This window comes from Lepidochelys kempii, chromosome 17, assembly GCF_965140265.1.
Source record: "Lepidochelys kempii isolate rLepKem1 chromosome 17, rLepKem1.hap2, whole genome shotgun sequence".
Taxonomy (NCBI): Eukaryota; Metazoa; Chordata; order Testudines; family Cheloniidae; genus Lepidochelys; species Lepidochelys kempii.
This window is the reverse complement of record NC_133272.1, coordinates 17,924,592-18,501,307: the sequence shown is the minus strand read 5'-3', so window position 1 is coordinate 18,501,307 and position 576,716 is coordinate 17,924,592. Positions and strand designations below refer to the sequence as shown.

Here is a 576,716-nt window from a genome sequence, read left to right as displayed (position 1 = left end):
AGCTGCAATTCCCATTGAAATCAGGGACCGTTGAATGTGTTCATCATCAATCTGGATTTGACCCTTCATGTTTATTTAACACGCAATAGCCTCCTTATTGAAACCTAAGAGTCATGCTGATGATCCACCCTACAGTGAATAGGATGTTAGTAATCACTTGGTATTTATTTAACAGGCAATTGCTGCCTTATGGGAAGGAGTCAGTTTACTTAGGTCCAATTTGCTATGAATATACTTTGTAATGGTTATTTAATAGAGTCAAAACAGGAGTGTTATCTAGTGGTTAAAGCTGGGATTGGGAAACTAGTTCTTGAGTTCAATATCCTCCTCTGCCACTGATTTATTGTGGGTTCTGGGGCAAGTCACTTAACCTCGATGTGCCTCCATTTATCCCCTTGTAATACTGGTATAATGCATAGGTGCGGTAAAATTTAAATAATATTTGAAAAGCATCCCCCCTCCTCTTGTAAGGAGCTACACAAGTTATTCAGTAACTCTCCTGCTGAAGTAAATGAAATATATTTAGATCTTTATATAGAGAAATAGAGAGATTAATGTGTTTTAGGCCAGCAAAAAAACCTCCCTAGCTAAGCCGGGCTAGACTAACACCTCTGTCCACGCACATGCTTCAGGAAATGCCAGGGTTTCCCTTTGCTACGAAGTGCAAAGTTGATCTCTCTTTCGAATACATCTACTGAAGGAGCCTGAACTGCCCTAGTATTGATTGCACTGGCCAATTGACCAGGCATTTAGGAATACAGTATCTGCAATCTAGTCTGGGCTTTGCTTTTATTTTAGTGTCAGGCTCGGACTTTCTTGTCCGGTTCCCCCTCCCACCTGGCCTTATGAAATGTAAAGTGCTTCAGAAAGAGGACTGGGTTTGTAATAAATTACTCTAATTGGATTTTTTCCCCCACTATTGGTATGCACAGCTTATCTTTAAATGATTTACTGATGTATTGCAAGCCCTGTTCATTTGACCTCCTTGCTGCACTCTTTGCCTGTGGATTCTTCTAACGATTCCAGCAAACTATTCTTTATTGAGTGCACAGTATACATATGCAACAAACATCCCAAACGGAAAGCTGGAGAGACATTGCTGTTTTGGCAGTATTGGGGCCCAGTCCTGCAAGGTGCTAGGTCTTATGCACAAAAGACCTCTCCTCCCACAGACCTTGATGGAAGATGAGCACACCCAGCTCCTTGCAGGATTAGAGCACAACCTCCCGCAAGGAAGGAAAAGGGGAGTCTGTTCTGGGTCGTCCCCCCCCCGCCCCGATTGTTGAGCCACTCTGATGTGAATTTATGTGTGTAATCATCTGTGTTGTAATTGGCAGCCTGGCATATGAGTCACTAACCAAATTAACTGAAGTTTCCTTCAGGGAAAAATGTAATCAGTTACTACACTCGGATACATTGTGGCAAATTAACTCTTACCATTTTTAGGGGATGGCAAGGTAATGGGCTGAGTATTTCCTTCTAGGAGAAACAAATGGTAATCGGGGTTGGGGAGGGTAGAGCAACAGTCTCCCTTAATTTGCAGACGGCCATCTTGCTAACAGAACCCTTGAAAGGATCATTTGCACTTAGCCTAAGCATTTGAAAGTCATAATGACCTTGCCTGAAAAATCATGACATTTTCAAAGATTATAAAGTATGGTCCTTTTTATTTGCATGTGGGATTTAAGCCTTCAAGGTCCCCACTTTCAAGCTTATGTTTGCAGGCTAGAAACTTTCCTTTTAAAAATTAAAGCTGAAATTCTCACATAATCACATGACTCCAGGAACTGAGACTTTAAGAAAAACAAATATTGTAGGGCTTGGCAACACTAACCATTTAATTGCAGCCCTGCATTTTTTCCCTCCTTCTCTCTTCTCCTAGTTTAGGTGTAGGGGACCCAATTCAGCCCTCCTCTTCAACAGGAGAGGAAAGATGGTCCAGTGGTTAGGATGCTAGCTGGAGACTTGGATTCAAGTCTCTCCTCTACCACAGACTCCGTATGATCTTGGATAAGTCACACTATCTGTGCCTTAGTTTTCCATCTGTAACATGGGGGTTATAGCATGGCCCTGCCTCATATGGGGTAGGGTTGTGAGGATAAATTGCTCAGATACTATGGTGAGGACCCAGAGGAGTATCTTAAGTAGGCAGATGGTCTGTGCCCTTCACATACTATTGTCACAGGAGTCTCACATCCCAAAAGTTTCGGTAGTCAGGATGGGTGGAAGGAATCCATCCTCCAATAATAAACCAACAAGGCCCATGCAGCATTTAAGCTCTCAGAGCCTATAGGCATTGTGTTGTCCTTTACATAGGAGTGAATTGCAGCCACTCAAAGGAGGAATGGCTGGGAAATTGATAGCTCCCCATCTTCAGGGACAGTTTGTCCCCAGCTCTGGATGTCAGTATTAAGTACCAACAGTGTGCTTTGCTGCTGTTCAGCACACAGAGGAAGATGTGGGGGGCCTGCTTGGAGGAGGTTAGTCTAATGGACAAAATATAGAATTGACACCAAAGCACTTGTTGAGCAGAGAAAAGACAAACTGCAGAACTCATGGCCCATTCCTGCACCCACTAAAGTGTATCAGCTGGCACCTTGCAACTTAATAGTATACGTAATGGCAGCCTTCAAAGTCCTTCCAAAAAGGACTAAACTTTTTTTCCCTTGACGCTCCCTCGATAAATATTGTACAAGCTGCTTTAGCACCCTTCTGGTATTGATTATTTTTATGGCCCTTTGACTTTTAACTATATTAATATTTCCCTTTTTCTTTTAAAAACTAGATCCATCTATTGCTCTGATTGGAAGAATGCAAAATTCAATTTATCTCACAGAGCACCTAAAACTAATTCAGGCAGAAAGGTGGTGGGGGGAGATTTAGAACCTGACTGGAAGCTTTAGACTGGAGTCATTTGTCATTTTGCTTCACGGAGCCGAGCAGTGAAGGTTTTATAGTGTGAGGCTTTGGAGTGATAGAGCTGCGTGTGATTTCATACTGCTGTGTCAGGACTTCCTTTCCGAGGCCTTCATAAACTTCTCATGTGAATTCACTTCTTCTTCAGTCAGTGCAGGAGGGAGTTGTGCGGGACACAATCCTGTGTTCCTTCATGTTTTAGTGTGGGATGCACCCTGTGCAGAGGACCAGTGCAAGGGCTATGCACCACTGAAGTCCCGTTAACAGGTTTAACTGTATACAAACATGCATCTAACAAGTTGACACAACATCACTGTTGCCTAAATCAGTTTTACAGAAAAGTAACCAAAATGTTACTGCCAGACAATAGAGATGGAAACATTTTGTGAGCTCAGGACTAAACTAATGGCTGGATGCCCGTGAAGTTACAACAGGAATGAATTCCTGTGTGACACGTGATGGGCTGTCTCTTTGAGGGAGTTGGGGGTAGCCTCTGCTAAAGTTGGTAGAAACTTTCCAAAGGAATATGGTTGGGTTTTTTTTTTTTTCGTTGGAATATTCTGTTTTGTAGAAATCAAAGCTTTCTGCTGGAACATGTTGATTTTGACAAAATTTTTGTTGCAAAAAACTTGGAAAAAACCCAGTGTTTTGACCTTACTGGAATGGAACATTGTGAGTTTTGGTTGGTTGTTTCTGAAATGACTTTGTTTTGAAATGTGTTATGCTATATTAATGTATAATATTAAACAAAGTCAGAATCAGAACAAAATGCTTCAGTTGCCCCCCAATTTTTGTTTTAAATTGTTTTGTGGGAAATTAAGAAAAATTATTTCAGTTCAGAATGAAAACAAATGTTCAAATCTCAACATTTCCCCAGGGATGGAAATTGATTTTTTCTACCTGCTTTAGCCCCAACCTGAGACTAACCAGCTGCTTCCAGCTTCTGAGATAAAAGGCCAACAAACAGCTCAGTTAGTGGGGTGAGCTGCAGGGAGTAGGGAGGCGGCTGGTCAAAGAAAAGACCTCCAAGGAGGCTTGTGCAGGAGGTCAGACTTAGATGATCATAATGGTCCCTTCTGACCTTAATATCTATGAGCACAGTGGAAGACCTGGCTGGGATATCTGCTATGCAGGCAGCAGCAGAAGCCCTTGCAGGCAGAGAGGCCTTGGAAGGGGTTAGTGGGCAGGAGCTGATTTAGTTTATGTCGAACTGTGTTTGAACAATAAATGTGTCCCTAGGAAAAGGGAAGAAAATACTGATATTGGTGGAAGCTTTGTTAGTGCACCTGGCTTTTTAAAATGTATTTTTTTTTGCCCACTTTTATCCTTAGCTTAAACATAGGCCATTAGCTGCCTGATTAGTAATAAATACATAAAATGGAAGTGTTATTGCCTACATCTGAGACTTCCTTGTGATGTTTCACTCCATATTCTTCATGAAAATATGCTTATGATATGAATATGACGACGGAGAGGTACTTTATGCAAGATGGGTCTTGTAAGAGATCATTGGAAAGGTTATAACTTACTGAATGTGAATATCCAATGTGTATGCCTGTATCATTTCAGTATCTGAAGTTAGTAATAGTGACTATGTATCTGTATTTCAACTATGCTACTTTGGGCGACGCCCACTGCTAACACGTCAGCTACAACAATGGAAAAGCCAGACGGGGCGGATGGCCCATCAGCGAGGACAATGGACTGTGAAAAGGCTTCCCCTTCCTGCGGACTGCTCCACACCGCCACTGACTCATGGACACTGTGATCCTACAGAGTCAGGTGGTCTTGTCACCTAGTACTAAGGACTTGTCTAAACTGGCACTTTACAGCACTGCAACTTTCTCGCTTAGGGGTTTGAAAAGCTTCAGTGCTGTAACGTGCGAGTATAGACCGTGCACCAGTGCTGGGAGCCGGGCTCCCAACCCTGGTAGCTACGCCCCTCATGGAGGTGGGTTTTCTAGAGCACAGCGCTCTGCCGCGACTACCCAGCCACGTTAAAGCACTGCTGCACTGCCAGTGAAGAGGTGCCCTAAACGTTACCGTGGACTTCTTGTAACTTTCCATTGGAAGGGGGGGGTCAGGTTTGGGAAACAAAGTATTCCTGCCTGATGTAAATCCTATTTAAGGGTGAGGAGGAAGGCAAATGGGTCTCCTCCTCCTCTCCATGGCCTGTCTGTCCCAAAAAGAAAGACTGCTAAAGCCACCTGAAGGGGAGGCAATGGAGGAGTCCAGGCTGAGACAGAGGTCCAGTCTGAAAAGGAACACAATGAACTCTGAATCACAGAAACTTTGCAAGCTGCCTAAAATAACATTTAGGGTGAGAATTTACATTTTGTAACCTGTTTCTCAAGTATATTGAGCTTAGCTTGTGTACTTTGGTTTGGTACTTTGGACAGTAATCTGCTTTGTTCTGTCTGTTATCTCTCATATCCACTTAAAATTCACCTTTTGTAGTTAATAAACTTATTTCTTGTTTATAATATAATCCAGTTTATGTAATTTCTAACTGGGGGCAAGAAGTTGTGCATATCTCCCTCCACATTGAGGGGGAGCAAATTTCATAAAATCTTTGGGTTTGTACCCCTTAAAGGGAGTGGGCACCAGAGTGCTGGAGCAAGCCCCTAAGGCTGATCTCTGTCTCTCTGTGCAGCTGGCTGTGACCCTGCCTGTGTGCTTGGCTGGAAGAGGCTTGTGAGCCTAGCCCAGCAAGGCCAAGTAAAGGGGACCCAGCTGGCAGAATAGGCTTCAGTGGCACCCCAAAAGGCCCAAACCTGCCACACTCCTCTCTCTCTCCCAGGAAGCCCCTCCTACCTCCCTACTATTCAGCTGTAGTAAAGAGTCAGTAAAACACACTTAGTTTCCATAGTGTGGACATATCTTATGGTAGCATAGCTGGGTCACTATAGGTATGTCAGCATAACCCATAGAGTAGATGCAGCGGATGTATCCATGGAAGGGTTTTTTCCACGAGCACCACTACCTCTGCGAACAGTAACTTTGTCAAAGAAAGCATTTGTCTGTCGACATAGCTGGGTTTACACTGGGTGTTAGGTTGGCATAGCTGTGTTGGTAAGGCCACTGTATCTATGTCAACCTAATTTATGTCTAGACCCAGCAGCATTGCTCCATGCTGATAGCGTGGAGTGTTTTGGGCAAAGAATGCCAGCTTGTCACACACCCCAGAGGCTGAAATATGCTCCCTTAAAATATTTGTTTGGACAATACTGGACAATAAAAACCATAAGTCTGTTTGTGGATTGTTCCTGAACAGAAAAACAGGCCAGGATGGTTTTGTGGTTGATGCCCTAGGCTGGGACTCAAGAGATCTGTTCAGCTCCTAGCTCTGCAACAGGCTCCCTGCAAGACACATGGGACCCAATTCTCTATTGCCCTTCATCGTATGTACTTATTTACTGCTGTGTAAAATGCTACCATTCTGCACAGCCATAAATGACTATACAATGTGCAGGGCAGTGGAAAAGTCCAGCCTGTAATCTCCCTGTGCCTCAGTTTCCCACGTGTGAAATGTGGGTAATGATGCTGTACTTTCTTTCACCTTTGGTCGGTCATCTCTTTGGCGTTGTAGCACTGATGTAGAGACTGTCGCTCACTAGATGCATATACAGTGCCAAGCACCAGGGGTACCTGGTGAGATTCTGTACCTATTGGTGCAGCCACTGAAATTTTGTATTTCACCTTTGCAGTTCACCTGTAGGTGTAGATCTTATTGTATTTCTGTTTAATTATGGAAGCCTGGGAAATAGCCAATGTCTTTTGTGTTTACTTGCTGGGCAGGCTGTGAATCAGTACATTCTCCAAGCATTCAGTGCTTCTTCAACTTAAGTTATGGTTTTATATGAATAATATATGCAGCCAGTCAATGCTTGGGAAACTACATTCTTTTTCCTTCTGAAATATTTATGGAGTTGACTGCCTACTTACTACCCTGTCACTTTCAAGACCAGGACTCTAGGAGGAAGGCAGTGTTGCCTTCAAAACATTGGTTAGAGGTTCGGAGGTACAAACCTGTTCCTCCGAGAGATTCAGGAAAGCTGCCTTTTATCCATAGATTTGTCGAGGTTTTTAAAATGGATTTTGTGCTGTTGAAAGGTGTTGTATAGACTGGTAGGAGACTGAAACCCTGTGTAGCTGCACAGTATTGGTACAGCATAGGCAGCAGCTGTGGGGCAGGTTTGCTCTACATTTGACCTAACCAAATGAACTATCTCCAGGATGGAGTAGGGAGGAGAAAGTTATTCTACAGGGCCTATTCAGTCTTGGTCCTTTCTGCTGAGCCGGATAATGAGACTAAGAAACTATATGTAGCAAGTAATTTATTTAATACATTTACCTCTTATTTGGGATTTTCACTGATGAGTGCGTAATCAAAGTTATCCGAATGTTTTCTTTAAGCATATTTTAGCTTATGGGTTGCTATGGCTATTCATTCATTGTGAAATTAGTCCCAATGTATACATCACTTAAGTTGAAGTGGGATTTAAGACACACAGGCTTTGTGCTCTGTACCTGGTCAAATTTCAGTCTCAGGGTTTGCTATTTGGGGTGCATGATTGGTCACGTTTGTCCTATTGCATTGTTCTGCTTCCTGATTGGAGCACAGAAACCTTCATAGAAGGAAGGGATTCCAGAACTGGGGGCAGATTTTCACAGGTTTCACATGTTGGGTACTGAGTTCTTTTGAAAACCTGCCTATAAGTATTGCAATGGGGCCTGATGGGTGCTGAGCACTTGGGGGAATCTGTTCCTTATTTCAGTGCCTAAGAGGGAGCTGAACCATTTTGAAAATATGGCCCGAGCTGGGTTCTGAGCATTTTAATTCTGGCCCTGAGTCTTTTGAAAAACTGGTCCAATCTGCCCTTTTAAATTTAATTTTAAACATTAGCAAATAGTAATGGATAGTTTTCTTTTGCCCAGCTCTGTCCTCTATAAACTGGACTGACACCCCCAACTCATTTTGCACAGGACAACGAATAGCCATCACTGTCACTATCTAGCCAGGTGGCCTATGACTAGATGACCCAGAAGTGAAAGGGTGTCAGTCCTTTGAATCATCAGTCTAAATGGGGTACTGTCATGTCAAGACAGCTATTAGCCATCACAACAGTAGCTTTCATTGTCCATACTGAAACCTTCTAAGTAAAATAAAAGTTGTCTATTGTCATTTCTAAACATTATGTTCCATTTGGTTTTAAATAGACTACTCTTTCTTCTGACCCCCAAATTTTCCCACAAAATTTTACTTTTTGATTAAACCCCATTTTCTGATGGTAAAAAAGTTTGATTCAAAAAATTTTTAACCAGCCCTAACAATATGGATAGTGAACTCATATTCAAGTAAAGCCTTTATACTACATCATTACGTATTCTCTGTCTACATGTACATTCACATAAATATTCAATAGTTACACTGATATTTATTTTTATAGATGTATAATTTTATGCCATTATCCCACTTGTTTTTTCCACTGCTAATGGCTTCAGTACAAGACTCTTGGTACATGTTCAGCTAACAAATAGTGATAAATAAGATATGCTGATGTAGAGATTATTATACATAAATCATTGAAAAATGCTCTTTTTGGAGAAGGGAATCACAAAAGGAGTCATTGACCTGAATAAGAGCTTCTCAGCTATCCTCCAGAGGATTGCCATTTCTGATATGTGTTAGCACTTGCTAACAGTTGTAATTTATTAATCTTGTTCCTTCTTTTTGTCTGCTACTTGCATATTTATTCTTTATTGTAATCAAGAGTAGTATTGTCTTATAGGGGTGTAACCAGGAGCCTTTTAGGAGTAATCTTATGAGCATTAATCCCCAGTAAAAATTATTTGAAGGACAAAACGAAAAAAACATATAGGCCACTAACACAAAATAGATGCAGACAGCCTTTTACTTTCCATTATTAAATTTTAATTATTTTAAAGGGAAGGGTAACGTTTGCATCCTTTGTGCTTATCTAAGGATAACCGGTGGTAATCCTCTCAGACACATCAGCAATAACACGCTTTTTAAAGCAATAGTATTGGGGGCCAGATCCTCAGCTCATGCAAACTGGCATAGCTCCATTTATGTAAATGAAATCCATGAAGTCAGTGGCGCTATGCTGATTGATATAAGCCAGGGATCTGGCCCAATAACAATACGATGTGCATATGAACAGAATTGTATGGTATAGTTCTGCCATTCATATTCTGAAGTACCTAATGTGCATGTAGGAGAATATGACTTGGCAGATAAACGAACCTACCCTTCCTTCTAGAATAGACTGAGTCAACATTACATCCCCATGTGATGTAGCATGGGGGACTGGTCATTCTGCCCCACAATGTAAGGTTTCATTTTATTTTTCTTTATGGAGTAATGGTAAAACACTTTGTCCTTCTCTAGCACCTTTCAGCTGAGAATCTCATAACAGTTTGCTAACATTAATGAATTATTATCCACACAGATATGTACACTGAGTCATAGACAAGTTGAGGATCAGATTTTAAAAAAGAGCTCCACCCCCATTTAGACACCAAAGTAATCTGGCAGATTTTGAGAAGAACTTTGTTTTCCCATAGGGCATGTGGGTTGCTGAACACTTTTAAAAAACAAAAACAAAAACACACCTTCCCCTAGGTGTCTAAATGGGAGCTGAGCTCTTCAGCCAATCTGGCCCAGTTGGGTGTACTGAGCACTTGCAAGTCTGGCCCTAAGTGACTTGCTCAAAGCCTCACAGAACAGAACCCAAGAGCCCTGATTCCCAATCTGCTCTAAACATCACTGGTGAAAACCTAGCCCCATTGAAGTCTATGGAAAAACTCTCATTGACTTCAATATTTCTGGGATTTCACCCCACATTCCACAACATTTTCTTGTTGTGATGGCAAAACTTTCAGTCTTATCTTCTAGAGCTGATCGCTTTGTGGAAAGTGTAGAAAATTAAGGGATGACTCATCCCCAAACCTTCCCCCTCCTTCTCTTTCTCCTTCTTTCAGTATTCTGTGTTAGTATTTATTCTATGCTATATATAGTGTGAAGGACTGACTTTATACCCTGTTTGCTTTAGGCCATACCATCTTCACTTGCATGCACGCAGCACATTACTTTCAATAATTAAAAATAGAAAGAACTAATCATTATTTTGATACCAAACAATAACTTTACATCAGGTTGAAGTGATGGATAAACCAGTTCTCCAGTAGGCAGGTTAGTTACCATAGCAAAGAGACCACCTGATTCTAGTTGTATGAAGGCATCTGTCTTGTCCTATCCCCGTCAGATTATCTCAGAGACTAGGAATGGAAAGATATGAAATTATAAGCTAAGTGACAACAGCACATAAAAGCTAAAATGACAGATGACTTATTTTTTGCAATGTGGCCCAGAGCCATATCTGTTAAAGAGCTGTGTTACAGTTAAAGGTGACTAAATAAAGTAATAATAATAATTAGTATAAACAGTCAGAGCCCTTAGTACACTAGTGGGTGCTATAGAAAGCCCTAAGTTAGATAGATATTGTGCCTATGATATCTGACCAACAGACTAAGGGCTTGGTCCTGCAAAAAGACTGAGCCCCAAGGAAGTCAATGAGGCTACTCACATCCTTTCAATCCATAGGTCTTCTCATTTCAAGGAGGTTAAAGAGCTGCTGTTCTTGGCAGGGAATTGCAAAAAGCCTTTTCTTCATTTAAATAGTGCATTCAGCTGTAACTTGCACTGAGTGCAGTTCTGAAATACCGGTAATCTTTATTTAGAAGATGTTTTCTTAACTACCTATTGAGCACTTGGAGCCTCCTATGTTCCTAATCCTTCTGCTTTGCACCAAACACAAAATTAATCTCTTAAATACACGAGCCAATACCACAAGAAATAAAGGACCGATAAAGGAACTCTGTAGAAGGCTTTATTACCATTAGAAACTTATAATAGCTGAAGGCAATATTGCCTAGTACATAGAGCATCTGACTAGGCCTCAGGACATCTGAGTGCTATTTCCACCTCTGCCACTGGCCTGCTGGGTAACCTTGGGCAAATCACTTCCCCTCTCTGTGCCTCAGTTTCCCGATCTGTAAAAAAAAAAGTTTCCCCATCTTTTGTATAGCTCTTAGGGCATTTCATCCATAGATCTCAAAGAGCTAGCTGTTGTTGTTACCATTATTATTATTAATAATAATAAAGTAATAGGGAAAATAACTTTAAAGTTGGAAGCAATTTCTCTCCTCCATGCCATTTACTTTCTGGGGCTTCTCAGGGCTGGGCGGGACTGAAAAGGTAGGTTGAACTAGCTGTGTTGCTCAGGGGTGTGAAAAATCCACACCCCTGAGCATCATAGTTAAACTAACCTAACTGACAACTCAGACAGCACTAGGTCAGTGGAAGAATTCTTCCATCAGCCTAGCTACCACCACTCAGGGAGGTGAATTAACTACCGTCATGGGAGAACACCTCCTGGTGCTGTAGTGAGTGTGTACACTGAAATGCTACAGTTGTCTGTGCCACTGTAGTGTTCTCAGTGTACACATAGCCTTAGAGTTTGAGCTAGATGGATTAATGCTGCTTATGGCTTCTGAAAGTGGTGATAGTTGCTAACAATAGTGCAGCTGATCCTTCTGCTTCTACCTGGACTGGATATCATCATCAGGACTTTTACCTAGAAGCCCCAATCCCCTTGTAAAAGGCACTATGCAAACACATCACAAGAGATAAATACCAGACTATTTACAATCTAATGAGACAGGACAGACAAATGGCGGGAAGGAAATGGAAACATGGGAAGTGATATGCCCAAGGTCACACAGCAGATCACTGGCAGACACCCTATGCGTTAAATGGAGAGGATCTAATATTAAACAACCCCCCTCCTTCAAACATGCACAATTACCATCACCACTTGTTTCCAGCTGACCTTCATTTAGACATTAGTAATGGGAGGGTTTTTTTTGTTTTTGTTCTTAGACACGAATGATAACAGACCACCATCAGTTTTCACAGGCATATCGAGCAACCAATAAATCAGGCAAAACAGCAGCTGATTCAGAGACATTTTCCTGCCATTTGGGTTTCCTGAAATTGTCCACCTGGACCAAGATACAAGATGTGAGAATTAACTGTTTAAAAAAACAAACAAAAAAAAAAAGCCTTTGCAAATATAATAGGTTACAATGCTCCAGTTCCACACTCTACCATCCACAAGGAAACCTGCTTGAGAGATTCACTTTAGCAAAGTTACAAACTTTGACTGGGGAACTTAAATCAAGTTGGAAGGACTCTCTCTAACCCAAATATTGCATGGTTATCACTGCCCTAAGCACAAAAACTGGCCACTCTCATTTTTGCTGCTGTATGAGTGGTCTCCAAGGTTATCCACAGCTCTTTCTGACTTTGTACAGAACAAAGAGGATAATACCCATGCCAGCTATGCCAACTCATGGAATGAACAGCTGAAGAGAGCCTATAAAATTGCTATGATGAACAGCTACTACATGGAAAGCTTATTGCAAGAAGAGAGCTCCAAGCAGTGTTTTGTGCCCAGGAAACAGTTGAGGTACAAAAATCTATCCAGACATGGTCAGATGGGGAACATGTTAGAAGGCTACATTTTATATTGTAGAAGAGGGAAGAGGAAAGGGTCTTGTATATAAGAGGAAACCCAAAGGAAGAATTTGTACAAATCAAGTATTTCACTGGAATCTTATCTAATTCCTGTGATTGCCTTCCAACTCAGAGGTAAACTGGAATACCATCCCAAAGAGATTAGAGGCAGAGAGACAATAGTAGGCTGAGGAGTCAGAAGAAGATTGTAGCTGGACACAGGGTACAGCAATTACAAGAGTATCCTGAAAAAAAACAATGATAGTTGCCCCTAGAGATGACTGAGATTTGTTTTATGATAGCACCCAGAGGCCTCAACCAATATCAGAGTCCCATTGTGCTATGCAAGGTGTAGACTTAGTAAGGGATGATCCCTGCCCAAAAGAGTTTACAGTCTAAAAAAGAAAAGACAGAGTGGGAGAAAGGAAGTATTGTTATCCCCCATTTTACAGATGGGAAACTGAGGCACACAGATTACATGAGTTGCTCAAGGCCACAGAGGATGTCTGTGGCAGAGGCAGCTGATGAACTTCATTTCCTGGTTCCCAGTGCAATTCCCTAACCACAAAGCCATCCTTTCTCTTCAGAGAACTTCCTGCCATTGCTCCAGACCAAAGGGATAACAGCTAGTTCAGTCTTCTATAAATCTACTTCAGTCTCTCTAGCACTATCAGTGATGTTATTAGAAATAATGGGCCAGATAAAAAATGGACAGTTATGGGCAGATACCATCCCTTGTTTGGACTGAACACTCACAATCCACGAGGGGACCAAGGGAAGCCCTGATTTACATCCATTTAAGACAGCCACACTATCAGCCTCAGTGATTCCAATGCCACAATGATGAGGGACCTCGATAGTTCTAAGAAGGACTCAACAGTGCAGGTAGAGAGCAATACTGTAACACCAATCCCAGGTCTTCCACACAAGGTAGTAGTCGTAAAGAAATTCTACTGTGTGGTATGTAGTGGGGGTAGACTGGTAAGATAAGTCTTCTTAAAGATCAGAGTGGTAATAATTTTCCTCTCATTCCAGTGTAAAGCACTATGGTCAATAGAGTCACACTGGTGTAAAACTGGTATAAATGAGAGGCGAATCAGCCCCCTATTTCTAGATGATAGCAGATCCAAGCCCATTCAAAATTTGGCAGGACCCAGGCTCTGGAAGATGTTGTCACAGATTGTTTTGTCCTGTTGGAGATGCTTCTTAATTAAAACCCATAATAGTTGCGTTATATATACAATGTCTAGGCTCTTCACCACTTCCTAGAGGCAGGAAAAGTATCCAAGGAGCTAAAGAGAGAGAATATATGAGTTGAGTGAATCTTTAGCTCCAGGCTTCTTTGGAATACTGGCAAGATACTTTTGACCTGTTATTGGTGACACTGATCAGTCAACACTCTGAGAGCCTTATTGCTAAAGCCTGGGGCTTGTCTGACTTTATTTGACACCACAAGGAATCCAACTGTTAAAGGTCAGTGCATTAGATCAATACTAATTGAACTGCAGGCCAACAATTCGTCAGTAAAACGCTGCCATGTGGTGAGATGTTTTTCCCATCCTGTAGTTGTCACTGTTGTGAATTTATCTTTCTGGACCCCTTATCCATTTTCCCTGTGACAGCTGCAACCCTCCTATATCTGCCAGCAGGCTTAGACTGTGACATGATTGTCTGGCTTTGTCCCCAATCACCACAAACCCACAAAAGCACCTCTTCTTTGTTCTCTAAGCATTTTGGCAGGCCACATGCTACATGGCAAGACTCTGGATGCCGTGAGGCTATCACTAGCTGAGTGATAAACAGATGTCCAGGAGAAAACTGAACCTTGGCCAAAACCCCCTAATAGGGGAAAAATCTAAAAAATGTTCCCACGTGATGGTCTCCAACTTTTGAACAGAAGCATTAGAAAAATGCAGGAGAGACCTTCCTCCTGGTGTTAAGTGGCTACAGAGCTCAATGCTTCTGGTTAGCCTGTCTGCAGGCAACAGATTTTCTGTTGAAATATACATGGCAATTAACATGGCCTGAACTGCATATGGGCTGATCTGAAGTCTACAGTGTTATGGGTGTGATCACCCATAGGGGTGTGTGTGTGTGTGTTTGTGAGAAAGAGAAATACCGAGTAAGGTTGTAAAAAATACATTACTGACTTAGGAGCCTAAATCCCATTTGAAAAAGAGACTGAGGCACTTAGATGCTAAATCGCTTTGATTTTAGTGTGATTTAAACATATGGGAGCCTAAGTCTCTTCTGAAAATAGATCCTAGGTTCCTAAATCACTCTGTGCTTTTGAAAATGTTACCCACGATGTGTTTGTTCTGGATTATGGCCCTACTTACGCACGTAAATAAGTTATTTTTAAAGATGCGGCCTATCCACAGATTCCTTTGAAGTCACCATGATCTGTGGATGCTCAGCACCTCTGAAAAATCAGAACATTTATTTAGATGCCTGACTTTAGATCCCGCATCTGAAAATGTTTGCCTTTGCTTTTGACTTTTGAGATTGGTGAGGCTGATTAAACAAAATGAATGAGCATAAAGAAGTAAAATGTGGCAGGGGATTAAAAAGCAGGGAGATGAAGAAAGATTGTGGCAAAGAGATTAAAAGGCACCTTTTCGATGGGGTGTTTTTCCTTGTGCCAGTTCTGCTTTATCATTGGCCTTGCTTCCTTTGAGGAATTGCACTGAGAAAACTGCATCATGACTCTTCCACATGCCTGTATTTTGTAAGAGTGATGTATCCATTTGTAAAAAGCAGGTTAAAGGTTTGTGTGGGCAATTGTCACCTGACTTCTGAAATCCCAGGGCTGGCATCTAGGGCTGGGAGGAATGAGTCATTTAGAAATTACAGTGTGTTTACTTTCTCTGTCCCCTGCCTCCCCCCGGAACTGTTCTCATGCTAAATCTGATGAGTTCCTGTTTCTTGAGTTCTTGCTCAAAACTTGGACCAGACAATTCTTAGGTATATTTTTATAGTGCAAACAGCATTTCTGTGTTGGAAATTATGTCTCCTGGCTGCAGCTCCTTACCCTCAAACTTCTTTAGCACTGCAGAATGTGCAACATTTAACTTGGGAGGTTTGAATAGCCTACTACTTGGATCCCATAAGTTAAAAAGGGTCAGCCCAGACCTTCAAGGAAAACACAGATGCTAGCCTGCAGGAAGTAGTGTTGGTGATTCGGTAGGTGGCTCCCTTTCCTTAGAGTCAGGACTGAACCCACTTTCTCGTGTCCCAGAAAGTATGGTGCTATCTTTCAAAGGGTGGCGCAGGAGGTAAAAGTAAGGTCTATTTTATTTATTTGTATTGATAAGGACAAGAAGAAAGCACCTCGCCCCGGGATTCAGGCACTTTTGACACAATATTAAAAATACATTAAAAAAAAAAACTACCAGCTTCCTCAAAACCAGAAAACCACCAATTTAAGAGCTCAGTCAAAGGCTATCCTATCATGCTCACAACACCACCCCTTTTCACCACCCTTTATCCCTCCCTAAAAGCCCGGGGGAAAAGATGGGTCCAGCAGGGTGCCCTGGAGGTGTAAAGATGGTGCTGGGGAATTAATTCCAATTGCCTTGTAGAGAAAGCTCCTCTCTCTCATACTCAGGTGGCCCCAGCTTGACTGCCCGTGTATCAGTAGGGCAAAGGCGCTAAGACAGGCCCCAAGACATTGTGGGCTTTGCAGGTATAGCCAACGCCTAGAACTCCACCTGGAATCCCCGCTTCTCTCACAGCAGTGTCATAAGATTAAAAAATCTTTGACGCCATTGGTTCGATTCAGCCTGAGACTTCCATGGGCTTGCCCTTCCCTCCCTGGCACTGACTGGGTGGCTTTTTTCTTTGCTGCGACGCCATGGTTTGGCGCTGTGGTTGCTGTAGGCCCCTCTGCTGTGAGTGAAAACCTCTCCTGAGCTGGGCGAAGTAGGGGGTTTCTCTAGGGAAAACATGCAGCATGTGGCCTGACTCCTCCCCCACACGCTGTCTAGCTGGTCTCACCCTGTGCCCTCACGCCGCTCTGGTCCTGAGGTGGTCGGTCTTCCTGTGAGGTGGCCCTCCAGTCAGGTATCTTTTAGTCCTATGCCTTCCAGGGAAAACCAAGTCCAACAGGCCAATGGTCTGGCAGCATCACACCAGAGCTTTGGCCAAGCCTCAGGCTTTGTAGGCCTACCAGCCTTTGGTCTGGGGTCTTCATACCTTCCTCTCCATAGGCCAATAGGAAAACTGAGGCCCACCCTCTAGTTTAGGGTCCAGCTCAGTACAAAGCAGATAAGGGCCACTTGTTCAGACCCTTTGCTGTATCTTTGGGCTGCTTCCTACCATGGCCTGCCGCTAGGCCTTGCTCGCCCTCTTCCCCAGCTTACTCTTCTGCAGAGCCCAAAACCAAAGGGGAGCCAGACTAGTTATGAGGAGCAAAAAGGTTCTGCACCAGGCCTACCTGCCCCAATGAGGTTCTGACGCTTTGAAGTTTCTGGGCTTTCCTTCCAGGCAGTCTCTGGCCCCAGCCAGACCTTCCTTCACAGGGCTAGCTTAAGATGTCCGCTCCCTCTCCCAGTAAGCCACTGCTGAGTGGGACTTTTCCACTGTTCTCTCCTCCCTCTAGGCTTGACACTTCACACAGGTGCAATGGGGTGGGGCTAATTGGGCCCACAGCCTGTCATTAACCTTTCCTGGTCCATGTTGGGGCTGTATAGCCCACCACAATTCCTTTCCCACCTGTGCACGCCACCGTTTTGCTTTCCCTAACCTTGCTCCCTGCGGCTCCACACAAGGGTGGGAAGCAGGAGGACGCTGGGTCTGGCTGTTCATCCCAGTTTGAACAATCACACTCCGTGTGTCTGTTTTGGAGTTTTATACTGCCTCGCCTCACCCTCGTCTCTGAGCGCCTTCCGCATGAAATCAATAGCCATCGCAAACCCCCACTCCGACCCTTCCCCGGAGGCCCTGTCCTCGTCCCTTCCCGCCTCCCGCTCCGACCCTTCCCCGGAGGCCCTGTCCTCGTCCCTTCCCGCCTCCCGCTCCGACCCTTCCCTGAGGCCCTGCCCTCCCTCTGCCTCTGCACACCCCACACCATCCCCTCGCCTGAGGCCCTGCCCTCATCCCTTCTCCCCCCTGCTCTGCCCCCTCCCCGAGGCCTTGCCCTCGTCCCTTCCCGCCTCCTACTCTGACCCCTCCCCCGAGGCCCTGCCCTCGCTCCGCCTCTTCACACCCCTGCTCCGCTCCCTGCCCCAAAGCCGCCCGCCCGCCCCTCGCTGCTCTCTGTGGCGGTGGATGGGGGAGGGAGCAGAGCAGGGGTGGGTGGCTGGTGGGTGCTGAGCCCTCCCTATTTTTTTTCTGTGGGTGTTTGAGCCTCAGAGCACCCACGGAATTGGTGCCTATGCCTTTGTGGACTTCTCGAAGTCTGTGGTGGTTCTCCCTTTTTGGGATAAAAACTGTGCTTGACATATGATTTTTGTTCTGGATTTCTTAGATTGTACATATTTACCTTTACAAATGGGTTAGGTTGATTTATTTCAGGATTGGGGTTTTTTGCGTGGGCGGGGGTTAACATTTTGGGGGACTTGATGGGGTTTTAAGTTAGAAAGTGGGTGTTAGTATTGTGAGTGTCATTTTTGTGGTTGACAGGCCTTTATCTCTGTGGGCGCAAACCACCTCTTTCAATCCCCTAACTTTTCAGAAGTGGGGTTTTGGTTCAGTCCATTGTAGAGTTGGACAGTGATTTAGATCAGATCTGGATTTTGACCTCTCCCCAACACGAGCTGGGTGGTGGTCAAATGTGAAGTTTTGGTTCAGGCTCAAATCTGCTGCAATTACCTTTTGTAGTTTCAGGGAGATGTGTTTTTTTTCTTCAGTGTTTGTCTCAAAATTGTTGTGTAGTGTGTCTGTACACTGTACAACAGTTACAATATTTCACGCATAGATGCTGGGGTTTCAGTGATGTTTGAAGTGATATCTGTGTGTATCCTAGTGTTTGTAAAGTGCTTTAGGATGACAGACCCAATGGACTAAATTCTGCCACCTTTACTAATATTAGTAGTATCCTTCCTCTAGAATTGTGCCATTATTATTTCCCACGTGTGGTGTTAGTCATAAGAATGTAAGAACGACCATACTGGGTCAGACCAAAGGTCCATCTGGCCCAGTATCCTGTCTTCCGACAGTGGCCAGTGCCAGATCTTTAGAGAGAGCGAACAAAAAAGGGCAATTTATTGAGTGATGACAGGGCAATTTGTTGAGTCTCGTTCAGACCCAGCTTCTGGCAGTCAGAGTTCTAGGGACACCTAGAGCATGGGGTCGCATCCCTGACCATCTTGTCTAATAGCCATTGATGGACTTATCCTCCATGAACTTGTCTAATTCTTTTTTGAACCCTGTCATACTTTTGGCCTTCACAACATCCCCTGGCAATGAGTTCCACAGGTTGACTGTGCATTGTGTGAAGAAATACTTCCTTATTTTATTTTAAACTTGCTGCCTATTAATTTCATTGGGCAACCCTTGGTTCTTGTGTGATGTGAAGGGGTAAAGAACACTTTCCTATTCACAGTCTTCACACCAGTCATGATTTTATAGACCTCCCTCATATCCCCCCTTCGCCATCTCTTTTCTAAATTGAACAGTCCCTGCCTCTTTAATCTCTCCTTGTATGGAAGCTGTTCCATTCCCCTCATCATTTTTGTTTCCTTTCTCTGTACTTTTTTTAAAGTGGGGGTGACCAGAATTGCAAGTCATATTTCAGGTGTGAGCATACCATGTATTTATATAATGGCATAATGATATATTTTCTGTCTTATTATCTATTCCATTCCTAATAGTTCCTAGCACCCTGTTCGCTTTTTTGACAGCTGCTGCACATTGAGCAGATATTTTCAGAGAACTATTCACTGTGACTCCAAGATCTTTCTTGAGTGGTAACAGCTAATTTAGACCCCATCATTTTGTATGTATGTATCACAGTTGGGATTATGTTTTCCAATGTGTGTTACTTTGCATTTATCAGCATTGAATTTCATCGGCTATTTTTGTTGCCTAGTGTCACCCAGTTTAGTGAGATCCTTTTATAACTGTTCACAGTCAGCTTTGGACTTAAGTATCTTGAGTGTTTTTTATCATCTGCAAACTTTGCCACCTCATTGTTTACAGCTTTTCCTAGATCATTTATGAATATGTTGAACACCACTGATCTGAGTACAGACCCTTGGGGGACCCCACTATTTACCCCTCCACTGTGAAAACTGACCATTTCTTCCTACTCTTTGTTTCCTATTTTTTAATTAGTTACTGATTCATGAGAAGACCTTCCCTTTTATCTTATGATTGCTTACTTTGTTTAAGAGCCTTTGGTGAGGGACTTTGTCAAAGGCTTTCAGAAAAAGTCCAAGTACACTATATCCAATGGATCACCCTTGTCCACATGTTTGTTGACCCCCCTCAAAGAATTTTAATAGATTAGTAAGGCAAGATTTCCCTTCAAAAAACATGTTCCCCAACATATTGTGTTATCTAAGTGTCTGATAATTCTGTTCTTTACTATAGTTTCAACCAGTTTGCCTGGTACTGAAGTTAGGCTTATCAGCCTGTAATTGCCAGGGTTGCCTCTGGAGCTTTTTGGAAAATTGGTTTTACATTAGCTATCCTCCAGTGGTCTGGTACAGAGGCTGACTTAAGCAATAGGTTACCTTCCACAGTTAGTAGTTCTGCAATTTCATCATTGAGTTCCTTCAGAACCTTTTGGGAAAATACCATCTGGCCCTTGTGACTTGTTACTGTATCAATTTGTTTCAAAACCTCCTCTATTGATACCTCAATCTGGGACAGTTCCTCCGATTTGTCATCTAAAAAGAATGGCTAAACCACGGGAATCTCCCTCACATCTTCTGCAATGAATACCAATGCAAAGAATTAACTTAACTTCTCTGCAACAGCCTTGTCTTCCTTGCATGCTCCTTTAGCATGTTGATCATCCAATGGCCCCACTGATTGTTTGGCAGGCTTCCTGCTTCTGATGTACTTAAACTTCTTTTTTTTTCCTTTTTTTTTTTTTTTGCTGTTGGTTTTTGTGTCGTTTGCAGCTCTTCAAATTCCTTTTTTGGCATACCTAATTATACTTTTACACTTGATTTGCCAGAGTTTATGCACCTTTCTATTTTCCTCAATCAGATTTGACTTCCAATTTTTAAAGGATGCCTTTTTGTGTCTAACCTCCTCTTTTACTCTGTTTAGCCGCGGTGGCATTTTTTGGTCCTTTTACTGTTTCATTTGGTTGTACATTTTCTTAAAGCCTCTATTACAGTGTTTTTAAAAAGTTTTCATGCAGCTTACAGGCATTTCATTGTTGTGACTGCTACTTTTAATTTTTGTTTAACTAGCTTCCTCATTTTTGTGAAGTTTCCCTTTTTGGAGTTAAATGCTACTGTGGTAGGTTTCTTTGGTGGTTCCCCCTGTAAAGATGGTACATTTAATTACATTCTAGTTGCTATTACCAAGTGGTTCAGCTATATTCACCTCTTGGACCAGAGCCTGTGCACCACTTAGGACTAAATCAAGAATTGTCTCTCCCATTGTGGGTTCTAAGCCTAGTGGCTCCAAGAAGCAGTCATTAATGGTGTCTCAGAATTTTATATTTGCATCCATAGGTGCCGACTCCATCGGTGCTCCTGGTCTGGAGCACCCACAGGGAAAAACTGATGGGTGCAGAGCGCCCAACGGCAGCCCCCCATCAGATTCTGCCTACACTCCCCCCGCACCCGGTGCCTCCTGCCTGCCAGCGGCTCCACGGATCAGTGCCTCACCACTCCCTGGTGAGCTGGGGGTCAAGCAGCCCCCGGCAGTTTGAAAAGCTGGCATCTGTGTTTGCATCTCATCCGGAGGTGATATGTACCCATTCAATATGGGAATAGCTAAAATCCCCCATTATTACTGAGTGTTCTGGTTTTTTTTTAGCCTGTCTGATATCCCTGAATGTTTCACAATTGCCATCAACATCCTGGTCAGATAGTCGGTAGTATATTCCTATTGCTATACTCTTCTTATTCAAGCATGGAATTTCTGACAATAGAGATTCTGTGGTACATTCATTTAAGATTTTTTACTAAATTTGACTCTGTACTTTCCTTCACATATAGTGCCACTCCCCCACTAGCATAATCAACTCTATCATTCCTGTATATTTTGTACATTGATATTACTTTTTTGATTATCATTGATTGATTATCATTGTTCCACCAAGTTTCTGTGATGCCTACTATATCAATATTCTCACTGTAATACCAGACACTTAAGTTAGACATCTTAGTATCTAGTATTTAGTAGACATCTTAATATTTAGACTTCTAGCATTTGTATAGAAGCATTTATAAAGTTTGTCAATATTTAGTTGTCTGCCTTCATGTGGCGTAATTGAATGGGATTCTTTTTTGTTTGCTGTTTCTCTTCTGTTCCTACTTGTACTTTATCAACTTCCATCCTCTCCTGTTTATGGTATATAGAGAATCCCCTTTAATAAATCCTCCCCTAAAGGATGTCTCTGTCTAAACTGTGTGCTGCTCCGTACCTGTCAACTTTCCCCCAGCCCTTAGTTTAAAAACTCTTCTATGACCTTTTTAATTTTACATGCTGGCAATCTGGTTCTGTTTTGGTTTAAGTGAAGCCCATCCTTCCTGGGTAGGCTCCTCCATTCCCAGATGGTTCCCCAGTTCCTAATAAGCCTAAATCCCTCCTCTGAACACTATTGTCTCATCTCATTGTCTATTTATCATGGCCTTGATTCTGGAAAGACCGTTCAAGACCGTGTTTAATTACAAGCTGTAAGCACATTGGGTGGGTTTTCAAGTGCTCAGAATTGGCCTAGATGCCCCCACTAAAGTCAATGGAATTTTACCATGCATATGATGGGAGCAAAGTTAAGTCTGTGCTGAGAACTTTTGAAAATCCCATCCATTTAAGTCAATGGGGCTTAAGCACATGCTTAAAGTAAGGTACCAGCGTAACTTCTGTTCCTGACTAAGAATGGACTTAAGCACACGCTTAAGTGCTTTTTTGAATTGGGACCCTGGTGATTTAGTGGAATGTTGTCACCGATTCAGTCAACTGAGTACAAATTAACAATTTATTGGTCATTATGGACATAGCTTTTAAATTGAATCTGCTCTTGGCTGCTGGAGCTAGCCTGCACTTTCCTTTTGATAGTTCCTTTTGATTATATGTTTTGCCCCTTGTAATCAGACCTTGTTGCTTATTTTTGGAGGACTCGAATTTGTATATTTCATGTTATTTTGGCATTTCCATGACAGTCTTACTGAGCTCACAGGTAATATGCACTTCCTGACATTTCCTTCTTTTGAGGTCATCAAAAACAATTTTAGATTTATAAATAAAAATGTCCTAATGGATCTAATATTTGAGTGGGTCTGTCTGCTGCCTGGCTTTTTAGTGTTTACACCAGGCATCTTATGCCATCAAGGAACCAAACCATGAATAAATTTAACAGATTTTGTTTTAATTATCCCCCAAAGAGTTAGAAATGGAAAATACTATCAGAAACATTTTACAGTGCATAAAATATTAGAATGTTTACAAAGCCACTGCACAGCATTACAGAATGACAATAAAATATTCACTTACATGCAAAAGTAGATTTTACAGGGTCCCTCTGAAAACAATCTTTGCATTGACCAGTCTTAAGCTTTGATCATGCAAGCACTTGTGCAAATACATGAGTGGTGCTGTTGAAGTCAGTGTGACCATTCAGGGGCTTAGCATTAAGCACATGTGTAAAAGTTTGAAGGATCGGGGCCTTAAACTGTATATATCCCCAAAAGCTTCAATTCCATAAACTGGATGCAGCTGGGAATGGGGGATAAAATTGATCTTCAAGATTGGTGTAATTATTGTAGCACATATATTGGCAAACTGGATTCTCCAGTGTGCAACATTTTATTTCAGAGTAACAGCCGTGTTAGTCTGTATTCGCAAAAAGAAAAGGAGTACTTGTGGCACCTTAGAGTCTAACCAATTTATTTGAGCATAAGCTTTCGTGAGCTACAGCTCACTTCATCGGATGCATACTGTGGAAACTGCAGAAGACATTATATACACAGAGACCATGAAACAATACCTTCTCCCACCCCACTCTCCTGCTGGTAATAGCTTATCTAAAGTGATCACTCTCCTTACAATAAGAAAAGGAGTACTTGTGGCACCTTAGAGACTAACCAATTTATTTGAGCATAAGCTTTCGTGAGCTACAGCTCACTTCATCAGATGCATATCGTGGAAACTGCAGCAGACTTTATATATACACAGAGAATATGAAACAATACCTCCTCCCACCCCACTGTGTATGATAAATCAAGCTGGGCCATTTCCAGCACAAATCCAGGTTTTCTCACCCTCCAAACCCCCCCCCCCCAACAAACTCACTCTCCTGCTGGTAATAGCCCATCCAAAGTGACCACTCTCTTTACAATGCGTATGATAATCAAGTTGGGCCATTTCCAGCACAAATCCAGGTTTTCTCACCCCCCCCCCCTTTTTTTTTTCAAAAAACCACACACACAAACTCACTCTCCTGCTGGTAATAGCTTATCCAAAGTGACCACTCTCCTTACAATGTGTATGAAAATCAAGGTGGGCCATTTCCAGCACAAATCCAGGTTTTCTCACCCCCCGCCAAACACACACACACACAAACTCACTCTCCTGCTGGTAATAGCTCATCCAAAGTCATGGATAATGGCTTGTAGAAAGTGGTGTTGGAGAGCTGCCGAGCAGCCTCTTGTTCATATTCCGACCTATTCATGATGACAACAGCACCTCCTTTGTCAGCCTTTTTGATTATGATGTCAGAGTTGTTTCTGAGGCTCTGGATGGCATTGTGTTCTGCACGGCTGAGGTTATGGGGCAAGTGATGCTGCTTTTCCACAATTTCAGCCCATGCATGTCAGTGGAAGCACCCTATGTAGAAGTTCAGTCTGCTGTTTCGACCTTCAGGAGGAGTCCACCTAGAATCCTTCTTTTTGTAATGTTGGTAGGGAGGCCTCTGTGGATTAGTATGTTGTTCAGAGGTATTTTGGAAATATTCCTTCAGTCGGAGACGTCGAAAATAGGATTCTAGGTCACCACAGAACTGTATAGCCATTACCCTATGATCCCACTGAGAGTTACCAAAAGCAACTACAGCATTTGCTCAAGAAACTTCCTGAAAAAGCACAAGATCAAATCCGCACAGACACACCCCGGGAACCCCGACCTGGGATATTCTATCTACTACCCAAGATCCATAAACCTGGAAATCCTGGGCGCCCCATTATCTCAGGCATTGGCACCCTGACAGCAGGATTGTCTGGCTATGTAGACTCCGTCCTCAGGCCCTACGCTACCAGCACTCCCAGCTACTTTCGAGACACCACTGACTTCCTGAGGAAACTACAATCCATCGGTGATCTTCCTGATAACACCATCCTGGCCACTATGGATGTAGAAGCCCTCTACACCAACATTCCACACAAAGATGGACTACAAGCCGTCAGGAACACTATCCCCGATAATGTCACGGCAAACCTGGTGGCTGAACTTTGTGACTTTGTCCTCACCCGTAACTACTTCACATTTGGGAACTATGTATACCTTCAGATCAGCGGCACTGCTATGGGTACCCGCATGGCCCCACAGTATGCCAACATTTTTATGGCTGATTTAGAACAACGCTTCCTCAGCTCTCGTCCCCTAATGCTCCTACTCTACTTGCGCTATATTGATGACATCTTCATCATCTAGACCCATGGAAAAGAAGCCCTTGAGGAATTCCACCATGATTTCAACAATTTCCATCCCACCATCAACCTCAGCCTGGTCCAGTCCACACAAGAGATCCACTTTCTGGACACTACAGTGCCAATAAACGATGGTCACATAAACACCACCCTATACCGGAAACCTACTGACCGCTATTCCTACCTACACGCCTCCAGCTTTCACCCTGACCACACCACACGATCCATCGTCTACAGCCAAGCTCTGCGATACAACCGCATTTGCTCCAACCCCTCAGACAGAGACAAACACCTACAAGATCTCTATCAAGCATTCTTACAACTACAATACCCACCTGCGGAAGTGAAGAAACAGATTGATAGAGCCAGAAGACTTCCCAGAAGTCACCTACTACAGGACAGGCCTAACAAAGAAAATAACAGAACGCCACTAGCTGTCACATTCAGCCCGGAACTAAAACCCTCCAACGCATTATTAAGGATCTACAACCTATCCTGAAGGATGACCCAACACTCTCACAAATCTTGGGAGACAGGCCAGTCCTTGCCTACAGACAGCCCCCAACCTGAAGCAAATACTCACCAACAACCAGATACCACACAACAGAACCACTAACCCAGGAACCTATCCTCGCAACAAAGCCCGTTGCCAACTGTGCCCACATATCTATTCAGGGGACACCATCACAGGGCCTAATAACATCAGCCACACTATCAGAGGCTCGTTCACCTGCACATCCACCAATGTGATATATGCCATCATGTGCCAGCAATGCCCCTCTGCCATGTACATTGGTCAAACTGGACAGTCTCTACGTAAAGAATAAATGGACATAAATCAGATGTCAAGAATTATAACATTCATAAACCAGTCGGAGAACACTTCAATCTCTCTGGTCACGCAATTACAGACATGAAGGTCGCTATCTTACAACAAAAAAACTTCAAATCCAGACTCCAGCGAGAAACTGCTGAATTGGAATTCATTTGCAAATTGGATACTATTAATTTAGGCTTAAATAGAGACTGGGAGTGGCTAAGTCATTATACAAAGTAGCCTATTTCCCCTTGTTTTTTCCTACCCCCCCTCCTCCCAGACGTTCTGGTAAAACTTGGATTTATGCTGGAAATGGCCCACCTTGATTATCATACACATTGTAAGGAGAGTGGTCAGTTTGGATGAGCTATTACCAGCAGGAGAGTGAGTTTGTGTGTGGGGGGGGGGAGAAAACCTGGATTTGTGCTGGAAATGGCCCACCTTGATTATCATGCACATTGTAGGGAGAGTGGTCACTTTGGATAAGCTATTACCAGCAGGAGAGTGAGTTTGTGTGTGTGGTTTTTTGAAAAAAAAAAGGGGGGGGGTGAGAAAACCTGGATTTGTGCTGGAAATGGCCCAACTTGATTATCATATGCATTGTAAAGAGAGTGGTCACTTTGGATGGGCTATTACCAGCAGGAGAGTGAGTTTGTGTGGGGGGGGGCAGAGGGTGAGAAAACCTGGATTTGTGTTGGAAATGGCCCAACTTGATTATCATACACATTGTAAGGAGAGTGATCACTTTAGATAAGCTATTACCAGCAGGAGAGTGGGGTGGGAGGAGGTATTGTTTCATGGTCTCTGTGTATATAATGTCTTCTGCAGTTTCCATAGTATGCATCCGATGAAGTGAGCTGTAGCTCACGAGAGCTTATGCTCAAATAAATTGGTTAGTCTCTAAGGTGCCACAAGTACTCCTTTTCTTTTTGCAACATTTTATTGTACTTTTTAGATCCTCTAAAGGATGCTGGTTTCTTTTTATGAGTTATTCTTTGCCACATCTCCTTTTTCTTCTGTATCCAAACTGCCATAAGAGTTCTTAGTCTGTGAAATAACAATGATAATACATATGCATTTATAGAGCACAATTTTTCTAAAGATTTCAAACCTCTTACAGGTTTCAGAGTAACAGCAAAAGCCTGCTGCAGTTTCCACGATATGCATCTGAGGAAGTGAGCTGTAGCTCACGAAAGCTTATGCTCTAATAAATTGGTTAGTCTCTAAGGTGCCACAAGTCCTCCTTTTCTTTTTGCGAAACCTCTTACAGACAATAGCACCTCTCATTTATAGATCTCAAAGCACTTTATACATCTGGATAAGGATAGTTATCTCCATTTTAGATGGAAAAACTAAGAAATAAAGAGGTGAAGTACTTGCCCATGGCTACTGAAAATCCAAAAAAAATTTGGATTAGGTCAGTTAGAATGTTTCATTTAGATAATTTTGAAATATTTAAACCTTTTAACCTATATTTTTTTAAAAAAAATAAACAAATTAAATGTAAAATTTGGAACAAAAAGATGTTTTGAATCTAAAAAGGAACTTTTTCATTGAGAAAATGTTGACAATTTTTGACATTTTTGACAATTTTGAAATGTTTTGCATTTTTTTAAAAAATGGGAAATTCATTGAAACCAACCTTTTCCCGTGAACAGTTTAACTTTTGACTAATCAGCATTTTCAAATGAAAAAACCTTTAATAGAAAAATTCCCAACTAGTAAATTCTGGCCTCATATTGCCCGACTCTAGTCATCTGGTATGAACTGGGCTTACAAAAGGTTAATACCCCTGTCACATGACAGCAATCAGTGTTCACTGACTCTAAAGGCTCCTAATACAACAAATATTAGTTATTGAAGTCTTACAAAACTCACATGAAACAGATTATTATTATACCCACTGTACAACTGAGACATAGTGGTGAAATGACAAATGAGACATTCGTAGAGCAGGGAATAAAACCCAGTAATCCTGACTCCAAGTCTGTGTGCTTTAGACATTAGACCATACTTAGTAGCAAAAACAATGTCTGACAGTAAAATATTATGAATATTACCTTTGGAAACACCTTCAAAAATGGCAATCAATTCTTCTGTGAGGTCACTCATAACCCAAAATTAATACAGGTGCTGGTAGGAGAGGGAAAGAAATGAGAGAGACTTTAAAATGTATCTCTTACATTCAAGTTGTAAGAAAAAAGGGTAAAGGTCCAATTACTTTCCTACCCTTGGGATCTCTGTATTGTTTTTAGCAGTGTGGATGCCCTAATGGCAAACTCCACACACAGACTGGGATATGTTCTCATCTTGCTCCATGGGACACGTCTGTAATACTCATTAACATCAACGGGAGTTAGGAAGAGCATAAATCTTCGCTCACTTTGGAATATATACCCGATGTACACCGTACCACATCAGCTGCTGACTGAAGAGAAAGAGGAATTCCAGCACCTACAAACTGTACTTGAGAGTTCCTAGACTAAACAGTCAATCCAGCCAAAAAAATCAGGGATGAATTTCTACTCCAGATGAAGGTTCAGAAACGCCAGCTGTGATACAGAGCATACCCCATGGGCAGATTTTGATTCACACAGGAAGTCCATAAAATCCCTAGGAATCCCAAGTCAGCTAGTCAAAATCTCCAGTTCCATGAGAAATTCTAAAGAAGAGATAAACAATATACATTTTGTAACTCTACACTGTGGTACAACTAAAGAATAATATTACACTTTGCACATAAATAGAGAGAAATTCAAAAGCCAAGTAGCAGTAACTATACTATGGCTGACTTACAATTTGTGATTTCTTTGGCATTGAACCTAATGAAAAATCACTGTGATTTCCAACTACAAATATTTCTGGAACCACCAGACTTGCTCCCAAGTGTACATTAAATTAAGTGAATGCTCACAACCTGTATAAAGCCCCAGAGGGAAAACTCAGATCAGAAAATTAACATTAGTCTTAGGAAGTCACTAGGAACTATTCAAGTTGCAGTCATAAATTGCAATAAGGAAGGAATATAAGGGCTTTTTCTCTCTGCCTGTCCAGTGTGCAGGTGTTATATACTGTATTAGGTTAGAATCTCCGCAATAAGTAAAGTAGGTGGTTGCCCTTAAATGTTGCTGTTACCTAAGGTGAATTAATGACATTTCCACAGTATGTGCAATGATCCATCCTGTACAAGTACTTCTCCTGCAGAGAAGTATTGGAAATACTGCAAATATTGAGGTAATGTAAACCAGTTATCTAAGGCAAAGCTGGAAAGTTATCTAAGTTAGTTATCACTATTAGTATCTGCTATATAGAATATGGGCCAAAACTGAAATGCCTAAATGTAGACACCTAAATCCATATTTAGGTACCTAAACAACCGTGGCTAAATTTTCAAAGCTGAGGAGCACCTGTCCGCTCCCTTTGACTTTAACAGGAGTTGTGATTGCGAGCACCTTTGAAAATCAGGTCATTGTTGTTTACTTAAGTATGGGTTTAGGTGCCTAACTGTAAGCACCTAAGTTTGAAAATTTTGGTTTTGGTATATAGTATAGAAATACTAAGGTCTCCTCCACACAATATTTGTTTCTATGGTTAATAAGAGAGGATGGGCTATCTGGTTCATATAAGTTAGAAACCTGTACTGAACTGTTGCTTAGGGCTTGAACAGAACCAAACCTGAATTTTTATTGCAATTTTTAAGAAAAAAATTACCTTTTTTCTTTTATTTCTCAGTTTGAGTTTTGAAAATTAAAATATCACAAGGAAAGCTTGTTCTTTGACATAGGCATTAAAAAGGCAGCCTTTATCAGGAGATATCACACCATTGTATTGGCAATACCACTGTATTTTCCTTTATTTAAAATGGGAAATAATGAGTGGATCCTGCTCCTGTTGAAGTCATTGGGAGCTTTGCCATTGACTTCAGTGGGTGCTGGATTGGGCTATTATGCAGAGCATGTGTCCATGAATGTTTGCAATGAATGTTGTAACTACTGGCAATTGTTGACTTTTCAGTGGTGACTTCTATATTTCTGACCAAACCCAGGAAGCATGGGAACTCCCACAGGAAATTGTGTTCCACTGGGTTTTCCAGCCCAATGACTAGACCAAACTTTTGGAATCTCATCCACAATGAATTGAGCTACTCAACCTTATGGGATTCACCCTCTGCTAATTATAAGGAGGGAAGTTATATCCCAAGTTCCTGAAATCAAGGCATGGAGGCTCTGTAGAGAAACATAGCGCTTTTTAAATCATCCCCAATGTAATTTGTAAAGATCTGTCACAGCAAGTAATGACTTCAATGTAACCTGTGAGATGGGATAAGGGCAGGCTCTGAGAACATAGGAATTGTCATACCAGCTCAGAATAGTGCTTCATCTACTCCAATAATTTGTATGTGACAATGGACAGCGCCAGATGCTTCAGATGACTGTTGAAGAGAAATCTCTCTCTCTCCCTGTGACTATGACCTCCCTTGACAAGTACCTTACACTGAAACAATGAAACTGACCATCAACAGAAGAGGGCGTCCTGGCCACAGGAAGCAGTCCCTTTCCTGGAACTGGACCAAGACTGTAGAAACAAGAGATGAAATAATTGGTTATGGTTCGGAGAGAGCATTTTTATTTAAACATATAGATTCTCCAATCCACTTATCTTTCCTCTCAGCAAGTGCGCACATCCCTGTACACTGGGTTCAGTGCAGGCTCATGGGGACACTTTTTGCAGGAGCACTTTGTTGAAATTGGAATGACATCGTGCAGTTATGAAGAACCACACCAATGATGGTTCATGGCCCAGTGGTGTGGAACCTTTGCAGGATGGCAAGATGGTCTCATGAGGAGAGAACAACATGGTATTACTGCCTCTTTCCTTCATCCCACAGTTTAGAAGCTACTTGTTTTCTTCTTCTCTGCTTTGCTTTTATCTCTGTTGTATTCTTTTCAACACATCTGAGCTGGTGACTGCTGATGGGACAAGTCTCTGAGTTGCCCCAGCATTTACACCAACCAAACACTCACCGTGGAGTGGGTCATGTTCTAAACTTGTCTGCTGTGGGTATTTACTTTGGTGGCATGACCTGGTACCCTGTAGTAATGTATTTTTTCCCCTCTCAGTCCAATGTTAACACCACGATAAGCTTTCCTGTATTTCTGCTTTGATCATATGTTCAAATGATCTACATGTTATATAGAACGTAACATATAGTTCCGGTAACACAGTAGCACTTAATGTAGATGAAATAACCATAAGCCCTCTTAGAAGCTGGGTTTAAAAAGGGAAACCAGTGTAATCAGATCCCTCTAGCTGGACAGCAGTCTGACAAGGGTATTTGGCAACCAGTCAATCTCTATTGTTATTAGATGAAACAAAGCCTGTGTTCTTTAGTCCTTGACCTTAGCTGCAGCCACATTCTCTTAATCAGACCTTAATTTAACACCTAACATGGTCACAGAAGGGATTAGTCACAGGCTGCCTGTTTAAGTACATATGGCTGATATCATCTAAACTAATATAACCGCATTGCTGTGTGCTGGGGGGTGGATGGGAATTGCCTTGTAAATCACAGAGAAGAACAACCTGCAACATAATAAAATAGCAACATGCCATTTAAGGTTTGCAGCCTTCAATATTTAAAAAAATCACCATCTCCCTTTCTCTGTTTTGGGGAGTTGGCAGGTAACGGTGCAATTTTTTTCAGGGAGAACTGGCATCTTTGTCAAGTTCTGTTTGTCTATGCTGCTTCTCCTGTGATTTGGGTATTTTTAACTTCTCAGTGAGGGACTCCTAATTCCATTCCACCCTCATGGGTCCCAGTGCTGCATTACAGCTTCCAGACAGATCTACACCACTACTTTCCCAGTTTTCATAGCAGGAGCAATCGTATAAAAGTTTGTAGCATTTATTCAGAAAATATTTCATGACAAGGTTTTCATGTTTTGTGTCTGGCAATTTTGTGCTCAGTTCTTTGCAGAATTACACAAGATTTCTTTAAACATTGAAATATGAACATTCACATTTTAGCATGGTTCAGTACAAAATTTGATCTTCTGAATGAATCTGTGAGATTTTGAAAAATATGAGTTTTTCAATCAGAAAGGGGATTATTTGATGGCCATTTTTTCACTCCAAAATCAACTTATTTTCAAGCAACAAACAAACAAGCAAACAAATAAAACCTCATGGTATTTTGCTGTTTTTTAAAAAATTCACAACTTCTTCATGAAATCCCAATGAAACACAAAAAACCCAAATTCCGAGCTTTGTGGATTTTCTTGGAGTATTTTGCACAACCTTAACTGGAAGTTATATCCAGATGTCTGCTCATAATCCTTAACCTCATCAACAATGATGAGGCTCAAACTGTGATTAAGTGATGGGCAAAGCAATTAAAAAGACCATAAACAACAACAACAATAATAATAGAAATAAATAATAGGGAAGCAGTGTGGACTAGTAGATAGGGACTCAGGAGAGGAGGGATAGCTCAGTGGTTTGAGCATTGGCCTGCTAAACCCAGGGTTGTGAGTTCAATCCTTGAGGGGGCCATTTGGGATCTGGGGCAAAAATTGGGGATTGGTCCTGCTTTGAGCAGCGGGTTGGACTAGATGACCTTCTGAGGTCCCTTCCAACCCTGATATTCTGTGATTTTATGAGACATAGATTCAATTCCCAGCTCTGACACAGGTTTGCTGGGTGACCTGGGGCAAGTCACATCCCCTCCCTGTGCCTCAGTTTCCCCAGCCGCAAAAATGGAGATAATGATACTGACCTCCTTTGTAAAGGGCTGTGAGAGCCACAAATGAAAAGTGCTGTAGAAGAGATAGTGGTAATTATTATTTGTCCAAAACTTGAACCAAACTCTAAAGCACTATTGAAGGGCATTTACCCCTCTTTGCACTTCTTGTGGCTTGTCTACACGTTGTGTTAGTTTGCATTAGAGGAGTGCAAATTCTAGTGTGTACTAGTATGTTGTGTGCTAACTGGCTCGTGGGAACCCTGGTGGCATGCACTAAAAATTCCCTAGTGGAATGTAGTCCTATTTCAAATAGTACTACCTTAAAGCACATTGGGGTACTTTCAGTGAGCACCAGAAGGGTCCCCCTGAGCCAGTTAGTGCATGACATGCTAGTGCAGACTAGAATTTATACCTGTTTAGTGCAGACTAACACACTGTGTAGACAACCCCTTGATTTTAGTCTGGGAAGTGAAAGTATCACTACAAAATCTTTTTTGTGGTATTTTCAACCTGGCCAGAACCAGAAGGTATGGAAAACCATTATGAAATTTCTAATCACATGTCCAGCCCATTGAGATCTGGGTAAACCTGTCTGAACCAGACAGCTGGAAGTTCAGCCAATGCTAATGGTCCAAATCCTGCAAGGTGCTTGGCACCTACTGTGAGGTGCTGAGCTCTCTGAATTCCCCATGAACTCAATATGGAACCTGAGGGAGCTCATGTTCTGCAGAACTGTGTAGGAAATACACAAAGATTCAGGGTGACATCCCGGCCGCATTCTTGTGAAAAACTTGGTGGTTTTGTGGCTTGGTGACTGTGAACCTTTTTGGTTTCTCTCCACTTGTATTCAGACCTGCTGGGGTTCGTTTTTAATGCCTGATTCTCTGCTGACCCTATATAGTCATTTAGACACAGAAAGTCAAGTGTGGTATGCTTCCATTCTGACTTGAGAGCATCTTACACCCATTTTGCGCAGGTGTAAATGACTGTGCAAGTTATAAGTCAACACAGAATCAAGCCTTGAGCGTTTCAGGTTCAGATAAATCCCTCATCTTAAAGCAAAACTCATTCAAATCCCCCACATTTTTGTTCTGAATAAAACCATAAATTCCTCTATGGAACTTGAAACTCAGTCCTTGTATATACCCAGAATTGTACCAACTAAAGGTTTACCAACTAAAATTTGTACCCAGATTTGTATCAACTAATGATATTTTTTTAAACTTATTTAGTTAAACCTGTGCAAACCCCATGTAGACATTCTTATTTCAGTTTAAGAGTGACTTGTATTGGTTTGGTGCAGGTTGCTAGAGAGGAAGGATAGTCTAGTGCAGGGGTAATCCTATTGGTAAAAGTCACACTCCTATCTGACACAGATATGCCAATACAAAAAACTGTGTGTAGACCAGACCTTAAAGTGCAAGAAAAATATTGACACCTCAGGTTTTAAAATGATTTAAATTCTACTGGTATAGCTTTCTTGTGTAGATAAGCCCTTAGGCTTGCCTACATATGTCTACATGTGTCTACACTACATGTCTGCGCATGGATTTATTCCAGAAAGAATAATTATTGCTGGATAACTTCTCAAGAGGACATTCTTCATCTTATTCCAGAATAAGAGAGTCCACATGTGGCTATATTTGGGAAGAGTTATGGCATTTTAAATTTACAACCTCCCTTAATTCAAATTAACTTTTGTGTGTTGATAAGCCCTTAGTCCCAGACTCCCTTGAAATTTGCCTGGGGCTTGCTGAAAGGCCTTTGTTAACTTATTTAGATTTTATAGCACCAATCTTATACCCTAGGAGTTTCACAGTAATTAAAATGATAGATTTCAACAGAATTTACGGTTTGCAAGTAATTGCCCCAAATCCTGCAGTAGCATTATTGTAAGCATTAGGCATTGGGTCATTACAGTAGAATACTGTCATGGTTTTTTTTTTAAAGGGTTCACAAATCCTGATGGACGATTTAGTGCACCTAGCTCAAGTCTGACGTAAGTGTACCTGGTCCAAAACCTGCTGAGATTTCAGAAACTCCCAACGCAGCAAGGTTTGGTCTGGTTTCAGTTTTTGTTATGATTGGAAGTTTTGCACAGCTCTAGTTATGCTAGTGCAAACACCGTTGATCTGAAGGAATGTAGATTATCCTGCAGAAATGTCAAGGTCTGCCATTAAGACATCTCTCTCACACCTCCCCACAAGCACTCTGCATTACAGTGAGCACCGTTACTGCAGTGATATGTAGTAAGTAATACAGCACCAGAGAGAGCACAATTGTGCTGATGTATTCCAGTAACATGGTGTTAACGTGCCATTGGCTTTCTATATTTCAGCACCACGGCAGCACTCCCTACTAGTGCAATAGTACAGGCAGAGGGGTTCCTGCTTCACGAAAACACAGCGAACCAGCGTACATGCTGGTATTGTACACTGGGCCAGCTGGGTAAAATCACCACATGCATCTTGCCTAGTGACTTAACGCTAAGACTTGAATCCAGATTTTTTACTTCCATTAGCTGTGGATCAGACCCTGTCAGTAGTCTCATTCATTTCAATGGGACTACTTAGCCACAGTGTGTAAGGTTAAGTACTTGTATGTCTTTGCAGAATCAAAACCTTGAGTATTGACTGATCCCCTGCACTTCGGGTGAGCTGAAGTGGGCCAGGTTCTCAACTGGTGTAAGCTGATCTAGCTCCCTTGCTTGCAATGGCCCTATGTTGATTTACACCAGCTATGGATCTGGCTCCATATTTTCAAATTACCCTGTCATGGATACATGGCAAACTGACACATCAGAGACAAATGAGGGAAAAGGATGTGCTTATAAAATACTGCAGTGGTGCTCAACCTTTTACATACTGGGACCCCGTCTCTATCTGGGCCTCCCATCCCATCTAGCAATACGGGAAGGGCACGGTCACTGCATGCCCTGAGGCCTGCTTGCAACCACCATGGGATTCACAGATTTTGTTCTATTGGACTTTACTGTTAGGCCACTCAGCCTATGCTCACAATGCAATGTCTTAAGTACTCATACCCCTTAAGAAGATATGCCACTATACAGCCCAGTGACCTGGCTTTATACCTAAAAATGGATTAGAAATAAGAGATGAGCGATGAGATGGAACCACCAAATTCATATCCAAATGCCCATCCACCTCCAGGGTTCCCCAAGACTCAGATCAAGGTTTTTAATCAGACTCATCTCTAATTTTCAATAAAACTGGACTGGATCTGATAATTTCTGTCGGAAACGCTCCTGATATAGCACCATAGCTTGAGGTTGTTCTGAATACAAGCTTCCATAAAGTCAGTGGGAGTATACACATGTGAATTCTTGGCCGGATATGGTCCATAGCTTTAGGGATCTGCGGGATGGGAAATACTCTCTTAATTAGAGAGTAAATTCACTAGGACCCAGATTTTTGAAAATGGCAAGTTGAGGTGCACGTGCAGAAAATATGCCTGTAAATACACTTGTGTATTATGGTGAGATTGCATATCCATATAAGGGAATTGCACATGAAAGTGTGTAGTCATCCAAGTGGCTGCTGCATGTCCATTATCTGATTGGCACACGTGAGCGCTGCAAGGGTGAAATTCTCCCCTGTGCAGAGGATCAGCACAAGTCCCGTGTATCATTTAAGACTTTGCATAGGCCTTATCCTGGGTTTCTGCACGGGGGGAATTTGACCTTAACTGCACATGAAAATGCAGAGACACACATTTTTGCCTTTCACAATTGGGTCTTTCTGCCTTTTCAAAAAATTCAACCCCGGATGTCATGTTAATAAGCGCATCTGGAAGCGGGTCATCTGGTCGTGAATTCCAGCCTCACCTATGAACCCTAGAGGGGATATTTTGGAGAAGGCAGTTTGTTGCCATTCCTAGGCTGGTTTGTATTATAGCTTCATCCAAGAGCAGTGTTGCACCTACTGACTGAGCTGGCCTGGAAGTGGCAAACGAGAGCCAAGTTTAAGAGGAAAATGAGAAGACTGAGCAGAGCAGGGGGAGAGTCATCTCAGCATTAATTGCTTTGTTATAGAGAGCAAAAATTGTAACTAATCACGACATGGTTGTGCTGCTAAAGCATTTGAAAGCTCCCCTTCCCCAGATGAGCCATATGGAGGCTGGAAATGTAAATATAATTTGTAACGCAGAGCAGCATTTTATTACCAGCTTTTAAGAGGCACAGGGCGCCTGTAACCCTCAATATGAAATTTCCGTTGGCTAGAAATACATTCAGCTCAGTGTTTTGTTTTTATTCCCCCTGTGGCACCAGTATGAGAAAGATAACATGTACCCTGCAAAATGTCGCTCGCTCACTCACTCAATGCTGAGGATAGAATTGGCTGGTGGATGAGGTTTTCATAGTTGTACGACTGGCTTCCTCACATTGCGCACTGGAGGGGAAAGCAAACCTACCCTGGGCTAAATCAGGGATGCCGAGTGCCTTCTGAGCAACTGTAGCTCCCAGTGGAGTCAGTGGGAAAAGCGGGAGTTTAGCACCTCTCTGAATTTGATGCTTAGTTTCAGTAACTCAATAGGCAGATACTAGGCTGTCCTGATATCATTTATTGTTGTTATTTGTATTTTCAGTAGCACCCAGTCACGGACCAGGACCCCATGGTACTAGGTGCTGTACAAACACAGAGCAAAATGATAAACCCTGCCCCAAAGAGCTGACAATATAAGACAAAATGACAGATGGATACAGATGGAGGAGGGCATGCCATTTATGGCTGTTAAATATGGTGGAGTCGTAGAAGGTGTCGTAATGATTTCTCATTTATAGCTTGATCCTGCAAGGTGCTAAGCGCTCTGGCTCCATCCAACAAGCCATTTGAGCACATGCTTAACTTAAGCCCGTGAGCGGCCCCGTTTCAGGTCGAACGCTTCACTTTTAGGACACTGGCCAGTATGGAGGTTTCAAGTTTCCTTTAGAGAGGTGGAAGCCTGCAGGGGGCACTGTGATAAGGAATTGGGAAGGGCTGTCACCAAAGAAGGCATGGCTGGCTTTGGATTCATGGGTAGAGATTGTCCCACTCCATCTCTCCCAGGCTGGAAATAAGTCCCCTCTTCACCCTGTCCTGCTTCTAAGACTTGCTCCCTTTCCATTCCTCAACCTGTTTCTGCTGCCAGTCCTATGGCTTCCCAATGCAGGGAAGCAGCAGGAGGAGAGTTGCAGGCAAAAATGGCACAGAGCCCACAGTAACTCTGTGCTCGGAGACTAGCCATTGAAGGAGGTCAGATGGGGAGAGACCAGGAGGTTCTCCACCCTCTGGCTAGGAGAACAGCTATTGATTCATTCTCTACAGGTCATGGGAGGTATAGAGAGGTTGGGGAAAGGGAAAGGCAGGGAGGGAGGTGGGGCTAGAGCAACAAGGGAAAGAAAGCTGGAGAGAGACTGGAGACAAGCGACTTCATCCTTAGGGTGGTAGGGTGAAGTATTCCCCCTGGCAGGATTCCTGGGCCTTGTCTCAAGTCTCAGTAGGATAACACACAGGGGCAGAGTGGGCATAAGAAGGCAAGGGGGAAATGGAGAGGGTGGGTTAGGCATCAGGGCTCAGGAGTGTAATTTGGTCAAAGAATTCACACCTCTATTAGAATTATTGCTATTATTTATTCTTTGTATTGTGATAGTGCCTAAAGGGCTTCCCTGCTGAAGAAATCAGGAAGGTATCGATTGCATGATGTGGTAGCAGAACATCTACCACAGGATCTGCCATTTCAACGACTGAGACACTCATTCAGCAACTCCCAGAGAGCCAGGTCAGGTTAATTTGTAGGTTATAGTAATAGCCATGCAGACAGCTCAATAAGCCATCAGTTTAATCAGAAACCACTTCTGTCTGTATTGAGCTGGAGCCTCTTACGTTCCTTTGCTTTGGGGTTTGGTGCCTAAGATCATTTGCAATAAGTGTGTCAACCTCGTACATTGGATTTCTCACAGGAAGGTGGCTAAGAGGAAGGATATGCTTCTGTCCCTGGTCTTACTGTTCTCCATTCCTCTTTGTTGTTGCTGTTGCATGTTTCTTTTACATCCAGCGTACGTGCAATGCCAAATGATTCTTCTGAGTGGTGCCCTACAATATTTGAATCAACCTTCATCTCTCATTTTGGGCTGGGCCAGATTGTGACCTGGCTATGCTCAGGTGCAGGGGAGTTCATTGACCCAATGGGGCAGCTGCCTCAGAGGGAGGATTCACCCTGGGTGTCAGGGGACAACATATGATAGATATGTGCCATCCTTTCCTGTGGTTTCCTCACAGGGGAGCAATGTTAATCTCCATAAGAGTCACAACAATGGAGATTGTCCAGGACTTGCACTGAATCAGCATGTCCTCTGGGTACTCTGACTCCAACCCATTTACCTGGGCCTATAGCCACCTAGTAGATTGGGAATTGTGAGCAGATTGCTCCCACCCCACTTTGCGCTTCCTGCTTCTGGGCCCTGCATCCACTGAAGAGAGCTCTGAGAGTGACATTTGATTCTCGTGCACAGGTTCACCCCGCTGAATTCAGCGGATTTCAGTTTTACCAGCTCTCATGATTTCATTGTGAGTCTTGTGAGTCTCACGCTCCAAAATAAAAGGAAGATTCTAGCTCTCAGGGTTGCAGAGAAAAACTTGAACATATGAACAGTAAAGGCTTAAAATCAAGAAGCTGAAAAAACATTTTTTTTAAATTCTCATGTGTGTTTAGACCACCTTGTGATTTTTTGGGGGGCTGACATGATATTTGAATGATTGGCATTGGCCATGCTGGGGTTTATATGAATGTTGTGTTTGAATTGGCCCTTGGGTGCCTGGTTCAGCAGGCTCCCAGGTTATCCATGGGACTTTGTGGGCACCTCTCAGTATGTCCGGATGGGCTGCATACATACATAGCGCCTCTCTTTTCAAGCTTGTGGAATGCAGACTAGGTGAGCTAACTGACTCGGGTGCCTGGCACATCACAATGATATACTCCATCCAACAGAATGTCAGGCTAGTTTTGCGGGGTCCTAGATTAAAAAAAGAAGCTTGATTAACTCTCAGCTCAGCATGAAGTGTGCCAAGGCTAGCAGTTTCTGAGCAAAGACCTTCACTGGTGACTCAGGGCCCCGTTTCAAGAGGTTGGAAGTTGAGAAGAGCTCAGTGAGCTCAGAAGAGCTCAGTGCCTAGCAGGATTGGGCCCTCCGTCATGTCTCACACCTGTAAGAAGCAATGTCCTCCTGTATCACAGCTGAGCTGCCCCAGTCTTGTAAAATGCACTCTCACCCCGTCCCTCTACGACACATCTCACAGACAGGCCCTGGGCTCAGATACAAGGCCTCAATGTCTAGTGCTATCATCTACAGAAAAACAAGCGCTATTGAGCCAGATTCTGATCTCTCATGCCCCAGCAAATCCTGAGTCACTCTACTAATTCCATAAGGTTATTCTGGATTTACACTTGTGTGACAAGAGCTCAGAATCTGGCCCATTGCTTCTGTGTCATAGAATCATAGAATATCAGGGTTGGAAGGGACCTCAGGAGGTCATCTAGTCCAACCCCCTGCTCAAAGCAGGATCAATCCCCAATTTTTGCCCCAGATCCCTAAATGACACCCTCAAGGATTGAACTCACAACCCTGGGTTTAGCAGGCCAATGCTCAAACCACTGAGCTATCCCTCCCCCCCATGCTCCTTATGCTTGTCCTGCTATTTAAAGGCTAGGAGGTGAGTGTGGTTGCCTCTTTAGTACAAACAGGAGGGTTTGCTTTTGTTGCTCCCATAATGATGTGTGAGAAGAGTGCCTAAGGATTGAATTAGGGGTGGGTGGCATTTCCAAAGGAAACGGCAAAATTTCTTTGTGGTTCCCAGATTTTACAGCTACTGTGCTGATGGAATAACCACCCTGTTACTGTGTCCTACTGACAGTATCTGGAAACCAGTCTCAGGTTGGTAAACCAGGGGTCTCCAACCAAGCGGACTAGTATAACTAGCTTTTGTCACTGGACTTGGTTGGTGGATTGCCACTCACTTAGCACAGTCCCTATTGCAAACATGCTTATGACCACACAGCCCCAAATCTGCGCTGGGCCCTGTTGTGCTATTATTGCCTACCCCACATTTAGTTGCATGTTTGCTCTAGCCCGCAATGGAACAGAAACCACTCCAAACCTCAGTCTCATGTGATCCACACATTCTGGGATTCATCTACAATTAAACCACAAAATGCATGGCATGAGTTTAGTCACTGGGTCTATATTCCTATATTATTTTTTGTAAACAAAATTTTTTTGTGACCCTAGATTTTTGCAGCCCTGGCTCTCTGACAGAAGAGGTATAAATGCAAGCACAGCTGAGGTCTTAGCCTGGTGAGTTGATACTGTTTTCCCGAAAAAGTTAGAAGCCACCATGCTGCAGGTATTCCAAACTTTTCAGAAATGGTATATGTGCACAAACAGAAATTGTAAATAGATTAGATTAATTTAGAGAAATACCTTTTAATCTAGCAGACAAAGGCACAACAAGATCCAATGACTACAAGGTGCAGATTTTTGACAGTTAGGGCAATTAACCACTGCTACATCTTACCAAGTAATGTGGTAGATTCTCCATCCCTTGAGGTCTTTAAATCTAGTTTGGATGGCTTTCGAAACTATGCTCTAGCTCAAACACAAGGTATGGGCTTGGTGCAGGAATTACTATCGGAGATTCTGTGGCATGTATTATGCAGGAGGTGAAGCTAGATGATCATAACGGTCCCTTCAGGCCCTTAATTCTATGACTATGACTCTACAAAACCCAGTAGACTCCATTGTAATCCATCAACTAGTCTCTTAGTTTTTATTGGTCTCTCTTGGTTTCTACTGGGGGAATAGTAGGCTAAGGGACCAATAAACCAATGAATCCCTTGTTCCATTCCAGACATAGTCACCTGCTTGAACTAGTAAGGAACCACATGAAAAAATTCAACCAGGAATTTGTATGAAGGTAGATACTTGCATTACCTTAGCTCTCCTCCATTCTGCGTATGCCTTATGGTACAGCCCTTAGACATTTGCCATATATTTATTTTCTACACCCTTTGGCATGTTCTTTGGGTCTGTTGAGTGGAGAACAAAGCAGGGTTGTGTAGTGAATTGGTTTGGGGTCCTGCTTTGCTTGCAGTTGTATGAGGTGGTATGAAATGAGCTGGTATCTGTTTCATTCACTGTAGAGGTTGGCTAGTGTGTGGTGTAGGGACGGGTCTGTGGGAGAGGAAGAATGTTTTTTTGGGGTTATGGCACTGGGGTGGGACCTATTCCTGCCTCTGTCCCAGAGTTCCTTTGTGATCTTCAGCAAGACACTTCTTCTGTGCCTGAGTTCCCCATCTGTAACATGGGGACAGCCATGCTCCTCGACCTCATAGGTGTGTTGTGAAGATAACTTCATTATTGTTCTTGAGCAGCTCAGGTACTATGGAAATTAGTGCAATACAAGAGCCTATAAAGATAAGGGGGGCAAACCTTTACTCAGACAATGATTTGGATGGTGTGCAGTAAATGAGGCATGGGACCATACACTAGACGTTGATTATAAAAAGAAATAGTGGACAGCTGCTTTGTTTGCTGAGCAGCATCCTGTGCACTGAATGAGGCTGGGTCCTGCAGAAAAAAGACTGTAAAGCGTACCCCCAACCAGGCAGACTTAAGGGTGCAGGAGCTACAGTACTAGGCATCCAATGCAGTGAGCTGTAGCTCACGAAAGCTGATGCTCAAATAAATTGGTTAGTCTCTAAGGTGCCACAAGTCCTCCTTGTTCTTTTTGCGAATACAGACTAACACGGCTGCTCCTCTGAAACCAGTACTATTGGAATTTCCTGACTTTTGACTGCTTCACTTTCCAGCTTTGATGTTCTTTTAATGTCATTTTATTTGTAAGGAATAAATATCTAGGGCCTGATTTGCCCTAATATAAATCCTGAGTAACCCAGTGAACTCAGGGAGTTACATGAACAGGAAACTGAGCAAGAGGGGAATCAGACTTCAGTCTACAAACTATCCATCAGAATTCCACCCAAATGCCCAGTGTCTGACGCGTAGGTGGGTATCAGATGAAATACAAAACAATGACAACAGTGCATTCTTCTATGGTCACATCACAGTATGTCACTCTTGTCAGGTTGAGTTACATTAGTCTGCTTTTCATTATGTTATGTTATGCCACTTGACACAGTGCAACACACTGTAAGTAACATAAAATGACCTCCTGGTATAAAAAAGAACACAGTTTTTGTCAGATTGGATAGTGGCTATAAATTCTCAGAGAGAGAAAGGTCCATTTCATTGCACTGAACATCAGCTGCACAGAACTTAAATTAAAACTGCAGAAACCCAGCTGCTTTGGCTGTTTCCAAATAGGTCTACACATCCCTGCTCAATAGAAGAAGAGAAGCGAATTCTCAGTGGAACTCATAGTTGTTAAATGTATTAAAAAGCTCGCAGTGGTATCTGTAATAGCTCTTTCTTTGGTGTCGGCAGTCCCAGTTACAGTACATGTAAGATTAACATCACTGAGACTCATTGCTAGTCTTTGAAATTTAGTAATCAGATCAAGAGTCACCAATGGGTTTTCTGAGCTTCAGTGTGTAATTTTAGCAGGGGGTTAATCAGCTGCCAACTGCTGAAGAAGGAGGAGGAGGAAAAGGGGGCCATCTTGTCTCTGAAAGGAAAGAGAGACCCTAATTAATTTAAGCTAATTGAGGAAGAGTAGATGGCTCAGGGGAAGTCAGTGTCTTTCACTTCTTGTTTGAAATTCCAGCTCTGGTTGGCAGTGGTGACTAAGGAATTAGCAATTGTTGGCTTAGGTGAAATGAGTCCGTGTTCTCCGGGCATGGCTGTACAAAGGGATAGTGCACAGCAAGCTGCCATGTAAATGTACGGCGCTCTGGCATGCTGCGCACTAAGTTATCTCGCGGACACTGCTACCTCACACAAAAAGTTCCATGGTGCGCTTTGACCTTTGGAACCTTTAGTGCACAGTAGTAGGGTCCACATGGTGAGTTAGGACGTGGCACACTAGAGTATTGTACATTTACACCTTAGGTTTCTGCGCACTAGCTCTCCATATAGACAAGCCCTCAGTCTGGTTCCTCCTAGCAAGGGGTTTAAAGATGGTCCAGTTGTTAGAACACTAGCCTGGGACCTAGGAGACTTGGGTTCAATTCCTTGCTCTGCCCCAGATGTCCTGTGTGACCTAGGGCAAAGCATGTAGCATCCTTGTGCCTCAGTTTCCCATCTGTAAACTGGGGATACTTCACAGAGCATATTGTGAGGTGCTCAGACTCTACAGCGATGGGTAACCATATAGTTACTAAAGATAGCAAGATCATGCCACCAGATAATGGCAGTAACTCACCCCTCTTCAGAGAATCAACATGCAGCTCATTTAGGCCCGAACTTGAGGTGATGCATAGGACTTTCTGTACAAGGCTAAATTTCCCCCACAGGGATCAAGGTCTGACTGGTGCATGAAGACTAAAATTCTCTCTTGCTAGAGCTGGTCCTACCAGTTCAGGGTTGAGGTGCATTAGAAGGGCAAAATGTTGTAAGGAAGCCCACATCACTGAATGTGCCTTGGGTTCTATAGATCAAGGAGGGAAGGTTTCAGTTTTCAGATTTGTTGATCTCAAAATTTCTTTCACATGCACATATTTTCTATATAGCACATACAGTTTTAGTGTTATTTCTATTCATGCTGAGGGCCCAGAGAACTGGGAAAGGGCTCTGGCTTCCATTCTGCCTCCCAGATCACCAAAAAGGATTGCTGGCTAACTTCTAGTTACTTGATCTGTGCGGGTGGTGATGGTATCAGAAGCAAAAAAGGACCAAGGTTATGAGATTCTAGTGCTGAGTTGACAGAGTGGCATTGTCAGCCAAAGACATTTGATATGGCCTCACTGAGAGGGAATGAACATGGAAGCCCATTTTAAAGGATATTTTTAAGAGCATGACCACACTTCAGGGAAGGGGGGTGGTTTTGTGGAAAGAGGAAGCATTATCTAGTGGTTAGAGAGGCGGGGAGCTGGAACAATGTGTAGAGTGGGGGTCCTGAGAGCCATTGAACCAAAGTGTAAGCCCTGTATATAGTGGAAACCCCTTCAAGCCAGGGGGTGCTGCAGCACACCCCGCATCCCTAGTTCCAGCGCCTATGTAGAGAGGACACTGCATCAGAACTCCTGAATTTTGCCACTGACTCATCATATGACTTTGGAGAAGTCACCTGACTTCCCTCTGCATGAATTTCTGCATTTGTAAATTGAATGGAAACTTCCTTCTTTCCAGGTTGTCTTCCCTTAGAGGCCGGTGTGAAGTGCTGTGTATTCTGATTTATTATACTATTGAGCGTTAGAGCATTGAAGAGCTAAACAGTTACAGTTTTTGAACTGTACCCTGGAAACCTGCTGAGACCCCCATCCTGCAGGCAGATTCAAGTAGTCACTTGCATGCAAGGGTCTACCTACATGAATCATCTTGGAGCATCAGAGGCTGTGTTATTAAACATGAGACAGTCTGACAAGAATTTCGAAGATTGTAAGGAAAATCATTACCTTGGTAGCACATCAAACCATCCTTAAGGACAAGGAGACATGGGGACTTTACAACAGAAGAATGTCAGCCAGAATGGATCACCAGAGAACTCCTGTTATTATTTTATTTTCTAATAAATCAAACCTGCCCCTGTGACAATCTGACTCTCTAAAGGAGTGTCCTGTTCTGATGAGCCACATGAGGGGAAAAATACAAAGAAGGAGAAAGACAGATCAAAAAAGGGCAATACAAAGGGCCCTAGAGGCAGACTTAAGTTTGGTATTTCATTTTTCAGGTACAATACTCACTTAGCATCAATTATCTTTGTTTTTTTTTTTTTTTCCAAAGGAAATTGCCTTCTGAATCAGCCAGCTCTCTAATTACCAGATTGAACGCTTGAAATTTTTAGGGCAATTAAATTCAAGCCTTCCTTTTTCAGACCTCATGTTATCCCCCTCTTCTCCCTCCCCTTTCCAGTCTGGAGCCTTTCTCTAATTTGGAGGCAGTTGCAAGAGGCAAGCAAACCTTTAAAGCCAAGACGTATGTCTCTCCGAATTCCTCTGTGGATTTATTTTATAGACGAAGCAGAGAGGAACCTGGTGAGCTTGTGCTCTCACTACACACATGTAACAAACATAATGCAGGGTGGGTTTTAGTCTAATGTGTCTTTTTTATTTAAAAAACCCTGAAAAACTGGCTTGAAAGAATTAATTAAATGTAGAAACTCTCATGAAAAATCAAAGATCAATGCAGGAAAAATAAGCAATATAGAAAGAAACCTGAAGATCAACATAGTAAGCAATGTCACAAATTGATGATGATGATAATAATAAATAAATAATAATACATCATAACACCCTAAAAATCACAATAAAATAAAATACAAACAATTCCGGTCATGCAAGTACTAACAAGTACACACAACGGTTAAATGGCAAAGGCAAATATTCCTGCAAAAGAGATCAAAATAGGCAGGGTGAAATCCTGACTACTGAAGTCAAGGGCAAAACTGCCAGTGTATCATTATTGTTATGATTAAGGCCAAGCTCAGGCCTGGCAAAGCACTTAAGCATGTGCTTAACTTAAGTACATGAGCAATTACACTGACTTCAGTAGGACTGCTCACTGCCTAATGTTAAGCACATGCTTAACTGCTTTGCCGGATGGGGGCCTAAATCAGTGGATGACATGTTGAATAAAAAGAGCCTTTATCTCATCAACCACAGTAAACTTTTGAAATCCTATTAGTTTATCCTCAAATGCCTTATTCTGAATTTTCAGTTGAATGAACTCAGTCTACAGTACGGACACCGGACTGCTGTCTACCAAGCAGCTGCAGGGGTATGGACTGCATGGGTCTGATTCTACATTGGGTTTACACTGGTGTAACTTCACTCAAGTCAGGATAATGCATGCTGTCCTAAATTCGGACTTGCAACCAGGACAATTTCACTAAAGCCAATGGAATTATAATTATTTATTATGTTTTTAATTATTCATTACTTTACTTATTGTTCGTTGCTCATTGTTGCTTAGTTATCACTGTAGCTGTTCACAGTACTTTAAACACAACAGCTGAAGAGCTTGCCATCAAAGTTAAGATACAAACAGCAGGTGGATCACGCAGCAAAGGGTTGGACACTGGGAAGGACAAAGGACTCGATTCAGCAAAGTACATAAGCACACACCTAACTTTAGGTTTGTCTGACTTCAGTTTGCTTAAACACCTTGTTGAACCAGGGCCAATGGGATTGCACTATACAGCTACTTGGGAGACTAACGCACATGACTAAAAAGCATGGTTTTAAAAAAATGCATTTTCTACTTTATCCTAGGCATTTATATTGTTTCCATCATTGTGGTATCTGGTATATGAAGCTGCACTATGTAAACCTTCTTGAAGAAGTGAGTTGTGAGAAGAGATGTAAAGGAAGGGAGACTATAGAACACAGGATCAACAAGTAGGTTCCAAGCATAGGAATCATTGTTAAATGGATCACAGCGGTGAATTTGTCCCCATTCTTTGTATATTTCACTGCTCTTTAGTCTAGGTTCTGCTCTAATACAGAACGGGAAACATGAAGTATTTTCATATATACATACCAGATTTTCAGGTAGTGGCAACAGTTGTACCTCATTGACTTGAATAAAATTATACCTATTTACACGAACTGAGGATCTGACCCATTTCAACAGAGTCAAAAATAATTGACGAGTTGTTGGATTGAACTTGAGTGTGTGTGTGTGCAATGAGAGATGTACTCACTCATAGTTTGACACTGGGCTTTTGGCATTTACAGATACATGTGTCACCTCTAATGAAAGTATTATATCTCTGGATTTGTCTAAACAGATACTTCTAGATACTACATGTAAGCTCTTTGTGACAGGGGCCATCTTTTGTTTAGTGTCTGTACAGCATCTAGCACAATGGAGCCCTGGACAATGACTGGGGCTCCTAAGCACTACAATAAATAAAGAGAACAATTAATAATAAAAATAGTTTTTTGTGGGGGGATCTATATGGAAATGATAATGGAAATCTCTGTGAAATCGCTAGAATCATTTTCCATGAATGGAGATTGTAGCTAATGTGTCAGACTCTGCTCTCAGTTACATTGATGTAAATCCAGAGTAACTCCACTGAAATCCTTTGATTTACTCTGGATTTTCACTAGTATAAAAGAAAGCAGAATTTGGCTCTATGTATTTTTTGAATTTCTAGCCTCACTGGATTTATAGTAACCTTCAATAGCCAGAAGATAATTTTTTCCTTAAAATTATTTTATTTTATTTTTATTTGTGTTGTTGCAGGACCAAGAGGCCCCCAGTCATGGACTGGGGACCCATTGTGCCACGCACTGTACAGAACATGAGATACATTTTGTACTTTTGTTTCCTGCTTTCTAACAATTTGTGCATTTCAGTTAAACAAAGCAGTGAATCTACAACAAGGCCCCTGAGATAAACCAGGGAAGTCCTGGCACAACATTATATTTAGCCTGCTACCTGTGCCTAGCGTTCCATGCTTTGAAGTTCATGCATTGCCATCGATTCACACTAGCTGAGGATCTGGCCCATGGATGCCTTTATTTGCACTGGTGGAAGTAATAGGAAAATCACAACGGTTGCCATCCTTCAGTAAAATGATCTTCGAGTGTTTACCCCAATTACTGTTGTATCTGCAGGGAGCCTCATTGACCTTACTGGGGGTCTGGGCAGGGGCAGCAGCCTGCCATGTGCTACACATGGCAGGACCGAGGTCTCAATTTAAACAAATGTAAGTTAAATATAAATAATGATTAATAATGGGGTTTAACTATACAGGGTTGTCCATGTCATGCAAAAGGTAAGTTTCCTATAGACTGGTTACTTTCCCACTCTCAAATGGGCCACACATAGAGCATCAGATAACTGCCACAATGGTGTTCGGGTTGATGACACGGTTGGGCTGTGGCTGGCGTTCTTTGTCCTGTGGGTATCACTAGGAAGGGCTGTGATGGTTCAGTTCCAGCCCCTCTCTCTAGTTCTGAGCAGACTTGATGGCCACAAATCACTGCTAGTTTCTTCTCTGAGACTCTCAAGGAGTCTCAGGGCTTCCCTCTTTCCAGGAAGCCTTGACAATTTACAATCCTTTTTAGTGAGTGCTTATATTCACTGTTTAGAAGCACATGGGAAGCCCCTTCAGCTCTGGCTGATTGCAAGGTCTGTACAATTGTATCCCAACTGCCTATCTACTTATCTGCTGCAGTATTTATGTGAAAGCAAAAGCCCTGCGTGGAACAGATGCTTGGAATGGTATTGGGATCCAATTACTGCACTTTTCCAATCTTACATCTATTGTCTAAACTTGGAGCAGGCATATTTTTACTCCTCGGTGACAGTATATAAAGGAACAATTGGCATTGTGTATGCTGGCTGGCTAGTTGGCACAGAAGGGGCAGAAGGAACAGCAACACCATGGTAGGAGTTTTTCTTTCTTTCTTTCTTTCTTTCTTTCTTTCTTTCTTTCTTTCTTTCTTTCTTTCTTTCTTTCTTTCTTTCTTTCTTTCTTTCTTTCCATAGCTACTTTAACAGGAGCAATGATAATAACAATGTCAGATCTCATTCTTAAAGAGAATCACACTCAGACTGAGGAGATAGCCAGCACTGGGGACACTGGATGAGCTGTGACTTTCAGAGCACCCTTTTGCACTCTATTAATAAATGTGCTTGGTCTGGAGACAGTCAGAGTAAACTCTTGCCCATGCAGCATGGATTCACCAGCGGGGGGAAATAGCTTGCTGGGAGTCTCTTTTCCAACCTAGTCTCACCTTGGGTGCTTCACTGGGGCAGCAACTAATGTAGCTAGCAGTGCTGAGTAGCCCGAAGATAAATAATCTGCTGCGGCCGAGGCAGATTTGTGACTATGTTGTCATTGCCACATGGAAGAAGAGGCAAGGAGCACTACAGAGATTGTAGTCTCCATAGCCTACTCCCTGCCCTCCCAGCCCCACTTGGGGCATCCTGCCCTGTGCTGGCAGGATGGCTCCGGGACCTGCTGCATGGCTACCTCTGCACTATTGTCCCAGCCTATGTGGTTCCAAAGAGCAAGGGCAGAATTTCAGCCCAAGATGGAATCTGTGTAGCTGGCTCTGCGCTTGCCTTCTGCAATTTCACTGGAATTATTAAAACATCATGAATCAAGTGCTGGAGCGCTAGATATTTCCCTATCTGCACAGGAGGGAAAGGAATACTGTGCCTTTAATTATTTGCTTTCAGCTCTTTTTCTTTATTTTCCTCCTTCTCTTGCCTCCTTTCAGGCTCCCTCAGTGTAGCATTTCCCCCTGGCACCTGTGACTGCTATCTGGAGCCTATTGACACCAGAGTCCTGTGTTTGAACACCCTTGTTGAAGCATGGTTCAAACCTGGCTCCCTTTAAGCAGGAGATGAATGTGGCCCAACCACTGTTCTGAACAGGACCAAACCACAATCAAAACAATTTCTAAAAACCATGCTCAAGACCAGGTTGTAACATCAGCTTGCGCATAGTGAAAATGGTTTGGCCCTGTACACGCCAGCAACCAAACCATGTTCACTACTGGTTTAGAGGAGAATGTATTTGTCCCGATTTTCCAGCTGGGACCTCAGATATATAGACTACACTTTAATGGATTTCTCTAGAACCTAAGCCAACCATTTATCTGGTGGCATGTGTTGGGTCTTGACTTTTTCTTTTTCACCCCTTTAGGTGTCTTTCTCTCCCTCCCTCTCATTCTGATGAACTAACTCCTTTCCCAAAATGTTCTCTGCCTTTTGGAATAATTATTCCAAGACTATCTGTGGCCAAACTGGCCAATGCTGTGGATCTCAGAATGTGGCAAAACATGTCCCCAAAGCCTCATTGCTACTGAAGATTGTCCATGATGTGTCTTTTCACTGTGCCTTTTGCTCTGGGAAACCATCTTCTGAGGCACCTTACAATTCATGGACACATGAAACAGATTTAAAATTGAAAGAAAAAATTGTCTTAATGAAAGAAAGCTGAGAATATCTTTACATAAGGAAGAGATCATTTTTTATTAATCAGAGGGAAATGTATATGTAATTATGCAAGATGCAGTCTGTGAGGAGGGTTTTTCCCCCTTTATGATGTCTTAAGGGATTTATAAATATTACAGAGGTTTTATAGCATCATAATATTTCAGATGTTCAGTAAAGCTACTTTCAAAGGATTAGTGCAGACAAAGCAACACAATAAAAAATAATTAGAAGTCAGCCAGTGCTACTAGATTCTGACATACAGGATTGAAGAGAATGAGAATGGCAGGGTTCAGGGAGATAATTTTTCTAAGAAGAAGCAGACCACACAAGTGTTACAGGATGGAATTCTGAGAACTGGGTGTCTGTAGGTCCCAGTTAATACCCCAGGGAATTTTCAGTCAAGTTGGATCTGTGATGTCTCTATATGTGAGCGAGAGAGACCTTTTACATATTCCAACAACATTCCTGCGTTCGTTCAGCTCGGTGACACTTTGTAGCGAATTGTGTGTGCCGAAGGGAATCATATACCCAAAAATAGATCGCATTCTGATGAAATGTGTTTTGCAGCTTGCTAGGCTGCCTAGAATGTACCACCTGTACTAAAAAATATTGACCGCAATAGAGCCAGGTCGAGTTACACCAGCTGGGGATCTGGCCCGTGGCTTTCCTTTGGAAGTGTGTGTGTAGGTGTAGGGGACTTTGTGTTGGAGGGGGTGAGCTGTTCATTTCTGTGTGCTTGAGAGGAGGCTGTTTATGTGTATACTTGCCAGAGGAGAAAAGGTATTGTGTGCTTATGTAGCGCAAGGGGACCACAGAGGAGATTTGGGGGCACAGGGTTTGAACAGGCTGTCGTGGAGACAGCGGGGTGGGTGTGGGTGTGTGTGTGATGGAAGCCAGTGGACTCTGTGTGTGTGTTTATGAAAGAGAGAATGTGATAGCTACAGTAAGGGATTTTGTAGGGAACAGGAAAGATTGTTTGTTGGTGTGATGTGTGGGGGATGGAGTTCAAGGGATATAGAAGGGATCATGGAGGGAGTCAGGGACTGTGTGTAAGATGTGTGTGGGGATGTGAGAAGAGGGATTTGTTTGTGAGCGTAGAGGGGGTGATGAAAAGATCCTGTGTTTCTCTGCTCTGATAGTTCAGGTTTTTATTTGAGTTCTCAGAGCCTGTTGTGTGGCCTGCTTGAATTGCGAATTGTGGCTCTCAGAGCAGCTTATGCTGCTTACTCCTCTAGAATAGATCATTCCTTGCAAGACCTGCATTTTGATGGGTTGTGTGTGGCTCACCTGCCACTGAGAGGATCCAGATTGTGTGAAATGGACGGGCCAAGTCTACACTACAAAATTACATTGACCTAACTTACGTTGGCATACAGCCACCGCAGTTATTAAGTTGCTTGTGTGTGTAGGTCACCTTTAAAGCAGCAGAAGAAATTCTTTGCCTGTAGACACAAACACACACCCTCTCCCGCCCACCCTCCCCAACCCCCCCCCCCCCGATCCCTGTTCTTACCTTGCACCCAGAGAGGCGGAGGTGACGCTGACTTACTGTTTCTGTCTGTCTTTGTCAGTGCACTAACCTTGTTCTCTCAGACTCCCAGGCCCTACCAGACAGGAGAAATGTAAAGAATCTCGGTGAAGGAAACCCAGAACACAGCAAGTGCTGGGCTAGCCAGAGCTGTCTCATGGTCAGGGTTTTTCATATTCTGGTTTTATTTAAATCATCTAAAAATTATCAAAAAGATCCTTAGAAATGCAAGCCAGCTGAGAGAGTACTAGCACGGGTGATATAATCCAGCAATGTGTGATGGCTCTGAGGTTCCCTTTGAAAAGGAACTGTTGTCCTCTTCACACTGGGGTGATAAATACACCCAGGCTGGAAGTGTATCAGACATGTTCAGGCATCCCAACATTCTTCCAGGCTCTTTTCTGTCAGAGGCCTTGGAATCTCAGCTTGGGGAACCTGCACCTCCTCATAGCTCTTAACATTCGTATCTAACACTTTTCAGTAGTAGATCTCAAAGCACTTAGCAAAGTTATTATTAGCCACATTGTACAAATGGGGAAACTGAGGCACGAGGTGGCAAAGTGATTTGCTAAAGGCCATGCAGTAAACCACGGATATATCCAAGAATAAAAATGAGGTGTTGTGCTTCCCCATCTGCTGCCCTGCTCACTGTTCTGTGAGGTAAAACAAAGATATTAGATTGTTTTGGAGTGATAAGCCTCAGACAAAATCCTGGTTTAATCACTGCAGAACTGCGGGGAGTTTTCGATCCAAGCGCAAACTCTGCAGCTCAGACGCATTTCTGCTCTCTTTTATTTGCCTTTTGGGTTTCACTTACACCACCAACAAGGTGAAGTCTCATCTACTGCCGTTAGCCCCTCAGCCTGCCTCATGTTCCCATTCTCCCACGATTGAGTCAAGCTGCTCTGTGAATATGGATCTCCTGGTAATTCAACACACACCACCCATAAGCAAGGATTTGGGAGGCTGGATAGCCCAGTGGACTGATGATAATCTTTTGAGCCCTAGATCCAACAGTTTGAATTTGGAACCAGTGATGGAAAGGCACTGCCATCTGACAGCTGCTTGGTGGCCTCTGTGACATGATTTGGTGGTCTCAGTCTGATTCCACGGGTAACCACATCATAAAAGGTGTTAACTGGGACCCATACGTGGACTTTAAGCAGAAAAATTAAAGACAGAATGGTCAATATTGGCAGTGAACAATCCTTTATCAACCCTGGAGGGGTCAGGATTGAAGTCTATTAACAAATCATTGATGTGGTGGGGTTAAGGGTTTGAATTTTCCCGGTACAGTACTTGTTCTGTGGATAAATAGGCTTCAGTCTCTATGGGCTTTAACACTCTTTTTTTAAAAAAGTGAGCTGATTTTTCTTTGTATTGGCAATGTGCCACAACTCTGGGTTTTACCACATCATTTCATAAAACTGCAACTCCTGCTTAAAGACCCTACTGTGTATGCACTCTGAGCTGTCTATATAGACAACTCACCAAAATTAGCCAGGGAGTACCCGTTGCATGGCATAATCAGGCCTTGCCCTGGGAGGAGTAGGAGTAGGATTCTAGCCCTTTTCATTGTGGTGTTAACCTTCAGAAAGTAAATTGATTATTAGGGAGGAAAATTTATCAGGGTGAATAAAAAAATCATACATGGTCTGAGCAACCGGGCTGCCCTTATTTGCAGCAAAAAAAAGCTAGTGATGGCTCACAAATTGCCCTTTCAGATGGATCAGCTAAGTTTGAGGAGCCCTTATGAAGCCATCCTCCTGACCCTCTCCCAGAATCTAAGGCCAGCCCTGCAGGTATTGCTTACATTGTGAAGTCATTTGCCCCTAGAGGGGTATCAGTGTACTCAATGGGCTAACATCTGTTCTCTTTTTACCTTGGGGAATGAATACACTGTTCATAAGTGGGGTTGTCCCTAGATTTCCATTTTAACTAGAAATGCTGAAAATGTCCACCAGGCACCTCAAATTGTGTGAAATGCTGCCCATTTTGGCTCAAACCCGCACTCATTCCGTGTGAGGAGGAGGAAGGAATCTGTTTATTTTCCAAAATCAATATTTCTACATTAATTAAACATTCCATTTGTTCACATATCTTTCCACGTCTTGGGTGGCATTTTGTCTTTGTTTTTCTTCCCAGCAAATACATTCTCTCATGCATTTCCCATAGTACAGAAGTTTGTGTTCCAGAAGATAGGTACAATGTGTGTACGTGTGTGGAGTATATACCATAACATGAGATTCTCACCAGGATGGCTGAATGCTGAAATCTGCATGGCAAGTTAAGTTGACCGGACACTATATATTTCCAGCAGTGCTAGATGGAAAAATGTCTTTGACCAGCTCTCAGTCCCAGGATCTCATCTGAATCTTGGCAGATTTTGGTGAGAGGAGAAATTTGCCTTCTGTTCTATACAGCATAGTCCAAACAGAACAGAATTTTTCTTTGTTTTCTATTACTTAAGGGGCAGACAGGACTATAATACAAATGGGGTTAAGGATGGGTCCACTGGTTAGTACTAACCTACTGCTCAGGAGGCCCAGGTTCAGCTCTCTGCTTTGCCACAGATTCCCTGTGGGTCTGTCTACACAGCAAAAAACCCTATGGTAGTGAGTCTCAGAACTTGTATCTACAGATTTGGGCATGTACTAAAAGTAGGTGTTCTAAGTTGGGCTCTGAACCTACTGGGCTTCAGAGCCTGAGCATCGACTGGGCTATTTTTAGCTTGAGTCTGCTGACTTGGACTCGCTGATGAGGTTTTTTTCCCTGTGTAGACATACCCTCAACCTTGGGCAAGACATGTGGGCCCAGATCCGCAAAGGTTTTTAGGTATTGAAATCAATGGAAGTTAGGCCCCTAAATACCTTTGAGGATTTGGGCTTTGGCTCCATCTTTAAAATGGGGATAATAGTACTGACCTGCCTCACTGCGATGTTGTGAGGACAAATGCATTAAAGATGGTGAGGCGCACAGATACTGTAGTCGTGGGGGCCATGCAAGTACTGAAGGGAGCGAATGTAATGTCTGATTACACGTCAGCTGGCTCTCTTTTGCTGGAACAGAACTTAGGGCGTGTGTTTTCCTCTGAACATAGACAGTGTTTGTACCTTGGAAGGATCTGTCCACTCAGTACTGCATGTTTTCATTTCACAGCTCCATATTAGAGGCCTTATAGGGTCTGTCTTCACTGCAGCTGGGAGCGAGCCAGGCTTGAGAGCCTGAGCTCCAGCCCATGCCACAATGTCCACGCTGTTACTTCTAGTGTGCTCACTCGAGCCTCGCTAACGAAAGTCTGTCTACCCAGACTGGAAGGCTCGCTACCAGCTGCAGTGTAGACAGACCCATATAGGGCTTAATTTTGAGCCTGGCTGCCTGGCCATTCAGGGGAGTAAAGTAAAATAAGGAGCTTCCTCACTCCCCAATGCAAGCTACTTGCATTGCCAGAGCCGGCAGGGAAGGGGGAGGGAGCAGCTGCTGGTGGGGTGCTATCAGATGTTGGGGGGGGAGAGGTCAGAGTCTTAGCTTCTTCCACCCCTAACCAGCCAGCCAGCATAACTCAGCCAGCACTGAGAGGAAAGTAATCAGCACTAGCAAATGGGCTGGCAGAGACCACTGCCCCCAAGAAGCAAGGACCAGCTTGTGGCTCTCCAAGTCTGGTTCCTGCACTGCTCCTGGGGCAACATAACCATGTACTGCCTCTTACTCAGGCTGGATTATCAGGTTACAATCCAGGCCACAGAAAGCCACTGGCGACAAAACTCCTTGGTAAAAATGCACCCTGTGTTCTGTAACCAAACAGCATTTTTCTGTGTTTATATATTTGTTGCACAACTAAGTACTGAATCAAACGTGGGAGAAAATATAACCAAATACAACCCTCTCATGCTACTTGTGCACGCATATTTCCTTCCATTATAAGTGTTGTTGTCTTACCTGGTGTTCCAAGTGTTATTTATTACCTACTTGATCTCTTTATTTCTTTTATAGTCTCCAAAAAAGGCAAAGAAGAAGACAGAAGGAGGTGGTTCCAATGTATTCTCCATGTTCGATCAAACCCAGATTCAGGAGTTTAAAGAGGTGGGCCAACTTTGTTATCCTGTATGGCTATGTTATACATCTCCCATCACTGCCTAGGATTAGTTTGCAGTCGTTACTTTGTTCATCTGCTTTAATAGAATACACAGTTGTTTTCTGAATCATCTTAGTGGTTTGGCTGATAACTCATTTTGCTTGTTCACTTTTATGAATTTTTCTTTCTTTCTTTCTTGACTCAAGATCTAGGTATTACACGTTATTTAAAAACCTACAAAGCTCAATACAAAAAAAATTACTATACAATTCACTCAGAAAATCACATGCTTAAGGCTATTTACATTCAAGACATCATTTAAGCATATGCTTAACTTTAAGCATGTGTTTCAATGCTGGGATACTTTCCTGAACTGGGGCTTTAATTAATGGATAGTTCCGTAATACACACCTTTCTCTAACAACTAGGGTGACCAGACAGCAAGTGTGAAAAATCGGCATAGCGGGTGGGGGCTAATAGGAGCCTATATAAGAAAAAGACCCAAAAATCAGGACTGTCCATATAAAATCTGGACATCTGGTCACCCTACTAACAACCCAACCCCCAAACCAGAAACCAAATTCCACGAAACCCTCAACCTACCTCTTCCCAAATGCCCACAAAAATAAGGACTTTACAGTAATGCACATAAGGTTAACTAATTCAGGCTCCTGCAGTTCAAGAAGAGTCTGGGTTAACTATGTATTGTTGATTTCTTGATCAGTTACCTGTGTAGAGTCAAAACTAATGACTTGGGTATAAGAGCTGAATGAATAATTAATGATGGATAATTTACTTGATGTATTTAGGCTATTTTCCTTCTTCTGGAATGTCCATGAGCACATCAGAGTTTCCTCAGATTTGTCATTTTAAATTATTCATTGCTTCCGCCATGACTTTTGTTAATTTGTATATTGACTGCAAGTTGTTTTGTATGTTCATTCTTTGAGCTGTGTTGATTAGCTCTGGATGGTCAGAGAAGATGTATCCTATCATGTCTGTTCCCCGAGTGAACAAAAGCACTTCCAGAGTGACTCTTGGGGTGTGTGAATATATACAATTCATTTTCATACACGTGGCTTTAAAATTCACTTTCCATGAGGATTCACGTTATTGAAGCTCAGTGTTATGAACGACCATTGGAACCCACACAAGAGATTGTGAACATGACCAAAGAAAATTCATCGAAACTGTTGATCTTTTCTGTGGAATTAACAGTAAGTGTTCAGCACTACTTAACCAGCTTTTATCAGCAACATAATCAATGCCCCATTTTCTTTCTTAAAGGGTTGCAATCTAAAACCCAACTGCACAAACTAGAGCTGGTCAAAAATGCCAATTTTTGTGTGAAGTATTTTAAATGATCATTTAAAAATATTTCTTGCAGAAGTTTAGTTTTACTTTTCCCTATTCAAACTCAAAACCTAAAACCATTTTTGGTAAGTTTTCAGTTTCTGGTGGAAAAACTGGGGAATTTTGACTAAAATTAAAAATTAAAGCCATTTTTCACCAAAAAGAGTCTCACACCCTCCCCCAGATTTCAGCCAACTTTATACACTTATGGCCTGATCCGAAGCCCATTAAAATCAATGAAAAGAGTCCTGTTGGCTATAATCAGCTCAGAAGATTATTCAGTGGAACTATTCACGTGCTTCAGATTGGGCACATTCTCAATTACTTTCCTGAATCAGGGACTAGCACTGAGTTTAGTACAGACCATTGAGTTAGTCCTGCTGAGTCAACAGTGTGCCCTTGTTGCCAAGAAGGCAAATGGGGCTGTATAAGTAGGGGCATTGCCAGCGGATCGGGGGACGTGATCGTTCCCCTCTGTTCGGCATTGGTGAGGCCTCATCTGGAATCCTGTGTCCAGTTTTGGGCCCCACACTACAAGAAGGATGTGGAAAAATTGGAGAGAGTCCAGTGGAGGGCAACAAAAATGATCAGGGGGCTGGAGCACATGACCTATGAAGAGAGGCTGAGGGAACTGGGATTATTTAGTCTGCAGAAGAGAAGAGTGAAGGGGGATTTGATAGCTGCTTTCAACTACCTAAAAGGGGGTTCCAAAGTGGGTGGATCTAAACTGTTCTCGGGTACCAGATGATAGAACAAGGAGTAATGGTCTCAAGCTACAGTGGGGGAGGTTTAGGTTGGATATTAGTAAAAACTTTTTCACTTTTTCACTTTTTACACAGAGCTGTAGACTACAAATCTATACAGATTATGGTCGGCAGATAGAGTGAGCTAGCTATATGTACCTGTGGATGTTACCTCTCATTATAGTTAATGTATATCCATAAACAAGAGGACATCAGAGCTGGTAAAAGATACAGTACCATGGAAATGGGCACAAAAGATAGGTAGAGAGATAGAGACAAGGTGGGTAAGGCAATGTCTTTTACTGAACCGACTTCTGTTGGTGGAAGGGACAAGCTTTTGAGCTTCACAGAGCTCTCTTCAGGTCTGGGGAAGGAAACCAGAGTGTTGGAGCTAAATACAAGTTGGGACAAATAGTTAAGGATAAGGAGTTAACACGTGGTGGGAGACCACTTAAAATGAAGTGGGCAATTCAGGGGTAGAGTATTAAGCATAAGGGTTTACACATGCTGTAGGAGACTACTTATAATGAAGTGAGGAATTCAGGGTAAGCAGGCAATGGGTGTGTTACAAATTGTTGTAATGAGCCTTAAAACCAGTGTCTCTGAGTCTATGGTTTTGAGTGTCTAGCAGAGTTATGAATTTAAGCTCCCAGGCTTGCTTTTTGAAGGGTTGTGCAGGTTTCCTTTGAGGATGAGTACCAAGAGGTCAGATCTGGAGCGATTGCTTCATGAAAAGTGTTCACCCAGGGGTGAAATGGTGTTTTTGTCTTTTATCATTTTAATGTGGAAGTTCATTTGAGAGTGCAGTGATTGTCTGGTTTTACCCACATAGTCGTTGTTGGGGCATTTGATGCCCTGGATGAGATACATCACATGTTCATGCCTATATAGGCATGTAGAACTCATGAACCTTGAAAGGTGTGTTTTGGGAGATGTTGATCATTGTAGCAGTGGAGATATGTCTGTAGGTTTTGCATCTGTTGTTCTGGCAGGGTGTGGTACCACTTTGAGTTGGTGGATCCTGGTCTGTGGGGAGCTTGCTTCTGATGATCAGCTTGGTGAGACTGGGGCATCATTTGAAGGCCAGAAGAAGGGGTTTGGGAAAAATTTATTTCAGAATGTGAGCCCCGTCCAACATGTGGTTGTAATTGTTTGATAATACCTGATATATGTTCCAGTCTGGGGTGGTAAGGTGACAACTAGGGGTGTGCAGTCAATGTTTTTCTTCCCCTCCTGGATTGAAGCATGTTCTCCCAGGGTATTTGGGTGTCTCTTTCCATGATATGATCTACTTCACTGACAGACTGTCCTTGTTTAGTGAAGGCTGTTTTAAGTGTGTTTAGGTGTGTATCCCAGACTTCCTGTTCAGAGCAAATTCTGTGGTATCTGAGTGCCTTGGTGTGGACAACAGATTGTTTTGTTTTAGAGTAGCAGCCGTGTTAGTCTGTATTCACAAAAAGAAAAGGAGTACTTGTGGCACCTTAGAGACTTACAAAGTTATTTGAGCATAAGCTTTCGTGAGCTACAGCTCACTTGATCGGATGAAGTGAGCTGTAGCTCACGAAAGGTTATGCTCAAATAAATTTGTTAGTCTCTAAGGTGCCACAAGTCCTCCTTTTCTAGATTGTTTTGTGTGTCTGGTGTGCATTTGTGGAGATAAGTGTGGTGATCTGTGGGTTTCTTGGGTCTTTTGTAGGGTTCTGTTGCTGAAGCTAGTCATGATGTCCAGGAAGTTGGTGGTGTGGAGTGTTCTAGAATGAGTTTGATGGATGGGTTGTTGAAGTTATGGTGGAAATGAAAACATCCTTGATGTATGTCAGGCATATCATTGGTTTGCAGTGCATTTTTCCAGAAATTCTTCTTTGAGGTGGCCCATGAAGAGGTTGGCATATTGGGGAGCCATCTTAGCACCCATGGCTGTTCCCATAGCTTGGACAATGTGTTTGTTGTTAAGTGTGACGCTGTTGTGAGCGAAAATGAAATCAATGAGTTTGGTGATGCATTTAGAGGGATATGTGAGTGTTGTACATTATCCCGTAAGCATTTGAGGCAGGCAGCAATGCCATCATGGTAAGGGATGTAGGTGTAGAAGGAGGTGACATCAGTGGTGGCAAGGATGGTGTTCTTGAGGAGGTGTTAATGTGGCGTTTCTGGAGACAGTTGGTAGTGTCTTGGGGGAAGCTGGCCTGTTGTGTGCTGAGTGATTTGAGGATGTTTTCTCTGAGTACTGAGTTTCCTCCAGTAAGAGTGCTGTAGCCAGATATTATGAGTCTGCCTGAATTCCCTTGATTGTGTGTCTTTGGGAAGCATGTAGAAGGTCCCTGGGATGGGTGGATGGATGGATGGATAGATAGAGAGATGGATAGATAGATAGATAAATACCACTTTCAGAGATATTATTGGTTCTTCCAATGTTGCCATTGTAAGCTCAGGAAAATATCTCTCAAATCATTAAAATCTTTCAAAATATAAGAAAATTTTAAATTATGACCTTTGTGTGTATGTAGGTAGGTAGGTAGGCAGATTGGTATATTTAATGATGAATGGAGAAGAGGTTAAAGTTCCAAAATTGTGTGTTGGCTAAAAACTACAAAACAACAAGTGTATTTTCTGCAAACTATCAAGAATTGCCTGACAGGAGATATTTTAGGTCAATCATTCAGGGAACAATTAGACCACAGCCTGAAGGACCACAGTGTGTTGGAAAGGGCAACAAGCCTGGGTTGAATAAATAACACATCAAAGTCGAGATTTCTGAGTTTTCTTCCTTCACTTTTGTGTTTTTATTTCCTCTATGAGACTTTCCTGTTAGCCACCACAGAACTTTGATTTTAACTCAGTATCAGTTTGTGATGGCCACTGTTGTTAATTGTCTTACAGCTTGTTCTAGCTTCACAGGGCAATGTGATATAGGCAGGGGTACACAACCCATGTAACAGCCTCTGTGGCAGCTGTGACTAGAGCTTCCCTAATCCAAGCTTTCACGGGTTAAAGCCTGAATGGCTGGATCTGACAGCACTGGCATAGACCCAACTAGATGCTGCTCCAAGTGTTAATTTAGTAAGAAGAAGTTTGGGTGGGTTTAATTAAATCTCTTGCCAAGATACATTAACGTGTTGAAAGTAAGTAATGCAAAATAACGCTGTACGTTGTGGATTAATAAAGGAAAGATAAATATTCCCCTTTCTAACACAAATATAATACCACATTGATGAGTATCAGGATTTACAATGGGCCATCAAGAGGCAATGGTAACATAATGCCCCTTTTCTCTTAATAGGCTTTTACCATCATGGATCAGAATAGAGATGGCTTCATTGACAAAGCAGACCTGAGAGATACATTTGCCGCACTAGGTGAGTGAACAAATAAATAAATAAATAAAAGTACTCTAAATGCAATTTAAATTTCAAGCGCATATGAAAGGATTATATTAAAATTAGAGCTGGATGAGTCATAAGATATGCATGAGGCTCAGAGAGCCAAAGGGAAAACCTGCCAAACCTGCTCAATTTGATCCTTCTCCTCTATGGCTGGTAGCTGCTATCTTGGCTGTCTATCTCTAGCAGGGAAGTTTACTGAGCAGCCCCTTTCAAAGGCTAAATGAGGGCCATTCTGGGATTCGTTGGCGGGTGATAGAGAGTGGTGCAGCTGACATCCTCTCCTAAGAGACTGATCCCTCCCCATCAACCCTTTCATAATTAGCCCACCCAAGTAGGGGTCCGTGCCAGGCATTTCTGATTTGCCTTTTTATCCAGGCTTCTTGAGCTGCACCTTTTTCATCTAAGAGTCCTGTAAATATCTACCAATTAATGTTTCTGTCATGGACCAGCCGCCATCCTTCCCACGCCAACGTGGGAACTTCATGTGAAGGTCTGTTCCTCTGTGCCCTGACCTAGATTGGAATGTGTGTGTCATGAGGTTAAGAAATGCCTTTTTCAAGTCATAAGTCTAGAGCTCATTTAACACCTTACAACATCGGGCCTTCCCATGCAGTGGAAGGTCAAAAGGCTCATAAACCCAAACCTGGAGATACATCCCTTTTGCAGCATTTGAGGCTTGAACAGCAATGTAGGTGTCTGGGCTTTTGCCATCTGGATATTATCAAGAGGAGTTAATGATTAAAATCCACAATGCTCCCTGTGGTGGAATCAGACTTCAGTAGAGTCCATACTGCAGCTACCCAAATCTTTATAGTGATAGTGAGGAAACTGCCAACTGTAACTAATGTTACTCTGGAATGTTCATTTCCTAGGGCCAGTTTCTGATACCCTTAATTCATGCCAGATAGCATCTCACCCTTCAGCTAGGCCCACTGAAATCAATGGGACTGCACACTTAGCAAGGTACGACTCAATTTGAGCAGGGCTATCAGAATCTCAACTCTAGTCAAGGTCCTGCAGGGAAGAAAGGGAACAAACAGGGTTACCCAAGTCATCTGTCCATTCTTATTATGATTCCATCATCACAAAACCATCTCATGTCGGGTGACTGTGTACTAGGACAAGGGCTGAAATTCTGGATTTCACCCGTGGGGAAAGAGAATCAGTTTCTTCAGAAATGGTTCCCCATGTTGGCTATTATTGCCCCCATATCTATTACTTTCCCCTCCCATTCCTTCTTTTGCCTTTTTATCCTGTAGCCAACTCCTTCAGTTTGTTTTATGACGGTGACTTTTTGAATGACATCTACCTGAAGTTGGGAATGGGTGACCAGAGATGGGTCACTGGATGATGACCTGCTCTGTTCATTCCCTCTGAAGCACCTGGCGTTGGCCACTGTCAGAAGACAGGATACTGGGCTAGATGGATCATTGGTCTGACCCAATATGGCTGGTTTTATGTTCTTATGTCTTACCACATCATTAACATTGTTCTGCTGAGCCCAGACCACGACTGTGGAAAGGGGGTAGTGTGGAATCACTTCTTGAAATAAAACGATTATTTATTATGAAAAATTATCTCTGCTACTACAGGTCGTTTGAATGTCAAGAATGAAGAGCTAGAAGCCATGGTGCAGGAAGCTCCAGGTGCCATTAACTTCACTATTTTCCTGACTATGTTTGGTGAAAAACTGAAAGGTATGTACCATTGGTGGGTTAGAGAGGTATCTATCAGTGTACTTATATGGACCTCTTTGTTGTAATACGTCAGCACCTCACAAACATCGATCTATGCATCTTGAATACACCCCTGTGAGGTGGGGAGGAATTGTCTCCATTTTTGCAAACAGGGAATTAGGGCACAGAGAGACTAAGTGACATGCCCTAGGACGCACAGGGAATCTGTGGCAGAGCTGAGAACTGACTCTTGGTAGAGTGCCTTAGCCACATGGCCATTCTTCATTTTTCCTGCAGGTTGGAGACAGATGACCCAACCTTGGTGTGATTCATATCAATGGGAGTTTTGCTATTGACTTCAGTGTGACCAAGATTTGGCCCAGACACTGCTGATTAGTGGGCAAAGTGAACTGATTTAATCTCAGTTGACTTCACTAGAGTTATAACAGAGGGGAATTTGGCCCAATGTCATGTAAAATACAGAGATTTCTGCCACAGATACTAGATTCTAACCAGAAGCCAGTAATTTAGTTCAATTTTTTGCATTGTACATGGCCAAGAATTGCAGAAGAAAGATCCCAGTGGCTAAGATGCACCTCCAGTCATCTTTTCAATAAATATTAATGAGGAGAGAAAGCTTTGGCCTTCGCATCAAGGTAATTCTGTTCTATTCTGTTCTGTTCAGGTTCTTGTACCACCTTCATCCCCTTACAATCTGAACACCTTCCGAAGTCCATTAAGTGTTATAGCTAGTGTTTGCTGTCTCTCTCTTTCCTCCCATTTCCTCTCAAGGGGGAATATTATGTTGGGATTTGAAAAAATAACAACATATTTTTGAATTATTTATTTCATGTTTGCTGTGTTGTGTGTCTATATTATTGAAGTCAAGGTCAAAGAAGTGCTCCTTGTTCTTGGAACAGAAAGTGGTAAGGTTTGAGGTGGACTTGAACTTAATATGAGTTAGGTCAGTAGAACCAGTAATATCTCTTAAAGTTTATCTGATCTCTCGTTCTCTCTCTAATCTGCCCATCACAGTGGCATGTGCATCTTTATTTATTTAAGACAAACCCTTAGACCCTTAGGATATGTCAGCCCTGCAATCACAGGACATGATTGCAACTCGTGTAGACATACCCTAGCTAGTTTTAATCTGGCTAGTTTGGGTACTGGAGCGGTGAAGCCATGGCTGTACAAGTCTGGTATTCTGGGTAATTACTTGTGGGGCTAGCCTGCACCAAACTGCCATAGCTAGCTACATTAAAGCTAGTTCAGGTATATCATCACGCACCTGGTGATTACAACGTCGGCATACCCTCAGAAGGTAACACTCTGCCTCCTTCACAGTGCTCTAGCTGGAATCTGCTGGATATCTTGATTCACCCTTCTGGAGTGCACTAGTGCAGACTCCTGCCTATTCGTAATGTCCATGATCACACAGCGCTTGGCAAGGTGCCTCTTTTCCTTTCTGTCCTTTGCCTCTCACAATTGCTGAAGCCTGGTGGGATTCCAGCCCTGCCAACTGTGTGGCATGAAAACAGAGACAGCACAGGAAGGTAAATGGGTGAAGTGTACCCCTCTTGTCCACAGGTTTCCTGTTGGCTATTAGCAGAAGAGCTTTTTTTTCTTCTTCTTTCCATTTGTCAAAGGGAAAATCACAGCTGTGCTTGTCATGCCCTTCTGGTTGGGTTTGTCATGCAAAATAAGGAGAGCGAAAAGACTGCACATTCCCAATCAAAACTAATTGGGATGAAGAGTCTTTGTAGTACAATTATAAAGGGAGAATGGGCTGGAGGAAGTGGATATGGCAATTTTGCAACACTTTTTATTATCTAAGTACCACTCAGAGAGTTTGGTGAAAGGTGCTTTCTAAGTAAAATTTGTTGTGCTGTAATTGATTTCTGTCATAAAAGGGGAGCTGGGATTTTTGAGACAAGCTTTAGCTTTGTATATTGATATTATGATGCCAGATGAACAGCTAACAAAACTCAGTTTATGTTAATGCCAACCACATGGAGCTGTTTCTACAGGGATTTGGAATAATGCAATTTGTACAGAAAACAGAGATGCCTCACATCAAAGAAACCACTTTATTTACTAGCTAATCAATAAAGAATGCCTGCTGCACTGCTTCTCTTCAAAGCTGAAGTCCAAGGATATGACAGAGTAGAAAATGTGAAACGCACTAAGAGGAAAAAAATCCCCCACGCAGAGGTGACTGCTTAAAAGGCAACCCCCTCCTCCGAGCTGGGATAAGTTTCACTGCATGGGACAATCGAAACATTAAATACCAACACTCACTGCATTGAACGCATAGCCATTGCGGTTTGAAATTAGTGTCCAGAATTTTGCAGAAGAATACTCATGGCCGGTGGTACAAAGGCCTAGAAAGAAGTCCTCTAGTTTATGGATCATTGACCAAACTGTTATGGGCCACCCTGTCAGTTCAGCTACTGCACAGCCATGTGCTAAATATTCTTGTGAAACCTTGAGCAAGAAAGAAACTTCTTGGGGAGTGGTCAGGGAGTGTGGATTGATAGACAGAGCAAAGAACTGGGAGTCAGAGCTCCTGGGTTCTGTCTCTGTTACATTGCATGACATAATGGCATTGCTACATTGAGAGCACATTTTCCTATTATAATTACACTTCAAAGACTCACCATTCCAATTAATTTAAATGATCTGTGTGGCTCAGTTTACTTGTTGGAACATTGGATTTTGTACTACTGTTGTTAATGGTTATTTGTATTATGGTACCACCCACAAGCCCAAACCAATATTGTCCTCAGAACTGTAGAGACACATAGTAAGAGAGTCCCTGTTCCCAAGAGCTTACAGTCTAAATAGAAGAGACAGACCCAGGGTGGGAGAAAGGAAGGAGTATTATTTCTGTTTTATGGACACAGTGAGTTTGAATGACCTGCCCAAGGTCAAGCAGAAAGGCTGATCTGAGAAGAGGAGCCACGTCCCCTGAGTCCCAATCTAGTGCATTAGCCAAAAGACCGTCTCTTTTCTCTAACTAATACTTATCTGCTTCCCAGGCCTGTCAGTGAGGGTTATATGGTGCTTTGAGATCCTCAGATGGAAACACAATACAGAACATAAGGACAATTCACTATTGTACATTGATCATCCTGTTTCCATTGCATTTCATTGACACTTCGTTTTGGTGACGAGCCCCATTTCCTTTGGCGAGGGAAATAACCTCTCCTCTATATAGTGGAGAACAAGTAACATCAAAAAGTGTTTTTACAAGGAACGTACAGTACAAGATTAAAGGAAGCCAGCCAGGGAAACAGTTTGTTATATTTTCATTTCTGAAAGCTGCTAATCCTCTGGGTACTGATATTGGAGACCAGTTCCTGGAAGTTTTCTCTCCTGCAGACACAGAATAGATATGAGTTATTATTTTTAAGCTTCTGAACACTGAACTATTCACCTTTATTGTTTATCTGACATGATAAATGCTGCAGACTTAAGAAACCTTTGTCTTCAAACCCACGACTGCTGGGTTCTCCATTTTGCTCCATTTTCAGATGAATGCAATTATTTAGCAAATATTAGACAGCCATACAAACATACACACACACACAGAGACATCTACATTATATTTCATTTTCTTTTAGGCACGGACCCAGAAGAGACCATTCTGAACGCTTTTAAGATTTTCGACCCAGAAGGAAAAGGCCACATAAAGGCAGACTAGTAAGTTTATTTATAATCCTTAAAAAAAATAAGTGCACTGCTTAAAGGGGCAGTTTAAAGGATGTACATTCTACAGTATTCTAAGAGGCAGATGAGCTGGCAGGCAGAAAAGCATGTAGCTTTGTAAACTACAGTCAAAAGACTAGACAGTTGTATAAATGTCCTTGTATCCCCCCAAAAAGAGATGTTATTGTCTTTAGACATTGCAAGAGGCAGCGGAAATGTAATCACATGCATGCCATTAGATAGCCTCTTTTCAAGGTTTGGATATAAATCAACACACGACCCATTCTTTATAGATCAACTCCATATGTAAAACGAAAATGAGTGTCTGGTGCAGAACGCTCAAAGAGGGCTTGACTTGAAGGGGAAGGCTAGTCCTCTTTTAAAAATAGAGCAATCAGCTTAATTAATACAGGGAGACGGCTTTGGAGAAAGGATCTTCCCTTGTTAAATGTTTACCATTTGAGCCCTCTACTCCTAGATGATTATTTTCTCTAGCTTTCCAGATCACCAGTGGACATTGTGGAAGCCCCATCATTAATTATTACCAGTAGTAGTATTTATTATTTTAAATACAGCTCCCCAACTGTGCTTATATAAAGATGTGAGGCCCAATTTTTATTTACATACAATAGGCCTTTCTACACCAATCTGGCAGTGTAAAGGAGCTTGAATGTGGGTATTAAGTGGCATAAAGGGGCCTTAATATAAATGAGAATCAGGCCCAAGAGATAAATTATTTGAAGGAGGGCAAATAGCTAAGGAACTCTGACCTATGAGTTCAGTGGGACTGCTCACATGGTTGAAGTTGGACGTGCTTAAATACCTTGCGAATAAGGGCCTAATTACTTATGCTACAACAGCCAGTTTTGGGGCCTTTCACAATGTCCATTTTGTAAATGATACTAATTAGGAAGCCATGAGTTATAAAATGATGACACATCAAGGGGTTCTGTCAACACTGTGATAACGTGAGTGAACCTCCAGCCATCTGTGCTGCTTTCAGACTCCCTGATGTGTATGTGTAGCCTGAAGCAGAGTATTCGTGGGCTGTGTTTGGTGTAACTGATGGATAGTGCAAGTAAATTAAAAAAAAATAAATTAGTGTACAATGTCTTCTTTATTTACTGTTATTCATTTCTCTTACACTTGAGTCCCCAATCAGTATCAGAGCCTCATTGTGCTTGGTACTGTACAAACAGAGAGTAAGGGCATTTCGTTTTGCAGCAAGCTGGGGTGTGAATCTCCCCTAAACTTGCCTGCCACAGTCTACTGTCCCGGTTCACTCAGCTGATGCACGACAGTTTGTTAATGTGCTTTGATCTAGTCATGTTTCAAAGAGGACTAGATCAAAATGCATAAATGAATTGTTAGTACATATCAGCGGGATCCATGCAGACAGTTAGTCAATGGCAGGCTAGCACTCCCAGCTTGCCATGAACTAAGTGTTCATGGAGATGAGCCCTAAGAAACAACCCTTTCCCTAAAGAGTCTACAACCCAATTTAATCAAGTGGGTGTAGCTAACAATTGGAAGGAACTGGAGGTAAGAGCCCTCCTGTTTGTTTTTAGGCTAATATTATCCAGACAGTTTGGGTTAGAGCTCCTTCCTGGGCAGTGGGAGTGGGACACCTGAAGTGACTCAACATATCAGAGTACAGTTTATCCTATTGCTAAGTAGGCCATATCACATGGTAGTGAAATCACAACCTTGAAATACGATCTTCTGATGGCACCAGAACCATAAAATGTTATTTTTCCCACCACCATCTTTAGCAACATATTGTATACCAAATATGCTGCTCCCCTTCCTATGCCTGAGCCTGCAGTCTTTGCACACGCCAAGGTCCAAATGAAGCCTCTTAAAGTCTGGGGCAAATTAGCAATTAGGAATGACTCCAAAAGTGAAGAAGAGAGCATGATACTTTTTTTTTCCTTGACGGAGAAGGTCACCCTCCCCACTTCCTCCGCACAGCTAACATTAGACAATGGTTTTAGTTCATCACCACAACAGAGCATAATGTTTACTTATTAGACCCGAGGGTAATGTTGATCATTACAGAACAAACCATTAAATCAATTCCATAAATGTCTTTGAGGTTTAACTTCTATTCATATGCTTCCAAATTTTAGACATTTGAAGGTTTTGCAATCGTTTTTACAGTGGCTCACCCAACCCTTTCAATACGACAGTTAATATCTTAATAAATAATACTCCTCCATATTAAAAACAGTGGGATGGCTCGCCCAAACTCAGTCACATAGACCTTTCAGTCAGAACTTATTTTTTAGGTTCATATCGTTAACATCCTTCTGGAGATTTTTATGTCTCTTCCCGCTGCATGTTTTCACCTCTTGTCTGGAAATGACTCACTCAGTCCATCCGATGGCAACTGGGATGGACTTTTCTAACCTTTCCAAAAGCTCCAGGAGTTTGTAACAGACTTCCAATTTCCATGACAAACTTTGTTTCTCCACATCGTTTTACCACACACAAACTCCCTCTTATACAACGACGTCAAAAAGAGAAAATATTTTGGGCCAGATTCACAGCTGGTGTAAACTGGCATAGCTTTTGGAAAGGTTAGATGACTCAGTCCCAATTCTCATTGATTGAACTGAGTCTGGTCAATGTCAGCCACTTCTAATAATGAAGTCAATGAAGCTATGTTGACTTGCACCAACTCAGGAACTGGCTCTTTGAGTTTCAATGTTTTCTGGCCCTTTGGAGACTCGACTCGATAGGACTGAATTGGGGATGTTCTCCCATGATCTAGACCAGTGCTTACATGAACCCATATAGCTTTTTCCAAGACTGCATTGCGTGATGGGCTCCTCCCGTTAAAAAGCAACTTGCCCCATGGATTTCAAAGGTAATTTTCTAAAATTATTTGGAAATCAAAGGAACAACCAAAATATTTTAAATATTAGAACCAGTCGATATTAGCCAGAACAGATATAATCTCGTGTGCCACATCAAGGCAAATGGGCACTGACTGGTTTCTGTAAAGTCACCACAAGGCTTTGATTTTTTTTAATTTTTTTTTTGGAGAAAAAAATACTATGCAAAAAAAAAAAAGTACATAGCTTCTAGTTTTGGAAATTGTGAGTGTTCGTTTCCCTGTAAAATAAATAATGGAAAATGTGCATAGGTCCTTAACTCAGTCCTCCTTACTTGTGAGAATGCCAAGGGTGGCCGGGCTATGCATCAGAAGATTATAATTAGATATTCTTTTTTTCTTTCCAAAAACACTCTAAGCCTGTGAACAGAGGACACATCGCACCCAGCTCTCTTCCTAATTCAAGCCTGTATGAGATGGAAGTTTATTTGGGATCCCTAAAACACAACAAGTAGTTTTAAGTGCTTCTTCCCATTCACCAAGCTGCTTGGTGTATCCAGCGCCCTCCTATTTATGTTTTTCTACTGCTATTTTTTATAGGGTGCAAATATCCAATTATCAATGTGTTTCCATGAGAACTATCTTGCTGGCTTTTAATTACTGGCAGCAGCAGATCATGTGATAATTACATTGCAAAAGCAATGGTCATGTAACAAATGGTCTGGTTAAGAAGACAAAAATTATTAGTGACAAGGAAAGTCTTTATATGACTTTGCTAAATAAAGACCGTGGGAAAAGAATACAGGAAATTTACTGTAACGTAACTAGAGCTGTATTAAAATATAGAGCTCTGTGGAAAATATTTTCCAGAAATTTTGCGTGGATATTTTCACTATTTTGTTCCTCAGGCGCCATTGGTAATCCAGAAATTTCATTTCTCACAAAAAGAAAAGGAGTGCTTGTGGCACCTTAGAGACTAACCAATTTATTTGAGCATGAGCTTTCGTGAGCTACAGCTCACTTCATCGGATGTAGCTCATGAAAGCTTATGCTCAAATAAATTGGTTAGTCTCTGAGGTGCCACAAGTCCTCCTTTTTTTTTTTTTGCGAATACAGACTAACACGGCTGTTACTCTGAAATTTCTTAAATTTCTGAAAGACCTTAGCCTAAGAACAGGACCTCAGACTGTCACAGTAGGAGAAGGCCCTTACACCGGCAGACAGTGATTTTGATTCTTTCTGTTATACCTCTAGAATTAGCTAAGTGATAAGAATACACCTAAATTCTTAGAGTATAGGCCTTTACAGACAGGCCTGAATATCTATATCCTAACAACTTCTATCATAAAGAAATTCTGATTTTTGTATTATTCATTCGCACTTTTCATTTCACAAGGGTTCTATTTTCAGAAGACGCACCCATGACGTTGCACAGGGCTATTTTTTATGCTTTTCAAAATCAGTTCCATTTTCAAAAATGTAAAACTGAAATGGAAATTGTTGGATTCAATTCTTGTTTCAAATTCTCCACACACATCTAACTGTGACCCACTGTCACCAATTTATAATCTATTTCCTCTAGATTTAGGTCTATATCTACTTCCTCTAGGACTTTCTGAGAGTGCACAAGTATCCTTTGGTAACAACAACAATAAAGACACGCCTTTAATTTGCGCTCTAATAATTGAATAAAGGATGCGGAAAGGTTGAAAGTAAAAGTGATCTTGGCTTATCTACACACTAAGTTGTACCATTTTAACTATACTAGTATAGTTAAAGTAGTACTACCCCACCTAGAGTGGACACGGGTTCTTTATACTGGTACAGCTATTCCTGCACTGGAGGGGAATAAGCTATACCAGTATAAGGTACGGTTATACTGGTATAACTGCATCTACACTAGGGGTTGTAGTGGTTTAACTATTGGGCTTAATATAGGGGTAAATGAGTGAAATTTAATGGCCCATGATACACAAGATGTCAAACGAGATGATTTAAGGCTCCCTTCTGGCTTAGAACTCTATGAATCTGAGAATTTCAATAAAAAAATCACACCCCTATTTGACATGTATACTAGTACAGAAACAATGCGTAGGCCAGCTAAGGTTCTGGCCCAGAGTATTTCGCTCTTTGATGTCATTGCATAGGAGGGAGTTTGTGTGTGGTATAAGGTCTGTGTTAAAGTTCAATAGTTCAAGATTAAGATACTTTACCTTGAAATACAGCAGTTCACAATCTCCTCTGGGAATGAGTGGTTGCAAAAAAAAAAAAAGGATACTCATGGTGATTTGGAATAGCTGCTGGAGTTCTTTCAAATCTTCTTTCTCATGTCCTCTTTCTCATTTCATGCTCTGTTTCTTTCATCCTTAGACGTCACAAAAATGCTCTTTTTTTCAGTTTTGCTAAGTTACACACATTTTTAAACAGCTAGCATGAAAACCACCATGTTAGGGTAAGATAAGCATTGAAAATGGCTATATTACAAATATAATAACTGGAAACAATCTTAAAATGTTACAAAGCAAAATAACTTGGCAGAACCATGTGGTGACATTGATGGGGAAAGGCTCTTGGAACCAAGATATCACAGTAAATCTCTTACAATATCTTTCGAGGATTAGCAGCTCTAATTTATGCAGTCACACGCATTTTCAGAAAGCAGCTTGCAATCTGAGATGTGATCTGCAGTTATCTTCCTTTAACCAGGTAATTTCATTTTATTTGAACAGCATCAAAGAAATGCTTATGACACAGGCAGACCGATTCACTCAAGAAGAGGTAAGGACCTTTTACCTTCTTTGAAATACGAGTATCCCTCTAGCTGCTATTCTGCAATGGGCATTTGCCCTTCTTTTGCCTTATGAATTCAGCTCATGTCAAGATTGATACAGAGATCCATGCTAGCTCTGGTAATTAGGAACTATACAAAAAACCTCCCCTAAGTTATTTCGTGGCTAAATCAGCATCACATACAAAAAGCATTCCTCAGATTTCCATGGAGATGTAAAACTGACCTGTAGTCAGCTGTTCTGTTCTGCAGTGAGCTAGGCAATGAAGTTCTGTTGGGTGTGGGCTGGAACATTGATCTGGGCTGCATTTCTGTGGGAATTATCTTGTTTGGAATTTTGTTGGATTCCTGAACTAATCTATCAAAAGTTCTTCTTTGTGTGGGACTTAGCCTGGGTTCTGCCAGCTGAGAGGCAGGGCTCTGAGAGGAGGTTCAAACTAGAGTCTGTTAGTTGAGGGGCTAGACTGGAGTACTGAATGGAATTCTATTGGGTGAGGGGCTAGCTTGGATGATGATGGGATTTCTTTTATTTAGAGGGCTGTATTGGGTTCCAATGGGAGTGGGTTAACTAGGTCAGCTGTGTTGTGATTCCTGTTCCAATAACCATTGAAGTCAATGGAGGATTTTCCATTGTGGGCTATGGACCAGGCTTCTGAGAAGCTGAACTGGGTTGGAATTCATATGGAGATTGTGTACCCTGGGTTGCGAGCACCTTGCTAAAACCTGCCCACAGCATGAGGAAGCATGCCTGCCAGGGGTCAACTCTCTGCTTCTCCCAGCCAAAGGCAACGCAAGTGCTCCCCTTGCAGGCACCGCTGACCCTGATGCAGGTTAGCAGTAGACACACACCAACCCCTGACTCCTCCAAGCATCCCTCTGAAGTGCCCAGCCCCCATTCCACTGAAGGGTCACAGAACTCTTAGTTTGGCTCCTCTGAAAGGAATAGCTCATCCCAGCTCACTAGTTACACCTTAGAACACAGCTTCACTTAACACACAGGACTTAGATTTGTTTACAGAGAAAGCGAATATAAGTTTATTTAGCAAAGAACAGAGATTCATGTGAAGCAAACTAAAATATTGGAAACAAATGGTGACACAGAAAATAAAATCATAGCACACCTTCTAGAGCCTACACTCAACTAACAAGAGGCCCTCTTATCTAATATGGTCCTACTTTCTCCTAAGTCCTTCCCAGAGCATTTTCCCACCAGGATGGCCGAGACTCTTCTTTCATGAGCCCATCCCTGCTGGCAACTTGTCTCCCTTTCCTGAAGATAAGTGGGGGTTCATCTGCATCCCAGTTATAGTTCCAAAAGTTCATCGTTTTGTCTCCTACACGGAATAACCCTTGCTGCTTTTGTTTTTTCCTGCAGCCCTCCCCAATCAATTTGCTTGGACTGTAAACAGGCATCTATTGTGAACCATACAATGCTTAGTTTGCACATGACCAGTCAGAGAGAGAGAAGCATCTCTTGCCCCCTGCCTGACAGGGTCTGTAGATCACCTTTTGGTGTTCTGCCCTAACTTGCCCAGACCTAGAGAACAGGTATATAAACATAACTCCCCACATATTTTCCATATGTACATCCCACAATGATTATGATGACCAGCGTGACACAGGCTTTCAGCAGACACTTTATATGGCACATTTTGGCCAACTCGCATGGGGATCCCAGACCCAGGGGATTTCTGTAACCGTTATGCACCTTTGTACCCTCTGCCAGTTGGCACAAAGATTTCCCTAGGTCACAGAGATCAGTACAAGTTCCTGTCCTACCGTCCTGCATTTGTAATGCTTATTTCCTGTTTGTTTTGCAGATCAGCCAGATGTTTGCTGCTTTCCCTCCAGATGTCTCCGGTAATCTTGACTATAAGAACCTTTGTTATGTTATCACCCATGGTGAGGAGAAGGACTAAGAGGAGATGAGCGTCTCCTCTGAAGAGATCTTATGCTGCATTATTTCCCAGTGCTTTTGTATGGGGGACAGAGAGCTTAGCATTCAGCGTGCTGAAACCATATGGTCATCAGAACAGAACCAATAAAACAATTGAAATTAGATTAAAGTTATGCTTCTGTTTTTAGAAAAGCTGAAAATACCAATTTTGTTAGTTTTGCCCATCCCCTTTTTTCCCATCAGTGGTTTGAAGTGGAATTTTCTTGACGAACTGGTACTTTCATGATTTATTGACCGTTCTAATGTTCACCAGATGGTCCACTGGGCAGTGCAGTGTTGCTTAACCTTTGTCTTTTATACATGAGTGCCACAAACTCATTGAGAAATGCTCTAGCTTATTGCATTGGGAAGAGCATTTTGTAAATAGAATTCTGTTCCATTTCACAGCCCCTTACAATGAAAGTGTAAATAAAAAAAATAAGTTTTTGTCTTCTGTCTTAGTGATGTGGTCAGTTTCATAAATCACTTGACTTGTTTGCCGTCATGCAATAAAACAGAAATTGTAGAATTATCCTAGTTTATTAATAACAGAATTGCAGCACTTTTAAGTAGACGCTATTGGAAACAACTGAGGGATGACCTTCCACCCTTAGAAACACCTTTGTTATAGGGGGAGGAAATTATTCCTGGGTCAATCATACAAGCAATCAGGGTAGATAAATTGTTCACCAGTTTCTAGTTTCATCACAATCTTTCTATAAGGAGAGTTTAGGGGGTAGAACCCCAGAGTAATGAATGAGATTGCTTTGCTTTGGTATAACTGAGAGCAAAATTTGGCACTTTATGGTACACACCCAAATCCTCCACCCATCTGTGTAACTTGATTGGGCATTGAGGAACTCCGAGGGGGAAGGAAGCTGCTAGAAATCCTCTGTCCAGATCATGGAACAGGTGGAGCTGCTCCACCACCACGGCTAGAGTTGGAATAGCCTCCTGGTCTTTGCCCACCTCTGTGGCAAAGGGGTGGAGGAGCTACATACCAGTGGTCTTCTTTGGGCCCAAACCACCCTGGTTCAACAGTTGGGCTCCATCCAGGACAGAAGGTGTGATCCATCAGCACGGTTTCTCCAAGTCTCCACGTTGCCCAGCAGTTCATCTGCAAGAGGGCAGGATTTTTCCATGTGAGTGTAACACTGACAGATGGAGGACAGGATCGAACCTGGGACCTCTGGAGCTAAATGCATGAGCTAAAAGCCACATGGCCCTTAGCTAAGGCTGTCGAGCAGACTCATTAATCTCTAAATGGTCTCGATGCCACTAGATGGGAGAGAACACCACACCCAGAAGGTGTGTGGGTTACATACATCCTCTACGTGAAGAAGTGTGTCCCAAGCTTCAGAGACTTCCCAGTTGAAATCCCAGACGAGTCCCCACTTGTAACACCAACAGACCCAGTTGTTGGCAGGCAGGATTGAACCTGGGACCTCAGTGCATGAGCCTCTACTGCATGAGCTAAAAGCCGCATGGCACCTAGCTAATGCTGAAGCAGATTCATTAATTTCTAAATGGTCTCAGTGCCGCTCGAGGGGACAGAGCACCGCACTCAGGAGGTGTGTGCGTTACATGAGCACCATTCCTCCCTCTGGTTTGCATGGTGGATCTTGTCTCCATGGCACAGATTTCTGTTCACATCAAAGGGAGTTCTGCTTAAGGGATGAGGGCAGACTATGGGACAGAGAACCATACGGATAAGGGGTCTGCATATGGATCAGGGATAGAGAATGAAAATCATTTCTGGTTGTCAGCCATGGGCTCCCAGGCTGGCGAAACAAATGACATCGTTTCTCAGCAAGGAGTTTGCTGCTGCTAGCGAGAGACTCAGAACTGGTGATGAACTGTATTTGGAAAGCAATCCAAGGGTGCTACATGGCAAGGAACGCTTCCCATGACCTCATCATCTCTGAGACTCTCCCTACATCCCCCTCTAGAAGCTGCTCTCAGGCAGTCCCAATGGTTGATCTCATATGGCAGTGGTGGAGGGCCTGCGGCTCTGGAGCTGGCTTCTATTTATCTAGCCCCCATCAGAGTATCTGAGTCCCTCACAAACATGAACGGGTTAATCCTAACAATCCCTCCAAGAGGTAGAGAATTATTATCCCATTCTTATAATTCTGGCTTATATTGTAGCCAGAACTATCCACAGAGCTCAGCATCCACAAGGGGGGCCAAATTTTCAAAAGGGCTCAACACCCAGTTGGGCACCAACATAAGTGGCCATCTTCTCAGCAGCGCTCAGCACCCAACTTACTGTACTCTTACGAAAATCAGCCCATCAGTGTCACCATGGGAAGCTGCTGGTTGCTGAGACCTTTTCAAAACTGGGCCCTACATGTGGGTGCCGAGGGCTGGAAAAATCTGAATCCTGAGTTCTACTGAAGATTTGGCCCCACGTGCCTGGAAATTTGTGGCCTCCTAGATCACCGGTGCAGTGCTTTAATCACAAGATCAGCCAGCCGGAGGCTCTGTTAGAGCTGATTTCTGTCCACCCTTATAGCATGGCACATGGTGCCCCTCTCTTCTGTCTATCTGTTCTCTGGCCAGGGCTCTGAGTTGGGGGTGGAAAGGGTGGCTCAGCTCATTGCCTATGAATAGGAGCATAAATGAGATTTGAATTGTGGAAGTGGGGCCCATGTTGCCACATCCTAACGAGCTTTAATAATAACACAACAAATAATAATTAATATGGATGTTTAAAAACCTAATTCAGGCAAATGGAGGCAGCTTTTCTGTAAGTGGAATCCTCATTCCACCGTTGCAGCAGGGCCTTTTGTAAGCTCCCTGGGACAGGGGCCAGCTTTTTTTTCTCTGTGTACAGCACCTAGCACAATGGGGTTCTGGTCCACCACTGGGTCTCGTCTGCACTATGGTAACATAAATAATAAACCCCGAGTTGACCATTTTGGGGCTTTGCCTTTGGGGATTTTCAAATTCCAGGTCTGTGCCATTCTGTTCCTGTGCCACCAAGAACACTTCCTAGCCTTGCATGGCAGGAGCAGAGACTCTCTCTGCATCTCTCTGTGGCTGAAGCCGATTCTCAATCCCCTTCCACCACCCCCTCTCTCCCCATGCCAGCTAAATAAGCAGAAGTTGTGGAATATCATCAACTTTATTGGTGAGCTGTGCACATCCTTCACCTAGCCACGTGTCCCTTGGACAAACAGGAGAAAAACAACACCTCACCAGCTGGTCTGTTACTGGAATGAGAAGACTCTTTTTGTTCAGCAGCCAGGGGGATTCTGCCCTTCTAGCTGGCTGTGCTTAGATGGAAGCTGCTCTTGCTTGTGTTGTTATGCATGCTGCCCTTTCTCTGGGTACATCCCATGCCTCTGCTTCGCCTATTGTTGGAGGGGCATTTGCTCTTGGGTTGTGCTCTGCCTCTTGGACATCCTGCCTCGCCAGCAAAAAGGGTAGAAATCGTCTGTTTGGCTTCCCCTGCCGCGTCTCCCAAAGGGCATTTGAATGAATGAGAGAAATGGCAACAATAGATCACACATAGCCTTGGCCTCCAAGCCTGAATAGAGCCAGGTCCCTACACTAGCGATCCATTCCTAGCATCCATTTCATGCCACAGGATAAGCACAGCACACTCTTTTCCCAGACCTTGACTGCGGGTATGTCGTTGTCTGCAGGCGGCAGCTCAGATGGCAAACAGGACCAGAAGACTTTCTTCCTGATATTTGTGGAAGGCCTGTGGGCATTAATATGTGGTGTTTTGGGGGGCGGGGCTGTTCTCATGCCCTGAAGCCACGTGTCCTTGAAGCCATTGATGCGTATTTCTGAAATCAGTAGTATGTTGTTTTAATATGTCACTGGACAGGTGAAATGGCTTTTGTACGGGGCTGACAAATTTGCGGCTTCTTGTCCTACCTTCTATGAGAGGTTTTTGTGCAGCCAGTTTCAGAAGGACCAGGAAACCTGATGCCTGACCAAACAGCTCCAATCTGGGTACCTATGGGTAAAACTCATCTTGTGCAGTGACCCAGGTCTATGCATTGCTTAAGACTTCAGAATGGGGCTTAAGAGCATCTTAAATGGTGCTAGGCTTAATGTTGACCCTCTGCAGAGGGGTGAAATTCAGCCTGCATGATCCAGCAACCAGAGACTTTGGGGGCAGGACACTTTAAAAGTGAACTTGGACATGTTACTGAAGGTCCTGCATGATCATTGTGGAAGCCTTTTTATACACTGAACATCCTGTAATTGGCAACCTGTTAATGAGCATGTAGGATATGCTACGATAAACACCATGAGAGAGACAGGGTTGATTTAACTTCGTCAAGTGGGGAGGTCTCAGAGCCCAGGTCTCAGGGCAAGAAGGGAAGTCTACACTGCTGTTTTTAGCCCTGTAGCCCCAGCAAGTCTCAGAGCCCATGAGCCCGAGTTGATTGACCTGGGCTCTGAGACTTGCTGCCGGGGGGGTTGGTTTTTTTCCAGTGTAGATGTATCCCAAAACTCCTGATCAAACGGTCAGGTAGGAAGTGAACTCCCATGAACACTGGTGTTTTGCAGCTGCTTGTTTAGCTCTGTCCCTTTCTCAAAGGATTACCTTTTGGACTGGATACAGAAAGAAACATTGCAGAATTCATAACCAGCCTCATGAACAATAAGAAGTTCCAGTCGGTAAACCTGTCCCAGACCTCGTGAATGGGTACAAGATGCGGTGTAGGGTAATCATGCTGGGCCCAAGGTGCATGAAAGGTGCATATTCAGTGCCACAGTTCCAACTGTCCCTGCATAGCAGAGCAGGGTTTCTGCACTGCCTGTCCGCAGACTTCCTGTCTGGGAAGCTAAATCACTTAGAAGTACAGTTTCCAATACTACACAAGGTAACAGGGTCCTTGATTGACTTTTACAACTAACAGAGGCCTCAGACACCCACTGCCAAATCAAATGAGTTAGTGAAATGGATTTCCTGCTATGATTGTGGCATCCTGGATAAACTGTGCTTGCCTGAATCTAAGCCCTGATCCTGCACCTTTATCCACTCAGGCAGAACCAATGCCAGGGCTGAGTCCCACCAAAATCAGGAGGGCTCCATCATCATGGGTCTAATTGCAGGATTGGGGCCCTGCTTTTATTTAGGAACGTTTCCAGATGGGTTGATGCTGTGCTGTCTATCTATAGACTATCCGTACATCTGCTTAGCTAGTGCAGCTGCTATTTTGTAAGGTTCCTTGTCTCCAAATCTTATGAAGTCTCCTCCAGAACTCATGCCAATGCCTTTCATGTCCTTGTGCAATTCCCAATGATGTAAATGGGACTTGGGTGTGGAAATGAGATTTCAGACTAGAAGGTGAATTGTAGTGCTCCCGGACACTCACTCCTGGGAATTAGAAATATGGGTTTCCCAACACATGAACTCCGAATTTTTAGAAGCTGGGTGATTAACATTGTGTGTCTAAGGCTGTGTGTGATTGTAAATGTTGGCATTTCTCAGAGGCAATCTCCAGTTTTATTCGCCAGTAATATGCACTGTGACCTGAGGGACATAATCAGGTAAGAGTTTCCAAGTACGTAAAAGGTTGTTATACAGAGGAGGGTGATAAATTGTTCTGCTGAACACTCAAGATGCAACAAAAAGTAATGGGCTTAAATTGCAGCCAGGGAGATTTAGGTGAGCCATCAGGAAATCCTCCATCACGGAAGGTTTTTAAGAATAAGTTAGACAAACACTTCTCAGGGATGGTCTAGATAATACTTAGTCCTGCTTCAGTGCAGGGGACTGGACTATCTGACCTTTCAAGGTCCCTTCCAGGTCTACATTTCTGTGATTCTATGACACAGCAAATTCAGAGCAGCCTGGTGAACATGCAAATAAGGTGTTTTATTGGCAAACATGGTGCAGTAAGAGATGTGAGACACTGGGATGGGAGGAAGGATCTCCTTTAATTGGTTATGATTATTATTTGTGTAGGCATAGTGGAGGCCCGGTACATACACATAATAAGAAACTTTATCATTTAAATAGACAATAGGCAAAATATAAAGTGGGAGGCACAGAGAGACGAAGTGACTTGTCTGAGATCACACAGCCGGCCAGTTGTGAACTAGAAATAGAAAGCATGTCAGATGCCCTACCCACTGGGCCATACTGCCTCTCTAATAATCTGGGCTCCAACCCAACCATCTTAGACATGTGGGTGGACCCCTCTGCTTACACAGAACCCCACCAAGTCCATGAGACCCTATAGAGACACAATGGTTCACCTACACATATGAGCTTGCAGGCTCAGGACCTTAGTCGGTCACTTGAATGGCTGTTCTCCACTCCCTAACCTACTCTCTGCTTTCTAGGAGCGAAGCCTCCCTGGACTTCGCAGAGATTTGCTACAGTTGTTACAGATTCTATTTTCCTTTCTAAAGACATCTCTGGGAAACAAGCTTGGTTACTTGGAGGGGTCACAGAACACTAAAATACCCAGGCATATTGTATATGGCTGTAACAGGCAGATATGCAACCACACCACAATAAATGCCATGGGGTCAAGTCCCTGTTTTCAAGGACTGTTCCTGGCCTACCACACTAACGTTATCAGTATAGCCCTCTGAAGGGGTGGTGTCCCCTGCAATGCTCTTTAAGAGGAGGTTGTTGTACTCAAAGCTGGGTCCATTAGGAGATAACTCTATTTTTACCCCTGCCTCTTTAACTCTGAGACTCTGCTCCCAATCAGCAGCACAGCTGTGGTGACTAGGAAGTGCTTTGCTGCATTGGCTTGAGCTACCTGGAACATGTTCCCTGTGGACTGAGACTCCCTTGAATTTGCAGGTACTGTAACCCCTTTTTGAGTTTGTTATGATCATTTGCAAAGGTGATAAAGCTTAAGTAGCCATCACAGAGGCCTCTGTGAAACTGAATTTGTTAGGCTCAGGGGAAACCAACTTGTAGCAAGATTGCAAAGTGGGCAAACTGTGGCTGATTTTAATATTTACTGCATGAATCAAATACTAAAGAATGCAAATAACACTTTTGTTTATCATTAAAAATTTGGTAGCAGTTTTAGACTAAAGGAAATGTATTGTTTATAGTCCCAGTGCAGCTGATACGAGTGGTAACTAGATAATGCTGAAATAGGATGTGGAACTTTATTTTGTGTTACTTGAGGACATTTGGAAGGGTTGTAGGGTTAAACACATGTACAGGGAAGAGTTCTACCCAAAGCTGGATAAAATGCCAGAGCTGTATATTATTAACCCTCTATTTCATTAAATCTGAGACTCAGCTGCAGGTCGGTAGCGTAGCTGTGGCGAGCAGGCAGTGCTATGTAGTGGTTTCACCTGTTTGCTGTGTTTGTCACTTCTATAGAGGGCTGAGTTTCCTTTGATGAGCAGCTGTGCTGATTAAATAGAGCTGTGTAGGCAATGGGCGGCTCTCCCAAAGGGAAGAGGCAGGGCTGTGCTTTGAAATCCCCCCAGCGGAGCTGGCCTGGTTTACATGGGAATAGTGCTGTGCCCACTAATAGGATGGGCCAGCATCTGTGCTCCCTAGTCAGTTAGGAAGGCATTGGTAGAATGTCTCTAGGAGGGTGCAGTTCTGCTCGCCCCATGTGAGGGGCTGTGCCAGGAAAGCACAACTGATCCCACAGTCTGCATGTGAACTTACCTCTCCCTCCCATGGAAGGGTTATATCTAGCATGCAACGCAGTTGTTCATAAAGGGCTGGATCTGTTGGGTTTCACTTGGATAAAAGTTCCTTTTGCCTCATGTGAGAAGCTGCAGGTGACCTCACTTCAGGGACTGAATTCTGCTCCGTGAAAGCTTTGGGCTGGGTCTTTACCCCAAATATGTGGTGAATCCCTGGGTGGTGCAGAGTTGGGATAGCCTCCTGCCCAGGCTAGTGGGGAGCTGCTGCTTTGAGGATCCCCACCTGCAGAGTGGTCCGTTGTGGGGGGGGGCCACTGCCAGCCAGGGTAAGAGTGGGTAATCCTGAGGTTGCTCATACTTTCACTAAGGCCTGAATGGGCTGATTTGGGGGAGCACGAAGGTAGTATACAGCCACTGGTTCCCCCTCCCCAAATCCAGTCCGTGGCTCGGTCAGACCTGAGGATTAGGCCTTATGAATCCACTGTTGGCAAGTGTGTTTCCCTTCCCAGTAGCATGTTAATTAGAATATTCAGGGCCTTGTATCACCCTGTGGTACGTATCCAGTGAACTGTTCATTTTGTTTGTTTGTTTTAACCATGAATGACTTTCAGTGCCCTGTTTAGTCAGCTGTATCTTATTATATAAAGTAACCCTCTGGCTTTCCATAGAACATGTAATGCTTATCACCTTCTTCCAGCTACCACACCTCAGTACACTCATTAAAGCAGCCCTCAATCACAGAAGAAACATTTGCAGTATTTAAGATCTCCTGTGTTTCAGAAATTCGCATTGCTATCAATGTTGTGTCAATTAAACTACAGGGCATCAAGCCACATGGGCAAGGTGCTGGCTGGCCAGCTCTTACGGACAGGGTCTGGTGGGGCTTATGTAGCAGCATACCTTTCTGACTGGATCGAACTTTTAATCAGTTCTTTCCCAGATGGTCCCTCTAGTTAGGTCTTAATGGATTGGTTGGTAAAGCGCTGACAACGCAAAAGTGGGGGTGTTACAGCTCATCCACTGCGGATTTCTGCCAATTCCAGAAGGAGCAGAATACAAGCAAAATTCTTTTATCTATGCTGCTTGACAACTATTGGTATAGATTTCTGTTGCCCTACATTAGGAATAAACCCCTGCTATAAGTGCATGTCTTTTCATAGATGAGCAGGGAATGACTTGTGTTGTTCCATGTGACTAAGTTCCCTTCACCCTTTCCACCCTGGTACATCTACGGTGGGGCAACCACAGACTGGCCCTGTATGTCATGCCAGAAGGGGACATGGCTAAAGGAGAAGTACTCTGGGCCAGGGCAAAGCTCTTTTTTCTCCTATATAAAGAAAAGGAGGACTTGTGGCACCTTAGAGGTGCCTCATCGGAAGTGAGCTGTAGCTCACGAAAGCTCATGCTCAGATAAATTGGTTCGTCTCTAAGGTGCCACAAGTACTCCTTTTCTTTCTGCGGATACAGACTAACACGGCTGTTACTCTGAAACTTTTCTTCTATATGGATCATTTTCCTAGTGAAACATTGTTAGCTCATCAGACACTCTCTCTTTTCAGACTACCAACCTCAGTACACTCATTAAAGCAGCCCGCAATCACAGAAGAAACATGCTCAGCGGGGCGTGCATACAGACAGAGGTAGACACCAACACAATGTATACTGTATGTAGAAGTGGCATATTGAAGCAAGTGTGCAATTTGTCATATGGGAGTTCTGTATAACAGAGAGAGAGGTACATATGTACATGGGACGTTATTGATGGGGCTTATCCCCAGTGACCTGCTTGATTGAGATTTTGATGTAATGAGGGCAAATACAATGTCTACTGTGGGGGCTTAAGTGGTCACATACACAGGAGTGAGTTTCACACTCCTCCCCCAATCCTGCAAACAATTATGCATGTGCTTAACTTTGTAACCAACAACCATGAGTAGATCCACTGGTTTCAATGGGACTGCTCATAGAGAAGTAAGCATGTGCATAAGTGTTTGCAGGATCAGGGCCTAAGATAGTTTCTGTAGCATGCATTATAACTTCTAAAGACGGAGACAGGCTTGATTCTGCTTTTTTAACTTCCCTTATCTTCCCATAGTGCATTGGTTTTTAGTTTTTCTGTGTTGCAATTCCGGGATCAATTTCACATTGAATACTCAGTTCAATTTAATTTAACTAGTTGGGAAGAAAACTTCGGAGTTTGGATTATGTTTTGTTTTTCCTTTTGTTGTTATAATTGTTTCCTTCTACAGTTTTTATGAATATTCCATTGCCCAATGATAGGAGGTGGAAAACGAAATTCCAAGATTGTCTTTTAAGGGGTGTTAATTACCATGAATGTAACCAACACAGTTTATAACAGTTACGCAAGGAGATGGGAGACCGTTCTCTTCTTTTGACTAAGGATCAGCAGAGCTTTCTTATTATCCTTAGGTCCCTTCTAGAGAAGAGCAGGATATTAAAGGGTAACTCAGGCTAGGCATTTCCTTCGTAGCCTCCCTGTTCACTTATAGCCTACTGTTTTTTGACATCCTTAAAGGTGGTGTTTAGTCTGTTTTGCATTACTTTAAAACAAATGAATTCTTTAAACCAGCTCTTGGAGTCCATGGAAATATTTACTAACCCTGTTTGATCAGAGGGGCAAGGTTTTTATTCCTCAGACAGGCATTCCACAGCAAACACGAAAGAAGAGGTTTTAATTTTTGCAGTGGGGGAATCGCTACTTCAAAAAGCAATGTTTGTGGGAGTCAGGGAGTATATTAAATTTTCATGCACTTTCCTGGATTAGAGTGGGGAGCTCAACAGTAGCGTATCATGTCATTTTTCCAGTGGAGAATCACTTAACTAAAGTACAGTCCCGCTCCCGCGAACCAAAGAACAGAGCAAGGAATCAGTTAACCCCTGGAGCAATGAGAAGATACAGAATTACTGGACAGGAAAATAACCTTTTAGGCTAACAAGTCTGTCGCCTTAGGTTAATTTCAGCCCCACCTCCCTCCTTTGTCACTGTATCCTTCAGTTTCTGCTTGTTCTCCCTCTAGCTGCCTCTTAAATTCATTAATATCATTTGCTTTGATGGTCTTAAATTGTTAGCAACTTATTCCAGATGTTTACTACTCTGGGTGAAATAGATTTATCTGAATTTCCTGTTTACCCTTAGTTGCCACATGTTTTTGAACCTCTTACCAGTCGGAACACTCCTCATTTAATTCCCTGCCCCCTAGTACCATATTCCGAAATTTGGAATGACTTTGTATCTGATATCGTATTTCTCTTTTCTCATGGGAATAATCTGGGTCTCTTTTACCTTCCCTTGTCACAAGTAGAGCTGGTTGGAAAACTTTTTGTGTATTGAAGCTTTTCATTTTGGGGAGGATGGGGGACAAAATGTTCCCAGTAACAAATGTTCCTAGAATCTGGACTCATCTTTATTATTCTCTGCTGTACCTGTCTGGGACTGACAATATCCCAGGGACTTAAAAGTGGAGACAGTGGGTTTGATTCTCCTTGTTAGGCTTGTCTAAATACAAAAGGGGTACTGTTTTAATGACACTTAACATCGTTAAAGTGGTACAACCCTGCTAGTGTGGATGCAGTTATACCAGTATAGTTATTGGGGAATAATCGCACTGATCTACGGCATCTTTCCAAGTGTATAACTATGTCCGCACTAGGAAATTATACCACTTTAACTAGTTTGGTAAAACATAACAGAAAATACAAGTACAGAAACTGTGTAGCCAATGCTTTAGGCCCCAGTCCAGCAGATAGTTTTATACATGCTTAACTTTACGATCATGAATAATCCCATTGATTTCAATGGCACTGCTCATGCAGTAAAGCTAAGCAAGTGCATATTTGTATGACCTGGGCCTTACTTACCCAGTAGTGGGGGGAAACTGGAATTAACTCCAGTGAGGTTAATAGTTAATGTGTGTAAGAGGTGAGTTATGCATCTAGTATCTGGATTAGGTTTGTAAAGAGTATATTGTGCAATGCCAACATAGTTTTGCTTAAAGAAAAGGAGTACTTGTGGCACCTTAGAGACTAACCAATTTATTTGAGCATAAGCTTTCGTGAGCTACAGCTCACTTCATCGGATGCATTGTATACTTTCTTTGAGTCTCTAGACTGACTCGTGCCGTTTCGGCTGCAGTTTGGTAATTGGCTGATGGTGTCCCGGACCTGGTAACAAAAGGCATTGGGTTTTGCGTTTGTCTTGCAAACCAGCAAAAGTGATTTGGTTATATATTGATCAGCTGTAATATATTATGAACTTGCAAAAGTGACTTTGAATTTCAAAAGCAGTCTGGAAGCATGCCTTCCCAGTCCCAGCATTCTCCCCTGTAACTGAAAACTGCCTAGTAAGGGCCACATTTTCTGCTGATATAAATGGAAGTCAGTGGAGCTGTGCCCTCTTCCACAGGCAGAGAGTTTGGCCAAAAGTCTTCAAAAATGTAGGTAAGATTCTCTCTTGTGCTGAGAGATCTCTGTGCCCGTTGTGAACATGGGATATGAGTCATTTCATCTCTGGTGTATTCTGGATAAGGACATCATTTGGTTTGCTTTGTAAAAAAATATACTTTAGGGAAACTAATTATTTTGTATTAAAGCACAAACAACACAACCCAATATTGCCGCCAGTTATGTCCAAATTCCCTAATCCTGTGCCATTAAAGGGAAAGAGGGTTTACACCTTTCAACAGCTTTGCTTTGTTTAACAAATGCATGTTGTTAAATTTTATAAAATAGCAGCAGAGTGAGACAATGAAGCCAAGAAGAGCTTGCTCCTTTTATGCTAGATCAGTGAGCAAGAAGATGGTTGGGATTACGAGGTGCATACCTGGGTGTTTGAAATGCTTGAGGGGTGCACAGTGATCAGTGATATCTCTTGTACAGTGGGTGTGATTTCATTTTCAGAGTTCTGCTATTGCATTTGCTTAGAATGGGAAATCTTGCACATATTGCAGTCAGTGTAACAACTTTGGATGCTAAGGACCTAATCACCTCGCCCGTTTGAAACGAGTTGTGTTGAGCGCTGTCACGTACCAGGCATGATGCAGTCTGGTAGAAGACCAGGGCCCAGAAATATTGGGAGTTCAAGTGATACTGCACTAGGGCTTCTCTAAGTCTGATCAACTCAAAAAAGCAAAATAATTTGTCAGTCAGGAGGCAGTATGGCCTAGTGAAGAGCTCTCAAACTTTTGTACTGGTGACCCCTTTCACATAGCAAGCCTCTGAGTGCGACCCCCTTTATAAATTAAAAACACATTTTAATATATTTAACACCATTATAAATGCTGGAGGTAAAGTGGGGTTTGGGGTGGAGGCTGACAGCTCGCGACCCCCTGAGGGGTCCCAACCCCTAGTTTGAGAACCCCTGGTCTAGTGGCTAAGACCCTGGATGGGGAACTAGGAGATCCAGGTTCTGTTCCTGGCTCTGCCACTGGCTTTGTGTATACTTCCCCTCTTGGTGCCTCTATCTTCCTCTCTCCTTGTAACTTCTCTCACTATGTGTCTGTACAGCACCTAGCATAATGGGGCCCTGCTCTCAGCTGGGGCCTCTCATTGTACCGCAATACAAATAATAGCCTTTGCTTGCTTGTTTACTACTGTCGTTTGGACTGTGCAAACACAATTCACATAACCACTCCAGGTGAATAATCCCCAAATCCCAGCCGTGGCAGTGTTCTTTCCTGTTGTGAATCAGCATGTACTGCCCCTTCTCTGCCCCTCTCTCCTATTATGGGATCTGAAGCCCTTTGGAACTGGACCATAGTCACAGCTGCTCCCCCTCCTTCCTATGGGTTCAGCCACTAAATTTACCAGATGCGGTCTTGGGTGCTGCTGCACGTTCTCCAGGACGCCAGTAGTGATCCCGGCCCTTGCCTAGCCCGAGGGGAATGCTGCAGCTGTGCCTGCCCTTCCTCCGAAGTATTGTTTTTGGGGTACTGCCAGAATCAGAGGCTCTCACTTCGCTCCCGTTGCTGCTGCTGTCTCAGCTGCCTTCTCTTTTATTTTGTGTGGCAGCTCTTTGGGCAGAGGACCTGAACTGCAAACCGGTAACTAGAGGGACTGTTCACTACGTGTTTTCATTTCTTCTCTCCCCACTCCCCCTGTGTCTGATCCGTGCTGGTCCCGTCTCTCCTTTCTTCTGTCTTTTGCAATCTTTGGGTGGGATTATCTGTAAACATTTGAAGGAGGCAATTTTTGGCTCAGAATCTTTAGTTAGGGTTAAGGTAGGGTTATGAGTCTGGGTTTAAGGCTGGACCATAAGACTCTGGCTCAAAGGCACCAACATCTTGTGAACCGATCTTGCAAGACCGCAGCCCAGACTGGCAGAAATCTGGTATGATTTTTTCTCCCCATCTTGAATTGGTGGCAAACTTGCAAAATCAGCTGGTTTTAGTGAGATTTCCACCGTCTTGGCTTACATCACAACCAGGGAGGCCCCTGGGGTACTGCACACCTGTAGTGAAATCAAGAAAATATGTAAGCTTACATCTCCCTGGAAGAATCCTTCACTTCACACCTATTCTCCAGCCCTAGTTCCCTCAATGAAACAACTTTTAAGTGAGAGCAAAACATGTCGGTAACTAAATGACCATGACAGGGCATCTTAATGGCTTTTAAGTTGCTAATATTTTTCTTCCATCATTTTATTTTTTATTACAGTGGTACCTGTAATACCCTAGCTGAAACAATGGCCCATTGTACTGAGCATGGTGCGAATACATAGTTTGTACAAGCAAAATGATACCATTACTCTGAGGATCTGAAAGTCCAATTAGACAGACAAAGCAAAAGCAGGGGAAGAAAGGTACTGAGCGGCATGTGACTCATTCAAGGTCACATGGCAGGGTTGGGAACAGAGCCCAGGTTAGAACCTTGCAACCTCACCCAAACCACAGCTGCTGGGTTGGATGGGAAAGTAACTGGACCCCTTTGGGTTCAGGTCAGCTCAGATTTCCTCCTGCTGCCTGTTGGGCTGGCACAGAGGTGGCTGTTTGCCCATTTCCTGCCAGCTGCCCCACACCTTGCTGCACTGGATGTGGTGCGTAACGTGTGTGCTGAGGAGCGGCAGCTTGCACGCAGCCAGCAGGGGGCAGTGCACGCACCTGCCACTGTGCCGTGCAGTGGGAGGAGAGCTGACCCCCTTGGGCAGGAGGTGGTGGTGAGCACCTCAACCAACCCTCTCCATTCACTTCGGGTTGGGTGGGCTTGGAACTGGATTGGATCTAAAAATTAGGCCCGAGCAGCCCTCTAACCTAGGTCTCTGGATCTCTAGTCTGACCCACTGTGCCATCATCCGCCTCTGGAGATACTTGTATAAGCTCCCAGCCTCTTGTAAGCCCCATTCGCAGAGTTGGGTTCAGCTAATGCCATTCAACCTTTGTTAACGAAGCTCCTTTCAAATCTAGATCAGCGCATCTGCATTGCACCACTGGACCTGGGCTGGATTCGTGAGCCCTTCAGACAGGCCGTGTAGCAGCAAGCACAGGCAGAGCAGGACCCGAACGTGGTACCACACCACGGCTATGCCTTCCAAAAGAACGATCTATGGGCACAAACCAGGATACCCATTCTTAAACCATGCTAAATTCCTCCAGTAGGCAACTGGACGCTCCTCAAGCCTATTAAATGAACCAATTAAACCAAGGCAATATACAGTGTATATGGGCCAAGGAAAGCAGTTGTGGGCGTAACTCTCTGAAGGTGAATTATAGTCACTGCTGATCATGCTGTTACAGTAAATGTTGTCAGCATTTCCATTAACGGTGCCTGTTTTTTTCCCAGTGAGTTATTATTGAACCGTGTGAAAAAGTTTTTGCACATATTGCAAAACCAGTGAATCCTGGCTTTCCAAAGCGCCCAAGAGGATTGATGAGAGAGACAGACTTAAGCTGCAAAATTTGGATCCAAACCCAGATTTCAACCCCCCGCTAAGCTCAGTGGTGTTCGGTTCATGTCCGCCGCTTGCATTTGCTTTGGCTCTTACTTGATCACAGAACAGGCTCTAAGACTGCTAGCGTTTTAAGTCTTGTGGGTTGGAACTGGTGGTGTGGACAGTGCTCTACTGTCTTGATGAGTCTTAGTGTTTGTGTATTACTGTAGCGCATAGAGGCCCTGATAGAGCTCAGGGCCCCCTTGTGCAAAGTGCTGTACATCCACGTAAATGACAACATCCGTGCCCCAAACCTTCCCCTGCTGATTAACTGGTGTTTCAGCCCACAAGAATGTGCTGTTAGTAGTAATATGATGGTGGCTGGGTACCAACCCGAGAATAGGGTTGCCAACTTTCTACTGGCAGAAAACTGAACACCCTTGCCCTGCTCCTACCCCGCCCCTTCTCTGAGGCCACACCCCCACTCACCCCATCCCCCTTCCCTCCATCACTTGCTCTCCCCCACCCTCATTCACTGGCTCATTTTCACCAGGCTGGGGCAGGGTGAGAGGGGGGTGAGGGCTCCAGTTGCAGGCTCTGGGTTGGGGCTGAGGTTGAGGGGTTTTGGGTGCAGGGGGGGCTCCAGGCTGGATCAGAGGGTGAGGGTACAGGAGGGGGTTAGGGCTCTGGCTGGGGGTGCGGACTCTGGGGTGGGGCCAGGGATGATGGGTTTGGGGTGCAGCAGGGGGCTCCAGGCTGGGGCAGGAGGTTGGGGTGTGGGGGTCATGGGCTCTGGGGTGGGGCCAGGGTTTGGGGTGCAGGAGGGGATTTCGGAAGCTGACTCCAGTGCTGCTTACCTCAGGTGGCTCCTGGGAAGCAGTCACATCTCCCTCCAGCTCCTAGGCAGAGAAATGACCATGTGGATCTGCGCATTGCCCATGCCTGCAGCTCCCACTGGCTGCAGTTCCTGGCCAATGGGAGCTGCTGAGCTGGCGCTGGGGGCAGGGGCAGCACGCAGAGCCTCCGTGGCCATCCCTCCACCTAGGAGCCAGAGGGAGATGCCAGCAGTTTCCCGGGAGCAGCGTGGAGGTGGGTAGGGAGCCTGCTTGTGCCGCCAACGGACTTTTAATGGCCCAGTCAGCGATGCCAACCGGAGCCGCTAGGGTCTCTTTTTGACCGGGCGTTCTGGTCGAAAACCAGACACCTGACAACCCTGCCCAAGAACAGGGCCCCCTCGTCCTAGGCACTGCACAGCTACAGAGAAGTAGACAAGTATGTATGCTGTGGCATACAAGTAGAAGTGACCCTTTACCCTTGACACCTGCCCCCTATGGTGATGCAGGCTTCCATGGTCTGTTAGCCTGCTCCTGCTTAAGTCATTTTGCACACAGGCAGAGAAAATGTAAAATGTTACCGTTCCGATTTGTTAACACTTGACACCTGCTTTGCACTGGTGTGAATAACAACTGATAGCTCAGGGTGCTGGAGAGGCGGGCTCACGATGCGTTCTGTGATGTGCCAAGCCAGTTCACCTGGCCAAATCTGCTTTTGGAGTCAGATGTCAGATAAAACCAGTGAAAAATCAGTTCCTTCTCTCTTTTCTGGGGAATGTTTCTGAATTCCTTGGAAAGGCAGAATTCAGTGGTTTGGAATTACAGTATATATCTGTTTTTTTATTTTTTTTTGCATGCGTAGGATCTGGAAATGCTGACCCTACACTATCTGTGCGGACTGTAACGCCACATTGAAGAATGAGTTCTACCAGCATTGTTTGCTTTGGCCCGTATACGTTGTATACTGCCTTGATTTAATTGGTTAATTTAATAAACTTCTGAAGTGCTGTCTCAGTTGCTTGGCTTAGCTCTTTATCCACCAGCCTGATGAAGAAAGTATAAATTTCAAAAGCTTTCCTGTATGACGTTAATCAAATAAAAGAGATCACCTACTGTACTTTGCTCTCTGTGTGTCTTGGATGGACTAACTGAGCTGACACATTTTTACAATTAAAGCATTTAAAAAAACCCACCCTTTTATTTAGATAATGTTTCAGGTTTGACCTGCCTAACTTCAACTTACAAAAGTCAGGAAATTCAAGCTCAAGGTTCTGTAATGCTGCAGTAGCCACTTTTGACTAATGGTTGGGCCATCCTCTATCTTATGCAGGCCTGGGCGGCTGGGGGTGGAAAAATGTGGCACTGTGATAATAATGATTTACATGTATTCGAGAAAGAGGGCTGTTGTTGAGATTAAAGCACTAGACTGGGACTCAGGAGATCTGGGTTGAATTCCTCAAACACATTCCCTGTGTGACCGTAGGCAGGTCCTTTAACCTCTCTGCTTGTGTTCCCCATCTGTGCACTCTGTAATATGGTAACACCATGATAAATGGAAAGATCTGATGATTATAGTGTGCTGCATAATGTTTCTCTAAGCAAAACCTCACTGCTGAAGTGACTCTCATTTTGTCTCTGAAACTTACATGGCAATGATTTCTTAACCTGTTAAAAATTCCTGAATAGATTTTTTTTTTAAAGTAAAGGGATAACATTTCATTTCTGCCACCTTGTCTGTCTTGTCTGTTTACATTGTAAGGTCTTTGGGAAGGGGCTTTCTCTTACTATGTGTATGTACAGCACCTGGCACAATGGGCATCCTAAGCTCTAGTGTAAAACTAAAAGAAGTTAGCGATTGAGAAGATCTCCTAACTAGACCATACTATATTTAATTTCCTGCCAATGCAGGATTGTTCCCTACAGGTCTGTGCAGAGGGTTTGTAAAAGGATTGTGTGTAATTTAAGTCCCACAGGCCTCAAGTAGACCCTCTGCACAGGGGTGAATTTCCTTTGAGAGATGAATGCACATATACGTCGAAGATGAGCTCATGCTACAAAATTTGAATCCAGAGTTTGAACGTTCCTAAGTTGGGGGGGGGGTGTTGGATATGGAGTCTCTTCTCTGTCGTCATCCAGATTTAATATACTTTTATTAGTTTAATGGATTCATAGAGCTTCTTTCCCCTGAGGATCTCAGAATACTTTACAAACAGTAATTTTATTAATTCACACAAGTGCCTGTGTGCCAAATGGATCTCTGACCCACCTCTCCCAGCCACAGCTGCCGCAGGCTCATCAACTTCTGCGTGGCCCAGGCTCCACCAACGGGGACAGAGCGCCACACCAAGCTGGCATGGGTGACATGCAAAACCAAACTCTACGGGCCCGATTCTCCTCTCAGTTACACCCAGTTTTCATGCTGGTGTAACTATTGATTTAATTGGAGATGCTCCTGATTTACCCCAGAGAGGTAAACCAGGCCCTTTGGATTGTGGGCAAGTCTGTTCTTGCAATCTACCCTGGTTCAGTATAATTTTCAATCCAACAGTATTTGTAGTCCTAGCTAATCTGCTTTTGATTCGCTAGTGAAGAGTGACATGGCCAAGTGGTGAGCGTGAACATTTTAACAAGTAACATTTAATTAGTTTAACTTTGCGTTATCAATGCATTAGGAATCTTTGAGCCAGACCAATTCACTAGATGCTGCCTGGATCCCTGGTTTATAAATTTATCCATTCCACTGTAGTTTCTAAATTGCTCCTTTGAACCAGTGATGCTCCACCAAAGAAGGGTCTATATAGCATGAATAATTATGCGTATTTGGAAGTACTTTTCTTTTTCAGTCACCTGTTTCATGTTTGCCCAGTCTCATCTTTGTGGGTATTGTACCATATTAGATCTACAGGGAATGTATACCGATCTATGGATGATGCTTTATGTGAATTTACAACTTTCAGGTTGCATGACACCAATAAGTAGGGCTAAGTGCTACTGCAGGATATCAGAATTCCAGAGAAACTCGGACACTTTGACATTGATTTTGCTTTCCCTGTCATGGCCATTCATTTCTATTACAGAACAGAGAGACAGCTCCATAGTGATCAGACAAGTTCACTGACCTGTTTCCAGTGCAGCCAATAAACAGATGCTTCATAGGAGGATGAAAGAAACCCACCATAATGAACAGGAAAGCAATAACTCACCCTTTGGAGGAGGTTTCTTTGTAATCCCAGTCAGTTAGATATTGTCTTACGTCTAGAAGCATGAAGGTTTATACCCCTTATACATTTTTAGCCTATATAATGTAACAGTGAGCATTCTCACTACACCTTTATAGGGATAATCTTTTTTTGAATTCCATTAAACCCATGGCCTCAGTATCTTGTGGCAATGAGTTCTACAGGTTAACTATACTTTGTATTTTAAAACATTTCCTGTCATCATTTTAAAATTTGTTTCTTTTCGAGTGATCTGGTTGCTCCAAATCTTTTTTTTTTAAAAAAGAGTGATCTTTTTAAAGAACAGAACAGTGTATTCTGGACTTAGTCCTGACTCGCTCCTTACTCCAGTAAAACTCTTTGCCTTTAATGGAAGTTTTACCTAAGTAAGAATTGAGCAAGGAGGGCTTCAGAACTAAGCGCAGTGGGTGACATTCTCCCCAGCACTGAGGACATGAGGCAGTCATGCTGTTACTGCCCCTTGGCTAAATCCTGTTCACATTTACATTGGTGTGAATCTTGAGTGACTCCACTGGAGCTATTCAGGATTTATGCCAATATTGCTGAGATTTGACTTCATCCCCCTATGAACCACATAGAAGTGAGTTTTGTTATGTCAGGGGTGTTCCTGAACATACAATTTCCAAACTATCCAAATAAATTACCAGTCTCCACTTTAAACATCTATACTTGTGCCAAGATCAATTTTGAAAGAGCTATTTCTGGTTCCACCTGAGATGAGCAATAGATGCTATTGGCCGAAGATCATAGTCTTGAGGGTACAGGTTCTTGGGATGGTATTAGATTTATGTTGTCCATGCAGGGCGGATGAGCTGGTTAGGCAGGTTAAACTCTTGACTTGTGGCTTTTTCAGTGTGACCAAGATTGTTGTAGTCTTCCTGCCGTCCGGCTTTGTCATGATGCGGTGCCTTGGGTCAGGTGTCTCTGGACATGGTCCTGAACAGAGCAGCTCACTGGAATTTTGTGAAGCTGTACATTTTAATTCTCAAAACACTCTCGTAGTGAGAGCTTGAAATATTTATACATCATGAGGCTTTGTTGAACGCTCAGTCACAGTATATTGTGATCAAACAGGGTGTAGTGGAATGCAGCCTTGCAAGCTAGGAGTGGGTTTAGAATAATGGCCTGGCCATAATGAGTGACACTAGCCCCTGAGCTACCTTCTACATTAAAAAGATGCATCTCTTGCCCCTTGGGGTTCACCCGAGAGGTGATTGGCAGGACAAGGACTTAGAGTGCCCATGTAGATCAGAGATGTGCAGGAAACTCTGCTGGAAATGCAGAAAATCATCTGGCTGGGCGCCTGTCAGGGTCAAGCCCAGGTGAATGCACCTCGGCTGGGTTGGATGCTGTGTTGCCCCATCTCCTGGGCCGCAGCTATTCCTTGAGAGCCCTCTCATGTGGTCACAGAGCATGACGAGAGAATTCATGCCACTCTGGGCAACTTTAATTAACTCTTTATTTGTTCGTTTGAAGGCAGTCACTGCGCAGTGCAGGAGGGGAACATGCCACTTAGATACCTGCAAGCTGAATATTCCCCCTCTTGTCTGCTCTACTGGAGGTAGAAGGGGAAAGGCCCCTTGCATGATGTTCCTTCCACCTCTCTGGACAATTAGAGTCCTGCTCCCTTCTACAGAACATTGCAGATGGATTGAGAAGAATCCCAACCTCCCTCTCCTTCCAGACTCCCTAAAGGCCAAATGCTGTTCAGACATGTACATGTGGCCCTCGCAGCTGTGCATCCAAGAGTGGGAACTGGCCAAGCCAAAGTTAGACCAGCTCCTTCTGGCTCAGTCACGGAGGGAGCAGGGGTGAGGGGAGGGCTCCGTGTGCACTAGCGTGACAGAGCTGCAGTCTATAGATCAGGAAACCAGCCTTATGGAGAGTCTGTGCACAGGGCTTACACGCAGTGGGCCTTGTCACTGCATGGGATCTCTGCCAGTTGGTGAAGGCTGCTTTAATGCCAGCTTACCAGCTGGCAGGGCCAAGATTATGTAGCTGCACAGAGGAGGAGAGGGGCCCAAACCCCATAGTCTGAGGAGACCCTGACATAACAGTAGCGAGTCAATGAGCAGCAGGTGCTGGAATGCAAAGCTGAGTGGTGTGGCCAGCCATTTGCTGCCAGCATGGGATGCAGGGAGCAGGGGATTCACCTGTGGTCCATGATGCAGCTTGAGAGGTTCAGAGGTTCAAAGTGACCCAAGGGATGGGGAGAAGGTAGCAACTGGTGTTGGCTGACTGACTCAGCCCAGGTGTGAAACAGAATAGGGAGTGCATGGAGGAGCATTTAATCCATTCCCCAAGTCCTCACAGAGGGTGTAGGTTTTAGAGTAACAGCCGTGTTAGTCTGTCTTCACAAAAAGAAAAGGAGTACTTGTGGCACCTTAGAGTCTAACCAATTTATTTGAGCATAAGCTTTTGTGAGCTACAGCTCACTTCATCGGATGCATACTGTGGAAAGTGTAGAAGATCTTTTTATATACACACAAAGCATGAAAAAATACCTCCTCCCACCCCACTCTCCTGCTGGTAATAGCTTATCTAAAGTGATCACTCTCCTTACAATGTGTATGATAATCAAGGTGGGCCATTTCCAGCACAAATCCAGGGTTTAACAAGAACGTCGGGGGGGGGGGGGGGTAGGAAAAAACAAGGGGAAATAGGTTACCTTGCATAATGACTTAGCCAATCCCAGTCTCTATTCAAGCCTAAGTTAATTGTATCCAATTTGCAAATGAATTCCAGTTCAACAGTTTCTCGCTGGAGTCTGGATTTGAAGTTTTTTTGTTGTAATATCACAACTTTCATGTCTGTAGTCGCGTGACCAGAGAGATTGAAGTGTTCTCCGACTGGTTTATGAATGTTATAATTCTTGACATCTGATTTGTGTCCATTTATTCTTTTACGTAGAGACTGTCCAGTTTGGCCAATGTACATGGCAGAGGGGCATTGCTGGCACATTATGGCATATGTCACATTGGTGGATGTGCAGGTGAACGAGCCTCTGATAGTGTGGCTGATGTTATTAGGCCCTGTGATGGTGTCCCCTGAATAGATATGTGGGCACAATTGGCAACGGGCTTTGTTGCAAGGATAAGTTCCTGGGTTAGTGGTTCTGTTGTGTGGTATGTGGTTGCTGATGAGTATTTGCTTCAGGTTGCGGGGCTGTCTGTAGGCAAGGACTGGCCTGTCTCCCAAGATTTGTGAGAGTGTTGGGTCATCTTTCAGGATAGGTTGTAGATCCTTAATAATGCGTTGGAGGGGTTTTAGTTCCGGGCTGAATGTGACAGCTAGTGGCGTTCTGTTATCTTCTTTCTTAGGCCTGTCCTGTAGTAGGAGACTTCTGGGAACTCTTCTGGCTCTATCAATCTGTTTCTTCACTTCTGCAGGTGGGTATTGTAGTTGTAAGAAAGCTTGATATAGATCTTGTAGGTGTTTGTCTCTGTCTGAGGGGTTGGAGCAAATGCGGTTGTATCGCAGAGCTTGGCTGTAGACGATGGATCATGTGGTGTGGTCAGGGTGAAAGCTGGAGGCGTGTAGGTAGGAATAGCGGTCAGTAGGTTTCTGGTATAGGGTGGTGTTTATGTGACCATCGTTTATGAGCACTGTAGTGTCCAGGAAGTGGATCTCTTGTGTGGACTGGACCAGGCTGAGGTTGATGGTGGGATGGAAATTGTTGAAATCATGGTGGAATTCCTCAAGGGCTTCTTTTCCATGGGTCTAGATGATGAAGATGTCATCAATATAGCGCAAGTAGAGTAGGGGTGTTGGGGGACGAGAGCTGAGGAAGCGTTGTTCTAAGTCAGCCATAAAAATGTTGGCATACTGTGGGGCCATGCGGGTACCCATAGCAGTGCCGCTGGTCTGAAGGTATACATAGTCCTCAAATGTAAAATAGTTATGGGTGAGGACAAAGTCACAAAGTTCAGCCACCAGGTTAGCCATGATATTATCGGGGATAGTGTTCTTGATGGCTTGTAGTCCATCTTTGTGTGGAATGTTGGTGTAGAGGGCTTCTACATCCATAGTGGCCAGGATGGTGTTATCAGGAAGATCACCGATGGATTGTAGTTTCCTCAGGAAGTCAGTGGTGTCTCGAAGGTAGCTGGGAGTGCTGGTAGCGTAGGGCCTGAGGACGGAGTCTACATAGCCAGACAATCCTGCTGTCAGGGTGCCAATGCCTGAGATGATGGGGCGCCCAGGATTTCCAGGTTTATGGATCTTGGGTAGTAGATAGAATATCCCAGGTCGGGGTTCCAGGGGTTTGTCTGTGCGATTTGATCTTGTGCTTTTTCAGGGAGTTTCTTGAGCAAATGCTGTAGTTTCTTTTGGTAACCCAGTGGGATCAGAGGGTAATGGCTTGTAGAAAGTGGTGTTGGAGAGCTGCCGAGCAGCCTCTTGTTCATATTCCCAGGGTGTATTAACTTCCCACCACAAATCTTCATTGCCCAGCCAACGTCTTCTGACCACATTAGCATCCTTCTATGCCGTCATTGGGGCAGTCTGGTAGAAGAATCACAATTCCTTCCCACAATTCCTTTTAAAGTGTTTGTTCTAATTTTTGTGACATCCTGCTAGAGGGTCTCTGTATCTGTCATTACAGGCCATTACACTCTTTGAGATATATATTTTGTAAGTAGTTTCTGACCCTTGGGTGACAGTGGCTCCGGGGGTGCTGACCTTTTGAAGGCGTGTGAGTATGTGTTTGTGTGTAATGAGGATATGCATGCAACAGGTTCCTGCTGTGCTTATAACAGTCTAGAGACACTTACAAAACACCCTGCACCCTGGAGAACACCGGAGCAGCAGCTCTGTAGCACCATCTATTGACTTCTCGATTGGCCAGTGCTGCCTGCAACATGATGCATTGGTTACTAAAGGCTGCAGCATGTCGTCATAAAGATACACCTTTATACACGAGGAACAGAGTACAAAGCATTTACATAGCTCTCCATTACTGCCTTCTGATTGTGGGTGTGCTTCTGATCTTGCAAAATGGTGACTTTGTTTTAGCTTACAAATCCTAAATAAATTAATTCCAGTGTCTGAAGATGTTTTTTAAGTAGCACATTTTAGTGTGTGCATGTGCGGGGGTTGATTCACCGCTGTGTTACTCCAGTTTTAAACCAGGGCGATGCCATTGTGCAATGAAGTATCTTTAACAGGTTTTATTATCATGTAATGATCCATCACACTGATATTCCCTACTTCCTGGCTTCAGCAGGGGGCCCAGCTCTGCTGGTTGGTTGACCCCCACAAACTTTTCAGGGGCTAGATTGTTCCTCAAGCTAGTGACAGGCACCTTTCCCCCTGCCCTTGTGCGCACCACACAAGCCCTGGCAAGAACTGCAGGCCCTGTGCTTGGGGGATTACGTGAAACCCGCAAGGCACAAATCACCCCAAAGGGGGCATGGAGGAATGGAAAGTCTGGATGAGAGAGACCACGCTAAAGAATCCTAGGAGATGGCTCAAAATCTGTTCTCCTTGGGAGCAGCAGGGTGTGGTGGGGTTGTTTTTTCTGCTGAGATATATCAACTTCTGGGGTGCCCCTTGGGGCGTCACTGCTCTACAGCATCCCCTCTGCCGCTGTCTCGACATGGCACAATCTAGCTCTGTGGTAAGAAGGAATTGCTGACTCTCAGTTTCTGCTTGAGGAACTGTTTGAAAACTCACTGTTGAGATGTTATCACCACCAGCAGGCTTCCTTACAAGCATGACTCCAATACTGAAGGGCCTGCATGGACCATATGCCAGGGGAACTCTGCCTACAGGCTGTTGGGCTACTGGCACAAAGATGGGGTCACTGAACCTAGTTCACTTTGCAGTCATGGGACTATTGGCAGGGTGTTCCCATGTTGTGCTCCAGGGGTCTGAACTAGGGTGACCAGATGTCCTGATTTTTGGGTCTTTTTCTTATATAGGCTACTATTACACCGCCCTTCCTTCCCCCTCCTCCCCCCCCACCGGTCCCAATTTTTCAAACTTGCCGTCTGGTCACCCTAGTCTGAACTAAGGTATTGTGTCATGCCTTGCTTTGACCAGAGGCTGCCATCCTTTCAGAGAAGATTCTTTCTTTAAAAAGGGAGGTCTTGTCTGCTAAGAATGCAAATGGCAATTTTAATGAGACTTGCCCTGGGGAGAGGGAGGGTGTCCTTGATTAAAGTTTCCATCCTCTGTTGCACAGTACATTGTGTACTAGCTGGCTTCCAAGATCCACTGCAGGGGTGGCTGCTTTTCAGTGAAGCTGCATGTACATGGATTGTAAACTAAATGAATGTTTGGAGAGGGAAAATGCTGTAAAAATATTCATTGTTATTACTATTCCCAGCCCCCTTACAGGGAGCATAAAGTTTTCAAAGTGGAGAATCTCATGCAAACCTTATGGGAACGGAGCAATGTGGCCTAGTGGATGGAGCACTGTTCTGGAACTTGGAAGGCCTGGGTTCTATTCCTGACTTGGCCACTGGCCCGCTAGGCAACCTTCGGCAAGTCACTTCCCCACTCTGTGCCTTAGTTTCTCCATCTGTAAAATGGAGATATTGATTGAGCTCTAAGGATGAAAAATGCTATGTAAGAACAAGATGGTGGTAGTAGTATTATAATTCAGCTGGACTGTAGGATTAAAATTTCAGCTGTGGGGTCAGTTTCAATGGACGTGTTAATGACATTGTATACTGGAAACACCGGTGGCTATTTTGATTGGTTTGACAATCCTCTGGGCATGCAGTCTCTTAACATCACAAGCTGGGATGCCCATAATGTCTCTGAAATACCTGTAAGGGAGATTGCAACTGCTTGACGCAAGCTAATATATGTAGTCTTGCTCTGTTGGTGAATAGCAGCAGGGGACTCTAAATGGGGCATGGGGCTTTCCCCTACTTCATTTTTCTTAGGGCTTTCCTTTTATTCTTAATTTTCTTAATGGCATGTGTAAAATTGAACTTTTTGCTGAGCTGCCTGTTTCTAGGATTTCTCCTGCACGGTTTCCCGTTTCTCTCTTGCTTTAGAGAGAGACTGTCAACCCTTTCTATGCCTCCATTGTAGTTAATGAGACACACTGGGTACAGCTCTCAAGGTGAGTCAGCAGACTTAGCTCTACATCACCATATAGGGTCTGAAAAATGGCCAGTCGGTCACAGGTATGAGGATAAATCATAGTATCGCATGTGGCCTGCAGGTCATATAATGACGATCAAGGGCCTAAAGAGGAAAAGGTCTGTATGGAGTCTCCCCTTGAAGCACAAAAGCCATAAAGATATTGAAATCCTTGTTAAGTATGGTAATAAAACTAAAGCAATCCATATCCTCAGGCCACTCCCATGGGAGTTAGCCAGTAAAGGAGGGATGTGTTGTTTGTGTTAAGCAAGAAAACAGCCATATATTGATTAACTGACTAGTCTGAGCAAGAAAACTTAATTATATTTCTGGAGCATCCTGGCAAAGATGCAGGAACAACTACTCCTCCCTTCTTCCCCATGAATCTAGGTAAATTACCCACTGCAGAGCTAATGTTGTCGACTGCCGGATGAGAACTTTCTGAGGAGCATGTGATGTGGTTTTATGTTCCCTGCATCCTGAATGGTCCATGTGCCCGGCTACTTACCTTAGCACTTCCAGGTGAATTCGCATTCATAAGCCTGATCGCACAACACAAAAAGTTCATTTGCTGGTCTGGCTAATTAACCCTTGGGCCATTGCCAGTGTGTAAACTGCTGTGTAATGCTACAGATGAGTATAGTCCTCTGTGAACTGGCCCCCCCACAAAAGGGCTACAGATCCAATCACTATCTTCTAGCTTGTCTAGTCTAAAGCCGTGCTGGCTAGCGGGCAGAGCACTGGACTGGGACTCAAAAGACCTGGCTTCTATTCCTAGCTTGGCCACTGGCCTGCTACAGGACCTTGGGCAAGTCACTTCACCTTTTGCTGCCTGTTTCACCTTCAGTACGTTGGGTAATGCTACTGACCCTGTACAGTGCTTGGGGATCTACGGGTGGAAAGCACTAGAGAGGAGCTAGGTCTCTCTGTTTCTAATCCCCGCACAACCCACTGAGCAACCTCCTGGTGAGGGATCCTGCCTGCAGCCCCCAGCAAGCATTCTAATGCTCTGCCTCACAGTGAAATAACATTTAGACCTTTCATTTGCAGCATGGATGCTTGTGCACAAAACCTGTATGAATGTGCAATGGTACCCAGCATGTGCTAGGAAGGAACAGAAATCCTTGACGGTGACTGAGGCTGGCTAGCCCTTGGCCTAAGGTGGGGGTTTGGGGCTGGCAAAGGGCCCTTGGCCTAGGGTGGGGACGGAGGACCAGCATTTACTATTGGAACGATTTACCAAGGGTTGTGGTAGATTCCCCGTTACTGGCCATTTTAAAATCAAGACTGGACATGTTTTTAAAAGATATGCTCGAGCTTCAGCAAAAGAAGCTGGGTTACACAGATCAGACTAGATGATCCCAATGGTCCTTCCTGGCCTCGGAATCCAAGGATATAATGCACTGTTGACATCCTTCTTTCCCTTGTCTCTGTGGCTCCCTGATTGTGAGATGGTCTGAGTCAAGTACTTCAAAGTTCGGAAAAGCTGGTACTTTGAAGCTGCAAGTTCTAGGCTGTTCTCTTGCTGTCTGTTCAGAACTTCCAACGATGTTCCTCAAACTCTCTTTTGGTGGTGGGGATAAGTGGGGACCTTTAAGAATATGACCTCATCTGTGAGAGTGATACTAGTTGTGGCAAGTACTAATCATCTTCTGGAAGATTGCCAGGGCAGTAATAAGGCAGAGAACTGCCAGCTTTGGAACAAAGTGGTAAAATCTCTGCCTTAACTTTTTAATAGCCACTTTTCAAATTTACAGAGCGATTGTGACCCTGCGTAGCTAAGGTGAGGGTGTCCTTCATTCTATGAACAGACATAGCTATGCTTGGAAGGTCTCGGTTTTCACTGGTCGTGTCAATAACTAATTTCCTCCTCCATCCCAAAAAGCAAGAGGAAACATTTCCAACATTAATCATCAAAACACACAGAGAGCAAAGTTTTGGTTTTGTTTGTTTTAAGATCGTTCACTTTTAGGCAAAGGCTGCCAATATTACAAAACATGGTGATTTATTATTCTGTTTGAGTCTCCTATGAATCTTGACTTTGGGAGTCATTCATCGGTTGATCCTGTAAATCCTTGCTAACATGAGCATTATTTATGTGAGTAAACTTGCTGACATTAGTAGCATTCATTAGCAAAAGTAAATGTGTGGGCCTAAATTCTGAGGAGAGCATTTCATAGCAGAAGTTGGAGTGGGGGGAGAGGGGTAGTTTCTGCTGGTGCTAAAAATTTAAGTCAATAAAAATGGGACAAAAGTACTTGGAACTAAATGTTCATTTACTCATTCATTAAAAGGGTGACTTTCCAAGGTTAGACACAGGGGCAGATTTTTCAGAAGAGCTTGGCCGCCACCTGGACACCTAAATGAAGATCAGATTTTCAAAAGTGCTCAGCTCATTGGGTGTGGCAATAGGAGGTGCTGGGTGCTGAGCACTTTTGAAAATCTGGCTGTAACAGTGTGTGCTGTGCCCTTCTGAAAACTCCACCCCTAAGGTATCCACCTGGAAATGTAAAATGCTGAAGAATCCATGATATAATTAGGAATACATAAAGGAGGGGGCATCCTTCCCAAGGCCTTTATCCACAGGATCTGCTTGGAAACCATGCTTTTTGAGGTTGTTTGCATCAAAATAAATTGCATTGTGAAGCTTCAGAAATAAGTCAATGTGCATTTCTACCATCCTATAAAGGCAGTTCCTTGTATGGGCAAATCTTTTCGTTAAGCCCCTGAGGGCACAGAATCCTAAAAAAGGGTAAAAATCAGTTCACAGAGAGGATTGGCCTGCAGGAAATTTAAATACCACCAACCTTTTGCAAATTCAGGGTAGCTGAATGGTGTTCTAGCTACTCCCTGTTTGTGGAAACGACAGTGAAACAGCTAAAAACATTTTGAAATATGTCTCTAAACAAGAGACATTTTGTGCAGTTGAAGTAATTAATGGTTTCTCTCTTGCAATAGCCTCCAGAAAACTAACTCATGCGTTTGACAGCAAACATGAAGATGCCTGTAAAATTCAAGGAAATCGTTAGGCTTGTGTGAGCTTGAGCACTTAAAAACAAACCAAAAGGGGAAGCGCTGAACATGGAAGCAGGTTACAGATGAAGGGCTTGATTCTGCACCTACTGAAGTCAATAGCAGTATGTAGGCCCAGTGGAAAGGGTGAAGGCTGAGATGAGTTACAGCTTCATCAACTTAAATGAGGGGATGTGGTGTCTAGGTCATGGCAGAATTTGGACCAAAGAATCTAACGCAAATTTCAAAGCAACAAACTTGAGACCTGTAAGTTTGTTCTGCACCATAGCCCCGGTCCTAAGGAAAAAATGGATCTAAATCAGAAAAACAACAAAACAAACTATTTTGGTTGTTTTTAAAAAATTGGACATAACTGCCAATAGACATGACAACAGACCAATCCTCCATGATTGTTACCAACACTCCTAGTTTGATTCTCTTTTTGCTTATGACTTGTGCTGATGCAATTCCAATTCCATATGCAGATATGAACAAGAGGAAATGCAAATATTGTACTTACGTGTGTGACTCAGAAGAGAATTATGACAAACGGGGTGAATGCCAGGGAAAACACTTGTGAAAATTTTAACTAATTCACTGTTTGTCTCTCTCTCTTCATATTTGATTTCCATGAATATTCCAGTCAGTGAGTGTACAGATGGGAGTGTCCATCAAAAAAGAGAATTTTAAGCAAATTTTGCAGAAGATTTAATAGAAAGTGATTCTAAGGTACTCAACCAATTGGTGAACAGAGATGCATCATGTGGCCACTGAAACTTTGTTCTCAAACCATTTAACCATTCCATGGTCAATCTATAAACCAAGACATTAAATAACAGAAATGAGTTTGCAAGAATATTTGAATAGTGAATACCAAGAGTAAATTGCAAACAGGAAAAAGTGGTAAAATTAATTGAATACTCACCCAGATTTAATGGCAAATGATGGGTGGACCTGGAAGGGATCACCATCACAAAGTTCAGCCACTAGTGTGAAGTTTGTTGGAAATTACGTGCATCATATTCTAGAAACTGAGTTTGAAGACTCCTCTCTACCCATTACAGGATAGAGGAGCCCTGGTGGTCCAAAAAAGTTTCACATTGTGTATTTCAATGACGGTTAACTACCTGGAAAGTCCAAGTTACTATTTAAAGGGGGAGAAGCTTCATTTCTGTCTTTCTTTTATTTACATACAGGTGAAACTCTACTGACCACAGTGGAGTTACTCCTGAATTATCCTTGTGTAAATGAAAGAAGAATCAAGCACCAAATAAACACCTGAACTTTACTGTCTGTGTCTGAGGTAGTATAATCCACTTGAGCTAGGAGTCTGTCTTCATCTGTGCGTACCTATGTACTGCAATCACAGGGGGGTGACTTCAGCTCGAGGAGATATGCCTGAGCTAGCTTTAATCTAGGTGACCTGGGGACGGGTAGTGGTGAAATGACGGCAGCCCAGCTTCAGGACAAGCTATACAAACTCGCCTGGGACCCTGGATAAATACTTGTGTGGCTAGCCCATGCTGCTGCAGCAATGTACCCAAACTAGTTCGAATGAAGTTAGCTCAAGTATGCCTCCTGCATGAGCTGCAGTCGTACCCCGTGAATGCAGCGTCCGATGGACCCTGTGCTCATGCATCAAGCAGATGGTGGTGGTGCTCTTTAAATAATAATATTTCTATTACCTATAGGTCCCTGTTGGAATATTAAGCCCGTAACATTAACTCAGTGATGAATTTGTTGGATAAATCTCTTGAGAAATCATCTCGCAAAATATTTTCTCAATCGTATCTAAAAGCCGTCGCAGTACTGCTCCCAGCTTGGAGACATTAATGTTGCGTTATCTCATGGCACAGCTGACAATGATGCTATTACCCTGAAATAACATGTCCAAATGTGTCAGAAGGAGAGATGTTAAAGCATTTGCCTTGTATTACCTGCCTGCTAGCAAATGGGTGGTGAGAGAACCAAGTTTTAATAGGGTTTTTTTGTGCATTAGGCAGATCATACAACTACCTAATCACCGTTCTGGAAAACCTGTTTGCTGATCTAGCTCGCAGCCTCAAATGACTTTCAGGTGCAGTAGTTCGGCGCCTAACTCTACAGGGGAAAAAGCAACAAACCCAGCCCAACACATCTTCCCAAACAACATCTTCCGGATTGTGAAGATTAGCAAAAAAAAAAAAAAAAAAAGGCGGCCTGTGTGTGAAACCACGAATTATATTATGTCTGCCAAACCCCTTTGAGAATTGGACCAACTGTCGGTTCAAATGATTTGTGCTTATCCAAACTTTACTCATCAAAGGTTTTTATGAGTTCACTTTGGCCATGTCTCTGTTTTTCCATGTGGTGAAATCATACACCTGGAAAACATGCAGCCGAAGTGGTGCAGCACTTGAATAACCCTCCTTGTTCTCCACAGGCTCTTGAGCTTTAAGCATCCTGGTAGTTAAAGTGTTTGTGGTGCTAGAAAATTTGTACAACTTCACTGTCAACCTGACTGTTGCGTAACCCCCTTGGACAGATGACTGGCAGCTTAGTTGTGATCTTGTAGCACAAAGAGGAGCAAATGTTGGCCCTAAGTCTTAACTGTACCCAGGAAAGAAAGTAAAATATTTAATTTATCCACCTTTGGACATGCTGTTGTGTGCACTGGCATAGAACGTGTTCCGTGCAGCGCAGGATACAGAGTACCTGTGAAGAACCATGTTTTATGGTTCACATCCAAACATGCCTCACAAACAGCGTATGTACAGCACCACCTAAGTTCACCCAACTTGGAGATGGAGAGCAGCAGCCAAAAAGACTGTTGCCCTGTGCAGAAGTAGATGGGTGGGCGGGGTGGGGCAAAACCTGACAGAAAGTGCCATGAGGGTCTTCAGTTTCCATGCAGAGCAGAAAGGGCCTTGATTTTTTTTTAGATTTAGTCAAAAAAGCCCTCTCAGTGCATGGGGCTCAGTTTTGTTTCAAGATTGCAACTGAACTGCCAGTCGCTTGGCCTAGAACAATTCTTAAAACGGCCATCACTGCACACGCGTGTGGCAAAACATACAGCTATTTGGTGCAGCTCTGTTGATTCCCGTATAGTTGTGCCAGGGAAGTATTGGCCCCCTTGGGCATAATCACCAGCCTTTTGCCTCTACATTTACACAACAGGAGAGCCTGAGGTGAGCTACTGCACTTAGAAAATGACACGTTCACATATTCTAATAGGGAAAAAATTGCCATGTGGCTAAACAAATGAGTGCAGAAGAGATCAGAGCTCCGATTTAGACTGTCCCAAGAGCAGTTTGGAGAGTGCTGGCCTTTAGCCAGTGAGCTACTTATTACTCACTAGGAACAAAGACAAAGAACAAGGCTGTTGAGCTAAAACAATGCTATTCTATCTAGAAAGATGACAATCTCTTATTTAGTGAATGTACTCGCTCACCCACACAGCTAGTGAAGCAGTCCTGCAGCAACTACCGATGAGGCTGCAATGATGTAAAAACTTCACACCAGGTACGGTACTTATAGATACAGTTCTATAACGTGCGCCTATCCCTGACTCTGCCACTGATTTCCTCTGTGACCTTGGGCAGGTTCATTTAATCTCTCTCTGGCCTCATTCTCAGTGGCTATGATTGTGTGTAGGCTAACATCTGAGAAAACCTACTTTGTGGTCTAGTGGTTAGAATTCAGCACTCTCATTGCAGTGGCCTGAGTTTGATTCTTGGTTCTTGATTTAGTTGGGGATTGGTCCTGCTTTGATCAGGGGGTTGGACTAGATGACCTCCTGAGGTCCCTTCCAACCCTGATAGTCTATGATTCTGTGAAGACAAGGGCCCTGTCCCAAGGAGCCTGAATGCTAATCAGGACAGTGTGTGCATGAGACCACACAGAACGGCACGGGGAGGGAAAGCTGTGGAGAAGGGGAAATGAACTGGGACAACCTTTATATTTCATTTTGCAATGACTTGCGAATTTGGGAACAGTCTTGCTTGTGAGTAAAAGCACTGGAGGAGGGCCCAGGGGGGAGGGACACTCCTCGACCTTCAGTTCTTGGAGTTTCCCCTCAAGCCGTTACCTAGGGTGGAAGGATGGTCTGTGGCTAACGCACAGGGATGCAGCAACACTACATCTGAGTTCAATTCCCAGCTTTGCTGGTACTTCCAGGGAGACCTTAGCAGCACTGGTGTTGCAGGGATAAATTAACTGTTTGTGAGGCACTCGGGCACTACAGTGATTTAGGGGGCAGGGGCACAGAAGTATTTAAGGGGCGGGGAGAAGGTGGAGGGGTGAGTGGATATTCCCCAGTGGGCAGAGGTTATACTCTAAATCCCATAGCTCTTGAGGGATGTTCAGGGTTATGTGCACATGTAACCCACACACCTCCTGGGTGTGGTGTTCTGTCCCACCTGGTGGCACCGAGACCACTTAGAGAGAGAGAGAGAGAGAAATGAGTGCTCTACAGCCTTAGCGAACAGGCAGTTGGCTTTTAGCTCATGCTGTAGAGGTTCGTGCACTAAGTTCCAGAGGTCCCAGGTTTGATCCTGCCCGCCGATAACCAGGGTCTGTCAGAAGTGTGGACTCGTCCGGGATATCAACTGGGAAGTCTCTGAAGCTCGGGACATGCTTCCTCAGCTAGGGAAAGTATGTAACCCACACACCTCCTGGGTGTGGTGTTCTGTCCCATCTAGTGACACCAAGATCACGTAGAGAGAAAGATTAATGAATTTGTTCCAGAGGTCCCAGGGTCTGTCGGTGTTACACACAGAGGCTCTGTACTGGCCAGATAGTTCCCTTGGCTGCAGATATGCCCGAAACCCTTCCTTACTCCGCCATAGTGGCTTTCCCAGTGCAAAGGGGACTGTAGAAAAGTTCATACAGCCTCAGTTCAGAGGTGTCTTTGCATCAGTCTTCACTGCAGAGGATGTGAGGGAGAGTCCCACACCTGAGCCATTCTTATTAGGTGAGAAATCTGAAGAACTGTCCCAGGCTGAGGTGTAAACAGAGGAGGTTTTGGAACAAATTGATGAATTAAATAGTAATAAGTCACCAGGACCAGATTCACGCAAGAGTTCTGAAGGAACTCAAATATGAAATTGCAGGACATATATAAACTATTGCTTAAATCAGCCCTGTACCACACGATTGGAGGATAGCTAATGTAATACGAAGTTTTTCAGAAAGGCTCCAGGGGCAATCCTGGCAAACACAACTTCAATACCAGGCAAATTGATTGAAACTATAGTAAAGAACAGAATTATCAGACACTTGGATGAACACAATATGTTGGGGAAGAGTCAACATGGTGTTTGTAAAGGGAAACCATGCCTTACTATACTACTAGAATTCTTTGAGGATATAAACAACTATGGATATAGTGTACTTGGACTTTCAGAAAGCCTTTGACAAGGTCCCTCACCAGAGGCTCTTAAGTAAAGTAAGCAGTCATGGGATAAAAGGGAAGGTCCTCTCATGAATCAATAACTGGTTAAAAGATAGGAAACAAATGGCCAGTTTTCACAATGGAGAGAGGTAAAAAGTGGGGTCCCCCAAGGATCTATACTGGGACAAATGCTATTCAATATATTCATAAATGATCTGGAAAAGGGGGTAAACAGTGAGGTGGCAAAGTTTGCAGGTGATACACAATCAAGACACTTAGGCAGGGGTGAAAGTAAGTCTAGGGACTTACCAGTACAGGGCAGGGCTGGGCTGGGGCCAGCTCTGGCCCCCGGAAGGGGCAGGGCCTCAGGCGGAAGGTGCAGGGCTGGGGGAGGTTGGAGCCAGCCCCGGCCCACTCCGTACCGGTAAGTGCCTCCTTCCCCCTCCCCGGGGTAACAGCGGCAGCCGAGGGCTCTGGCAGCAGTTTAAAGGGCCCTGGGCGGTAGTAGTGGCCAGAGCCCTGGAAATAAGGAAGTACTTCTTCACACAGCACACAGTCAGCATATGGGACTCATTGCCAAAAGATGTTGTGAAGGCCAAAAGTGTAACTGGTGTAACAGAGTCAGGACGGACGGCTGCAAGAGGGTGCTCCTATTGGGTTCTGGGAAGTCGGTGGGTGCAAGCCCGCCCATGGCTAAAGGACCCTCTCCCAGCCTATGGGGAGGATCCACAGGGCCCAGGATTCAAGTGATTACAGGGGACAACAGAAAAAATAATAACAGATGTGAGGGTCGAAGGGTCAAAAGGAGGAAACCTGAAGGGAGAGAGGAACGGAAACAGGCCCCACAGTTGCAGAGAACCCCCTCAGCCAACATCCTCTCCTTGGTGTTATAGATGTCCACTTTGGCCATTGCGAAGAGGAAGTTGACGAGGAGGTCCCGCGACTTTGTGGGGCCACGGATAGGATGTGCACTGTCAATAGGTGCAAGAGGGTGCTGGGAGGCAGATGCATTAGGCCTGGAATGTTGAAGGCCCTCTTTCCTACTAGCTGAGGAGAGTTTACCTCAGGTCAATTAGGGACACCTGACTCCAATGACGGGCTGCCTGAGACCTTTTAAAACCCCTCCTCTTGTAAGAGAAAGGGGGAAGAGAGAGAGACAAGCTCCTGCCAGGCTAGTGGCAGCAGGGAAATAAGCGGCTCCAGGCTGTGCTTTTTCCCATAAGGGAAACAGCCAAACCTGAGTGCCCGCTAGAGGAGGACTGGCACCCCAGGGCAACCAACAGGATGACTTCCTGCACCAGCAAGGAGGCAGCAAAAGGTACCCTCTGAGTTTTTGTGTTTGAGAGACTTTCCTTTTTGTTTGGTGGAGGATCACCCCTTAGGCTGACCCTGAGACCTATCCTGAAAATACAACCAAAGGAGCACAGGAGTGGGAAGGCAAACCCTTCCTTGAGTAGGGCTGATTACCCCAGGCCTGCCATCATGCGGGGGAAGACAAAGGAGGTGCCTTGCCACACTGGGTTCAAAAAAGAATTAGATAAGTTTATGGAGGACAGGTCCATTGATGGCTGTTAGTCACGATGGTCAAGGACACAACCCCATGCGCTGGGTGTCCCTAAACCTCTGACTGCCAGGAGCTGGGACTGGAAATGAGGGGGTGTGGGGGGTGGATCCTGTTCTGTCATTCCCTCTGATGCATTTGGCACTGGCCACTGTTGGAAGACAGGATACTGAACTAGATGGACCATGGGTCTGATACAGAATGGCTGTTCTTACGTTCTTATGACATCTTTGTTATCCGGGTCATAATCTGATGCCCTGGACTATCAAATTATTATATAAGCATTAATATACGGCAAGGTTCTATCTATGGATGATTACACACAACTGCACTCCTTCACATGACTCTTTACCAAGCTGATACTTTATTTTACAGTTTGATTTTGCTTGTAGACCTAGAAATTGGGTCTCCAGGCTCACTTCTTTATTAGAAGATCTACCAGCTCAAGGTAGCAAGAGTCTGCTATGCTTCACCCATAACTCCTTACAATGCTGTTTATGCTCCCACTTCCACTAATGCAAATGAGGAGTAACTCCATTGAAGTGAAAGAAGAACTGGACCCCCATTTGGATCATTTTAGCATAAAGGGTAGGATCATGTGGCTGGGGTAAATTTGGAGCAACCGCACTCTGAAATCTACTCCACTCTCTGAATTACTCTAGATTTACACCAATGTAGCTACAATCGGAATTGTGTGCGGTGCAAGTCTAATTACTGAGTTCATTAGTCTCACAGTAACCACACCCTAGGATCTTGCTATACTGCCTTGCGGTTCTTATTTACATAAGCCAGCTTCATTGCGTTGAGAATGTCTGGAGTGGGGTTGCAACCTCTGGGATGGGCAGCAGCTCTTACTAAAATAAACCCAATTCTGCCTAGTCCAGAAACAGGTTCTGACCACTTAAAACTCTTCTTCAGACAACAGGATCATCCCTCTCAGCTGTGTTCATGCATTTTTGTGGTCTTAACGTTGTAACCTGTTTTATCCCTGAACACAATAGGATGAAATCCAACATAAGACAGAAGAAAGACATATCTGAAATGTTTCCAGTACGTACACATCAGTGATGTATGTGTCGTTTCTAGTGCAGAGAGGATTACGATAAATACATTCTTTGTAGATGCCGTTTTAATCTTCCAAGCTAAACTTAGATCTCGGACACCTGTCTCTGCAGCAGTCTGTCTCCTGGGCGCATGAATTTTGCGCACAGCTGTCAGAGCTGTATGTGGGGTTCTCTTTTCAACTGGCTTCATTCCCAGTTGGCTGTAAAATGTAGGAGCCTGTTTTAGAAAGAGAATTTCCACTTCTGCATACTTGGATGGAAACAAGAAGATATGAAACAAGATTTAATGACCCAGGGTTTGGGGGATTTTTTTGGAAACATTTATTAGCTGTTCTGTACCTAGACAGTCTCCAGGGAACTAAGTTACATATTATGATAAGTGTGGAGTGCCTGCTCCTTGTGAACTTTTAATTATTTATGTGGATAAAACAAAGCATATGACCAAACGTATTACCTTGGATGGTTTACTTTGAAATAGGACCTCAGGAAGTGGCACCAGGTGCTGGGGCGTTGGGGGTTTCTGAGAGCCATTGAATCAAACTTAAACCCTGTATATAATGGAAACCACTTTGAGCCAGGGGTTGTGGTAGCACCCCTAGTTCCAGCACCTAGGACCAGGAGGCCCAATGAATATGTGACCTGAGTCGGTGGTGGTAAAACGAGAGGACCCATCTCCCCTTTCTCTAGACCGGTGATTGAAGATTCCAAAGAAGCAGGAGAAGCACTACTATGAAAATTATCCTCAAACATCTATTCTCCACTCCTTTGGGGCTGAGAAATAGGGGTAATCTGTTAGAAAAAGGATGACCGAAGTGCAACTGCTAGGACAAATGAGGCTTGTGTTGTTTGGCAATGCAGCTGGCATCCAGCCTTGTCTCTGAGCAGTGGACTGCAGAGACTTCAAATCCCAGCATGCCAGGTTTCATCTTATTCCGAGCTGCCTTTTGCTCTGATCCAGGTAAAACATTGCATGGTCACGGATGTGTAGTCTCTGCGGGTCATGTGTCTATATACCTTTAGGTGGCCTCAGTCTGCTGTGTTTAGGAAAATTGGGTATAGCCCTTGGGCTCCTGGCACTTGGCCAGCACAGCTTTCTCAGTTGGCAGAAGTTGGGCAACCCACCTCCAGAAGAAACCACCCGCCCCCAAATCATTTGTGTGAAATTTGCGAGTCCATGACTCTGAATGAGATGTAAAAGCGAGGTCGTAGCCTTTGTCACTGCTAAGGGGGATGCATTTTCAGTAGAATCTATGCCCTTTTGCAGGTGCAGATCTCAGTACAGAACAGCACGTGCAAGTCAGGTATGTAGATGTGTAGAAACTCAACTGCGAGTGCTAGTCTAGTCCACTAGTGGCAAAAGGCATGGTGCAGATTTGCCCACAAAATGAGACTCAGGGCTTTACCCCGAGTGAAAATGTACTCCCAAAATTTCCCAGGCATTCTTCACTTGTTACTTTTGTGTTCTGGTCAAATTCCCCACTTTGGGTATTTACATTTTTGCCTACTCTTAGCGATTTCAATTGAATATGGTCATCTTGTATTCTTGTCCCAAACTGATGTGCAGTGTTGCTGTGCATTGTTAAACTTCCTCCTCAGAGTTAGCAATAGTACAATGGTGGGCAAAGTGATTCCTGTGTGTAGCAAAGATCCTTTTAGAAATGAAAGACACATTATGAATGTAAGTCATTATTCACCGTCTGATAAAAGGGGCTATCCCTAGCCAGCCATACTATGCCATGTTGATATCTTATATTTTCACAAGGAAAAGGAAGAGGGTACCGAAGGAACTTGGATCTTGTTAGGCAATACACCTAAACTACTAGATAATTATTTGATCTATCAACAAGCTTGTCAGATCAGACCCTAGATATGATGGCAGATTGCCAGATGCTGGATCAGAGAGAGTTTGTTTGATGTTATCTGAGCACAATTAGGTAATGTGCGTTGCTTTGTGGTCTAGGCCAACTGTGAATAAACATGAGGTGTGCTCACTTGGAAATCCAAGACCCGCTTTACGTCGGGACAGCAGGTCTCTTGCTGCAGCAGCCAGAGGAAGAGAAGAGGGTGGGTCAGTCAGAATGCGTGAAGACAGTCTTAAATCTGTGTGTGTGTGTTTTGGTTCCTCTGCCACCTCTGTCAGTATGCAGCTGAGACAACAAGTAGAGTTAGTTTCTGGAGACCTCGGGGGTTTAGTGAAAAAGAAAGCTCAAAGGAATTACTCTATAGAAGACTAAAATACCAGGTGTAACATGCAGCTAATTATGCCAGTGGTTTACAGGAGGGGTTTTAAATGTTTCTTTTTGAAAAGCCTGAAAGGAAAAAAAATCAAAGGGGAGAGATTGAAAAACAAGTATGAGAAGATATAAAACAAGATTTATATCTAAATAATTTCTTCTAATTGCTGTTAGAAGACATTAATTTTCCTTTTGATGCCCTACTTTGTGCCTTAGGCTTTGCTGTACCTGCCAGCATTGCATGGAGTCAGAGGATTAACTGAGCAGTTCTTTAGCATAGCCACTGCAACAGATTTAGCAATGGGGAGAGGGTGAAGGGTTTTTTTTTTTTTTCCTAAAAAAGGGGAGGATACTGATTTAGAAGTGCCGAATTCTGCCTTTTTTTATCCCCATGCAATCCTGCCAACTTCACTGAGACTGTGGGCACAAAAGAGTGTGGAATTTGGGGGGGAGGTGTCAGAAGAGGGGGAGGGGAGACCAGAAATGAAATGCAGGTGTGCGAGGCTATTGCTGATAGAAGTGGCATCAAAATCATTACTGGTGAAATTCATGCCTGTGCCCAGAGCCAGCCCACGGCATGTGCACAAATTAAGTCCCCTGCCTAAGCCATCTTTTCCTCCCCCCCCCCCGCTTTTTAAGTGGGATAGAAATGGTGCATAAAACAGGGCTTAGGTAGGACTTAATTGGTCCATATGCTTTCTGCTGTCTGCCTGCACAGGGGTGAATTTCACCCAGGGGGATTCCAGAGAGTAGTGCTGGCTAAACGTCTCATCTACCTGACTCTCTGACAAGGTTCTGTTCTGTTTCTTCTTCCCGTCCAATGTGCGTAGGAGGCACCTGCAGTCGACAATGAGGCGATCTGGGCAGCGATTTCATCAGCGTGCCGATGACATGAACTTTTGTGTCTCCTTTTCTTCAGATGTAGATGATGCAATATCTCTACTCTCCCCATGCCATTCCAGAGGTGATGCTAATTGGTTAGGGAAAACAATGAGAGGGGTGGCTTGTTTTGTTTCTGTTTTTGTTTTTTGGTGGGATTGTACCTCTTCTCAATATTTAGGGGGTTTGATTCCTTTGTCAATGAGATTCTCAATTCAAGTGGACTTCTCGACCCCTGCTTGCTCATAGAATCTCAGGTTGCTTTGGGGATCGAGGCTGAGTTTTCAAGTTTTATGATCATGGCGTATGGATAGAGAAACTAGATTAAAAACCTAAATGTTTTTGCTGGAAGGTTGCAGTGTAACACTACTTTATTTCTTAAAGTTCAGAATGATAAAACACAAGAACCCAGAAACAGAGAGAGAAAAAGCAGGCTGCTCCCTAAAACAAAGTGGCGTGGCACAACTCACCCCACCTTACTCTAGCTTAGCTGTCTGACTGCTGCTAGCCCCAGATTGCACGCTTCCCTACAGAGCTCCCTAGCTTGCATGCAGAACCAGGGGGAAAAACCCTAATATTTAAAGTGACAGCTTACAATTTTAATGCAGTTTTCAATACACCACATCTAAGAGACGTGGCTGCCCATTCCCATTAAAGCCAATGGGAGTAGAGCATCTAATCCTGTAAGCAGTTTAGAATATCTCAGCCTAGAAATGTGGGTTTGTCTCCTCCAGTTCTTGCAGTGAGCTCTGGATGGAGTTGTCTTTGGAAACCAATTCAAAGCATCAGCCAGTGTAAAATGAAGAGTGGTTGACCATAAGGAGTACACTACACCGATATCGGAGAGATTCAATCCCTCTTACTTCCCCCCAGCACTCTGTCCGTTCTGTGAATCTATACATAATAGAAACTAGCGTAACAAAGCATAAACATCAATCCTTTCTGTTTCTATTCTGCATGTAATGATATGGTATAGTAGTGGGCAGTGATATGGCTCATAGACTTCCAGTGGTCTGTGTATGCTTTCCTGGTGCTTGATAGAACCAATAGAGGCACAGTGAGAAATGAAAGCCTCGTTTGAATCACATGCATAAAAATATAAGCCAAAGAAGTTGGGTGCTTAGTAACTGTCCAGGTCAGTCACTCTGGCCAGATTTTTCAAAAGTGCTAGCACCCACAATTGAGGCTGATTTTCGCGAGAGTAAATTCCCATGTAGGCTAGATTAAAATAAGCAGCCTTTCCAAATAAATGTTAGTGCACTGGAGGGGAACTTTGGGTGATGAGCTCTTTTGAAAATCTGGTCCGACTAAAGCATGAGTAGACAGTCTTTCTTAATTATCTCCTGTCTGCTGTTGATTAAACAAACACTTTAGAGTCTGAGGAATATTAAAATTCTGCAGGCTCCATAAATTACTTTGATTTCAGGATGAATGACAAGATGTTACAGTCAAACCCAAAACCACTGCAGAACCAGCCAGCTCTCTGAATTCAGGAAAACAGTGTTAATTTCTTCAGAAACAAAAGTGGAAGTTAATAACATGAAACATCTGACCATGAGCCAGATGTTTCAAACAGATAACAAGTAGTTCAGGAAGCCCTCTAGCATTTGGCTTTGCAGAAAACTTTAAGATCTGTATGTATCCCTTCGGGGATAAATGAATTGGGTTAAACTCTGTTGTTTAATGTAATTGTGTAATGCCTGTGATAAGAAAACAGGAACAACTATGTTATGCTTGCAAAACTCAGTAAGAAAAGGTGGTTTTTTTTGAGAGAGAGAGAGAGAGAGAGAGAGATTGGTTAGGAATGGAAGTGAATTAATTAGGTGTGGAATGAAAAAGAAAGGACTGTTGAGTAGAATCATGAATGACATTCCTATACATGGTTGATTTTTTTTTAATCTATGCTTAATTTCTAATATGCTTAATTTTAGAGTACTTTATAAGTATCCAAATTTGATATTCACTGAAATTGTAATGAAGCCATTCAAAATAATAAATGGTGACTACAGATGAGATTTTTTTTTTAAAGAATTTTAACGAGTATCTTCAAATTTGTCCCCCTCGTATATCAGGCCCAATGAGTAAGACTCTGATCTCCGTTATACCAGTGGAAACCCTGAGTTACGCCACTGACTTAATTGGAGTGAGTTAGAAGATTTACATCAGCGTAACAGAACAAAGAGATCTACTTTCTAAAAGTATAGAAAAGCCAATGGATTGAATAGAAGACAAAGGCAGATTTATGGAGAATGGAGTAGTTATCTGAGGCAGGAATGAAAGACTAAATACTTTGGAGCAGACCTTCACAACACCAGTATGGAATTTTTCTATATGGGTGGCTGACATATGAGGGCATTCTGCTAAGGACACACTGGTTTGCTGTCAGACATTTCACTTGGAAAAATAATAGACGTGTGTTTGGGACGTGGGAGAAACAAACGAGTCCCCTGCAGAAGATAAGATCTGATTTGAAAGCATAATAAAGGAAAATATGGCTAAATTTATGGTTGGTCAAGTGCCTGCTCAGTATCATATTTATTATTCTTTACTCTCCTCTGACTGCATGTTTATTGCACCCAGTGTTGAGTCACAAAGAAAATTCTGTCCCAAAGAGCTTGCGGAATAGTTAAATATGATAAGGAACAGCCAAAAGAAATCTCAAGTAGCCTCCTAGCTGAAGTTTTACCTACGGAGTGTAAGATTTTTAAAGGCGTCTAGGGGAGAAAAGGATGGCCCAACTTTCTCAGTGATGTGGGCCGTATGCATACTTGTGTGACACTTCCGCAGGCAACATACAGAAACAAACTGGCATCCCTCAGGCGACATGACCTTGCAGATACAAGAACATGCTGTGGGGGCGGGGGGATGCTGTCCTCAGCACAGCATGACCCCGCATGCACTGTGCATGTGAGGTCATGCCACGTGGAGGATGCCATTTTGTAGAGTAAAATGGCATGGGGATGGATGCATTCAGGAGCTGGACAGATCTGGCTTGTGGGCCACCAGTTGGACCACACCTATCACCATATTATTTATTAGTTGCACTGTGATAGCGCATAGCAGCCCAGGTCATAGACCCGGACTCCATTGTGCCAGGCGCTGTACATACACACACACACCCTGCCCCCCCCCCAAAGGATCTGGGCACCTCCCAAGTATTTATGGCTCCATCCTTACAACACATCATTGCGGTAGGAGTAATTATTCCCATTTTACAGAGAGATGAAATGGCTTGGCCCTGGTCACATAGAGAATCTGTGGCAGGGTCAAGTATTGAATGCTGATTTCCTGAGACACTGTCCTGTGTCTTGACCACAAGAAAATCCACCAGGAATGGGCGACTTGTGAATTATGGAATTAAGTTGCCACCCACAGCTTTAATAAAACATGTGGCTAAATAGTAGTCCTTATAGCTGAACTAGGTTGGGCGAGTAATGTTGAATTGGAATGGAAGCACAAGAAGGAAGACCCTAGCTGGGTTTGTGTTACAAGTTTCTGGTTTCAAAACCAACACAAGTAAGGGAGAATAGCTATTGTTTATCAAGTGTTGCTCTTTATTAGCTTTATTTGGTTGTAGTCTTCTTGTAGGCAAAACTTTGCATAGCTATCAGTGTGAGCTTTGCCCATGTGAGGGCTGATTTAAATCTGCCAGCCTTGTGGCCATTCTGTTCAGAATATTGCACCCACTGTTGTAGTATTTGGGAGGTAGACACAAGAACAATTGAGTAACCTTGATAAGAATTACTTCTTCTTTCAACTGTCTACTTCCAAGACCTCAAAAACGTCCCCATTGACGTCAGTCAGAGTTATGGGTGCTCGGTATCTCTGAAAACGAGGCCAATTTGGGCATTCAAAAATGAGGCTCCCAAAATTAGTGGGTGGATTTGAAAATATGGGTCCAAGCCAGTGGCCCAACTGTTATGGAATGAGTCTGTAGTAGAACCAAGATCAGAGCTCAAGGAGTTAGGAACTCCCAGGGCTGTGCTCAATTCACTAGGCAATGCCACCTTGGATTAAAAAGATTAAATGATTAAAAAGAAACACTTTAGAAATATCTAATTTAATAAGGGGCAATCCATGTGGATTCATAAAAGGGAGATTATGGCTGATTAAAACTGCATGAATTAAGTGCATTCTTCAGTTTTTAGACTAGAGCGAAAGATCTGACCTGATTTATTTTAGAATGCGGAGATAGATAAGAACTATTACCTCGACTGGACTCTTTCCCTGCCAATGGGGGATTGTATGTTTACTAGTGTTTGTCCAGCTTCATTTTAAATGTGCCAAGAGAAGATGTTTCCACCACTTACTTCCCTTGGAATAATTCCCTTCCACAGAATAATAGATCTCACTGTCTGGAAACTTTTCCGGACAGTCTAAATTTTCCCTTTCTTAATTTGTCTCATCCTTGTAACACACATTAGTTACATCCTAAATAATTCCTCTCTCTTTGGCACCTGCACACCTCTAGCCTCTGTACGTTGTGCACATCTTCCTCTGGACTGTTGCTTAACCAGACTATCAAAAGTTCAGGAAAGATTTAGTACCAACAGACTCATTTGTAAAGGCAGGGTAGGGACCAGTTAAAAGCTGGCTTTGAGACAAGACGCTGAGGATGTCGCAGAGAGGAAACTGTTCAGGGTGGAGAGGTGTAGCAAGGGTCAGTTTTAGCCAAACTTTTCTTTCCCTTATATCTAAAATGACCTTGAAAAGGGTGGGATTGAAATACATTTGCTAGTGAAACAAGATGGGCCATAAGAGGGAGCTCATTCATGTCTATGAGAAGAGACGAAGCAGAGGCTTGCTTGTGGTGAGTTGAGTTGACTGGTACATATATTGTCTGTTGTTCCTCTTTCCCTAGCCTCTGTCTGCTTGTCTGTCAGCAACTCAGTTTGTGGGCTCAGTGGAGCAGGGACCCTCATTCTTGCACATAGTGAGTGACAAAGCAGAAGTAGTTTAAATAGATGGCCTTATTGTATTGGGCTAATCACTGATTTATGGAGGTATATCCTTAGTTCATGTGAATTGGCGTAGCTCCATTGACTTAGGCCAGGTCTAATTTAAAAAGTTACTTCAACCCAACGACATCACTCAAGGGTATATGGAGGGCCGAGTAGGGAAGGCTGTGCCTCCCCAAACAGCCTGGCCCCCGCCCCCTCTCCACCCCCTCCCACTTCCTGCCCCCTGACTGCCCCCTCCTTAGACCCCTGCCCCTGACCATCCCCCAGGACCCCACCCTCTATCCAACCCCCCCTGCTCCCTGTCCCCAGACTACCCTGCCCCTATCCACCCCCCCACCCCCTGACTGCTCCCCCCCGGGATTCCCACACCTATCCAACTGCGCCCTGCTCCCTGTCCCCTGACTGCCCCCCCAGGACCCTCTGCCCCTTATCCACCCCCCGCCCCCTTACCATGCTGCTCAGAGCAACAGAAGCTTGCAGCCCTGCCACCCGGCTGCAGCCAGCCACACCACCACGCTGCCTGGCGGGAGCGGCAGGCCAGAGAGCTGGCAGTGCAGCACACTGAGGCTGCAGGAGAGGGGAGACAGCAGGGGAGGGGCTGGGGGCTAGCCTCCCCGGCCGGGAGCTCAGGGGCCGGGCAGGACGATCCCGTGAGCCGGATGTGGCCGGCAGGCCGTAGTTTGCCCACCTCTGGTCTACACTGAAGCGGTATAGGAGCGCAGGTGCAGCGGCTTAAGTGTAGACATAGCCTTAAATGGCGCTATGCCGATTTACACCAGCTGAGGATCTGGCTCATTGTGTTTTAACCCAGTGAGTCTAGGGACCAAAAATAAATATAGATACCTTGAAAGGAAGCACCATGTGAAATAAAGACCAAGAAAATGACCCTTGGTGTGTGTGTTGGGCGGGGGAAGGGGAATGTCGGTGACTAATACTTTTGCGGATGGCTTTAAACGTATCAAAGCAACAAAGTTATTGCGCTCTATGTATAGAAGTATGAGGTGTAAAGCACGTGGCTGTACTGTATGGAGGCATTCAGCATGCATCGGTGGGGAACTCGAAACAGAACATACAGGATATTGTCTGAGGCTTTCGTTACTTTGTGATAGAAAAGATCCTGCACATGGGAGACAGGTGAGGAGGCACACAAACAAGGACAGTTGGCTTCCCCAAGAACGGTGATACTGAACTGGAATTGGAAGCACAGGAAAAGAAGACCATGGCTGGGATCTTAGATGCTCTTGTTTGAAGTACGGTGAAGGATTCGGAGGCAGAGCCTATGGGAGATGCTTGGGATAATCCCAAATGGTAAAGTGGAGTGATTCTAGTTTAGGGGCTAGAGCAGGGGACTGGGAATCGAGGCTTCTGGGTTCTATTCCCAGCTCTGAGAGGGAGGGTGCTTTGGGGGTTAGAGAAGATATGGGGGTGAAATCCTGGCCCCCTAGAAACTCCCCTTGACATCAGTGGAGCAGGATTTCACCCTGCTGGCTGGCTCGAAATTCACTTACTCAGCTGATGGGTCTAACATTTTTATTAAAGTAAAACACTCGGCAAATGGTGATTGGTTACGAGTGGGAAGCTCATCAGGATGATCTCATCACAGTCACTTCCTGCATCAGACAATACAGCTTCACAATCCCTTTGTTACACCCACTTTTTTCTTCTAGAGATAGATTAGTATCTCCTTTCCATGCTAACTCTCCTCCCTTCTCAGTACATGTTTTGCGTTAGTTCAGAACAGACTTTATTAGCTCTTTAGCTACTCTATCTCTCCTTTTTCTCATAAATGTGGTTACTCTGCCATTTCTTACACTTGCACAGTTCTTCTTATGCTGTTTAACTGTTATCAGAACAAAAAGAAAAGGAGGACTTGTGGCACCTTAGAGACTAACAAATTTATTTATCAGAACAGACTCTTAAAATTCACAGCAGGCTTCTATCACACTTAACTACGCCTTCGCTCCCAACACCAGGGAGTCTTAGACTCCTGGGCTCCACGCCAGGTTCTGCCATTGGCTTGTGAGACATTGAGCAAGTCTTGTGGGGTCAGTTTTTCCAAAGAGCTCCCATGCTGATAACCTGTGGCCAGATTTTCAAGAGCGCTCAAGCCTGTTGGGTGCACGTTGCATGCTGAGCTCTTGTGAAAAGCTGGCCCCGGTAATGGGTGCTCAGTCCTCGTGTCCTTAAGGCACGTTCCACAGGAGTCAGTATAAGTCAAACTGGGCCCTTAACTTCCCTCTCTTCGTTTACACACCTGTAAAATGGGGCTGGTAAAAAGCCTACGCTATCTCACAGGAGGGATTTGTGGATTAATTAATGTCTGTAAAGAGTTTGGAGATCCTCTGATTCAAGGCCAATCTACTGTAAAACTCCACATCATTATTACTCTATTCTCCACCATTGATCCGCTGTGAGTGATACAGACGCCCGAGCTACTCCACTGAATATAAATGCAAGTGCCGCTCCAGGGAACGGTTTGCAGTAACACCGACTAGTGCCGCTCCAGTAATCCTCTGGCAGGGACGCAGACTGGAGCGTTACCCCATTGATCAGCCGCTCGTCCTAGAGACTCTAGTGATGCTCCATTGGTCACTTGGCACTAGGGCAGGCTTCAGTCTTGCTTTACAGACAAAGCCGTAATGGAGACTCCTTGTTCCCCTGGCAGTGGTACAGTCCGTGTTCAGCCTCGAGAATTCCCTTCAGACTGTACCCAGTGTCATTGCTCAGTCAGGGCCTATGTGGTTTCCTCTGTTTCCAAAGTCTGATTTCCATCACAGTAGCGACTATCTCACCGTGATGCCTGATTTACTGTAAAGCCGTAGGCTCAAAACCTGTTGCTCTTCATAATGACTGCTGGGGTCAATTCCTCCCCCACCCCATTAGAGCATGCCTAGCAGTAAAAACATCCCTTTTGCTCATTTTACAAAAAATATACGTATTTACAATTATTCCAATATCACTTGGAAACTGTCAGACAGCAACTCTAGACAGATAGGAATATGACTTGCATAAAAAATCCTACACACTGCAAGGGAATCACATTTGTGTTTCAATGCAGGGGTGGGGAAGGGAGTCAATCTGAAACGCTGCTGGTATTTTAATGGGGGCTCCCCCCCCAAAAGAGTGAAATGAGAGGCCATGCTAGGAGTGGGAGGCAGACTGCAGAGAGAAGCAGAGTGGAGACATCGACTGAGTGCACAAGATATTGATGGTACGGGCCTGTACTCTAGTTGCGTCTTCTGAACGGGTATGTGTGAGGGGTGTTGGGATGCCCACTGTATAGTGTTCTGGACCCTCCTAGTCCACCCTGAGCAATCCTCTCACTCTCTGTGTGCAAAATATCTACTGCTTGGCATACTCTGATTTGTTCTTCAAAGTCTTTTTATTAGCCCCAGGGTAAATAATCTCTGGCAGAGTGATTTAGCTGGATACAGAGAGAGGGTATATTAGGGCAAGGAAAACTGTGATTACCCCAGCTTTCCCTTCAGTCTGCAATGGAAACTTAACAGGAGGCTCCGCAATGCCCCACCCCACCATGCCACCAGTATACAGGGAATTCATTGCTCATAAATACAAACTGGTCTTTAGATATTATTCTATAAGCGAAGGGTCTCATCATATTCCAGCTTGGGAGCTAGATTCATATTGAAGTAAAGTGAAGCAAAGGTTCTATTGGCATTTAAATAAAAGAAGGAAAATTGATGGGCTGGAACACACATTGCTAAATTGGAACATGATGCAGGAATTTAACCACGTCGGCTTTACAGATAAGATATTCTCCTGGCTTGGAAACATGATGCAGGACTCTAAATGAAGGGGCACCAGCACTGAGGTTTTGGGCAAACTTTTGGTTAAAAGATATATCAACCTCGCAGAAGTCTTGTGAGCCTTATAATAATTAAAATACTAAAAGCTTTGTTGTAAAGCAATTAGGATCGCTACTAGGGCTGGGTTTCTTTTTTAAACGCTTTTTCTCTGTGGAAAATTTCAACAAAAACCAAATGGTTTTTGTCTAAAACTTTTCCTGGAAAATTTCAATTGAGGGGCAGAAATTCAAATGCCATAAAATTCTGAGGGTTGGCCGGAAATGTTTGGGTTTCATGCTTTTGGTTTTTTGATGGAAAAATTGAAATTCTCTATGGAAAGCAGACTCTTTTCATGCAATTCTATTCCCCCCCCCCCAAAAAAAAATACTTTGGATGGAAAATTTTCAACCAGCACTAACTGTTGCATACACACTATACCCGACTCAGACTCACAAAAGCAGGGTAACGTAAAGTTACGCCACCTAACGGCCTCTTTCCCTCCACCCATGGTTTATACCTCTTCATTACCACTACCAATCTGCACCACAAAGCATGCGCTGCAATCGGAACTCTGCCCCTATTGAGCACCTCTTCTGCCCGTGCCCCTTTACCACACCGCCCTGTCAAAGACTCTTGGTTTGTGGATCTTTATGGTCGTTTAAGCCACCAGCGAGTGTTGGTTACAGGTATCCTTTTGTGCCAGTTTACAAAGGGCGAATCTGTTATAGTGCCAACAAGCAGGCTTCAGTCCAAGCTGTAGCAACTCACGCTTTTAGTTCTGGAAATCCCTGTTCCAATTTCTGGTATGTTGGCCAAGCCGGCAGCCAGCAGAGCAGCGTATGGTGTTTGACAGGGGTAGTCTGATAAAGGGAGTCTTGGAAGAGTACCCTCCCTGGGGAGCTGGAGGAAAAATTGGGTCCAGGGGACAGTATAAAGGAGCCCTCGTCCAAAGAAGAGACAGACGTTTGAGGCAAGTGAACATGGGCCAAGGAAAGCTGTTTGCCAAACATCACCATTTTTTGCCAGCCATGACCAATCTCTCACAATTACACACACATCTAAATCTGTGGAGATGCAATAGGAGTTAGAACTGCAAGGAATGCCTGCTTTTAATGCCAACAGATGGAAAGGAGTAGCCCGTATAAATGCAAAAGATCTCATTCGTCCCTGGTGTAACTCCAGTCTCTGAAGTTTGGGTACATCAGGGCTGGACTTGGTCTATAAAGGATAAAGCTGGGATGGAACTAGGCTGCTTAATTTCCTTTGACTTGAGAGGCTCAGATTTTGAAAGCATATCAGGCGTGATTTTCACAGGCAAAATAGCAGTTAGATGCCCTCTCCTATAGGAAGTCAATGGGATTTGGATGCTGATCTCTCACTAGATTCTTTGAAAATACTCCTGTAAATAAAAGAGCAAAAGCCAAGGTGAATGCAAAACAGAGGCTGGAAACCTCCACCCCCCTCTATAGGGCTAGAACCAAAAAGTCAAAAAGTGGATGAGGGCAAGTCTCAAAATGATCAGCTGCACTTTTAGGTGGAAGAAATCCTCTTCAAGCTGTGATTCCACAGAGGAATGCTCACCCTGGCTTAAAACATTTATTCTCACAAAGTGAATGCGCCGCAGAAGCCAAACACTCAGCCTTTTAATGTCTTACATAATTAAGGACCACTTTATTTTCCCTTTTTATTAATGACTTACCTTTCAAAATGTTACGCCGATGACAGAGTTGTATAATTTAATGCAAAATGTAATATTCAGCTAGCCGCCCCACAGAAAGATTTTGCCAGATAGGCCATGTTGGGTTGGGTTTCAAGACAAGAACTTTTTTCTTTCCTTCCAAATATTCGGGGGAGGAGGGGGAGGACAGGGAGTCAAAGGATTTAGAGTGGGTCTTTTAAACATTTTGAAGTTTATGAGGGTTTTTTCACGCAAATTTAATTGAAGACAAAATAGAACAAATGCTATTACATCATTAACAAGATCAAAGTGCAGCAAAGACAAATTAATTACAGAGGCCCCAATTCAGAGAAAGCATTTAAGCATATGCTTAAGTCCATCTGTTTTAGGCGAGTACTTAAGCACGTGCTTATAGTTAAGTCCCAATGAAGTCATGTCTTCATTAAGCATATGTTTTCCTGAAAATAAATAAATAAATATATGGACTTAAGTATATGCTTAACTTCTGGAAAGCATGTAAACACATGCTTTGATTTGATTTAATATCAAATGAGATCACTGGGACTTAAGCCCTTGCGTAAAGTTAAGCTTGTGCTTTAGTGCTCTTCTGCATAACAATGTTTTGTTGAATTGGGGCCGGAGAGGGTGAAAGAATCTGGGTGTCCAAGGCAGAGATGGAAGTGTTAGCTCATGCCGAGAGCCCTCTAGAAATGTAGCCCACCCATGGAAATATGTAGGTAACAGGGTAATCTGAAGGCTTCTCATGCAGTTGCTGAAATAGGAACATTATATAAGGCAAAAGGAGAAATACAAGAAATAGACCAAAGTTAATTGCAGGGAACTGTGCTGAAAATATGATTCTTCCAATCAAATGAAAATACAGGGAATGATTTTTTTTTAAACTGTTGCGCGGCCTGACTTCCACTTGTTCGTGCACTATGACCCAAATCATCACGTACGTGCACGAGAGGTAAAATTTACACACACGCAGACTTTGCGCGAAAACTCCCCTTTGCGTGCCAGTGACTGAGGCTCTGACCGCAGCGCCCCCGGGAGAGCACACACAAGGAATGCCTGTAGTTGTGTGGTATAGGCGCACAAGTAGGTTGCTTTTTCAAAACCAAAACCACATTGCATCAGGCAGCCTTTTTTCCTCTTGGATGCAGGGAGCTTTGTATTCCGACGGACCCTATCATGGTAGTAACTAAACTTCTTGTGGCATCCTGACATGCACGGTAGGGGAAATATTATTATGCCCATTTTCAGATTTAGTGAGTTGGCCAAGGTCATACAAGGAGGCTTTGGGAGAGCTGGAAATGGAACCCAGATCTCCCAATTCCATGTTCAGTGCTTGAACCACAATATCACCTTTTCTTCAGGTAAAATGCAGATTCAGAGACAAACCAAGGTACAGAAATTCCTGTCGTCTACCCTCTTTTGCTTGCGGCATCCCTCCCCTGCAGAGAAACTCAACTTCAGTGATCCCCCAGCACGCTAACTGTCCCATAGGTCCATAACAGGTACATGGAGCAGCTCTGGAGAGGAGTTTTGTCCGATGTACCTGCTATATTAAGGAGGAGTGATGCGCTTAAATTATGATCTTGCAATTAAAAACTGTATTAAAATCTTCTTCTACTCCTGGAGTATGAAGACTTAGTAAATCAGATAGCTACATGGAGGGTTTTAGACAAGTTACAAATTATTCATAACCAATTATGTAGATTTCTTTTGAGCTGTGATAATAAAGAACCTCCCAGTGACATGTACAAAAAGTGGGTTGAATTTGTTACCCCTAGAGAAGAGGAAGCACTACTATTGTTTAAGTCTAGTATGTAAACATGTTACTGGATCCACTCTGCAGCATTTGAGGGGAGAGAAAAATGGTGCAACCCATTAACTGTCCATGTCCTTGTGATTGCAGAATAAATTGACTTTTATTGTATCCAAACGTAAGAAATCTTATGGGATAAAAAGGCTTTTGCTACATGGCTGCTTGATAATTGGAATCAACAACTCAAGGAATTAAGGAGCTTAGGTCAGTACATGCTTTTAAAATGATTTGCAGGTGATATATCACCAGTTATGCACTCAGTGGACTAATCTCTAATTGTATTTTCTTGTATGGGTCTGGAACGAATGGGTGATTTACCTGACAGATTCTGACCCTCCCATCCCCAAGCCTTTTACACATAGAAACAAAGTCCCTTCCAGCCCTACATTTCTATGTTTCTATTTGTCCAGCAAGTCCGATAGCATGTCCCTGGCAGTGGCCAAAATCATACTTCCAAGGAAGTATCAGAAAAGACTCTGATCATGAATTCCTAATGCTTTTCTAGGATACATTGCATTTTGGGGGGGGCCAGTGTAGTCTAAGGGACAGGATACTGGACTGTGAGTCTAATTATCTATTCCCAACTCTTCAGCCTTGCGCCACTGAGCCAGTGATTTTGCCTCTCCAAACCTGCTTCCCACCCTATGTTTGTCTTGTATACCTAGACTGTAGTTCTTCAGGGCAGGGGCTGCCTCATTATGTATTTGTACAGCACTCAACACGATAGCATGCCAATCTCTGTAAGGCCTCTAGCCACTACTGTAATAAAAATAATTATTATTTTTGTTACCATTAAGAGGCATTGTGCTGTGAATTTGCCAAGAACAAACAAACTCCCAAGGTGAGGGCATGAGCAGTTGCTTCCCCAGAGTGCAAACGTAGTGCATTCAGAACAGATCTTGTGGCACTGAAAGCCAAAGCGGTGACTGAAACTTAGGTTGGGGAAAGTGTCTCTGATTAAATAAGAACCAGCCTGAATCTTTACTCCAAACTCAAACTGAAGGCAAGTCTCTTCATCTGCCTCAGTTTCCCCATATGTAAAATGAGGATCATTACACTGACCTTCGTTTGCAAAGTGCTTTCAGATCGATGGATGAAAAGTGCTATGTATGATTAGTAGTATTCATAGAGCTACAGAAATTAGATATGGCAAAGACCTGTTCCGCCATCCTATACATCATCCTCATGCAGATAAAGGAATGTTCCCGATACTATTTTCATCACATAACTCTGTATCTGCTGACAGATAGTTAAGGAGCAATGGACTCAAAGTATGATATTCTTGGTGTTGGATGATTCTGGGGAATATTGCTTTGAAAAGTGTTTTCCATAGTCAGTCACTCCTTTCCCACTGTCTATTACAAGAGCTTAATATTTTACTGTGAGCTCAGTGTTTTTCACCTAAAACTAAAAACTTCAATGCTGGATTCATAGGTAGAATTGGTGCAGCTCAGATACACAAAGAACTGTTTGCATCATGGGGCTATTTGCAATGCTGGCAGCTCCTACTTTGAGCCAGTCTGGATATGGAAACTAGTCTGGTGAAAACTATACAGCAGCATAAAGACACCCATGAGCGAGAGGTAGTGAAACAAAGGCAAGAACGCTTGCCTGAATTGTGTATTTTTTTAGAGGTTTGTTGTAGAGCAGTGCAAACTTTTCCAAGCTCCGTTCAAAAGGGATTTGCAAGTACGTGAGAGACTCACCTGCTCTGCACCGATTTTCAAGTTCAGAAGTTCCCGAAGGCAATCAACTGAACTGACAGGGTTTGTGCACAATGAGATATTGATATGAGCTAGACACGGTGTAAGTCCGATAGTTCGTGCGGTTTGCATGGGTTTGTTGGAACTAGAATGAGGACTAGGCCTCAATTCTGATGCAACCATGGAACCCTGACCTCAAGGAAACCAGTTTCCCTGTCTAATTCTGGCCTAGAAGAGATATGTGGAAAATGAAATGTATGAGAGTCTCTACTCTAGTGATGGTGGATTGCAGAAGTTAGTGTCGAAGGTTTCACAAAGAATCCTCCAAGCACAAGGCTTCATTTCTGAAGCACAAAGAGAGCACTGAACGTGGGGAAACGTCTCCTCTAAACCGGAGATATAACTATAAGCCAAAATATAAAATCACAGTGACACAGTGCTAGAGTGGCCACCCAAACTGCATTTTAAGGGACAGCCCTTATTTGTTGCAGCTAGTATCCACTAAAGAGGTGTTGCTCAGCTGGCTAAAGGGTTTGATCAGATAAAAGGTATGTTTTCAAGGAATTATCATGTAAAGGACCATACACTGTAAGACACTTATGATTTTGTGCCATGAATATAAATACTGTGGAAAGATGTCCCTATTAAAAAGTAGCTCTTTCCCATAGTTTTCATAGCATTGTCCTTTGGTTCCTTGAAGTCCTGCCCTAGACCATTCCCACAAGCTGGGGGAATTGCAGAAGGCACATGCAGACGTCTCTCAGGAATACACAAAAACTAGTTCAGCTCTGATGCAAGAACAGAACCCTGGAAATAAGACAAGAAAAAATGATTTCCCCTTGTAAAACTGGGGCTGTAATTATGATGGGAGCCAAGATATCAAGATAATAAGGAGACAGTCCTAAATAACTTAGGGAATTACAGAAGGTAATAATGTGCTCAACCACTGCCAGCTGGAACTAGACAGACATAGTGGCTCGGAGGAAAAGAGTTTTGGCCCAGGTTCTCGCCTATGTTAAGATTGCACCACCAACACAATGCAGCTTTAAAAACCAGTGTAGGTGGTCGTGGGAAGATGCACAGAGATGGATTTTGCATGACACCCCCCCGCTCCGGAGTTGTGCTGTGTGCTTCTCAATTGCAGCCAAGAATTTGGGATTTGGTTTTTGGTTTTGTTTTCCTGACTTTTCCAAACTGGACTGAAGCCCTCAGCCTCTCTTCTTAAAAGCAAAATGAAAACAGCCTCTGTTGAATTGGCTGAACTCCAGCTTGATCCTAGAGGTCGGCTTATCGCACATGTCCCTGGTCAGCCACAGTTTACTCCATGTGACTTACTCCAACAAACCTGGCATAGGGTCAGAGGACACAGCAAATGACCCTTGGCTCATGACTTAGTGAGGATCCAGACAAGGCAAAATAGTTGGCATGAGGCTTCTGTGGACCACATTTTCCAAAGAACCCAGCTCTCAGACAGATACCGAAAAAACAGCCAAAGACTCAAAGGCACTCAGCACCCAAATACTGAGCTCTTTTGAAAATCTGACCCTTACGTATCATTGCTTTACCTATTCTTTCAATCCTTAAAAGGGATAGGGACCTTACCTCCTCTTCACTACACCTCTGTTTAAGAGAGAGAGACATGTTATAAGCAGTGCAGTTTCTCTTGAAAGCATGCCTTATCTCTAATCAGGGCAGAGATTTACAGCCACTATCCCAGTACAGATTGACTCCAGTCCTTAAAGCTTAATTAAATCACAACCTCTGTCCCCCATCATCGTGGAGACACAATAAAATTCCCTGAGCCTTGCTATGCAAAATGGAACGTGCACAAGTGGTCTGCACATGCTAACAATAGTGATCCTAATAAAGTATCTAGCTGAATAACACTGTGTAGTATTTCCAGCACAGTAACAGTGTACCCTATTTCCAGGAGTTTTACCAGTCTCCTGACACGCTGGTACCCAGTCGCTGTAGGAGCAGAGTATGCTACGCTAAATGTTGTTAGATTAGGACCTTAAATCATCTGCAGCAGCTACCCCGTTTGATTTTGAATCTGGTTGTTTTCCCTACCAAGACTAAGAGTTTTTTGGCGCCAGTTCCCTCCATCAGTTGTAATTACTGTGCCCTTTTACATGGAAAATGTGATCAACTTCAGCTTGTCTGAGCTGTGGCAGCCATCTGCACCTGTGGCCATGGAGGGATTGGCTCATGCTGGAAATTCTGACTTGATCAGAATGGCAACTTATTAGTCCTATAAACTGCATTTAAAAATATTTCTCTTACTATTATTATTCAAAGGGGTCCTATGGTGGATGGCCTACTAATCAGCCAGCATGTTAATACCAATGTCAAATATCCCAACTCCTTAATAGCCTGAGTCAAAGATGTATGCTCTTACATTAGTGTGTCATATTCCTATATATTTATCTTTGGTAGAGTGAGAGTGCAAATTATCCGATTTAAATCCCTTAGCTCTCTGCTTTCTGTGAATCCTTCCTAATGGGATGGACACGTGCGCAGACACGTGTTGATACCCTATCACTGTATGCTGTCCCTGTGTTTTGGGGAATTTCAGTGGGCCTTATGACTTGGGGGCAGCCTCTGAACCTTGAGAGCTCTGCGTGAGGCTGCTGTGTCTGCTAGAACGATGTCGGGCACCAACTCTGCCTTTATCAGATGGTGGAGTCTTGCCTTGAGCAGCTAGATTTTGCGTTTTGCCCTTTACTGCAGCTGAGGTTTGAAACTTAGACCATTGTGATGCTGGTAGGTTTGTCGTCCTAGCAAATGGTCTTCCTGTGGCCACGCTAGGTGGAGCTGTGATCAGGTCAGCTTGGCCGGAGGGGACTCACTTTGCATCTCTTCGTATTTCAGAGACTAGATCGTAGAGCGCTGAGCAGGGTATGAGAGGAGTTGGCAGCTGTGAGAACCGCCTGTTACAAATGCCCCTAGACAATCACACAGGGGAGGGGGGAAATGTTGGCAAGTGGCAGGACCAGTCCCTGAGTCTTGGAGCTGCACTGAAGGAACATCAACAGGGATAGTAAATGTCCCTTTCATCCCCTGCAACAGCTGCTCCTATGGCCTATCATTCTTGCCCTACTTTAACACCCGCTTGATATTTACAAGGTGCTCAGGTCTCCCAGTGACAGGTGGCTATACGGAGTAGCTAGACCAGGCACAAACACATTTCCCTGACCTTCTTAGAGTCCTAATATTCCAGTTGCCTCCACAGAAGCCAGCCGCGACAGAGATTGCCCTGTAAACAGTGGCTTCCCAGATCTACTCGCATGAGGGAGAGGTGTGGTGCTGAGATTCCTTTTGCAATAACTAATTTGCTGCCCTGCTAATTTTGCATGGGTGGTACTGAGATCACAGACTTTAATTGTTGGGAACAATTGGTTGGGTCCCACATTTTAGCCGCAAACCCTTTCTCTTCCCCAGACAGTCTCCAGCTTTAACAAGTGGCAACTCCCTTACTTACATATTTTTACCTCCTTAGCTCCAGCCCCTGTTTTCAGTGCTGGGGGGCAGAGGAGGAGTGAGGGGGAAGGAAAGCATGGTCATAGATTCAAAGGGTAAGGCTTCAAATGAGGACCGTGCCAGGAGGGAGCCCGATGAAGTGAAGTCGGTCGAATTTACTGTATTGTAATTTAATTCTCTACAGCGCGTTTTCAACAGAAACCTTGGCCCTGACTGACCATTTCTTGGTTTCCAAATGATTTTCCCCCTTCTGTTTGCTGGCCTTTGCTGAGGCCTGTATTTATTCTCTCTTCTGGCTCGAGGGAGGTTTTCCCTGGGCTCATTTTCTCTCTCTGGTTTTTGACATATCAGTCTTTGCCGTCACCCCATCGCCTCCTGCTCCAGTTCCCTGTTCTGGACATCAAACTCCTTTAGTTCTTTTACTTTCTCCTTTTGTCTCTTCTTTTTCCTCTGCTGCCCCCGATCTCTGAACCTTCTTACTGCTTGCACTGAAAAAGCCATTATTTGCAACATAGGCATAAAATACTGTGGAGCGCTGCACATTTTGTACACGGAGAAGCCAAAAATAAGTGGTAGCAATTTGCTTGAACATGTGCGATAACAATATTAAGGTAGATCTGTTGCAAATCATAAACCTATGCAGATTTGCCGACTTATATATTACATAAACACTGACAGGTGCCGACACGCATAACACATAAATGCATGCATAGTACAACAGTTTCTATTGGCATAGTTTAGAATTTATTGTATTTTATCATTTCTTCATAGTCATCTGTTTCTCCATCATCCTCCCGGATGGCACAGTGACAGCGGTTTCCCTGAAAAGCTTGCCATGTGCATGTCTTGAGAGGAAGGATGGCTTAATGGTTAGACCAGTGGATTGGGACTCGAACCAGTTCTCAACTCTGCTGCATGATCATGAACAAGTCACTTTCTCTCTGTGCCTCCATTCCTTGTCTGTGAAATAGGGGTGGTAATACTTAATCTCTTTGCGGCTCTGCTTTGCCTTTCATTTTTTTGTCTGTTTAGATTATAGGCATCAAATTCTGGCTCCCACTAAAGTAAACGGCAAAGCTCTCATTGACTTTAATGGGGCCAGGATTTCACCTGAAATTATTTGGGGCAGGGATGGTCTCTTATGGTGTGTTTTGTATGTTATCTCATCCAACAGGGCACCAAATCTCAGCTACTGCCTCTAGGAGCTAACTAATAATTAGAGCTGGAGATAAAATAAGTGTTTTTCCATGAAAACTTATGGAAGAAACAAAGCATGTTCATAATCTTCTTTTCAGACATTTTCTGTTTTGTTTTTTTTATTACCAAAGAAAATATGAAAACTTGTTATGAAAATCGAAAAATTTGAAAATTTCAAAAGAAATGGAAAATTTCCTTTCCACCATTACTGATTTGTCTGTGTCTTGACTAGTACTGCAGTGTTCCAGATACCCATACAGAGTAAATGGTCTCTTCTTTATGGTGGCCTCTACATATAGGCAGGTAATCCTGATTCTTGGAAGATCTCAAGGACACCCAGAAGCCCGGGATAAACTCATGTATTTATTAATCCAAACTCCTGGCTGGCTCTCTCCCAGGTTTAGAGGATGCTGCCCAGATTTAAAGTATTGTAGTCTAACTAGGGAAGTCCTTTGCAAGATGGTTGCCCTGCAAAGCTGACCTCCATTCTGCTGCTCTCTGTGCTCCAGGTTTAAGGAATGCAGCCTCCTTTCTGTGCTGGTTGAACTCTGGGAAGCTGCCTGACTTAGGGGTTGGGGAACATGGAGCACAGAACAACCTCCCTAAATTGGTGACGGGGCTGCAATGTATCAGGTTCAGTTACCCAGGGCTGGCACTAAGGTGCCTCTAGAAAGCCACCCAGATGTGGAGGTGACAAGAGTAAGAAAGATAGGTAGGTTGTCTCGATCAGTGTTTGCCACATGGAAAAGGACAAAACTGGGAAGAAAATGTACTTTAATTATTCTAAAAGTAGTAGAAACAATAAAAAATGAAAATACATAGGTCAGACTTCTACTGGTATAAATCAGTGCAGTCACTGATGTCAATGAACTGCACTGTTTTAAACCAGCTGAGGATCTGGCCCAGTATATATTAAAAATTCTCAATTTGGCTGGTCTGTAATCCTGAGGTCAAGGCTATGCATTGCCATGTGAAAACCTGCCAGTACACCAGGAGAGTCCAGGATCTGAGACATAAGAAAGGTAACTTCACCCCTGGAAAACAAAGAAAGAATAAGGAATTGCTTGACAGTCTCCACTGAAAGAAAAGTGACTGAGCAGCAGGTTTCTCTCTCCTACTGCCACAAATGTCCGACTAAGGAGGCTGTCCGTTCCTTTTGCTATGTTGCCTCATTCCCTAGAGTTTTGACATGGCTCACGTAATCTATGAACTGAGGCCTGCTTTGATTTAGGGCTGTTTATAAACCTAACTATGGTGACATATTTTAGTGCAACACATAAAATTCAAGGCTTTTTCTTAAGCTGAGGAAATGAGGTTATGTGACATTGTTCCAAAATGGAGGGGAGTATTTTAGGTTTCAATGTAACTGGCATCAGGAGAAGTATGGCTTTAGGGTGATTGACCCCTGCCTTCCTCCCCTCCCCCAGGTTTTCTGCATATCTCAAGGGCGACATTTTGTGGTAGAAAGAAGCTAATAAAAACTAAGTTTAAATCATAATTCATTGAGGCTCTGAGAAAATTGAAATGATCCTTTGTGCTTCAATGGCACACCTCTGCTGAGTGGCTTAGAGCAGTTAAATGTTATGAGTCAAGCCCTCATAATGTTGCTGCTATGTGTGTAAAAGTCATTATCCTAATTTTACAGATGAAGCAACAGAGGCAAAGAAAGGCCAGGTGACTTGCCCAAGTCACACAGTGATTTCAGTGGCAGGGATAAGAATCTGGCACAGTCTTCTAAGTTCCAGCCTTCCATATGGCCCACTGTACCCCAGCACTGCCCAAAATGACATTACTGGGGATACTAAGAAACTTGTACATCTTATTAACATGAATTTGTGGCTTGCATGTGATTCAGGAGAATGGTGAGTTAACCAGCAGATTATAAAAGGTTATTAACTGGGCTGGTAACTTGGGCCTGCACTGACTTAGCCCTGTTTTCATGTATTTTGCATGTGCCTTGGCTGAGACCGTAGCTTTAAAGTCACTAACTGCCTTACTGTTTTAACAGAAGTGTTACTGCTATTGGTTTGTATCCAGCCTCGCTCAGGGTACTGAATCTTTCTTCTGGTTACCTTTTGGATGCAAGTTTTTGGCTTGACTTTGTGATAGCAGCTATTAAAATTAGCCGCAGCTCCTCTGCTGCTTTGCTCTTCAGAGCCGCACTTATGCAACTTTCATCTGTCTGAGAATCAGCGGGCAGTAGTTAATTGTCTTCATTAGTATCTCCCAACACAGTAACAGCTTGGTCTGCATGCCTGGTTGCATCCATTAACAGGGTCAAGCTAAAATGCTGTAAATCAGTTTTAAAGTTATTATAAGCATCCACACACAAAGTTGCACCGGTTTAACTTTAAGCCCAAACTCACCTATCTCTCTTCCAAGCCTTCTCTCCCTGAACTTTCTGTTCCACTCCATCCCTTCTCCTTTCTGAACTCTGCCGGATCGTGCAATCTGTGCTTAGACGTCTGCTGGTTGTACTTTCAACTGCTTTCTCTGAGCATCTCCCTTGAACTGATAGAAGTTTCCTGTATTTTTTTGTCCATGGGGAATTCTCGTTATGACTTGAGCTGCTCAACTCACAATCCCTACAAACTCCCTGCAGCTCAATGATGTTCTCAATATTGTTAAATGGCTGTTACCAGCTAGGAGAGAGAGAGATCAACTTGCTTGTCTGGTTGTCCCTTCTTAGCAGCTCCCATTTCTTTGTTGGGTTTAGACTTTTGCTTCAAGTGAACTAGCTTACCTGAAGCATCCGTGCGAAACATGGCAATGGATGGTCTCTTCTAAAGGAGGATACCTTATATATTGTCTCCCCATTTTCTTTCTTTTACTCATCTGTCTTCCCTACTCCCAGTCTCTCACTAAGTTCTGTCACTTTTTGTTAATATCACTAAAATCTATCCTTAGCTTACTATACCGGGGCTACAAGCTGTCTATCTCTTACGTTGATTACAGTAACTTCCTCCTGCCTGGCTTTTCTGCCTTGCCACTCTTTCTCCTCCAGCCTGGCAAAAATCCTACAGATGGGTCTCTTCCCCTCCCATCCCTCCAGCTGCTTCACCCCTTCTCTGAGTCCTTCCACTGGCTTGCTGTATGTCTTGGAGCTGTTCTCCTCTTCCTCATGCAAAAGTCTTTTCTCCTCCTCCCTATGCTCTTTCCTTACAGATCCCTTTATTTCTCTTCTGCTTTTAGCTTCCAGCCTTCTATTATTCTGTTCCCAGTGTCTGGAACAGCCTCCCTCTGTGCTTTTCTCCTCCCCCAGATCCCTCTTTAAACCCTCCTCCTCATGGTCAAAGATGGACACTTCCTCCCTTACCCTCCGATATCCAGTGTCCCCTCCTGTGTGTGCTCTATCTCTCTCAGGTTGTGTGGCTGGGGTTTTCAAAAGAGTGAGACTCCCAAATCCCATTATAATTCAATGCGAGCGAGACACCCACCTGCCTTAGGGTGCTTTGGAAACCTTTCACTCTTTAAGGCAGGCAATGGATGGTGTTCCATGTTTGTGGCAGCCAGTGCAAATGTAGTTTGCTGTGTGAATTGTATTAATAATCTGAAAATGCAACAGGGTGTGAGTTTTATATGCACCTGCTCAGTGATGGGTTGGGCTGGTTAGTGGCAGCTTATATTCAGATGTAGTTTCTGAGCAAGGCAGATCTCGTAAGCATCATGGCTACAGGGCAGGGCCCCAGTGTTGTTGAGCATCCCTCACCCTTGAATCAGTCTGTGCAAGTGGCTGCTAAATATTAGGTCAACGGCAAAATTTCCATTGGTGGCATCAGTGGGAACAGAACCCTGCACCCTCTGTTAGTTGCTTGCGTGTTCTAAAATCTGTTCTTTGTGGCCCTGGCCCTGACCCTGCCAGGTGGTGAGTTGGCTTCATTCCCATTGAATTTATCACCTTGACAGTTACATACAGAAGGTAGGGGGGCTGTGTTGTATTTATAATCTATATAAGTGTCAGTAATTTATAGTCTGTGAACTTTCCTTGTAAAAAAGGAGCTTTGAGATGGGATTTAAAGATAGAAGTGCGGGAGCAGATAGGGAAAAGGAGGGGTGTTCCTGGCACGTGGCATAGCAGGAATGAACATGCAGAGGTCGGTGCGGGAAAGGGACATGAAGGAGCTTTGATTACGTGAATAGAGCTTGGGAAGGGAGTAGAAGGAGACAAGATCAGGAAGGATCTAAGCGATGGAGGGACCTGAAGGGGGGAGCAAGGAGATTGAATTAGACCTGGGAGGCAACAGGGGGCCAGAAAAGTGTGCATCAGAGGGGCTGTCTGGGGCTGAATGAAGTGTTGGGAGATGATTTTACAGGTGAATTATGGACTAGAGAGCAACGAGTAGGCCAGAGAGGAAATGTTCACATTAGTAAAGATTAAAACCTGATTAAGACCCGGGCCAGCATGTTTGTGGTAGACAAAGAGGAACTAGGTTGCTCATACCTCCCTTACACAGTGACTATTTAGAGTGGGATATTCAAAGGTCTTCCGAATTGGTCTCTCTCTGCTCACATTAAAGTCCATGGTAAAACTGGCATGGACTTCTATGGGGAGCAGACTGGTATCAGTGCTCAGCACTTCTGGAAAAATCACACCCTTCATTTTTGGCCAAATCCATTTCCCACTAAAGTCGTTTTGTAGCTTGGAATCTTTTATTGTTGCTCTGCTGATAGAATAAAGTGTTACATTTGATTTAACATTTTACCCCTGGAAAAAATAAAGCATTTAATTCACATTTTACAAAGAAGTTACTGCAGGTTAATTAAGGAGCAATTGCGTGTTATAGGCCATTTAAGATCTATTAATAACACAAGAGATGAATCTCCTTGGAATTCAATTAAATGAAAAATCACAAAAACATATGTGCAATTTTATTTATATAATACATAAAACTTGTGACTTATAATGAAGCATTCCACATTCAATTGATTCATGGCAATTAATTGCTAAAACAGCAGGAAATCAGTATAAACCTTCTGATGACTGTCTTCCGGAACATGGGTATTTCGGTGCATTTGCCCCAGAAACAGCCACTGCTATGCTACAATATCTCTTCCTACAACTCTTTCCAGTATTTTTTTAAGATGCATATTTAATATGGAAATGCTTTCCCTCCAGTTATTGTCTTTGTTATATGTTTTTGAGTTAGACTAGGGTGCAACCTTAGTCACATTTATGAGCACAGTGTTCGCATTGAGTGCAATGGGACCCCTGAAGTGCTCACCAAATGAGAGCATTATGGCTATAGATTCTCTCTATAACGGAATAAACCAGTGCTCCAGCTCTGAACAGACGTAGACTTTGATTCAAATTTGCATCTTGGATACCCCTCTGCTTTAAGGGGAGGCTTTCAAAAGCATCTGAAGGATTGAGGGGCACACATCCCATTGCAAATCAGTGAGACTCTCACTCCTGAATTCCTGGGAGAGTAGGGAGAAATACAAAAACTACTGGAAAATGAGGAGGCCTCATTCTTCTCAATAATTTTGTGGTGAAGGTGAATCCTTTTGTGAAACAAAGGTGTCAAATAGACCATAGATGTGGCTGAGAAGAGTAGTGTAGCCAGGACAGAGCCAGAAGAGTACCCAGAAGTTACCTACTACAGGACAGGCCCAACAAAGAAAATAACAGGACACCACTAGCCATCACCTTCAGCCCTCAACTAAAACCTCTCCAGCGCATCATCAAAGATTTACAACCTATCCTGAAAAATGATCCCTCACTCTCACAGATCTTGGGAGACAGACCAGTCCTCGCTTACAGACAGACCCCCAACCTGAAGCAAATACTCTCCAGCAAACCACACACCACACAACAAAAACACTAACCCAGGAAGCTATCCTTGCAACAAAGCCCATTGCCAACTCTGTCCACATATTTATTCAAGTGACACCATCATAGGACCTAATCACATTAGCCACACCATCAGGGGCTCGTTCACCTGCACATCTACCAATGTGATATATGCCATCATGTGCCAGCAATGCCCCTCTGCCATGTACATTGGCCAAACCGGATAGTCTCTACACAAAAGAATAAATGGACACAAATGGACATCAGGAATCATAACATTCAAAAACCAGTAGGAGAACACTTCAACCTCTCTGGCCACTCAGTAAAAGACTTAAGGGTGGTAATTCTGCAACAGAAAAGCTTCCAAAACAGACTCCAATGAGAAACTGCTGAGCTTGAATTAATATGCAAACTAGATATCATTAACTTGGGTTTGAATAGAGACTGGGAGTGGCTGGGTCATTACACATATGGAATCTATTTCCCCATGTTAAGTATCCTCACACCTTCTTGTCAACTGTCTAAATGGGCCATCTTGATTATCATTACAAAAGTTTTTTTTCTTCTGATGATAATAGCTCATCTTAATTAACTAGCCTCTTACAGTTTGTATGGCAACTTCCACCTTCTCTGTATGTGTGTGTGTATATATATATCTTCTTACTATATGTTCCATTCTATGCATCCGATGAAGTGAGCTGTAACCCACAAAAGCTTATGCTCTAATAAATTTGTTCGTCTCTAAGGTGCCACAAGTACTCCTGTTCTTTCTTCAGTATCTATGTGTGGCTGGGGACCAGATTCATGCCATTCTTTTCCTGTATATCCTGGCTTAAATACTGTCAATATGAGACTGTTCCAAACTTGGCCAGTTTAACTCCAGTCATGTGGTGACGAGCTATTTTCTTTTATTATTTATTATTGTTATGTAGTAACAATGGGATTGATGTACAGGACGCAAAGGGAGATGGTCACTGCCAAAGGGCTTCCTGTCTAAAAAGGCCCACTTAGTAAAGACAGAATGCACTGGGAAACCCAAAAGAGGGAATAATTAATGTGGTTAGATCACTTCTCATTGGCATTGCTGAAGATGACTGTCTTCCATGGGAACTTGAATGAGGGTAGGCATGTAGCTTGGGGAAGTGTATTCAGTGTCTAAGTGGCAGCATGGGAGAGAGAGAAGGAGATGAACGGGACATCAAGGCCGGAGATAAATTAACTCCTTCAACAGACCCCAAGGGCTTGTACTGGTAGCTTTGACAGCTGCCATGGCGAAAAGATGGCAACTCTCCCTATGCCAGCACATCTTTTTACTGTGCTATTTATTTCTCTGGAGGAGAACACTTTGCATTCCTTTCCATGTTTCTTCTTCATTTCTTTCTGCAATAGTTGTCGAGGATATTAACATTAAATACTTACTGTTTGGCTTAACTAAGGGGTAAAGATCAGATTTAATTTGTATGGATGAAATCCAATTATAAAATGGAGCCCCCAGGGGAAGCAGTTATACCTGCTGAATCTTTTGGATGAATAATTACACACAAAGGCTCTTCTCCAGAAGGAGAAACAGACATTTTTGTGTGTGTGTTACATAATAGGGTTGGGACCCTGGAAGGAGAAGAGAATGAAGCCCAATGTAGGGAAGGAATGAAAGGATTGCCAAGAGAAAACAAGTTATAATCTGATAAATCAAATATCTAACAGGAAATCTGCAGTAGCATTGACTCAGAGGAGCCAAAATGCAAATCGCTTGCAGCACAGCCAAAGGAAGCTTACTCATCCCTTTGGAAAACAGTAATGAGACTTCGCTGAGTGCTTTTTTCCCATATCATGATCAGAGAAAAGGAATCCTCTCCTCCCTTTTGTCAAAGCTGGAAAGGTACAAGGAGGGGATGTAAACTGCATGGATTCCAAGGCCAGGAGGGGTCATTGTGGTCATCTAGTCTGACTTCCTGTGTAACAGGCCAGAGAACTTGCCCAAAATAATTCCTAGCAGAGCTCTTTTAGAGAAAACATTCAATCTCAGTTTAAAAATGGTCAGTGATGGAGAGGCCACCATAAGCTGCTCCAATGGTTAATTCTCTCACAGTCAGAAATGTATGCCTTATTTCTGGTCTGAATTTGTCTAGCTTCAACTTCCAGCCATTGGATCATGTTATAGCTTTCTCTGTTAAAAGAGCCCATTTTTAAATAATTGTTCCCCATGTAGAGACCGACTGTAATCAAGTCACCACTTATCCTTCTCTTTGTTAAGCTAAATAGAGGAAGGTCTTTGAGTCTATTTAATGGTTGCACCATTGCCAAATACAGAGTAAAATAGTTTCTCTACTCCGACTCGAGATTCCCGTTTATGCACCCCAGGATCCCATTCATTCTTTTGGCCATAACATCGCATTGGGAGCTCGTGTTCAGCTGATTACCCATCATGACCCCAAAATCTTTTTCAGAGTCACTGCTTCCTCGGATAGAGCCTCCTCATCACGTAAGTATGGCCTGTATTCTTTGTTCCCAGATGTGTACATTTAGCCCTATAGGCACACACATTGTTTGTGCTCAGTTTATCAGGCGATCTGGATCACTCTGAATCAATGACTTCTCCTCTTCTGGAGTTGGGCACCTACCCTGTTGAGGAACTTTAGAAAACCCTACTCGGCCCCCATCTGCATCTTTATGCTCCTAAATACCTTTGAAAACCTGATTGGTGGTGCTGCATATCATCTGCATGCTGATGGCAGCCCAGATCCTCTCACTATCTCCCCAGTGGCCTTGCATGCATGTTGAGCAGGAGGAGAGCCAGAAAAGCACCAAGTGGATCTTTGCATGAGGGAAATCAGAGAGCAGATAAGCAATTGCCCAGCATCAATCACACTCTGTGATAAGAGAATGCGGCCTGACAAAAGCAAGGTCATTTCCCCCAACTAGTATCATCACGTGGCTCGAAATCCCACAGTGAGATGTATCAAGGGCTGCTTAGCACATCTGAAATCATTAGCATATGCACCCAGGCTGAGATCTTCAAAGCTGCCAGTGGGATTTGATTACCCAATTCCCACTCTATTATAGGAATTTGGGTTTCAAAATCTCTCTTTAGGTGGCTTTGAGTAAATCGGTATAAGTCAATGAGAAGGTTGCTACATCCAGGCAGCCTACAGAAACACTGATTCAAAAAAAATTCAGAATGCCAGGGGCTGAAGACTCTTAAAAACCTAGATGGAGCATAAACCAATTTGCCTGACCAGCAAGGGAAGACTTCAGTGCCTTTAGAAGCCAGGTAAAGCAAAAGTTGTTACCACATATTTAAATGAGAAGGCAAAGTGCCTTACAAGTGGACTTGTAGCTCCACCCAGTGGCAACATAATATTAAGCATTTCCAAAGCTTTAAAAAAACACTATTTTTTTAGACAATATTTGCTAGAACCTGGAGATGTTCCGACAATGTATATTTTTTCTTTGTGAAAATCCTAGCAAGCTGCCATCTGCTGCCGAGTTAAAAACCCCAATATCTGTAAAAAGGGGTAACATAATGAAATGAAAGAAGCTATAGACACAGAGAGCTGAGTGGGGGGAAAAATCTGCAACTGATAATTTATTCAATGAATTTCACCTTTGCATATTGTGTGAACAGATTGCAAAATGATCTGCCTAACCAGAATTGTTTGCTAAAGAAATATGTAAAGAATTTCACACAACAAATAGGTCTGGAGAAATTTGCAAAGAGGTGAGTGAGGAAATTCCTGCTAACTTGATTTAAGTCAGTCACATAGTATTGCTTCTGCTTTCTAACTGGATGATTAATGTAACTGACCAAGTAAAGGTGAATGGTGACTAGTCGGATCAAATATACTGCACCAACAAAATTTGCTTTTTGTGACTATTTGAGCAATGGAAATTAAAGTTAGCCTTCTATGAATGCTTGCTCTAAAGTAAAGCTTGAAAGTTCACAGACCACATAGAATCACAGCGTTGGAAGGGAACTCTGGAGGCCATCTAGTCCAACCCCCTGCCCAGAGCAGGACCAATCCCAACTAAATCATCCCAGCCAGGGCTTTGTCAAGCCTGACCTTAAAAACTTCTAAGGAAGGGGATTCCACCACCTCCCTAGGTAATGCATTCCAGTGTTTCACCACCCTCCTAGTGAAAAAGTTTTTCCTAATATCCAACCTAAATCTCCCACACTGCAACTTGAGACCATTACTACTTGTCCTGTCATCTGCTATCACTGAGAATAGTCTAGATCCATCCTCTTTGGATCCATCTTTCAGGTAGTTGAAAGCAGCTATCAAATCCCCCCTCATTCTTCTCTTCCGTAGACTAAACAATCCCAGTTCCCTCAGCCTCTCCTCATAAGTCATGTGTTCCAGACCCCTAATCATTTTTGTTGCCCTTCGCTGGACTCTCTCCAATTTCTCCTTATCCTTCTTGTAGTGTGGGGCCCAAAACTGGACACAGTACTCCAGACGAGGCCTCACCAAGGTCGAATAGAGGGGGACGATCACGTCCCTTGATCTGCTGGCAATGCCGCTACTTATACACCCCAAAATGCCATTGGCCTTCTTGGCAACAAGGGCACACTGTTGACTCCTATCCAGCTTCTCGTCCACTGTAACCCCTAGGTCCTTTTCTGCAGAGCTGCTGCCTAGCCATTCGGTCCCTAGTCTGTAGCGGTGCATTGGATTCTTCCGTCCTAAGTGCAGGACTCTGCACTTGTCCTTGTTGAACCTCATCAGGTTTCTTTTGGCCCAATCCTCCAATTTGTCTAGGTCCCTCTGTATCCTATCCCTACCCTCCAGCATATCTACCACTCCTCCCAGTTTAGTGTCATCCGCAAACTTGCTGAGGGTGCAATCCACACCATCCTCCAGATCATTAATGAAGATATTGAACAAAACCGGCCCCAGGACTGACCCTTGGGGCACTCCGCTAGAACAGAAGTGTTGTGAACTAGATCAATTCTAGTAGAAATTAATTTGTACTTTAAACTAACATTTGTGGAAAATTTTCTGCTGTTCACGCACAAAATAGGGTGAGGGTTTGGTAAGCCAGCATAAAGCACAACAGAGATTGTTTCAACTCTAAATTTCATTTGACTGCCTGCCCCATTTCCGAGCTGTTTCTCATGCTATTTTACTATATGAACTGCATAGCCAAACACAATGAGATGGGTTAAAATGACCCCTTCCCTCTCCAAACTCTGAATGCAAGGGCTTTATTTAATGTAAGCCAGACCCTTAGGACCTGATTCTCATTTACACCAAGGCTCCTTTACACCACTCTGGTAGTGGAAAGGGGGGCTTAATGTGGGACTCAATTACATTTGCACCCACTTTAAGGTTGTTTTATATTGCCAGAGCAGTGAAAAACAATCTCTGTGTGAATGAGAATCGGATCCAGTATAATTTTTATTCAAGTTGCAAAATGCATCCAACAGTCTGTAAGCTCTGACATCAATTATCAAACCATATAAATAAGAATGCAACTAAACTGAAAAATTTTCACCAAGAGATATTGTAAGGTAATTTTTATGTTTGTTACAATGTTAGGTGTGGGTTTGGGGTTTTTTTTTTTTTTTTTTTTTTTTAAGATAAAATGTACAAGCTGAGTGGCAGAAAGGATTTTGGGAAAAGGTAGATGTGAAAGCTGCTTCTAAGGATAGTGATGAAAGTCTATATCTATCTATATATATAGATATCTAAAAACCCTAAAATTGAGAGGGGATTTCTTGAGTTCTCCTCATCCTCCTAAGAATTATCCATTAAGGACCTCCTGAGTGTGTAAGTGAAATAAAGAGAGTCCACTAACTAAAAAATGGCTATTCGAGATCACTTTAAACATGCCAGTCCTGCTGTTGGAAAAGGATGTAGCTTATTCAGGATGTGGAATTAAATTGGTTACCAAAAATAATTTTGTACAAAGATTCAATTCAGCCGCACAAATCACAGGTCTGACCCTGCATTCCTTGCTCCAATGAAATGCCATGAAGCCAATGGGGCTATTGAAGTGAGTAAGGGCTGTGGGACATGGCCCCCCGTATGTCTGCTGCTGCAAGTGGATATTGTGAAATGGTAAATGCATATTAAGTTTATGTCTCCTGGGGAGCGGAGAAGTGATGCATAATAGAAGCTGAAAGTCATTGCTCTGTGTTAGTCTAGGTGTAATGAGTTGATGGTCTCTGTCTGGTTCCTAGTGGGAAAGTTATGCACATGACCAAATTCAGATGGAATTCACTGAAGGGGATAAGCGCTCTTTGTGTTAAAAATGCCATCTAGATCTCCTTCCCGTGGTGCTGATGGGATCTCAAGTTCTTTGTAGCTGACTTTAACCACTCTGTAGTTCGGTGTTTACTCTCTCCCCAGCTGTAGAGGGGAATGTACCCAAAATGCCTGAAGGCTTTGTCTGTCTCATAAGAGAAGGTGGTGGTTATTGCATTCAGCAGAGGCAAGTTTAGGAAGGGCTGTGGTTTCCAAAAAGGGTACAAAAGGATCCTGATTATCCTATAAAAGTATATTTGTAACCATAGCTTCCAGTAAGGTATGCATGAGCCCAGCCTTATTGAGGGGTCCATCCCTGACAACAGCTGATATCTCACTAGGAAGCCTTTCCTTGTTGGGGTGTCATCGTAGGAATAATACACCTGCCCAGCAAGTACATCTGGTTTCAGCTGCAGGTTCTGGGCTGCAAGCACATGCATCCATGCAACGTTCCCTGGAGAAGGAGAAGGGAGAGTAGGAATGGAGGAGGAGCAAGCTTGGTCCACTTATTACAGGAGCTTTCTAAACTAGATTGAATGCATGCCCCACATCTGCATGTTTTGTAGGTAAAGCATCTTTTCCCATCTTGCCTCACCTTTGTCACCCAACCTTATTCTGGAGGGACCTGGTCATTGCCCAAAATATCCAAGTGTTCATTGTGACATTGGTCCATGGGAAATGAAGGGGCAATATTTCATAGTCAGAGCCAGATAAGTAAGAATCTGGACTCGATGGTTTTATTCCTGGCTCTGCTGCATGTCTTTGGACAAGTCACTTAACCTATTTGGCCTGACGCTCCTCTAACAGCGGTTTCAAACTCTTGTAATTCCATCCTTATGGGAAAAAAATTCCTATAGGTATGTGAGAGGGTTCCATAGATATTACTCTACTCTAAAAATCTGGAAGACTTACTGGAGAATTCTATCCCTGCTACAGTATGGTTCAACATACTGATACAAAGGATCTCTTCTCTATTAAATTCTTTAGGTTTTTGTACAGAATCTTCTTAAATTTCCATAGAATCCTGTTAGTTTAATCCCTATTAAATTCAGTCGCTCTCTTCCTTCCACAAGGAACAATTTCCAAACTTTACAAATAGAACTGGTTGGTCTCTTCCCCCCTCCGCCCACCCCAATCTAACAGTAGGGTTTAAAAAGAGGAGGCGGGACTTTTCAAATGAAACAAAAATGCTCATTTGGTTTGAAATATTTTGTTTCTATGAGATGAAAAATTTTGTTTTGAAAACCAGTAAGTTTTCAAATTCTGGGGTTTTTTTTGCTTTTTCTCTTCCTGGAATTTTTTTTTTCTACTGGAAATTTTTTCCATGTTCTAAATGATTTTTCATTTTGTTTAAAAAAAAAAAAGAGTGAAATTCCATACAAAAAACAGAACAAAATAATAAAGTTGTTTTTTAAATTTTTTTCCCAGAAAACCCTTAATTTTTTTTTCAGCCAGCCCTATTTAGAGTTTTTAAAATTATTTGTGTTCATTCTTTACACTCCTTGCTCACTGTCCGAACATGATCCAGGGTGTATAATAGCCTCATGGCCAAAAAGACAGACTGACCCTTTAAAAAATAATCTGGTAAAAACATGTAAAGGAATCAAAGCAACATACTCACCTACGTACGTGCAATTACGTTCTGTATCTTCAGGGTCCAGGTAGTCCAACACACCCCCTTTGGCTTTGGCAAAGGTATACAAGTCCTTTAGAACCAGACACTTCTCCCCATAAACTGTATTTGGACAGATGATGCATGTTGCAAGTTTGCCACCATTGCTTAGCTGTAAAATCAAGACAGAATGTTTGACAGACAAGATGGGCGAGGTAAACCTTTTATTGGACCAACTTCTGTTGGTGAGAGAGACCAGCTTTCATGCTACACAGAGTTGTTCTTCGGGTCACACAGAATCTTAGCAGGCTATGGATTCGAGGATGAGATCTTCCATAGTATTTTTGTGTTTGTTAAATAAAAAACACGTCATGTGGAAATAGAGACCACAATATGTTTTTTCAAAAGTGCCTAAGCAGTTTAGTAAAGTCCTGTTTTCAGAAATGACTGATTTTCAAAGATATTCAGGTGCCTAAGGATGCATCCTAGTGGGATTTTCAAAAGTACCAAGGTGCCTAACTCCCGTTGAAATGCCCAAGTCTCTTTGAAAGTCAATTTGACTTAGGAAGACTAAGTGCCAAAGGGATGTCTACACAGCACACTAAGCCCAGGTCTACGGCACTCGGGCTTGTGGACTCGGTGTTTTCAAGCCTGTGCTTGAGCATCCACAATGCATTGTAAACCTGGATTTGCAATTGCCGCAACATGGCCTATCAGCCATACCAGTGCGGATACTCTGCACTGCGCAGGCCTTCTGACTTGGGTCCGTGTCTTGAGCTGCATCCAGACTGCAAAATGACAGGGCTTGGGCCTCCATCACAGCGCGACTCTGGTTCTGACCCAACCCTCCTAGTGGGGTCTGAGAGCCTGGGTCCTGAGTATTGCTGACCCGAGTCAGACTGATTTGTGTGGACAGAAGAGGGACTTGAGCTCAAACCTGAGTCAGAGCTCAGGTGTACTATGCAGTGTGGACATCCCTTTTGAAATTGGGACTTAGACTCCTATCTCACTTAGGCACTTTTGCGTATCCACTTACATGGGATATTAAGGTAAATGTGGTCTCTTGGGCCCTAATTCAGTAAAGCACTTAAGCCCATGCTTAAGTAGTATTCTATTCCTATGAGGCATCTCCATTACTAGTAGCCCATTCTACACAATCCTCTGCTTATTTCTTTGTGAATAAATAGTCCTGCTGATCCATCCAGGATACCACATTGGCTATCCAACATCATTTTCTGTCTTGTGTTCTGCCATCAACTTTCCCGTCCTGTGCCCGTAAACATGCATCACCCACTAAACCTCTTAAAATATGCGTTGTAAATCAAATCTGTCTTTTCATAAGATCTTTAACTAGCATTTTCTGAGTTTATCTCTAATACTCGTTCACTGGTTACATAGTCTATCCATGATACTTTCAGAATTTTTCTAACACACCATAATTCGAAGGATTGTAGTTTCTTCATAATTGCTTGAATGGCCATGTTTCACAGCCATAATTTAACACAGACCAAGTGTAAGTTTTTAAGAGTCATAAGTGGCATTCACTACAATGGAATTTAAGCATGTACTTAAAGCGCTTTGCCAAATCCGGGCCTTGGAGCGTTACGGTCTGCATTATGATTCGGTGGGAACACCCAGCATACATCAGTTTAAGGCTTTTCTATGTGAAATCAAAACTGCAGCTGTTTGTAGTTGATCAGCTTTGAGTGGCGGGCTTGTATTCAGAGAATCATGGGCTCTCGCCTTCCGTAAATCCTATGTTATGGTACTGAGGCTGCTGTCTGACTTTCGTACCTCTTTCCCATTGGCTTCAAGTACCAATTTTTCTGCCATGGCCTTAGTCTTCCCATAAGGAAGTTCCACTTCCCCACTGTACTTGGTGTCTTCTGTTCCTCTGAGATAAAGGAAAAGAAGCAATCAGTGATCAGGGTACTACAAGAGACTGCCACAAAGCTGCTAGGCAACATCTTGCCTTTAGCTACAAATTACATGTCTTGAGAGTCTGGGAGACCGAGGTCCTGATGAGTAGTGCAGAAGCCTAAGGGCCTCAACAGCCTTTGGTATGAACTGTTTTCAACACTACAAAACTTACTCACTGGGCTGTATTATTGCTGGTTTGGTCTCATTTTTGTTCATTTTGGTTCGCCTATGTCTAATTAACCTGTATAACTCACTGCCACATGACACATACTCGGCTTTTCTAGCAACCCACAAATGGCTGAATGTGGCCCAGGAAGATACAGGGCAGAAAGAATAAAAGCACTCACAGCTGAAAGAGAGAGACCGGCCCATTACCTGGCATAAATTAGAAGGAGCGGCTGCTGTTTAATTTTCCAATACTATTAATTATAAGGCATTTGCAAGCATAGTAGACATGTAAAAGGGATGCATACGGTATCAGGTGATCATATGGAAGTGTTAATAGCAGTTGGTTTATATTGGAGTTACTCTTTAGTTACCATGGGCAAATCCTGTTCTTAGGAGGAGAGCAAAGAAGTTCCAGCTGTCTGGCCATCACAAGGACCTTTTTGTAGGCTCAGATGGACGCAGTGCTGGGAGCATTTTGCTGCTGCTCTAAAAGGAGCAGCACACGCCCCAGGCTAGCTCTGGATCTTAACTTACTACTGAATGAAGGAGGGGGAGGCCCACAGCTTGGAGGGGGGATGGAAAAGCTATAGAATGATCAGCAACACAGACTCCTGCAATAATCAGCTACAGAAAGGGAAGACAGAGCAAGCATAACAGAGGCATTGCCTCTTGACAGAACCCTGGACTTTTGTCCACAGTTACCTGGCTTGGTTAGTGAATAAACCATAGGTGCTAACAATGAGGGTTCTAGCTCAATGTGGAATCTGGAAGGCATTTCAGTGGGGGGAACGATCTTGAGAGATGGGGGCGCAGGGAAAATCTGCTTTCCTCCTGAGCACTAAGCAGGGATCATCCATCAGGATCAAGTGTACATGGACACACACACTTCTTCCTGTAATTACCAGGAAGCTAGGCTTTGGTTCTTCCGATCTTCCTACCTGCTGTGTGTCTATGTCCCCTTTAGCAGTGTGCAAATGCTGCAAAAAAATGTCAGTGAAACTTCCTGCACATTTTTAATGAATTCCCTTTTGTGTTTTGCTTTCTGGATGACCATCACCCCTTCCCCCTCCTGCTGCCAGAGGGTCTGCACAAGACCTATGCATGGCTCCAGGGGACTCTGAGTCGTCTAAAGGCCTTAAGTCTTGTGCACAGGAGTGAATTCCATAGTTAGCAGACAAGTTTGCTGGCATGAGCGTTCTCTGAGCCAGTGATTGTTAAGCAGATATTGAAGTTCACGGGTGGCAGCCACCATTTTGCCCAAAACAATGGGGATTGAATCAGAGATGCCCAGAACAAAAAGCTTGAGTTGCTAAAGGACATTAGCCTAATAATGAGTGAAGTGTCCCCACGTCCCTCTGCGGTACAGTATTATTGTCCCCCATTCACAGATGGGGAAAGTGAGGCCTAGAGGTTAAGGACTTGCCACAAGTTCTCTCACTAAATCTCTGGCCATAGGAAGGATGATCTGATTAAGGCATTGGATTGGGCCTCAGGAGATCTGGGTTCCGCTTTGCCACAGATGCCCTGTTTGACCTGGGGCAAGTTATTTGATCTTTTTTGTACCTCGTATCTCCACCTGTAAAATGGAGTAGTAACACTTCCTCTCTCTCACCCTTTGTCTACGTAGTAATACAGTGTCTAGCGCAATGGGGCCCCCGATTTCAACTGGGACCGCTAGACGCTGCAGTAATACAAATAAATAATAAGAGTCAGGAATTAAAAACTCAACTCTCCTTCTGCCCTGCACTTTTATTGCAAGGCCATCCTCCCCACTCCCTGTCTTTGGGTGATGCATAGGACAAACAAACTAGAAAACACCCTGAACAAAAGATTTGTGGTGCATGGTTCATTCCACCCTTAGGAGCCTCCGGAGGCCCAATACAATTAGGAGGTTTATCTTGAAGTTCTAGTTTTAATTACTTTCTTTCTGTATCTTCAGATCTTTTTCTCTTTAAAAGAAACTGCTCCACCAAGGGTAATGTGCATTCTTGGACTGCAGTGCACTGTTTGGATTTTTTCTCTCCCCCCTTCCCACCCCTCTCCACCCCTCCTCCTCCCCCCCCCCCCCCGCTTAAAGCTTGCCGGTAACAAAGAGCTCAGCGTAATGCTCTTGCTTTTCAAAATGATCACAGATAACTGAACACTAATGAGACTGGAGCAGCATTGTCAGAAGGTATCTCCGCGGTAGCTCCCTCAGAGGGATTGAGACTGACAGAGGCATTTTCTATTATTGTCGGATGCTGAGGTGTTAGCATTGTCCCAGCGCCCATCACCCTGTCCAGAGACTAATCAGGCTTTGTCTGTGTCAGTTCACCAGGATGTAAAAGTGAGTTGAATATAATTACACAATGAATGATGGGGAGAGGGGGGCAGAGGAGAGGAAAGAAGAGCTGGCGCATGAGCTGCAAGAGTGAAGCACAGAGAGGGGGATAAGAAGGGGAAGGAAGAGAGGAGCAGGGAAGCTGTATCACATGTATTTTCAGTGTGGTGACCACGGTCATATTGTGCAGTTTGCCAGTCCTCCAGCTGGGCTCCATTAAGAGGCAGCTGGTGCATTTTCAGATCATGGGCCTCATTCTTCTCTCACTTTACACCAACTTGCTTCCATTGACTTACTCTGGATTTCCACCAGATAACAGGAGAATCAGGCCCATATTTTCAAAAGTATTTTCTATTTGCCCTACCCGCATGGTACATGAACCAGAGGGTACTAAGTTAAATTAATTAGGGTCTCTGGCTGCTGGGATCTTTTTTCTTGCCCTGTTTTGGGTTGTGTGTTTATTTTGAGGCAAATAATGTTTCAAGCACTCAGGATACCAGCCTAGATGGACTGTTGCTCTTTTCCATTTCAGGCATAGTTACATGCCACTGGGCCACCCCCCTTAGAGAAGATTTGGGGTAACATTTGCAAAAGCGCTTAAGTCCTACTGAAAGTCAATGAATGGGGCTTGAGCTCCTAAGTCACTGGGGCACTTTTGAAATTTGTTAGCCCATGTCACTGAAAGTCAGTGGAACTTAGGAACCTAAGTGCCAGTCACTGCTGAAAATGGGGCCTAGGCTCTTAAGTAACTTCAGGACATTTGAAAATTTTACCCTTTGGCCCTGATCCAAAACTACTGTTGATTTCAATGGAAGCAGACTCAAGCCCTTAGCACCTGTTCAGGTATGGTCATGGGATCTAGGGGAAGGGGGCCTTGAGGCCAGGGATATGGCCAATGGGAAGGGCTGATAATCTGACTGATACATAGGTCATATGCAGCTGGGTCATATGCCATTTGGTAAACTTTTTATCTTGGGGTTATATCCACTAGTGTTCGCATTTAGGCTATGTTTGAGGCTGTAATTGCTGAAGGAGAATGGTAGCAGGGAAGGACCTGCATAAAAGGAAATCACTATGGAGGGAAAAACACCTTGCCCTCTTGTATCCCAGCAAAAATCCCCATGCTCGCTCCAGCTCCAAAGATCTTCTTTCAGTCATCTGACAAAGCAGACAGATGCAACGGATTGGCTTAGGCTCACCTCAGCATGGGTTCTTGTCGAGTGTTGGGTCCCACAGCCGCAATGGAACTTGTATAGACAACATATGGGATGCTCAGGATGCAGCAGGCCTTCAGCACATTTTCAGTACCTGAGGAGCATGTCAGGAATGAAAAATAATTAACAACCTTTATTGGTTTGGTTCCTGATGTAGTCGCAAAAAAAAATTTGCAGAGTCAAGGTTTGGATTTGAACTAAGTCCGTTTTACCACGGGTGGATCTCATTGCAAAGCCACAACAAGGTCTGGGTTCACCACGTTGAGTTATTTTGGCAAGATCATTCAGTCTCGGCAGCTCACCAGATATGGGACCGGGGGCTACCCTTGAAAATGTAATGTGACTTGACTCACGTGGCTACTGTCCGTGGGGAAAACAGCAGAAGCTCAAAATTTTCCATCAAACAGCAGCCTCAGGTGGTTTGCAGATATCTACACAGAGCAAAAATCTTCTCATTTAAAACTGTGTGTCCACCACCTTGGTGGTTTGCAAGCCCCTATTGAATATGAACTATGGCTGACTTTGTGTACACTGACAGTGCGGGTAAAAAAAAATCCATGTGGTTAGGGTTGCCATCTGTTTAGGTTTTCCCAGGATCATCCTGTTTTTGAGGTAGCTGTCCCAGGAAATCTGTAAGGATGCTCAGTACACCCTGCCAGCTGTCCTGTTTTATGGACTTAGGATCATCCTGGATCTCCTGGGGATGGTTTATAGCTCAGAGGTGGCAATTCCACACATGGTTCTAGCCCTGATGCAGAGTCCTGAGCAATACGCATTTAAAAAATAAACAACTGCAACATTTTATACCAATGGTCCAAACACAAGGCCAAATTTTGCCACCTTATCTCGCACTGAGCACTGACCTACTCCAGGGGCAATCCCTACACAATGGAGTTAAGGGCCCATGCAGCATGAGCAAGGATGGTCAGATGTGGCCTTGTAGTTAGTGTGTAGTGATTCAGACCAGGCCTGGAGTCTGCTTTCACAAAAGGCGAACAGAGAGAAAAAGGTCTTTATCAGCCCCTGGGAACAGCAGTTCGTACAATTTGTTTTCATTTGTTACAAAATCAACAACAAAGGGCCAAAAAAATAATTAAAATGGGGATTGCTCCATTTCCACTCAACTCCCACAGAGTTTGTGACAGGCGCTGCTTACAGCCTGCTTGCAACCTGCCTGGGACAGACAGTGGATTAAATTAAGCCACTATTGTGGCAGGCGTGTTTGTGGACAATACCTATGTCAGGTCTGACAAAATTTTGAAGATGTGGCATTTGTTATGATTCTATGGCATTTCTGGATAGGATAGTTGCATTCATTGGGACGATCTTCAGTTTGGGCTCTCCTAGGAAAATGTATATGGCAATACCAACTATGGGTGGTTCTGAGTATCCCCAACTTCTATGGAAGTCAATGGAAGCTGAAGGAATTCAGCATCTCATAAATCTGGGTCCCTAAAATATCTGTAATATCCCTGCCCTGACGTTCAGCTTCTGCTCTTGAATTTGCAGATCCTGGATGGGTGCATGTTACATTTAATTGTTACATATGTTTGTTTTCTTGATTACTTAGAACGGGCCTTCTCGGCTTCAGATAGTATTCATCTAATCAGAGCCTGATTCTTCAGAGGTGCTGAGCAGCTACCACATGAAATTGAGGAATATTTTAAGGGTCTAAAATTGAACTCCGCAAAAAGCAGAGGGAATCACAATCACTAGTCACTTCTGAAAATCATCGCCCAGATGGCCTAGTTCTTTGGGCTAGTTTCAGAGGCCTTCTCTGTTCAACAGGAAAGTCCTCCGAGTTCACAGAGATCTGTAATCCCTTTCCAATAAACTGCTGATTTCAAGCAGACAATGAAGAGAGGATCTCTCAAAACCATTAGAAAACAGAGCCCTGAGGGCTCTCTGAATATTACCGGCACTCACAAAATACAGCCACTTTTTTTAAAGCATCAGTCTTGAAAACAACAAAAATAGAGAAATAGATGTTGGCCTTGAATGCATTAGTAAATCACAGGTGCCTTAAGCATTAACCAAATAGGAAGAAAAATATAAAGATCATGGATGTATATTTTCTTGACTTTAGCAAAGCTTTTGACACGGTCTCCCACAGTATTCTTGTCAGCAAGTTAAGGAAGTATGGGCTGGATGAATGCACTATAAGGTGGGTAGAAAGCTGGCTAGATTGTCGGGCTCAACGGGTAGTGATCAATGGCTCCATGTCTAGTTGGCAACCGGTATCAAGTGGAGTGCCCCAAGGGTCGGTCCTGGGGCCGGTTTTGTTCAATATCTTCATAAATGATCTGGAGGATGGTGTGGGTTGCACTCTCAGCAAATTTGCGGATGATACTAAACTGGGAGGAGTGGTAGATACGCTGGAGGGGAGGGATAGGATACAGAAGGACCTAGACAAATTGGAGGATTGGGCCAAAAGAAATCTGATGAGGTTCAATAAGGATAAGTGCAGGGTCCTGCACTTAGGACGGAAGAACCCAATGCACAGCTACAGACTAGGGACCGAATGGCTAGGCAGCAGTTCTGCGGAAAAGGACCTAGGGGTGACAGTGGACGAGAAGCTGGATATGAGTCAGCGGTATGCCCTTGTTGCCAAGAAGGCCAATGGCATTTGGGGATGTATAAGTAGGGGCATAGCGAGCAGATCGAGGGACGTGATCGTTCCCCTCTATTCGACATTGGTGAGGCCTCATCTGGAGTACTGTGTCCAGTTTTGGGCCCCACACTACAAGAAGGATGTGGATAAATTGGAGGGAGTCCAGTGAAGGGCAACAAAAATGATTAGGGGTCTGGAACACATGACTTATGAGGAGAGGCTGAGGGAGCTGGGATTGTTTAGCCTGCAGAAGAGAAGAATGAGGGGGGATTTGATAGCTGCTTTCAACTACCTGAAAGGGGGTTCCAAAGAGGATGGCTCTAGACTGTTCTCAATGGTAGCAGATGACAGAACGAGGAGTAATGGTCTCAAGTTGCAGTGGGGGAGGTTTAGATTGGATATTAGGAAAAACTTTTTCACTAAGACGGTGGTGAAACACTGGAATGTGTTACCTAGGGAGGTGGTAGAATCTCCTTCCTTAGAGGTTTTTAAGGTCAGGCTTGACAAAGCCCTGGCTGGGATGATTTAACTGGGAATTGGTCCTGCTTCGAGCAGGGGGTTGGACTAGATGACCTTCTGGGGTCCCTTCCAACCCTGATATTCTATGATTCTATGATCATCATTGCAGTTAACTGTTATATCAGCTTGTGGCCTGATGTGCATTAGAAATTCTTGCTGTAATGGGGATTTCATTTTTTTATAACCTGTGCTTATTCACTGGGTTTATGAACCAACGTTATTTAGGCAAATTTGTAAGATGGGCAGGAAGTCTGTGTAGGTATTGACAGGGGGAGAATGCTGAGGACAATCTCGCATGTATGTAAGGTCTTGTGTATCCACACAAATGTACAGCTTTAACTAGACTGGTACCAGTGTGGATGCAGTTATACTGGCATAAATATACCGATATAGCTTTTTTTTCATAGATTCCAAGGCCAGAAGGGACCATTGTGATCATCTTAGTCTGACCTGCTATATAACACAGGCCAGAGAATGGCCCCAAAATAATTCCTAGAACAGATCTATTAGACAAACATCCAATCCAGATTTTAAAATGGTCAGTGATGGAGAATCATCCAGGACAATTTGTTCCAGTGGTTAATTACTCACTGTTTAAAAAACAATTATACCTTCTTTCCAGTCTGAATTTGACTAGCTTCCAATTTCGAGCCATTGGATTGTTAGACCTTTCTCTGCTAGATTGAGGAGCCCATTATTAAATATATATTCCACAGGTAGGAACTTATAGACTGTGATCAAGTCACCCCTTAACCTTCTCTTTGTTGAGCTAAATAGAGTGAGCCCCTTGAGTCTACCACACTAGGGCCTGGTTTCTAATCCTTGAATCATTCTCATGGCTCTTCTCTGAACCCTCTCCAATTTATCAACGTCGTCCTTGAATTGTGGACACCAGAACTGGACACAGTATTCCAGCAGTGGGTTGCACTAGTGCCAAATACAGAGGCAAAATAACTTCTCTACTCCTACTCAAGAGTCCCCTGTTCATGCCTCCAAGGATTGCATTAGCTTTATTCCCTTATCTTCTTACTCCTTGTAATTGTAAGCTACTTGGAGCAGGGACCGTCTTTCTGTTCTGTATTTGTACAAGACCTAGCACCATGCTGTCTTGGTCTGTGAGTGGGCTTCTAGATGCTATTACAGTATAACTAATAAATCATAATGCATAAGAGTATAATTACATCTGCACCAGGGGTTTATACCCCTATAACTATATTGGTAAAACAAATCACTCCCCTAACGAACATAATTATCCCAGTGCAAAATCTGTGCGTAGCTCAGGCCTTATTTGCCAGGGCTGTATTTTGCTCCTTCTCCATGTAACTTGGCATTGCACATATAAAAGCTTTGTAGAACTGGCAGCAAATGTCATTGCCTGGTCTCGACTCGGGTCAGGGGCCAAGAGAGAAACTTTCTTGCTAATGAAGAAAAGGTCACTTTTCTAGTCCACCATCCAAGTGGTGCTTCTGAATTACAGGAAGCAGAAAAGCACTACATCAGAGAGGGTATGTGTCATGTTCTTTTACATGACTCTGCACACAGATGATGTGTGAATATTAGTCTGTACTTAGTTCCTTGCTTTAAAGCGCTTACCAGCAACATTGACAGCTTTCATTTCCCGAAAGGGTACAGTATCTGTGTAGTCCACAATAGCAGCTGTGTGAATAACCACATGGACTCCCCGCATGGCAGAGAGGAGCAGAGCGTAGTCTCGGATGTCTCCTTTCATCACTGTCACACAAGTGGTAGCTGGAAAAAAAACGTTTAACTCCAGATGCAGAAATAAAAACCTATGAAGGAGCATCTTCCTGCAGAAGGAGAATCCTGTACATAAAACCCTGTTCTGCATGGGACAAATTCAAACCCCGTGCAATTTGCTACTGTAACCCACACACCTCCTGGGTGGGGTGCTCTGTCCCATCTAGTGGCCCCAAGACCACTTAGAGAGAGAGTGAGTCGGCTCTACAGCCTTAGCTAAGGCTTTTGGCTTTTAACTCATGCAGTGTAGAGGCTCATGCATTTAGCTTCAGAGGTCCCAGGTTCGATCCCGCCTACCGACGACCAGGGTCTGTCAGTCTTACAGTACCACTCCACTGAGTCTGTTGCATTAGGGCAGAATATGGCCCTGTATCTTTTACACCCAGAGACGTGGGTACTCACCTGGTGTATGTCCTTCACTCCAATGGAACTATGCTGGCTGACACGCGCTGTGGATTGGAGCAAGGGTCTGTCATTATAAATGCCTCGCACTCGTACACAGTATAGTACTGAACAAACCTGAACTAATTAATTGAAGCCAACAGGGGTGCCCAGGTGCTGATGATGGGGGAGCAGAATTTCACTACAGCAGAAGCCCTATAGAAATTAGCAGGGACGAAGCTACGAGAGTCCTGTAGAAATTAAACAGGATTCTATGCAAATTGCTTAAAAACGTATAGAATAAAATAGAGAATTATAGGTTGGTTTAGAAATGGCCTAGGGAAGTTCCCCTTGCCTCTTACATTCCATACGGTTTTTTTTCCACAATGCTGGGGCCTGCTTCTGGGCTTTCCCTTCTCCTTGGCCCAGCAATACTGTACCTGCCTACTTCTGCAGCTACTACTAGTTATTTCCTTACTTCACCAGGGTGTTGGGGTGGTCAGGCAGGATTTAGCCCATTCTCCTGCGCTGTAGTTCAGAATACCTGGCTAGAGGTTGGCTCACTGTATTTCCTGGACTTTCTCTAATGTGAGTGAAGGCGATAACAGGTCGGTTTGGCATGGAAAGGTGCAGTCTCCTTAGCTTGGGGAAATGGGGCTCAGAGGACACGCTAGTCCTGTCTCGCAAGAGTGCGGAATGGCCACCTCTACAGGATGGTGGCCAATTCAGCAGCTTTCTGGCCACTACAGTTGGTGGGCTAGTGCCTCTACTCCTAGCTGGGTTAGGCCTAGCCTCTGGGCAGAGGTTCAGGGCCTGCAGGTACAGACTACTCCTATGCAGTGAACTCCTATACCACCATAAATGTCCCTTCAGTGAAACTCAGCCTGAAGGAGACACCTGTCTTCTACACCCTCCGTTCCCAAGCTGTAGTCTGTGGATTGCTGGTGCCCCCCACGGCACTTGCTATCCCAGAAAGGTGGCACTCTGCTTGTTTCAAGCGGTTACCTTGCACTGAAGGAAGCTACGAAAACATTGACTCCTCCCCTCACTTTTCTCAGCTAGCAATTGGAGCCCACTGGTGAGGATGTGTCTGGGGCAGAGGGGACCTGTCAGACCCACTCACCACTGGGTTACATGTTGTATTTGCCACAAGGATGTTAGGAGATTGGGAGGGTAGGTGGACCACATGGTTGGGAGACCCTATGGGAAAGTTTAGGAACTGCCGTCCTCCATGGGTTTGATCCGATTCCAAGGCTTTATGGAGTCCTATTGACTCAGCTGTGACCTACTTAATCATGATGAATATTTCAGCAACCAAGTAAGGGGCAGGAAAGCCAATCTCCCTGCAAATGCAGCAGCCAGAGAGTCTGAGGATCAAACAGTGCGTGAGAGATACAGAAATGCCCAGGTGGCTTGTGTTTCTTACCACCTCACTGGCCCTCTGGAGTGAGATCAAATCTCATACATTGCAGCCGTGGAGGGACCATTTTTTCCCTCTCCATTTAGCACAGCCTGAGGAGTGAGATCTTTAAAGCCTGCCAATCTCCCCTATATTCTTTCGCTCTCACCACTGCAAACACGTACGTTTGTGTGTGTGTGAGAGTGTGTGTGTGTGTGTGTGATGGCAAGTGCTGCAGGGGAACTAAGCTGATTGTGACACTAATGTCCCACACCTGAGAGGTCCAGAACACCCACAACTCCAGGGACTTAACCGGAATTGTAGGTGCTCACACCTGTCAGGATCAGGCCCCAAGAAAGGCAATTCTAAAAGGATGGGGCAAGGAATCAACTGTGCTAGAAAACCTGGGCTGTTGGGATTTATTTTCTTCTGTGTCCCAGAATTACTTCTAAACGTGTTACTTCTCTCTGGCCCATTTTGGTCAGATCTGCCACGTAGTGTAGGAATCCCCTGAACCAGGACTCAGTGCCCGGAAGGGATCTCTGACACTGTAAGCAACTTTGGTTACGTACTCGTGACAGCTGAAAATTAGGTCTGAAACAAAAGAAGTCAAATTCAGACCAAGGTGCAACTCCATGGATTCCTGTTCTCTAACAGCCTTAGGCCAGGCCTACAGTCTAGCCGCTATGATGCCACAGCTGCGCTGTTGTAATCCCGTAGTGTACAGCGCCGGACGGGGTTGTTCCTTTGCTGTAGGAACTCTGCTTCCCTCAATGATGGTAGCTAGGTCCATGGAAGCATTTTTCCATCGACCTACCTGTATCTACACCCAGAGTTAGGTTGGCAGATGATGTTCCCCACCTCCGAGCACGGCAGCTATGCCTACCTAAATATGAAGCGTAGACAGGCCATCAACTCCTACTTCTGTGGGGATTTGCACTGTAGTCCCAGTAACCCTGCTTCACTGCAGTCATGTCAGCCAGCAGATGCCCAGGTGCCACTAACAAACTCATACTCCAGCACCCATTAGCTGTGCATGGGAATCCGTCCCTTGGGTACCCCCTGGAATCTCCTCTTGTTCTGAGCATTCATTCTGACAGCCTCTAGATGAAACAACAAGATGACTCTCCTCCCTCCCACAAAAAAACAAGTGGAGCATGCTCGGAAACTCCCAGGGTTACGCCCGATACAGAGCACTGATCGCTGGGCATAGTGCTCTGCATGGATGTATGTTTAAGATCCAGTGAAAGGTGCTGTTTTTCCAATGCGCCGTACAGTAATAAACTCTGGTTAAAGAGAAAAGGCAGCTATGCAACAATGCTCAGGGTGGATTAGTTTAATTATACACCTGTTCACTAATGGTCGTCTCTAGTTCCTCGGGCAAAGTGCAGGAGGACTCTGATAGAAGGTTCCTTCCAATTATTTCATTCTGCATACCAGAAACTGAGCTCGCATCTGTAGTCCTGTCAATTTTTTGTACTTGGGGCAGAACCTTGTTTGGGATGGAGCTGTTTGACAGGTTGGATTTATCTTGCTGTTGTGTGTTCCAGCTGGTAACCAGACCACTAAGGCAGCTGTAACCAGTTAGCTGTGTCGTCCACCTGGTGGCTGGGCTCAGGGAGTGCACATCTTACATATCGTCATAACTGACGCTCGATCCAGGACTCTCTGTCCCCTGGCAGCATGTCTAGTAGATAAGTCAATACAGGTCCTCTCTCTGTGTGGTTTCAGTCCTGTGTTAGCCTTTTCTTAGCGGGAAGTTACTATTTGTAGTCTGTTCTGGTCAGGTTCTTACACCATGCCTGTCGCTTTGGTATGGTATCTTATGATGGAGATAGCTTCGTGGTGGGCATAGTATAAGTGGAACAATTGCTTCTTTGAAAGGAAGAGAGGCTATTGCTAGTACATAATATTTCCTTACCTGTGGCAAACTTCTTCACTTCCTCTCCTGCCAGTGAGTCAAAGACCCGGACTTCGCTGACATAGCCCTGCTCGCACAGCAGCTCCACAATGTGCTCCCCAATGAAACCACATCCTCCCGTCACCAGGTATATCAGTGCCTCACCCATCCTGGAGAGAGGAGCAGGTGCAGTAGAGAGGTGCTCCCAGGAGCCTCTCAAACGCTGACTGGGCTCTCCCTCTTGGCAAATTCATTTAGAGAACAAAGTCTAAGGTTTAATCGTTATCTAGAGTTGAACTGAACATGAACCTGAAAGTTGTGTGTCGATGAAAATTTGAACCACAGCACAGAGTCCCTGAACCCCCCCAGATGCTGCAGTACTATGTCCAGTCGAGCCCTGGGCCACAGGGCTCAGCCTGTCCCTCTCATGGGGATACCCCAAGATGTGCTCCTGTGCTGTCTCCCCGCTCTCTGTTGGAATGAGACAGGTTTTCTGCATGCAGAAAGGTCTTAAATTCCAAACACTTGCACAGGCTTTTCCCTTCGAGGCAGATCTGCCCTGTGGGCCTGATTCTGAGTCACTCTGGAGTAGATCCACAAAGGGAATTCAACATGTAACTGCTACGTTAGTCACCTAAAACCAACATTTAGATCCCTAACCCCCCAAGCCCCTCAGCTGCCACCTAACCCTGTAGGTGCCTACCTTTCTGCTGGTAAAGTCTCCATGGTGCCTGCATTTCTGTCACACTGGACATGTTTGAAGTCCCTGTGGGATCCTTAAACTAGGCATTCCCTTGCTTATCTGGCCTGCTCAGAGATCACCTACTGGATCAGGCCTAGCACAAAATGGTGGTGGTGGTGGTGTCAGTGGACCCCTTTATCACTTTCAGCTCAGCAGTTGGAGCACTCACCCAGGATGCAGGAGACCCAGGTTCAAATTTCCCCTCTACCTGATGGTAGATTCTGAGCATTGCAATGCCTGAGTCCCTCTTGTGAATATCACCCTTAGTCTTTCCCTTCCCCATCTGTAACATGGGGATAATAGCACTGTGCTGCCTCACAGGCCTGTCGCAAGGATTAATAGTCTAAACGTATGTCTACGCTGCAATAAAACACCCAGCGAGGCAGGAGGGTCTCAGAGCCCAGACTCCAGATCAAGCTCAAATGTCTACGCTGCAATACTCTAGTCCCACAAGCCCGAGTCAGCCGAGCCAGGCCAGCTGTGAATGTTCATTGCAGTGAGGAGACACTGTAGTAGCTGGTGCCACCAGGGTAAGCAAGACAGCCACACAAGTGCTGCAGGGGCAAGGGTGGTTACATCAGGCAGCCTTGATCATGTCCCTATCAGTGTTGCAAGGAAGAATGTGATGAGGTGGAGGCCTTGAGTTTGGGTTCATTGACATTTTCTTTTGTTTACGTGATGTGCTCAGCCTTAGCTGGAGGACGGGGCTCTCGATAGCTGCAATGTAACCATGCCTGCATGAGTCTGGGAAACCTGCCAACTGCTGTTTTGAATGTGGGTGAATGGTCTGGAGAGAGGGATGACCAGCCTCCAGGATTGTCCTGGAGTCTCCAGGAATTAAAGATTGTCGTGATGAATCCTCCAGGAATACGGCCAACCAAAATTGGCAGTCCTGGCTGGAGAACAAGATGTAAATGCTGCCAGCCCCATTCACACCAGCATAAATGAGTAACAACACCACTGCAATCAATGACCCGGAACCTTTGCTCTAGCCAAAGACCACGGAGCGCAGAGCAAAAGGGAGAGAGCCAATGGAGAGTTTTACATTCTCCAAACCCCAGTGTCAGCTGGGCACAAGGTCTCCAACAGGCTGATACAGCAGCCAGGAAGCAGTGGGGTTTGTGTGGCCTCCCTTGGCCACAGCCTGTATTTCATCAGCAGGGAGGGCAAGAGGTGTAGGAAGAGCTGTGTCACCTGAACACCACTGGAGGATTCCGCTACACCAGGGTGCCTCTTGCGGCTGGCTGTGCGGGGTGAGGGCTGCTTTGTATACCTAGTGCAGTACAGGATTTGGGCCAGTCAGGTTTACGCATGTGTGAATTGGGTGCTGTCTGTGTGAATGACTTGGCAGGAGAAGTACACGAGAGAGCAGAGCTGCAAATGGAGAGAGGCGGGGCGGGGAAGGACGATTTTTCTCTTTGCAATAGCCGCGATAGTGGGCGTAATCTGCTCCCTTCCAGAGACAGAACATTTGCTCTCCAACTTTATTTGTATAAGCCCCAGGGATGTTGTATCTGACCAGGATGATTTAGCATCATCCGGGAGGGGGGGCGGGGGTTAACTCCACCCGAGGCAATGAAATCACTCCAACCTGCCTTCAGTTACCAAGGGCCTCCATGAACACCACACTGTGATTCTGCTACTAAAGGTGACACGTGGAATCTGTAAATTTGTCATCTTGATCTCAGTCAGGAAACTAAGAACTGGGCTGAGTCCCTCATTCATGTCCCTGTTACAAGGAGACAGAGGTTCTTACAACCTTGTACGATACTACGAAAGGCAGTGAAAGAAAGTGAAAGTGGCAAGAAAGAGAGATTTAAGCCTTTGGGAAGAGAATCTGCCTGAATCAGCCAAAGACCTCGAAATACAGGCTACGACATGCCATGTTCACTTACAGTATGTTTATTTCTCAGTGCATTACATGAAAGGTCTTCGGTATTTGTGGGTTCTTGAATATTGTTCCCACTCTGCTCTGTTTAAAAAAACAAAAACAAAAAAAAATGCTGAATACAAAACATTCCCTATACAGTAACAAACCCTATCGCCAATAAAGAGAAATAGATACCATGAACAATAATATGGCAATATGAAAACAGAGAAGTAACCATGCAAGATCTGGAGCTAACAGGTTGGGGTTTTTCTATTTTTTCCTTTAGTGAAGTCTGATGACAAACGTTGGAGCCTGTCAGAAATGAGTTCATTTGTTGTTGTTCTGTTAAAAATTACCCACAATCACAAGATACAGTATGTGACTTCACTATAAAAGATCAAATGATTGTAGAACTTATTACAATTAGAAAAACTAGGCCCCCTTGCACACACACAACACACGGCTATAAATAAAAAAGTACTGTGTAAAATAACGTGAAAAAAGTTCATGTTTTCTTCTATGATTGGGAATGTGTTTCATGGACATTTATAGCACCTTTGATTCGCTTGATTTCAGAATAAGTAGTTTAACCCCTCCTTCCCCCCACCCCAGTGCTGGAGCAGAATGCAATGTAATCTTGAATAATACAGAGGTCATAATTGTGGACTAGAAGGGATTTCCAATTAGTCACTTGAGAACCTACCTTCATGTAATCCCAGAATTAGTTTGTCTGTCTGCCTTCCTGAAGTCATAGGTGTAGTTGATGGGTTTCTACTTTAACAACGTTTATTCTATAGATTGGATCTGGGATTTTGGTTCAGTGCCAAAGTTTGTGAGCCAGATCTAGTGTAAATAGTCATAGTTTCACTGACATCACTGGGCCTGTCCCAGTTTACACTAACTGAAGATCTGGATTTGAACATGTGGCCTATTCTTGCTCCCATTAAAGTCAATGGCAAGAGCTCTGTGGACATCAGTGGAAGCAGGATATGACCCTTATCTCTAGCTTATTCCTGTTTTCCTGCATTGCTGTCAAGTCTTTAGAATAAATGTGTATTGGATACTCTGGAGTGAAGCATTCTCTATTTCCCAGGAGGGTACCAGAGCACTAGTGAAAGTTGGGGTGCATAAATGACAACGTATTATACTGTGCAATATGCAGCCATGGCTTCTGGGTAGCACAAGGCAGGGAACATTTTTTTTTCTACTACCAGAACCAATCCAAGTTGAAAAGTATGGGAGGTCAGAGAAGTACTTTAAAAATCCCAAAGAAATCTTAACAAAGGCAAAAGAACACACTATGGTAGTGCACAGTATGTATGTAAGATAAAGCACTAACATTTCAATTAAAGTATATTTCTAAATTAGCACGCAAATGAAATATGACCACCCCCTAAATTACACAGAGATGGTAAAATGCATATGCCCAGGCTAAAATGAATCTTAGTATCCTGCCTAAGAGGGAAAATGTGGTTGGAGTGGTTTATTTTAGTCACAAATATCATTCATGTCAACATATGAGGTTATGGTCACCTTTATAACTTTTTTTTTTTAACTAAGACTGCACCACACTGTGGTCTAATTGACTTATTAGTGAGGAATTAAACCCTAGTCCAGTGACAATGTCCACACTATATGGTCCTATCGTTACCCAGATTAAAGATACAGTACCACATTAATAGATAGATGTAGCTAAGCAAAACAAGGAGTCTTGGGAGCAAAGAATTACACAGGTCTTCATAGAAATCTGTGAAAGTTGGTAATTAAAATGGTGTTGCAATCTGAACCTAAACCTGCCTTCTGACAATCTATCTGCGAGGATTAATTGCAAACCATTTCAATTAACTTTTTCATTTTACCACTACGTTGTTCTAAATAATTTAATTAAAACCCAGTTCACTAGTCAAATGCGAATCAACTAAAGAGATTACTCATCAAGCTAATGCAATTGTTTTTTAATTCCCAAATACTAAGTTGTGGGAACAAAAACTGTCCCCTTTAACTCATTTGGGGGACTCCAAAATCTCAGGGAACTACTAATTGGACCCACACTGCCTAACTTCTCTCCCCCTTCCCAAATTACATCCATGGGATCATCAAAACGGAATATTGGTATTTCCCTTTTTAAATATCAGGTAGGAGGGTTGTTTGGCTTTGCCACTGGGTCCTGCTATGGGAAAACTCTTCCCTACTGATCAGATGAAATGCAGCTCACACCAGCATAAATCTTTTGATCAAACGGTGATTTCTCATTATGTCTTAAGAAACAATTTCCTGAACACTCACTAGACCTGAGAGTAATTAGTTAGCACTCTGCCTGGTAAGCGGTACAGGATAGGACCCCAGATTATCTATCAACAGAAGTAACCAGGCACCTCTTGTAAATTTCTAACCAGTGGCTGACTTATCAAAGCCTGTTGTAGTCAACGAGTTTTTCCTAAAAGGAAACAGACCAGTCCAAGAACAAAACTAGTGCAAATATGGCATGGCTGTGTTATAAAACAGCTGCCCCTCAACAAGACTTCGTGGTCTAAATTCCCTTTATACAACTCCATTCCACCTCAGTTAGTGAATGGAAGAAAATGGTCACAGGGCTTTTGATGTTTGTCTACCAGATGTCTTGGTAGAGTTGTGCTCTTTGCATTTGTTTGTATTTAGACTGAGAGATGGCTGCCAACTATTTCTAAAAGATACTGATCTCATTCAGAATTGTGTATATACACATAGTCACTGGATGTAGCCGTGGGCTTGCAACTAACATCTCCTCTGAAGGCCTTATTTTATTGTCCTAGAAGTCACACCAGGGTGTGACCATTTCTCTCATCAATGCCTTACTGATATTGACAAACCCTTTTATTTGCTCCAGGCTGGGTTATTGCTCCCTGTTTACCTGTATCACATCAAAGCTACAACTAACCCAGAATGCAATGTACACAGCTGCACAGGAGCCAAACATCTGCTTTTTATGGTTGCATCTCCTAAAGTGTTGCACTGAGTTTAAAGTTCTTTGAAGTCTCTGATGGCTTATGGGGATTAGCATCTGATCGTATTTTGCTTTGCCTCCACATTTTGGGCTGATTTGACTTGCCCAATCACTACCTTAAATGGATCCAAGCAAGGATCTAACTATACCCCTTGACTATGGAATGTAGCCCTAACTGTTGTTCACAATTTCCTAGTCAGTACCAAAATTCAAAAGTATGTTAAGGAAATAAATTTACTGCAGCTTTTGGTCCTTCAGTGGCTGTTCATATTGTTTAACTGTACAGCACGGGGAGATTTCTCTGGGAAGACCACATTATCAGCTCAAGATGTTGCTTTTTGTTATGTCATCAGCTTCCCCCGTCACCTATTCTTTGCAAAATGGTGGTAGTTTAAGGATGTAAATCCATTCACTTGGGGTGAGTTTTAAACTATTTGTGGCTGGTGATACAATGCTGTCTAGAGGCCTGATATGGATGTTTTGATATAGTTATCAGTATCGCTGTAGACAGAGAGTATGTGTGCACATGTACATACATAAATCTCTCACACCAGAGCCTGAACCCCTTATTCTAGGCACAGACTACATCCACTGGCAGTGCAAGATTCCAGTTTTCAGCATTCCACCTGCCTCCATGCTGACCTAGGAGGACCACCTTTAGCAGTAAGAGGGTACTTCTGTCTCCACGGGCCATTCAGGCCTTGGTCTCTCTGTTGAGGTTGCCAACAAAGGTGCTAATGAATTTCAATGGTGGCTTTTTGATGTAGATACATTTTGCACTAGGAATGAGCCTGAGTGATGCTGTGAATTTACTTAAGCCACCAAATAACAGACACAACAACATGTGTTCACTAGTGCCTTGGAGAGGATTTGAACCAGTGACTGAACAGTGAAAACAATGAGGAGTCCTTGTAGCACCTTGGAGCCTAACAAATTTATTTGGGCATAAGCTTTCGTGGGCTAGAACCCACAGTGAAAGATTCTGTAACCTATTATCAGTTGCCTTGGTCATTCACTCCTGCTATTAAAAAAGTAATTTAATTGTCTACATGAGTAACATTAACTTGTCCAATTTGTTTGTGAAATTTCTGTTCAGCCTCTTAACAGTGGAAGTCTGTTTCCCCAATAACAGGAGCTATTGCAAAATAATGTTATCTTGTAGCAAAATGTTCGAAGACAAACCACTGGCAAGAGTCTAATCCTTCTACTGTGTTTTGCCAACACACCACCTCCAGATTCAAACTAGTAGGAGATGATGGATACTTTTAAAAATACCCACAATATAAAGAAAACTATATATCAATAGTTCCGGCTTACAATCTAAAGCTGGGTAAATACTGCAAAACATTTTCAGTGCAGATTTGTTCCGAATAAGAAATGAATTTTTCCTGGCTGTGTTTATACTTATTTTGTGTTCATTTTATGCAAACTTTATACAATTTTATCTTGCTTCCTATGAATGTTTGCAACAAGAATGTTGATCTTGAATATGCACAAAAAGCAAATTTTACATTCTGTAATTATTTATACCAGAAACCTTGATAGTAAGCTGTTCATGCAATCAGGGAACAGAAGGAATACCACAAGGTCTATATGACACCATTCACACAATCAATCAACACAGCTCAAATCCCTGATTTAAAATTTCAATCAGAAAGCCCAAGAGTAAATGAAATTTGCCAAATACAAATTTGTTGTGAATAGCCAACACCTCTGAGACAAATCATGATCTGTTGAAAGATACTCCACAGAGAGAGATGAAATTTGTCAAATAAGTGATTAGTTCTTAATTTTTCAATCTACTCTTTAAAAAGAAACATTTCCATGGCTTTAGTGGAGTACTGAAAGGGGTATCTTCAACTGGAAATTATAGTGTGAACACAAAAAACATGTTTAAAAATAACCAGATGCCATCAAAATAGTATAATGTTGCTCAGGGCTTTTGCTTTGAGCTAAGGTAGAACTGAATGATGTCTGAGCAAACTGTGCAGTCTTTTAAACAAATAATTTTTGAGGGGGAGGATCAAACCCCTTGAAGAGGGCCATTTCCAGGGATAGCTTTTAAGAATACCTGCCATTTGGTGTATTCTGAAGTGGGGCGGGGGGGAAGAGAACTGTAGCTCAAATATTTTTATGAAGAGCAATTCAAGACATTCCCTGCAGTAATGGTTTAGCAGCGTCTAGGCAAGGAAACCCTACTGCTAACCCTGCAGCCTCCTACCCACTTCCTTCTGCACACTGTGATTAAGCACTAGGATACTGTATCTTTAATCAGCGAATGGGCTTTAGAATGCACAAATGCTCCTGTTTCATTCAGTTGCTTTTCCTTTTGGCTTCGCTGTCCTCCAGCAGCGAAGAGAGGAACTGATAGGGCTGGTGCCGCTGCTCACGACCACCGCGTTTGATCTTGATGCTCGTTCGTAGGGAGGAGCCTAGGATCACTTCCTGCCCTGAGCCCGGCTCCATGGAAGATAAAGAATCTGAAAGGAGATAAAGCCAAGGGAGAGCTTACTCTCCTATTATGGAGGAAACAAAGTCCCTGCCCTTCTTACACTTCTCTCCTTCCCTTCAATGTCCCCTCTCCCTTCGCTTTTCTTTCCATTTAGCTGGTGCACTCCTATCTAATGCCTCACTTCCCAAAACAAAAAAAGGAACTAATGTGATCTTTGCCACTATCCCATTGCTCACTCTGCTTGTGTATCATACCCTGTCCCCTGTTTCATTGTAGATTGTAAGCTCTTTGGGGAAGGGACTGCCTACTACTCTGTTTGTACAGCACCTAGCACAGTGGGGTTTGTTCTCAGCTGATCCTTCGGCAGCTCCATAATCAACACGATTAACATAACAGCAATACCTTGTGGTCCTTAGTTGTCAGCAGTTATAGAAGTGCCAAGGGTCATTTAAACACTCATTGAGCAAAGATGAAGACTCAACACTTCTGAGGAGTTACTAAGTATCATTCTACACATGTTAGAGATGGGGAAACCAAGGCACAGAGCAGTGATGTGACTTACCGCAGCTCACACAGCTAATTAGCTACTGCTGGCAATAAATCCCAGCACCTTAGACATCAGGCCATGCTTCCTCTTATGGTGAGGAGCCTTTCTACAATGATCCTGCCCCATAACGCTAATTGTACATTTGGTCTATGGCCAAAGTCCTTTTCAAGTGCTTAGACACAGAAACCCGTAATGCTGACTCTCCAATGTTAATGCCCCTGTTTCTTTTCCTTTTGCCCTCAGTAATGGACACTTGTTTGTTTCCCTGCCAAGAGCCCAGCCTTCCTACCCAGACCTCCAGCTCACATCAAGCAGTATTTCTAATTCAAGCGAGTACCCCAGTGCCTAGGGATTGGTGCTGCGCTAGCTGGAAATAAGCATTGCCAAAACTGGGCTTTTCTTGGGTCCTGCTGTTCTGTTCTGTAGGGCTGGTCAATACGCTCCAATTATCTCAAGCTTCCAGCCTGTTGTGTGGGGAAAAGTTTGTGTTGGTATGTTTTGCTTTGTTGCTTGGGTGGTGGTTCTGGTTTCCAAAACCACGTGGATTCTGGCACTTTGTCTGACAATGATAGCATGTAATTGGCATTTCGGCTTGGGTTTCCTGCACTGATGTCAATGGCAAAAATCTCAGTGCCCACAGCGGGAGCAGGGTCGGATCCTTAGCGCCAGCTGATTAAAATTGTGGGTGGCCTCACAGCTTGGGGGGCTGTCTCCGCTCAATAAAAATCAATTTCACTACAATAGAACCACTGCATGCAAACAGCTCTTTCTTTGCACTCTGTGGGTGTACTAGTTTAATGAAAGACACTGGATTTGACCCTAAGCAGCTTCCAGCATTCAACCTTCTCTTTGGCCTTAAAGAGTGGACAAGAAGGGTCTGTAATACCAATTATTTATAAAAATAGGTTAGTTAGTTGGGGAAATTTAAGATGAATTAACTCCCTTTGTCACTGTATCACAAAGCTTTGTATTGCAGCATGAATGGCAAATAACCAGATCTGGCTTCCAGTCCATTTTTAGGTGCAATTTACGTTATTGGTCTTAATCTCTACAGCCTACATTACTCTAGGTCCTACAAACCTTAACTGTCTCCCAGCAGTTGAGATTAATGGAGGTGCTCGAGCTAATTAATCTAAATGTCTGGGAGCAGGGCCTCCTCTGTGAGTGGCACTCAACTCTAGACCTTGCTTTCCCCTCTCTGATCGGACAGGCTGCATGCCAGAGCCTATTTGTGGAGGCCTTTCCCATTGAGTTGTCTTGGGGGAGGCAGGGGGTGTCAGCCTTTAAATGACGCAGGGTCGATTTTGTGATGTATTTATGTTTTTAAATTGTACGTAAATATAGAGATTGAGGCAAAGTTTGGAAATTAAATATAAATACAAGTCCTATATTGGTAAATCACCCCTTAACCAACACTATTACACTGCTATAAAATCTGTGTGTAGTAGACCAAGCCAAAAAGTGAATCAGTTCACTCAACTCACTGTGCCCAGTTTTCCATTGCCCTGCACCTTCAAGTCATTTACACCAAGGCCAAGTGGGTGTTAAAATCCTGCCTTTCCCCTTTATGCTAGTATAAATGGATACACAAGGTAAAGGGCACTGGAGAATCACACCCAATGCAAAGTGCTTGGAGCTTTAGACTGCCTGAGTATTCTTCGAAAGGAAACTGGCCGTACAAAGCATGCTAGATTTTGCTAGTGCAGGCCTATGCAAGTCAGGAGTTGACGCTATCACTGGTAATGCTGAGGTTGTCAAGTGCTCATTCATGTTCTAGCCGTGCTGTAAATATTTTGCAAATTCCTTCTCTCACTGAACTATCAAGTACAGTTCCCAGGGTGCTGAACAGCTGGGAGGGCGGGTAACTATTCCTGCTGTCAGATTGTCTTAGAACATCTTTATGTCCTCAACTTTAAGGCAGTTGTGTATCAAATTAATTTAAATCTTATTATGTTGAGAGAACAACAGGCCTATATAAAGCCCTACGTTTTCTGGCTACCTTCTTGACTTTGTATGGCCCCAGGAAGAGCATGAACAGCTATACAGTGGATTTCCTCCTGCATAATCTCTTGCTTGTCCCTGGTGCTTGAACACTGTGTTCCTCCTCCCCCGTTTCTTAGTTATTTGTATTATGGTTGCACCTAGAGGCTCTAATTACAGGGCCGTGATTGTGCTATTCAAACACAGGGTGAAAAACAGTCCCTGCCCAGAAGAGTTTACAATCTAAGACAAGATGCACAAAGTGTGAGGAACAAGTCAGGAGGATTGGGGGTGGGGAGGACAAAGCAAATTAATACATTCACGGGTTAAATTGCCAAAAGTGCCTAAGTCCTATTTTTGAATGTGACAGGGATTTAGCAGCCTGAGTTTCATTGATTTTTCAATAAGACACATGCTCTAAGTACCTAAGTCACTTTGGGTACATTTGAAAATTTCACAGAAGCCATATAACTATCAGAAGTCCCCAGGGGCTGTTATCTGTTGCCAGTTTCACAAAGATGTCCCCATGGGAGTGGATCTTGCAGAGAGATTTGAAAGAGGGCAAAGCAGTCCTTGCTTTATGGATGAGGCGAGGACAAGGGTGCCAGCAGCAGTAAATGGTGTTTGGCCAAGAAGCATGCATGTTGGTGCCAAAAGCCCCAATCAACGTCTCAAAGGCACAGAGAGAACATAATTGTGAACAGATCCAAAACATTTTCCCCTTGCTCCGACTATTTCTGAAGGAAAAAAATTATGCAGAGCAAGCTATGCATCTGTCAATGCATTGGAGTTCCTGCCCCAAACCACGTGATTTCTCTTTGTTGCATCAGCAGCAGAGAAAACTCGGATGTGTGAGAAGCAGAAAACCCCCTTCCCTCTGATGAAAGGCCTGTGGCAGTGGTGGGGAGGGAAATGGCTCCAACTGAATCACTCAAAATATTGAGTCCTTCACTAAGAGTCTCATGTTTCCAAAAATCAGTGTTCTCTGAATTTTAATCAGGGGAGCTGCCTGGATTATGGACTTGCGGGCTAGCTGGCTTGCACTCCCTTTCAGAGTGAGGCCTGGCCCCTTCTAGGGTCCGTCAGACATGACGAATACTAAAAAGGCCAGATCCTCAGCTGATGTAAGTGAACACAGCTCCACTGAAGTCAGGGGACTGTGGTGATTGATAGTAGCTGAGTATCCGGACCAAAGACTCTGCAATGAGAACATTTTTGTAGCGGTTACGTGATGCAGAACACAACATGGCTTGGTCTGCTGCTGAGCTGGCTCTGTACTACGGATTATAATACCAATGTGTCGGTGGGGCGTATTGTGCACTAGGGTGAAGACCGAGAAACTCCATTGAAGCCCAAGCTGCAGGTGCTCAAAGTGTAAAACTCAGCCACTTTGAACACCTCATTATGGATTTAGGATCCTAACTTTAGGCACCTACTTTTAAAATCCTGAGCTAACCAGCTACTGAGCTGAACTACACTGAGCCCTAGAAGCCAGCCGCTCATTGAGAGAGCAGGTGAAAAGAAAAGTCATATTCTAGGAGTCTAGAACTAGCCAATTCTAGAGCTGTTAGATAGTGTGGGAACAGAGTGACATCTAACTTCTCTAGAAAAACAAAGTTTAGTCACAGGCTGAGACACACTCACCATGAATTCCTATCATATGCTCTAGAATTAACACCCTCTCAGCTAAAATCTTCAGGGCTTCTCGAAGTTGTTGAACTCCTTCTCCCTGCAAGAAGGAAAAAACAAAATAAATAATGTACCTATGCTGCAGACATATACAGAGGTTTCAAGTTTATAATGCAATCCTCCAAGACTACAGTGCTAATGTAGCCCCTGAAACTGCTAATGATTTCACAAAACAAAACCAGGTTGCAAATCTGTGGAGAACAGGGAGAAGTCTCAAAAACAGCCAAAGGAAAGCAATGAGGCAAAAAGCCTCAATTATAAACCCAAATTCTGGCGTCTCTAAAATACTGAAGAGGTTTAGAGCCAGATCCAAAATTTTCAGCTGGCTCCTGTTTCGATAATGGGCCAAACCAACAGCCATGCAAATCTGAACATTGTCAAACTGTGAGGCTTGGATTCAAACTATGTGGCTTGTGCCCATTTCCACAGTCCACTGCACTATTTACTTTACAATTCAAATATTCCTTGCTAAGCAGATCTGACATTTGTTCTGGCCTGGCTTTCCCTGCCCTGACATTGTACCACCAAACTGAAAAATGTCGCAAGAACCCCTTTCCTTGCCATTTTGTGAAATTATCTGAGTAGTAGCGTGGGTTTGGGGAAGAGAGTTGTCTCTTTCTTGGTTGGGTCCCAAATATCTTACTCTTGATTATTTAATGGTAAAGTAAGGGATCAGCAGGCAAGCAGGAGCATGCTGTTGAAAAAACAAAATCAGACCTTGTCAGGGGGCCATATTCTACTAGATGTGGGATCAGATAGGTAGAAAGGATGGTCTAGTTGATAAGGCACTGGACAATGACAAAAGATTCCCAGCTCAGCCACTGCCTTCCTTGTCACCTTGGGCAAGTCTCTGAATCTGCCCTGGGCCAGAGTTCCCCATCTGTAAAATGGGGATAATAGCGCTGCCCAATCTCACAGGGGTGCTGTAAGGATATATATCCATTGATAATTGTATGGCAATCAGACACTGATCAAGCCAAAAACATTTGGATCCAGATTTTGACGATGCCAGTGCCCATGGATATTTGAATCAGAGGTTAATGCCACCTCCATCGTCTGCTCTTTTATCTTTGCAATCCCCGCACTCCTCCATTTACATTACTGGGAGTCCTGCACACAGAACGAGGACAGTGTTTTCTCCCCTTGGGACCATACCATCTTTTCACCAATAGAAAATCCAGGTAGCAGTAAAAAAGTGTTTTCTTACATCAGCCCCTTTATCTCCTTCTTCACCCTTCTTGCCTGGTTCACCCTAAGATGAGACAAACACATTTCCATGTAAATTAGGAGATTTGCCACCAAAATCATTCAAATCCCCTCCCTCAATAAAGCCCCATCAGCAGAAAGCAAATTGAAATCACAATGCATGTCATCTGTTCTTTCAGACAGGGCCAAATTCAGCTCTGACATAAGTTGTAACAGCTCCTCCCCCGCCCCTGGCAAAGCCAGCAGAAGTGTCTACCTATTTACATTACACCACAGCTGAACTTGGCCCACAGTGACCTGAGCTATATGATGTTTGCATTGCAATGAACCATTGTCCGATTGCTGCGGCCAGGGACCTTGACCAAAACCACGTGTGTACTGTGAGGCTTTCCCCGTAAGCAACGCTTTACGTTAAAACCAGTATGGAGTTAACTATAACCACCCCCAAACATGCACACTTTGCCTCTATGTTTATTTTTCCAGAAAAATTCATATCCACTACACAAGAGGTCCCATTAATTAGCCACATCACCCACAACCTCTCTACAAGAGCTCATTAACTAGGGATCTTTCTTCAGTAAAAATGTATTGTGACAGTTTGTCTGACATTCCTTCCCCTGCTGCCCACTCATCTAATCAGGAAGTGTCTGCATTTCCCAAGCAGCAGATGGCATACACAGAGTAAACCACAAGCTAAATAAAGAGCAATGGAAAGGTCCACAAACTGCTGAGTAAGGTGGCTGGGATGAGAACTTGGCTCCTCAGCAACACTAGGCATTGCAGAGACATTTCAAGCTGAGCAAGATGACAGAGTTGGGAGAGACCCATGTCAGGCAAAACAAGAGCCCTCTTACCTTCCTCCCCTTCGCCCCCCCCCCCAACATTTCCACTCAAACGGAATTCAACTTTTTGTTGGATTCACTCACTTCTCCCTAATATTTTTCATTTTCATCAGAACTGCACATGTAAATGCTGACTTAGCTTGAGAGATGACGCTCCAGAGGATTCCCAGCCTGGCCAGAAGCTGGTAGTCCCAGATCTAGTGGGAGAAAGCCTGTTCTCAGGAGATTTCCAGCCCAGCCTCACAGAGAAAGGAGGTTTGGAGAGTTCAGGCTTGCTGGTGGAATTTCGATGGCTTAGCCACAGGGCAGATGGTCTGTCCAGGGTTCCAACGTGCGAGGCAGCTTTATAGTTCTGTCAACAGGAGGCCTGGTAGCAGGCAGCTCCTGTGGGGCTGTGCTGAATTAGCATGTCCTTCCTGCTTCATTGGCAACAACTCCTTCAGGATCATTGCTGCCCACTTGTGCCCCCTCCCCTGGCAATAGGAAGGTTTCATCCACCTTGCCACAGCGCCTCTCAACCCTCTTCATGCCAGCAGAATGTTAGCAGAAGCCAGCCTGGTAAGACTGTAAAGCACTTTGCAGCAGAGACAGAACAAAGAGACTGTTTGTACAGCACTTAACACAACAGAGTTGTGATCCGTGACTGGGTCCACTAGGCACTATCACAATACAGATAAGTATAGACGCGAGAGAAAATCTGGCCTCATTGGGGTAAAGCAGAGGTATGGTATGTCAGATCTATCTTCTGCACAAATCTTTTGCTACTAATTTCTCACTCCTGAGGGTAGAACTAGGGTTGGTTGGAGCACTCCTCTTCTTAACAGGCTCTCTTTGCTAGACTACTAGGCCCACTCCTAGACCCATCAAAGAGATGGAGAAGGCCTATGAGATCGTGCAGTCCCGCTCCTCAACCCCAGGGCAGGTACCAGGTATTTTCTACTGCTTTGTGCACTTGAATATAAAGTGTAGCACTGAAATGCAGTGTTTCATTTGCACAGATCTCTGAGATGCTGTCTCCTGACCTGGATGTTGTATTAGCATCCAGAAAGAACTTGTAATATCACTCATAGTCCAGCCAGGTGGTAGTTAAGGTGCTGGACATGACATACACACCCCGTGTGTGTGTGTGTGTGTGTGTCTGTCTCTCACGCACACATACAACACTTACAGGCAGTCCCTTATTGCCCCTCTCTCCAGACAGACCTGCTTGCCCCTGTTGGAAATAAAGCAAGTGTCATTTTTTTTCCATTTGATGAGAACAAAATGTAATTTAACCAATGGAATTAAAATGGCTTAACAAATAAAGGCATGAGACAGCATGGAAGTTCTTTTCCCTTAATGTTCTAGCTTTCAGCATTCAAGCAGGCAGCAAAATGGGCAATAGCTCTCAAACACTAGTTCTGAATCCTTGCAACATTTGGGGAAGTTTGGTTCAGGATCTCAGGATGAGCTTTGTAAAATGGATTTGCATCCTCTTGAACTTTAGAGAAGTCAACTACATTAAAGCGGGGAGAAATTTGGCCCTAGAGTTTTTCCCCCAAATACAACATTCTTCCATCTAGTATAATGGATAGGCTAAGACTGCTCAGCCTTCGCCATTGAACAAAAGACTCTGCAATATCTAATTATGATTTTCCCTTAAAACTTCATCACATACCCATCTAGTCTCCTTCTGCACACATGCTCACCCTCTTATCCACAACTAGAACGACAAAATTTCTCTACATAGATTTTTTTGATGAAAAATGGCTTTTTGAATTATACAATTTTTTTTCATAATTTTCATATTCTAAATTTTCTGGGGCGGTTTTGGGTGAAACGATTCAAAACAACAGTTTCAAACCTATTTGAAAAATATTTGCTTTGATTCAAATCAAATAGAATCAAAATGGCCATTTTTTGTTTTGTTTTGTTTCCTTTCCTCTACTGCCTTTTCCTCCCTTTGCCCTCTTTTTCCCCCCCTGGAAAAGAGGGGTGGACCCCTACCGTGAATTTTTGTAAAATTTAGATTGATTTCAAGTTGGCTCAAAATTATTTTTTCAAGAAAATCGGAAACATTTCAAACGAACTGAAAAACTCATTTCATTCTAAATATTCTGAAGAATATAATTTCCATTTTCTGACCTGCTATATCCACCCCTTCCACATCCCCCCCTTCTTTTTTTTTTGCTGCTTCGAACCTTCCAGCTGGATGTAGGATTTTGCATTTGCCAGAGAAGAAATGCTACCTTTTCATATATATATACATATAATTTTTTCCAACCTTTTCTTCACTGGTTTTATATGAAGAACCAATTTGGAACAAGATACTATATCAAAAACACTGCATTAGAGAGACCTGTGCAATGCTTGGTGACCACTGCTGGCAGAACTATATACTGATGAGAAGGAAAAAATATAATAAGGCCCAACTCTCCCCACCAAAAGAATATGAGTTGCTTAGATCCTGCATTGGGTGAATCAGGCCCATGCAAAAGTATAAGCAAGCAGCAATTCACTGAACTAAAGTGGCAGGAGGTACATCGTTGGAACAATTTACCAAAGGTCACTGTGGATTTTCCATTGTTGACCATTTTTAAATTGAAATTGGATGCTTCTAACAGTTCTGCTCTGGTCATTATGTTGGGGAAGTTGTACGGCCTGTGTTATAGAGGAGGTCGGACTAGATGATCACAATGGTCCCTCCTGGCCTTGGAATCTATGAATCAAGACTCTTGTTTATCCTCAAATATGGATAGTAAGATAGCCCCTTCCTGTTGTTCTGCTCTGGCCTTCATCAGCTTACATAGTCTCTGCACTTTGTCCTTGTGATGCCAACACTAATTCAAAGGTGCAGCATGCACTTCCCCCTACAGACTGATGATAAAAGCAGCGTGGGTGGCCAGGGATTTCATGACCATAAGCCAGCAGATATTATCTGTATAAAAAAGCCTGCACAATGTCTAGAATGATTTTTCATTGACTTGGAAAGAGCATTTATATGGGTGAACAAAAAGGTAAGACTATAAGAATGGCCATACTGGTTCAGACCAATGGTCCATCTAGCCCAGTGTCCTGTCTTCTGACTGGCCAGTGCCAGATGCTTCAGAGGGAATGAACAGAACAGGGTGATTTTGAGTGATCCAGCCCCATTCATACAGGCCCAGCTTCTAGTAGTTGGAGGTTTAGGAACACCTGGAGCATAGGATTGCATCCCTGACCATCTTGGCTAATAGGTATTGATAGCCCTATTCTCCATGAAGTTATCTAATTCTGTTTTGAACCCAATTGTACTTCTAGCCTTCACTACATCCCATGGCACCAAGTTGCACAGATTGACTGTGCATTATGTGAAGGAATAGTTCTTTTGTTTGTTTTAAACCTGCTACCTATTAATTTCATCGGGTAATCCCTAGCTCTTGTGCTGTGTGAAAGGATAAACACTTTCCTATTTACTTTCTCAATACCATGTCATACACACCATTCTATATAGAAATGTTATTTTCTTCTGCCAATGAAAACTTTAATTATTGCTTTGCCATTCATCTATAATAGAGCTGGCTGGAAAATGGAGTTCCCATTCCACAGGAAATTCCAAAACAAAACAAAAAGTAGACATTTCAAACTAATTATAGAATGAAAATTAAACAATTTCTATTTATCAAAACTAAACAGTTTTTTTCCTAATGTTGAAATGTTGTTATATTATATATAAATAGTCAAAATGAAATGAAACAAAAAGACATTTGATATTTTCAAAATAAAATGAGTATAAAAATCTTTTAGATGTTTTCCCATCGAACTTAATCAAAATAGACATCTTCATGTCAAATATTTCAGTTTCAACTCAGCTGTTCCAGTGAAAAAATTTCAGCCAGCTCTAATCTGTAATATTTAGCAATGGTGTAAACTACGGAATTAAGCCACCTATTAAAAAAAGGGGCTTTAATCAAATGTACGAAGAAAGCTCTGCATGTAACTACAAATAACAGTGGCCTTCACTGAAAACTGAAATAAACATCTAATAGAGATAAGCAGTATTTGGTAGAAAGGTACAAAAGACCACTACATTTATCAGCAACCTCTGTGTCTTATTTGCTTTCAGTGTGTGTATTGTACAATCTAGTTTGAATTGTTGTTGTTGCCCTGATGTAAAATCTGGAGCGATGCAGGTTAAGCCTGTCACTAGTTATGCTCATGGGCTTGGAGAGTCTCCAAGCTCATCTGAAACTAATCAAACTGCATTTGGCATTTGCCTTTCTAAGCCCCCACAGACACTGTTCTGCCCTTCAGACTGAAAAAGCAAACAGAAGGGGGAAGATGGGAGAGAAATTGGCAAATGCAGATGATTTGTTCACCTGATTTGCAGGTAGTGAGCTCCACCTCCACCTAAGTCTATATGCAGGTAATTCCTCTTTAAAGAAAGGCAATACATTTGGGCTGCAGCCACCTGACTCCTGCTCTGTGCACCTACTGGAAATTTAGCACTAAAACTTTTATGCAGCCGTCTTTCCTTTCCAAAACATGCTGCAAACGCCATCAATGGTAACTTTTTCATTCTGTTGCTCCACTTTGTGTCTCTCTCATCAATCCAATTCCCCCAATGCTAAGTTCTTAAAAGATTTCATTCTACAGACCCTCTTAGAAGGGTCTCCACAAGCCATCAGTGGTCCACAGGCCATAGTCTGGCACGGTAAGTGATGGGCAGTCCTGAAGAGTTTTGGAGGACTGGGATAGTGGAAGCAACCAAAAGTTCAAATATTGCTCTGAACCTCTTTAATCTGCCTGGACACTGGGCTGGTAACCTGGTGAGAAGAGGCCCTCGCATGAGGTTTTCAGGGGTTTTTTTTTTGGTATTTCCTAATCTTGGCCAGCTTGGAAACACTCAGCAAGCTCCTCTTGCTGTATTTTGGGCACTAACACGTCTAAGTCCTTGACAAAATAAGCAAGAATAGCGATAACATGACAAAATTTGAAGTAAAAGCAAACATTTTAAGAACATTATTTGACCCTGAAAAATGGCTGTTTCAGAATAGTTCTTATTCTCTCTAACATGCTTTGCCCTTCTTTTCCAGTTGCAACATAACTGAGCTAAACCCTCTAAAACGCTAGGTACTAAAGTGCTTATAGTAAAATCTGTTCCCATAGGCATTATGGATCCCCCTGGAACCCCGACCTGGGATATTCTATCTACTACCCAAGATCCATAAATCTGGAAATCCTGGGCGCCCCATCATCTCAGGCATTGGCACCCTGACAGCAGGATTGTCTGGCTATGTAGACTCCCTCCTCAGGCCCTACGCTACCAGCACTCCCAGCTACCTTCGAGACACCACTGACTTCCTGAGGAAACTTCAATCCATCGGTGATCTTCCTGATAACACCATCCTGGCTACTATGGATGTAGAAGCCCTCTACACCAACATTCCACACAAAGATGGACTACAAGCCGTCAAGAACACTATCCCCGATAATGTCACGGCTAACCTGGTGGCTGAACTTTGTGACTTTGTCCTTACCCATAACTATTTCACATTTGGGGACAATGTATACCTTCAGATCAGCGGCACTGCTATGGGTACCCGCATGGCCCCACAGTATGCCAACATTTTTATGGCTGATTTAGAACAACGCTTCCTCAGCTCTCGTCCCCTAAAGCCCCTACTCTACTTGCGCTATATTGATGACATCTTCATCATCTGGACCCATGGAAAAGAAGCCCTTGAGGAATTCCACCATGATTTCAACAATTTCCATCCCACCACCAACCTCAGCCTGGTCCAGTCCACACAAGAGATCCACTTCCTGGACACTACAGTGCTAATAAACAATGGCCACATAAACACCACCCTATACCGTAAACCTACTGACCGCTATTCCTACCTGCATGCCTCCAGCTTTCACCCTGACCACACCACACGATCCATCGTCTACAGCCAAGCTCTGCGATACAACCGCATTTGCTCCAACCCCTCAGACAGAGACAAACACCTACAAGATCTCTGTCAAGCTTTCTTACAACTACAATACCCACCTGCAGAAGTAAAGAAACAGATTGATAGAGCCAGAAGAGTTCCCAGAAGTTACCTACTACAGGACAGGCCTAACAAAGAAAATAACAGAACACCACTAGCCGTCACCTTCAGCCCCCAACTAAAACCCCTCCAACGCATTATTAAGGATCTACAACCTATCCTAAAGGATGACCCAACACTCTCACAAGTCTTGGGAGACAGGCCAGTCCTTGCCTACAGACAGCCCCGCAACCTGAAGCAAATACTCACCAACAACCACATACCACACAACAGAACCACTAACCCAGGAACTTATCCTTGCAACAAAGCCCGTTGCCAATTGTGCCCACATATCTATTCAGGGGACACCATCACAGGGCCTAATAACATCAGCCACACTATCAGAGGCTCGTTCACCTGCACATCCACCAATGTGATCTATGCCATCATGTGCCAGCAATGCCCCTCTGCCATGTACATTGGTCAAACTGGACAGTCTCTACGTAAAAGAATAAATGGACACAAATCAGATGTCAAGAATTATAACATTCATAAACCAGTCGGAGAACACTTCAATCTCTCTGGTCACGCAATCACAGACATGAAGGTCGCTATCTTAAAACAAAAAAACTTCAAATCCAGACTCCAGCGAGAAACTGCTGAATTGGAATTCATTTGCAAATTGGATACTATTAATTTAGGCTTAAATAGAGACTGGGAGTGGCTAAGTCATTATGCAAGGTAGCCTGTTTCCTCTTGTTTTTTCCTACCCCCCCCCCCCCAGATGTTCTGGTTTAACTTGGATTTAAACCTGGAGAATGGTCAGTTTAGATGAGCTATTACCAGCAGGAGAGTGAGTTTGTGTGTGTATGGGGGTGGGGGGGATGTGAGAAAACCTTGATCTATGCAGGAAATAGCCCGACTTGATTATGTAAAGAGTTGTCACTTTGGATGGGCTAGCACCAGCAGGAGAGTGAATTTGTGTGGGGGGGTGGAGGGTGAGAAAACCTGGATTTGTGCTGGAAATGGCCCACCTGTTGATCACTTTAGATAAGCTATTACCAGCAGGACAGTGGGGTGGGAGGAGGTATTGTTTCATGATTCTGTGTGTATATAAAGTCTGCTGCAGTTTCCACGGTAAACATCTGATGAAGTGAGCTGTAGCTCACGAAAGCTCATGCTCAAATAAATTGGTTAGTCTCTAAGGTGCCACAAGTCCTCCTTTTCTTTTTATGGATCTAGTGTTCACTACTCTGAAACTTTCAGAGGTAACTTATACCCTGTGAAAACAAAATGTCCCCTGTGCCTGTGCAATGATCTCCCTTCGAGATTCTTGCATAATATTCCAAACTTATGTTCACCTAATCAGAGATGGTCCACTGACTTCAATGGACCTATGTTGATTTCCCCCATCTGAGGAGCTGGCCCAGAACTGGTTGTGAATCTTTACATGTGATAAAGTTTTAACTTACTCTTTCTCCTCGATCTCCTTTGGAACCTTTAGGCCCAGGCTGCCCTGGAGAGCCCGGTACACCCTAGAGGGCAGATGCAGAATAAGAGGAAATTACCGTTCCATTCAAAAAATACATAATGGAAACTAAACAAAGTCTCCAGTGAACATCTTGCATAACCACCTGTTATTGTTAAAGATGCTGGGCTAGATTCTCTGCGGCCTGAGAGCCTGTGTAGTCACTTACCTGGGTGACGTGAGTGTAAGATGTGACTTTGTCTATCTATCTTATAAGGTACTTCTGTGGCCCATATCATCATAGCAACTTTAATGCACTTATCCTCATAACACCCCTGTGAGGCAGGGCAGTGCTATTATTCCTATTGTAAGGATGGGAAACTAAGGCACAGAGAATATAAGTGACTTGCCCAAGGTCACATAGGAAGCATCAGATAGCAGCATTTTGCACACTCTTTGCACAGGTGTAAATGACTTCACAAGGTTCAAGGCAGGGACAGTCAGCGATCACTGACCACACAGATACAACACACCCACCTTCCAATGGTCCGGGGATCTCTACAATTACATTTTGCACATTCAGGATAGTTGAACATGAGGAGTAACCTGTCACATGGCCCTTTCAAGGAAATGGTGCATCTGCATAATCAGGCCCACAGAGGATGATTTATGAAGTCTATGCAGTGTTACAGGGAATCAAGGAAAAGATGCATCATAAAAAGGGCCTTCAGCAGTTTTGTGCAGTTACAGACCTCTCAGCTGGCTCCCTGTGCATATGCACATATATTATTATTCTTTATTATTTGTATTACCATAATATCTACACGCCCCAGTCATGGGCCAGGACCCCTCGTGCTAGGCTCTTTTCGAAGCGCCTAGGTTTTTTGCTTATAAACAGGCTGACCTATAACAACTGGTATTTGTTGCTAAAAGCTGATGACAAGGTATTCAGGGCTGCAAAGACTGGAGCGGGAGGGAATTGTCTCGAGGGCACTGGTAATGGGATATTGAAAAATAGGATTAACCTCTTGGTTACTGGTTCACGTCTAGCCCAGGTTGGTAGTACACTTAGTGCAGACAACTGTTCGGCATGGGTTCTTTGAAATAGATAGTGGACCCAGCCCAGGTCATGATGGACAGTTGTTCATATTGCAGCCATTACTGGCTGCCTTGTTGTCAGCCTCTGCAGAAGGCCAAGGACTGAATGGGAATGGGGACTTAAAGATCCTAGAAATAGTCCTGGCAGGGTAGGCGTGAGATACTTTCACAGTTCTTAGGTTATCCTGCACAGTTAACTATGCAAAGGAATAACAGACCAAGATGTCTTTAGACCTTGTTTGCAGCAATCCTTAAGACACTTGCAATTGTCCTTAGGGTGGGTACTAACACCTCACAAATAGTTATGGAGAGTTGGAGGATAGAACGCCGAGTATAAACAAACATTCTTCTCTTCCTATCTTGTTTGCAACACTATCATGGCTTTGTTTGGTGGTTAAAGAGTTAAGATCAATATCCGCAAAGGAGTTTAATTACCAGAAGTCTTGAGACAAAGCCATTCTTCTCCAAATTGGTGCCTGTTTTATAGATTTATTCAACCCACGGAGCAGAATTATTAGCACACATTGGGCTTAATTTGAAAATTGTTTATTTGGGTGAGTGAATCTCATCAAAATGGTTTCAAATGTACAATCCAATTAATCTTAGGTCTGTCTGCTCACTCTGGCCATCCTGCTGGGATGCTTTCATACCTTAGGGATGGCCTTTGCCAAACTTTTATGGGGTGCTGCAAAGCTTCAGCAAACGTTTTTATAGTAGCCTCCAGGATCTAAAGGAAGATGGTAGTTTGAAGCTATCCTATCTAAACAGATACGACTGTCAGAAGTGATGATTGATTTTGGAGGCACAAATTGAGAGGCCTCAAAAGGCAGGACCCAGTTATCAGCAGTTGGAAGTGTTCAGCACTTTCTGAAAATCAAGCCTTTTAGGGAGTCTCAAATTGCACTCCAAAAGTGAGGCACACTCCCATCACTTCTGAAAATCTTTACCATGGTGCATGACTAGGCCCTCATTAGTCACCTGGCTAAGGATGTTCATAACAAACAGGGTGAAATACTCATTTGGTACTTAATAGGAAACTAAATAGTCTAGTCTTTTGATATCTATGATGCTATCAATAATCCAGTTCTCCCGTTCCCTTACGAAGTTTTGAGACCTTGTGGGGGAAAGACGCGGGAGAAGAGGTAGCAGCTTAAAAAAACAAAAGGAGGGGGGCATGCAGTATCTGAGGCATATGGAAAGATGAGCAGGGTTCCTCGGACAACGTTTGTTAAAGTTTTGTGCTAATGTGTTAATTTTTTCATGTAGCCTAGCTGGCAGAGGACTCTCTCTTCTCAACGTAGAGTGCAAAGCTCCTTCTCTGCATTGAAACCTTGATGCTTCTGTGTCTAAGCTCTGCCGTAGGACACAGTCTCACACGTGTGTAGCTAAATTGCTCCATAGTTGTTGGAAGACTCTCTTGTGTACAGCTCAAAAAGCTCCACATGAGGAGAGGGGGAAGCAAGAAATCATGAAATTTTAAGACTCATAATTCATAAGAGCAGACAGGCATCCTTAATTTTTGCATGTTTGACTTTGAGCGGTAAGATTTGGAACATTACATTAGCACTTTATAAAAAGAAAAGTACAGGCTGCACTTCTGTAGTCAGTAAAGATTGGGCAGACCTTCCGCTGAGGGAAAGCCGCATAGCTCCCTTGAAAACAATAGAATTAGACAAGTTTCCACCAGCTGAAGTTTCAGTCCATCTTTAAAAGCTACCTACCATGACTAAGGCTCTTCCCCCTCCCTCCCCCCACCCCGTGTGTATATCCTGCAAGTTCAGAGGCCGGAGTCTAAGAGAAGCTTCTGTTTGTTTTGCCCTTGTGCATTACTTTACATTTAATCATGTGAAATTGCAGCCGTCATTTTGCAGCCAAATCTCCCAGTGTGTTTATAGTCATCTGAAATTTCCCACAGTTCTCCATAGCATTTGATAATTGAAACAATTCTGCACCATTGGCAAAGTTCACCAACTTGCTGTCCATTTCTTCTTCCAAGTGATTAACAAATACACAGTAAAATCCCATTTCTCCAATCCCCTGCAACCCCAACCTCCTCCTTATCCGAAATCAAGGTTATGTCCCTCGACATAAATCACTTACCCCCTATATCTCCCCCAATTTTCCTAATTCCCTATCATCATTTTATCCATGTTTTATGTCCTTGAAATAGTTTGGATTGGCAGCTGGACTACACATTCTGGAACACTGTCCCAAATATAGGTCTCCTGGGGTTCCCCACTATAAAATAATTACCACTAGTCAACTATTCATCATCACTTCATTTCTTTTTCTTTAGCCAATTTTCAATCTGTGAACAGATTTAGCCCCTCTTTCTGTAGTTTTCCACAATAACCTTTTATGAGGGACCTTGTCAAAATTGTATGATCTACCCAATCACAATAATTTTTTTTTATCCACACATAATTAATAGAGCTGGTCAGGAATGTTTTCATCTAAATGGTTTTTGACTGAAAATGCAGTTTGGGGGAAATTTTGATTTTTGCCAAAGCTTTTTTGATTTTCCATTCTGAAAAAGGCAATGAAATATTTTGTTGCAGCTTGGATCAACCCACATCAAAATATTTTGGTTTGTTGAACTGCATTTCCCTACAGTCCTGCATTGCCTCATGGGAGCAATAGTTCAGATATCTCATGGGCCCATTTTCTCATAGGGGCCAGCATCCCTAGCCAGACTATGTATACCATGATACAACACTCTCTCCTCTGACTGAGCCGCATGGTGCATCATGGGAGATTTAGTCCAGCAAGCCAGCCTGGCCCAGGGAGCCCAAGAGAAAGGGGGCATCAGGCACCCAAACTAAAACTCCCAGGAGGCAATGCGACCTCATAGGGAGATACAGTTTAATATTGAACTGGCTCAAAATGAAATGTTTTGGTTCAGTTAAATAAACCAAAACTTAACGTTTTGCCTGGGAATATCAAAATGTTTTCTTTAGCTTAAGAACACCAAAATAGAGCATTTTGCCATTTACAAATCAAAATTTTTCAGAACATTTTGTTTTGAGAAAAATTTCAGTATTTCAGCTTTTTGTCCTGATTTGAGATAAAAATAAAGTATTGAAATATTGGAATTTCTTGCTAGATGCAAATTCCGATTTCCACTCAGCTCTACTAATTAAACATTTCATCTACAGTGATCAGTTGCTTTGCATTTAATTCCATGCTCCGCTTCCCTCCTTCCCCCACTTCCGCCCCCTCCAAGGCATGGGATGGGATAAAATTACTTACTTGTGATCCAGGAACTCCAATAGATCCTGGGGGCCCTTTGGGTCCTGAATTGCCTGGGGGTCCTGGCGATAAAATCATAATCTGAGACAGTTTTAGAGACATTTAGAAAGAAGGAACCTCAATTTCAGTCACACTCTTTCTTTCACAAAAAGAAAAGGAGTACTTGTGGCACCTTAGAGACTAACCAATTTATTTGAGCATAAGCTTTCGTGAGCTACAGCTCACTTCATCGGATGTAGCTGTAGCTCATGAAAGCTTATGCTCAAATAAATTGGTTAGTCTCTACGGTGCCACAAGTCCTCCTTTTCTTTTTGCGAATACAGACTAACACGGCTGTTACTCTGAAACTCTTTCTTTCGTTACTCCTGATTAGTGTGTTTCTCACTCTCTACACAAATCTCGCTTGAACATCAGGACATGGCTTAAGCACTGATATCAAACAGAAGATAGATGCACATTCTGATGTAAAACATCCTTCCATACTGGAATTATTTTAGAGCCATATACAAAATTTTAATAATGTAAGAAGTAAGAAATGCAGCAAAATTTCAGACTCCTTTTAAATGACTATTCTTCCTTGGTCCCAAGAGAAATCTTAGATCAGAATCCATAAAGCAATTGTACCAAGTGAGGTATTGTACCTGGGATTTCTGAAAGAGAATGAGTGCAATACTGAGTGAAGAGATCGCTGGGCCTCGTGTGCCACCGGACCCACAGTACTCTGAGGATTCATAGAATCATAGAAGATTAGGGGTGGAAGGGACCTCAGGAGGTCATCTAATCCAACCCCCTGCTCAAGGCAGGACCAACCCCAACTAAATCATCCCAGCCAGGGCTTTGTCAAGCCTGACCTTAAATACCTCTAAGAATGGAGATTCCACCACCTCCCTAGGTAACCCATTCCAGTGCTTCACCACTCTCCTAGTGAAATAGCGTGTCCTAATAAACAACCTAGACTTCCTACACTGAAACTTGAGACCATTGCTCCTTGTTCTGACATCTGCCACCACTGAGAAAAGCCTAGCTCCATCCTCTTTGGAACCCCCTTCAGGTAGTTGAAGGCTGCTATCAGATCCCCCCTCACTCTTCTCTTCTGCAGACTAAGCAAGCCCAGTTCCCTCAGCCTCTCCTTGTAAGTCATGTGCCCCAGCCCCCTGATCATTTTCATTGCCATCCGCTGGACTCGCTCCAATTTGTCCACATCCTTTCTGTAGGGGGGCCCAAAACTGGATGCAATACTCCAGATGTGGCCTCACTAGTGCCAAATAGAGGGGAATAATCGCTTCCCTAGATCTGCTGGCAATGCTCCTACTAATGCAGCCCAATATGCCGTTAGCCTTCTTGGCAACAAGGGCACACTGCTGACTCCTATCCAGCTTCTCGTCCAATGTAATCCCCAGGTCCTTTTCTGCACAACTGCTGCTTAGCCATGACTGCAGAAAGGGGTTTGTATTAGCCACAGCTAAAATGGAGGGGTTGACATGACTATATAAAATGCCTCTTCACAGCTGGTGTCAACTCTGCTCCTGCTGAGGCAAACAGTTACAAACTGGCTTCTCCCTCGCTCTGAAGACGTCCCTTTAACAAAGCTTTGCCTCCACTAGTCCCAGGGCTGGTGCAAGGCGGTTTCGCACCCTAGGCGAAACTTCCACCTTGCGCCGCCCCACGCCGCCGCCACCCCCTCCCCTCGGCCCGGGGAGCCCCCCCGCGGCAGCTCCCCGCCGCTCCCTCCCTCCCCCCCTCGGCCCGGGGAGTCCCGTCCCCCCCCACGGCAGCTTCCCACCGCCCCCTCCCTCCCTCGGCCCGGGAGCCTCGTGCAGCCCTCCCCGCCCCAGCTCACCTCTGCTCCGCCTCCTCCCCGAGCGCACCGCCACTTCTCCCGCCTCCCAGGCTTGCGGCACCAATCAGCTGTTTAGCGCGCAAGCCTGGGAGGGAGAGAAGCAGAGCGGGGCGGTGCTCAGGGGAGGGGGCGGAGCAGCGGTGAGCTGGGGCAGGGAGCGGTTCCCATGTGCGCCACGCCCCCCCCCCCGTTACTTGCTGCAGGCGGCCCTCCCCGCGCCCCCCTGCCCCAGCTCACCTCCGCTCCACCGCCACCCGCAACCACTTGGCATCCTAAGCGACCGCCTAGTTTGCCTAGTGGTTGCACCCGCCCTGACTAGTCCAAGGCCTTTGAGCCCAAACTCTTGCAGCCAGGCCCAGTTGCTTTTCCTGGCAGGCATCCTGTCGGAATAAACTATGCCACTGGATCTTTCACACACACAGCCTGAGAAGAATCTTTGGTTTGGTTTCTCCTCATTAAAGCTGTCTAGTTCAATTTAGTCAGTTACCTGGTGGCCCAACAGGCCCTGGTGCGCCACGTGGGCCTGGCAAACCAGCCATGATCGTGTCTATGATGGTGGAAGCCAGCTGGGGTTCTCCATCTGTGATAAAGAGCAGAGGAATTAACGATTGAGAAAATTATCAACTGCAGCGTCCAGTCAGTCAGGATTTCACACTGGGCTGTTTGAAAGCTCGAGCTAGCTGTTGGCCAAGGAGAGAGTGAGTGTTTAATTAGGTGGAATTCTGACCATTAGAACAATTTCCCTGACCGTTCTGAGGGGAACTCATCCAGAAGCTCATTGAAAAATAAAACTGTGATTTTCTACCAGAGGTGCCAAAGCAATCATCTCATTCTTCAGGCTCTATACATTAGGCCATTATGTGGACAGACTGGCTCCGGATCAAGTGCGTTTACATTTAGTCTCTTTCACACGCCTCTTGTTCATCCCTGCACCCTGTTTCTTCCAATTGCCCCAAAGAATTTTCCCCTCATTCCAAATCAGTGTTCTTGCTTAATTACTGAATCCTGCCGCCAGTCGCCAAAGCAGACTGGATCGCGCCCCCTTCAGGGAGCTGGGTGGCAAAAGGCTGCTACTGCATTGCATAGCAATAGTGTTTGTGAAAGCCTACAGATGTCACCTCTAAGATCACTGGTTTCCAGTGATCCAAGAAGTCATGTATGAACTCTGAGTCTCCCTGTGACTGCCCAATAACTGGTGTCAATGGTGCTGAGCTACTGCACCATTATAGCAGCCCAGAGCACTGCCACCAAACCGCCATGGTAGCCAATATGCAGCCACCAGGTCATCAAGTGTCTGAATATCAGCCCAACACACTATCTACGGACTCCTATGCTAGTATACTAATAGTTTGCAGTCCATTAGAGTGGCACCTTTCATTTGAAGATACAAAAGTGCTGTAGACAATATGTAATTTTACAGATGGGGAGACTAAGGCACAGAAGTTAAGTAACTTGCCCAATGCCACATAGCTAGGAATAGAATCCAGGTATCCTGACTTAAGTGAGGATTCATGTCCACTGCTCCAGCCACTTGATCCTAACCAATTCCATAGGCTCAGGAATTTATTCCTCTGCTGACTTTGTTGCTGTTGGCCTTAACTGTAATCAACATTTCTCTATTCTCCTGACCTTCCTTTGGATTCATAAGCAGGGGCAGTGAAGGACAAGGTGAGAAGAGACTCACAGGCATCTTCAAAACTTGAAAAGAATACATACAATTAAACACTACAATAATACAAGCCATGCTACTTCAGCAGTTCCTTTCGGGGGAAATGGGATGGAAGTGCTAACTATTGCTTGAAGAAACAATTTATATATGAGAGATAATCTATCACTTAAAAATAACTGCACCTTTGCTGCAGACTCCCCAACTAGGGGGCTCTGCCAGGGTCCGGTCAATGGATACTGCATAGCACAGTTACCCCTGACAGAAGGCCTTCTGAAAAGCCAGGTTTTCTCCAGCTCCTGCCCCCCACGATCTAGAAACTTCCATTTCCTCATGCCTGTGATCTCAAACCTCCACACATCCATTTCCCACCCTGCATTTCAGTGATTTTTAGCTCACTGAACTACCATTAGATGGGATTCTTTCCATGCATAGAGGGGCAAATTCTATTGTGGTACATGGGTGTAAATATAGAGCAACCCCTCCAAGATCAATGGTGGTGTTGCGTACTCTGCACTGGCATAAATGAGAGCAGAATTTGACCCAAAGAATACCCCAAAAAAGGAGACAAGTCCTGTATAGACATTTTAGAGGATTTTCACCTTTGGTGAAGCAATGGATGTTGGTCATGGATAGAGGTACAATAGGAACAGTGGTGATAGATCAGTGATCTGATCCAGCGTGACATATGCTATGGAATGCTGGGAAACAGCCGTACTCCAGATGCCCTCAGGGACATAGCATCTCTGCAGTGGAGTCCAGGAAGGGAACCAGCATGCCTGGGACTTTGAATCTAGGTCTCTCCTGGAGAAGAGCCAACACAGAAGGGCCAAACTCAAACAGGTATTTCCTTGACTGTTGTTTTTGACCGTAGCCATCTTTCTTTCTTTGCGGCCCAGAAACAAAACGTCTGAGAATGCTTTCATGTTCAAAGGGAAAGGTACCCAAGTGAAGTGTGTAATCCAATTAATCTGAGTTTTATTTGACCATGTCAAAATCCATCAGGGTTTGTGAGTGAGACGGAATCTGAAAACGAGCATTGAACAGCAGAGAATGCATTAACAATTTCAGGGGATTTAAAAAAAAAAAAAAGAACAAGCAGTCAACAAAATTAAGCATCCTTAGGGAGGTGGGATGGGGTAGTGCGGTTGCAAACTAATGGGATTTAATTATTGCTGAGGGGAGTGAATGTGTGTTGCAGAAAGTTCCAGGCAAAGAGAATATGATGATGATGACAAACAGAGTTACTCCTCACAAATCCACCCATCCTGACATTAGATCAATTCGAGTTATTTATGAAAGGTGCTTCTCTAATTGTGATGCACTACGGGGGGCGAGGGGGAGGGAGCTCAATAGCTCAGCATTTGGGCTGTGCCGCATGCTGGGGTGAGACTCTGTTGTCGCTCCTTCCTTGGTAGCGCAGCCATGGAAAACTAGCCAAAGTACTGGCTGCCTCAAGAGGACCAGCACAACGTTTCCTGAATTCCTTCTATGGGGAGAATCCTGCCCCTCGCCTCCCTTGTCAGATAGGGCTCGAATTACAACACACCTAGTGCACATCCACCATACGTGAGGGTGGGATTTGGGGAGTCCAAACCCCCCTGCACTCCCTCTGTATCCCCACAAAGCAGCAGGTCAAGCTGGGAGAGCCAGTGGCTACCTGGATCCTCCGGTCTTTCCCTCTCCATACACACTGGGGTCACAGGAGACCCTGGGACTTATGCAGCTCAGGGCTACAGTAGCAACCACAAAGTAGCTTCTGTGTCATTCAACAGCAAAGAGATGGAGGATCCTCTCCCCCTCCAATGTGGCTCTCCCTGAGCTGCCTGCAACAATTCCAGCTACCCTGGCTTGAATGCAGGGGAGTATCCTTCCCATTTAAACCACCCTGATGTAGAAGTTGCTCCAGGCCTTTTCAAACGCCCAGCTGCCCCAAAGTGTCTAACAAGCCAACCTGTTCGATATGGGCAGGGCTAGGGATTTGAGCACATGGAAAGGGGGAAACTTAAAGAGAGGCTGAAATCTATCCTGAGAGGCAGTGAAGCTTGTTCACCTTTGTAGCAGCCGCGGGCATCCCAGGTACCTGGATGTGCACAACTTTCACAGCCACTGGAACAGTTTTCTCAATGCCAGCCTCAATCTCTCTCCTCACTTTCCCCTCCCTGTCCCATCCCTCTCTCTTACTCCCTCTGCTCCGTTCACTCTTTTCAGAAAGGCCAGTGGATCAAACACTGGATGGGGAGCCAGAAGATCTGGGTTCTGTTCCCTGTCCTGCCACTGAACTGCTGGTTGACCTCGGGCATGTCCCATCCTTGCTCTGAACCACGATGCCGTTTCTATCTTAAAGCAACTCACAAAAGATATAAGAGCGTAACACCCTCTGATCAGAGCAAGGTATTATTTCCCCTTCCCTTTCCCCAGAAAAAAAGTCCTTTCATTTCACAGCCCTTTTGATGGGGGCTCTAAGATAACGTACCCAAAGCCTGCCCTCCCATCTCTAAGTGCCAGAGCACGTAAGTTGCCCATTTACCTACAGACACAGTGGCAATAGCAGGTATTGTTTAGAATCTGGCCCATCTCAAACAATTCTGTGTTAAGGATAAATTCTCCCCCTTAAAGGCTTGATTTGTTGAGACAGGATGGAAATGAAGTAATCCTGTCTTAATTTCTGCCCGCTACCTGATCTGGAGAGACACAACTGGGACCAATTTCTCTACCGCAGCGAAGTGAAACTGTGAGAAAACGCCTGTCTCCCCCCTTTTTTGCTTTTGCCGGCTGATAAACGTTGCCAACAAGGAACTTGTTGTGATTAATAAAACACTGACATTAACCATGATCAGGCAGAACCTGAACACTGGTTAATAATAATCGGATACAGCTTTCTCCCATAATGGGGGTGCACATGCTCATTAGCTGGGGTATGCTTCCCTCTGCTGTCAGCAGATGGGATCTTATGGTTATGGTTTTCAGATGTGCTCCATTTAAAAACAAAATAAAAAAATCCTGTCTGGGATTTATAGAGCCGGCTTCTACTGGCTGTTGAGAATTAGCTTTCCACCAACCCACACAAATCAGTTAACAAGAGTGAAAGGGCAAATTTTATAGGATGATTGCAGTAAGCTCATCATGCCACATTAGTGACCTATCCTATTAGTAAGCCTTGTATTAATCACAAGAAGAAAAAATAAGTAGGGATTGTTTAGAGTTTAACACTTACTTACAACAATGATGGAGGCTCTATGAAAATCTATATTAGACAGATAGGGTCTAGATCAGATATAGACCAAAACTCTAAAATGCTTAGCATCACTCTCTGCACCTAGGTGAGAGTCTATCCCTATTAACATCAGTAGAGCCAGGATTTCAACAGTGGGTAAAAATCTTGCAAGGCCACACGCTGGATTGAATTTCATTGCTACTGACCATTTGTGGAAACGAGACCAACGTGTATCCTGAATGTGTATCTAATAGGAATCAGCCGAACGCCATGATTCTTGCCAATTTCCAATCTCAAAGATTTCATATGACTGAAAAAGTAGAGGACGCAATATTTTTCATACAATGTAGTCACCTACCTAAAGGGGCAGTGAGTAACAATTTTCCTTTTGAGGATTACAGGGATGGAGAGGCGAAATTCTGATATTGTGAGATCAAGACAAGAAGACAAGATAAAGCAGTAAATGGTCTTCAGAACTTACTGCGTTTGCAGTAGGTGAAACATTCTATGCTATCTATTCTGTTCAGGTTCTCATACCATGACTACGTTGGGGTTTCCACAAATACTCTTCTGCTCGGGTCCCCACACATTTAGTTTGGGTCTACAGACTATCGTCTTGAATCAATCTTAAGTAACACATTCATAGATTCAAAACCAGAAGGAGCCACTGTGATCCTCTAGTCTGACCTCCTGTACAACAGAAGCCAGAGAAAATTCATGGTTGAACCAGAACAGATTTTTTTAGAAAAACATCCAATCTTGATTTAAAAATTGCCATTGTTCTGTCTGATCAAAGTACTCTCATTAGAAGCAAATGCCAGGGATTTTATAGCTTTTTTAAAATAAAAGGGTAGAGTCTATAATTCAAGGGGAGATTGCCCAGTGGGCCAAGCATCCAGGCCAGTTTCTATGCCAATTTGAAGTCAGTAGCAATACTCCCACTGGCATCACCGAGTACAGGATTAGGCCTCAGTTTTGAAACATTCCTGGAAGGAATGACTGGGTAAAATCATTCTTCCAAGGCAGAGAAATTGGGTCCCATGCAGTATGTCTCTTTCATGAGACTAGGGTCCTGGCTGTTTTCAGGGCTATCAAGGAGAACATGGCACTTTTCACAAGTATATAGGTTTGTCAAAGTTAATTCTTTCCCTACCACTCTTTCATGCTGGCTGATTGCTGCCTTCCAAGAACAGGCAGTGTTTCAGTGGTTCTGTATCTATGTCATTTTCAAAGTGCTTTGGGATCCATTGGGATGAAAGGCTCTATGGAAATATACAATGTTACTATTGTATCCACACACAGTAATTGGTATGATCCTCTAAGAAGCCGGTGTGAATTTAATGCAAAATCTCCTAGTGACAGTGACTACAGTAGTTCATTCTACATTTTGCTAAAAGCCTGGATACTGAACCACAGTTAATTTAATCCTGCCCATAACACACTAAATAACTTTAGACAGAGCAATGCTGTTAAAATCTTTAACAAATTAAAAATACATCTACTCTCCTCCAGGAAAAGGAGTGTGAAGTGGGAGGTAGGTGGAGGGGAAGGAAATCCATAGATAATTATCAGACACAAAGATACTTACTAATCCTGTGGCTGTAATTACAATATTTTGACTCTGAAGCCAGAGGTGAGTAGAACAGCTGGCACTGTTTAGGGGTAGGGTGGGTAGTGCATTAGTTTTCCAGCACTTTACTAGCCAAAGGGACGATATTACCGAGTTTCAAAGTATCACCACTGGACCCGAGCAGTAGAACTCCCTGCCAGAAGCGACCAGAACAAGCCCAAACCTGACAGTGCGCAGATTGGTGTATAAAATGTACCTTTTCTAGAATGCCTTTCCGTGCTCTTAAAAATATAACTAAATAAACAAGTACAATATTTTAAAAAGCCAGCCAGTGCACCAAAATCCGTGCCCCTCTGCCTACGGGAAGGGAAGGAACAAAACACTTCCTTGTCCTGGGCTGTCAGGCTTTTTAATTCTGTGCAGTACATAGATGCTGGGTTTATAGATTCACAGTTTATAAAGCCAGAATGGACCATTGGGATCATCTATTCTGACCTGTGTAACACAAGCCATAAGACTTCCCTGAATTAATTCCTGTTTGAACTAGAGTATATAAAAGCATCCATGGTAATTGGTGGTATATAAAAGCAACTGCTAGACAGACAGACGGGGGGAGGGAGGGGCAGCGGTAAACTGGATCTGTAGTTATTGTGTGCCTTTGTTTTAAGCCTAGTTGCATTAAGTTCTGATTTGTACCCCAGTGTCCTGACTCTTGCTTTCAGTTATCCCAGGTGCCCCACTGAAATCCCAAAGCATATTTTAGAGCAGAATTTGGCTCAGAGCATTATGGTTCAAACAGGAAGATTTTCCCTCTCCCTGATTCAGAAGATTGGAGGAAGGGAGAAAAGAAAGGTCAGTTTCCACACCACAATACCACCACCACCCCCCTCTTATCTAGTGCTTTTCATCAGTAGATCACAAAGTAGATGTCCTGATGGGGCTCTGAGGCACAGAGAGGTAAAGTGACTTGCACAAGGGTCACCCAGTAGGCCCCTGGCTGAGCTGGGAACAGAACCCAGGTGTCCTGAGTCCCAGTCCAGTGCTCTATCCACTAGGCCACACAGCCTCCCCTAGCATAGTCTCCCCCCCGCCAGCCCTTCCTCTGATGTAGAAGGCAATCCCAATGCAAGACGAGCAAAGCAGAGTCAGCAGGGGGAGCTATTTGCAGGATAAATAAAGCGTACAAAACAAACAGGAGCACTGACAGTTGTGACACTGAAAGAAACAAGCAGATGATACTGTCGGGTTCTGAAGGATGCAAGGAAGCCACTCAAGAAGCATGCTCCTTTGTTACTCCAACTTGTACTAAACCGCTGAGGTTCTCATTGCAATTTTCCACCCTTACAACTAGAATATTCTAGGACTGCCACTTTTGAGAGGTAGTTTGGCGGGTCACACACGAGCGTCCTGACATTGTGACAGTTGCTCTGTGATGTCACAGTGCCCATCATCATATTATCACCTAATGTCACACGGGTTGTATCATCATGATGCAGCCTCGGTTTGATTTGGAACCCGATGAACGTCCAGCAAACTAGGCTTGCATGAGGTACAGTTGCCTCTTTAAAATTAGGACAATCCCAGAAAAACTAGGACATGTGGCAACCGTAAACCCTTCCCCATAACCCCCAGTCCCATAAACTACCCAGCTACGCTTCTTAATCCAGGCTCATGTAACAACCTGAATGAAGAGTTGAGGTTCATCAGCAGGGATAGATGGGACAATTTGACTTCTTTCCTCCCCCAAAACTTTTTCCTCTGCCTAAATACCCAGCAGGATCCACAAGAGACGCAGGTCATCTGGTCTCTTCCAGTGAAAGCTGGGACATGGTAGCACTGGGCAGGGAGGGGAAGAAAAACATCTGATTTCCTCTGCACAGGTTACCAGCCTGTCACTCACAGATGCACCCGGAAAGATGTGGACACTTAAGGAAACCTACTTTCTTTTTCAGCTGTGGGCTGCAGCGAGTAGAGAACCCCTTGTTGGACAGTGAGGGGAAGGCCTGGGGTGGCAGGTGACCCCGGAGGTCCTGGGGGTCCTGGGATTCCAGTTTCTCCTGGAAGTCCTCTTGGTCCTGGAGGTCCCAGAAGCCCTGCAAAGAAATAGAAGAGGAGATTTCTGTGAAGTTGGAGACACATCAGCAGGTGCACTGGGGCAAAGAGTTAGTACAAAGCCCACCAAGCTGCTGGAAAGAATTTAATCTAGGTCTAGAAACGGCATTGCTCCATAACAGGAGCTGTCAGAAGGGCTGAGATGAGCATCTCTCCACCCTTGGATCCAGTTGCAGGGCTCGGGCCGTGCCGGCGAAGTCTGTGGCCCGTCACAACCCTTACATTGGCAAAAATCCCAGTAAAAGGAAAAATCTCTGCTTTTGGAGGATGAAATGTTCTGGCCTTCTGCTGCTGGTGAGGGATGAAGTGCACCATTTAAAATGATTCTAGAAGCTGCTGCTATTCAGTGTGGAATGGAGCCACGGAAGCTACACAGAAAAAGGGTTAATGTTAATAGGAATACTTTGCAGCTTCCATTTTCAGAGCACCACACAAGCCTTCAGGAAACTTCAATGACATCCGAGGGAGACAGCTAAGTCCACATCATTATTCCCCTCCTCCCTTTATAGATGGAAAAACTGAGGCACAGAAGGGTTAAATGATTTTCCCAAAGCCACAAAGCAAACCAATAGCACTGCCTGGTTCCCAGCCTTTTGCTGAGCCCATCACAAATTGATTCCTGCCAGGTCACAGGGGAAAACAGGCAGTTATTAATAGAGCTGCTCCAAAAAAAAAATTTATGGAAATTTTTCACTTTTTAACAGAAATTTGAATAATAAAAATTTTTGGTTTTCAGTGAAAATATTCAAGTTTTTGGGTATTTGGTGAAAATCAAATTTTCTTGGGAAAGCAGAAACTTGTGGCAAGAAAAATTGGACAACCCCCCCCCCTCCCAATTTTCCACTGAAAAACCCTTGTTTATTAGTTTTAAATGAGTGATTCTTTTCAGTGAACTCCACAGGAGACCGCGGTGGATGCACGGGACAGAACAACTTCTCTGGGGAAGAGTTTGAAGATTTCTACATGAAAAAACATTCATTATCGACGGAACTGGTGGGAAATGGGAGGGGGGAGGGAGAGAGAGAGAGAGAGAGAGAATGAAAAGCAGTAGTTTTGTCTCAGAACCACATCTGTTAAGTTAAATAAAAGCCCTTTCAGTTGGCTTGAAATATCAGGCACCTGACAATGACCAATACAGTCCCACCCTGTCCCTATTAGCAAAATGCAGAGGATTTTTAATTTTGGTTAGAGGTGTGGGCATTCAGCACCTCTGAAATTCAGCTCACTCTTATTTAGCTGTCCTAAATATGGGTAATTTGGGGCTGAGCCTATTTTGCTTCGGTTTCCCCCTCTGCAAAACAAAGATCATAAGGCCTGACTGGCTCAAGGGCATTGTGAAGTTTAACTTAAGGATGAAACTCACCCCTGTGCAGAGGATCCGCACAAGGGCTGGAGTTCTACATAGGCCTCACGCTGCAATTCTGCATGGGAGAGGGGAGGGGGAACATCGCCCTAATGTTCGTGAAGGGCTTTGAGTTACGCAAATGGAAGGCAGCGAAGAAATGCAAAGTATTATTCTGAGCGACCCTCCCAAGCAGGTCGGGAACCAAATTGTGCAATGGGCAGATTAATGCTGCTCTCTTTGGGGTTGGAGGGCTATCTTGTTTCTGAGAAACCAGAGTCAAGACATCCCAGACCAGACCTCAGCCATTTTCAGGACCGCAGCAAATGCCAAGATGTCTCTGGGGCCACTCTCATATTTAAAGAAAAGGAAGACTTGTGGCACCTTAGAGACTAACCAATTTATTTGAGCATAAGCTTTCGTGAGCTACAGTTCACTTCATCGGATGCATTCAGTGAAGTGAAGTGAGCTGTAGCTCACGAAAGCTTATGCTCAAATAAATTGGTTAGTCTCTAAGGAGCCACAAGTACTCCTTTCTTTTTGCAGATACAGACTAACACAGCTGCTACTCTGAAACCTCTGACATTTAAGGCACACTCCGGGTTTCAACTGTTTCCCTGGCTTGGAGATTTATGAAGCACTGCTAATCAGTACGTATGCCGCTTGTCTGGCAGCTTGGCATAGCATTGTCTCCATCACAAGATTTAGTAACATTCTGGGGATGAGTGAAGTCTCCTAGCTCAGGAATAGGTTGCATTCAGAAGGGAGCGCCCTATCTAGGGCCCTTTCTTTTAATGTAGACAGCATTATTGTTTCAATGTTAACCATCTGATTGCTTGACGTACCTGACGAGAGAAGCAAAATTCCTCCCCATGAGCTACGCATGCTCCCCAAAAGCAGGATGGAGCAGTGAAAGGGCTAAACAGGAAAAAAGCTCTACTCTGCTTACTAGCTGGACAGAGACTGGTTTTACATCTCCTATTAGATACTGCTGGCATCCCAGAATAATCACTCTTCAGCTACATGGATGGACTAAGGGGGTGTCTATGTTAATTTAAAACTTTGGGCCCAGTCCTGGGAGGGGCTGAGTGCCCTCAACACTCACTGATCAGAGAGAGTTGATTCAATGGGACCTAAAGATGTTCAGCCCATCATGTGATCAGGCCCTTTATGTGCAGAGGAGTTTGTCTAGAGTAAGATGAGCTTCCTAGCATGAGTTCCCCTAGGAGACTCACCTGGCGGCCCTGCTGGTCCTCTCTCGCCAGTTTGTCCCCTGTCTCCTTTTGGTCCTGGTGGTCCTGGAAGTCCAACTGGTCCAATTGGGCCTGGGGGCCCAATCTGCCCGGGGAGCCCTGCAAACATTCAAATAGGAAACTAGTTGGAGCTTAGGACACTGGAGTTATTATACGCGCTTACGCATCAGAAAGCAACCCAAAGAGATTTTGAGAGGTACAGCTGACTCAGGGGAAGTTTCTGCTCTGTTTGGTTGCAGCAAGGGAGAGTGGTGTTGACCCCATGAGTGCCAGCTTACCAGCACACTGGGCAGGAGAGCTTCGCTCACAGATCGCAGATCGCATGCTGCAGACAGCAGTATCTATGCTAGTCAACAGATCATGCCCATTGGAGTGTTGATGCACAGGCCAGCATGCTAGCCAGTGCCTCCATCCTTGTGTTAATCTAAACTTGCAGTGGCCCCCCTCCCAAACCAGTACACCTACAAGGCACAAGGCAGGGGTTTACTGAAGTCCCTACTCCCTCCTTCACCTCCTTAACCCAGACCCAGCTTTTCGTCCCATACAAGTTTAATATGACATGATCCAGTTGATACCTATGTGAAAGCAGGTACTAGAATGACTTCCACTACCACAAAGAGATTGTCTATTACACATCAAAGGAGTGGTATGTCTCCTCCATTCATTTAGTATTTCATTACATCTAATATATGTCCCAGTTAATACAAACACTGCCCACGTCAACAAACACGTGTGACTGAACCAGACCCAGCGTGGCAACTAGATGTTACCCGTTTGTGTCATTGAGGAGAGTGCTGAACAAAAATACATGGAGATACTTGTAACACAGTGACCCCAGGTAAGTGAGTTACATAGCATATTCCTCTGAAACCCTGGGTAAGCAGACAGAAGGCACAGAGAGCAGGGTGTACATTGTACGCAAGCAGGAAGGCAGTTCTTCCTCTAGGCTCTAAGTTGTGGAAAGGTCGAATGGTTTAAATGTTTCTGCTGTTTCCTTTGGGCTGACAAAATAATAATAATGTTTATCACTTATATAGTCTAGTGCTTGATATCAAACACTATGTCTGTTCTTGCACACCAAGGTAATAGGTGCTTTGGCTATATATATATTTTAAAAGCACTGACCAAACACTGCCTAATCCTTGCAACTCCCCTGAAAGGTAGGTAAATGTTTTTGGCCCCAGTGAAGTTAAGTGACTTGCCTAAGGGCACTGAGCAAGTCAGTGTCAGAGACAGGGTTAGAAGAACTCAGGAATTCCTGGCTCCTAGATCTGTGCTACCAGGGGCTTTGGAATACTCAGAAAGAGAGAGAAATGCAAGCCACAACTTTGGGGAAGTTTAGTTCTGAATGTTCAGATTTAGGGTACTCGCTCAGGCCCAACTTTACTTGTAAATGTAGTGAATCGGAAAATAGAACTCTCAAACACACAGAGGGCAGGTTTCATTTTCATACACTTTTAAACTGTCAGATAGGGAAATCCCACCCTTTCTCTCCCCTCCACCACAGCTTGAGATCAGGAGAGGCACCAGCCCCTCAGACATCACTCCCAGCTGCCTCTGGAGGGCAACATGGGCTGGCCAGGTATCAGCGTCATGGCCTGTGCACAAGGGATTGAAGATCTTGCAATAAATGATGAACACATGAGATCTGCAGCTCCAAGAGCTTGAGATAAGCACTGGAGACCAAATCCTTAGGGTATGTTTATGGAGACGATATCACCATAGCTAAGTTGCTGTAGCTATGCTGACACAACTCCGTAATGTAGACGCAGCCGTACGCTGACAAAAGGGGTTTTCCTGTCGGTGAAGATACACCACCTCCCCCAGTGATGTCCAGGGAAGCATTCTTCGGTTGACATAGCTGCGTCTACATTGGTGGTTGGGTCGGCTGGGGATGTGGTTTTTTCACACCCCTGACCAACATAGCTATGTTGACCTAACGTTTAAGCATACACCAAGCCTGGGTTACCTTTTTGGCAGGTGTGGATCTGATTCCTATTCTGGGTATACTCATCCAAACTATCTGCATATCTTGGAGATGTTAACCACAAGAGAACAGGCTTTCATAAAGATCCCGTCCTTCTTTCTTTTATCTGGTTTGTAAATATTGACACAAGTATTTTTCTCACAGTGTTTTGGAACTTCCACTTCTTATCCCAGCTGACTCTGGGAATGAAAGGATCAGATCGGATCTTAAGGGTTTTTAAGGTGCCACAAGTACTCCTCGTTCTTTTTACTGATACAGACTAACACCACTACCATCCTAAAAAATTAAGACTATTTTATGCCATCAAACAGAGTTCTGATTTGATTTGAATGCAGAGCAAAGATTCGTGGAAGGTTTTTCATTTTTCCCTAAACAAGATTGTTCATCCATAGGACACAAAAGGTTTTTCAGTGTCTGACAGGGCCAGCCTCATGGATCTGGTACGGGAGTCATCTAACATGACAAGAGCATAGGCCACAAATTATATCTCCACGTGGTGCCTTGGCATCAGCAATATTCAGAGCCCAGGGGCCCAGCTCCACCAATATTTGGAGCTGGGTGTCCGTCCTCCTGTGCCTCCCCTGAAGTGTCCCCCAGCCCTCCATGCGCCTCCCCACCTCTGCAGCTCCATGCTGCCTCCCTGCAGCAACTGCTGCCGCAGGGTCCTAGCGCCCCCCATTCTCCCTTGCCAGGGCAGACTGACTGAGCCTGCCCTTCCACCTCAGACCCTTCCCTTTTCCGGCGGGACCCTCCACCAGCACAGGGGGGACCCCCGCCCACAGTCACCCGCCCTGCCCCATGCTGGGCAAGGAGGCAGCCCCATCCCTCGCCCCCCAGTGAGGCTACAGTCGGGGGCAACAGCAGGAGAGGAGGCGCACGCAGCTCCCCCGGGCACCCACCACGGGGGAGGGGAGGGAGATTCCTAGGCCTGAGAGGGGCCCTAGGAGCACATGCAGTGACAGTGGTGGGCATGAGTGTGCTGCTGGGGGCGGGAAAGGAGGGCTCCTCCCCCAGAGCTCTCGGCAGGGAAAGGGCTGGGGGAGTCCCGGAGCAGCCTGCCTGCACCCCAAACTCATCCCCACACCCCCAGCCAGAGCTTTCATCCCCCACACCGCACCCTCAACCCTCTACCCGAGCCCTGAGCCTCTCTGACACCACAAACCCCTCATCTCCAGCCCCAGCCAGAGCCCTCATGCCCCCGCACCCTAACCCTCTGCCCGAGCCCTGAGCCTCTCTAACACCCCAACCCACCCAGCCCCAGACAGAGCCCTCACCCCCACACCCCTACTCTCACCCTGAGCCCCTCCCATACCCCAAACCCCTCATTCCCAGCCCCCGAGCTCTCACCCCCTACACTCGCCCTGAGCCCCTCCCACACCCCAAACCCCTCATCTGCAGCTACACCCCACAGCCCTCACCCCACACATCACAGCCCTCACTCCCCCTCCGCACCCCCTCCCACCCCCACACTCCCTCCCAGAGCCTGCACCCTGCACCCCAATCCCCTGCCCCAGCCTAGGGCCTGCACCCCAGACCTCCTCCCTCACCCAAACTCCCTCCCAGAGCCTTGGGCAGGTGGGGGGCAGAGTTTGGGCAGGGGTGGGTTCTGGGCACCACCAAAAATTATACAACCTGCTGCCCCTGGACAAGAGGATATATTTGGCAAGCTTAGGTAGGTGTGCATTGGCCCCTTTAAGAAAAGAAGGCCATCCACGCAGGGCACTGTAAGCAGCCACTAGACCATGTACTGAAGCTAACATACACACACACACAATTCTGAATTGTTGTCACTGAGAATTCCTTCCTGCACAGAGGGAGGAATAAAAAATATTGACTGTTTTCAGGCACAACGCACTGAGCTTGGGTCAAAATATGCCCTTGATCATACAAAATGGCCTCAATCATCAAGTTCAACCATTATAATTCAACCCTGTTAACTTCTGCAGACCAAGAGCAATCATTTGCTGCCAACAGCCTCAATCGTGCTGTTACAGAAGAGATTTAAAGGAGATGGCACTTATTTCCCTGCAGGTAGAAAGTGCTAATGGAAGGACCAGGAGCTGCAGCACTGAGTAATATATCAGACAAATGCTCAGCCCGGTGACAAATGGTGTTACCGGCTCAAAAGAGACAAATGTTTAAAAAAAAAAAAAAAGATACAAGAAAAGAGAAAACAAAACCGGTGGGTCAGGTCTGTAGCTAGGATAAGTCAGCGTAGCTCCAATGAAATCTTTCGGTATTGATTTACACCAGCTGAGAATCTAGCTCAAACCTTGAAAATGATGAGAGCCAGAGAAATGAAAGGAGAGGAAGAGGGCTGTGGAGGCATATTGGCTAGGGCACCAGAGTAGGACTGAGAAGATCTGGGTTCTACTCATGGGTCTGCCATGTGACCTTGGCCAACTCTCTGTGCCTCTTTTTTTTCCCATCCTTTGTCTGGCTTGTCTATTTTGATTGGAAACTCTTTGGGGCAGGGACTGTCTCACACGGGCTGTTTGTTTGTACAGTGCCTAGAACAACGATGCCCTGATCTCAGTCAGTGTTTCTAGGTACCTAGCTATTTGTAATACAGGTAAATCATCATCATCAGATGTGGGTTTCTTTTTTCACTCAGTAACATACTTGCTAGCTCCTTTTGCCTCCAACTATCCACCTGGAGCAGCAATTTTATCCCTCCTTGTGCAGCTGGTATTCTAAATTCCCCAACATCTGAGGACAGATGAACGTCTGCCCTGGGGAGTTAATGCCATGCCAGCAAGAGAGAGGTAAAACCCAAAGAAGAAACCCAACCTCTCTGTATCTACAGGGCACCACATCACCACACATCTCTCTCTGGCGCCTCCCCCACCCCAAGTTATAGGAGGACTCTCATTTGAAGCTCATGATCTTGCCTGCATTCCTGGAGGCACCATACATACAGAAATGAACAACATTTTGTGCTTTGAAAGGGGAGAAATAGATACACCAATCACTTTCTCTGTGGCACTAGCTGTTCAGACTCTAATTAAAAGAGCAGGAGGGTGGAGAGGAAATGCAGATGAAAAATACGTCTCCCATTACCCACTAGCTAAAATCTGAGTCTTTTTTTTAATCCTCAGTTAAATACAGGCCTGTTGATTAATGAGCTGATCAGAAAGTCCAGTGATGCAGCTGTCTCAACAGCTCTAATTGCTTTTAAAGGACTGTCTAGTTTAACTCCTGTCAGTCAGGGAAGAAATATCAACCGCAGTAAACAGTAGCAAGTTTTTCTGGATCTTAGCCTGGAAAGGTCTCAGTCAGTCAACGCTACAAGGTCATTCTGAACCATTCCCACTGTTCAAAGCATCGAACCCAAACCCACTTCTAATGGGAACCACCCTTGGAAAAAACAATGGCAGTGGCCTAGGCAGGAGGTAACTTCCCAACACTGTAAGAGCACAAGGAAAAATATCATGCCCATGGACCCTTGAAGTGGAGTAAGGGAATTTAAGTCAGGTGGGTGGAGTCTTCAATCTTGTTCCTGGACAGACACTGATAAAATGAAGTGCAGGTGCAGAGAGACCCCGAGAGCAAAAATAAATGAAATGGGGAAGAAGAAATGAGCACCTAATGGACGCTTGGGGAAATGCTGCTTTAATTCAGTTACTGGCAACTGTAGTTGTCATGCTAAAAATACTTTGCAGAACATATCGTTAGAAAGCCTCCCTTCCCTGTTGTGGCATCCTGTCCAGTTATAAACAAGGATTACATCTGGTCTGCATTGGCTGCATCCGTGCTCCGAGTCTGCTGCAGTCATGAAGGGCTGCCATAATAAACGGCTCTGACAAATAAAGGAAAACATAAACCAACACTAGGCCCTGTGGAAGATAAGGAAGAACGCTGGGAGCCGGGAAAGCAACTGTCAGACAGGGCCTTGGAAGTAGAAAGTGAGGATCTTGAAGTGAGCGTGCCAAGGTCAAAGAAATACAATGCTAGGAGACCTGTCTAGCCAAGACAGCCGAGCTGAAGATTTGTTGTAACTTTTTTTTTTTGCACACCACAGGAGGGATCATAAAACAGCCCAAATCTGTTTATGCTCAATTTAAAATAATATATTGCATTGTGCCACAGATTTATCATTAACAGAACATCTTTCCTGTTAATACATCAATGGCCTCCCAATCCAGGGCTCACTGCCAGAGAAGTGCTACATTCTGAATACAATCGATGAGCATTACATGTCCTTTCTAGGGTACCCCCAGGGTCTCTAGATTTTTCAGGAATGTTTCACAGTGAAAATCCCCATCCATTGTGTGTAAACATTTTCCTTACAAGACACAGAAATACCTACTGCTCCTAATGCAAGCTTAGCGTCAATGGAACCAGGAGTCAGCTCTTAGTGATTTCTTGGGCCAACACAAACACACAGTTTAAGAACAGACCACTAAGGCTGGCAAAAGGGGACTGGAATGTTCCCCCCCGAGGTTGGCCACTTTTTTCCTGGGATGCAACGCTCTTCCCTGCAGAGGCTGAGGCGCATGAAAAAGAAGCAAAAAGCTCCTCACTTTATATAACAGCATCCTCACCAATGCAAGAACAGTAATAATGGGTTTTGAGGAAGTCATATCCAGCTCCCCTTGGCTGGAAGGATGGGGTGGGGGGGAGATTGTGAGGGGAGGAGATTAAAGAGGAGAAATAGGAGTAGATCCTGCAATGTTCCAGAAAACAGTACAGGATTTAGTTTCATTTTTATATTATGCAGTTCATCTGTAACTCATAGATCTCTTCTTTCAGAGAGAAGGAAGAATGCAGTCCACAGAGCTGAGCTGCACAGACAAACTGCCTAAACTGTGCACGCAAATCCCACGTTCTACTAGAGTGACAGGTAGCTGTATCCGAGTATACCATTTTGGACGTGTGAACACAAGATCTGTGCTCACAATTTAGCAGAGAGAGACTTAAAGCAAACCCCTCACTCACCCTGAGCTCTGGGGAAGATAAGATTCACAAATGGTCCTTGCAGCTATGGCAGATCAAATCAAACCCAGATTTGAATAGCTTCCAGCACTGGGGAAGTGTGGCTCCAGATCTCACCATCACTGGTTCTATTCCATCCCTCCAAGTTAGGCTGAGACTTCTGAAAACACATCTCTGTGGGGTTTGTTTTCTCTTTGTAATGTATATTTTCAGCCAGGCTGAAGCTCCCACTGCTTTGCTGCGGGTGCAAAGATAACTGCAGATGCAACTCTGAGGACCTGGGCCAATAACCCCCCAGTCTGCAACTGCCCTAAGGTAGCGGGAGGCACAAGTGCTGGGACTGGTACTTGCAGTTCCCTGTAGGCTCAAAAACATGGGCACAAATGTCATGTGTGCAACTTACATCTGCCTTTTTGAAAACCTTTTCCTATAACTCCCACTCCCGATAGCTAGAAAGAACAGGAAATATTTCACTCTGAGTCATGGATGTGCTCAACCCCAAGGCAGTTTCTAAGACCACGTTGCACTGAAGCAACTTATTCATTAGTTATCACGCAGAACTCACAATTGGATTTGTACTGGGCATCTGACACTACAGAAGGCAGTCAGAGTTAATGCCTGGCTATATGCTTACCAGCTGGTCCCACCGGCTTCCTCAACACAGTCCCAGGATTTACCAGGGGAATAGCATCTGGGAGCAATTCATCATACCACGTGGCTGTCGTCCTCGTGATTGGCAGGTCATTCTCTGAAGGGAGGGTGCGCTCTGCAGACTCGAGCAGAAGAATCTAAACACAAGTCACAGGAAGAAAAACGTAATTGGGCAAGATGGCTCCATACTCCAGAACGCTGGATTCAGAGAGGCACTCAGCACTGAGGTCAATGGGAGGTGCTGGGCAATCTCAGGGTCAAGTCTATAAGTGACTAGAGTTTCAATTACTGCACTCCAGGGACTCTACTGTGTGCCCTGAACCCCAGTGGGCTGCACAGTGTATTGAGGTGTTTGCAGGGAGGTGCTGAGCATCATGCAGGATTGGGCCCTTAATGAGAAAAGCAACATGTTGTCAGTGAACGACATTAGTATTAGTGGACGGAGCCTTTCACCGCTCTACGTCACTTGTATAAATGCAGCTCAGGTCAGTAACACCATGCTGAAGGGAGGCTTGGCAGCCTGTATGAAATTAATTTCGGGGCCTGAGAACTGGCACCGGTTGCAATTTTCAAGATTCTGACAACATTTTGAAAGTTGAAGAGGGGAATCTGGACAACATTTTCCCTGATTTTCAGACACAGCTCAATTTTGGAATTTAAAAAAAGGGGGTGTGTGTGCAGGGGGAGCTGGGGAGAACACAATTTTTAAAACGGTGGCAATTTTTCCTCTTTTCTCCACACAACTCAGCTCAGTAGTAAGCCATAGTACGCAAAATGCCAGCTGTAACTTTGAGTTAATGGATGCCACTTCCAAATAATTAACAATCTGATGTTTTCTGGGTTTGAACCGTTTGGGCTATTTAGAATGTAGACTCCTTGGGAAAGGGGACCAGTGCCATATCTCCCTCTGTGCATTATACAGTGCCAAGTACACTAACATCACTGTAAATACAATATTACTAGTATTCCTCTACGGCACTATAAACAGAGGCCAAGAGGAGGGCCACAAAGTCAGTGGGAATTCAGCGCACTTAGCATCTGGCAGAATCAGGACCTAATTTCCCATAAAAACAGGGGTGGGTGGGGTCAATCCACAAGATTATATCTCCAGCAGAATTTTCTTTTGAAATACCATGTTGGGGCAATGGCTCAGTGCTGACCTGGAAAAAGTCCTGCAAAACAACGTAACGGCCCTTCCCTATAGCACCACATTTTTCCCTTGTACATCTCCTAACCACATAAGGTACGTCTACACAGCCCATGACAGCAAGCCTCCCAGACTTGGGCTAGCTGGGCTTGCCCATCCCCATGTCCCAAGGCTTCAGAGCGTGAGCTCCAGCCCGAGCCACAACTTTTCAAAGCGCTGTCTACACAGCTATTTTTAGAGCACCAGTACGAGCTCTGCCAGCCCAAGTTTGTCGACCTGGGTTGTGCAGACATGCCCACACTGATTTAGAGCTCAAGAAAATAAAAGGAGTACTTGACTCAAAGCTAGCCTCGAAATCATCAAGAATTTTTGAGCCTTTATGTGCTGCGTTGATTTTTACATAATAAAGTCATGGTGTAATTTATAAATAAGAATGATGCTTTTTTTTTTTAAACTTCCAAAAATTATGGAGTATATAATTTATTGAGTACAATGTATGGCGGGAGCCAATAACGCGACAAAGCCAGAAATGACGAACATTCTGCAGAACACATTAGCCTGACAAGGGCACAGCAGAGACTAATTAAACTGGGAGCTAGGTTAAGTGCAAAGAACTGAACCTCTGCTGGCACGAACTAGCAGAACGCCCTCCTTGACTTCAAGGTCATTATTCACAGGGACTGGTGTCTTGGTTTCTGAACATTAGGTTGATGAAGAGGGAGGCAGGAAACCACCATCAAGAAACGAGGCCACACTGACCCCTAATTTAACTCCAGTGCCTGTGGTTATGTTAGCCCTGGGGTGAATTTAGTTCAGTGGGCCTGTTGCACTCTTTTTCTTCCATCCAATTCTTTTCTTGTTCCAGTTTTGAAGGAACTGTGGTCTCAATTTAGAAAAAAAACACTTAAGCACGTGCTATAATTTAAGCACACACAAGTCCCATTGACTTGTGATTTAAGTACATGCTTAAGTGCTTTCCTGAATCAGCATTTATCCTAGTAATTCCCTTTCCAAAACTGTTGGATAACGTTGATTTATATCTGTTTCCACCTCTCAACACAAAGGAGGCTGCACTTCAGCACTGGGGGAAATGATGCGATCTCTACACGAACTAAGTGCTCTGACGCTTGTTAGAGGTGCTATGTTAAAGGAACACATTTAAATCAATAACAACAACAATTTTAGGTGGGTATGCAGAACACAGTGAAGTGGGGGCATCTAGGGCCCTGTACCATTGCATTATTAGCGGAGCTGACTGAGTTCTACCAAAGTTCACGTCTGGAATGGAACAGTTTTGAGTCATTTTTGTGGGTGATAATAAAAACGTGTTACCACATAATCAACACAGAACAGTGGCAATGGAGTCTTTTGCATTAAAACAACATGTTTTAAATGAGTGCTCTGCTGATAAATGCTGTAAAGGATTTAAGGTGCGTAGCTCAATAATTCTGAACACACTGTTCCACATTGACTGCCTACACTTAACAGTCACTAAGACGGGCACTGTAGTTCTAAGTACGTTTTCCAAAACTGGTTTGGGCTCAGAGGACTCAACAGCTTAGAAGTCCCAAAAAGTTGTAATGTAAGATAGCAAAGACTTGAGCCAGTTGAGTAATACTCATTGAATAACTTGGACAGATTGTGTCATGTTCTCTGAGCAAAATATTTGGTGTAGTAAGCTATATAAAAATCTTTCACCCAGCTATAGGGCTGAGCTGGAAGTCGTACAGAATTTGATGGAGAACAGCATCCTTGCTATAGAATTTTGAAACCAACCCGTGGAATTCTATAGCAAGGATACAGTTCTCTGTTCAGTTCCATAGCTCAGTTTCAAAATTCTAAAGAAAATCAATGAGTTTCTATTAAATTCTGTAGATGCCCAGAGTGATTTCTATAGGACCCTACTGGTTTCATGCCTATTAAGTTCCAGAGGACTTTACCTTGAGGGGACAACATAATTAGTATGATCACAAACAATTTCACAGATTTCATTACAGGTTTAAAAGATAAATTACTTCGTGAACAATAGTTGATGGCAACTTTTGACCCAAGGCAGCTCTGAAGAAAAAGGTTTCTGGCCCATCAATTATTTGTAATCTCGTTAGCTGTTCTTGGGAGACAGAACCCTGAACTCAGGTCGCAGGCAAACGATGAGCAAACCATGAGGTAAAGTCTATCCCTGTTCAGCAAAGCACTGAAGCATATGGTTACCCTTATAACTTCTATAGCAGGGGTATAATTCTCTATTAAATTCTATATGCTGGTTCAAAAAAGACCGGCAGAACGGATACCATTTACTACAAAGTCAATGGTATTTCATGAGGGGAAGTCAGAACAGAATAAAACTTGGGCTAATGAGCTGGTTTGGGTGCAAAACCGGACAAAGCTCAGTGGGGTTTGAAACTAGCCAAGTTTAGACTGAGACACTTAACCCCTGTGAATCTAAAGCACCACATCTCACATAACTCTGTACAGAGACATTGGAACAATTTGTATAGTGAGGGTGCTGAATGCCAATGAACCAAACTGTAAATCTTGTATATGATGGGAACCACTTCAAGCCTGGTACTGGAGTCCATTAAACTACTGCATGTGGAAAGGATCCAGTAATCCTTCAAATGCCACGCTGAGAGTTCACTGCAGAGCTCAGAGTGAAATCAGATTTGCCTCCATAATTTTAAAACACCCCATAAAAATATACCAGAGCTATAATCTCGCTTCCACCTCCCCAGTCACAGCGTTCTTCTTTGCCCAATTTAGCGTCACCCTTCGAGAAAGTAACACAGTGCCCAAGCTTTGCCACCGTGAGATGTCAGACTTGTGAAAGCAACATCTGATCTCAGCAATGGCTCTGACCTTAGATATCTGCTTGTGATCAGGTCTGCACTATGACATTTGACACCAGGTAAGTGAGGCTGGGAGGGTTGTGTCAGCACTCTCAATGGTCATACTGCCTTGTGACCTTTAGCCTCAGTTTGCCACTAAGAGGAAAGCGACACAACAGAGGAGCCACAATAAGAACCTGATTCATCTCTTACTTAGCATGATGTAGCTCATGAGTAACTCCATTGAAGTCAATGGGCCTGATTTTCCTCTTACGTCAATGTAAATCAGGAGAAATTCCATTGGAATTTCACCCCAGGGATTAGAGTGAATATTTGCACACATGGGCTGGGATAGTCAAAGGATTTAGGTGCCTAACTCCTCTAATGGCCTTTGAAAATCCCTCCCAGGGCACCTTTTATCTAAATCAAGCTGGAATTTGTCTGTGAAAATATTCCTCTGCCTTAAAAAAATTCTTGGGTGTTTTTCATTTCCCATATAACAGCCCTGCAAAAGCATCTACCATCCTAGGCACACATTTCCTTGGCAAAAGTAAGTTGTGTGTTGTGGGTGAATAGAAATGTTTAAGGTTACTTTAGAGAAATTTTAACACACATATTGGGGGGGGGATATTTTACAGTGCAAGACTGGTTACAGAAAGTGAATCACAACATTTGCCAGCCACATGGGACAGTCGGAGAGTCACAGGCTCAGGGAAAGGATTTCTCATCAAGCCTGAAATTTATAAGAAGTGAGGGCTGGGAATTATTAGGCTTTAGGATGAGAGGTTTTGCACTGTCATTCTTAATTATAGTAGTACGTGAGAATAAGAGGTAGGCCAGATCTGAACTTCCCCAAGTTGTCCCAATCTGGAGGATAAATTCTGCTCATTAGCAAGACCACAGGAGCCAGTTGTGTCATTCACAAATGGCTCTTGATCCAAAGTTTGAGTTGTTCAGAACTGGGTTTTGGTTCAGGCCCTCCCTAGTTAAAATTAGTCATGAAATTGTTCTTTACCCTCCTGGACATTTGTTTTACATTAATTGAGCTGCAGAAGCCTCAGAAGCTCCCGTTTTAAGACTTGTACAAAGGTGGTTTTAAACCCCATCCTGATTTTCATTCTTGTTAGGAGCAATAGGCAAGATATTAAATGAACTGCTGACTGGAAAGTTGCCTAAAACATTCTTAAAAGTCACGGCATTGTTAGAAATAGAAATGTGGGATCTGGACCCGGGCAACGGGAATCTCAGGGATTTACTTTACCACCTCTTTGTGGGGTGGCATACCAGGTACATTATGAAATGTTCACCACCAGTGTGTGTGACATACAAGACCTGGAATATCCATGAAACATCAGCACTTAATAACAATAGGACCCAATCTACTTTACCTGTAAGCATCCTTGCCATACAACAGAGGAACAGGATTTTCCATTCTAGAGGACTTGTGAGCACGGTTATAGTACTATATGGGGATATTCAATCTCTAGTATTTATGACTACCGCTGTGTTACAGTGGGAGCTAGTTTCATTTTATATCCTTCAAGGGAAGAGGTGAACCCCATAAAACATAACTGTCGTATGCATTTCTTAAATCTATCCCCCCTCGGAACAGGTCAAGAGCACTTTAACATCTGTATTGTAATTGTCATTGTTTTTTTGTTACTATGGCTCCACATAATTGTACCTAGTAATTAAAAAAAGATAGGGTTATAAAAGTGGAGTGTGATATTATATTCTAAATAAATAGGGTGGATTTCATGTAGCAGAAAAAAACAACAGTGTATTGGTCTAAAGTCTATACATGTTTAAAAAATTTCCTTTAACCTTTCACAGACTTCTGGGCAGGGTATCGCCTTACAAGGACTGTTTTCATGCAGAAAATATGCAGATCATTTATCAATCACACAATGAATCAGTCAGACACAGGATTTGTAATGTATCTCTTTGCATTTAAATCACTGTGAAATGCCACAGACTTCTTAAAAGTAGCGTCAGGAGATAAGAATGGGTTATATCGACTCGCATCAAATATTGCATTTGAACAATCACCAAAAGATGAGATTAATATCACACTATCTGCAACCCTTGGATAGAATTTGTGAAAAGATATGGGTGTATAGCAGAATAAAACAAATGGGACCTTTTTATGTGATAATACAGATGTAAGTTGTCTGCATGCCTTACAAAAAGAGAATAATGTATTCAAAGGAGGCAATAAGACTGCATAGAGCTGGATTCTGCTCTCACTCACTCCAGTTTTACACCCTTTAGACTTAAGAGATTTAATCAAGGTACAGTTGATGGCAGAATTCCGGCTCTGTGTTTTTCTAGCTAGTGAAAAGCCTGTACTATGCGTTGGGGTAAAAGAAATCCCACTCCCAAAAGGCTGGTCGGGCACAATTGGAATCTGGTCTCATACCGATGTGAAGTAGGAGTACCTCCGCTGAGGTCAAATGGTCCCACAATGGTGTAAAACCAGATAAAGAGTGAATTAAGCCAAGCCTAGAGCATCTGTTATTTTTAGAATTTTCTCCCCTCTCCACTCCCTTTCATCACCCATTCTGAAATTATTCACCTGGCCCCCTTTCTGATTCTCCTTCCGCCTGTTTTTTCTCCTCTTCCCAGGATCCTTTCTTTAATCGGCAATAAACAGATCGGGAACACGATACCTGAGCACGAGTCAAACTTTCAAACCTACAACACATAATTAAAAAAACGAATACCACCTACCTCTTATAGAGTGTTTTTCATCAGTAGAACACAAAGTGCTTTGCAAAGGAAGGTAAGACTCATTATTCCCATTTTACAGATGAGGAAATGACTTGCCCAAGGTCATCCAATAGGCCAGTGGAAGAGACAAGAAATAGAACCCAGGTGTGCTGAGTTCCAATCCAGCATTCTAATACTCTCTGCCAAACAGCCTTCCATTTGAGTGGGCTAAGCGTTAAGCAAAGTGAGGTCACCCATCTCTAGTCCGCACACAGCATAAATCAGAGCTGAAGCAGGAGAGCAACCTGACTTTCCATCATTTTACCCAACTCTTCCTCTGCGTGGTCACGGTGCTAAACGTGACAATTCTGGACCAGGCCACTGAGAGCACAAGGCATTTTGAGAAAACGAGTGAAGTCTACCTCATGCTCTCACCCTCAGATAGCATCTAACCATTTTGCCTTAATGACTCCTGTGTTTATTTCTTGGTTATTTACACCTGATGCCAATCCACACATCCCACCTCCAAGTGACCTCCAAAGAGTTAGGAAATTCCCCATTTGTTCCAGAGAAGTCTGAAAGAGAAGAGTCAGGTCACAGGGACCTTTTTGCTGCCCAGTGTGTGTCTTCTCTCCCACACTGGCTCTGGCAACTCCCTCTGCTTTCCAACTCATGATATTTTCTTGCATGGTTCGGTTGTTGGTGACTTCTGCTTTGCCTGGCACCCAGTTGTGCTTCCACTCATGTTTCATGTGCTATGCAGGCCGTGGAAAAGCGAGGGAAGAGAAGGAATCGGAGCATCAGAGGGAGCTCCGCAAAGCCAGTGCCAGTGAGATTTCTGGGGACCTCAGGGGAGTGGGGAAAGAGGAAGATGAAACGAGAGGCGGGCATGGGAAGAGAAGCGTGAAGCATGGTGGGAAGTGGAGGAAAGAGAAGGAGGTGTGACTGACAGAGGAATTGCTGCCCGCAGCTTATCCAGGTCCTGTCAGTGGTGTGGGTGTGTCCACATCACCAGCCCACTCCTCTCCAGGAGTCACTCGGATCCTCATTGCTCTTCTCTGCCAGGGATGCATGGCTAGAGAAGGGAGCCAAATGCTGGACAGGGGAGCTCTCTGTTTCACACACACAAGGGAGCACTAATCATGGGTGAGACGGGCATACCGGCAATAAGCAGCTCTCCTACACTGCAAGCCAAGTCAGGGGTGAGGAAGAGAAGATCTGGGCTGAATATAGGAGGAAAAGCAAAGCAGCAGATAAATTCCAGATCTCAGCCTAGTCCCGGACAGTTCCCTCCTCCCGGAGCACTAAGCTAATCTCCCTTAAGCCTGAGGCTAAAACAGAAGTCTGGCTGTCATGCCAAGCCACCCAAGCCCAAAAGATCACTCAAATTGAGCTAAAAATCTCAGAACAGCCTTTTGAGAGATGTCCTGTTACCTCTGCCTCTGCACTAGCCAAAAATACAGTGACTGCAGCCTCTTTTGTAGTACTTGGGTGCTTCTGTTTCCAGCCAAAACCAAGTTCAGAGGGACACAAAAATAAACAGTTAAACCCAATTTTTCTGAATCACAACCGAAGTTCACTTCAGATGCAGCAGCGAATGGAGATTCGGAGAGGTTTTTACTTCTTCTGATTCAGTTCTGCTATCTCTAAAAGGAAGAGCAGGGCCAAGTCAAGGAAGATAACTGGCCGAGCCCTATTCATAGGAGTATAAAAAGTCGCAATTTTAGCCTCATCTTTTCCAAACCCTTTTCAGGAGTACATAGCAAAACTCAGACTAGCTCAGACTTCTGCATCGTTCCACTATTAAAAGCCTGCTGCCAAAAGACTTCTATTTTTTGCAGCGCTGGTCAAGTGACCTTTTGCAGTGCTGTTTGTGTTGACACACAGCATCTCTTGGCTCTCTCCAGAATAGTTTCTTCTCAACTTCTTCCTTCATCTAGTGCTGGACCCGATGGGGACCCATCCACTGACTTCAAGAGGCTTTGGATCAGGCCCCCCCCACACAACGTGATTCTGCTCTCCTAGCAGTGTAAATCTGGAATAATGCCACTGAAATCGATGAAGTTAAACTGGTGTAAAATCAGCATAAGTAAAAGCAGAATTGGGCCCATGGTAGGTGGATTAGGTGCCAAATCACCACTCCTGGAGAGTGAACAGATGCAAAGAGCAAAGGAATAACATTCACAGAGATTAACCACAATCCAGGTTTATTCCCAATTTCTCTGTCTCCCTTTGCAATTGGGATGGGGTTTCCTTCAGCCATTTTCCTGTTGTGTCATGATGGAATGTAATATTTTAACACAAGGCCATTGTGTTACATCAATACATGGCAACGTTGCTTCAAGCTGTCATTGTGGTGAAATGGTGAAAAATCTGAAAGAAACCATTCACATAAAATAAATAGTCTCTCCAAACTGTCCAAAGTACCCAGGTTTCCTTTGCTTTCACAATCCAGTAAAATGTAACTGCGTTAAGATCTAGTTACAGGAGAGCTGTGTTGAAAACTCAAGTCTTCCAACCAATGTGAAGAGACGTCACAAGTGAATGCTCACTTTAAAATCATGCGGCTAAAATAGAGAATGACCGCGCTCCTCTTCCAGGCTAGAGGAGCCTTGAGAGACAGCGTTTGCTCAGCATTACAAGGTGCCAGGGACTGCAAAACACTGTAGCACAATACACAAAGATGCCATGTGTGATGCCCAGGATCAACTGAGCTGAGACGAATCAATGCTGCTGAAATGTCACCGACTCTCCCAGCTAGTCAAGTCTTTTGTTCTTTCTGTTTATTCAACAGACTGTCCAGCTATTTGGAGACTTGGAAGGCCACAGCTTTCCTCAAGATTCCAAAGCAAGAATGCAGTTCTTTTGGCAGGAGGCTGTTGTTTAATTATCTATGACTCTGAGCTATCCAAAACTCAGCACTCAAGAGGGAAGGGGAAGAGGGGTGTTGTTCTGATGGTTTTGGTTGGGATTCAGATATTACCAAAATCCTTTGATTACCTTCTAAATGGGACGCAGGCTACATCTTGGCACTGGACTTCTCATGCATCCACCTCCATGCTAACAATGTCAGACGATCCACAAGGCTAGCCACTAGCATGCTATGTTCTCTGGCTGAAATCTCAACTCATCCCTCTTAACTTCAGTTCAGGTCACAACCTTGAAGGCTGCAAATCCAAGAGTTCTTTAATGGGACAGCATGGCAGTTTTGTCCATCTATAGACAAATTACAGCCAAGCTTAAAAGGGGTGGAAAGGGACCCCGGCAGCTCCTTCTCTCATTAGTGCTCTCATGCAGAAGGCAAATACAATGCTGCTGCCAGCACTTACGAAACATCTGTGCACTGAGCTGTTAGTGCTGCTACATGTGAACTCACTGCCACCATTGTCCACGAAGGGCACTCCTCTGTCTTAATCCAGTTTCACATCTGCCTATCAACATCGACTCCAATGCAGTTGCACTCTTGGCTTGGGACTTCCAAAGGATCCTAAGGGACTTAGGCACCCAACTCCTCCTTTGATTTACAGTAGTTTAACTGAGCCCAGCACCAGGCTCATTCCGTCCATTAGCCTATGCAAGCATAATTGCACAAACCAGCTCTCCTCAGGCACGGCACCTTCCTTACTAATCTAATGGTGCTTTCGCTGCAAGTGCCTTAAGTGAGTCCTAGATTTTCATTTTCTGGTGAGTGAGGCATATGAACTGCTGACAGTGCTGGTTGCAACAGCCAGACAAAGTCAATGGGCGTCTGTCACTTGGGTTTCCCTGAGCTTTAAATCACACCCATTGTGGGTAGTTAAAAGAGGAGAGTCATCTTTCCTCTTATAACACCTCCTGCTCTTCACTGCCAGGGAACGCACAGCCTGCCTGGACTTACTGCTTCAAAAACAATTATTCAGCTCATCTTTGAATCGAAAACAGAATCTTCCCTTACACCATGACCATTGTTTTCACTTGAGGAATTCAACTCCCTGGAATGTTTTTCTTATTTTCCTCATGGTGAAATACAACCCCACATATCTTTGAGGGAGTTCCAGAAAGCGTCGCTCATTTCACTTCACTTCACCTCAGACACAATTCCCCAATTATCAGCAAATCATGTGTTGTCCGCAAAACCATCCCATCCTCCTCCCCCGCCACCCGGGAGATTCCCTGAATTCCTATGACAGATCACTGATAACTATTAGCTACACAAGCATTAGGGAGATCAAGCACTATATCTAACAAATAGGAATGGGCTGTCACAGAAAGAACCAAAGATCAAAGGGAATTAACTGACTCTGCTTATGGGAGCTATTTTTATGATGCTTGGTGGGTATCTTCATAAATGATCTGGAGGATGGTGTGGACTGCACCCTCAGCAAGTTTGCAGATGACACTAAACTGGGAGGACAGGTAGATACGCTGGAGGGTAGAGATAGAATACAGAGGGCCCTAGACAAATTAGAGGATTGGGCCAAAAGAAATCTGATGAGGTTCAACAAGGACAAGTGCAGAGTCCTGCACTTAGGACAGAAGAATCCCATGCACCGCTACAGAGTAGGGACCGAATGGCTCAGCAGCAGTTCTGCAGAGAAGGACCTAGGGGTTACAGTGGACGAGAAGCTGGATAGGAGTCAACAGTGTGGCCTTGTTGCCAAGAAGGCCAATGGCATTTTGGGATGTATATGTAGGGGCACTGCCAGCAGATCGAGGGACGTGATCGTTCCCCTCTATTCGACATTGGTGAGGCCTCATCTGGAGTACTGTGTCTAGTTTTGAGCCCCATACTACAAGAAGGATGTGGAAAAATTGGAAAGAGTCCAGCGGAGGGCAACAAAAATGATTAGGGGACTGGAACACATGACTTATGAGGAGAGGCTGAGGGAACTGGGGATGTTTAGTCTATGGAAGAGAAGAATGAGGGAGTATTTGATAGCTGCTCTCAACTTTCTGAAAGGGGGTTCCAAAGAGGATGGATCTAGACTGTTCTCAGTGGTAGCTGATTACAGAACAAGGAGTAATGGTCTCAAGTTGCAGTGGGGGAGGTTTAGGTTGGATATTAGGAAAAACTTTTTCACTAGGAAGGTGGTGAAACACTGGAAAGCGTTACCTAGGGAGGTGGTGGAATCTCCTTCCTTAGATATTTTTAAGGTTAGGCTTGACAAAGCCCTGGCTGGGATTATTTAGTTGGGGATTGGTCCTGCTTTGAGCAGGGGGTTGGACTAGATGACCTCCTGAGGTCCCTTCCAACCGTGATATTCTATGATACACATTAAAACAATTTAACCAAAACCACAATACTGAATTCCACCTGTGAAAGGTTTTCAACACTGTGTGGTGCATCAAATCCTCCTAATATTTTGGAAAAGGAAAAAAGGAGGAATACAGATTTGAACAACACACACGTGAACCATTGTGTATTAGCACAGTGGATGAAAAATATGGAACAGCAGATCAATGCAAAGTAGGTGGAGAGCCTAACGCTGATATACGGAGTTCTCATCCAGTTACATCAGCAAATATAATGTGAGACTTAGCGCTAATACATTAGCGTGCTAATACATGGAGTTATTCTGGAATAGCTAGCGCACTTCAAATTCACACACTACCTTAATCTGAATTACCTTCAAGTGTCGACAATCCCTAATAGACAAATCTGCAAACAGAAGCCGCCACTCATCCTGAGCAAAATTCACTCCTGTGCAGCGGGCCAGCACACATGCACCACATTAAGACTCACTTAAGGCTTATTTTAAAAAGTGAAGAAAGACCAATATGGTGCCTAGACCTTAGGAAGGGCCTCCATATCTGAGTAAGAGATGTGTACGTTCGAACTGGAATAGCCCATACACTCTTCTATTTGCTACTGTTGAAGCAGTGAAGTGAAAGAGGGATTTGGAGAGATGGGAGCAGCAGAGAAGTAGTAAAAAGAATTGAAAGACTAAAGAGAAGAATTATGGGAGACAATTACAAAAGGACAGCCTCAAATCTCAGATCTCTGCCCTTTTTCATTGAGTTGGATTGCTTCTGATTTAGATTTTGTAACACAGGAAATACACAAGCTGTTCCTCCATCTTGTATACTGACTGTATGGATGGAGTTTCTTCTGTGTGTTTTAATATTGGAACTCACACTCAGAACCTATTTGCCTTCGGAGGTTAAATTCACTGCTGATTTACATCCCATTGTTACAGAGCTGAATCCAGTATAAATTTGCCCTCATACTTCTTGAATGCAAAGAATAAAACCCTAGGGGTTCAGATGGACACTTTCTGATCAAGAGTAATGAGCTGCTGTCAAGAGTAATGAGCTGCTAACATTAACCATCGTTTACAAATACAGCCACAGTCCAACTGTGGGTTGAATGTGGAAGTTTGCTTTAGGCTTTTTGTCCTTAATGGTATCACATACCAGTCTGATTACATCAGCTGATCTTTGGTTCTGTTCTAGTGGCAAGTGTCTACATGGCAAAATATATATATATATAAACCCAGCACCACCCGCACACGGGGCACTAATTGGTCCTCTTGTTATCAGCCTCCGCAGAGACACTGAACAATGGAAACTGAAGGAACCTCCCAGCTGAAGGTATGTCTGCCTAGCAATAGGGAAGTGCAACTGCAGCATGGGTAGGCATGCCCAAACTAGCTTTGACCAAGCTTCTTGCTGCAAGCAACAGTGCTGCAGCTGCCCGTATTTTTAGTGAGCTAGCTCGGGTATGCCTACACGTACTGTCCAAATGGCAGTGTAGACGTACTCTAAGAGGTGGCCATTACTGAACCGGGCTGCGCAATATGAGTGGGGTAGTTTGGTGAAGTAATATATGCGTTGTTTTTGCTCATGCTGCACCTGTTTGGTGGATTGTCCTTTCAGCACCTCTCCCCAGCACGAAAGTCACTATTTTTTCCTTTCAAACATGTTCCATGTGCTTACCTTGGCTTCCAGAGTGTTTAGCCTCTCAGTCATATCAGTTAGTCTTGTGCAGTTCATGCATTCTAGAAAAGAGAAGGGGTACAACAAGTGTTTTATTAATTTATTTGAACAGCTCTAAATCTGCAGTGTCCCCGCACGCTGTATCCATGCAAACGTGTGGATTTCACAAGACTAAGAAATAATGCTTATGGGGCAATTATAGACCCAAAAAAAAAAAAATTAAATATTAAACACCAAGGCACAAGTTCGGGGCCACAGCCATGCGAAATGTAAACGAAATCTACGTAAGTTCTGAAGCTGCTAAGAGGTGTGGAATGTTCGAATGAGTTCCTGAGATGTAGCAATAGGCAGACTGTAGATGAGGAGGTCAATGCTGCATGATCAATAGTCACATGGCTTCACAATGTATCACATGGCTGGCATCTGCACATAGAATACATACACCCCCTGCAGCTATCAAATATCTACAGCGTTGCAAGCGTGCACCGCTCACACTTCAAAAGCTGCTTCTGTTCTGAGAGAGATGGATGATTTTAGGGGCATTCCCCCGTTTTAAGTATAGGGAATCCCCTTCCACCTGGAAGAAATCCAGCCTCAGCATGGGGGAGATGCACCAGATTAACTTTTGGCATCTGTGAAAAAGTGTGACCACTGTATGTACACACACACTCATCTGTGCCTACAAGGGGCCTAGTTCGAAGTCCATGAAGCCAACGGAAATACTCTCATTGCCTTTAGCAGGTGCTGGGTCAGGCACCAGATCTGAAGCAGCCCTAGGTAGCACTCACAAGGTGATTCATATCTCACTTTACTGTATAGGAGCCACTAAGCACTTGATGACAACCACCAGCTTTTCTACTGCGTGTATTCTAAAGAACAAACAGAAACATAAGGGGCTGCAAGTGTGATTTAAAATGATTGCCTGATCTAAAGAACATCACGTATCTAAACTTCGTGACTGCATTTACCCCTAGTTTTCATTTCAATAATTTCTTAGAATTTTTGGTTGTGTTTTGCTGAACAATGCTTTCTGTTGAAACGGTGACTATTTTAAGTGCTATACAGGCTCTCCCTCCCGCCCCTGGGTGAACTGGGATCTGGGGAGACTCTGCCCCTATAGGGTAGGGAATGGGGGAGGTCTTCTCCCAGACCCTGTGTGAGCAGGCGTACTAAATGGGGGGTGGGGCAAATGAGAACAACCCACCGAGATGAACAAAGCAGTTCACTCTCAGAGCTATTGTTTCAGGCTGTATCCATGGGGTCATCTTCAGCTGAGAGTGTCTTTGGTCAGGGTTTTAACCTCCATCACCCACTTTCCCAGAAGTTGGCAGCAACTCTGTGTTTTACATTACAGGCTACTAGAAAGTCTCCCAATCCCTCTGGAGAACAGATTAGCTCATTCACATGTGTCAGCTTCTACAATGTAGCAGTTTTAAAAGGAAAAAGTGAGCCGAGCAATGTGGAATATTATAGATAATCAACTGGTTACTGTACCTCATTATGAATCAGTTGCTACTCTCACATCCCTCATTCCAAAACAAATACAGAAATAAATCTGCCGTTTTCGGCTCACTGAGGGCCTGATCCATTGACGTCCATAAATTTGTTAGTCTCCAAGATGACACAAGTACTCCTTTTATTTTTGCGGATACAGACTAACACGGCTGCTACTCTGAAACCTGGATTATTATTATTATTAATTACTTGTATGGTAGCATGGAGAAACCTCAGTTATGGAGCAGAACCCCCCTGTGGTAGGTGCTGTATACAACACAGAACAAAAACTGGTCCCTGCTCCAAAGAGCTTACAATCTAAGCACATGCAGCAGGTCCTAAGAGCAATGAATCTCCAAACGCACTTCCTAAGAAGTTCTTCCTCTTTGGTCTATTAGTGCCACTGAAATTCTGCAGTGGGATTTTTAAAGCTGTTTAAACTCCCATTGGCCCCTTAATTTCTAACAGCCACCTGCCAACTGAACATCTGACTTCTCAGGCAGATTTGATTTCAAGAATTTCATTACAACTCCGTATTGAAAGGGACTTTTTTTGGGGGGGGGGGAGGTTTGTCAACAGGACATACCTTTTTAATTTTTTCTTCTCAGCAATAAATCTTGGGCAACGTTTTTTTTTCCTGGCACAAACTGGCTCATGCATATGTGAATGCCTTAAATGTGTTATTACAAAATGGAACAGAACGGGCAAGGCTTGTTTGGTTCGGAACTGTTTGTGGTGTGTAAAGCAGGAATGATCTGTGTGTAGATTGGCTACATGCTTTTTATCTTGCTCATCCACACAGGAAGAAACAATTGAACAAACCCATCATTTCACAGAGCCAAAAAGGTTACCAGATGCATTACAGAACAAATAAAATAAGGAGCCCTATTCTCCCCTTTCCCTGCCCAAAGATACTATTAACTCCCATTGATTTCCGTGGGACTGACTTGTACTGTCTGAAATTCACTCCTGTGCGGAAGAGGAGATGGATGTACCACCTGAAAATTCATCTGGTACATGGGGCTCATACTGCCCCTCTGTGCATGGTTCAATTTCATCAAATTGATGGGGGAGAATCAGGTTTATAATCTGTGCCAGAGGAGTTTACAAACTGTAGTCCTGATTCTGCAATTAAATATATTTGTGCAGAGCTCACGGAGACTCTCTGACTCCACATTAGCACGTCTATTTGCTGGGCATGAGGTTCATTTTCGAACTGACACAAGGAGTGATTATAATTAATGACATGGTGGGATGGGGATGAGGAAGCAGAAGAGTTACAGTAATAAGATCATGCAGGCATTTGGTTATGGTTTGCGTCCACCGACGCGCCCACCAAAGAAATGTAATGTTAATTAATGAAAACCAGGACAAATCAAGAAAGATTTACAATACAATACATAGTTCTCAAAGAATACAGTGTTATTTGTTAAACTTAATAGTTACTTTACTTTGGCGCAGAGGATCTTGAGCTGTTCCTACAAAGGAGCAAGGGAAGGTCAGCAGCTCTTATGTCATAAGTTGCTGAGAGGGAGCTCGACATGGGTCTGAACCCCCTGAACTGTACGAAAGTTCAGATCTGTGTGCAAACTTTATCTCCAACCCACTTCTCAGGATGCACAAAGCAGCAACTTATGCTGCAAAGGCAAATTGTTCTACAAATGCAAAATGGCAAACCCTTGTGTTATAACTAAGCAGTGATGTTTAGTTCATCAACAAACAGACCGTGCTTTCAAAAAATGAAATGCTAGATAAATGCTAAGGATTATTATTACTACACATACACTCAAAACATACTTCGATGAAACAAAACAGCAAGACAGCTTCTAGTACTCTAGTCTAATATTGAATAGGTTTACTACCGGGGGACTATATCTGGTCCTTAGGATGGGTTGGGGGAGGCGGAACGGGAGGAATCAAGCGAATACATATTTTCTGTATCCACTTACTATGAAATTAAGTATTTAGAGAGTCTGATCCAAAAAACTCATTGAATCCAAAAATGGAGCCCATAAGGTCGAGTTTTCTGATCAGAGAGAATGCCTTTTGCATTATTAAAACCAGCTAGGAGGATTTCACATCATCATTTCACATACAATGAATTCAGTGTTGAGGCAAATCTTACATGCTCTCTGAACTGGAATTCCTGAAGAGACTCCTTCCAGATCTGCATAAATTCATCATCTGTTGCAGCATAGTACCATCGTTTATTTCCCTCGTATTCCTAGTTGGTGTATTAGGTGTGGGGGGTTTTCAGCTAAATCTTGAGTAAGGAGTTGTGATTTCACTGTACGAAGCCCAACTTCAAAACACATGGTTGGATTTGTTTTAGAAATATTCCAGGAGGGAGGATAAATGATTGAGATAACGAACATTATACTGTAGCAGAGTATCCCATGACACCTAGTCTGTCTCCATAATGTCTTAACATTCTTATCCCAATACCCCACTCCTTATGCACCATTCGCTCCCCCCCTCACCGTATGTACGCGCGTGCAAAATAATGCTACATGATGGAAAGAAATGACATAACATATCAGACGCAGGATAGGATCAGCATTTCTCAGGAAACGGAAATGTAACAGATCACAGAGTCCGTACCCCTGGGGCAAGATATAAACCTGCTGGTTTTGATCTAAAAAGATTGCTACACTTGATCCTAGATAAAAGGGTGTGGGCCAGACCTTCAGCTAGTGTAGACTGGTGTCTCTCTCTCAATTTCAAAGGAGCTATGCCATGTGGCGTTTGCTATTCCCTCTTTACACACCTCAGACAGCATAAGCATCAGCATAATTTTATAATGATTATTTAAAAATATACACATTTTAACTGTTCAGTGCTTCCAGCCTCGCAAATTGGAGAGCTCCTCACCTCACTAAAAGCAAACACAATGGACCCCTCTCGGTTATGACCAGTTTAAACCCACGCTTTACACCAGTGGAAGTGAGAGGACAGTCAGGCCAGTGATTACAAAAGGGACCACAACTGTGCAAAAAGAAAACTTCCCAGTGTCTCTGACTCAGTTTTTGGTCCCTACAGCATGCACGCAGATACAGACACTAAAGGCCAAGTGCAAATCGGCATAAGTCCATTAAAGTCAGTGGATCAAGGCCCCGGGTTTCTGCCCTGAAGGATTACTCCAAAGTGGATATTTGGGGTACAGTAAATGGAGTGTGAGAAAATTCCAGAGTCGTGGACTCTTCATTGAAAACAAATAGTCTTGAGAGAACAGGAAATAAGAGGATTCTATCTCTCAACAAGCAGCAGCTCCAAAGTTGCAGACTTTAGTTTCCAAAATGTCAGTATGGTCCAGGGCACTGCACACTAGTCGGGGCAGGAGAGAGGTGCTGGGAGACTTAGGCAGTTCCCAACCTGTCTCCAGTCTTTTATAGGGCCCTGGCGAAGTCACTTCCCATCTCTGTGCCTCCATTTCACCATCTGTAAAATCAGGGCAATGATACTGGCCTCCCTTTCTAAAGTGCTTTAAAACCTGTGGATGGAAAGTGCTCTGCAAGTGCAAAGTATTCCTGTTCACATAATTAGTCTCTTGGCTTCAGTTGTACTACTTCCATGAGTAAGGATTTGTCTCTAGATAATTATACTCATCATGTACACTGCGCTTTTCATAGCTCTCTCAGTGCTCTCCAAAAGATGGAAAAAATAATTATCCCCAATTTAGAGATGGCAAGCCTGAGCCACTGGCAGGCCCCAGAGTGTCAGTGTGAACAGGTCTGGGAATAGAACCAGGACTCCACTGGCTTTTACTACAGTATGAAATGATTATTAAGTGCTTTGATTCAGACCACAGCTGGTGTGTGATCAGCCTTAATAATCTTACACTTTCAACAAATAAAGCTGTTCTTATTTGGGGCATTGGGATTTATAAAGATGGTAGTAAAAGATAAAATGCCCATTATTAAGAGGTTTAAGAGAATTTCCATTTCCAAATGAAGTGGAAGAAATAATGCTCCTGTTAGTCAACAGGACAAACTCCTTTCTTCAAATCTCCAGTAAGAATACGGAACAGTTCCTACGCAGAATTACACTGGTACAAATCTGGAGGGACTCCAGTCAAGTCACTCAAGTGTTTACACTGGTGTAAAAGAGATTGGAAACTGGAACTGGAACTGTACTCTTCTGGAAGCAGAAGCAACCCTTTTCATATGTGTAAGCCTGAAAGTCCCATTATTCAAATTTGCAGCAGCCAAATGATGCGAGAGCAGAACTTACTCCATTAGAATGGACATGTATACACGTTGCCCTCCCTCACTGGTGAGTGGATGGGGAATGAGAACTGAAAGAGACATCCCCACGTCTGCTACAGTCCAGTGGCAAACCGCTAGATGGTTATTCCTTGAAGTAACAATGGTACCTTTGTAATCTCCCTGCTAAACCATAGCTCTTTGTTGAGTTATTGCCTTCTATTATCACCTCCAGCCTAAAACCTGCTAGATCTAAAATGACAGATCTCCCTTAAGACAAACTACTAGGACATAAACTTCCTTAATATAATATGTTTTCCCCACTGTCTAGCCAATAGCATTCCCAGTCATGCTTTTTCAGACACAGTCAACAGTTTCAATGGGAATATAAACATGCATCCCCACCATGCCTGCCTAGGTGGCCTACAACAGGGAGTAGATGAATAAAGGGCCCTTCCCCTCCTCTTTTTAATTTATCTGATTTGACCCTTTCAGCCTGTGTGTGTCCATACACAGTTTCCTTAAGTAGTTCGTGGTCTGGTCCTTCTCAAAAGCTTTCCCTAGTGCTCATGAAGAATAGCAGACCCAGGCTATAAATCATGACCAACCTGGGATGTGTTTTTTCAACACTTTCCCCTTAATGAGAGTCAGATGTTGGCTAGATCGACTTTATTAATTATGCTTGTTATTTAATATCAGTCATGTCTCTAGCTCTGTAATGGAGCCTGAGCATGTGAAAGGTGAAGAGCTGACAGCGTCAGTGGATAGGAGTGCTACAGAGCTGGCCTTGTCTGGTTGTCTCAGATCAAAAATAATCAGCTAAGAGGTCAGAGGAATGGGGGAAGGAACAGGCAGAAGGGAGCCCACTCTAACAAACATAAGACACTCCAAAAGTAAGACAAGAACCTGGTAGACTTCAGTGAGGAACGTTCCTCACTAAGGATCTTGAACATTTATATTGTTGAGTGCAATTTCCTTTTAGTTTGAGATGATCAGGCCTGCGCTGCTAAGTACTCTTTATTTAAAGACGTGCTGTTACCTACCTGTTGGTGGGCTAGGTTTATTATTTTGTGTCATAGATTTTCAGCCTTTAATAAAGCCACACACTAAAGGGACCAAGATGACCAAAGAGTTATAAAATAAAGTCGAAGTAGGCTAGATTTTCAGAGGTACCGAAATCGCACTGAAAATCAATAGGAGCTAATTACACATATTACTGATGCCTCACAACTCCCCTCCCCGCTTAAGTATTATGATAACTAAGCTGTTTTGCAAATTAAAAAAATGGAGGCTCAGAGAAATTAAGGGACAATTCCTCAAGTCCTTACTTAAATTGTTACCCCTCTTTACTCAGGCAAACTCCCATAGGAGGATGGAATAAAACCTGTGTGAGGACATCAGCATTTTGCCTTTGCTGATTTGCCCATCACACAAGGAGTCCATGACAAAGGTCAGAATAAGGAACTACAGAGTCTAGAGCTCTTGGCTGCATGGTGGTTTGAAGACAGATACCCGACAGTATAATTATAAGGTCAAAAAAAAAACCTCCAAAAGACTGTTCTAAGCAGATTCTTCTTTTATTGAATTACTTTTTAAAAAATGCAAACAGTTTACAGAAATCCTGTGTTTGATAAACAGAAATGTCAATCAATGTTCCCTCTAATTTTTCTTCTGTGCAAATGTTTGTGCGGGTTTAGGATCTGTGTGCGTGTATACACGCACACAGCTTAGAGGGAACAGTGATGTCAGTGGAGACTAGCCAAAATAATTGCACAGGAATAGATGCAGTTTTTCAACTGGAAAGTACAGATTTGTTAACAGAGCAAGATTTTTCCAAGATGGGAAAAAAGTGCACAAAATATTCTTGATTTACACCAGGGGCTGTGGTGGGCTGAAACAAAGCAGGATACTGCTTCACCTCTTTCCAAATGCATCTGAGTAGCTGCAGGGGTGTGGGGTTTTTGTTCTTCTGGGCGGGTTTTTTCGTTTGTTTTTATGACTTAGGCCCAGATGTTTAAAGGTATTTAGACACCTAATAGGATTTCCAAAAGCACCTAGACGCCTAACGCCAAATGGGAACTAGGTGCCTACGTGGTTTTGAAAATCCTATTAGGCACCTGAATATATATATTTTTTTAAATCTGGACCTTACTGCTTTGGGCTGCTGGGCTGAGAAAAACAAGTCTTGGATAATTTTGGAGTCATGTTCCCTGGACCACTGAATGTGAAGATGCCACGCAGAGGTGACACACACAGCCTTCCAAACAGGAAGTTGCTGGCTGTGTATCACTTGAGGGTCCCTTGTATAGTAGCACATTGTTGAATCTAAATGTTGAATCTAGAAGCTGTTAGCTTACCTCTTTCCTTGGGACAAAGTATTGTTGTTCTAATTTATCATGTCCCTAGCATGCTTTTCCCTTCTACTGCACGGTCCAGCCAAGGATTTCAGAACAACATTAGTTTTTTTCCCATTCTCTAGAGCTTCCCTAGTTATTTAAGAATCAACATGAGGTTGGTGAGAGAGACAAGCTAACTACTTCTGCTAAACAATCTGTTCCACCTCGCATTTAGCTGTGATGCTCAGAGTTCCTTTCCCAGGCCTGAAGAAGAGCTCTGTGTGGCTCGAAAGCATGTCTCTCTTCCCAACAGAAGTTGGTCCAATAAAAGATATTACCTCACCCACCTTATCTTTCTACATAAGGTGAACATAGTCTAGCTTTGAGGATTCTTCCTCAATAATACATAGAACAGGCTTTCCTGTAGCTGGGGGGAAAATTAGTGAAATGACTTGCGGGGACAATAATGGGTTAAGTTACTGGTGGGAAGGAGGAAGTCTAAGAATTCAAAAGAATTTTCACACACACACACACGCGCACGCACGCAAATGTAGTTTGCAAGGTTTGTTGCAAGGTTCCAACAAGATCCACCCATCTGTAACGGTCGCAGAGCTGAACTATAGAATATTATTGTTGAGATTTCTGATGATTTAACTGTAACCAAACTGTTACAGTAAACCAAACTGTAACACCAGCTTTGATGCTCCGTTTATTTCCAAGCTGGCCATTTGAGCTTCACATTCAAAACATCACTGAGGTTTTTCTTCTGCCATCTTCAGACTTCTGGTACAGATTCAGCCCTGTCTTTCGGCACCAGATACTGCGAACCTTGCCCATACAATGCAAAGTGTGGCATCATATAAGAGAGATTATTGTAATTCACAGCTCCTGAGACTACCTGACTCAACTGCTCCGAGGCTACAGGCATTTCAGAATAGGCCACATATTCACTTGTCCTCCTAATTCTTCAAATCTATTTGCCCTTTGCTGACCTCTAGCCCAACTCCTTATCATCACAGTGGCCATTAATACTGCAGCATTCCTATATGGTGTGAGTTCCAGCTATCCAAGCTGTCAATTGTCTCTTGGCTCACTGCTGTTGGTAGCCTATTACGTTGGTTTCTGTTCTGTACCAGGTTCCTGGAAAGCCCCTCAAATCAAAGTGCTGAGACTTAAGAGGAAGGGGACAGAGCTATAAACTTTATTGGACATGCCTGCACTGCATCACTAGGCGCACAGAACTCCCTCCCTCATCTCCCGAAGTACTGTCCCAGCAATGCACTCAGCACCCAGAGTCAAACCAGGGAATGAACTTTCTGCGGGGAAGCCTTGGCTGTTCCGAAGTGCTGGAGGAGATTTCCCCAGGGCACTGCAGATATGGCTTATTGCAAACTAAACGTTCGTGGAGGCTGGTAGGTGACATCTGAAAGGCGGGCAGGCACCGGTGCGCGCACGGGGCCAGGTTTCAGCATCAGCTAAAAAGGCATAATGCAATGTCGCCAGTTCAAAACAAGGACCCCTGCCTGCCCTGAGGAGCACCCAGTGGGACTGGATGCTCGGAGGTGTAAGTCTCTTGAGATTCAGGGTGAAACGCAGATGAGAGAAGGGGGCTTCTCCTCCACTGATTTTCACTGGGAGTGAGGCACCTAGCTGCCTGTGACAATCTCGCCTTCAGATTTTAATGCGACAGCACTCGGCGCTGCCGTAAAGTACCGGCTCCCCAAACATCTATGAACAGCTTTGTCCGTTTCCTCAAACCCATTGTAAAAGCCAGGATGATGCTCTGTCCTGTTCACTCTGCAAAATGCTCCCAGTTACAAGAAGTATTCAGTTGTGTCCGTGCACCCTCAGACAAGAAACTAAAATGTACACAGGAGACAGTGGTCTCAATTCAGACTCTGCATCATCCCCAGGGCCCTTCTCCACAAAGTCTCCCAATGGACTCCCCAGTAAACTAAGACATGAGGCAACAGAGGAACAGCAGTAATGAATCAGGCCTATTCAGGCTTGTCGAGATGCAGAAGCTATTGCAAACTAAGTGGGGGTGTGAATTTAAAGTGCTCTAGCTCGGGGTGGACAGTGCAGAATAAGCGTGTGCACACAGGGAGCTAGCGTGGAACAGCTATTCTGCAGTCCCTATTCCAGGCTGTTTATACTGTTTATACAAATCCTGGGTTTATAATTCCCAGCATTATCTCTGATCTGTGTTTAAGGTACTCCTGAGGTTCTGATTACTATGATTTCATCTGAGTCATGAAGAACAAGGGAACACAGTCAATCATAGATTATAATAAACCTGGTCTTAAAATGCAACCCATCTTGCTTTCTTTAACTCAATTGTATAGATATAGGGCCAACTGGTGTAAATGGGCATAGTTCCCTTGGTTACTTACACTAAGTTCTTTGGGGCAGAGACTCTTTTTTTGTTCCGTGTTTGCCAAGCACAGCTGGGCCCTCATCCACCACTGTGGCTTCTGGGTCCTACCATACAAATAATACAGTGCACTGCAGTTATGCCCATTTACATTAGCTGAGGATCTGGCCCTTACTCACTAGTTTAAACGTCAGCATTTATTCAAAGCAAATACTTCCTCTGATTTATGGTACATAATCCATGACAGAGCACTGTCTAGGAACAGCATCCCAGTGGACACTGCATTAGTGGTCATATGAGGGATTTGTTCCAAGGTTACAGCTGCTTCATTACTGAAATCCTCATATCTTAAAAAAACCACTTAGCATCCTCCTTAAACAGGGCTTATGCAAAATTTATTGCAGCTCCAGGAATGTCTCTTGGAATGGGGCAAGAATAGGGTAAGGCTGCACCTCAGCCAACCCAACCCCTCGGGCAGTTGCCTGATGTGCTCAGCTCTGATATTATGTTACTTTTACAGCTGTGGAGGGTTTGTCAATGAATTTTTACCCTTCCTCTGAGCTCTGTGCATTGATGAGGAGTGGGGAGAGTAGCCAGAGGCTTATGGGTCCAAAATGAAATACAGCACAGCAGTGCCATTTATCTGCCATAACCCACGTAGAATTTGGAGGTAGGAATCCCACTCCACATCCACACTGGGTATTTCTGGACAATAACGAGCAAAAGGTTGGTGGAAATGAAATAAGCCTAGCCCAGGGCTTTAAAACCATGTGGCTACAGAGTGGGTGAAAAGACTGAACTAACCAGAAATGGTCTCTCTAGGTCAGAAGCAAGCACATTAGTGGCATGCACATTGCCAAAATCTGTCAACATGGCACCATTCACTTTCACACACTTCCCGGTCCAGATTTCAGCTGGTATCAATTATCATAACTCCACCCAAGTCAATGGAGCTTTGTTGATTTATACCCGGTGAAGTATCTGGCCCAGCCAGAAAACTATGAGTGTTCAAGTGGCAGGGTGAAAGTAAGTACCCCCAAGCACACCTAACCACTGAGTTTTTTTAGATTCACCGTTCCTATAAAATATATTCTGAAAGGCATTCCCACTCACGTCAAACAAGTAAATCACCCAACCCAAACCCTTTAAAATTAGAAAATCCACTTAGAAATATTGAGATATCAAATACTACTTTACTTATGGTAATGGCAACGGTTCTCTCATCAACGAATGGGGATTTCTGTGTATGTAACACCCACTAATGGTCATGGGAGTTACTCCGCACTGAGAGGAGAACATACTCAAAAAATTCCAAGCACAAAAAAGATAAATGTTATCAAGGTATAAACAAAATGCACATTTAAACGAACAAAGGAACAACAGAACATTCCCTTCCCACAAGCATGAGTTCAGAAAGCGCTATAAAAATATCAACTTTGGCTATAAAATGCCACATTAATGATATAAGACAATACAATCTCCCCCTATATTTTCAATAAGCAAGAATGGCGATATTTCAGATACCACTATAGGATAACCACTGGTGAATGAGGACTTTAATAGTGACAACTTATCAGTCCAACAATACCTTATGTTAGCACAAATAGTGCTGCTCCAGACTATCCAGTTCGGGCTTTGCAGAGTTTTGCAGATGAAGACAGTTCTATCTGCATGATAACCAGCTTATCTGCTCTTCTCTGTTGTGCATTCATTTTATATTACACTATAGTATGCTACGGAATAATTAACAATAATATTTAGTACCTATAGCACACTTCCTCTGCAGCTCTCTCAGAAGTTTACGAACAGTGGGTGCCATTAGCCAGATTTTACAAATGTGGAAAGTGAGGCCTGGAGAGATTAAGTAATTTTCTTAAGGTTAGACCACGGATCAGCTGTAGCGGAAGGATTATTATTTGTTTTCCAGTAGCAGTCCTCGTCTCCCTGTTTGTTTGGACAAGACCCTTTCCAAACAGCTTTCTGAATAGAACCTGTTACCCAAGTCTTTTAGTTCCACATTGTTTATATAACTCACTAGCCCCACCTAGGTCCCTTCTCCGCTGGCCCTCATGACTACAGCGGTTGAGGAATTTTCTGATGAAATGTTTTTTCATTGGAAAATGCCTATATTGAAAGCCATCCCAGAATATCCTATAGCCCAGTGGTTCGGGGACTCACCTGGTATATGGAAGACCTAGATTAAGTCACTGCTCTTTCTGGGTCTCCCATATACCAGGTGAATGTCCTGGTTATTCAGGGGCGGGTCTCTTTCTCTCTGCATTTTTCTCATGAAAATATTCAAAAAAGTCTCAGGTTCCCCACCCCCCAAAGTGTGGAATGGGAAAATATTTGAAATCTTGAAAATTTTCATGCAATGGAAAAACCATCTCCCCCCAGCAATACTCACGACATCCCTAAAGCTGAAATCTTTTTCAAAGCTTCAGTCATTTTAATAAAACATTCAAAGTGACACAAAGTGTCTGTTGATTTCCATATATTACAATGCTTAGAATTCTGTACTGAACATCATATTATCATGGAGAGCGGCCAGTCTATTCCAGCAGCAATCCACACTTACGAGATGCGAGCAACTTATACCTATGATGTTACCTTAACGTCTTGCCCAACTAGATCATCAACGGCCAAGCACGCTACTTTCAAGGCTTCAGATACAAACAATCAATGAGAAATGTGAATTACAAAACTCAAGCAATTCAAACGCTTCCACTCTAGAACTCTAACATCTTCAGCTTGACATGGGAGCAGAGGATTAGTAGCCAGACATACGTTCCTGTGTAAGACAGATCTCACTTCCCCACTTTGGTATTTACCACGTCAGAATTGATGGGGAGTTAAATTGGCAATGCTGCTGCCCCTATTGTACCTGTTCTCTACTGCATCTGGTGCCTTTCCTTTTAAAAAAGGAAAAAAATAATCTCTTGAGGGTGCAGGGCCAAGTATACATCCTACACTGCGCAAATCTGTTTACCTAAGTCCCAGGAGAAGCCATGGCATTGCTCCAGCACGTTTCAATACTCATTTAAGGATTTAATCTCCGTGTCCTGTTCCCATTAAATCCCTCTTCACACATATCTGAGATAAGACCCCAATCTGCAGAACAGCAGCACCACATCTGTGCCTTGCTAGCTGTCTATATTTCCAGAGAGTTTAGCCTACAGCCTAGAAAACAACGTGTCAATTAGAGGCTCAGTGCAACCATAGAAGGAAAATGTCTTTAAACCTCAGATAGCTGGAGAGATACCAAATCCTAGAATGAATCCTCGATAAGGTGGATTCCTTTCTCAGACTAAAAAACACCCTGATGAACTAATATCCTCTGAGACACATTCTGTCCTTGGTTGCACTGTACAACCCCATTGATGTCCAAAGGATGTAAGTGAGCGAATGGGGCCCGACCTACTTTACATTCATTTAATAGCCATCTTCCCCAAGGATCCCAAAACAAGAAAGAGGAGGAACCGCTTCTGCTCCTAAATGAAAATGGAGTGGGGCTGGAATGTGATAGCTATTCAACAGGGCGGAGTGACAGCACACACTAGATTAGAACAAGAAGTGAAAAACCAAAGCCAGCCAACTCTGCATCCTGTAGAAACTGCAGGGTGAATTTAAAGGGAGGTGGTAGTTACCCAAATTGGCAAGGAAGACAAAGATTAACACCCCTGCTATTATGAAACCTCCCATAGTGTCCTCAAGAAGGAAGGCTCCTTAATGAATGACACTTCAAGAGGAAGGGCCAGTGTCTTTGCTGTTGCAAGTTGTCAGAGCTTCATTGACTTCAAGGACAGGGATTCAGAAGACCTAGACTGTATTCTACAGGTAAGCCAGAGACTTCCCTTTTGTCTATGGACCACAACGGTCCTTGTCTGAGGCTTGGCCACAGCAGGTCCAAGATGGGAGACTCCAATAGTTAAACTCCTTCTAGCGTCTGACCAGCAGCTGGCAGAAATGACAACATTAACCATTACTAAGTGGGGCCAAAGGGGAAGAACACACGCTTGACATCCCTGGGAACAGAAAAGGACCTGCAGGTGCGACAAATTATTCTGAACTGGAAGAATGTGCTCATTCAATAAGTTAAATTGAAAGCAGCAATCTATTCCACACATTATGAGAGAGGGAACCTGGAAGAAGGAGAGAAGCAAGAGAAGCTGCATGGAAGTACATGTGAGTGTCAAAAGAACGCGAATGTCCTTCAGATGACGAAAATCAGAAATCGGCATGTGAGCAACAAAACCCAGCAATACTCAGCGTTCATATAGCACGTTACCTCCCTGGATCTCAAAGCACATTGCAAAGGTGGGGGAAGTATCCTCTCATTTTAATGTGGGGAGACTGAGCTACAGAGTGGGAAAGTGACTTGGCCAAGGCCGTAGAGCCAGTTAGTGGCACAACTGGAACCGGAACAAATCTCCGATTCCCAGTCCAGTGCCTCACCCACAAGACAAGGGAAGTAGAAATTGAAATAAAGAGTAGGGAAGCTCCTACTTTACACCTCATTTGGTGTAAGTCACTGAAGCACTTGGCTCCTACTTTGGGGAAAATAATGCTTTAGACGGTTCTAAAGATCCATTTTCAGAAATAAAATATTGCCCTTTTAAGCGTAGTGGGACTCAATAGAAGCGTCTGTAACAACTTGCAGACAATTTTGGTGGCAGTGGTCTGTGAAGGGGAGCATAGGCAAGGGGTGATACTCATGGGGAGCTCCAATGCAGCCATCATCTTCATTAATGAATTGCCTTTGCCATTCATCTTAGGATCTCAAGCATCAGTGAAGTAAAGCTCTCACCCTCCCTGAGGAAAAAAACTTCATTCCAATTAGGCGTGTGCATGCCGCGTGCTCAGTAAGCAGAAAGTTTTCCCCTAGCAGCACCCATCGGGTTGGCTATGGAGTCCCCTGGAGTGGTGCCTTCATGGCGCTCTATATATGACCCAGCTGACCCAGAGCCTCCTCAGTTCCTTCTTGCCAGCTATTCCAACAGAAGGGAGGGTTTGGGATGGATATGAGCAACACATCTCGAACAACAACAGTTACGAGAAGGTGAGTAACTGTTCTCTCTTTTGCAAGTGATTGCTCATATCGATTCCAAGTAGGTGACTCCCAAGCCTTACCTCGGCAGTTGGGTCGGAGTTATGGAATCCCTGATGGAGCACCGCTCTGCCGAAAGCTGCATTATCTCTGGCATGCTGGAGGATGGCGTAGTGAGAGGTGAATGTATGCACCGAGGAGCAAGTCGCTGCCCTGCAGATTTCTTGTACCGGGACCTGGCCCAGGATGATGAGGCCTTAGCCCTCGTGGAGTGTGCCGTAAGAGCCGGAGCTGGGATTCTGGCCAGCTTGTAGCACGTACGGATGCAGGACGTGATCCAGGAAGATATTCTTTGAGACAAGACAGAGAGTCCTTTCATCCGGTCTGCCACCGCTATGAACAACTGGTTCGATTCCCTGAACGGCTTAGTACACTTGATGTAGAAAGCTAGTGCTCGCCAAACATCCAGGTAGTGTAGCCTCTGCTCCCGGCGTCTGCCATTCCTGCCCCTTCACCTGTAAAAATCCTGCCTCGGCCAAGGAGGATGGGGTGCTGCTGCTCCTGCTGAGGCTTGAAATATTTGCGTTGGGTTGCTGGGGTGTGCATACCCAAGGATTTCATGGTAGCCCTTGAGTCCTTTAGACTATGCAGCCTAGAGTCAGTCTGCTCCGCAAACAGACCTGCCCCATCAAAAGGCAGGTCCTGCATGGTCTGTTGAACCACAGGCGGGAGCCAGGAGCTACAGCTCAGAGCAGCCTGTGAAGAGGTCCGTGCCACTGCCTTCCTCTCCTCTACTATTGCTCCAAACTCCTCCCTGGACTCAGTTGGCACCAGCTCCTTAAAACTTGAGCATCAAGTTCCAGGAGTTGAAGCTGTAGGTACTCAGAAAATTGCCTGCTGATTGGCAGTTGTGAGTTGCAAACCCCGCCCCAACCCATAGAATACACTTTGCGCCCAAATAAATCTAGGCGCTTGGCATCCTTGGGCTTAGGCGCTGGGGCTTGTTGTCCCTGCCTCTCCTTCTCGTTTACTGCAGCCACTACCAACGAGCAAGGCTGCAAGTGTGTGAAGAGGTATTCATACCCCTTAGATGGAACGAAATACTTCCTCTCCACACCCTTCGCGGTGGGAGGGATGGAGCCCTGGGTCTGCCAGATGGTCTTAGTATTGGCCTATATAGTCTTGATGATTCAAACTGGAACAGGAACAGAGAAGGGCTACTAGGATGATCCAAGGAATGGAAAACTTGTCTTATGAAAGGAGACTCAAGGAGCTTGGCTTGTTTAGCCTAACTAAAAGAAGGTTGAGGGGAGATATAATTGCTCTCTATAAATATATCAGAGGGATAAATACTGGAGAGAGAGAGGAATTATTTAAGCTCAGTACCAATGTGGACACAAGAACAAATGGATATAAACTGGCCACCAGGAAATTTAGACTACAAATTAGACGAAGGTTTCTAACCATCAGAAGAGTAAAGTTTTGGAATAGCCTTCCAAGGGAAGCAGTGGGGGCAAAAGATCCATCTGGCTTTAAGATTAAACTCGATAACTTTATGGAGGAGATGGTATGATGGGATAACATGGTTTTGGTAATTAAATATTCATGGTAAATAGGCCCAATGGCCTGCGATGGGATATTAGATGGGGTGGGATCTGAGTTACCCAGGAAAGAATTTTCTGTAGTATCTGGCTGATGAATCTTGCCCATATGCTCAGGGTTTAGCTGATCGCCATATCTGTGGTCAGGAAGGAATTTTCTTCCAGGGCAGATTGGAAGAGGCCCTGGAGGTTTTTCACCTTCCTCTGTAGCATGGGGCACGGGTCACTTGCTGGAGGATTCTCTGCTCCTTGAAGTCTTTAAACTACGATTTGAAGACTTCAATAGCACAGATATAGGTGTGAGGTTTTTTGCAGGAGCGGTGGGTGAAATTCTGTGGCCTGCGTTGTGCAGGAGGTCAGACTAGATGATTATAATGGTCCCTTCTGACCTAAATATCTATGAATCTATGATGGGTAGAGCCACCCTCGACAGGCCTTCTGGGGCCAGGAAGTCGACCATCGGGTCCTACAACTCCACCACCTCCTTGGCTTGCAAGCCCATATTTCGCGCTTCCCTGAGAAGGAGGTCCTGGTGGGCACAACTGTCTATTGGGGGTGGTCCAGGGACAGAGATGCCTGCAACCGCCTCGTCCGGGGACGATGACAAGGAGGCTAAAGGGGGAACAGGGTCCTCCTGTCCTGCCTCTCTGTCGGGGCCAACCGCGCCTGGATCAGGCTCAGGAACTGGGGGGTGGTTCCAGGGGAGGTCAAGCAACCGGTACTTCCTTGGCACCCCTAGGGGTGGGGCGACTGACTGATACCTCCGGCACCCACAGTTCAGAGGTTGCCGAACGGGAACCTTTGGATTGGGTGCCCTAGGCCTGGGGTCCAAAATGGCCGTTGTGCTGGTCCCTGCCGCTGTGGCCCTCCCCCCACCTCAGGCCTTCCACAGCCCAACCGGTGCCAGCCCTGCTCTGAGTATCTAGACCCCGTCTCCAAGTCCGAAGACGAGGAGCAGCACCGTGAGCCTGGGGAGCGGTACCAGGATCGGGATCTGTGCGGGGTCGCTGACTGGTGCCGGGAACAGGACCTGCTGCGTGATGGGGATCGGCGTCACAATCTGGAGCCATTCCTCTCTGTGCTCTCATCTGTACTCTTCCCCACATTCCCCCTGACTCCCATTTGGCTAGCACCCTTTCCAGCTGTGCATGAGACAAATCTCCCATTGTGAACTGGGTAACCATGACTAAGATTCTGTGTAAGTTACACCCCAGAGATGCATTCTGTAACTCACATGAGCAGAGGAAGCAAAGCCTCCCTCAAGAAGACCATGAGCTACAACAAAAGGAAAATGCTTCTGTCCTACAGAAACAAGAGAGAGGCAGATAAAAGAGGCACCTCCTGGTTCAACACTTCATCAGAGGCCTTTGGGCTCCAGGGACTTGGTGTTATTTTTCTGCGGAGTTTGCTTTCTGTCCAACCCCGGCAGAGCCCTGCCCGTTCTGCCACTGCTTTCCCAAAACCACTCTGTGTTTGGATAGATCATCTGCTCAGCAGATGTGTTGCTTCCAGAGTCCCGAGGTTTTCATTTACAGCAAATCTGCAGATGGCTATCAGGTACAAAGGCTCTTTCTAAGCAACCCTTACCATTACTGTAAATCCCTGGTGCTTACTAATTAGCCATCGGTGGAGACGTACGATTTACTCTAAAACCTAAGCTGGGCCTTTGTACATGCACCAAAGTGCTTTCAAGGTGTGTTAAACACCAGCTTGGAAACAGCACCGCTCCTGCCCAGGCTAGGGAAACAAATTGTGCTGCTTCCCCCTGTAAAACAAAATCAACAATTACACGTATACAAAGCTACTTTAACACACGCTATATTACACACACACAGAGTTAAAGCAACATTGAGGTTGTGAAGATAAGCACTCAAATATGAGGGATTGCTAGAATTCAGGTTGTCCGTGCAATCTTAATTCCGCCCCCTTGCGCATTCTGATGCGATCTTCAATTACAAACAAGATCACACGTATTTTCTACACCGGAACCCAGCTCATTCAACTCATAATGTTTGCTATTTATAACAGTATATAGCTCTTGCCTAGTGCACTTCATCAGCAGATCTCAAAGCGCTTTACAAAGGAGGTAAGTACCATTTTCTGGGAAATGGTTCTAGTGACAGAACGATAGCATTTCTTAGGAGTAGATCTCAAAGTGCTTCACAAGTGATCAAGTATCATTATCCACATTGTGCCAATGGGGAAACTGAGGCACAGAGAGGGAAAGTGACTTGCCCGCGGTCACATAAGACGTCAGAACCGGATACAGATCACAAGTCTCTGGATTCCAAACTGGCTTTTAGGTACAGCTGGACCATGACATACACAGGTCCCAACCAGTGTTGGGTGACATGTTGGTTCAGGCAAACTTGCCATTGGGGTGTTCTGCTTGCAGTCGCAGAACAAATACTGTCCTAATAAAGTGACTCAAACCCTCACAAAGTATGGTTTGACTGCAGGGTGAACCATCAGATGGTTCTTAATTGAGTCCTACACGTTGACCCTCTCCCTGCCACAAATTAAAGTGGGGTCTGAGCTCAGTGACCAGATGTCCCGATTTGATAGGGACAGTCCAACATTTGGGGCTCTATTGTATATATGCCCGTATTGCCCCCCCCCCACCTGATTTTACACACTTGCTCTCTGGTCACTCTAGTCTGAGCTGCAAAAGTTCAGATTTAGCCTCCCAGGTGATGGGATCTGGGGGTTCGGACAAGACCACTCAAGATCAACTCCCAGCTATTCCATTCTGTTGTGGATCCAAATGACTCCAAAGAGTGGGGTGTTTTACATTGGGGGTTGTGTCTGGGCCCATCAGTACCCAGCTTTGAGCCTGGCCTGCTGTATTTACTGGGCTGTGTTTTTGTACATCCTCTGGATAACACACCAAGCACTCAACCTGAGCAGCCTCTGGAAGCCAGGGCTTGCAGCAGAGAACTTTTGGGTGTTTAGCCAAACCCAAAGTCCAAGTCAATTCGCCCACCACTGTTATAAGCCCTCTGTCAGCCTGAATGTGCCATTGGCTCCAATGGATATGGGGCTAAGGGAGGGCTGCAAAATTGGACCTTGTCTCTGCCTAGTTTTTCCCCTTCCTAATACAGAAACAAGCCAGCTGGGCTTTGGAAAAGACCCCTTTCCTCATGCCTCTCCCTCCTCTGACTCGTCCCCCCAAATATTCTAATAACTTTTCAAATCTCCCCCCAAACCCATATAAATCATTTTCCAGAAGCGTTTAAAATGGGGGTAGGGAAAGTGGGGGGATGTCATTGCCCCCATCCCCTCACTAATCAAAATATTTTTGCTCGCCCTGCACACCCTCACCCCCATGTTTGGGGTCAGGTAGTTTTATGAACTTTTTCCCCATTAGAACAGAAGTAAAGTTGTCCGATGCCAGACCTGGTGTTGCTGAAAGAGAAATTGCGCCACCTAGTGGACATCTAAAAGTGCATTAAAGGAAATCTGATCCCAAGAAAAGACACTGGAAGAACCAGTCGGATCCTTTCCGTTTCACTGCACTGCTGTCTTCCCAGTTTGTAAGCCTAGGCAGACAAGAGAGGTCATCTCCACTAGAAAGAGCAAGAGCTTCAGGGTACACAATGTACGGCGCTACCCTCGCTTCCTTCAAACCCAGCGAGGAAAAGTTTAGCCATTCCTGGAGCAGGATTTCAAACATAGCATGTGCCCAACATCAAGAGTCACCTGGTCTTGCGCATGTGTCAGGTATTCAGCAACCAAAGGCCCTGCATGGTTTTGGGAGACCCTCCCGGGCTGCACCTACAACCCCAGCCCCTTCCCCTGCCCCCTGGATGACCATCCCCTCTAGGCTACTAAAGCTTTCCTGACAAACCCCTCTACAGTGATGGCAAGTGCCCAATCCCCAGCTGCCAACAAGTTGCAGAAGCATGCCTGAGGGCTTCACCTGGTTTGTTTTGTGCATGCCCAGCTAAAGCTAGACCCAGCAGGTTGCCAGTGCCAAAGATCTCTCTCTTCCTCGACTATAATCCTAAAGGTACGTCCCATTTCCATTTCAGAGCTTGGTTTAAATCGACAATGGGGCCCACTAGCTCCAGTGGAATTACTTCGGATTTACACCTGTCCCAGAAGAGAATTAGACCCTTGCCTTTAATGAAGACACTAGTACCAGTTATACAGCTTGAGCTATACATTTCGCCTCCTCCCCCCAAATTTATAAACTCTTGTCTGAATTTGTTCTCTCAAGTTCAGCTCAACTTTTTTCTGCAGCCTAAGGATAAGAGATGCATTTACTGGAGTTTTTTATTTTATGTAGTTGCCCGCTTAAGATGATGGTTGGAAATGTAAAAATCTTTGCCTCTCACAGAATTATTAATTCATTAATAATTGTACATTCCTTAGACAGTTTTAGTTGGAAGGCACAATGGACACACAAATCATTCGTTATCATCATTCTCTCTCACATAAGGTTAAAAACATAACCAAACAGTCTGAGGACCCAACTATCTTGGGACCAGAAACTTCCCAATACGAAGAGACCAGATTTAACTGACAGAGTAAACCTGACCAGTGTACATAATAGCAACTTCCAGATCACTCAGTCCAAACAAGATTAAGATTTTACCCTGTGTTTGTTTTACCCTGGTCTAGAAACATTTAAAAAAAAACCCCAAACAGGTTCTGTAACCGCTTTGAATATGGTTTCTGTTAGTTTAGGACCCTAGACGTTTACGCACACACACACACACACACACACAGAGTTACTAAGCAGTGGGTGTGAATTCTCCTAGTGCTCTTGATTTACACCACTGTAAGTAACTGGGGAAGTTAACAGAGTCCTATGCAAGCAAGATCAGAAAACAAGCCCATTGTATGCTAAACACAAACTACACTGAGTAATCAGGGTGGATGACACAGTTGTACATTGCTACATTTTTGAGTCATCTTGTAGTTTCAACACTAAAAAACCACTGATAAGGGGTCAGAACTGGTCCCATATTTTGCATTCTTCCATTCCTTCTATGTATACCCTTCAGTGGCGCTAAATATAAAACCTGAGCGTTGTCGTGGTATTCAGATATTGTTGGGACAATGACTGGAGAGGCAAAGAAGCCGAAGAGCACTGTGGGCTGTAAACAACAACTTTGTCTGGTTTCTTTGAAAAAAAAAAACAAAAACAGTTTCTGGGGAATATGTCCCTGTCCAAACCTAGCAGGAATGGCACTTGATCTTGCTGGATTCACTTTCTGTTGCACACGCAGTATGATTTGTGCAGGTCCAAGCAGGGAAAGCAAGAAGATTCCACTGTAAAGGGGAAGATGACTGCAGAGCTGGTGCATAGGGGGACCTCCTAAGTATAGCAGAGCTGGGTTTTGCATAGGACACTGCAGACAGGAGTTTGGGAACAGACTGGCGAAAGACCCGCTTAATAGTTTCAATAGCCTCGTTGCTTCCAAGTTCTGGCCAGGTTTTGGAAGGGGAAAGCACCAAGCTGCCACCACAATGGCTGTTCTGATAGCATCTCCAACCAACAACCAGCGAGATCTCATCAGAAAGCCCATTCTTATACATCTAGCCCAAAGGCCCAGTTTCAATATTAGCACCCCCACCCCCACAAACCATTCAAAAGTCATGAGTCAGACTCAAAAATAAATACAATACAAATCATGAAATGGGCTGTATAAAAAAAGGCAAATCGAATTCTCGAAACCCATTGCTGATGCTGCCTTCAGAGCTGTCGGAGCCTCCTCCCCACCCCTGACAATTCTGCAGTGCCGGCATGAGAAATAGTGACACGACTACAGCGTTGGACGGGACACCCTAGCAGGGTCAAGCCACGTCTCGGGCCATTTGCTTCCGTCCTTGTTTTAGCAGTTGTGGACGCTGCCCAGTTTCCCAAAGCAAAGCAGGATCCAACGCCAAACCAGACACATGGTTTGGAACACTGAAAAACCACCTCAGGGCTCGGAGTCAACATCAGGATTGGGTTTCTCACTTGGAGAATATTGTGCTTTAAGCGTTTGCCGGCCTGACCTCTAGCACAGAGACAACGCAGAGTGACACTCGCTTTAGGAAGAGGTCAAAGGAATCCACCTTCAGTGCCTTCCTCTGCTGCAATATACACACCTGACTGGCTTTAATAAGCAAACAATGATTACTTTCAGCAGAGAAGTTCCTTCTCCAAACTAGATGCATTCAAATAGCAAGGAAATGGGTTCCCAGAGTGGCCACAGCGACTACCCACCATATAAGGCTAAGTCCCCTTACCTGCTTTAGAAGGACCGCTAAGACAGAAACCCACATTCTTCTCCTAGTTTGGCCCTTTTCCCTCCTAATCACCTCAGTGGGAATTCTATATATGGAACAAAGGCAGAATGTGCCCTAAAGGCTCTTTGCAACAAGAATAACTTGGATGCGACTTTCAGTGCATCTGGCACTGTATTGTCAACACCCTGTTCTGGATATTATTATTTCTAGGCCAGACTATATAGAAACAATTTTTTTTGTTGGTGGTGGGGGGGTTGTTTTGTTTATATTTAGCTCTCTTTTTATAGCAGCTCCGACTTCTCCCTTTGTCATTAAAGCAAACGTTTGCCAACAAGCTGCATTTAAACTGACAATGGAAAACGCTGCCGCAGACAAAGCTTCATACGTTCTTAGAGGAACTTTGCATTTTCCATACTGGACAAGGCAGACTATCTGTCAAGTGCTTAGAGCCTCCAACAGTAGTCTGTAATGGATATTTCAGAGGAGAGTAAGGGGAAAACACCCATAATACACTGGGAATCACAAATGAGTGAGCCTCCAACCCTGACTCCTGGGCTCGGTCACTCAGTTAATCATCAGTTATAAAGAATTACTCGATAACAACGAAAAACTGATGTAAACTCGGGACTAAAGGAACAAACCCCGTTGAAAAACTGACACCTACCAGAGCCCTATGCTGTAGTCGGGGTGACCTCTGCTAAACTTTCAGCATGTGTGTAGGTTCCTTTGTTGATTTGTTTTCTCTGCAGTGTTTTTGCCCTAAAAACAAATGCAGTTTGCTCTGTGAAGGCTGGTTGGTAACTGGTGTACACTGTGATAGCCCTGGGATGCTGTACCGTGGTCAGACCTGCTCAGAAATCATCTACACAGCAATTTTTAGCCCCACAGCCCAAGCCCCACAAGTCTGAGTCAGATGACCCATGTCGGCTGTTCTCGGGTGCGCCCCACAGCACTGGAGGCACTGGTGATTGTCCCTGCGCGGGCTCTGTGGCTGGTTGCCCCGGAGATGGGGGGGCTGCGGTGGGATCAGAGGCAGGAGGCGGTGCAAGGAGGGGTGAGTGCAGGGCTGCGGGATGGGGGAGCGCAGCCAGGCAGGGGCGTCCCATGGGCCAGGACCTCCCCGCCCCATCTCGCGGGGGTCAGTGCAGCCCACCAGCAGCAGGGTCGCGGGAAGGCCCCAGCTTCGGGACCCTGTGAGAGGTCCCTTTGCGGCTGGTTATTTCTGTGCGGGGCAGGGGGCTGGTCCGGCCCGCCGGGCCCTGGCCCATGAGCTCCCCGCGGGGGTGCAGAACGGCTCAGACACTGGCCCCCAGCTAGAGGGTCCATGCACAGCTCATTCCTGGGGCGGGGCTGCCTCACGGTGAGTTTTTTTTAATTATATTAACTTCATTATAATTATACATAAGAACTACACTATAATAGAACTACATTATAATTCTACAGCTGGGCGCTATCAATATTTAACCTGCAGCCTGCAGCTGCCCTTGAAATTCACTGTAACCAGATTTCACCTGCATAAATAAATGTTAAGAGGGGGCCATACAGGCTGATTTGTCCCGGACCCCACACGCTCCTAAGGAAGGTCCTGGGCTCATGAGTGAGTTTTGCCCCCAGGACTTCCCCATACAGACAGGGCCCTCGTTACATAGAGGCCTTCATTTAAAAAAAATTAACACCGCTCAAGTTTAAGGGAATTATTCCTGTGTGCAGTGCAGGGAGGGACAACGTAGCAGGAGGCCAAAGGAATCGATCCACGGTCTGTGGGAATGAATGGGCCTAACATGAACTCACAGCCAATGCAATAACTCCATTCTCTGCACAAGGCCTTTCTAACACAGCCAACGTTTTATCGGTACAAAATAGGCTAATACAGAATTTTTGAGACTTACAATTTGGTGGAACGGTCTCAGAATTCGATAGCCCATAAGTACATTCTGTAACATCAACTGAATAATAAAATACCGCCACGATCTAATGAATTAGCTTTGATTATTCCAGCTTTTGCAGCAGCCAGAAAGCCCCTCACTCAAGTCTTAATTCTACATCCCATGCTGGGAGTCAATAAAAATTCCAGCTTAGGCCATCTCCCCACTTCCTGCCCCGAGAAAGAAAAAGGATTTGAGATCCGCAACATCAGCAATGCCAATGGCTGAATCCAAAGAGACCCAGCTATTAACTAGAGACCTGCCCTGAGTCTGAATACATGGTTAATCTCCGTGGCAAGACCAGAGCCAGCCCAGCTAAAAGATCACAAACAAAAATGTTTATAAATGTCTTTTATGGAACAGAAAAGCACTCTAATTGCAAGAGAGAGCTGGATCAAAGGAAGAAATGTATTCCACAGACCCGCACAGAGAACCCATTTCTGGAAAGCTTCCTTACCCCCTGCATCCACTATGCTCTGGCTCAACTCCCACTGCACTTGGCAGGTGAGATAGAAAATGGGTTGTAAAACAATCCCTACATTTTATAAGTTTCATAAATATTTTTTAACTGGAATATGAGGTATACTTGGGGAATCCATGCCAAAGAAGAAATGTGGTCTGACTTGGAAACAGAGTTACCACCTGTTCATGGCAACTAAGTTTGTAATCTTGATTTATATTTTATGAGCTGGGCAGCATTCTTTTATTAGCTGACAATTAATTTAAAAGTTGATTTAATTGAAACAGAATCAGTTATGAAGTTTTTCCCAAGGGAAATTTTTCTGCAAGACTGGGGCTTTGGAGCACTTGGATTCAGTATCAATAAAGCCTTATTTCATATCTGTGTTCTGGAATGCGTGCATGTGTCAATATGGACACATGAAAATGTGTGAGACAGACACACTACGTATATGTTCCATATGAAGTGGCAGGCTCTGGAATCACAGACTGAACCTAAGATGTATGCAGTACCTCTGAAACCCATGGATAATTTTAGAAGTAGCCACTTTAGTTAGGGTCTGATATAAAGCTTACTGAAGTAAATAGAAAAAAAAATCTCTCATTGATTTCAGTGAGCTAAGGATCATGCCCTTAGTGATTTGAACACATCAAATCTAAAAGGTCCTATCAGTTTTTTCAAAGGAGCTGTAACTTTCCCCAGTTATACGTTGGTTTTCAGGTTATTGTCTAAGAAGAGAAGAGTGCCTTGACTCAGCAAGGATCTTAAATGAGTACTTAACTTTAAAAACCAAGAAAGACCAAAAAAGGGACCTAAGCATGTTCTTAAGGGCTTTGTTGAATCAGGGTCTAGATTATTAGAATGATAAGAGATGTTATACCTCTAGTCAGGTTATGGAGACATTTAAAAATGACTTGTCCCATTTTAAAGGTTTCGTAACACCAGTGAAGGGAAAAAGTTAGTAATTTTACAGTCTTCTCATTAAGGGTTCTTATTAAACAGACCTCTGGTGAATTATTCAAGGATTCATTTTTCTTATGCTGTTTGTTAATGTTTCACAAGTGTCTCCTGAACATGTTTGCAGCCAGACAGTGCAATTAACAATGCTATTTATTGAATTAACAGCAGAGAGCTTAGCAGGAACGCAGCACCCCAAAGTAGCTGCTGCATAGCTTGAAGGGATGTGTGTGTTTTGGTGCAAGGGAAATGTAGAAGGTATTGTATGTGTTTTCTTTGCACATCTATTGTGTCCTGAAAACTCAAGCACTAGTTAGTTTGAATGGCATGACAACCAAAACTTTGGCAAATTGTTGTGGAAAGTTACCCAGACTGTAAATTTGACACAACTATAAAAAACATATATATCAAAATTATACAAACAGGCCAGAAACCTGATGAGATTATATTTTAGCATGTTGGCACTTTCAATCAATAACATGAGTAAGGGGGACTCTGCAAAGATGTTGTTTTGAAACAAATGGTGCCATATTAATGAACAGGCTGGCTCCAAACCAGAAATTAAACAAAGTTTAAACAATGCAGCTGCATCTTATCATCCTTCATTGTCAAGTTTTAACAAAAATAGCTCCTAAACAGAGCCACATGTTTTGCTTTTTGCCCTAAAACTGAAGGTAGATTTCAAAGCTCTTTCCTAACTTTAGGCTTCAAGATACCAAGAAGATTTCTAAGATGTTATCAGGACACTGCAGTATTTCACAAAAGCTTTTTCATATAGTTCCTGTAAGCACGACTTCAGTTTTTAAGTTGCAGGTGTAGTTAAAAGAGTGACTTTGTAAAAATGGCACCAACTCATTCAGTAGATCTGCTCTGTGTTTTATCAAGCCACATGTACTTATTTTACCCTCAAAAACTACTGTCAATGTTGCAGGATTCTGTTCTACCCCATGCATCATTAACAAAATTGTCAACTGCCTTCCAGTCACAGAAGCTGTATTACTGGTAATGTTGTAAGAGGGAGAAAATGCACAACACGATTTTGTGTTTTCAGAACCAAGGTTGAGTTAGGCCAGCAGGCAAGATAGAACAGTCACCTTTTGGTTTGTCAACTGTGTAAATAAGCTAAGTGCTAGACAATTTTATAGGGATGCAACCAATAAAAACATACTGGAATTCTGTACATATTACTCTGAAAATCCTTACAGTAGACAACAACATTAACTTACTCTATATGCTTTTAAGCCGGTCTAGAGAATAAATTCCATATAATGTTTAAAAAAAAAAATCTATAGAAAGGTTATCATCTATTAAATTCTATTGGACTTTAAAAGTTGACTAACCTCAACATCAGTCATTTGTCATCACAGCACCAGCACAGAGAAAGACCCTATGATGCCAACTCCCCAAGCAAGTGTTGATTTACTGGCTCAACACTCACATAAGCTTTAACAACAATGTATTTTAATTGGAACGATCAGGAACAAAAGAGAGGGATGCAGGCAACTTTCACCTCAGTCCTCCCGATCAAGGAAGGGGGACTAAGCATAACGAGATAAAAGCTAAAAAGAAAGAGGCCTGCATGCATGCCTGTCAGATCCTAAAAACGGAAGTCAGGCTAGAACCTCCAGCAATGGAGCTCTGTAAATTCTAATGTTTTATCTTTCTCCGCAACTCAGCTGTCCAATAGTAGAAGAAAATGCCTAATTGAACAAGTCCAGTGTAGTTTCTGTACATTCCATTTTTATTCCATGCTCCTTGGGCTGTATAAAAAGTGTCTGTAAAAGTTATACATTATTATCCAGCCCCCTTGGAAAGCCTTACAGCTAGTTAATTAAGTTTAAAAGAAAAATTATAGTTAAATGCATTTAAATTAAAGCTAGTGTCAGGCCATTGTTTGTAATCTGGAGAGTCATGTAATGTTTCAGTAGGCTGTATATATTGTTGCACTGCTGTATATTTTAATATAGTGCTGGCCCAGTGGTGTAACCTTTCTGCACTTTGGGATGAAATGCACCACTTCGGTCCTTAAAGTATGATTTAAGTGTTCTTAATCATACAAAGTAGTTTATTTCACCCATTGATGCATACTAACACAAATCATTCCTTTGAAGTCAACAGGATGAACTATGAGTAAATGGTTACCAGTTTGAGTGAGGGTTGCACCATTGAAGGCTTACATGGATAACGTATCTGACAATATACAAATACATGGCACATTAAGAGAAAGGACTGTCCAGTGGTTAGAGACCCAAGTTCAGTTCCCTGCTCTACTGCAGACCTTCCTTTGTGACCTTGGGCAAGTCACTAAGGGCTTGTCTACACTTACCGGGGGATTCAACATGTGGCAATTGGTGCATCGGCAGTCGATTTAGCAGGTCTAGTGAAGACCCGCTAAATCAACTGCGGATCGCTCTCCTGTCGACTCCTATATTCCGCCTGAACAAGAAGTGCAAGGGGAATCGACAGGAGAGTGTCTCCCTTTGACATTGCACAGTGTGGACCCCGTGGCAAGTATATTTAAGTACATCGACTTCAGCTACGTTATTCACGTAGCTGAAGTTGTGGAACGTAGATCGATCTCCCCCCGGTAGTGTAGACAAGGCCCGAGTCTGTGTCTTAGTTCTCCAGCTGCATAATGAGGATAAAAGCATTTCCCTGCCTCACAGGGATGTTGGGAGAATAGATTCAAAGAGTTGGCTGCAGTCAGATACTACAGCATTGGGGGCCATGCAAGTCCCTCAGATTATGGGAAATGCAAATTTTATCCAGCTGTTTACCCAGACGACATACTTTTTGCACTAGCTGTACAACTCATTTTTTTAAAAATGGAAATCTAAAATGTCAGCATTAGCAGATTATAAATGGATTTCCTATTCCCATTCATACTCCCGCTATCATTTTCTCTCTGTTACCAGACTAATGAGCCTATAAAAGAAGCTAGATAAAGTCCAACCATATAGCTTAGGTGCACCAGCTTTAGCTCTGCACTAATATTTACATGAGGTCATCAAAGAATATCCAGCTCAGCTGTCAAACAGTACAGTGATCCTTTCCTTGGTAAAGTAGCAACAAGGGGAGACCGGAAAAGAAAACACCACTTTACCTGTGGTGGCATGTACTGTAGCATATTATGTCTACATGGCTAATGAATCTCTAATAGCACTTGATACAAATAGAATCTGCTACCGATCAAACACAGATTGCTTTGTATCATACTTGAATCTAACAGGAAGACATGTCCAAGAAGATGTATTGTCTAAATTCAATGTTTTATCAAAACCATATGATCACACACAGGCTTGAGTGCTGGTAAAAAGCCAAAACACACAAGCAGGAAACTGCAAGTGTGTAAAATGTGACATGAATAGAAAAAAAAAGTGGGGAAGGGAAGTTACCTTTGTGCGAAAAATAAAAGTTTTTGTCATGGCAATGTGGCATATCCCAAACAGCGTTTTTGTCTGTCTCCTGCAGCAGAACGCATCTATTTCAAAGGCTGATGTGCTGTCACTGTCCTGTCAAGCTGATTTGCGAGGGTAGTTCAGACTGAAATCGGGACTAAGTGCTCCCACACATGTGCATGGTGTACACACTCATGCGCACACAGAGAAAAAAGACCTTCCTGCATAAATATTTTTCCCTTCAAACTTAGTTTAGAAAAGCCTCTCAGAAGCGTCTCTGGCCCAGGCTTCACTTTCGATTTTTCTCTTAAATTACAACCCTGTACTGTGGAATATTCCAAGGATGAATCAGCAATAGTTTATCAGATGATGGAGTCACCTTTAAACCTCCACCTTTCCCATGCTCCATTCTTTCCGGCTGTTCTGTTTCCATCTAATTCCTTTTGGTTTTCACTGACGCCAACTCCTAAATCAACTAAATGGAGTAGAGAGGCTGTGCTTAGGCTATCACTGACTTGGTTTTCCAGATTAAAATCTGCAGCTTCTTCTACAGTTTTCATTAGCTTCCAGCTGTTAGGGAAGCAAAGTCCCACGTTGCTTCCTGAACCCATGTTTAACTCTTGAGAGGAATGCACTGCAAGTACCAATCGGCTTGTGGACTTCAGAGATTTGCCATACACACTTAAGTACAAAGGAGTCAGACTGTCTGTGACAAGAATGGTGCACCTGGCAGTAACCATCACCAAACCACGCTAGAATATTATTGCAAAATTGTTGTTTTCTTTTAAATACTAGCCAAATATATTCTTAGTGAGTCTGACAGTTTCTGGGTAAGGTGAACGCTCCCTCCCCAATGCCCCTTTCTTAAACAAGAAAGAAACTACAGGGCAAGGCAAAATGTCTATAACATCCCACTAAACTATTATTTTCCTCCTCTCTCTGCCTCTTTAATAGGACCACTCAACAAATGACCATTCATCCAGACCCTAGAACCTCTTTTCACTCTGATTCATATAAAAAGTCATACATGGAAAAGATGTATTAGATCATCAAGTCCCTGTACATGTTCTAATACTCTTTCCAACCTAGTTTAAAAGTCCCAACCAGGAGACTTCTACCTGACTTGTGATTGTCACCTTGCTGAAAAGCAAGACTGCAGTTTGGAGAGACTAGAAACCGGTTTTAAACTGGATCAAAAATGACTAAATATTTAAGCAATCAACACTTAACTTTTAAACATCATGGGCCCCATTTTCAGCCAAGCTCCTACTGATGCAGTTGTTATTAAGGAGAGGGGCATTTAAGCTATTTGTGCCTGCAAATCAGTTTGTTGTCCTAAAGTCTATCCACAATTGTTTGCCTCCAGAAACTGCAGACATAAAAAATGGAGGTCAGTGCCCTAAAATTCTTTGCATCAAAGTCACAATGGAAACTTGCTTGCCGTTTACTACACTGGGCTCCCCTATCTGTGCCATGATTAGATGAGAACATGGTGACCCAGAGTTCTAGAGGGACTAAGAAAAGATGCATTCAGCTCTCCTGTGAAGTTGGCTGTCAATGTGGTTACAGTTACTTTCATGTGGCCAGAGGAACATATGCTCTCCATCCTAATGTATAAGTTATTATCTGTTAAACAGGTATTGCAAACAGCCACTGTGGAGTAGTCTCATTCATTGACTGCTGCAAATGACCATCGTTTGGGATAAAACTCTCACAGTGGCCCCCTCTTTGCCGGGGAAGCCTGTGTCGTGAAGACTCCGTTTTTGTGGAAAGAACTTATTTTCCCACAGAAAAACACAATGCCGTCATCCCCCCCTCCGTGGAAAGAGAGGGAACTGCAGTAGTGTTGCGCACTAACCAAGAAAACGTCTCGTGAAACTGCCTCCCACAAAGGTGGAGGAGTTCAAGGTAGCTGCACAAAGCTGTGTTATCAAGCCTAAATAGAATTCCTACTAACCAGTGTTTCAAATCCTATGTTTGATCCAGTGAATATGGTTGGAACCATTGAACTGTCCCTTGGTTATACCAAAAAGTGGCAACAGGTTTGCTCTGTTAACAGGTTATTCAATATTAAATTAGAATACCATTAATAGAGCCTCATCTTACCCTAAAAGATGGACAGTATGCTCTTGGGGCAGAGGCTATTTTCTATACTGTCGCCCCTTTGAGGAGTGGAAGCAGATTTCTCCCTTTAAAGGAGAAAGCAGTAACAGAGTTGGTCTCTTTTCTTAGTGTAATTAGCTTTATTAACAATATATACACCAGTCTTTGAGCACTGGTGGTCAAAGAGTACATAGGCAATGCCTTCTTTAGGGAACCTCTCCAAAAGACCAATGCCCAGTTACCCAGGAGCAACTCTGCCCCAAAAACGACCTCTAGTTAGAAAGACTAAGAAAGGTAGTGAGCAAACTTCTGCTATTTGCAACAGTTCCACCCATAAAAAACTACATCATGAAACTAACAATACAGCATTTCATCCAGGACTGTCCACTGCTTATACACGAAGAAAAAACTTGTAAAACTGTAACAGTGCCATCTGTTGATTCCTACCGTAACAAAACATTTGTTCATTTCCTTGTACAATGGAGGCTCAATCTGATTGGCCTTGAGGCACTATTGAAATATAGCTATTAAATAACAACAAACAGATCACCAGACATCTTGTAAAATCAGTTATTGCACAGGAAAAGCAGATGTTTTATTTTACAAGTGTGGTGAAGCGGTGATGGGTGCCCCAAATACAGAAGGGCACTATTCGGTCTATAATATCATCATCAGAGAATGGGGGCAATTTCATTGTTTTGAACTTGCAGTGTTTCACATAACTTTTAATTCTAACGTTTCTCAATTTTAACAGTAAACACCAGTACTACTAATGAAGTTGATGAGAACAGCAGGAGATGGGGGAGAAGGAACTCAGCTTTCCTATCCAGATCACACATCCTAAAGTTCTTTAATTTCAATTACTAAGAAATTCCACTGTTCCCTTGATAACATCTAGAAGGCAAACTTCACCCCAGCAGAATCCCCAAGGAAGCAAATTTCAAATTGACGTGAGACAAGTGACCTTTGGAATATTTGCTTCTATCACATTTGCCAAGTAGGTTGGGGTAGTTTCATCTTTCATCGTTCCGGATTCTCAACTTTTGGCAGCTAAAACACAGTCTAGGTTGTTTATTCCTTTATTTTTATCATCTTTTAAAAGAAAAAAAAAAAAAGAAAGCTCAGAATACGTTTGTGTCCTTTGGTATTGAAGGAATTTTTTTTTTTTAAATAATGACTCGTAAATTAGGCTCAGAGAGTGAACATGCCTGGATTCAATCTATAGCTCACCAGAAATGACAAGCCTTGTGGAAGATTAATGCAAAATCATAGGATGGGAAAGCATATGGATTTCTCATTCTGCTTAATAGAAGGTAAAATTACAATTTTTCTAATCTCCAAAGCTCTGCTGATGTTGCATTTAGTCAGTGGCTGAAAGACATCTGTCCAGGCATCTCCTGTTAAATTTGGATAGGAGACATTTCACTGTTTATAATTTCCTTTGAGCAAGATAATTTGGCTTCAATCTCATTTGCTCTCAGGGTAGGCACAGGAATCCATTCAAATACTCATGTAGCATTAGTACTGTCTGTACATTTAGAGAGAGAAGTCCAAGCACCCTTCCATTTGCCAGTTTCTCAGGGTAAGAAATAATGCTTACAGCATTACAGTCCCTTGAGAACATGGAACATTGCTCTCCCATTCCCCACCCCTTGGAATCTGACTCCAGATGTACGTGGATTATTTAATTCTGTGGAGAAACTACTGATTTCCCTCAGAATTTTTCAATTAATGAGTTATTACATTTAGCATTGACCGGAAAAATGGGACCATCTCAGCATTCTGCGTAATACTCAGATAGGCAACTCATACCACGGCATCACAGGTCACACAGCTGCTGGTGACATAAATCTTAAAGGCAATCTTATTCAAAACATCTTGCATGACAAACGGGGACCAACAATACCACAGACTCAAAAGACAAACCATGAAGTGCTGCCCAAGCTGTCAGCAGTTTGCTAGAAAGGTTTAATACTCCTACTATAGAAAACTTGGTCCCCTAGCATTTTAGTTCAGCTGTTTTCTTTTGTGAAGGAAGTGGAGCCTAATACCATAGGCAGAAGAACCACAGTTCTACTTCCACAGATGCACAAGAATCTTTCCCCACAGATAATCCCATTGATAACGGAAGCTACATGTGCGAGCAAAGATCCCCTAACAGGCAATTTAGGAAAATGCATCACTTAAGTTTTGATGCTATTGTGTACTTTTGGAAATATGATTAAGCACCATAACTAGAAGAAATTGATTTTTTTAATGCACTGCTTAAGCATGCATTAAGGCAAGGGGTGCTGAATAGCCTGAGGAATTAAGTAACCCTTGGATTGCTCAATGACACGGTCAATGATGCATCTAGAGATCACCGAAAACTCTCTTAAGCTTGTTGAGATTGCTTGCAACAAATTTTATGTGGTGCAGCTCTCGCATCTCAACCTTGAGGACTGGACAGGGTCAGCACTCAACCATGGCTTACCTAACCGTGACACACCCACATACATGAAAATATATCAGTACCTCCAAGGGGAAACAAGTATTCCAGAGCAGATCCACTGACTTGAGCTGTGGCGATTAACACCAGCTGAAGAGCTGCCCCTTCCTGCCATGATTAAATGGACAGTCCTCCCCCTATTGTGAAGGTATAACATGAAGCCTTATATTAACTAGGTTAATTATGTCCTGGCTAGTAACTCTTCCCTCCTAACTCAATTATTTCTCTATACTTTTCACAGACCATACATTTTAAATATCACTAAACAGCATTGTTCTTTTTATTTTTCCTTTCTATTTCTCCCTCCCACTTTCCTCTCCTTCTCCCAGAGAGTTTGAGTTGTTCCGATGGAAAAAAATTAATTAAGCTTATATCCAAAATTCCCGGGGTTGAAGCTACAGTGCAATCCACCCATTATAAATTAATGATGTTCTACAGTGGTATGGCCTGGGGACATTCTGGCATTTTATGGTTAAAGTATTGTGGTCTTACCCACAAAGCTCATGGGCATCATCATGTAATGTGGAGTTTACAGTGGACAGCACTAAGATGAGTGCCCTAAATCAGAAGGATTTAAAAGACACTGTAGGTAATCTGTATTACATTTTCCTCCCCCCCCCCCATTCAGAGGGGAAATTTCAGTGATCACTGTTGTACCCATTGGAAATACAGGAGAAATAAACTCAACATCCGCCAGTAAAGGGGCAAGTCACTGAAATCTAGATTAGACCTAAGCAGGACTGCTTGACCAAAGAGCTAAGGGACCCAAGTTCCTTATTTAGATACCTATTAGTATGAAGTAAACAACACTTAATACAATGCCAGGTTTGCAGAGTTGTATATTAAAGCGGGTCAGGAAATGCAGGTGTTAAACTTTTTTACTGCAAAGCTACTTTGCGATATTGCTGAGCCTGAATATTTTATAGTACATATTTAACATGGCTCTGTGATACCAGTGTAAATCAAGAGTAACTCCACTAAAGTCAATGGAGATACACACGTGTAAAATCAGTATAAAATGAGAGCCACGCTGGCTGACCTCGTATTTTAACGATATAACGTTAAAGCATCTACATTCATCCAATGTAAAAAATTTTCTTAAAGAAAGGAGATGGGGAAGGAAGAGAGACACGATGGGGGAAAAAAAAAGAGTCGTGACTTCGAATTCACTGCTTCTATTATCTGCCTGAGCATCAGAAGCCAAGAGATCCTTTACACAGAGTATCAAGATGCTTTTTCTTTAAGTCGTCCTGGAGTAGGAAATGGTCCTTTTCCTTCACACTGTCTTTGTGAAAGTAAGGTAGGATCTAATCAATTACTTGTTCTCTATAAGCTCCATAAACACTGGAAAACAGCAATCTACACTTTACTCCTTTTCGTTAAAAAGAGTGTCCAGCATGTAACATAATTCCTGTTACAGGAAAGAAAAGTTAATGCCGAATCTGGAGAAGCCAGGGAAGTATCAAGAGACTTCCAACAGCTGACGGCTGCTCTTGAGGAAAATCCAGCTGCTTCCCTCCAGGCTGTGACCTGTTAAAGCTAGAACAGCAAATTCCCAGCCAGTCTCTAGGCCATCTCTGGAATGATGAAGTGTAAATAAATTAAGTTCTTATCTCGGAAGAGCTTATGAGCATCTCACTCTGTATGTGAATTTTTCATAAAACACATGGGGGGGGGGGAATATTTCCAAAAAATCTGCACCTGAAATTAAGCACATTTTCTGCAGTCAGCAGAGAAAGAATGAAAATTTTTAAATACAAAATTAAAAACCTTCCATTTGTTATTACAAGAGCTGTGATTTATTAGTGACCAAAAAAGGCTCTGCAGATCATGGGAGTCTCTGCCCATTAAGGATAATAGTAACTTGGCTGTGCTACTAAGATGCAGCGTAAAATTCCACAGGCTTTTACAGCTGAGACTTATCACTGGTATCTGCAAAAGAGAAAAAAAAAAATCGACTGAAAAGTAAATAACACAATAATGCCTAGGAGGCCCCAGATAAGATCAGGGCACTGTAAAACACAGAGTTCCTGCTCTGAAAAGTTTACTATCTAAATAGATAGGAAAAAACAGAAGGTGGGCAAGAAATGGAGGCAGAAAGTGGAAGTGACCCAGCAGGGCAGCGGCAAAAATCAGGAACAGAACCCTGGATTCCCAATCCCACTTCCATGCCCTAACAACTGGACCTCACAATCTGAATTTCATTTTAGAATGGGCAACCTCAGCTCATCTGCCAGTGCTAGGAAACCTCTCATGACTTGATGTGTTAAGCGTATACGGAACAACAACAAAGGCTCTGAGTAAAGAGTCTGCTAGATGGGCTACTGAATGAAAACAAGTATTCAACAAGCAATGTAATAATTTTCCATTCAACTAGGCGTGCTATCCAAGGCTCTCAAAGCACCAAATACTCAGTCCCACAGAGCTTTTATGAGAGAGGCAACTATTATTATTTTACTGAATGGAAAATTTAGGCACAGGGAAGCCAAGACCCATATTTTCAGCAGTGTCCACTGATCGAGAGGCCTGATTTTCCAAGGTGTGCAGCAGCTGTGACGCCCGCTATCTTCAATTTGTAGTTATGAGTGTTCAGCACCTCTGAAAAAAATCTGTCTTGGTATCTCAAAAACAGGTCAGAGAATTTTGGCCTATGTGACTCGTCAAAGTCTAAACAAGAAAGTAGCAAAGGCTGAAAGAAAACCCAGGAGTGTGGATTCCCTTCCCAGCGCTGGAACACACCTGTCCCCATTGTACACATTCACAAAAGCAGCAGAGCACAATAGAAGTAACCCAATACAGGTCCTGCTGCTGAGCGATGGCAAAGTGGGACACGAGAGACTTTCTACTCCCGGGAAGCCATGGAGCTGAGCTCCATGCCAGCTCCCCATAGTCCAGAACAGGGTTTTTTAGGGTGTGTAGCAAAAAGGGGGCTGGGCTTACTTTGCCCCTGTGTCTAGAAACATGTATGTAGCAGGTCCAACCAATCACAGCCTCTGCCTCACATAGGCTGCACAGGTTATCTTGCCTTTTCTTGCCAGAATTATTTTTCCTGCTTGGTTATGTTTAATGAGTGGCCTACATACATGCCTGCACGTGGAGGTTTTATTTCCTTTTCATTTGGAAATGGGGCTTGTGTTTGATTTGCACTGACCCTTCTTCCCAGATCTTTATCAATCTGGCAGCATGCCATGCATTGTGGTTTGGAACACACTCCCTCAGGTAATTATCTGAGGAACATTTACATGGAAATCGATGGTACAACTTTCAGCTGTTGGCTTGGGTTTCAGATTTGGCTGGGACAGAAAGGAGTTTGAAAGGAACACACAGTTTCTGAATGGGGAAAATTAGTTGTTTGGTTGGGAGGGCAACGGTTGTCTCTTTTCTTTCTTGGTGGGACAATCTCAGATCCCTCAAGAGGTCTGGGAATTTTTATCAAATTACTTTGCATCTTCAGCCACTATCATGAAGGACTGGGCATTTTTTCAAAGGGAAATTGCCTACAGCAAAGAGTTGCAAGTGTAGTGCACTTTGGCATGAGAGATCAAGTCATCTGGTAAAAGTATTTGGATCAGTTTGAGAAAGTTAATACGTTCTGCATCAACTATTGTTTTAAAGTGATGCAGTAAAAAGAATCCATTAAACCCAAACATTAAAGGACAAAATTAATAAGGAGGATATCCGCTAATCCACAGTGTTACTGCTGAGCTGGGCCCCCAGTGGATATAACCCATGATCTCTCCTTTGCCATGCTTGGCCTGACTTCAGTCATTGCCCTTGAGAGTCTCCTTCCCCATTCCCAGGCTCCTTCATTCTTGATTCGCAAGGAATGAAAAGTTGGTCTCCACCCTTTCGCTGAGAGACTGGGATGTCGCCAGGGTGATGCCAAGAGATATAAAATTTAAATTTAAATGTTTCCATATTTGCATATTTGTTACCATCTTACCACAGAGCATCACATTCAAACATGACACAGTAACTGAAGAGCACAATCAAGTTAGAAGTCATAATGGAGTAAAGAAAATGGTACAGAGACTTACCAAAGTCTTTTATTTTCTTTCTTAAATAATGAGAAGAGACCCTTATGTTTCAAGCAAAACACTAATCACCTGAGGTTAGGAAGAAACTGCCCCCTGGACAGTTTTTTCCATAGGTGTTTACTATGGCTTTTCTTGCACTTTTCTCTGCAGCATTTGGTGCTGGCCACTGTAAGACAGATGCCTCATAAGAACTGCAACCTATTGATTTAGACCAAATTTCTCAACCCCTTCCGGACTAGGCAGGCAGGGGTCTCTGCTAATGAGAGATAAAGGTTTCCATTGAAGTCAGAACATATCATCCAATGGGCATATTTATCACAGGAAAACCTCTAACGATCACTCATGTATGGCAAATTATCCTTGCCTCTGGCTGAGAGGATACATGACTCATTCTAGTTTTTAAAATAAAGAGTGCTACCTCGTTCTACAGTTACGTTCTAAACATGGGCAGCAGGTGAACCGACCCTGGGGGGAGGTACCACCCCTCCACCTTCCCTTGTGCCCTGCCTCCCCCAATGGAGCCTAGAGTACCCCCACAGCAGCCGCTGGCCCCCCCGCAGGCGGGCGGTGCATGGGCGGGGCCACGCTGGGCTGTTTGGGGAGGCTCAGCCTCCCTCAGCCTACGATACCCGCTGCCCATGGTTCCGAAGCACTGCAACCTACAACACTTCGCAGTTTTCATCCATAGATTTACACCTTACCAGAGTGAACAAGCATCATTGACATCATCATTTTACAGAGGAAGAAACGGAGGCAGAAGGAAGTTGAAAGTCTGGTTTTCAGCATTGCTAAGCACCCACAACTCTGAGGGAAGTTTGTGGGAACTGTGGCTGCTCAGCCACCCTGGACAAAGCAGGCTGCTTACGAAGAATCACACAGCAGGTCAGTGACAGAGCAAGGAATAGAACCCAGATCTCTTAACCCTCAGCCTTCTGCCCTACCTACAGTACAGGCCATGCCTCCTCCATGATAATGCTGTGTTTCGGGGTATTATACTCTTGTGCATCTGGACAGATAGAGATACAAGAGAATAACCATTGATCTATGATGCAGGGAGACACTGCATCATACACCTTTCACCTGAGCACCACTGATGTAGGGAAAGGTCTCCAAGGCCATTGTAGCAAATGGATCTCCAAATGTAACCATTCACAGCTCCGACCTCAACCACCTGGCTGATCCAAGTTTCATTTTTCACAGAGTGTTTGTTGAAATAGGAACCCTCCCACCTCTGCACACACATCACTACCTCGCTTTTTTGGTTTACAATCACGTGACAAGCTCAGGGCATGTCTGGACATATACAAGACAATATAAGCGTATTGGTTTATAAGAGAAGTCTTCAGATCATAGGTGAATAGATTTATAATGGGTCTCCTGGTGACTAAATATTTTCCAGGCTCTTTGCTACTCCAGTGTAAGGTTTTCCATGTCCCTCTAAGGGGAATGGGTTTAGAACAGCTGCAGCCTCCCTTACAACCATTGTCCAGCCAGCATTTACATCATCAGATCAGGCCTCTATCTCCCCACCCCAGAAACGGCTCTCACCAACAACAGAAACCCTTCTCCAACTACAGCATGAGTGAAATTTAGCTACTCACTAAAGCCAATTAAAGATCCTGAGTGCAGAGCCAGAGCAGAGAGACAGGCCTGAATGTGCTGAGCAGGCTAATCTAAATTCCTTCTGGCTAGCATATGGGGACAAGCAAAAACCCCTGTCTGAGCAAGTGACATTCAGTTACTTACTGCCTTCTAGTTAGGCTACTGACCTGTTCTTAATAATGCACAAGACAGCTCTCAGGTAGAGCCTACATTGCAAAATCTCACCTTATGCTTCTCTGCAGGTCTTTGGAGGCTGACGGGGAGGGAGGATGGGTGTCCAGTCTGCACTAGTCCCAAGGAAACACCATCAGTCCGGAGCTTCCTGTCAACCACTGGCCCCTCTCTGGAATGTGTTTAATTTAAAAGAGTAAAACAGAAAGAGAGAGGGCGGGAGACAAGAATAAAGATTCCAAGCCTGAGCTTTACAGGGAGTGGGAAGAGGGAATTAATAACTTTAGGATTTGGGTTTTGTGAATGAGGATAATGATAACACACTCGACTTTATTTAGAAATTGGCAAGCAAGATCTAACTGGTAATGGGGGGAGAATGCAAACCAGCCAAACCATTCTGCTTAGCCAGACCCAATTCTGAACCTTATTAGGACTCAATCAAGGCATACAACAGTCTTTCTCCCCTAACACTTCCCTACCTTCCAGAGACAGCTGCAATTTCAGTTTTGTCCCATGGGGCAGGTTGGGAAGGGGGCGGGGGGAAACGCTACTCAAGTTCCACCCACAATCCTAGAGGAGCAGGATGCTTCTGCTAAAAATGACCAACAATTAAACAGTTAGTTAATCATTTTTACTTCAAATATTGTGATTACGCTCAGAATTAACAGCAGTACATTGAGATAAATACAGGTAATTCGTGCCATTTTTAGGACCAATTGCCAAACCCTTCTGTCTAAAGAGGATCTAAGAAGAGTTGGGAGTAATAGTCACCCACTTTTCATCCAGTAGATTGGGATACAATGAGAAAGAAATGCTGCCCTTTAAAGACTGAGTGCCACTTCACCACGGACAAAAACAGCTTCCAGGATTACAGGATGATTTAGCTGGGCGTTGGTCCTGCTTTGAGCAGGGGGTTGGACTAGATGACCTCCTAAGGTCCCTTCCAACCCTGGTATTCCAAGATTCTGTGATCACCTCAACTGTTCCATCAACCACAGCATCATGGTTCTACAGCAATTATTCCAAAATCTGCAGCCTACCATAGCACTATGGGCAGATAAAAATAATAAGGGAAGCACAAGAGAGACAGTACAATGCCTATGGCTGCTGACCACGTGAGCCAGACTAGGCAGCACACCTCAGCTCAATCTACTGGTCCAAGACACTATATATTCGTGCGTAACGGGCGTATAAGCAGTCTTCTCAGGTCTGCCACAGACACGGCTGCAGGGTTTGGCATTATGCAGCACAATTGCAGCACAGAGCAGCTTTCCTTCTCCCGCGCCTCCCCTCCCACTCGGTGCTTGAAGCAAACATTGCAGGCTGAATCTAGTGTAGACAGTTTTACTTGCACCACTTCCAAACAGTATTACACCAGTATTTTTTTTTTAATTTAGCCTTATTATAATGGAATCTTCTGTCTGAAATTGACAGGCGCTCTCTCTCTGTGGAGCGTGTGTCTGGAAATTCTTCTTGAACTGTGGGAATTCTCAGGTGGATGATTTCTTTCATTAAGGAGAGCGGATGCTCTTTGACTAATATACTTCCTATTAAAAACTCATGTCACTTGAAAATGATGGCATTGTCTGAAGGGCTACTCGGTGGTTGTCAGGCTCTCTGTTCCCTTTCCCATAGCTGGAATTCACATTGATGCCTCAGAAAGGTACAACAATGGTTTACATTTAAGAACTAGATCGTACAAAATACTGGAGAATACACTGGAGAGAGTACATTCTGCATGAACGACTGGTGAGATAAGCAAGACACAGGTCTTTTTCACCTGTACTTTCTAGTCTTCTGTGTGAGAAGAGGGAAGCTAAAATGCAAAGGCACCAAATGTTTCCAAGGCTTTGTCTACTGGGGACAGAGCGGAACCAGTGTAGGAATCAAACCGCATTTCAATATTGCTCTTTAACCAGCGTTGGCTTGAATTTAGGATAGGCATTTCCATGGAAACCATCCCTATAGTATTCTGAGCATCTCACAAACATAATCCCTCACAATGCCCCTGTGAAGGAGCAGTATATTATCCCCATTTTATGAACAGGAAGATTCAAGGCAGAATTACCTTAACTGACTTGACCAAGGTCACACAGAGCCTATAGCAGAGCCAAGGCTCAAGTCTACCCAGATCTGCTGATGCCTACTCCGGTGCTTTAACCACAAGACCCTTCTTTTTGATGTATGTATGTTGTTTAGCCCACTTAAAAAAGAAAAGAACTCAGTGCTTGTGAAAAGAGCCAGGCTGACAGCTTCGGAGATGGGAGTCCTCATGTGCCCAACCAGCCAACACAGCATGGAGAGTGGTAATGCATGAGTCCCCTGCATGGCCACTGCACCTCAGCCTTGACCTCTAAAACTGTCAGGAGTGCTGCTGTGTGTGTATCTTTTGAGGAAATGGTTGCAAGGAATCCACACGCAGCTACAGTAAACAAGCTAATGTTTTCCCATTAGACTTTTATCATAGTTTCCCTATTCCATGGGGTAGGGAAGACAGACTGAGGAATAAAGTAAAGAGAACCTGGAAAGTCTCTCTGTAATAGAAGGAGTCTGTCTTGGCTGCTTTATCTAGGCTATAACATTTGCGAAAGATATGGCCTGATTGCCAAGTGGCAACATGACAAATTTCCAATCTAGACATCTTGTGGAAGCTGCAAGTGCAGCTATTCTGGTCAGATGGGCTTAAAGACCATAAGGGACTGGGACCATAGCCAACTCTGAACATTGCAATATATCTCCTGATCCAGTTAGACAAGTGCTTCCTAGACAGCAGATGACCCCTGGAACTCATTTCTTAGGCCATACAGAAAATTATCCAGGTTTACAAATTGTGACAGGGTTGGGCCAGATGGCTATAGGAGAGTGACAGAAGGCAGATATATTAGCCCCAGGCTAAGGAGGTCCCTTTTCCCTGGGTAAGGTAACAGGGAAGGTTCCAGAACAATCAGGAACCTTCTGGAGACAATTAAGACAGGCTAATTAGAACACCTGCAGCCAATCAAGAAGCTGCTAGAATCAATTAAGGCAGGCTAATCAGGGCACCTGGGTTTTAAAAAGGAGCTCACTTCAGTTTGTGGTGTGCGTGTGAGGAGCTGAGAGCAAGAGGAACTAGGTGCTGAGAGTGAGAACGCGGACTGTTGGAGGACTGAGGTGTACAAGCATTATCAGACACCAGGAGGAAGGTCCTATGGTGAGGATAAAGAAGGCATTGGGAGGGGGCCATGGGGAAGTAGCCCAGGGAGTTGTAGCTGTCACACAGCTGTTCCAGGAGGCACTCTAGACAGCTGCATTCCACAGGGCCCTGGGCTGGAACCCGGAGTAGAGGGTGGGCCCGGGTTCCCCCCAAATCCTCCCAACTCCTGGTCAGACACAGGAGGAGTCGACCTGGACTGTGGGTTCAGAAAAATGGCCAAGCTGAGGGCTGCCGTGAAGCTCCCAGGCGAGCAAATCCGCCAATAAGCGCAAGACCCACCAAGGTAGAGCAGGAACTTTGTCACAAAATATATATGGGCGTCATATGAAGATTCAAATGGAGGGAGGTGATAGCCTCCAAAAAGAGCCTGGTACATGGCTGAGGAATCAATCTGGTTGATGAGCAAATCTGAAAATACTTTTGTTAGAGAGCACAGATAGAAATGAACTAGCACCCAAGTCAGTGGGAGTGCACAGAGATTGCAACATCATGCCCCTGGGATGGCCACTCAAGGATTCTCCTCACCAAGGTGAGAGTTACCACTTGGACAAGTCATTCATGAAGTGGGTATTAGTAGTTTGCTCATGACCAGGCTAAAATACATGAAGGAGGAGAAGAAAAATCACCATGATAGAGAAATTGAGGCAATCCATTAAGGAAAACATGGTGTAAGGGTATATAACTTCCTCGGCGTGTCACAAAAGTGGATGCCTTTTCCCTGGTCTAGACTCTCCTTGAACCAACTTGTCTTTTGTAGGCCAAAGATCATTCTGGTTTTGTTTAACATCTCACTCTTCCCTCCAAGTCAGTAGTGAACAAATGCTCAATATGCGGTCTAGGGTTTTTGCAAGGGTAGTGTTTCCATATTTCTGGTAAGCAATAGTTTTAAGGCCTTCAGCATTTGTGGTCAGTAAAGATCCCATAGTGATGTTTGCAGAAGTAACAACAACAAACAATAATACTTTGCATTTCTAGATTGCCTTCCACCTAAGCATGGGACAAACATCACTGAATTAATCCACAACTCTCCTGCAAAGTAGTTCAGTATTTTCATTCCAGTTTCAGAAATGGGAAACCAAAGCACTGAGTGACTTGCTCAAAGGTGAGACAGACAGACAGCGGCAGGATTAAGTGTGTACACGACTCAGATCTCCCAACTCCCATGCCTATACTTTAGCCACAAGGCCATTCTCTTCATCATGACCATGTCCTACCCAAATTCCAACTGTAATAATTAATGTTATGCTGATTTACAGAAAACCTTCACCTTGTAGTTTCTACCATCCTTAAAAACCATTTTTTGAGTGTTGCTAACAGTATGGCTGCCGTGTTCCACTTGAGGTGACGGTTTTTCAATAGCAATTGATCCCTTCTGGGGATCAGACTTAGGAATAGGCGAGGGTTCGACATACAAAACAAACGTAGTATGTTAGTATGTGCATGCCTAGATTTGCCCGTGCAGTTACCACAACTGCATATGCAATCCATGATCATTAGACGCCATAACGGAGGTTCACAATTACAGGTGCACCTCACATTATCACTTTATAAAACTGCGGTTCTAAACGTGAATTTGCAAAGCACATAGGGAACTTTCCAGATGAAAGACACTGTATAAGTCTATAGTATACATTGATTGTTTGCATTGCTAAAGTTATTTGTAGTAATGCCACAATCAAATGTGCTATACATTCAGGTCTGCATGAAATGTGGTTATTATGGACAAGCCTTTCAAAGACATCAGCAATTTTAATGGTTTTTGGATGACTTCATGACCTAACAACACCCCATTTCCTAAGCAGAAAGAGAGAGAGAGAGAGAGAGAGAACCACAACGCAACAGAGAAGGTGCGGATGTTTGGTCAAGGGAAAACGTGTTACAATTTGCTCCAGTTAAGGGATTACCAGTCTTCCAGGAAAGCCATTTGGGAATTCCAGAGAATTTTGCTGTAACAGAAAGCAAGGATACTGTTTCAGTTGCAGTTAGGATGACGGAGAATACTAGGGAGATGAGACCTACATATGTTTTGTCTTTAAAGGTTCAGTAACTTCAGCCATTTTTCTTCGGCTGGGTTTTTAGTTTCATGCTGTTCAGTTTAAATTATTGTTTGGAGATATATGTTATCCCTTCCCCTCATCCAAAACAAAAAATCATAAATGTAATGAGATGGTCCAGCACGGTCAGGCATGAAGAGGCTTCTTATTCTGAAAGATGACACCAAACATAACTTGTAAAGTCTCCTTGTTCCTGAGCAAGTTGTAAATTTACTCTCCTATCAACATTTCACTGGGAAAGAATTCTGTTTAACAAGCTTCCAGGCGAGAGGTCAAGTTCTAAGGGCCGAATGGCTTAATAGATTAGTCAGGGATTCCTCTGACTCGAAGAGAAGATACGGATTTATTTTTTAATGCTCTCTCACCCACAGTCTGTGGTTTCCAGGTAAGCAGCTATCAAAAATGAAAGGGAGTTGTATGTAGTGAAGATGCACACTGGAAAAAGTTCAGTACTGGAGAGCAGCTTCATCCCAGTGGGTTTGGACGGTGAAATCTAATGCAATATTGACACAAAGTACTGCACCATGGGAAAATATCCCTGTGGACTGGCTCAGCTGGTGAGCACTTTTAAACTGAGAGTCCAGGGTTCAAAGTTCCTTAGGCTTCTTTGAAAATCCCAGCTGTAGCATGAAATTCCCCCGGCTTCTCCCGCAAAAAGGTCACAGGTATTAGCCACGCCCCTCTCTTAACAGAAGTGATATCTTGTATCAAATGAAAGCAAGGTTTCCCAGTGCCATTATGAGGTCACTTATTACAATATATCTTTATAACAGCTGGCTGAATTTTTTTTTGAATTTATAAATTTGTTGATGAAAGAAGGGGACAGATTTCTCACCTAGCTCTGTTAGTTGCACATATTTAAGTTTCATTTGTCAACACAAATGCTACTGCAAGTCTGAGCTTGTAACACAAAAAACATTCAAAATAAATAAGGGACCCACCAAGTACTATAGATTACCACCATATGATGAGATATCGTTTTTCCCCCAAATACAGAACAAATATTTATTGAACACTTCTGCCTTTTCTGCATTACTGTGGATCATTCAACCATTTCCATCTAGTAATGAATCTGTGTGCTGCCATGCAGGAGTTCGAAGCACTCTCGAAGTGGACACAGGACTCTTGCATCTCTAATTAAAAACATTGGCATTGCTGAGAATCGCTAACACTCCCTTTTTTCTTGAGTGAGGTTCATAACCCCTGCGTGGGATGCCAGCCTGACTCCCTCAGCCCAGGAAGGAAAAAGCCAGGTTCAAAGTCTGTTCAGGCCCTTCCTTCAGGGCACGGTTTTATTCTTCACATATAAAACTCAAAGCAAAACCAAAATAAAGCTATTTCCCTGAACAAAGTGGGCAGCACAGACCCAGCGGCCTTTCCCCTTGTATCTCTCTCCCTTCCCTCCAGGGCCTGGGACAGAAGCCCATCTAGTTCCCACAGCTCCCCTTTTCAACTGAGTCACTGGCTGGCTTTTATAATCACTTAACCAGTTTCAGCTGCTAGCTGATCAGTCACAAGTGAGGCTGAGCCCCTCTCTCCTTAAAGAGCCAGCCACCCTGTGATGCATAAATCAACACTCCTCTGTTAAATCAAAAGATTACTTTGGTTTCTGTTTTTAGGAGAGATTGTTCACGTGCGCCTACTTAATAGAACTAGTGTCTGCAGACATAAAATAAAGAGGACTAGAAAGAACAGTGTCAATGAAAATTCAGCACAGTCTATCACCCCAATCTTATATCTGCAGATATGACCTCACAATCGTGCTTGCTTGGCTGTTGCCTCTGGCTCTGAAGGGTGAAGAGACACAGCTAAAAAAGGGGAGAAAGAAAAACTCTCCCCCCCCAAAAAGAACAAATAGGAAAACAAAATACTGAGGAAAAAATGCACAAAGCAAATTAGAAAGAGCATATTGCATTTGTTGTTCTTTCCTAGGGTTCACTGACTTCAGAGTTTCCTGTATGTAGGCTGAGAAATAACATAACTCTTGTAATTTATATTAGTCACTCAGTCTAAGCCTCTTTTCTCAGCTTGTCTACTTTAAAACCGCTTTGCAGTATGTACCACGAGTAAACTCTGCGTGAGTAGTGGGCACAGAGAGAGAGAGAGATTATGTGTTTTGGGCTGAGTCACCAGGATATTTAAATAACTTAGTAAGTACAAACACAAGTAATTCTAGTTTAGCCATAAAAATTACACCATATGGAAATATACTGAGAATGAAAATTGGTATCTAAGACTTTAAAGCAAACCACAAGACCAAAGGTATATTTAAAAAAAAAAAAAGCCCTTAACTTTTTTCAATAAACTTTGCTACTAACCACAGGGGAATGTTAAACTCAAGCAACTTGCATGATAGATATTTTATACTGAGATCCTGAAACCTCTGAGAAGTGTGAACTTTCCCATGCATCTCTAGGTATTGGGGAGTGCCCCTGCTGCCACCCCTGACTCTCAGGTTTGGGAGTGGAAGTGGAGAGGACCCTCCTGTTGCCACTCCTGAGAGGAGGTGGGCTCTTGTTGTCATTCCTTAGGACAGCCCGTGTATGTCTGGGTGGGGAGGGAGCCCTTTCCACCATCACTGCTAGTGGGAAGTGGAAGTGGACAATGGAGTGTGGGGGGGAGGGCTCTGTTTTGAGGTGTTCCAAGGACCCCAGATTGCCTTAATCCAGCCCTGCTAAAAATCACTGAAGCTGTAACCAAGATGAATGAATGGTTGATGTACGGTGCAGACATTCTTAAGCGAGCAATTTGCAACAGTCCACAGACCCATCTGCATTCACTTTAATGCCTACCCTCATCCAAAACTATTTATATATTGCGGGATTCTTAACCTCAGTGGCTCTGCATTTCCCCATATCATTCAGCCACTTAATGGTGCTGATGAAACAGACCACTCACTTCATGATGCCATCGTCAAAGGCTGCAGAATGTACAAAGCCACTGGTAGTTAAGAAAAATACCAGACACGATGGGCATGCTCCAGCCAAAGTCCCCCCTCATGCTGTTCACAGACCAAGAGACAAATTCATACAAGAATGGAGCACACACACAAACATGCAATGAGATTAACCAAGCAAAGAACTTTGCAACAGCTTTTTACTGATGTCTGCTTGAAGCTTTGTTATTCTTATTACCATTGTTACATGCAAAGCAGAACATCCAGCCTAGAGGCAGAGGAAGGAAAGAATGTTTATCTAGTTATCATGTTTCCAACAGAAATATAGTGTTGGGCCATAAATGGAAGTAATGTTTTAATCCCCTCTTCTTTCCTCCTCAACAGAACCATTTTTTTTAAAGCAGATGTTCATATCTTGGACCCTGGCTTCCAGAGCCAGCCAAACCTCCAGTGTCTGATACACTTTGTCTCATAGCCTATCCCAGTCTTATTCATATTCCAAATGTGAGGCATGCAGGAAAGACTGGGGAAGAGACATCCCCAAAACCAAGTTAGCCAGAGTTATCGTTTCACTGTATAGTGCAGCAAAGAGCAAAATTTAACATATTGGGAATACAGTCAAGGAAAGACATGTTCAAGAGATCACAGAAAACAAACAAAAAAAAAATAGAGATGAAACAGACCTAGCTGAATCCTTCTGCCAGTACCATATTTTCCTCAAGTATTTTATCCATTTGAATTTTAGTTCACTTTTAATTTGAAGATCCTAAATAGGACAGTGGCAGCCAGAGGCACAATAGGTTGATGTTCAGTGGGAAAAGGTGTCCGACTATTTTACTAGCAATAAGTAAACAATTAACATCACTGAAGAGGTGACCAAGTTTTCAGTCACTCAGCACCTACAGCTGGGGCCAGGTTTTCAAGACATCTCACCACCCAGGGTACTAAGCTCTTTTGCAGATCTGACCACTGGGATGCCTGAACGGGAGCTGAGCTCTTGCAAAAATTTTGCCCTAACTGCAAGTGATGAGCCTTAATGAAAATTCTGGCCCTATCAGGCATCACAGCATCTTTCTTGCCAGGATCTCAGTAACAAAATTACCATGAGCTTCAAAACTCTCCTGCGAGGTAAGGAAATAGCATTATCCTCATTTTGTTATTGGGTACACTGAAATAAAGAGAAGCTCAGTGACTTGTCAAGGGAAATATGCCGAGTCAATAATGGAGAAAAACGCAGAACCCATGAGTCTTGATGCCTAGGCCCCTTCTGCAAGCAATGGACCACACTCCTTCACACTAGACTGTACTTCTTACAACACTGTTTTCTCGAATATTTATATCTCAAAAGCTTTGGGAACACAATTGGGATGAAGGACTTTGCACAAGGAAGATGTTATGGCCTTACATTTCATTTGATATCTCAGCAGAAGGCAAATCTGATTAGTCCTTTCAAGCCTGCATTTGGTTTGTGTGTCATCTTATTTTGAACACTGTTGTGGCTAATGACTGACCTACCTTGTTGTTTCCAGGTCAGTGATTAAAAAGCATCCTTCGTTTCCAAGCACTTTTTATTTTTATTTTTTTTTGGGGGGTGGGGGGTTATATAATTATTTTGAAGGTTAAAGCTCAATCAGTTCAGTATGGCACAAGCCCATAAACATAATATAAAGTGAGCACTGTACTTTGTATTCTGTGTTGTAATTGAAATCAATATATTTGAAAATGTAGAAAACATCCAAAATATTTAAATAAACGGTATTCTATTATTGTTTGACAGCCCTAATTAAAATATATAATGTTTTGTTTCAGTGGAACAAAATTATTCCTGCTTCATTTGGAACAGGGTCTCCAACCCCTTTTTGCTGCAAATTGTTTTAATACCAGAAGATGAACAGTTTTGAAAGTTTTGAAGGGTACAAAAGGCTGTAGATAAGTATTTTATTAATTTCAGAGCACGGCTGGCTCCATAATCCAATGCTATGCTAACAGAGTGTACACGAGGAAATGAGGGGACTCCAAGGGTGCAATTCTGCATTCCACAACTCCTTGTGCACCCCTGGAGATTTGCACAATTCCTCAGTGTGCATACACAAATGCCCATTTGCCTATGAATATACAGGGGTTTGCCTAGGCAATGGATTCCAGCTCTCTCAGGTGACTGCACTGAGGTGATAATATTTTCAGTTACAAGGGAAGGGACCAACTCATAAACCAATTATATACTCCCCAGTTGGTCTGTATCCATCTGTCGTCTCTTGTCTTATACTTGGATTGTAAAATCCTTAGGGTAGGGAATATCTTTTTGTTCTGTTTGTACAGCATCGAGTGCAATGCGGTCCTGGTCCATTTTCTGGTCCCTTTTTCCCCGAGTTTGACCCCCGCTTTTGGTTAAAAGTAAGATTTTCATTTAACTGTGGCTCCTTATAACAGATTTATAGCGTATTGGTGCAGAAGGTATCACGTACTATATCATTGCCCAGGGGTAATATGAGGGACACCAGGCAACAAGTATAAATGAAATATGGGACTATATTTGTGTTGATCACAACGTATTTGTTCATAAGGGGATGACTTAGGCGCCAAATCAAAATGATTAAAGGAAAGTGTCATATATATTATATATAGGAGAAATTGTTTAACAGTCCATCCTTATGGACACATTAATGTCACGCTGTTAGGGTATGTTGGCTATGACATGAGATTGACTTGAACCAAGCTTGCTGACCTAAACCCCTTGAACTTTATGGGAGTTCAGATCCTGATCCAAATGGTGGAACTTGGGCTTGTCTTTAGGTGTAACTTGTGCACCAGGCATGTAGAAAGATTTGGATATTTTCCATACAGTGAATTTTCCCATTGTTGCTGGTTTGGGTCAGGCCCTTCTTTAATTCCACTCTCTCCTGCTTGTTAGAGTGCCTCTCTCTCCAGAGGTGTATCCAATTGTATAACCCAGAATCCAGATGTCTGAAATGAACAGACTTTGCACAAATGGGACAGCAGGCCTGCATTCTGCTAGTTTCCCTCCCAAGTACAAGGAAATCCCTTGTAGAAGCCTGGACAGTATATTGCCCCATTGTCATATTCTGCATTGACTCAGCATGTTTCAGATGAGGCCTAGACCTTCAGCTGGCTTAGAAGGAAAAACAATTAGCTTCCCATCACAATACTTTATAGGAAGCATTTGAATTACCATCCCAGCTGTGGATAGTGTCCACATGTGCAGGATACAGTATGGTGTCCTGCCTCTTTTCCAGCTCCCCCACTGCCCGCTCTGGGTTCCTGGACAGATGAATGGGAAATAAGGGAGTAAATGACAGCCTGTGATAGCCTGCTGTCAGTCATTGGAAGCAGCTGTAAGGGTACTCTTTATATCTTGTAACTGTACTGTACCGAACAACAGCAGTCCCTCATATCCTGTCAGACAGTCTGAGTTGCTGATTGATGTACAATACCTTGTCCATCAGACATTTCAAGATGTGACATTTCTTTGCTAATTTTTCCTCATCTGAATTATTAAAAACAGTCAAGCCAAAATTTTCTATGGTGAGTACCTAAAGTTTAGAAATCTAAAATCATAATTAGGCTCCTAAATATTTGAGAAGTGCTGGGCACCCAGAGTGCTTGTTGAAGTATAGATTTGGTGACCTCTATTTTCAGAGATTGATGAGCACCCATAACTTCCACTGAATTCAGTGAGAGACACAGATACTTAGAACCTCTGTAAGCCAAGCCATGCCATGCCAGACTAACCTCATTTGGCTAGTTTATTAGATTGCACGGGAAGGCTTAAGCTTGAGGAATGCCAGACCTTAACTATGTTGGGAAAGTAACTCAAAATGAAACAAAGCAAAACATTAAATAAGGGATAGGTTTCAGTGGAGCTATGCAGATTTACCCTGGCTGAGAGTCATGCCCATTGTTAGCAAAGAAGAAAGGGCAATTTATCCACTTGCACTTCTTGAGGGTTGGTTGTTTTTTAAGCCCCTCATTCCGAAAACAACAACAAATTGTTTAAGTGACCTCAGCATCTTTGCCTTGGCAATATGCATGGTAAGCTACTTTGTTTTGTATGATTTGTTACTTGTGTCATATTTATTGTTTTTTGGACAAAAAGGAGAAAATTCCCTAAAGTCTCTTTAGATTTTTTTTAATCTGTAATTTCCGCGTATGTTTCCTTATTTAGCGGTTGGAGTTGGAAATGTTTGTTGGCATTCCCTCCATTTCAGATCTGTTAAATTGTACTAAGCGAGGATCCTGTGGGCCTGTCTGTTGAGATGGCCATTATCTTTGAAAACTCGTGGCGAACAGGGGAAGTCCCGGATGACTGGAAAAAGGCTAATGTAGTGCCAATCTTTAAAAAAGGGAAGAAGGAGGATCCTGGGAACTACAGGCCAGTCAGCCTCACCTCAGTCCCTGGAAAAATCATGGAGCAGGTCCTCAAAGAATCAATCCTGAAGCACTTGCATGAGAGGAAAGTGATCAGGAACATTCAGCATGGATTCACCAAGGGAAGGTCATGCCTGACTAATCTAATCGCCTTTTATGATGAGATTACTGGTTCTGTGGATGAAGGGAAAGCAGTGGATGTATTGTTTCTTGACTTTAGCAAAGCTTTTGACACGGTCTCCCACAGTATTCTTGTCAGCAAGTTAAGGAAGTATGGGCCGGATGAATGCACTATAAAGTGGGTAGAAAGCTGGCTAGATTGTCGGGCTCAATGGGTAGTGATCAATGGCTCCATGTCTAGTTGGCAGCCGGTATCAAGTGGAGTACCCCAAGGGTCGGTCCTGGGGCCGGTTTTGTTCAATATCTTCATAAATGATCTGGAGGATGGTGTAGATTGCACTCTCAGCAAATTTGCGGATGATACTAAACTGGGAGGAGTGGTAGATACGCTGGAGGGGAGGGATAGGATACAGAAGGACCTAGACAAATTGGAGGATTGGGCCAAAAGAAACCTGATGAGGTTCGATAAGGATAAGTGCAGAGTCCTGCACTTAGGACGGAAGAATCCCATGCACCGCTACAGAATAGGGACCGAATGGCTAGGCAGCAGTTCTGCGGAAAAGGACCTAGGGGTGACAGTGGACGAGAAGCTGGATATGAGTCAGCAGTGTGACCTTGTTGCCAAGAAGGCCAATGGCATTTTGGGATGTATAAGTAGGGGCATAGCGAGCAGATCGAGGGACGTGATCGTTCCCCTCTATTCGACATTGGTGAGGCCTCATCTGGAGTACTGTGTCCAGTTTTGGGCCCCACACTACAAGAAGGATGTGGATAAATTGGAGAGAGTCCAGCGAAGGGCAACAAAAATGATTAGGGGTCTGGAACACATGACTTATGAGGAGAGGCTGAGGGAGCTGGGATTGTTTAGCCTGCAGAAGAGAAGAATGAGGGGGGATTTGATAGCTGCTTTCAACTACCTGAAAGGGGGTTCCAAAGAGGATGGCTCTAGACTGTTCTCAATGGTAGCAGATGACAGAACGAGGAGTAATGGTCTCAAGTTGCAGTGGGGGAGGTTTAGATTGGATATTAGGAAAAACTTTTTCACTAAGAGGGTGGTGAAACACTGGAATGCGTTACCTAGGGAGGTGGTAGAATCTCCTTCCTCAGAGGTTTTTAAGGTCAGGCTTGACAAAGCCCTGGCTGGGATGATTTAACTGGGAATTGGTCCTGCTTTGAGCAGGGGGTTGGACTAGATGACCTTCTGGGGTCCCTTCCAACCCTGATATTCTATGATTCTATGTGTAAACAGAAGCATATTCACCCATTTGCCCAGTTGCTACACAGATAATGCTAAGTATATGCCGTTTCATTCACCTCAATTAGTCTGTATTATCCAGGCACTTGATTGTAGGTATGTTTGAAGCCACTTTATTGGATGATCTAGATACAGTACATCATGCCTTTTGTAACACATCTGAATAACTTTGTACAGAGAATCCTAATCTCTGTAGTTATTTTGTTTATTCCTTTTACGTCTCCTCCTCCTTCAGGTTTGTCTCCTTTCTCAAAGGGTTGTTTGTATGTTGAAGTTATATCTGCATAAATTAGAAACAGGAATGGGGAAAATTATACTCCCTAACATTCCCTGTTAGTCTTGTCTGTGAGTGACACTTTCCTCTTACAACACACAAGGGATATGATTAGATCTGAATTCTAATGTTTATGCTCTCATTAAAGTAGCTCCATTGATTTCAATAGTGAATAAGAGTGGCAGAATCTTATGTGAATCCATACCACAGGACTCTTTTTTTTTGAAAGAAAAAAAAATTTGGTCAGATTAATTTTACCATAAATTACAGTAATTTCTTGAAGGAAATTTGTGTGTGTATAGATAATGATTTGCCTTCCAATTGGCTGGCTGCAGGATGGGTAAGGCCCTTCGTTTTTGGTTTTTATTTTATTTAATTTTTCCCAGGAACTTATCGGTGTTTATTACTACAACAAAAATGGGTGAAAATTGGCAGAAAAAATTATTAATTTTTCTGGGTAAATATTGGGGTTTATTTTGGTGGATGGAAGGACAGGGAAAATAGTATTTAGTAGATTAATGCTTTGACGAATGAACTTCAATGTGGTTTGCTGCAGAACTAAAACAGAACTGAAAAAACAATGCCACCTCTGAGTTTAAGAAAACAACATATCCCTAATCCCCAAATAAAACTTTTCATTTGAATAAATAGTTTACTGTTATAGACTTAGAACTATTCACCTATAAATATTTACAGTTAATAATTGGGCCACATCATTTGCAGTGCGTACACTCAGCTTCATCCTTTTCTCCTGTTTTTGTTTTTTAAAAACTTTTGAATACTTCCTTGTGTTCTGAACCGTATTCTGAAACAGAGACTTTTGTTTTCCCATTTTAGTGTGTCAAATCTTTAAACCGTAATCTGCTAACAGCTTGAAATGTGTACGTGGTGGGTATGAGATTCATCTGTATGTTCAATGCGCACACACTTCAGAGCTTGCATGCACGCCTGTTTATTGTGTGTATCTTCTAGACTAATACATAACCTTCCTTCATCAGGCAGCTTTGAATGTACACACAGACTAATGTATATCTCATGGAATGTACTGTATTTTCCTTATAAAACAAGGTTTTTTTTTATTTATTTGAACGATAAAAAACTAGGGTGAAAATCAGGGGGGGAAATGAATAATACTTTTTGTAAAACCCGGGATTTTTTCAGTAAAAATCGGTTTAAACTGAAAACGAAAGGGCATAAGGATGGGATATCACTGATTGCGTAAGCAGTGAGCTCCAGAGAGAGGCGATAGGCATTCCCATGCTGTCATTATTATCTAGCTGAAATAGATCAATGGCCACAGTCAAATAGTTCTTGTCTAAGTGCCACAATAAATGAATTAAGGGTGTTCCATTCCCGGCAGTTCTTTCACCACTGCAGTTAGTTTCTGGACTGTGCCCTGGTCTCTCTTTCCAGGCTGCAGATGTTTTGACTGATTTCTGGATTGAATTTCATTCAGGCCTTTCGTGTTACTCTGTTCTGTTGAGCGTCCTTGTTCTCCCACCTCCATGTGCCAGTGAAAATGCATCTTTTCTTCTCTGATCACTCTGCCAGGATTCGTCGCTGTTAATCATTTAAACTCTTGCCGTTTCCTTTGGCCGCTGTCTGTAACCTCTGATCAGCCCCATGGCTATTCTGTAGCTGTTCCTGCAGCATTATGGCTGTCCTAATGTACCTCTCCTCGAGGCGAGGTCACTTTGTGGGTTGCCTGTGAAGTGCTGGTGTTCTTACTAAGTACTCTGTTTGTTGGAGACAGCCCTTTGGAGAGGTTTGGTTTTGTTCTTGCAGTGATGTGGGTGTCCCTAGTGCTTTATGCTTGTTGCTTGGATTACCTGGGACCAGGTACTTTTCCAAGTACCACCCACAAAATAAGCTCCGCCCATGTGAGTAAAAAATGAGACCCTGTTCACAGCAGATTGTGCAGACATTCAAAATAGGACAGTGTATGCACTCCGAGCTCCACTCCGCTCCTTGAGCTTGGCTCCCCCTCAGTGGGGCTTTAATATGCCCAGGGCCACTGCTAGCCTGCTTGGTTTTGGGTCCTACTTGACATGGGGAAATAAATGATGGCGACTGCCAAACTGTGGCACCAAAACGAGAGGTCACTCGCAATAACCTGTGCAGCTCCCTATGATCCTCCCTCTCCTGTACTGCACAGAGAATTAAACAATTAACGCCTTTTACATTTAAATCATTGGGCATCTGAGTTAACACCTCACTACGATGAAAGAGGCTATAAAAAAAAAACACACACCTCCCTGAACCTTTGTTCCAGGTTCTCTGCAGAGGCCCAGGGACATCTTGGTGGTAGTTACACATGGTTCACTCTTTGACGGTTTCTTCACAATCAAAAAAGCTACAGATGTTTGTTGTTGTTTTTAATGACAACTGAGATTTTGCAGAGCAAGATAGCAGTTTCAGAGAGGTGCCAGCATGCCATACTGCTGTATACCAGCTGAATGCATGCACTGAAAGGCAGCAGTAACATCCCAGCACTGACTGGACTTTTCCCATATTGATGGGTGGGTACCTAAGAACAGAGGGAATTTGCTACCAATCACTGGGGGTGGAGATGATATAATAGAATTTTCAAAAAGAAGAAAATTACTTACAGATTTGGACATTTGTTGGGGCAGAGATTCAGTAAGTTAGGGAAAGGATTCTGGATGTCACTGCAGATCTCCAGAGAAAATGGAGGCAAAAATCCAGGAATCAGATCAATCAGGAATTCCAACTGACTCAGCTAGTGGTTGGTATAATATTTACACAAAGTGAGGCAGGCGGGTGAATGTGCGTCTAGGAGAGGAGGACCTCCCTCATGTGGCTTGCTGAACAGCTAGCATGAACAAACGCAATGGGATCAGCAACAGAGAAGTGGGAGATATTTAAGGAACAGCAGGAGTACCTGAAAATGAAACCTAGCCAGGGTTTAAAGTCAAAACAGGAAGAAAGAGCTCCATAAGAAACCAAAAAGAGTTTTTAAAAAAAAATATATGTATATTATTACAGATATAGAGGTATAATCCAAGAGTGGGGAGGATTGGGAGATCTATAAAATAAGCAGGAGAATTTGTAAAGAATAATACCAGAAGATGAAAGTTATTCAGCATTCATTACATAACTGATCTTAGGCACAGTGCTCTTCAAATGTTGTTGCAGCAGGCGAGATGGAAGGGAGAAAGCACTGTCTTTGGTAACACAGGAGACAGAACTGAAAACAAGGAAATGGAAGAGGTGTATGCTCATTTATTTTGTTTTTGCTGGTACCCAAAAGGGGGTATTACCTAAGGGAGTGACCAGATTTCGCCACAGAGAAGAGCTACCAAGAAAACAAGAGAATGCATGGAGAGAACACTGGAGACACATAAGGCAGACAGATGCAATACCAGGGCTAGGGAATGTATGCTGGTGGGCAGTGTGTGAAATGGCCTCAAGGTTCGCTGATATCAGTGCAAGATGAAGGTGTGCAATGCTTGGTAGCATTGGTCAGAATTGAGCCCTGTACTGAAGTGACTGGACTGATAAAACCATGTTTAACATACCTGCATTAAATTACATTAAAGACAACAAATCAAATCGGCATTAGGCTCACAAGCCCCGTTTAAGCCTTTAACTTACGAACTGTAAAATGGTCTTGTGCAGATCCTCTATCCTGGGGTGAATTTCAGCATCAGTGAGTAAACTTACCACTACCGCAGGCAAGTTGTCCCTTGTGCATAGCATTGGCTAAGCATATGACATGGATTTTGCCTTCCTTTCAAGCATCGGGTATGAGTCATTGGCAGATACAAGAGGCCAGGGGATACCAGGCTACATGGCCATTGGTCTGATCAGATATGACAAACTTCATGGTCTCATCTTCTGAAATTACTTGTGCCGTAAACTCGCTTGGGAACCTTTTCTGGACTCTCACTCCCACGATTCACACTTATCTCCACTGCAGTCTCCGGACTTACACAAGCGTATAAACAGCGTAGGATTGGGATCGGACCTTTACCCATCACTGCATTTTATTGAAACCCAATAAAACAGATAAACTGTTAAATATGGTGATGAAAGCAAGCAATGCAATTGAGCTCGAGAGGCTGGTAGACATGTTTATGAATAGTGAGAGATAATATATAATGTCATTCACATTAAAGTTATCAGGTGAGGTTCAGCTAAAATTAAGAAGCACAGAGTTTATTGGTGCAAGTACCTTTTACTAAATCACCTTCCCCTCTCCAAACTCAGGCTATAATTTACAAATAAAGATATGATGGACTCCATGCAAAAAAAAACAAAAAAACCACCCCCCTTTTAACAGTTGCTTCTGCTGTTAGTCAATCTGATAGGGAATATGACCCAGATGAGGGCACAGAAAATATTCCAAATCAATCAGCCTTTGACAAGCACTGCAGCTCTCCTGCAAACCCAAATAAAGCATCTTGATTTAGGGAGACGTGACTGCAATTAAATGCGGAATCCACGCTCATTTATTTCCCTTTGTAAATACTGTTTATTTCCTTAAAAGGTTACAAAAATGATGACATGCTGAAAACTCAACAGCCCTAATCATTGGGCTAACAAGATCTAAATGACTCCAGGTCAATGACATTATTCCCAACAGGATAGAACAGTCAGCTACTCAGACACCAATCATACTAACTTCCCCATAAGGCTGCAATTGACTAACATTTCTTAACCCAAAAAACCACTGTCTGAAGAGGGCATTGAAAGAAAAAGCAATGGCCCCCTGAAGTTTACATTTCAGCCATGCAGAGCATGCCAGCTCTCTGGTAAGCAGCCAAAAAGCAGACTACTCTGTTCCAAGTCTAAAAGAAATTGAATAAAATAAAACATTAGCAAAGTGATTTTCCCTCATTTTAATGTGGTTTTCAGCATTAGGTTTATTATGTGGTTTTCTGCATGGAAAGCGTATGCCTGCAATATGTTTAATATTCTGAACTTTAAAGATACAGTGTGCCCTTGAAAGAAAAAGAAAGAACCTACCTAGAGTATCATTGATCTTCCCCATCTCTCCTGAGCTCTCTACAGCGGCTATGTTGCCCTCTCAGGCAGAGCTATTCATTGACCAAATTCACCTAACTACTGCATTTCTTGGCATTACACACAGTCTTAGGTTAGAACAGTGGAATCACTGCAACGCTAACAGGTTGAAAATTTGTTTTTAAACTACAGCTTGTCAGAAAGTTACTGACAAAAATGGATCTTCACCCAAAAAGATTGACTTTTGAGATTGACAAAAGATTGAGGGGGTGGGGAGAGATAGCTCAGTGGTTTGAGCATTGGCCTGCTAAACCCAGGTTAGTGAGTTCAGCCCTTCAGGGGGCTATTTAGGGATAAGAGACAAAAATCAGTTGGATGATTTAATTGGGGATTGGTCCTGCTTTGAGCAGGGGGTTGAACTAGATTATCTCCTGAGGTCCCTTTCAACCCTGATATTCTATGACTTGTCAAAATCGAAACTTTACCCGGGAATGCGCTGATTTCAACGGGAAAGATTTCTTAGCACCGGGATGGAATTTTGGAGAGGGGGGTGTAAGAGATCCCCACAACAGGCCTGTGGTGAGGGCACTCACCTGGGATGTGGGTGACTTAAGTTCAAGTCCTCCAAACCAGGCAGAGCACTGAACAACCATGCCACACAGTAATGAGCTCTGGCAAATCCTGAAGGGCTGCTGACTCCCACTTGGGTTTCTTGGATTGTTGTGCCCTCAGAGTGGTAAATTCCAGGTTCAAATCTCTCTGAATCAAGCAGAGCAAGGACTTCAATCTGAGTCTTCCACACCCCAGAGAGGTGCCTTTACCACTAGGCTATTGTGGTAGGGTCTCTCACCCTCTCCTCCGAAAAACATTGAAAGGTCTCGGTTTCACCCTGATGTGTAACTGTCAAATTTTTGAAATCTTAAAAATCTTTGCATGCCAGAAAACCTATTCCTCTCCAGCTCTACCAGAAACAAACACCCTGTTAGCGTTAAGTGTTTTGCCCACTCACTGAGGTATGTCTCTCTTTACCCTACTTGGATATCATGAAGATGGAAGTGGTCCACTAGGGTGAGAGGATCCAGGGTGAGGATGAGCCGTCCTGAGGAGGAACCCTTGGAACAGCAACATGTGAGGAGAAAGTGTGAGCTGATGCATGTCATCTTACTGCTGTTTGGGGGTTAATCAAGCCAAATCCCGACTCAGGGAAGCGGTAAGTTTGGACTTTACATTGCACATAGGCTGTGATTTCACAGCTGCCTGTTCACAAACTCCAAATAAAAAACTTATGTATTAAACATTTTCTAATTATTTTTCCTGTTCACGCCTCTGATGCCAGCTGGGAAGCACAGGGACCCAATCTGTACCACCCATCGCAAAATCATTTCAGAGCTGGACAAAAGTTAGAAACAATATACTAAATTTAAACTGAGATCAATGGCCCAGACAGAAAGAGCCAGGGACAAGAAGAGCAAAGAAAAAGTAACTTACGAGACATATGAGCTAGTGGCAATGGGTCTGCTCCTGTTGCCACTGAAGTCAATGGTAAAGTAAAACTCTCAGTTGACTCCAGTGGTGGAGGATCAAGCCCAGAGGAAGGAAAACAATGGTAAAAATAAACTGACTTTGCATGATACCTTGAAGGCAGCCAATAAGGAAATCTTAAGACACACGTGAAGGTGGGAGGGAGTTGGACTGCGCATAGATGGTGTCTCTGGATCCAAGACAGCCCCTGATATAATCCAGATGGAATGTTAGAGCACGGTATTGAGCACCCCTTCCATGGTACGGAGTAGCCCCAGCTCCCACTGGCTTCAACAGGAGCTGTGGGTGTTTGGCACTTCTGAAATATCTAGCCCAAGCTGGGCACCACACACACACACTCCACAGCACACAAAAGGAGTGAATAATTCTGGAAATTTGGCTTTATTTAATAATTCTGGAAATCAGTCTTTAGTTTGGTTCAAAAGTTGGTAGGAAACTTACAGTTCCAACCAGGTGACACATGGCATAGTAATCAACCACAAACAGTAGAGAAGATGATACAAGCTACAGACTTTCAGTATTTTAGGGCAAAATTCAGCCTTCTCCAACATGCATGAATTTAACTAAGCATAGCCTTCATGGCTTGATTTCGCCACACAGTGTCCCCTAAGTCCTGGACTGAGCAGTCGGGGAAAGAACTGCTGACTACACAACTACGGAAGTGTACGTTCTATCATGCACACATTCGCACGCCCTTTTCTGACACCTCCCCCAGATCATCTGGCTCCAAGGGCTAGAGTCATAAAAGGATACACGCACGTTTAATTTTATAATTTCTGCTTAAGTGATTCACGAGGTGCTTTTGCAAATGGCAAGAAAACACCCCATGAATCAGTCAGAAAAAGGGGAAAATGAATCGCAGTAGTCCTTAGCAATAATATTCCCAGAGTATTCGTATTTCAGAAGAAATGAGCTCATTTGCTAAGATGGCTGCTCAAAACTTGCACGATGGGCTTCATGCCCATAAACCTGTCCCACAGGCAAAGGCCCACTTTCCTATCAGAAATAGATTTAAAAAAAATATATATCTAACTTGGGAATTATCTTTCTTTTTTTAAAAATACAGAGTGGCACCTTACCACTCAGCTCATCCTGTCTATCCCACACCAACCTCTCACTTAATGGCAAACCACTTACCTGAGAAACATTAAGCCACAAAACTAGAGATGGGCCTGTAATGGGGTGCACACTGTGCCCCGTTGGATTTGGCCCCTTGGCCCCACTCCTTTAAGACTCAGGAACACTCCATGCTGGTGCAACACCCATGAACTTTATTTTGTGTCCGTTTCCCACCACCAGTTTCCCGCTATTTACACGGCTTGTTCTCACACCAGCCTAAGCAGCAACAGACTAGTAGGCTCCTTCCTCCCTCTGAGACAGATCTTCCCCTCCTAGTCTCCTTCCTCCCCTCCCCCCTTCCACTTCCTCCCTGCCTTTTAGCTCCTGCTAATGAGGCTAGCCAGTGTGGACAGCTGCCAGGCAAGCACTGGCTGTTTACCCAGCCCCAATCCATTCCCCCTAATTGGGGCTGGGGTGGCAGGAGCTGATTAAGGGCTTTCCTAGTAGCGCCCTGCCACTGGGCCACAGGCCAAAATCCTGGGTCCAAAATGTAACTAACAGTGTAGCTACGCATGGAAACCGTGGTCTTCAGTGAAGCTTGAGCCCAGGTCCGTCAGCATGGAAGGAACAAGCCTTTACCATTTAAGCTAAAGGTGAACTCTTCTAGCAGACTGTCTTAGTCAGTGGGACAAGAATTCGAGGGGGACATGACTGCACACACTAAGCCAGACCACTACAAAGGATCTACTCACTAGCCAAACCATAATTTTGCAAACTTTTAGATCTGTATATATTACTTCTGCAGTTGGCCCTTCTATATACCAAAAGATTACAGCAACTTGTTGAAGTAATGGTACTGTTTAAGGTTCCCAGCCCGATTATTTCTTCTGCTGTTGTCACACAGTTTTGAGTCTGTTCCCCCACTGTCTCACGTTTGGGCCCAAGGAACAATGTGAGAATATGAGCTGCAAAAATAGCAGCTCCCATGGACTGAATGCTGGTTAGTTCTCCAGTTTTGTCTCAGACAGATTTCACCACTTTCAAGGTAGTAAAAAACAAAATAAAAGAAAGCCAGTTTGGTAAATGACACAAAACTCCAAAACAAAAGCAAAATCTCCACACCTTTGAAAACGTTCACTAAGTTGTGAAATGTGTTTGTTTTCAGACTTTGTGCAACCAATTTCCCGTTAACCTCTGTAAACTCCTCCTGCAGCCAGAAAATACCTCTCTGTATCTACTCATTTTCAAGAGGTTATTTTGCCAAGAAGTTTGTTTCCAAATTTATAAGCTCAGTCAATACTGATGTAATCAATCCGTGGGCTCTAAAGCAAAGATTTATTATTCTTCCCATTTTATAGATGGAGAATTAAGGCACAGAGCAATATGTTTATTAATAATCATATTTATTATGATAGTGCCAAAGGACCAGCCAAGAATGGGGCTCTAGTGTGCCAGCCATCGAACAAACACGGAACAGTAGACAGTCCCTGCCCTGAAGAGTTTACTATCTAAATAAACAAGGCAAACACAAGATGAGGAAAGGAGCATGGTACTGTCAGGCACCACGGATCTCAAATCTAGGCCTGCACGGCTGGTGAGCAGGAGCCTTACCCTCTGTTCCACTGAGCTCCAAAGGCTGATAAGGGAAGCGCTGCTAATATCCCGCGCCGCCAAAGCTACATCCACTATCTCACTGGAGTCAGAGAATTAGCAGCAGACTGCTGACTGCATACCAACAGAAGTCTGAGACCAAGTCCCTGCCTGCTTCCTCACCCTGACCCCAGCTGCTGATTCTGGCTTTGACCCTTGGTTTGGCTTCAGATTCTGACTGTGGTTTAACCCTCGGCTTGACCATAAGGCTACTCCTGTCTCCAACCACTAGGTCACACATCCCACATTACAGGCCCTGACAGACACACAAGCGGGGTGAACCATGTGATAGCAGCAAATGGCATGTTACTTCCACCATTGTTTAAATTATTCACGTATCGGGGGGATTTATTTAGGAGATAGAAGGGAAGGAAAGGAGGGGGGGCAGGGGAGAAGAGGGTGAGGGGGACAGGTGTGGAGGTCATGAGACTGTGAAACAGGTGGTGATTGAAAGTCAATCAGCACAAGCGACATGCCCACGGTCACACTGGAAGTGAACCCAAGTCTTAAGTCCCAGACTAGTGTGTTAACCACACAATGATCCTTTTGTACCTCATTGTTAGGGTGACCAGACTTCCTGTTTTTAAAGGAACAGTCCCGTTTTTAAGAAAGTCAGGACACCTGCAGGAGGGCTTAAAAACAGGCAAATTGTCCTGTATTTTCTGTCTCCCTATCCATCAGTACTTGTGGCTCCTGCTGCTGGCCGGATCCCAGCTCGCTAGCCGCCCGCCCACCAGTGGGGTCCAGTGGCCAACGATGGGGCCGAGTGTGCAAGGCTGGTGACAGGGCAAAGATGCAGCGGGCAGGGCTGTCAGTGCAGCCCCCGCTGTGTGCCAGCTGTCGGCCCGTAGGGCCCCACTCCCCCATCCTGTTTCTGACCGCACTGGCTGCCAGTTGCAGTGGCTGGTGAGAGCGGGCAGGCGCCAGGCGGTGGCCTGTTATGTGTTGCCTCTGCTACCCACTCATAGGCCCTTTACGTGCTCCCCCTCTCAGTGTCCTCTCCCTGCTTTGCCCCTTCACCCCTACCCAGCCCCACTGCTCCTCCATATCCCCCCTCCCCTCCAGCGGGGCACGTCCCACTCCCAGCGCTATCCAGAGAACCAGCACCTAGTGGGAGTGCTCAGCTCACCAACAGCCTGGCTGGCAGGATCCTTCCTTCCCCCACTGCCTCTGGCTGGGCCGGCGCCCTGGGAAAGCCCAAAACCCTCTGGCCCAGGGCACTGGCCAAGAGGAGCTACGCCCTGCACAGCACAAGGAAGCCTCTCCACCCCTCAGCTAAGCTCTGGAGCGGTGGTGGGAAGAGGAAAGCTATTTCCAGCCTGTTCCTGCCCCGAACCTGCATGTTCCACACCAGCCCTCAGGACAGGGACTCAGCACTCTCTCTCTCACTCACACACACCCCCACGCAGCCCCAGGTCCTGCAACCAGGGAATGCGGGGCTGCTCCATCCCCTAGGCACCCTCCCCTGCTGAGCCACCTCTCTGGCTGGGCTCGCTAAAGCCCCTGCAGTCTGGTTCCCTGGCCCTGGTGCACAACGTATCCTTAGGGCTTAACCACCAAGCCGCCTCCAGCTAAGACATGGGCAGGAAGAGGTTATGTCGGTGGCCAGCAGCAGCTTGGAGGTGTTAGCTGCCTTTTGACACTGTGCGGGCAGGAAGGGACAAGCCACACTCGGGGGGGGGGGTGTGCGGAGAATGAGCTTTGTAAAGACACGGGAAGGATCACCCCTCCCCATCCCGTGGCTGGAAGCAGCTCCCACCCCTTCCCTCCCACACAGTGCCAAAAGGCTGCTGCTGGCCTTATGGCGTGAACCCTGGCAGAAGTCTACGGGGGGGGGGGGGGGGAGCATGTGACTGAGTGACGCCCCACATGTTGCCTCAGAAAGACGTGGCGCCAGGTACCAGGAGAGGCAGGTCGGTCCCGGGGGCCCAGTCAGGCATGGAAGGTGGAGAGTGCGCGACAGGGAGGGTCGGGTCAGTGGGTCACTCCCCCATGTGACAGAGAGAGAGGTGTGTGTGCATGTGTGTCACCTCTCCCTGTGTGTGTGGAGGGGGAGGGTGTGTGCGTCACCCCTCCCCACGTGATCCCTAAAGCATTAAAGATAAGAAGGTAAATAAAAAGAATCCAACTACACCGTATTTCTTTTAAACAGGGGCTCAGTCAACTTGAAGTTAATTTGAAAGTTTGTACTGCATAGTTCTGACTGATTGCTGCCTTTGCATCTTCCCAAAGTTGCCACAACATGATCTAGGCCCAGACTTCAATAATGGTGTTGCTGGCAGACATCCTTGCTGTATTTCCTTTATCTGCAGCAGGTGTTTCAGTGCAGAATTAACTGAATTTCCCCCCTTCCTAGCTTTGGCACATGACAGTACATGCTAATCCCCCGCCCCACACAAATCTCTTTCCATTTGTCTGAATGCTTTGTGGTATTCTGCAGTAACTTTGGTTTTTATTACTAAACACACACTATTGTCTTAAACACCACACACACAAATAAGAGGTCATTTGCTACACAAGGACCTTTTGTCAAGCCTGACTTGCCATTTTTCGAAATAGTTTTGTTTTAACAACTATTTGGGATGGTGCACTGTAAAATACAGGTGGCTCTGCTCCCTAAAGGTCTCCTAATATTTTCTCTGTCTCTAAGCAAGAGCAAGAAGCCAGGTACAGACTGGCTGGTACACAGACTGCCTATTTCTCCCCAGCACCACGAATTGTACAGAGACGTTATAATTTAAAATAATATTGCAAACAACTATTTTAGATCACCTGAGACTAATAAAGCGGAAAACTTTTTTAAATAATTCACTCTTCGCCATTTATTACGCCGTTTGTTTTTGGTTTTGCTTCTCTGTTAGGACAGTTTAAAAGGAGTTGTTAATTTCATCTGCCAGCTTCTAGCCAGTTTCACTGACCAGTTAATATATTAGCACAATGCTATAGTGTTTAGGTTGTAAAGGATGCAAGGTTTTATATTACTTACACACACCATATACGTACAAACATTCTTTAGTATTTAAAAAAAGAAAAAGGAAGCTTTTACCAAACGTAAGACAGAGAAATGCTTCACAATTTTTTTTAAAAAACATAACTAAATATGGGGTGATATTTGACCTGACAATGTTCCTTTAGGTCTGTATTTCATTTTTGGAATTTCCCCCACTCCACCTCTTTTGGCTGGGTAATTTTTTTGGTTGGCTTTTTAAAATTAGCTCAGCTTTAGACATTTTAAATACAAACCTCATAAAGCAGAACAGAACATTCCATCAGTAAGATTACTTATATAAAATGTTCACATTTACAACACTGCCTAATAACTTCCGCGATCCATTATAGCCATGTACTGTGCATTGCCAGTGGTTCACAGGCTGTGATCTATGGACCACTAGAGGTCTATAGAGCTGTTCCTACCACAGCAATAAAGCACGCACAATTAAGACAAGAGTTTCTTCTTCGTCTTCCTCCTTAAAGTTACAATAGTACATGCCTCGACCCTCAGCTTCAGAGTAGCACACCCACCCCTCCTCACACATACATGTACGTCTTCCCGTTTGGCTTGCTGCTCATAAAGTCCATTAACAAGTGTCTTTCTTTGTTGGGTGCTTATTTGGTGTAAATTCAATGATGATCAAATTTGCCAGGGACACAGAGGGCAGCAAAACATGCAGGAGGACAAAACAAAACTACAAAGCGAGCTGAGGCTAGAACTGAAGAAAATGAGCCAGATTCTTTGGCCATTAGCTGAGTAAAACTCACTTTAAAGTCAATGGGAGTTTTGCTCAGTTAGGGGCTGGAATATTCAGCTCACCAAGATGAGAGATTATGGTGGGAAACATAAGACATTAAACCCAGGAACAGGAAATAAACAGCAAGGACATAACTGAGCAGCTAGACTTATCTCACTAAAAAGCTCATTTTAACCTGGTCACGTAAAGAGCATAGAGTGCCTCATGGAAAATGTAGACACACACTTAATTTCAAAAACACATTCTTAGCCCTATTTACAGAACATTGGGAATCTGCTTAAGGCTCAGAGGCCATCTCTCATATTTGAGTTCTGTTCCCTGGCTCTTCATTAGCAAGGATGTTTGCAGGAAGATGGGATTTTCTAGTTTCCCAAAAGATTCCTCTTCTGCTGTGTACTCCCCCAAACCTCAAGTTCTAATCCACAGGATATGACATCCCAGATGGTTACCATGGATGCAAATGTATGATGTAGGGTGACCAGACAGCAAAAGTGAAAAATCAGGATGAGGGTGAGGGGGGTAACAGGAGCCTATATAAGAAAAAGACCCCAAAATCTGGACTGTCCCTATAAAAATCAGGCCATCTGGTCACCCTAGTATGTCATCACAGGTCAAATATTATGGCTCCAGATGGGGAACAGACAGCAGGAGCAGATAAACTCTTAAGAAACACAGATCCTGTTGTCAAACAAACTTTCTCATCCTTAGCAATTGCAGGAGGAGGAGGAGAGAGAAACAACACTATATTGCAGGAAACATTCTTAAGAAAGATTGCCATTCTTTGGCTCTTAAGATGATAGAGAACATGCACCACAATCCATCATTTGTAATGATGCTGCCGCCTCTGAGACAAATGCAGAGGTGATGCGTGAAGTAATAGTTCAACTTACATTAAATAGATACAAGGGAATCTAAGCTGATGCAACTTGTCTTTTGTGCTTCAGCAAACAAGACAGTGTAAGTAAGGTAGTGTGCGCACACACACACCCCCACACACCCCACCTTCTCTTCCCGGCCCTTAAAGTGTAAATAGAAAAGGAGTACTTGTGGCACCTTAGAGACTAACCAATTTATTTGAGCATGAGCTTTCGTGAGCTACAGCTCACTTCATCAAATGAGATTCAGATTCTCCTGCACTCAGTTCAACATTCCCACCTAGTGACATGTACCCTACACATCTCCTCTGAATCTAGAGCCATGCATCCACAGTAAGTCTGCACATTAGAGTAGGCGGTTTCTCTCTCTTACCTTCAAAAGCATCCATCACCATATCAAGCAGCAGGTCAAAAATTATTTAAACTACAACTGTAGAAGACTGTTCTCCCTCTGTCTTCCACTGAGTCCAGCTGCTCTTTGTCATCACCGTAATTAAAGGGACATGAGTCAATTTTGCCCCCAAAATTTAGCTTTTCTACAAACAAGTTTTCTCAAAACTTAAAACCAATAGAAATGTGGGGCTTTTCAAATTCTATCTGAAAGATTTTTATGGAGCTTTATTAAAAAACAAATAAAATACTCCCAAACAAATGTTCATTATTCAACTCAAACATCACAGCACAAGAACTTGAAAGTGAAATGGAGCATAAAGAAAGGATCCGATCCTTTGCAGCCCATACTCAGGATTAAAAATTAAAATTTTGCTTGAGGAAGGGCTGTGTTTGGACTACTAGATTTGGCTACAATGGACTAGAATATTTTCCTTGTCCAAACTGAGAGAAGCGCAAAAACAGCAACAAAATTAATACAGAAACATTTCACCTGTTCAAAGTTTCTTTCAGCTTTATAAATTGAAGGGACATCTGTATTACAAGGAAGGAATTTTTTTAAAAATACACATTTTTAATCTGACACTATTCCTTTAAAAAAAGGGGCGGGGGGATCTGTTACCCTCACCCTAAACTATGCTGAGAAAATATACTTGACAAACGTTCCTAGTTCCAAGGCAGAGGTTAATGACAGTGCCCGAGGTGTGGTAATTGGAACATCTAGGCATTTGGCTTAGAGCTTGAAGGATAAATGGCAGGAAACTGGAGAAAACAGTTTTCGCCAGAACTGGATGACTGAGGACCAGAAATACTACCGTAAATAATGCACGAAGGAACACAGCCAGAGCACAGCTTTGTAAAAGCTTAGATCTTCTGCACAAAAATAAATTAAAGAGAGATGTTGTTGATAATGGGAACACTACAAATTACTAATTGTGAATGCATGCAAACAGACGAGTTCTGAAACGCACATGCATAGCAGGGAAGGGTGGTCTGTTAGGAGAGCAGTGGTCTGAGAGCCAGATCTAGACTTGTATTCCTGACTCTGCCACCGATAAGTCTGTGGGATCTTGAAGAAGTCACTTATGTGTCCTCAATTTACCCCTCTTTTCAATTACTACTACTCCTATTGCTACCCACCTGCCTCTCCTGCATCTTAGGAAGCTAATGTTTGTAAAGAACTTTGGGATCCTTAAATATAAGGTGTTCTCAATTTATTTTGATATAGGTACATAAAGAAGGAACTTATCGCAGGACCCAGGCACTTTGAAAAATTTTGAGAGACAAACTATGAAATAAAAACCAAATCACTCACGTCCAATCAAACTCAGAGCACAATTAAATCAACCAGCCAAACAACTGAAAATTGGGGTTAGGCATTTGACCAGTCCAAAAATAACTGGTCAACTGACGAGTCAAGTTTTGTCAGACAATATCAAAAATGGTCAAATATTTTAAACCACTAATTTATTAGAACAAGAGAGAGTAAGACCTTATAGGCTTCGCCTTAGATAGATATTTATACCCAATTCCAAAAAAGATACTTAACTGAATTATTGTACCCGAGAAAAAAGCAAAGTGAAGTAGTTAAAAAAAAATGGCACCATGGTGCCATCAAAAATGTTGGACACTGTCTAAATCAGAACATTCTTGCTGGAATATTTGACCATGCTCTGTGTAAGAGCAACAAATTCATGCTATTTTAGAGCAAGTTAAGGATTAATTCCGAAGTTGAGGGCCCTTCGTAGAGAGCAGCATGCCAGCTGCCCCTTCTTTTTTAAACAAAGGTGGCTCTAGCTACATAGCCCCTATGGAGCATATCTATGGCAGAATCCCCTGTGGACGGACGTTACCTGTGTCCCTAGAAAATTATTAGATAACGGACCTGTCTACACTAAGGATATTTTTCATCCGTGTCACTACAACCAGTGACAGTCTCTCACGTTGATGTGTTGCACTGGAGCAAAGCAGGCTTCCCGTTATCTTTGTACATTACTGGGTCAAGCAGCACTGATGCTAGCTCCACTTTGCAGCGGGTCTGAATTAGGAGCCGGCTAGTTTGATGCAACACCAGTGCAAATTTCCTTAATGCAGACAGCGACAACGCACAGGTAAAGGAGTAAAAACAAACAGATTTTCCATTGACCTTGGGTTACCAATTGTTTCTTCCCAGGTCAATACCCTCCAGTCACTGCAAGCCAATGTGTCAAGGCACACAAAAATTGTGATAAATGCTTTGGCATAAGATTTCTGGCACCCCTTCTTCCGGGTCATGAATGCAGGTAACAAGGGAACGGACTTTGAGGCCTTGTTTTGGCTTTTTTGCCTCCAGACAGGACAAGACCCTATCCAAATGATTCTAAAATGTGCAAACATTTGGTTGGCTAGATGGTGGGGCATCTTGCCTTCTCTACAAGAAGTCCTTACATCCCCTACCCACCATTCCAAAGCCAAGAAGGAGAGCTGGATGTGACGCAAGACAGCCTTTAAAACAATGGGAGTCAAATGCATGAAACCTTGTAGAACACTACAAATACACTGGGTAAGTCTACACCGCAAACAAAGGTGCAACTGCAGCATGGGATAGCGCATCATCACTGGTTCACAGGGTATATGCTAGTGATCCAGAATTAGAAGGAAGCTCAAACCCCTGCAGCAAGGATTTTGACCTTTCTTTGGAGCTGTACAGAACAGATTCCCTACTGTTGTAACTCAGGTTATTTTTTAAAAGGTTTTTGAAAGATCTATAAGCTTCCATGCTTCAGAGCATACATCAACCTCTAGCTATGGAAGGTAAGGAAAAACAGTACTATGGGAAGATTATTGAATAACTTCTTGGTGCAGGGTTTCTTGCAGCTTCCTCTAAAGTTGCTGGTACCAGCCACTGTTGGAGACAGGATGTTAAACTAGATGAATGACAGGTCTGATGCTGATTAGCAGGGCCCTATGCAGCATGTGGTTGCTTTTTCTGGCTGTACCTGCTTCAAGTCCTTTGGGATTCCTGTGGATTTATTAAATCTCACACACACATTAGTAACTACCACTATTTTTAGCAATTGTGGGGTACACTGTGAGATGGGAAAGATCGAGGAGATGGACAGCACTCAGATGCTACAGTGATGAGCGCTGTATAAGACCACACATGCAATGGAGGGAATCAGTGAGTGAAGGGCCCTGAACAAAGTTTACCGGGGTTTCAAAGGCATCGATGAGAGCAGAATTTGGCCCTAGAATCATTTTGCGGCAGGGAGGGGAAGCAGTAGGGACATTTTTTTCTTTTCTTCCCATTTGCCTGTGTAAGCCAACTTCAGCTGCTTCCAGTACAAAGTGCCCTGTGGGTCCAGTACTCCACTGGAAAAAGAAAAAAAGGCTGGAGGATGGGAGGGGGGAGAGAACATCTGATTGCCCAATCTGGAAATTATTGTGTCTGCATGGCCTGGTTTCAACCCTAATTATTATAAAAGCTATGGGGAACGTTATTTTCAAAATGAAATCTTCTCTGTCAAAACTTTCATTAATAAGCGATATTTCTTTGTGGGGTATCATTTTACATGGAGTGCCCAGGGATCTTGCAATGTGGAACAGATTCTTTTGAGATGAAGTACAGGATATTGTTTTAGGATTGCAGTTACTTAACATTTTACTGATGTTCTCAAACCAAAAAAGGTTCCCAAACTTTATACATGCACCTCTCTTAGGGCAACATTCAACAGTTTTCTTTCGTGGGGGGGGAGAAGAACCTCAGAAGATGGGTAAAGCAGGAACAAGAGTTGACTGGCTAATAGTGTCAAATCTGTTTTGTTTTGTTTTTTAAAACTATCTTTGTGAATAAATGACTCATTCAGGACACTACTATACCTGGAGGATCACATGGTTTGTTATTCACAAATACTCCTGTGGCCACCACCATTCATAAAAACACTAGTGAATCACAAACATTTCAGTTTTTCCTAGATAGAAGTTGTTCTTCTATTTAAAATATTTCAGTCACCCAATCAGAGAGCAGAAAACATACCATGTGAGCAATCACATATAGCAAGTGGCAAATAGACACAGTGAACAGTTGTGAATAGTGCACAGTTTGGCAGTTTAGTCAGATGAACTGCTACTTAAATGCTTACAGATTACGAAGAGAGCTGTCCGGAGAAGAGAATTTCCATTTTGTGGGAAATTCCGGGTTGCCGACATTTTGTTTTGTTCCACATTGGAAAGAAATGTGGAAATGGCGGAATTTCCAGCACAACAGAACAAGCTGCTTCAACACCCACAGATGAGCGGGCTAGGAAGCTGGAAAGCCCAACCACAGGCCAGGCAGAGGACAAGCCCGCTAGCCTGCTTGTTTGGTTTCCATGGAAAGTTTCGACAAATCAGCATGTTCTCAACAAAATGTTTCCATGCTATCAAGTCGGCATTTCCAACAGGAAACTGTTCCATCAGAAAATTTTCAACCAGCTCTACTGACAAAGATGGTGATTGAAATTAGGAACTGTTCACAAATACTGGAACAAGAAAAAAGTCCTATGCTACACTGAAAAATGGCCAATTCTGCCCATTGTGCAAATCCGCTGAAATCAAGGAGAGGCCAATGGGGTGGCATGAGCAATTGGCAGCAGACCTTAACCACCCAAGGACTGCATTTTCAAGGTGGTACTGCAATCAATAAAGCTAAACTCCTCCAGAGCAACACCAATCACAGAGCCCAGAATGAAGCCTGAGAGCGCTAGGGACAAAGCATTCTCAGCTGAGGAACAAACTTCAAGAGGAGAGGAGATCAATCCAGAGTCAGGAGCTCTAGGAGCCAAAATACAGAGCTTTAGGAAACACAGGAAAACCTTCCTCTTTTATAAAGCTTTTCCACCATAACCAGAATGGGAGACACATCAACCCTTGTCTTCTCCTGAAAACAGTCTCCTCCAAAGAGGTTTTTACATCTTGAAACAGGAGAAGTGACCAGGGAGTTCACTGTTGTCAGTGTATTTTTCATGGAATCCTCAGCTACAACAGTGATGAGTGGGGCAGTACAAAATGTCAAGACGGTCTAGACTCCCTATGGGCCATTTCTCCTCCTGACATGCACAGGCTTTACACGTACGATGGCAACTTCTGCCTCTAATTCAGCTGTGTACTGAAAAGACACCTTTGTATCCATGAAGACTTACAAAATACAACTCACCCACTTGCCCAGGACCAGGAATGTTTTTGGACTGCTGAGTAAAATATCTTCTAATTCTCCCATTCGCCTCAGTCATCACATTAAAGGGCAGGCGAGTCTATTTTTGTGCCTGGACTGAAAATTTTGCAAGGCTACCTTAAAACGTACGTTAATGCATGAAGCAGGCAGGTTTGCTTTGGATCAAGAAACTGCGGCGTCCCCCACAGGCACCGAACCGTGCAGCAGTTGCTATGGTACTGGAAGTATTTTTGTTTGTGAAACAGTAGATTAAACAGTCACATAAAACGATTAGACTGCACATTGGATCGCTCCCTAGGAAGGCTTAAGTTACAAACTGGCTTTCTGGGGAAATTATTCAAGCTTTTCACTTTCTCCCCCACCCCAGCCTTTTTTTCTTTTTTCTTTTTTTTTTAAATAAAATAAGCACTATTTGCATCTTGGTCCTGTGTGTTTAAGAGACTCCATTGCCCGCTGTGAAAGACTGAGGTCTCGTGCTGTTCCATTGCAGCACAGCACTAGGGGGTCAGGTTGAAGTGTCAGTCTGTGCTTCCAGAAGAATAGCCAATTTCCTTCGAGAGCTGCGTGTGTGTGAGTGCGCATACCCCATTAATGCTCTACGTGGAATAGGTTAGTCCAACAGTAGACAGTCCTAGTGTCACACATTTCTCTCTCTTGGGATTTATACTGAACCCACTGCATGATATTGAGCTCTATTAAGAGACCAATCCAAAAGTGACCATAGATTTTCACTGGATGGACACCCAGCCCCGAAGGAATTATCCAGCTAATATTTGGGGTAGATCTTGAAGTCAGTGGGGCTTTGACAATCTATACCAGCTGAGGATCTACCTCCTGCCTTAATATTCAGTGTTCTCCTCTATGTTTTATTATTATTCTCCTTTTCAAGGGTGCATTCCCCTGATGGGCTTACATTCTAAACCGATAGAGTAATGCTGGCTTAAAGAACATTTGATACCTTTTATGGAGGCAACCAATAAAGACAGTCCAATTAGTTTCCAAAACCACAAAAACTCCTTCAGATGGCTTTCACCAGGAGGTGGTTTTGGAAAATCCAGTTGATTAGTATTATAGACTTGGTCCTGATACAATAAAAATGAATCAAGCATATTCTTGGGCAGAGCCATTATAAATACCATTAGAGATCATTCTGGTTGCCAAACAAAGATGTCTAATTCCATTCAAAGGACCCCATACATTTTGTTTTTCTATATCAAAAGGTCAAGCTAAGCAAAATAATATTAACACTAAGCAAGTACAGCTGTAGATATCAGATAAGAAGAGCTCTGAGGACGCAGTTTGGCATATAATACGTTTTCTCTCTACTTCATCTGTTTTTGCTGTGCCCCATAAATGACGACAGAACTCTCCTTTCTGCAAGAATTCCCACAACTAAAGGCATTGATCATTGGAGCCTCCAAACAAAAGGCAGGAGAAGTCAACAGAGGCTCCAAAGAAAACAAAAACATGCACCAAACTTTCAGGGGGAAATCATAAAGCTCCCCTCAAAAGTGCCAGTTAAGATTCACACAGATCAATTACAGATGGACCTGGAAAGGCTATCTCTGGGCTTCCTTCTCTTTCAGTGTTGTGTAATTGACCAGACACCAAACAGCTAATGTTACAGAGCCAAATCAATAGTCCTCTGGGCAAGAAGAGACAAGACTACCCTGAGATTTATCACAAATTCATATGATTTGCATTTTTATTTGCATTCTCTAAATCTAGGCTGAGGTGTTCAAAGTTGCCTAGGACTTGGATGCACAACCCCCATTAAAAATTAATACGAATTGGGTATCAAAATCCCTGAAGTGTCTGGAAAAAACAAATCTGTCCTAGATGTCTTTTTTTTTGGGGTAACTTCAGGTTGCCATTTCATCCCAATGAACACCACAGGTTCCTGGGAACATATCATCCCAATTCACCAGTGCACACAGTCCAGTTCAAGGTCATTGCATTGATATTCAAAGCTCTGCTTAGTACTCACCTTAACTCCCCTGAGAAATCAGCACCTTCTGCAATGAGGACCTCGCATGTAGCTTCACTCCACTAGAACACAACTGTCGATCAACAGGGCTTCCCATATCCATAGGGAACAGAACTCACAAGAGTCAGAGCCATACTGAGGAAATTACTGTCAGAAGTCACCACCCTAGATGCATTCAGAACCAAAAGGTAACTTCAGTTTAGCTCTTTGGAGTCTCTCTCTTATATGACCAGCTGACAAGTCACGTTTTAAGTAGGCCTAGATCAGCTAGTAACAGGACACTTTTGTCCTCTCGACAGAGAGGACAATAGCCACAGTCTTGGAAACCAGATATACAAAAGACTCCTTTTACAAGCATCTCACAGCACCCCTGTAGCCTATAGGTATAGGCATTTGCTAGGTAAGGCATGGGTATAAATTAAGGCAGTAATATAATGAGCCTACAAGGCCTGAAGACAATAGCTTAGCTGAACAAGGCACAAGGCCCAAAAGCCTTAGCATAAGCAGCTAACCAGGAATAACCCTAAATCATAAGATATCACAAGAGAGAATCCCGTATCGACTAAACTGCTGACAGGTAACCACAAGATGCTAGTTTAATACCAGTTTGGGATATTTTCAGTTAGGAACATCAGCAGATGTCGGACTACAAGAGTGCCATGGTCACTAATTTAAGTACATGCTAAAAAGCTTGAGGTAAATGGGCTAGTGGCCTATGGGAGAAGGACACCCCAACATTAGTAGGGCGAGGAAACACAAATATGGAAAAGGGAGAGAGACTCCTACCAAACATGCATTAGGCATAGTGGCATCAGCAGAATACATTATAAAAGTTATATCCTGGCCTGTGCGCCTTGGGAGATGTAACTCTTGGCAGATGTCAGTAAGACAACCACTGGTGGTGAAAATGGTGAGGATGCTAGCACTTTAGGTCCTTTTGCCAGGGATGACGTGAGTATATGGATGGTCAGAGACACATTCTGTAGTACCTCCTTGTACCTAGCTGGATGCGAGTGTTTGTAACTTTGCGAACTGTGTTGTATAAGACTATTGCAAATTCAAAAGTCTTAAGTGAGAGTGTTGCAACAGTGCACGTTGGGGTTCTCAACTAAAAACTTTAATTTTAAGAATACTGGGCTGTTCTCTTCTGGGCCAGGCACATTGGAAGCACACCCCACACATGTAATCAAACCTACACATTCACTCTGCAGCAGGCTCAATTCCTGAGCTTGCAAAAAAATAAATCTAGCCACAATTTTATTTACAACCTGCTGACAAGGAAGTGGAAATTGATAGAATCTCCAGGAACAGAGGGACTCTGCGTCTGTCATCACTGAATGGAAAGTTACTGTGTTTGTTTACTTTACCTCACTGTAGTAGGGAGGGAATGGGAAGGGAGGGGAGTGAGCTTTTTAACTCTTTCTCAGGAAGGCCTGGAGGTGGGAGTTTACAGGCGCACCCTGGGTTTCCATGCTACTTTCGCTTGCCCCAATTTTGCACTGATGTAGCCCCAGTGCCTACTTCTGATTTACAGCAAGGAAAGGTCAAAATCAGGACGTATACAATTCTCACTGTATGATCTTGGTGACAGGAATGGATATATTCCTCCATATTTTATACAATGCTCCATATCAGCTGTTCAGTAAACAGCACTTCTGATTTACCGGATTTTAGTCGATCTAAATAAAACGCTTCTGGTTTAGGCAGGAACTATTGAAATGGAAGGTTTCAGAAGTTTAATTAAACTCACCAGTTGTTCCTAGAAATGACAAGGAGGAAAAAAATTGCAGGCTTGCTGACTCCAATAAATCCATCGGCTCAATAAATTCTCCTTGGTGGACTAAAGTACCAGTGACCCAAAAGACTTCTAGAAATCTTAAAATCTCATCCAGGGGTTAAATTCAAGAATGGAGCAGAAATCTGCAGGCTCGGTCTACATGGGGATTTGAAACCATATTAACACCTTTCTGGTGAGAACAGTGTTTATAAAACAAAACTGCTCCAGAAAGGTGCTAACATGGTTTCAAATCTCTGTGTGGACAGGGCCTGAAAAAGTCATTTCCTCTCAGCCCTTTTCCTCTCCCAAACTGTAATTGCTGAATTGTTCTCATTTTGCCACCGCTGAAAGAGGGAGGCACAAGCGAACAAAGGCACCCTTCTCCACAATATCCAGGAGGGGCTCAGGGATAGCGGAGGATCAGGGCTGGAGTCTTAGCATTGACTTCTATGGGCACTGGGTACAGCGGGTAGCGGAGAGAGAGAGAGCGGGTAAACGCAGCAATAGGAAGAGCATAATCTAACCTAATACAGCGCCAAGACAAGTTCGCTGCATTTCATCCCATGTGTCTCCTTTTGCACGCATGTCCATCATACGGTCATCCATGGAAAAAAGGTGAAGGTGGTGATGTCGGGGGAGGGCCATGGAAAGGGTTACCCATGTCTGCATTTTATTACACGAACAAGCAGCTGCAACTTACGCGGTTCCTAATTCACTGCACTGTAGTCAAATGGAAATAGTGTGTTTCAAGCCAGCACCTGTTTTTTGGCACACGCGTTTCAGCCACCTATAGGTTACATACCAGAAGGGTAAATGCTCAAATTAAGCCAATTAACTCCACTGTGTCACATGTTGTTTTGGAACAGACCGTTGCAGGGTGCATGATTAATGCTATCTAGCAGAGAAAACTCTGACTAGGAAGCCTGATGGCTGGATGGAGAATTTTCCCCTTCAGAGTTGGGAACAGCTGATAATGATGCATGAATGTGCTCCTCCGCTTCTTTACTGAAAGGACAGGGAGAAGACCAGACAGACACTGTGCCAGCTGGTGGGGTGCAAACCAACCCAAGGGGGGCTGTTTAGGAGGGCAGCCACAGAGAGGAGAACTCAATGTGCAACAGTCACAGTCCCCAGCAGACTGGGATTATTTGCGTCTCCCGGGCAAAATCCCTGGCAGAATTCCCCCAGAATTATGTATTTCCTCAACACTGCTTAATCAAGAGGTGTCTAACACATGGAGCTGTTCCTGGTTCATAAATGGAGCTAACACTTATTTCAAAAGAGAAACTCCAGGTGTGGCCATTATTCCAGAATAGCTATTACGCTATAAATTCACACCTTCTCTTAATCAGAAAAGGCTTTCAAGTGTGGAGAAGCCCAAAGGTTCTTTTTTAATAGCACAATTTGTCCCCTTCAGAAGGTGAGATGAGCAGGCAGAGGGTTGGAATTTGATGTAAGAGGTTTCCTGTCAGACATTCAACACCAGAAGAATATTTTGCTCTCATCCACAGGAGGTCATTGCGTTTTGGTTTTTTGTTTCTTTTTTTTTTTTGCTCTGCATTACATCAACGTATTTTGTAACAAGAAATGGTGGAAGTAAATATGATCAGATTAGGCTTGTCTGCTGACCCTCCGCCTGCCCCCATGCAAGAAAATCCCTCCATTTGTACCAAACAAGACACAGCTCTTACCAAGCCTAACAAAGCTCATACAGACAGCGTTAGCTTTTGAAATGACATCTTCAATTTAATCATCTCAGATTAAATCTTTGAATTATTAGGCAAAATAACTGAACAGTGCCCAAATTGTGCATCACGCCACTTATTTATAATCCTATTAAATGACCACCTCTAGAATGGCATGTAGAATGGCAGAAGCATACAGATTTGCAGTTATGCCGGTCACCCCCAGAAATTAGGACTGAATGCACGACATGACACTGGCATGTCAAGTCAGATTCTGATGTCAGTTGCACTGGTGTAAAACCGGAGTAACCCCATAGACTTTAATGGAGTTCCTCCCGATTCGATGCACCATTCTGGTCTACTTCCTGGACTACAACAGGGATGTACACATGCAGTGGAGAGCTAAACTTGACACTGGACCAAAATCAGCATGGGTGTCAAGGGCGGTGCAAGTGGAAAAGGAGGGTAACTTGCTTCAATTTGGCACCGAAAAGATACAATTTACATGCTGAGGGGTTATAGCAGGAAAAATCCATGGACAGAGATAAAACTGCAACCCCACACACTCTCTCTTTCCTTCCCATTAGTAACTTTTCCTGTGCCACCCCACCCCTGCAAAACACATTGCCCTGCTCCTTTGCATTAAATTGCACTCCTTCTGCTTTCTAATACCAAGCCAGTGCATACTGCACCAGTTTACACTCATTCCCTAACCAATTTACAACAGGCATGGAATTTATGCTATGGTTACGGCACAGCTGAATTTAGCCCAGAAATTTCCATGGGAGTTGTACATTCATAGCAGGGTAGAATTTGAAGCATTGTCTTTACAGCAAAAACTAAATCACAGTCTATGTCCTCCCATTTTAAGTTGTTGGGGCAGATCTTTGGGTCTTGCAAACCTGCACCAGCCCTCAGGAGCAACAGCAGAGGTGACATTATGGCATCTTTGTCCAGGGCTACTTTAACTTATGAAAGACTGCAACTATTGCTTATTCAAACCAAACCACCAAACCCTCCAGAGATTCATTGATCAATAACGGAATAATTTAGATTAACTACCACTTTCATGAGTGAGTGTGAAGAGCCCTGAGAGCAGGAAATCTTTGGGGGAAGAGGCAAGCAGCAGCAGAAACCACTACAACCTTCTGTCCACGAGGATCCTGTAGGAGGCAGTGCAGCCCAAGAAGTGGTTGGTGTTGGAAAAGGAAGGGACCACATCAGTTATCCCTACAAGTTACCAAACCCAAGAGCGTTTTTAAAGATTGTTTTAGGGAAAGGCAGTACAGCCTGCTGGTTAAAGTAGGAGACAGAGCTGGGAATAAAGCCCTGACACATACATGCTGAAGGACTTAGACAAGTCACGTAACGTCTATGCCTCAGTGTCTCTATTTGCAAAGTGTTCAGAATGCTAACCCGCCCCCACAGGGCTAAGTAAAGTTTGCAAAGAATTCTGAGCTCTTGTGATGGAAAGTGCAGTTACAAGCATAGTACCATTATCTAGTCCTACAATATCAAATTACCTTCATCAGGACTCTGGCACCCAAGGCAACTGGATCAGACCGATGGCCCATCTAGGCCAGAATTCTTTTTCTACGAATAAGCCCTCCCATTACGGACAGTTTTAGAATAACCTCCCATTGCAAAAGTTTCTTCCTAACCCATTAAATTAGTGGCTGGCTTGTGCCCCAAAGCAGGAGGCCTTGTCCTCTAATGTAACTTCAAGTGTTCTCATCCATAGAGTTTAAGGGCAGAGGACACCACCAGATCATCTAGTCTAACTTCCTGTTTATCACAAGCCACCACCACCACCCCACCCCAGTCACCTGCACAGTACACCCAGCAACAGAAATTAGACCAAAAATATTACAGTCCATAAGAGACTCGACTATTACGTGCCACAGACAGAATAGGAGGACTAAGGTGCGCCATGTAAATGATTAGCCCTCTTGAATCCCACAAAGCTTTTGGCCTCAACAGCATCTTGAGACAGGAAGTCCCACAGGTTAATTATTTAGATACAAAAGTATTTCTTTATAGCAGTTTTACATCAGTGAACTTTTAATTTCAGTCAGCAGATTGTAAGCTCTTTGGGGCATGGACCATCTTTTTAGTCCGTGTTTGTGCAGGACCTAAACGCGATGGGGCCCTGGTGCATGACTAAGGCTGCTCTGTGCTACTGAAATACAAACAATAATCATCAAACCCGGCCAGTATGGGGAGACAGGGTAATTAGGTGTGCTTGACTGACATCCTCTATATGTGCAGTTTTATATACACTTCTATCTGCTCTCCTGTTACCCATCACCAAATAGTATTATTCCTTTCTACACGCTTTTCATTACTAAAACAGCTTGCCTTTATAGGTTTTCATATTCAGTTCTTTGGAGGCCTGTGAACACAGGTCCCTGGCGCAGGAGACCAGTGTGCTAATGGCATGACATGGTATTGAATTTAACTAAACTCTCTTTCACAGGACCACAGCCTACAAGCAGGAGACAGCTGAACACCGCGGGAGGGAGGGAGTGGGGAATACATGATGTCAAACCTAATAACTCACCAGTCTGAGTTAGCAGGCTGCCCAGAGTCACAATTTTATCAACACTATTCCCTTCGGTCTAAGATCTTTATTACTGTTAGCAACCACTTCACAAACTCCACAGAAAGATTTTTCGTCTGCTTAAAATTAAACTTTTAAAAGGAGTATGTAAAAGTTCTGATAGACCAAGGAACTGAATAGATACTTAGCATCCCGTATTGCCGACCCTCCCCACCCTGCCACCTCATCCTGGATCTCTCAAAGCATCAGAACCCAGACAACATGTCTGGAGCAGCAGGGAGAGGCATTGGGGGACAGTGTGGGGTAAATTCACCTTCCTGTCTCCCTTGGAGATCTTGGGATGAATGAAAGAATTTAAATTAAATAAAAAAGAAAAAATAGATGTGTCAGAATGTGATGTTTCATTGGAACACTTCAAAGTAAGTATGAATTCATGCCAGAGCATCCAAAGGGTGAACATGATGAATTGAGTAATAGAAAAATGAAATCAGTGGTTTCTCCAGCAATGGGAGTGGAGGTGTAATGTTCTTGAAATGATTGCTCAGGGAGATGCATACAATGGCTGCTGTCCGTCAGTTTCTGCAATAAACTCAGCACATTTAGTGTTATGTTCCTAGCATACATGAGAGAAATTAGAGTATTTTATATTTATCTTCCTGGAAGATTGCAATGTAACACTGTTTTGTTTCTTACAGTTCAGAACCCTAACACACAAGAACCAAAAACAGAGAGACACAAAGCAGGCTGCTCCCTAAGGCAGCGAGGGGCAACTTACTCCACCTTGCTACAGGCTGGCACTTTGCAGACTGTGTGCTTCCCAACAGAGCTCCCTTGCCTGCATACAGGATTAGGAACCCCCTGAAAATTTAAAGTGGTAGCTTGCAATTTTAACAGTTTTCAATACACCACGTTTAGGAGGAATGCATTTGCTGCTGCTCTCACTCTGTGCTCATGTGGCCCTCCTCACCATTCCAACCAAGCACCTGTTAACCATATACTTCTGCCTAGCAAGGTAATGACTGAAGGTAAGGTGGATCATCTTGAGTTAAAGTTTGGGGGAGAGGTTGTTTGTTTTTTCTCCTATGACAGATGCCCTGTTCCGCTCACCCACAACTTCTTCCTTGGTTCTCCCATTTTCAGTGTGGTCTCCACTGCTCACACAGCAAGGATGGTATTATGATCCCTTTCCCATGCAGTGGATCCTCTGGCAGACAAGGAGGGGCCCTAGGGCCAGGCTAAGACTCACCTTTCACAGATAGACTAAGTGGGTAATTGGTGCAGCCTGTCTCACTAGTGGTGAGAAGAACCAATGAGCCACTAGGTCTCCCTGATGTCACTGAATACCTGTATCAGTCAGATCAGAGAAGAGTAACCGCAGAGCAAGACAACAGGCTCACTGAGAACTGTCAGAAAGGTTTAGAATTAATAGTCCAGTGTCCGATTCCAAAAGGGCATAAATTACATCCTGGAACCCATTATGTCCGGCTATGTTAGACAAGAGGAAATGTGGTCTACAGTGAAATAAAAGACAGGCTGGAATCCATTACACCCTTAGATAGAGAGGAGAAGAGACACGAAAGAAAGGACGTTATAGGATTGACGTGGTTAATAAATGATGTGTTGCCATTTCTCTTGCACCAAGATGTGGATTAACAACAGATGTATTACACCAATGTCCATTTGTACACTAATCTAAAACAACTGCCATGCTGCTGCAGACAGTAATTCTGTCACTGCAACCCCCATCCAGACCAATGAGGCTGCCAAGCTTAGGAAAAGGATTCTCGGAGGAGAACCAGAGTGACTTATGACAGCAAAGAGTTCACCCTATTAGGACTTTGGTCCATGTTCTTGCCTTTTGGATCACTACAAGCCTGGCAGCATGGTCCCTTAGCACTCACAGTTACACAACCGGGATTTACTAGAAACCCGCAAAAACGTGGAGCAGCTCTGTGTGCTGCCAAACTCCTCTCTGTAGTGGACCAAGTGAGTTCTGCCCATTAACCTCTTGGCTGCAGCTGGGCAACCAGTTGTAAGGTACGGGGCAAGAAAGGAAGACAGTGCTTTTGGACTCTAGGAGCTGAGGCGTTAGTCCCTGTAGCCTAGTAGCTACAAAGGTATCAGATTTCTTCTCAGGAGCCATTGGTGCATCCTGCAGTGCTGTTCCTTGTATTTACATAAAGTCCTCCAGGCAAGGCAGCTGCAGAAAGCACTAAAGATGGGGCTGAGGAAGGGGAGAGGAGAAAGCCAGAGATTTACCTACCAGTTCCTTCCCACAAGGAACAACTGGAGAGGGATTATAGGTAGAGCCACTGAACAACTGTGGACACCATTCCGTTGTTGACTTTGCAATTTGATAGCTATCAAAGGCTAAAAGATGAAGGGACAGCTTAAGAAAAGTCATTCATTAGAGTTCATTCAGAGCTTTCTGAAAACATCCAAACATACTCAGGAGAGTCGGGGGGCAACAGCCCTTAAGTGTCGCGAAAGAAAAATGGATCCAGGAAAACAGAAAAAAAGAAGCAAGACAGGAAGGTGGCGAAAGAGAGGGAAGGTGCCCACATGAGAAGATTAGGTTACATTTGAGCCAACCTCCTGGCCTAATGCAAGATTGTTCCCTAAGGTATATTTGCTTGTGCTTTAGAAAGAAGACGACGACCGCGGATTAAATAAATTAGATTTGCTTCCAAATTTATGGCCAAAGTCACACCGCTACCTATACAAACCCCCACTTGCCTGCAGTACATTCAACCATTGAGTATCAGGATGTTTTTTTCTTTTTAAGTGACCCAATAGACTATCTAGGAGCAGCACCACTGAAGATTTTAGAGCAGGTGCTATTACTTACTAAGTCTACATAGTGCCTAGCACATATTAAGTTCATAGTGTGTCTAGCCCAACCAGAGACTGGAGCTGGCTGAGGTCTCTATGCCCGACTACAATAAAAGCAACGAACAGCTAACCTCACGGCATCCCAAACTCTTCTTCCTATAGGGCCCTGTTTCCATTAATAAATGCAGACACCGAGTAATAACTGATGTCCAGGGAGCCTGGCGGAGTGAGCTTTACAAATAGAACATTTAATATTCTATTTTAATAGGCTTTCTGGACCATCTCCACCATTTGCCTTCTGACTCAAAGGGTCTGGTCTGCATATTTTCCACGGGGATGGTGATGCCTTTTCCATCCCACTCCCCGCTGTTGAAATGTTACATGCTGCAGAATCTGGGGCAGAACAGAATCTGGTGTTTGGGACATAGTCACTGCATGGTCTCTGGTTTGGATTTTCATTTTTTTGTACTTCTACTAGTTTCCATTCCCTCGATGTACACGAATGCCTTAGGGTGCTGACAAAGTAAGTTACTCGGTAAGGATTGGAAGCAGATGAGCTCTACTGTACACAGAGAAAAATACCATGCAACAGCTTAGGGTCAGAAGCAGCTTTCTGCATCACTGCAGTACTTTGGGGCTGGTTGATTTTGACCTGTGATTGGTAATGGGATACAAAGAGGCTGAAATTTAGATCACTGGTTTGAGTGAGGCTCCCATGGGCAGTGCCAGAAAGTTACCGGATGGCTGTTCGGTGGCCTGTTGTACTAGTCGTCTCGATACCGTTCGAAGTAGGGGACAGGTCACATCACACGAACCAGGACTACAGCTGGCCTTTGTTGGTAGCCTTCCTTAAGAGGCAGAGGGTGGGAAAGGCACAGAGATCAAAGAATAGGTCTGGAAAATGGGCCCTCCGGTGCAGGATTCATGCCAATTACCCGGGCAGCATTAAGACTGCATTCCCACCGGCGGTCCTGGGGATGAATAAAAGCCATGGCAGGTTTATAGAGGAGAGCAATCTTCTTCAAATACTACACTCGACTCGTGTCTTGGCGGCATCTGAACTAGGAGGTAGAGTACATTCCCCCTCAGGGCCAGCAACTCGAGACAGGGGGCTGTGAATGGCGTTCCTGGCCCCACTTCAGCAGGGCCCCCAGGATCCATTCCCCATCAGCCAGTGGGGTAGCTTGTTTAAAGCTGCCTGCAACGCCTGTACACACTACCTCTAACCCCTGCAGACAGTTACCTCTCTCCTCCCTGGCCAGCCAGCACACGGAAGGGCTGGTGGCAGGCAACCCGAGAGAAGAGCGGAGATTGCAATCTCCTTCCCCTTGCCTGGGCCAAGAGAGGGCCAGCCCACCTGCCACAGAGGTGAGGGGGCCATCTAGCTGGTGGCACTGCCCTGTTCTCCTGCAAGGAGACGCAACCCGGCTGGTTATGGGGGGTGCAACAGAAGAGAAATGGGGACTTGGGGGAGGAGTTTACAACATCTGTTCCGAGCCCCATCATTCCTGACTACAGCCCCAATGCCTGTGCAGCCACCCATCAGATGGAACTCCCCGACCCACTTCAGATCCTGTGGGGCCACTCCATGCCCCCTCCCACACTGGCCAATCCATCCTCCAGTTAGTCCTCAGCCTGCATGGATTCTCCCGGAGGACAAAGCGGATCCACGCACTGTGCAAAGGGGAGAGGGGGGGAAAGATTAGACATTTGTGGACAGCTGAGCTATGGGACCTAGGACAAACACTGGCTACAAAGAGCATGTTGGAGCTGCATTAACACAGCACTTCTATACTTAACAAAAGCAACCATACGAAATACAATCATGCCATAAAAACGGAAGAGGGCCCTTAAGGCCACCTCAGCACTCACGGCGGATTGGGGGGGGCGGGGTTTTCAGCCTAGAGGTTTCAGTTGCTGAGGTGGTTTTATTACAATAAAGTCTATTTGGATGAGAAGTGCCCACCTCATAGCATTGCTGTACACAATCTCATTTCGTTCATTAACCCGTGAAGAGGTTATACATGACACTCTGCAGGTCATTTGTTCGTATCAGCAGGCTTCCTGCTGATGGCAGTCCACACAGTAGATTACAAACTGCAAGCACAGGAGTCCAATGGGGTTGCAGGTATAACTCATAGAATCTGGGTTAAATTCTGCCCTATGTGGTGATGGGGGAGGGGAAAAGGTAGAGAGGCCAGGAAAAAATGACTGACACTGATGCAGCTGAGGGAAAACCATCCAAAGCCACAGATAACGGTTAGTGCCGAGAGAGACCTGGGGGCAATACTAGATAGCACATTCGCACGAGAGCTTGCAAAATGGGACAGACAGGAGTGCCAGCCTAAGTTTGGGATACCTATGGAAAAGCATCATAGTCACAGTCTGTCTGCATGGCTCTGGGGTTACCTCACTTGGAGGACAGGAAATCAGATCTGGGAACCTTGTTACCAGACCATACAAGTGGGAGTAATCCAGAGTAAAATGAAACCACGCTCGAGAGACTAAAATAGGAGGAAAGATTAAAAGAGTTGCAAGCTTGGCTAAGGGCCAGACTTGGATACACTTGCACTGACTAGTGCCTTACCACTCGATTTCGGTTGTACTATTTATAAAGTACTACTCCATGTGAGCAAAGGTGCCAGAATTGGGCCCTGGGGAATGAAAGTAATGACAATGGTCTACAAGCACTGAGAAGGAAGGAATTCTCCAGGGTGGTACAAAGATACAAGTTATTAAAGGCAACAATAAGGCTGAATAGCAGGAGAAGTGGTAGAAGAGTCTCCCAGAATCCTGATCTTGAGGCTTCCTACTGAGACTGACCAAAACACCAGCAGATCTGCTGTAGAGAACAGTCCTGCATTGGTACCCAATTCAACAAGCCTTTTCCATCTCTGATGTCTGTGTTTCATGGCACGGAACCTTTATACAGAGATTACATTGTGTAGATAAACCTGTGACTTTCATGTACTTTGGGTTTAATTTAATTAACCAGCAAGTGCTGTGGAAGTGTATGTATAAAAGTGTAAACTAAGAGCCCAATTCCACCTGAATATGCAGAGGTGTATTTCCTACATGAGTTATGCCTAAGTAACAGAACAGAAGTAAGGAGTTGCAGGTTCTATTCTTGGCAACACCAGCATCCCTTCAGCTTGCAAGACCTTGGTCACTAGGCACAACCCAGTCAGTGGTGTGTGGGCTATACCTGATTATTCCTGCACAGGGCAGCTTTGTAGAATCTCATAAGGAATCTGACTATTGACCCCTGTAGTAAGCAGGGACTGACTCACCCTTATCCTTAAGATGCAAACTCCTAGTGAGGTCTCTGGGAGCTGGTGGTCCTCAGCACCTCTGAAAATAAGCCCCATCGACATCTCAAGATGAGTCCCCCAAAAACAGTCATCCAAAATTACAGGCCAACGTTTGAAAACATGGCTATACGTCACCCACTGTGTGATGCTGGCTAAGTCCAGAATGGAAGTCCCCCCTGCAGCCCCCTCCTCTAACCAGGAGACGATGCTCTTTCCCTAGAGATACAAATCAGAAATGGGAAATGAAAAATGGGTGAGGAAATTCCATCCACCATCCCAAAAATTAAGAGGCTGTTTCAGAACTCTCCTGGTAAGAGACAGAGAAATGCATACTCAAGAGGGAATGCTAGAGAGACACAGAAATATCTGGTTAATTTTTTTTTTATTTTTTTACAGTTTAACCACTGAACAAGCTACTTTGTCTCTATAATTTATACCTGAATCAAGTGTCTAGACATGACATCATTTTAAGGTATGCCTTGTGTTTTGTGGTAAGTTTACAAAAACCAGAACTTATAGTTACCATGGTTCAGGTCAGCAAAAAGGGGTGGGGGGAATATCCTCAGCCCCTTTTAAGCAGCTGTTCTGGGTAATCATTTTAGTCTGTTGTTCTCTGTCAAGGAGACAAGGCCTAACAAATGCTAAAAACCAATGTTAAACCAACACCCCTTACTAAAAGTGATGAATACCATAGATAATCTTCAATTCTCAGGCAGCTTTATTTGGTATGGTTCATATTAAACGGTGAAGGACTGCCAGATATGCAAGGGGCAATGCAAATATCTACTGGGCGTGTGCGCGCGCAAGCATGGAGACGGACAGCTAGAGACACGGGGATCCTGAAGCATGTCTGTATGATAAACCAGTTATCCCAAAACACAGCGTAATAAGGGCCTGGGTCTCAGGTGGGACATCAATTAATATTACAGAGTCTTCTAGCTATTGAGATGTAAGTTCTGTACCATGAATTCTGGATCCATAAAATGTATTTAGACATGCACCCACCACTATTACAAGAGAAATGAACCCCACAGTGATAAGGGCTGATGGCCAAGTGAGTTTAAGCACATGGAGGGTTAGGATAATTGCCCTGGAGTGCATGGTCTGGAGAGTCTTATTGCGTTGATGAAGTGGAATTTATACATAAAAATGGGGAAAAGAGCTCAATCTGTGCGTTAAAACTTTTTTTTTTTTAAACTAGGCATTCTAGGCAAGGACACAGCATCACTGACAGCCAGCCACAATGCTTCAGCTGGAATCAAAACTCAAAGGAGGATTGGATCATCAGTTTGAGAGGTTCCTAGAGAGAACTGAGGATTCACTAATGTGACATCTGAATTGGAGTTTGGCTCTCAGTGTATATTATTTCTAAAGCACGTGTACACACACCCACCCACCCACTCACACAGCCTGATTCTTATCTCCCTTCTGTATACATCAGGAGAAGCGCTGGGATTATTTATATTATAGTAGCATTCAGAGGCCCCAGTCAGGAGTAGGGGCTCATTGTGCTGGCTACTGTACAAAGAGCAAATGGAAGACTGTCAGCTGCTTGGTGCATGGACTACCTACTATCCTACAGTAACGGACGCTCATACTCCAATGTATTTATCCTCATAACACCCCTGTGCTATATCCCCATTTCACACAGGGGGGACTGAGGCACAGAGAGGCTAAGTGACTTGCCCAAGATCACACTGGAAAGTCTATGGCAGAGCAAGGAACTGAACCCAAGTCTCCTGAATTCTAATCACTGAGCCTTCCCTTCCTTTAAGTCTTCTGTAGTCTTTGGACCCAATCCTTCCAATCAGGTCCACATGGTTAGATCCCTGAGCCCAGAAGAGCCTCTAAATTCTCCTGCTGGCTCCCTCATGCTGAATAGCACATCACATGTGATACAAGCGGGCGAGGAAAGGGAATCAAGAACAGGGAATCTGTGGTCTCAGAGGAGCAAGTTCAACAAACTTGGTCCTCAGATACCATAGGAATGAACTCTGCATAAATGCCTAGCTAGATGTGCTCCGTTTCAGTTCCCCATCTATGGGATACCCATGAGTGGTACTGCAGAAAGGGATGCTATAAGGCCCCAATCCTGCAAGGTGCTGACTGTCTTCAGCACTTATTTAAGTCAGCAGGATGCTCCGAATCAGGCCCCAAGTGAGCGAACAAGCGATTAACTGAATGGCACAACAATCATTCCACACTGCCATCCCAACTTTGCTTTAGGTAAAGCTCAGTATAATGGTGCCAATAAAAACTGAAGCCTGATGAAGCTTTACTGACATAAGGTTCTGATACAACTCCAAACTCAGCCTGGGTTTGTCCAAAGGGTCACCAAGATTTACAAACCATCCCAGCTTCCAGTGACCTGAGGCAGAATTAGGGTGGACTGTCAACTCAAATTCAATTTTGCACTTTCACAGAGTTTCATTTGTAAAGGCCGGTGAAAGCAGAAACTTTCTGCTGAGTTTTGAGGTTTACTTAAACCCAACATTTAAAGTGAAAGTCAGGAGGTGCAAAACCATGTCAACCAAAAAACACAAAACACAAAACAACAAAGCCCCCAAACACCTACAAGTTAATTCCTGAAAAACACAGCCATCACTTGAGCTGGGAGAAATTTTTCAGCCAAATAGTAAATTCATCAAAAAATGCAGGTTAGGGTCAAATTCAGCAAATCCTTTCAGCCAAATAAAAATTAGGAATTTTTATGGAAAAACCTAAGTGGAACATTTAATTTCAAAAGCTGGGTTCAATGTTTAATTCAACCCCCCAATATTCTTTTTAGGTTTTCATTTTTGCAAGAAAAACCAACAAAAATTCTGTTTTGGTTTAAATTCCCCCCCCCCCCCATTCAATCCAAAAAAAAAAAAAAAGGACAGACAGCACCAGTTATTTATTCCAACGTAGCCATCACAGTGTACAGTTAGAGGGCAGGGGATGTAATACCAGTTTTTGTCATACTTTAGAAATGCATCTTTCCATCTCTCAGAGAGTCACACATATGAAGAGGGCAACAGACTTTTGGTCTGTTGTACCTATAGCAATCAGATTAATATCCTAAAACTTGAGTTTTGTTTTTTAAATAATTGCACTGCTACAACTCCAATAAACTACTAAGTTTTCTGTAACTATTTCACATTGCAAAGCTTTCACTGTTGTCCAGTGGGTAGATCATGGAAGTAGGTGATGGGAGACATAGGCTCTAATCCAGATTCTACCACTGGCTCACCATGTGATTTTAAACAAGCCATTTAAATTGACTGAGTTTCCCCATAAGTATAAAATGGATAATGATACATATGTACCTTTTTTATCCATAGAACTCAGTGATTTACAATGCTAAATACGTGGTTGGTATCACTATCAATTAGGAAGACCCACTTTTCTAACGATAAACAGCAAGAAAGCCACCTTTGTACATCTACATTGTGCTGGAAAAGAATCTGAGCTACTTGCATGATACTGAGTGAAGCTTATTTTCCTTTGTGGCTAATAAAAAACTGCTCTCTTGCTATTGGATTCCTAATTTTACAACACAAGTGAGACGCACACATGTATTATTTATAAACCAACATCAATCCTCTCCATCCCATCCCGACAGATGAGGAGCCTTAGAAAGGACTTATTTAAGTTTTCCCTTGATTTTTCAAGATGGAGGGAGAATGTTGAAAGCAAGGTTTAGCAAATCCCCTTATTTACAGGACTACAGTATTTTATAGCAACAGTTGGAAGCCCTGCAGCCACACAACGTTCTTTAGCATTTGGAGCTATGTCCATCGGAGTACCATGAGTCATATGAAACAACCCCCTCCATGAGTAGTCAGTGAGAAGAAAACCCAGGACCTTTATTACCAAAGCACAGACTTCTAACACTCAAGGTAGAGGAGGAGCACATTAGCGGATAGCAATCCTCGGCTCTTCTTCTCCACATGACTCAGCCACTAGACAAGAGCACAACACATTTAGCCAATGTGTTGCACAGTCCCCAATAGAGGAAGCTTGTACTGAATGTCTCAGATCCACAGCAGTTCCAATCTCCACAGAGGCTATGGTTTTCTAGCCACTCCATCCTACTGCACAAGTACTCAGTGAGGACAAAACCTACTGTAATGCTCTGCCATTGGATTTGGTCACAGGAAAGGCATTATCCACGGGTAGCATTTAAAAGCTTTAGGAAATCGGCAAAAAAAGACCGTTATTTTCACTGGCATTAGTGGCTCTAGCATTCCTCACCTGGGGACATTTGTCACCAATGAAAAAATGTTTAGCATTTGCCGATCAAGATAGAGCTGCATATGTAGCAGCTGCTGCATCTGTAGCCTGACCTTGATCCTGCCTTTCTGATATGCTGCGCCCATTGTTACGCATTGTGAAACATCTGTGCTTTTCCAGCAGCAGATCAGCCAAAGACACGCAGCAGTGCTCAGTATCTATAAGAGGCCAGGGATTGAAGCCGGAGTTTATAACTGAAAAGAGCTGGGGCAAGTTGCTTGCCAGGAGTCCAAATTCTAGCCAACAAGTCCCTTCAGGCTCACTTGGAAAACCCTGTAAACTCATTGCTGTATGCCTGCTGAGCTCAAAATGAAAAAGCAAACCTGAATATTTGGAGCAGTCGGATGTTTTATCCAAGAGAGAGACAAGTCAGGAGATCAGACTAGACACAAACTCTAGGAGAGCCAGAACAAATTTACCATACAACTGGACATTGAAGTACTTCATCCCAGGAGATTTCAGAGCCTTTCTTTAAGCTATTTCTTGCTCACACAGCTGGGGAACCTAACAAGACACTTCAGAACAATAATATTCTTATCCCTGTCCTTCCCCTTTTGTTCTCCTCCACATTGCAAATAATATATTCAAAGGACTTCAACAACCAAACCTCACTAGTGCACCTGATGTCCAGGAAAAATTCACCAATCAAGTTTTTCCAGATATCGTTGTGGTTTTTAAAAAAACTTAAGGACGCTACTAAACTAGTCCAACTAATTCCCTTTTTGACATACTTATAAGCAAAGCTGTCCTGTAATATTTCTACTTCTCTTGGAGTTAATTAACGGTGTGTATTACTCTGGTATGGACCCTAAATCATATTAGGGAGAACAATTACAGGGGGCCTGTGCCCATTTCTTACCTACCCCTTGCAAACCAACAGTTAACCATTCATGACTACCAAGTATGAAATAATTTTTAAGAAAGCCAGTTTGTGCTGTTGTTCCTTTTGAACACAGTTATAAAATGCATCGCCCACATCCTGTAGATGCAGACACCTCGTTACTAAGAGATATACACCACCAGCATTTTCATTAAAAATAATTAATCTCCTACACCCACCCCTCCTATACTATTTAAAATCCTAGGACCCCGTTCTGCAAACACTAATCAGGCCTGATTTTCAGAGGTGTTGAGAGCTAACCACTCCAGCTGAAGTCTGTGGGAACTGTTGCTCTGAAAATCAGGCCTTAAAATGTTAACTACCCTGAGCACCCCCATTGGCTAATCAGTGGTGAGCACTATACCTGGCAGTAAGTGTCTGCTGGATCAGGCTCCAGTATCATTCCCCTCCTCCCTTTCAGTTACAGCAGCTTCATTTATTCAATCGTCCTCCCTGAAGCCCATCTCTTCCCTGAAGTTCTGCTGCCTTGCTAGTTACCCTCCATTCTAGACTTGTGCGTTTGATTATTCCTTCCTCTGTGAACTACTGGACATGTGTCCTTGATTGAATCTTAATTTTATGGATTTCTGCCCAATTCTCCAATTTAATCAACATCCGACTGCATTTTAATCCTAGCCTACCCAGTATTCCCAGCACTGCTCAGCAATGTATCATGCACCACTCTGATTAGCATGCTCTCCATCCCTTCCACCAGCTTGTAAACGAAAATATCAAACAGCAGTGGACCCAGAACAATCCCCTGTGGAACTCTGCCCGACACCTCCACCCAAACTGACAAACTGAACCCTTACTAATTACACCGCAGGGTTTCTTTTCGGCAAACTGTATGTGTATTTTGAAGTCGGTCCATCTAATACACATTCCTCTCACTTTCCACATGAGAAAACCCTGTGAAACCATAACAATTGCTTTCCTGAAGTTGAAATACACTAGGTTTGCTGTATTTCCAAGATCCACTAAACTAGTTAAACAGAAGATACTAAATCAGTGTGTTTAATAAAACTATTGACTAATAGCTCTCTGCAATTTGCCTGGTATTGAACGGACGTTAAACTTCATAATCTATGATTTCTTGGGTCACATTTTTTCCCCTATTTATAAATAGTGGCTTTGGATCCAGAGGACAGGGCAAAAGCCAGTCAGTAACTCCTGAATGTGATTGCTAGCTTCGCTACTGACTTTTCTTCTAACCTCAGGGGAGTCATTTACAAAGCCCTGAATGGTTCGAGAGCGTCTCTTCCCCACTCCCATCCCCGACAGACCATGTCAGCGGAGATGAGCAGACATTCAAGTTGGAAATCCCTCTATATAAAACAAGACAGATGCTGGCAGAGAGTGTTCACTGCGAGGGATCCTTAATTTTAGAACTTGCTACCCACTCCTTGCGCCAGATTTGTTAATCTTTTTCCCTTTTGTTCAAGATGGGAATATTTAGGGGCAGTCCTTTTGTTTACAGTATGAGTTTAATTTATGGAATTGGTGCCATAAATTTTAAAAATTTGAATGAATGTATTAATTTACCCTCTCTATCTTGTTTTCCCCCCAACTTTAAAATGGAGAGCATATCTAACTTGTGGGGGTATTTGGAGAATTAGTTAATGTTTTAAGGTGCAACATACTATGTAGCCCTTATGTTTATAATAAATATTTATTATTTCTAATACCGTAGCACTTAGTAGCCCTAACCATGGGCAAGGACCCCATGGTGTTAGCCACTGTACAAACAGAACAAAAAGACTGTTTTTAAAGCATTTCCTAAACTATGTATGTACACCACCACTGAAAGGCAGCCACCTCTGGGATAGTGAGCAGCAGCAAACAGGTACACAACATAGCAATGGGGAAAGCGAAAACTAGAGTCAGATCACTGGGTCCAACCCCTATGAAAAGGGTCACTGGATCTTTAATATCAATGTATTGTATTAAATTGATATTAAAGTCTTATCTGAAAGAACCTGGTAAACTACACAATATTCAGTACCTCGGAATGATGAAGGACTGAGCAGACTCTACTGGGATTTGAAGTCATGAGTCTACACTAGATACTTCAAACTCTGTTATTAGCCCATTAAGCCATTCTCCCCAACTACCATACAACTCCCCTTACCCTACCTCATCATGCTATTTTACCCCTCCATTCTAAAATGAATTCTATTTCAGGCCTTTAAAAGCATCTGGTGCAACCGCACTGCTATCTCGCTGCTTTTTTAGAAACCCGCCACAGCTGTAAGCAAAAATACTAACCTACTAAGTTCAGAACATTTGGGGGTTTTGTACAGTAACACCAGATTTATTTTCACAGAGGACATGGAAATGGTTCGCACCATGATTCCCTTTGAGAAAGGCTGGCTTTATTTGTAAGACTTCCAAGGTTTGTTCAGGAGTTTCCCGTTACATCTGAGAGGGATCTGTTTTCTTACATTTAATGCTGTGCTTAGCTGAAAGGCACAACTCACTGGTTCTTGGCAGGATGAACAAATACCTAAAGAGGAACTATCTATCTCAAGTAAAAACAAATTGACGGGAGTGTCATCTTCTGAAACGACAATGTTCTCCAGGCCAATAAAGATGTCAGCTCGGAGGAAAACTTACTGCTTGCCTCAATCCTGCTCAAACAGCTGAACTATTTGAGGCAAGGAACTAGGTAAAAATCAACTGATCACAAAAATCTTTAATGTATAACTTTTATACTAGCATGCATACTTGCTGCACCCCGTAAGCTCTCTTGTGCATTCTGCAGTTAAGGAATTCACTGTGGCTTGCACTCCTTGTCACAGGACTGTGTTTCAGAATCTGAACTCATTTCTAAAATTATGTTCGTAGCTCTTACCATTGCAAAAACAAAACAAAAAACCCTTTTGAAATATAAAATGATGCAGTGCCCTCTCCCTAAGCCTGTAATAATAGCTCAGAATTCAGAGGATTATAGAAACATAGGGCTGGAAGGGATCTCAAGAAGTCATCAACTTCAGCCCCCGGCACTGAGGCAGGACCCTGTAAACCTAGAAGCTGGCCCTGAGAGGCGTCACTCCAACTTGTTCTTAAAAGCCTCCAGTAGTGACAGGGATTCCACAACCTCCCTTGGAAGCTTATTCCAGAACTTAACTATCATTCTAGTTAAAGTGTTCCCTAATAGCTAACCTAAATCTCCCTCGTGGCAGATTAAGACCATTACTTCTTGTCCTACCTTCAGTGGATATAGAGAACAATTCATCACCATCCTTTTTATAATAGCCCTTAAAATATTTGAAGATTATCATCATCAGATCCCTGCCTACCCCTGCTCCCCATATTCTTTTTGCAAGACCATACGTGCCATCACAAGCATACAATAATTTGTATTTGCTCTTATAAAGACACAGACGCTAGAATAATGCATTTGGTATACTATTTAATTAAAAACCTACATTTTATGGATTTTCCAATGAAGATGGAACAAGATTTCCATCAGCCTCAGCATAGAATATAGAAATCTTGCCATGAACCTTAGGTCCCGCTTACTGCAGAGCACACAGGCCTCTCTGTACTGCCTCAATCTGGTTATTCCCTTATCTTGCAGAACCTCATACCTTTGGTATTAGTAAACAGACCAGGTTGAAATGGGAGGGACAGACTGGATTATCTAGCAAGTCTTCTCCAGCTGACATCTTTGAAAACCAGGCAGTGAAGTCGCCTCCTGTCTTGAACGCTTTCATTTACTGTTATTTCTTTAGACCTCAGCACATAGAGGTTCTGCCACCACTGACACAAAGTGAAAGCCTTGCCAATAAAATCCAGCCGATGCTGCTCAGTGCAATACTCTGAAAGCTCACACAACGAGAAGCATGTTCTTACCTCAAGCTGTATCAGAAATAGAGCAAGGAAGCAATATTTGAACCAAAAACTAGCCATCAGAAGGGGACAAAACCACACGTGGTCAGGAAAGACCGTCAGCCAACAGTTTTTAAGCTGGCTGGGAGGAAATCATTGAGAAACTTGGGAATTTAACAGGGGGTTGCAGAAGATCTGAAGGGAATGCAATGAGTAAATAGTAACCTATTCAGTGTACAAGGATCTAGTAAGACAACAGCTATGAAGGTAAGCAAGGAAAAAACACTCCCGAGAGGAGTTTTTAGGCTATAAACTTAGCTCAAGATTCTCCTCTTAAATTTTCCAATTATTAGTTTTCTTTTGACTCCTAGATAGTGTAAACATCTGTGTAAAAAGTTTGTCATCGGACATAGGAAGTTGCCCAAGACATTTACATGCTCCTAGATTTTTAAACACACCCAATAGCCAATATTAGCACCACAACCTACATTCATGCTTTTACTGTTTTTAAGGGACTCAAACTCACCTTTAATGAATGTAATGGAAATGTTCTAGGTCAAAATAAAAGAAATTTAACATCAAATATTCCATACTCTATTTCTCCCTCTACTCAGCCCCATTCTCATAGTCAATATTCTCCCCTAAGGCAGGTTAGCTGTAAAAAGCATCAGTAGAAACACATAAGGGCTATATCAGAGCCACAATGACAGCATTTGCTGCTGACCAAAGAGCTAGCTTTCATCATCAAAGCCGAGTGTCTGCTCTGACCTGAATGGACACCTTAAAGATTCATACAATTTAAGGCCAAAAAGGACCATCATCATCTGGCCTGATCTCCTGCATAGCGTAGGCAAGAGAATTTCACTCTGATTTCACAAATTAAGATGTGCCTGCTTGTCTGTAATCCGTGTAGGAACCCTCTTGCAGAATAAACCTTTGCACCCAGTTCTTTCTAAAAGGCTTCTCTGACTGATCTTTATCTGCTTTGCAAAGCGATCTTAGGAGTTCAACTCTTGAAAAGTTCTCTACAAAGAAAATATGCAATTAGGACAAGCCTCAGAGAAACCACTATTGCTAATAATAGCTCCAGACATTGACCAAGAAGATGCTTGGCATTAGCATCTCCTAATGCATTTTACCAAGACCTATCGCAGCAATTCATCTTTATTTTCTAGGCTTTGCCTTTGAGTCCTCTGCCATTCTTCAGCCATGAGGGTTACATGATCACGACTACTGCTCTCCTACCATTCATACATCAGAGAAAGCTACAAGACAGCCAAAGGGAGGCATGTCTGCTGGACTGCAAGTCTATGGTGCCATTTGAGCCCCGGCACCTCTTCTGTGCTCTGCTCCTGGGACCCAACTTGCTTCCTCAAGGACTGTTCCTGCAGAGTTCCAACTGCCTCCGGTTAATCTTATTTTAAATCCTTTCCCAGGGTTCTCATATCACAGTGAGAGAAGCCATAAAAATGTCCCTGGACCGATAGAACTCTGTGAGGGCAAGATGTTCAGCACCTCTCACACAGTAACTACAAGACTAGAGGCAGAGCAAATCCTAATGAGAAAGGAGCCAAATACATTGCAAAGACAAAAGATAATTTCAGAAGTTCACAGCAGAGCTCTGCCGTGATGTCTGTACCTACAGGGAGACAGCGTGTTCCAGTTGAACAGACTCAGCCAGGCACTGGACCCAGCTCTTTCCCTTATCTGTTGTGCAACCACGGGCAACTCACTTCCTCTCCCAGCCAGTTTCCCCCGCCCACCCTTTCTCCGTCTCATCTCCTAGACTGTACGCCCTTTGAGGCCATGTCCGACTCAGTTTCAACAGCGTTTAGCACAATGCAGTACAAAGAATAAGGCAATACATAGGAAACCCATCCATTGCAGGTGGGAGGTTTGGTCATTTAAGAGTTTTGAAAACAGTACAGGGGAAACATGAGGCTCTCAAACATTTCACAAGAGGAAGCAAACAACCTACCAAAAATAAAGATTCTGTAAATACTGGTTCAATTTGAATGCCGCTTAAAAAATGCGGACAAGGCCATAGAACATAGGCAGCTTTTTAATCATCATTACTCTAAGATAACATCTGTAGATATTTAGCATTCCAACTATTTTGACATTAGGTGCTGAATCAAGTTACCCTCTGACCAGATTTAAAAAGTGTCCAATAAAAATGAAAACTCAGATGCTGGATGGAATACAGTGTCAACATCTTTGGAAACCTGACAGGGGGATTTTGACACAGTCCCTAGCTAGGAGAGTAACGTTTTTGAGCCTAGCTAAGTAGTCCTGAGGCACAGATGTCAGAAAGTTCTATCAGGCTGCGCCCCTTTCCAACAGTTACCACACGCTCCAGGAACTCCACTGAAGAGCCGACTGGGGCAACACCAACACGCTGCCTGAAGCCAGAGTTTGCCAAGTGGTCAGCATGGCCAGTCAGAGTTGAGACCTGGGTATAGGAACTGAGTAGTATCCCTTTAAATAGCTTGGGAGATCTCGAATGTCCATTCCAGAAGCCCCCAGAACCTAAGAGAGGAGCAGTGTAGGTAGCTAGATCTGAATATTTGTATGTTCGAGGTGGTGCAGCAGCGTCACTATAGTTAAGGCTGTGTCAAAAATTCTGTTTAAAGGTCAACCTTCCTCAACACTCTAAAATTAACATATGTCAGAGTCCTTTGAAATATGGTGGGCATCAGGAGGGTGCGGGGTAGGAATAGTGTCCAAAATTTGGGGTAAATTTAAAGTAGGGGTTACTGAGCTATCAGCCCACCACCAAAATAGCCACTTTCCAAAAAAGTATCTAGGGGTTTTTTGTTTTTGTTTTTTTTTTTAAAAAACAGAGGTAGTAAGTATTCAGATAGTTTGGAGGAATGCTTTTCATAGCAAGAGGTCATTTAAGAACTGTTGAAATCATTTATTCCCTATTTGTTCAGGTTGTCACCTAAATCCTATGGAAGTTTTTAGAAAGGAGTACAATGGCAACAAGAATCCATATTTTCTTTCATCTTAAGAACTCACAATGCTTACACATTCGGAATTGAGAGTCAATGTTTTTGACGTATTCTCTCAGTTTCACTAGCTTTGTAATGGAGGTACAGAAGTGATTTGCTCAAGGTCTCTCAGTGAGCCCATAACAGTCAAACAGAACCCATGTGTCCTGATTCCAACTCCCTATTATAACCACAGAACACTCCCTGCCGCCACCCATTACTTCAAGAAACTTTGAGGACTGCTGCTATTCCAGCTTCATCGTTTTTCCCCCCCAGCAAACACAGCATTATTACTAGGAGTTAGGCTGTAGAGTTTCCTCTATATACCATTGACAAACTTGTCTCACCAAATTTTAAAAGGCCTTGATCCCCTTCTAAAAACCAAGGTCCAATTTATACTCATTCTCTGGCACTTCATCCTATTAGTAATGCAAACCTAGAAATGCTTTCTTTATCTATGGGATGAGCGAATGATTTATACCCATCCTCCCAATTTATGTTTGTTGATAATACTTTGCAGCGCATGAGTAGGACCAAGTGCTTTGCAAATGTTAAGCCCCAACATTCATGCGAGGTAGAGAGATAGCCCCATTTTCCTAAGACTCAGAGGTTAATCTGCTTGCCCAGCAAAATGAGTGGCAGAGCCATGGAGAGACTCCAGAGTCTCATTTTCAAGTGGGCTGAGCATCCAGAGCTTCCACTGACTTCAGTAGGACTCAGATCTGCATATTTCAGAGTCAAGCCCTAGAAGTAGGAGTCCAAGCCCATTGCTCTAACATTAGAAGTCTCTCCCATTGAGAATCTGATAGTACCCGAAAACACAAACACTCCTGTTATAAAAAGTTTTTAACCATCCTAAGGAATCTTTTCAACTTAGCTTACCAAAGAGAAGGTTAAGAGGCAACTTCATGACCGTCTAGAAAAGAGGTCTCATAAATAGAGGCAAATGCAGAATGAGATCCAACAGCTGGAAAATGAAGCAAGATAAACCCAGCCTAGAAATAAGATGAACATTTTTAATAGTGAGGGGAATTAACTATTAGAACCCCTTATCAAATGATGTGGTGGATTCTCCATCACTTCATAAAGATAGGATGTTGCTCAACTAGAAGTTATGGGCTTGATGCAGGAATTACTGGGTAAGCTTCTATGGCCTGTGCTATGCAGAAAGTGAGACTAAAATCATCTTAAAAGTCCCTGCTCACCTTAAAAGTCTATCAATCATCAAAGAGACACAATTAGACCGAGGAACACAAGATCAAATTTCAATGTTCCTTGTATTGGGACACAACTGGAAGTATAATGAATTTCAGTTTTGTAGGGTGTTTCTCAGACAATGCGTCACTTAGGAAAACAGACAAGACCGATTCTCACCAGCTAAGTGAAATATTTAGAGTAATTTACAACTAAACGTACTTTAACTGACAAAATCAACATTTTATTGGTCACTTAGTCCTGGCATCTCCTCCATTTCCCTCTTGTTACTCAGCTACATGTTCAGTATGGATAATTTTGAGAAGAGGATCTTGAGTTCACTGTAATGGGGTCTGCTGCTCACTCTGTATATTTGAAGGAGATGTTAAATATTCCTTATAAAACTTTGGTTGAGATGCTTCAGAACTTAAAGACAGGTTTCAGAGTAACAGCTGTGTTAGTCTGTATTCGCAAAAAGAAAAGGAGTACTTGTGGCACCTTAGAGACTAACCAATTTATTGGAGCATAAGCTTTCGTGAGCTACAGCTCACTTCATCAGATGCATACTGTGGAAAGTGTAGAAGATATTATATACACACAAAGCATGAAAAAATACCTCCTCCCACCCCACTCTCCTGCTGGTAATGGCTTATCTAAAGTGATCACTCTCCTTACATTGTGTATGATAATCAAGATGGGCCATGTCCAGCACAAATCCAGGGTTTAACAAGAACATCGGGGGGGGGGGGAGGAAGGAAGGGGAATAGGCTACTTTGCATAATGACTAAGCCACTCCCAGTCTCTATTCAAGCCTAAGTTAATTGCTGAATTGGAAGTCATTTGCAAATTGGATACAGTTTCTCGCTGGAGTCTGGATTTGAAGTTTTTTTGTTGTAAAATAGCGACTTTCGTGTCTGTAATCGCGTGACCAGAGAGATTGAAGTGTTCTCCGACTGGTTTATGAATGTTATAATTCTTGACATCTGATCTGTGTCCATTTACTCTTTTACATAGAGACTGTCCAGTTTGACCAATGTACATGGCAGAGGGGCATGGCTGGCACATGATGGCATATATCACATTGGTAGATGTGCAGGTGAACGAGCCTCTGATAGTGGGGCTGATGTTATTAGGCCCTGTGATGGTGTCTCCTGAATAGATATGTGGGCACAGTTGGCAACGGGCTTTGTTGCAAGGATCTGTTCCTGGGTTAGTGGTTCTGTTGTGTGGTATGTGGTTGCTGGTGAGTATTTGCTTCAGGTTGGGGGGCTGTCTGTAGGCAAGGACTGGCCTGTCTCCCAAGATTTGTGAGAGTGTTGGGTCATCCTTCAGGATAGGTTGTAGATCCTTAATAATGCGTTGGAGGGGTTTTAGTTGGGGCTGAAGGTGACGGCTAGTGGCGTTCTGTTATTTTCTTTGTTAGGCGTGTCCTGTAGTAGGTGATTTCTGGGAACTCTTCTGGCTCTATCAATCTGTTCTTGTTAAACCCTGGATTTGTGCTGGAAATGGCCCACCTTGATTATCATACACATTGTAAGGAGAGTGGTCACTTTAGATAAGCTATTACCAGCAGGAGAGTGGGGTGGGAGGAGGTATTTTTTCATGCTTTGTGTGTATATAATAAGATCTTCTAAACTTCCCACAGTATGCATCCGATGAAGTGAGCTGTAGCTCACGAAAGCTTATGCTCCAATAAATTGGTTAGTCTCTAAGGTGCCACAAGTACTTCTTTTCTTTTTTCAGAACTTAAAGCACATGTCTTTCATTTTACCTCAAATGGCCCCTTCCACACAGGATTCTCAAAATGATTTGTACTGCAGTAGCATCTAGAAGCCCCAGTCACGAACCAGGACCCCATGGTATGATGCAAACACATTAAGGAAGCCCCTAACACTGCTGCACAATTGGCAGATACACCATTTACAATGCACCAAGGCAATGATATTCACTGACTCGCCTGAAGTCACATGGTGAGAATGCAGCAGAGGCGGGAATAGAAGCCAAGGTGTCCTCTTGTGAACAAATCAGTACACTGAGCGTTAACAGTCTTCCTCTAACCTCCTTAGCCTACACCCTCCAGCTCCTACAGGTTGTGGTGATCATTCTGTTGTGGAAGACAGACAATTCTGATCTCACGCACACATTAGTTTTACATCTGTTGAACTGAATTTCTCCCAATTTAGACCAGTGAATTCAAAATCAGCATCAGGCCCAGAAATTGTAGTATGAAACTTCCCTGATCCAGAATCAGTGTTCAGATATCTACATCTGTGAGAGGATTTCCCTGTCCTAAAGGAAGGCTTGCTTGATCCACACAGCAGTTGGATTCTTTTTAATCCAACTGAGAAACAGAGTATTAGAAGTGAACAGTGACAGAATAAGCAGGGCCATGCCTTTACCTAGCCACGCTGTTCTTCTCAGACATTTTGGGTACTACTGTAAATCTTCCAAGAGATGGAAGAAAGAAAAATGAGAAATAGCAGCAATTATACACCACTGGCAAAAACCCTTGCCCACAAGAATAATCAGCTACACCATGTTAACTTACCTATTTCCAAAGCAGCGTGTGCTAATGGTGTGGAGAAAAATTAATCAGAGCATCAGAAATATTTTCACAGGAAAGCACACAGGAAGGAGGCAATGTGATTCAGTGGCCAGTGATGCTCACCCACATATGTTAAAGCAATTTGTGACCTACATACACCATTATTAAGTAAAATACAGCACATGTTGGTATAGAACTCTGGCCCTACCTCTTATATAGCATGTTTCATCAGTAGATCTCAAAGCACCTCACAATCTTTACTGTATTTATCCTTGCAATACCTGTGAGATAGGAAAGTGCTCTTACCCCCATTTGACAGATGGGGAACTGAGGCACAGATTAAGGGACTGCCCTGGGTTCATATAAACCAAGATCTAAATTGAAGAAATTAGAGAAAACCCCCAGACACAGCATTTTGAAAATGCATCTGTTTTTACAGAAGAGATGCAAAACTGAAATGTTGACTCCTTACCATCTCAAGAAAGCTTTCTTGGAGGGAAGGAGTAATAATCCTAGTGTCCTAACCAAAATTCTGCCTATGTAACTATATGCTGCCTGCTTAAAATTCACCCTCCAGTTTAATTTTAAATTGGTCTTCCCTTCCCATAGTGAGAACCACTGTGTGGCCTTGCTGAAGCAGATTGGTTCTCCCATTCCAGCCCAGCAGTTCCTTTGTTTCAAGGGTAGGGGAGTTTTCCTTTTCTCCGATACATTCAGGGAGTTGGGTGCCTAAATTCCTTAGACTCCTTTAGAAATCCCAGACACACCCAGCTCTGTCACTCACTTTCACACACCCCTCTACCACGTTCTCTGACTTTCTCTAATCCGTGTTGGTTGGCTGTTTGCTCCTGGGTACTAGAAACACAAATACTAATAAATGTTTTGAATCCTTGAGGATGAAGGGTCACTCACACACACACAGTCATTTTACTATTAAATTGTTATATGCTCATCTAAAGAGCATTTAAAAGAATGCAAAGGACCAGAAAGAGTTAATCATCATTCAGAACCAGGATCATATTTTTTTTAAAAAACCATTATTTTTTTTAAAACATACCTTTAAAGACACAGTGTCACTTTAACAGTGGAGGGATAGTCTAGGCAGGGAGCAGTCCCAAATACTCTGTCAACACTTTGTTTGAAGGGTAAACAGCTTATTGGCTACTATCCTAAATCTGAGTTAGAAAAAAAAAGTCAGATTTGTAAAGTAAAACAAGGTCTTCACTAGCTAGCTAATGGTAATGCAGTGCTGAGCCCCTGAATAGACTAGGGACCCTTTTCCTCTCCCAGGAGATTCTTCTTGGCTTTGAACTTTCAGCCATCAAGGGAGGGGGAAAAATAGAAAACAAGCTTGGGTTGAAATGTCAGCATCATCTTGGATTCAAATCAATCAGCTTGATGCATGATTGCAATCGCTAAACCACTTCACCTTTGCACTGCCCTCTTCCATATGTTCTTTATATCAGCATTCAGCAGGCTGGGTGGCTCAGTGGATTCATTTCCTGTCCTAGCAAGGGCTCCAGTTTTAAAAAAATAAAAAATAAAATAAAATAAAATAAAATGGAAAAATAAAAATTATCCACCGACAGTTAAGCTCACCAGACTCATTTCTGTCAAGTCTCCCTCTTTGTCCAATGCAGAGCAAGGGGTTTGTTGCAAGAAGCAGTTTAAGGTCTGGTGCAATCTGGGGAATCTAGTAAACCACCTAATGAATTAGCTCTTCAGAGATCTGCAAAAATAGTGCAGGAATTAGCTGGGCCTTTTCAAATGCTGACATGCCCGGAGGAGAGAGAGGTGGGGTATGCGTAGGGCAGCTTCCCTCTAAGGGCAGAGTGATTTAAAGGGGATAATTAAAGCAGCTGTCCCCATTCAGCAGATTGAGTAAAGCAACCCCCCCCCCCCCACACACACACACACAAAGATTTTTCTTTGTCAGCTGCTATGCAAGAGTTAAATTCCAGAGATAAATTTTAATCCAAACAATCTGCAGCCATCAGCATTAAGTTGGTGCCCGCCAGCTGGTGATAGTTAAGTGGTTACTTTCTCAAACTGAACCTATTAGCTAAAGGTCAAGACACTTGGTAATACTCCACTGAGTTTAACAATTGTTCATTCCCTCAATGTGCAGTATATTACTGAAGGGGAGAGGGAGCACCCTGGGGGAGGACAGACTTCCAACAAGAGAAGGCTGTGACAACCAGAGCACCTCAAGACATTCAGAGTGCCACCGAACCAGCCTTCCATCCCACACTACCCCATCGCAAGAGAAACCCAGGGAGAACAAGGACAGACCATCACTGCTCCCCTACATGTCCTGGGTTTCATAGACTATTAGGGTTGGAAGGTACCTCAAGGGGTCATCTAGTCCCACCTCCTGCTCAAAGCAGGATCACCACCAACTAAATCATCCCAGCCAGGGCTTTGTCAAGCCTGACCTTAAAAACCTCAAAAGGAAGGAGATTCCACCACCTCCCTAGGTAACGCATTCCAGTGCTTCACCACCCTCCGAGCGAAAAAGTGTTTCCTAATATCCAACCTAGACCTCCCCCACTGCAGCTTGAGACCATCACTCCTTGTTCTGTCATTGGCCACCACTGAGAACAGCCAAGCTCCATCCTCTTTGGAGCCCCCTTCCGGTAGTTGAAAGCAGCACTTTGTGGGGGGTGGCTGTGCTGCAGACTCCGAGTTACTGAAATGGTGTCTTTCCACCCTTTAAATGTTAAAGAAAACAAGACAAAATCCTTTTACGATGGAAGCTAAATAAAAATCTGTTCACTGGGAGAGGCCACATTGGCTCCTTCAGAGACACCGCTCAGGAATCATAAAAAGCGGGATTGGCATTGTAGCTGTGGATCAAGGCAGGAGCAAATTGCCAGGGCTTTCTGAGCCTTGCACTCCAAAAAGTGGTCCCACGGGCCTAAAGAGGAGTCCTTAAAACTTGTCACTTCACCATCTCTCATTCTCGGAGCCGCCCACCCACAATACGGTCCCCAAACTGCCTCACAATTATTTTGCTTGACCCTAATTTTCTATCGTCGTAATCAGCTCTGGGCGTGAAAAGGCAGTGCCACTTGGAAAGGAGACCACAGCCTCCAGACACAGAAGGAAAACAAGGCTCCTCTTAAGCAAGTGGAAAGCTGGGACCATCAGTTGTGATCACTGTTGTTCACGTTAAATAAAACCAGATGGAGCAGTACAGTGAGATTATCTGAGGAACAGGACTTTCATATTGTGGTCAGAATGTACCTTTAAAGAAGCAAATTCTGTCCCCAATTACACTCATGCAGCCACACTGACTTCTAAGCACAAAAAGCATTCACAGATTAAAAGAGACAGTTTAAAAAAATAAAAGCAAAAAGGGAATCAGGAGAAGGGGAAGAACAAATTACTACTTTTTCCAAGTTGTTTTTTTACACATGCAGTTTCCTAATCACGTTTTTTTGCAAAAAGAAAAGGAGTACTTGTGGCACCTTAGAGACTAACCAATTTATTTGAGCATAAGCTTTCGTGAGCTACAGCTCACTTCATCGGATCTCTATCCTTCACTGCTGTTCCCCACACACATATCCGCCCCATAGGAAAAAAACTAACTATATACGGGAAACGGAAACTGATCCTCTACTAAGCAAAAACTGAAAATACAGAGAAAATTGCAGCTGAAAGAGTTTAGCGAGACTAACTAACACCTAACATTACCGGAGCAATAGCAAATAAAGAGAGATGAATTTAAATTGATGTCCTTGTTATTTAGCTGATGATTTTCACTCTGTTTTTCAGTACAAGCCACTAGGGTCAACGCCATTGCCAGAAAGGGAGCAGCAACTCGCAATTCTACTGATCGGGGTTCGGTTTTCAGGAGCTGGGATTCGCAATTGCTCCAGATGTTTTGAAAGAGAGTGTGAACATGGGAGAAAAGGGGGCTGCTTCTCACTTTTACTTTGTCAACGCTCCGGAACACCGTATGCAAGCCTGAAAGGAATATTCTCCACTGAGAAGTAACTACATAAAATGGTCACCTTGTCCAACAGACCTGCTCCCATGAGTATTCAGTCTTCTTTGCTGACTCTCTCAAACAAGCGTCTATGGCTTTCTACTCCCATTAACACTCCAGAGATGGATACAACAGAGAGGGATGGAGAAGAATTTTTTTTTCCACCTGTGGAATCGCTTACAAAGCTGTAATCGCTTATATCTGTGCTAAGCTACTGAGGGCTAATGGGGCTGCACAGCTCAATTTGAACTCTGTACCAGGCTGAATCTTCATTGCTGGGTGTGTTGCCAGTAACTGGTCCTTTGCCATGTCTATCAAACGTCCATGCCACCATTCAGTGCTGCGATAGCTAAGAAACCAAGCTGGCCTTTGGCCATTATTTCACTGCATTCCAGGCCTTCTCTCTTTCTGACTCATTCTCTTTAGTACCTTGCTGAAATGAGAACCTGAGCTGCAGGGCTGCTTTGTAGTAGCTTTACTAGGTTTAGATTTCCACGAGGTTTGGGAGGCTATTATTTCCATGACAACGAAGTGACCAGCTTAGGACCACACGCTTCATTTTCTGCAACTGTCACAGGACGATTTAGAGTTTGCAGAGTCACCTGAGTTGTCTGCGGCGTGCTTAATGCCATGACCTAATGGCACAAACAAACCAGGACTGCCTGTGGCGGGACATGGTCAGAGAATGCCTTGTAGGAGAGAAGCTGAAAGCTCCTGATAACTCCGCATTTGACAGCCAATGGCCCTCACTCCCATCCCGACCTTCATTACATGTCAATCCAGGGCCCAGGTTACCCAGCCTGCCTTCCCACTTGTAGCCATACGGCATTCATAGCAAGACGCAAGTTTTGATGCTCCCGTATCAGAGATACGACATGCGTAAGCACCGCACATTCATAAACCCTGGAGACTGCAGATAAGCTAAAGAAAGTGAAGGAGGAAAATACAAAAAAATTTAAAAAAAAAAAAAAAATCACTCGCTCATCTTCAGTTGAGGTGAGAAAAGAAAGGAAAACCTTTTCCTTTCTTCCTTTCAAGAAAAAATGAGTTCCTTTTTTTTCCCCCAATGTGACAGATCTGATGTCAAATGCAGACACACTGAATTGTGCGGTGTATGGTAGAAGCTAAAAATTATCTCCATGTAGCGAGGACAGTGAGTAATTTCAGTTAATAGACCTCTAGGGACACAGCTGTGTTTTGGATAGACATAGGCCTACCTCTTAACCTGCCCAGGCTTAAATTTGGGACACAAAAGTAATAAAGCAGCTCAGTCTAGAAGATGAACGATTCAATTTCTTTAGCATAAACTTAAGAGGCTATAAGTGGCGGTTCATGATTCAATTTCATTGACCTCAGTAATTGATGGTAATGTATTTTGAGATGTATCTCCATTTCATGTGGGATGGGGGGAGGGGGGTTCCTGCATTTAACGTGAATGACATTTCCCCTGAGGAGACAAGCTTGCATGCAGGATTTCATGGTTTCTGAAGGAGAGCACAATGGGAGTATCAAACCAAAAATGCATCAGTCATCCACCAACGGCAAACTCCCATGCCCAAGTCACAGCTGGGTGCTCTGCTACCCACGGCAGGTTTCTGAAAGCACAGCTGGCACACACATGGCTTCCAGACTCACCTGCCATGCTCTCCTTTTAGAGCTTGGCTTGCAATACAAAAATGTGTGTTTCATATGAAAATTAATGGAGTTTTTTGGAGGAGAAGAAAAAAAAAAAGAGAGAGAGAGAGAGAGAAACCCACATATGATGAACTGAGGAAATGAAGAGCAACTCAGCCAAAATAAACTCACCCAAACCCAATTCCTCCTGTCCCACCAAGACTCTGTGGGAAGAGATACAGATTTCCAGTTGACTTACCCTCTTCGCAGTTACTCCCTGTGAACCCAGGACAGCACCTCCACTCCAGGGTGGTCACAGTTCGGTAAGACATTTTGTACGTGGGCCTGAGAAGAGTCCTGTAACTAACACAAACGAGAAGTCAACAAACTGCACCTCCCCATCTTGCAGACTATCACTGCCATTTTGTACAGAGGGGCCATTTTGTCCCACGCATGGGACTATCCCAGCATCCAACTGCCCAGCAGCTGTGACTGGCAACATACAAAGTTACCAGGTGGGTTTGGGTGAGGGAATCGGCACTTTGTGGGTTTGATCCTGCTGTGCTTACTCGCTGCTGAACTAAATGGCTCTGCTCGTGAATGGATGCGGGATCAAGAGAAGTGCATGTGTATTTAACTCCCCAGGCACCAAACCCAGTATTTCCCAGAACTCTTTTTTTTTTTTTTTTGGTAGATATTCACTAAACACAGTCCCACATATACATTCTGTTTCTCCATACCATAATATCAGAGGATCAGTTTGCAAGAAAGTGGCCAAAGACAGAACACGCAAATTGTTTATCAACACTGGGACATACAAAGAGCATGACTGTGCACACGAAAATGAGCAAGGATCATCTTGTGGTTAGAACACGAATACGATCCAGGAGATTTGGGATCAATTCCTGGCTCTGCCATTGACTCCTTTTGTGACCTCATTTAATCCATGCCTCAGTTTCTCATCCATTAAATGGGGATAATTCCTCCTTTCTTTGTCTTATCTATAAGCAGCTCTTTGGGGCAGGTTCTCCTTTACAGCATCTAACATAACAGGGCCTTGATCTCAGTAGGGACATCTAGGCACTATTACAATACAAATCATAGTGCACACATTTAGTGATAGTCTCGATAGCCATTCGTATGCACAACTAGCGATTTGCACACACCATCACCTGACACACGTGTTCAATCATGTTATTTCCACAGGCACATTTCTATATTAACTACATGCAAATCCTGAGCTTTTTTGAAAATTTGGCCCTACCAAAAAAAAAAAAATTATATATATATATATATTCAGCAAATTAGGTTTCCCTGCATTAGCTGGAATAATTGTTGTCACTCTTTAAGAAGCTTCAGGAGAACATGGAAGGTTTTAACATGTGTAAAAAAAAAAAGTTATATTCTATAAACTTGCTCTCATTTATACGCCGATACAATGAACTGGGGCGTGGCCAGGAGGAGGAGAGAATGAAGGTGAGAGTGGGGGAGAGACTAAGGAACTCTGCATTGTGGCTTTTATATTTCTTTTAGGGAAACTTACGCCATGTGACAGACTTAAAATGTACTGCATTCTACCAGGAACCACCTGTGACTTGCAATATCTAGAAACGCCAGTAGGTGGAGCTCTGTCACCAAGCCCAGTATTACTCTAGTGTACTGCAATACCCAGGGCCAGTTACAGAAAAAATAATTCTCAGAAGGAATGTGCAGTCTCCCTCTATTGGCATGGGCTGCCCTCTGCTGGGATGAGGGGGATCTCTACCTTATAACAAGAGCTGGAATTAACAGGCAGTCCGGCATTGGAAGCAAGTCCCTTGCACTTTTGGTCTGATCATGATCAGAGGATGAACTATATGCTTGAGCATGGAAGAAAGGTGAACCAAGAAGAGCTTGTCTCACCAAATGGAGCACTAAATAATGAGAACCAACCTTGATTCCTACAGGTCGCAGTGTGGGATCCTATCAGAAAAGGTCTTGCACTACAAGTGGTAAGGTTAATTTGTTAGCAGCAGCAGTAATGCAAGCATACCAGCAAGGGGTGCCCCTTCGTGTACTGAACACAAGTGGGGGCCTCTGCTACTATAAGCACATAAATGATATTTATGCCGATTGCTCACTCTGGAGACGGACAAGTTTTCTCCGTTATCCACAGGACAGGCACTGCATGAGCTGCAGCGGCACAAGCTCCCTCAGCAGCATGCCACAACCCTGACCTGGGAGAATAATGTAGTCTCCCTGGACCATTCAGTCCTTGGCCTTGCTGCTGAATTGCCAGCAAGCACCCCAATTAGGAGCAAGATGTTTGTCTAATCGGGGCCAAACTGAGCCAAGTAACTTCACCTAGTTCTTCACTACAGCACTTTCCAGCCACAGGTATTGACTTCCAGGTTCTTTGATAAGGAGATAAGCCTCTCACCAAGCCTAACCTGTAGGCAGGCCCACAGTCTTAAAACAGATGGCAAAATTAAGGAACAGCAGCATTAAACACCTTGTTGAGGGTCTCATAGAACATCTTTTGCAGAGTCAGGAACAGAACTGAGGCCTCCTGACTCAGTCTTGTAGTGGCAGCCCAAAGCCCATCTTGCCTGGTTTAAGCCCTGAACCAGCAGTCAGAAGATCACGACTTTGTCGCTAACAACTCAGCTGTGTTTGACCTGGAGATGAAAGCCTCTGTCCCATTACCAGTGCCAGCTCGTCTCCAAGTACGCCGCAATTTCAAATCGTGGTTCTTGCCAAGATGTTAAAACGCTCTCAAACTTCATTATGAGGTGCAGAGAATGGCTTGAGCCAGGCTAGAATCTCAGCAGTCACCACAGTACTCAGGAATTAGCTGTAGGTTTACTCCTCAAACTAAGAGGAGTCAGGCACTTCTTGGGACATGACAGATTTGGGGTTCAGTTAGGATTACCATGCATCCTGAATTTCCTGGAAGGAATCGGATGCTCATGGTGCCGTCCAGTTTCTTACTGGCAAGCCTTGGACAGATTGCAACATCAGACCGAACTGAGGTCTGCACAATGTCACAGGACAACATTACAACTTCATCACGTGACACTGCATCAGAGCTTGATGTCCCACACAATGTGAGGTTATATCAGCACATCACAAGATGGTGAAGACTAGAATGAGAGGGGTGTGGATCCACTATCAGAGTATGTTACAACCACTCACTGGCCAATTGACATAGAAGAGTTGTTTTTGCTCTTGGAGCCTACTTACCAGTTGAAGGAGGAGGAAAATGGTGGAGAAACATCAGTTGGAGAGATTCGGGGTGGGGTGGGCAGTGGAGAGTGCAACGGATGGCTAAAGAGACTGATAATTGTCTAGGGAGCCTTTCTCCTCTAGCTCACTGGTTCGATGCCAACTCAAGTCTTGTGTGCTCCACACTGGCAAACCTCAGATAGTGCGGCTTTATTTTAAGTTTAGAACATAATACATTGGGTCAAATCCTATCCCTGTCACAGTAAGCAAGTCAGGACCCAGTCTAGGCACTAGTTATTTGTATTACAGTAGTGACAAGAGGTAACCAATCAAGAACAAGAAACCCCATCATGCTAAGAAATACATGTATCCATTACAAGAGACTGCCTTAAACTTGAAGAGCATATAGTTGAAACAGACAAGACAAAAGGGTAGGAGGTACAGAAGGGGAACTTGCCCAAGGTCACACAGCAGGTCAGTGGCAGAGTGGATTGGAACCCAAGTCTCAAGCTCCAGTCCTATGCACGATTCCTTAGCCCATGCTGTAAGCTATTTACGGTGGTTTTCCCCCACATCAATCCAGCCACGTGCCCCTTGAATGCTTCAAGAAAAGCACAGGAAAAGCTTTGCCCTCATGTGTCAATAATGCACGTGCCACCATCAGCATTCACCTGCACTGCCACCTCAAGCGAATGTCAAAATGGTAACATGGCACTTGAACAGCTCCTGTAAGTGAAGGCTCTCAGAGCACTTTACAGGTAATCAGCTGCCAACCCTCACAACTCACCTGCAAGGCATGCAAGTAAGGGGAAACCGGGCAAAGTTTAGCCGCTTGTCCGTAACACAGCAGGTTAGTGGCAGGATTTGGAAGAGAACCCAAAAAGGTCTTGACTAACAATCCTAGCAATTGCCATACTAAATCAAACCTGTGGTCTATCTAGCCCACTGTCCCGTCTCCAAGAGTGGAGACTACCCTTAATTACTAGACCACAGTGCTTCTCAGTGTGTGATCGTGGTTTAGGAACCAGTGGATCTGGATACACGAGTAAGAGAATCTGAAAACACTGTACAGAACATTATGATTGGGGATACAGGTGGATCAATTGACTGTGGCTAGCCAAGCCCTTAATACTGGAGATCAAGCTGTTGAGAGGATATGAGTGGTGTAGTCACACAGTGGATCTCAAGTCCCAGTACACGCACATTCCTCTTGCTCATAAAGAAGCATTGCTGAATACAACAGCCAGTCATGACACAAGAAAGGGAGAACGTGCAACTTGCCTGAATCTGATCCTCAGCAATCAGGTCAAAGAGGAGTGACTGTCTCTGCTGTGGCATAAACAGAACAGCCTTTCACACACAGGAAATACCTTTCCTGTTTGTTTGGATTCATTTATTTTTTACACATATAAACAAAACTGTTTGTACGTAACTGGCCTAAGCAGGGGGAGGGGTGGGGGTTGTCAAACTTGCTTCCACATCACAAGACAAGCAGTCTTTCTTAGCAGGTTTCAGAACAACAGCCGTGTTAGTCTGTATTCGCAAAAAGAAAAGGAGGACTTGTGGCACCTTAGAGACTAACCAATTTATTTGAGCATAAGCTTTCGTGAGCTACAGCTCACTTCATCCGATGAAGATTAGATTAGCTGCAAGTTCCAGTAACCAGGTATAGGGCCCGATTCTCCATGGAGTTGAATGTCAAACTCCCAAAGTCCATAGTGGATAGGGCTCAGCTCCTGGCAGAATCAGACCATCATGGAGCAATACAATAGAACCTCAGAGTTACAAACACCTCGGGAATGGAGATTGTTTGCAACTCTAATGTTCATAGCTCTGAACAAAACATGATTGTTCTTTCAAACGTTTACAACTGAACATTGATTTACTACAGCTTTGAAACTTCATTATGCAGAAGAAAAATGCTCGTCCCTTTATTTATTTTTAGTAGTTTATGTGGAACAGTACTGTACTGTATTTGCTTTTTTATGGTCGCTGCTGCTGCCCGATTGCCTACTTCCAGTTCCCAATGAGGTGTGTGGTTGACTGGTCAGTTCGTAACGCTGGTGTTTGTAACTCTGAGGTTCTACTGTAGTTTGCAAAGGAAGCTTCCTTTGCATTTGCTTCTTTAAAACCGCTTCCCTACAGCCTCCCAATTCAAGAAGGGAAAAAGTCAGTCAGCAATTCAGTGATGAACCCACAAGCTCAGAAACAGGTGTTTTATGTAAGAGTCAGTAGCTTTAAGACCCACCACGCACAGCAAGCAGATGTGCTCTGTGGGAGCTGTTGTGTTTGTGTTTTCCTAGTGCCCAGCTTCTCCTGGGAGCATAGCAAAGCTGTAGGAAACAAAAACACTCAAATCAGATGACTGCCAATCATTCATATTTCTGAGATACAACTGATGCAACTAAATGGGATGGACCGATATACTTGGGAGATGATTGGCTTCCTTAGTTAGAACCCCCCCTACCCAGACAGCCAGGATTGCCACTTGCCCTGTACAAAGCATGTCTGAAGGATCATCAGCAAGCTGCCCCCTCCCCAGTGCCACACTGTAGACACCAGTCAAGGAGAGTCTACGATGGTGGTTTTCACTAATGAACATGTCAGGGGCTAGCTGGACATTTTTGTTTTCATCATCTCTTCTGTAAAACAAACCACCCCGCCACTCAGCATTCAAGCTTCACTATCCCCCTGTTTACTCCAGCTGACCCGGCACAAAGGCCAAACAATTCCCAGTCATGAAAAGCTTTAAGTCTGCTTCTTCCAGCGTTGGACAAAACAAAGCTGGAGCTGCGAGAGGCTCTCCTGAAAGACGGGCATGTGCTCGGCCTTCCCCAAAGGAATCTACCAAGGGCTGGATTTAACCTGCTGAGGTTGTCTGACTTGCACCACACAGCGAAGGCCTGAGACCACGGAGTGGGGATCTCTATGTTGCCGAGTCTCCATAGGGGACCCATCTGGAGGGCTTTAATGTCTATAGCCCCAGGAAAAAAGGGTCCCAAGCATTCAGAGACCCAGAGAGAAGTCAGCCAGCTAGCTCCCAAAATCTGGTCTTTCCCACAGCTCCTCTCTGCTCTGTAGCAAGATTCAGACTAGAATTAAACCAGCGGCAACAGTATATCAGCTTTGCTCTTCCCAGTTGCTGTTGGCCAAAAGATCTAGCCCAGTCAGACCCCAGCTCAGTCAGTGTGCAGACCCCAAGATAATTTACCTAATTACTGGTCTAAATAGTTATGTGCTTTGCACAGGTGTAACAGCTGGCCCTTTCACTCTGAAAACAGCTGGCCAGCACTGCATGTGGTAATACACACAGAGACCAATTCCCCTCTGAACGCAAGACAGCTTGCCCCCTTCACAAACCCAGGGATACGCCTTCACGTCTGGGCTCTAATCACTTAGACACTCAAAGCCTTGATCATGCTCTCCGGGGAACGCTCATCCTGCTGTAACGTGTATGTGGCGGGGAAGGGGGAGGGGGGTCTATTTCCTAGTATGTGACCTAACCGCCTCCAGAGAAATAATGGGACTAACACATAATCAGCGTTTCCTGTCTAAAGGGACTTCAAATAGCAATTCTAAGCACTGAATCAGTCCATAGGAGTTATCCAGTTGAATGGGCAAAGAAAGGAGACGGAGGGATTCCCAGTTTCAGAAGAGGCAATGCCAGCTAGAGAAATATTGTTGACGGAGCATAAGCACTAAAGCATGGGCCAAATTCTTTGGTGATGTACACTCCACACACAACTCTATCGATCACATAGCAACAGATTCTTGATACAGACAATAAATGATAGATACCTAGCTGTTCTAACGCGCTTCATCAATAGAGCTGAAAGCACTTTACAAAAGGGAGGTCAGTGTCATTATCTCCATTGTACAGATAGAGAAACTGAGGCACGTGCTCCACACCCCCACATATCTAAAATAGATCGTCTTGTTATTCACCAAGATGATGTCCCCCATTTTCCGGGCGGGCGGGGGGGAGCAAGGGCGAGGAGTTGCTACATTTAAAAAAAAATGTATTCATTCAAGACTACTGAACAGCAAGAAGGATCTGCACTGATCAGCAAGCTCTGGAAGTTACATTTAAAGTAAGATATTGAAGATACCACTTAAGTTTGTGGTCATGTCATGTACAATGGGACAAGCAGAGTCAGACCTGGTCTGTATCGGAATGGAAGACATAGAATTATAGAATGGTAGGACTGGAAGTAACCTGGATACGTCAGCTCGTCCAATCCCCTGCACTGAGGCAGGACTAAGTATTACTTAGACCCGCCCTGACAAGCATTTATCTAACCTGTTCTTTAAAAAAAAAGAAAAAAAAAAAACCAACGATGAAGATTCCACAACCTCCAAAAGGTAATTGTTCCATTGCTTAACTACCTTGACAGTTAGGAAGTTTTTCGTAATGTTGAACCAAAATCTCCCTCCCTATCTGCTATTTAAGCCTATTACTTCTTGTCCTGTCCACAGTGGTTAAGGAGAAACTTATCACCCTCTTCTTTGTAACAACCTTTTACACACTTGAGGCTGTCATCGGTCTTCCCCTCAGTCTTCTCTTCTCCAGACTAAGCAAACCCAATTTTTTCAATCTTTATTCATAGGTCATTTTTTCTGGAACTTCGCTCTCCTCTGGACTTTTTCCAATTTGTCCACATCTTTCTGGAAGTGTGGCACCCAGAACTGGACACAGTACTTCAGTTGAGGCCTTACCAGTGCCGAGTAGAGTGGAAAAATTACTTCTTGTGTCTTGCTTACAGTACTCGTGCTAATACATCCCCGAATGATGTTCGTTTTTTTTGCAACAGTGTTACACTGTTGACTCATATTAAGTTTGTGATCCACTATAACCCCCACATCCTTTTCTGCAGTACTCCTTCATAGGCAGTCATTTCCCAGTTTGCATTTGTGCCATTGATTATTCCTTCCTAAGTACAGTATTTTGCATTTGTCCTTATTGAATTTCATCCTATTTATTTCAGGCCATATCTCCAGTTGGTCAAGAACATTTTGAATTCTAATCCTGCCCTGCCAAGTATTAGCAAGCCCTCCCAGCTTGGAATCATCTGCAAACTTTATAAGCGTACTCTGTCTGCCATTATCCAAATCATTTATGAAGGTATTGAATAGAATCGGACCCAGGACAAGCTCCCTGCAGGACCCTGCTCAATATGCCCTTCCAGCTTGATTGTGAACCATTGATAACTACTCTGAGTGGGATTTTCCAACCAGTGGTCTACCCACCTTATAGTAGGTTCATCTAGGCTGTATTTTTCTAGTTTGTTTATGGGAAGGCCACATGAGATTGTATCAAAAGCCTTATTAAAGTCGAGGTACATCACATCTATCACTCCCCCCCCATTCATAAGGCTTGTTACCCTGTCAAAAAAGGATATTCGGTTGGTCTGACATGATTTGTTCTGGACATCCCACAAAACCCCTGAAGTGCATCAATAGATATCAGTCTGAAATAATGTCCCAGTATGGCATCACCAAACACTGTGTTGGAAGCGGTGCTTCCCTGCCCCCAGGGCTGGGTGGGGTGCAGGGACTGAAGCAGAAGTAAAGCTCTTGTCAATGGGTTAACAGCACGTTTCACACAGGCTTGCGCCCCACTGTCCTTGCTGAATTCTAAAAATCAGGTACTTTGATGCTGCAGGGGGTGTTTAAGTGCCAGAATGAAAGTGCCCATCTTCTCAGCCTGAGCTATACTGTCTGCTGCCATGCAATGCTGCTGCACCTGCATTTCCCAGAAGCAGGACCCCAGAGAGACAATGCTGCTCAATCATGGCAAGGGGGGATAGCAGGACTAAACTGTACATGTTGGAAACATTTGCTGGGACAGTGAAGTAGCTGTAGGAAAGGCAGGCTGTCCGGGCCACTGTCTAAAACCTCTTGGCTTCCCGGATGCACGATACCCCCAGTATCGGCTGTGCACTTGACAACGATACATCGGACATTCTAGATCTCCAACAGCGAGTGTATCCCTTGCTGAACGAGCAATAGCAAACGCCAGCCTCACCAGTATTCGCTCAAGCCTCTGAGGTCATTTGACTTGCTCTGTACCGCTCACCGCCTTGCAAGCGCTTGGCTTTAGCCGTGGCAGTACTCTTTCCAGTTGAGTAATCCTCTTGGAAATGAAGGGCTAAGCGACGAGCAGCTGCATTTGAACCAGGAGATTGCTTCCATAGGTGCTGGAAGGAGGGGGGCTGCTGCACCCCCCAGCTTGGAGTAGTACCAACCACCCAAGTACATGATTTCCACCTTCAGCACTCCTCCCCTCTATAAAAATCGTTCTAGCACCACTGGTTTCTTCCAGTTCCTGGGAAGTGAGTGGCAAGTTCTGGAAGCGAAAGGTTGGGAAAACAGCCCCAAGGGATTGTGGGATAGCATGGGCGGACTCTCCAGACCTGAGTTTGAGGAGACCCAGAGCTGAGCTGTATCCATACTGCAAAATGCTTGGGTTCTGACCCACATCACAGTGGGACTCTGGTTCCGACTCTCCCCCATAGCAGGCCCAAATCCAGCGGGTTCTTGGCCCAAGTCAGACTATTTTCTGTGTGGATGGAAGGGGCTTAGGTTAAAACCTGAGTTAGCACCAGGGCTTACAGTGCAGTATAGATAGCTCCATGGAGGTCCCAACCGAGATCAGGACCCCGCTGCACTAGGCTCTGTACCTGCACACAGTTGTTTGGGAGGGTCTCTTACTTACAAGATAAACAAGACCCAGGAAGTATTACCCCATTTTACCATGGAGTAACTGAGGTTAAAGCGATTTGCCCAAAGTCACACAGGATGTCTGTGCCAGAGCCAGGATCTGCCAAGTCTCTATCCAGGGCCTTAACCACAAGACCATCCTTCTCTATCAGCCTTTGCGGAGAGCGTGTCCTAGTTAGGGCACTGACTGCTCTAAAGCGATCAACCTAGTGCGGCCTTTGGAGAGCTAACACATGCGTCATGTAGGGGGAAGGCCAAACGTGAAGTGCCACCGGCTTCTATGGGAGTTGTGCTCCCATAGATGGGATGGCTGGACCCCAGGGAATCGCTGACAGACACAACCCAAACAAGCAACTTTATTCACTTCTCAAGAGAGAGATGCATGAGATATTAATGGATACGCACATCAGGTGCGCTCGCCAGGCCCATCTGCCCTTCAGTGTCACAACAGCTAGGCACCCGCAGTGACACGCAGAAGATGCGAATGGCATGGCTCAGACGGAGAAAGGTCATAGCAGAGAGCTCTGCCGAGACAAAAGCCAACAGCAAAGACCGCACCAAAGCAACGCAGGCCTCCAAGCTAAATAGAGAGTCTAGGGTGGGAACAGCATAGCTCATCCCATCTGAGCCAAGATGACAACGCTCATGCAAAAGAAACAGCTGCCAGCTTCCCAGGAGCGAGCGAGTGAGTAAATAGCAAGGAGCAACACACCCCGAGCTGCTATACTAGGGATCATACAGATACTTCCCTGTCAAATGCTGGGCGCTGACCCAAAATTTGTGCAATAAGGAAGAGAAATGTAGCATCTGAACTGGTGACAGGAAACTGATTAAACAGCGTCTGGCCAGACTGACATCTGTTTGGAAGCAGGATCATTAACGAAATGCCCCCCTCAGCTGTCACTGAAGAATTGAAAGATGCCTTCTTCTTTGGCAGGAGCGGCTTTTGCTAGTGAGCCTCCCCATTGTGGACATGGAGGGAATGAAAGCTTGACCAGATTTGGCTCATTACTTGCAAACAAGAAGATGAAACAGTTGTATCAAGACACAGCTGTGAGAAATAGAACCAAGCCAGAGCTGCGCTGCTATCTGCCTAATGGTTTTCTCTATTCCCCTATCATCACTCCAATCAAATCTACCCATGCTTCCTCCTTATAACTAGAGATGTGTCCCCACCACTGATGTAACAGCAGTCCAAGTAATGTATAATTCATGACAAGGGAAAATGGATAAATCCATGCTACCTCTGTGGCCACTGAGACAAAAACTGGATACAACTCCTATTGCCAAAAACAATGTACATGCAAATCAGGAGTCAAATCGCCTTGACTGGCAACACGTGTCTAGGGAGGTGGAGGCAAAAATGGCTTCTGAAATGCTAGATACCTGAGACAGGAATGTGGGGAAGCCTCACAGGAGTAAAGGGAGACAATAGTCTTTGTATGAGGCACAAAGACTATGCGGTTTGCCCCAGATGGTATTCTTGATCAAACACTCCCATGGAAATTATGTAACTTTTCACTGATAGGGTAACGAGCTCTGACAGCTAGGATTGGAAAGCAGGTCAGAGGAGGAATAGAGAGACTTCTCTACACAGCAGGGAGAGGCAGTCAGACTGACCAGGAAACAGAGAGGGGACTTAGTTCAGTTACAGAGGAAAAACAAAGACAATCTAGAAATAAGGGGAGCCTACCTCATTGGGCTTTGCCTAGTATTCACAGGGGTGTGATATACAGTTTCTTTACCGTTTTCTCTATTTAAGACGACTCCTGCTGTATTGGATAATTTTGTACAGAGCATCCCAAGAGAGACAAGAATCCCTCAACCTCCGGAGAGTGGTACTAAAGGATACAGAGTTTCTGGAGCCTCATTCCATCCTCTCGGTCTCAGACAGGGCATGGACAGAGGTGTCTGTGCCATTAAGGTGCATTACACAAAGCTGAAGTCAGGGATCACTGGGAAGAAGCCAAAAACCAAGGAGGAGATTTCAGTCAGCAGGGATGTGAGCGAGAGTCCAGTATTGTCAGAGTCACAGTTTTTCAGGCCAAAAGGGGCCATTCTGATCATCTAGTCTGATGTCCTTTATAACACTGGCCATTGACCTTCCCCACAATAACTCCAAGAGCAGAGTTTGGAAAAACATCCAATCCTGATTTAAAATGGTCAGTGAGGAGGAATCCACCATGACCCTTGGTAAGCTGTTCCAATGGTTAATTATTCTCACTGTTAAAAATGTATTCCTTATTTCTAGTCTGAATTTGTCTAACTTCAACTTCTAGCCATTGCATTGCGTTATACCTTTCTCTGCTACACTGAAAAGCCCACTATTAAATATGTATTTCCTATATAGGTACATATAAGCTGTAATTAAGTCACCCCTTAACCTTCTCTTTAAGCTAAATAAATTAAGCTTTTGAGTCTATTGATATAAGGCATGTTTTCTAATCCTTTAATCATTCTCATGGCTCTTCTCTGACCCCCCCTCTCCAATTTAACAACATCCTTTTTGAATTGTGGGCACCAGAACTGGACAGGATTCCAGCAGCGGTTGCACCAGTGCCAAATACAGAGGTAAAATAACCCTCCTAATTCCTACTTGAAATCCCTGTTTATGCATCCCAGGATCACATTAGCGGTCTTGGCCACAGCATCACACTGGAAGCTCATTTTAAGCTTATTAGCCACTACAACCCCCAAATCTTTTTCCGAGTCACCCCTTCCCAGGTCAGAGTCTCTCATCGCATAAGTATGACCTACGTTCCTTGTACCTAGATTTATATGTTCACATTTAGCCATAACACACATATCGTTTGCTTGTACCCTGTTTACCAAGCAATCCAGATTGCTCTGAATCCATGGCCTTTTTTCATTATTTACCACTCCCACAATTTGGGTGTCATATGCAAACGTTATCAGTGATGACTATGTTTTTGTCCAGGTCATTGATAACTATATTAAATAGCATAGGGCCAAGAACCAATCCCTACAAGACCCCACTGGGAACAGACCTGCTTGATGAGGATTCCCCATTTTACAGTTACATTTTGAGACCTATCAGTTAGCCAGTTTTTAATCCACTTCATGTGCGCCGTGTTCATTTTGTATCATTCTAGTTTTTTTTAATTAAAATGTTGCACAGTACCAAATCAAACACCTTGGCGAAGTCTACATATTTATGTCAATACGATTACCTTTATCGATGAAACTTGTAATCTCATAAAAAAAATCAAGTTTGACAGGACCTATTTTCCATAAAGTCCTGATGATTTGCATTAATTACATTACCCCCCCTTTAGTTCATTATTAATTCATTTATAAACGTTCCTTCTGAGAAAAGGTCTCTCGAAGCATTCCATGGGCAGCACAACGAGCGTGAGACCAAACTGAACTGCCAGTACAAACAAGGATCCTTCACACAGTACCATGGATGGGAGGAACTTCTTAGCACTACAGTAGTGGTTAAATCACTTTACTCACCCCTCCCCACCCGGACACCTGCCAGGCACAGCAGAAGACATTTTTGTTTGATGTCTCCAGTAGGAGCATCACGAAGGGTGATGAATGTACCCTGCAGATTACAGTGCTGCGAAAGAGAGAAAGGGATACAGGAACAACAGAAAGCAAACAGGGTTGAGGAACTCAACACGAGCTGTTCAAAAGACACCTGCAGTGAAGCAAAGGCCATCATTACTGATTAAGTCCTTGGGCATCAAACTGTTTCAGATATTTTATGGAGACAGACAGACACACACTCACTCACTCCGCTACTGGAAAGCCCACCAGCCAGGACAAATGGGATCTCAAAAATAACTGGAAACCACTGGCCTGCACTGTACTCCCAACAGATGACTGGACACTTTAGCATCGAGCAAAGCTCACACTCAAACGCGCAGCTCTTTCTGGGATTCAGATCCGTCTCTGTGAAATCAAGCCGAGTTGTCAAACCACAAAGAAAGGGTTTGGGGGCAGCTTGAGCGTGCAGGGGCCTGGTCTGCCCATGTTAAACAGTGTTCCACAATACAAGAGCTACCAGGAGACGAATGAGTGCCCTCCAACTCCGTAGGTTCAATACTAATGCACAAAAGTTTACCAGGGCCTGGTTCGAGAGGAAATCTGAGTTTAGACAAGATAGCCAGAGATGGATGCACCAATCGTATGACTTGAGCACTCCCAATCCGAGAGACGTGCTGGCCAAAGGCCAGTCTGTTTGCCTGATGGGGCTGTGCAACTAAAAAGGTCACAAATTCAGCCAGCACTTCAGAGATGCACAAAGAACAGCCTTGGGAATTAAAACTGGAGCAACGCTTGTAATGCTATTGGGAGTCACAAGATGGTGCTATTATAGACATCATGAATTCCACCCAACTGAAGGGATAGGCAGCGTAACAAAGGTGATGCCAGGAGATCTTCATTTCTTGGGCCTGGGTTACAACAGGTTGCACTTGTCACATGGCAATGATCAGCATCTACTGATTCCAGGGGCTACTTCTACCTCCTTGTGAAATATCAAAATGTAAATAAGAGATCATCCCACCCTGCACCACAAAAAAAATCAAAATAATACAACCAATTAAAAAAAAAAAAAAAAAAAGGGAGAGAGGCCCCTAGCACAGATACCTCTCAATCAGCTACCATCTCTGAATCTCAGGGGCTTTGACAACATGGCACTTGTTCTCAGAACTGTTCCTTCTCTGCAATGACTTCAGCGGAGGATACCGTGTGCCACCTGGAGCAGGCATGTGCTAGTCCTGTTTTAACATGGTCAGTAACTGGGTGAGCTCATATCACTTCTGTCAGCCCCCTTCTGGAGGTCCCCACAAAACAGAGAGCCAGGGACAGCCTAAGGTTCATTTAGGTGTCTTTTGTGCCTCCCATATGACTGAAACTGGGTGGTTCTGATGCATGACCTTGTGCAGAGGGCACTGCGGTGACCTAGGAAGCATGACAGCCGCTCAGCTTGGAATCTAACATTCTCCCCGAATTACAGTGGAGATGGGGGGTAGCATTTCAATGTTCATGTCTGAATATTTCTTCTGGTCCATTTCTACCTTAAGAAATTTCTGCCCGGTAACAATTTCGTGAAATTGCCTTAATTAACAATAGGTAGCATGGCTCAATGCCAGTCTGGACAGAGTTTTCTTGTGTTCTAGTCCATGCCCTAGGAGCACAGGCCAGCAATTGGACAGTAGGGTTACCAACTTTCTAAATCACAGAAAACTGAACCTCTGTGCCCTGCCCCTTCCTTGAGGCCCCGCCCTTGCCCCCACCTCCTCTCCGAGGCCCCACCCCACCCTTCTCTCTCTTCCCCCCCCCCCACCCTCACTCACTTTCACTGGTCTAGGGCAGGGGGTTGGGATGCAGAATGGGGGGGGAGGGCTCCAGCTGGGGGGGTGGGTTCCAGGGTGGGGCCACAAATGAGGGGTTAGGGTGCAGGAGGGGGCTCCAGGCTGAAGCAGAGGGGTTCAGAGTGTGGGAGTGGGCTCAGGGCAGAGGGTTGGGGTGCAGGGAGGGGGGGGCTCCAGGAGGGGGTTCCAACCTGGGGCAGAGGGGTGGGGCTAGGGGCTCCAGCCAGGTGGCGCTTACCTCGGGCGCCTCCCAGTCCACAGTGCAGCAGGGATAAGGCAGGCTCCCTGCCTAACCTGGCTCCACGCAGCTCCCATGTCCGGCTCCTAGGCGCAGGGGTGACCAGGTAGCTCTGCACAGTGCACACTGTCCGTGCCCACAGGCGCCACCCCTGCAACTCCCATTGGCCACAGTTCCCAGGAGCGGTGCTAACCAGAGCTGCCAGGATCCCTTTCAACTGGGTGTTCCAGTCGAAAACCAGATGCCTGGCAATTCTATTGGGCAGTTACTTCCCAGAGAGGCAGCTCCCAACTGAGATCTTAAGTGTCAGTAACCTCAAACTATTTCAGTGCCAAGGCTTCTGCCTTTTGTAAATTTAGTGTTTTAGTGATGTGGGTCCCAGGATATGACACACACAAAGTGGGTGAGGTAATATTGGACCAATTTCTGTTGGTGAGACAGACAAGCTTTTGAGCTTACACAGAGCTCTTCAAGTCTCTTCAGTGTTTAGTGACATGAAGAGCTCAAAAGCTTGTCTCTCACACCAACAGAAGTTTGTCCAGTAAAAGGTATGAACTCACCCACCTTGTCTCTCAGTTTTAAATGTATGCATTTTTAATTTAAGCTTTTCTCTTGCCAATCATTCCAGTGCTACTCTGCCCGGTCCTAAAATAAGCAGCCAGAACAATTCAGGCTAATAGTCTTCAGGCTATTTGAAAAATTACTTAAGACAGAAAACCATCCAGCCAAGTTAGAATGTCACAAAATTAAACACCAAAAAAAAGATTCTAAATCTCAGGGTTTATATTTGCTAGAGTTTTCAAAGATAAACTTCAATTTTATACCCTTTTTCTTTTCAGTGAATATGCCTATTTAATGAGTAACTTTACAAGTATGTAGATAGGATGTTGATCCAATAACAGGATGGATTTGTTAGCAGTGTAGCTTCAATCACATTTTTAAAAAGGAGAATGGGCAAGAATTTGGCAAGTTGTTTTTAAAACTGTATTTTGAAGGTTAACATGCACTCTTTACAGGAATGGAGAGCCAAAAAAAAAAAAAAAAAAAGTCAGTTCTGGGAAATTTAAAGAGCTCAGCAGAAGTCTGGTCACAAGAATGTAAAATATAAAATGTCCCATGTAAAGTGGTCATTGAAATAAGACCAACCACACACCAAAGCACAAATGAAAAATGAGTAAGACTAACCAGTGGCCAAATGAAAACGGAGAACCAAGAGTATTAACAGCAATGTGAAAAATTAAAATTCCCTATCATCATAAGAGAAGCTCAGTATTTGATAGATGCTTTTCGAAGAGGGTGGAACTATGTTCTGCCTAGATTACCATCAAGACATTTCTTTACTAAGCATGAGATTATCTCAAACCCTGTTCTGTAGCTTCTAGTGATAAAGTGGGGATAAATAATTCCATTCACTTTGGTGGCTAATTATTGTGCTGCCTGGCTGTCTGCAGCCTTAAGATTGCTAGAAGAGTCTAGCAGGTAGAATGAAGACCTGGAAGTCACGAAGCCCTAGGCAAGTCACGACCTCTGTGCTGAGGTTTCTGATTTGTGAAGTGGGAATATTGGACACCACATCTCTGTAAAGGGCACGGAGACTGGTGGATGAAGAGTACCTTATGAAAGCTCAAGTTTGTAAGGTCTGAAGTCAATGGGAATTAAAAGCTCTGAGCACCTTGCAAGATCCAGCTCCAAGCATCAAGTATTTTTATTACCCCTGCATTAGCCCACAATCTCTGGGAACCTACCAGGATGAAATCCAATCCTGGCACAGGTCTCATGTGACAAGGAGTTTGGTGGCCTTATCTTAGTCCCTCATGGGCTCTGGTACACATCAAAGCCCCGCTGCAGGTCAGAGCGCTTGGCGTTCTCGGAGAGCCAGAGTAGTGGCATTTCAGGTCAGTAACACCACGTGCCTCAATAAAACTGTATGAGGAAGCTTGCACAGCTAAATGCCACGCAGCAAAGCTACAGACATCGGGTAGGGTACTGATTTCAGTTATACCGGTATAAATCAGGAGTAACTCCTTTGACTTCAGTGAGTTACTTCCAATTCATACTGGGTTAACTAAGATCAGAATCTGGTCCCATATGGCCCAATCCTATTTGCTTTGCCCAGATACCCATTAACTGAATCAGCAGCGCAGGGCCCGGCCTACAGATTGAATATACAACACGAGACATTAAGGGCTTTTACCTCACTAAGTTGGCACAAGGTCCTGGCCACCGGCAACTCTGATAAACTCTCTGGATCACCGTCTCCGAGCCATTCTGCACTTGGCAGGAAACCGTCCGCGTAACTGTGTAGTGACACCAGTGCCTGCAAAGAAAAAGAACACTTTAAATCCCAGTAGTGCAGCGAGCTGGGCAACATACGTCAGTCTGCTGCCAGCTAGGTTTACCCAAATATTTGTAATCCTCAAAGTGTTGCCTCGAGGAGATCTTCTGTGTCCGCTAATCAAAGAAATGAGAGACAGAAGAAACCTAATATGACATCTTGTCCGTTTTCCAGAGGCCAGAATTTCTTACAGTGCACTATCTGGTCTCCTTTCAGGCACTGTAAGTGATGGGACTCAGGGAGGTCTTTCCAATAGTTTCCCAAAGATTCAGCGTAAATTTTACTTGCCTTAATTTCATTCCATTACTTCTGGCATTATTCCCCAACTCCCTTCCACTCTGAACAATTCCTTGCACTTTGGGTGTTTACAATTTTCAGATAATTGTGGGTTTATTATTCATAACTTTCTGCAAGGTGCCGTACAGACACTGTTGCAGACCCTAAAGAGTTTACAACCTAAAGAGGCAAGACAAAAAGGTAGCATACTACTTTAAAGATGGGAATCTGAGGCAGAGAGATTAAGTCATACAGGAAGCCTGTGGCATAGCCAGGAATTGAAACCAGGGCTCCCAAGTCCCAGTCTAGTGGTTTGACAAAAGCAGCATCCTTCCTGTCCTCTGGATAATTGCTTTTAATCTTAGTGAATATAACTGTTATTCACATGTTCCCCACTCAGTGAGATTTTTTTTCCCTCCTCCTCCTTTAAGGGGCATTTAGATCCAGCCAGGCCGCCTCTCTTTTGTGAGCACAATCTACATTCGCCAAACTTGTGCCCACATTTTCGCTCTTGTATCGGAACAGAGGTAGCACACAAGCCCTGGCATTCCTACCTGACTGGGGTGCAAAAATCAGGGAGAGCAGCGAGAGGCCTCTGAATTGAGCCCAAAGGTAACTTTCATGCTCGAAATACAGGAGGGAGCTTTGCTGGCACAATGCCCACAAAAGAATCCTGGGCCTCAGTATTTAAGGTAGCAGGTGCCCTTCAAAAACCTCTGGTTCATGGCCATCAGCTTTTGAGGAACGAGAATGATGGTGCCTTCAGATGTTTTACCCTGCGGGGGTTGCAGTGTGCTCACTACACCAACATAGTTGTACTGATGCAAACACTTAAAGTAGGTGTGCTCCACTGATGTCAAGCGAGACTTCTTCCAGTATGGCTTATCCAGGTTTCAAACCCTACTGCAGGATCCGCACCTGTACAGCTACACCAGAGTGAAGACACCCCAGCGTGGCCAATCCTTTATTCTGTAGGTACGACAAGGGCGCCCAACCCTGTTTGCTTGAATTGCCCTACCCGTGTACAAGTAGGTGCACCCCTTCCGCAACCTAGTCTTCCCTGTTCCCATCCTGTGTCCACTCTCTCTCGCCTGCCTTGCCTTTGTCCTTTTCAGCCTCTGTTCTTTTCCCCTTCTCTGCTTTCTAATTTATTTCCTTTTCTTGATCCTCCTCCCATCTCCCCAGGAGGCTCCATGATCTTCAAAGAGAGGGGGAGACTCACACCTGTAGCTCCACAGAGTTGGGATGAATGCATCCAAACAGCTACGTCAAGTGCTGCGGCATCAGAGCAGAGGATCAGTAAACTGACCCCACAGCTACAAACAGGGCTGGCAGCTGCTGCGGGAACAGGGAAGGAAGGGAGTGGCTTTCGAATAGCTATCATTGCTTCACCTGCAGCCATGGGAGCTCATTAACAGCAGCGATCCAAAACCCACATAGCTTTTCTTGCCAACATTGCTCCCATTGACTCTGGACTAGCATGCCACCCTGTCTTAGGGTGACCAGATATCCCGATTTTATAGGGACAGTCCTGATATTCGGGGCTGTGTCTTATATAGGCACCTATTCCCCCCACCCTTATCCCTGTCCCGATTTTTCACACTTGCTATCTGGTCACCCTCCCCACACACCTCAAGGGAGCCTACTGTGACATTTCACTCCATATTCTTTATGAAAAATATGCTTAGGATATGAATATGACATAACAGATATACTTTATGCAAGACGGCTCATGTGAGAGATCATTGGAAAGATTAGGATTTACTGAATGCGATTATCCAGTATGTATGCCTGTATCATTTCTGTATCTTAAGTTAGGAATATTGACTATGTATTTGTATTTCAAATGTGTTACTTTGGGTGTCATCCCCAACCAGCCCTTCAGGTACAACAATGGAAAAGCCAGACATGGCTAATGGCCCATTAGCAAAAACAATGGACTGTGAAAGAGTCTTCCTGTGGATGCTCCAGACAGCCTACGAGCAATGGCTCCCATAGCCCTGCAGAGACATGGGTCTGAGTCACGTGGTACTGGACTCACCCCCTGGAATGCCAGTGTTCTTCCACTGGGAGACAAAGGGTTCCCCACGTACACAAGAAGGCAGGGGAGTGACATAATCGTGGTTCTCCTCTGCCTCCCCACCCAAAGAGACACTGAAAAACATCTGGAAGCAAGAACTGAACTGAGGTGAGAAGGGTTGAACCCAGGCTGGGAAGGCATCCAGTCTGAGAGTGGAAATACCTGAAATTTCCAGCTACAGGCCAATGCAGCTGCCTTTCAAGATTTTCTGTAATCTACCTGTGACAATATTTAGCATGAGAAATTACTATTTGTAACCAATTTCTTTGGTAAAACAAGCTTAATTTGCAAACTGGACACCATTAAATTAGGCTTGAATAAAGCCTGAAATGGATGCGTCATTACACAAAGTAATATTCCCACCCCACCCCACCCCACCCCCGTCCCTGTTACTCTCACCTTCTTGTCAACGGTCGGAAATGGGCCATCCTGATCATCACTACAAAAGGGTTTTTTTTCTCCTGGTGATAATAGCCTACCTTAACTGATCACTCTCATTATAGTGTGTATGGCAACCCCATTTTTTCATGTTGTCTGTGTGTGTGTATATATATCTTCCTACTGTATTTTCCACTGTACGCATCTGATGAAGTGAGTTTTAGCCCATGAAAGCTTATGCTCAAATAAATTTGTTAGTCTCGAAGGTGCCACAAGTCCTCCTCGTTCTTTTTGCTGACATAGACTAACACAGCTACCACTCTGAAGCTTAATATGTGTGTTTTGTTTTATTTGCTTAGTAATCTGCTTTGTTCTGTTTGCATAATTGGGGGGTTGTAAGAGGCCGTGCATACCTTCCCTCAGTGTGGAGGGAGGAGGCAGATTTCGTAACATACCTTTGGGTCTGCACTCTAAGGGAGGTGGACAGCTGAGTTCTGGGGAAAGTCTCTTAAGCAGAGGCTTCCCAGAGCTGATCTCAGTATCTGCGTCCTTCTGTAGTTGGGAGTGGCCTTGCCTGTGTGTGCTGGAGGAGCCTTAATAGCCTGGCTCAGCAAGACAGGTAAAAAGGGTGCCCTGGCTGGCAGAACAGGCGGGCTTAGTGATATTCCAATACATCAGGTGGCAGCTTAAGGGGTCTAACCCATTACAACAACATGTTATGGTCACAGCCCAAGTATTTTCCAGGCTTGAAAATGATGCAGGGGAATTGGAGAGCCATTTCTCTCAGAGGTTTATTAGTATTCTGCAGTATTTTTCAGGCCTATTTTTATGGTTTGACTCAGATGGGTATTAATGTGACCTCATGCCACCAGGTCCTCTCTCTAGACATTGGGAAACAGTTGACACTGCAGGACTCCACTGTGGGAAAGGCCTAGAGCGTGGTTTCACCGCTCCAGCTGTCACTTTGGGGGATTCTTGCCAGGCAACCTTGGAAAAAGGAATCAGGAGAAGCTAAGTAGGAAACTATGTTAAAGATTTAAATGAAGAGCTAATATTGGTTTGCATTGCCACATTCAATACAATCCCACATCACAGGATGAAGATTTTCATGGTCATAAAACAAGCAAGATTATCAGTGCTGTGTCATTTATTCATATGCCATATCTCATTTATAGGAGCAACTCAGCTTTGACCACATTGGGTTGTAATGTTTAAAGATACAAAGCATGTAGCTTGTAAAGATGATGTTCCAAATGAATTCCAGTGAACGTCTGGGGATAATAGACATCCTGCTTTCTACAAATACATAATACTAGTATCTGGGCTCTGGATCCAAACTCCGTAATATCCAAATGTCATTGCTACCCTCTGAATCATGCTTTAAGTCAGGGTTTCCTATATAGGGAATTGAGCTGCAAGATGGAAAAATGTTAATGAAAGCTCAAATCATCCTCTGAAGATATTTGATCCTTTAATGGGCTGTAAACAGCTTCCATGAGTTAAGATTAGGGAGAAAGAGAGGGAGAATGTAACAAAGATGGGGAGGGGAGAGGACTGGAGACAGGAGTTGGTTTCAGATTGGACTAGAAAATACACATTATACTGTGGTTAGTGCCATTTCAGCTCTCAGCCTTAATGGGAGGATTTGCTTAAGGACTGTAGGAGTGGGCTCTGTTCTAGGGCACTCCTAGCCCTGGGAGAAAGGAGACATTGCAGTACGCAGCAACGTGCAACAGATCAAGAATGGACACTGCTGACAAACGGACACAAGGGAACAAACCAACACACACTATGTAGCCTTATCCTGGGCAGATCACATACCTCCCATAGCTCAGGGCTTCTCTTTACACTTTGAGAACACACTTTTCTATCTGAGGAAGTGAGCTGTAGCTCACGAAAGCTTATGCTCTAATAAATTTGTTAGTCTCTAAGGTGCCACAAGTACTCCTGTTGTTTTCACAGAGACTGAAATCCAATCCATCAGATGACATCATGGGATCTTGATATTCTAGAGGGCACAACATGGGTGGACAAAAATGCAGGCCCTGGAAACGGATGCACAACATTCTAGAGAATGAGGTAGTAGGACTCCTTGGTGCGAAAAGCAACAGCCGCCATTTGCATCTGTCATTTAAAAAGAGATTAAAGACCAACCAATATTGCTTTCTGCCTTTGGATCTGGCTGTAGAGTAGCCAAACACTGCATCTTGGGTGCCTCTAATGAATACCATCTCCTTACTTTAGGAACCAAAATACTTAGCACAGTGAGGTGGCAATGGGTGGATTGCCACCATCAAAAGCTACTAGATGCATATTTCAGAGTAACAGCCGTGTTAGTCTGTATTCGCAAAAAGAAGAGGAGGACTTGTGGCACCTTAGAGACTAACCAATTTATTAGAGCATAAGCTTTCGTGAGCTACAGCTCACTTCTTCAGATGCATATCGTGGAAACTGCAGCAGGCTTTATATATACACAGAGAATATGAAACAATACCTATTCCCACCCCACTGTCCTGCTGGTAATAGCTTATCTAAAGTGATTTCCAGCACAAATCCAGGTTTTCTCACCCTCCACCCCCCCACACAAATTCACTCTCCTGCTGGTGATAGCCCATCCAAAGTGATAACTCTTTACACAATGTGCATGACAATTAAGCTGGGCTATTTCCTGCATAAATCCAGGTTCTCACATCCCCCCCACCCCCATACACACACAAACTCACTCTCCTGCTGGTAATAGCTCATACAAACTGACCACTCTTCAAGTTAAAATCCAAGTTAAACCAGAACATCTGGGGGGGGGGGGGGTAGGAAAAAACAAGAGGAAACAGGCTACCTTGCATAATGACTTAGCCACTCCAAGTCTCTATTTAAGCCTAAATTAATAGTATCCAATTTGCAAATGAATTCCAATTCAGCAGTTTCTCGCTGGAGTCTGGATTTGAAGTTTTTTTGTTTTAAGATAGCGACCTTCATGTCTGTGATCGCGTGACCAGAGAGATTGAAGTGTTCTCCGACTGGTTTATGAATGTTATAATTCTTGACATCTGATTTGTGTCCATTTATTCTTTTACGTAGAGACTGTCCAGTTTGACCAATGTACATGGCAGAGGGGCATTGCTGGCACATGATGGCATATATCACATTGGTGGATGTGCAGGTGAACGAGCCTCTGATAGTGTGGCTGATGTTATTAGGCCCTGTGATGGTGTCCCCTGAATAGATATGTGGGCACAGTTGGCAACGGGCTTTGTTGCAAGGATAAGTTCCTGGGTTAGTGGTTCTGTTGTGTGGTATGTGGTTGTTGGTGAGTATTTGCTTCAGGTTGCGGGGCTGTCTGTAGGCAAGGACTGGCCTGTCTCCCAAGATTTGTGAGAGTGTTGGGTCATCCTTTAGGATAGGTTGTAGATCCTTAATAATGCGTTGGAGGGGTTTTAGTTGGGGGCTGAAGGTGACGGCTAGTGGCGTTCTGTTATTTTCTTTGTTAGGCCTGTCCTGTAGTAGGTAACTTCTGGGAACTCTTCTGGCTCTATCAATCTGTTTCTTTACTTCTGCAGGTGGGTATTGTAGTTGTAAGAAAGCTTGACAGAGATCTTGTAGGTGTTTGTCTCTGTCTGAGGGGTTGGAGCAAATGCGGTTGTATCACAGAGCTTGGCTGTAGACGATGGATCGTGTGGTGTGGTCAGGGTGAAAGCTGGAGGCATGCAGGTAGGAATAGCGGTCAGTAGGTTTCCGGTATACGGTGGTGTTTATGTGACCATTGTTTATTAGCACTGTAGTGTCCAGGAAGTGGATCTCTTGTGTGGACTGGACCAGGCTGAGGTTGGTGGTGGGATGGAAATTGTTGAAATCATGGTGGAATACCTCAAGGGCTTCTTTTCCATGGGTCCAGATGATGAAGATGTCATCAATATAGCGCAAGTAGAGTAGGGGCTTTAGGGGACGAGAGCTGAGGAAGCGTTGTTCTAAATCAGCCATAAAAATGTTGGCATACTGTGGGGCCATGCGGGTACCCATAGCAGTGCCGCTGATCTGAAGGTATACATTGTCCCCAAATGTGAAGTAGTTATGGGTAAGGACAAAGTCACAAAGTTCAGCCACCAGGTTAGCCGTGACATTATCGGGGATAGTGTTCTTGACGGCTTGTAGTCCATCTTTGTGTGGAATGTTGGTGTAGAGGGCTTCTACATCCATAGTGGCCAGGATGGTGTTATCAGGAAGATCACCGATGGATTGTAGTTTCCTCAGGAAGTCAGTGGTGTCTCGAAGGTAGCTGGGAGTGCTGGTAGCGTAGGGCCTGAGGAGGGAGTCTACATAGCCAGACAATCCTGCTGTCAGGGTGCCAATGCCTGAGATGATGGGGCGCCCAGGATTTCCAGGTTTATGGATCTTGGGTAGTAGATAGAATATCCCAGGTCGGGGTTCCAGGGGTGTGTCTGTGCGGATTTGATCTTGTGCTTTTTCAGGAAGTTTCTTGAGCAAATGCTGTAGTTGCTTTTGGTAACTCTCAGTGGGATCAGAGGGTAATGGCTTGTAGAAACTCGTGTTGGAGAGCTGCCGAGCAGCCTCTTGTTCATATTCCGACCTATTCATGACGACAACAGCACCTCCTTTGTCAGCCTTTTTGATTATGATGTCAGAGTTGTTTCTGAGGCTGTGGATGGCATTGCGTTCCGCATGGCTGAGGTTATGGGGCAAGTGATGCTGCTTTTCCACAATTTCAGCCCGTGCACGTCGGCGGAAGCACTCTATGTAGAAGTCCAGTCTGCTGTTTCGACCTTCAGGAGGAGTGAAGTAAAGCTGTGAAGTAAAGCTGTTTTCTATGCACTGTGTCTTTAAGAATACAGTGCGGAGCCCTAATCTGTATTCAGCGCATTAGTCAAAACCAGCTGCAATGAGAGTGTTTCCCACACACACACACACGAGAGAAAATTGTGTGTGCACGCACTTTCGGGGGAGATTTTCTGGCTTGGCATCTACCCAGGTCAATGGGAATTTGGCTTTGGATTGTCACTGGTGCCCATGAAAATGTGGGCAAGGGTGTTTGTCCCCTTTAGTGACCACACCACATAAAGAGAGAGTAGCCTGACACTGCTTACAGCTGATCGGCTGAGTCCTTGAGCTCCAGTGGTAAAGGTCTGTGCTTTTAATGCAAGTGATCCTATTCCAATTGCCATGACTTACTACACAATGGATTGTGGCCTGGAAAAGCTTTTCTATTAAGAATTATTTTCCCATTAAGCAAGTTGATCTATGTGGGCTCACATGTATCAGTTAAAGAGAAAGAAAATATTTATCCCTGGGTATTCTACCGTGGGCTAGAAGAGGGTCGCAATAAAACAAGAACCTATCTAGATCACTGTCGGGCCTACCAGAATTATAACAGCTAGAATTTAGGGGCCATGTGCTATAAGAGTGCAATGACTTTAAGACCTAAAGGGGACACAGACACAGAGAGATTTCTCCTTTCAAAGCCATAAAATCTCAGTAGGAACAGTCCCCAGAGTGCGAGCAGGCACTGCAGTGCCTCAGACTAAAACTGATGAAAGACCCCATCTTTGCTTACACAGACTATAAATGACCCTTTGCATTATGGACAGATGCTAGAAAGAAAGGTTTAGGAGTATTACAGGCACAGGTCCAGGATGACACAGAACGTATTATTGCTTATGCAAGGAGGAGACTCAAGCCAAGTAAATGTAATGACCCAAATTACAGCTCCTTTAAGGTTGGAGCTGCTAGATCTTAAATGTGTCCATCATTGATATGTTTAGCAAATGCCTTACAGAATTTACACTCCACTGAATAGTTTAGAGAAGTGGCTCTCCAGCTTTTCCATTCTGCAGGCCACTTCATGAGAAACACACTCTCCACCCACCGCAATTTAATTCTTGAAAAATGTTCTATTCTGCAGACCACCAGGAAGGCTTCTGTGGACCACTGGGGAACTGCAGACCGTAGTTCGTGAGCCACTGATTTAGAAAACTCAAGCTTGGGGCTATAGAGTAATGTTGTCAGCTAGGATTGAGAAACAACATGTAGACACCATTAGACATCCTTGGAGATTTACAAAAACAACCAGGAGCACCTTAAAGACTAACAGATTTATTTCAGCATAAACTTTTGTGGCAAAAAAACCTACTTCTTCAGATGCATGAAGTGAAAATTACAGATGCAGGTATAAATATATTGGCACATGAAGAGAAGTGGAGAACCAGTGTAGACAAGGCCAATTCAGTCAGGGTGGATGTGGTCCACTACAATAATTGATGAGGGGGTGTCAATACCAAGAGAGGGAAAATTGCTTTTGTAGTGAGCCAGCCACTCCTAGTCCCTATTCAAGTCCAAATTAATGCTGTCAAGTTTGCAAATGAATTGTAGCTCTACAGGTTCTTTTTGAAGGGGTTTTTGTTGAAGGATGGCTACTTTTAAATCTGTTACTGAATGTCCAGGGAAATTGAAGTGTTCTAACCCACCCTGTTAGCAGATGCTCAGAAAGGGTTAAATGGATTCTGCTGTCTCTGAGTCAGATGACTCATTACCCCACCTGGACATAAGGGAGATGACAGAGAGGCTGACTGACTATCTAGGGTGTGGGCTGAGCAGTCCTGAGGGAGGAACTCAAAGAGCAGCCAACCCTGGACAGAAGACTTGAGCTGCATTTCATTATTGTCAATTTCTGTATTAATAAAGCCAGACACCAGGAAGGGGGCAAGCTTTTGACCTTGGCATAGAGCAAGTTGGGAAAGCCATCTCTTTAGAACCCCCATTTGGATGAAAAACCTCAGGCAAGAGTCTCTAGGGTCATATTTCTTCCTAAAATTTCTGCACAGCTGGCAATCCTGCAATAAGAGAGAACAGAAGGGACAAGAGAGGGAGGGGAAATCAGAGGTAACACAAGTGCAGCTGTCTAAAACATTCTAACCTCCAAAAGAGGCCATATACCCAGCTCTCAACAGCAAATTAACGGCTAGTTTAATTGTGTTGGCTTGGAGTAACCAAAAAGCTATTTCACTGGGGGCAAGGAAGTGAAGACAGATAGGAGAGAGACAAATGAACAATACAAAAAAGAGCACAGAGGTTTGCAAATATACAGTTTTCTAAACCCACTGCCCTAGAATAAATATTTGCAAATACTTAACTTTTTCCATTTTAAAAGCACAACTAAAGGCTGTATGGCTAAAGCAAACAAGTAGTCCTGTTCACAGCAGCAAATCTAGATTGGTTTAGTCTATGAAACAGTATGAGCTCAACAGCCTCTGAGCTTAATCCAGCCTCCGGTTTTAGTCAAAAGGCTACAGCTTGGAAATGAAAGCAGTTACATTCTTACTTTGTCCCCCTTTTCGCTGGGGGACCATGGTTCAATTTCATAATTGAAAACTGAAATAGTACCATGTCCCTTTAAAAAAAAAAGTCTACAGTATGCAGTTCTCAGGACCTTGTCTCATGTACTCAGCAAACTGGATAATGTAGACAAGCCCCAGTGACAACTGGATAATACCCTTAAACAGAGTAACAAGTTCACACTAGTCCAATGCACCACACTTTCAAACAGTTCTTGAAGCTAGGCCGTTTATCTTGGTGCAGAGCCAACTGAAAGGAGATGAGGACATGACTTCTGTGCCACCCACCCACAAGCAGCACATACAGTACAAGAAGCCGGGCACTAGTGATCAGCTAGACTGAACTGGGCTGAGACAGAGAAAAGCAGCAGACGATCTTGGAATTGTATCTGTTCTAGAAGGATGGTTTTTACCAACACCTGTCTCATGAGTTTGGACAAAAGTTGATTGCACCCCACTGAGACTCTGCTACAAAGTTGGCATTTCTGTTGCTTGTAGTTTGCCCTATAGCTTTTAGCTGTGTAAACAACTGCACTGAATTATCTTTGTTTTCATAAGGATAACAGATTGTATGTTATACTTAGCATAGATCAACATTTAGGGTGCAGAAAACAGTAGGAGTGTTTTGAGAAGTAGAGAGATTTTCCTGAGTTTCCTCATAACATTTTTCACTGACGCTATTAATTTCCCTGCAATACTGGAAAGGAATTTCAATAAAAATCAAAGGTCGCTGACTTTTAGTGGGAAAAAGATGCTGATTGACTCAATGAAAGTAAACCATGCCCTATTCTCTTTGTAAATAGCACAGCGTCCTACTTGCCTTGCCAGAAGAGCAATCCATACATTGCACTGCGAAGCCTACAGTTGGAAGGAGTCAGTTATTTATATATCCCCGAGACTAGCAGCAGAAACTGCTCCTGTGCATGCCAAGAAATCTCAGATGTGAAGGCTGCCAGGCACCTAGGATTTCTTTTCACACATAGCCTGATCCTACATAGCCACCCGCTATTCCCCTCTTATTCACAGACATACCCGTTCATCTGACCCTCCATCATTAACTAGTTACCTGAGGTGTCTATGACTGAACTGCAGTCTTTAATGCTGTCACCTGACTGAACAGAGTCCAACGTGCTCTGCTGGCAAGAACGGTTCCAAGCTGGATAGAGATGAGCTTGATTCCCTCTTTAAAACATTTTCCAAGACAGAGCAGAACTCTCCCCCTCAAAAGTTGAGAGGTGTCTAGATCCAGGGTTACAGTTCAGCAATTTCAAGGAAAGTTCAGAACTGGGTGCCAATTTGTCCAAAGCTCAGGGATGCTCAGATCTGGGGGGTTGTTTAGGTCCATCTCTAGCATGTAGATACGTACCTGGCCCTTATCACCACTGTCATGCTATCTGGGGTGGCTTGCGACTATGAATGCCTGCCTCAAGGCAGACCATCAAAAAACAGGGCAGACACCCCAAATTTGTGGTGTGTTCTATAATTAGACTTCACCAACCCAGTAACAAATGTGAACTTCTGAAGCACTGTAACAATCTTGCCATGGAGTCAGTCCCCTCAGGCTCCAGTCTATCCTGATACCCAGGCAAGCTGGACTTAGCAATAAATGGGCACTCATACACACAAAATATTCAGATTTGAGCATAAGCTTTCGTGAGCTATAGTTCACTTCATCGGATGCATGTGATCCGATGAAGTGAGCTGTAACTCACAAAAGCTTATGCTCAAATAAATTGGTTAGTTTCTAAGGTGCCACAAGTACTCCTTTTCTTTTTGCGGATACAGACTAACATGGCTGCTACTCCGAAACCTGATAAAATATTCAGGTTGTTCCCAGTCCCAAGAGACCAGTCAGTCACTTACCCCAGATCAATTTTTATCTTAGATGTCACAAAGACAATACCTGTAGCCAATTCTGCAATAAACTAATTAAAAGGCTTATTAACTAAGAAAAAGCAGTCAGTTATTTACAGGTTAAAGCAAGCAAGGATATAACATAAATGAGCTTCAATCTAAATCCTAAGAGCAACAGAGTTGTAAAGACCTGTCAATTCAAAATGTCTTTGAGGGCAAACCCAGGGGATATCCCTAGAGGATGTCTCGCTTTAGTTTAGAGCTCTGGCTCAGAGTTCAAACAGCAGAGAGATGATCGTTTTTCCTTGTGAGGCATTTTTATATCTTCTTCCCTCAGAAAGCAAGCTGATAGCAAGTTTCCACGCAGGTCCCTCCTTCATGGAGTCAGGGGAGAAAACCATTTAAAGGCTTTGATCCTTGATCTTGCACAATGGCTCGTTTGCATTTAATAAAGATGTTAAATCCTGTTAGAGGCCATCATTTGCATTCCACAAGGCTTTTTCCCTGTTTCATGAGTTACATAGTCACAGAGGGTTACAATGCAAATGCTTGCTCTCGCTTTAGAGCATTGGGTATAGTCGAGTGAGAACTAGACATGCAGCTTCCCACACACACTTTATGAAACACTAAACACATTCTTATCAACATCCCAGCACCTCACCTCATGAATGGATTGTATCTTCACTCCTGCGAGGAAGGAGACAGGATCACCATTTTTACAGATGAGGCACTGAGTAAATTAGGGGATTTGCCCAAGGTCACACAGGAAGTACATGGCTGAGCCAAGGCACTGAACCCAGATCGCCCCAGTCCCAGCGGCCGACCCGCTAGTTTATACTTCCTAACCTTCGTAAAGGCTTGCAACATGCTGTCCTGTTCGTAATGACATACCAAGCTCACATAACTCTACGCCTAGAAACTACTGTGATGGGTGCACTGGAAATCCAGAAAGGCAAAATAACCAGTTCCATCCTTGGGGGTACCAGAACCATGAAACTGTTTTACAGAAGGTAAAGGTGGAAAAACTAATCTTTAGGCATTAGCATTTGCGGTGGGCAAGGGAGGTCAAAACTGATCAAGGGAGAGAATAGCTATTATTTATGCCCAGAAGAAAAGAGGTTAGGCCTAGAAAACGGCTGTTAACCATCATGGATATTAGCCCTGGAGGAAGGAAAAGTGGCAGAAGATCTTCAGAGCAGCCAATCGCTGCCCAGGCACTTCGAGAGCTGTAGGAAACCTTTGGAAGAGGTGCAGCATTATTTATCCAGGTAAAGGAATGGAGCCATCTGGCGAGTAAAGGAGTGAGGAGATATATATATTCTCTCTCTCTTCCGCGCCCCACCCCACCCCACCCCGGCCTGACACCATGCCTGGTGTGTTATCAGAATTTCCATTGCTCCAGGAGGAATCCTCTACTTTAGCCATGAAAATTAACTCCGTCTCCACACTGACTGTACTCTTCAGCTGCTACTGAGGCCAAGTGTACTGAACCGTGATTTGCTGGGTTTGTAATGTGGCAGCTGACTTTCCTATGCCATTACTCCCAGGGTTGGCCTCATTAACATTCCTAAGAAACGACACAAAGTTGCACCTTACTCCCCTGAAATAATTGAAATTACCCAGTTGAGGAAAAAAAACTCTATTATAGTAATCAAGAGCCTAGAAACAGCACAATCTTTCGCAGTGAGGCTAGAACTGAGCCCCAGGGGAATAAGAACCATATTAAGAATAATGGATCTAATCTCCCTTAATCATAAATTTTGGTATTAACCACCACCAGCAAAGTTTGGACTTTGGCATCTACAGCTGTACAGGTTTCAGAGTAGCAGCCGTGTTAGTCTGTATTCACAAAAAGAACAGGAGGCCTTGTGGCACCTGAGAGACTAACCAATTTATTTGAGCATAAGCTTTTGTGAGCTACAGCTGTACAGACTTCCTTCATCCCACCAGAAGGTATCGCTTGGAGGACAGAAGTTACTGCTGTGTTTCTATACAGAAGAGAGAAATTTATGATTTTGTTTAAAAATGGTGTGAATTGAGTATTTGATACAGGTTTTGATCGATCAGGTTCTAAATTCCTTCTGCAGCTTAACTAGTTAAACGAAAAGTGGGCCAGGATCTGGTAACAGTGTCCATAATAGCTTTATTCTGCAGCTGCTCCTGCTCCATGTGACCTGCATATAGAATGATCTCCATAGCACAAGCCCCATGTGCCAGACACGAAGGAACACAGAACGAACCCTCTGAAAACAAATCAGAGAGGCTGAGGGAGTGTAAGTAGGAGTCCATTCTATAGATAAAATGGAACTGCTCTATTGTAAAGGCAGAAGACAGCTTATCCTTGGTTCAATAGGCTCTGGATGTTATAATAAGCAAGAGTAGCACGTAAGTAGCTCAGACATAGACACAGGAAGCCTCAATCTATAGGCAGAGCTGGTCACATTTATTATTATGGTTGCCTTACACCTCCCTGCTTGTACCATTGCCAAGCTAACCATTTGGGCTGAAATTTTCCCATTCTGGAGGTCTCTCTCCCTCAGGCTGAACTCTTTTTGGACAATTTCAGCCAAAACAGTTCAGGGAACGGTTACAGAAACAAGACCAAGGACAAACACACTATTGCCCATGTTAACAGATTCTGGCAACTTTTTCGTTGAGAAGCTCTAGCACCCCATACATTGAGGTTGGGACCTGAACTTCGGCAGGTGGGTGGCTTTAGTTTCAGAGCTATAGCTTGAGCCTTCCCTCTGAAAGTCTGTCCAAATTTGGTCAAAGCAGCTTTTCCCCAAGAAGTTTGCACATGCTCAGCACAGACATGCTTAGCTTTGCAGCGGTTTTCTGAAGATTCCACCTGCACATAGCATGTTTGAGCTCAGGGCTACAGGGGGATGAGCAAGACTTTCCCTGCAATTTCAATCTCCCAGCTGCACCAGGCCATACTGCATCCAGGTCTGGGCACCAGAACTTAGAGCAGGGAGCTTGCCTCTCCTGTGCTCTCAATGCCCAGTCTATTGGGTCAAAGCATCATGGAGGACAACACTGCTTGAACAGACTGCCCAAGAGACAAGAGCCAGACCTAGGGGAGGAGACTGGGAGCCAGGATGGAAAACAAAGGTGGGGGAGACAGATTTGAGGATAAACCAGAGGAAAGCCTGGGACTAGAACCTAGTGGAGCTGGGGAAATGAGATGGAGGGCAGACAGATCTGATGAGGAGCTGGGTTGTGGAGATGGGAGAAACTGGGATTGGCTAGGCAAGGACACTGGGACTGGGATGAGAAGCCTGGGAGCAGAGACTAGATGAAAGGAGCAGAGACTAGAGCTAAGTGAAATGAATGGGACTGGGATAAAGAGCAAGGGGTGAGAAAGAGACAGGATTGGAACTTTGCCCACTGAAGCACACTCCCATCCAGAGCCTGGAATGGAACCCAAGATTCCCAAGTCTCACCATTCCTCTGATGTCAGCAAGTATCTGTGAAACCCACTGGCAAAGTGTCTCATCCCCTTTCAGTGCTGGTCCACATAGAGGATGCCAACCTACTACTGCTATCATGTGCAGTGTTAGCTCAAGTGCCAGAGGTCTGTGTGGTGCATCTGAAGGGTTAGACCCTGCTAATAAGCCATGTGGGTGTCAATATGATGCCACTTGTTGGCATTTCTATTTTCAGTTTGCTTTTTTAAAAGCCCTAGAAAATTACACACACAACTATGTTAAAGAACCTTAAGGTTGCAAAAGTCAAGCACTCAAAAGTTAAGAAATGCCAGAAGTGAGGTTGTCAAAGCGCTGTCCCTTCTGTGCAGTGAATGAGGCAGGGGTTCTGCGTGCAGAAAAAAAAATAGTATGTGATCATGTAATTAAAAAGACTGTATCATAATGCATACACAAAAGGCAGAATTAAGGTTGCACAGGCAACCTTAATCTGGCATTTCCTAAATTTTCAGTGCTTGATTTTGCAACCTTAACATTTTGGGGGGGGTCAGGGGGGGAGTATTAGATATAGGACATGAGGGGGGATGGTTTTGTCTGGCAGAAGGGTCTTGTTATTTATCTGTAGGATTTCTGATTCCCCTTATCTTGCCAGTGACATGTTATGACTGAATCAAAGCCTATCAATTGTCTGCCGGAGCCAGGTCCATCATCTAAGGTCCATCATCAAAGTGATGGGGGCTATTCCATGGCTTTAAGTTCTCAAAAGCGGACAGTGGCTTTCACTTCGAGAGTCCTCTTCCTGAAGACTTTATTGTTATAAGCATTCCAGTACTTTGCAGTAATGTGGGAGAGCTGTAATCAATGAGGGGACAGTGGTTTCCGGCATTCACTTTGGGGGCAGGGGGAAGGGGAGAAAGCACAAAAATATCCATGGAATTCAACTTTCCTGAAGTTGACTGACTGGAATTTGGCATTGGATATCCATGCAGTATGGAAATCGTGCACAATTACAACCAAGTATGTCATTTTTGCAAACCCGATAGCTCTCCATTTAAAAAAAGAAAAACCTGAGCCTAAACATTTTTGCACAGTTGGATACTCACTTGCAGACTAGTCTCCCGTCTTCATATTTCCAGGACATTCACAGGACTGGTTTGTTCCTTTATATAAATTTTCCCTTTTCATTTCAAGGGAAGATTTTCTAGAGAGACACTGATAAAAGCTGCAGGGCGAGAACTGGAGGGCAAAACACCATTTAAGTATTTGTTTAAAATATACTTTTGTTTCTAAAGAACACAGTCAACTTTTGCCTCTGAACTTGGCTGTTTGTTCCTGCTTTATAAATCCATGATCTAGAACTGTCGGAACTAAATGCAAGGAGCCCAATTCTATCTCACACCAGTTTTATACCAGGGTAGCTATTGATTTCAGTGGAGTTACTCCTGACTTAACACAAGCACAACTGAGATCAGAATCAGGCTATATAGATTTAAATGGTACTGTGCAGTATTTGATATTATAAATAGAAATAACTTGCTCTCCAACCTATAAATACACCTCCTCCAATAAAGCACTAATAAGACTAAGCAAAGCAATCTCCCGAACCTCTGAAAATAGGAATTGCTAATCGGTTACCTATGCACACAATCCTCTGAATATAAACATCCTAAAATGGAATTTAATTAGTTTCTGGTAAGATATCCTCCCTCAGATCAGAATCTGGCACCTGGTACTCTACAACACATGGTTTGCATTTGTAGGCCTTAATAGATAGTCATTAAGGATACAGGGTCTATTCCTGCAGCCTCTTTCCTCACACAAGTAGCCCCACGGGCTAATGTGTAGCACTGACTCAGGTTCTGCCTTCTGATGCAAGGCTTATGGCTCCTGTTGATGCCAATGGAGGAGATCATGTTCAATGGTGGAACTTTGCCTGGAAGGGGACTGCATTGTTTTATGAAATATATTTTTTTAAATAAAACAACCCACTAAAATCAGGTCACATATTTAAGTGCCTAAATATGGACCTAGGAAACAAACTTTAGGCCCCCATTGCATTTAGCACAACCCTCTTGAAAAGGTTACACTGGAGAGTCCTGCCACAGAGCTTTTCTTATCAGCAAGTCACAAAACTACTGGACTCTCCCCCATTTCTTAGCAGAGGTTTAAAACTGCAGAGCTCTGTTGTGAGGTTGACGTCATTCCATTTACAAGATGCACTACAGCATACACAAACCTAGTCATGAAGTACCTCTGAATAATAGAAACTACACTCCAATAGTGAAAGAAACAAAAGTAAAATCATTGTTTCCCCCAAGCTCATGGGTAAGTAAACAAACTAACACAATGAACAAAATTCAGTCATTTGCATTGGGGCTCCCCATTTATTTAGACCTTATAAGTAGCAGCACCTCACTAGTTTCTACTAGTTAGAGCCATTTATAAATATTTCAGCTTTGAAAGCTCTAGCTCCAAGAATAGAAAACCCAAGGAGAGAATATCACATCTACTTTAAAAATTACACAAGGGTTGATCTCACAGTTAATGTAAAATACTGAGCAGCCTTTTACAAGTTCCTACTGTGGACAAAGACAACGCTGGCCAAAATAGTAACCTCTAGTCCCCATGAAACATCATTAGAGGGCATTTTGCTACACAAAACCACGAACAAAGTCTTGCAACGGAGGTTTCCTCCTCCACATTGAGTAGTCAGGGCTTGGGGTGAAGAATCTTGATGCTCAGCACTCAGTGACCTACTTGAGATGACCCGATCATTTGGAAAGTCTGATTTCCAAATAGGACAATGTTCCCACCACTGCTAACACCATCAGAAACAACGTTAACCACACAGTAATTCAGTGCCTTTTCTAGGCTTTGGCAGAATAGTCTGGTAATACCTTGTATGTCACCAGGATCTTTAAGTGTTCCAAAGTACCACTGAAATATGTAAGGAAGCATTGTAATTGTTGCCCTTTGATCAAATACAAGTGGTACAGAGAACCCTGCTGCCTTCTAACCAGCACTTAATACACTGGTGTTTTTCATAGCACCAGCCAAATCATATATTTCATCCACTGTGCATTCACACACACACACTCTCTCTCACTCTTCAAGGAGCTAATTATCCCACCAGATCACAGACATTTAGTGGCATTGTCTACTGAAAGCTCTGGGCTGTTGCACCAGAGTCAGAAAATTAAACACTGAAAACAAAGTCCATCTCCATTCTCCAGACGGATTCCATCCACTTTATCATGTGCCGATTAACGAACAAGTGATCTTTCACCTTTTTATGTAGTGACTTACCCAGCAGCATTTAGCATAGCAATTAGAGTCCAATTAGCCCTCAGTCTGAGGTCCATACAAGCCCTGGCTAAAGATGGCTGCTGCGGAAAGAAATACAGCATCTGTTCCGTGTGTAGTTTTAGAGAGCTTATAAGTGTCACCTAATCTTGTTACTCAATAAATAAGGCTAGATGCAAAATGAAGGGAAAATGCATCACTCAGGTACATATAGGAGCCAAGTGTTTGTTAGTTTTAAGGGCATGCGTCTCAGGTTCAAAATAAAAGGCAGCAAGACCTTAGGCAAGATCCATCGTCTATTTCATTTTGACCAGGACATTAATTTAAGCTGTTGCAATAGAGACGAACGCGAAATTAAGTTTGACACCAGATTGATTTGCCAAATCCTGAATATATTTTCAGAAGTTTGGTGAAATCGGTTACTGGTTAGTTTCCATGTCAAAAAGTGAGTCCATGTGTACAATCCAGTTCTCCTAAACAGCGTGGAATTAAGGAAGACAAATGGCTTTAAATCCCATTTATTCTACCATTCTGGATGATCAGCCTCTTTTAAAACATTGCCACCCTAGTTGAGCACTCAGTACAGTGTTCGGTTTGTATCAGATGGTACAACAGTCCAAGAGAAATTGAGCAACATGAGTGTTGATCTGTGTAGAATTCACACTCACTTTTACATATAGCCAGAAAGGGGAGGTAGACCTCCAGCTCTTTCTTCTGCTAAAAGCAAAAGAGTAACTCCTCTTCCTGGCTTGAGTAAGCAGCACTCCCCTACAGCTCCTCTTCCTCACTTAGGCCAGGGAGAGCTTCCTGACTGTTTCAATCTATTTTAAAATCACATCAACATGCAATGGTTGTAGGCCAAAATGGTGGCTATCCAATTCCAGGGATTGGACCAGGGACCTCCAGAGCTAAAACCATGGAGTCTCCATAGCTTGAGTTAGGGATCCAGGCTTGGTAGGTAAAAGCTGTAACAGAGACCCATAACCCTCTGTGGGTCAGGCACTGAAGGATGGACACACACGGGTTACATTTGCCATTAAGCCCAAATGCTACTGCAAGCTGCAGATTGTGGAATTCCTCAGGGACCAAGGGAGGGAGGAATTCTCCTTCCAGGTTGTAGAGTATAGTAGTGTTGTTCCATGGTGCCTCCCAAGCCTCAAGCAGCATCTACAGCACCTGTGTCCACCCATGCCCCCACATAGGGTGAATGGCCAGTCAAGCCACAGAGTACCAGATCCATCTTCTCCACCCCACACCCCCGGTTTCTGAAGTGCCCAGGGAGCAGACACCCATTGCATGGGCTAGTCAAATCCCTCACAGGTCCAGTCAGGGCTGACAAATATACCATGTGAGCAATGCGTCTAATCAGACCAGCTGGAATTTTAGTTTGTGAATATTAAAAGCCCATGTCAAAGAGTCACGTCAAAACAGTTCAACAGCGAACCGTAAACAAGTCTATTGACACAGAGATCTGCTCCTAGACAATTTACAACCAGAAAAATGCTGCATTCGACAAATACTTTGTTTGCTACACATAGTTCACCCGGCTCTAGTTACAACGTATCATAAGGTCTTGATTAGAGGAGGAGGCTGAGCACATGTTCATAAACAAGACATGACCTAGAGTGCAATCCTTGCAATGAGTCAAGCGAAGAGGGAAAAATTATGAATCTCCAGCAAGGATGTATTGTAAATTCAAATGAATATTAAGAACCTTTGTCATAATGCTCCCTGCTTACAAAGTGCAGACGCCCCAAAACGTAGCCAGATCCCAAACTAGTGCAAGGGACACTTCTGTGACCTGCCAGTTGCTGTGATGACTATAACACTTTGCATTGCTATAAGATTAATAAACCATGGAGACAAATACAGCACCCCTGAGTCGACCATCAGCAGAAAGGACTGAACCTGCCTGACTTTTGAATCTAAAAGTATGAGCCTCTACTGCCAAGCTAGAGAAGCCTGCTCTCCTCGCCAAGACTGTAGCAAGCTGAGTCTCTCTCTATATGTGGACTAAACCATCTCTGAGTGGATGTGGGTTGCATACGTTAATAAATTAAGCCGTGCAAAAGTCACGAGAAACACTTTTCTCCAGACGGGGAAAACTGAGGCAGAGAATTTACTTGCCCAAAGAACACAGTAAATCTGCTGCAGAGCCAGGAATGGAACTCAGCTCTGACACCTAGTCTCCCGCTCTAGTCAGCAGTCAATTTTACCTAAAATTTTCCAGAAGTGACTAGTGTCGTCAGTGCCCAACTTCAGATAATTTACAGGGTCCAATGTTAGAAAGAGCTTAACACCCCCTCTGAACAATCAGGTCCCTGTAAGCTCTTAAATTGGGCACCCAAAATCACTAGCCACCCTTGAGAAGCTAGATCTATGTATCAATTTACTACTTAGCTTAAGAATCATTGCAGGCAGGGACCATCTTTTTATTCTATGCTTGTGCAGCATTCAGCACAGTGGGGCCCTAGTACAGGAGTGGGGGTTGAAGGCGATACAGTAATAATTTGGAAAGCGCAAAGCGTTATGGAGTTTCACGTGTAGGGAAACAGGAGCATCAGGGTTGCGACCTGTTGTAGGATCACAGAGCAGAGTTTTGCCCTCTGACAAAACGGTCATTGTTTGGAACCAAGCCAAGGGCCACATTCTGCAGTGGAACTCAGAATAGGGGAGCTACCGTAAAGAACGGGACGGCTGTTTCTGTAACTGCGGTTAATCCATTTCTAGTGGCAAGAACGGATGCTTTCAACCAGCAGCAGCTTTACTGCACTAATCCCAGCAATACCCTCTGCAGCCGTGGGTCTGCTCCAATGAGGAAGGCTAGGAGACTCCATCGCTTTTGTAGCGCCTCTTTCCTCAAAGAAATATTAAAATGGGGTCCTGGAATGAAGTAAAGGAGTGAGGTCTAGTAGCCACTGAGTTACGAATGTGATTTTAATAAAGATTTAGCCTTTTCAAGGTGCTTTTATCCACACTGAGAAAAAGCCTCAATAATCGAAAGGCCATTTAACTGTAATGCAATCATGACAACTTCCTTTGTACTGGTCAGTGATTAGATGCATATGTGATTGTACCCCACCAGCAGCCCACTTCTCACCTTCCTGTGTACAGTGTAGTCCTGCTCTTACCCTTGGGATACTGCGTTGGTTATAGTGCCACAAAAAATTGCATTCAGAGGGGCTGACCTACAGCAGTCCCAAACTCATGCCAGTAAAACCCTTCTACCATGCTATCAGATTCAGAGTTATACTGTATATTAGGGGCTTGAGTCTCCTTTCACTTACACCAACATCACGCTTGACATCTGCAGACTCCTTTACCCTGGTGTAAAACGGGAATAAAATAAAATCCAGCCCCTATAGCTGGAGGGTGTTGTGTTAGTTACAGTTAAGGCACACTCAGAGCTGCAATTAAAGGCCTTTTCAGATTATAGGCTTCCAAACTTTCCATCTTTTGGGATGAAATTTTCCAGCCCTGGTTTCTGGCCAATGGTGGTTTTAAAAAACAAAAACAAAAGCAGCAAACCCAGTTCAGCCATTTGAGAAAGGAGAGAGTAAGCGGGGGGGGGGGGGGGGGGCGGTTTGAAACAAACTGGATGGGGAGGGGAAAAAACAAGGAGCCAAAACAGGTGGCACCAGTGGTTGAGGTAGGGCAGTGCAGCAGAGAATCCCTGCCTCACGCAGTGGGCTATTGTAAGGTGGAACAAACCCCTTTGCATTTTTTGATTGTTTTAGGCTGCTTTTTTGTGTTAACAGATAATGAATTCAAGTTTGCTTTCTTGGTTGCTTATTTTTTTTAAAAAGCAGGCAATTCCACACAAAACAACTAAGTTAAAAGAAGATTAAGGTTGCTAAGTGAAGCATTCAAATCGCAGGAAGTGTCAAAGTAAAGGCTGCAGAGACAACACTCAACTCTGCCTCTCAGTGCAGCTGTATGATCATATACCATTATTGCCACAGAAGGCCACCTCAGTCTGTGGGCTGGCTGGACAAAACATTCCCTACCTCTTTCAGTGTGAGATCCATGTCTCATTCGGGGCCAAATACTATTTGCAACTGCACCTGATGTAAATCTAGAATAAATCCATTCAAGTCTGTGGATTTATTCCAAGTTCACACTGATGAATCTGAAACCAGAATTCGGTCTTCAGTGACTAGCCTTGACCGTGTACAGTGAAGAAGATGAGGGCACTCATTTAACAGCGAGAACAGAATTTTAAAAATATATTTAATAAATTAGTTTTGATTTTAACGTTGATTGCCAAGTAGTCATTTTTCTTGTGCACCCTTCCTCACTTCGCCTTGCCATAGGTTTTTAAAATGTCACACCCTTGCCTCATTTACTGTGCATGATCCACTCAACATGCTGAATGAGCCAGGGCCCTTCTGAAATTACATGATAGCATGTTAAAGACTATGCTGCACAAGGCCAGAGATAAGGTTGCACATGAAAGCTTAGCTGTGCTGTTTGCCGACTTTTGAATACCTCACTTTAAAACCTTAATAGTCTTTTCATGTAGGTTTTTGGGGGTTGTTTTTTGCATGGAATATATCTATCAGTAGTGAGTGAAGCAAAATGCAGCCACCTATATGGCAAACAGAGCAGCCGTTTGACAGCTCAAAGCAATACGACAAGCAGTTTAGGAAAGGAAAAAAGAGTAAGCTTGCTATACCCAACTGAAATTGCAGAACAGCCGAGTTAGTATTTGTCACTCAGTAATATTAGCATTGAGCATAAATTAGTGGTTGCGATAGGCTGTAACGCAGCCTATGCTGTAACAAATGGGATGAATTTAAATAGGATATTTCTCTTCCCCACCCCCCCATCATATAGTGCAGACCCAATACGTAGAAGCATAATAGACTAAAGCTTTGCCAAACAAAATCTGAGAACAGGTGCAGGCTGAAAGAGGTTTCTCTTTCTTTTAACATAATCAGTTCCTGTGGCTCTCTGTTAGTACTAGCCTCAAACAATGTGGGGGAACATGGAATTCAAACCAAATGCTAGTGTTTAATTTCCAACATCAGGTACAGCACAGCTGATGTAAATGCCCCCACAAAGTGAATTTTGGCTCCTGAGCCCACAGGATGAAAACTCAGATGCAGAGCAAAGATATAAACCAAAGTGCACTAAATTAAAGACATCAAATTCTCGGGCTGGCCTAATCCACAAGTTAGCAGAAGCGTTTGGTACCAAGCAGCTTGACTTCTGGTTGCTTTCCGCTCATGAACTAGCATTTAGACAGAAGTTAGGAAGTATCCAACTTCTTTTATTACAGCATTTCCACCTTCCCATTATGAAAATCAGCTCTTCTACAGGTTTCAGAGTAGCAGCCATGTTAGTCTGTATCAGCAAAAAGAACATTTATTTGAGCATAAGCTTTTGTGGGTTACAGCCCACTTCATCGGATGCATTGAATGGAACATATAGTAAGAAGATATACACACACACACACACACACACACGCACACACAGAGAGAAGGTGGAATTTGCCATACAGATTGTAAGAGTCTAATTAATTAAGATGAGTTATCAGCAGGAGAGAAAAAAACACTTTTGTAGTGATAATCAAGATGGCCCATTTAGACAGTTGACAAGAACATGGGGAAATAGATTCAATATGTGTAATGACCCAGCCACTCCCAGTCTCTATTCAAGCCCAAGTTAATGGTATCTAGTTTGCATATTAATTCAAGCTCAGCAGTTTCTTGTTGGAGTCCGTTTTTGAAGCTTTTCTGTTGCAGAATTGCCACCCTTAAGTCTTTTACTGAGCAGCCAGAGAGGTTGAAGTGTTCTCCTACTGGTTTTTGAATGTTATGATTCCTGATGTCAGATTTGTGTACATTTATTCTTTTGCATAGAGACTAACGGTTTGGCCAACGTACATGGCAGAGGGGCATTGCTGGCACATGATGGCATATATCACACTGGTAGATGTGCAGGTGAACGAGCCCCTGATGGCATTACTAATGTGATGAGGACCTATGACAGTATCACTTGAATAAGTATGTGGACAGCATTGGCATCGGGCTTTGTTGCAAGGATAGGTTCCTGGGTTAGTGGTTCTGCTGTGTGGTTGCTGGAGAGTATTTGCTTCAGGTTGGGGGGCTGTCTGTAAGCGAGGACTGGTCTGTCTCCCTTTAAGCTGGAAATCAAACTTCTGACCATATAAGTTGGCTGATCTAGGAGCTGCTTTGAAAGCCTCACAGATGCCAGTAACCACCTGGAATGAGCTCACAGATGTAATTATAGAGTCTTTGATTGTTGCAGAGGGCTTTACCCGAGCAAATAGATACGTTGCTGTAGTTTTTGTGACAGCTTCCAACAGGCCTGCCCCTTGCAGATCTTCAGAAGAGATTTTAGCAGTCTTTTTAATTACACTAACAGAACCAAAATATTTTTGTTGATTGGCAAAGCAGAGTTCTATTATTTCAGCATGTGCTGTATAGTCATTCAAAAATATATCTGTAGGGTTACAAGTCTAAGGGATTTGCACTTAGTTATAGAAAAGTACTCTTTGTGATATATATTAGTGGTTTACAGTAACATGAGCTCACAAGACAGTGTGACAATTCAGATTAACCTGATTGGCTCCAATGCCATGCCGCATACTGCAATATGCTGCAGTGAGAATATATTTTGTTGCAGGTTATGTTAATTTACAGCAGCACTGGGCCAAGTACTGTAAAATCCTGCCAGACCAAATTGCCCCATGTGTGCTCATTTCCCCCCCCCCCTCCAACATGCTACAACACACATAGATTCATAGATTCATAGATATTTAGGTCAGAAGGGACCATTATGATCATCTAGTCTGACCTCCTGCACAATGCAGGCCACAGAACTTCACCCACCACTCCTAAAAAAGACCTCACACCTATATCTGTGCTATTGAAGTCCTCAAATTGTAGTTTGAAGACCTCAAGGAGCAGAGAATCCTCCAGCAAGTGACCCGTGCCCCATGCTACAGAGGAAGGCGAAAAACCTCCAGGGCCTTCCAATCTGCCCTGGAGGAAAATTCCTTCCCGACCCCAAATATGGCGATCAGCTAAACCCTGAGCATATGGGCAAGATTCATCAGCCAGATACTACATAAAATTCTTTCCCGGGTAACTTGGATCTTACCCCATCTAAAAACCCATCACAGGCCATTGGGCCTATTTACCATGAATATTTAATTACCAAAACCATGTTATCCCATCATACCATCTCCTCCATAAACTTATCGAGTTTAATCTTAAAGCAAGATAGATCTTTTGCCCCCACCACTTCCCTCGGAAGGCTATTCCAAAACTTCACTCCTCTGATGGTTAGAAACCTTCGTCTAATTTCTAATCTAAATTTCCTAGTGGCCAGTTTATATCCATTTGTTCTTGTGTCCACATTGGTACTGAGTTTAAATAATTCCTCTCCCTCTCTGGTATTTATCCCTCTGATATATTTATAGAGAGCAATCATATCTCCCCTCAACCTTCTTTTAGTTAGGCTAAACAAGCCAAGCTCCCTGAGTCTCCTTTCATAAGACAAGTTTTCCATTCCTCGGATCATCCTAGTAGCCCTTCTCTGTACCTGTTCCAGTTTGAATTCATCCTTCTTAAACATGGGAGACCAGAACTGCACACAGTATTCCAGGTGAGGTCTCACCAGTGCCTTATATAACGGTACTAAAACCTCCTTATCCCTACTGGAAATACCTCTCCTGATGCATCCCAAGACGACATTAGCTTTTTTCACAGCCATATCACATTGGCAGCTCATAGTCAACCTATGATCAACCAATACTCCAAGGTCCTTTTCCTCCTCCGTTACTTCTAGTTGATGCGTCCCTAGCTTATAACTAAAATTCTTGTTATTAATCCCTAAATGCATGACCTTACACTTCTCACTATTAAATTTCATCCTATTCCTATTACTCCAGTTTACAAGGTCATCCAGATCCTCCTGTAGGGTATCCCTGTCCTTCTCTAAATTAGCAATACCTCCCAGCTTTGTATCATCTGCAAACTTTATTAGCACACTCCCACTTTTTGTGCCCAGGTCAGTAATAAAAAGATTAAATAAGATTGGTCCCAAAACTGATCCTTGAGGAACTCCACTGGTAACCTCCCTCCAACTTGACAGTTCACCTTTCAGTAGGACCCGTTGTAGTCTCCCCTTTAACCAATTCCCTATCCACCTTTCAATTTTCCTATTGATGCCCATCTTATCCAATTTAACTAATAATTCCCCATGTGGCACAGTATCAAACGCCTTACTAAAATCTAAATAAATTAGATCCACTGCGTTTCCTTTATCTAAAAAATCTGTTACTCTCTCAAAGAAGGAAATCAAGTTGGTTTGGCACGATCTACCTTTTGTAAAACCATGTTGTATTTTGTCCCATTTACCATTGACTTCAATGTCCTTAACTACCTTCTCCTTCAAAATTTTTTCCAAGACCTTGCATACTACAGATGTCAAACTAACAGGCCTATAATTACTTGGATCACTTTTTTTCCCTTTCTTAAAAATAGGAACTATGTTAGCAATTCTCCAATCATATGGTACAACCCCTGAATTTACAGATTCATTAAAAATTCTTGCTAATGGGCTTGCAATTTCTTGTGCCAATTCTTTTAATATTCTTGGATGAAGATTATCTGGGCCCCCCGATTTAGCCCCATTAAGCTGTTTGAGTTTCGCTTCTACCTCAGATATGGTGATGTCTACCTCCATATCCTCATTCCCATTTATCATGCTACCATTATCCCTAAGATCCTCTTTAGTCTTATTAAAGACTGAGGCAAAGTATTTGTTTAGATATTGGGCCATGCCTAGATTATCCTTGACCTCCACTCCATCCTCAGTTTTTAGCGGTCCCACTTCTTCTTTCTTTGTTTTCTTCCTATTTATATGACTATAGAACCTTTTACTATTGGTTTTAATTCCCTTTGCAAGGTCCAACTCTACTTGACTTTTAGCCTGTCTCACTTTATCCCTACATATTCTGACCTCAATAAGGTAGCTTTCCTTACTGATCCCTCCCTTCTTCCACTCCCTATATGCTTTCTGCTTTTTCTTAATTACCTCTCTAAGATGCTTGCTCATCCAGCTTGGTCTACAACTCCTGCCTATGAATTTTTTCCCCTTTCTTGGGATGCAGGCTTCCGATAGCTTCTGCAGCTTTAATTTAAAATAATCCCAGGCCTCCTCTACCTTTAAACCCATAAATTCTTCAGTCCAATCCACTTCCCTAACTAATTTCCTTAATTTTTGAAAGTCAGCCCTTTTGAAATCAAAAACCCTAGTTGCAGATTTATTTTTGTTAATCCTTCCATTCAGTTTGAACTGAATTAGCTCATGATCACTTGAGCCAAGATTATCCCCTACAACCATTTCCTCTATGAGATCCTCATTACTCGCCAAGACCAAATCTAAAATGGCATCCCCTCTAGTCGGTTCAGCAACTACTTGTTGAAGGAATCCATCAGCTATCGCATCTAGGAAAATCTGAGCCCTATTATTATTACTAGCACTCATCCTCCAGTCTATATCTGGGAAGTTAAAGTCTCCCATGATCACACAGTTTCCATTAGTATTTACTTTATTAAAAACATTAAAAAGGGCTCTATCCATATCCAAATTAGATCCCGGCGGTCTATAGCACACCCCAAGCACTGTCCCAGGGGAGGCTCTAATAGCTTTCTTCCCCAATTTAATTGTTGCCCAGACAGACTCAGTCATATCCATTTCATCGCTTCTTATTTCTTTACATTCTATCTCATCATTGATATACAGTGCTACTCCACCACCTTTACCTTTATTTCGGTCTTTCCTAAACAGCACATACCCTTCAATACCTGTAGCCCAATCATGACTACTATTCCACCAGGTCTCTGTTATACCTATAATATCTGGTTTCACTTCCTGCACCAGTAACTCTAGTTCCTCCATTTTGTTACCTAGGCTCCTTGCATTAGTGTACAAACATCTTAATTTTTGCTGTTTGGCCTCACTCACATTCTGTACCCTATTAGGCACGGTTATTTTACTACCAGTATAACCTATTAGACTTGTATCTACACTGCCCTTCCTCCTACCTACAGCTGTATCCACTCTTACTTCATTTTCTTTCCACTCTATGCTAAATTCTGGCGTGGAGATTACCTGGACATCTCCCAACCATCTCCCCCAAATTCCTAGTTTAAAGCTCTCTTAATCAGTTGTGCCAGCCTCCATCCTAGAAGTCTATTTCCTTCCCTACTCAGATGAAGTCCATCCCGAGAGAACTGTCCTCTATCCATGAATGCCTCCCAATGGCCATACATCCCAAAGCCCTCCTTATAGCACCACTGCCTAAGCCATCTATTGATAGTCATAATCTTGTCACACCTTTGTTGCCCTTCTCTAGGAACAGGCAGAATCCCACTAAAGATCACCTGAGCCTCAATTTCCTTAAGCGTCCTCCCCAGCCTAACATAGTCTCCCTTAATACTTTCCAGTGAGAATCTAGCCGTATCATTTGTTCCCACATGAAGGATAATTAGGGGATTCTTTCCCGCTCCCTTTAGAATCCTTTTTAACCTCAGGTCTACATCCCGTATCTTAGCACCTGGAAGACAGCACACCCTCCTATTTTCTGGATCAGCTCTGGTTACAGGCCTATCTATTCTTCTCAATAAAGAGTCCCCAATCACATAGACCTGCCTTTTCCTAGTGACGGTGCTATTCTCCAGTCTATCCCCTGTTCCCTCTGGCTGCAAGTTTTTTCCATTCCCATTCTCCCTTGTAATCCTTTTTAACCCATCCTGTATCCTCCTGGGGCTCATATTTGGTGTAATCTCCATTAACTCTTCCCCTTTTCCTATAGGACTAACCGCTCTTCTCTTCTTCCTTGCCCTGTCACCTTCAGTGACTACCTGCTGAGCCCCTTCTTCATTTTCCAACTCTGCAAACCTATTCTGAAGCTCTATTTCTCCTTCACTAGCCCGTCTTTTCCTCTGCCTAGTTCTTTTAGTCACATGCTTCCACTGACCACTTTCCTCACCCAGTCTCCCCTCAGAATTCCCTAGTCCTGCTTCCATCTGCAAGTCTGAGCTTTTCCCTTCAGATACCTCATGTCTTTGCTCCATAATCTGCTCAAACCCCTTCCTAAACTCTACCAGACTTTCCACCTGCATCTCCAAACCTCTGATCTTTTCCTCCATCAGCTCTATCAGACGGCATTTCATGCAGACAAAACTCTTACCAGGTGCCCCCTCCAGGATCATGTACATACCACAGCTTCCACATCCAGTCATCTTCATTGTGTCATCTGCTACATGGGTCACTCCCACTGCCACCTCTGAATCTGTCATAGCCTTCCCACCTAAATCCTGTTAATCTGGGAAACACAAACCACACCAAAACACCACCACCCACAGCAAAACCAAACCCCACACAAGCACCACAAGACAAACTCCCCTTTCAAACTCCCACTCAAACTCCCCTGTTTACAGCTCTGTTTGCTAGCTCCTGTGCTGCTGCAGCTGTCTGTGCTGCTGCCTGACTGGCTGCTACCTTTATAGGACCCCTAGTCAGTGAAGCCCCGCCCCCTAATCAGGGCTCAACTTCTCTCCCAGCACAAAGCCCCTACAAGCCTCTACACATACAAATACTACCAATACAAAGCCAAACAAACACAAATACCTTCTCCTCCAACAGAACTCCCACTCAAACTCCCCTGTTTACAGCTCTGTTTGCTAGCTCCTGTGCTGCTGCAGCTGTCTGTGCTGCTGCCTGACTGGCTGCTACCTTTATAGGACCCCTAGTCAGTGAAGCCCCGCCCCCTAATCAGGGCTCAACTTCTCTCCCAGCACAAAGCCCCTACAAGCCTCTACACATACAAATACTACCAATACAAAGCCAAACAAACACAAATACCTTCTCCTCCAACAGAACTCCCACTCAAACTCCCCTGTTTACAGCTCTGTTTGCTAGCTCCTGTGCTGCTGCAGCTGTCTGTGCTGCTGCCTGACTGGCTGCTACCTTTATAGGACCCCTAGTCAGTGAAGCCCCGCCCCCTAATCAGGGCTCAACTTCTCTCCCAGCACAAAGCCCCTACAAGCCTCTACACATACAAATACTACCAATACAAAGCCAAACAAGCACAAATACCTTCTCCTCCAACAGAACTCCCACTCAAACTCCCCTGTTTACAGCTCTGTTTGCTAGCTCCTGTGCTGCTGCAGCTGTCTGTGCTGCTGCCTGACTGGCTGCTACCTTTATAGGACCCCTAGTCAGTGAAGCCCCGCCCCCTAATCAGGGCTCAACTTCTCTCCCAGCACAAAGCCCCTACAAGCCTCTACACATACAAATACTACCAATACAAAGCCAAACAAGCACAAATACCTTCTCCTCCAACAGAACTCCCACTCAAACTCCCCTGTTTACAGCTCTGTTTGCTAGCTCCTGTGCTGCTGCAGCTGTCTGTGCTGCTGCCTGACTGGCTGCTACCTTTATAGGACCCCTAGTCAGTGAAGCCCCGCCCCCTAATCAGGGCTCAACTTCTCTCCCAGCACAAAGCCCCTACAAGCCTCTACACATACAAATACTACCAATACAAAGCCAAACAAACACAAATACCTTCTCCTCCAACAGAACTCCCACTCAAACTCCCCTGTTTACAGCTCTGTTTGCTAGCTCCTGTGCTGCTGCAGCTGTCTGTGCTGCTGCCTGACTGGCTGCTACCTTTATAGGACCCCTAGTCAGTGAAGCCCCGCCCCCTAATCAGGGCTCAACTTCTCTCCCAGCACAAAGCCCCTACAAGCCTCTACACATACAAATACTACCAATACAAAGCCAAACAAACACAAATACCTTCTCCTCCAACAGAACTCCCACTCAAACTCCCCTGTTTACAGCTCTGTTTGCTAGCTCCTGTGCTGCTGCAGCTGTCTGTGCTGCTGCCTGACTGGCTGCTACCTTTATAGGACCCCTAGTCAGTGAAGCCCCGCCCCCTAATCAGGGCTCAACTTCTCTCCCAGCACAAAGCCCCTACAAGCCTCTACACATACAAATACTACCAATACAAAGCCAAACAAGCACAAATACCTTCTCCTCCAACAGAACTCCCACTCAAACTCCCCTGTTTACAGCTCTGTTTGCTAGCTCCTGTGCTGCTGCAGCTGTCTGTGCCTGCTGCACACGGGAACTTTGCAAAAATATGTTTGACTTCACATGGCTCCACATACCAAAACTAATTCTCATCTATTCCAGATTCAACAAAGGCAGCCAATGCAGGACTGCCTATCACTGTGGCACATTTTAATGCAAAGGTGATACGCTTTCACTCAGCACTCTCCTGCCAAGAGTCAGCTTCCATCAGCATGTAACACACAGAGGCTTCCCAGGTGCATGATAGACTTCAGAAGGATTGCCACAACTCACACTGGTTCACATGCTTCTGTACTGCTTCCACAGCTGGGAGAAATTCCACTGTGCCATCTTCTTCCCTGGATCACTCCAGCCAGAGTCCTTCCTAGTCAGCACCCCCTGATTCTTCTCTTTCTCTGCTGGATCTCTCTGCTTGACCTACTAACTGAAGCCTTCTATGCATAGGTCAGGTGGAAAGTAACTCCCACAATATACGCCACATCAAGAGGGGGGGGGGAGAAAAAGAGGGTCCCCCACAAGTCCTCCTGTTTGCCAGGCACAGTTGCAGGAAAGGAAACAAGGAGTATGTTCACATCTATACTAGAAATCATTTAATATATTAATTTAGCATAGAATTTTATATTTATAAAGGGTGTGTGGGAGGAGGGTGTGTGTATGTATACACACACACCCCCACACCCTTTTAGGGCCTAGTGGCTTCCAGCCAACAACCTTACCACACCTGAATGAATTCACTCTCATAGCCATGCCTAGAGTGAAGGATTCCAATTTTACATATGGGGTAACCAAGACAGAGGGGAAATCCTGATTCCCAGACTTCTGGGACAGCCACTGTGTTAGATATTTATGGGAGCCCATTATCCTCTAGGTGGGCAGAAAAAAATAAGTCTCATTGGCCACCTTGTTGACTGGATAAATGGCAAAAAGACCCAGGTCAGTTTAGCTCATCTGTGTGAAGATCCAAACTCCTCTGCCATTCTCAAAAGCCAAGGCAATTTGGCCAACTAGGCATTGTCACAATGCCTTTTAGATAGCACTTCATTTGTAATGAAAAAGGTGCTGGGGCCAGAGCTCAAAGCTATTTTTTTACTTTCATAATGGATGCAGCCAGCCCAGAGGTCCGGGGAGAAGAACTGCCAAGCCTAGAGGTGCCAGGGCTCAGCTCTGTTCTTAGACTTTAGAAGTACTGCATGTTAAAACAAAATACCGAGATTAGGTTAACCAAGGAATTTAACTCCCTCCTCATTAGTGTCTAGTTTAGTGGGAAGAAAAGGAGTACTTGTGGCACCTTAGAGACTAACCAATTTATTTGAGCCTAAGTTTTCGTGAGCTACAGCTCACTTCATCGGATGCATACTGTGGAAAGCGGTAGAAGATCTTTTTATTTTTTTAGTTTAGTAGGGTTTTCCCATGTTGAAACTGTGAAGCCTAAGTGTATCAAGTTTTCCCTCTATGTTGTCAGTGTCAGACAAGCTGACAGCTCAGTTCACAGAGTCCCTGCAGTGTCAGCCTTAAATTCGTTAAAAAACAATAACAGTGTAAAAATTCCCTCAAGGAAGCCGCAGTGACCGCCAACTAAGTAACGTTTGCCCAGAGATATGCAATACTGAGTGACAAGAGCTCGCCAATGTTGTTGCGTGCCAAACATTCTTTAAGGGGAAGATTTTCAAGAGATCAGAACTACTGTGCCAAGTTGTTTTAAAAAATCTGGCCCCAGTTGTGGGTGTAGAGCCCTTCTGAAAATTTTTTAGCTTTCCTCTATCTAAGCTGACTACGGGAATTAAAATAACTGACCAAGACTCAAACTATACCTTGAATGAAGCCAAGCCAAGCATAAGCAACCAAGACAACTGGCCTTAAGAAAAACCTGGAGCAGAACAACTCTTGGAGAGCAGGGAAGGGGACAGTGATTCCAGAGGAAACTGAACAAGAGTCCCAGCAGCTGATATGCACTGAAAAAAGTCAAGACCACCCATGCCAAAGAGGAAAGGAATCACCTTCCCCAAAGAGACACACAGGCAATAGAGCATTACTCATGCTGGGAGTCCATCACACATCTACTCCCAAGAAGTAGAACCCAGTAGCATTGTCACCAACTAAACCTTCAAAAAGGAGTTTGGATTTTCACACAGAAGAGCTAAACTGATCTGGGTCAGGGTCACGACCCTGCTGCATTTAGAACAACGAGAGGAAAGAGTTAGAAACCTCCGAGTTTAATAAGGACTGAATAGCACGCAACGAAGACAAACTTCTACCCTTCCTTTCAGAGTCACCACATCTCACCAGGCTACCAAGCGATGTGACACCAGACCAATGGAAAACCCAACTTAGAGACATTATGTCACCAGAACAGACTCCTTGGGCAAATGACATTGTTAGCTGCTTCCACAAGCAGCTGCCTTGATCATTAGCCTTTTTCACGATTAAGAAAAGCAATTCAACCAAGCTGAAGAACCTCAACACCAGCTCCTTGGACAGACATATGAGCACAAGCTTGAAGAGTGCTCAGCACTCACTGGGAGGAGGTAGAGAGGAGCAGAGCAGGTACTCAGCAACAGCTGGTACTACGAGCTGAAGACAGCATATAAGTTCCTGTGCCACACTCTGACCTAATGACTCCATCCCTGCACCTCACAAGAGCGATGCAAGACGCAGGACTGGAGGTAAAGAAGAGACAGAGCAGCCACCGAGGTGCTCAGCATCCAGTCTCAGAATCTAAATAAATGTAAGGGGACTGCTGCCCCCTTACTAACATTCAGTGGGGGTGTTTTGGTTGGCTAGCTCCCAGTACTAAAACGGGAAGGGTCTATGAGAAACCAGGACCCTGAGACTGATAGTCCCCAGGAACAATGGGGAGAGGCCAATGCTCCAAGTCAGCCTGAATGACAGGGCGGGCAGGCTAATCAGGGAGTCAGGAGGCCAGGGATGTCCCGTCCTCCGTGTGAGCTGGAATTGCCTGGGTCAGACAGAGTGGGAGCCGAGCTAAGGAGAAAGCAGGGGCCCAAACTGAGCTGGGGAGCAGAGCTGGGCCAGATCCAGAGGGACCAGAAAAGCAGCCCAGAGAGAGCAGACCCTATCCTGGGAGCAGAGCTGCAGCCCCAAAGCCAGAGGCTCAGCCCAAAAAGAGCAGACTTGCCCTGGGAGCAGAGCTGCAGCAACCAGAGCCAGAGGGGCCAGAGAAGCAGCCCAGGAAGCAGGTCAGTGCTGGGAACAGAGTCACAGAAGCAGCCTGCAGAGCAGGCCTGTCCTGGGAGCAGAGCTGCAGCAACCAGAGGCAGAGGGGCCAGAGAAGCAGCCCAGGAAGCAGGTCAGTGCTGGGAACAGAGTCACAGAAGCAGCCTGCAGAGCAGACCTGTCCTGGGAGCAGGGCTGCAGCAACCAGAGGCAGAGGGGCCAGAGAAGCAGCCCAAGGAGCTGGAGGCAGAGCAGCAGCAGCGCAGAGACCGAGTGGTGGAGCTGGGACTGGAGCTGTCTGGAGCTGGGTGCAGTGAGCAGCTGGGGAGACCGAGGGGGACCCTGGGCAGCAGGCCCAGCACAGGGAGACGCCTCAGCCATGAGGCTCTGCAGGCCAGGCTTGGATCATAACCCCGACAGGGCGGGGGCGACACTGGGAAGAAGGGTCCTACCACTTAGAGCCTGAGAGCGTGTGGCCACCACCAGAGCAAGTGTCCAACCCAGAGCATCCCTACAGCACAGCCAGGGCCGGAGCAGGAGGCCTGGGACTTACAAGGAACAGACTGAACTGCCCTGACGTTCCAGAGATGCTGTTTGTGATGTTCCCTGCCACAGGGCGGGTTGATGTGTTTCCTTTAACCTTTCCCATTATTCCTTATTCTTTTTAAAATTAATTGTTGATTAAATAACTTGCATTTGCTTTAACTTGTATGTAATGGTCAGAGAAGTGCCCAGTACAGAGAGAGTACCCCGGAGTGGGGACACCCTAGCACCTGTCCTAGGTGACCACAGCAGGGTTGGGGGTTGAGCCCCCCAGGAATCCTGGGCCCAGCCTTGTTGTGGTTACGAGGACTCTGCCAGACAGGAGAGTGGAAGGGGAGTCCTCAAGGGCAGGGAGGCCACTGGGTAAAAGAAGTGGGAGCGAGGACTCAGATCCTTTCACTAGCCCACTTCACCGGTGTAGTGCAGAAGCCAGGAAAGTTCCCCACAATAGCAGGACTATTCCCCCACTTACATAAGACTCCATGGAGCCATTTTATGAAGTGAGTAGAAGGGAGTCAGTTCCTACTGCCCGAGCTGAAGTAAAGCCAGTGTGCTACCCTACAGATAACCAGATGCTTGGAGTGGACAATCACCTACCACCCCCCTGGTGTGGGGCAGCCCTGTAGACATCCTGTATGCCCTGTTCTTATACTTCCCTCTCCCCATTCACAGAATCCAGCCCACAATTTCTTCACAAGATAAGAAACAATTAATCAAGTTCCTTCCTGATGTAATGACATGGACTGCCATGGAGTTGGACCAGGGATGAACGATCACAGACACCCCAGGACCAAGTGAACTTCAATACTATCTATTCAGTCCCCAAAAGATGTCCACACAGCAGGTGAAAATATCATACCAGCAACAGAGACACGTTATTTTGTACAGATGTGTGTTTATTAGCTATTTTAGGGTTATTGAAACATCATAATGTCCGGTTTCAGAGTAACAGCTGTGTTAGTCTGTATTCGCAAAAAGAAAAGGAGTACTTGTGGCACCTTAGAGACTAACCAATTTATTTGAGCATGAGCTTTCGTGAGCGAAAGCTCATGCTCAAATAAATTGGTTAGTCTCTAAGGTGCCACAAGTACTCCTTTTCTTTTTATCATAATGTCCTACACTAAAGTTATTAATTCTGCTGCTCCTGTCACTTGGTTATTTGTGTTTCCCTCTTATTATTGGCTCATCATTTCTATAGTATCTTTATTGTGACATACCCCATTCAGAAAGAGATGCAAAGCCCAAGGTTCCTCTTTCCATACCTGCACATGAAAGAACAGCTCAAGGGCTGAAGCTTACAAGAATGGGACTCAAAAGATCCTGGCCCTGCCACAGACTCACCAGCGGATTGTGTTACAAGGAAGGTTATGCAATCTCTATGCGTGTCCAGTACTACTCACCTACTTCACAGCCATGAGGCAAGAGTCAGTCTATTAATGTATGTGATGTGCTTGGACAGCCTGATGAAAGGCTAGCTCTGTAGAGAAGCAAAGAAATAACGTCTCAACCCAGTTTCACAGAGGCAGGAGAAGCTATGCATGGGTTAGACACACTGGAGCCCTGACTGTGCATAGCCAAGATTAGAACTGAATGTATACATTTCCATATGATAGCATGGAGTAGCCCCAGGGTACTTTACACTAACATTAAAAAAGGGTGTAGTTATTCAGCTCTATTCCTTTGCCCCCAGCAAAACGGAGTCATGCCTAGAGCTCTCTCAGAATGCACGTACCAGCTGCAGTCTATAGATGGTCAGAGTAGTGCTCAGCCTATAGAGTGCTCATCTCTCCCTCAAAGAGTTTGCTGTGATGGTGGAACACTAGGAGTTTTGAAAGCTGGCTGTTAGGATATTCAAACTGAGCTTCCCAAACCTTTTCAACTAATGTCCCATGGTTTCACTGAATAGTTTATGGGACGTGCAGGGCTGGCATTAGCGGATAGCAAGCGGGGCAATTACCTGAGGCCCCATGTCACAGGAGGCCTGCAAAGCTGTTATATGATTGGGCTCCGGTTCCTTAGTTTCTGCCCTATGCCCCAGCAAGTCTAATGCTGACCCTGGGGACATGGAAAAGAGATCCTCCTATCCTGAACATCACACAGCTGCCTTCAATAGATGCCTCAACACCATCCCTCCTGTGGGCCTCTACAGAAAAGTCCTTCTTGAAGGAAAATAATTGTTTCCCTTCGTTTCTAAAGCTTGAGGAAGCTCGACACCTCTGAACACTAGGCTCAAAAAGTGTTTCACATTAGGCACCTAAATATCAGTGGCCACTTTCAGATATTCAGCCCTAAATCACTGCACAAGTTACACCTTCATCTAGTTCTATTCCTTTGCTTCTATGTGTATATTCATTTTAATAGTAGGAAAAAAATGTAATATCAAACCAGAACTTCAAGTACATTATTCAATTTCATAAGTTGTGACCTGGAGGGCTAGACCAAGTGGTGCCCCAGGCAAGGCCCCCCCTCCTTCTATTTGTTAAACTTTTGAATACCTTATTTTTATTGCATTTGTAGCCCTCTTCATGATTTCAATGCACAATTTGCATGCATGATTTGTCTGCCATATAAGAGGATACATTTGCATGCTAGGATCTGCAAGTCCGGCACCCCAGGAGGTCACCTGCCCTCTATATCTGGCCCTGGGGGCAGTGTTTTTACTGTTGCTCTTAGGTGTTATGGTAATACACCCATCCACAACCATCATCTTCATTTTATAGTTGCACCTAAAGGCCCTACATCAGATGATGGCTCCACTGTGCAAGGCATTGTGTAAATTTGTAGTAAAAGATAAATCTGATCTAATAAGCAGGAACTGAGATTTTAGAGATAACTTGGCCTAGGTTGCTAGCTTTAGGTATTGTAAAATTTAGTGCTGTATTGATTGTTAGACGCTTCATACAATCCAGATACACACAGCCTAGCACCTTTATCCCAGAAGCTCAACCCAAACATCAAGCCTGAGCGGACAAGGCTCTAAGTGCCATCCACTCACGTAAAAATGAGAGTTGGGGGATTTCATCACCTCTCAAGAGGAAGTCCCTGAATTGCCACAACACCCTTTGCATGAGGTAAGGGCTATCTGACAGATGGGGAAAACTGAAGTGTCTTTACCAAGACACACAATAGGTCTAGAGCTAGGACTAGAGCCCAGGAATCCCAGAACCCAGTGTTCTACTCTAACCACTAAAACCCACAACCAACTAATAAACCATACTCACTTAAGATGCCCTTCCTTTGCCTATTCTGAGAGGCTAGTTTGACCCCAAGAGACATCTTTTATCTTTTCCTTTGCCCTAGCAAGGCCCAAATGAACAGAATATTAAGTACATGCCTGAGTGCTTTACTGAAGATGGATAGACTTGGACAAATGCTTGAATGGCTGTCAAATTGGAACCTAAATCTCTTTTCTCCCATGCAAGTTTGCACCCATATAATCCTGGAGCAATGCATCAGTCACATTATTTAATATTGTACTGTTCTTTATTTTAGGCTACGTTCTCGTGGCTTAGCACTACTCTTATCATTGCTGTTTTTAAATCTCTAATACCATTTGTTACATTTGAAGCCTACAAATATCAACAAATGCAGGTTTTCAGAAAAACAAACAAACAAAGTGATTGAAAAGGCAAGACAGGCCTATTATTTTAGTTAAGAAAAGCAGGAGTGCCCCATCTCCTTCCCCCACCCATAGGTGTTTCTACTGCTCCAACGCCTTTTCCTTAGTGCGGGAGAATGAAATGTACATGGAAGGAAGTTATTCATCAAACAATTAGAAAGCCAAGACAGTAGGAGTTTTCCTAAATGAACATGATTTAGTGGAACAAAAGGAAAAAAACAGTGTCTGGAATTCCAATGCCATTCCTACATCTCCATGCTCTTGCAGTTAAATTTGTTAGACCATTTTAATCATCTTCCACATAAAGCCCCAGCATGGAATACAAAAGTCAGAGGAAGGCTAAAGTTGCCATGTTGTACTGATACAGGAAACTAGTGCAGGAGGGCTCAATGGCTTGGCAATAAGCTGAAGATCCCTTTTACTGCTTGGTTTCCTGTTTGAGTATAAACCAAGTAGTTTGTGACCAACAGCTCTTGCCACATGATAGACATTTGCCATCTCTGGAGAGATGCAGTCCCTGGGATCTGCAGTAGCTCAGCACCAGGCTCTTGGGGGCTATACTCCAGTCCCTGAGCAGCCATGCATTCAGACTACAAACATATCACCACAAATGTAGCAGTCTTAGTAGAGACCCCAACTGCTGAATGACTCAAGGGTCTCAGACACCACAGCAGTATAAAAACCCAGATAGATAGGTTGACAAGTCAGGAACGGAACCTACATCGCAAGTCCCCACAACATGTTGATCCATTAGACCACAGCTATCCCAACCTAAATTTCACATTAAGAAACAAGTCTCCCAAAACAATCCCAACATTAGAGATCATCAAAATTTTTCCCAATGGAAAAAGTAGTTTTGTCAGAGCAGATGCTTTCCATAGTACAATGTCGATTTCAACCAGAGAGTTATTTTCCAAAGGGAGATGCTAAATGAGAAATCTAATTTCAAAAATGTAAAACACCCACACCTTTTTTTTTGTAATCAAAATGAATTAACCGTTTCAGATTTGAAACTTTTTAATGCATGAAACGGTTCGATATTGTGACTCGCTGTCCCACTTTCCAACAGGAACTAGTTTTGAAGGGTCAAAATTTCCCATTGGCTGAATATGCCATTTCTGGAACAGTTCCACATAAATGTTTCTTAATAATGTTATATTAGTTCTATTCAGCATAGTTGCAGTTGTGTTGGTCCTAGGATAGAAGAGAGTCATGTCATGGAGAAACATGTCTCTTACATTAGTTCCATAATTTTATATTAGGTTTGTCCTGTAATTTTACATTTACAAACACAGAGTAAGACATGTTCCCTGCCCTGCCATGCTTACAGTCATGCGTGTCAATGCTTTTGGGGGTGGGGGCACTGATCCAAGCCTATAATACAGGCTGCAAAAAGGCTGCTGCAGCCTACCCTGCTTTAAAGCCAGGATAAACGACATGGGTAGGAGCTCCTTTTTACACTAGTGTTAACTCATCCGCACTCAGGATTTGCACCAGCACAGCAAAGAGAAAAGCAGGGTTTACAAATGCTGAATGTTTACCACTCGTGCTCTGATTTTAAGGGGTTAACAGATACAATACTGAATTTTAAAAAGTGATTTAAATCAAGATACTTTTGAAAGCCTCCTAAGCCACTTTGGGTTACTGTGCAGAGCTACTCATTCATTTGAACAGCTGTTTTACTTCTAGAGAAGCTTAGAGAGAAAGGGGGAGGGGGACACAAATCTAAACTGTTTTCTCTGTTAAAGCAGCAAGACGTAATAAATTAACGGTGATTTACATTAAATTCATGTGAAACTGTTTCAGGGTTTGTTTTGCTTTACCTGGAGACTGGTTCCCCTTTGAACGCTGTAACCCTTGTATAAAATCTGTAATTAGGGTTTTTCTTTGTTGAGCTGAACAACCCAGGACTATAGTGGTTCCCTCTACTGGCATAACATGTTACATTTCAGTCATTTTTAAAGCTACAGTTCCGTGTAGCCTAGTGGACACAGTCTGGGGATATCAGAAGACTGTGGTTCCAAACCCTTTTGGGGTTATGTTTTCATTCAGAATTCCTCAACGCCTGGTTTGAGGGTCTTGTTTACGGTGCCCAAGTCCTCAGTTTAATTAGAATCAATTAGTCTTTGTTTAGGAAGCCCTAACAGGTATGACGTTTCTTAGGGTGCATAAAAATGCACCATGCGCTTTTGCAAGACAGGATGAGTCAAAAGAAAAGTTTCAGAGGAACAGCCGTGTTAGTCTGTATTCGCAAAAAGAAAAGGAGTACTTGTGGCACCTTAGAGACTAACCAATAAGCTCATGCTCAAATAAATTGGTTAGTCTCTAAGGTGCCACAAGTACTCCTTTTCTTCAAAAGAAAAGGAGGACTTGTGGCACCTTAGAGACCAACTAATTTATTTGAGCACAAGCTTTGGTGAGCTACAGCTCCCTTAGTCGCCCTAAAGAATCTCCTGTTTTCCTTGGCCATTTAAACCTGGTCTCTTGGGGCAGTTGAGCAGGGCTGATTTTAACAAGAACTTGGCTTTTCTGGTACATGTTGAATGATGTTGATCAGATCAGCTAAATGCTCAGCTTCTCGGGTCCCCAGCGAGTAGGAGACCCACCTCGGGGGGCTCCCTCTGGGATGGGCTGCCTCCTACTGGCTAGTCTGGGGGACGGGGGGGGACGGGGACAGAAAGGCTTTTTAGTAGAGAGTAGAAACTCCTCTGTTGCCAATGCATCAGCTTGCTGGGGAGACACCAAAAGCCGCATTTTTTAGATGCCCAGCGGGAGATAACCCCCAGCCACAGGGGTCACAGGGGACACTTGAGCGTTGTAGAAGTCGGTGCTTCCCCATGGGGGCGGGTACAGTCGCCGGAGAAAGTTTCCATTCAACGGGGACTCACGTTTCCCCGAGAGAGAAGGGGGTCGCCGCCCCCCGGTGGACGTGGCCCTTGCTCCAGCCCTGCCGCTCAGTGCGGGACGAGGCGAACGCCCCCGGGCCCGCCGGAGGAGGAGGCGGCGGCGGCGGCCGGGCGGGTTTACTCACCGGCGGCTGGCGAAGCCGCTGCCCGCGGATCCTGCGCCCGGCTCGGGATAGCTGTGCTGCAGCGTGGAGGCTGGGAACGGATAGAGGAAACCGGTCCCTAGGGTACATCCAAGGAAACAGCCCCACCAGGGCAGGAAGAGAGCCAGGTTCATCTCTGCGGCAACAAATACAACCGAGAGGCGGACTGGGGGGGGGGGGGGTCACAGTGACATGCGATAGCCGGGGTGGAGGGGGGGGGGGACGCGTGAGAATTTGGGGTTCGAGGGGCCGGAGCTCCCCGCAGGGCACCGATGGCGAGCTGCTGCTGCTGCTCCTGGCTTTTAAAGGGAAGTCAAGCCCTCTCTGCGAGCTAAGCCCTGGCGGCAGCCTTTTCAAATTTGGTGAGGTTGGTGCAGTTCCGTCAAAGGGGGCGTGGGGTTTCTCCATTAACCCTTGGAGGACGTGGCCAGAGACCCCCGCGGCTCCGGCGCTTCCCTTGCGAGAGGCGGCTGCCGGGCTGAACGCGCGCACACGTGCTGAGGGTCGCGGTGGAGTTGAGCCTTGCAAGGGAAAGGGAGAACAGACGGGTCCACCTGGACCCGGCCAGAGCCGGATTGGTTTTGGACCCAGCCAACCCCTCACATTTGCACTGCCTAAACGGAGAACAAGCCTAGCTCTCCCTGTTCGTCCCCCCAAAAAAACTTCCCCCACCCCACCCCCCGGCAACAGTATCACCGAAACCCAGGTTCGGCTCATTTGTGGCCCCAAGTACCCAAATTCTGATGCTTAAACAGAGAACAAGTGGGGGGGGCACACACACACAGACACCCCCCAAAGCACAAAACTCTGGATCTGGCACCTTGATCCCAACAACCCATCCTTCGTCCAAACTTCTGTTTGAGCGAAGAATAAGGTAGCCAGTCCTGTACTTTAATAATCTGGACTCTAAATTTCCCCAGCACAGCAAAAACTAACAAATCTCTCTGATTCTGAACCTGGATCCTGCCAAGTTTTAGCTGCAAACCCAGCTTGTGCCCTCAGAGTACAGAAAAGTGTTGCTTCTAATATTCCTCCAGAGCGGTCAGGACCCCAAGCACACCCCGATCCAAGGAAACTGCAAGATCTCTGATTTGGTATCAGTACCCTGCTGGATCCAGCTAATTTCTGAATGCAACACCCCCCCCCACACACACACACAAATTATTTTCCTCCTCCACAACAGGATAATCCAAATCCCAATGAATCATGGTACAAGGAACCTCTCAGAGGCAGGGGATCAAACAAGGTTTTTGCAGCACCGTTGTACCAGGATGCCTTGGGACCTGGGCTTTTTAGGTGAAGTTGGAGCAGTGCTTCTATATCGTGATTGGGAAATTGCAGGGCAAATTGGGAAATTGCAGGGCACATGCCGTTAAAAATTCCCAGATTTGGGGAAATTTCCCAGGATATAGAAGCACTGAGTTGGAGTAGTTTAACTTGATCTCCCTGTAGGCCGCAAGATTGGAGAGCTTGGGAGAACCCAGCTTTTATCCAGACCTGCTATCTCGGTTTCAGTGGCTCAGGTGCCACGGCCCCAGGGTGTCTGACCCTTTCCATCCACGCTTCAAATAACTATGTGATTAATGGCCGCCTGTGACTTTTTTCAGGTGGATATGCTCATTTGTACCTCGCCTGTCTTTTGTGTTTTGGGGTAGGGAAGCACTACTGAGAAACTTGGAAAGTTTCTTCTCTACAGTCCTTTCCTGTTTATAATAGAGATTTTTGTGAACCCCCTTCATGATTGGGGGGGTGGAGGATAGCTCAGTGGTTTGAGCATTGGCCTGCTAAACCCAGGGTTGTGAGTTCAATCCTTGAGGGGGCCATTTAGGGATCTGGGAGAAAAATTGGGGATTGGCCCTGCTTTGAGCAGTGGGTTGAACTAGATGACCTCCTGAGGTCCCTTCCAACCCTGATCTTCTATGTGCTTCTGATCAAACACCCTGCAATTTTATTGCACATTGGCAAGACTGTTAAATGCGAGTCTCAATAAACTTCCTTCCACTGGTTGAAGAAAAACCTCAAAATATTGCCTGTTGAAATCTACCTCAGTGGCAGCACAGTGGAACGGGCCTTTGTGTTCAGACTAAGAATCTGGTACTAAATAGCATCTCTTCTGAGTATTTATTATTTGTGTAGACCTGAACAAGAGGTCTCTGTCCCGAAAACCTTACAGCCAAAGTCAAATGCTGCAAATGTTTACGAATAGAGCATAATGCTTACACCAAGCGTCCCAATGACTTCAGCATTTCTGTGGATGTATGTTAGAGATTATTTTCCCCTCTCAATGCCCGCATAAACTCAGCAGCACAACCACCCAAGTTATAAACTAATGTTTCAGGTCATAAACCAGCCACTAACTGCATGGAATTAGGAATGTTGTTGTACCCCTGTTGGTCTCAGGAGGTGAGAGTTATGAGGTAGGTGAGATAATATCTTTTATTGGACTAAATTCTGTTGGTGAGAGAGACAAGCTTTCAAAGTCCACAGGGCTCTTCTTTTCCAGGTTTTCTCTCCCCCGCTCCCCCATTTGTGCTGGAAATGGCCCACCTTGATTATCATACACATTGTAAGGAGAGTGATCACTTTAGATAAGCTATTACCAGCAGGAGAGTGGGGTGGGGGGAGAGAAAACCTTTTGTAGTGATAAACACCCATTTTTTCATGGTCTTTGTGTATAAAAACATCTTTTGTATTTTCCACAGTATGCATCCGATGAAGTGAGCTGTAGCGCACAAAAACTTATGCTCAAATAAATTGGTTAGTCTCTAAGGTGCCACAAGTACTCCTTTTCTTCTATTATGGGTAAATTGTTCCCTAGTTGTCCACTACAGGAATCCAGCCACCTTTGTTTGAAGTATGTGATACCAGCCACTGTCAGACAGAACACTGAACTAGAAAGATGACTGGTCTCATCTGGTGTGGCAATTTCTGTGTTCCCATTCTTTTAAAATAAGTTTACTTGCTGTGTTACCTTACTAAACTTTCTTATAATAGTGTACTGCTATATTGCATACTTCCCGCTCATTAATATTAAGATTCTTTATACCTGAAGGTAAATATCCAATGGCTAGAAACTGAAATTGGACAAATTCAGACTACAAATAAAGCATATGTTTTTAACACTGAATGTAATTAAACATTGGAGTAATTTACCTCGGGAGGTTGTATATTCTGTCACTTGAAATCTTTTAAATTCAAGACTGGTTGTTTTTTCTAAAAAATCTGCTCTAGTTCAACCAGAAGTTATGGGTTTGATGCAGGAATCACTGGGTAAAGACTAGATCATCATGGTCCCTTCTGACCTTAAAAATGTATTACATACAGACTTTGGTATTGATTTGGTTAGTATTTATTCAGGTCAATAAATCTTACTGCAGACTGAAGTCAGTATCTGCTTAGCATCTACTACTGAATTTCTTATGATCAATTGAAACAATGCTGCCCAGAGAACTAAACTTGGGAACATTAGCTTAATGGTGGATACATGGGCAGGATTGTTTTTTGCAACCCATCAGAATCACCATACATTACTCCTGGCTGCCATAATTAACTCTCTCCATGAATGAGCAAGTCCCCAAGGTGGCTTTGGAAGTTTATGTTTTGATAAAAGAGGTGTATTGGCCACAGGTAAACTATTTAGGTTGCTAGAAACAAATTAACCACCATTTTAAAAAACTGGCTTTACTGTTCATGAAAGATACCAGATTGACAGCTCTTGAATTTGAAGTTCCCAGGGCCTGACTGTCCTTTCATTTATATCAGCTATAGACATTTACCAGCTATAGACAGTTCTGGTCATCCCAAATCAAACAACACAGTATTCAGGGTGGAGGTGTTTTACTACTTTATATAATGGAATGATCATCTCATTATTTTATATTCCATTGTTTATACATCCTAACATTTACCTTGTCTTTTTCACATCAGCACTACACAATGAGTAGGTGTTTTCATTCCACTAGTCACAAATAAACTCAGGTCTCTTTTCCAAGTAGTCAGACATCAGGGATGTGGATAAATAGTTCATATCGTTCCTTCCAATGTGCACTTGTCAACACTGAATTTAATCTGCCATGGTGTTGCCCACTCATCTGGCTTTGTTAGATACCTGTGAAGTTCCTCACAATTTTCTAGTCTTTACTATACTAAACAATTTTTTGTCATCTGCATATTTGGCCACCTCAGTCTTCATTGACTCTTCAGTGTTTAATATATTATCGTTCATGATCTTGGTCTTAGTACAGGACCTTAGGATATCCCCTCTCCTTGCTGTGCCAGGATAAGTATTCCAGAAGGTGGGAGTCTAGCAAATTATGACATTAGCCCTCTGCAGTAAGCTAGTATTATCTCCATTTTACAGATTGAGAAACTGAGACAGAGAAGTCAAGTGACTTTCCCAAGGTCACCAAGTTTCCTTCCTTAGTGTCCCCCTTCCCAGCTCTGACACCACAATCATTTTCCTGAAATTCCAAGAGTTAGAGGCAGAATGAAGAGAAGAACTTGGATGGCCTGACTCCTATTATTCTCGCACTAATCTTTAAATCATACTTGCCCTCTTTGCTGTGTGGATGATCTAAGATGAGACTGAAGAATTAGCTTCCAGGATGTTTTTGGAAAGAAGGAGAAAGAGTAATATCTACTGTATGGGGAGAATTAAATATGACATTTAATGTTTAGTCCTTTGGATATGCGTAATGTAATCACATGCAATAGCAGTAATAAATGAATATTTTTTCTCCCCATGGTGCTTACGAGTGCTACATATCCTAACAATTTCTCAAAACTATGTTGATAAATTGGAAACACAGTGATGGAGGCAACGAAGACAGCCAACAAAAATATAATTCATTCACTTTATCAGGGAGATTAACTACGAGGAGAGAAGCCCTGAAATATGAACAGCCCTGTTCTTACAAACCAGACACACTATATTACAAGAGATAAAGCTACACATTTTTGAAAAGAGTATTAAACATATAGATGAAACATATGCTTATGCAACCACGGCTACATATATTTTTTGGAAATATTTAACTACCTCTGTTCGAGAAGAGGAGGGTGTTGCATACTGGAAAAAATAGTAGTACAGAGGACTGAGTGAAGAACAGCAAGAACAGAATGGAAGAAAAGGCCAGATTCTGAACTCATTGTCCCCTCCAAGTCCATTGACTTCAGTGGAGTTACTTCTCATTTACAATGCTGTGAGAGCAGAATATGGCCCCAGAATTTCAGGAGTTACACACAGATGTTTTCTATCCTTCCTATGATTGTAAAAGTCACTAACTACTTGGGGGACAGCTGAATTTCGCTGGAGACCATGGAAAGAATTGTGAATAAGCTTTATAGCGACTGCTCCTTGGATCATGTCAGTGAGTTTTTCCATGTAGACACTAGAAAGAAAGCAAAGCAAAAAACAGCCTTGCTTCATTTGGTAAAACCTTATGGAGATTTAGAATTATGAAGCGTCCTTTTGAAGTTAGAAAGGAGTCAGATAAGAAGCCAATCTAAAAACGAAAATGCTTGGAATAAAGTCCTTCCAGTGTGGAACACAGATAATATCATTAAATGACATAAGTGGGCCACTCAAGTACCATCTGACAGTTAAAGTAGATAGACAAAGGTTTGATAGCAATAAGATCTTAGGTAGATCTCTATGGTAAATTAAGCTGCAAGATTACCAGGGTTATTACAGTGCACTTAGTGTAGGGTGTTATTTCCTACTACTCTTACTGTACATAGCATGTTGTGGGCTTGATCCTGAAGTCATTACTCAGGCAAAACTCTTATTGATCTCAGAGGGGAGTTCTGCTTGAATGAGGAGTTTCACGTCAGGCCTTCTATCTGAACAATCTTTCTAACAGGATTGTCACTCTGTCCTTGTGTCACTTTGAAGCCTACAAAAACAATGAGGAGTCCTGTGGCACCTTAAAGACTAACAGATTTATTTGGGCATAAGCTTTCATGGGTAAAAAACCGGACAGTCTCTACGTAAAAGAATAAATGGACACAAATCAGACATCAGGAATGGTAACATACAAAAGCCAGTAGGAGAACACTTCAGTCTCTCTGGACATTCAATAACAGATTTAAAAGTAGCCATCCTTCAACAAAAAAACCTTCAAAAACAGACTTTAAAGAGAAACTGCAGAGCTACAATTCATTTGCAAACTTAACTCCATTAATTTGGGCTTGAATAGGGACTAGGAGTGGCTGGCTCATTACAAAAGCAATTTTCCCTCTCTTGGTATTGACACCCCCTCATCAATTATTGGGAGTGGACCACATCCATCCTGACTGAATTGGCCTTGTCAACACTGGTTCTCCACTTGTAAAGTAACTCCCTTCTCTTTATGTGCCAGTATATTTATGCCTGTATCTGTAATTTTCACTCCATGCATCTGAAGAAGTGGGTTTTTTTTACCCATGAAAGCTTATGCCCAAATAAATCTGTTAGTCTTTAAGGTGCCACCAGCCTCATCATTGTTTTTGTGGATACAAACTAGCACGGCTACCCCTCTGATACTTTGAAGCCTCAAATGTCTATTGAGTCAGTGTGAAGCAAAGGAAACATCTACAAGCATGGATTTGCCATCTGTTGCCATCCAATTTTTATGTTGTCAGCCATTTTCACTTCAAAAAGTACCAGTAGTAAAGGTAAAAAACTGGACAAGATTCATTCCGAAGCATAATTCAGCAAATGGAATACTGGTTGGCTCAAAAGATCAATGGGATGTTTGTTAACAGCCAACCCATGTGATTTTTAGGACAATATCGGTGTGCAGTGGAATTGACATGACTTCTTCGTATTTTTGTACCATGCAAAGAATCATGTATACCATTTTCCAAATGGGATAACTTTTTCCAGAGTGCAGCAATTAGAAATAATCTGAATTCTCTAGTGCCAATGTATTTGGCCTTTGGCTTTACGCCTTATTACATATCCCAGATAAGAACCACATGCCCTGTCATCAGTTATTCATTAAATAATATTATTATTTAGTTGTGAAGTTCTGACCATGTGGTTAGTGTTGTGCAAGGCACAAACATGAAACTTCTAAACTCTCCAAGGCATGGCCAGTCTAGAAGATGTACAAATAAGAGAAAGTGCCCTAGAAAATCTTAAGGAAATACCATAGATAATGCATTAGGCTGGGACTGTCAAAGGGAATTTGGCATGCAAATCCATTTGGGAGCTGAGTGCCTAACTCCTGTAGGCTCCTTGAAAGACCCAGTTTTAATCATCAGTGTTTTCTCTTTGTGGGCCTTGCAAAAGTAGTTTTGTTGTTGTTGTTGAGCAGGGATTTGACTAAGGGAAGTATGGAGACCTGTCCCTCAAAAACTACAGCACCGAACTCCTTCACCCACTCACAGGCTCTTTCCCTCCTTCCTCCCCTCAGTCCCTAACATCCCTTCCTGTCTTCCTTGAAGGCTGGTTTCCTCCCACAGCTCCACCCCTTTGCCAGCTGGTCCTTTCCTACGACAGACCCCAATCCCACATAGATGAGCCTATCTTCCTTCCACCATATGTCCTAGGCTCCAGCCATCCCCATTTTGTCTCCATCTCCTTCTATCAAACACCCAGCCTCCATCCCCCACACAGCGGATATGAGCATTCGTGTGTGTTCTTGACAAACACAGCCAGCCGCTAGTCAAATATCATGCTCCCATTCCCTGGGCAATTCTATCTAGCTGTGGCCTGAGACATTTGTGCTCCTTCATTCAGAGAACCCTTTCGGTAACTTATTCCATATGGATTTTGAAACCGTTTAGCCAGAGCTTCTCCCTCCACCTCCTTTCCCATGCTCCTAATTTTCAAATTAAGCTCTCTTGTTTTCGTGGCCTTCGTCTGAATCAATTTGATTCATCCTGATTAATCCTCTTCGTTCTTCTAAAACCACTGGCTGAGTCACAGCAAGATCTCATTTCAAACAAGAATATGCCAAATCTCCCCAGTCTAGCTTCATAATTTACAGCTGAAAGACCTGGTATTATTCTCATTCTCTCTGCTTTATCCCCTCAAGTGCAACTGTAACCCTCTAAGACACAGGGGTTGGTCCCATACACAGTACTCTGAATGAGAGCTCACCAGTGTCTCATGGAATAACAATACCACCGCGTTTGATTTATATTCTGTTCCTACAAGTAATGCAACCCAGCATTCCGTTCAGTTTTTTCACTACAGCCGTGCATGAGGCTGAAAACTTTGGAGATTTTTTTAAAAGAATATTTTTCTAGATTTATTAATGCATTTTATATGCATTTTACTGCATTGACCCTTTGTTGAGCAAGCATTTAACTAATCCCTGTATAATGCTGAGCGCATCATATCTCATTATCTGGCTCTCCAGCTTCCAGCTTCTAAACCTCCCTTTCTTTAACACTATCCAGATAATACATGGAAGCGATAAAATGACAATTGAGGTGCCAAATACAGCAAGAGTCATTGGAGGTATTAAGTACTACACCTATTATAACACAACTGGAGCCAGGTATTTCCCAAATTACGTATACACGTGTATTAGTACCACCTTGATTACTGTTCAGTTAATACCCACCCTGCTCTCAAACACAGCCTACACAATGGGTCAGTATCCAGAACAGGGGTGGCCAAAATACGGCCCATCTAACATTTCTGTCTGGCCTGTGACTATCATTTCTGTCTGGCCTCCTTTGCTCCCTTGCGATCTCCAGGCTGCTAAAAGTCCCGCAACGCAGCGGGGTACTCAGGTAGGCTGCCTGCCTGTCATGGCCCCAGGCCGCTCCCAGAAGCAGCTGGCTGCTGCTGACATGTCTCTGTACACCCCTGGCGGGGGCTGGAGAGGAAGAGGCAGCTCTGTGCGCTGCCCCTGCCCCATCCTCTTAGCTCCCATTAGCCAGAAACCAGCCAATGGGAGCTGTAGGAGCAGTGCTTGCAGGCACAAACAACGCACAGAGACCCACTGCCCTCCTCCCCACAAGGAGCGCGCAGAGACTTGCCAGCAGCAGCCAGCCACAGCCGCTTCCGGGTACGGCATAGGGCCACGGCATGCAGGCAGCCTGCCTGAGCCCTGCTTCGCCGCCAGCTGGGAGCCGCCTGTGGTAAGGGCCTCCCAGCCAGAGCCTGAACCTCGAACCCCCTTCCATATCCCAACACCCTGCCCCAAATCAGAACCCCCTCCTGCACCCAAACTCACTCCCAGAGCCCACACCCCTTCTATTAATATAATAGAAATGTGCGGGCAGTGACGACTTACCAAAATTCATGGAGTGGCCCCCTGCAAAAATTATTGCTCACCCCTAGTCCAGAACATTTCTTCCACCTACTCACCCACCCCTTGGGGTTCTGGTTTGTTTTTTTTCCCTTGATTCAAGGAACACCAAGCAAACCTTAGTCTGAGTATCCTGTCCCCAAACTGATTGCTTCCAGGATTTCCCTCTGCAGATCCTCCTCTCCATCTCCCTATTCTCTCCATTTCCAAAGGCAAAGTTAAGATTGTGGCATGGGTTTTTTTGTGGTGTATAGTGGTTGTGGTATTGGTGAAGTGCATGTCTCTGGGTGGAGGAGCATAGGGTATGTACAGTTGTGTGGGAAGTCTCAACTTTTTATTTCCTTGACTTTTAGGTTTTGTGTTAGATATCGGGTCACCTTAACTGACACACCATAGTGTTTGCCTGCAGCAGCTATATTGCTTAGAGACACAAATTTCTATGAACGAACCTACTTAATAAATTTGTGTCGTTTTATATAATCCCAATAACATTTATTGGAGACACATATATATATATATACACACACACATACACACACACTGAAGACCGCAGCTTCATTAAAACTTTACAGTGGGGGAGGAAATATCTTTTAATGGACCAGCTTCTGTTGGGGAGAGAGACAAGCTTTCGAGCCACGCAGAGCGCTTCTTCAGCTGAAAAAGAGCTCTGTGTCACTCAAAAACTAGTCTCTCGCACCAACAGAAGTTGGTCCATTAAAAGATATTACCTCACCCACCTCGTCTCTCTAATATCCTGGGACATACACAGCTACAGCAACACTGCATTCATCATTAAGACTTTGTTAGCTATTAAACAGGACTAGGCAGATACCATTCAGCTTTAAAATATAACGCAATTAAACAGAAAATATCAACCTAAGGAGGTTAAGGATAATCCACTGATGATGTCTACACAACATACATACATATGTATTTAGGAACATAAAGTGCCTCTGTACATATTTGGATAATAGGAAATCCCTGGATGTAAAAATAGTGAATTTAAGAATTGGGAATTGAAAGGACCAGTTCAAATTAAAGATTTTATGAGTGAGGACTCCATTTAATCTTTGAACACTTAAAGTAAGAATCTGGAATGCTTCCAACTCAATTCTTTATGTTACAAGTGACAGATAATATTTCTGAACTTAGAAGGGAAAAAGAGAGAGTAATTGTAGTAATCCATCTAAAGCTGGAGCTGTGCTAATTAAAATGAAAACTAAAAACATAGCATTTCAGTAAAGTATAGCATAGCTCAAGACGACAAAACTGGACAAGCCAAGGGAGAAAGAGATGTAGGATTTCAAATTACTGAAGAAAATTTGACTAGCATACCACTTAATATTATGCAATCATCAGTCTGTACTAAATGTAACCTTTTTTTAAATAGCTCTCCATTTCTTTTCTTTCTTTTTTTTTTTAAATTTCCAGGACATTCCTCATAATGTTTCAAATTGCAGAGCTCTACATGCTTCCGTGTATCGCTACCCTCACAGAAACGCAAGGCTCACATACAGAATATGCAAAATTAAATAGGCAAAAGGATCCTTAGTCAAGCAGGATCTTTATATTAAACTTTGAGAGCGTTGTGAACCTTGAGAGTATGTGATTATGTAAGTGCAGTACATGAATATGTAAATACTTCACATTATGTAATACTTTCTAAATGAAGCATTCAACTCAATTTACAAATGAACCGAGATCCTGGGGAGTTAAAAGTATTATTACCCCATTTTTCAAGGGGAAAGGCAAAGCAAAAAGAGGTTAAGGCAACATTTTCAAACTTGGGGGCCTAAAAGTTAAGCCCTTACATCCACATTTAGGCACCTAAATGGGTGGCTTAAGCTAGCAAATGCCTTAATTAAGACCCCCAAATTTGCAAAGTTTTTGCCTAAATGACTCATCCAAGGAAGGGTAGGGATTCTACAGCTCAGCCAGAGAACAGAACTTTGCACCATTGCTCTAGCCCCTTTATGCAGGGTAGAAGGATCCTAAAATCCTAGTTCTGGCTCCTGGGGGGGAAGATTCCCCACATGTAGGAACTGTGGAAGATAGCCGTCTTTCTTCTGAGGAACCCCTCACAAACCCCGGCTTCGGGAGCAGGCTAGGGCAGGGCTGAGCACCAGAGCGATAGCATGCAGCAGTGTGGAAATTCTAGGCAGTGCTGCAGCCCACAGGATAGTCATAGAAGCTTGCCATAATTTAGAACCTCAGACAGGGTGACCAGACAGCAAGTGTGAAAAATCGGGACGGGGATGGGGGGGTAATAGGAGCCTATATAAGAAAAAGACCAAAAAATTGGGACTGTCCCTATAAAATCAGGACAACTGGTCACCCTACCCTCAGAGCAGTCCATGGCCAAGTGGGTGTAAAGCAGCATTAGTCTCCCTCCTACAGCTGTGAGTTCTGTGCTAAGTCTCTTAGAGGCAGAATAAAGACTCTCACTCCTGGTTCCCAGTCCTGTGCTTTACCCATGATACCATCCCTCCTCTTAGATGGAGGTGACCTATAAAATAAAACCCATTCTGGGGGAATATACACACATATATATGTATTCTCCACTTTTAGTATTAGGTGTTAATGCATAACTGAATCAAGTTCTTTTACATTCCTGATATAAGCTACAAGTTATCACCTTTTCTTACCTTTTCCCCTTCTTCTCCGATTTATTCTGCTCTTCTGTACACCATTTTGTCTCTCATTTTCCTAATCCTCCTTGCCTCAGTTTCTTTTTTCTCTCTTTCAGAAGCATCATCTTCCTTCAAGTACATAAAAGATTGTTATAAGGAGGAGGGAGAAAAATTGGTCTCCTTAACATCTGAGGATAGGACAAGAAGCAATGGGCTTAAATTGCAGCAAGGGTGGTTTAGATTGGACATTAGGAAAAACTTTCTGTCAGGGTAGTTAAGCACCGGAAAATTGCCTAGGGAGGTTGTGGAATCTCCATCATTGGAGATTTTTAAGAGCAGGTAGACAAACACCTGGCAGAGATGGTCTACATAATACTTAGTGCTGGTCTACACTACCGCGGTAAGTTGACTTAAGTTATGCTACTTTAGTTACATGAATAACGTAACTGAAATCGATGTAGATTAGGTCGATTTACAGCGGTGTATACATCTTGCTGTGTCGACGGGAGACACTCTCCCTCCGACTTGACTTACTCTTCTTGGGGAGCTGAGTACTGGAGTTGATGGGAGAGCGCTCTGCCATCGACTTAGCGGGTCTTCACCAGACCCGCTAAATCAACACTGCTGCATGGATCACCACACTGCTCATCTACCGGTAAGTGTAGACATGGCCTTAGTCCTGCCATGTGTGCAGGGGACTGGACTAGATGACCTCTCAAGGTCCCCTCCAGTCCTACAATTCTACGATTCTCATTCTTTGTCTTTGTTATTTAACCCTTCTCTTCCGTCTACACCTTCCATGTTACTTTGCCTTGTTTACCTTTTTTTCTGTTCTTGAAATACCCTTTGATCTCCAAATTCTTCTTTCTCCATCCCCTTGGCATTCCATTGTTTCTGTCTGGTCCTCCCATATCTCTTTGCCTATTGCTGCTCTGTACTGATCCCCTCTTTGGTGTCTTATCGCTCATAATTTCTGTTTCTTCTTTTCCTCTGAGGATGGGAGGTATCTCAATACTGATTTGCCTGCTTCCGCGTCATCTCCATTTTCTCCTCCCCCAAAGGTACTATTGTTGCCTTTGAAGGGAATAAGGGTAGAGTTAGGAAACCATGGGCCCACCTTTTGTATCCTTTTTGCTGACTGCCATCAACTAAACTGTCCCACGCATGTTTGGAAACCACATTAGCACCTCAGCTAATTAGCCAGCTGCTAGCAAACAAGAAGCTTATGGTGTCCCTAGCTCAGGTAGCAGTCCTCATGCAGCTATGAGTTGGGGAGGGTGAGCACAGCATCAGAAAGGAGAAAGGGGACACTACAAAAATTGAGATACCTATAACTATGGACTTCGTAGGCCCCAAAGGCTAAATCTAAACAGCTATAACCCAAGTTAGTTATAAACAGTTATAAACAGTAACAATATAAACCTGATCACAACAGCACTTTCATTAGTGACAGCCCAGCTCCTCATCAATCTTCCTACTGTAAGGTATATTCTTACATGACTTTTTTCCCCAAGAACACCTTTCACAGCAGGAAGGGGGTGTGGCTAGCCCTCTAAATTAGATACAAAGACAACACACATGCACACACACAGCTGTCACTCTAAAGTAGCCATTTTGTAGTTGATTATTTGCTGAAGCCTTCTTGTTTTCAGCTGGTAAGTGCCTGTAGTTCCTGTTGTGTTTTCCCTTTCTTACTTCTAAGGAGCTGATATGATCTCCCTGGTGATTTTAGGAAAAATAAGGAACTTTTATCCATACCTACATGGTTGTTTTGAAAGTCCTATGTTATGAAAAAGGCTAGAAACACGCTTTTTAAATAAAAGCTGAGGTTATGGAGGGGGTAGGGAAAAGTGTGTCCTTTTGCTGCTCAGCATTAGTTTGGTGGAACTGTTGATGGTAATAGAGAAAAAAGGAAGGAGGGAAGGAAGATAACTTGGCTTTGGACTCTGAGCCATATTAATTACTGGTGTCACTCTATTGTCTTCAATGGAATAGCTTAAGATGACTGGGACACCCAAGAAGAGATGTGACTAGGCCCAGGTACCTTAGTGGAAGTGTGATGTTTGCAAGGCATGCAGGATTTAGAAACTCTTGTTTGGTGCTAAATGCCGAAGTGATACAATGATAACTCAAGAAAACAAACAAAAAAACTCCCCTTCCTATCCACAAGACAAACCCTCTTCCTTGCCAGCAGTCCATTTTGCAAGCAAAAGCTTCAGGACTAAGCTCTGGTCCCACTGACATTAATGGAATTTGTTTTCCTTAACTTCAGTGCAGTCATTCAGGATTCCCTCCCCTCACCCCCGAATAAATAACCTTCATGGTAGATTGTCAGTTTAGTCATTGGGCGCTCGCTGAATGGGGGGGGAGGTAAACTCCAGAGCTGTCCTTGTTTCACTCTGAGATTTTTGATTCAAAACCAAAACTCAAAACAAAACCATGCAGCTCTAAGCCTTGTGTATCGGGGTCACTAAATTTTGCCTGGTTCTATTGTTCACATGCTAGTTGCTTTGTTTAACATATGCAGCATTTTGTAGTTCTGCTGCTGATAAAATAAATATACTGAACAAATGCTGCGGACTTTTAACCCAATCCTGTGACATGCTATGAGCCTCTGTGGAAGCTGGGTTCCTCAACAGCTTCCAGGAAATGCACAGCCCTCTCGTGACCAAACCCTTTTTTCTCCCTGGTCTCATAGCTCCTGAGTCTCCTCTCACACCAGTATTGTACCAATGTAACTCCATTGATTTCAATGGAGTTACGGTGGATTTACACTAGTGAGATCACGATCCAGGGTCATAGAATCAGACCATAAGGATCTGCTTAACTAGGGCTGGCTGATCATTTTCCACCAAAACTGTCTTTTGATGGAAAATTGTTAATTAATCCAATCTGCCTTCCATGAACACCTGGAACCTTTGGAGAACAATCAAAAACCAAAATATTTTGCTTTAGAAATGTCACCACCTTGCCTTATTTCCCCATTTTCTTCTGCAGGCAAGGTTCCCCAACCAGACTTTACCTCCAATGGTGCACCACACAGCTGACCAAGAAGGGAGGCCATTGTGCATCATGGTAGACGCAATCTGTCCAGTCAGCAGAAGAGAATGGGCACATGAGGCAGATGAAGTACAACTCCTATGAGGCATCATGGCTGTATTTCCAAACCAAAATATTCTGTGTTTTGGCTGCTAAAAAATTCTAACTTTCAGGGGGAGGGGGCAGAGAGGATTAAAAACACTTTCCAAGCAGCTCCTCTGCTAACACAGTAAAAAATTTAAGGTTATTTTCCTCTCAAATGCCAGTTTGTCAGGGGAGCCTTTTTGATGAATTAGCTGCCCCAGGAGGCTATGGTCAATAACTGTGTATACCCCATCTTACTGATCTTCACAAATGTTACTTCTTGGAACCTATCAGGTTGCACTGCCTTAACATAGGCAAGTTAACATGCCATTATCAAATGCACCAAGGTCACCAACCTCCACCAGATGATCAGCTTGATCCTTTAATATTATGGATTCCTTGAGGAGATTGGAGTTCTCTCCGCTGGAAGCAGTAGGCCACACAGAGCACAGCCCACCCGCTTACAGACCTAGATGGACTGAAACAACTTCCCACCTTAGCCAGAAATGTGAAAGGAGGGTTGGGGGGGAGAGAGGAATGAAGTTTCATATTTCACCTACCACTTCTAACAGAAAACAGAACAGGGTGGAGGGAAAAGAGGCAAATCCCTAGAGAGTGTAAGTGCTGGCCTCTCAGGTCAAAACTGGCAATCGTGCCAAGTCCTGTCACACTTATCTGAGAAAGGAAACAAATGAGGGAATGAATGGGCATGTTTAGCCACTAGGTGTTACTATTGCTCCACGGAACGAATGTGATCTCAGCAATCGCTTTGCAAAAAGAACTACTAATGTTTATTTCATTTGCAGGCTTTGCAGCTATAACTTAAAATTAAACTCTGCCAGCCAAATTCTGCCCCAGTGCGATGTTGCAGCCCACAGAAGCAATTATGTCTGCAGTGTGTAGCTGGGATGCAGATTTTGTCATAGTGTTTCTGCTTCTAATTCACTGCGTTAAACAGAAATACTTTGACCACTTGGATTTCTCTGCCAAAGTTTACAGGGAGGCACAGGGCCTGATTTCCAATTAGGCACAGAAGGCACATGCCTAAGAGCACCGGTGTTCTAGGGGCGCCTAAAAGTTAAAAGTGGGTTAAAGTTTCATTTTTTACAGAAAACACGAAGGTCAGCTGTAGGCGGGGGATGCGCTGAAGATGCTGTGCCTAGGGGCGCATAAGTGAGGGAAGGGGTGCAATCTGTTTAAATGTGAGGAATGGAACAAAGTAACAGGTCTTTTGTTGTTTTTTTAAGGTAAGTCTGTTCAGATTTTAAACACTACTGCTTTACAGATGTTTGCTGAAAAGGAGATACAGTACCTTTAACTAAAAGAAAAGGAGTACTTGTGGCACCTTAGAGACTAACCAATTTATTTGAGCATGAGCTTTCGTGAGCTACAGCTCACTTCATCGGATACCTTTAACTGACTGCTAGTCTCTTCTTTGTCCCCCTTTACACTAAAGAGAGAGAGGCTCAGAGTAAAGGCCAAAGCCAAGCATAATGCTTTTGAACCAGCAATTTAAGAGAATATGGATTGCTGGGGGAAATATATCAGTAATTAATCTGAAAAACCAAATACCTGAATGGCTTAAATTGTTAAAAATCATTAGATTGACTTTGGGTACAATTTTCAAAAGCACCTATGTGAGTTGGGAGCCTAACTTCTATTTTCAAAAGTGATTTAGGTAGGTAAGAGTTTAAATCACACTTCTGAAAATTTATAAGATATGATCCTCTTACTCCCTTGTGCTTGATATAAAAAAACACACGCACTTTATATCATCTGACAACTTATTTGATTATGAAGATCACAGTTGCTTGTTGGGTAGATGTGCAAACAGCCCTCTTTCCTTTAACCAGTGGTTAGATTTTATTGTTACCTCTTGCTCAGATTTTTGGCTCTTCCGCACTGTTGTCCGCATTCAGGCCCACCGACAGTGTGCGTGCATGCGGGGGGATGACAAAGGGGTCAATTGCCCAGGGACCCAGCAATTTAAAAGGGCCCGGGGGGGGGGGGGAAGGGGATAGATACATATTTTTTTAAATAAAAATTAAGATTTAAAAAAAAAAAGAAATTTGGTTTCCTGCTGCTCTGTACAGGGCACCGTCCCTCGTTGTGCCAGTCACAGTTTGCCAGAGTGCTGCTGCACCTTGCTGGTCTGGCAGTCTGGCAGGGAGTCAGCAACAGCAGCCTGGGAACCGTGGAGCTTGCCGCTGCCTCTGGCTGCTCGGGAGCCGCTGTGTCTGCCATGGTGGCTCTCCGGCTGTGGGGCTGAGGCTAGGGAGACTTTAGGGCTGCAGCTCCTCGCCAAACACAAGCCAGCAAGTTCAGCCACCCAATCAAGCCGCCCTAAGTTTGCCAAGAGGCAGCCGGGGCCAGCCCCCGATTCGCTGCCGCTAGCACTGGCTGACGAGCCGCTATCATGAGCGCAGGATGAGGGGCCACCTCCACTGCTCAGTCAAGGAACGAGGGGTGGGTTTTCCCTCTGCCTTTGCCCCAGCCGCCTCCTCGGAGATCTCCCGGTAGATGTGGCGCACCAGGCCTGCCATCTCCTCATTGCTCTGGGTGTTAATATCCCACAGCAACGCAAGTATTGTACTGTATATTTTAACTTTGTTGGTCATATTCAGTTACATTTTGTATATCCGTTTTTTCCTTGTCTTTAGCTTACACATGAATTACGATTAGGTGTTTAATTAGCCTACCTGATACTTTAGGTGTTTTCTTACTTTGTGCTTCTTTAAATGTTTTATATATTAATAAATTTTAGTCCATAAAGTATTTATTTAATTTAAATATATAATTCAAAATAATAAATTCTACATCTTATATTTAGACTCACAATTTGTTCAATATTGGTGCTGTAACTGGGAAAAAAGTTAACTAGATTAAGCAACGTCACAATTTACGCATAGTGGGTTCTAAGGTGTTATGAATAGGACAAAACGTCGTGTCCGTAAGCTCAGCCATCCCTCTCTAGGGGGAACATTGACTGTTCTGCCCCAGGGCCCAGAGTTGCTGTGGGCAGGCCTGTCCACATTAGAACCATTATATCCGTTTCTCTTTGTGCACTGCTAGACATTACAATGGTTACATGTGCCAGCTTATAAGTGTAAAATTGTCCTAGTTTTCTCTCTTTGGGTCACTTCTGTCTTTTCTCTGAAAGCAAGTGGAACAGGCATGTAGCATATAGTCTTGCAGCAGAATGAATAAATTACAAATTGACCTAATGAGGTGTGAAATTGGGATGAGGTGGCTGTATATTTCAAAAAGCAGAAAAATGCATCCCAATCTGCTAAAACAGAATCAAATATCTGGTTGAGACTAAGTGCAGCTGGCTTTCTTGCATTATCTTTCTCTCTCATAACTTGCCCTGGAAACAATGGATTATTTCTGATCCTTTAAATGTGGCATAAAGACACCCATGCTCCTGGGCCACTAAACAATCCTAAACCACTTTATGTAGTGAGTGAGACAGCAAATACTGGAAACACAGTAATCCTCTCACTGGGAACAAAACAATCCTGTTTCACTTTTATTAATAGCACTAGTAAACATTTATATTATGGTAGCACCTAAAGGCCCAATTTGAAAGCTTGTCTTAAACTGTTACTGTACCTGGGCTCTAAACAGCTCTGAAGCAATCCATCTGGTTGCCAGATGTTTTTACCTATATGCTGGGCCTTTAGAATGCTTCCTGCTCCCTCAAAAAAGCCTTAATAAGAAACTTTGCCTCTTCAGTGCTCGTGCTGGTGGCTTCAGGAAATTCTGTAGACAGTATCACAAGATCAATGTGTTCTGAAAACTATACCAGAGATTGGCATTTCTTACAACCGATCTATATATTTTATGGCTCAGAGAGGTAGCCAGTGAGTGATTCATAATCTTCTAATATATTTATCCTCAGGGAAGTACTGCTAGCCTCACTTCTACAGTGGACTAGGCTCAGATCCACAAAGGTGTTTAGGTTTAGGCTCCTACTTTCGTTTGATTTTGATGGAGGTTAGGAGCCATTGTGAATTTGGTCCTAACTGACTTGTGCAAGGTAACACAGGAAGTCTGTGGCAGAATAGGAAACTGAAACCTGGGTTCTCGAGTCCCTGGCTAGTGCCCTTAATGGTTGAGCCATCTTTTCAGGTTCTGTGATAAGAGTCTACCTCTATAAAGCCAGGAAAATGTTGAATAACCTTGTGAAGAAAGTTAGCCAATTTCCTGACCTCATCACAAGGCCTGGTCTAGACACAGATGTGCACCAAAATAACCGTACAGGCTGTAATTCGCCCCTTTTATTGTTCTGTGGAGATGCTTCCGGCTGAAAATGTTTCAATTTTTGCTTTAGTTGTTTTTTAAAAAAAAACAAAGCCAAACCTGAAGCTCAATCAAAATGGGATCTGTTTTAGTCCCAACTAAGAGCACCCACCGCAGAGGAGTGCAGCACTAACAGAACGGGTGAACCGCACCCCAGTGCAAGTTTCCGGGCGAAGCTGCCCTGGGACACGAATGACTAGAGCAGGAACTCAGGGGCTGGAGTGAGAGAAGCGGGGAGAGCAGCTCAACACCGGGGGAGGGGGGGAGACAGGGGCTGGAAGGAGACAAGTGTCAGGGCCTGGAGAAAAGGGGAGGGGAAGACCTGGGGGCGGGGTCACATGGAGCAGGGAGGGGCTCCCTGCAGCACGTGACCCCCCCCCCCCCCCCGGCCACGCTCCGCTCCAATGGCAGGGCGGCTTCCCTGCGCCCTTGGCAACGACGCCGCGTTGCTAGGGCGCCGTTTGGCGCGGGGCGAGCTGGCGGGAGGCTCCGGGAGCGCGCGGGATGCTGAAGGCCAAGATCCTGTTCGTGGGCCCCAGTGAGGTGAGTGCGAGGCCCGGCCCCGCCCGGCGGCTGAGCAGAGGCCTTGGGGAGCCTCCTCGGTCCCGAACCCTCCCCGCCCCCGGGAACAGCCCCCAGGCCCCGTGTGTGTGTGTGTGTGTCGGGCCCTCCGCCCCGGACCTGCCCCACCGGGCCCCCCCCCCACAGCTGGGTCCCCATCCCAGAGCCTCGTCGGCGCCCCGTGTGATTAGCCAAGCTCCCCCCGCCCCCCCGAGCCTTGTCTGTGTCTCATCCGAGTGGCCAAACGGGAGGCCCCGGGTCTTGCGTGTGTCTCCCCCTCCCCCGTCAACATGAACAGCCCAGCTGGGAGCCCACAAGGATCCAAGCCCACAAAGATCCTATGGGCCCCACCCCCGTGGACAGGGAAGTAGCCCCCACCCACCCCAAACAGCACAAATCATGTTCCAAAGTGGGATATGCAGTCTGCCCTGCCCTTCCCCCTGAGCCCTGCTGCAAACTGTGGGTGTTGTTTTTATTAACACGAGTGCCTTTTGCTCCCGTTTCTGGCAGTCTGGAAAATCCGTCTTGGCAAACTTTCTGTCAGAGAGCACAGAAGGCATTAGCAGCTACGTCCCCACTCAAGGAGTGAGGTGAGTGAAGCCACGCACCATGTATACTGAAAGGAGACCTTTAAAATGGTTCCCCCAGGGGATGTCACGCTCTTTCCAGGATGGCCTTGTTGTAGAGTCTTATCATGCACTAAATCCACTTCTGTTTCTAGGATCCTGGAATATGAGAAACCAAATATGAATGGCAACAGTAAAGGGGCGGGGTGTCGATTTGAGCTGTGGGATTGTGGCGGTGATCAAAAGTAAGTGGGTTTTAGTGTTCTTGACACTTCACATTATTTTAACAAAGGTGGGTGAGGTAATATAATTTATTGGACCAACTTCTGTTGGTGAGAGAGACAAGCTTTTGAGCTTACACAGAGCTCTTCTTCACCCACCTTGTCTCCCGTATATCATAAGAACAGCCATACTGGGTCAAACCAAATCCTGTCTTCCGACAGTGGCCAATGGCAGGTGCCCCAGAGGGAATGAACAGAACAGGTCATCCTCAAGTGATCCATTCCCTGTCGCTCGTTCCCAGCTTCTGGAAAACAGAAGCTAGGGACACCATCCCTGCCCAATCTGGCTAATAGCCATTGATGGACCTATCCTCCATGAACTTTATCTAGTTCTTTTTTTAACCCTATTTTAGGCGTGGCCTTCATAACATCCTTTGGCAAACAGTTCCACAGATTGACTGTGCGTTGTGTGAAAAAATACTTCCTTTTGTTTGTTTTAAACCTGCTGCCTATTAATTTCATTTAGTAACCCCTAGTTCTTGTATTATAAGGAGTAAATAACGCTTCCTTATTTACTTTCTCCCGCCGATACAGCTTCCGCCTCCCGCCGATATAGCTTTCGCCTACTCTATAGGTAGAGTAATTACGTAGACAGGAAAGCGCTCACCCATCAATGTAATGTGTCTTCATCAGACACCATAAATTGGCGCCGCTGCCATTGATGCGATTTAGCACGGTAGTGAAGACGAACCTTGAGACAAGGTCACTCCCTGTCTCTTAAAGCAGTAAAATACTTGGACAGCATCAACTTAAAAATCACACTTTTCTCTGAAGTCTCTTTTACTCACCACTGAGTAACTGAAAGAGGTTAGAGGAAAAATGTTTTGCAGTTTTTTCAGTTTGCTTGCTTTCTGCATTTGACAACTCTTTTAGATTAAGTCCTTTGTGGGAGTAGCCTTGTACATATTTCTGCAGAGCTAAGTACAGTTGGGCCCCAGTCTTGATTGGGACTCAAGTGCTAATACATTTTTTTTTAAGTCAGTCTTTTTGCCCTGTTGTGGTGGTGGAAATGTGAGGGAGTAGGTTTATAACAGCCAGGAATAGAAAATATTTTTTAAAAGGAAAACTTGGTTGTAAAACCACAAATTGTCAGGGGAATTCAAGGGCAGGTGTAGAATCTGAAACTCCTTCTAACTCACTTTTTGAACTGTTACCAGATCAAGTTGATGGTGATCTTTGAGAGCTTAGCAGGCATTACTCTAAGAGCTCAGCAGGAGTTCTAGGTGCACAAGGAATATGGGATTGGGACCTAGATGACTTGGGGGACACCAATCCCTTAAACTGATCCACCTGGCTAGATACATATGCCTGTTGAAGTCAGTGGGTCTCTGTGAGTGGAAGAGTCTGCCTGAGATGATAAATTTGTAGGAATGGGACCACGCCACAAGTCAGCTCTTTAAGAGAAGGATTTAAACACATCTTTTACCAAATGTTACATTGTACAGTAGATAAAATTTAGCAATTTAAGCTAAAGGACAGTGTTGACACAAGAACAAATGGCTATAAACTGACCATCAACAAATTCATGCTGGAAATTAGAAGATTTCAGCCATCTAAGCAGTGAGATTCTGGAACAGCCTTCCTGTAGGAGTTGTGGGGGGAAACAACTTAATTAGTTTTAAGAGAGCTGGACAAATTTATGAGTGCAATTGTATGGTGGGGTTGCTTGTGATGGGTTTAGTGTGTGTGTGGGTGCTACTTGGTGTGGATGGCCTGTGATATACAGGTGGTCAGACTTGATGATTTAGTGGTCTCTTCTGGCCTCTGAGTCTGACTAAATTAGGAGGCTTATTGGTGTTTGTCTAGAACAAAAATGTGTTTGAAGTTTTCCATATTGACAGCAAGCTTCCCTAATTTTTATAGGTAAAAACACTGACACAGCTGTGTTTGAGGAGAAACAAAATACATAAACTATGTGGAGTTTTAAGTAAATATTAAGTAAAAACAATTGCCAATTTTGGGTCTACCAACCTTACCATTTTCCATTTACCTGCTTTTCAAGGTTTGAAACTTGCTGGCCAGCTCTGATGAAAGACTCCCATGGTGTTGTAATAGTCTTCAACCCAGAAATGCCCAGTCACCTGAAGGAAATTGAAATGTGGTACTCCTGCTTTGTGCAGCAACAGCAGTTACTAGATGGCCAGTGTCTGCTAATTGCACACCATAAGCCAGGCAGTGCAGGGGACACAGAAAACCTGTCTTTGGGTAAGAAGATGAAACAGAGGTTTTTAATTATCACTTAACCTTCAAAGCTGGTGACTCTTTTTGACTTTATGCATTTCTGTAATTTCTTCTATCTGAGAACCTGAAAGTGTAACCATGACATAACAGGTAGATAGGTAAATATATCCCCATTTCACAGATGGGAAAACAAGGTTATTCAGAGAGTTTATGGCTGAACCAGGAATAGATCTCCTGATAGCAAGTCCTAAATAACACTTCATCCCTTGCATGAGGGTTTCTAACTTTAATATGGTCCCTCTGTAGTTTTGTCTATATAGCAACGATTTGTAGAGGCATTTTAAATCAGCATTTTATGAGCACCCCAGGAGTAGCTCAATGAAATAAGAGATTATCTTCCTTGTACTTACAAAGGTGTCTAAAAACTCAATGTTACATACATCTAAATTGAAGCCATCTAGTCCAAATGAGAGTAAACTGCTATGTCACTAGTGAAGATGGAAACAAAGATGGATTTGAAAAGTTAGGGACCTCATGCTCTTTTCTGTTATATTGGATTACACCAGTATAACTGACTTAAGTGGCAGTGCTGTGATGTAGACCGGTGTAAGGGAGAAGAAAATCAGTCCCCATATCTTTTGATGGAAGAAGATTACTGCATCCATGAGACAGAGATTCTATCAAAAGGTCCTGTTTTAATTTGGCTTTACAACAGGAGTTTCAAAGAAGCCATCTAGAAATGGTTAACATGAAGAAATATGGAGGAAAACATATTTCAGAAAATGACATCTAAATAAAAGATAATAGAACTATACAGTATCAGAACTTGCAAGGAGAGGCTGTAAGTGTATAGTGCACAATAAAAACTAAAAAGCAATTCTGGAAAGTGTTCTGTGTGTCCACAATAAAAAAACGTATAGAATAATCAGACCAGAAAAGTAAAGCTTCAAGAACTGTTCCCACATTACAGCAGATTAAACCTCCATTGACCTGTACTATACACTTTGTGTTTACTTTCCCCTCATTGCCGCTTATCTAAGATTTTTCTGAGTTTGGTAGTGCATAAGCAATTTATAATTTGAATAGTTAAATCACAGTGGGTAGATCTACTTGTTCCAAACATTTTTAAGATTTAAATGTAAAAATACTTTATAATTTCAAAGTGATTAAATAGTATCTTAAATGAATTGATTAGAATTCCTACATATTGGCTGGATTTCACTTTGTATCTAAATATGTGATTGCAAAATATATCCTTTCAGTTTTTCAAAGGATTTATCCATCAATGAACTTAGTTCATTGTATTACTGATGCATCATTTTTTAAATGTTATATGTTATGCTGGACAGCAGTATCTTAATGCATCTGGATTTCCAAATGCTTTGAGTAGGATAAACAGTCCTGTGAACTCAAGAAAACTGTAAATGCATTTGTATTAAAGTGAATATAGTAACCTTTATTTTTAATTTTTTGTGTGTAACTTCAAAGCTTCACCACTGAACAAACTGAAACTAATACACTCCAGCCTGGAAGAAGATCCTGAGGATGTCCGCATGGAATTTGTGAAATACTTCAAAAGCATTATCAGCTTGCTAAATGAGAGCAGAGACAGGGAAGAGATGTCAATTATTACCTAATGCTGGAAGAAATACTGAAGTAAGAGAGATACAGTACTTCTTTCATTATGGAATCTGCCCAATCCAGGAAACAGGAATTAATCTTCATCTCTGGCAAATGACAGTCCACAAACATTAACGAGTTTATTTTCCCAAAAGCAAGTAGATGCACAACTTAAGACTCCTCATGAGAACCCGCTATTGACTTCTAATGAACTGCTATCCCCAAGAATTGCATGTAAGTCTAGGAATTTGGGTAAATTAAGCTGCCTCCTGGCATTAGATGAAGAGAACAAGAATGTATTTTCTAATAAAACATTGATCTAGACCTAACTGTATTTAATCATATTTTTTGGTGCAGAGACTAAGGGAGTGGTCACTTTTTTTCTTTTTCTTTTTTTTTTAATTCACTCATTTTAAAAATATTCTTATCCTTTTCTATACAGTGCTTTAAAAAAAAGTCCCAGCCTGCCCGTAAAGTTTATGACTATCTGAAGCAGTCGCATGATGTGTCAGTGTCAGCTGTGAGCTTACATGGATAAGACGTGCTTTTGGAAATCATTAGAAAGTAGTGGGAACGTGGATCTGTGAAGTAGTTCACTTGTGGAATCTCTATTTAGTGTCCCCCACCTTTTTTCTCCAACGTGGGAAGCGAATATAATTTTATAGATTTGTGTTCTGGTAACAAAAATTGCAGTCTTTATCCTGACAGGTCTTTCTATCCAGTTCCAAAAAACTAAGGTAATGCTGGTGATAGTGTTTAAAGTCTGGCTGTAGGAGTGGGAAGGGGGTGTGCAGAGAGGGCATCACAGGTAATGCAGCAGCTGGAGGAGCCAAATGCCAATCACCACCATTTGAGCTTTCTAATTGGCTGCGCCTGGGAGCCAATTAAAAAAAAAAAGTGACAAGATACTTTAAAAACCTTAACAAGCCCGAAAAACTAGCCAATACGCAACGCACAAGCCAACTCGGCATAAAACAAATTTCTGCTTATTTTGAGCAGCTTTGGTGTCTCATCCAGTAGATCATCTTGCTCAAATCCAGGGGCTATGAAAGGCAAAGATTATTGCATTGTCTTGTCAAGGGAAAGATATTTATCAAATGTATATTATTTTCCCTTAGGGAATTTACTGTTTGTTTTGTTTTGCTTGCATTGTCCCATTTCCATTCAGTGCATTTGTTGTGAAAGACAGCTCTCTATTTCTCAGCAACTTACAGATATTGGCATGCTGCAAACTGAAAACATTTTGTTTAAGTGCATATCTTATTTTGAAAGGGAAATCTAAGAATGGATTGTCATCCTCATTGAACTCTACCATTTGAATTGCTTTGCTCATAGTCAAATGAATGGGCAAGTTTTAATGTATTTCATAAAAACTGTCCAAAACCAGAATGCTCTACGTAGTTAAGTGATATTACCACAGAGATACATAGCAAAGAAAGAGATGGGGGGAAAAAAAAGACAAATAAACATAGGCAATAACTTTTTAGAAGAGACTTTTAAAAAGAAGAGTTAGTGTCATAGCATGGAACAGGAACTGCAGAAAACAGAGGCTTTATCTACATTGTCTTTAGTATGTCCCATTGTTGCAGCTCTAACTTCTTTTGCCACCTCTGCTTTTTAAAATCCATTGCTTATGAGAGCTGTATCTTATCATGCATACATCACTATTTCTACAAGTTATTTTGTCTGCTTTACACTATTATGCTGGGTATTTTTTCCAGTTGTCCTGAACTCTAGGCACATTAAAAATACAACAGCCCTTCAACTTTAGCAGAAAGCCTCTTTAATATCCCTTACTCCTGAGAGGGAGAATACTAATGAAGAGGAAAATCCTGCAATGTCAGTAAGTTCAGCATAAGATAGCTGGGATGAGGGCTCTGATGTTTCTCACTGATGTAGTAGTAGGCTGTTGGTATTATGTTCACACTTCCTTTTTGAGCTCTTACTTTCATGATCTTTATAGTAAGTGTCCCATTGTCTTAGATAAACCTGGAGACTTATGTGTACCCATCTGCATCTGCAATCATTGCCCTAGGGTGCATTTTCACACTTATTTTGAAATTTTCAATTTCATCATATTGCTAGATTTACTATGAGAGCTACTGCCCAGCTGTTGGTCTGGAAGTCTAACTATTTGCCTCCCAAGCTTTCCTAGTTCTAAAATCTCAACCATGAATACTTGAAACCAGTCAAAGCAAAACCTCTGAGAAAGCTGCATTAACCATCCTTTCTTTTTCCAGCTTATCGAGAATGTACACAGGCAGATCTGTTTCTGGCCATAGTCTTTAAGTTTATAAAATGCTTATTTCACAAAGCCTTGGAAAATGCTAGGGTTGTATCCGAATCTCTGGATTGTGTACTAATTATATTGGATTACTTAAGAATTCCCAGTTATCACTCCGAGGGTTGATAGGTTCTTGTCCCACGATCAGGCCCAGTATTATTGAAATCAGCGTTCAGTTGCAACACTCACATTTTAGGAACCCTTCTGTATTTACAATAGTTTATTAATACATTTAACACAGTCACAAACACACTAACCCAGCAAGGTAGATCGAGATAATACAGAATATACATCTGAACATCCATATACTCGCACCATCCCTTGCAGAACAACCTGAAATGTTAGCCATTATCTTCCTCATCACCAGTGGCCATCATCCTGGCACCTCCCAAGAGCTACCTCACTCTCTCCTCGCACACCCAGGCTGGGATACAATTTTTGCAATATGTTAGGCTGATGCCACTATGTGTAATGCCATATTCAGTAAGGGTTTCTCCCTCTTCCTTATTTGTATTTCCTCCCACTACTAATGTTGGGGTGCCCTTCTCCTATAGGTTAGTATAGGAATAATCTCAATTTATTATCATATACATCAGTTTGTTGTCATGGCACTCTTGTGGTCAGACATCTGCAGATGTTCTATCCTAAAATATCCAAAAGCTGGTGTTAGCTCATGTTCCTGGGCTTGGTTGGTGTCGTTATGGACGAACTTCTTCCTTAAACGCTCTATTCCCAGTTCCCCAAAACTTAGGGGTGTTGGTTAGGCCATTTCTGTGCCAAAGCCATAGGCCTCAAGCCTTTATGCTAATTGCTGAAGCCAATGTCTTACAGGATATGGGCCGGTAGAGTCCTTGTGTTACTGATAAATAAAATAAATGCTAAAGCTAGCTCTATGGGCTATAGGGGACAGGATGCTTCAATTTGACAGTGACCAGCTGGTTGTGGTGTCTGAAAAATAAGCTATCTTTATTTTTGCTTCAAAGTAGCGAGTAGCTTTTTCATTTAATTTCATACACTGTTTCAGGCATTGCATCATCATCATACGCTGCAACAGGATCCATATAAGTGTAGATAGATTCTAAAAGCTGCTTTTCGTTCCTCGTGCCTTGACTTCTTTTGGAGAACCTTCTCTCTGAATATCAAGCTCTGTGGATGTAAAACAAAGAATGAGACAGAGGTCTTAAAGAGCTCTTATAAAGCCCTCAACTCTTGCAGTTAACTACAAAAAAACCTATCAATCCATGCTGTGCAAATCTGGGGATTGCTGTACAACTTTCTGCAGAATGTGCCAGTTTGTTCAGGCTATTGGCAAAACTGTGACACATAAAGCCAATGCCAGGGGAAAGCAATGTTCCTTCATTGTGTGCATGTCTTGAGCTCTGTATGTTTGCAGTCACTGACATAAGGTAGCTGAGAGAGGGCAGCCCTTGGAACATTCACAGATTAACTGAAGAACAGGTTTATTTCTTTTTGTGTTGGGCTATTCCCTCCACCCCTGTAGCCAGCTGTGCAATGTTGAAGATCATTAAGAAACTCCAGGAAAGGCTACCAGCTGAATACTCTGGGCCCCTATCATCCCTTCCACTTGTGAGTGTGAAGAGGACTCAAAACAGGTGAAAATGAAATGTTGGGGAGGCAGCAGAGACAGTGGAGCTGCAGCTGATCTCACAAAAGTCCTTTTATGGATATGCCACAGGACAAAAGGCTCTGTAGCATAGGAAAGGAAGCAACAGAAGATTATCACTCTCCTAATCATCTTCCTTCAAAGCTGCAGAGAATTTGCAATATAAACTTTTTCCTTCTTCACATTGGAAACATTGCCACCACAGCAGGGGACTTTGGGGCAACTGTCCTCAGGAAGTCATGCCACCATGGGAAAGTGGAGAACCAGGGTAGTGTGGAGACAATGGGGCCCAGATCCTCAAAGGTATTTAAAACTACTGAAATCACTTTGAGGATCTGGGCCTGAGCCTCCAAGCAAATGCCACCATTCTCTGTGATGTCCCAAAATTCATGGGATCTTGAGACATCCTCTTATTTAGTAGGTCAAGTTTCATTCCAATTCTGTTTGGGGACAGCCCTTGCCCCCTGAAAATGATATGCAAGACACCTATGCAAGTTGAAATTTGCTGCGTTTCCTGGTCCATAGGTTTTTTTTTTCCCCTTGTATATTCAGCTAGTAGCTTTTCCTCCATTATTTTGTCAGCAAAATGACTCCAAGCCCCCAATCTGTGATTCAATGGGATGGATTTCAGCCCCTTTGATCAAGGAAATTCCCTATGTTGGCTTCAATGCAGGAGAGTCATTTTGCACCATAAATCTGTTCCATTCTTCTGTTTGAACTTAGGATGAACTTATATTGCTGTGACTTGGGAGGGGCTAGTCTAGAATCAAGAATTTAGAGGCAGGTTTTGTTTTTCTGACCCACTCACAAACAGAATATTTAAAATGTTAACTTACGTATACCAGTCCGTTGGTGATTGGTATGATATTATAATCTTATCGTTCTACTGAAAGCCCTCAAATGCGCTGGCACTGAGCTAAGAAAACAGTCTTATTTAAACAGAAGTTGTGGAGATACTGTATTCTGTTACCATCTGCCAGTGAAGAATTAGTCACCTTAACAGCCTAAAAGAAAAGGAGTACTTGTGGCACCTTAGAGACTAACAAATTTATTTGAGCATCAGCTTTTGTGAGCTACATCCGATGAATGCTACATCGTGAATGCATCCGATGAAGTGAGCTGTAGCTCACAAAAGCTTATGCTCAAATAAATTTGTTACTCTAAGGTGCCACAAGTACTCCTTTTCTTTTTGCGAATACAGACTAACACAGCTGCTACTCTGACACTTAACAGCCTAGTGATTGTTTATTTTTGTTATTCAACAACATGGAAATGATTTCCAAGGATTTTTCCCTATAGGTGAGATTTTTGTCACCTATGCACTGGGATCCCAAGGAAGTGGTGTACCTTGCATTGCTTTGGACATTTAAAACTAGACTGGACAAAGCATTAGCACAGGGTAGGGAACAGTCCAGTTTTATTCAAAGGAATTTTCACTGTTGGGGAGGAACAGTTGAATTTTAAGGCTCTAGGTTTGGACACAATGGGAGGGACAAAGTCTGTGGCCATTGACTTCAGTCTACGGATTTAAGACCTTTTCAATCTCCAGTCCAAGCCCCTCAATAATAATATATATTTTGCTCATTTACCTCTTATGAGGTGGTTTTGGTACACACAGCATATTATGCAGCTAGCTGTTCCTGTGATAAAGACCAGAGCTATAAGCATTGTGATCCAGATGTATGGCTCCCATGATGGCATGGTCCTTGTTTGCAACCAAACCCTGGGAGTAACAGAAAAACACCATGAAATACATTGGAACCCATTCTGTGGGCAAAAAACTGGGGCACTGGGACCGTCCCTCACAAGAGGGGCATTCCTAGTGTAAGCAGTGTCAGGATGAGCTCCACCCTGACATCTGGTGGTGAGGTGTGGCAAGTTGTGGAAAAGAACTTCAGGGGCCGATCTCATTTGCATAGGCACACCCACCACGCCTAGAATGAGACCATAGCTGCCCAAATGGTCACTTTGGCTGCTGTGGGATCCCCAGTGTCTCTGTTATTGGGGCAGGAAGAATAAATTGTTATTACCCTGATTATGGGAACTGTGCTTGGAACTGTACGTGGCCTTTTGTTACGATGGAGGGATTCACCATCATCTAAGTAGCACTCGCTAGGCAAGGGTCATGGGTTCCAAAACTGTGTGAATGGAGAGAGGCTGGGGACAAGTATTAATACTTGGTGGCATGGGCCCCTTGGTGAGGGCCTTACATGCTGATTGCACTTCCTCCTTTCTCCACTGTGAAATATCAGAGCTAATTTTGATTTCATTAGAAGTCTAGTTATAGGCTGCTGAGCTCACTTTGGGCTGACAGTGCACCAGCACTGGGGCTCCCCTACTATAAGCTGAATTCACCTAAGAGCTGAAATCACTGAGTGTTGTGTTAAGTAGTGGGGGAGCCTGAAGATATATTGTGGAGCAGTTTGCGGGACGGCTGGTGAAGCAGTTCGACACGGAGCAGTGTGTGGATGGCAGGAGCTGCTTGTGGGCCGTGGAGCTGAGCGAAGGAGTTCGTGGGGCGGCTGGCGGAGCGGAGCGCAGCTGAGCGAAGGAGTTCGTGGGGCGGCTGGTGGAGCGGAGTGCAGCTGCGCGAAGGAGTTTTGTGGGGCGGCTGGCGGAGCGGAGCGCCGCTATGGAGCTATGGGGCGGTCAGCTTCAGATCACGTAAGGTGCCTCTTACCCCCGTCCCATTTCCACCCAGGTTGGGAGGTAAAGCTCCGCCGATAAGCTTTCGAACTCTGGGGCTGCCCTGACCAGGGACAGAGACTTTTGGGGCATTGGACTTTTGGGGTTGCTGGACTCAAGAACCAAAGGGAAAAGGGCATGCCCCAATTTGCCTGGGGTGGGGTTGTTTTTGCTCATGGGTTGTGTTATGAATCCTGTTGGTGGTGTTTCCCCAACATAATGCCACATTGTTTCTCTCTGTTATTAAAAGACTTTTGCTACACTCAGACTATGTGCTTGCGAGAGGGGAAGTATTGCCTCTTGGAGGCGCCCAGCGGGCGTGGTATATATTTGTCCCAGGTCACTGGGTGGGGGCTCGAGCCGGTTTGCATTGTGTTATTGGAATGGAACCCCTAGATATTGAACCCGGCCCTTGTTGCTGCCAACTCTGACGGGCAGAAGGGTTACACTAGTTTTCAGGGACACATGATATTTTTAACACATGAAAACATGGCCCCTAATTTATTTTCTTCATTGCACTTAGGTGTTTTCAGTAAAGGTGGGCCTGAACCAGACATCAGTTCCAAGCCTCTTTGAACTTTGGGAAATTCTAATCCAGATCCAAAATTCACAGCTGGAGCCCAGCGCCAGTAGTTAGGTTCTACTTACACTTACTCCATGAAAGCAGATAAATTCCATCAACCCAGCGCAACAAAAAGGTAATGTGAACTCTCTCAAGCGTGCCTTACATTGAATAGAGCATTGTTTGAGGATGGGTAGGGAATTTGGCTTGCATAAATCCCAAACAGGAGCATAATACAAAATCCTCTGTTTTGCTGAGTTCCACTGTCCCTTCCTTATTTAGAGAAATGAAAAGCCTGTTCCTTTATACATTTCATGAAATCCATCCCAGGATTCTGAGAATTTATTCAGAGGGAGTAAAAGACACAGATACACCCTCCATTGCTATGTTACTGTTCCATGAGTTCCAGACAAAGCATTTATTGTGGTTTGGCAGTAACCATCTATTCCCAGAACCCTGGGACTGAATTGTTATTGAGTCATCAAAATAAAATCAAATTTAGTACTCATGAGCACCGATAGTTAAGTTCATCTTTGCAGCATGAGGCTGGAAATCTTGTAGACTGTTAAGAGTCTCCTACCACTTAGACCCCAGAGAAACCAGACAGTGAAGTTACATTGTTGTAAAAACACCAACACTAAGCGAGAGGCGAATCGGACCTCTGGCAAGTCATGAGCTCTGCACCAGTCCTTAGGGCAAACACCAATACTAGGGAAAGTGAGCAATCCATCACTGTACCTGTAATAATAAATATGAAACATAAAATAATTATATGGCATACAGAAAAAACTATTGAGGTGCAAAAATTATGTGTGTCTTTTGGGGGATGTGTGATAACAGAGGAGGGGATCAATTGTGGCTCCTAAAGACACAAAGATTCTTAAATTCTATCTGCATCTGAGGTAATGAGGCTGGTACAAAAACCAGAAAGCTCTCAGGAGGCCCTTCTGCTGCTCCTTTGCAGATCATTAAAAGCAATATTCAATCAAAACACTATCAGGTTCCCATAGAACATATGCTCTGAATTTTTTTCCCCAAGGGTTGCATGGAAATGTTGCTGCAAAGAGTGCTGATACCTTCACAATACAATGGGACACTTCAATTCCTGGTGTAACTCTGTTGACTTCAGTGGTGTTACACCAGGGATGTATTTGGCTAAGTTAGTTTGAAGCTGAGTTTTGGACTTTTAACTCCTTTGTTTCATGTCACATTTGGGAGTCACTAGGGAGATTTGTTAAAGTATTATCGTATCCACACATCTCTGATCGCCTGGGACTTCACAATTCATGCTATGCTGCACACTATGGCCACTTTACAGAAACAGTAAGAATAGAAGCCAAATCCTGCTATTCCACATGGAGAATCTCCATTCCCTGTTAACATAGGTGGCCTATGACACAAAATAGAGAAGTTTTGATTCCAGCCATTAAAGGGTACACAGACACTCGCCAGTTCATTACAATGCACAACAGTAGTCAGTTTCTACCGGTAAGTAGCCTGCTTGCCAACCCCAGCAAAAAATCAGTACATACTAGACAAAAAGACTAGACTAGGGGGAAGATGCAGTTATTAGGAAAGGGTGTTACTGACAACACGTATTTGTGTGTGTGTGTATCTAAGTGGGAATGCGTGTGCCTACAGTATGTGGATGTGTGTGTGAGATGTGGTTGGGGATCACTGACCGACCTTTGGTTTATCACATCGTTTGTTAAATTCTATTATTCTAAGAGCGACACAGGATATTCCCCCCCTAACAAATCTGATTATCTGCAGCCCTGTCAGAGTCTTGAGGAGCCATCCATTTTTTCCCCCTACCGTACCCCACGAGGTTGCATTTTAGCCACCGCCTTTCTGATGAATGAGGACGCAGAGAGCTCTGGTACAGAGCCTTGGGCCTTGATTCCAGGCTGCATTCTGCATATGCCACTATTGTGGCGTAAAGGGGCCACAAAGCTGCCAGATTCACCCCTACCCTACAACCTAAGGGGTTGCCTGGGTGATGGCCTATGATACAAATACCACTGGAACAGGGGTGTCTCAGGAGCTGGGTGGAAGAAATGTGGGAGGTGGGGAGTGTAGCTAGACTTTTCTGCACTCCACCTATTTTGGGGTGTCAACTGATTTCTTGGGGACCATTGCAGACTACGTATCACTGACTAGACTATCCCCCAGCAATCCCTAAATTCCAGAGATGCAGAAGTGGATTAATGACCCACTGCAGCTTTCTGGGCTACACAAGCAAGAAGCTTTCTGGGTTACATAAGCAAGAAGTTGGACTACCCTATGGGAGCAGATCAGTGAGCCCCTGGTCTCTTAATCTTGCTTTGGTCCAGTTCTTACATGATATTTCCCTTCTACCAATGAGACATTCCATCGTTTCCAAGTTTACATCAAGGAAGAGACTTTTTAACCTTTTCCTGGGCACTTTCATCTGATCTACTTCTTCCTTTAAACTATTCCTTACCTTCCCCATGTTTTCCCCTCATTTTTAAATGAATCATATACTTACATTAAGCTCATGCAAACCATCAAACTAAATGAGCCTGGAGAACTTTTTAAAAAGAGCGAAATTGGCAGGATTTCCAGCATCTTACCTACCAAACCAGTTGTATTACAGGACTGGAGGGTGGCCTGCCAAAGAAAGAAATGGGTTAGTGGGTTCTTTGGATTTTTTGTGGGGGGGCAGGGCTGGGTGCATAAGTGTATCTTTGTAACGTATAAGGAAGCTCTGAAAGAGGCTTTTGTTTGATTTTTATTAAGGTTTTTTTTTTTTTAACATTTAGAAATTTAAATTTTGCCCACCCTACGAGACTTTATGGACATTACGAGAACTAAGAAGATGATGTCATCAGAAATATGATGCCCATGAAACAAGGTTAGTCAAGATGGGGAAGTAATTTTTATTCAGAATGTTCTTATTAACTTCTCTAACTCAAACACCTGAGAAAGAGTTGAAGAAAAAGATATCTGTTAAAGATCCAAAACTCTTGCCCCTTGAAGTGGGACCCGTGAAAAACCTCAGTCAGCGGCAAGTCATCTAGCAAACAAACTCCTAAAGCCCCAACTTGAAATTCCTGACATTTCTAAGGTAAAAACCGGGAAGGGAGCAGGGGGGAAGAGAAAAATAATACCCCAACACGCTTCAAGCCTTTTATATACAGCACAAAGAAGCAAAAAAGGGCACAGCCCTATTATTTTACTTTGGGGATTGTCGTCTTTAAAGTCACCTTTAAACAGTGCTGGGCCCCTCATTGTCCAGCGATGGAATTTCATTAATTAAAAAAGAAAAGATTATAGAACACCTATTTGCCTCCATTTATAAAGCTAAATTTGAAGGGACAGGGGGATGTTCTTAATACTAGATCTAAGAAGAGTGGATACCAAAAAGAAGTGGTGAGCGTTAGGGGGTAAACTAAGGCACAGAGCAGCTGAGTGACTTGCCCAAGCTCACACACGAAGTCTGTGGCACAGCAGGCACCTAAACCCAAGTCTCCTCGGTTCTAAGTTATTCCCCTAACCACTAGACCAGCGATACTCAGACTGAGGCTGCTGAGCTGCAAGTGGCTTTTTAATGTGTCTCCTGTAGTTCTTTGCAGCACATGATATGAAAACATTATGTGATTTAATTATTAACCAAACCGGATGTTTTTACTATGTTGTTAACCAATTGTAGTTGATAAAATAATAATGGGTCAGTCACTTTGCTATGAGAATTTTTATATATATATACAGTGACATTACCCAGGGTACAGTCTGGACTGATGGACAACTGTGTCCTTTAATTCTCCAAGCTGGGGTGCCTTTTACATTGTTTGTCTGTGAGAGCAACCACTCCTGGTTTGCAATCACGCAGCCTCCACCGTGTAAATCACTCCCAGCTCTACTATAGCCAGCCACTCCTGAATTACACTGCAGGGCAACAACAGGAAACTCCCAGTACCAGACTTTCCCACAGAAATGTGCATCTTGTACTGCCCGACACCCTCCTGGACATAGACATATTCTGTCATTTATTAATAGAAAATGATGTGCACAAATCTTGTTATCCCAAATGGAGTTTCCCAAACACTTCAATCCAAAACACACTGGTTTAGATAACAAACAAATGTGTTAACTACAGAAAGATAGTTTTTAAGTGGTATTAATACTTCTCTATCTCTACTGGAAATGCTTCACCTAATATACCCTAGGATTGCATTTGCCTTTTTCACAGCCGCATCACATTGATGGTTCATAGTCAAAGATTTTTTGGACTGGCATGTAACTCCACGAGACCCACCTACTTTAAACCTTTGTGTGTAGCTTGTAGGGGGAAAGTGAGCAGCAGAATAAGAACGAGTGGGTTTGTATCCTTCCATGATCTCAGTTAAAAGAAAAATAGTACCTCTTGCTGTTAATATTAGTTAACAGTTAACATCTGTTAATATTGCTGTCAATATTGATACTTCACTGTAGTCAAGGAACTTCCCTTTTTCATTTCCTTTGCAGATCATTGCAATACCTCAGTGTATATATTTAAGTGTTCAGACCGTATGTTGAGAACATACGTTTCTTTTGAAAGTTTTGTTTACTTCCACTTCTTTCCACTGATTCACAGGAGGTTTATGTATGGATAGGCTTTTCCACAATACTCATTACCATTTTATTTGAGTGACACCCTGAGAATTAGGAAAATGTTACTGACCCTGTTTACAGGGTGGGGAAATGGAAAAACAAAACAAAACAAAAACTTTTTAAGTGACATGCCCAAGGTCACACAGGAAGTCAGTGTCAAAGCTGCAAAAGCTGACCCAAATTTCCTGATTCCCATGCAAATGCCTTAACCACAGGATCATCCTTCTTCTTAAGTGTCTTGATTCTTTGTGATCCTGCAGTTCCTTCTGGACACAGTTTCTCCAGCAATACTGCTTACCCACATTCTCCCACTCAGAACCTAAGTCTTCCACCAGCAGAATGAACTCTTCTATGAGACTTTGGATGCACCTCTCCAAGCACCTTCGGCCTTAATGGATTCCTTTTTCTTCCACCACCCTGAATACTGATGCTGAGTGCCTCTGAGATGCCCCAAGCCAGCGTTTTCAATTCAGCCCCATAGATTTTAAAGTGATTATATATTTTTCCAACCCAAACAATTTCTAAGCCCCCTACCTGGTTTGCATCTATCCTGCCAACCATGCCAATTTTGTATAAATGGTAAATGTGGCCTCTCCAGCACGGAGCATGTTTCCCAAAAAGTCATTTACAAAATCATTTCCCCATCACTCATATAAAATTGTAGGCACAGTTTCCCTTCCTACTAATGTGTATTCTTATCCTGGATGGGACTGGTTTAGTGCTGTTTGGCTAAGGTTTGAAATACCTAAAATCCTTGGTTTGAATCATAGTAGAATTGATTCAGCCCTTTGCCTTCTAGAGCAGATATAACTAGTTCTGTGTAGTTTATTTTGCTGAGTACGTGCTACCTGAGCAATCTTTCCAACTAACAGCCAGTATCTAATCTCTCTTTCTTGGGTAAAGTCAAATCCTGATCTCAGCTACACAGTGCCATACATTCCACCCTGGGTATGGAACTCAAGCTATGTTCATTCTGCCTCTTACCCACTCACCATAGCTATACTGTACTATCTGTTTCTCTGTTGCTGAAATGGGGGACGATTGGAGATGTGACTGGGGAAAACTGCGTGTGGCATGAAATCCAAGTTTGCTCCACCTCAGCTGCGCAGGGTGTAGCAGTGGCACAAATGAGGGTCAGTGCCGGGATTACAATGGCACCATAGAGCCGGGTCCATGCTCAGAAGGGGCCCCATGAAAGTGGCCAAATTGAGGGCTGCCGTGAATCTCTGAGGTGAGCAAAATCCGCCAATAAGCGCAGGACTCACCAAGGTAGAGAAGGAACTTTGTCACACTACATTTTCAGTGCTCTCACCACTACATCTGGGTACTGCAACCACAGGGCACAGCATTCCTTAGCATTAATCAAAGAGCTGCATTCTGTTTTGCAAGTCCATTGTAAAGAGAATAAGAAGGAACACACGCGTAAACATTCCTGGGAATGCTGAACACAACAAAGAGAAGAGCTGTCTTGGATTACAGCATTTATAATTTATACCAGCCCATCATATGTCTGGTACTAGGCAGAATACGTTTGTGCTATTTTAGTTTGAACATTGTGCTGAAGTGGAACATTCTGTGTGTCTTTGATTAATAATAACCCCGTTGGTTATCCACCAAGCATTTATGGTTCTGTATTCGACTAGCATTTTACCAGCACTTTGCATATCTGATGGCAACAGGAAGGTGTATCTTTCTCTCAAACACCTGTTTGGGCTCAATTCTCTGCAGAGGATCCCCAAACCTATTTCACCATTTTTCTTTTTTCTTTGGGTCCTTTCTGCAGATTTTTGCCCTTTTCTCAATGTCATGTACTCTGAGTTCTCCCATAATTTCCTTCTTCTCACCCAATCATAAATCTATTGCAGAACTCTGTGCAAACTCTTCTTCTTATTCTTTTCCTTTCTTGAAACCGTGAGCCACATCCTTGGGTCTAGCCCCGCTATGTTTGATGCAGGGCCTGAGGGGGTGAACAAAGGTGGTTTAAAGTCAATTTGCACTCCCCCATTTTCTCAGATGCCCACTTAAGGCAGCTTTCCAGACTTGTGCTGCTCCCACAATGCAAAGGAGATGGACCAGAGGCCAAGGATCTGGACCCTGTCTTTACAGCATTACTTTTAATTATCAAGCCCACTGTCTACATGGCTTCAATACCACACTTCTTTTTTGTCACAGCTGTCCTCTTGTGTTCTCTCTGCAGTGGGAGTAAGGACCTTCTCCCACACTGTCACTTCCATTGGGAACAAACTCCCTGCCTCTTTGTGTCTACTTTGTTCCTTGATTCTTTGAAAACTCCATCTTAAGATGCAACTCTTTCCCCAGCCTATGACTTTTAGACCTCCTTCTCATAAAAACCAATCTAACCTTACTCCCTGCACCTCCAAATTGTCTCAATATTCAGTAATTCTTACTGAAATGTGGCCACTGTGCCATTCTTCACTCCCACCGTCTTATCTACAGGTGTTATCTCTGCAATATATTGTAGCTTACATAGCCCATGATATCTTGGCTGTAACTTGGCTGTGAAATGCAATGAGACACCTTAGTATAAATGCTATGTAGTAATAAATCATGCCTCTGATATTTTCTGCAGTTACTCTGCTTAGACACTTGAGGGTGGTCTTTGCATTTCACTCCAGATAAATTACTTTTAAAGTAAGAGTTCTCCCCTATGAGAACTATACAGATTCCACCAGGGTACGATACAGTTACATGTCTAAGTTTCTAAGTTCTGTGGGAAGAGCATGTTTTGACTGCACAGCATGTGGCTGATGCTGCAGTGAGAGAGGCTCTGTGAAGTTACAGCAAATGCTGAATAAAACATTGTCACTGCGCAGTACATGAAAAGTCCCTAGGCAGTGGTTTTCACATTCCTTCTGAAATATTTTATTTGCTAACTGGTTGTTTATCAATCTTCTCCATAGTGACAAGAGAAGTGGAGGTGGCATATAAATGGGCTGAGGGACATTAAGTCTGCATGTAAATATAGGACGGATTGCAATATGTCTGGAGGAGAAATCTGAAAGAGGCTAAAACATGTACTGTGAAATCTTTCCTGGTGTCAATGGAGAAACAGTGCTTCTTAGTGTTTGTTTTATTGGGGAGAATGTAGCACAAAATCTGAAAGAGGCTAAAACATGTACTGTGAAATCTTTCCTGGTGTCAATGGAGAAACAGTGCTTCTTAGTGTTTGTTTTATTGAGGAGAATGTAGCACAAAGTCAAGAGTGCCCCAATTCTAAACGTTTCCTGCATGCGCTGACGTTATATTAAAATATGAGTCATTTTAATCTTTGTACTTTGTAGCCAAGTATTAATTTTTACAACATATGTTTGCCTTTGTGCATTTTTCAAGGGAGGTTTGAAGCTATTTGAAGCTGTAATAAATAAGCAAAGGGAGGAAAGATGGTTTCATGGCAAAAACACAGGACTGGGAGTCAGAAGATCTGGATTCTGTTTCCATCTCTGCCACTGACTTTCTGTGTAACTTTGGGCAAGTCACTTTCTCTCTCTCTCTCTCTGACCCTCGGTTTCCCAGTCTGTAAAACTGAAATAATACTTGCCTCACAGGGAGTATTGGAGGGGAGGAAGGGGGTTCATTCAATTATGTTTGTGAAGCTCTTCCTCAGATGGAAGGTTCTATTGAAATACAAGATATTTTGTGTGAATGTGTCTGAGACGTAGGCACAGAGAACAGACTCCAGGAAAATAAAGAGGTAGGTAGACAAACCTCAGGAGCACTCAGGAAAGGCACCTGTGGGAGGTGCCTGCCAAGGCTCAGGGCTTCTGCCCTGCTCCTGTTGAAGCCCTGTGCCCTGGCAGGTGCCTCCCATGGGACTGAAGCCCCAAGACCCCCTCTCCCCACTGGGCAGAAAGCCCTAACCCCTCCACGCTGTTGCGTGGCTGAAACCCCAAGCTTCCCCCCTTCGGTGAAGAATGGGGTGGGGGGGACCTAGGGGGCTCTGCAAGCCGCACTTTAACTATAAAAGAGCCACATGCGGCTTGCGAGCCACGGTTTGACCACCCCTGGCTTAAGCTATCCCTTGTCAGTTGTGGAAGGGACACAGTGGGAGTTATCATTGCATGGATTAACAAAAACTATCAACCCTCCAAAACAAAAGCCTTCATAGTCTTAAAATGAAAGTCTAGTGGCTACACACACTTGGGACACCAAATTTCACACGGTGCTTGCAATACTCCCTCTTCCTCTTGGCAAGTGGGCATTGTTAGCACTAGAATTAACAGGATATCTAATCTGTATGTGCCTCATAGGGTGATTAGATCTGAAAAATTTCCACAAATAAAGGGCCTAATCCTGTAATCCTTACATGAGTAATCTCACCTGATATTAATTGACTGTTCACCTGAACAAGGGCTGTAGCATTGGGTCCAGAACAAGATACACTAGGGTGACCAGATGTCCCAATTTTATAGATATTGGGGGCTTTCTCTTTTATAGGCACCTATTACCCCCCACTCCCCACCCTGATTTTTTACACATGCTATCTGGACACCCTAAATTACACTGGGGAAATGAATGCACTGGAAACTACTGTTAATATGATCTATTGTTTTGAAAGATAGTACAGCATGTAGTATGTACCAAATCTTCCAGTTTACCCAGAGTGTGTCTGATTGCAAAATACCCATCTTGTATGTGTCCTCAAAATTTAACCCACTGCCATTAACTTCAATGACAGGTTTCAGAGTAACAGCCGTGTTAGTCTGTATTCGCAAAAAGAAAAGGAGGACTTGTGGCACCTTAGAGACTAACCAATTTATTAGAGCATAAGCTTTCGTGAGCTACAGCTCACTTCTTCAGATGCATATCGTGGAAACTGCAGCAGGCTTTATATATACACAGAGAATATGAATATGAAACAATACAATATTGTTTCATATTCTCTGTGTAAAGCCTGCTGCAGTTTCCACGATATGCATCTGAAGAAGTGAGCTGTAGCTCACGAAAGCTTATGCTCTAATAAATTGGTTAGTCTCTAAGGTGCCACAAGTCCTCCTTTTCTTTTTATTAACTTCAATGATCACGTTCATTTTTTTTTTGAGAGGATGTATATAATGGTCAGAGGGGACTATTTGGGAGTTGGAACTCTGAAGTTCTGTTACTTACTCTGTGTCTAATTCAGTACACCTACCCTGAGTAGGTCATTTTGCTTTGCTCTGTGCCTCAGTTGCCCAACCTTTAAACTGAGGAAGATAAATACATACCTCTATTAGAGGAGTACTGTTGTTTTTGAGTCTTTTTAAAGTTAGGATTCTAACTAAATGTGTCTGTACAAGGTTGTCCAAAAGTGTTTGTTACTAATGTGTACTTTGTTATGGGCCTATAATGAGTTTCTGATTCTGTGGTTATTTTGCAACAAGAAAAATTATTTGGTTACATGGTACATCAGAGTGTCCAACGAAGTAACCCCATGGGAACTAAAAGCTTTAGAATCTTAATATACACAGGTTTCAGAGTAGCAGCCATGTTAGTCTGTATTCGCAAAAAGAAAAAGAGTACTTGTGGCACCTTAGAGACTAACAAATTTATTAGAGCATAAGCTTTTGTGAGCTACAGCTCACTTCATCGGATGCATTCAGTGGAAAATACAATGGGGAGATTTATATACATAGAGAACATGAAACAATGGGTGTTACCATACACACTGTAACCAGAGTGATCACTTAAGGTGAGCTATTACCAGCAGGAGAGCGGGGGGAGTCGGGGGGAAACCTTGATTATCACTACAAAAGGTCGTCCCTCCCCCCCCCCCCCGTAATAGCTCACCTTAGTGATCACTCTGGTTACAGTGTGTATGGTAACACCCATTGTTTCATGTTCTCTATGTATATAAATCTCCCCACTGTATTTTCCACTGAATGCATCCAATGAAGTGAGCTGTAGCTCATGAAAGCTTATGCTCAAATAAATTTATTAGTTTCTAAGGTGCCACAAGTACTCCTTTTCTTAATATACACAGCTTTCAAATGAGATCATATTTATGAGCCTATCTAGATTTGAAGCCAATGCAAGCAGCCTAGATTTTTGCCTGCCAAATGTCATTTTTCGCTTCATCTGCTTTCCATATATTCAAAGAATTGTACCACATGGAACCCTTTAAACAATAAGGCGGAAATAACATAATTTTTCAATTGACCTTGAAATAGATTTTAACTAATAAAATATTTTTGAGTTCTCTAAGAAGTTACAGTTGCAAGGAATAGAATTGTTCAATACTGAATTCCCAACACTTTTGCAGGAAAGAGAGTTGATGATTTGGGAATTGTAACCAATACCCGCATGGCAAAGCTTAGACCAATCTAAATTCCCAAATAACATTTTGTGTAGAAGAGAGAGTTAAGGCCCCAATCCTGCAAACACTCACATATGTGTAACTTTACTCACACAATCAATTTCAATGACAAAACAATTGTGATGAACAAAGTTATTCACATGACTAAATTTTTGCAGGAGTCAGTCCTAATGTTGTAAATAGACCATTAATTTACCACATTATTAGAACATTGTAGTTATTGAGGAAACAAATGTTTGAAAGTCAGGAAATTCTGAATGATGGTTAAACTGAAATTTGAAAGGTAAAAAATTGGCTAGTTCAGATCTAAGATCTAAAGTCTAGAAATATTCAGTTAAGGTACTCGCACCAACTTCTGTGCTGTTCCTTTCTTCAGTTTCTCAGGTCCTCTCCTTCCAGCCCTGGGAGAACTCCATTAGCTGCTACTTGACAGAATTTAAGCTGCTTAATGCCTTCTTTGAATGCTCCCTTTGGCTTCATTTCGAGTTGAGGATGCGTAGCTGCTCCTCCATGATGCCTTGTCCCCTGTATGTTCAGATTCTAAATCTTTCCCTTGTTGCATAGGTTTAAAGATAAAACATGACAGCGTTTTTATTTGTGGTTAGTCCAGTGAAAGATTGTCCCCTGGATCTTCACACATGAAATCATCTGGGATGCCTGAGCTGATACTCTTTGGATTTGTTCATTTGGTATCTGGGAGCACAGCATTCTCAAGGGAGGACCTCAACGCTGGAATTTACTTCCCCTTGGTGCAACAGAATCCAAGTTTGTTGACCTTGCAGGCAGATTGCAAAACCTGTCTTGTAACTCAGCCTTTCTCTGAGATGGGATGAACTAAGCTGTGGGTGTTCCTTTATCAAAGGGGCAGGAACTGTCATTGATTCTACATTTGTACCATGCCTAGCATAATGGAATCCAACTTGATTGTGGCTTATAGGCACTATGACTATAAAAATGATAATAAATACTGGCTTTGAGAGCTGCTCTTGATGTGAGTTTTGATGCTATGTGTAGGCTGATTTATGCCAGCTGAGAATCTAGCCTATCTGCATTGAAATCAGTGAAGCTACATTAATTTAAACCAGTTAAGGACTTGACCTTGTATGTCTGGATGACTACTCTAGTTTGTGTTTTGAAATGTCATGTTTTGCACACCCAGCACATTTATGATGGTTGCCCTGTACCTATCAAAGAATAAAGAAATAAAAATATTAACGAATTATTCTGATTTTTATTTATGCTTTTATTTCTCTGTAGAGCCCAAAGAAAATCCCACTTCTCTGTCTTGAAGCTTGTCTACACAGGAAATGCTACAGCGGCAGCAGTGGTGCTTCAGTATCGACACTATCTACATAGAGACAATCCACCTCCCCAAGAGGTGGTAGCTAGGTTGATGGAAGAATTCTTCCATTAACCTAGCACTGTCTACACTGAGAGTTAGGTTGGCTTAACCACATTGCTCAGGGGTGCAGATTTTTCACACCCCTGAGATACATAGCTGTGTGAATGATTTTTCTAAGCTCCTTTCCTTCCCTCCTTCCACTCTGAGCCTCACCTGTAGACATCCACGGGGACTACACACTTTGGTTTAGTTTAGCTAGTCACTTGATGTTACTATTGTTTCACCAATAGTTGCAAACTAATATCTTTGGTTAGTCCATGAAGTTCAAATTGTAGGCAGGGAGGGTCTGAGGTGTTAGCCTCATCTCTAATCTGTACTAACATACAGAGCGCACTTTTTCAAGTCAACCGTGTCTCCCTTTATCCTGTGTCTTCTGCATGTTCTATGGATGCTGAAATATCAATGTTAGGCTCTGAAGCTAAACAGGTTTGGCAGAACTGCAGTTTCTGACAAGAAAATCTGCCAGACCGTGATTAATTCTGTGGGAACCTTCATCTTATCATCTTCTTCAGTGGTGGAAATAGTCAGTGACCTCCTGATGCAGTCTGATTGGTTCATTAATATTGGTAAAGTTGTCTAGAACTAAAAGTGTAGGATTGAGCCTCAGAACTCGAGCTCTACTCCTGGTTCTGCCACTGAATCACTCTGGGTCTGTTTTCGTGTCTTCAGCCTGCTATTAATATTTACCTAACTCACAGAGCTCTTGTTAAGACTCAGCTGAATCATGTTTGTAAAACCCGTTGAGATCCTCAGTGCAATAGAACTGCAAATTATCATAATTAAATGGGACATTTGGGAAGGCAAGAAGGAGTGATCCGATTGTTCTAAATTCCAAGACACTGCTATTATATACTGTGTAACTCTTGGCACCTGACAGGTCCTATCACCCTCCAAAGCAGACAACAAAGCAGAAGTATGAAACTTACTTATAAAGTTAGTCAAGCTCTAGATAGGAGAACAGGAAAACAAAGTTCCAGCCCTTCCTCTTCTCCCAGCTACAGTATTAAACCCTGTAATGTATACGCACTGTTCTTGAGCATGTCATAAGACCCACTAGGTGTTTTGATGATCTGGATGGTTGGAGGGATTTTATACTCATTCCTGATTAAGCACCTGCAGATAAATAAGGTTACAAGATGGAGATTATCTGAATTTCTGTTTGCAGCAGTGAGCGATTCCTTGAGGGTTTGAGCCTACAACAATTAAGTCAATGGGAATTATGCCATTTTTGGGTGCCTACCTTGAGACACATGAGACCAGATTTTCAGGTGCTCAGCACGCACAATCAGGGCCAGATTTTCAAAAGAACTCAGTGATTACTGTGTCAAATACTTGTAAAATCTGGCCTTTTATTTAGGCGCATAAACAACAGCTGAGCAATTTTGAAAATATGGCTCTATTTGTGCAGGCTGTGCTCTCCTGTCTTTAGTGAGGTAAGATGAAAGGAGCTCAGGGTCAAATGGGAGAGGAATGGCAGAAAGAAGCATTCTGGGACAAAACCTGCTGTGGGAAGAAAGAGTTGCTAAAGGTGAGGAAGGAGTAGGTTGCCAAAGGGATGGGTGGTTTCAGTAGCTATATTTTCATATCTGTTTGTGAAGCTGGATTAGTGGCCAGTATCCATATGTAAAATAACCCACTCTAGGCAGTGTATAGTATAAAATATGTTAATGTGCAGATGCAGAAAAGAAATGAAGTTCTATAATCCGAATCCATGTCCTCTGAGCACCAGACCTTGTGTCATAATATAGAATAGGTTAGTTTGTTCTGTTTGATCACAATAGTCTTTTAAAATAACTTCCTAACACGGAGAATGTGTTTTCCTTCTCCTCCTCTACATACAGTATGTTGCACTATTCACCTTCATCTGCAGTTTAGGACCTTCATATGGCTTCCCCCTCAGTGTCTTCCTACAGCTGAGGACATGGGGATCTACATGGGTGTTCTTCCTCTTGGGGATTTTGACATTCAATTTAATTTTCTATCACTTTATGGGCAAGAGTTGGCTTGCCAAAATTGATGCATCAGATATTTAGGCTAAATTCAGCATGGATGTAATTGATGGGACTGCAGTGAAGTCTAATGTACTAGTAAAGGCAATCCTTTTAACAGACCCCTTCTGAGTTGTGCCCACTTATGCTAGTAGTAATTTGGCCCTGGGTGTCTAGGGCAAGTTTTAAAGGAGTCATGGGGATTCACAGGGTGACTCCGTTTTCCATTTAAAATAAATCCGACACTTGATTCCCTAGTGATACCAGAACTAATAGGTCAAATTTTATATTAGTACATGTTTGAATGCTTGGGTTTATTTTAATGTGGTTTCTTGACGAAGTGAGGACCCTACAGAACAAACCCCTGACAAAGGCAAAAGCTTGGGGAAATTTGGCAGGTGACGCGCAGGGCGCAGCATCAGGCCATCGGTCGATCAAATCCTGTAGTATCCTTGAAGTAAACCAACAGCGGATACGTCAGGAGCACGGTGCCAAGAATAACCATCGCAGCGCCGTGGAATGGGGTCGCAGGGGCTTCCTCATCTGCGGCCCACCAAGCGCTGCCCCCGCCCAGGAGCTGGGACCCCAGACTATGAGTGGTGGTCACAGAATTAGACCAGGGCCCCAAAGCCAGGCCCCAGCTTGATGGTCTCAGCTCCACCTCGGCAGCTGCCCCATCTCCCACTCCTGCCTTCCCTCCTCCCCGGCTTGAGCCCAGGGCGGGGCGTGCGGGCCGCTATCCTCTTCTCCCGCCGCTCGGCCTCGGCCCGGCCCAGCCCGCGCGGGTCCCGTGCTCTCCCGGGTCAGGCCCCGGCGCCTGCGCGCCGCTCCGCCCGCCCCCTGCCCGCTGTCAGGATGAGGCGGAGGCGGCGGAGGCCCGGCCCGGCAGCTCCCGTCTTTCGCAGCGGCTCCTGGCGTAGCGGTTTCAGCCCCCGCGCCGCTGCCTGAGGGGAGCGGGGGAGGCCGGCGGAGCCATGGCCCAGCCCGGGGCTGCGCCGCACGCAGACGGTAAAGGAACCTCGGGGCCGGCCGCGCTCCCGAGGCGGGGCGGGCGCGGCCTGCGGAGCCCCGGGCTCGCCTGGGGAGCCGCACCGGCCAAGGGGGCGTGGACGGGGGGGGCCGAGCCCGAGCCCGAGCCGCGGGGGAGCGTGTCAGGGCTCGAGTGACAGGCCCGGGGCGGGGGGTTACAGGCCCTGTGGGGAGGGGGGCATTTCTCGGGGTAGGGGGTGACAGGCCCCAGGGAGATGCTAGTGCGGGGCGGGGGGGCATTTACTTGGCATGGGGGTGGGAGTGACAGGCCCCAGGGAGGTGCTAGTGCAGGGCATGGGGCATTTCCCAAGATGCGGGGGTGACAGGTCCTGGGGGTGATGCTAGTGCGGTGGGGGGCATTTCCCAAGATGGGGGGGTGACAGGTCCTGGGGGTGATGCTAGTGCGGTGGGGGGCATTTCCCAAGATGCGGGGGTGACAGGTCCTGGGGGTGATGCTAGTGCAGGGGATGGGGCATTTCCCAAGATGCGGGGGTGACAGGTCCTGGGGGTGATGCTAGTGCAGGGGATGGGGCATTTCCCAAGATGGGGGGGTGACAGGTCCTGGGGGTGATGGTAGTGCGGTGGGGGGCATTTCCCAAGATGGGGGGGTGACAGGTCCTGGGGGTGATGCTAGTGCGGTGGGGGGCATTTCCCAAGATGGGGGGGTGACAGGTCCTGGGGGTGATGCTAGTGCGGTGGGGGGCATTTCCCAAGATGGGGGGGTGACAGGTCCTGGGGGTGATGCTAGTGCGGTGGGGGGCATTTCCCAAGATGCGGGGGTGACAGGTCCTGGGGGTGATGCTAGTGCAGGGGATGGGGCATTTCCCAAGATGCGGGGGTGACAGGTCCTGGGGGTGATGGTAGTGGGGGGGCATTTCCCAAGATGGGGGGGTGACAGGTCCTGGGGGTGATGCTAGTGCGGTGGGGGGCATTTCCCAAGATGGGGGGGGGTGACAGGTCCTGGGGAGATGCTAGTGTGGGGGGCGGCATTTCCCAAGATGGGGGGGTGACAGGTCCTGGGGAGATGCTAGTGTATGGGGGGGCATTTCCCAGGATGAGGGTGAGGTGACAGGTCCTGGGGGTGATGCTAGTGCAGTGGGGGGCATTTCCCTGGTATGTGGAGTGACAGGCCCTGGGGTTGGGGAGATGCTACTGCACGGGAGGGGATATATCCCTGGGATGTCAGGGGTGACAGACCCTGGGAGAGAGGCTCGTCCGGGGGGGGGAGCATTTACCTGGGGGAGGAGACTGTGACAAGCTGTGCATGGAGATAGTCTGAGAGTAAGGTTATCTGGGCAGGGCTGTGTATGGAGGATGTTTATTCTGATGAAGAGGTGAGCCACTCTCTCCTGGGTACTTGTGCACGAGGTAAGAGTAATAGATCCTTCAGGGAGATGCTTATCAAGAGAAAGAGGTGATGTGCCTGGACATGGGGATAGGAAGTGCCAGGTCTTGCAGGGAGATGCTTACCTTTTGAATGGGGAGACATTTACCAGGGCAAGAGTGTATAGGGGGAGTGACAGCACACCACAGGATGATGCTTGTCCAGCAAAGGGTTGTTTACCAATCAAGAACCCTTGCCTAGGTAATCACAGACCCTGCAGGATGATGCTTATACTGTGTTGGGCATTTACATGGGTAGAGGAATGGTGTATGTGTGGATGACCAACTCTGTAGGAACATAAGAATGACCATAGTGGGTCAGGCCAATGGTCAGTGTAGCCCAGTATGTTATTTCTAGCAGTGGCCTATGCCAGGTGCCTCAGTGGGAGTGAACAGAATGGCAGTTTTGAGTGATCCATCCCTTGTCATCCAGTCCCAGCTTCTGGAAGTTGGAAGTTTAAGGGTACCCAGAGCATGAGGTTGCATCGCTGACCATCTTGGCTAATAACTATTGATAAGACCTTTTCTCCATGAACTGGTCAACTTGTTTTTTGAACCCAGTTAAACTCTTGGCCTTCACAACATCCCATTGCAATGAGTTCCACAGGTTGACACTGTGCTGTGTGAAGAAGTACTACTTTATGTTTATTTTAAACCTGCAGCCTATTAGTTTCCATTGAGTGATCACTAGTTCTTGTATTATGTGGTGGGGTAAAGGTGGGAAGCAGGTTACTTGGATAGGCATTTCCTGGTGGAGAGTGACATTTACTGCAGAGAGGGTCTTATCTTGCGGACAGTGGCAGTATTTATCTGGGCATGGGAACAGGAAGAATTGCCCTGGAGAATTGGGAATTTGTGATAGACTTTGCCTGGAAATTTACACGGAGTGGGTTATGTCTGTTTTGGGAGGGGGAGTGACAGACGTTGCAGGGAAATATTTGGAGGCAGTACTGTCTTTCTGTGCAGAAAAAGCATGGAGTGGGATGGGAGTGACCCTGTACAGAGATGACTATCTTGAGATTGGTTATCAGTTTAACTGGACAGGAGGGTTATGGGGGAGGAATAAAAGACTGTGTAGACATTGTTCTGCAGGGTGGATATTTGGTGGGATTTATGGGACATGGATGGATAGACACCATAGGGAGCCACTTATCTTGGCAGCAGGGCACTTAACCTATGCAAGGATTTTCATAGAAGAGGGTAACTACCAATTTATGGTGATGCGTATCTAGGGGATTACATTTTACTGGGGTGGGGTCTCCTTATGCAAGAAGGACCTTATCCTGTGGGGAGGAGAGCGGTGGTTGTTTACCTGGTCAAAGTTTAAGTAAAGAGGCAAACTCTGGAGGAAGATATGTGTATAGGGATGAGCGTGTTTGCATTTTTCCCCTCTTCAAGGTGAATGGCATACTTCAGGATTTTTGTCCTTCTGAGAGGTGAGTGTGGGTGTTTACCTATTCAGATGGAGTTGTGTGGCAAGATTATTTTTTCTGTTCTTGAGTTGTGTGGAGTGGGCTACATTTTCCTTAGTTAAATTGCTGTCCTAGGAGTACTTGTGAAAATGAGTAGATATGAAGAATGTGAGAACGTTAGGGTGCAAATAATCAAGAAGAACAGTTTACGTTGAAACCTGCATTATTGGGCCCTTTCAAAATCTGTTACATAATAAAAGTACAGTAATTTGTGTGTGTAAAATGATATATAAAATTAATGGGGATTTTTTTAAAGTGGTTGAAGACAAGGGATATTTCCAGTTAGAGGCGGCTGTTAGTATGGGTTTCACTGTGTATTCTCTGGGAAGGAACAGCAGCAGTGTTTCTCTTAAGTCTTTCCTTCGGTTATAAGATCTACCAACTTGTTGTTATGATTGCTGTTTTTGCTTTTTCAGAGTAGCCTGGTGGGGGTGTACAGCAGACTCATGCACTGTGCAAATGCTTGCTGCTTCTATATGGGGAAAGGTAGTGTTGTGTCAGTCACTGTACCTACTGTTGTTTTGTTGCTTCTGAGCAATATTAATCTGGTGACAATAAAGGTGTATGAAGTTTTGGTGATTTGATAATTTGATCAGTGCTCACTCTTATGAGATGCAAACTTGTCTCCTCTGTTTTTCTCCAACTGCTCGAAGATGAGGACAGGTAACTAAGCTGTGGCTAGATGGATAGATGCTAGAAGTGGTTGCTTTGTTTTCATACTGTAGTAGTCAGAGCTGGAAAACAGGCTTGCTCTCCCTCTTCATTCGTCAGCAACAGAAGGATCAGTCCCTATATTTTCTCCACCTTGATTGCGATTCTGCTGTTCTCAACAACTTGCCTGTTTTATTTTTAAATAGTCCACTGAAAAGTGAATCATGTACAACTTCTCCATTATTTTTGAACATGAGGAAAAATGTTGGAGGAAGGAATTATTTAGTATTTTATTCAGTTACTTACATTGAATGTGCTGCTTGGAAGAGCTGGCATAAACTTTATTGGTCTAAGATAGCTTAATACTTTGTTAGTGTATGTGACAATACAGGAGAAGTGTATTTTTTTTCTTCAGGGAAAATTCCAAGCTTTTGATAATTAGTAATATTCTTTGCAAGCAGCTGTTGTACATCTTTTGTACATACAAAAGAAAGACACTTGTGTTGTGGTGTTCAGAAAAGTCTAACGACTCTCTTGGAAACTGCATTTTAAAAACCGTATTTAGGGGCAACATATGAGTAGTTTATTTATCCCACATTATTCTCTAAACTCATAAAGAAACAGGTCCAAGAAGAAGAGAAGTTGAATAGCTAGAAGAAAAGGATAAATGTCAAATCTCTGCTCTTTGTAATTTGGCTTGGCAGAGAAATTGAATTACCTCTTTAATTCTTTTGTGCAGGCTAATAAAGTTTCCATGTGATAGCAATCACAAAAAGGCTAAATTGGCTGCCAGTGTTGTTTTGTGCAGTGTTCTGTCAACTGAGTCTTTAGTTAATGATTTGAACCTGCTCTACAGGTAGGTTTGTGCTTTTCTTGTTTTTTCTTGGTCAAGGTATTTTGAAGTTTTAATGAATGTCTGTAGTGCTGTATAGATTGTTGGACTGTGTGACAGGAATGATAATAAATCAATGCCTTGTTGGTTTGTTGTTTGTTTGAGCATCCAGCACTCATTTTGACTTCATTCAGCAATGGATGCTGATCACCTCTGAAAAGCAGGCTATTGGTCACTAAACAAAACTTTCAGAAATAGCTTTTTTTGTTTGTTTGAATACTTAGGCTCTAACAAAGCTCCCGTATTCATGTCTGTAAGATACTTTGAAGAAAGTACTATTATATAGAATATAGATACTTATGAGTCCCCTTTAAGACTGCTTAATGTTAGTGTTGTAATGCTTTGTATAAATGCCTTGAACTTAAAAGTATAATAGCAAATGAAATTTGTTTCTCAGTCAGACTGCTTCTGTTGATAGTATTCCCTGACAAGGGAAAACTTACAATTTCAGTCAGTCATACTGAATGGAAAGTTCAGCTACCAGGGTTAGAATGCAGGAATCTCTTGCTTCTGTGCTTAATCTGGTAGATACACTGTTTCTTTCTTGCATCCGATGAAGTGAGCTGTAGCTCACGAAAGCTTATGCTCAGATAAATTTGTTAGTCTCTAAGGTGCCACAAGTCCCCCTTTTCGTTTTCTTTCTTTCCTTGTGACCAGAGTGAGATTACATTGGCTCTCATTAGAGGAACCTGCTCAGCTGCAGGACGTAGGTTGTGAGAGCTCTTGTGACGTTAGTGCCATCGGTAGCAGTGCTGTCCCCCACACTGACAAACCAATTTGGGACCCTCACAAAAAATTTAGAAACTTGTGGCTGTAGTTTCCACAGATCACAAAGGCTGGACATAAGTCACTGTAAGTGGGAATCTCTGAGTAACCCATTGAAAAATCAGTGCCATACTTCAAGCCCTAATAATCAGTTACATTTTCAAGGCTGTTACTTAAAGGAAAAGCACTAGAAACCAACCTTTTAAAAATGGAAGGAGATTAGCACGGACACTTCGGTGTCATTCAAATGGGAGATTTCAGAGTAGCAGCCGTGTTAGTCTGTATCCTCAGAAAGAACATTCTTTTTTCAAAGGGGTGAGAGGACAGGAGCCTGAGTTTGGCTTCTAAAAAATAAAAAATATAATTCTGAGTTATAGAGATAACAGAACAAACTTGACAGATTTAAACCTTTTCCTTTGGTTGGATAGTAATTTCCAAATGATTGGGGTTTTCCAGAAAAAAAGTCTTTCCACTTTTTATGATACAGCATAATAGACTGGAAGTGATCAAGTATTTTTTGCCTAATAACATAAAAAGTTCTAAAGTGCATGTTGTGCTTTCACAAAAGTGCATGTGTCTTTTAACAGCTGTACACTTCTTTGATCAATGCAGTATATAGGCTTTGTGTTTAGCTGCTAAAAGGGAATCTGTTGTTCTTTGAAGGGAGGTAAAGACCCTGAATATGCATATTGCCAGCTCTAGAATTCTTAGGCAAACTTATCTTTATTTTGTAAGGCAGTGTGACCCTGTTCTTTAAGTTCTTGATAATTAGCTTGTCTCGTGGCCTGAAGGCAAAATACAGTATGCATTGACCCACCACATAGATTGAATCTCTCTTTTGTTCTATACTGCTTCCTAGCTACCCGTTCCCTAACTCCCTCTGACAGCAGCACAGCTTTAGTAGGTACTCTGCTTCCCTGTTGGCTGGTGCCCCAAGATGCTGGTCCTTTCCCCATCAGGTGGGGTGGATTCTCAGCACAAAGGGAGAAAGTGGGTAAGTAATGATGACAGAATCAGAATGATCTCGCTGATTCATGAGGGAATTGGAGGAAGGCATAGAACTGTGGAGAGCAGCCAGCCTCCATATCCTTCTACCCACAGAGCCAGATCCCTATGAAAGACCAGTCAGAATGGCTTCTGTGGCATGAGAACAAGGTGAAAGATGTTGCTGCAGAAGTGCCATTACTGATCCCTTCCTTGGTACCTTTCAGGGTCTTCCAGATTAATCCCCTCCACTTGCAAAGGGCATGATTTGGCTTCTTTAGTCTTTATCTTGTAGGAATAAAGTATGTACAGTAATGAGCAGACAGGGTTTGTATAACAGTTTTTTGTATTGTGAGTGAAGCCACCATATTTTTCTCCCAAAGTATCAATTTATCTAACTTAAGAGAACATGGTCAACCTATTGAGCTCCTAAGCCTGAGTCTCTAACCTGAATGAGAGTGTCCTCAGTCCAGGTCTGATTTTAAATCTGATGTGTCGTTGCCAATAAAAAAACCTACTTCTGGAAATTAATGGATTTTATGTGCATTTTTTAATTTGTAGGGTATGTCTATACAGCAAAAACAAAGTGTGGCAACACGTCTCAGAGCCTGGGTCAAACTTACTTGGGCTCATGGGGCTTGCACTATGGAGCTTAAAAATACCTCTGTAGATGTTGCGATTTGGGCTGAAGTCCAGGGTCTGAAACACGGTGAGGAGAATCTCAGAGCCTGGGCTCTCACCTGAGCCCGGACATCTATACTGCTATTTTTATCACCTTAGCACAAGCCCAAGTCAGTTGACCTGGGCTCTGAGACTCACTGCTGCGGTGTGATGTTTGAGGGAGGGTTGGTGTTTTGGCTTTGTGGACATACCCGTAGACTACAGTGGATTCACAGGAAAGGTACAGTATGGGTAGCAACAGTGCAAATTTTACCATGTTACCGTACCAGTGTGGAATTGAAGTTTTTATATAGCCAAAACCAGATTTGCTGCGGAAAGGAATCTTATTTTTAAACTTCTAAGAGGCTATTGTAAACAGTGGAGAATTTAAAACAAACAAACAAACATGCAGGCTTACTCTGTCTTCTGATTGCCTAGGTGATGGTTTCCTGTTTTTATTTATTTATTTGCTTTAAAATATGTTTTTAAAAATATTAAGTGATTTCTTAAGCTACAGTAATGGTTTTAATTATTTGTACTACATTAGGGTTTCTTTAATAGAACAATATGAATCAAGGAAACTAATATGTAAACATTTTATTTCAAAATTATATTTGATTTTACAGTTACTGAAATCCTCAAGCATAAGGCTGATAGCATTGATAAGCAGAACTTGAGTAGTATGCAGTCTTCTAATCAATCTAAGATAATAAAGTTGAAAGAACAGGCACTATAAATACTGACGTCTATATTTAAGGAGTATATCTTGGAATCCAAAGGTCTAGTATTTCTGTGAACAAGAATTATGAAACACAATTAGAGAATTGCCTTGAGTACCTGAAATAATGCCTACTGAGCCTAATAGTACTAGTCTCTTCAAATTTCTCCTTGTATAAATAGTATAAGTGTCATATAATCTTAGTCTTGGTATGGTCAGTAAAGCATAATGGTGAATTATGACTGGAAGCAGAATTGAGTCCTTGGAAATCCGTTTCTTCACTGATTTTGATATCAAAAGAAGAACCAACAAACTATGCATGTTCAGTTTGTTCTTATGTCTTTCAGTTAAAAAAAAATGTATATATTACTTCACCTTTAAAACTTATATTTAATTCTTGTCAGCCCTGGAAACTGAAGTCCACTGTTGATCAAAATACACAGAGTAAATATACATTTGTATGGTGTTGCTAGTTTGCATAGTAGTTTCACAAGCATTGTTAAGACCTGCTTCCTTCTCCAAAAAGTTTGCCATCTACATAAGGTGGGTCACATCTTCACAACTTCTCTCCTTGTCCAGCCAGTTCCAGCCCCAATCTCCTCCTTTGAACAATACTCTGACTCTTATTGTCTTTTCCCACTGTCTTCTGTGCGCTGCCCCTTATGCTGGACTCCTCAACATCCAGCTTTGTCACTGAGGTAGGCTTTATTGTAGCCCTGTTTGAAGAGGACTGCGTTAATAAGTAGGAACCTTTTAGTTCTCACCCACATCATCCACACGGAGGAGTTACAGTGCATCACTTTGGTACTCCCTGCTATTTGCATCACTGTGGTCCAAACTGCGGGGCCGTGTAGACATAGCCATAGACTCTTGGCCATCCGTTTTCCACTCTTCACAGTTTCTGACCTTTTACCCTTGGCAACCTTCAGCTTCCATACTGATGTCCTGTCAGACCTGTTAGCTCAGCCTCACCACCCCATTTGACCTTCAGTCCTGGATTTACTCTCTCACTGACCAAATGACCAGTCACTTTGACCTTGTGTTCACTAAATCCTGTCCCTCCTCTGACCTTTGTTTCCTCATTCCCTCTCGTCAATCACTGCTTCATCTCCTTCAAACAATGCAACCACTGTTTCCCAGCCCTCTTGCAACCTTCAGTGCAGTCCATAGCTCCTCTGTCTCCTGCTCTCTCCTCCATTGACTCTTTTGTAGAATTCCTCCCCTCCTGTTTCCCCATCCCTTCCGCTTTGCCCTATTCTCATAATGACAAGGCCTGTCTTTCTAATGTTGGCATATCCTTAACTTCTGCTTCTTCCATTCCTGTTCCTTGGGATAAAATCCCATGACCACACAAACTTCCTCTGCTGCACATTTGTTCATTTTTTTTAATGTTGCCAAATAGCCCTGCTTCTCTAGCTTCATTGGTTCTCAGCTGCTTATTTGCTACTTTTGATTGCCTCCTGCCTCTCTGTAAAGTCTAACAGACTCTTCATGAAAAAAATTGACAGGATCTACCATCATCTCCTACAGTTTCTTCACATCATTTTCCTCTCTCACTGACGGTAAGGTCATTTGTTGGCTTTCCAGTTCCCCTGCTTCATATGTCTTCAGGATCTGGTTGTTTTTATCAATACACATTTCAGTTTTCAGAGTAACAGTATTTCACTGACGTTTGACTGCAGTCCAGTCACATGCATGTTGTAAGGTTGATATTCATGTTCAGTAATTTCTTTTTGTAATAACTTTTCAGGTTTTCATTGGGAAAAACTTATTTAAGATGTAAAAAAACAACAAAGTTGGGAGTCGTTCAATAGCTCAGGGGATATATGAAGTCTTTCACAGCTAGCTCTTACATTTCGACCCTAGGGATTGACCAAAAGACACTAGTAGCTGATAGTTGTTTGGTGTCCTATATTAAATAAGTTGGTAGTCTGTCTGTCTGTTCTAGTAAACATTTCACATAGCAAACCACCTGTTAGAGTGGGAGAGAGATGGTGGTCTGAGCACACAGTCTGGAAGACTGGAACTCCTAATCTGAACTCTGAATTCATTGTTGATTTTGAGCAAGTCACTAATATCCCTACCTCAGTTTTTTAATCCTTAAATTGAGGCAATGTTTACTTCGGCACATTGTTAGGACAGGGTGTAGGAATCTTGCTCTGCTACTTATGCTCCTCTTGTTCTGTGGATACACTGAATTTTATTTTTCAGTGCTGGATCAATAACATTGTTCATAACATCTAAATTGTAGGGGCTTTTCTTAACTTCAAAAGTTATGGGGTTTGGGTTTTGTTGTTATGTCAAAAAGTAGTAGACAGGGCAATCTCATCTCCGTGTGAGGCCATGTTTGTGAAAACTTAAATTATGCATGCGAAATGCTATACAAACTGTCTTCAGAAAGCATACATTATTGGATATGTAGTTAGTACACACCTCATTGCAGAGGAGGAATAGGTGAAAAGGAGAATGGTGCATAAGTATAAATAAGGCAAAGAGAAACAAAATAAATTGTTGAAAGATGATAGAGCCATTTTAATGTACGATATTCAGTAGAAGAAAGTTTTGGTAGTTTATGGGTGAAAGAGGAAAAGAAAATTTTGAGCTGATCAGCGTTGGTGATTTATAGCTATTTTACAGATACTTTTTAGAAGGTGGTCTGAACAGATCAGCTTAGTAGTGATGATGCCCTTTCTTGTATGCTTGAGTTTGCTGATCTTTTTAACAAGTGTTAAGATACTACCTACTGTGGTGGAAAAAAGAGAGCTGAGAATATGTAAAATTCCAAAAAAAAAAAAAAAAGTCATTCTTTCCAAATCAGTTAACTAGCTTTCACTTTAATTTTGTCTGAAATATTTCCATCTATAACTATTTTTCCCAACACAAGTCTTGATAGGGTAAATTTGTATTATTTGTACAGGTGGAAATCATTAAGAGAAACACTGTCTCCTTAGAAATTGTATGTGGCCTGTTTATGTGTGTCATAGCAAAATCATACGCACACTGGTAGCTTAAGAATTCTGAAATTTAAAAAAAATGTAGGAAACAATACTTTGGAATTGACCACAGAGCATAAAAATAAAACATAATCTGGCATTTGTATTTTCTATATCACTTTATCCATAAAGTAAGGAAGCTGGAAAATTGCAGTTACACAACAATAATATTTAATTATGTTAAACAGTCCTATATTTGTGTTAAACAGTCCTAAACTGTATCTGAATTTTAAAAAAATCGCCTAAGGCCCATTGAACTCAGCCAAAAGACTCCTATTAACTTCAAAGGGTTTTGGATGAGACTCTGAACTAGCAGTGTGGTATTTTGTTTTTTAATACATAAATTTACCAAGCAGTAGCTTTTTCGGGGGGGAGGGGGTGTGTCAAATTCAACTGTGGTGTTACTATGCTGAAATAAATGGAGTAACGCCAGGGATAAATTTGGCTTAAAATCAGCTTAAAAGTGATCTGATTATCTAGCATCTTATGTGGTATAATGGATGTTCTCTTTTTAGTAATTTTGTAAAGCCAGTTATAAGTTAGGTGAGTACATGTTTAAATCAGTCTTCAGGGGAGGTATATTTTAAAAAAAAAGTGTAGATTTCTGCATTGTGCTGTACATAGGGCTATATGTTGAATCAGTGCAGAATGTGTGGGCTGGCTTTCAGGGGCTTTTTCACTGTGAGCATATTACATCTGCTCTGTGATCTTGCTTAGGCTGCCAGTTGATTGAGTGTTTACTCAAGATAAACACTCAACGACTAGGTAACTTGGGTACTTAGTCCCCTGATGCTGCGAAAGTTGTGATCATCGGAGTCACTTATGCAACCGTTCTCCTGATATACTCAGGAAGGGGCTGGTGGTAGAATATTCTTGGGGCTGGTTTACACATAATTTTGCACCAATTTAATTATATCTGTTTAAAAATATATAGCTAAATTGATGTAATACCTTAGTGTGGAGACAGTTATACTGGAATAAAAGGTTCTTATATTGGTATGGCTTACATCTATGAAAATAAGCTATACTGTTAAGCACCTTTATACCAGTGTAACTGTGGCCACACTGAGGCCTAGTCTGCACTGGGGTGGGGGGATCGATCTAAGATATGCAACTTCAGCTACGAGAATAGCGTAGCTGAAGTCGACGTATCTTAGATCGACTTAGAATCACTTACTTCGCGTTCTCGCGGCACGGGATCGACAGCTGCCGCTCCCCCATCAACTCTGCTTCTGCCTCTCGCCGTGGTGGAGTTCTGGAGTCGACGGCAGAGCTATTAGGGATGGATCACTACCCACCGATCCAGTGGGTAGTGTAGACATGTCCTAAGGGAGTGTGCCAGTTTAACTATATTGGTACAAAAAGCATGGTGTGGGTCTGAGCTTTGGCTTTTGCTCCATGGTACAAGACTTAACTGTGTTCACAGGTTTCTCCCAGAAAGACACACCCGAAACCCATCTTCATTATGATAGAGGCCATTAAGGATTTCATAAATCATGGTTGTAAGGGAGTCTGCTAGAGTTGGAAAGATCTTGAGAACTTTGTTTTCAATATTTGTTTTAAAAATACATGTGCTTAGCATGTGGGAGTGCAGTAAAAATCTGAATAAATAAAATTTCCCTTGTCAGAGGAGAATTTTTCTCCTCTCGACGGTTCAGAAGAGTAGAACTTGGAACTTCATCCTGTTTCTTATCAAATGTAGAAAACTTGCAGGAAGATGTATATTACTCTACATAGGTTCTTATACTGCACTCATCATCATGGAATCTATGCACCTGCATTTGCAGACGTGTTTTCCAGACCATTTTATTAAGTTGTATATCCACTGAGTAGTTTTCCTGAAGTAATAACACCTGTAAATTGATTTGCATCCTGTTGTTGATCTCACAACTGCTGTGTCAAAAAAAATTTAAATGCGTGGGGAAGGTGCCAGTTTGGTTTAACTGCTCGTGTTTTACATTAATACAGATATGTAAGGAAAGGCAAGGTAATTGCCCTGCAGTCTTCCCAAATGCTGACTCCACTCTTCTTTCTCTTTATTTCTCTTGTCTTCACCTGTCACCTTACTTTCTTGCCAGATTGTTATTCCCCCCTTATTCCTTCTTTTTCTACTTTCTTTGCATTTTACTTTCTTCCTTTGCTTATACCCTTTTCTACTACTTCTGTCTTCATGATTCTCACTCCAGTTACCCTCTTTACTTTTGTTTTCTAAAGTTAATTTTAAAGGGTATTGGGTTCAACACTGGATTGCCCCTCCCCTGCAGAGTTAAGGAGACACTTAATCTACATGAAGCTTTTCTGATGAACCTCTTCAGAGTTTTGGGAGATTGGTAGTTTTGGAGTAAATGTAGACTGGCCCAAGTCTACATTTAGATAATAAGTCTAGCTAAAATGGCAAAACTGCAGGGTTTTTTTGTTTGTATTTGTTTTGTTTTTATGGAATGATCTTGACTTGTATGTAAAATGACTTCCTCAAAGAAAACAAGCAGGATTTATGTATTATTTGAGGTGAGGTGACGTGAGTCGCATTTTATTCACTCTTGTCCCAGAAGAGGATAACATTAATATATTGGCAGTCCAAGTGATAAACTATTTACAAGATCTTTGGTTTTAAGTCATTTTTCTATGCAAAGGAGTTGACAATAAACTTGTCCTGACAGAAAATCAGCACTAGGTTGGTTAGCTCAATTTTTTTCTTAAAATATAGAGATTCAGTAATGTTGCTACTTCAGACCAGTATTATGAAGGGGAGAAATAGTGCAGAAGCGTCTGCTTTGTGGTGACACTGTTATCAAAATCTTTTCCTAAATGCTTATGGATCTGAGGGACACTAAATCACCAGATATTGGCAATTTTTGATTAAGTAGAATAAACTGTAATCTTCATTGAAACTTTATTTTATAAAACAGAACATTTTAGATTGCATATAGAAAGAAGGGTGATAGAAGTCATTAAAGTGAGTAAATGTGAAGTTAAGACAATTAATCCTCTTCTGGGTTCTGTGGTTGGCTGATATAAACAATGAGATCTGGTAGCATAGTGAAGATTTAGTTGAAGACATTTATACTCCTGTGAATGATCATGAAATACAGACTGAGTTTAATATGTCTGTAGGCTATGTATATGCTTATGATGGGATGTGGAGTACACACATTGCACACACACCCCAGCCATGGGTATGAACAGCAGTGTAGACAGTGAGGCACTGCTTACATGAGCAGAGTACAGAAACACCAGAACCTTAGGCTATATATCCTATATGGCTCAAAACACACACAAGCAGTGCCTCCAACACCTACACTGCTTTTTTCAACTGTGTAGTGTCCTGCTGTCAGAGCTTTTCCCTGCCTCCAAGAAAGGATCTAGTGAGGGGGCACTAGGGAAAGTCTCTGGCAGCTTCTCACTGTTGGAGCCTTTCCCTGCTGTCTCCCCCCTGCTAGAGCCTTTCATTTCTGGGTGTAGCTACAGTCAGCTTTTTCCTGCGGTATGTAGTTACACATACCCAACCTGTCGCCACCAGTGTAGTTGTGAAGCATTATACCACCTGACCATTTAATAGGGTTCACTTTAAAATATTGGGTGAGGTAGAGAAGGTTTGTATATTTGGTGATCTTGATGAGACTTGGCTTAGAAGAGAGCTTATTCTGCATATCTGTTTAGAATGTCTTTCTACTCAAATGTTTTGTTCACCTATTAGTGAGGTAGACCAGTCTGACAGAATAAAGGGAGAGGTGAACACACTCTTTAGGACATTTAATTTCACATTAAATGAATATTGAAAAGCTTGGCTGAGGAAAGCTATTCAGTCTTAGTAATACAGGAAAAATGCTGTCAAGGTTTTTGTGTTAATATCTAAGGAAGGAGGGTTGACTGCAGACATTGACATATAATGGGATGGGGGGGAAATAATGGTGATTCTTTAATCAGATAGGAAATGAAGGAATTAATGATTCCAATCTCCACGGACTGATTAGCTTCCTGAAAATAGAAGTTGAAATATAGAAACATAATGCATAGCTGGCTTATTTTGATAGGCATTAAAAAAAAAAATCCAGGCCTTTCTACACTATGTTTCTGGGGAAGTCTTTGACTGGGGGTAGCAACCATTTGAGTGCGAATTCATGCAGGCCACTTGTATTTTTATTACTGTGCCACTTGTGCCTACCCTGAGCTGGTTTGCACAACACGGTAGTTAAAAACCACTAGTGCCCTGCCTATACGAGCACTTCACTGATGGAGCAGAAAAAGTGGGTGACTTTCTGAAAAATGCTCACGTAGACAGGACTTTAGCAAACATGGTTCGGCAGAAGGAGTATTAGAATCCTGTGAGGAAGAAGTCTGGAGCAGTAGTGGATGGCAGTTCTTGGAAAAAGACGTGGCAGGAATAAGAAGTTTCCAGTGTGGTTTCATAAGGATCTGTGTGGTGTCTTTGTTTAAAAAAAAAAATTGTACTTGTAGTAGAAATGAACTAGAGGCGAATTAAAGAAATATCATAGAATCATAGAATATCAGGGTTGGAGGGGACCACAGGAGGTCATCTAGTCCAACCCCCTGCTCAAAGTAGGACCAATCCCCAACTAAATCAAGTTTAACATGCCCACGGACAAAAGACATGGAATGTGTGCCCCCACTGATTTTACTGCTTGTTAAAGAGGGAAGCAATAAAAAGGAATTTACATGTGTATTAGAAAAAGGAATACCAAAGATAAAATGGGTTAATTAATAATTAAAGGGGGTGAAGTCCATGAATGCATTACTGAACTGCCTGTAAAAACAAAGGTGCTTTTAGCAAGGAAAATAAAGGATAGAGAACTAGAAAATAATTAAGGCCCAATTCTGAAAAATTCTGTACATATGATTATCTTTATGCATGTGACCCATTGAACTCAGTGGAACATTACTCACTTGCATTAAGTTAAACATCAATGTTTAAGTAGACTACAGTTAAATTTTAAATTTTAGCTAAATTTAACCGGAGTCCAGAATGGTTAACAGGATGGTATTATAGACAAAGATGCTTTTATCTGAAAAGTGAAATGCAGACCTTTTAAGGAGAGAAAAGCTTGAGAGATATTTTAGGTCTTAGCTTGGTTTTTTATTTAAAATATATGGGGAGTATTGGTCAGAACATGAGCTGGGTTATCAGAACTGGGAGGAAATCAATGAGTGGGATCTGTATCTGGGGCTAGATTGGAGCAGTTGAGGAGGAGATTTGGGGTCCAAAACAGCAAAAGAGGCTGGGGATGCGGTAGGATGGAACAGGCAGGACTAAGCAAGAAATGAAATGGCCAAAACACCCAAAAAGAAAGGGAAATAAAGTTGGGGGAGGAGTGGTGAAAGGCTAGAACCAGAAATAGCTAAGTTGATTATTCTTTTCAAAATCTGCATAAACCACTTGACATGTAAAAAATGTTTTAAAATTATTTTACTAAAAATTTAAAATATGGTCAGTTGGACACCCAAGATATAAGAAAATAAAATTTTCAGTTCCTAGATACTTAATAGACAACAGGTTTCGTAATGCTAAAGGACATTTCAAGTAACCATCGATGCTCATGACTAGAACCGAAGAACTCTCCTTCATTTTGGGTCTCTTGCACATGAATGGGTTGCATTACAGCCACATTGCCACATAAAAAATAGTATTGCTGAAGATCTTGTAAGTTTTCTGTGTTGAATAACAACCTCAGCTACACAAAGCAGGTACAGATGTTTCAGAGTAGCAGCCGTGTTAGTCTGTATCCGCAAAAAGAAAAGGAGGACTTGTGGCACCTTAGAGACTAACAAATTTATTTGAGCATAAGCTCTCGTGAGCTAGAGCTCACTAGCTCATGAAAGCTTATGCTCAAATAAATTTGTTAGTCTCTAAGGTGCCACAAGTACTCCTTTTCTTTTTACAGATGTTTTACTAAATGCACCTGTAAAGTGCCAATATACAGCATAAAATACTGTTTAAAATGTTTTAAGATTCTGAAATCACTGGTAAAAACGTTTATGTAGCATTCTGTATTGTTACATTACAAATATTGCAACATATTATTTATTAGTGTTAAAGTATACATTCATGCAGGATTAATTTATTTAATCTGTATTTGTGTAACACTAGCCGATCTTCACTCTTTTCCATACTTCTCCCTTTACTGCTGAATTTTTTTTTGGCTTCATCTCCTTCCCTCCCCAATACTCATCCCATCTGTTTAACTTACCTGTCCTCTTTCTCTTGGGTTATTCTCCTACCCTCTCACTTTTTTCTACTCAAAACCCTCCTGTAGCATAAATCCATGCAAAAATAGAAAAGGAAAATTAAGAATGAGTCAAGATTGTAACACTGTTGCAAAAAAAGAAAACGTCTGGGATGTATTAGCAAGAGTGCTATAAGCAAGACGCAAGAAGTAATTCTTCTGCTCTACTCCGCGCTGATTAGGCCTCAACTATAGTATTGTGTCCAGTTCTGGGCACCACATTTCAGGACAGATGTGGACAAATAGGAGAAAGTCCAGAGAAGAGGAACAGAATGATTTAAGGTCTAGAAAACGTGACCTCTGAGGGAAGATTGAAAAAATTGGGTTTGTTTAGTCCAGGTAAGAGAAGACTGAGGGGAGACCTAACAGTTTTCAAGTAAATAAAACTGTTCAACTGTTCAAGGATGAAGGAGGAAAATTGTTCTCATTAACCTCTGTGGCTAAGGCAAGAAGCAATGGGCTTATATTGCTCTAAGAGCAGTTTAGGTTGGACATTAGGTAAAATTTCCTAACAGTCAGGGTAGTTAAGCACTAGAATAAATTGCCTAAGGAGGTGGTGGAATCTCTGTCACTGGAGATATTTAAGAGCGGGTTAGACAAATACCTATAAGGGATGGTCTGATCTAGATAACTTATTCCTGCGTTGAGTGCAGGAAACTGAACTAGAAAACCTCTCAAAGTCCATTCTAGTCCTTTGATTCTATGAATGGGGATAAATAAAAAGAAACAAGTGTTCAAAGACTGTATCTTCTAGGAGGAAATGCATTTCACTGATTCACTTTTATAAAAAGTTATATATTACTTGTATTATAATACAGCCTGTTCCAAATTTGACTTTTTGAACATGCAGTGCTTTGTTTTAATGTTAGTACTATAGCATGACTGCTTGCAGGTATTACAGAAACACTCAAGATTCTGAGTGTTAAACAATAGGTACGTTTATCAATAGCCTATAACTTATTTTGTGTAGCATTGTTCATACAGAAGTGTTGGAGTGTTCAATTGTTAGTCTCTATGCACACAAGGGCAAAGGAGGGTCAAGCCATCAAGAACACTGTCCCCGATAATGTCACGACTAACCTGGTGGCTGAACTTTGTGACTGTGTCCTTACCCATAACTATTTTACATTTGGGGACAATGTATACCTTCAGATCAGCGGCACTGCTATGGGTACCCGCATAGCCCCACAGTATGCCAACATTTTTATGGCTGATTTAGAACAATGTTTCCTCAGCTCTCATCCCCTAATGCCCCTACTCTACTTGCGCTATATTGATGACATCTTCATCATCTGGACCCATGGAAAAGAAGCCCTTGAGGAATTCCACCATGATTTCAACAATTTCCATCCCACCATCAACCTCAGCCTGGTCCAGTCCACACAAGAGATCCACTTCCTGGACACTACAGTGCTCATAAACGATGGTCACATAAACACCACCCTATACTAGAAACCTACTGACCGCTATTCCTACCTACATGCCTCCAGCTTTCAACCTGACCACACCACACGATCCATCGTCTACAGCCAAGCTCTGCGATACAACCGCATTTGCTCCAACCCCTCAGACAGAGACAAACACCTACAAGATCTCTATCAAGCATTCTTACAACTACAATACCCACCTGCGGAAGTGAAGAAACAGATTGATAGAGCCAGAAGAGTTCCCAGAAGTCACCTACTACAGGACAGGCCTAACAAAGAAAATAACAGAACGCCACTAGCCGTCACCTTCAGCCCCCAACTAAAACCCCTCCAACGCATTATTAAGGATCTACAACCTATCCTGAAGGATGACCCAACGCTCTCACAAATCTTGGAAGACAGGCCAGTCCTTGCCTACAGACAGCCCCCCAACCTGAAGCAAATGCTCGCCAGCAACCACATACCACACAACAGAACCACTAACCCAGGAACCTATACTTGCAACAAAGCCCGTTGCCAACTATGCCCACATATCTATTCAGGGGACACTATCACAGGGCCTAATAACATCAGCCACACTATCAGAGGCTCGTTCACCTGCACATCCACCAATGTGATATATGCCATCATGTGCCAGCAGTGCCCCTCTGCCATGTACATTGGTCAAACTGGACAGTCTCTACGTAAAAGAGTAAATGGACACAAATCAGATGTCAAGAATTATAACATTCATAAACCAGTCGGAAAACACTTCAATCTCTCTGGTCACGAGATTACAGACATGAAAGTCGCTATTTTACAACAAAAAAACTTCAAATCCAGACTCCAGTGAGAAATTGCTGAATTGGAATTCATTTGCAAATTGGATACAATTAACTTAGGCTTGAATAGAGACTGGGAGTGGCTTAGTCATTATGCAAGGTAGCCTATTTCCCCTTGTTCCCCCCCCCCCCCCCGACGTTCTTGTTAAACCCTGGATTTGTGCTGGAAATGGCCCATCTTGATTATCATACACAATGTAAGGAGAGTGGTCACTTTAGATAAGCTATTACCAGCAGGAGAGTGGGGTGGGAGGAGGTATTTTTTCATGCTTTGTGTGTATATAATAAGATCTTCTACACTTTCCACAGTATGCAGCCGATGAAGTGAGCTGTAGCTCATGAAAGCTTATGCTCAAATAAATTGGTTAGTCTCTAAGGTGCCACAAGTACTCCTTTTCTTTTTGCGAATACAGACTAACACGGCTGTTACTCTGAAAGGAGGGTATGTTGATCACATTTCCAGGTGGGGGACAGCTGGATAACTTCCTGCGAGTAACCTGCACCTGTGTGATAAAGTAAGTGGTACTGCTCGAAGATTGCTAAGAAAAGTGGTACAATGTTTCTAAAAATCTGACTGTTTAAATATACTCTAATTACATACTCAGAATGTTGCTGCTGCAGAACTACCTTCTGTAACACTACCAACTCCTGTATTCTGTTGCACAGCTGCAGGTTACATTTTCCTGCATCTTAATTCACTTTGGTGCAGGCAATAATTTGCCCAGGAAATAAAATTCAGTTGTTATAATGAAGAGCTCAACTATTAAAAAAAAATGCCATTCTAAAAACAGAGATAGATACTTGCATCACAGATTTTTCAGTTGATGTCCTCAAATAAAACTAGAAAAAAATAGCTAGACTAATGAACATACTCTAGTTATTTGTCCAGGTCCGGTAATTAAAATGTCTAATGTTTGTGACTACAGGTGTATCCGAGAGAACCCAGTAACTTTAATCAAGGTTCTCTTTTGCTTCCAGCTTTTTTGGCTGTTAACCTTGCTCTCAAAGATTCAATATTAAGTTTTGTTTTCTATGATTTGAGCCATTTAACTTCAGAATAAGAATTGCTTGTGTCTTACTAGCTTGTCAGCAAGGACACTAGTGGATTTTGTAACTCATTCTAGAGATACATACATGGAATAGTTTTTATTTTTTTGGAGGATGTGGTGGGGTGTGGGGAGTGTAAGTTTTAAAAATGTATAGACTTAAATGAAATTCCAGGAGCCTGTTTTTCAAAATATCTGCATGCAAAGAAGTGACTTTTCCAAACTTTTAAAGATCTCTGCCTACACCTTATGGCAGTGGTGGGCAACCTGCAGCTCAGGGGCTGCACCACCACTGCCTTATGGGAAAAGATTGATCTTTATTTTTTGAGAGGTTCTCTTCTTGCTGCTAATTTCTTGCTTTCTCAGCCAAAATATCATGCACTTATGTCCCTCTCAGGCAAATGTGAGGTCACAGGAGATGAGTGTCTTGGTTTGGGGAATAAGCACAGGAGAGCTGGACATTATTTTCATTTTCTTTCCCTGTTTTTGTTATAGGGACATCAGCATGCAGACCCTCAGAAAATAACACAAATGGCATTGTCTGTAAATTAAAATATTTCTCAGATCTTTAAAAATATATTTATGATCCAGTTTTCATGGTTCAGCTGTGGTTGTGTAGGTCTGAAATCTTGATGCCTTCCTCCACACTTCAAATATCGAGTGGAAAGTTTTGTGTTATTAAATTGTAAATAGACTCAGTGTGCTCAAAAATAATCTTATTGATAATTGGCTTTCTGTCTTAGTTCTGGAGTGATTGCTATATATTTGCATAACTAGTAATTTTAGTATAGATAATATTTTAGCCCTTTTGGGAAGTGTTCTATCCAACAGCTTTAGAGTGACAAGTCAATGAGAGAATATTTATTGTCCTTATGCTTTGTTTATATTACAAATTTTATTCATGTTGTAGTAAGAGAATCTTATCTTCCAACAAGTGGTTCCTACAAGCACTAAGGATCCCTTCTTTTAATTTTTAGCTTTCTCTCACAAAGGAATCCCCTAAAAATAAAGTGATTTTGTTTTTGCTGCCCAATCACTATATTCCCTCTAATTTGTTGAGCCTTTTCTAATATTGATATATCCAGAACAGAATACAGTATTCTTAGGTATAGTCTCCCCAGTGTAGGGAGAGTCTACAACCTCCTGCTCATGACATGAGATATGCAGTCCAAAATCACATAGTTATAAAATAATCAGCTTTATTTCTATTTGTGTGTTGAATAAGGATTCTCTAGCCATCTCTTCAATAACATATCAGGTTGCAATGGATATTCTGGAATATTCTTTGTTTATAGATAAGAAATGGTTGATGAAAGAGCTGATCCTTTTTTATTTCCTCTTTCAGTTTGACATGTCAAGTTAATTTAAAAATAGCCCTTAAAATAAGAGAGTAGGGTAACTTATTGTTTTTGATAAATTAGACTTCCCCATTCTAATATGTGCTCACAGCAGTGTAGGTTCTGCTGCCTCAGAGGAATTTCATACCAATGCTATTATAAAATTTTGTATGTTCTGTGCCTCGTTTGTAACAGGAGATACTGTTTCAGTCAGGCAGAGTTCTGCAAGTGTTACCAATCCATCTGGCTTTGTTTACTATTTACTTCATCAGTTTAATTAAACACTGAAGATTGCATTTCTGTGTGTGGAAACAGGAGCTCAGCAGGAATGACGTACAACATATTTTCCATTTGAAAAATTGTCTGAGAAATAGAAGTATGAGTTGCATATAGATTTTTAGATAGCTATTTTGTCATGATAGATTTTAAAGTGGATGTTCAGTTGGGCTAAGGACCAGATGCAGTTTGCACCTGTAACTGTTGAATTACAGATTCAAGTTACGTGCCAAGGAGCCTGATCCAAAGCACATTGATATCTGTTCAATTCTTGTTATTAACTTAATTGGATTTTGGATCTGGGCCAGCCAGAATAATTGTACCTGTAGTCAGTCAGATGTATAGCTACTCACATTTCGGCTCAGAGTTTAATTATGGATGTAAATAGCATCCACAGAAGGAGAACCACCCTTCTTAAAACTTACTCCTCTGTGTGATAGCATCATAATATAAATGCTATAGTTTTGATAGAGGCTTAGAAAATAAATGCCATCTCAGTGTTCAGTATTTTTCCATACAACTACCTTTTGGGTTGAAATTTCATAGGCTCTTTCTTAGCTTAGGAGTGGCTTACTTGCATATAATAGATTTCCCCATGCTAATCTGTGTTCACAGCAGTGTGGGTTCTGCTGCCTCAGAGATTTAGTAGTTATGGAATTAGATATAAAAATTGTATAATGCTTGTCTAACTTAATTCCCCTCTGCTACCTGTATTAGATTAGAGACATAGTCAAAGAACATATTTTTTCAGTTAAATATTCTAGTTTTATTTTATAACCAGAAGTCTACAACATATATAGTCTTTCTTCTAAAGAATCCCTTTATTCGTATCTTTCTTAGGTCTAGGTAACCAAAAATTAATCTCTTCCTAGGTGGCCAAAAATTAACAGAAATGAGCATTATCCTTGAATTCACAAAATTTCAATGCCAAATTGATCATTGTTTTCCTCTCTGGCTTTTTACCACTACATAGTCCTCATTACACCTCTTGTGTTGCTTAAAGGTACTTGATGTTGCAGAAAGTAGTGCATCTTATTGTATAATGTGCTATATTTAACACTTCTCTTTTTGGTGGAGAGTATGTTAGTGTCTGTGTGACATGTAAGGAATTTTAATATATTAGGTAGGGTATTGATTTAACTAGCTTGTGCTATGAAGAGGCCATTATTTCAAAGCAGTGACTCAGATTGTCTACATGGTAGACGCGAAACTTGTTCATAAAATGCTGTTGTAGAATTGAAAGAAATACTTAACAGAACTTCATTTGTTTGGTGGAATTATAGCATGAGAAGTATTTAGCATGTCTGTGGGTTTTATAATTTTTTTTTGCTGTTTTGAATTCGAATTTTTAAAGACTGATCTAAAGTGTGTAACATGAAACCTTCTGTTTCTTAAGGTACTGTACTTCCTGGGAAATTAACAAAATTAATATCTTGCCTCGTGACCAGTACCTGGGAGGCAATTATAGCAAAAATTCTTGCTTTACAGCAACATATGGTACTTTTTGTTTTATTTCTGAATTCTCTATCACAGAAGTTCTTTCTTTTTCTTTGTGGATTGTATTTTTATAGAGTGTTTTGGTATTTTGTGGACCACCTCCCCTACTATTTCCAGTAATGACATCCTTAAGGCAACTATAGTAATTGCTTGCATGGAAAAAATAATTTAGAAAGTACTTAATGTATTTTTAGCTATCTTAAGGCAGTAGAGGCAGCTTGAAATAAGGAGAAATTGCCCCATGAGTGGTCATTTCTCTGCATTCCATTTAATAAATGCTCTGAGGATCACCAAACTCTGCTCTAGCAGGGAGGAAGCAGTGGAGACAGGGAAGAGTATGACATGGTTGAGGGATGGGTTTCACCTTTTCATTTAGTACCTGATTTAGGTAACTCTTGTATACAGGCTACAGTTTTCCTTCACTAGTTACTAAACTCATAGCCAGTAACCTATTTTAATTTTAACCCTTGATAAGTAATAAGTGCTTTAAGAAAAGGAGTACTTGTGGCACCTTAGAGACTAACCAATTTATTAGAGCATAAGCTTTCGTGAGCTACAGCTCACTTCATCAGATGCATATCGTGGAAACTGCAGCAGACTTTATATATACACAGAGAATATGAACCAATGTATATATAAAGTCTGTGTATATATAAAGTCTGCTGCAGTTTCCACGATATGCATCTGATGAAGTGAGCTGTAGCTCACGAAAGCTTATGCTCTAATAAATTGGTTAGTCTCTAAGGTGCCACAAGTACTCCTTTTCTTTTTGCGAATACAGACTAACACGGCTGTTACTCTGAAATAAGTGCTTTGTGACTTCATACACAGGAGTGAGGGTGTGTGTGCAGAGAGAAAGTAAGAATACAACCAGATTCCCTAATAATGTCAGAATAAAATCCCTGGTGGTAATACAATTACTTAACATAGTTCTTGTTACTTGTCCCTTCCTTGTATGTAGTGAATTCTCCTTTCAAGAAGGATTCAGGATGACTCAAGAGTCAACCCGAAGAGTTATTCCTAGCTGCAGTTGATGCATGCCAGAACTCACTGTTGTAATGAGTAGAACTGCTGACTCTTGCTGGTTTTAAAAAAACCCCAAAAAAACTAAAAACCTCTGACTTGTCATTGGATAACACTTGAGCTAATGAGAGAAAAATATATTTTAAAATAATAAACCCTAAATCTTAAAGTTGCAACATGTGATTGTGTGGGATTCCCTAATTGTTAGTGACATACCTTACTTTTTCGTTTTTGTTCTAGCTGCTCTTCTGCAACGGCTAGCAGAATTGGAAAAAGTCAATGCAGAATTTCTGCGCACAAAGCAGCAGCTTGAGCAAGAGTTTAATCAAAAGAGGGCCAAATTTAAAGAGTTATACTTGGCTAAGGAAGGTAAGTTCTAGGTTCTCTGAATTCAATGTAAAGCGTATTTTTATGCTAAGCCTTGAATAGTCCCTGGTTAGAGAACAATCTTAGTAGTGCTAACTTTTTTTTTTTAAAGAAGTAGGGTTTAAAAAGCAAAGGTTTTCTTGCGTTGGCAGTCGGTTGGTGGGATATCCTGGTTGACAGGTGGTAAGACACTGTTAAAGTCTCTTATTAGCCAACAGAAAATGTGAGTTTTCCTGCCAAACTTTTTTAAAGGCCAATATAAAGAGGCAAAGAGAAAAACCCTAACAATTATCTGGTTCCATAATTAAAGTTTCAGAATGTATCAGCCACCTTTCTTTGTAATCTAATTTATGAAGATTTTGTTTTCTGTAATTATCACACAACTGTTCTCCTTTTATGTAGAAATCTTGAAACTGAGAGTGAACGTAAGGTGAAAAAGAAAGAAAGATGTAATTTGTTTGACTTTAAAGTATATACACAAACTGATAGGAGTCAGCAAATCCATCTTGAAATGCACATAAAATTCCACAGTATTCTGCTTTTTAAAATAATGTGTGGGTTCTCAAACTCACATAGCATAGACCACATTGTGATAGCATCTTCTGGACACCACCCCCTCCAATTCACAATTGTGTAATATCCTGGGGGCAATTACAGTAATTGCTTATATGGAAGGAATCATAGGAAATTGTTTGATTTTAAGCTTCTGCTGATGGCTCTGGTCGTTGCCACTGTTCTGCTTTTACAGCAATGACCACTAGTGGAGACAGGCTGGTTCCTTCTTCTTTCCAGCTATTTTTATAGGCATTTAGGCTCTTGACTACAGTAGAAGCAGTAGCTGGAAGCAGGAAGATGGTGCCTAGCACCATGTGACCTGCCAGCTTTCCAGTGACCACCATTAAATGCTTCACGGACCACAGTTTGCAAACCACTAAGTTAATACAAACCTACCGGAGAAAAAGTGTTTTCATCCTATTAGACCAGTAACTAACAGGAACTCTTAAAGAGACATTTTCCATGTGTTCTGTCAGTTGTGGTCAGCTTATTACATAGTACATAATTGTATTTTCAATCTTGAATGATTGATCGGTCTGATTAATTGTAATGTAAGCAGCCAAACTTACATAGCTTGAATTTGACAGCTAAAAGTATTTATTTTTCATAACACTCTTTAAGGAAAATGTGAACCCCACTAGCTCATGTACCTGCTGTAGAAGAATGGAGAAAAGCAGCTATCTTCTATTTAAGTGCACGGTTGATCTACTAACTCCTTTAATCCTAACAGCTTTCTTGTCCTAAAAATATAAAAGAAAGTAAAGCCAAGAAAAATTGCATTAAAACTACAACTTGCTTATTTTTCTGCTCTCATACGCATGTACAGCTGACATACTGAAGACCAGAGCACAGAGTGTTTTTCTAGCTATTGGGACAAGGGAAATGAAAATTAAAGACAAGACACTGCTGGACTGTGGTCAGCAACAGCAACCTCCCTCTCCAAACTAAAATAGTTAGAAATCACTTTTCCTCTTGGCATTTTCTTCACTTAGGTGATGGTGGCCTGTGATGTATAGGAGGTCAGACTAAATGATCTCATTGTCCCGTCTGGCCTTAAACTCTATGAATGTGACTTGGTGTCCCTCTCTACACTGACTACAAAGCCATGTTTAACATCACATCACTTAACATGACTCCTTAAGGCTGTATTGTCATGTTCAGTGAACACAAGCCCAAAGTGTAAACTGATATTTAACTTGTTTTATTAGCTTGTCATCATTGCAGTATCTCTTGAAGAAAATATTTTTGCAGCAGACTACAATGTTGTATACATTACATTTAGGAATACAAAATGGGCACTTAAAATATTTTTAGTATGCTTTTTTTTATGTGAAATACACAGTTCCATAAGACATTTCCATAAAGCATGCAAGGTCAGGAATTTAGTAATTTAAAGAGTTTTTGTTTAAATAGAGCAGGGGTTGAGACTAGAGTATTATGAGGTCTGAAAGAAAAAACAGAAGGATTGATTGAAGGCAGTAGAACTATAAACAAGTCTGATAAACTAAATATTGCCATAAAAGCTGGAAATAACTACACAAACGTTATTGGAGAAAGGAAGTCATAATAGTAATAGTCAAGGTGCCTTGTACTTTGCAGAACACAGGAAGCATTTTGTAGCAAATTCCTTGGATGCTGTGGCAGTTTGGCATAGCAGGTTTCTGCAACAGCTTCCTTTAAATAAAATCTGAGGTTTTTATGAATTAAGTATGAAAACAAATAATGTCAGCAAGAAGTCCTCTGTGTCTGTTTTGCTATTCAGCTCATTTTATACTTTTTTTTTTAACATCTGCAGTTTTCAGTATGCCAGATTTTTTTTTGTACTGACCACACCTCAGCTGCATCATAGAAAGTATCAGGAGTGGGAAGGGGAAATGTCAGTTCTAGCAGTTGGGTACGGTGAGCCTTTTTGCACTGGAGAAGCACGGGAAGCAGTTTGGTATTGTGGGATCAGTACACTAGCTGCACGCTTCTGCTAAAATTATCATAGTGAAACAGTTAATGCTTGACATAAAAATTCTTATCTTTAGGATTCAGACTTAATCCTCCAATGAGATGAATGGTATAACTTACATCTTGCAGAGTTATTGTTTCAGGTTGTCTGTCTGGAAGATGACACATAATTTGTTTATGCTCTGTTATAGTTGAAAGTTATATTTGTAACTATAAGGATGAGAAGCGTGTTTTTAATGTAAGCTTAGATTCTTAGCACATTTGTGATAAAGGGTCAATTTTTCTGTAGATTCCATGGTTGAAGCATAATTGGCGTCCAGGTAATAATACTTTGCAATTCTGTAGTGCCCATAATAAGAGGATCACAAAGTGCTATACAAAGTGTAAGCATCTCCTAAAGCTCCCATGAGGCAGTAAGGTAGTGTCCCTCTTTTACAGATAACTTCTGTATTTCAGTTTATGTAAGTGACATATCCAAGGTTACAAAGCAAGTTGGTAGCAGAACCAAGCAATCTTCCTGACTTCAGTCCTGTCCTCTGACTTCCAGATCATGCTCATTCCCAGTATGTATACTTCCCAGCAAGTATTCCCAGAATGTGAGTTACATGACAGTGAAGTAGTTTAAAAGTCCAATTAGCTTAATTGGCATATTGATTGATAGGTGATGTCTGCTTTGTAGTAGTGTCTTCAGTCTCTACACTGCATGAATGAGAAACAAATAAAAAAGGAACTTGAGGAACAGAGAACTCTGGAATGTTACTGAAAGATTTTCTTTAGCTATCATGGGTAAAGTTTTAAACTTCAGATTCTCTTGTTTTCCATTACTAAAGCATCAATTTCTGTTGTAGCAGATAGAGCTGCACTTCAAACTGAATTTATTTACAAAATTAAATGGAAATAATACTTGATTTCAGAGGACCTGAAAAGGCAAAATGCAGTACTGCAAGCAGCACAAGATGATCTAGGACATCTGCGGACACAACTATTGGAAGCCCAGGCTGAAATGGAGAACATCAAAGCCATAGCTACAGTATCTGAGAATACGAAGCAGGAAGCTATTGATGAGGTGAAGAGGCAGTGGCAAGAAGAAGTCGCTTCACTCCAAGCAATTATGAAAGGTAAGGTCAGAGGAAGCTAGCTAACTACTGCAGTTACAGCAAGGTAAAGTACCATATTTAATAGGTGATGTTATTGTGCTTGATGCTGTACAGCAGTAGTTCTCAGCCAGGGGTACATGTACCCCTGGGGGTAGGCAGACATCTTCCAGGGTTTACTTAACTCATCTAGATGGGTGTTTCTCAACCTGGGGGTTGTGGGGCAGATTTATGGGGGTTGCAAGCAGGGCAGTTGCCTGGGGCCACAGGAGGCCCTTCGAAGCTAAGTTACTTGCTTCAGCCCTGAGCAGTAGGGCTTGGGCTTCAGACCAGGCTCACAAGCGAAATAGAGGCTCAAGTATCACACTGAAATGTAAGTACAGTATATTCCAATTGATTTATTTTATAATTTTATGGTAAAAATGAGAAATTAAGCATTTTTCAGTAATAGTGTGCTGTGATATTTTTATGTCTGATTTTTGTAAGTGAGTTGCATGCCAAAGCAGAGAATCTACTTTGATTTGTCTTGCGTGCCCAGAGTCCTGAAAGGAGAACAGTAGTCTGGAAAGGCCGAGAACCACTGCTGTACAGAATGTGCAGTTTGTGCCTTGGAAGTTACATTAAGCAGAATGGTGATTTCAGTTTTTAGCTGACCAATTCCAACATTGTCAAAGGCAGCTTGGTTCTTTTTTCACTTAATACTGCAATATGAACTCTTGCAATATGGACTGGGAAATTCGTAGCAGGTACGGACCATTCTTCAGAGACTGAGATTATAGCCATTCCTCCTTCACAAAGACAAGTAATGGTATATGTAACCTGGTTAGTCTGACAGCAGCTTCAGGATGACTTGAGTCTCTGCTTTGGCATGCAAAGTGACTTTGCCAAACATTTAAATGTCCCTCCATTGTCATCACATTGGCTCTTCCCATGTCTTGTGTCTAAATATGTCGTCATACTTTCTTTTTTCTCCTGCAACAATATAGAGTAGTTCATATAGATCACATTCTAGCATGCTGCACACTCACTGATTTACTCTTGATAGCAACTACCTGTAAGGAGGAATATACACACAGTAATTTAGGACATAACCGCTATTGTGATAACTATTTTTGCTAGGAGTACACAAAGTAATCACAGTAGTCTGAGTCTCACCTGTTGGTTATAGGTATTGCAGAAACCTGCCTCGTTACATATTTACTCTAGAGAATACAGCTTTTCATGTATTTTGGTGTGGCAGGTGGGGCTGCTCTGCAACACCGCCTCGTAGGATCAGTCTGGTGCAGTAGGCATTCACTACTTTAGTCTGAACGTTGTGGCTGCCTGCCTAGACCAGGGTACCCATGCAGTAAGCTTGGCATAATCTTTCAACAGTGAAATAACAAACAAAGGATTTGGCTCTCTGTGCCTTTAATTAAAGAAAGAAAACCTCACATGCAAGCACTTTGTTGTAGCACTTGAAGGCAAGGCCCTGACCTCCTGGGTTAACACTGAGAAGCTTTTCCTCTCTTCCAGTCTTCCCCAGTTCTGCCACTGATGACAAGTAGGCAAGCCTTCTTAACTGGACTGCTGGCTCTTGATTGATCAGTATTTCCTGCAGGCCTGTGGAGGACTGTCTTGTTGGTAGCGTGGTCTGAGTGGACTTTCCCTGAGCAGAGAGTGTCAGGGCTCCAATGCCTGCTATAGGGAGCAGAGAGGATCGATACACCTTGTCACAGTTGGCAAGTAAACATAATTTGGCTTGTTAATACACAAATAACAGAACTAGACCAGTGGTTCTCAACCAGGGGTACAGTTACCCCTGAAAGTATGCAGAGATATTCCAGGGGTACTCATCTCATCTAGATGGGTATTTCTCAACCTGGGGGTTGCAGCGGGTTTAGGTGTGTTGCAAATGCAGGACCGGTGTTAGGGGGTAGCAAGCAGGGCAGTTGCCTGGGCCCCCACACCACAATGGGCCCTGAGAAGCTAAGTTACGTGCTTCAGCCTTGGGGAGTGGGGCTTGGGGTTTAGACAGGGCTCACAAGTGAAACACAGGCTCAAGTGTCAAACTGTATTTTTATGTCTGATTTTGTAAGCAAGTAGTTTTCAAGTGAGGTGAAACTTGGGGTACTCAAGACAAATCAGACTCTCGAAAGGGGCACAATAGTTTGGAAAGGTTGAGAACACTGAACTAGACTATTATAGAAGACCCTAGAATCCCAACCAAGATCAAGGCTCCATTGTGTTAGGTGCCATACATACAGATATTACCTGCTTTGAATAATTTACAGTCTAAATAGACAAGCAGAGTTACCTGAGAAGGTTTAGTCTTTTCTGTGTTTTGGGGATGTGGAAGTAATTTTTGTTGTTCCTTTTATTTAAGGGAATTTTGGTTATTTGCATAGTGTTTAGATTGCTGTGGGTAGATTTTGTAAATCAAAATAGAAATAGCATATTTGAGCAATGTGACTCTTGGCATGAATATAGGAGGCTATTTAAATTAGTGATGTTAATAGAGACTAAATTTTAGTTCCCTTGGATCTGTTGAGTTACTGGTAGCTTTCTTGGCAAGGTGCAGTTCATTGCAGTTGTGGTTAGTTCTTTGTTCAATGTGATCAACTAAAAGGTATGACAGGTCTCCAATGCAAACTACAGAAGCATATAGCATGTCATAGGGCAAACTAAATACTACCGTTGCTGTCTTGGATTGCTTGTGCCCAGTTTAGAGGCCCTTAAATAGTTAGTTATTTTAAAATAGATATATCTTGTAAAATTTTTCTTTACGTGATAATTTTGTTTTAGAAGATCGTCGGACTTTTTTTTTTCTCAGAATAGAGATCCTTTTAAAATATGGACAGTTTACTTATTTTATTTAAAAACAAAAACAAAAAGCCAAAAACAAAATCCTGAATTCTATATTAAATTTTAGGATGATAGGAAGTTGCCTGTAGACCTGTTTAAATAGTGGTAAAAATTCTGTAGTTTTACTGATTTTTTTCTTTCACTAGCAGAATCCTGTATGATCTGCAAAGATTCAGAAGTTCTGTTGATTCATGTTTTTGTGTCCCTGTAAACATTTCCGGGAATGGAATCTAACACGCTCTGAGGACAAAGTCAAGTCTATAACGTGACATATCTCAAGATACATGTACAAGATGTAGCTTATTTCTAGATCTCCCTGCTCTTCATGAGGTTGCAATACTGCAAAGACAGAGTGCTCAGCCTCTGTGGGGGGGGAGAGAATCATTTGAATCACTCCATAGTGATGCTTTTGGCCAGTCCTGTAAGTGGAGTTTCAGACAGTCCTCAGCCAGAAGGGTTGTATCTATAATACAGGTACTGGGGAACAGGGAGAAGACAAAAAATGAAAAAGATATAGCCTTGAATGTCACATAGAATTGAAAGGATTGCACAATGCAAACAGCAAGCTTTGCACAAACATTCTAAATTCTGAATGTAAGATAAAGACTTTCTTAGAAACTGCATAATTTGTTGTCTTACACTTTATAACTTACACTGATAATGAAAGTTTCTGTAACATTGCTTCGTAGAAACTGTTCGTGACTATGAGCTCCAGTTTCATCACAGGCTGGAGCAAGAGCGAGCTCAGTGGGGCCAATACCGGGAAAACGTTGAAAGGGAAATAGCAGAGTTGAGAAGGAGGCTATCTGAAGGTCAAGAAGAGGAAAATCTAGAAAATGAAATGAAAAAGGTATGCTGAAATAAATCTCTAAATGTAAAGTGAGGTAGTAGACCGCTGTTAATGAAAATGTTTCTACTGTTTCAGAGTAATTAGATATACTTTAGAAAGAGCAGTAAGGCCTAGTCCTGCAAACACTTACTTATTTGTTCCCATTGAAGTCAATAAAACCTGATTCTGCAGTCGTTCATGCAAAGTATTACTATTTTATTCTCAGCCCTGAACTTGCAACTGGGACTACTGGAAATCTGCTTGGGGAATTTTAAGATATGGGGGAGTCCTTGCATTAGATTCTGTGGAAATCTTCACAAAAAACTGTAGTCCAATAAGTAAACTCAGAACTGTTTTGTTTTTTCAAATATATTGTTTCAGATAATAAATAGATTTAGTCTTTGTCATACATCAGTGATTTGGAATCTTAAAATATATTCTATAAACCTCTGCTGGGAATGACCAAAGGTGCCAGACTTCAAGGTGTCTTTTAAAGATTAGATTAATCTTGTTTTAAATAGCATTGCCTATCGTATTAGTTACTCTTTTCTAAATCAAATATAAGATTTGCATAACAGGAAATCTGCCACTTTATCCTTACTTTGAATGCCTGTGAGAGTCAGACGGTAATATTTTTCCTCCGTTGATAGCAGTTTTATGTTTAAAGCAAGCAGAGATGAGGAAAAATGGCATCACTGAGAGTGATCACTTTAGATAGGCTAAAAGAAAAGGAGTACTTGTGGCACCTTAGAGACTAACCAATTTATTTGAGCATGCTCAAATAAATTGGTTAGTCTCTAAGGTGCCACAAGTACTCCTTTTCTTTTTGCGAATACAGACTAACACGGCTGCTACTCTGAAACCTTTAGATAGGCTATTACCAGCAGGAGAGTGGGGTGGGGGAAGAGAAAACCTTCTGAAGTGATAAACACCCATTTTTTTCATGGTCTGTGTGTATAAAAATATCCTCACTGCATTTTCCACTTTTATGCATCCGATGAAGTGAGCTGTAGCTCACGAAAGCTTATGCTCAAATAAATTGGTTAGTCTCTAAGGTGCCACAAGTACTCCTTTTCTTTTTGCGAATACAGACTAACACGGCTGCTACTCTGAAACCTGAAATATCATGGATTCAGGACAAACACAGACACATGGTACTAGGGAAGTCGGTCATTGGCCTGGGTGGAGGATGAATCAAGTACACAAGGTTTTATCTCAGAAGAATGTTAACAGAAGATGATTGCCCTAATATAAAACAAGTGGTATCTCTGAAAGAAAAATCTAAATCTTACTGGAGCCTTTTGGGAATTCTGATCTCCGACATAGGCATGCTTTAATGGTCTAGAGTATGTATTATCCAGTAATCCTGCGTATCGCCTTCCACACCTCATCCTCTTTCATTCGCTGTCAGAGAAGTAGCTCTGATGGTATATTTTCTGCTCCCACAGCTGGTTTGTTTTAGGGATTTTCCTAATTTAGTTCAGGGAATGGTGCCAGAAAAAGAGCATAGCGTCCACCAGCTGGAATGTAATGATTCATTTGGACCACTGCTGCTTCCCTGGATAGCAGACCTGTTCTGGTTGAGTCAATCAACATGTCTGATAAGATTTTCATAATAACTGAGTAGAACACAATCAGTCCTATCCCAGAGAGAAATCCTTTTTTCCTGTGTGGAGCAAAGTTTCCTCTCTCTGTATGAAGTGCCCACCAATGGGGAGATGAAGACCAAGACTTACATTGCAAAAGTCAGGTTAGTAGTGTGGCTCCTACACCCAGAAATATCTCATTCCCTCACAAGTCAGTTTGGTAGGCTTATGATCAACCTCTTCTGTCTTCTGGAAACAGTAAATAAAATGTCCTGCAATGTCAGGACCTAGGATGTAAGGCAGTGAATGACGCATATCAAAACTGGCAAAAGTCCCTGCTATGTCTGCCCACCTTTTTCACCGCTTCCCAGACAGTACAAAAGATAGGAATGAGCGAGCAGTGGTGATACTCTTTGCCTTTCTGGCCAAAGTGGTTATGGTACTCAGACTAGGTTAACCTAGAATTAGATCTTTTGTTGTCTTTTTCTCACAGAGGTCTTCTATTGTGAGTCAAATCTTCAAACCAGGATCAGATAGGTTTTAAAATTAATTCTTGGATGAAGTTAATATTATTCTCATGAACCCCCAAAAAGCAGTCAAATGATATAACTTATTCAACTGTCTCGTGTAAAGTCCATAGTTTTAACTGCAACGTAAAACCAGTGAAACATAGCCTGGAGTTCTCCAGGAGGGCTTTGTTGTGGTCAAGTCTCTGTAATATAAATTCTCAGCATGTTCAAGAAACACAAATTTTGTACAGATCACATCATTAAACACTTCCATAGGGCATGAACCAAATTCCAACCATTTTTCAGGCCCTAAAGCACAACCTGGGAATCTCATTCTGCTCCTTAGAGTGCTACACAGATTAAACTCTTGTGGGAAGTATTGTCATTCTTCCTATGCATTAGAACAGGCCTCCCAATAGCTACTATCTCCAATCAGTTAAGCTTTTTGTTTTGTTTTAATTTGAAGTTGTGAGCCCTCACTAATGGGCCCCAGTATTCTACTTTGAATTAAGACACGTAGGCATTCATTCCCTACGTAAATTCAAGAAATATTCTGGTTAAATATTCAAGACCAGTCCTTAGGAGCTCTGAAAAATCTCATGGCAGAGTAGTCATGTCTCCCCTATTGAGATGTCTTGGATGGCCATAAGTTAACCAAATTCTGCCTATGGGTCATCTAAATTTATCCAGTAGCACTTACTTTCTTTTGGCAGAGGGTCTTCTCCATGCCTTTGTGCCCAGGCAGGGATGGAGAAGATATTCTACTTCCTTTTGGATGTCCATATTTAAAGGATAATCCTGCTTCCCATGCTTGGGGCACACTACTATGAAAATCCTCTTGTAATGGTTCTGAAGACTTTAGCTTAAAGAAGAATGGGAAAAATCTGTGCTTACCTGAAAATTTTCCTTACTATAAATAGGATCCACGGATCCAGCTCACTTTGGAGATAAGCAGTCATCTAGAATAGAGATGGAAATTGACATCCAAGGAGTAGCATTTACCATGCTTTGCAGTAGAGGAAGTTGTTTTCTTCCCCACCCCTTCAAAGTATAGTTAACACAGTCTGTAATGTAGAAACGTAAATATGTGTGAACTTTGCTGTGGAAGTTCTCAGCTGGAGGGAATTTCAGAAAGTGGGGCATTCCCCTGCTGCCAGTGCCTGACAGGTCTTCTGCCCCAAGCTGTAAATAGGTTTAAGTGCCAATTGCAATGGATCTGTGGACTTCATTACTCTAAAGGAAATTTTCAGGTAAACACAGATATATTTTCCTATTCCCTTTTGTTTGTGTGAGGTCTTTCAAACTTTTCTCTTTTTTAAAAAAAAGTAGTGATATCTGATGGGAAAACTTTTTTTTCGGGGGGGGGGGAGTATTAGAAATAATTCACACTGTCAGAAATTTGGAAGGGTTCATTATTTTTCTTCTCTTAAATAGACTTGCATAAAAAGCCTGGGGTGAAATTTTGGGACCATTTAAGTGAGTGGGAGATTTCACCACAGGGTCTTTTTTCCTAAGATTATCATCTCACCTTGCTTATTCAGCATCTGAAGTACAGTTGGTGTGATTCAAACTCGGCGTGTTGCAGATAAATTGAACGGATGTGGCAAAGAATGTGAAGAGAAGAAATTTTTCAGTTGCTTATATACCAGCACTAAGAGTCTGAGTAACAAGCATGGGAATTCAAAAATTATCATGAAGAAATTTTGATGTAATTTACATTACCGAAACCTGCTGGGATAACGTGCATGATTAAAATGTTCAAAAGAGGAAGTTACTCACCTTATGTTGTCACGAGGATTCTTCTAGATGTGTGTCCCTTTGGGTGCTCCACTTCAGGTGTCGGTGTGTCCCTGCACCACAGATCGGAGATTTTCAGTAGCGGTGCTCAGTTCGGGGTCACTTGTTATAATGTGGGTAGGAAGGATAGAGTGGATTTAAAAAAAAAATTGAGGGCTTGGTACTCTACATTAGAGACACTGTTACCTGTTTCTGAGTCATTACTAACTCAGAACCATAGGATTATGAATGCATAGGGATCAAAGTGCTAACTAATAAAACCCCGTAGGGGACGCTGGTGGGGATCTGCTACAGACCACCGAATCAAACTGGAGAACAAGATGGGTTACTCCTTCAGAATTTGTCTGTAATGTGTGGAAAGAAAAATTTGTGGTGGTATGGGGGACTTCCGTTTTGGAGACATGCTGGAAGTCTCATACAGTTAGTAGTGAAACATAATTAGAGTTTCTAAAAAGTATACATTTTCTAACACACACGCATTGCACCAACATGAGGTAACTCTGGTTTGGACCTCATTATGACAGATAAAGATGAATCCATCACTGAACTGTAAATTCATGGTTGCCTAAGTACCCGTGATCATGACTGTGGTTTATATTCAGTGTGGACAAACAAAGGACCATTCCAACAAACTTCACTGGTATTAATTATATTCCACCCTTAATTTTTTTTAAATTAACTGAATCCCATATCAGCCTTTCCATTATTTTACATTATGTGTAAAATCAGAACTAGGCCCAACGTTTCATCAGTGATCTGGAAGTCAGTGTAAAATCATTGCTGGTAAAATAAATAAAGATAAAGATTGGTGGAATGATAATGATGAAGATGGAACAGTCATACAGAACAACATGGATCACTTGGTAAACTGGACCCATTCAAATAAAATGTGTTTATACAGCCACATGCAAAGTTATTAATCAGGAACAAGGAATGTAGGCCTTACCTAGAGAGAATGGTAGACTGTATCCTGGAAAGCAGACACTCTGGAAAGAAATTGGGTGTCATGGCAACTGAACGTGAGATCCTAGTGCAATGCTGTGGCATATACATATGTCTATGGCATTGATGAGACCAATATTGGAATACTGTATCCAGTTCTGATATCCACACTTTTTAAAAGATGTTGAAAAATTTGAGATGGTCGAGAAAAAAACCACAATGATTCAAGGGCTGGAAAGAATGCCTGGTAGTGGGAGACTTAAAGAGCTCAGTCTGTTCAGCTTACCAAAATGAAGATCGAGTGGTGGCTTGATTACAGTTTAAAAATACTCCTTTGGGGAGAAGATACCAGGTACTAATGGGTTCTTCAGTCTAGCGGAGAAAAGTATAATAAAAACCAGTGGTTGGAAGCTGAAGTGAAATTCACGTTAGAAATTAGGCACAAATTTTTAACAAACTGTCAAGGGAAATGGTGGATTTTTCATGTCTCCATGTCCTCAAATCAAGACTGATTTGCTGTAGCAGCACAAGTTATTGGGCTCAATACAAAGATAGTTGGGTGAAATTTAATGACCTGTTTTGTACGGAAGGTCAGACTAGATGATCTAATGGTCCCTTCAGGCCTTAAACTCTGTGAAGTTCTACTTGTATGAGCCTTGCAAAGCATTCTTTCTTGTGGTGTCTAATAAATGCAGAAGAACAGAATGTAATCCCTGAGAGCAAACTTCTTCCACAGGTTAGGTACTGTATTTTTAATAAGAATTAAGTAGGACCTTCAACTTTCTCTAGAACACCCAGGATTAGGCTTTGCCTCCGTTTATAGTAGTTGCAGATGTGAGATTGACAAGAAGACCAATGACCAAGCAGGTTAGACGATCCTGGAATGCACAACTCAGTGTTAGTGTTGAACTGACCTTTATATGTATCTTACGCACACTTTAAATCTGAGCCTAAATGCTTGCTTCTAACCACAGAGAAGGGAAAAACTCTAGCAAAATCAATCCCATTGAAATTTATATCACTTTCCATCTTTCCACTTGATTGCTGCTGAACAGTCCAGTTTTACCTTTGCTGACCTCCCTTTCTCTTCCACTGAACTCATCAGGTACATTAGCAGAGATTAAAATTGTCCTTTACTTTGTGTTCAGGACTCAGCCATGAGAAATTAAAACTTGTAATGAAAGGCTGTTGGATATGCTAGTAGTATTTGGAAAAGAGATGTTAAAGAACTTATTAAAGTCCTGAAAAAATATAGATTGTCTCTTAATATAGGCCATAGTGAGCAGCTATGAGGGTTTCAGATCCACTGAACAGTACAATTGAGAGAAATGTTCAGCAACTTTATTCATTGAAACTTTGGAGTTTCAACTCCTGCTCCTGGTGTTTGAGGAACTTTATTGCTAGGCTGACTGGGTGCCGGTGAGGCATATCTGCTACATATTGCTAGTTTCTCCTTATAGGCAGTGAATTTACTATGTTTTTGTGGGGGTGGTTTCTCATTCTTGCAGGTTTTTGGGGGTTTTTTTTGGTTGTTTTAGTCTGTTTTAGACCGGCAGAAATGGCAGTGGCGAGGTGCATTAGAAATGAGTGAAGCCTGAAGAAATTGGAATTTTCTTTCAAAAGAGAACATGCCAAAACATATTTTAAAAAATTAGGATATTTCATTCGCTATTTTTATAACTTGCAGTTGTGTTCAGAACAAGTGTTTGTCAACAAATGGACCAGAAAACAGGAATTTCGTCCATGGTAGTGCTGCCTTGGCATCTACTGCTACATAAAATGTTCTCTTTGAAGCTTTTCTTTTGAAGTGCAGTTTTCATTTATCCTTATGCCAACCGCCTCCAACAGAAGCTAGAGGAAAAAATGAGGTTCCAACCCTCCAATCCATAAACAGAAACCCAAAATAAATGAAAAGGAGTACTTGTGGCACCTTAGAGACTAACCAATTTATTAGAACATAAGCTTTCGTGAGCTACAGCTGATGAAGTGAGCTGTAGCTCACGAAAGCTTATGCTCTAATAAATTGGTTAGTCTCTAAGGTGCCACAAGTACTCCTTTTCTTTTTGCGAATACAGACTAACACGGCTGTTACTCTGAAACCAAAATAAATGGTGCATCTAGATTTTTTTTTCCTTTTTTGTAGCTTAAACAATAACTCTATATTGTTACTTATGAATTTTTGAGTCTGAAGAATTCCATTGTATAATTGCTGCTGATTCTGCTGGAGCAGTCACTTTGTAACTTGGAAAAGCTCCAGTACGCACTTGAAAGAATGTCGGGGCACATAAGATGTTGGGATATCAAGGCCAGCTTCCAACCTACATACTTCTGAATTTGAGTACTTACTGCATTGTCCTATTTTAATTCTTACTATTTTTTTACCTGGCTCTCTTTTTCCTCTTCTTTCTGCTTTCTCATGAGTCTTTTCTCATCCTCTCATCCAATTTTTTAACTTTTTCAGCACTAACTGAAAAAAAGCCATGTTTTTGACAGCTTTGTTTTGTACAATTTTGAAATACGTAGTGTGGTAACACTGAAAATTGCTTGATGTTTTATCAATAATTCTTGAAATCTAAAAGTAGCCTTCCCAAGCCCATGAAACAGTTATACGGTATTACTATATGTTACCTGTGCCTTTTGAACTTCAAGAGTCAGTAAACCAATAGTCAGTAACTAACTTTGTGTTGCAATTGCATGATCTCTCTTTCTCTCTGTATTCTACCTAGCATCATCTTGGTGAAAAGGCTATGCTTTTTAAATACAGAATAACTCTATGTACACGTTTTAAAACTTATGATCATTCTAGTTAGGCAGGGGAAAGATGTACTAGCTTTCTCCTGTAAAAGCAGACACATGGCCAAATTCATCCATGGATGTACAATTACATTGCTTTCAACAAATGGGATAAATTGTATTTTGTCCTAGAGAACACTTGGGACTAGCTAAATATATAGTTATATAACAAGTATTGTAAACAGAAGTGTGGTTTGATTTTTGGCGTATTGGTTTTGTTCATTTCTCTTGTGGAAGAAGACTGTTTGTTTTTGTTGCAAAGTAATATGTTGCATAACACATTACGAACTGATTTCAGGCCCAAGAGGATGCTGAGAAGCTTCGTTCAGTCGTGATGCCTATGGAGAAAGAGATTGCAGTTTTAAAGGAAAAACTAACAGAAGCTGAAGAAAAGATAAAAGAACTGGAGGCTTCAAAGGTGAGGTGAAATTTTACTCTATAGCTGCAGAGAGAATGTGCATCTTCCATTATGGCTGTTTTATTGATACACACAATTGATTGCAAACTTTGTGGCAGATACACAAATAAGGATGTAATGTGAAGTGGGAAATGCACAATACCCTTGTCTTGCAAATAAAATATTCTAGACTATACATATTAATTTGTGTTTCTATTTTGAGGATCTGATAACATGTAAAAAATATTCATGCTTAAACCTGAGCTCATGTAGTTTAGATTATCAGAAATATCAGTAATTAAGCTCCATACAGGTGGATATAGTCTGTCCTCTCAAGCAATTAGGTGTCACTACATTATAGGCCATTTAAAGCCACAAAGGAAGTTTTGTATTCGGTAGTGTTTTTAATCTTCTAGAACTAGGACTTCCCCTCCAGAGGTTGCTAGATTTACTTTCTTATCCTATATATAAAAGTAAGGCATTATCTGCAGAATTTTTTTTACATCTTACATTGATCTCTTCGCAGCAACTCCTAGCATTTTTTCTATAAAGTTTTACGTATCCAGAATTTTTGCTCCATCCGTTAGGCTAGAAGACTGTTTAACCCAACTTTCTTAAAAAAAAAAAAAAAAAAAAAATCAAACAAAGGGAATAAAGAAATGAGCACTATATTGCCACAGATTAGCTGCATTTTGTCTACTGTTTATGGGGAGGGGAAAGTGGCAATTGAAGCATTTGTTTTTCCATCTTAGAAATCAAATATACTGAAATTCCCAAAAGATCCAGAGTATTCAGGAGCTACAAGAAAGGTAAGTAAAGTATTAGCCTGCCTTGCAAACTTACAGTATATATTCATTTAAAAGGATAATGGATGTCCCTCAAATACAGAACAATATACATCTTTTTTTTCTTGAAGAGGGGGAAAAAGCACACCAGTCTGACTGGGAGACCATACTCATCAGTGATTTGTGTTTCTCTTCCTCATGTTCCTCACGGATTCTTTCCAGTTTACAGGCTTCGTATCCAGAAAATGATTTTTTTTTCATAGCCCAGATTTTGTCTGGGCATAAGATTCTGCTTTTTCCCTTAGAGCCTCACATTTGATTTGCATTGCTAGACTGAAGTCAGGGGAAATGTGAATCCATTCCTCTCCCTCTTATAAATTCTTGTTTTCCAAGATAGTCAGGACTTCCTTCATAAAGATTATGATAGTAGCATCTGGAGTTATTCTTTTCATCCTGTTCTCTTACAAGTATTCAGTAGCTTCTGTCTAAACACAATTGATCATCTACATTGTTCAGGATGAGCAATTTTGGTAGCAGCTTCATCAGTGTTACAGGAATCAGTGGGATACCCACAAAATAGGTACACGAACCTGAATTTTGTAAAACTTGTAACTGTTTTTTTTTTTATGATGGGCTTCATTTTGTAAAGTATTTCCCACCAAAAGAGGTGATAGTTGACACCATTAATGCCGACGTTCAGCTCCATCATTTTGTCTACCTTAAGTTCTCGTATTGGATGTTTCAGTCATCCTTCTTGCACCATCAGGAAGGATTGCAGTTTGTCTTGCCTAGCAGAGTAAGTCCTTGCCAGACATACTTCTTTGACTCTTTGATCCCTTGACTCCATTTACCTGCCTCACAAATATGTTGAAGTTTTAGTTTCAATTTCAACTATTTCTGTTGTTCATAAAGTACAAAGTATTATTTAGGCTCTAGGTTGGCCTGAGCCTTGGCAGATGGTATATAACGAGTGATTGTTTGGTTTTGGTTTTTTGGCCTGTTGAAGGCCCTCAAATCTATCTGGGAGCTAACACAGCAGTTTTCCCAAATTTGAATGCTTTTCAAGCAGGGGTCAATCAGTGAGAGCAATCTCTGTCTCCTGTTTTTCTACCCCTCCCCATGTCAATCTTCTAGGGGTTCTATTTCCCACCCCACAGAATGAGTAACCCGTACCAAAGTCAGTGGGAGTTATTTGCATCCTATTGTGAGAGAATGTGGTCCCAACATTTATGGTATGTTGCAGCAAGAAGATGATCTTGGAACTGTACTTCTGGCCATCTGTCACAACTTCCATGTCATGTCATGATGTTACCTCTAATGTTGTGGACGGTAGGGGTAAGCTCCTGGGAGCCCCTCCAGAGTTGTCTGGTAGCTTTTGATTTCATGTTATGTTAGGATGCTATAGTTTTCATAAGAAATCAAAGAATTATGACTGCTTAGTTCATTGCCTGCCATTCTTAGGTACTTTTTACATATGGTCCCACCCTTGGTATCTGCTTGCCTTGCAAATCCTGAAGAATTTAAACTCCAGTTGTAATAATTTATTATTTTAATAGTGTATATGTCATGGTACTAAGCAAACTGTATACCAGACCCGGAACCTTGCTTAACACTGTTTAATGTTAAAAAATGACTGGGTTATATTAACACCTTTGACCCATATATTCCACCTATATTAATATAACACGTCCTGTGAGTTAGGGAAATACAAATTTTTCCCTATTTTGTAGGTTGTGGGATGGGTCTGGAGGCACAGACTAAGTGACCATGAGACCCTTCTCATATGCCATAGCAGAGAACATAAGAAGGGCAATACTAGGTCAGACCAAAGGTCCGTCTAGCCCAGTACCCTGTCTTCCGACAGTGGCCAATGGCAAGTGCCCCAGAGGGAATGAACAGAACAGGTAATCATCAAGTGATCTATCCCCTGTCGCCCATTCCCAGCTTCTGATTTAATTGGGGATGGATCCTGCTTTTGAGCAGGGGGTTGGACTAGATGACTTCCTGAGGTCCTTTCCAACCCTGATATTCTATGATTCTATGATTCTGGTAAACAGAGGCATGGGGCATCATCTCTGCCCATCCTGGCTAATAGCCATTGATGGACCTATCTTCCATGAACTTATCTAGTTCTTTTTTGAACCCTGTTATAGTCTCGTCCTTCACAACATCCTCTGGCAAGGAGTTCCACAGGTTGACTGGGCATTGTGTGAAAAAATACTTCCTTTTGTTTGTTTTAAACCTGCTGCCCTGTTAATTTTTATTTGGTGACCCCTAGTTCTTGTGTTATGAGGAGGAGTAAATAACACTTCCTTATTTACTTTCTCCACACCAGTTATGATTTTATAGACCTCTGTCATATCTCCCTCCCTTAGTCATTTCTTTTTCAAGCTGAAAAGTCCCAGTCTTCTTAATCACTCCTTCTATGGAAGACATTCCATACCCCTAATAATTTTTGTTGCCCTTTTCTGAACCTTTTCCAATTCCAATTTTTTTGAGATGGGATGACCACATCTGCATGCAGTATTCAAGATGTGGGTGTAGCATGGATTTATATAGAGGCAATATGATATTTTCTGTCTTATTATCTATGCCTTTCTTAATGATTCCCAACATTCTGTTCTCTTTTATGACTGCTGCTGGACATTCATAGAATCGTAGAATATCAGGGTTGGAAGGGACCTCAGGAGGTCATCTAGTCCAACCCCCTGCTCAAAGCAGGACCAATCCCCAATTAAATCATCCCAGCCGGGGCTTTGTCAAGCCTGACCTTAAAAACTTCTAAGGAAGGAGATTCCACCACCTCCCTAGGTAATGCATTCCAGTGTTTCACCACCCTCCTAGTGAAAAAGTTTTTCCTAATATCCAACCTAAACCTCCCCCACTGCAACTTGAGACCATTACTCCTTGTCCTGTCCTCTTCTACCACTGAGAATAGTCTAGAACCATCCTCTCTGGAACCACCTCCCAGGTAGTTGAAAGCAGCTATCAAATCCCCCCTCATTCTTCTCTTCTGCAGACTAAACAATCCCAGTTCCCTCAGCCTCTCCTCATATGTCATGTGTTCCAGACCTCTAATCATTTTTGTTGCCCTTCGCTGGACTCTCTCCAATTTATTCACATCTTTCTTGTAGTGTGGGGCCCAAAACTGGACACAGTACTCCAGATGAGGCCTCACCAATGTCGAATAGAGGGGGACGATCACGTCCCTCGATCTGCTCGCTATGCCCCTACTTATACATCCCAAAATGCCATTGGCCTTCTTGGCAACAAGGGCATACCGCTGACTCTCATCCAGCTTCTCGTCCACTGTCACCCCTAGGTCCTTTTCCACAGAACTGCTGCCTAGCCATTCGGTCCCTAGTCTGTAGCTGTGCATTGGGTTCTTCCGTCCTAAGTGCAGGACCCTGCACTTATCCTTATTGAACCTCATCAGGTTTCTTTTGGCCCAATCCTCCAATTTGTCTAGGTCCCTCTGTATCCTATCCCTGCCCTCCAGCGTATCTACCACTCTTTCCAGTTTAGTATCATCCGCAAATTTGCTGAGAGTGCAATCCACACCATCCTCCAGATCATTTATGAAGATATTGAACAAAACCGGCCCCAGGACCGACCCCTGGGGCACTCCACTTGACACTGGCTTCCAACTAGACATGGAGCCATTGATCACTACCCGTTGAGCCCGATAACCTAGCCAACTTTCTACCCACCTTATAGTGCATTCATCCAGCCCATACTTCTGTAACGTGCTGACAAGAATACTGTGGGAGACCATGTCAAAAGCTTTGCTAAAGTCAAGAAACAATACATCCACTGCTTTCCCTTCATCCACAGAACCAGTAATCTCATCACAGAAGGCGATTAGATTAGTCAGGCATGGCCTTCCCTTGGTGAATCCATGCTGACTGTTCCTGATCACCTTCCTCTCATGTAAGTGCTTCAGGATTGATTCTTTGAGGACCTGCTCCATGATTTTTCCAGGGACTGAGGTGAGGCTGACTGGCCTGTAGTTCCCAGGATCCTCCTTCTTCCCTTTTTTAAAGATTGGCACTACATTAGTCTTTTTCCAGTCATCTGGGACTTCCCCTGTTCGCCACGAGTTTTCAAAGATAATGGCCAATGGCTCTGCAATCACAGCCGCCAATTCCTTTAGCACTCTCGGATGCAACTCATCTGGCCCCATGGACTTACGCACGTCCAGCTTTTCTAAATAGTCCCTAACCACCTCTTTCTCCACAGAGGGCTGGCCATCTATTCCCCATGTTGTGATGCCCAGCGCAGCAGTCTGGGAGCTGACCTTGTTCGTGAAGACAGAGGCAAAAAAAGCATTGAGTACATTAGCTTTTTCCACATCCTCTGTCACTAGGTTGCCTCCCTCCTTCATTAAGGGGCCCACACTTTCCTTGGCTTTCTTCTTGTTGCCAACATACCTGAAGAAACCCTTCTTGTTACTCTTGACATCTCTCGCTAGCTGCAGCCCCAGGTGCGATTTGGCCCTCCTGATTTCATTCCTACATGCCCGAGCAATATTTTTATACTCTTCCCTGGTCATATTTCCAACCTTCCACTTCTTGTAAGCTTCTTTTTTATGTTTAAGATCTGCTAGGATTTCACCGTTAAGCCAAGCTGGTCGCCTGCCATATTTACTATTCTTTCGACACATCGGGATGGTTTGTCCCTGTAACCTCAACAGGGATTCCTTGAAATACAGCCAGCTCTCCTGGACTCCTTTCCCCTTCATGTTAGTCCCCCCAGGGGATCCTACCCATCTGTTCCCTGAGGGAGTTGAAGTCTGCTTTCCTGAAGTCCAGGGTCCGTATCCTGCTGCTTACCTTTCTTCCCTGTGTCAGGATCCTGAACTCAACCAACTCATGGTCACTGCCTCCCAGTTTCCCATCCACTTTTGCTTTCCCCACTAATTCTTCCCGGTTTGTGAGGTCAAGAAAAGCTCCCCCCCTAGTTGGATCCTCTAGCACTTGCACCAGGAAATTGTCCCCTACGCTTTCCAAAAACTTCCTGGATTGTCTATGCACCGCTGTATTGCTCTCCCAGCAGATATCAGGAAAATTAAAGTCACCCATGAGAATCAGGGCGTGCGATCTAGTAGCTTCTGCGAGCTGCCGGAAGAAAGTCTCATCCCCCTGGTCCGGTGGTCTATAGCAGACTCCCACCACTACATCACTCTTGTTGCTCACACTTCTAAACTTAATCCAGAGACACTCAGGTTTTTCTGCAGTTTCGTACCGGAGCTCTGAGCAGTCATACTGCTCCCTTACATACAGTGCTACTCCCCCACCTTTTCTGCCCTGCCTGTCCTTCCTGAACAGTTTATAACCATCCATGACAGTACTCCAGTCATGTGAGTTATCCCACCAAGTCTCTGTTATTCCAATCATGTCATAATTCCTTGACATCACCAGGACCTCCAGTTCTCCCTGCTTGTTTCCAAGGCTTTGTGTGTTCGTATATAAGCACTTGAGATAACCTGCTGATCGCCACTCAGTGCTGAGAATGAGGGGCGATGTTTTCAGAGAACTATCCACAATGACTCTAAGATCTTTCTTGAGTGGTAACAGCTAATTTAGACCCCATCATTCTATATGTATAGTTGGGATTATGTTTTCCAATGTGCATTCCTTTGCATTTATCAACATTGAATTTCATCTGCCATTTTGTTGCCCAGTCACCCAGTTTTGTGAGATCCTTTTGTAGCTCCTTACAGTCTGCTTGGGACTTGACTTAACTATCTTGAGTAGTTTTGTATCATCTGCAAATTTTGCCATTCACTGTTTACCCCTTTTTCCAGATCATTTATAAATATGTTTAATAGGACTGGGCCCCCAGTACAGACCCCTGGGGGACACCACTATTTATCTTTCTCCAAACTGGCCATTTATTCCTACCATTTGTTTCCTATCTTTTAACCAGTTACCAGTCCATGAGAGGACCTTCCCTCTTATCCCATGACAATTTACTTTACTTAAGAGCCTTTGGTGAGGGACCTTGTCAAAGGCTTTCTGAAAATCTAAGTACACTGTATTCACTGGATCCCCCTTGTCTGCATGCTTGTTGACCCCCTCAAAGAATTCTAGTAGATTGGTGAGTCATGATTTCCCTTTACAAAAACCGTGTTGACTCTTCCCCAACAAATTATATTCATCTGTGTCTGACCATTTTATTCTTTACTCGAGAACCTTTTAGCTATTGTTATTTTTATTTCAAAATACGTTCAGAGAACTTGTCCCCTTTTTTGAATTTCAGCTGTTCTGGAAGAATTATTGCCAGATGGTAACTTTGCCACTACAACTGTAGCTATGGACAATGCTTGGCCTTGGGACCGAATGCAAACTCCAATGAGAAACTGCTGAGCTTGAATTAATATGCAAACTAGATACCATTAACTTGGGTTTGGATAGAGACTGGGAGTGGCTGGGTTATTACACATATTGAATCTATTTCCCTATGTTAAGTATCCTCACACCTTCTTGTCAAACTGTCTAAATGGGCCATCTTGATTATCACTACAAAAGTTTTTTTTTTCTCCTGCTGATAATAGCTCATCTTAATTAATTAGCCTCTTACAGTTTGTATGGCAACTTCCACCTTCTCTCTGTGTGTGTGTGTGTGTGTATATCTTACTATATGTTCCATTCTATGTAGCCGATGAAGTGGGCTGTAGCCCACAAAAGCTTATGTGCTAATAAATGTGTTAATCTCTAAGGTGCCACAAGTACTCCTGTTCTTTTTGCGGATACAGACTAACACAGCTGCTACTCTGAAACCTATATACTTATGTACTGTGAACATAAATGAGGAAATAATTTACATAATGATCTAAATATGTATTGTCCTTGCACAATAGATCATCAGTTATTTGTTATTCCTATAAATAAAGTTGAGCTCATCAGCTACACATAATCACAACAGTCAGTACAGTAATATATATAACAAAAACGAAATCTGTATAATTGTAACCCTAAATTTGTATGGGTTCCCCCCTTTCACTTACCTTCCTCAGGTTAAAGAACTGAACCATTACCTGGAAGCTGAGAAGTCATGTCGGACAGATTTGGAGATGTATGTGGCTGTTCTGAATACTCAGAAATCAGTCTTGCAAGAAGATGCTGAGAAATTACGGAAAGAACTTCATGAAGGTAACTACATAACAGCAGTCAGTCTGACTTTTGCCTATGCTAAAGAATTGGAAGACAATGTAGACAAAACTTTTTCTCTTGGTTTAATTTGGCTTACTGACCAGATATTTTAAATACTAAGGCATTTGAAGTTTCTACCCAACAAATGATTCTAGTCCTGTTACATATATTTTCAGAGGGTGATCCACTTATTTTCACCAAAGAACGTGTTGAACTTGTACTAAGTTCTGATGGTATCACAGCCTTTGCTGTCATTGTAATCCTGATTTTTCTGGTATCCCTGGGTAGAATTATTAGTAATAGTAATATGTGTTTCTAGTAACACAGTATGCCAAGCGTTGTTGAAACACAGAAGGACATGATCCCATCTCTAATTAGCATACACTCTTATGTCAGAGTTTTATGAGTAATGGGAGAGGAGGATGTATGCCTACATGCACATTTGCATTGAAATAATGTGTCCTAGTTAAGAATATTATTGTCAGTAACTCATGCCTCTAACCCAGGGGTGGGCAAACTTTTTGGTCTGAGGGCCACATCAGGGTTCTGAAACTGTATGGAGGGCCGGGTAGAGAAGGCTGTGCCTCCCCAAACAGCCTGGCCCCCTCCCACTACCCACCCCCTGACTGCCCCCCTCAGAACCTCCGACCCATCCAACCCCCCTTGCTCCTTATCCCCTGACCACCCCCTCCTGGGACCCTCTCCCCCTTACCATGCCGCTCAGAGCACCAGGACTGGCAGCTGTGCTGACCGGCTGCCCAGAGCGCTGGCAGCACGGCGAGCTGAGGCTGCAGGGGAGGGGGGACACCAGGGAAAGGACCAGGGGATAGCCGCCTCGGCCAGGAGCTCAAAGGCCAGGCAGGACGGTCCCGGGCCATAGTTTGCCCACCTCTGCTCTAACCCTATGAACTCTTGGGACTTAAGAAAACCTCATATGTTTCAATTATTAAACACAGATTAACTTTTTTTTTTGCATAGAGTCCTTACAGTTACTTTAATTCATAAGACTGTTTAGAGAAAAAGTAAAATGGTCTACCTTTACAATCCACTTAAGAATAACTCTTTTTGCTTCCGGAATAGTCTGCCATCTGTTAGACCAAGAGCGACAACAGCATAACCAGTTGAAACATACCTGGCAGAAGGCCAATGACCAGTTCTTGGAGTCTCAGCGTTTGTTGATGAGGGACATGCAACGGATGGAAATCGTTCTGACCTCTGAACAGCTCCGACAAGTTGAAGAACTGAAAAAGAAGGATCAGGTTTCTTGTGTCTTCACTTTGTTTATAGTGTGACATTGTTGAGCTAATATGGTATAATAGTTATTAAATATACGAATTTTGGACAGGAGAACACATCATTTTGGCTCTTAATTTAGGCTATGCTTTGTAAAATATATTAGTTATACCTTCTAAGAAATTATTAAAAGGTTCTGTTTAAGTTTCTGAAAAACTGATACATAAATACTGACATACCAGTATAGGGGTAAAGTTGTATGGCAGTGCCGCCAAGTTCATTACATGGAAATTTAAGAGTGGCTAGAGATTAAGCTTGGAAGTCACCTCCAGTATCCAAGGACTGTGTCAAGGAAATTGGAATGGCAAGTTTTGACTGCCTTTTATTTTTTCTAAACAGTGATTGGACCATGAATAAATTAAAAGAACTTTGTTGCAAGTGCAACTTGAAAGAAATGTTAAATTTTCTTATGCTAAGGATTTTGTGTGTGCTTCAAGGTCACAATTTAAAAAAAAAAATGTCCTTGATGTTTGTCATCTTGTATGGTTTCTTTGCATTTTTCAGTGTTCCTAAGGCAGTTAATTTCATCTAGTTTTGTTCTGATTTCCATGCTTTTTTTAATGGAGTTGGTACCATTCAGTGTGTACAGGCATGTTGCTAGCAAGTTCCATAGGATAACCAGCTTAAACAGTTTTGGGTTTTTACCTTTTTCATGGTAGTTGACATACAAAGGGAAGTAAGTAAACAATTCCTTTTGGAACAAAGCTCACTATGGATCCATGAATCAGCAACCAATAGTGAGAGAGGTGCAACTCTCCCTGGGATAAAGTAGAAGCCTTCTCTTGTAAAAATTATACTTGTTTTTCTCCCATCAGTTCCCTCCCAGTTACCTTCCCTCTGCAGTTTGATTTATTAAGGGATTCATGTGATGACCACCAAGTCCAAATTCCTGTGGAATAAGCCAGAAATGAATCCTGTTTAAATGCTTTTTTGTTTACAACTTGCTTCTAGGAAGATGATGAACAGCAGCGACTTAGCAAAGGGAAGAAACAGAAACAACAAGATCCAGATGATGAAACAAAAGTAGTATGCTCTCTAACCCATGAAGAATCCCTTACACAGTTCCTTAATGAAGAGGTAAAACAAATGAGTAGTTCTAAACAACTTTGCGCAGTATGCGTTTCCTAGGGTGTTCAGTGAGCACCCTTGATAAGTATGTATTTGTTTATCCTCTGCTGGCTATAATTCCTACTAAATGGTGACTATTTTTGAATAGCATTTGTTGGAATAAATACTGAACTACAACTCTTCCAATGGATAAGCTTTTTAGAATTATAACTTTGTATTTTCAGTATAACAGAACTGTATTACATTATTAAAATTAGAAAGTGTACATCAGAACCTGTACTTTTGACCGCCCTCTGTCTCAGGCCTCCTGCATTAAAAACCAGCAAAATTATGACGTGAGATTTTCCTCTCTCTGCTATGCTAACTGGTACCTGGTGAATTTCATGCTAATTTTGTGTCAATCAAATTAGTCTTTGGCCACAAACTAATCATTGGGACAGATCTTCAGCTGGTGTAAAATGTCGTGGCTCCATTAACTTCAGTTGAGCTACCACAATTTTCCCAAGTTGAGGATCTGTTCCCATATGTTTAGCAGCCAAAGGGAAGCTGACACATCCAATCCAGAAGCTAGGACTCTGCATTGAAGTTTTGTTGCATCTTCTTGAGCTGGGTATCCCAGTATTAAGTAGCCCCTGTTAGACCAGCCAAAGATGAGAAATACCATTCACAACAATCACCAATTTTTTGGTATATACTGTGTAAATTATACTATTACTGGATATTTTGTGTAGAGTGAAATTATAATATTTGAAATTGCCTCAACTTTTCATTTGTGAAAAGCAAGTAAAATTGAATATACAACCAGAAATTTAGAAACACTATAAAACTAGGCTAGTTGAAATGCATTTTTTTTCTTTAAGTGTTTCTTTAGTCTCTCTAATGATTCACTGACCATTCATCTTTTGGGTGTGCAGCTTAGTAGGGACAAATTTATGTTTAAAAAAACCTTTGTTCCATGCCACAAAAGCTTATATGTAAGCCCTGAAAAATGGATTTGGGACTTTGCATGGCCTTGCACATGCTTTGAGAGAATGTAGGCCAGAGAATGTTGAGAGAGTGACAGAGTTTTTAATATACCTTTACAGTGTTTAACAACCTGCTGTTTTGATAACCAGGTACAAAATGTAAAATACGCATCCCAAACTAGTCTAAAATGCAGACAGATGTTCCAGACCTTTCTGCCATGCAAAACACCCTGGGCTGTCATAATGAAGTCACAAAATCATGTTTCTTTTTTAAATTGTCAGTAGTATTTGATGATTTGCACTTTTTTTATCTCAGAAGTATTGCAATACACCAGCAATTCAGTAGCCCTTTTTGCTGTTAACAAACTTGTTTTTAAAATAATTTAAAATAAACTTATATACTTTAAAGAATTGACTTAAAACTACAGAATTTTCAAATTCACTTTGCCTTAAACCAAATTGTTATGAATAAACACTGCAGTGCACACATGGTTTGAGAGCATTACTGTTCTCAGATTACTTGTAAGGCTTAGGTTTGATGTGATGAGATAAGGATAAAAAAATTTAAATGTGAATTTCCTTGTCTTGGTCTGTCTAAAATTGAATGCAGGTCCTTAATCTACTTTTCCCCCTTCTATGCTGGCTTGAATGCATTTCTCTATTGGATGGTACAAGGCATGGGTTCTAGAAGAGACTGCTTAGTAAGAAAAAGAGTCAGTGATTTTTTTCAGTTTCTTCAAATAGTGTAATGGTGCCTTGGAAATTAGTTGAGAAATCAACTGTAACCTAATCATTGAAACTTAGCTTTATCTTACATCTTTCAATAAGTGTGCTAGCTTTCACAGTCTTTATTTTATACACTGTACAGCAGGCCATCAGCATTTGTGTGCCCAAATCAAGAATCTGGGAACCAGTGAAAAGAACATTCAGTTTATGAACACTTTCTTTTAATTTAATTCCCTGGGACACAATATTTGATACTGCTTTTTTTTTTTTTTTCTTTTTTAAAATGAACAGATGCATTTATTTAGCATTAGCAATCATGCTTACTGGAATATCTTAAGTATTTTATGCTCTGAGTAGAAAATATGGTTTGCTTGGATATATATAGAAGGTAATGACTCCTACAAATCAGTCATGTCATTCACACAATTTGATGTACTTCATCTGTAAGCTCTCTTCTATGGAACATTTAATAAGCTTTACAAGTCATGGATCATTTGCTTGTGTGCACAAACTGTAGCATCAGCCTAATTACCTTCTCTGTATCTTTTTAAAATGACATGTAATCTACACAGAATTCCACCTCTTGGTTACAGCGTAAACTCTTTAGGCATGCTTTTAGGCATATCATCCTCCATCCATTTTAAGCATGTGTTGTGTTGCATTTCCTACAAAATGTAACATGTAAAAAAGGAAACTGCTATTTTTCAGGAAGTCTTAGACAAGCTTTAAATAATGAATCAATACATGCAAAAAAGCCAGCATTAGACATTTTTTTTTAAAACGTGTGAAACATAAATTGCATTGAAGGTTTTCTCTATTGCAAGGGTCCTTGCAGAAAAAAATACCTAAGGGTAAACAATAACGTCATTAGTCAGATTAAAGTGTTTTAGCTTTACTCTCTTAGATGATTATTCAAAATGGAATTTTTAAAAACATTTAAAAGAAAGATATTCTTAAACATCGATCAGTTTAAAAAAAAACCCTTGGTTAGAAGTTTTCCAAAAACTTGAATATAGGGATGCAGTTTACTGTCAGACAGACTTTTCTCTTGAGCTTGTATGGCTACTGAAGAAAATGACGTGAAAAAAACCAGATGGAGCACAAGTCATTGATCAGAATTTGAGCCTTATACACAGGTGTTTTTTAGAAATTCTTTGTTTTAAAAATACATACCATAGTTGCATTACAACTTTAAGAATACTACTGATTAATTTTGTGTTTTAAAAATGTGGCGATAAAATGTTTTCCTCCAATAGTTGTAATAACATTACCCAAATTTACATCCTGTCCATTCCTGCCTAGTTTTATGTTAACAGCATGAGCAGAATACTTCATGCCTAACACATGGACTTGAGTCTCTACAACATAACTCATACTATGGCATATTTTATTCCATAATAGTAGTGCCTACTGTGCCCATCTTATTTAAGAAGCTATTTAGTTTCCATCAATAACTTCATTTCAAATTTGCGTTCAAGCTAAAGCTTACATATTGCAAATTCTGTTCAGATACAGATTTTTTTAAAATCAGAATTTTGAATTAAATGACCGTGGTTAGTTCTGTTTATTTACACATTGCCTTATGTTCAGTTTTTCAAAATAGGAAAGAATGAGAGTCACTCCATGGACAATTCTGAAAAATTACTGCTCTGTATCCGCACACATGTACTTTTGCCTTAAGGGTTACTAAATAAAAACCTGATTTAGATAGGTACACTTTATACTGAGCCCTGAATGCTACCAAAAGTCAGACTTTTACAGACTGTTAGAAGGAACAAGTTCCTCCATTTACACAGCCCACCTGGCAATCCTAGAAAGAGCTATTTCTGGAACAGATGCCAAGAACATCTAGAAGAATTTACACTGAATGATGAAAAAAAATAGTAAGACTCTGATTTTCTATGCTATTTGTTTTACATCTCTAAATTAAAAGCAGAAATCATCAAATTGTAATTCTTCTGGGTTTTGTGATTAAGAAAATACATTCACAGACTCCCAACTCTAAGGAGTAGATCAGAGAATAAAGCTAACGTGGTTTGTAGAGATGTTAGAATCCTCAGTGCATGCACACATTTAATTCCACCCTTATTCAGGTTTCCAGTTTATTTTATGCATGCATATATTTATATATGTTGCAGTAGTTTAAGAGGAGAAGCACGTTCTTTAATTAAAATCTCACAAAAATATTGAGCAAGGAGGACAAAGGGATATTTTGTATAAGACCATTTTTTACAAGCAAAGGAAAAAAAACATACACCTGTTATTATACAGTTGACTTTAGTTAATAATCATTTCACAGTAATTGTTTTAATGTTAGTGATGTTGATATCAAGCCCAGTTTTGCTCTAGAAATAGATGTTTGTGCTAGCTGGCAGTGGAATTTTGCTTTCACTAATATACAGAATTTTGTAAATAACAAATATGGTACTATGTTGTGTAGCTTGTTTTTCATTGCTAAGTGAGCTGGCAGAGAGGTGCACTTCCTAGGGAAGTGGAGCTCTGTTAGCAAAACAATGCTGGGGAAACTCTGTTGCCACGTATACCATTTTGGTTCTGAATCTTTATTTTTCACTCTTAATTTCAGATGTCACAAATGTTCTCCCCAAAGCTAATTTAAATCAGTAGCTATCGTGTCAGATGTTTGACACCCAGTATTCAATTTGTTTTGCTATAACTTCCAGTGCAAAGACAGGAATTTGGCTTACCTTCTCTTTTTTCAATTTCAGGTACATTTAAATAGCACCCATGGATCAGTCCATTCATTAGACACAGACTTGCTATTATCTTCTGGTGAATCTTTCAATAAATCAGACAATGATCTGTTTAAAGACGGACTTCGGAGAGCACAGTCTACAGACAGCCTGGGGACATCAGGATCTTTACAGTCCAAAACTTTAGGATACAACCACAAAGCAAAATCTGCTGGGAATCTGGATGAATCTGATTTTGGACCACTAGTTGGAGCAGATTCAGTGTCTGAAAACTTTGATACTGCCTCTCTTGGGTCTCTGCAAATGCCAAGTGGATTCATGTTAACCAAAGATCAGGAAAAAGCAATCAAAGCAATGACACCAGAGCAAGAAGAGACTGCTTCTCTTCTCTCCAGTGTTACACAGGTTGTAGAAAGTGCTTATGTGTCTCCTAGTGGTTACCGCTTAGTTAGTGAGACAGAATGGAATCTACTTCAGAAGGAGGTAAGTAGCCTGTCTTGTCTTTTCTCTTCCCTCCCTAGTATAGCTTCTGTGTTCAGTGCTTCTGAATTGCTCTGGAGTGGTAGTATTTAATCCAGCAGCTACCAAAGTCTTTACATGGGAAAGGAACTGGAGAAGGAAATTGACTAGCTTCAGAGGGGTTCTGATTTAGGAATCTGACTGTTGCTTCAAAGATGGTTTTGACCCTGAAAAAGTAAGGGAAAAGATACAGAGAAAAGATGAGAAATGAAAAGGAGAAAAGAAAATACAAAGCAACTGTGAGATGTGGGAGCCAAATGTGGTGCAGGACAGGATGAAGAAGCCTGATAGGAAACTGTGGTGGGCCTAACACTGATCCACTTATCCACCAAGGGTTATGCAGGAAACAAAGTTTAGAGGTGAGTGACCAAAATGGTTGTAGCCAGTTAGGCTACAATATAATCAACTGGAGACGTTTTTCAGGGACTTGCTCCTGTAAGGAACAGATTTCCCTGAACTCCATGCAGCAGATTGAAATTGACACATTACAGTTCTAGTTAATTTCACTGTGAGCTGACCAAGGCAAATACCACTTTGGGGAGTTCTATCTGTTTGTTCCTTTAATAACTGTATATGGTGCCAAATTAAAAGCCCAGGCTTCTTCTCCTGTCGAGGAGTGCAGTTGTGTTCAGCAGCTATGCCCACCATCTCCACATAGACTAAAATGTAAAGGAAGAGGGGGCTAAGAAGAAGCACTAAGAGAATAAACTGGAAGAAAGAAAGGTAAAAATGCAAGTACAAAAAGGGGAGAAGAAAAGGCAAGACGGAAGCAAACACAGGAGGAAGGATTGCCAGAAATGAAAAGATGAATGCTAAAAGGAGGACAGGAAGAAAGAAACAGGGCAGATGCAGTAGTGATTGTTACACTGGTGATCCTAGTATCGCCCTGTGAGAATTACTGGGACACTAGAAATCAGAAGGGCTATTAATAACATACATAAGAGAACCGCTCTACACAGACAATAAAGCAATTATCTTTTCCTTTAACACCTAATCTGTTTTGAGGTGAGGAGGGAGACCCTACATTATAATGATTTCATGGGTGAATCCAGTCCTCTATAGCCTTCTGAACATATTCTTGCTCCCTTGGCATTTGGATGACATTTTACTCCAACCCTTTCTTGGAATTCTGAGAGAAATACTGTTTCCACTTAATTCTGGAGGCAGGAATACAGTCTACACAGGCAGCTATGAATGCAGCTCTGTGTGGGCCGTGAGGGGAGTGAGAAATACATATGAGATTCCAATTCACAGCACTGACTTGTAGCTATTGCTTTGGTAAAACACTAGTCTGAATCCCTAATCAAACCATTAAAATGTAAAAATGTCAACATAGGTCCATCTGGTTCAGTATCCTATCAGACATTGGGCAGTAACAGGTGCATCAGAGGAAGGTGACAAAAAACCCCTAATTAAAGCTGGTTGGTTGTCATAGCAAAAAGCGGGGAAAGTTATGAGGGGGGAAGGAAATGACAAATGTATAAGAAAAACGCCAAAAGTGTTTTATTGTTTTGGAAAAAATACTTATTTTACCATTTTTTAAGCCATTCAGACAATAGGACATTCTCCATACTTCACCTTGCTGAACATATATAGAGCCAAGCCTGTTAAAAACATGAAGGAGCCTTGGTTGATCGTGTATTGCTGAGAGTTATAATGTCCATATGTGGAATCTTGGCCCCACTGAAGTCAATGGCAAAGTTCCCCTGAACTACTTCAGGGTCAGGAGGTTGTCTTGCTATGAACGCACCCTAAAAATCATGAGGCCAGATCCTCACCTGGTGTAAACTGGTGTCGCTCCATCAATGGTGCTATGCTAATTTATACCAGCTGGGAATCTGGCCTGTTTTTATGAAAAACTTGGAATTATGGAATCTGTTCATTGGGGAAGTTTCTTCCTGACCACAGGCGTATGCCCAGAAGGATAAGTGTTTATACCTCTTGCAATTTTTGTAAAATAAAAAAAAATGGATATTATTCTTATCCATGTAAAAGTTTAATTTTTTTAATTCTGCTAAGCTTTTGGCCTCAGTGCTACCTGGTGGAAGTGTGTTTCACAGGTTAACTATGCAAGTGGGGGTTTTTTTGGTTTGTTTTTTTTTTAGTTGTCTCGTTTTTATTGACTACCTCGATGTTATGTAAGAGTAAATCATGTGTTCCTATTTCATTCTCTACCATTTATTATCAAGTATATCTCTTTCACATTCCCCCTTATTAGTCTCCTCTCCAAGCTTAACAGTGCCACTCTGTGCAATCTCCATGTTGAAGTCTTTCCATTTCTAACCATTTAGATCATTTGTCTTCGGGTCCCTTCTGTTTATATTGCTCTTTAAGCTTAAAATAATTTTAATCCTGCTGCTCCATGACTTCTGCTATTGTCTCTTCCAGAAATTGTCCATACCCATAGCTCTTATCTGCAGCAACATTCTATGATTGCACAACATGAGTGAGTCTATATATCACTCCAACATTCCTTCTAAAGTCTTTATGGCAAGTAATAACTTTGTGTCCTCCAGGTGCAGAATGCAGGAAACAAGCTGGGTAGACGTTGTGATATGTGTTCGAATTATGAGAAGCAATTACAGGGAATCCAGATTCAGGAGGCTGAGACAAGAGATCAGGTCAGGGTTTTTTCTTGGGCCGTACAGAGATATCGCAGCTGTAGAAATGGCCAAGAATGTAGCCATTAACTATCTGCCATTTTATCATATTAACTTTTTTTCAGGGATTTAAGTTAACCTACTTCAAATTCTGGGAAACTCATGCCAATTTAGTGCTGTAATCCAATTTGCTGCAATTTCTGTATGAAATCATGCATGCTTGCATATGCATACTACTTAGATATTTGCCAAGTAGTACGCCACATTACATGGTAATGCTCTCTCATGCAATGAAAGACCTCATGTTTTACCAAAAAGTAAAAATGCATTATGCAGTCATCCTGAATGAAATATCCTTGTAATGATTTTTTGGACTGATCTGAATAATTCTTTAAGTGCTTTTCACTTTATAAATTCTATTGTATTAACTGATACCATGAGAATTGCTGCAGCAAAGGCAAAAGTAGATGATATGTAATTTTTGTGCCAACAGCATAAAATAATTCTAAAGCATCTATAATGAGTCACCCCCTGCCTGTGCACTGAAGAATTTTTAAGACTTCAACACTTCCCTCTGACTTCATTCTGGGTCTGAATGACTCAGTCTTCAGAATCATTAAAGGGTATCCTTTTCTTATCCTGAGTAGTAGAGATCCACTTGAATATAGTTTTATATATTTCATTATGGATCTAATCAATAAGGCATGCAGAAAAACAGCAAAGAAACTCTTGTGACTCTCAGTTGTAAATTCAGAATGTTTTTACACTCTCTGTGTTGGGGAAACAGATTTGCCCTTTAAAGAAAGGTTGCTTCCAATCTTTTGGTCTGCCCATGTAGGTGAAAAAGCTGCAGGTGATGCTGAGGCAGGCTAATGACCAGCTGGAAAAAACAATGAAAGATAAACAGGAGCTGGAAGATTACATGAAGCAAAGCACTGAAGACTCTGCCACTCAGGTAAAAAAAAAAAAAAAAAAAAAAAAGCTTCACTGTAGCAAAGAAGTGGATTCTTCAAAAGGAATGTGTTTGTATTCCAGTTCTTACTTTTCAGATAGTCTTCTTGATTGTTAGGATCTGCACACACTCCCTACTCTAGGAGCTACTGAAATGAAAATTTCCAGGATTGCTTGTACTACAGAGTACTGACCTTGTCAGGATGATCGTATATAAGCATCTGGCATATATCTGTATCTCCTCTGTTGCCCATTTTAGATTTAATGTTGCTTCTGTGGGTCCATTTAGTTATTGCTGACTTCTTTCCATCATCCCCTTGTTCTTGAAGCATGTTGTTAGTCCTTCTAAAGCCATGTTAATTCAACATTCAGGTTAAATTTCACAAACCGGATGCCAAAAAGTCAGTTGTCACTTTAAGTCAACTTGCAAAATGAACTTGTTTTGTTAATCTATATTTTATGGTCCAAAATTTGATTTCTTTGTTCTTTCAGCAAAGACTTTTTAATGCATCAATAAGATGCATTTGTTACAAGCCTGTCAAATATTCTATTCAAGAGGGGGCTTGAGAGCCATTCCACTAGGGATGTGGCTGCTTCTTTGACGTAAGCTGTGCATATACCTATGTCAAGATTACTTCCCCACTCTGAACTCTAGGGTACAGATGCGGGGACCTGCATGAAAGATCCCCTAAGCTTAAACGCTGCCACCACCAAAGTGTTACACAAAGAACAGGGGAAGTGCCCACTTGGAAACGTCTTCCCCCCCCCCCAAAATAACCCCCCAAGCACTACACCCCCTTTCCTGGGGAAGGCTTGATAAAAATCCTCACCAATTTGCATAGATGCACACAGACCCAAACCCTTGGATCTTAAGAACGATGAAAAAGCAATCAGGTTCTTAAAAGAGAATTTTACTTAAAGAAAAAGTAAAAGAATCACCTCTGTAAAATCAGGATGGTAAATACCTTACAGGTTAATCAGATTCAAAACATAGAGAATCCCTCTAGGCAAAACCTTAAGTTACAAAAAGACATAAAAACAGGAATATACATTCCATTCAGCACAACTTATTTTATCAGCCATTTAAACAAAACAGAATCTAACGCATATCTAACTAGATTGCTTACTAACTCTTTACAGGAGTTCTGACCTGCATTCCTGCTCTGGTCTTGGCAAAAACATCACACAGACAGAGAGAACCTTTGTTTCTCTTGCCCCTCCCCCAGCTTGGAAAGTATCTTGTCTCCTCATTGGTCATTTTGGTCAGGTGCCAGTGAGGTTATCTTAGCTTCTTAACCCTTTACAGGTGAAAGGGTTTTTCCTCTGGCCAGGAGGGATTTAAAGGTGTTTACCCTTCCCTTTATATTTATGAAAACCTATAATTCCCTTTGTACCTTTTAATAAGTGGTACTTTCTAGACTCTCTGGAGCATTTCCTAAGAGAACAGCCAACCTAGCATTGGTCACTTGCAAAAATTTATTTTAGACATGATCCTCGACCCAATGCGCAGCATTTAAGTCTCTTAAGAGTAGAGAGTCGTAGCAGATCCAAAAAATAAGCATGTAAGGTTCTGTGCACCTAGCCTTTTCTAAATCTCTTTTGTGGATATACGCTTCCAGCTAGATTCACAGAGAAACTTAGTTGTGGTGACACTGAGCATTGCCACATCTAACTTATACGTGCCTAGAGAATCAGTGGTATTCACAAAGCCTGAGTTTTGTGCCTGAGCTCCCTACATAATGAATGGGGGGAGATGGACACCTCAGAATGGGATTCACAAAAGCCAGCATGCTAGATAGCTCCTCACTTAAGCTAACCAATGGGAAATGCCAAGCCAACGGATGTCTGCTAAGCCCCACCTCTCTCTTGGAGATCAGCACCTAAGTTCGAGGTAGAAGAGGGGTGCCTCCCGCTGTTTGGGATTCTCAGCTGCAAATCCTCTCTTAGCATTAGGTGCCTGTGCCATTTTTGCACAGAGGTGTACTCACGTGAGTACCCTAACCACTGGGCTGAAAGCAATGAAGCTTTCCCCCTCTTGGAAATTTTATATAAGCTTATCTGTGGGGCTTGATCCTGTAGGCAAGCTCTGAGCATGCTTACTGTATCGGGCCCCATAGGTGAGTTGGGCAGATGAACACCTATCGTCCCCTAGTTTGTGCATCGCACTGGGCTTTGGTGTCCAGACAGCTCAGAGGCAGAAACATAGGTGCTTAGCACTTGCATTTTTGCAGTAAAAATTCCTGAGTGAGGTTAAGCACCTACCAGGCTTGGCAGCAGCTGAGCATGAGTTTTGTGAATCCCAGTGGGGCCTGAGTCTGGGTTTTAGGAGCATAAGTCCTTTTGTGAATCTAGCCCATCATACCATTTAACCTTATCGGCACTTGACAGGTAGCTAATGCAATTGAGGAAACATCCATTTAATGCTTATTTGTTTGGGCAGGGAATGACTATAGTTGATCATAATACACACCAGTCTTTTCTGATTCTTAAGATGAGAACCTGAATTGGGAAGTTTACAGACTGAAACTCCCCATTTATTATTTTTGCTCTATTTTCACAGCCCTACCATAAGCCTGGTATTTACAGGCTTTTTAAACTTTTTTCTGTGCCTGTAATGTAGAGTACTGTAAACTCAGGGCAACAGACAGGGCAATAATGGAGAAACAGTGTGTGCATAATTTTGGGTGCTACTTCCCTGGAACTAATCCGATTTTTTGTGTGTTTTATCCTACTAATTAAATGACAACCAGTGGACAAAGTCTTCTAGGCATGGAATTAAATGTAGATAGTAGTACTCTAGCTTTCAGTACAGTTCACTCTTTCTATATTTAAGGGAATATCAAATCTAAATAATGAGCACTTTTTTTTTTCTTTACAAGCCATGGAATAAGATTTAATTTTATTTTATAGTCAGAATTCTGAATCTCTCTTGTTTTATATTTCAAAAAGTACTGTATGTCCACTGAAAACCTTTTTTTTTTAAAGAAAGCATTATCTTTCTAACCTGGAAAAATAGATCTATTTTTTTTCTGCCTTAATTGGCTCTGAAGTGTCTACATTTGGGTATGATCAGAATTAACTACTATTTCCTTGTTAGTTTTCAGTAGAATTAATGTACTATTTGTAGAAAAACGCATCTTAATTCAGTCTGTATGAATTAGAGTATCTCTTTCAAATGATGAGCTTTTGATCCTTGAGCCAATGAAACAAAACCTGGTCTGAGTGAATATAAAGCTGTAATATGTGAAGGACATGTGAGGGGTGAAAAGGGGGAATGGATGGGTATTCAATACACTCTCAAAACCTGCTTAATCTGTTTCAGACACTTAACTATATCTTTGTTTTTTGGAAGATATCTTCACTTATTATTAGATCTCAGGAGTCTGAGACCTTACTCAGTGAATTACAACAGGCATTTTCCCAAGCAAAGAGAAGTGTTCAGGAGCAAATGGTAAAGAAATTTCACTTTTAAATACCTTTTCAAGAATATTGTGTGCTCAGTCTTGCTGATACACTATTTTTAAACATGTAAATGAAAATTAATGGATTTGTTTATCTTGCTGTCTAACCATGTCAGGTGGGAGAAGACAACCATGCATTTAACATGTAGATATTTATCAACCCCTGTAATGCTAAACCTAAAGCAGTTTGTAATGTCACGGTCTGTACACTTCTCTCACCAAGGTCTCTTCCATACTTGCACAGACCATCCCCCAAACCCACTGGCACTTGTCTTCCCCACCATTGCAAAAAGCTGCTGTGGTAGAAGCTCTTCTGGGAAAAGTTCTGGCTCGGGAGTCCCTCATTCTCTGCTGCACAGGAAAGCCCAGGAATTTAGGTTTCTGATGTGGTGGAGCCAGGGGCCGCCTCCTCATACTTGCCTTTTGGCTGATGAATGGATCTTGCTCCCTGTTGCTCTCAGCACTTGAAAGGAGGAAAGACTCACAACCCTGCAGCAGCATGGTGAAGCTTCTTTCCAGAAAGAGACCAAGTTTGGTCTTTAAATATAGCCACCTTATCTGTGTGTCTCAGACCTTTTTTCGTGTGTATATGCATGTTTACAAAAAAAAAAAAAAATTAAAGTTGCAAAGTCAAACACTCAGAAGTTAGGAAATGCCAGAATTCAGGTTGCATGTGCAACCTTAATTGGCCCCCTTATATGCACATTATGATAGTCTCTAATTACATGATCTCATACTACTTTTTCCACAGGACCCCAGCCTCCTTCAATGCACAGAATGGATGGTGCTCATTTTAAGCAGCTGTTTAATATTTTGTGCACTCTTTGTTGTTCTGTGTGTGGCACCAGGCCTTATTTACTGCACACTATTCACACCCTGCTCTGAAGGTAGAATTAATAATTTCCTCATGGGCTTTTGTATGACACTAATCATAGAATCATAGACTATCAGGGTTGGAAGGGACCTCAGGAGGTCATCTAGTCCAACCCACTGCTCAAAGCAGGACCAATCCCCAACTAAATCACATATAGGATCCAAGTGCTTCACAGACATTAAGGAATTTATTTTCACAATGCTCCTGATGAAGGGGTATTAGCCCAATTTTACAGATGGGGAAATTGACACACAGAAATTAAGATCCAAAAATTCCACTAACTTTTGGTGCCCAATTTGAGATGCCTAAGGCCAGTTTTTTTTCCTTCAGAGCATAGCATTATATGACACTTTATATGTTCAAGCAAGCTGCCGTGACATCACAGTTACAGCTGTGAATGCTCAGCACTTGTGCAAATCAGACTCAAAGGTCTCAAGTCAGGCACCAAGAAACTGAAGAGCACATTTGTGTCCACCTGTGAAAACTTTGGCATAAGAGATGTGCGTGGCATCACATAGGAAGTCTGTGACAGAGGCAGGGATAGAACCCAATTCCACAGGGCATCATTCAACAGCCTTAACCACGAGACCATCCTTTCTCTTCATGCAGTCCCCTGCCTCAGTCCTACCCAGCTTCCTCAGTAAATGAAGCAGAGGTCTTCCAGATGAGTCTCCTTTGCTAAAAACCCTGATTTATCTCCAGAGCAATGAATGAGATAGATCCATTAAGAAAAAATTGTATATTATCCTGTAACTAGATGATATCATAATTTGGCCCACTTGTGTGTATGCACTGAGGTTGCACAGGCAACTGAAATTCTGACATTTCTTACCTTTTGGAGTGCTTGGGCTTTGCAACTTGATTTTTAAAAAATAGGAAGTTATATATTAGAAGAACAAAGCAAATGAAATAACAATTTCAATTGTGTGGCAGCATAGCAACACAAAATGGTTAACCAGCAGAACTTCAGGATCCACCTCAGACTTTTCAGTAGGAGGTGCTATGAAAGCCCACCTGTAAATATTCAAAGATGGAACTTGGTCTCTTTATTAATATAATTATTTAGGTAGACAGAAAAAAAAAACAACACATGTGTCCCACACACCACCTTGTCCACTGGCTATAAGAAAACTGCAAGATACATAATAGGGCTGTATGTATGGCCTGCTCTTTTACTTATGACTGACTGCTGTTAAGCTGTTAAATTAAATTAAGTGTATCTTTTATGTAGGTAATTGGTAAGTGTTAAATCTTTGTCGGTGTTTTGGTTTTACTTTTTACTAGTACTGGAATAACCAAGGCTAACCAGGGGAGTTGATCCGTACTGCCATCCTCCTTCACAGAGAGTATAAATTTCCCTGGGTTCCACTAGCTTTGGAAGCACTGTGACAAATTGGCTGTGAATAGACCCGAGCATGATTTTAAGGCTCTAATTTTGCATTTTCTCCTTACATTGGAGGCTGTCCTGATGCAGTCGAGGGAGCAGGTCTCAGAAGAGTTGGTGAGACTGCAAAAAGATAATGAAAGCCTTCAGGGAAAGCATAGCTTGCATGTGTCTTTACAGCAAGCTGAAGATTTCAGTCTGCCAGAATCAATGGAGGTAAAATATTTTGAAATGATTGATTAAAATATTTAAATGAACAAAATGTAACAGTAGAATTAAGTGGAAGAAGTTACGTACTGGTCTGGTAAAACTGAGAAACAACCGGATTCTAAATTTAAGGTCTTGACTCTGCAAGGCATTGTGTGGGGGTGGCAGAGGGGTGCACAGATTAGTTATGGTTCATCTGAAGTGTGAGAGGTGGCTTTGTGTAGGAGCAGTGAAGGTTAAGAACTGGCATAATCTTTCATACTGAGCTATAATAAATCTCAACACCCCTACATGTCCACTCCCTTACACTCAAGCATAGCAGGTAAATAGTGGATTGGGGCATGAAGAGAATTAATGTGTGTGAAGAGAGAGATTTCTTAATTTACCTCGACCACGCAAATTTTGTTGTACTTCTTTAAAATCTTTTTGGGGATGGGGCCTGAGATGCTGAGACAGAGCAAAAAAACCACTGGTAATTTGACTTTCTATCTGTGACTGGTATCAGTGTACGTTGCTTTCTATGTATGTGAAAATGTTGTAACTGAAATTTCTTGCTGATCTTCAATTCAGGAACTCCGTGAGCTGGTATTAAAATATCGTGAAGACATTCTTAGTGTACGGACTGCAGCAGATCACCTTGAAGAAAAACTGAAGGCAGAAATTTTATTCTTAAAAGAACAGATTCAGGCTGAACAGTGTCTAAAGGAAAATTTAGAAGAAACTCTACAGCTGGAGATAGAAAATTGCAAAGAAGAAATAGGTGAGAAGGGGCAAAATAATCTAGAAAGAGATACCTGTGTGGGAAAATAGATTCTTGAGGACTTGTTTTGGGGTAACTTAAGTCAAATTTATCCACATTATCATCAGAAGAATTCAGTCCAGTGTCCCGTTTGGCATGCTTTTGGAAAATGCACAAAATAGTAGGTCAGTCAATTAATCACAGTTAACTCACGCGATTAACTAAAAAAAAATTAATCACGATTTAAAAAATTAATCGCGATTCATCGCCATTTTAATTGCACTGTTAATAGAATACCAATTGAAATTTATTAAATATTTTGAATGGTTTTTCTACATTTTCAAATATATCAATTTCAGTTACAACGAAGAATACAAAGCGTACAGTGCTCACTTTATATTATTTTTATTACAGATATTTGCAGTGTAAAAATGATAAACAAAAGAAATAGTGTTTTTCAATTCCCCTCATACAAGTACCATAGTGAGGTTTTTATTTGATAGGGAATACTACTAGCATGGTGGTTTTTAGTGGGAGATGCTGGTTCTATCTCATTATTGCTGAAACCGCCTCTTTTACTTGCTCTGTTTTCTGAGGGTTATCAGCCCTCTGGTAGAGGGGAAGCAGAATCTTGCAGCTAGATGAGTAAAAATGAGAAGATGATGAAAAGAATAAAAGTTATGTTTAAGTTAATAAGTGCATATTAAAAATGTGATTACAGAACAGGTAACTGATAGAAATAAACCAAAACACAGAAAAAGAGAGGTAATTGTTTATATTGATATAGCATCCAAAGTGTGTTCATTCAGGTCTCATTGCTGGAGCTTTTTTGATGCAAGTCAAAATGTAGGTACAGGGAAAAGGGTGCAACACAGTATTTTTGTTTGGAGTGAAATTAAATCTGTTTTGCCAGCCTTGCCTTCCATGCTGTTAGTTTTATTTACAAACAAGGAGAGGGGGTTAAAAGCTTCCCTAACGTGTAGCACATAAAAATGAAATGGTTTCTTTCTCCTCAAATGTTTAAAAAGTAAGGGGATCAAAAGACAGTTCTGTACCATACTAAAATTCAACTAAGACAAAAGGCAGCTGAGTAACCAGATGGGAAGTGGTATGTGCTACTCCAGGAGAGCAAGAAGTAACTTGGGCTCCCCGGGTTGGCAGAAGCTGGGAGAAAGAGGAGACACTTGGCCCTATTTTCAGGGCAGGTTGCCTTTTTCTAAGTGTTCTTCAAGTGGGCATGACTTTTTTTTTTTTTTTTAAATGTTGCAATTCAGTTTTTCTCCTTAATCCATAGCTCCTGGGGGGAGGGTGTGTGTGTCAAGATTCCTTTCTTCTAACAACTAAAATTTAGCATTTGCTCTTAATCTCAGAAATCCTTCTCCTGGTGCTAACATGATAAAAATAATGAACTGTGCTTGATGCATATTAGAGATGCATGTAACCTGCACTGACTGGGTTACATCAGGTACATATTTAAGTCCCTCTCTTGACCCATTGTCACATTCAGTGTAACTCACACTTACAGTTCTATCCAGAACTCTGCATTATTAACATGTTTACTTATTTCAAGGCTGGACATTTAAAGTGTGTACAAGACACAGCATAGCAGACCAGCGTTACAAAACAAAGCTCTAAATCTTCTGAAAAAGCACACATTTTTGCAGTTTCACAATAAATTAATTTCATGATATTAATGGTACCTTAATAACAGCACTGCATTCTCTGGGAGACCAAAATTTAACCAGGGAGGGGATGTCACTCCCCAAACGTTTCTGTGTGTTCCAGACACAATAGTGATGGGTGTGGCACGAGAACATGGATAAAATAGGTTGGGTTGAGGAGAAGGCGATTGTCCCTGCCTCTCTCTGTTCATACGATAGGGCTATGTTGGCAGCCGCCTTAAAGGAGATCATTTACCTACCAGAGGAAGATTGCCATGGTCATAAGCTATTGAGAGTTATAAGGGGGAAAATGGTAACTCCCAGAATGAATGAAGAGAAATCTTCAGAACTCATCCTTGCCGGGATCAGTTGGATTACACATTAGCCTTGCAGAGAACGCTGGCTGGGGGTAAACCATTCAATATAGTAAAAAGAGCTTCAGATACATTTACCATGATATAATATTTTGATTTTTTTTTTAATGGGTTGATGAAAGTGAGGGGTAAAATCTGGAGAAGCTAGTGCCTTGATGAAGTGAAAATTTTGTTTTTCCTCTGCTTTGCAGCTTCCATTTCTAGCCTAAAAGCTGAATTGGAAAGAATAAAAGTGGAAAAGGAACAGGTAAGAGTTCAGTTTGAAGATCATTTAAGAATTTTGCAGACTTAAATGTGGAAAATTTAACCTGATAAAATGGGCAGGAAGGAGAATCCCAACAAGGTGATTCATTCTTACTGTTCTAGAGTCTCTGTGTCAATATCAGTCCCTCTCATGTGAGAGAAAATAAGCTAACTTTCCTTGCTGGCTCTGCTTAGTTGTTACTAATCAAAATATGTATTTTGTAAAATGACTCTGAATGAGGATATTATCTGACAAGTCACTCATGTCTAGGGAGGTACAAGCAGGATAGTTGGGAATTATTGAACCACATCGAGGCCTTCATGTCCCTGTAGCTGTGAAATAGTAGAGAATTTACTTCCTTCCATAAAAAGGAAGGAGTGCTTATTCTGTGTAGGAGAGTTTTCTGACCACAGTGTACTTTGCCAGATTGTTGTAAGTTGAGAACTTGTATGCTTCTGGATTTTGAGGAGCAGCACTATAATTTAAAAGAAACAAATAAGTAGACGTTTGGAACTCTGAAGGACAGAATTATAATATGGGCAACAGTGTAAGTCTTTTGTAACCTTAACAGAGGCTCTCCTAATGCTTAAAATTGTATGTACTTTCTATTACTAATCTTAATAAGTTAAATGTTGTTTGCTACAGGCATTTCCTTCCAGTTTCAGAAAAGAAAGGGGTGATGGCATGTTTACCTGGGAGTTTCTCTACAAAGGCAGTTACACTGACCTTTCTATGTAAGGTTTTGAATGCCAGACACCTGTGGAAAAAAGAAAATTTTAGAGGCTTTCAGGTAATTGATTTTCTCTGATTTCACAGTTGGAGTGCACCTTGCAGGAAAAACAGCAGCAGCTGGAGAGTCTTCAGGAAATGAAAAACACTCTTGAAGAACAGCTAAAGAAGGAGACCACTGCAAAGGTAACTGTTATGTTGGTGGCTCTGTATGAAAGTAAGTTTTGAATTTGTACAGACACTTGTGTTTTGTCAAGCATAGTGTTCTGAAAGCTCACACTTCTGGTCAAAATGGGTATTGCTAACAGTAAAGGATGAAACAGAAAGGGGAAGAGTGGATCTCAGGAGATGTCCTGAGTGTGCAAGTCTCCCTAGGGAAGTTGTTGAAAGCTCCATTCCCAGTCATTTTAAAACTGGATTAACCAGTCTGGGTCCCTTGAGACTCTGAATATTTGACATTTCAGTGTTTACTGTAAGGAACAGTACTACACTGGCAGAGGAATGAATTAATTGTGGTCTGATTTCTATTCCACCTTGATCAAAACCCCAACAGAAAATATAGTAATCTAGTTGTGAGAGAATCATGACCTTCCATCTACTGTCTGATTTCACCATCAGAAACTTGCAGTTTTACTTGGAGACATGTGGAAATAAGGTGGTATGGAAGGGCTTTTTCCTACATTAATGAATTAATTGTCACCGTCCTCATACTCTTGGAAACTGGGTATTAAACCTTTTTTTCAGATAGGGAAACTGAGGCATGGAGAGGGTAAATGGCTGGTCCAACTTCAGGCAGAAAGACTGTGGAATATACCCAGATCACCTGATTCTCAGACCCATACTTAATCAGAAGGTCCATCCATGCCCCTTTTGTATATAGTTTAAGCACATCAATAACCTGTCTCTTTCCAGACTAACCTTGAACAGTTGATGTTTGAAGAAAAGAACAAAGCTCAGCGACTGCAGACTGAATTAGATGTCAGTGAGCAAGTACAGAGAGACTTTGTAAAGCTTTCTCAGACCCTTCAGGTAAGAGATGTGTAATCCATCTGTCCCAAGTGTTGCATTTGTTCATGCCCATATGTATTCTGTCACCCTTGTAGTTGAGGTGCGGAGTGACATAAAACTGGGACTATAAACCAACTGATAGTATTGTGAGCAGTAAAGAATTATTAGTCTAAGCCAGGAATCCAGCTTGTTTTAAGAGACTAGCTGAGCTCTTAGTTAGCCTGGATCTGACTGCCAAGATGTAGTGCCAATCTTTAAAAAAGGGAAGAAGGAGGATCCTGGGAACTACAGGCCAGTCAGCCTCACCTCAGTCCCCGGAAAAATCATGGAGCAGATCCTCAAAGAATCAATCCTGAAGCACTTACATGAGAGGAAAGTGATCAGGAACAGTCAGCATGGATTCACCAAGGGAAGGTCATGCCTGACTAATCTAATCACCTTCTGTGATGAGATTACTGGTTCTGTGGATGAAGGGAAAGCAGTGGATGTATTGTTTCTTGACTTTAGCAAAGCTTTTGACACGGTCTCCCACAGTATTCTTGTCAGCAAGTTAAAGAAGTATGGGCTGGATGAATGCACTATAAGGTGGGTAGAAAGTTGGCTAGATTGTTGGGCTCAATGGGTAGTGATCAATGGCTCCATGTCTAGTTGGCAGCCAGTGTCAAGTGGAGTGCCCCAGGGGTCGGTCCTGGGGCCGGTTTTGTTCAATATCTTCATAAATGATCTGGAGGATGGTGTGGATTGCACTCTCAGCAAATTTGCGGATGATACTAAACTGGGAGGAGTGGTAGATACGCTGGAGGGCAGGGATAGGATACAGAGGGACCTAGACAAATTGGAGGATTGGGCCAAAAGAAACCTGATGAGGTTCAATAAGGATAAGTGCAGGGTCCTGCACTTAGGATGGAAGAACCCAATGCACAGCTACAGACTAGGGACCGAATGGCTAGGCAGCAGTTCTGTGGAAAAGGACCTAGGGGTGACAGTGGACGAGAAGCTGGATATGAGTCAGCGGTGTACTCTTGTTGCCAAGAAGGCCAATGGCATTTTGGGATGTATAAGTAGGGGCATAGCGAGCAGATCGAGGGATGTGATCGTCACCCTCTATTCGACATTGGTGAGGCCTCATCTGGAGTACTGTGTCCAGTTTTGGGCCCCACACTACAAGAAGGATGTGAATAAATTGGAGAGAGTCCAGCGAAGGGCAACAAAAATGATTAGGGGTCTGGAACACATGACATATGAGGAGAGGCTGAGGGAACTGGGATTGTTTAGTCTGCAGAAGAGAAGAATGAGGAGGGATTTGATAGCTGCTTTCAACTACCTGGGAGGTGGTTCCAGAGAGGATGGTTCTAGACTATTCTCAGTGGTAGAAGAGGACAGGACAAGGAGTAATGGTCTCAGGTTGCAGTGGGGGAGGATTAGGTTGGATATTAGGAAAAACTTTTTCACTAGGAGGGTGGTGAAACACTAGAATGCGTTACCTAGGGAGGTGGTGGAATCTCCTTCCTTAGAAGTTTTTAAGGTCAGGCTTGACAAAGCCCTGGCTGGGATGATTTAATTGGGGATTGGTCCTGCTTTGAGCAGGGGGTTGGACTAGATGACCTCCAGAGGTCATAGAATCATAGAATATCAGGGTTGGAAGGGACCTCTGGAGGTCATCTAGTCCAACCCCCTGCTCAAAGCAGGACCAATCCCCAACTAAATCATCCCAGCCAGGGCTTTGTCAAGCCTGACCTTAAAAACCTCTAAGGAAGGAGATTCCACCACTTCCCAGCAGCCAGTAGGGAGTTATTGCATTAAATGGAGTTGTACAGAACTACATAAATAATAGCTCCATGTTTCCCTAACATTGCAGAGACCACCTCATGATTTTCTCTGTGTATAATTTAGTCATAGTGATTCATCATGATGTAAATATTCAAGTGCAATGTCAGGAATTTGCATAACCACTCCTGGGCTGTTTATTTGCTGCTTTTTAAGCTATAGCACATGATAGATTGTTATCCCTATCACTGAATCATGTGTTTGATCCTAAAAGGAAGAAGCTATAGTTGAGCTCAGGAAATCACAAGTTAGCAGAAGAAAGAGATTTTAATACTTACGGATTTTTGGGTAATCTTTCATGCAATGGAGCATGGTTCAGTTTGCATTGCAGTTTCTTATCCATCCAGCCAGATCTCTCATCAGGGGTATACTAAGGCTCAGTCCTGTATCCTTTAACTTTGTGTACCAACTGTTCCGTAAAGAGTCACTTACAATTTATAAAGTTTTATTTTTAAGTCACGTTTCCTAGTTTAGCTAGTAAACAAAATCAAGAATCTTTGAGCGCCCAATAAAAGAACTCAGCATGTTGCTTGCTGGAGGTGGTCCCCATGGATGGGCAAAGTGGGTTGTTAACACTTTCTCCTACTTGTTTCTGTAGGACTAGGCAGTACAAATATGAGACAACTAAGCTAACATTCTCTGTAAAACTGCTTTTTACTTGCTGTCGTCCTTTTACAAATCCTTGCACTGCTTTGAAAATGCATCGGCTCAATTTCCATAGTGAAAATTTACACAGTTCTTGTTTCAAAATATTCATGTAGCTCCAAAGAGCTACAGTAAAAAGTAGTCACTGTTACTATGTCACTTGCCACTGTCTTCCTGATTCCAGCTTTGTTTGTTTGGTTATGTTTGTCACAGGCTTCTGCCTGTGTTTCCTGTGGCTGGACTGTCCTTGTTATGTCACTCCAGTCCCACAGCTATTCGCCTCTTCTGTAGGAATGAGCGTGCCCACTCTGACATACTGAACGATTGGTAGAATAACTAGTCAGTGTTTTATGTGCTGGCTCCACTGTGTGTAATACAAGCCCTGCTGTATAATGTATGAGGATTTTAGTTTCTCCTTGATAGTTGGCAAGAGTTATTTCCTTTCCTCTCCTTGCCGCTGCGGGGTCTGGATGCACTTCTTTTTTCTGTGGACTGATGAGTTCGATACAAGCTCTGGAGAAAACAGGCCATGTCAGTGGTTGATTATTGTATATCTAAATCAACTAGCCACTAGTTGTTAGGAGTTCCTGATGCTAAGAACCATCATCCTGATGCTAAGTCCTCTTGATGCCAGGTAGCCCTGAATCCAAATTCCAGGGAGTAATTTGATACGCAGAAAACATATTAAATACTTACTACAGATTGTCAAGGCAGGGGTCTAATAGATGTCTTTACATATTTACATAAGTAAAACAAATTAATTATTTAATAGCTCATTAGTTACACTAGCTTGGAATCACAAGGCCTAGTCTAAAGACAAGAAGAAACCTTATTCAATGAATGAACATGTTTATTGATTTAATTAATAAATAATAGGGGTTAGTTATCCACTTGCTTGCTTTACACTCAATTAGAAGGCGTACAGCTGATGATCACTTTAGATAAGCTATTACCAGCAGGACAGTGGGGTGGGAGGGGGTATTGTTTCATATTCTCTGTGTGTATATAAAGTCTGCTGCAGTTTCCACGGTATGCATCCGATGAAGTGAGCTGTAGCTCACGAAAGCTTATGCTCAAATAAATTGGTTAGTCTCTAAGGTGCCACAAGTCCTCCTTTTCTTTTTGTGAATACAGACTAACACGGCTGTTACTCTGAAACCTGCCATAAATTAATTTCCCTCTTGTCGCTCTACATAAGAATGGCCATACTGGGTCAGACCAAAGGTCCATCTAGCCCAGTATCCTGTTATGCAAAAAGTTTTGTTTTGTTTTAAAGAATTAGGCAGGCACAGACAATACTGAAGGGGGTTTATTCATGGTACCGGGAAGACTGACAAGCAGCTTCAAAAATATGGTGCCATAGTGGCCAGTTATATACATTCTTTTATTAATTTATTAGTATTTATTTGTAGATACAAAAACAAACATTGTTACAAGTAAAAAAAACCAACCAAACAAAAAACCCCTAAACAAAAATAAAACTAAAAAACAGTACATATGTATAAAGGTCATCCTATTGCATTAAGCATCTGTGGCTACCTTGCAGGGGAAGGAGGCGGGGTGAGGGAGTAGGAATAAGTGCTTACAAATATCTAGTGGGCTGTGAAGGGAGAGTTAGCATTGTTCTAAAAGCTGAGTTACTGGTTGGGCATTAACCATATAAGCTAAGCTATCAAAAATGACGTCATTGCTTTTTAGCAGTTTCTGTCTTTTTTGCTAGCTAAATTTTAACTCCTTCCTAACACTGTCTTCCGACAGTGGCCAATGCCAGGTGCCCCAGAGGGAATTGAACAGAACAGGTAATCATCAAGTGATCCATTCCCAGCTTCTGGCAAACAGAGACTAGGGACACCATCCCTGCCCATCCTGGCTAATAGGTTCATCAATGGCTATCTTGCATGAATTTTTCTAGTTCTTTTTTGAATCCTGTTATAATCTTGCCTTCACAACATCCTCTGGCAAGAATTTCCACAGGTTGACTGTGCATTATGTGAAAAAATACTTTTTTGTTTGTTTTAAACCTGCTGCCTATTAATGTCATTTGGGTGACCCCTAGTTCTTGTGTTACAAGGAGTAAATAACATTTATTTACTTTCTCTACCCCGGTCATGATTTTATAGACCTCTGTCATATCCCCTCTGAATTGTCTTTTTTCCAAGCTGAAAAGTCCCAGTTTTATTTATCTCTCCTCATATGGAAGCCATTCCATTTCCCTAATAATTTTTGTTGCCCTTTTATGAACCTTTTCTGATTCCAATATATCTTTTTTGAGATATGGTGACCACATCTGTGTGCAGTATTCAAGATGTGGGCGTACCATGGATTTATATAGAGGCAATGGGATATTTTCTGTCTTATTATCTATCCCTTTCTTAATGATTCCCAACATTCTGTTCACTTTTTTGACTGCACATTAAGTGGATGATTTCAGAGAACTATCCATAATGACTACGAGATCTCTTTCTTGAGTGGTAACAGCTAATTTAGACCCCATCATTTTATATGTACAGTTGGGATTATGTTTTCCAGGGTGCATTACTTTGCATTTATCAACATTGAATTTCATCTGCCATTTTGTTGCCCAGTCACCCAGTTTTGAGAGATCCTTTTGTAGCTCTTTGCAGTCTGCCTGGGACTTAACTATCTTGAGTAGTTTTGTATCATCTGCAAATTTTGTCATTCACTGTTTACCTCTTTTTCCAGAGCTAAACTGGCATAACCTCGTAGCATAGACTCAAAGTACAACAGCAGAAGGGGTTTTTCCATTGCTTTAGGAACTTCTCCTCCCCAAGCAACAGTAGCTAGGTCAGAAACTTGGCTTTTCCACATGTCTAGCTCTTAGCAGAGTTCTCGTCTTTGATTTCCTACACCTAAATGGGCAATCTGTATTTTATTTTCCTGTGGGTTGACAGGATTTAAACAAGATTAGATCCCTACTGCCACTACTCAGTTTTTCCCCAGAAATATTTACCTTGTTTAAACACTGGAATTGTCAATCATTTTGTGAATTGCATCAAGATGTGTATCAAATATAGAACATGCTGATTTTTGGAGTAATTCTGTAAGTTCAATGTAGACGAGAGCTCCTTTGCCATGTTTTGATGTCCTGGGCATCTTTACCAGTCATTCAAAGTATTGCACTTGCATGGTTAACATTTAATGGGGGATGGAGGTATGTGAATCGGCTCAGTGAAGAAATAAAGTTCCACACATAAGGAAACAGTTGAATGGTAAAGTAACTGTACATGCTTTTGCCCCTTTTTCACTTGATCTTGAATGAACATACTTGAACCCTCTCTTCAGGCATTCATGGCATAAGAAAGCACTACTGGGTAATACTGAATATCCTAAGGGAAGAACTCTAAAACCATGGCAGAAATGGGAGAGGAAACCATTTCAGATTCTCTGTAGGGGTTGGCATCAACTAATGCCATCACTGACTAGAGGCTTACAAACTAACTGGCATGGGCTTTCCAGAGATAGCAACCAAGTCCGTTACTGTTGACTGAATTAGACCCTTGACAGACCACAGAGCAGGCGCACTGTTTCTCAGTGGAGAGTACAGTCCCACTGTTTCATGTGCAGAAGTGGGCAGTGTGGATATGCTGACATAGCATGTCGGAACAGATAGCGTCCACACTAATACCGGATCTTCCAGTTTGAGAAGTATTGCACGCATTTTACGAGCTCATTGTATTCATTGCTTTTTGTAGGTGCAGTTGGAACGGATCCGGCAGGCAGATTCCTTGGAGAGAATCCGTGCAATCCTGAACGACACAAAACTGACAGACATTAATCAGCTTCCTGAAACATGACACCCTGATGGGCAGGGCTCCAAGGCTGCCTTCGGGGCTTTTAACTCCTCTTTATAGCAACATTAATTATTTAACTCTAACTGAAAGAGCAGATGATGACAGAGGGGAGCAATGACTGAGTTTGTTTCTAGAGGGGAGAAGGTTTTGCACAGGGCAGGAAGAGAGAACCAGGGAGCCTTGCAGTGTAGAAGAGCATTTTCTAATGGGAACACTAATGGGTGCAGTGGTGTTTTCCATGGTAAGTGGAAACAGTCCTTTACATTCTGAAAAATATTTTTTTTTCCTTTTGGCCAACTTCTTAACCTAATATAGAGATCTGGAATATTCCCCCCGAATACTGTGATCAAAGTAGCTGCTGGAAATCCTGTTGTCCCTCAAAACACATTGAAGAGCAAAGTGATTGAAGTTTTTCTGTTTTGAATAGTCAGTAACAGTATTCAGCTAGCAGACAGCCTGAGGTGTAGTGTGCTGTATGAATATTTTATATTAAAATATGAATTTATTAGCAGGACACTGGATATTGATCTTCTTTCCTAACTCAGTGCTTTTTTTTAAACTTTTAGTTTTTGTTGAACAATCTGAGTGCTGTTGAAATGTGATGGATATGAGTGAGCTGTGCGTCTCAGGAGCGGATCAGTAAAGAAGGGATTGCAAAGTAAAATTCTGGGGTTAAAGAAATGCACTATTTATAACCTCTTCTTCACAGGTTTAATTTAAAAAATGGAACCATAACTGATCCTTTCTCAATTTTAGAACAGAGGTGTTGCTAGTCCCATATTTGTGTTAAGACTGTTAACAAAACTCTGTGTACCATTTAAGCAACATATAGGGCATTTGCACATCATCTCTGCTGGGGTGAACGTCACTCTGTGTGAACTAGCTTTTACCCAGTGTAAATTGTAGTTGAAAAAGAAAGATGATTCTGAATTAAGGAAAAATTCAAAGTCTCTCACATGCCACATGTAGGGTGGGTTAATAGTACATGCAACACGCATCAGTCTGTATCGCATAGCACAAAAGCAGCCTGAACTGCGTGATGCTGCAGGTTTTGTTCAGGTGCAGTGCATCTCAAATATGGTGTCCAGATATTGCTTAAAACAGAGGCAAATAACTCAAATCCTACTCTGCCCCTTAACTACACACTAAGGTAACACTATGCAACGAGACTGTGATGTTCTACACAGGTGCTAGGTTTGGGTTTCTTGTCATACAAAACAGTATTATAACATGACTTTAAAAAAAAAAAAAAGAATTCCATGCAGGAGATCAGATGATGATGGCTTATCTGCCACTGTACTACTAAGTGTTGCAAATTCTGAATATTTGGACTGGCCCCTGCGATAACTGAACTAGCTCTAACCTTTGAGAGGAACGGAAGTTGTCAGTTGATCAGTGTTTCAGCCTTTACTAATGAAAAGGTTAGTAGGAATATACTTTCTGAATATTAACATTGAGCATCCACAATTCTTAAGGGGGCATATGCACTATATTGTGTGTACACACTTGAAACATTGGGCCTGTGTTTGGCAGCAGGAGTCACAGGAAAAGCAACAGTTTATATCCCCTTAAATTAGCTAACCTTCTACAATGCAGTGGTGGTGGTGTGGGTCCCAAGATAAAGGTGGGTGAGGTAATTTTCGTTTTATTGAACCAAGGTCTGTGTGTTGGTGAGAGCTTGTTTCCACGAAAAGATATTACCTCACCCACCTTATGTTGCTAATGTTCTACTGGTACTTAAACCTGGTAGCAGTGCTTTAAGGAGGGCAGCTCTTTTATGTGAACTGGAATAAATAGAACATTAAATTCTTTGTAGCACCTAGTAGCCTGGCACAAAAATAATTAACTTTTGAGGTGAGGTTGCTAGGCTGCATATCCCAAACTGGAAGAAAGCAAGGAAATAATCATTCAACATCTTTTCTGCACTGAGTCACTTCCTCTTCTCAGCCTCAACTCTGCTCATTGTTTTCACTGAAATGGCTTTCATGTACTGCATTTCATGTAGCTGTGATGCCTTGCTGCAGTCTTCAGGACAAGTGAGTGAGTGAGCGGTCATAAAACTAATATAGAAATTACAGAATGGAAACTTGCATGTTGGTGTACTAAATTTTTATAGCCTGGAAAGGTGGCTGCATGTAGAATTAGGATGAGAGTAGGGGTACACAGGCTCTGGAAGGGGAACTAAATGATTAATCTTTGCTTTTACAGAGTGTATTGTGTGATTCAGTTCAGCAACCTCACTTCAGGTTTTTGTGTTTCTCAGACAGCTATGAATACTGATGTATTATTTTCCAGTCTCACTTTGCTACTCCATGTTCCCTTTCCCTACCTTGATCTTCTTTCAAACTATTAGGTACCAGTGTTTAAAGGTAGAGTGTAGTGTGGGCATGGGCTCCTTACTGCACACTCAGCCTCTCACCCTATGGGCAGGATAGAGTGAGTCCAAAAACAAAAGGCTTCTAGCTTTTGTCGAATGGCAAAGATGAAGTGGTTGACTGCAGTTCCAACAACTAAGCTTAGAGAACTAGACTGTCAAAAAACAGAGGCCCTATAGCTGAGCTGCTGTTAGACTGTGGGGATAGTGCTGGTTTAGCCAGAAGAACCCAAAGGTGTGAGAAAAGTAAGACACTAAAATTTCTTCAGGAAAAGTCAAACACACAAAACTCAGGTGCCCTCTGGAGAGCTGTCTGCCAAAGGTGGGGACTGAATTCACAGTACAAACAAAGCATCATCATTTTGGCATGAGTACCACTGTATCAGGAAAATTATCCCTCTATTATAGAAGCTCCTGGAATCAATTTGATGTGAGGGTGGTTAGTTTTACTGTTCTAGCTAACATGCAACCTAGTACACAGCAAAAAAATGTAATTTAGAAAATGGACTGTTCAGTGTAGACTGTAAAATGAAAAATATTCAGTGAGTTTCATAAACTATTCCTAATACTTGTGTAGTCTTAATCTGTGCAACTAGAATGTTTTTTGCAGCATGTCTAGTACCCTCCTTTCCTTAAAGGCTTTATTTTGGCACTTCTGCATGTGCCCTTGTCAAGTAGTGCAGTACTACTTCTTAAACCTTAGCTTGACCATGTCACTTTTAGCGGAAGCAGGGAAGAAGTCAAGCATCCGTAGTCAGTCCCTTGAAGTCTTCCTGAAGTAGACATACAACTGGCCTCTCCATTCTCTCTTTTGATAAAGGCAAACTGAGTGTTTGGAAGTGAATACTGCATTTCAGTGGTATCCTGTGCAATTGTGGATGTAGAATTCTGCTGTCTACAGAATTCAATGTAACCATTTGTTAACTGTATTGAAGGTGTGTCCTTATGAAGAAAGTGTTCCAAATTAAACAAAAGCTGCTGAAGTGTGTGCGCTTTTCTGGTGTTTCTAATCTACTTTCTGCCAGAGGGGGCCTTAGAGCTTTCCTTCCTGAAGTAAAAGTCCCCTTCCTAAATCTTGCTTTTTTTCCTTAGCCTGATTCACACATTGGATAGCTGTAAGCTTAAAATGTTTAGTTCCCTTCTCCTTATGGAGACAAACTGAGCTTGTAAAAGGATCTTTTCTTATCAAAAAAGTGTTTTATTCAATATTGAGCCTTTACAAAATATGAAATAAAAAGCATATTGTGCACCACAAACAGTTGTTACTGATAAATAGATGTGGATTGTGTATTCTTCCCCCTTAAAATATTCCTTGCTGCCAACGTCAAAAGCATTTCAGCCCTTCTAGTGTGGGGACTTAGAAGTTCACGTGGCTTCTGATGTCATTGATCTGTTTTACCATTTCCCTTATGTGTTCTCCCCTGCAAGAAAGTAGACATGAATTGAATTGTACAATGCTGTAATTCTGAGGGGGTGGATGTGACAGGTCCTGCCTTCATTGGAAGATACTAAAAGCCATTCTTTGCTGAAAGAGGGAGGTAGTATTAAAGGTAAGGCTTTCAAAGTGCTTTAAAAAGCTCATACTGAAGGTAATTCTTCTTGAACTATTTAGCTGGCTAGCATCTCATAAAAGCTGTTGGTTAAGTGTGAGGCCAGCCGTATCTCATACATCACTGTTTGGCTTCATCGGCTCCATTTTATCCCCCTGATGACAACCGTAAAATTATCCAGTAGGGTTGCTGTGCAAGATGGAACAGAATCCAGCTTTACTAAGTCTTAGGTGCATGGGCTCCACAACTACACGTACATACTGAAATTGCCTAGGGAACACTATTCCTTGGTTTTGTAGGAGTTTAAGAAAACAAGTTTTCCAGAGTCTAAACTCTTTACAATTGACCTAGTATGTTTAAATGACACAGCAGCAGTGCTCCAATAAAAATGCAACTTGATGGAAAGTTCAATGAAGACTTTCCAAGTTTCACCACTCAGCGATGACATCACATCCATGAATTTGTCCATTACCTGCTCAGCTTTCTAAGCTGCACCAAGTCTTTCGATTTACCAGTAGTTAGTTGGCTAGCTGAGGGTCTCTCTCTACACCTCACTCAGACTGTGCCTGCAGCTCCTAGAGACAAACCTGAGGTACCTGCCCCGTGAAGCCACAACCGCATTGGCGCAGGCTAGCCACTTGAGTATGTACCCAGGCTCCAGAACGGTTCATACAACCCAAACGGTCACTGTTCAGGTATGTCTACACAAGCTGCAATCACACCCTGAGACAGCTGTAGTGACAAAATGACTTAGGGTAACTAAGGCTCCCAGCAGGATAGAAGTTTTCAGGGAAAGGGGGAAGCAGCTGAACCCTCAGGCTGGCATGAACTCTTTCCACATGCTCCAGTCTTTTTAGATAAATAGTGCTCTCTCTAAAGTAAGCTCAGACCCATCTACTTCTGGTCAAATCTTCAAGGTTTCTACAGAATAAAACAACATAAGTGAGCAGCTATTTGTAATAAAGCAGCTCCCAGCTTTGAAGATAAACCCTTAAATATCAGTATATCGACTCTTAATGGCACTGTTTGGAGTTTAAACTTGTGATAGACCGCTTTCAATGATGGGGAGTTAAATACACTCACAAAATCAACCCAAAGCACAAGGAGCCCAGCTTGGAAAAAAGTTAACTTACTCTTCTTTCAGAACTGTCTGGATGCACTTGCTCTGGTAGGCACTGAGGGTTATGGTAGGTTTTCGTGGATTGATCCCCTTTTCCATCTTTCTCTGCTGATAATCCTTTTTCATTTTCACCTAAAAGTAGCATGATAATGGACTCCTTAGAAACCTTATGAAACATTCAAGAGTTCACTGTTTCATTGCATATGATAGAGAATAGGGATTGAGCAGCAGACCAAGTGTATCCTAAAAGCATGTAGAATACATTGACAGTTTGCCCATAACTGCAGAAAACATGATTCATCCTGTCCCTGCATGCTTCCTTCCTGCCACATTTTCCTCTCCACTCTCTATCTTCAAGTTTCAGTGCCGCCTCACGCTCACCTGTTTGATAGCATTTCCTAAGTGCTGCAGTTGATCATGTATTGCCTGTAATTCTTTTTTCATGTCTCTCTCGCTATCTGACAGAACTGGAAGCTGAGAGTGAAAACTGCGAAGCACTTTCTTCATCCTTCATACACAAAAAAAGAGTGAAAGGTAACTTTAAAACTTCTGTACATCACCATTTATGTACTAGGCTGTTTACTATTTGTAACTGCTGCCTCCCCACCCCCCCCCTTACTGTGAAGAATTCTTTTGGGATGTCCCCTATGTTTTGCATTTCTTAGATACTTAATATCCAGTTTCTCCTTCCTGCCAGAAGGATGTAATCTTTCTACAAGTCAGTTATTCTCTGCTGCTGGAGGCTTCTTCTGTGCCCCCTTGAACCATTAACATTGCTGAACTTCACCAGCAGAAGGTGTGGCCGTAACACTAAAAGGTTCATTACTGGATTTGAAACCCACAATACACAGCCAAATACATTGGGCCTCTTTTGGTTACATTGACTTTGCAGGTACTGTGGAAAAGCCAAACTGACAATTCTTTCCCCATCCATCCCCCCCACCCCCCGTGGCAGTGTTCTGAACCTCAGTAGCATCCAGCACTGATGAGGAAAAAGGCATCGGACTCTGTGCTCACCTATTCATAATATCGTCTTGTTTTTCTTTAGCTTCCTCATACTTCTCAGCCAAGCGCTCGGCCATTTCCCGCAGGCTGTTCCTTTACACAAGTCAGAAACATTCAAAATTACGGGGAAAAAAAACATTCCACGTACTTGTTTGAAAAGGGGCTAGTGAAGCTTTGAAGAGCTGGGCTGGATGTTAAACCTGTGACCCAGTCTAACTCTTCTGTGGGGTCTCTACAACAGTGCAGGTGTCTAAATGTGGTTAGTCCCACTAAAAACCTAATCAGCCAATTGGTTAAAACTTTTCTGAACCATTTAATTCCTATACACATGAAAGCAATTAACATGTCATGATTTAGTTAAAACTGACGGAGCCAATTAAACAGGTCCAACTCACCTTTCCTCTTGACAGTACTGAAGATCTTCCAGTTGTTTATTTTTCTGTGCCCTCAGCAATTTCACTCTAAAATGATAGTTGAGTCAGAGGCCAGTCCATTCACAAGGGAATGTAATGATTAATGGTCTCCAGAGACACGTAGAACAAAAAAGCCAACAAAACTTGGACACTCTGGAGAGTTGAAAGTAGGTTAGAAGAGAAGGGATGCCTCTAAAGAGGAAGAGAGTTCAAAGGGACAAGGAAGAGTTATTCATTGTAATTTCTCATTTTTAGTACTTGTGGCAAAGCTGTTACCATGGTCAAGGTCTCTGTAGATCCCCAGGCATGGAGGCAGGTTGATTCTGTACATCATCATCCATTTGGCTAGTAGGTGTCAAGTACTTAGAGCAGGGCTCCCCCCCAATGCTTCCTTTCAATATTTCCTTGCACCTACTATCTTCTGTAAAAGTACAAGCATTATGCTGACATTCGTGTGGTACTCCTGTCCTGTAACTTGAATCTATCATTTCTGGAATACAAGCTTAAATGTGCCACATGTTTGTGAAGCCATGTTACCTTTGCTGGATCTCCTCTTTTGCCAGATCCTGTTTCAGAATATATTCTTCTCTGAACACTTGTGTGGCTCTGCTTAGGAGCTGAAGACATTCCTCTGGGGGAGGAGATGCATCTTTGTCAGCACACCTTAAAACACACAGAACAAGCTATTTGTGTACATGCAATCCCACTAACAAGTGTTTTTTAAAAGGTAGATTCTCTGCTAACCAGGGAAGTCCTCTCAGAAGTCTGTTTAGGGTGGGAGGCACTAGCAATAGCAAACTGAAGTCTATTGCAACCCTCCCCCCATATCAATGTCCCAAGACACAGATAAAAAGTTCTAGGGTGCACATTCCTTCTATAATGTAGTCTCCTCCCTCCTTTCGAGTCCCATAGAAAAAAGTCTCATACTTCAAAAGCAATGGGTTAGCAGAGCTGCGCTGCAGGATGCTTCGGATATGCTTCTCAAATGAATGTTGTGATTTAGCTAGGATACGGAGAGGTGAGACCGTAATTTCAGTGTCCTCTCTGGTACACAGGAGCGGAGGGGATGCCGGATGGACTGTCGTTCTGCCAAAACAACACACACATCTAAGTGATACCTAATGACACAGAACTTTGCTTACAGTATATTTTTCTTTAAAATATCAATGGAATTTAAAAATTCTTAAATGACATCAGTTTGAGACACATTAGGGAAAACCCTCTATCTACTGGGGTATTAACAGAACTGCTGTGAACCATGGCCTGTGCACCACTCATTAGCAGAGCACTAGATCCAAAGGGTCTGATGGGAACAGTCATGGAATTGTTTCAACTCTATGGCTATGGCAATTCCAATTGAAGTCAAACATGGCAGAGTGAAAACCTAAAATGGTACTTGTATCTACACAGGGCCAGAGACAGCAGGCTGCCAGACTGTCATTTAAATCACAGCCAGGATTATCTTTGATTGCTATACAGTACTTGGATATCCCAGTGAAAAACACTTTAGAAAAACGTAAATGAGAAAGTCCTCATGGAACTAGCTCTTCTTTTCAAAGCAGAATATTAGTTTGGTATTTGAACAAGATCTGGACACAAACTACCAAGCCAGAAAAAATATTCTCTAAGAATAATTTAGCTTGAGCCACTTTATTTTTCCCTTATGTTTAAAGAAACAATACCAAAATCCCCACACTTTGACAGTGATTTTGAGGACTTCCATTCTCTCCTTCATGCACACACAACCCCGGTAGACTTCACAAACCCAGTGGAGAGATTAAGCCCCTAAATGCAGTCTGACAATTGCATATACTGCCTCAAATGTATTTAGCTCCGGGATGTTGCCGGCCCTAATGTTTGTAATGCACTTTGAAATCATCAGGTGGAAAGTACCATGAAAAAGAATTATAGCAGTATTTCAAGAATCCTTTGCTAATGCTTCTTGGCCCAACACAAAGAGTGATTCTATGGTGTCCTAAGCATTGCAGGAGTTCTACGTTTATTACATTACTCCTCAAAATGCCCCCTAAAACTTCATCGATTGGACCATTTCTGGATGAGCTGGCATTTTCTTACCATAAGAGTTATTTAAAAAGAAATAAGCTGTCAAGCTCAAATCTATTTTATAAGCACTGTCGTCACCTGCAGTCACCTGGTAACAAGGTGGCACAGTTAAAATGTGCAGCTTTGGTCACTAAAAATATTAATCCTGCAAAAAAAATGGAAAAGTGGATCCCCACCCAACATTGATGCCTGGTCCAGTGATAAGGCTGCCTTCACAGCTAACAAACCACTGGCATTCCGCAGAAGGGGAATGCCTGAAAAATTAAAAGCAATTTGGGCTGATTTTAGAGGTCTATGATTAATGCAGACCATGAAGACAGATATGTTGCTTCCCTTCCTTTCTGTCTATCCTAACCCCCCCCCTTACTTACTTTGTATATTATAACACTTGTACTTTGGTATATTTGTTGTATTTGGAACAAATTAAAAATAATAAATATGAAAAAGAAGAGCAGAAGTCAGAGTTAAACTGGCAAGAGGAACAGAAAACAAGTCTTGAGACACTGAAGCAGTAACTGATAAGCATTTGTAAGAATGCTTCCAGAACACAGGTTAACTAAAGACAAGGGAAAAGCACGAATTTTAAACCAATTAAGTAAGAAAACTACATACAGAAGAGGCCTCGTGATACATTCATAGGTGCTGGTGATGCAGATCATTGTGGGCCCTAAGATGTCAGAGACTATCCAAAATCCTCTAATTGGAGCAGGTTGCCTGGGGAAATAAATAGATAATTCAAAATACCTTTTGTCAGTGCAGTAAGAATATATCCAGAAAGTTGTATCCATCTACATCCATCAACTTGGAGGCCAAATGTTTCACTGAATTAGGACATCTTTCTTAAATAAGGTGCACAAAATACTTTTACAGCTAAAGCACACTTGCACTCTCTCAGATAAGCATCTTATAAGTAATCACCATTTTCTCATGCAAATTATATAAGATATTAGCCTTCCGCTGACTATGAAATAAAACCAGCTTGTGGACTCATCCAAATACATGACATCGCATAATTGGCTCTTTACCCAACAGGTAATATCTTGCACCAGATTAGGGATGCTTTGCTGGCTTGAAATTAGTTATTTTTATTGGCTGCGTCTGAGCTTTAACATTCCATAAAAATACAGTGATGGAGAGTCTAAAAGCAGTATGTGTTTTAGTGTTCAGGTATGATAGAAAGTCCCATTAAATCCCTAAGTCTTGCACTAGGGCAGCTAATGTTGGTGACAATCTCACAAATGTTGTTGGTTGGATGGGTGGGGTTCAGACACTACCAAACTGGGAATTTCAAACTTAATTCTATATTAGAATGCATTTGGGGTAAACACTCAACCCTAAGATACCAACTCTTGGTACTCGGAGTTTACTCATTTGTGATTATTTGGATTCTGTCAGCTCAGCCAACAAATTAGCTTATTCAGGAGGAATCTTGAGAGTTAATACACATAACAGAACATTTATTCACTCAAGGGAAATGGAGGACATTCGGTTCCTACCTGCATGGCAATGGCTTTGTACAAAGAATATGTTCCACAAAGCACTTCTGTTCTGCTCCAAGTTCTTGTAAACTGTCCTTGTCTTCCTCATCTACAAAGACAGGAGATTGTTTCAAATGCATTATGTTCAAGATTCTTGAAATTACAAACCACTTTTTCGGGGGAGGTCTACACATTCTGGATAATACCACCACCATTCTCAGATACCAGTTACCTTCCACAGAAGGAAGTAGCCTGATAAACGAAAACACTTCCCCTCATGTGGAAGACCATTTCACTACTCACCTGACCCAAGGAATTTGTGAAGTTTGTGGAGCCACGTTAGTCCAACACTGTGCACACCAGCTTCGTGTATACAGTGATATCTAGAGGGACATTTAGGATCTGAAAATTAAGCCGTATATATGATTAGAACAAAAAAAAAAAACAAACCACAAAATCATTCCTGTACGTCTATATTCAGCTAGTGCTGAAGGTTCAGCACTCGACTCAGATTGGCCCTTCATCTATTTTGTATTAATGCTTACACTGCAAGAGCTACCCAGTCCCCTTTTCCTGCACTCAGTCCAACCAGTTGAATCGGTGACCTTTTTTTTCGTAATTACAGTTTCATTTATAAACAGATCATAAAGGGATAATAAAATAATAGGTGTTCTAAGCATGTTACAGATATGCTTAGTAGAGGTTACAGGTAATTTTAAGACAAATATTGACCTAGTGGACTTTATAACAATCATTGCTTAACCCTTTATAAACAATGTATGGAATCTTAGTGCAACCCGTGCCAGTTTACTCCTAACTTTATTAAACAAATAAAGCCTGGCTATACTTTATACCCACCCAATTTTCAAGTTCTCAGCTATATAACATAAGCCTTGCAGTTTGTCATTTGTCCTCACGCTTTAGCAGCACACACGCTGCAAGTCTGCAGAAATGCATTTGCACCCTGTAGTTATATATTTAGTAGCAAAAGGCTTTAAACTCTCACTCAGCACAACCTGCACTAAAGAGGAAGGAAACATTAGATAACTTCACCCTTTTTAATGGTAGTCATCAGAAGAACAACAACAAGTGCAAAGACGTCTTTGGTCCATCAATGGCTATTACCCAAGATGGTCAGGGACGCAATGCCATGCTGTGGGTATCCCTAAACATTGAACTGCCAGAAGCTGGGACTGGATGACAGGGGATAGATCACTCAAAATTGTCCTGTTCATTTCCTCTGAAGCATCTGGCACTGGCTACCAAAAGGATACTGGACTAGATGGGTCACTGGTCTGACCCAGTATGGCCTTTCTTATGTTCTTTTTAAGTCTAAAGAGCTGCAACTCCTACCTCTGGGGCTGTGTAGAGACAGCAGGTACTGAATGCTTAGACTCATTTAAAAAGCAATTTCAGCAGCATCATTGTGTTCTCATGAGACTTCCTTTTTAAAATTAGCAATAAAAATTTTTTTTAAAAAAGTTCTGAATCCTGTTAACAGATGAGGTAGCTTCAACAGACTCCAAGGAACTGTTTTCAAAACACTGCTCTGAGTACAGCGATAAGGTCTACATTACCTAATATATCAAATTTTGAAAAAGTGAATTAAAACAGCAATAGTATTGATTAATTGCACCCTTACCTCTGTACAATTTAATTGGGCAAGAGAAGTCAGATTCTAAAGGCTCTTCCTCTTCTCCTGATGCCAGTTTCAGTGCAAGTTCCAATTCAACACATTCAAACACATACAGAGAAGGGATGAGGTCAGATCTTGGGTCCCAAGACTTTTCTGACTGTAAAAAGTATTTGAATGCATCTGTAAAACATCTTTCTAGCAAAAATACCATTATAATAGCAAGAAGAAGAAAATGTTACTTAGCATGGGAAGGGTCTTTCCAGCATTTAAATAAAACACATCCTTGTTTCCTGAATGGCAGCCCCTAGCAGTCACTTCTTACAGCCTGCAGGGAGGTGCTGAAGAGGCTTTCCAGAACAGCTGCTCTTTTCATAAATCAAGCAGTGGGTGGTCCCTGCTTAATCCCCATGAATTTATGATACTCTTCTATCTTTAGTGTCACCTATCATGCCTCTGCAGCTAGTGATGTCAGTTTCTCATCAGAGTTAATAATTTTAAAAGGAGATATTTTTAAAAGACACTCGCCACATTTCTGAGAAAACAAATAAGCATCAAGCTGTAGTTTGGTTTATTTAAACCGAAGATTCAGACTAAACATTCATGTTGGCCCCTTGCTAATCAGACCAACATTTAGGCTAAAATAATACCTAATGATTCTATTTTAACTTTAATGTTGGTCTGATTAGCAAGGGGCCGACACGAACATTTCTTTTGAATGTTTCCATCCAGGAAATGAGGATGTGGGACAGAAAGATAGACAGAGAACACCACAGGAACAAGTGACATGAGAGAGGTCCTAGGAAACACCACCCTACCGTTTGCTCATCATCCTCTTCTCCCTCCAGTACCACACAGTGATAAAGCATTCCTGACTCGGTGGCAATCACCAAGATGTTGGGAACACAGGGCAGGCACAGAACAGCACAAGCATCATAGCCATAGTTATCTTCAGCTGTGGGGTGCATGGGCAATGGGCCCAACAGCTTGCCAAGTTTTCCAGTGCTGCAATGAAGAAATGAGGAAGTGCTTACTGGAAGACTAAGGCCCTAAGTTTCCAAAATTGTCTCCAGTAATCCCCTGCGAAAGAATGAAAGCCAAGGACAACAGCTAGGGGAACACATACGTTTACTAGTTTTTCTTGCTCAAGTTTGGCAACCTGAAATCCAATCTAATGAAAATTAAAGGTCCTGGGCTACATGCACTGCATGGTGCTCTCACACAAAGGAATGAATCTTAGTAATAGTCTTTTATTGTCTCAGACTAACAAACTTATCAGCCAAAGGAGTCGACAAACAGTGCCACACCCCTTTACGAAGGGCTGTACAACGCGCTTAGAGAGACAAGCTTATTTTTTAGGAACAAATGTCAATATCTAAGAATTTATTTTTCAGTGTTTCATTTTTTTATTGTACTGCTCTCAGGTTGGGCTATGAAAAGGACTAGGCAGCTTCACTTTTGTTTATAGGCAGTTTCTCGCCAATTTTACTTTATTTCTCACGCACTAGGAAGATGTGTGCTGCAGTGTTTGCAACCTAAATATAAGAAATATTTTTTAATTTTAATTGCATATCTAATTAAATCTAGATTGCAATTTTTAAGTGTCATTTCTATTGGTCTTAAAGGTGCATATCCCTTTCATATAACCTATCATTTGACTGGAATCCTATTCTAGCACCTTCCTAATGAGACCCAGGCTGCAAGTCCCTAAGATCTCAAAAGGGGTTTGGTTATTTGAAGCACAGCCTCACTCTGAGCTATGGGAGCTCCTGCTTGTCACACACGAGGAGCCAAAAACCTCAAGAGTCAATATGGTACCTTTAGAACAGCTGATTTTTAACAAAACTCTAGTTTTCCACTCAAATTTGATCGGAGAGCATCCCTTTTAAGTACTGTGACACACAAGTGGGTTACCAATAGTGGGGATTGAAGCCAGGACCTCTGGATCTAAAACAATGAGCCTCTACTACCTGAGCTCAAGCCAGGTCTATTAGCTTAAAGACTAAAGACTGAAAGCTCTATATGGTCCAACCATTAGAGTGGCCCAAAGACTGGGTTACAATATAAAAAGATGGAACTCAATAAGCATCTGCTCCTGAATCCGGCACAAATCTTGATATAAAATATAGATCAATCTGCACAGAGATGAAACACACGCATATAAGTGCTACATGAATCATATTTTAAACAAAATTGGTCATTGTACTGTAAGTCCCTACCTTTGTAAGAGGCTAATATATGTGAGAAAGGTCTCCCCATTTTCATACAATATGTATAGTGGATATGCCAATACTTCCTCTCTCCCTCGCTGCCCAGCTATGTTCTTTGGAACAGATACCAGAGGCCCAAAATCAAATGCCACTGCAGTCTCTCCTAGTGATGCTGTGTACGCTCTCCTGGGGAAGGAAGAGAGACAGACCAAAAATTACAGTTAGTGATGATGACTGACTGCACACAATTATTGGCCTCATTTCAAGTAGCATTTACTGTTACTGTCAGGGTTCCTTCCCCACTCTGATCTCTGGGGTACAGATGTGGGGACCTGCATGCAAGACCCCCAAGCTTATTTTTACCAGCTTAGGTTAAAAACTTTCCCAAGACACAAATTCCACCTTGTCCTTGAACAGTACGCTGCCACCACCAAGTGATTTAGACAAAGAATGAGGGAAAGGACTACTTGGAGTTCCTGTTCCCCTAGAATATCCCCCCAAGCCCTTACACCCCCTTTCCTGGGGAGGCTTGAGAATAATATCCTAACCAATTGGTTACAAAAAGTGAACACAGACCCAAACCCCTGGATCTTTGGACACCGAAAAAAAAAATCAGTTCTCAAAAGAAGAATTTTATTTAAAAAAAAGAAAAAGTAAAAATCCCCTCTGTAAAATCAGGTTGGAAGATAACGTTACAGGGTAACAAAAGATGCACAAAACACAGAGGAACCCCCTCTTGCCTTAGCATCAAAGTTACATCAAAACAGGGATAAACCTCCCTCCAGCAAAGGGAAAATTCACAAGTTGAGAAAACAAAGATAAACTAATACGCCTTGCTTGGCTGTACTTACAATTTCTGTAATATGAGAGACTGGTTCAGAATGGTTTGGAGGACATGGATTGATGTCCGGTCCCCCTTAGTCCCAAGAGCGAACGAACACAGAAACAAAGAACCCAAAACAAAGCCTCCCCCCGCCCCCCCCAGATTTGAAAGTATCTTTTGTCCCCATTGGTTCCTTTGGTCAGGTGCCAACCAGGTTATTTGAGCTTCTTAACCCCTTACCGGTAAAGAGGAATTTTAGGCTACCCTTATGGTTATGACTGTTACATTAGATAAATGTGATTAAGATTTTACAGTTATGGATCGGTCCTTTAGCCAACAGTATTTTCTGCAATAGAAATCTAAAGACGGGTACTGCCCCTCTCTTCAATTAAATGCATATGCTAGAGTCTCATTTCCGGGCTCCAGGGACTCTGACTCACGGGCTGTTTCAAAAGAACACTGCATATGGCATCTTACCTCTCACCTCCACTGAGCCTACTGATTTCTTACTCCATTTCTGAAACTCAGCTACCAGCCAGCCCAAATATGTGGCACTCAGAGAGGTGAGGATGTAGTGGTATTTTCAGTGCAATATATTAAGCCATGGCTTGGCTGTTGGAGAGCAACAAGTTTCTCCATTTCAACTAGGTCAGACACAAGATAGGAAGGTAAGCTCCACCTATTACATTCTCTTCTCAAAAGCCCCTTTTTAACCTTTGTTTAAGATATTATATTAACTTTAAAATATTTTGCTTTTGTTGCTCCCTCTAAAATGGTGAGGTGGGGAAAAAACAAGTTCAGCTACTTTGCTGGGAAGAGGAAATAAAAAACAAGCTATGGAAAAGAAGGAAATAAGATTCCCCCTGTGAATTTATCACAACACTTTACGCCATCTTTTCTCCAATCACTTTTCCATCTCTACAAAAACACATTTGGTACATCAGCAAGTTTATCCTGTTGAGAGCATTTCAAAATCTAAAAACTGCACAAACCCTTTATTGAGCATTAAACTCTCCTCCTCAGCATCTGAAAGAGCAATCACCTTCACAGGTGTCTGCGGCACCTTCAGACTGTAAATCCTAGAAGAACAATGAATACTTTCATTAAGTCATAACTTCATACATGACGAGTCAGTACATCAGTAGTTACCATCCTGAACTTTTCTATACTATTTTTATGTTGTAATTCCGCATGCTTACACATAAGACAACATAGTAAACAACTAGTTCTTGTACTAGAAAAAACATTCAGAAGAACAAACAGAAATAGGTTTACCTTATAGTGTTATCTGAAGTCAACAGCACTACATGAGGTTCTAATGTCTCACTGGGATACCAGGCCACATGTTTTAGGGTCAGGGATGTCAAACTAGTGAAGAACCTTTCAGCAACAGGAATGGTGCTACAAAAACAAATTTACACCGTTATAAAAGGCACACCATCAAAACAAACTGCTTTTATCTTATAAGCATTTATAACCATCACCATAGACAGATGTTTTAATCCTGACTAAAATATGTGTTAGCATAAAGAATGGTTCTCTCCCTATCCATTCAAGTAACTAATGAGTGGACGAAACAAGTGCGTTAACCCTTGAAATCATCTATTAGATGTACTTGTCAGAGTGCTGCTTCTATTCTAACAGATGTTTGGACCCATATATCTATCACACCTATTTATAAATCAGGAACAGAATAGTTTCATTGTATGATCACTTCCACAAGTGTTTGAAGGGATATGCAACAACTCAAAAATCCTAAATTATTGTGGTCATGTTACCATGGCCACAAAATGCAGGCATAAACAATGACATGTTTAACCCAAACAGATGAGAAGAATCAGCAGCCTGAAGCAACACAATGTGTCAGCTATACAGCAGCAATGGTAGAGCTGGATCCCAGAGACTGAGCCTTTGTGGCCTGGGGTCAAAACATCCCACGTTGCATGACACTGCTTTTTACACTGTAAATACAAATGCATGAAAGACTTATGATCCCCCTTTCAAACACAGTTTTCCCGTTGCTAATTTGGTACAAGTAAAAGGTGCTATTCTATTTCACTTATTCAGGTTGAAGTTCTCCATTTACACACAAAATAATTAACATGTGAAGCAGTAAGGCACGCTAACGTTCCTGAGCCAAAGGAAGCAGCATTAAGGAGGTCAAGTCTCCCTGTCTATTCAGTCCTTAGACTCTTCCAAGACTGCCAACAAAAGTGATGAGGATAGGATGATAGTTCAAGTGATAGAAATTCCAAGTCACAAAAAAAAAAAACCCTTTCCCCTGGGGCAGGTTATCCCATAACTACCTCCCCACAGGGTTTCTTGTGCCTCTCCTTAAAGGATCTATTATTGGACACTATCAGAGACAGGGCAGTAAACTAACTGGACCACTGCCTATATTCTCATGCAATGCGAATATTTTGACCATTAGGAATGAGGATGAGAAACCTATTCTATCACACCGTTTCTCCGGTATCCCAATTTGCCTGTGAGGCACACTGACTATTTGAAAATTGTGTCTTAGAAGGTCCTCTGTGACAATGCTCATTGAATTTGTGGAGGCTCTTAGCCCCATAATCCCAACTAGCTTTTGACTCAGCTGAGAGCACGTACTGTACCTCTCTCAGACCAAGGTCTCTTATCAGACCAAGGTACTCTGCTCCTTATATATGAAACTCTTCTTTCATATTTTCTGCTCTGTATCTTACACTCAGCATATATGTTATATCTTTTTGCACAATTTTATTTGATTGGAAAAGACCAGAGGCTCACACATGAAGAGTGTCAAAACAGAATGTGGTTAAACGTCTGACTGAAATATAACCTACCTACAATTAACTGTTGGTTTTCCACCTTCAAATTCTGAGTTCTTTCCCCAGCGCTTAGGCAATTCCAGTACCATCAGCCCTTTAATGCCTATGAGCGCCACATGATGCTGGGTGGGACTTAACAGGGTTTCATAGACCTCAAAAAGGGGTGGATTTATGCAGACCAGGGTCTGAAATTTAAAAAGTTTCAGTAAAACACTAATAAATAGGTCCTTAAAAAGTACTAAATAGTCATGACAGGTTTCAGATTAGCAGCCGTGTTAGTTTGTATTTGCAAAAAGAAGAAGGAGTACTAGTGGCACCTTAGAGACTAACCAATTTATTTGAGCATAAGCTTTCGTGAGCTACACCTCACTTCACGAAAGCTTATGCTCAAATAAATTGATTAGTCTCTAAGGTGCCACTAGTACTCCTTTTCTTTTTGTAAATAGTCATGAGTTAACATTATATTAATTATTTTGGAAACATTCACTGACTTGTAAACAGATGGGACGGGACAAGACAGGGAGGGGCCACCCCCCTCAGTTCCGGCCCAGCCCCCCTAGCTGCACACACCTCAGACACACATTTCCCACACCACCTGGTACTGGCCCAGCCCCCCAGGCTCCATGCCCCTCAGACACCCCACACCACCCAGTACCAACCCAGCCCCTGCACTCCTCAGACACCCCCCAAACACACTGCCTCTGCGGATCCTGCCCAGACCTCCTGGCTCCGCGCCCCTCAGACCCCCCAGTACCTGGTACCGGCCCAGCCCCCCAGCTCTGCACCCCTCAGACCCCCTCCCCCAACAGTACCTGGTACCGGCCCAGCCCCCCGACTCCGCGCCCCTCAGACCCTCTCCCCCCCAGTACCTGGTACCGGCCCAGCCCCCCGGCTCCGCGCCCCTCAGACCCCCGCCCCCCCAGTACCTGGTATCGGCCCAGCCCCCCGGCTCCGCGCCCCTCAGACCCCCGCCCCCCCAGTACCTGGTACCGGCCCAGCCCCCCGGCTCCGCGCCCCTCAGACCCCCGCCCCCCCAGTACCTGGTACCGGCCCAGCCCCCCGGCTCCGCGCCCCTCAGACCCCCGCCCCCCCAGTACCTGGTACCGGCCCAGCCCCCCGCCCCCCCAGTACCTGGTACCGGCCCAGCCCCCCGGCTCCGCGCCCCTCAGACCCCCGCCCCCCCAGTACCTGGTACCGGCCCAGCCCCCCCGACTCCGCGCCCCTCAGACCCCCGCCCCCCCAGTACCTGGTACCGGCCCAGCCCCCCCGACTCCGCGCCCCTCAGACCCCCGCCCCCCCAGTACCTGGTACCGGCCCAGCCCCTCGGACTCCGCGCCCCTCAGACCCCCGCCCCCCCAGTACCTGGTACCGGCCCAGCCCCTCGGGCTCCGCGCCCCTCAGACCCCCGCCCCTCCAGTACCTGGTACCGGCCCAGCCCCTCGGGCTCCGCGCCCCTCAGATCCCCGCCCCCCCAGTACCTGGTACCGGCCCAGCCCCTCGGGCTCCGCGCCCCTCAGATCCCCGCCCCCCCAGTACCTGGTACCGGCCCAGCCCCTCGGGCTCCGCGCCCCTCAGACCCCCGCCCCCCCAGTACCTGGTACCGGCCCAGCCCCTCGGGCTCCGCGCAACTCAGACCCCCGCCCCTCCAGTACCTGGTACCGGCCCAGCCCCTCGGGCTCCGCGCCCCTCAGATCCCCTCCCCCCCAGTACCTGGTACCGGCCCAGCCCCCCTGGCTCCGCGCCCCTCAGGCCCCCTCCCCCCCAGTACCTGGTACCGGCCCAGCCCCCCTGGCTCCGCGCCCCTCAGGCCCCCTCCCCCCCAGTACCTGGTACCGGCCCAGCCCCCCTGGCTCCGCGCCCCTCAGACCCCCTCCCCCCCAGTACCTGGTACCGGCCCAGCCCCTCGGGCTCCGCGCACCTCAGACCCCCCCCCAGTACCTGGTACCGGCCCAGCCCCCCTGGCTCCGCGCCCCTCAGACCCCCTCCCCCCCAGTACCTGGTACCGGCCCAGCCCCTCGGGCTCCGCGCACCTCAGACCCCCCCCAGTACCTGGTACCGGCCCAGCCCCCCTGGCTCTGCGCCCCTCAGACCCCCCCCCCAGTACCTGGTACCGGCCCAGCCCCTCGGGCTCCGCGCCGCTCAGACCCCCGCCCCCCCAGTACCTGGTACCGGCCCAGCCCCCCTGGCTCTGCGCCCCTCAGACCCCCCCCCCCCAGTACCTGGTACCGGCCCAGCCCCTCGGGCTCCGCGCCCCTCAGACCCCCGCCCCCCCAGTACCTGGTACCGGCCCAGCCCCTCGGACTCCGCGCACCTCAGACCCCCCCCCAGTACCTGGTACCGGCCCAGCCCCCCTGGCTCCGCGCCCCTCAGACCCCCTCCCCCCCAGTACCTGGTACCGGCCCAGCCCCTCGGGCTCCGCGCCCCTCAGACCCCCTCCCCCCCAGTACCTGGTACCGGCCCAGCCCCCCTGGCTCCGCGCCCCTCAGACCCCCGCCCCCCCAGTACCTGGTACCGGCCCAGCCCCCCGACTCCGCGCCCCTCAGACCCCCGCCCCCCCAGTACCTGGTACCGGCCCAGCCCCCCGACTCCGCGCCCCTCAGACCCCCGCCCCCCCAGTACCTGGTACCGGCCCAGCCCCTCGGGCTCCGCGCACCTCAGACCCCCCCCCAGTACCTGGTACCGGCCCAGCCCCTCGGGCTCCGCGCCGCTCAGGCCCCCTCCCCCCCAGTACCTGGTACCGGCCCAGCCCCCCTGGCTCTGCGCACCTCAGACCCCCCCCCCAGTACCTGGTACCGGCCCAGCCCCCCTGGCTCCGCGCACCTCAGACCCCCCCCAGTACCTGGTACCGGCCCAGCCCCTCGGGCTCCGCGCACCTCAGACCCCCTCCCCCCCAGTACCTGGTACCGGCCCAGCCCCTCGGGCTCCGCGCCCCTCAGACCCCCGCCCCCCCAGTACCTGGTACCGGCCCAGCCCCCCGACTCCGCGCCCCTCAGACCCCCCCCAGTACCTGGTACCGGCCCAGCCCCTCGGGCTCCGCGCCGCTCAGGCCCCGCAGGCTGAGGGTGCAGAAGGCGCCGAGCTCCGCGTCCCACAGGAACAGGTCCGCGTCCAGCCCGAAGATCAGGCTGCGGGTCGGGCCGGGCGGGCTGGGTCTCTCCGCGCTCTGCTCCCGCAGCCGGCACAGCACGGCATGGTGCGGCAGCGCCGCCCGCCACTCGTCCGCCGGCTCCCCCTCGGCCGCCATCGCCGCCACCCCGGAACAGCGCCGCCCTCCGCCAGCCAATCGCCGGGCAGGGGCCGGCTGGCTCCTCAGAACTACCGCTCCCAGCGTGCACCGGGCGGGGGCGCAGAGCGGGACTACAAGTCCCAGCGCGCACCGGGCGGGGGCGCAGAGCGGGACTACAAGTCCCAGCGCGCACCACGCAGGGCCGCGGCTGCGCTGGGTTGTGCGGGCGGCATGGAGGCGCTCGGGCCGCGGCATCGCGCTCTTTACAAGGGGGCCGCAGCCCCGCCCTGGAAGGAGACCTACCGCCGGGTGAGGGAAGGGTGCCCCCCCCCCCCCGCCGGTAGAACGCGGGGGAGCCCAGCGTTCGCGCACTGGGTACATTGTAACGATTTCCCCACCCCGCGGCGGGCCGTTCTGCGCGCTGCCGGCCGACCCCCACCGGAGCCCCGCTCCTGGATCCCTCCAGCCGCTGCCCCGGGCTGGCTGCAGCTGAAGGGCAGGGGGGCCGGGGTCCCTCCCCTGGGCCTGGCCCGGTGCTTTACTGGCCGAGGTTGGGAAGGATGCGAGATCCAGGTGGCAGGATTCCCATGTCCACAGGCTGGGAGCGGAGCAGCCCTGCCCCGGGTGGGGAGACCCGTTAATAGGAACCGCTACTTTACAGTACCATTGGCACCATCTTGCAGAGCGGGAAACTGAGGCACGGAGGGATTGCGTGCTCAAGTGTAGGGCTAGAACCCAGGGCTTCTGACTCACCAGGCCAGTGTTTATGCGCTGGGCCGTGCTGTCTCCCTAACACCATTTTCGAGGCTAGGAGTATGGGCGTGTACCTGACACGGGTCACCCGTCCCTGATGCCTGTCCCTTATGTGGCGTGAGGGAGACCCTGGTGCCCGTTTACCTTAAGTGCACCAGGTTGCAGCTCTTTTCCGGCTCCTCCTGTACTTCTCCCCTGACCTTCTCATGCATGCACACCCTATATATGGCCCCACAAAATCACAGGACCTTCCTCTTCAACCTCCTCCGAGCGATGGCCAAAGTGGCCATCTACCACACCAGGGAGAGGGTTTTGGCTGAGGGGGTTCTCTGCAACCATGGGGCCTATTTCCAATCCTCCTCCTGTTCACGCATCCAGGCAGAGCGCCTCTGGGCGGCTCCCTTGATACCTTCGAGGAGCAGTGGATGCTCTCTGCTCTGGTGTCCCCTTCAGGTTCCCTTTTTTTGACCCTTTGACCTTCACACCTGCCCTTGTTATTTTTTTCTGTTGTCCCCCATAATCATTTAGTCCTGGGCTCATTGGCTCCTCCCCCTAGGCTGGGGGGAGGGCCCGTTAGTCATGGGTGGGCTTGCATCAGCCAACCTCCCCAGAACCCAATAGGACCCTTTTCAAACAGATCTAAGTTGGCCACTGCTTTGCTTTCAATGGCACCCTGAAAGCGACCTAGAAGGAAGAGTTGAATGGTGATCTTGTGCGCTTAGTGGCAGTGGGGGGAGACCGGAGCTGTTCTGATGGGCAACTGGTGAGCCTGAAGCCCTGTAGGGCTCCAAAACAAATTTCCTAGCTTCCTACTGCCAGTAGGACAACCTTGAGAAATAAATATGGTCAGGCTCTGATTTCAGGTCAATTCTCCTACTACCAACTTAACTTCTACCTTACCATCAACTCCAGATTATTCTTAAAAGAGAGAGAAGGGAATGGGGACAGCATATACAGCTGGCTGATAGCAGAACAAGTAATTTCTAGCCAGAAAAAGCCAAAGAATTGCCAGCCAAGTATGTATCTGAGTTGAGGTCTGGCGACACGCATAGGGGTTGTCATAGCAGCACCATAAAAATTTGGTCCCTGTGTATTAGAGACTGGGCAGAAAATACAGCTGTTTCTCTTGACTTACTTTCAGAATGGAGAAGTGAGATCCCATCTGCCCAGCCAAACTGGATTAAACCTGAGCTCTTGGCCTCCTGTAGACCTATCTGCTAATGGTCTAGGAGCCTGACTGCTCTCTGGTTCTGCCTACCTGCTCCAGCTGGGACTTCTCAAAAACCATGTTACTATTCCAGTCCTGTAATTTCTCAGTTTTTTTCAGTTACATCCCTGAGCTGTAAAATCAGTGTCTGGTTGCCCCGTTGTCCATCCAAAAGAAGAGGCATGACGCTAATGAATCCTGCATCCTCTATTTTGTCTTCTCTCAAAGCGCTGTGTGGAGAGACTTAAAAACAGTCGTGCCAAGCTGCTGGATAGATACCGCCAGGCTGGGGAGAATGTGCACTGCCATGCGCCAGGTGCTCTTCTCGTGCAGGAGGTGATGGAGGAGGAGTGGCAGGCCTTGCAGTCAGTGAACGTCAGCCTGCCCTCCCTCAGGAGAAAGGAGGCGCTGTCACAGGTCAGTGAGCTGGATTCTTGCGCATCATCTTGGAGACTCCCTATGCGTGGCTTCCCCATCGAACGACATTATAAACTGCATCTCCATCCTCAATCAGAGAAACATTTATTATTAACATTTATAACACTTCAGTCCCTCTAATGGGCCTGATCGTTCCTGTTATGTGCAGGCCCTTACACTTTCAAAAGCCTGTTTGCTTTAGGGCTCATCTTTAAACTCTCTGGGCTTCTCTCTGCTAATCAGGTGCTTCCCATCTCAAGATAATGTACATCTATTGTTATTTATATCTAGTACCCTTCTCCCCCACTACCCAAAAAGGTACGTAGCTGTAATGCCCTGCTTTAAGGATCTCATGCCTCTGGCTGGTCAGGATTTGCACAGCTCCAAAGTTGTGAGCTGCTTCAGCCATATGAGTGGAGGATCCAATATCAGGAGCTACTGCTACTCAGTCCCTTGTAGCTAGGAATGGGAAGTTCCCTTCAGCACCAATTGCATGTGAATCTTGTGATTCTGGGTGGTTGGTTGGTTTTTTTGCCTGGTTTTTAAAGATTAGTGTTATCTGTCTAATGTCTTAGAATGACACACCTACAAATGGATATAAAATGTTAAGGTTTGACGTTAAAGGGGATTGGAGCTGTATTTCCTTGAAACTTCTATCTAGCTTTAAAGGAGTCTGGAAACCTCTGCTTGCTAACTGTAAACCCATGGAAGTTGAGGAAACTCCCACTATCTAGTTGCAAAGGCAGCAGAGTCACTTGTTTGATTACTCTGGATTGTTTTAATGCAGTACTGTCCTGCTGATGTTGTGAAATAATGCTCCCCCACTTGCCTTAAAGAGAGGAATACTGATCGATGTATGTTTCAGGTGTTGGAGGACCCCGATGAACTAGCAGTACTGGAGGAAATCCAACAAGAGTTGATCTCACAAGGTAGCTTTTCAAAAAACATATTCTTGATATTGACACATGCCAATACCCTACGTGAGTCATTTTTAACCTTCCTGAAATCCTAGTCATCCATTTATTTGAAGCTGAACTTTCTTCTTGGTTTGGAAATCACGTGATTTCCAAAGGACTCTTTTAAAAAGATCCATGATCTCAGATGCTTTGGGATCCTGGTAGGTGGTTGGATGTGATTGGTAGTTTTGCTTTGTTACAACTCCAAGAGTTGAGTTAAATCATGGGATGTGTGAGAGGCCAACGAAGAACATGAGCTTGGACTGTTAGCGAGAGCTTTAGTTCCCTTGTGAAGGGTTGGAAGATCCATTGCTGGATAAGTAAAAATGTCCCAATATTTCCATTAAGAATAGAAAACATGAAGGTTATCTGTGATACAGAACAAGTGTTCTGAAACCTGATAATATATAAAATATTTGATTTTTGCCTCTCACCCGAATTTGACTTTCCCGTGAGCAGTCAATGACCAAATGACAGTCGTAATGGCACACAACAGATCTCCTTTTGTATCCTCTGAAATAAGAGTAGTCTGAGCACAGAACCGGAATCCAGAAGCTTCAGGCTCTGACACATCACGATCTCTGTTTCCCTATCTATAAAATAGGAGGATGTGAGGTGCAGTTGATTAATGCTTGTAAAATTTGAGATCTTTGGATGGAATGTGTAGTAGGCAGTTAGATTAGGATCATCTAAAGGTTTTCAGTGGGCAACATGAGTAAAGATTTTAAGTCAGAATCCCCTAATACTTTTGCAGCTGATCCAAAGAAAGACAAGTTACAAATAGTGACTAACCCAGATTTCTCTCTGCCTAGCCATAGCAATTTCATATTGACATTTGCCTTAGGTCAGTAGCCAGTGACAATTGTGGGGTTTTTTTTTAAACAGAACAGTTGACAATAGAAGAATATGAACGGAGTTTGCAGTTCGACCAGGAGTGCCTCAATGCAATGCTTGACAGCTTGGACACAGGCAACAAGATTATCTGTCCAGTGTGTAAAAGGTGAGGTGTGTTCCGGTCATCAAATGCTATATGTTAACTAACTCACCAGCCAGTAGATCTTCTGAATTCACCCAAGTATGTGATGTTGTCAAAGCTTAAACATCTTTTTATGCATGCTTTGTAACAGCTGGTGATTGGCTGATGAAGTCTAGCTTCATTCATTCATTCTTGCTGTAATAAGTGAGAGATAAGTGAAGAGATCCAGTTATCACTGGAATGCAGCGAGCTGTGTAACTCAGTAGGCCTTTAACAGCAACATGCTGTAAGAAGTTAAGGCCAGACCTCATATTTTGTGTGTAACATGACTTGAACACCTCAGCTTCATGCCTCTCTTCCATACCATTCATTGCATGAAGCATACTGTTGGGTATGCTGATGATCAAAATAGCCTTAAGTGGTACAGGGGATTCTGCAGTGAGTTGACAGTCATTCTCTGGCTGGAGATGCAGTTTGGCCTCTTGCATGGAGGAGAAAAAAAAAAGCAGACCTCTTTCTCTAGTAAGGGTTTGATTGTTACAGTTACTCAGAAGGCACAAATCCGGTGTGTGAGAGATGCTTCCAAAATCTAACTTCAGTCTTGCTGGAATTCAGTGTTTTCTCTTCTAGTTGTCAGTCAAGGTTATCGCATTGTGTTCTATTTCTAGGAATAACCTGACTGTGATGAGTCATTTGGTTTTATGCCAGTGTGGATTATACATCAGCGCACAGGTAAACTATAATTTAAGTGTTGTAGCACCTCAGAGTTCTGGGCAAAGTTGCCTCTCTCGTGAATGCTGGTGACAGAGCATTCATGTTTTTGTGCCCCCCTGTCTTGGTCCTATTTTGCACCCATACAAGCTTGATGGGAAGATGGCTGTGCAGAGCTGTGGTTCTCAGACTGTGGCCTGTAGAGCCCATCCCAGAAGTCCATTGAATGGAATGATTGGAAAACCAAGCAGCAGGGGCCTGGGAGAAGATAGGAGCCTATACATTCTCTCTCCTATTAAGCAGCATATAGAATAAAAAAAAGGCGAAGAAACCCAGTGTAGGAGCAGTTTGCATCTGAAGTGAATTATCCAGCATGTGGAGCTGTGCAGTCAGAAATGCTAGTTCTGAGTTATGTAAACTTGCTGCAAAGTGAAAAGGAGGACTTGTGGCACCTTAGAGACTAACAGATTTATTTGAGCATAAGCTTTCATGAGCTACAGCTCACTTCATCGGATGCATTCAGTGGAAAATACAGCAGGGAGATTAAAAGCACAAGATGAGTTTCTTAATCTATTTCTGTCTCAGGGTATGACAGAACAGAAGCTCCGGTCACTTCTAGAAGACAGTGTAACAGAACATGGTCATCAGTGTCTTCACAATCCTGAGTTCTCCATCACTAGTGGAATGGAGGGAGAAACCAATCTTCTCATGAGCTGTCCGGTGAGTCTAAATTGCCAAGGGAGTCTTGGGGAAGCACCCAATTCACGTGTGCTTCTCCATGTAGTAGGCAAAAACAAATCAACCTATTCAACTTAAAGGTTGTGCTGCTCCCCCTTTGACACCCCCATCCCGCAGACACCCCTTTCAGGAAGCTTCTGGGTTTGCAAAAACATGGCATTTTTGTGAGGAACATGACAGTATGGTTTCATTCCATTTTCTAATTTGGCTAGTTGTCCTTTACATGTATGATATGCAGTATGTGTTTCCCATGGCGTGTAACACAAATGGAACTATTGGGTTAAGTAATTTATCTCCTGAATAAACAGGCTCTTTTACTAAAATCAAAGATGTCTTTATAAGAATATATATTTTTTAAAATACAAATTACTCTTCATCTTTGTTTCCTTTTTTCTAGTTGTCTCGCCTTAGACAACCTAGTGATATGGACTCATCTGTGTTTTACTTTCTGGTTCTCCCGCACTAGCAGTGTGGCAGAGTTGGATTGCAAACACTGCAGGGAATACTTAAATTTAAATCCACAAGACTACTTTTCATTTCAGTAACAAGCTGTGAAACCATTTTGATGTCAGCGTACTGAAAGCTTGTTTGTAGAAGTCCCAAATGTTAGGCTGAAATCAACATAACCTTTAGACATAGTAGGGTCCCCTCTTGAATTTCTCCCTGTGCACAGACCAAACCAAGGCTTAGTCGGAGGTACCTCTTAGCATTAGTGCCCATGAGGCTTGACCTTGTTCTAGTGTTACAATTACTGTTGTATAGTCTATACATGTAAGTGACTGGGCCCTTTCTTTTCTAAAGGTCTGTGACTCTTGGACAGTCCTCCTGTAACTACAACCCTGCTGGGGTTTCTCTATGGAAAGAATACACTAGTAAGATCCTTCCTTCAGCCTCTAAGCAACTTGGATGGCATCCTGCACATCTTTTCTTTTTATATTTAACTGTATATAATTTTGTACTTTAATACTGGATATCAAGCAATATTGGCTTAATCTGCACTTTTGATAGCTGAATAAATATTTGAAATGAGATGTGGCTGTTCATATGAGGCAAGCCTCCCCACAATCTTGAAGTCAGCACAAGCCTTCCCATAACTTACTGCTGCCTCTCTAGCTTTTCATTCATTTCCTGTTCTGCAGAAAGAACAGAAGGGGCTCTGCCTGTCTCAGCTTGTGTAGTTACATGTGACATACTTTAGAGCAGGAGGTGCCTGCTCCACAGTTGATGGAAAATTTCAGTTGTGAAATGTAAGTGAACATACACAAAGAACAAAGGTACCATTTTAGACAAACTGGCACTTACAAAAATTACACTAAAGTCTCCCCTCTCACGGGCTCTAATGTCCCTATCATTGCTACTACAGCTGAACCCCTGACCTTTATCATAGGAAAGGCTTTAATACATACCAGGTCCAAACAGTAAAAGCATATGTGCAAGTGAATAGAAAGTGTGATATAGCGCATCTTTAACCTCAACCTTGAGCCAGACACAAGCTATGACTAGCATGCAGTGACAAATGTGAAATGACATAAAAACTCAACTATCACTTCCTTTTGTGTGTATAGGGTAGTACTTTAAAGTAACAGTTATGATACAGTAGTGCCCTCTTTATCAGAGTAGGGCAGTCACATCTTATGTTTTCAGAATCACTGATGTGACAGATCCATGCTCCTGGGGAATATGTCTGGTAGTTTTCAACAGGACTGTGATAAGGGTAAACAAAACAACCTAGATGCACTCTTGATCTCAAATGCTTCAGTTATAGCACATCAGCCCCAACCATTCTAAATAAAGATCACTGTAGTTTTGATTTGGTGTTGACTGAGTGAGCTAAACAGCTGGCATATAGAAGAACTCATGCAAGTACAGCTAATTGAGCTGCCAGCTGGGTTATGAAAAACCCAACCCAAGGATGGAGGGTTCCTATGTTTATTTAACTTGTACTAAACAATGTATTTGAAAGATTAGATACTAGAAATAGAATATTTTAACATGTCAAGGAAAACAAACATTGATAAAAAATGTTAAGTAACCAGATAAAGGGTAGTGCTCATCTGAAATACTACAGAGTCTGTGCATGCTTAACATTAACCAATATGAGCTGGGCCTTCCAAGTTGTCAGGAACTCAACCTAGTTCCTGACATCAGAGTTTCCTTTCAACAGTGCAGTCAAATTAATCCAGCGAGCCTAGTTTTACTACATCATATTTAGAATCCACTGATGCCAATTATTTATCCAAAAATGAGGAATAGGGGCAAGGGAGAGGTATCTTCACAATGCACAAGTCTGCCTGCAAGATTTGTCACGCGGGTATCTAACCATTAGGAAGGGGCCTGAGAAACCAACTCCTATAAGATGAAAGTCAGTGTTGGCAGCTCTGTCATCAGTCTGGATAAGATCTGAACTATTCATCTAGAAACAATATGCTTCCCCTCCTGCCTTCAATCACCTTCTGTGTTAAGGCAAATTAGTTTAACAGTAATATTTTATAGACTACCATAAATAAAATGCAGTCTGTAAATTTTAAGAACTCAACTTCCCCGTGACCGGCAGAAAGGCATCTGTGACTTTAAGTATTTGCCTCTGACCAATTTACACCACTTCTTAACCAGCAACAGTAAAGCAGAAAGAAAGGTTTTTTTCTTGAGCGGATTTTATTCTTCATGTCATTATATCATGTTTCTTAATTGTACAAAAATACCCAAAAGGGTGTGAGAATGACATAAAACTTAAAATCCAGGCTGCAACATAAATTAAATTTGAAATGCAATCATTGAGAATCATTTTGTTTTCCATGATGGGTTTATCCCACTTCGAAGTTTTAAACTTACTGGTGGTATCAGCTGCGGGTAAGAGCACTGCTACAGGGTATCCATGGTTAAAGGCTTTGACTTTTAATTTCCCATTACTGACATTTGACAAAGCTTTTAAGGTCTTCAAGGAATCTAATGTACTCCTGGTGCTCCAGTGCAGTGCTGAGCTCAATTAACTCATCAGCAAATGTGTTGTCCACTCCTCGGTCAGCCAAGAAATCCATTAAGTGGTCATACAAAGCCTGCAAGAAATTATTAAACAAAGGATTATTATAGATAAGCATTGCTTTTAAATGCCCTTTTGTATTTCATTTTCCACTCAGAAGAAGTGAATGTCTTTTCCCAAAATGGATAAAATCCGTTCCCTTCCTCACAGCAGGCCTGAGCTAGGAGCAAGATTTAAAGGAGACCTCTAATGGATGGATCACATTTATTTTCTACTAAACTGCACCCAACTAATACTGAGATGGTGTGATGACAATGTAAGCTAGTAAATCAAGTCTGTTGAAGACCATCTGCATCACCAAAAAGCCTTTTATCCCATCCAAGATTTTCTTTGTAATGCTGTGTATTTAAAGTTTGGACACAAGTTATTTTCAATACTGTCTGGCCAGCATGGTCAGAAGACTGGTACCAGAGGTACAGACCTGTTCAATTAAGATTCAGTTCCTTTCCAAATTATACATTGCATTTTTTCATATTCGTGTATTTTTAGAGTTGCAAGTAGACTTGTGTGATAATTCCCCCCCAAAGAACACATTTTGTACTAAGCAGTAAATGCAAACCAGGGATGTAGAAGACCTTCCCCTTTGCCAAATCTGATTGTGTATGTTTTAAAAAAACCCAAACCTAACCATCAGCATCTCAACCTCTGGCATTATCAGTAGGACTGTTCCAACCAGAGAGTCACACTTCTTGATACAGGCCTGAGCCTGCAAAAGGACTTGCACATATGAACCCTTCCTCCAACATGGATTTCCAGTTAAATCACTGGCATTTAGAGGGTATCAGCAGGTGCCTGGTGAGGTTTTTGGTAAATACACAAAAATATGCATAATAAAATGTGCCAGTAACACACAGACAGAAGAACATGCATGAGTGTCTGCTAACTTTACCTTAAATCATCTGTCAATTTTTCACACAACTGGGATAATTTCACTAACAGATACTCAGTCCATTCTACAGATGAGCCTGCAGACCTCTCACTGACTTCAATTTATCTTAGGTACATAAATGGCCCCCATCACAGTAGTATCTGAGCACCTCATAGATCTATATTCATCTTCACAGCATCCCTACAAGGGATAGCAGTGTTGTTATCCCCATTTTACAGATAGGGAATTGAGGTACATAATTGCCTAAAGTCACACAGGAAGCCTGGGGCAGAAGTAGGGAATAGCAAGGACCCTAACCACTGGACTCTCCTTCTCAAAGAGAGCTCCTCACCAAGAAGCAATCCCAGGACAGGGTTCCTGGTGACTATATCAACATCTAGAGAGATAATCAAGTGGGATGAGTTGAGCTAAGCTCCAATGCAGTCTAGTGTGCTACGCGGGTTTTAGCTGCACCTACCCAGTCAAGAGAGTCTGTGCTGAGAGTGTAGTTGGTGTCCTTCCAGTCTGATTCTCCAGTGGGCTGAAAGCTGACCTCCCGAATTGAGAAAATGTCACTCTCCTCCTCTTCCCCATGTCCAATCTGACACAAGAAATGAGATCTGTGAGGAAGAACTGCCCAAACTGGAGAGCACCTTCAGCCATTACGTTCTGGATCAGGAACGTTATTCAGATGGTAAAAGCTATGGAGCCTAACACCATATGACTGACACATGGTAAAGCTGTGTACACTTGCAGTTTTTGCTTATTAACATACTTAGGAGTCCCTAGTTCGCCTCTTGCTGTGTACATGTGGTAAGGACACTTGCACAAAGACACACAATTTGCCATAACGGATCAATCCACCATTATTTGTTGCCCATTATCCTGTCTCTGACCAGTGGCCAGTACCAGTTGCTTCAGAGGAAAATGTACAAAATCTTCTAATAGACAATTCTAGAATATCCCAAGAAGAAGATTCCTCCTAAATGTTGTCAACTAGAGTCTGGCTTATACTATGAAGCATTAAGGATTTTATTAAGGTGTTTTTTTTTGTTTTTTTTTAAAGTCAAATGCAACTGCAATGTTCTCAGCAGAAGAAATGTCTAACTTATTTTGGAATTCTACTACTCTTGGTCTCAATGACACCTAGTGACAATGGATTCCACAAGTCAATTATGCATTGTGTAGAAATATATTTCCTTTTATAAGTTTTGAATTGCTGTCTTTCAAGTTACGGTACACTGCAAAAGATTGCTGCTCACTTCCTTCTGCCTACTTTGTTCAGCAGAAGCTATTAGAACAGAGGAAAGCAAGCAGCTATACTTAGGGAAGTGAGATCTGGATATACAGAGTGGAGTGGAACTTCCCAGCTCTGCAAACACTTAAAACCTTTTATTGTGTCGCACTGAACAAGATGGTAATAGGACTGTGTATAGATTATGGAAGATGATATATGTTGTACAGCAAAATCTTGCCTGATCAGACAAGAGGAATAAGATGATGGCAAAATCATGCCACAGTCAAGAGGATAATGTGTACAGAATCAGAGTGCATTGTCCCTCTCAACACATAATTACCAGTGGTTCACTTCCTCCAAATCATGATACCTACCTCATCCTCAGGATAGTGGCAGTCAAGCACAAGAGTCTGTTTGGGATCATCTTTTGTTACTTCTACAACAAAGTTAGGAGTCGATGTAAGTTCAGGCTATGAAAAGTAAGAAGAACATCACATTAGCATTGGACTCCACCTATGCTAGGTAACTACTTTCTACACGAAGACCAGTGGGAAAAGCAGGTAGTGCATAAGCCAACTGCTACAAACCTCAAACTGGTTTGTTTTTAAGACACTACAGAGATTCCTTGAATATGTCCAATATCGGTGTTCACAGCAAAGCAAGTTTTTACCTCAAAACCATCACATCACTCACTTTAAAAGTGGTAAGTGATACTATTTACTAACTACTGTAATACCGGCTGATTAAATCCCACCATCACCATAAATATAGATGACCTTATAAAAGATCAAGGGGTGTGTGAATATATTTATGGATTGAGATTTTTTTTTAACTGTACTTCATCACAGCAAGTTGCAAAGGTAGCCATAAGTTCAAACATCTGAGTCCCTTCATCTTAGCTACAAAGGATCCTCTTGTATGGGCACATTTTAGGCCTACCAGGTGTCTTTCTTCCTTTGATATGGCAATGAGAGGGTAGTTAAATGGTAGACCAGGCAAAAGCCTAATGTCCTGCTCTACTACAGTGTACTTATTGAAAGGGTACATAAAGGCTGTACATTTACCTCCTGTTCATCAGCTTTCTGTCCTTCTTGTGGCTCTTCATCAAATGTTGGTGGAATGCTGTTGTTAATGTTGAATGTAACTGTAATCCTTCAACACAACATAACAAGAGGATGAGATTAAATACCAGATAAAAGCCACACTAGTTGAACAACTGATACGGCTCTATTCCTGCTCACAAAGTTTCAGGTGCTTATTCTATCTGTGATGTCAATAACGGGGCCTGAAGTACATTATGTGCTTCACTGAATTTCCCCTGCACTTCGTATGGTGTGCTACTCTTAAGGATAAATTTTAAGATAAGACCACTGCACAAAGTTTAAACCCCATAAATTCCCTGTATTTATGAACGAATGTATTCTCAGTTTACTAGGTTAAAATCTTGTTTCCTGTTCCCCCCTAGAGTGAAATGGTGCCATGAATCCTGAGAAGACACAGGGCAAGCGACAATGGCAGAGTATACCACATTGCCCTACAGGATGGAAAAATAAAGTGACTTCAAAGCTTTTGTAATCTCCACTTGGCCTGGATGACAGCACAAAGTGACACTGGGAAGCAGTACTAAGTTAATAGCTTTTCATTAACACAACATCTATCATGGACAAGACGTGCTTACCCTGCTTCACTGGAATTTAAACTAAGTCCTTATGTTCACTGACAAGATCAAATATCAGCTCTGCGAAAAAACCCATCTCACGCTTACCTCTCACCAGCTATTTTCCGCAACAATTTGGCTTCAGTGCCATGCACTTCTAGCTCCCACCCTCCAGACATCTTGGGCAGGGATTTATGTTTCTGGATCTTCTTCTCCTCTTTAATTTCATCTATCAGAAACTCTGCAAATGCTTTGTCCCCTGGGAGGAATAAAAAGAGATGAAAATATTAAAACACCTGGGTTAGAGAAATATTGTTCCCTACCGGCTAGAAGAGAAAACGAAGTTAGGCCTCCAGGATTCTATTTCTAGTTTAGTCACTGACTTGACCAAATAACGTCTGTGTACCTCAGTTTATCCTGGTATAAAATGGTGATGGTGGGGAGGTAATACCACATACCTTATACTAAGGTTACAAGGCCTACTAGTTCATAAAAGAGTTTATAATGTTCAGCTGAAAAGCACTATACTGAAGAGGGCAAAGAATTAAAGTGTGTGCAGAGTGATGACGTGTAAGAGCTCGTAATTTGCCAAAGGGGCTGAAGTTCTGTACAAAGAGTTAAATAACAAGTCTTTACTAAAATACATTAAAAGCTGTTCTTTCAATACATACAAGTATTGATACAGGTACAATACACGAGGAAAAAAGCACCTAAATTATTAATGAAGTGAGCACAAGAACTTGGATGGAATCACTGGAGTCTTAAGCAGGGTTCCTAGTGACTACAATGGACCTCAGGCATCAGAATCTGCCCTACAGGGCCTAAGTGTGAAGTCAGAGGGTAATAATCCCAATGTACCTCCATGACTGAGACTTGATTACAATACAGATAAATACCTGTTTTACCATCCACCCAAGGAGCTCACACTGCTTTGCAAACATTATGTTTCATAAACCCCTTCCATAAGGCAGGTGAATTATCCTTATTTCACCACTGGGTTTGCTGAAGTTAACGCGGGGGAAGGGGGTTGGGGAGGGAGAAGAGACACAGGACTGACACATAACAGAAAAAAGTTAAGTTTCAGAGTAGCAGCCATATTAGTCTGTATTCGCAAAAAGAAAAGGAGTACTTGTGGCACCTTAGAGACGAACCAATTTATTTGAGCATAAGCTTTCGTGAGCTACAGCTCACTTCATCGGATGCATTCAGTGGAAAATACAGTGGGGAGATTTATATACATAGAGAACATGAAACAATGGGTGTTACCATACACACTGTAAGGAGAGTGATCACTTAAGGTGAGCTATTACCAGGAAGGGGGGGGGGGAGCCTTTTGTAGTGATAATCCAGGTGGGCCATTTCCAGCAGTTGACAAGAACGTCTGAGGAACAGTTGGGGGGTGTGTGTGTGGAATAAACATAGGGAAATAGTTTTACTTTGTGTAATGACCCATCCACTCCCAGTCTCAATTCAAGCCTAAGTTAATTGCATCGTTTGCAAATTAATTCCAATTCAGCAGTCTCTCCTTGGAGTCTGTTTTTGAGAAAAGTTAAGTGACTTCCCAAGGTCACACATTTTGCCAGTGACAAAGACAGGACCAGAGTCCCACAGACCCAACTCCCAGTTCTGCTGGAGTGTACATAAATCTCCCCACTGTATTTTCCACTGAATGCGTCCGATGCAGTGGGCTGTAGCTCCCGATGGTTCGTCTCTGAGGTGCCCCAAGCCCTCCTGTTCTTTCTGCTAGAGTCAGACATCTGCCACCCACCCCCACCCCGCACCTGGATGCCCAGGAGACTCTGGGCCTAGGGACTGCTGGGATGCGGAGGACGCAGGAGCCCCGGGACACGGTCGCGCCCCGAGGGCCCATACCGGCTCTCAGCTGCGCAGTGCGGCCGAGCGAGAGCCCAGGAGGAAAGCGCAGGCCGCCGCCGCCAGGCAGGGAACATCCCGGACACACACGGGGGCCGCTCACGGCGGCGGATCTTCCGAGGGAGGGAGCCCGGGCCCTCCGCCGCCCCGGGCCGCAGCTCGGTAGCGGAGCGTCCGCCGGGGCGTGTGACCTGCGCACTGACCGCCCAGGCCAGGCAGGACCCGGCGGGACGGGCCCGCCCCGGGCCTAGGAAACCCCGCTCTTCTCCCAGGGCCCCCCGCCCCGCGGCCCGCCCTTACCCTCGGTGTGGAGGCCGCCGCAGCCGCAGGACACGCCGGCGGGAGGGGCCCGCTGGGGCCGCAGGAGGCCGGGCCGCTGGGTCCCGGCGGCGTCCCCGCGGAGCAGCCAGAGGCTGCGGGTGAAGGGGCGGGCGTCGCAGAGCAGGGCCGCGGGCCGCCGCAGCAGCGGGGCGGGCGGCGGCAGCGGGCGGAGGGCGGCGGCGGCGGCGCGGAGGGCCCGGGCCAGCAGCATCCTGCCGGGAGCGCGAGGCCGAGTGAGGCGGCGGCACGTGCGGGAGCAGAGGACAGGCGCCGGCCCCTCCCCCGGAAGGGCAAGACGTCATCACCCGGAAGCGTTTCTCCCCCCTTTGGGGGGGGCGGGTAGGCCTCGGCGCCGCGTGCGCACGGCCTGGGGGCGGGTCCCGGGGCAGCCGCCGCCGCCCCCAACCCCTCGGCCTGGGTGGGGCGGGAGCGCCCCTGAGCCCCGCGTGCGAGGCGCTGTACAAATGGAGCCAAGAGTCCCCGCCCCGCGGCTCCATTTAAGAGCGCGTGGCCGGCTGGAGTGGGCCCACGCGCTACCTAGGGCGAACCTCTGCCTGAAAGGCTTCCGGCAGCCGCTCGCTCAGCTGCGCCCTGGGGTTCCCAACTGTGGCTGGGCCTGTTCCTGGAGGTTTCATCACATGACATAATCTTCCCTAAACGATTAACCCCACAGCGTCCATGGAGAGCCAGAGGCCCAGGAAAGCAGTGGACGCATCCTAATCCCATCCCCTTGTCTCCATTTCGGCCTTTGCTCACACAGGTAGCCGCTGAGCTTGGTTCCCACCGCCGCTGTACCCTAGGGGTGTGAAGGCTGAGCCCCAGGAATTCTTTCTTCCTGCAAAAAGCCAACACCCGATTTCAGCACAAAGCAAGTGTAGGCTGCAGGAGAGAGTAACCGTAGCCACAGTTTTCAAAAGTGACTAGCAATTGTGGATGCCAATTTGAGATACCTTCAAGTATAGGCAAAAAGAAAAGGAGGATTTGTGGCACCTTAGAGACTAACAAATTTATCTGAGCATAAGCTGCCGTGAGCTACAGCTGTAGCTGTCTCACTGAGCTGTAGCTCACCAAGCTTATGCTCAAATAAATTTTAGTCTCTAAGGTGCCACAAGTCCTCCTTTTTGCAGATACAAACTAACATGGCTGCTACTCTGAAACCTTCAAGTATAGATGGTCAAGGTCCACATTTCTTGGTCAAAGTCCAGACTCCAGAGAAAATAATGAAGATAAATAAAAAGATGTAAGGGTCCACTTAAAAGCATCTGGCAGGCTGGATTTGGCCCACGGTCTACCTATTGAGTATCTCTGCCTTAAAGGCTTCAGGCAGTTGAACAGCCACTGAAAATTACAACCCTTTAATGCACTTCAAGCTGGTCACCTACAATCATGACTCTTCAACTTTTCCTTCATTTTTGCAAGTCCCCTTAAATTTATTTGAAAATAGAAATAAGGCAAAAAATAACCTAGTTCTAATATACTAATATTAATTTTAAAAGAAGGACTGACCAGGGGACATACACCCTGGCATAACACGCTGACTTTTTGTATGTTAGTGATGTTACCCTCTAATGACCAGCTCTCAAAAAAAAAAAAAAAAAAAGCTCCAGGATGGATGGGAGTTTAGCCATCTCTTTATTATGGGAAAGTCAAATGTACAAATTAGTTATTTCTGAATGGATCTCCCATCCCCCACCCAATCCCCAAACATATTGTTAATAGGCTGTCCAAATAAAGTGTGCTTTTATTCCACTTTCCCCTACAGATGCAGAGTTTCTGTATAAACACAGGAATAATTATATACAGTGCTTGATAATTCCCTGCGGTTTGTACGAGTTACAACAACTGAAGTAGCAGCATACTGTTGAAATGCCATCCAGAATTGCAGCTGGTCATACATAGAAAGGTGGCAACTTTGCCCCCAGCCCCTCAGCATGTTTCTTACCAGCAAGGATACAGTGAGAGGCACAACCAAGGGATACATTTATACATTTTCTCTAGACCCCTGTAAAAATTCAGTATCACCCTGTCTGGAAATAGATTGATAAACTTCACTATTCCTGGAAGCAGAGGGGAAGATATTCTAGGCATACTGTGTAAATGGAGTGCACCTATTTACAGTAATGCTGCTCTTAGGAACCAGTGATTTGCAGATATTTCGGAGTGTAATTCAGGTTTTAAAGAGAGGTATTTGTCATAGATTTCACTGGTGAGGACCAAGGTAGTCAGAATAATAGTAGCCTGGCGAGAAGGCATATTGCAACATACTGTGTAATTGTGAAGAATTTAACCAGAAAAAAAAAGTTCAAGATAGAAAGCATAACTTCTCCCTGTAGATCACACAGTGAAGTCAACAGCTTATCTGTTCACAAGTTTAATGGGTTTTCCAATATGATTCTATCCCTGAGCAGCACCATTAAAACATTTAAAATAAAAAGTAAAATTGATGTTTGAAAAATACAAGAGTAGACTACACCATTTTAGTCAAACTGGGATATCCCAGAGCAGCTCATGTTAACTAATCACATTCATTAATAAAAGTTTCCCATCTTCCCCTTTTAGAAATCTAATCTGTTTTAATTCATCTCATCCTAAAACTGAACAACTCAAACTGTGCAAAGAGATTTCTGCTGAAACTAGAAGTTGCTCTCCCAGAGAAATTATTTTAGAAGTACTCATAAGGATATAATTTAAAAAATTCTTACAACTTTTCTAAGTCCCCATTCAGTCATAATAGAACAGTCCATTCCACTCATTCAAGACATTACTGGGCAAGTAATATTTGGACAATCAAGTAATTAGACTGGCTGAACCTGCCTTAGTCCCTGTATAAAACACAGGATTAAAAAATAAGATTGGTTCTTATTGCCATTTTCCTTCAGTGTAGAATCTGGCCACTAGATGCTATGATGCTGGATGAAGCCCAAAATACCGAAGACAGATGTAGCATCCTAATCAATGTTGACATGCTACAAATATCTAATGAAGGACAAAAATAATCAAGAAAAGCAGAAAAATACTGGTGTAAAACTGTAATGGGGGAAATAAATATCTGATGATTAAAGAGCTTTTGAAGGAAGTCTGACTGCAAATAACATCTTCATATTTTTTTTCTGGAAAGTTTACCACAAAATAACCAGATGAGCTATTGCGAAGGATAAGACTTATTGTGATCTGCTATCTCCAAGCAGCGAACTTGGAAGTTTTAACGTGGCCAAGGAAGGAAGGATGAACAAAAGGTGTGTGGGGACAGGCATGGTGGAGGGCAATTTCTCTGCTGCCAGAGTTCTGGGTTCAGTCTGGAACAAAGTCTTTGTTTCTGCTTTGAAATCTTTGGCTGCCATAACAAAGAAAATCTCTTCAGGCAAAGACTGGCACAAAAATTTCAGATGGCAATATACAGAAGTTAACAGTCCAAATTCAACCCCCCACACTCACGCACATACTGAGGAATAATAATGTCTCAATAGCAAAGCAGAGGAAAACACTGTACTCAGAAGACAGCTGGTTATAAAGTCAAGTGGCATTTGGAGAGAGGAGATGCATAATAGACCATTGCCAAACTCAACATCAGTTAACAGTCTGATTGGCTTCCTAAGTAAGAAGCAAAGATTTCTTTAAAGATCTGTGCTTTGTGGGAATGCTGAAAAGCAAGTATGGAAGATATTGATGATTCGTTAGACCGTCTGCCATGTAAAGAGCCTGGGATCTTTATACTTAACTTCTTTCACCATCTCAGTTGTAAATATCTGTTTTACCATGTGCGGTTTTATGACTCTTCTATGGATTACACAGTTATAAATTGCTTGAAAAATATAACGAGCCATGCCTGCCCAAGCAAGACTTAGATTTCACGATAGCTCGTTGCCAAGTAGCAGAAACATCCAACTCATAGGGGAAATGTTACCCAACTTCTTTAACAATACATACTACCTATAAGAGCTCTGCAGTGGCTGATCCTCTCCTTAGATTTAACTATTGGCACTTTGGTGTGGCCATATGGGGGCAGCCACAGAAGTGTTTTACTTGCATGGCACCCAGTTCGTTACATAGCTACATGAAAACGAACTGGATGATGGAGACTAATTTTGTTTAAAAAGACACAGCTAGGCTGGTGATGCAGCAATGAGAAACTAACAAAGCATTTGAAAGACATGCCGGCAGTCTCTCTGCTAGCAGACCATATGGGTTACTGATCATCCTCTCTTAGTGGCACTTCACCTCTATCAGCCCCGCAAGGTTTGTCTAACAAACAGGCACAGGTGATGAAGAGCTGTCTATTCAGATAACTCTGTACTGGCTTTCAGATGGGTCAAACAAGGTGGTGAAAGTGACATCAGGCAGAAAGATGTCCGATGAGGTAAAATACATTAGCACCTCCCTCCGAAAAATGTACATTTAAAAAAGGTATTTTTGTCCTGTTAATATAATTATACATAGAGATTTAAAACTTTCTGACGATAAAACCTGCGAAGGATACAAGGGCAATTGTCAAAAAATCCCAGGTCTGCTCAGAAGAGTCCCCTTGGGGCTCTCATTGCTTCATACACAACCCCATTATACCTCTGTTTTAAAAATTGGAATCCAAAACCATCACCCCCACCCCCAAATATATACATATATATATTCACAAACATACTATATACATGTATAATGTTCCCCTTTTATCTCTTAACTGTCATAAAAGATGATTGTTCTAAGCCAGTGCAGCAACAGTGCATGAGGTATGGCTCTTGCAGAGAAGCCATTTCCTGTACAGTCCTACCGGATTGGCGAGGCAAAGCTCTACTGTTCCTGTACATTCGTTACAAAAATCTGATCCCGTGACCCTAGGAATCCCCCACAGTTAGCTCCGTGGCACCAAGGGTGGGTCAGTTCTTGGCTGCTCTTAGCTTCCTGCGGAAGTAGTCGGGTGCAGCATCACACAGCCAATCTGCATCCACCACGCACAAGTCCCTCATGTAGCACTTGTTGGTGTGAAGCAGCTCGTTGTACGTTACGCAGGCTGGCTTGCAGTGGAAGAGGACTGAGGAGGGATGGATTGCCACCAGCTGGTGGGAGTCTACGGTGGCATAGGTGCCATCCGGCTGCAACTCTGCAGTGTTCATGAAGAGGCTGTGAGCCAGGCAGCGGCGGATATTCCCCGTGTCCGATCGGGAGGACTCAATCGGTAATGATAGCTGGTTAGTAACGAGAGAGAGAGCGAGAGAGATGGCAATCCCTTGTGTGTTGTGCCCTGCAGCTCAGGATCAGATACCCTACTAACCTCACACTTGGTAAGGCAATTCACATCTTTTCATGTATTTATACCAGCTCCTGTATTTTCCACTCCATGCATCTGATGAAGTGGGTTCTAGCCCACGAAAGCTTATGCCCAAATAAATTTGTTAGTCTCTAAGGTGCCACAAAGACTCCTCGTTGTTCCTACTAACATTAAATCTCATAAAACAAGCCTGGAAGAGTCTCACGGTGGGAGTGAGACTGGAATCAGGTGGCTTCTAGCGCAACGCAAAAGCCCACATCACCTATCGCTTTCTGGCATCCCTTCCGATAACTGTGCGTGCACACATTTGAAAAGCAAATATGGTACGACCAAAAGCTCAAAAGGAATGGGAATTCCAATTCAAGCTTGGACAGCTGCCGTTGTGAGTTTGCAGGACGCTGCCCAGAGATGGGTCCAAGCTGCCCGTTAGACGAGTTAGTTTCAGTCCTACCATATTCAAACCGGGAACTGAAGGCACAGTGTTTCCCTCTGCTAGGATCTGGTAAAAGGAAGCCATTCGGGGGTAGAGGGGAGTAAAACAATGACAGGACAACTGAAGAATTTTACAGCAACTAGTTACCTTTAGGCAAATGTCCCTGAGCTGAGCTCTGACGTCTGACACCAGCGTCATGTTCCTGTTGTTCACAAAGTTCTCTTTGCACCATTCCTGCAGGAGAGCAAGTGGAAGCTAGAACAATTCACTTCTTTATCAAGGATGTTAGGGACATTGTCTTTGGATAAGATGTAAAACAGGATCCCTAAATCACATACCCATTCAAAAGAGCGCTGCTACCCTTCTGGCCTGATTCACAATATGGATAGTAACACTTGACCTAACTACAATTCCCTCCTACAGTTCCAATTAGACACAGCATTCCTCACCCACTGTCCTAAATTGTTCTGTGGGTTTGCCATGTGCCATGAAACAGCTTCTGCGCTTCTTCCCCAGAGATGGTGAAAGTGATTCCTAGAAGCATCCAGTTTGTAAATCACACTGGGAGCCCTGAGGAGGAAAGGCACACTACTACGCTGCTACTCTACGTATTTAGATATCAGACTGGAGAGTTTGATTTGTGGATTAAATCCAAATCCCATTTACAAAACTTGCAGAAAGGCCCGATCTCTTTGTCATGAGTTCTGAAATGCTGAAGAGCATTGCCAGGCATTTCCTGGTGATAGGCTGAAACACAATCCTACCCAACTGGAACAATACAAGGAGGAAAGATGACCTCGAGGTTAAGGTGCTAGCTTGGGACTCGAAGGATGGGTTCAGTTCCCAGCTCTGCTGCAGAGTTCCTGTGTGACCTTCATGAAGTCACTTATTCAGCCTGTAAAATGAGGTTAGCCCTTTCCCATCTCACAGAAGCATAGTGAGAATAAATACATTGATTAGGAGGCACTCAGATGCAAAGCGAAATGCAGATACATGGAGAGAGGTCAGATCCCAATGGACGAATTATTGTACCATCTCCAGAAGCTGGTGTGCCGCAAGCCCCACCTACCTTATTGCCGCTGACATTTTTAAAGGCTCTGTATACGTTGAGCAGGGTGAGGTGATCCCCCTCACTGGAAATGAACTTTTTGCGGACAGACTGCACTTCATCCCGCCGGGATGGGGGGTTGTAGAGGATGCTGTCCACCGAGAGCAGGGACACAATGGTCAGGATCTCCTCCGTGCAGTGGAACTTGGGGGACATGAGGATAGTCTGCAAAGCACAGAGAAAGAGCTGCTTTCAAGGGTTTCACCAGCTAGAAAGCTGGCAGATTTCAACAGCACAGTAATCTTGGTGAGTAATGTAAACTTTAGAAGATACCTTCTCTGTGTTAAACTAACTCCTGGCTCAATGGGATCAGACATAAAAGACAGGGGAACTCTGGTTTATTCTTAAAATCACAGAAGACAGAGGGAAGAGACACACTAGGGGACACAGCTTGTCCATCCTCATGCCAATGCAGTATCATGGAGGCACTGGCAATAATGATCATTAAGGATTATTCTTTAAGTCGTCCTCATCTGAATGAGCTAAACTACTCACAAACCTTGAATTACACACTTCTGCTACTTAGGCACACAGATATACACATACATGCACACTACTGGGGACAGCTGATTATTTTAAGGAAGTTTCAACATAACGTGCTCATCCGTATGAAATCTGTAAGCAAGACAAAGGCAGCTCTTTTGGAACCTTTGGTTTCAACTCTAACTTGCCTCATTAAAATCAACTAATGCTAGAGGAAAGGAGGGGAACAAATGTCATACCTATCAACAAGAGGCACTAAAGGTGAACTCCAAACCAGTGAGCCTCACTTCAGTACCAGAGGAAATGGCTGAAGTAAACAGGATTATAAAGCATCCACTAGATGAGCAGAATATGACAGGGACAAACGAGTACAGTTTCTCTAAAGGAAAACTGTGCCTCTCTAGTCTACTAGGACTTTCAGCGCATGCAAGGCTGCAGCTACTCAGGGCCAAGTTCCACATCTACCGGATAGCAGCAGCGCTCACGGACATTAATAGGAGCTGCTGGTCAGCAAAAACTGCAGAATCAGTGCCCCCATCAGGCACTCATTCTCCTCACATGTTACTCCTCAGGGGCATTCTGCGCCAAATAATTACAAATTCTGCAAAATTCTGAAAACTGTATTTGTCAAAAAAATGTGGAAGCTCCAGCATGGAAGCAGAGGCCGCTGGCTGCACAGAGGTGGGAGATCGCTGTGCAGCTCCCCCACAGGGCACAGACTCAGCAGTGAGGCTGCACCCAACCCCAGAAACACCCCAGGGCCCTGTCCCTCCATGCCAGGGGCGAGCAAGCAGGCTCAGCAAGGCAGGATCCACGTGTGGAGAGGCTTAGTGTGGGGGGTCCAGGTGTGGGTTGAGAGGGCTCTGTATGGGGCAATCTGGGTACGAGCGGCTCAGTGGGGGATCCAGGTGTGGGGTGGAGCTTGATGCACAGGGGCTTGTTGTGGGGTTCTGGATGCAACAATAATGGGACTCTGTTAGGGGGTCCAGGTGAAGGTGGTTGGGACTCAGCAGGGCGGGTCTGGGTATGGGGTGGATAGAGCTTGGCAGTGGGGTCTGTGTGTGGGAAGCTCAGTGGGGGGGAGGGGTCCAGATGCTGGGGATCCAGGTGCAGGTGGCTCGTTGGGGTGATCTAGGTAAAGGGGGAGTGGGGCTCGTCGAGCGGGGTTTGGGTGCGGGGGGGTGAGGCTCAGCAGGAGGGTCTGGGAATGAGGAGGTTTGGATGCACGTGAGTTGGGCAGATGGGGGAGTAGCTCCCTGTACAGGGATCCCTCCCCCTGCAGCTGAGGAGCGATGGGTGCAAGAAGCGCAAGTGGGGGGCAGGGGGGAGCAGTTACACAGCTTCCTACAGCCAGGGGAGAAATCTGAGAGTGGGTCTGACATGGCCCTGGATGCCAGGCAGGGGAAGAGAAAGTCCTGTCCTCCCCAGCCCAGCCGGGACTAGCAACTGAGCCCGGCACAGGGTAGGAGCCACCAGCCGGTTCTTCCCCAGGCCCACCCTCCGCCCCACAGTGATTTACTTTGCCGCCAGCTGCCTTGGGCACCCAAAACATGCTGCTGGGGAGAATCACATGACCACTCTTGTGGCTTCCCTTTGCTTTCCCGTCAGAAAGTCATTTTTCTGCGGAGAAGCAAAGAAATTTGCGGGGGACATAAATTCTGCGCATTGGCAGTAGCACAGAATTCCCCCAGGAGTAACGTGTATTGTTAGGGATGTATCATGGTAACAGCACCTGTATGTACTTTGTCATTCCACCTCATGTGGAAATCCTACATGGAATCAGGAGGTAAATGTGGGATATTCAGTCAAAACAAACCTCTTAACTCATTATCAAATCCAAAGAAAGTCGTTTAAGGAGCTTGAGAATAAGAGACTGATAACTATGGAAAAATATATCCAGATAAAAATAAAAAGCTTATTGCCTATCATTTGTACTTTAGAGAATTTGGGCTCCAGAGGAAATGCTGCCATCTTCCTTCCCAGTGGAGTCAGAGTAACCTGATCCTCCTTCCGGTCCACAGCCCCCAGCAGATCCAGTTGCTCAATGGCTGCCTGAATGGCATCTATCAAGACAGAATGGTACAGCCAGTTGGTTTCATTGTTGGCAATATCAGCAGAGGTGAGGAGGACTCAGAGGCAGTGTCTCCGAGTCAGAATGAAGGACAACGCTGTGACTGTTATGATTAAACTGCTCGAACCTCCGGGGCTGTCCACCAGGCACATTCCAGTGACATAACACTCACAAATTATATTTTAAATAGAAGCAAAGCCAAGGTTGCCATGCCACGCCCCTGCAGGCTGCTCTCCTTCTCTAGAAGCCTCCCCCCAAGATTTCTTCAGATTCTTTGCACCTCCAGCCTACTTTTATCCCATGCTGCTCCTCACTCTGTTGAGAAGTTGAATTCCCCAGCTCCTGCCACCAGTACACCTGCTTTCACAGCCACGGTCACACCACGGTCAGTGAGCACTTAAGGGAATCCGGTCCACCCAGATGGCAGAAGATTTCAATTAGTTCACTTGTCAGCTAGCCCCATCGGGGGAGGTTGCAACAATACAGGAAGTGTTACGCTCCTTATGGTACAGACTCCCCCCCGCTCTCCATTATCGGTTCAGCCAAAAATTTTATTTTCAGACAAATTCTCAGTGACCTGTTACCCATTCCTTCCAATGCTGCCTTCACACCCACTTACCTGGGGATGGTTTCGACATAAAATCGAAGGTGAGAACGTTGGGAATTCTCAGAGCCAGGAGCTGTAGCATCACACTGGCCAGATTACACCTGCAAAGGGAGAGAAAAAAAAAAAAAAGAACAACCTCAATCACCTGCCTCCGTTGAGGCGAGTTAGGCAGACCTGCCTGCCTAACACCTCTGAAATCCTGCACACTGAGGAAGACCAGCCCAAGAGTGGCCTCCACTCTCCCCTGGCCTCAGCACTCCTGCAGAGTGGCTACTTCTTCCAGCAGCACCTCCAGTCACACAGCAGAGATGAGGAACGAGCAGCAACAGCAGCAGAGGGACCTTTACACACTCATTTTTGTCAGGAATGGGGAGAAGCATAATAAGGGAAAGGAGTATAATACAAAGGGTGGAGATCAAAGAGCAATGACCAAGGTGGAAGCTGGATGCTCCCCAGAACCTCACCCTCAGCTGATGGTATTTGGCACAGAACTTCTTGGATTCTGAGATCCCGCTGGAGCCCTCTCTCTGAGGGCTGGGCAAGGACACAACGGGTAAACCCGTCGCTTCAGCTATCCCTTGTAGCCTCATTAGCCTGCTGCCAGTTATGTCACGTGAGATGGGACAGTACAAACTTAAAAGGGATGGGGAAAAAAAGCTATGAGTCCAGACTGATGGAGGAGGGGGAATAAAATACCCTGTTCTTCTTGTTTCTGACACTTTCCTCCTGGTAATGGGGCTGCTGGTGGAGATAGAGCAAAAGCCTGAGCTCTGACAGCTCCAGGCCCCTTTCCCCCCCAGGGCCCCAAAACACACCCAACCTGTGAAAACGGAATTAACCACAACAGGAAGCCAGGAGAGACACAGTTCTGTCCCAGGCTCTGAATGCCCTTCCTCAGCCAAGGCTGTTCATGGGGCTCCATATCCATTCACAGTGCTCACAGGCCTGCCTTCAGAGTCACAGATTCCAGCTATGTAACAAGGTCTGGCTAAGGGAGGGCAAGGCTGTGTGTTAGGGGAAGTGGATTCTGTTCTCACCTCTGTATCTCAGGTATCGTCATTTTATCAAACTTCTGAAACTCATCCTCTGTGTAGAGCCGGTAACAGATTCCACTATCCTCTCGTCCCGCTCGCCCTGTTCGCTGCCATGCCTGGGCCTTTGACACCCGTTGCACAGCCAATACCTCCAGTCCACTCTCTGGGAAAGGAAAAGAGTCCACATTAGTGAATATTCACACATGCGGGGCTTTGGAAATGCAGCTAGTGCAAATTCACACAGTGGCTGAGTACTGATCCTGGGGAAGAAAGAGAGCACCACCGACTGAAACAATACCACTTAAAGGCAGTCTCCCATCAAAACACTAACCAGGCCTATTCTTGCTTAGCATACAAGACCTGAAGACAGCTACATGGTGCTGCATCCACTTGGTGACATTTCACAGCTCCAGGGGTATGTTTACACTGCACATAGACATCCACCGCTGGCCCATACCAACTGACTCGGGCTAAGAGGCTATTTAGGGTGTAGATGTTCTGGCTCAGGCTGCAGCCTGAACTCTGGGACCCTTCCACGTTACCCAGACATTTACACTGCAATAAACAGCCCAGCAGCCTGAGTCAGCTGGCAGGGGCCAGCCACCGGTTTTTAACTGTGGTGTAGACATACCCCGGGAGGCCCGGTAGAATTCCACACTTAGCTGACTCTCCCCACAAATGGATAGCCCTGTATACACCTTATCCCAGGATCAGATGAGCACTGGGGAAGAAAGCACATTCAGCTGACGGGAAGAGCACAAACACACACACACAAAACGCCTGAAATTTGATGTGTTAGAGAGTGGGGCAGAGGGGTATTTTAAATCAGCTGCTGCCAGGGTTTAGTGCCTCAACGTACTTATCAAGAATTAAAAATTATTTCCATATCACTCATCTCAACTCCTCACCAGGGCTGAACTTCTTTGCTTTAACCATGCCTGTGTCCACAACGTATTTTATTCCTGCAATGGTGATGGAGGTTTCTGCAATGTTGGTTGAAAGGATCACTTTGCGATAGCCCTAGGAGGAAGAGCAAACAAAAGAATACCATCTAGCTCTTATCTAATGCTTTGCAGCAGCACATCTCAAAGAGCTTTACAAAGGAGGTCAGTATCATTATCCCCATTTTACAGATGGGGAAACAGAGGCAGCAGTGACTTTGCCCAAGGTCACCCAGCAGGCCAGTGACAGAGTCAGGAATAGAATTCACGATCTCCCAAGTGCCAGTCCAGGGCTGTATCCAGTAGGGCACACTTGCAGGAGACCCAGCTCCCACTTTCCCACCTCAGTGTCCCAAGATTCACACATCCATATTGATGTGCTTTGACTTGGTTACACGTTAGACTACTTTGTCAGTATGACCAGCTTGTATGGCGAAATTAAAACTCTAGCTACTGGGCAGATTTCTAAAAGAAAGGAACGTTGCAATCAAAAACAATTAGTCAAATCAAATACAAGACCCCCAAAAGGCTGTTTGCAGTGTAGCCTTTAAACCTTTTTAGTTTTGCTTCTGGTGCAAGGCATGAGATTAGGACGACCTGAGTTCCTATTTATCCACTGACTAGGAACACCACAGGCTGAAGCAATGTAAGTTCCTCTGTGCACATACACACAGCGCTGCCAAGTCTGCTACGCCCTCGAGATTAATCTTCTTGGAATTTCAGTATGACCTGGAGACTGCCCAGTGAGGCTGGCCACCTGGAATGGTGCTTTCTGTGACGAGGCTCTTAGTCCACAAGGATCCTTACAGAGCACATTCCAAAAGCTCTGCATCTCATTACCAAGCCTTTGGGCCCTCATTCCGCTACCTTTTCTGTATCCAGGGCAATTATTCCTCTACTGGTGCTAATGTTGAGGAGAGACTCATAGAGGTGACACCCCACGTATCGCACTGAAAACATGTACCCTCCTGTCTCCAGGCAGTAGTCAGCCATGGTTATAAATGAGGATTGCTTTTAACCCACGAGACGTGCAGCCCTTCCTGTGCACCTGTGCAGGGAAACAGACAGTGATGTGGATGCATCAGCTCCCCCAGATGTCCCCCAGCCTGGTTTACCTTTGGTGCGGCCTGAAAGACTCGGAGCTGCTGCGAGTATGGCAGCGAAGCATAGAGGGGCATCACCACCATCTGGGGGCAGCCATCGGGAAGGTGCTTGGCGATGTCTCGGCAAGTTTTGGTCATCGCTTCGATCTCTTCCTGACCAGTTAGAAACACTAGGATGTCCTGAGAAGAAGGTGCTTCCTTGGGGGTTGGGGAATTAGAAACGAGTGTAAGCTAGTGGGGGGAAGAAGACTCAAGCAGAAATAAAACAGCAGTTATCAGTGGCAGCAAATCTTCTGAGCTCTCCTAGCAACAGCAGAAGAGATGGAGCAGCTGGGGAGCAAAGCTGAATGTGTGCATACGGAGCAAGGTGCTGAGCACCCCCAGCTCCCACTGGATTCACTGAGCCGGAAGGGGGCTCAGCACTTTGTAGGACTCAGTTTGTCACCAAGATGGGGAAAAAAAAAAAACCCTAGAGAAACAGATGTTTCTACTTTATTCAGCAACTTTCCAGTACAGCTGGCCAGAAATCACATGAAAACCCGAAGAAAAACAGTTGGGAAAGCGAGGCTGCATATTTTCCTTAGCAGTCTCCTTTCATCTCCAGACTAGAGTTCAATTCCTACAAACACAGCAACAATAAGTATTTTCATAGCAGCAGAGCCAGGACATTACTGGTTTATTTAACAGCTTTCCACCAATCACTCTCCTTAAAAGCCACTGAATACATACAGCTCCAAAAGCACCATGTCACTGTGTGCTCCAATGCAGAGGAGACACGCTGGATATATTTCCAAAGACGGGCACCACAGGCACCTCCTTCAAAAACTCAGGACTAACCATTTGGCAGTTTCTCGTTGAAACACTTAGTGCTAGTCATAAAGTATTGATGAGCTTTTAATTCATTAGATTTCCATTTTCTCTATAGTTTATCTTAGCAACTACATTAGGGAGGCGATCTTAATGGTAATCGAAGATTGGCATTTTTTCATTTTGGTGCCCTTTGTGGATTCCACAATTCTGTAAGTAACGGGGTACAAATAAATTATTCCCTAGAGTGCAATATTTTCAGTAATGGGAGCCCTCATCTAACTCAGTCACACCATCAGCATCATCTACCCGAGAAGCAGATTTTAAGAATATAGGGCCAGCTGGCCCACAGTGAAGTATGAAAGCTAGAGATGAGAATGCAACAGCATACAGAACAATCTCAGAGTTTTACTAACGATACAAGCTGCAATTTCAGGCCATGGGATATTTGAGATCATGAATCTAGCCAAAGTCTTACATTAATATAGCTCATTCAGACTTCAGGGGTGACACTAAAAGAATCCTCAATGCTTGTAGCATGACAGGGAAACTAGCACTTGGATCTGAACAGGCAGAACGGTAACAGATGAAATATCCATCGCATTGCAGGAGCAATGCTTGCTCCCAACACACCCATGGTACCTGATGGATTTGGAAGACCGACACCAGAGCTGCTTGGAGGTAATCACTCTGAGGCTGTTTGGTGTAAAAGATCTGGATTGGATGTTGCCGACCTTCTAGATAGAGGACTGGGGCTCCGTTGAAGTACTGAGAGAACTGGTCTACATCCATAGTAGCTGACATGATCACCACCTACAAAATGGGAGCAAGGCAGGTGCTATCAATGGGACTCAAGTGTGAGACGTTTGCCAACAGGCCTACAAAACCCAGCCTCCTTAGACTGCTAGGATGAACACCCAAACCAGCAAAAGGTTAGAAAGGCATTTAGTGCAGAAGAGAGCTACGTTTTTTTCTTCCGGGCCTTCATGTCTACAGCCATCCACTCCCACTATGTGACACCCCACCATGTGTTATACACATATCGCCCCATACGCTACAGAGTGAGTGGAGAAGTGAGCTGAAAGGTTTCCAGACATTTACTAAAAACAACTATGCCCGGTTAGAACATTCAGACTTAAGAGATGGCTTTCAAGAAAGGGAATGTGTCCAAGCTAGAAAAGTCAAACATGCCGAGGACCCCACCCTTAGGGTGGGTCTTCACAGCACAGTTAGCTTGTGTGTTACTCCAAACTCAACTCCTGTCCACACACACAAAAATCTCTAGCTCGCATTAAGTGATGCTTTAAACTAGCTGGTGGGGGTGGGCTGACGCTCGAGTGCTGTTGAAGCTGCAGCTAGTAATGCAGTGGGGATGCAGCAGCTGGAAGCAGAACACAGCAGCAGCAAATCCAATTACTCTGTTGCTAACCAAATCACTCTGCGTCACTCCAGTGTTCTTCTGAAGTTACTGGAGCTAGGCTCTCTCTAGTGCACTAACTGGAGTGTATCTAACTGAAGCTAACCATTTCAGTGTAGAACTGCCCTTAGAGGCGTGGAAGAACCCCCACTCTCCATCAACATATTGCATTCTGCTTGGGGGCCAGGTGGAGAATCTGCACTCACTTTGAGGGGGAATTTGCCCAAATCCTTCCGTTTCTTTAGCGCTGCTTTCACCACCCCAAAGAGCACATCTGTGTGTATTGTCCTCTCGTGAGCTTCGTCTAGAAGGACGACACTGTATTTGCGCAGCAGGGGATCGCCAATGGCTTCGCGGAGAAGCATCCCATCCGTTAGGAACTTGATTCGCGTCTCTTCTGAGGTGAAATCTTCAAAGCGCACTGTGTAGCCGACCTAAGGAAACAGTCATGCAGGACAAGGCACAGACACCAAATCACGTATATTTATAACAGCTGTGATTCACACTAAAGGATCCCAAAGCATCCAGACTATCCTTACAGGCATCCCTTCACCCATATCCAGTTAGAACTGCAAGTGCAATTTAAGGAGGCTGCATGTATTTACATTCTGTGGGTCACAGGCCCCAAGATTCTAACCTACCCCAAAGAGAGCTGCCAAAATCTTAGCATAATCACTATTTTCTGGCACTGACGGAGGAAGTTCACCCCGAAAAAAACCTGAGGAATTCACTGTAAAATTTAATAAACACGCAAGATATAACCCCCTTTCCCAGAAGCCAGTGAACTGGATCACAAGAAATTAAAGTCAAGTGAAGGTCATACACTGCCCACAATTTACATGCACAACTCCCATCAACATCAACTCCAGTTTCACCATGGATTAAGTGCTGGATGTGGCCATTTGTACATATCACAGGTGTCATGAGCCTAACCCAAACTAAAACCAGTTCTAGAGGACACAGCAGATGCGGCTGATGCAGAGGCTCTGGCAGACACCATGCACAATGATTTTCCTGTCCAGGAACACCTCATCCAAAGGGCTACATGTGGATTATTATAAACGGCTACTCTCAAATTAACAGTGAATTAGCAGTTTGGAGCCCTCATACCCAAAGGCAGGAGAGCATATTGCAGAGGTGCCTAGTCCTAGGAAGGGTAAAGGCTGCCAGGTTTGTGCAGGGCTTCTCGGTCACCAATGCAAAAAGCAAAGGGTCACATGCTCCCTAACAAGATGGGTCGTAACTGGGAAAAGGCAGCATGAGGAGCAGCAACAAAAGCCAAGCCGTGCTTTAAAACAAAGTTGTGGAGAGGGTGGGAGGAGAGAGGAATAATCCATTTAGATGCAGACTTAATTTTTAAAATACCGAACAAGATGATACACTCCAACCCTAAGTGCATCCTATGAGAGAAACCAAAAGGATTTGATCAGTTCTAAAAAGCCACCCAAAACCCCAACATTTGGCCCTCAGAATACCGAAAAGGCCGTGAATACACTTCTGTGCGTGTTTAAACGTTCAGTAAACAAAAGACACTACCATCCTTGCTGGAAGCCACTGCCTATTCCTGAAACACTTCGTTAAAGGGCCGATCTTGTATATATATTTTTCCATTCTCCCTCATAGCAACTGCAGCAAGTTCCCAAGAGTCACAGCTCTGCGCATGCCCTAGCTTGTTGCTATCACCTATAATCAGTGCTGGAACAGGGGGGATATGGCAAGCTGATTTTTTATTCATTAGCCAGCATCTTTTTAAATAAAAGCAACATAACTGGCCCCTACCTGGCGAGAGAAAAGCCACGCAATGGCTCAGCCACTTGGCTGGATGCAAGAGACAGTGTTTTTATTATTGTATCCTATTAAATGTAGACAGCACTTTATCCCTTGTGGTTCTAGGATCCATGCAACTGCTCTGACCACCTGCTGTCCTCACCTACCCAACACGACCATGCATCTCAACCGCTTTATTTGAGGCCACCTTACGTACCAGTTTCCCCAGCTCTGTTTTCTTCTCATCCGAAACTCTAGTAGCTAAGGATATAGCAGCTACTCTACGAGGCTGGGTCACCGCAATGATGCCTTGGCGGCCGATTCCTGCTTCATAGAGGTATTGTGGGATCTGAGTCGTCTTCCCTGAGCCTGTTTCCCCTATACAGCAACAAATGGAACAGACATTTGCATCTCTAATGAGAGGCTCTCAAGCCATTTTGCAAACATTTGTTAATTAAGTCTCATCCCTCCGTGAGGCAGGTGTTGTTCCCATTCTGCCAATGGGAAAGCTGAGGAAGAAAGAATTAGGGTGATTTAACCTATGGGAACAGAACCCAAGTACCCCTGCTCTAACCACTAGATACACCACTTCACTTGATAACGCTCATCTCATTCCCCATGGTTGGTCCCTGGTACAGAATTTTAAAGGCAAACCACAAGTAAATAGAAGCAGAGTTCTGTATGCTACAGAAGAGCTCCCAAGAACACTCAGCACAGCACAAAGCCTACGATTATTCCTTTTTAGGTTCCCCCAGCATCACACCGCACTCAGACCCCTAGATGGATCACACCTTCCTAGGAAGCCCCTGCCGGAGCATGGAGCTGGCTCGTGAGGCTCAGATAAGTGGTTTCTTTTCAGTATATATGGCACTAGTACGTGGCCTGCGTTTTAAAGCTTTTGAAGTTATGCTCCCATAAAATCCTGGGAGCAAGAGACTGAAGAGACCCATTCAGTGATCCAGTCCACCTCCCTGCCACTGCAGGACTGGCTCCTACAATAGGCTTCTTAGTGTTTTGTGCAGTTTAGTCTTAAAAATTCCAGATAACAGAGCTTCCACAATCTGCCAGGGGTGACTATTCGCAGTTGGAACTGTCAGTTTTCTCTGATATTCAGCCTAGGAATTTCCTGTCTTAATTTCTTCCCACTATTTCTAGTTATATGTCCACCTACCACACCAAATAATTCCTCTCCATTGGCTTATGCCCCAACTTAATCGTTGCTGGGCAAGTACTTCTGAAGTAGATGGATTTTTGTTTTGCTTGCAATTCATATTTAGCAAACAAGAACACTGGGCCAAGAAACTGAGACACACAGACAGGAGCTGTTCTTTCAGCACCACACAGAGGGCTACCCAAAAATGCCATCCCTTTAACCCACCCACGCTCCCAATTCTGCCACTACACAGTCAGCTGTAATGAAAGTGGCAACCATCGCTTACTTCATAGGGCACAATCAGTCTTATGAACCAGAAACATAGGACAGTGATAAAAACAGGGCTTTGTACTAGCACTGAGTTACTGGATCTGCTTGTACCTATTACAGCACCGACGACAAAATGCTTTCATTGCTTGGGACAGATACAAGTTGGAACCAGGCACAATGCTTCAGAGAACATGAATTTGGAACTATTTCAAGTCTCAGGAGCAACAAAGAGCAGGAAACTAACATTAATGCCAATTTCATTCCCCTGCAATTTTATTGGTTCTTATGAGTCTGTTTTTAGTACCTTTATTTGGGGGAAAATACTTTTAAATTCAAACGAAGAACAATAAGGTAATTCGTAGCGCTTCAGCTTTCTAGTGGCCACCAACAGGGATTCCTCCTCACAAAGGACTCTGAACATGTTACAGGTGCATGGGGGGGAGGGGCGTATTCTTCTTGACTCTTGTAAAACACTGACAGTAGAGAATAGGACACCTTTCATGAGAACCACGTAGCTTCCAATACACCAGGGCCTGAACCAAATATATCCCTTCTTTAGGGAGCGGAAAAAACTGGAGGAGACACCCCCAGCTCTGCAGCCTCCTCACCTATTAGGTCTTGGCCGCTGTTGAGTCTGGTATGGTTTCAACCAGCACACAGTGCTAGTTTGTGCTGTACCCCTATGTTCACCCCTTTTACAAGACTATGATAAATTTCGTATAAAAGTATATCTTGTGAGATGTCATTTGAAAACTGATAATTTACTGATCATTATTGTCCTGATAAAATATGTGTGGCAACATTGTATGTAAAGTTACAAGATTCTACTGTATGATGTTACTGGGGCTTTGTCTACACTGCCAATTGAACAACAGTGCTTAAGAAAGCCTCCCCCCCCCCCCGAAAGACAAAAGTTTTGCAGCAGCAAGTTGCAGTGTAAATGGCTCGTTATCAGCAGGAGCACTCTCCTGTCAACAATGCAAACTCCGCTGTAGTGGGTGGAAGTATTTTGTTGGCAAAAGTGCCAACAAACAGCGTTTACACTGCCCAACTTTTAGCAACACGGCTGTGTCGCTAAAAGCTGTGTAGTGGACAAAGCCTAAGAGAGATTCAACACCTGGAGAGCAGTCAAACTAGTTCTCCAGAAACAAAAGACTAGCCAATACCTCAGCCAGGTGTCAACAAGTTCACATAAGCCATCACCTGGTTAAGTGGTCATTCCTTGGCATGAAAGAGGGCGTGGGGAAAAATAATCTACATCCAGACAAAGATATATCTTGGGGTTTCTTTCCATCCACACAGACTTTCTGTCTCCTGAACCTTAGCTGGAGATGACTCACAAAGAAGAGAAGAACTGCAAGAAAGTAGAGTAGATGTCCCATGTTCTCTCTTCTTTCTCTCTATCCACATCACCTCAAGAACAAAGGAAGAAACATTGGACTTGGGGAGAGACCCTGACTGAAAGAAATTCAGCCAATAAGACTGTGGTGAGAAAGACCTTTGTTTTGAATTCACTTAGCTTATTAAGTTAGGCATTAGTTGTGTTTTACTTTTACTTTTTTTTCTTGTAACCAGTTCTGACATTTAGTTTTCTGTAGTTAATAAACTTGTTTCACGGACTATGTATAAGCTTGTATCACCTGGTGAGATAAGAGAGTAGACTGTGTCTATGCTGTGTAAATTTTTGTGATGATTTTGCAAGGACATCTATCTAAGATGACAGAACCACCAAAATGGCTTTTTAAAAACAAATTTTCAAATATTTACTACTTGCCCCTGACATTCTGATTATTATTTGTATTGCAGTAGCACCAGGAGCCCCAGTCATGGTCCAGGATCCCACTGTGCTAGGCACTGTACAAACACACACTGAACAGAGATGGTCCTTGCCCCAAAGAACTTCCAACTAACTAATGACTTCCACCTCCTGCCCCTTTCCCAAGATACTCACGGAGGAGGATGCTCTCACTTCAGTCAAAGTCACCATTAAGAGATCATTTTTGTTCAGCCATGCTACTGCAGCAGTATTACTATCCTAAGGAAGGCTGGTTGACATGAAAAGCCCACATCCACTAACTATGTAATTAGTGGCCATAAAGAATATGATGCCGCGCTGCCAGAGAAAACTCTTTTGCAATGTAATTCTTCACGAAGAGCGGTGACTAGAAATGCACATATTGAGGGGCTCGCATCATGTGTATTCTGCACTAAAACCACATCTCTGCAGAGATATGTCCTCTATTTTCTTTTTCATGGTTACACTTTGACACATGCAACAGGGCTCAGAAGTCAGCAGGGTGAGGGCAATGTGGGAGCGGAGGAAAGGAAGAAGGAATCAGAAGAATGACAAGAAGTTCAGAAGTAACATGATTGTGTGATACGATTGTGATTCCTAGACGGATGGGAAGTAGAAAGCCAAATGTAAGCTGCCCAGCTACAGACTGGGGCAGAGGGAGCAACTATTTACCACACTCCGCAGCTGCAGAACCTTCAAGTGGCATATTGTAATACATATTTAGCAAGTGATAATGCAAACCATACAACTACTGAAGGGAAATGAGAAAAGTACTGTGCATTCCTTGACTAGAAAATTATTGTGGTCAACACTTTTTTGAAGTGTTCGCTGATTGCATGTGTGAAATTTGAGGCACTTCATGCCTAATTTTAACAAGTGCTGAGCCCCCATATTTCCAGCTGGAGTCAATGGGATCTGCGACTCTTCAGCTCTTAAAAGTCACACATAAGGTGTCTCAAGCTGGGCTTATAAAAACAGAGGAATCATTAGTGAACACTTCTGAAAATTCAACTAAGAAGGTGCTTTTACCTAGGGAACAGATGGTTTTTACATTTTTGGATTTTTTTGGCCGGGGCGGGATGGGGTGGAACGATAGGATCATAGAAATGCAGGACTGGAAGGAACCTCATGAGGCCACCTAGGTCAGTTCCCTGCACTGAGGTAGGATTAAGTATTATCTAGACCATCCTGACAGGTGTTTGTTTAACCCATTCTTAAAAACCTCCAGTGACAGAGATTCCACAGCCTCCCTAGGTAATCTGTTCCAGTGTTTAACTACCTTTACAGTTACGAAGTTTTCCCTAATGTCTAATTAAAGATCTACTTGGCTGCAATTTAAACCTATTACTTCTTGTCCAGTCCTCAGTGGTTAAGGAGAACAATTTATTATGCTCTTCTGTATAACAACCCTTTACATACTTGAAGGCTTATTAGGTCCCCTCTCAGTCTTCTCTTCTCCAGACTAAACAAACCCAATTTTTTCAGTCTTTCCTCACAGGTCATGTTTTCTAGACCTTTAATCATTTTTGTTGCTCCCCTCTGGACTTTCTCCAGTTTGTCCATATCTTTCCCTAAGTATGGTGCCCAGAACTGGACACACTACTCCAGTTGAGATCTTATCAGTGCGGAGTAGAATAGAAGAACTGCTTATCAACATTCCTGCTAATACAGAGATGGGCAAACTACAGCCCGCAGGCCTGTCCTGCCCAGCCTTTCAGCAACTCCCAGGGGAGGCTACCCCCAGCCCCTCCTCCGCTGTCTCCCCTCCTCTGCAGCCACGAGGGCAGCGCTCTGAGCGGCGGGGTTGCGCACTCCTGCAGGACAGCGCGGCAGCTTGTCTGGCTCTGGCCAGACATGCTGCTCTGAGCAGCATGGTAAGGGGGCTGGGGGGCTGGATTAAGGGGCAGGGGGTTCCAGGGGGCAGTCAGGGGACTGGGAGCAAGGGGCGGTTGGATGGGGCAGAGGTTTGGGGGGGGTGCAGTCAGGGGACGTGGAACGGCCAGGGGGTTGGATAAGCGTGGGAGTCCCGGGGGGGCCTGTCAGGGGGCGGGGGTGTGGATAGGGGACTGGGAGCAGGGGGGCTGGATAGGCATGGGAGTCCCTGGGAGCCTGTCAGGGGCGGGAGTGTGGATAGGGGACAAGGAGTAGGGGATGGGGCCCTGGGGGGCAGTTAGAGGCGGAGAGTGCCGGGAGGGGGCAGTCAGGGGACAAGGAGCAGGGGGGGTTGGATGGGTCAGGGGTTCTGAGGAGGGCAGCTAGGTAGCAGGAAGTGGGAGGGGTCAGATAGGGGGCGGGGGCCAGGCTGTTTGGGGAGGCACAGCCTTCCCTACCTGGCCCTCCATACAGTTTTGCAACCCCAATGTGGCCCTTGGGCCAAAAAGTTTGCCCACCCCTTTGCTAATACATCCCAGAATGATGTTTGCTTTTGTTTTTGCAACAGTATTACATTGTTGATTCATATTTAGTGTGTGACCCACTATAGCTCCCACACCCTTTTTCTGCAGTATTCCTTCCCAGGCAGTCATTTCCCATTGTGTATCTGTGCAGCTGATTATTCCTACGTGTAGTACTTTGCATTTCTCCTTATTGAAATTTCATCCTGTTTATTTTAGACTATTTCTCCAGTTTGTTAACATCATTTTGAATTCTAATCCTGTGGTCCAAAGCACTTGCAACCCCTTCCAGCTTGGTACTGTCCGCAAACTTTTTAAGTGTCATCTCTATGCCACTGTCCAAATCATTTATGAAGATACTGAATAGAACCAGATCTAGGACAGATCCCTGTCCACCCAATATGCCCTTCCAGCTTGACTGTGAACCATTATAACTACTCTTTGAGTAGTACGAAAGCGATTAAGGGAGGGATAGTAAGCAGCAATAAAATTCCTGGCTTTCCCCATACAATTAAGTCACTGCAAGTCTTAACTGGGAATCTTGGGTGCTTGGCTGTTCCAAGCCTCATGAAAAGTAGGGAGAACTGCCCTGGACTTGTTAGTGCTGTGCCTTTCCTGGGGTTTGTGTCCAGCATTCATGCTGGCGGCTACAGCATCAGATCTGGCTCACAACTGCCTATGCCCTGGCCTCCAATATCCGTTTATTTCAATGGTAAATATATCTTCACTTCAATTAAAAAAAAAAAACACTCAAAGTCAGACACCATATATTATGAACAAACAATCTGTTTGAACAAACTACTAAGGGCACATTGTACCTAATTACTAACAACATTTTAGATTAAAGCTTTTCACTATATGTCATACATTCATGTGGTTCTCCATCTGAAAAATGAATAAGACTGTAAACTCTCTGGGAAAAGGACTGTCTTTTACTCTGTCTATTACAATGGAGCTTCATATATAGTGGGGCCTCTGGGCATTCCCATGACACAATCAGCTTCACTTCCCAGCACAGAAAGTTTGGGTTATGAACACTGTAGGGAAATGTTTGTTTGGACACAGCAGTTTCTTTTGGAATTGAAGAAAGAATCCACATAGACTTTGTAAATACTTAATTATATCTTTCTAAAGTACTAATATGACCCACATCACCACAGTATCTGAACATCTCACAATCTCCAGTGTGTTTATCCTTGAAGCATTCCCGTGATGCTGGGCATTGCTATTTACTCCATTTTTACATGGGGGAAACTGAGGCACGGAGGAAGTAAGCGATTAGCCCCAGGTCACATAGGAAACAGAGCTGGGAAATTGAACCCAGAACTCTCAAGTCCTAGGCTAGTGCCCTCACTACTGTCCTGCTCTGCTACACAAAGCTAAACTATGGGCCAATCTCGACTCCCCCACACCCCTTTTCACTCACCCAATGTCTCAGCGATAGCTGTGGGACCAGACTCCCCGGCGGAGGAGGAACAAGTTACTTATCTGTCCTGGGAGGAAGAGAACTGTCTGCCCCTGTCTGTGTGTGGCGGTGGGAGAGCGAGAGATAGGGCTACTCCATGGGGCTCGCTGGCCCACGAGCCTTCCTGGCAGGCGAGGGTGGCACGAAGGGCTCCTCCTGCCAGGGGAATGGGATGCTGAGTGCGCCCTGGGAGACAGCCGGGGGGTAGGGAAAGCCCAGCGGAGGAGGAAGTAGGCAGAACCCCCTGGTCGAGTGGGGACTGCGGGGGGCTCCCAGCCCCGGGCCGAGCGGGGGGGGGTCTCTCCCCGCCCGTGGGACGCAGGGGGCAGCGGGTCTCGCCCAGTCCTGCCCCCAGGGAAGAGGTCGCTCCCGGCCCGCGCTCACCGATGAGGATGGCGCTCTCCAGGCTCCGGAGCTGGCTGAGCAGCGGCCCCCGTGCCTGGAAGATGGGCAGGCTCCTGCGCTGCGTCTCCCCGGCGCTGGGAGCCAGCGGCGGGCGCTTGGCTCCGGGCGGCGCCAGCAGCATGGCTCTGCGGGGAGCGGGCGCCAGCTTCACTCTCTTGGCCGGGGGCAGCTCGCCGCCCTGAGGCATCGCCCCCGGGCCGGGGCCGCGGCCGGGCCGGGATCAGCTCGCACCGGAGGACATGCGGCCGCCCCGCCCCCCGCCCACGTGCTACCGCTGCAGGCCGCGCACAGGGATTACCGCCCGGCTCCGCGACAACCCCCCCCCCCGGGACTACAACTCCCAGCCTGCCCCGCTCCCGCGGCCTGCGCCCCACTAGCCCAGAGCGGGGCAGGCTGGGAGCTGTAGTCCCCACAGCCCACAAGTGGAGCATGCTGTACGGTGGGCCTGGCCCGGGGACCTTACCCTGGCTCCGCTGGTTAGGGGCTGTCCATACGTTACATAAGGTATCAGGGGGTGGATCCTTAATTGTGGTAGTTGTGTCACTCTTACAAGGAGTGGGGAGGTCTTGAAAAAAATCACCAAAAATGTAATTTATGGACAACCCCTTACTCTACCCTCTCTTCCCACCAGTCTGCCAGCTACTTGTTAATAAAAGTGTGAGAATGTGTGTGCAGAACACACAGACACAGGTAAAGATTCACCTGTGTGCACCGCACCTTTGCTATCTCAACTTTATACTGATAAAAGCCTATGCCTATGGATGGTTTTAAGGCTTCTAACATAACCCATAATAGGACATCCACTTACCCAGCCTGTTGCCACACCCACAGGCATATTCAGGTGGTGTTCAGCATCTTGTCTTCAACCACCTGAGGAGTGCAAGAAGGAAAAGTGCATGGAGACCGAGCACTGGGGAGTGTGTGCTCAAGCCTTCAACCATACAAGGGATGATGGAAAAGGGGACAACAGGGGGCACTGGGGAAATCAGAGCTTTCCAGCACAAAAGAAAGAGGGTGGGGTAGGTGGAAAGAGGACAGAGATCTAAGCTTAGGAGTCAAAATGAAGACGATCTGAAATCTTGGATTAGAAAAGATATACAGATATACAGATGAAAAATGTGCCAAGCAGTTCCAAATGGCTCCCAGGCCTAGAGTTTCTGCTGGTGTCCCTCCACAGAGGGCATTTGACAGTCCATGGTCACCACATTCAAAAATACACTGAAAAGTGGATCAAACATACAAACATTTACCAAAGAAACAGGCTTTAAATGTCCCTTTTAAATACTGTTTCTGCCCTTTTATGCTACCCACTGTTACGCTGAGAGATACTGGTAGCAATCACAAACCTCTTTGAAACTGGGTATGAATGTACCCTGCAATTAACGTAATAGTCAGGATGAGTTGATCAACACCCCTAGCATCCCCTCTCCCCAAGACAAAGGAAGGGTTATGAACCCACACAAGGGTTTTGGATTGTGTGAGTGAAGGGTTTTTTTTTGGCTATTATTTGTTTTTTCTCAGGGGGTGAGGTAGAACAGAACAGAGAGGCAGAGGCAAAAAGTGAGGAAGCCAAGCAGTAGCTTGTGAGCACAATGAGACCATGGAAAAAGCTAGAGAGAGCTTTTGGGTCTGGTGCTGGCTAAAGAGGCTCCAAGCTGTAAGCTAAGAAACTGCCCTTTTTTGGTTTTGATTGCTCCTGCATTTGGAGCAGCAGGACTTTGTACCTTTCCTGATAAATAAACAAGACCGCAAAGAAAATGGCAGACTCTTATCAATTTCTGCTTCCAACTGGAACATCCCCAGGGCCCTGAAATTTGACTTGCCGCTTTTCAAACTCAGTGGCTACAGTACCATTCTTTGGGAACATTTCTATCAGAAGTCCTCAGGAGACCAGGCCCAGGGCTAACACTTCTTTTCTCTGTTCTGATGGAAGGTCCAACTGAAATGTGGAAATTTCTATCTCCTTTCTCCAGAGAGGGAAGAAGGCAAAAGACAGTGAATTTAACGGCAAGGACAGAGTCACCTAGCCTAATGGAAATAAGGTCGCCCTGTTAAATATCTCAATACTAGCAGTATCATCTTCTGCAG

At 43.4% G+C, this 576,716-nt stretch overlaps 9 protein-coding genes and 2 long non-coding RNA genes across 21 annotated transcripts; 5 read left to right on the top strand and 6 right to left on the bottom strand.

The window, feature by feature from the left end:
• The first annotated feature begins 56,137 nt into the window (after window positions 1–56,137).
• On the top strand, window positions 56,138–75,005 carry MYL10 (myosin light chain 10). The gene is made up of 7 exons (XM_073315318.1): window positions 56,138–56,215; window positions 56,438–56,527; window positions 61,896–61,971; window positions 63,591–63,695; window positions 67,298–67,376; window positions 72,948–72,996; window positions 74,827–75,005. The coding sequence occupies exons 1-7, from the start codon at window positions 56,138–56,140 to the stop codon at window positions 74,923–74,925; spliced, it is 576 nt and encodes a 191-aa protein (XP_073171419.1). The 3' UTR covers window positions 74,926–75,005.
• A 60,287-nt stretch (window positions 75,006–135,292) lies between these two features.
• Window positions 135,293–162,380, bottom strand: LOC140899850 (3 beta-hydroxysteroid dehydrogenase type 7-like). The gene is made up of 8 exons (XM_073316017.1): window positions 162,233–162,380; window positions 158,367–158,522; window positions 153,629–153,737; window positions 149,816–149,915; window positions 148,031–148,193; window positions 146,748–146,863; window positions 136,443–136,552; window positions 135,293–135,404 (listed from the first exon to the last, which is right to left on the bottom strand). Exons 1-8 carry the CDS (start codon window positions 162,378–162,380, stop codon window positions 135,293–135,295), a joined length of 1,014 nt encoding a protein of 337 aa, XP_073172118.1.
• Window positions 162,381–164,839: 2,459 nt separating this feature from the next.
• On the bottom strand, window positions 164,840–392,349 carry COL26A1 (collagen type XXVI alpha 1 chain). 3 transcript variants are annotated; one of them, XM_073315529.1, is made up of 14 exons: window positions 392,038–392,349; window positions 349,731–349,853; window positions 332,289–332,392; window positions 222,500–222,561; window positions 208,887–209,040; window positions 201,313–201,429; window positions 198,564–198,716; window positions 190,658–190,750; window positions 188,331–188,392; window positions 183,988–184,050; window positions 177,691–177,735; window positions 175,682–175,726; window positions 174,430–174,514; window positions 164,840–170,286 (listed from the first exon to the last, which is right to left on the bottom strand). In XM_073315529.1, exons 1-14 carry the CDS (start codon window positions 392,187–392,189, stop codon window positions 170,120–170,122), a joined length of 1,425 nt encoding a protein of 474 aa, XP_073171630.1. In that variant the 5' UTR covers window positions 392,190–392,349; the 3' UTR covers window positions 164,840–170,119. The 3 variants fall into 3 exon arrangements, with proteins under 3 accessions (XP_073171630.1, XP_073171631.1, XP_073171632.1); XM_073315530.1 differs by having other exon boundaries at window positions 332,289–332,386; XM_073315531.1 differs by lacking the exon at window positions 177,691–177,735.
• Window positions 392,350–411,756: 19,407 nt separating this feature from the next.
• Window positions 411,757–416,891, top strand: IFT22 (intraflagellar transport 22). Its single transcript, XM_073315625.1, has 5 exons — window positions 411,757–411,901; window positions 412,430–412,509; window positions 412,641–412,730; window positions 414,769–414,971; window positions 416,436–416,891. Exons 1-5 carry the CDS (start codon window positions 411,863–411,865, stop codon window positions 416,582–416,584), a joined length of 561 nt encoding a protein of 186 aa, XP_073171726.1. The 5' UTR covers window positions 411,757–411,862; the 3' UTR covers window positions 416,585–416,891.
• Window positions 416,892–422,723: 5,832 nt separating this feature from the next.
• Window positions 422,724–426,587, top strand: LOC140899623 (uncharacterized). Its single transcript, XR_012155393.1, has 3 exons — window positions 422,724–423,139; window positions 423,684–423,858; window positions 426,506–426,587. It is a non-coding gene; the product is annotated as an uncharacterized lncRNA (long non-coding RNA).
• A 12,192-nt stretch (window positions 426,588–438,779) lies between these two features.
• RABEP1 (rabaptin, RAB GTPase binding effector protein 1) lies at window positions 438,780–518,011 on the top strand. 6 transcript variants are annotated; one of them, XM_073315422.1, is made up of 19 exons: window positions 438,781–439,044; window positions 463,493–463,621; window positions 467,041–467,244; window positions 470,754–470,914; window positions 478,819–478,938; window positions 479,670–479,726; window positions 486,721–486,856; window positions 487,937–488,115; window positions 489,101–489,226; window positions 493,635–494,102; window positions 496,655–496,759; window positions 497,577–497,693; window positions 501,042–501,140; window positions 503,484–503,624; window positions 504,186–504,375; window positions 506,581–506,636; window positions 507,450–507,548; window positions 508,275–508,391; window positions 514,556–518,011. In XM_073315422.1, exons 1-19 carry the CDS (start codon window positions 439,011–439,013, stop codon window positions 514,655–514,657), a joined length of 2,640 nt encoding a protein of 879 aa, XP_073171523.1. In that variant the 5' UTR covers window positions 438,781–439,010; the 3' UTR covers window positions 514,658–518,011. The 6 variants fall into 6 exon arrangements, 4 of the variants coding, with proteins under 4 accessions (XP_073171523.1, XP_073171526.1, XP_073171524.1 ...); XM_073315425.1 differs by lacking the exon at window positions 463,493–463,621; XM_073315423.1 differs by lacking the exon at window positions 479,670–479,726.
• LOC140899622 (uncharacterized) lies at window positions 504,781–514,243 on the bottom strand. The gene is made up of 3 exons (XR_012155392.1): window positions 513,814–514,243; window positions 510,476–511,355; window positions 504,781–504,991 (listed from the first exon to the last, which is right to left on the bottom strand). It is a non-coding gene; the product is annotated as an uncharacterized lncRNA (long non-coding RNA).
• NUP88 (nucleoporin 88) lies at window positions 517,829–535,408 on the bottom strand. Of its 3 annotated transcripts, none has more exons than XM_073315427.1 (17): window positions 535,145–535,408; window positions 532,153–532,322; window positions 530,600–530,725; window positions 530,317–530,403; window positions 528,511–528,687; window positions 527,110–527,296; window positions 526,301–526,451; window positions 524,962–525,060; window positions 524,677–524,767; window positions 523,793–523,894; window positions 522,044–522,202; window positions 521,654–521,779; window positions 521,099–521,164; window positions 520,716–520,790; window positions 520,080–520,206; window positions 519,712–519,830; window positions 517,829–518,449 (listed from the first exon to the last, which is right to left on the bottom strand). In XM_073315427.1, exons 1-17 carry the CDS (start codon window positions 535,379–535,381, stop codon window positions 518,386–518,388), a joined length of 2,163 nt encoding a protein of 720 aa, XP_073171528.1. In that variant the 5' UTR covers window positions 535,382–535,408; the 3' UTR covers window positions 517,829–518,385. The 3 variants fall into 3 exon arrangements, with proteins under 3 accessions (XP_073171528.1, XP_073171527.1, XP_073171529.1); XM_073315426.1 differs by having other exon boundaries at window positions 517,956–518,449; window positions 520,716–520,796; XM_073315428.1 differs by lacking the exons at window positions 517,829–518,449; window positions 519,712–519,830; window positions 520,080–520,206; window positions 520,716–520,790 and having other exon boundaries at window positions 521,101–521,308.
• Window positions 535,409–535,540: 132 nt separating this feature from the next.
• Window positions 535,541–548,959, top strand: RPAIN (RPA interacting protein). Of its 2 annotated transcripts, XM_073315431.1 has the most exons (7): window positions 535,541–535,672; window positions 537,552–537,740; window positions 538,606–538,669; window positions 539,582–539,696; window positions 540,341–540,404; window positions 540,969–541,103; window positions 541,923–548,959. In XM_073315431.1, the coding sequence occupies exons 1-7, from the start codon at window positions 535,595–535,597 to the stop codon at window positions 541,950–541,952; spliced, it is 675 nt and encodes a 224-aa protein (XP_073171532.1). In that variant the 5' UTR covers window positions 535,541–535,594; the 3' UTR covers window positions 541,953–548,959. The 2 variants fall into 2 exon arrangements, with proteins under 2 accessions (XP_073171532.1, XP_073171531.1); XM_073315430.1 differs by lacking the exon at window positions 541,923–548,959 and having other exon boundaries at window positions 540,969–541,441.
• C1QBP (complement C1q binding protein) lies at window positions 542,673–550,401 on the bottom strand. The gene is made up of 6 exons (XM_073315429.1): window positions 550,096–550,401; window positions 548,032–548,182; window positions 547,331–547,418; window positions 546,641–546,736; window positions 545,508–545,630; window positions 542,673–544,177 (listed from the first exon to the last, which is right to left on the bottom strand). The coding sequence occupies exons 1-6, from the start codon at window positions 550,325–550,327 to the stop codon at window positions 544,028–544,030; spliced, it is 840 nt and encodes a 279-aa protein (XP_073171530.1). The 5' UTR covers window positions 550,328–550,401; the 3' UTR covers window positions 542,673–544,027.
• Window positions 550,402–551,839: 1,438 nt separating this feature from the next.
• On the bottom strand, window positions 551,840–574,897 carry DHX33 (DEAH-box helicase 33). The gene is made up of 12 exons (XM_073316027.1): window positions 574,608–574,897; window positions 567,365–567,525; window positions 565,587–565,814; window positions 564,606–564,776; window positions 563,169–563,354; window positions 562,021–562,132; window positions 561,116–561,275; window positions 560,091–560,179; window positions 559,336–559,463; window positions 556,879–557,082; window positions 555,957–556,043; window positions 551,840–555,293 (listed from the first exon to the last, which is right to left on the bottom strand). Exons 1-12 carry the CDS (start codon window positions 574,813–574,815, stop codon window positions 554,985–554,987), a joined length of 2,043 nt encoding a protein of 680 aa, XP_073172128.1. The 5' UTR covers window positions 574,816–574,897; the 3' UTR covers window positions 551,840–554,984.
• Between the last annotated feature and the right edge of the window lie 1,819 nt (window positions 574,898–576,716).

Bases quoted from the DNA above. Each gene is read 5' to 3' on its own strand.
- IFT22 (XM_073315625.1), top strand. From the start codon at position 411,863: ATGCTGAAGGCCAAGATCCTGTTCGTGGGCCCCAGTGAG. The intron at 411,902-412,429 runs GTGAGTGCGAGG...CGTTTCTGGCAG, and splicing joins TGTTCGTGGGCCCCAGTGAG to TCTGGAAAATCCGTCTTGGC. The intron at 414,972-416,435 runs GTAAGAAGATGA...GTAACTTCAAAG, and splicing joins CACAGAAAACCTGTCTTTGG to CTTCACCACTGAACAAACTG.
- NUP88 (XM_073315426.1), bottom strand. From the start codon at position 535,381: ATGGCGGCCGAGGGGGAGCCGGCGGACGAGTGGCGGGCGGCGCTGCCG. The intron at 527,297-528,510 runs GTAGGGACTTAC...TCTTCATTGCAG, and splicing joins TATATTAGCCTCTTACAAAG to CACTGGAAAACTTGGCAAGC. The intron at 521,165-521,653 runs GTAACATGGCTT...CTATCATTTTAG, and splicing joins AAAGAGGAGATCCAGCAAAG to AGTGAAATTGCTGAGGGCAC.
- C1QBP (XM_073315429.1), bottom strand. From the start codon at position 550,327: ATGCTGCTGGCCCGGGCCCTCCGCGCCGCCGCCGCCGCCCTCCGCCCG. The intron at 546,737-547,330 runs GTAAATGTACAG...TACTTTTCATAG, and splicing joins AGAAAGCTGATGAACAGGAG to CCTGAACTTACATCGACTCC. The intron at 545,631-546,640 runs GTAGGTATCATG...TTCTTGTGTCAG, and splicing joins GCCACTATCCTGAGGATGAG to ATTGGACATGGGGAAGAGGA.
- RPAIN (XM_073315430.1), top strand. From the start codon at position 535,595: ATGGAGGCGCTCGGGCCGCGGCATCGCGCTCTTTACAAGGGGGCCGCA. The intron at 535,673-537,551 runs GTGAGGGAAGGG...CTTCTCTCAAAG, and splicing joins GGAAGGAGACCTACCGCCGG to CGCTGTGTGGAGAGACTTAA. The intron at 540,405-540,968 runs GTAAACTATAAT...TTTCTGTCTCAG, and splicing joins GATTATACATCAGCGCACAG to GGTATGACAGAACAGAAGCT.
- DHX33 (XM_073316027.1), bottom strand. From the start codon at position 574,815: ATGCCTCAGGGCGGCGAGCTGCCCCCGGCCAAGAGAGTGAAGCTGGCG. The intron at 560,180-561,115 runs GTGAGAACAGAA...CTCCCTTTGCAG, and splicing joins ACGATACCTGAGATACAGAG to GTGTAATCTGGCCAGTGTGA. The intron at 556,044-556,878 runs GTAGGTGGGGCT...GCTCTCCTGCAG, and splicing joins AAAATGTCAGCGGCAATAAG to GAATGGTGCAAAGAGAACTT.
- RABEP1 (XM_073315422.1), top strand. From the start codon at position 439,011: ATGGCCCAGCCCGGGGCTGCGCCGCACGCAGACG. The intron at 496,760-497,576 runs GTCAGGGTTTTT...CTGCCCATGTAG, and splicing joins AGGCTGAGACAAGAGATCAG to GTGAAAAAGCTGCAGGTGAT. The intron at 501,141-503,483 runs GTAAAGAAATTT...CTTACATTGGAG, and splicing joins GAAGTGTTCAGGAGCAAATG to GCTGTCCTGATGCAGTCGAG.
- MYL10 (XM_073315318.1), top strand. From the start codon at position 56,138: ATGTACTGCCTCTTACTCAGGCTGGATTATCAGGTTACAATCCAGGCC. The intron at 56,528-61,895 runs GTGGGCCAACTT...TTCTCTTAATAG, and splicing joins AGATTCAGGAGTTTAAAGAG to GCTTTTACCATCATGGATCA. The intron at 63,696-67,297 runs GTATGTACCATT...ATTTTCTTTTAG, and splicing joins GTTTGGTGAAAAACTGAAAG to GCACGGACCCAGAAGAGACC.
- COL26A1 (XM_073315529.1), bottom strand. From the start codon at position 392,189: ATGAACCTGGCTCTCTTCCTGCCCTGGTGGGGCTGTTTCCTTGGATGT. The intron at 332,393-349,730 runs GTAAAAGCCCTT...CGTTTGTGTTAG, and splicing joins CCTTGTGCCAACTTAGTGAG to TTACAGGACTCTTCTCAGGC. The intron at 175,727-177,690 runs GTAAGTGTTGTA...GTCTCATCTTAG, and splicing joins GGGGCAATAAGGGACTGCCT to GGTGAACCAGGCAAGAAGGG.
- LOC140899850 (XM_073316017.1), bottom strand. From the start codon at position 162,380: ATGGGTGAGGCACTGATATACCTGGTGACGGGAGGATGTGGTTTCATT. The intron at 158,523-162,232 runs GTAAGGAAATAT...TTTTTTTTCCAG, and splicing joins AGTGAAGAAGTTTGCCACAG to CTACCACTTGTGTGACAGTG. The intron at 146,864-148,030 runs GTGAGTATGTTG...CTCCTTCTCCAG, and splicing joins ACGTAATTGCACGTACGTAG to GGAACGTTGCATGGATGCAT.